Source organism: Saccopteryx bilineata, chromosome 7 (genome assembly GCF_036850765.1).
Source record: "Saccopteryx bilineata isolate mSacBil1 chromosome 7, mSacBil1_pri_phased_curated, whole genome shotgun sequence".
NCBI lineage: Eukaryota > Metazoa > Chordata > Mammalia > Chiroptera > Emballonuridae > Saccopteryx > Saccopteryx bilineata.
In genome coordinates this window covers 48,059,745-48,636,460 of record NC_089496.1, presented here as the reverse complement: position 1 = coordinate 48,636,460, position 576,716 = coordinate 48,059,745, and the positions used below count along the sequence as shown (strand labels likewise).

General features: G+C 47.0%; 4 protein-coding genes and 1 non-coding gene across 21 annotated transcripts in view; 3 read left to right on the top strand and 2 right to left on the bottom strand.

Annotated features, from left to right (window-relative positions):
- Nucleotides 1-5,300, top strand: part of KBTBD2 (kelch repeat and BTB domain containing 2) — a 21,845-nt gene extending 16,545 nt beyond the window's left edge. For all 3 annotated transcript variants that reach the window (XM_066238861.1, XM_066238862.1, XM_066238864.1), the window contains exons 3-4: nt 696-861; nt 2,611-5,300. In XM_066238861.1, coding sequence (XP_066094958.1) covers nt 696-861; nt 2,611-4,146 — 1,702 coding nt within the window. In that variant the 3' untranslated portion in view covers nt 4,147-5,300. The remainder of the gene's footprint in view (nt 1-695; nt 862-2,610) is intronic.
- Nucleotides 5,301-19,268: 13,968 nt separating this feature from the next.
- AVL9 (AVL9 cell migration associated) lies at nt 19,269-58,634 on the bottom strand. The gene is made up of 16 exons (XM_066239036.1): nt 58,332-58,634; nt 52,980-53,100; nt 51,133-51,218; nt 48,564-48,635; nt 45,644-45,733; nt 44,751-44,817; nt 43,164-43,204; nt 42,372-42,410; nt 39,492-39,561; nt 38,657-39,192; nt 33,460-33,594; nt 32,122-32,341; nt 29,377-29,494; nt 25,759-25,812; nt 25,194-25,282; nt 19,269-21,524 (listed from the first exon to the last, which is right to left on the bottom strand). The coding sequence occupies exons 1-16, from the start codon at nt 58,422-58,424 to the stop codon at nt 21,409-21,411; spliced, it is 1,947 nt and encodes a 648-aa protein (XP_066095133.1). The 5' UTR covers nt 58,425-58,634; the 3' UTR covers nt 19,269-21,408.
- Nucleotides 58,635-66,568: 7,934 nt separating this feature from the next.
- On the top strand, nt 66,569-70,284 carry LSM5 (LSM5 homolog, U6 small nuclear RNA and mRNA degradation associated). Its single transcript, XM_066240067.1, has 5 exons — nt 66,569-66,661; nt 68,113-68,208; nt 68,833-68,860; nt 69,603-69,675; nt 70,045-70,284. The coding sequence occupies exons 1-5, from the start codon at nt 66,616-66,618 to the stop codon at nt 70,075-70,077; spliced, it is 276 nt and encodes a 91-aa protein (XP_066096164.1). The 5' UTR covers nt 66,569-66,615; the 3' UTR covers nt 70,078-70,284.
- Nucleotides 70,285-102,119: 31,835 nt separating this feature from the next.
- On the top strand, nt 102,120-561,097 carry PDE1C (phosphodiesterase 1C). 15 transcript variants are annotated; one of them, XM_066238373.1, is made up of 22 exons: nt 102,121-102,647; nt 151,018-151,104; nt 236,739-236,789; nt 268,160-268,331; nt 350,070-350,096; nt 465,936-466,049; nt 467,688-467,870; nt 469,096-469,162; nt 474,570-474,686; nt 484,881-485,021; nt 489,736-489,836; nt 493,309-493,437; nt 495,007-495,108; nt 496,018-496,138; nt 502,197-502,278; nt 503,957-504,077; nt 507,437-507,612; nt 514,924-515,142; nt 520,056-520,133; nt 546,497-546,565; nt 552,378-552,438; nt 560,656-560,780. In XM_066238373.1, exons 1-21 carry the CDS (start codon nt 102,338-102,340, stop codon nt 552,389-552,391), a joined length of 2,481 nt encoding a protein of 826 aa, XP_066094470.1. In that variant the 5' UTR covers nt 102,121-102,337; the 3' UTR covers nt 552,392-552,438; nt 560,656-560,780. The 15 variants fall into 15 exon arrangements, 14 of the variants coding, with proteins under 14 accessions (XP_066094464.1, XP_066094466.1, XP_066094465.1 ...); XM_066238367.1 differs by lacking the exon at nt 552,378-552,438 and having other exon boundaries at nt 102,120-102,647; nt 560,656-561,097; XR_010726522.1 differs by lacking the exons at nt 546,497-546,565; nt 552,378-552,438; nt 560,656-560,780 and adding exons at nt 533,795-534,040; nt 534,076-535,870.
- Nucleotides 492,913-492,988, bottom strand: TRNAV-GAC (transfer RNA valine (anticodon GAC)). The gene has a single exon. It is a non-coding gene; the product is annotated as a tRNA-Val (tRNA).
- Nucleotides 561,098-576,716: the final 15,619 nt, after the last annotated feature.

The window sequence follows — 576,716 nt, the reverse complement described above, 5'->3', positions numbered from 1 at the left end:
GTTCCAGACCACTGCAATAAAGCAAGGACTGTAATAAAATGAGTCACAACTTTTTTGGTTTCCCAGTGCATATAAAAGTTATATTTATACCATAGTCTATTAAATGTACGACAGCATTGTCTAAAAAAACAATGTGCATACCTTAATGTAAAAACTATTGCTAAAAACGCTGACCATCATCTGAGCCTTCAGTGAATTGTAATCTTTTTTTTTTAAAGACTTTATTTTAGAGAGGAGAGAGACAGAGGGAGAGGGAAGGGGGGAGGAGCAGGAAGCATCAACTCCCATATGTGCCTTGACCAAGCAAGGCCTGGGTTTTGAACCAGCAACCTCAGAGTTGCAGGTCGACGCTTTATCCACTGTACATGAATTGTAATCTTGATGCTGATGGAGGATCTTACCTCCAATTTGTAAAATAAAATGCAGTATCTACAAAGTGTCATAGGCAGAGTGCAATAAAACAAGGTTTGCCTGTAAATGAATTTTGATATTGCCACTCAGAATGGTGTGAGGAATAGTCTGATTTGTCTTTAGCACTGGACTGTAGTTTTCTGCTATCTCCCTCAAGAGTTTTCCCAGTAAGTTGTCCATCAGCAAATCCCCTAAAGAAACATCCACGTTATGTAGTTTTGTCTTTTTAGCTCTATGTTTGTATTACACTGAACCCAAAGGTTTGTTTTTCCTCTCTTTTGTAGGGCCATGTTCATGAGCGGACTGAGTGAGAGCAAACAGACACACGTACACCTGAGGAATGTGGACGCAGCCACCTTACAGATAATTATAACCTACGCGTACACGGGTAACTTGGCAATAAGCGACGGCACTGTAGAACAGCTGTATGAAACGGCTTGCTTCCTGCAGGTCAGCGGCTTTCTGTTGTGTACAGTAACTGTGCTTTATGTTTTCAAGAAACATGGTTTCATCAGTAGTAGATCTATGTAGTTTTCTTATTGCAGATTTTAGAAGGTACAAGTTTTCTTACAACATGTAAAGGAAAAACAGAATAGCATTTGATCAGCCAGTAAACTAGTTTTATGATGGGATTTAATTAAAAAGAGAAGTGAAAAACTTATACTTGTGCCTAATGTATCATTGTTTAGATTACAGGTAAAAGTAATTTTTAACAGTGGTTAAGTGCTTCAGTCTTTTTTTTTTTTCTGAATAGAAGTCCTAATTTTTTATGGTATTACTACTTCACAGAAAATTTTAAGATTCTCATGGAAATGATCAAACTTTAAATATGTAGAACAGCCATTTGACCATATTGAGATCTTAAGAAGTATATAACCTAAAATACTGTACCTATAAGTAGGTACCTATTCTATCTATTGGGGAAACTGAAGCCAAAGACATTCACATCCCGAATCCAAATTTGAAATGGGGAAGTGCTATCTTTCTACATCTTACAAATTTCTGTCAGCTTTTTTTAAGCCAGGACTAAAAGCAGGTGTTTTATTAAATTGCTAAAAACTGAGGAATTTAAAGAAATTGGATTCCAGAGCACTATGTTGCTGTAAGTAGTGACACTTGCCTTACCATATTTTTCTGTTGTATTAATGAAGTTCATATTCCTCTGCTTGCCCAAATGCAAAGTGAGACTCTGCCTCTTGGACTAGGTTACCCTGGCAACCTGGGATTAGTCATTTATGACTTTCACTATTAACCACTCACTATTAACCACATGAAACGATGATGTTTCCATATGCCTGGTACTATACTATGCTTTATATAGGTTCTCATCCAGTTCTTACAATAATTGTTTGTGAGGACATCCCCGTTTTATACAAGAGGTAATTGGGACTTGGAGAAGTAGCAATTTGTCTAATAAGGTAGCGTGCAAGCCCTGGCTGGCAGTGTGAGTGAGATCCAAGCCGCCCAGCCTCTATCAGTTGTTTCTAAGTAACCGCTGTGGATTTGCTGCTTCTTTTTTTCTATTTAACCACTGTGATGTCAAGTAAGTATAGTAGGGGGCACTTCTCATTCATCTGGAACTGCTTTTTCTTCTTAAGAAAAGACATATCTAGAAAACTTAGAGTTGCTAAGCTAGGTCATCCAAATGTAGATAGTCTATAACTACACAGAATGTATTTGTTGTTCCTTTGCTTGGTTATTTTTTAGCCTTCTAGGTAAGAAAGACATGTATAACTATTCTTAGTCATTGTGCATAATTATCTGGTTTTATTTGGCTATCTTGTCTCTGTTGATAAAACCAAATTCCAGCTACTCAACAATATAGAATCATTTTCTGTACTATGATTTATTTACATTGTTTTCATTTGGTTCTCTCAGTTATTTATTTTAAAGCCTAGAAAAGTGTATAGCTTATACACCAACTTCCTTACCTTTCCCTTTAGTTTGTTAAAAGCCTACTTAGTGTTACACTGCCAGCTCCTAAATAGGGCAGTTAAGTAGGCCACTGGACAGGTAGAATAAACACAAAGCTTTATACAGAGTTATTTGATTTTATCATTACAGAAAATATCTCCTAGCCCAAAATATGTATCTAAAAATAAAAACTACAGCATTAGGGGTCTGTTTAATATACCTGTGTCTACATAAAAATAAAATTTGTCTATTCTGCCTTTATCAACTTTTCTTTTTACATTTTAGGTAGAAGGTGTGTTACAACGGTGTCGAGAATATTTAATTAAAAAAATAAATGCAGAGAATTGTGTGCGATTGTTTAGTTTTGCTGATCTGTTCAGTTGTGAGGAACTGAAACAAAGCGCTAAAAGAATGGTGGAGCACAAGTTCACTGCTGTGTGTCACCAGGAGGCCTTCATGCAGCTGTCCCACGACCTGCTCATCGACATTCTCAGTAGCGACAACTTGAACGTGGAAAAGGAGGAGACGGTGCGCGAAGCCGCCATGCTGTGGCTGGAGTACAACACGGAGTCCCGCTCCCAGTATCTGTCCTCGGTTCTGAGCCAGATCAGGATCGACGCCCTGTCAGAAGTCACGCAGAGAGCCTGGTTCCAAGGCCTGCCGCCCAATGACAAGTCTGTAGTGGTTCAGGGTCTGTATAAATCCATGCCCAAGTTTTTCAAACCGAGACTTGGGATGACGAAAGAGGAGATGATGATTTTCATTGAAGCATCTTCAGAAAATTCTTGTGGACTTTACTCTTCTGTCTGTTATAGTCCCCAAGCAGAAAAAGTTTACAAGCTGTGCAGCCCACCAGCTGATTTGCATAAAGTTGGGACTGTTGTAACTCCTGATAACGACATCTATATAGCAGGTGGTCAGATTCCTTTGAAAAACACGAAAACGTATCACAGTAAGACCAGCAAACTTCAGACTGCCTTCAGAACTGTGAATTGCTTTTACTGGTTTGATGCACAGCAGAATACCTGGTTTCCAAAGACCCCGATGCTCTTTGTCCGCATAAAGCCGTCCTTGGTGTGCTGTGAGGGCTACATCTATGCCATTGGAGGAGACAGCGTAGGGGGAGAACTGAACCGGAGGACCGTGGAGAGATACGACACGGAGAAGGATGAGTGGACAATGGTCAGCCCGCTGCCCTGCGCTTGGCAGTGGAGCGCAGCAGTGGTGGTTCATGACTGCATTTATGTAATGACACTGAACCTCATGTACTGTTACTTCCCAAGGTCTGACTCGTGGGTAGAAATGGCCATGAGACAGACCAGCAGGTCTTTTGCTTCAGCCGCGGCTTTTGGTGATAAAATTTTCTATATTGGAGGGTTACACATTGCTACCAATTCTGGCATAAGACTCCCCTCCGGCACTGTCGATGGGTCTTCAGTAACTGTGGAAATTTATGATGTGAATAAAAACGAGTGGAAAATGGCAGCCAACATCCCTGCTAAGAGGTACTCAGACCCCTGTGTTCGAGCTGTTGTAATCTCAAATTCTCTTTGTGTGTTTATGCGAGAAACTCATTTAAATGAAAGAGCGAAATATGTCACTTACCAGTATGATCTGGAACTCGACCGGTGGTCTCTGCGGCAGCACATATCTGAACGTGTACTGTGGGACTTAGGGAGAGACTTCCGATGCACTGTGGGGAAACTGTACCCATCCTGCCTGGAAGAGTCTCCGTGGAAACCACCCACCTATCTGTTTTCACCGGATGGGACAGAGGAGTTTGAACTGGATGGAGAAATGGTCGCGCTGCCGCCTGTATAGTTGGGAGTTCAGGAAGTGCACGCCTGATTTATGTGCTTTTTCATTTTCTTTGCTAAGCAAGAGGCTATGAAAGGACAAAATATGAGTACATAAAAATCTATCTTTGATAAATTTTATTTTTATGCCCTACTTAATATTTGCATCAGTATAATATATATCAGTGAATCTTGCAGAAAGATGTGCTTCCATAATATGAAATAGATTATCCAATAATTAAGAAACCTTTATGTGTAACACGAGAGCATAGAATCTGGATTATCTAACATCGGTAGCCCTGTGTGTGTACAGCTCTAAAGCTCACTTATTAAACTAGCTTCCTGTTCCTAGCGTGGTAGATCACAGGCTGTGCTGAGGTTACTTTAGCATATGTATTTCATTCCTGTGCTTCTGTTCTGAAGTCTCAGAGTACAGTGTTTATCAGTGTAGTTAGTTCAGCTGCGCTTAACACTAACGTCCGTGTTGGATTAGAAATGTCTAAATGCTATACTATAGTTGAGGAAGATCTTCCATTTCATGGTATTGCACAGGGAAAGCTGTGACTGCAGGATCAGTCTAACTATACTATGAGGTGCATGTGTTCTCTTTTCACTAACTTATACTTGTCTCTAGAATACAGGTCTTCCAATCAGCTGGCCATTTACCAGGTATGGACTTAAGTTGCTGGGCTTGCAATAAAAATTGCTGGTCCCTCATTGTGCGGGTCTGGGTGGAGCTTTCATCAGTGACTGCCTCCACTTTCTGTATTACATTAACATTGGCTCATGCGTATAACTACCTGCTGCTGTCGTAGTTCTCCATCTTAAAGACTTAGAGTGGGTCAACCAGGTGATTACATCTTAATTTAATAACAAGTATTACTGTAGAGTGATTGTGTAGTATGCGTTAGCCGTCAGGGTGTGTTTCTTTAACCTGTTGTGTGCGTGTGGGGTAGGGTTAGGAAGGCGAACCATTCAGGCATTCTCTGCACCAGCGGTGCGGACGGCAGGTCACGAGGGCCGCTCAGGCATTCATCCCAGGAACCACTAGCAGTAGCGGCGCCGCCATCGGACATGAGCACAGGTGCTTCACGACAAACATTACTAGCATGTTCAACTGCATAATGTTCTGGCACTGTATTTTGAATGATATTAATTTATTAAATAAATTGTATATATTCAGTATTTGTTTTTCTTTGGTGCTGGGAATGGTATACTTTTAGTTTTAATTGTACTGGGTCAGGTTAGCTTCTTACATGTGATTTCTTCAGAATTTTGGGTTTACATTTATCTTGTGATTTGACCCTTGCTGGACCAGTCCACACTGTAGATCAAAAACAATGCCTTTGGCCTGACCTGTGGTGGCGCAGTGGATAAAGCATTGACCTGGAAATGCTGAGGTCACCAGTTAGAAACCCTGGGCTTGCCTGGTCAAGGCACATATGGGAGTTGATGCTTTCAGCTCCTCCCCCCTTCTCTCTCTCTCTGTCTCTTTCTCTCTCCTTCTCTCTCTTCTCTCTAAAATGAATAAAATAAAATAAAATAAACCAAAAAAACCCAAAAAAAACAATGCCTTTCACCCCTAATTGCATATTAGACTCATCTGAGGTGCTCTTTTAAAGCTTTGGATGGTGCCGGAACTTCACCCCAAAGCAGTGAGCTGCAGTCTGGTGGGTGGCCCTAGCAGCAGTGTCTTTGAAAGCACGACAGGTGATTCTTACATGCAGGTCCTTTGAGAACTATTGGGTTAGGCTTTCAATACAGGCGCTCCTCAGAGATCATGTGCGCTCAGTTCCGGGCCACGGCGCTGTGGCGAGTGGGCCCGTTTCTGCTGGTGGAGGGCTTTCTGTTTGTACAATGCAGCCTCGGGGAAGGCAGTGAAGCGAGCTGAGCCTGTACCAGGGTGGATGCGAGCTCACCCATCTCCTTCATCGCTGCCTCCGCCACTACTGAAGAAAAGAAGTCATGGCCAAATGTGCTTTTTTTTGTATTTAACATTTTATTCAAGAAATTTTTTTTAAAGATTTATTGATTTTACAGAGAGGATTGATTTTACAGAGAGGTGGGGTTGGGGAGCGAGAAGTTTCAACTTATAGTTGCTTCACTTGAGTTGTTCATTGCTTGTTGTGAATGCCTTGACTGGGCAAGCCCAGTGACCTCAGCATTCCGGGTCGACGCTCTATCCACTACACCACCACAGGCCAGGCAAAGAAATTACAATCCATGATAACAGTTTTCTGTTTTCTTTATTTTTCTGAAGCGAGGAATGGGAAGGCAGACAGACAAGACTCCTGCATACGCCTGACCGGGATCCACCCGGCACGCCCATCAGGGGACTATGCTCTGCCCATCTGGGGCGTTGCTCCATTGTGGCCAGAGCCACTCTAGCACTTGAGGCTGAGGCCATGGAGCCATCCTCAGTGCCCGGGCCAACTTTGCTCCAGTGGAGCCTTGGCTGCGGGAGGGGAGGAGAGAGAGAAAAAAAGGGGAAGGGTGGAGAAGCAGATGGGCGCTTCTCCTGTGTGCCCTGGCCGGGAATCCAATCTGGGACTTACACACCGTGCCGACACTGGGCCAGTGCTCTACTGCTAAGCCCACAGTTGTTTGTTTTTTTTCCAGTTACCAATCTATAAAGGTGATTTTAAATTGAAAGACCATTTCATAAGTAAACATAGTTTTCTATTTGAGAGAAATTATTCTGCCAGACTTCATCAGAAATTGAGGGAGCTTCAGTCCACACTGGCACATAGTCCAGTGACTTTTTAAAGAAGGTCAGGGAAGCACCATCTTGATCCTTAGGAGTGATCACATTTTCTGATAGCATAAAAGGAAGTAGAGAACTTAGAAAACGGGACCTTTGTCTTAAGAACTATAAAGGGAAGCAAGAGAATTAAACATTGGGAATAAGTTTAAATCATTTGAGGATGAATCCTTGGATCATAAGAGCATTTGGTCCTGGCCAGGTAGCTCAGTCGCTTAGTGATGTCCTGATACGCCAAGGTTGCGGGTTTGATCCCTGGCCAGGGCACATACAAGAATCGACGAATGCATAAATATCTAGAATAAATCAATGTCTCACCCTTCCTCTCAAATCAGTGAAAATTAAGCATCATTCCATGGATAAATACCATTAGTGTTCTTTTATGTAAGAGAGTTTATTATAGCCCTGGCAAGATAATTCAGTTAGAGCATCATCCCAAAGCGCAGGGGTTTCCAGTTTGGTTCTTTGGTCGGGGCACATACAGGAACAGAATAATGTTCCTGTCTCTCTTTCTGTCTTACTAAATTAAAAAAAAAATTATCATAAGCCTCTGGAGGCTAGCAATGTGAAATAAAGGTGCTGGCAGGTGTAGTTTCTTGTAAGGGTTATGAGGAGCTGTTCCAGGCCTCGCTCCTTGGCTTGTACATGGCTGTGTGCTTGTTCACTTGGTGGTTTGTTTTTTCTTTATCATCTCTGCCAGGAACCAAATCTGCCAGCATCTTGATCTCTGACTTCCTATCCTCCAGAAAGTTCTGGAGCCTAGAAGTTCCAAACCAAAGTCCATGAGAGTTAGTTTCTGCCAACACTTGTCTTCCTGGCTCGCAGATGACAACCACCTTGTCGTGTCCTCACAGGGTGGAGAGTTCTTCAGCACATTTAAGGCTCTCTTGAAATTGGCTTTAAGTGACCTCCACAGCCTTATCTTAGATTGTTGACCCATGACTCTTGACTTGCTATGCTTCCCGCCTTTGCCCGTGCCACTTGCTCCACTCAGAGTGGCCGTCCCATCCCAAACCTGCCTATGGCTGTCTGTACTATCCAGGACCTGTTTAAGAGAGGGCTTCCCTGACAACCACCTCTACCTTGTGCTGCGGAGTGGCCCTTCACATCCCTAATGCTGCGTACCTTGATCGATTCATCATCCTGATCATTATGGAGTATTCTTATTGGTCTGAATACTTTTCTACAAAGTGATCCATGTTTTTGACAGTAAAGACTTTCTTATTCAGGGCTGCATTGCCCTACCCTGTAGCATAGTTGGTAATAAAAAAAGCACCCCATCCTAATACAACAAATTCTTCCTTCTCAATAGAAGTTTCATTAGTCACTTTTTTTAAAACTTATTTGTTATCTTAATGCTTCTACTCTTGGCAATATCCTAAATTCCTTGGCCTTTTTTATAAGTATGGCAAAACCTTCATCTTAGATGAGTATGAATGGTCTTGACAGGTTCATAACTGCTAAGCTGCAGTTTCATTTCAATAGAATTCTTTCATGTGCAGTGCTCCTCATGTGACGCCGTTATTTCTATTGGAGGGATTTGATAATAGAAACCTTGTTTTAGGCCTTGGATGCAGGGTGAGCATGGGGAGAAGTGATCGAGGTTGGTCAAGTTCATGGGAAAAAGCATAGGAGCCTGGTTTCTCTTCAGTAACAAAGTCCTCTTTGAGGCCTGAGAATTGTTACTTTCTCACATTTGATTTTCTCCACACACCCCAGAGCGATGGCCCTTCTTCCCTCTTTCCTAAAGGGTGACATCATTATGCAGATCAGCACCATGGGCCGTTGACCCGTGGATCGTACTCTGACTGCTGGATTTCCACATGAGAACTGTTTATTCTGGATCAGACTTAATTTGGTCAGCTGAACTCTCTTGTGTGTGGAGAGTTTTTCTTACCCTTGGCCTACTTTTTGTGGTACTAAATATCCATTTACAGTTTCACCCTGCACATAGTAAAACAAATAGTTGAAAGCACTGCTTTCTTTTACTGTTCTCAGTGCGTCAGCCCCGCCGTGCTCAGAAAACCATCAGCTCAGAGCCTCGTGTTGGAAAAGGAACGTTTTGTTTGTGTCACAGTATCCATCAGGTGCCTACTGTGCCAGCCTCCCTGTCCTCATAGCTCAGAACCAGATGGTGACCCCCAGAACAGTAAGGTGGGTAATGGAGATTGGTCCCAATTTTTCAGTATCCAGCATAATGAAAACTGCCATGACAACGTGGTGCACATAGCCTTTCCTTCCTTTTTGGAGTCTTTCATTTATTTATTTATTTATTTATTTATTTATTTATTTATTTATTTATTTTGTATTTTTCTGAAGCTGGAAACGGGGAGAGACAGTCAGACAGACTCCTGCATGTGCCTGACCGGATCCACCCGGCACGCCCACCAGGGGCGATGCTCTGCCCCTTCGGGGCCTCGCTCTGCCGCGACCAGAGCCACTCTAGCGCCTGGGCAGAGGCCAAGGAGCCATCCCCAGCGCCCCGGCCATCTTTGCTCCAATGGAGCCTTGGCTGCAGGAGGGGAAGAGAGAGACAGAGAGGAAGGAAGGAGGGGGGTGGAGAAGCAAATGGGCACTTCTATGTGCCCTGGCCGGGAATCAAACCTGGGTCCCCCGCACGCCAGGCCGACGCTTTACTGCTGAGCCAACCGGCCAGGGCGGAGTCTTTTCTTGATAGTAATTCTAAGGCATGGAATGATGGTCAGGCCCAGGATGGGATTAATCCCATTTAAGATGACTTAGGTGCTCCTGATTTAAGGGCCCTGAAAATAGTCATGCCTGCTTTACTGAACATGCTTCTTAAAAGCACACCTCAAAGCAACGCAAAGGTGTTCGTTAGCTCAACATTCAAACACACAAGAAAGAATGGAGGGTGGGTGCTTGATACCATACAGCAGTGGTCCCCAATCCCCGGACTGCGGACCGGTGTCAGTCCGTGGGCCATTTGGTACCGGTCCACAGAGAGAATAAATAACTTAGATTATTTTCATTTTATTTATATTTAAGTCTGAACAATGTTTTATTTTTTTAAAATGACCAGATTCCCTGTTACATCCGTCTAAGAATCACTCTTGACGCTTGTCTCGGTCACGTGATACATTTGTCTATCCCACCCTAAAGGCTGGTCTGTGAAAATACTTTCTGACATTAAACTGGTCCGTGGCCCAAAAAAGGTTGGGGACCACTGCCATACAAGAAGCGGAGTCATGGAGACCTACACAAGGAAGGAGCCAGTCAGCGCACAGTGGAGTGGGGAGGTGTCTTCTTCATCAGGGAAGCCTTACTCACCTGGGACGGGTGTGTTTAAGCCGTTTCCCATCCAAGAGTGCCCTTGAGAACCTCTAATCGACCTTCCCCTATTTTATTCAGAACATAGGTTTAGAGAAGTCTTTTCTTTAACTTGCTCAAGGTCACACAGCGTTCAAGGACTACTGTGCCTTCACCTTTTGGAGTTCTTTGTATATGGACTCTCCTAGTCAATGAGGGAAACTGAGGTAGGGAGCCCAAGGGGGGAGCCCGATAGGCACTCTCTGCGTGTCGTCTCCTCTTCCTGTCCCTTTTTTAACTCAGAGGGATGAGACACACCATTGGGTGGTGAGTGCTCATTTTATTCTTCATTGCCTACACCCATGATAAAAATCTGTTTGACTCTCTCCAATGGTAATACAAAGAATGAAAAGTAACAGTGATAGCAAATATGTATTCAGAGTTAAGCATATGTCAGATAGGATGCCATTTGGAGTATGCATAGTAAGTTCAACATTTCCTCTATGTCTGCTTTTGTCCATCGTTTGTGGTACCCCATCCTCAGTGCCAGGAACTCACACCACTCTTCCTTCTCCTGTGTTTTGCCTGTGCATTGTGACCCTTGGCCTTCCAGTTACATAAAACTACTCCTTTCTCCCCCGTTACAGATCAGAACTGTCTGTCCACTCATCCAGTGTTTACTGAGTGCTTACTGTGTGCCAAACACATTCCTTGTCCCTGATGAGATAGCAGGAAGTAAATCAGATAAAGATCCCTTCTTCCATCCTGGGGGAAGATGGCCAGTGAACGAAAACAAATGGATCTGCACGTTCATGGTAACCTGTTGCACCCAAGGGAAGCCCAGGTTCAGAGAGGGTAGGTGTCGAGTAAGTGTGGGTGCCTGCCTCCCATTTACGGGGCCCGGAGCAAATGCAAAGGTCTTCCTTGTTACTGCCAAAGTCTAGCGAGATGAAAACGCAGGCACCTTTTTGTAACTTTTCACTGGTCAGAGATACCAGCCTTCTGGGGTTTGCCTTTTTCTTGAAAAACATAAACCATAGTTTTCCCACTGACCGTGTCTACCTAACAGCACTGTTTGGCCTTAAATCTGTCAGCTTGAAAGTGTTAAAACTTTACCTGGGAATTTCCATTCTGCAAGCATGGGGGAGTGAATGACCCATTCAGGGCACAGAGGCCTCCGTGTCTCCTGGATGATCTTGGACAAAGAAGCGATTCAGGGTGCCTGCTGCCCAGGGCGGCGGTGGTTCCTCCCGTCTCCGTGGTTTCTAGGAAGTGCTGCGGAGGGACTGTTTTCTAGGGCACGGCCAGGAGGGGCGGCTGGAATGGAGACTTCAAATTCTCCCCTGGCCTACTTGGACCCAGTCATTCCCCTGAGCTAACAGCACATGGTTCCTCTGGTCCAGTTTATCAGAAAAAAACAACAACACCAATTAGAGCAGATGTAAATGAAAATCCGGACATCAGCTGCTGGTGGATTTTTTGAATATGCAGACTATTGGCTTCATGTAGTTTACTGCTGGTAAAGCACTTGCAGAAAAAGTGTTGCCCAAGTTTAAACATATCAACACAGCCTTGGTGGCACATGTGGCTTGGGTCTCCACTTTGCCAGGTTAGTCCACGTTCCCTGGGCTATCCCCAGCATGGTCCCTGGTCATGTCATAGTTGCGTTACGTGGACCACCCCCCAACCCCCCAGTCTAACCTCTGGCGAAATCATGTTCTCATGGTAGCTGGTTTTGACTGAGGGCTGAGTTTTGTTTGAAGCAGATGTGATTTAGTGGAAAGCTGCGAGATGGGGCCCTTGAGGGAGGGAGAGGGGTTGCTTGTTGGGTTCAGAGAAACGTCACTGAATTTGAGTGAGGACTGCGCCGATGCTGTCCCAGCCCAGAATCAACTACAGTGTAGCACCCACCGGCCGCTTGCCTGCAGGGAGGCCTGCAAGGGCTTCTCTTGCCTTTTAGATCAAGCCTGCGCCCCCCGTCCAGGCCAACAGGGACCCCATCCTCACTTGGCCTTCTATTCTAGCCTCATCTCTGGCCACACCAGAGAACAGCTTCCAAGTCTTGGCCGATGCTGCTCTCCTAGGCCCTGAAGACCGTCGTATCTCACAGCCTCTCCCCCACCCTACTTCTCCCTTGAAACTCACTTAGACTTTTGGGCTCCCAGGGGGAGAGACATCTATTCATCCCTGTCAAAAAGAAGTTGACCACAATGATGTACTTGAACACATCCTGGCTTACCCTTGACCTGGCCCGTTCCATCCTCTGTGGTGACTGTCCGTCCCTTCCTGCTGAACAGCAGCCACTAGGAACTGTGGGCATGCGTACTCTGCGTGTGCATGGTAGGCCAAGTGCTCGGGCAGAAGGCAGGCCTTAAGCGCACTGTGAGGGACCTGGGTCTGTCTTAAGGGTGACTTCCCAGGGGAAGTAGCCAAAGATGTAAAACTCTTGGGTCACACTTGGAGAACCAGTGTGAGTCTTTGGTGCAGTATTGAAAGTCCTTAGGATTTGTGACTGCCCGGGACAGTTCTTGAGACACTGGGCATTTATGTGATTGTCAGACTTGGGGAACATCAGCCCCTTCATGCACCTCCATGGACTGGTGCTGCAGCAACGCTTTGCATAGGACCTATAACAAGATGAGAAAAAAACGAACTAACTAAACGAGTACAATTCAATTATTTGATTGAAAGGCTTTCCCCATATTTTCATACTAAAATGTCTTTGTATGAAGTGCCCAAACTTTCTGGCCATATTACAGGGGTGGCTGGATAGGGAATAGAAATTTGACTCATCACACACCGCTCTATATATTCCAGGCCCTGGCTGGTTGGCTCAGCAGTAGAGCGTCAGCCTGACGTGTGGAAGTCCCAGGTTCAATTCCCTGCTAGGGCACACAGAAGCAGCACCCATCTGCTTCTCCCCTCTCCCCCCTCTCCTTTCTCTCTACCTCTCTCTTCCCCTCCCGCAGCCAAGGCTCCACTGGAGCAAAGTTGGCCCCGGGTGCTGAGGACAGCTCCATGGCCTCTGCCTCAGGCACTAGAATGGCTCCAGTTGTAACAGAGCATCGCCCCAGATGGGCAGAGCATTGCCCCCTGGTGGGCATGCCGGGTGGATCCCAGTCAGGCGCATGCGGAGTCTCTCTGCCTTCCCGCTTCTCACTTCAGAAAAATAAAAAATAAAAAAAAGATATTCCAGGTAGATCAAGTTCTAAATGTAAAAGGCAAAGAAAAAATTCTCAAAGATTACAGAGTATATCCTCATGACTTTGAAGTAGAAGACGGTTTCTTAAATAAGACACACAGATACAATTTCTTCTAACCATAAGAGGAAAGATAAATTTGACATTTAGAAGTCTATTCATCAAGACACTATGAAGAATGAAGATAAGTCACAGAATGCTATATTTGCAACACATTTGACAAAGTATCCAGAAAACGCACATCTGTATATACACATACATACTCATACAATAAAACAAGCCAAGAAGCAGACAGCCCAATAGAAAAATGGGTGGGAGACTTGGAACAGGCATTTCACAAAAGTGGGAATCTAAATGGTCAATAAATGAAGAAGTACTCAACCTTCTTGGTACTCGGGAAATACAAGTTAAAACCCACTAAGATACCATTTCACACCTACCAGTTCAGCAAAAATTTAAATTGCTGGTGGCACCAAATCATAGGTGACAGCGTGGAACAGTGACACTCTGATGTGATGCTGGTGGGAGGGCACAATGGCAGCACACCAAAACAAAAAGGTCGGAGAGGTCCATAGTCCCACGTGTACACCCTGGGGGGACGTGCACAGGTGACTCGGATAAGCACTACCGTGGTCAGCAGTGCCGCTCTGCATGTTAGCCCCAAACCAGAAACGGCCAGGGTCCACCTCTGGCAGACAGGGTGCATTACGGTAGCGTGCAGCGTGGAATAGGATTGCGGAGCAATGAAAGAGAACAGTCTCCTAAAAACCCAAATTAACCAGAAGAGACAATACAAGTGGTGTGATTCTGTTTATACAAGTTCAAAAGCAGACAGAAAATCAACTCTGCTCTTTGGACTACAAACAGGAGGAAGGAGGTAAACATACAAAGAAATTATCTCAAAAGAATATCAAATACCTCTGGAAGAGGAACAGTTATGTTCTGGGAGAGACACAGGGATGAGGCTCGGCAATATGCCATTTCTTACCTGGGTTGTGATTGCATGAAGGTTACTTGATGTTCTTTTTTTTTTTTTTGTATTTTTCTGAAGCTGGAAACGGGGAGAGACAGTCAGACAGACTCTCGCATGCGCCTGACCGGGATCCACCCGGCACGCCCACCAGGGGGCAACGCTCTGCCCCTCCGGGGCGTCGCTCTGTTGCGACCAGAGCCACTCTAGCGCCTGGGGCAGAGGCCAAGGAGCCATCCCCAGCGCCCGGGCCATCTTTGCTCCAATGGAGCCTCGGCTGCGGGAGGGGAAGAGAGAGACAGAGAGGAAGGAGAGGGGGAGGGGTGGAAAAGCAGATGGGCGCCTCTCCTGTGTGCCCTGGCCGGGAATTGAACCCAGGACTTATGCATGCCAGGCCACTCTACCACTGAGCCAACCTGCCAGGACCTTGATGTTCATTTTAATGTATATTTCCTGCTTTTATCTGTATTTTTCACACTTAAGTTGCCCCATCTTCTTTCTTTTTTACTAACTGCAAACCTCCAAGGCTGGGAAGCCTGTGTCTGGAGCACTCAACCAGCGCTTCACTCAAGCGCTTTAGAAAGGACTGAAGTTAGCCCTGGGGAGACCCGAGGAAGAGAAGGTGGAGTTGGGTCTCTGATTAGCGTCTGTTCTGGGTTCTCTTAATGATTGTCCAGCAAGCAGGAGGTGGGAAGGCCTGGCCACAGCAAAGGTCACAGGTGGCCAGGGGGCTTGTGGAGGCCAGCCGCCCGCAGAGCAGCTCACAGGAGACGGGTTACTATGTGGGGACCCAAGGGCCTGGTTTGGGAAGCTGTGTTTAATCCTGTAGACAACTGTTGACACTGAGGGTTACCATGCAGTGAGGTGACCGTGAAGAATACCCCCGTGTTTCAGGGAGATGAACCTGGGTGTAGCGGGCAGGCTGGACGCAGGTAGCAAACACCAGGAACAAGGGAAGTGAGGCTGCAGGGCGCAGCCCTGAGTCACGTCACCAACAAGCAGAGAGAAGTGGGGAGATGCCCGCAGTGCGACCTCTTCCATCTCCCAGTCACCTCCTGTCACCGCCTCAGCTCCAGGACGTGGACAGCCCAGGTCAGAGAACACTGGTGCCTTCACCTTAACCCTGTGCTCCAGGAAGCACACCTTCCCAGGGGACAGAAACCTGCCTGCTTGTGCGGAACACCTGGTCTGTAGACAAGCACAGTCCATGGACACGTGCATGACAAGGTGAGGGCTGCCTGTGCTGGCGCCTGTCCCCTGGGGCTCTGTTTGCGGCATTCTCGCACAACCACCCTGCCTGCCCTCCGCAGGCCCCTGCTCTCAGCAGTCCACAAAAACGGGGGGGGGGGGCTGTCCCTGCGGGCTCACCAGCTTAAACACTGAAGGCGCTGCCACGAGCAGAGTGGAAGCGAAAGGCTGGATCAGCCGTGGGTCCTCTATTGCATCCCCTGCGCCACCTTTCAGGGGAGCTGTCACTGCTGTCCAACTGGGAAGCGGGTCAGAAGCCACCCCGGCAACATGGCGGGGACCCCTAGAAAGATAGGTCAGGTACGACTGTATTCAGGACAAACAGAAGTTTATTCTCATTTTTCTTTAAAATAAAGATACAGTAGGAGTTTTACAATTCAGTATGATTGGACGTGATTTATAATTTTAACATTCTTTTGAAACAAATGACAACAAAAACAAACTAGTACAAATGATAAAACTCACTGGAGCAAAGAGAAACGACCTTTCTCATCAAAACACATGCCCCGGCTAAACTTCCTTAGTAAACTGTCTGAGATTTCTAAGCTAAACTTCCCTAGGAAGAGTTTCCCTAGTGGAAAGCCTTCAATCTCAAATATTAAAATTAGTTTTGTAACCACTAAATGCCTTTACCAAGCAATTGTTAAATGTTTCCTAAATTTAGGAACTAATGACTAAGTGCCCTGAAACAAAGTCTTTATCCTATTTTTTCATCGATAAATTATTAATGTTTCAAGAAAACAAAGTATTTTCTAAGGACAGAAGCTTTCTAAGACTTCAATTACCTTTCCTGGCTCAGTACCTGGCTGAAATGTTCAAATGTATATATTGAGCGTGCACGCACACATACATACACCACACACACACATACACACACACACACAAATTTGAGCAGCATACTATGTGTGTGAGAGAAGCTAATGAAAAGATTGGAAAAAACCCCTACATTATGTCCCATTTACATGATTTAAATATATAGTTTCTCTATCTTTAATATAAGTAAAAAGGTAAACTTTAGAACAGCACAGAAATACAAATGCATTAGTTTTACAAAATATATTCAACCCCTCATACGTGCACAATCCTATAATTTTGGAGTTAGCATACAAGGGAGCTGGTTTCTTTCCTGTGAAAGCAGGAAGTCATGTGGACAAAGTAACTTCCATGAAAAGAATGAAGAGCCACATTCCTTTGCTTTGTCCTTGACAACTATTTATGGAATGTTGGCGAGTATGAGAAGAATTCCAATGTTAGGAAGTTCAAAGATCTGGAATGAGAAGACTCCTAGTGGCACACTGCACTAGGGGAAATGACGAGCATCTTCTAGATGCATCTTCTAGAACCTTCTAGAACTGGGGGCTGCGTCCTCTCTCTTGTTGAAAGGCCACCCAGAACTGGGTAGAAAGGCCACGGGCACCGAGCCACCTCTGGTCGAAGAATCAGAGCATGCAAATGTTGATGCCATTTCAATAGTCCAAACCAAATCCCCAGTAAAATAGCAAGAGACCTGTAGCAGCTGCCGGCTCCTTTCCCAGACTGCCGAAGCAGATACAAGTTCCTGAGCTTTGGGATCTGTCTCCAGGCCTCTTCCAGAGCCAAGGGCTCCCTAACTCATCACCCACCGCAGGGAAAAGGATCACTAACTTCCACAAAACACAAAATGAAGACACCACCTGCCTGCCAGGAAGATCACCTTACAGCTTCCTTTTAAACTTGTAACTAGCAGATAAGAGGGTCAGCATCTTTGTAAAAGGAGTCTTATAACCTTTAGCATATTAAATACTGCTCCTGAAATACTTCCAGTGAGATTTTTAAGTACCTTACTCCTCAGCCTTGCAGGCACTGCTTACTTCTCCTCCTTCTTCCTAATTTGCTTTCTCCCTGCCTTTCCAAACTGTATTATTCTCAGAAAAATCTAATGCCTCACAGAGATCCCAGGATGCAAGATTAGGTTGCGGAAATCACACCATATGGTCTGGTTTGTGCCCAAAGACATTGCTGCTGTTTCTTAAAAAGGACATCAATGGGGATTATTTTAAAGCATGGGGTCTAATAAGTGACTGATGGGTTTGGGGACAGACTATACTGGTTATATGCACCAAAGGCAGATGCAGAATAACTCTAAGCCTTGTCTTGATATGCATGCAACCTTTTCTGTTCACCTCATCCAAGACACAGCAGCTTTAACTCTTTTTCCTTACCTATGTCACTGTCATTACTGTATGCCAGGGATTTTTTCCAAACACTACTTCTTTTCTAAAAAAAAATTTTTTAAATCATTTTAGAGAGGAAGGCAGCGAGAGAGACAGGACCATCAATCTGTCCTTGTGTGTGGAACGATGACTCCACCACCTGGGTGCATCCAGACAACGCTCCAACCAACCGAGCGACCTGGCCAGGGCTCCACACACTACTTTTTTTTTTTTTAATTATTTTATTTTATTTTATTTATTTATTTTTAGAGAGGAGAGAGAGACAGAGAGAGAGAAGGGGGGAGGAGCAGGAAGCATCAACTCCCATATGTGCCTTGACCAGGCAAGCCCAGGGTTTCGAACCGGTGACCTCAGCATTTCCAGGTCGACGCTTTATCCACTGCGCCACCACAGGTCAGGCTCCACACACTACTTTTAAGTCACTAGACAAACAGGCCACCACCAAGCTGCAGATGCGCTCAGTGTGTTTGACACACCTTGAAAAGGCCTGGCTGACCCTGGTTCCCTCAGGCCTACTGACAGACACTCAGTACTTAGAAATAAAAGCATCGAGCAAGGGTGGCAACCAAAGGTGGCAAACACCTTTACAGCGACGTGCCTGAGACGGCCCCGTGTCGGCTCCTATGGCCCACAGAGCCAGTGGCTGAAGAGAGGCCACTGCTTCAGTCTGGAGGCCAAGCCCAAGCACACAGGCTCCCAGGATGAGCAGCCAGGCTCCTGCCTTCAGCTGTGCTGGCTGTCCAGGGCTCCTGCCAACCACATCCTGAAGACCTCTGGTCCTGAAAACCCTCACACCTTCCACAACCTGAAGGAAAGAGAGTTACGGTCTTTTGACCACTTTTTTTTTTTTTTTTTTTTTTTTTTCTTTTCATTTTTCTGAAGCTGGAAACAGGGAAAGACAGTCAGACAGGCTCCCGCATGCGCCCGACCGGGATCCACCCGGCACGCCCACCAGGGGCGGTGCTCTGCCCCCCAGGGGGCGATGCTCTGCCCATCCTGGGCGTCGCCATATTGCGACCAGAGCCACTCTAGCGCCTGAGGCAGAGGCCAAGGAGCCATCCCCAGCGCCCGGGCCATCCTTGCTCCAATGGAGCCTTGGCTGCGGGAGGGGAAGAGAGAGACAGAGAGGAAAGCGCGGCGGAGGGGTGGAGAAGCAAATGGGCGCTTCTCCTATGTGCCCTGGCCGGGAATTGAACCCGGGTCCTCCGCACGCTAGGCCGACGCTCTACCGCTGAGCCAACCGGCCAGGGCGCCTTGACCACTTCTTTGACAAAAGTACTATGTTCCGCGTGGCCTGTGGTGGCGCAGTGGATAGTGTCGACCTGGAACACTGAGGTCACTGGTTAGATACCCTGGGCTTGCCCGGTCAAGGCAGCTATGACAAGCACTGAGCAATTAAAGTGAAGCAACTATGCACTGATTGATACCTCTCACTCCCTGCTCCTCTCTCTGTAAAATCAGTAAATATAATCTTTAAAAAAAAAAGTGCTGCCTTCTGAAATACTCATTTTATGTTAAAAGCCAGTTAAATGACTACTTTGAGCTCTTAACTAGAAACACTAAGAGAAAGTTCATTTAGGGTGGATATTAAAAAGGGGAACATGGGATACTAAGGCAAAGTTAGATTTCACATAGCTTTTTACTTCGGTGGGATTCCAAAGTGTGGATGACCCAAGTACACAAGCCACACAGACTGAACGATGGCCCAGTAGCTGCTGGCCGACCCCTTGCAGAGCTACACTGTGACTATCTGGCCGTTGACAGGTAATAGTCGCACACTAATACACTGTCACTCCAACCAATGATGTGGCCTCATGAAACAAAAGGTTAGAAGGGATGTTTTGTAGTCTCAGTGTGACACTGATTAGAGTACCTTGTAAGGGTCTGTTTGGTATTCTCTTAAAGTAGTATTTCCTGAGGTTAACTTTCCTAGCAGAAGTGGAATTAATGGAGTAAGCCCTTTAGTTTATTATCACTGAATTATTTTTTTATATAATTAAACACTGTTTATATTTATTTTTAATTTTTAAAATTTTATTGAATTTATTGGGGTGACACTGATAAAATATAGGTTTCAGGTATACAATCTATACTACTTTGTCTGCATGTTGTCTTGTGTGTCCACCTTTAGATTTGTTAGACTTGTGTTGAAACATAAGCTGGAAAATTTGGGGATGTTTAGATTATGTCTCTGACCATTTCACTTGCCTTAGAAGGATGTAGGTCACATTAACGTTTCCTAAGGGATGAGTCAAATATAACAAAGTGTCATCCTCCTTTTCCCAACGCTCTTTACATCATCAGTAGATTATACTCACTACGTATCTTCCAAGTATCCTTTGTTACTGAACAAGCAGTGGCTTCCCTGTGAAGACTCCCTGCGCACACCCATCCAATGTCCCCATGAACAGCGAACAAGAGCTGAGTGTGCAGACACTGGGGTCCGGCTGTGGCAAAGTCTTCGGTAGAGAGCACAGGTGTGCACACGTCTAAGACGAAAGCAGATGTCCCTGATGAAACACGACTGGTGTGGCGTAGTTCCCTTGTCCTGCTCCTCGCTTCCTCACGTGAGCTAAGGTGAGATTTCTATTTAATATTTACAGATGGTCTTGCTTTCCTTTGAAAATTACTTTTGGGCAGGACTGACTACAGGAGGGTTTTCCATCAAAGGAGCAAAGCCCAAGTGCCTAGAGAAGCTTTATGAAGAGTAAGACTAAGAAAACACCTGTGGTCCGTAAACACCCAATGGAAAACTGTTCAAAAGAAGAAACAGAAGGCACAAACTGTGGGTTTAAAATGGTTGTAAAAGATTGCAGAGTCGACAGAACTAACACCCTGATCTTTTAAAATCTTGCCCTAAATATGTATGTTCAACCGCTCCAACACAGCGGTACCTGTCACTATGCTATTTCTCTGCACAGCTACTTGAACAATTAGAAGAGAAGGCAAAAGCACAGCGACACTCCTTGATGCTTCGCAGCAAATGCTTAGGATTGGAAACGAATAAATTAAACAGGAAACAAAACACTCCATCCTCAGATCTACCACCTGGGACTTCCACGTCAACAGGAGGAAGGCAACTAATAGTTTGTCGGTAGAAAACCAACCAATCTACAACAAAAATCATCCTATAACTAAGCAAAATAATAACCAAGGGCTGGACTATATGGCCCCTTAACTTTATAAGCACATGTAGGCCAACTTTAGAGAAATTAAAATTCTAATATAACAATTTTAGCCCTAATAAATTACAGTGACCATCCAGCTATTCAAACGGAAAAACAGAACAAAATTTTCATAAGTAAAAACTTTCCTAAAGTAAACAAATATATAACTATCAGAACTCGAAAAATCATTAGAAGGGACACTGTGTTTCAATCAGGCTCAGACTGAAATAAAAGTAGTCAATTTAAACCCCAACCTGGACGCCATCCCTGCTACGGTTGTGAGTTCATCTTTTCAGCATCCTGTGACATTCATTTAGACAGAGGTGACCGTCCATGTAAACAGTTCGACGCATCGGTCCCCTGCTGTGGACCCGTGGCCGATGAGGAGGAACAGTCCGGAGCAGCAGACAGTCAGGGAACACTTAAACCTAAGAAAGCAGCAGCAGCCTGTGGCCGGCCACTCAGGGCTTCCCGCTGGGCGGCTCGGGGAGACTCTGAGGGCTGGGACCGGTGAAAGTGGACAGCCACGAGGACATGGCTGTCTTTGCGCTGGAAAGAGCTCCTCCGACGGACTGCCCTGGAAGGAAGGAGGGAAAACAAAAGGAAAACCGCCTTCACTCGTGTTAAGAGACCAAGAAAAACCAATGCTGATCGAATACATGGTAATTTACAGTAATACATTGATATGTTAATAGTTATTAAAATGCCATTTAAATTTCTAGTTTCAAAACAGTCCTTCTCCATGAGACAGTCTGATAGGAAATGGGATGATTTCTGGGTGTAAGAGCCAGCCAGCTCCTAAGCATCCTGGAGGTACTCAGCAAATTCCCTCCTCAATGCCCACATGCTTGGCCAGTGTCCAGTGCGGCTGTGCATTAGAACCACGCGGAGAGCTGAACATGTCCATGTGCTCTTTGTACTCTAAATCGGAGCTGATTACTGATAACCACACACCTAGGCAAGAGTGGATGGGCTGCTTTAGGGAAATTTGCTTGCGAACAATGTTGCATTATATGAAGACACGCAGAGCTCCACCTGCCTCAGGTCTGTTTTGTTTTAAAGAACATTATTTCAAAAGTTGACACTAAAGTGAAATTATTTACGTTGTATCACATACTCCCTCTATTCTTGGAGAGGGGAGTGTAGAAGAGCAGAACTGACCTTAGAATTTACATATCAGCTGCAGCATCGTTGAAAATTAAGTTTAAAAAAATTAAAAAAAAATTAAAAAAAACAAAAAACTAAGAATTACAAATAAGTCAAATGCATAATGTTGCATGGAAGAAAATGATACCTCAAATGATTAATGTTGCATGGAATAAAATGTTAAATCCCATTCCTTTGTAACAAAATGAACCAAGTGATAGGGGCTATGTGCTCCCTGTTTGTCTTCTAAGACGAGTCTGTAGACTGGTTCTCTCACCCTGCCTATCTCCAGGTATTTAATTTTTTTTTTTTTTAAGATTTTATTTATTCATTATAGAGAGGGGACAGAGAAAGAGAGAGAGAGAGAGAGAGAGAGAGAGAGGGGAGGAGCAGGAAGCATCAACTCCCATATGTGCCTTGACCAGGCAAGCCCAGGGTTTTGAACCAGCAACCTCAGCATTTCCAGGTTGACGCTTTATCCACTGCGCCACCACAGGTCAGGCTCTCCAGGTATTTAGACAGTAAAGCTATGAGGACCCCTGCAGAGAGATCACCCTGTCCGGGGCTCCTGAACTGTGTTCAGTATGGGTTAGTCAGTTTCTATCAGGAGCTAAGTCCTATTGTTACATATTGATGTGACAAAGCAAATGTAAATAATTGGTAAATCCTGAGATAACTGGGGATTCCTGTAAACTGTTGTACCATTTCTTTAAGTTTTAAATTATATATTAAAAATAAAAAGACAGCCTTGGCTGGATAGCTCAGTTGGTTAGAGCAGTGGTTCCCAACCTTTTTTGGGCTACGGACTGGTTTAATGTCAGAAAATATTTTCACGGACCAGCCTTTAGGGTGGGACGGATAAATGCACAAAATAAAATTATGCGACTGGCGTAAAAACTGTGATATTTTTAAATATAATTGTTGAACTTACGAGACAAGTGTCAAGAGTGAGTCTTAGACGGATATAACAGAGGGAATCTGGTCATTTTTAAAAAATAAAACATCGTTCAGACTTAAATATAAATAAAACGGAAATAATGTAAGTTATTTATTCTTTCTCTGTGGACCGGTACCAAATGGCCCACAGACCATTACCAGTCCGCAGCCCGGGGGTTGGGGACCACTGGGTTAGAGCATTATTCCAAAACAGAGGTTGCTGGTTCCATCACTGGTCAGGGCACATACAGAAACAGATCTATGTTCCTCTCTGTCTCTTTCTGTCTCTCTCCCCCTTCCTTTCTTGCTAAAATCAATAAACATTTTTTTAAAAAATAAGAAGGTAAATACATAGAAAAGGAGGAACGGCCCTGGCCGGTTGGCTCAGCGGTAGAGCGTCAGCCTGGTGTGCGGGGGACCCAGGTTCGATTCCCGACCAGGGCACATAGGAGAAGCGCCCATTTGCTTCTCCACCCCCCCCTCCTTCCTCTCTGTCTGTCTCTTCCCCTCCCGCAGCCAAGGCTCCATTGCAGCAAAGATGGCCCGGGCGCTGGGGATGGCTCCTTGGCCTCTGCCCCAGGCACTAGAGTGGCTCTGGTCGGCGGCGGAGCGATGCCCCAGAGGGGCAGAGCATCACCCCCTGGTGGGCAGAGCGTCGCCCCTGGTGGGCGTGCCGGGTGGATCCCGGTCGGGCGCATGCGGGAGTCTGTCTGTCTCTCCCCGTTTCCAGCTTCAGAAAAATACAAAAAAAAAAAATAATAATAATAAAAGAAAAGGAGGAACAAGAAATTTCTTCAGAACGGACATGAAACTATCCTAAAAATTTTTAAGTAAAAAAAGGAAGGTGCAGAAGAGTATATATAGCATACCATTTGTGGCTTTGGTAGCAGGGAATACTGGCATCACTGAATGAGTTAGGGAATATTCCCTTATCCACCACTTTTTGAAAGAGTTTGTATAAAGTTACTATAAACCCTTAAATGTCTGATAAAATTTGCCTGACCAGGCAGTGATGCAGTGGATAGAGCGTCGGACTGGGATGCCGAGGACCCAGGTTCAAGACCCCGAGGTCGCCAGCTTGAGTGCGGGCTCATCTGGTTTGAGCAAAGCTCACCAGCTTGGACCCAAAGTCGCTCGGTCTGCTGAAGGCCCACGGTCAAGGCACATATGAGAAAGCAATCAATCAACAACTAAGGCAGGGGTAGTCAACCTTTTTATACCTACCGCCCACTTTTGTATCTCTGTTAGTAGTAAAATTTTCTAACCGCCCACCAGTTCCACAGTAATGGTGATTTATAAAGTAGGGAAGTAACTTTACTTTATAAAATTTATAAAGCAGAGTTACAGCAAGTTAAAGCATATTATAATAATTACTTATCAAGCAAGTACTTTATGTTTGATTTTCGCTAAGTTTGGCAGAATAAATCTTTATAAAACAACTTACTATAGTTAAATCTTATCTTTTTATTTATACTTTGGTTGCTCTGCTACCACCCACCATGAAAGCTGGAACGCCCACTAGTGGGCAGTAGGGACCAGGTTGACTACCACTGAACTAAAGTGTCACAACAAAAAACTGATGAGTGATGCTTCTCATCTCTCTCCGTTCCTATCTGTCTGTCCCTATCTATCCCTCTCTCTGTCTCTGTAAAAAAAAAAAAAAAAAAATCATATGGAAAGCCATTTGGGACCGGGTTAAATTAAAAACTTTGCCACAAGGTTTTTAAATATTTAATTCTATTTATTTAATAGATAATAGGGCTATTCAGATTTTCTATTTCTTATTGAGTCAGTTTTGAAAACTGAGTCTTTCATAGAACTTGTATATTTCATCTAAGTTGAACTATGGAGGGAAACTCCAGTGAAGCCTGAATCCTGGTAATGGAACAGTGAACTCATCAAAAAATGCTGTCACCCCTACATTAGATGTGGCAAAAATTTGCTCAACTTTGATATTATCTCGTGCCACACTTTTAAAAAAAAAAACAAATAAGACAAAAATTAAAAACAAAACAAAAACTTCTGTATTCCACTATGGGAATCACCTTGTATTATTACGTGATACACAATCTCTACAACTTTACATTTTTATCAATGACATATTGAGAGCCCAGAAGAGAGGTGTTAGGATTCCAATCCATTCTTAGCTAAATGTATGCCTTACCTACAGCTTTTCCTGTTTGTACAACATTCCGGCTGGTTGTGACCATGACACTGCCAATTTTCTTGCCACGTTCACTGTTTTGAACAGAACTGAGTAAAGGAAAGAAGTGTTAAACACAATTTAAAAATAATATCTCCCTCACACACACCACCATCCCCCAAATGAATTATTGAGAAAAGAAAAATTATTCATTATTATGTCTTAATCTGCCAACATTTTAAGCATGCAAATTTTCAGAAAATACTGAACAAAAATGCAGATGAACTAGAAAGTGGTAAGGACGTAGGGTGTGTGGTAAACTCTCCCAACAGTCATGAGTTGCCAACACTACTGCACCAGCATAAAAGCAGCGAACGCTGGGATCAGTTCACACCGCTCCTCAGGGAACAGCAGTGTTTTCACTCTGACACAGACACCGCTGAGCTGGGGACTGTTATGAGCATGTTTGGTTACTATTTGAAGCTCAAGTCTATCAAGTGGAGAAAAACAATTCCCAATTAGCAATGCGACACATGGCATCAATTCAGACGTAAGAATTTTCCTAGTGCGTTCTCGAAATACTCACTGTGAGAATCTTAACTTCATGTCTGACACGGAGTACTGCCCTTGGAAGGGATGGCTGTAAAACAAAGTTGAGTTTGGACTGTGAGTGTTTTACCAATAAAACTGCGAAACAGAGTTGTCACAGGGAGCATCAGTGAGCCTTGCGGGGCGACCCTGCACCCGTCACCCACGGGCTTGACCACAGCTCTCTGCCCAGAGCCCCAGGGGCCTCTGAGCGGGTCTCCTCCCTCGTGAAATAGGGTGTTTTTCTGCGGTGTGTGTGTGTGTGTTAGTGATGGTGATTTATTTGGCTGGGGGGCTCAATTATCAACATTTTTTAGAACGCTCCTCCCTAGGACAGTCAGGGTTAAAGTCTGGGACTGAGGCCATGGCCATGGACCACAGCCTGAATCTGGCTGTCTTACAAACGTGTGCCATTGGTCACGCAAAGGCTGTGGACAGATGTGTAAAATCTGTACTTTCTATTAGAAAAACAACTCCAAAGGCAGGGCTTAAAATATATTTAAAAGGCAAAAAGTGTGTGTACATATATATGCACACACTCACACATATATAGATATATATAAACAGGCATCTTTAACTGAAGTTACAGTATGAAAGGAGTCAATAAATATCCAAATTCTTATCTCATACTCAGGGGGGTCTCCCTGTCAATGTGTAACAAAGAAAGTGACCCTTGTGAAATCTGTAGCGTATTATAAAAACATCAAAATGTTATTTTATAGCTTTTCAAATGACAAATCTCTTTACTATCCATACAATGCATGTTAATAATCTTCCCCCCCCCCTGGATTCCTGAATCACAGGCTGAAAAAAATGGAAAGATTACATAATCATTCTTGATATTCTGGGAAAGGAGGGCGTATACCTGCCGCTTATGAAGGGAGTCAGCAGACTGCCCTCTCTGATCTCGAGTGGAGAAGGGGAGCCACACACTCATGTCTTACAGTTGGTGTGCAGCACTTCTCAGTTATGCCCCCGATAACCGGAGACTGCATGCTTTGTTTGAATTTGGGGAACTCTGCTGATCGTCATACCTGCACGACTTCCTGGATATATATTTCAGGTCCTTCTGCAGCTTCCTCTTTAATCTAAATAACCTCACTTATTTATACTTTTCTTTAAACTATTTTTTAAAAGATTTTATTTATTGGTTTTAGAAAGAGAGAGAGAAAGGTGGGGTGGGGGAGGAGCGGGAAGCATCAAATCGTCATTGCTCCTTGTGTGTGCCCTGACCCTGCAAGCCCAGGGACTTGAACCGGCGACCTAGGCATTCCCGGTTGACGCTTTATCCACTGTACCACCACAGGTCAGGCTTATTTACACGTTTTCAAAGTACTGTTTTACATTCTTTAAAAACCTATGCCAGCTAAGCCTCTTATGGATTTGCAATAAAATCTATAGAGCTGGTTCAAGTTAAAGGCACTCTGGCAGATGTGTGAGTGGATAGAGATCTGAGCGGGTTATCAGGGCCACGGGAAAAGATGTGGGACCCCCCCCTGCTGCGCTGTGGACGATCCAGGCAGACCCCACCCCCAGCCCAGCACTGCCACAGCACTGCCAGGGGCTGACCAACCCACATCTGCTTCCACTCATCGCTCTTTAGAACACAGGCCTTGTGGTTAGCGACGGAGAATACGCCAAAGTCTCAGCCCTTTCATTTAATACTATTAACATTTTTGCCTTGTAATTCTCTGTTTTCACCACATTCAAATGACAACATAGGTTTCTGCTTTTGCTCAGTATGATGACTAAATTCACCAAAATTGGTGCTGAACCTAGTCATTTTTCTTTTTTTTTAGGGGCCTAGGACAGGAGAAGCAGCAGGAGAGAGCGGGGCGGGGCTGCCTGGCTCTTAGGAACGTCAGGGGAAAGCAGTGAGCCAGGGCTGCTGTCGGCTCCTTGGGGAGGCAGAGAAAAGGGGCCTCGGGGACCGGTTCAGGGGTCAGCCTGGGACGGGACCGGACGAGCTGCTGCTGCCCGCCGCTCCCCTGGTTGCAGGTCTCCTGGGGACCCCTACAGTTCAGGAGATGCATGCCTGTGGGGGAAGCAGAGAGGGCAGGAAAGGCATGGGCGTGCTCCCAGTGGGGAGAGCATGCCTCATTTCTGACAGATATAAAATTTAATAGACATGTTCTCTAGAACCCTGCTATGCTACCTCATTCTTTTTGTTTCTTTTCTTTTTTAGAGAGGAGAGGGAGAGAGAGAGAAGGGGGGAGGAGCTGGAAGCATCAACTCCCATATGTGCCTTGACCAGGCAAGCCCAGGGTTTCGAACCGGCGACCTCAGCATTTCCAGGTCGAGGCTTTATCCCACTGCGCCACCACAGGTCAGGCCTTTTTGTTTCTTTAAAGATTTTATTTATTAATTTCAGAGGTATGAGAGAAAAAGAGAGAGAGGTAGAGCACTTGGGGGGGGGGGCAGGAAGCATCACTCTGTAGCAAGCCCAGGGTTTTGCACCGGGGACCTCAGTGTTCCAAGTGGACACTTTATCCACTGCGCCACCACAGGCCAGGTGACACCATCTCATTTTTGTCGATGCTCCCCAAGTTCCTATGACACAAACATCTGGATTTTTCTGTGTGGGAAGGAATATCCCTTCTAGCATCACTGATACCATACCTGCAGGCAGCTAAGTCCCTAGCTTCCAAATAATATGGTAGTCAGTACAAAATTGATTTTTGTTCGATTCCCACCAAGTAAAAGCTTAAAATACAAAGGAAAACATTCAGTGTATGCTTGTATCATAAAAAAACCCAAACCAAAACAAAACAAAAAAACTCCAACATTTAAAACTTCTAATTTGGAAAAAAATAAGGTCCCAGCCTGTACACACTGTATCAATTGATCTCCCTAGACTCGAGCCTGTTCCCTCCACACAAAGAGGACATTATTTTCAAATGTCTTTCAGGCCAAAGTCTGTCTAGTCAACATTCAATATTGTGACAGGAATTAAATTTTGTTGAATTTTAGCATCTCATATGGAAGCTAGTTTTGACCACATATATAGGTGTTCAAATATCAACTTTAGTTTTTCATACTTCATGGTTTAAAATAACCTCAGTTTAAAAAAAAAAAGGTAGAATAACCTCTCAGTTTAACCAGTGGTTATTTCCGTCTTGTTTGACCGTCTGCTGAAGCACAGGTCCAGCCCTGGCCGGGCAGCTCAGTTGGTTAGACTTAGAGCATCCACCGACTCACCAAGGTTGCAGGTTCAATCCCCAGTCAGGGCACATAGATGCATAAATAAGTAAAACAACAAATTGATATATCTCTCTCTCAAATCAATAAATAAAAATTAAAGAGATTTCTAAAGTCCAGGTCCAGGGGGAGGGGGAGGGGGAGGAGACCCATATGTACTGAGCATCACTATGGACCAGCACTTCCTGTCTGAATTACCAGAGGGCTGGGGCAAGCGTCCGGACTTCCAAAACGCTTTGTGCTTTCTGAGTAAGAAGTGTGAATACGAAACTGTTTCCAGCTGCTTTTCTGGACCTGGGAGCCTTTACAATCTACTTCAGGAGAGTCCTCAAGACAAGTCAGGACAGCATTTTCACTAGAGGGGGCACAGGAGGCCAGGTACTGTGTGCTCTGCCTGCCGGTCTGGAGATGTGCTTACTGAGGGCTTATTTCCGTGAGGGCCGGGTGCTTGTTGCTGTTCCACACTCTGTAGTTGTGAGTGTTCTTCCACGCGGTGACGAAGGTCGTCCCGTAGTCCGACAGTATCTTCTCATTATCTGTCAAGTAAATATTTGAAAGTTGAGCTGGACTGTAGCCAGTCAGGGGTGTGAAGATGAGCAACCAGAAAGGGTAAAGGAATAGTTTCTCCCCCGTCGCGCCCCTGGTTTTGGGGGAGGGAGTCTACCAGGTGTCAGGAGCCTTGGGTCTACTAGCTCCAAGTGTCCTGTTAAGAAGAAGAAGCTGTGTGGCCTTTGGCAAGTCACTTGAATCGCTCAGAACTTCCTTTTCCCAACTGGAAAAGAGGTTGGACCCAGACTGTCCAAGGCTCCTGCAACTCCAGAGTATGTCCACATCCTCCTTCCCAAGGTTAGGAGGCACAGTACTGTTTACTAAACAGAACGACAGCCTGGACAGTGAGCACACACACTCGCGTTTACATAGGGGGCGGGCAAGTAGGGTACCTTTCTAGCTTCTCACAGATGCCGTATGTCCTAAGAAAAGCACTGGAATGAACATCATTTGGTTCTTTCAGCCACTATTTTCTCTTCTTTAGCCTCTGTCTCACTATCTGGTGGAGGTCATTCTATAGTTTCCGTGTGTTTCGCTGTCAAAATACTTCAGACAAGGGAATTTCTGTATTTAACGTTGGAAACTGTGGCGTTCTCTGTATCATGGGGAAATGTCAATGCAGAGCATTTCTTCTACTTGGAAGAAGAGAAAAGGGTTGGAGAACTGATTCCAATGGCTAGTGCTGCATATTCTAACTGCAAGTTGCTTGCATTCAAGGTGAAGCATGACGTTTGTTCCTGGGAAAGAGAAGGATCCACTTGGTTCCAAGCGTAGCACAAGGAAGTTCTTTTAAGAACTTATTCTTCAAACAGGGCATTGGGCTGAACTTCCGCTAACAGCATGGAACTGAGCCAGACTACAAGGGCTTAAATACCAGCTCCGTCTCTTACCAGGAGGGGGAGTAAGCCATTTAAATAACCTTCCTGTGCCTCATATTCTCTTCTGTAAAATGAGGGTGACAAGGAGTCTACCTCTAGGATTGTTGTGAAGATGGCGTGAGTTAGTAGATGTGACCTCAAAACAGGTTCCCGCATGGACTAAATGGGCCCCTCTCCCCAATAAAAAGCTAGCTGCTCTTATTCGGTTCTTACAGCTACCTGGGCCAATATTTTTTCAAAGGTCAATTAATTACACGAAGACTCATGCCTGGTGGAGACTGGAGTTTCTTACTAGATGACCACACGACTTTGGGTTACAGGACTGGATTGGGGTGTCTCAGCTGCTCTATTTGCAGAAGAAACAGATGTTTAAAAATATCCCATTAACAAATAAGACCTTGCTCTGTAGCTTTCCTTCCCCCGTGAAGAACACGCCTGAAGCCTGGGTTTAAACTCTCTGTGTACTGTGTGAAGACGGGTGGGAGGTGGCAGTGGTGGGTTGGTTTAGAAACCCCACTGACACAGCCATGGAAAGTCCCCAGTGCCACTGTGGAGCTACACACTTAGAAATGGTTAAGATGGTTAAGTTTTAGGTTATGTGTATTTTACAATTAAAACAAACAAAAAAACAGTAGTAGAGATCATTGAAAAAAAAAGGAAAAAAGAAAACCTCAACACTCTTTTAACAATGACAACAATGAATCCTTGACTGCCTGCTGAATGTCTGGACCGTAGGTGTCCGTGAAACAAGCTCATCACGGAGCCTCACTGTGTCTCCTTATGTTTCTTTTCCTGTGGGAACTGAGATAGTTCTTATACAGGAGTGATCTGTGTTTACCTGCTCCATTCTAACCATTGAAAAGGAATAGTATTTCTTAGAATGGGAATAACTTTGAAGGACTAATAATCACTCAGGTGATTTTTTCACTTTTTTGTATTTCCCTCTTGTCCCTTCGCATAGCTTAAAAGCATATAAGCAGTGTTTATGAGTAGCCCCCAAATACCGGTCTGTCTTTCCATATGGCGAAACACTAAGCGGTAAAAGTGGCAACTGTCCTTATATATACATTTGTTTCTGTTGCAAAGAAAAACAAAGCTTTAAAACCATGTATAATAGGATCCTTTTTTTTTTTTTTTTTTTTTTTTTTTTGTATTTTTCCAAAACTGGAAACGGGGAGAGACAGTCAGACAGACTCCCGCATGCGCTGGACCGGGATCCACCCGGCACGCCCACCAGGGGGCAATGCTCTGCCCCTCCGGGGCGTTGCTCTGTCATGACCAGAGCCACTCTAGTGCCTGGGGCAGAGGCCAAGGAGCCATCCCCAGCTCCCAGGCCATCTTTGCTCCAAGGGAGCCTCGCTGCGGGAGGGGAAGAGAGAGACAGAGAGGAAGGAGAGGGGTAGAGGTGGAGAAGCAGATGGGCGCTTCTCCTGTGTGCCCTGGCCGGGAATCGAACCCGGGACCCCTGCACGCCAGGCCGACGCTCTACCACTGAGCCAACCGGCCAGGGCGAATAGGATCCATTTTTTAAAAAAGCACCACAAATACCACGAAACTAAAATCCAAAACAGGTGCATAGAAAAGGTCTGGAAGGATGTAAGGTACTCAAAATGCTAAGAGTAGTTACCTCTGTACCAGGGAATTACAGGCAATTTTTCTATAATGAACATGTATCTCTTATGTAATTCAAACACTGCAATTGCTACAAAACGACAAGGTGGCAGTGTGCTCCTTACCTAACTGCAGCGTGGCCGCCAGCAGTGCGTGGATGTACACTGCAAACTGGGCTCGGATCCACTCGTCCCCGCCCTCCCAGCCGGTGCCGTCCAGAAACACGTCATCCCGGTTCTCGGTCACGTGCCTCACCAGGTAATCTGCGAACCTGAGGTCCGCAGTGGTGGGGTTCAGCAGCTTCCTGAGTTCTGGGTCGTGGATCTGCACCAGGGCTTCTTCTACCTAGGGGGGACCCAGGCACAGGTCAGAGCCGGGCATTCACGCTGACATCATGCCACACTTTCAAGAGTAACCACTGGGGAGTTGGAGCGGGAAATGAAAAATATGAGCAACAGCATTCTCAAAAGGCGAGCCTAAGAAAGAGGTGTTTACACTCAAGTGTTTTTCTTTCTACATTTAAAAAACGACTTATTTCCTATGTTCAGAAAATATATGCATATTTAATTTCAAATTACAAAAGTAATTCATATTTAAAAAAATATAGAAATGTATAGTATCACCTTTATCACACAACCAGAAATGAATATAATTAAGTAGAATTCCTTCAAAATTTTTCCTTTGAGTGCACAGATATTCTGGAATACTTTTATTGTGTAATATTTGAAATGTAAATAAGTATGTGTAACTTACAGGTTAGTTTTAAAGTATAATAAACCAAATACCTATGAATCCGCCCGCCAACTTCAGAACTAGAATGTGACCAGTACTGCTGAGGCAGCCTTGTGGGCCTCCCATCTGCCTTGGAAGATGTGTATATATTTTTCTTCCTCAAAACACCTAAAGCTTTGAACCCCAATTTTTCACTTATATATTATAAACATTTCCCCAGGAAGCACGTCTCTCTCTCCTTTCTAAAAAACCTTAGGGTAGCTTAAATCCTCCTCCCCTGCTTAAAAAATTACTTCAACTGTAAAGTTGAACAAATGATTTAAATTTCTTATCTATTGATAAGAGGTCAAACATCTCTAGCTTCTTGCTCTTGATAGCGGAAGAGCATTAAACAGGCTAGCAGTATTTAAATTATTTAAACAATAAACACGTTTTAATTGTAAGGCTGCAGTGGGACAACACTGCCCGGGTTGGGACCCTGGCTCACCCACACTTGCTGTTTGATCTCTCTGTTGTTTTGCTCTCGCGGGTATCAAACGGGCAGGAACAATACCTATTGTAGAGGCTGTTGTGAGAATTAGATCAGCAAATATACCGGTGGCTCCGGGGACGCCTGGCACGGGGAGCAGTTATTACCACTATGAGTGTTATCCCTGTGCCCTCATGATTCCATGTAAGAAATGAAAACAGGGACAGCGGGGTCAGGGCCTGGCACTCGTACAGACACCTACCTCCACAATGGCGTCACTGAGGTGTTTCTGTTGTCGGAAAAGGATGTTCGTCGCTCCAGCAACAAATCCCCGGACGGTGACATCAGAGAGGAGGTGATGCTGCTGCAGGGCCATGTAAGGCAAGCACAGATACCCCTACGAGCGAGCGCAGGGGTGACACTGAGTTAGAGAAGCCGGCAGTGTGGTGACCACCTCTCTCTGAGCGCCCAGCGAGCTAGTGGTGGGAAGAGAAACCCCCAGCCTTCTCCCGCTGCCACCCCGTCCCCAAGGCAGCTGACCTTGGACTCACTACAGAGACGTTCCTGAGGACCCTCAGCTTGCGACTGCATGGAGACCACCTGCTAAGGTCGTCCAGGAAGGGTCAACCTCAGCAAAGTAGTCTAACGTGAAGGTTGTCTCACTTGAGCACTCTGTTTCTCGGTTCAAATTAAAAGCCTCCCCACTAACTATTCAAATTAAAAGCCTCCCCAGTAACTAGCAAAAATAAATCCAAGTCTGTGACTTAGCGATACTCAGTAAGGTGCTTCTGAACCCGTACTCTCTGCTGACTACAGGCTGGAAGGACCCCGGCACCTCAGAGTAATGCACACGGCTGGTCCAGGGTGCAGGGTTCACGCTTTACTTTATGTGATACATATTTTAAAACAAACTCCCCCCACCCCCGTCCGCTAACTCCCTGTTTATAAACATAAACATTACAATAATGAATGCACTTTCAAACAGAATACTCACTCCCCCAGCTAGAATCCTTGATAAAGGCACTCTCAGAATTGCTAATTATTAGAGATTTATATTGCAAAACAGTAATAAAAGAATTTTTTTTTCCAGAATGTTATATAGTTGGAATCATATAGTATGTAGCCTTTCTGACTGGCCTCTTAGACTAAGCAGTATACATTTAAAGTTAGTCATGTCTTTTTTTTAATGGCTTGATAGCTCATTTCTTTTTTTTTTTTTTTTTTTTTTTTTTTTTTAACAGGAACAGAGAGAGAGTCAGAGAGAGGGATAGACAGGGACAGACACGAATGGAGAGAGATGAGAAGCATCAATCATCAGTTTTTCGTTGTAACACCTTAGTTGTTCATTGATTGCTTTCTCATATGTGCCTTGACTGCGTAATAAAAGAATTTAATTGCTCATAGTATTACATTCATAATTTATACTGTAAGAGAACACAGGTCTATTGTCAACAGTGGAATCCTGGCGAAGTCTATAACATCATGAAAACTCAGAAGTATGTGTTTTAAAAATCAACAGTTCAAAGCCTTTTAAGAATATAAAAAAATCCTTTCCTTAAAAATACGTATTCATACTCTTTGACCCAGCATTCTACTTCTTCTAATTTATCCTACAGATACACCTGCTCATGTATGAGATTTGTAAGAAGTTATTTATCGCATCATTGTTTATTATAGCATAAGACTGCAATCCTCCCTGACTGGGTAGGTCAGTTACAGCATCTTCCCGATAAAGCAAGGTTGCCAGTTCAATCCCCGGTCAGGGCACACACAAAAATCAACCAATGTGCCTGCCCTGTGGTGGCGCAGTGGATCAAGTGTCGACCTGGTCCCAAACCCCGAGACTGCCTGGTCAAGGTGGTTACAAGAAACAACTTCCAGTCGATGCTTCCCGCTCTCCCCCAAACCTTTCTTTCTCTCTCTCTAAAAATCAATAAATAAAATCTTTAAAACAGAAAGTCAACCAATGAATGCATAAAATGGAACAATAAACGGATGTTTCTCTCTTTCCCTTTCTCTCAATAAATTTAAAAAAATTCTAAAAGACCAGAATCCTAATTATTCAAAAAAGAGTAAGAGGCATAAAAATAGGGAAACACCTATGCATTTATTTATACATAAACTACCCCTAGAGGGAAACAGAAGACAGTGACAATGTTGGTGGCCACAGGAGAGGGCGGATGAGCAGCAGGTGAATGACAGGGAGACTTATTGCAGATGCTTTGGAACAAAGTGAATATTGACCATGTAAATTTATTACATATTTATAAAATTATTTAAAATAATTCAAAATACCTTTAACATTTTATCATCATTACTTTTTTTTTTTGGTGATCAAATGAACCTAAACCTTTCTCTTTTTTTTTAACATCGATTTGTTGTTCCACTTTATTTATGCATTCATTGGTTGATTCCTGTATGTGCCCTGACCGGACGCGGACCCACCACTTTGGCGTATTAAGTCTTTAACATACAGTGGCAGTGAGAACTTGGGTCCTTCCACATAAAGCAGCCTCTACACCCAAGCCCTCCCCACCCCCTTTTTCCTAGGGTACTTTAGCTTTCATGTTTGGAGCTGCAGTATAAAATGGTAAAAAGAACATTGAAAAGATGTTGGCTGAACCCACGTTCACAGCAGCATTCTTCACAATAGCCAAGCACGGAAGCAAGCTCAGTGTCCATCGAAGGATAAATGGCTAAACAAAACATGCGATATACACACAATGGAATATGATGTTGCCATCAAAAGAGAGGAATTAAGGCAGTCACAGAAAGGTAAGTTTTCTATGATTCCATCTATCTAAGGCATGGAAAGTAGTCAAATTCATAGAAACAGAAGGAACGGTGGTTGCCAGGGCTGGGTGAGGAGAGAACGGGGAGTTGGTGTTTGATGGGTATAACTCCCCCTCTGGCAGGGTGAAAAGGTTCTGCAGATCTGTAACAACAGTGGGACTATAACTTTACCGAATGAGACACTAAAAATGGTAAAGACAGTTAATTTTGTTTTTACCATAATTAAAAAACAAGCATGCCCCTCCCCTCACACCTCTCAGCTTGGTACACCTGGTCGAACTACTGAGAGCTGATCTACCTGCTGAAGAGCAGCAGAAGGCACACCGCGGCGTCACCTCTGACCACTTGGAAAGGGCTACACCATGACCAGGACTGACCGCCGTGGCTCATGTCGCCTCTGGTCAGAGAAGCAAGTTCAGGGAACAAAAGCTTCCATGTCACAGGGACGCCAGTGCTCTCCAAAAGTTACCTAGAGCTTAAAGGTAATCCCTATCCAAATCTCTACCTGTGTAGGTGAGAACTTAAGTTGACCCTAAAATTGACATGGCAATACAGAGCTAAGAAACTTTTTATTATTACCATCCAAAGCCTATAACCATTTATCGCGCCCTTCCCGCCTCCTACCCCCCACAACCCTTTTCCCTCTGAGAGTCATCAAGCTGTTTGTGTCTATGACTTTCTTCTTTGCTAATCCCTTCACCTTTTTCACCCAGTCCCCCAAACCTCCTCCGCTGACAGCTGTCAGCCTGTTCTCTGTATGGAGGAGTCTGTTTGTGAAAGTCAAAAACTATAATTTAGGATTGTTTGTTTGACCTTGAGGTAAGAGAGGATTTCTTAAATAAGACCCCAAAGCACTAACCATAAAATAAAGAATTGATGAACAGAAAAAGTGTCTAGAATATACGAAGTCCCACAAATCAGTGACAACAAGGGAGAGAATCAGAGCTGTGAACAAATATTCCAGAGGGGACTCCACACGGCCAACCAAAACAGAAGATGCTTTCTCCCGACAGTGATTCCTGAAAAAAAAGCGAACCAAGGGCTACAGACACCACTAGATTGGCTAAACATTAAGAAATCTGACCACAAGAGTGTCGGTGAGAATGTGGAGCGACAGGAAGTCCTACCCACCGCGGTGGGAATGGAAACTGTGGGGGCCACTCAAACCCTGAAAGCCGCTCCAGTCCCATCTCCTCGCCCTCAACACCCGCTTCTTCCCTACACTTCCTAAATCCGCTCTCAGGAAGGGCTCCAGCATGTTACAGAATCTGCTGTTTGCACTCCCACAGTGAGCCTGGTCTCTAAGACTGACACGAGGGAGCATCCTCAGGCACGTCAAGCACCAGAGAGAACCACGGACCAGAGAGAGCCGTTTTACGCTGTAGACATCTGTATCCATCTGCTCAGGTGCTGAGTCAGGGGGCCAGTCAGCTGTTATTCTCTTCCAAGCTCGCTGCCCCACGTCAGCAACATTCTCCCGGCAGCCGAGTCTCTCTCTGGCTATTTTTGAAATTACTTTTCAAGATGTTTCACTAACTTAATTCCTTCTGTACAAGCATTTTAAGATCTCCAAGAGAAAAAGAGCCCAAGGACAACTCACGTTTAAGAATATTTCACATTCCAAAGATACGGACATGAGAGAATCAGCATTTGTATTTAAAAATGGGATTCAACAGCAGATTTGATTTTAATCAGTACATAATAAAACATAAAACCAAAATTAAAAATGCTCTATTTACCATAATGAGAGTGGTAAGCCCATCCTATATTCAGCACTGGTCTAATGCACACAAATATATAGAATACGCAGTAAGCACGGTTCATTACCGCACACAAGATGTATGTTTACAAAGCTGTGCTTGACTCTGCAACCTCACAGACCAAAACAAAATCCCTCTGGTCACTCTCCCTCTTGATATCTCCACAATGATGACATTTAGAAGTGGTGGGTACAGCCGCAAAACAAGGGCTCCAAAAAATATAGGCAGTCGTAACACCCACAGGTATGTTCAGAGAACCCACAGTTTGTGGCTACTGACTACACTTAGTCGTTTTAGTCCAATTATGAAACCAATCAGGACAGTTTCTGAGTCTGCCCACAGGTGTGACACGGACCAAGATAGCATTCTCTGTTAACTATTCAGCAAGACTGACTCGGGCAAGTACCCAATTGTAAAGCTGGATAAACCCAGAAGGAATTTACGGTAGAGTATGGCAGAGTAGAAATACACGTTCAAGTCTATACTATCATCCTTCCCTTTCTCTCTAGTTACTGGAAGGATGTATCTGCCCTTTAGGGTAGCCTGCACGACCACGAATGCAAGCATTTAGATCCTGGGATGGTCAGGGACAGCAATACATCTTATTGGCTAAGGAATACAATGGAATTTCTTTTTTTTCTGCTCCATTTGGAAAAATAATTCAAGAATGGCAATAAAATAGTTCTTCCTGAACAGGATGGAAAAAAAACTCCAAAAATCCGCATGGAGGTTCCAGAATCTTCCTGTTTTACCACCGTGAGCACTATGGTCACAGAGCCAGAACACTACACATTTGGTCTGTATTTTAGTTTTCAAGGCAAACTTTCAGAGCTGAAAATGTGTTCAACACTAAGAGTTAAGTTTGAAAAGGACTCTGTCAGATTATTTATGGACATTAAACTTTACCTTTGTGAAGATGGCCAGGGGCATGCCATACTGGTCCTCTTCCAAACCGGAAATCAGCCCTGGTATCAGAACCACCTGGCCCGTGTTTGCTTGAGGTTGTACAGTAATTGGAGGACTGTCTGAGGGCACTGACCCCTTTGGAAATGAGTCTGTCTGTTCTGACCCCCCCAGCTCCCTTTCTTTCGAGGTGGGGTCCTCTAAGACACTAGGATCCAGGGTCTCCCAGTCACTCTCTGAAGACTCAGGAGACGGGCGGGAAGGAGGTCTCAGATATTGATTGCTGTCACCGAGTTCCTGTCCTCTGCTGCTGTCCTCTTCTGGGAACAAAGGTTCTTCAGTCTTGATGGCCTCATCTCCCCCATGGTTTCTGGTCATGATTTTCTTGACAGCTTCCAAGTTGGTATTTGAAATGTTAGGAGCAGACACAGAAATAGAGTCACCTGCAGGGGGGTTACTTTCCTGCAGTCCAGCGTCCTCAGACAAACTCTTTCGGGGTCTGTACTGAGAACAGTCGCTGAGACCATGTTCAATCATGCCTACAACACAGAATAGCAAAGAACAGCTTGGCTGAAATGAGGTGAAAGAAAATGAGAGTTGTATATTCTGCTCTAAATAGCTGAACTCTCATATAAAATTTTTAATAAGCTATACTTGCAAACCTTCCAGTAAAAATAATGAAATTTCAAACAAAACAAAACAAAAAAACTCTTGTCAAAATGAATATGTCATATTAAAATAGAAACGTTAACTCTTAATGAATTTATCCTTGACCAGCATTATTATCGAAAGTTCCAGTGCAACTGGAAAGAAAGAGTATATACTGCTACCCTCTTACCTGGGAAAAGGGATAACACAGTCATCAGAGCACCCACCAATTTATTTACTGGAGAAATATAGAAGAGAACCTGAAATGGATCCAATAAAAATTAAATTAGAAAATCTGAGTCCACAATGATACAAAAAAGAGAGTTGAAAGAGAGAGAGAGAGAGGGAAATTCTTTTTTTTTTTTTTTTTTTTTTTTTTGTATTTTTCTGAAGCTGGAAACAAGGAGACAGTCAGACAGACTCCCGCATGCGCCCCACCGGGATCCACCCGGCACGCCCACCAGGGGCGATGCTCTGCCCACCAGGGGGCGATGCTCTGCCCACCAGGGGACGATGTTCTGCCCCTCCGGGGGGTAGCTCTGCCGAGACCAGAGCCACTCTAGCGCCTGGGGCAGAGGCCAAAGAGCCATCCCCAGCGCCCGGGCCATCTTTGCTCCAATGGAGCCTTGGCTGCGGGAGGGGAAGAGAGAGACAGAGAGGAAGGAGGGGGAGGTGGAGAAGCAAATGGGTGCTTCTCCTATGTGCCCTGGCCGGGAATTGAACCCGGGTCCCCCGCACGCCAGGCCGAGGCTCTACCGCTGAGCCAACCAGCCAGGGCCGAGAGGGAAATTCTTTATGGAAGAATAACAGCTAGTATGTATAGACTTAATGATAGAATTAGCACCCATCATAATTCAGGTAAAAATTACCAACAAATGCTAAAACTATTGTTGGGCAACAGGATATTCATAGACTCAAATTTATCATCCCATAGACAACCTATTAATTACAAAGGGAAAACCAAGTACCTTAATATGAAGAAATCTGGCAACTACCACCTTAATCAAATGACTGGACTTCACATCATCACTGGCAGTACAGTTATGGACTTCTTGATGTGGTGCCCTGAGGACACACCACCAACTTGGTCCCCAGATTTAAAGATACCAAACAGCCTGACCAGGCAGTAGCGCAGTAGATAGAGTGTCAGACTTGGATGTAGAGGACCCAAGTTTGAGACCCCAAGGTCACCAGCTTGACTGCGGTTTCATCTGGTTTGAGCAAAGGTCACCAGCTTGGACCTTAGGTCGCTGGCTCAAGCAAGGGGTTACTCGGTCTGCTGTAGCCCCACGGTCAAGGCACATATGAGAAAGCAATCAATGAACAACTAAGGTGTTGCAACAAAAAACTAATGATTGATGCTTCTCATCTCTCTCCATTCCTGTCTGTCCCTATCTATCCCCCTCTCTCTCTCTCTCTGTAAAAAAAAAAAGAAAAAAGAAAAAAGAAAGATACCAACCAGTTTATAGGAATTATTATAATATATGGGGCAATTTAAAAATGAACTTCAATATTAGGTATCATTTATTATTAATGTTAAATTTCTTGACTGTGAAAATGGCATTTGGTGAAGGAGGCATATACTCTTAAGAAATATATCCTAAAGTATTCAAGGATAAAGTGCCATGATGACTACAAATTACTTTAAAATGATTGATTCAGGGGGAAAATGAACACATATAAAAGCAATATAATGCCAAACTGCCAAAATGTTAACTGGCAGATACAGATGAAGGGTGTACAAGTGTTCATTTTATTAGTCTATCAAGTTATTGACATTTTTCAGACTCAAACTTGAGGAAAAAAATCTAAAACAGGACTCAGTTAGATACAGTATTAAACCTAACACTGGTAATAAAGTAGCTGGAAAAAAAAACAAGCAAAGATTTGCTTGAGTTTTTTTTCTCTCTTGAACAATTAGATTAGTGACACTAACGTGCTATTTCACAAAGCACAGCACCCACAATCGTGCCCTCCTTACCCACTGCTCTTATTTATGGAGTAGCTTGCACGTAAGAAACCAGATGTGGCATTAAAGGATGTCCTTACGTTATCAAGTCAATATAAAAAGAGTGTACCTGTGATTTGCCCCATCAGATAAAGTTTACTTGATCATAAATGCTACTGGATGTAACTAGGCTAAGAATGATTTTATAAAACTTTTATTTCAGATATAGATATCTATGCATGTTCTAGGTTACAACGTAAAACTTTTTCTTATGGATTACAATAAAAAGTTTGAAACTTACAACTTGACAACAAAAACATCACCAACCTGATTAAAAAATAGGCAAAGGATTTAACAGACATTTCTCCGGGAAAGATATATTTATACAAATGGCCAACAAGCACAAGGCACGGTGCTCAGTTGTACTAATCATTAGGGAACTGCAAGTCAAAACTAGGAGATACTGCCTCGCCCGTGAGGAGGATCACTATCAAACCCAGAAAGTAACAAGTACGGGTGGAGATGTGGAGAAACTGGAACCCTGGGTTCTGCTGGTCAGAATTTACATTCAGTTTACACTGGTGCAGCTCTTATGGAAACAGTGTGACGTTTCTTCAAATGTGAAACGACTATCACATGACCCAGCAATGCCCACCAGCTCTACACCCAGGTCTGAAAGCAGAATGGTGCTGTCCGGCTGTCCCCAGAAAGGGTGCGGGAATTATACCTCTATAGCAGCGAGCGGGGCTTCAGCTCACCACAATCTGATAGGCAAAGAAGTTCATTTACACTTTATCATGAGGGTTTTTATTTTATTTTTATTTTATTTTATTCATTTTACAGAGGAGAGGGAGAGACACAGAGAGAGAGAGAGAGGAGAGACAGAGAGAGAGAGAGAGGAGAGACAGAGAGAGAGAAGGGGGGGAGGAGCTGGAAGCATCAACTCCCATATGTGCCTTGACCAGGCAAACCCAGGGTTTTGAACCAGTGACCTCAGCATTTCCAGGTCAACGCTTTATCCACTGCGCCACCACAGGTCAGGCTTTATCATGAGTTTTAATTTTAGGTAGTAGTGAAGAAATGTCAGTAAATGTTAAGTAATTCCATCCCTTCAGATCTCACCTTTTTTTCAAGAAGAATTAATTTAAACAGAATTAAGACCTAAACAAAAAAAGAAACACTGTATTAGAATAAGAAATGCAAGCCTATTATTTATTGGCCTTTTCCCCTCCTCAAACATACCATGTATCATTTAATAATATTTAATCATTAAGTGCTTTAAAAAATACATGGGAAATTATGAACTTATATGAAGAAATTGAAATATTATCTGTGTCCTCTAAACGAATGTGAGAACCACTTAAATCTCTAACAAACTATGCTTTCTGGAAGGAGTTGTGCCATTTTTGCTGGAAATATTGCAAGCTCCTTAAAGGGCAGGACCTAGTCATTTATTTCTGCATATGTCCGGAGCATTCACAAAGCACACGCTCAGCAGGTGCTTGTCCAATGACTGACCGATGTGCGCATGCCCAGTCAACACCTGCTTTAGTTCTCAAGATCAGAAGGAGTAAGAACAGATATTTATTGGAAAATGGTTTACTCTTAAGGCAACATATAAAATATTCTGCAAGATTAAAACATGTTTCTTCCCACTCTAATTTCATGATATATGCAATTGCAAAGACAATAGAAAAAAGTATCCCATCCTGCATTAAAATGAACAGAGGGTATTTGTGTATGTTGAGAAATTTCTCCGTCTATCAGCACTTTCAGCTGTGTGTCGCTATGAGAGATAGTTATGCCACAACGGCATTTGACTACGCAGCACACAGAATCTGCCCAGTTAAATGAACACAATTTTGGTGCATTGTAAGGTAAATAAAGCATTGTAAGGTAAATAAAGTATCATACCTTGTGTCGAAAATGAAGCACAAGATCTCGAGGAGACAGACCTACAATGTTAACAAAAAAGCTAATCTGTAACTACAACCTACTGTTCTTCTCAGAGAAAGTTTGTTTCCCCTCAAAAGAAAGGCAGCTAAAAAAAGAAAGTAGGAATATGAAAATATTATGTAGTATTCGATTACATACACATTTACTCAGAATTGACCAAATTATTACCGCTAGTCAGACAGAGCAGTGCAATGATGACAATGTAGACGTTCTGCAATGGTGGCAATGTCCTAAATGTGGGCTGCTCGATACAGTGGCCACTGAGCTGTTCAAATATGGCAAGTGTGACTGACAAACTGACTTTTTAATTTAATTTGTCTTTATTAATGCAAATCTAAATGTAAGCAGTCACGTGTCACTAGTGGCCACTGTTGTGGACAATGCAGCTGTAACTCTCCACATGCTATAGACATTTTACAAATTATCCAAGTTTAGACATTATGAAGCTTATACCATGGAGGCAGGCAATCATTTAAACGTGGTTTTGGTCACAACACCCCATAGGCTCTTATTTCTGAATCAGTCTTCTCTGATCATTTGCCTTAGGACAAGAGAAAATAATTTAAAGAAAAATGTCTCAGACTAGGAGTTTTATAAGTACCTTACGTTACATACAGGATTACAAAAGTGACTACCTGCTTGGCTACTTCCTGCTGAATTAGGAATTGAGTGGGCATAAATCAGTATGTGATTAAAACTTTTGTTTTCATCATGTAAAGGAAATTTACCGAGTACCTATTGAATATCTTGGACACCACTGGACATTCTGGGTTGTCAAATGCTATAAACAAAACCCGCAAGTCCTGGCCGGATAGCTCTGTTGGTTGAGCATCATCCTGATATGCAAAGGTTGCCTGGTTAGGGCACACACAGGAACAGATCGATGTTTCTGTCTGTCCGTCTCTCTCCCCCTTCCTCTCTCTCTAAAAATTAATAAATAAATTGAAAAAAAGAAAATACTCAACTTGAAAAATCTTAAAATAGGAAAGAGCTAAGCAGATCTCTCTCTTTTCCTCCCTCTCTTGTTATGACAGGTAATTGACCTGCTCAGCATTAATGTAAGGAAAAGAAAAAACTTCCATTATTATTCTGAAAAGCAGAAATTTGCCTTATACAATAGTTGTGAATATTGATACAAGTATGTTATAACCTTTGTCAATAAAATACTGGCTAAGAAAAAACATTTAAGGAAACAACAGCATTGAACATTGAAGAATTTAAAACCCAAACAGAAACGTAATTCTGGCCTGACCTGTGGTGGCGCAGTGGATAAAGCATCAACCTGGAAACACTGAGGTTGCCGGTTCAAAACCCTGGGCTTGCCTGGTCAAGGCACATATGGGAGTTGACGCTTCCTGCTCCTCCCCCTTCTCTCTCTCTCTCTCTCTCTCTCTCTCCCTCCCTCCTCTCCAAAATGAATAAATAAAAAAACAAAACAAAACAAAAAACGTAATTCTGATCTTGAAGTTTTACACACAACTATCTTGGTGCGCCAATTAAAAGGAACTGAGGGCATTTCTCCTGACTTGTAGAAAAGCTACTTACCAAGATATACTTGGGACCCTTCCAATGATGTTCCTCCCAAGGAACTGTTCATATGTTCATAGAGTTCCTAAAAGTACAGATTCAGTTTAGACATTTTACTATCATTTTGGACACTGAATTAGAAATACGATGGTCAGGAAGAAAGTCGGCTCTCTGATTGAGGCAGGCTGTTTGGCCAGGCCCTAAAGTGAGAGACAATCAAGGTCTCTGAAAATGTGCCACTTGCCAGCACCCTTTCCGTTTCTTCCTCCAGTTTAGACCTCGATTCATCCACGTGGTGTGTGGATTCCTGGGATAAGTTCCCTCCACTTCCTTGCTGAACACCTAACTGACCCACTCATGAGAGATCCAGGAGAGATCCACGTTCTGTATACTCACGGCAGCCTTGAGAAAAACACGTTACCCATTTCAGTAAAATAGTTATGTAGTTTTTCTGGATTTTGCCGTGGGGGTGAGGAACCGGAAGCCTGACACATAAACATACTGAGCAGTGCAACAATGTAAGTACATTTGGAGAAGCAATGCCATAACCAAAGGGCTATTACCCTTTCATTAATAGAAATATTTGTGTTGGTTATAGTCATTTGCATTATTTCCTAATACAAGATAGTTGATTAAATGTATTAAGTATGAACTGTACATTTTGGGTAGATCTCTGCCCTCCTTCAATGTTATTTTCAAAGAATTTTCTTTCTTTTTTTTTCTTTCTTTCTCTCTCTCTCTCTTTTTCTTTCTCTCTCTCTCCTTCCCTCCCTTCCTCCTTCTTTCTTTCATCCTTAAGAATGTCTTTCTCAGGTAATAAGTGATTATCTTTCACAATATTACTGAGAAAATTCACTTGATTCATGTCTCAGTCTTCAGCCAAACATACGTATAGAGGGGCATAAAGTTACCTTTAAAATGGAAATTTGGGAAAAATCCTTCTCTTCAAAATATGCATGTGTAATGAGCTGAAGTTTTGCCTGAAGTAAGCCATAGAGGGGCTAAAAGAAAAAAGAGAAAATTGATTACTCGGTAAGCTTTTCAACATGTTGCATTTGCTTTAATGTCTAGTACTCCTACGCTTTCTTTTCTTTAGGCATCTGGCCCAATGTAAAAAAAGCAACTCACTGATTTATATTTTTCAGCCACCCTTCTAGATTAGCAACCTACCAATTACCTGACATTGGGATGTTTTACAACCATTCCTTCACTAAGAGACTATTCTTGCCCTATTTCTGTCTTAGGAGAAATAGTCCGATCCTTAAAATCTTATTAAGGTTCACAGTATTAAATTATTATTATTCAGAGATTTTCCTTATTATTATTATTATTATTACTTTTTTTTTTTTACAGGGACAGAGAGTCAGAGAGAGGGATAGACAGACAGGAATGGAGAGAGATGAGAAGTATCAATCATCAGTTTTTCGTTGTGACACCTTAGTTGTTCATTGATTGCTTTCTCATATGTGCCTTGACCGCGGGCCTTCAGCAGACCGAGTAACCCCTTGCTCAAGCCAGCGACTTTGGGTCTAAGCTGGTGAGCTTTGCTCAAACCAGATGAGCCCGCACTCAAGCTGGAGACCTCGGGGTCTCAAACCTGGGTCCTTTTGCATCTCAGTCCAACGCTCTATCCACTACGCAACCACCTGGTCAGGCTTCTTTATTATTTTTTTAACTTAGTAATAAAAGCCCAAATAAATTCTCTCTTGCGAAAGTCAACTTATATTAAGCAAACTACATTTAAATTGTCTATGGATATAAAAAATTGGACACTTACAGAAGAAATAATTAAACAAAATCTACATATATTTGCTGACTAGGCTAAGAAAATATTCTCAATTTTGGTTTAGGTCTACTGCAGAAACATCTGTATTTGTAATCACATAGAGCTAGGTAATTAACATGATAGAGATCTGAAGTTTTCCCCACAAAGGGAATCTAGGGTACAAAAAACTACATGGAGAAGTAGGAATTTACTGCTATTGGTGAAGATGTTATTATCCTATTAGTAATAGAAGTGGAACATCATGAATGATTTAACGAAGAGAGCTATGAAAAATAAGAAAGATAATATATTCCTTCTAAAAAATAAAATTAAAGTGACTATACACTTGTATCTGATCAACTTGTACATAGAACACAATTTAAAGTAGTGTTATAGTGCAGCTGATTATGTCACACCTTCCTCCAACATTTTCAGTTTTTAAAAAGCAAGTGAAGCTTGATCAGGCAGGCGGTGCAGTGGATAGAGCATTGGACTGGGCTGCAGAGGAGCCAGGTTCGAAACCCCAGGTTGCTGGCTTGAGCGCGGGGTCACTCACCCTGCTGTAGACCCCCAGTCAAGGCACATATGAGAAAGCAATCAATGAACAACTAAGGAGCCACAATGAAGAATTGATGCTGCTCATCTCTCTCCCTTCCTGTCTGTCCATATCTGTCCCTCTGTCACAAAAAAAAAAAAATTGAAGGCTACAATTTTTTCTTTTTTTTTAATTTTTTAAAAATTCATTTTAGAGAGGAGAGAGAGAGACAGAGAGAGAAGGTGGGGAGGAGCTGGAAGCATCAACTCCCATATGTGCCTTGACCAAGCAAGCCCAGGGTTTCAAACCGGCGACCTCAGCATTTCCAGGTCGACGTTTTATCCACTGCACCAGGACAGGTCAGGTCACAATTTTTTTCATTGTAAAAGAGTCATGCACTTCTAGTATCAATGAAATCTGAGTATAATGATAGTATTTTGAATTTTAGTAAAATATTATTTATTCAGTCTTGAGAACAAAATGAAAACAGGTACACAAAAAAGAACAACTACCTCCTTTTGGTCAAGTGTCAACTTCCTTCCTCAAAACCTGTCTAATGGATCTGCTTCTCCGATCTCATTTGGGTGAGGGGCAAAGAGAGTGAAACAGGTGAAAGGCAGGAAGGGAAGCTGGGAGAACATGGCTAGTGAGCCACTGGTGAATTGTAACACATCCCTGTTTTCCTGCATCTCTCCTATTGTGACAGTGCCTGACCTCAGACAAAAATCTGGGTCCTGGCCGGTTGGCTCAGCAGTAGAGCGTCTGCCTGGCGTGCGGGGGACCCGGGTTCGATTCCCGGCCAGGGCACATAGGAGAAGCGCCCATTTGCTTCTCCACCCCCCCTCCTTCCTCTCTGTCTCTCTCTTCCCCTCCTGCAGCCAAGGCTCCACTGGAGCAAAGATGGCCCGGGTGCTCTGGGGATGGCTCCTTGGCCTCTGCCCCAGGCGCTAGAGTGGCTCTGGACGTGGCAGAGCATCGCCCCCTGGTGGGCAGAGCGTCGCCCCTGGTGGGCGTGCCGGGTGGATCCCGGTCGGGCGCAGGCGGGAGTCTGTCTGACTGTCTCTCCCCGTTTCCAGCTTAGAAAAAAAAAAAAAAATCTGCCATGGGCCCTGGGCAGTTGGCTCAGTGGTAGAGCATCAGCCTGGCATGCGGGAGTCCCGGGTTCAATTCCCGGCCGGGGCACACAGGAGAAGTACTCAACTGCTTCTTCACCCCTCCCCCTCTCCTTCCTCTCTGTCTCTCTTCCCCTCCCGCAGCTGAGGCTCCATTGGAGCAAAGATGGCCCGGGCGCTGGGGATGGCTCTGTGGCCTCTACCTCAGGCGCTGGAATGGCTCTGATTGCAGCAGAGGGACGCCCCAAGATGGGCAGAGCATCGCCCCCTGGTAGGCGTGTTGGGTGGATCCCGGTCAGGCGCATGCGGGAGTCTGTCTGACTGCCTCCCGGCTTCCAACTTCAGAGAAATACAAAAAAGAAAAAAAAATCTGCCATGGTGTTCAGCAAACATCAACAGTGAGCGCTCCGGTCTCTTACCAGCCGGCTGAGGACACAGACGCTTTTCTGCACTGTCTCTCTGGTGACATCCGCTTGCCGTACTTTCAGTGCCTGTTACAAACAGTCATCATTAGAACTAGTTCACAGAAATACTTAAACATCATTATTTTTCAACATAAAAACAGCAGTTAGAAAACACTTCTTTCATTTGGTTCATTAAATTCAAAAAGTATTTATTGAGAATCTCAGGGCCTGGCTGATTGGCTCAGTGGTAGAGTGCTGGCCTGCCGTGTAGATGTCCTGGGTTCAATTTTTGGTCAGGGCACACAGGAGAGGTGACCATCTGCTTCTTTACCCCCCCCCCCCTTTCTTCTACAGCCATGGAAGCCATGGCTCAATTGGTTCCAGCTCATTGGCCTGGATGGCTCAGTGGAGACTCTACCTCAGGTGCTAAAAATAGCTTGGTTGGGAGCGTGGCCCTAGTTGGGCAGAGCACTGGCCCCAGAGGGGGTGTGCCGGGTGAATCCCAGTCGGGCGCATGTGGGAGTCTGTTTCTCTATCTCCCCTCCTTTCACTTGGAAAATGAAAAAAAAAAAGAATCTCAGAAAATATTTATTGACTGAGTAAGTGTTGGCCAGGGCAGAACATGTGGGAACCTAGGCGACGAAGGGAACAGAACAGTGGGAGACGATGTCTACTATCAAAGATTTTACACTTGACAGAGAATACTTGACGTGTAAGTTGCTACTCATAACACAAATCAACCATCGTTGGTTCTGGTTGTAAAGCGGGCCACGCTTTCAGAGACCACTGTTTCCAGTGAGGAGGAGACAGATTAAGAGAAGACCAAAATCAGCCTGTTCCCCCAAGGTGGAGAGCTGGGGGTAGCTTTGTTACGGGGCTGTTCTACACGACCAGCAGTCTGCTCTGGTAGGCCTGCCGTGCAGCCCAGCTCTGAGCTGGATGCCTCCAGGATTCTCAGGACTGTGGGAGATTTCTGCTGCCCTCTGCTAGCAGAAAGGGAGCCGTGATCAGATCAGCCTCAGATAAGGCTGAGAGGGAAGTCAGCAGGACTCTTCCCTCTCTGTAGGGTCCTGCCTGACACCTCCCTGGATCGGTCCCGAGGACCTAGCCGCCTCAGTGTCTACAGCTGACCCCTGACTACTGGGTAAATTCCGTCAAGAGTAGAGCCCTGCCTCAGTCTGTTTCCACTTCTCTACCTTGCCGGGACTCAGTCCTCAGGTTCCTACTTTGTTCGAAGGGAATTCAAGTCTTTGTCTTGGGCTCTAGGTCCCTCTGATTCTAGGTTATCTGTCCGTTATCAGATGCGGCTAGAAGAACTTGGAGAAAAGGGCAACTCCAATACACCCTGGGGTGGGTCCGCCCCGGGCTAAGGGAGACAGGCCGTGGGAAATGCCATTTACGGGCTATGCAGAACGTGAGAACTGCCCTTACTGCCAACGACTTTGCAGAGTTAATTTTACTAGTGCTTCCCTAACCTGTAGGGGCTAAGAGGTAGTAAAAGGAACGAATTTTCAAGAAATTTACTACCACAAAGCAGCTCAATTCATCCCACATAAAAGCATGAAAGGGTGACAGTATATGAAGAAATCAAACGCACACAGCTACCATACAGAGAATCTCCACCACACACATACAAGAAAACAGTGCTTCTCAGAAGCAAACCATGAAAGGGGGAGCTACCCACCTTGGTTAATTTGAATTCATTAATTAGACCTATTATCATAAGTCAGGGATTAAGCTGGCCAGTAGTTTAAGAATGATCAAAATCTTAGTTATAGATAATTTAGATAACTTGCAAGTACTCTGAAGCTACTATAAGTACTTTCGTTGCTTAGAAAAATAAAAAATAACCATTAACACTCCATTTTTCTAAGTTATATAACCAAACACTAGAAATAGAAAATTCAAGGACACCATGAAATTTAAATACATTATTTTCAAGACAAACGGATGTTTGGTATCACCATCTGAAAATAATTTGCAAAATATTACATGACACAAATATAACTATAATCACCAATATCCACTTACAACAACATTCACGTGAATTGTTACTATTGAGCAAACAGATATATATACTGTTTATAAAACTTTAAAACAATTATTACAAGGCACCACATTAAAAAAAATAAAAAAAGACTCTGTATGATATTTCCCCAAATTTTACATTTTATTTATTTATTTTTTTACAGAGACTGAGTCAGAGAGAGGGATAGACAGGGACAGACAGACAGGAACGGAGAGATGAGAAGCATCAATTATTAGTTTTTTGTTGCGCGTCGCAACACCTTAGTTGTTCGTTGATTGCTTTCTCATATGTGCCTTGACCGCGGGCCTTCAGCAGACTGAGTAACCCCTTGCTTGAGCCAGTGACCTTGGGTCTAAGCTTGTGAGCTTTGCTCAAACCAGATGAGCCTGCGCTCAAGCTGGCGACCTCGGGGTCTCGAACCTGGGTCCTCTGCATCCCAGTCTGACGCTCTATCCACTGCGCCACAGCCTGGTCAGGCCAAATTTTACATTTTAAAGTGGTCAATACCTAAGAATTTTCAAGTGCATTTTTTGTTGTTCATTTTAACTATCATACCTTGGCTTCAATTTGTCGATAGCAAGAGATACCATATATGGTGGCTCCGTTTCCGTTTCTGGGTGGCAAGTGAAAAAACACGGTATCTAAGAGATACACAGAGAAAGGTAAATACTGAGTGAGTTACCCTCATTAAAAAATAATGACAGCTGGACATGTGAAGTTACTGTAAATGCAGTAATTAAAAACAAGAATGTAGCGAGGAGCCCACACCACACTCACTTCTAGCATCGCAACCACTGGTTTTTTAGAATTCCACTCACGACCTTAAGGATACACTCATCACGAAAGCACAAAGGGCTGAATCCTAACAGGTCAAATTGAGACTACCATCACTTACCTCTGAAAATACTTTATCTATGCAAGATTATTCCAGATTAACACAGGATAGAGACTCAAAGAGCCAATATATGAATCTTGAACAGATCCAAGAAATTCTTGGATGACTGGGGAAATGTGAACACAGACTGAGCATTAGGCAATACTAAGGAACAACCGACAAATCTTTCAGCGGTGACGACGATAATGAAAGTTATCCTGGCCCTGGCCGGTTGGCTCAGTGGTAGAGCGTCGGCCTGGTGTGCAGGAGTCCCGGGTTCGATTCCTGGCCAGGGCACACAGGAGAGGCACCCATTTGCTTCTCCACCCCTCCCCCTTTCCTTCCTCTCTGTCTCTCTCCTTCCCTCCTGCAGCGAGGCTCCATTGGAGCAAAAATGGCCCAGGCGCTGGGGATGGCTCTGTGGCCTCTGCCTCAGGCCCTAGAATGGCTCTGGATGCAACAGAGCGACGCCCCAGATGGGCAAAGCATCGCCCCCTGGTGGGCATGCCGGGTGGATCTCGGTCAGGCGCATGTGGGAGTCTGTCTGACTGCCTCCCCGTTTCCAGCTTCGGAAAAATGAAAAAAAAAAAAAAGAAAGTTATCCTGGGAATGAGCTTATTCTTAGGAGATGCATGGAGAAGTAATAAGAGCTAAAGTACCCTGGTGTTGACAACTGACTTTCAAATAATACAGGCAAACCTGTGCACAAGCACAAAGAACGTTTGTGGAATATTCACTCTACTATTCTTTCAACTTTTCTGTACATTTAAAAGTGTTCATAGTGAAAAATTAGTATGAAAACATTTGTGGGATTAAAATACTATAATTAAATTTTGTTACCCTGCATAGTAATGTTTGTTTCATTTCATCATAAATTATTAAATATTAGAAACACAGGTAATCCAACCAAGTTCAACCTACTATTTCAGTAGAACCTCTAATAATGCCATGATAAATGTAGTCTTTATTTAAGCCAGTCAAAGAACTCATTTATAGGGCGGTAGGAGACTCCGTACTAACTTCACAGCATTGCTTCCATTGGGGGTGTTAGCATGGTCTGCACGCATGCAAGCAAACTTTGAAGCAGAGCACCGTGATAACAATAGCCCCAGGGTTAAGAAGCAATACCGTTTCCAGGTGGGCACCCGAGTACCAACCTTATAAGTTTGCAGGCAGAGCCCCAACCAGTCTGCAGCTGGTGCAGGGAAGCCCTTGAGTTTGCCTCTGAGAGGAACCAGAAGTGTAAATGCAGGAAGTGCTCCTAACAGCGAAAGTCCTAATCTTGCAAATCACTTACTTTGGCTAGGTTCCTGGCAAGAGTGCCAAGATTCACCAGCCATTACCAATATAAGTCTGGCACTCTACGGGACAGCCTCTAGTGACTAGTCCTCTCCAAACAAACATTTAGATATTTTATAAATAGTCACAATTTACCAAAGGATTTCCTGTACAAAGTCCTTAGGATCTAAGATGTCTTGTCAAATGAAACAATGTTACTCACTGATTGTCCTGCTATCTGTTTACATACCTTCCTGGTAGTTGTGTGCGCCATCTGGTAAGGCAAGGAAGGGCAAGTACTTCCATTCTTCAGGTAAAGTGTGACTGTCGTGTCCATCTCCTGGAATCAGGGGCGGGTAAGAGAATTCGACCTAAAACAGTAAGGAGTCATTAGTCTTACGTGTGTTAATCAAAGGGAGAATTTTATCTTGAAAGGCAAAAATGCTGCTCAAACTCTGAAGGACAGTCAGTCGAAAGGGTAAGCCACGCTTGTTGATGTCACTTGATATTATCAGCAAACCTATGGGATAGAAGGGGAAAAGGAAAAAAGAGTAAAAGGAAGAGGATTTGTTAGCCTTTCCCCCTCTCTGATTTATTGGGTTGCTACATTTTAATGTGCAGGAGAGGGTAGTGGGTAGTGGTGCTAGTGACCGGACTGGAGATTTACATTTGGGAGCTGTCCTCAAGTAGAGGGTGACTGAAGCCAGGGAGCTGTGAGCCCCGAGGAAACCCAGCATCCTGTTGAGCTGAGTGGAAGAGGTCCAGCAGAGGAGCCTGAGGAGCTGAGCCAACATCTAGGTTTGCTTCCTGTCAACTGGCTCCCTTGTTCCCAGTACTTGGAGTTTTGAGTTTACAGTTTTGATGGGGGGCGGGGGGCGTGAGGGGATATTAAGCAACATTTCAGGTTATTGTTATTTTTCACGATTGAGAATTGATCAATGAAAGTTCAACAAAGTCTCTCCAATACTGTGACTTGTGGAAAGAACGAAGTATATGCTTCCAGTTTCTGCCACCCTCCAGATTTATTAGCATTTTTTCTCTGAGCTTCTATTACTTTTTGTTATTTCCATGAGACTTTTGAAGTGGCAGGTAGAACCAAATACATGGACTTGGGTTATCACGTGACTTTGAAGTTCTAGGTGACTTATGTTTCACTTTCTTTCAAAAATGTATCTAACACAGGAATGTACATTGTATTAGTAATACGTACACTCAAGTTGGAACAACATAGGAATAAGATTCACTTTTAGATCCCACGTCTAACACGGAAAGGTCTAATGGCTCCTCTTCCCACTTCTCAATGGAATCAAGCTGCCACTTGAATCTCATGAGAGTCTGTTGTAAAAGGGCTTTAAAAATGATTATTTTTAATAGGTGAGCTACTTCCATATTTAAGATGTATAGATACCAAAAGGGCTACACAGTAAAGAGTCTCACTCCCTCCACTGGCGCCGTCAGTCATTTTCCTGCCCCACCTCCAAAAGCAGTCGAAGTTTTCAGTTTGAAAGGATTTTTAAAACTTTTCTCTCAGAGATCAGTCATTTCAGATCAATGAACTGGGGGCTGAGCATAAATAGTCTCAAACTGCACTTCACATTGCTCTGTGCATCTTCTCTACAAATCTATCAGACATGTTTTATATGCTGACTATTCTTTCAAGTGTGAGGAAAGGCAGGATGTAACAGACAAGTAATAGAGACACATAGTTTCAAAGGGAAACCCATTTCAAAGTTCTGACCTTCAAAATGCTCCAATAAATTTGTGTTGTCTTCAGTCACTAAGTTCGTGATAAAATTTGTTACAGCCGCAATAGAAAACTAATAAATACTGTTAAAAAACCACAAACAGAACAATATCGGAACAGTGGTCAAAAATCAAGTAAGAATTCCAATGTCTTATGACATCACTTTGGAAAATAATTATTCTCCACTAATTTCAGTGTTTAAAAAAAGTTCCAATCAAAAAAAAAAAAAAGTTCCAATCTATGGAAGAACCAAAAAGTTTAACTGATATACATTTGATTATATTATTTTGCCAAAAATCGCACTGATATGACAAATACAGTTTATATACTTACTACCACAAAGCAAATAAGGATCCAACAAAACTCTGGAACATACAATCTATAACAGGTAAACTACAATAAAGTAGGTACTCATAATTATCTTGTGTCAAAGAATCTAATTGTAGCCTGACCAGGCGGTGACACAGTGGATAGAGCATCGGACTGGGATGCTGATGACCCAGGTTCGAGACCCCAAGGTTACCAGCTTGAGCGCGGGCTCATCTGGTTTGAGCAAAGCTCACCAGCTTGGACCCAAGGTCACTGGCCTGAGCAAGGGGTTACTTGGTCTGCTTGAAGGCCCACAGTCAAGGCACATATGAGAAAGCAGTCAATGAACAACTAAGGAACTGCAACAAAGATTTGATGTTTCTCATCTCTCTCCCTTCCTATCTGTCCTTCTCTCTGACTCTCTCTGTCTCTGCCACAAAAAAAAAGTTAGAAATGAACATGTTATCTACACAACAGTTCATTACCACAAATTACCCCAATAAACTGAAAAAATGACCAAGTGCTTAAATTATTACATATTCATTTTTAATTTAAATGAAGGGATTTTTCATTAAAATACAGCTGAAGGCCTCAAAGGTGAAAAAAATGTGGTAAACAAGATGATGGACCATCTACATGCCCAGTTTGGGGATCTTCAATGCAGCTGTATTAGAAGACGGCTCTAACCTTGTGGTCCACGTGCGTCCATCTGACTTCCTTATCAGAGCAGTCACCACAGAACAGCTTTATAACAGAAGAGTCTATGAAGATGTAGTACATTCCCCTACGCAAAATCAGCATGCTTAACCCTGTGGACTGCTGTAATGCATTCCTTCAAAACAAAGGTTTTACTTCAGTTCCTGAATCTAAAAATGACAGCCCAACCCAAGTGTGGGGATTTCCGCTCTGAATGATCTCAGCGCATGGAAAGAACTGGTGACCCCCCCTGCCACCCACGGCATCTAGAACATGATTTGGAAGACCAGTCTAACGGAGCACCCTGAAGCAATCTGAAAGATCTGAAGTCAGAGTCACAATTCAAAGAGCCATGCACTCTCTGTCCTTCACTCCTGGAAGGCAAATCTTAAAATGGAGAATTAGGCAGTTGATAAATACATCCCAAGGAAATCTTACATGATTTAGACCCAGTGACCCCAAACTATGCCCCCTGAAGCCATTTATCCGGCCCCCCGCCACACTTCCAGAAGGGCACCTCTTTCATTGGTGGTCAGTGAGAGGAGCACTGATGTGGCGGCCCTCCAACAGTATGAGGGACAGTGAACTGGCCCCCTGTGTAAAAAGTTTGGGGACCCCTGATTTAGACTCTCTGAAACACCTGATATACTGATTTTGTCTCTGCGCTAATTTGAGTAAGAATCCTGTTAGGTTTAGCCAGAAACCCCCTTTCCTCCTGATGTAGTAACTTACCCTTCGCTGACCCCTACTCTGCTCCATGGCCAGAAACTCACGCTTTTCCTGGCTGTATTCAGAATGGAGCCCAGTTCTATACCGAGGTCCCTTCTTCCCTACTGCGATAGCTTTTCTGAGTAAGATCTGGTTTTACCGCTCTAACTACTGATCAGCTCTGGTTTTCCTGATAATAACAAATTAGCTGTAAGAAGGCTTAAGTCACTCAGCCTTTCTGGGTTTCAATGTCCGCATCTGTAAATTTAAGAGGAATGGAGTAGATTCCATCAGAAATCTAAGGATTTCTGCCAGGTCTAAAATTCTCGGGAAGAAGTAAGGTACAGAAAAATTAAACGATTTGGACTTGCTTAAGGTCTGGGAGCTGTGAGGCCAGGACGTCTCCAGGTCTCCCAGCTCCCAGCATAGCGTTCATTGCACAAAACCAGTCACCAGAAACCAGACAAATCCAGGGAAATGCCAGAGTTCTCCTTCAGTCCAAAGTGCCTCTTATGTCTTACAATCTGTTGTTTAGTATTCTTTCATCTCTAAGCACATTACATTTTGTTTCCTGAAATAATTTTTGCTCTCTGGAAATAAAAATTATATTACTTTTGACAAAAAACATAATAAATGTTTTCAATCTTGGCTACTTCCTTCTTCTAATTCTTTTTTTTCTTTAACAGTTCAGTTTAGAGGTAGGCCCTCACTTCTCACTTGACTCTAAAAGACTCCGAAAAGCCATGTGGCCCTGCAGATTGAAAACAGGCGGTGCCAGAGCCATTCTGTCGGACTCCTGTGCTGTTTTGTAGTGTGACCTCAGTGAGATCATTTTACTTCCTCCAAGCTTCAGTTACTTCACCCAAGGCCAAAGGAAGTTATAAAGTCACCATTAAGGTTAAAGGTGTGAAGTTTTAAAGTATTAAAACTCTAACGATGATGAACACTTTGTTTGCATGCCATGATACAAACTCCGATATCTACTCTCTCACCTGTAAATATATATAAGGCCACTTTTAAAAACCTTATAATCAACAGGCTGCTTGGGATTTTTTAAGCCCCATCCAGCACAATGCCACTTCCTCCCTGAAATCTTTCAATGCCATTTCTACCTGAGGGACAAGGACTAGCAAACACAAACAGAAAACAGATGGTAACCTCACTTCACCACTTTTCTGTTATCATCCTCTTACCAATTTAAATTTTGCCAATACAAGTCTTCTAAAATGTCACATTCCTATGAAGTACAAACAACAAAACGCTACATTACCTAGTGGTAGCAATCGGTATTTTTAATGTTTTAAACATTTCAATTTCCTGTTCACTAGCACATTATGACATCACCGCCTTCCAGTGTTTGTGCTCATTAAATAATCCTGCCTGTTTTGTTCCCCAGCCTTCCATACACGGACTGCCAACGTGCCATTGTTCCCTTTACCGTTTCAGTGAAGAAGCTTAAAAATGACTTTGTATTTGTGCACATTTCTTTGCTCGGTAAAGACACTATCTATTACTGCATTTGTGCTGGAGAGGTCAATCTCTCACGAGAAGGTAAGATCTGGACGCGATCAAATAGCCAAACCAAGGCCCAGTGGGAAGGGGGCGGAGTCAGTACACCACCCCAAGGCGACCCATTCCAGGGCTTCCAAAGATAAACAAAGGGAGTTGATTTTTGCCACCGCACCCCATGTGCTTAAACCAGAGGCATTGCCGCGGAAGCCCACTGAGCTCAGCACCTTCCGGACGTGGTCCAGGCGCTGAATGTTTGTAAAGGCTCCCGCCGTAGGTGGGCGCCCGGAGTCCACGGTGACAGATGGACCGGGAAAGACAGTGGGGCGGGCCTTCGATTCTTTCCTCCCACTCCATCGGGGAACCCAAGCACCTACCGACCCCAACACACCAACACGGGACTGACTCTGCTGCTGAATGCAATTTTCGGGGGCAGGAGAAAGAAGGGAGCGTGGGATGGGCTGCAGGTGGGGCGGGCGGGAGGAGTTGGGGAGAGGGGACCAGCTCAGGCGCAGGGCGGAGCGCGCCGTAGCGAGCACCCCGCGCAGGGGAGCGGGCGCTGCCGGCGAGAGGATCCCCGCATGGCCCGGGGCGGGACCCCCGCATGGCCCGGGGCGGGACCCGGTACCTCCTCACCTGGCAGCCCTTCTTGTGATGAAAGCCGACCACCACGATGTGCAGGACGGGCCCCCGCGGGGCGCCATCGCAGCCCCGCCCGGTGTTCTCCATGGGCAGCGGCTGCGGGCCCGCACGACCACGACTTCAACCGCCTAGGGCGGCGGGCCGGGCGACCCGGCGAGCCCCGGGAGGACGGCGATCGCGGATTTCAGGTGTCAGCTGGGGCGCCGCATGAGAGCCGCGCGGGGGCCCTGGACGCGGCCGAGGCTCCTGCAGCTCCGCCCCGCCCCCCCGGGCCGCCGGCGCGCTTCGCTCATCCGTTTCGGCTGCTTCCGGGCTGTCACCTGATGCGGCGGCCGGGGGCGAGGCGGGGCGGGGCCTCGGGATAGGGGCGGGGCCCGAAGAGATGGACTGACTATAGGAGGGGCGGGGCGGGACCCAGCGGTGACTTCCTTCACACCTGTCCCCTGCTCTGCTGTCCACCCGTTCTTTCCCCCTATCTCTCTTCTTCCTCCTTCAAATCATCTCCCCTTCCCTCCTCTTTCCTCAGCTTTATTATTATTTTTTAAATGTCTTTTACATCCTTTTCTTGAACTCTGGCTTAGCGTCTCTATGCCCTTTATTTTTTTCTACGGCTTTGCCCCTTAAATATTAGATGACAAGGAGGCACGTTGATGCAACTCTGTGTACGCAATATTTAAATGCTTGCCCTGCGTTTCCTTTTGCCTCGTTCTATATTTTTATTTTTCTTCTTCTGTAAACATTGTCATAGGAAGTTGGATCCGTGAAGCACAACATCCTTGACAATAAAGGAAGTTTACAGGGAGACCTATAAAATGATTATTCTAGTCCTATTTTTTAAAACATTGTTTTCATTCTATCTTTTTTTCTGGGTTTAGTACTCCTGTCGGCACAAAACATATGGGATTTTTGTCGCCAGGGTTTTTAATTTCCTTGCTGTTGTACTATTTGTTTCTTTTAAAGCACTGAATCGCATCCTATGTCGATTAAAGGGAATAATGGACCTACTAACAGATATAACAAGTCCTATCCAGAGCAGTGTGGGGGTAAACCAAAGGATAGGTGCCTGCTTCAAGTAGAATTCGAGATTGTTACAGTAATTGGCTGTGTAATTATTGTTTACATTATAGTTGCACACCTTAACTTTAGCAGTTGATACTTTCCACTCTTGGCCTTGACATTTAAGAATCTTCATTCTTTTTAATTTTATGTATTGATAGATTTTAGAGAGAGAGAGAGGAAGGGTGAGAGAGAGAGAAAAAAAACATCAATTTGTTGTTTCACTTAATGCATTTATTGGTTGATTCTTGTCTTGGCATATCTGGACTCTGACTTAACCAACCGAGGTATGGGGCCAGGATGGGAATCTGCACTCTAAGTTTAGCTCAGAAAAACAGTAGGCTTCCCATAATCAAGTTTAGTTTCTATGATTCAGTAGAACTGTTTTGATGCTTTAAAAATACCATAGAAAAATTTCAAGATGTTGCTATCATTTTTTTTTTTTATAAAATTCTTGGTGCTGGCTCAGAACTGTGCGAAACTGTAGTAGATTATTCCCTGTATGCAGAATAAGTTACTGCTCTCTCCCATCTGACTTGATATTTTCCGCAATTGGAATAGCTGAAATTAAAGTCTAATGGAACATCTTTTTAAAAAGATGTATGGCTAGGATATTTTAGAACTCTATGTCGGCAGTGAGTGCCAGCTGTTTAATTCATTATACAGGGGACCCAGTAATGGCTTTATAAAAATCTGTGTCATTTTGCATCTTAGGGCTTTCAACTAAGATTAAATCATTCATTCATAACTATTATATTGCTTAGATCTTTAAAAACTATGTCATTTAATATATGCTATAAACAAGATATATTACAGGGGAAATTGGGAGAGAAAGTAAGCAAAGGAATTACCAGAACTCTTTCCATCTCTAAATATACAGGCTGGCCCATTTCATAGTTTAGAATAACAAATTTTACATTAATTATTTTTTTTTTTCTTTACCAGTGTAACAGGCTTTAATGAAAGGAAATCTGCCCGGCTGTCTCGTAAGGGAGAGCAGCCTTTTTTTTTTTTTTTTTTTTACAGGGACAGAGAGAGAGAGAGTCAGAGAGAGGGATAGATAGGGACAGACAGACAGGAACGGAGAGAGATGAGAAGCATCAATCATCAGTTTTTCGTTGTGATACCTTAGTTGTTCATTGATTGCTTTCTCATATGTGCCTTGACAGCGGGCCTTCAGCAGACTGAGTAAGCCCTTGCTCAATCCAGCGACCTAGGGTCCAAGCTGGTGAGCTTTTTACTCAAGCCGGATGAACTCGTGCTCAAGCTGGCACCTCGGTGTCTCGAACCTGGGTCCTCGGCATCCCAGTCTGATGCTCTATCCACTGTGCCACCGCCTGGTCAGGCTGCATTAATTTTTTATTAATTGTATTAATACAATAAGTTCATTAACGAGATGTCATTAAGGAAACAACAGGAATTTCTCCTCTTATAGAAAGTGTCAGAAAGAGGTATCAAGATTGGAAATAACAGCCTAACCAGGCAGTGGCGCAGTGGATAGAGTGTTGGACTGGGATGCCGAGGACCCAGGTTGGAGATCCCGAGGTCACCAGCTTGAGCGCGGGCTCATCTGGTTTGACCAGGGCTCACCAGCTTAGACCCAAGGTCGCTTGGCTTGATCAAGGGATTACTCGGTCTGCTGTAGCCCCACGGTCAAGGCACATATGAGAAGGCAGTCAATGAACAACTAAGGTGTCGCAATGAAAAACTAATGATTGATGCTTCTTGTCTCTCTCTGTGTCTGTCTGTCTGTCCCTATCTCTCTCTCTCTCTGTCTCTGTAAAAAAAAAAAGATTGGAAATAACAATTTGAGATAATGGAATACTTTCTGAACATTATTTGAAAAGAAACTTTTGCTTGTATATTTGTGATATTTATCTTCAGGGAAGAAGTTGGAAATGCTTTCCTGAAAACACAATACATTGAAGAGCCCTTTCCAGTCACATACATTTTTAGGATGGATATAAATTCTACTTGATGACTGCTCTGTAAGAGCTAAAAACAAACCTTGGGGACACTGAGTTAGGACATGTTTTCAGGTTTGTTAAAAATGAACTCTGGGAGCATCTAAGATCTTGCTCTGAAAAAGAGAAAGAGAGAAAAAAAGAACTCTCTATCAGGAATTAGCCTGTTGTTTCTTTTTGTATCTTGCTTCAGGAAACAACATGATAAAATAAAATCACCCCTTCCTGCAATCTCCATTAACTCTACTGTATAAATTAACTCATCTCTTTTTTTCAGATTATAGTAGTCCCCCATTATCTTCAGGGGAGATGGATAATGGGGGACTGAAATCTCTGATAGTATTGAACCCTATGTGTAATGTGTGTTTTTCTTTCCTTATTGAGAACTCTCACCTTTTCACGTAAAGGAAGCACTCTGCAGCTTCTCTCTGGCGTATCTGAATTGCCAGCATCCCTACCCTTGTGCTTTGGGGTGGTTATTAAGTGAATATACAGGGTTATGTGAGCACTGAGATACAATAGACAATCTGATTACCAAGAAGGCTACTAAGTGACTAATGGGGGGTGGGGGGAGTGTGTACAGCCTGGAGTCCTGGGCAAAGGGATGAATCACTTCTGGAGCAGATGAGAGGGAAGATCAGATTTCATCATGCTACCCAGAGCAGCAGCGTGCACCTTCAAAGTTATGAGTTATTTCTGGAATTTTCCATTTGATATTTTCAGACCATGATTGCCCAGGTATAACTGAAACCACAGAAAGCAAACAGCAGATAAGTAAGAACTGCTGTAGAAAGAGAATTTATTTATTCTTCATCAAAGGTATTGAAAATTGCTAATGGTCATTTTACTACTGTGACAGAAAACGAGTTCTGACAGCATGTTTTTCTGAATTTTAAACTCTATCAAGTGACAATGACTTAAATTTGGTCTCTGCTCTCATTATGGTATGGTGAAAATATAACAGGAATAAAGATAGAAAAAGAAACGGGAAAAATGAAGGGTTTCACAAACAAAGTTGACATTACTTTGTCTTTTGAATCTCATGAAAATCTAGGAGTCTATTGATGGCTTTGACTGAAATAACAAGAATCAATTTAATGAATATTCATTAGACCGTAAAGTACACCTAGAAGTGTGTGTAGTAAGTAGTGCATTAAAAAAAAAAAAAAAAAAAAAAAGAAAAGGGCTTGACCAGGCGGTGGCGCAGTGGATAGAGCATCGGACTGGGATGCGGAAGGACCCAGGTTCAAGACCGTGAGGTCGCCAGCTTGAGCGTGGGCTCAACTGGCTTGAGCAAAAAAAAAAAAAAGCTCACCAGCTTGGACCCAAGGTCACTGGCTCAAGCAAGGGGTAACTCAGTTTGCTAAAGGCCCACGGTCAAGGCACATATGAGAAAGCAATCAATGAACAACTAAGGTGTCACAATGAAAAACTAATGATTGATGCTTCTCATCTCTCTCTGTTCTGTCTTTCTATCCCTCTCTCTGACTCTCTCTGTCCCTGTAAAAAAAAAAAAAAAGAAAAGAAAAGGAATTGCTACCTTCGTGTGGCTTCTGTTTTTTTCCAATGGCCAAATTGAGGCTTACAGAGGTTGAGTAACTTGCCCAAGGCCAAATAACTAGAAGGAATTGTGGCAGAGAGAAGAACCAAAGATTTGAACCAAAGTAATTTAACTTCAGAACCAATGGATTTAGTCACCAGATTGCTTCCCAAAACTCTTGACGTTGAGGAACTCACAGTTTTTTGTGGGGGTGGTACCCCTTTCAATAGATAATTATAAGAGAAATCACTGAGAGCATGTTGAGAGCTATTAAGATTGTTGCAGGATAATGAGAGCCCAGCAAGTCTGCAAGTCCAAGAAGCTTCCCAGAGTCATATTTGAGCAGGGCCTGGAGGGATGAACAGGATTTCTCAGAGCTTTGGGGCAGAGCATCCTAAGTGCAATATCATAAACTCACTAGGGACTGGAATGACTGAGGGGGACATTTGGGAAGGGAAGGGTTTAATGCCAAACTTAGAGGAAGTATGTTAAGATATAAATTAAAGTGCAGCAAGAGATGTTTGGAGGTGGGCACATGCCAGTTGCACACGGTATTCTTTCTACTTGGAATGCTCCTTCTGCCCCTTTTCTGCCTCTCCAATTCTTAGTCATCCTCCATGACTAGACTTCTGTCAACTCCTCCGAAGCTTCCCAAGCAATCTATGTGGCCAGTGGACAAATTAAACCTCTCTGAGAATGAGGAACTTCAACTTAACACCTGTCTCAAAGGCACATAGTAGTTCCCTGGACCATAGTAAATGCTTAGTATTGATGAAATGCAAAAAAAAAAAAAAAAAAAGCTATTATTTGTCTTGGGATATCGAAGGTGGATGAATCCTATGGACTTTGAATTCAAGGGCCCTTTTGTAAAAACTTCTGGACCTCCTCACTGACATTTCCCTCATACTGTTGTAAGGTACTGTTGGGCAGATAAAATATATTATGCTCACTTTGTTAAAAATAGTGCTGCCCACATGGAGGCCGTCACCCAGGTGATATTAATGTGTGTTGGGGGCGGGCTGTGGGCAGGCAGAATCCTTGTAGCCTGGGGCTTGGTTTTGGGATTAAGCCTTTCCTACCCTTTTTGATGTGGGGTGGTACAATCCCATCATGCCTCAGATAAGTGACTTTGTATTAGAATCTTCCCTATTTTGTATATTGGATTAAAGGTTATGAATCTACACTATAAAATGGGGGCAGAACAGGAGCTTGCTCTCTTGGTTCCTGAAATTAATATTAGAGGAGAAAGTAGAGAGGAGAGCAGAGAAAGGCCACGTGGAGGAGGCCAGGAGAGGCAGCCAAGATGTCAGAGTGTTGAGTGAGAAGCCAGTTGGTGCAGAGTTTGTGCAGGGAGAAGGAAGGAGATGAGAAACAGAGGTGAATAAGTCTGGTGAGCTAGAAACCTTTGATTCTAGGAAACTCGGATAAGTCAGTAGCTTTGTGAGCACTGAATGTGAGTGGGTTTTGGAGCCCAGTGTGTGTTTTTAGTTGCCCGCCGGGTGCAAGCTAGGATTAAAAATGATGGCTCATCAGTTTTTGGCTCCATTGTTTCTTTACCAACTGTCCGAATCCAATGCGAACCTTCATGTGAATGGCCATGATGGCGGCTCCTGGCCTTACAGGTACCAAAAAGCTGCAAAATTAATATTGATATTCTGGGAGGAAAAGTCTGGCTTTCCTGTCCCGTCCTTCCTATGGGGAAGGGAGGAAGAATGTAGCAGTTTCTAGCTTGCAAGAACAATGGGTCATTTATTGAATAGTTTTAAATCTAAAATAAAGGTTAACCGAGAAATTCTTTCTCTTTCAATAGGAGACATAATTTACATACCACCTTGCATTGATTGTAGTTCCTCCCCTTCCTGTAATCTTGAGAGTAAAATACCTCTAGGCTAGTGAGGGAAGATGAACCCTGAAAGATTTGTAAATATCTTTAATTGTGTTACCTTAAAAATCTTAATGTTTCTGTGTATCCCCTAAACAAATGTCAGCTTGTGCCATAATGTCATGCTCTCCCCAGCCCGTGTGTGATCAAGGGTATATAAGCAGCCCCTGAACTATTTTTGGGGACTGCACGATTTGGGTCTGCCGCCCCGTGTCAGCCATATGCGGCCGGCATACTTAATAAATCTCCTCCTGTAATAAAACTCTTCAAAATTCAGCTGGACAGGGTGTCTCTACGTAAACCCGATGAAGTGAGGTACGGCGCCTTTCAGAATCTGGGGTGCGGTACTTTATAACAATACCCACTTCTTTAGAAATCTTGAAGCTAAAAGATTTTGCTTTATATATTAAATGTCATAGCCTGGCCTGTGGTGGCGCAGTGGATGGAGCGTCAACCTGGAAATGCTGAGGTCGCCGGTTCGAAACCCTGGGCTTGCCTGGTCAAGGCACATATGGGAGTTGATGCTTCCAGCTCCTCCCCCTCTCCTCTCTCTCTCTCTCTCTCTCTCTTACTCTCCCTCTCCTCTCTAAAATGAATAAATAAATTAAAAAAAATTAAATGTCATGTGCCTTGTACATGTTTGTTAGTTGTCTTTATCCCCCATACACCCTTAAGCTCTTACAAAGGCAGAAGACCTTGTCGTGTCTGTTCTGTATGCTGTTTTATACTCAACAGAACGCCGGACAAGTAGTGTGCAACTAAGACATATTTGTTCAATGAATAAATGATGGGTGCTTTACAACCATTTGTTGTATAAATGAATAATGTTCTTCTAGCCCCTCTTGTTTAGACTCTAGCTTAAAATTCCTAGGATAGGCCCTGGCTGGTTGGCTCAGTGGTGGAGCGTCGGCCTGGCGTGCGGGAGTCCCGGGTTCGATTCCCCGCCAGGGCACACAGGAGAAGCGCCCATCTGCTTCTCCACCCCTCCCCCTCTCCTTCCTCTCTGTCTCTCTCTTCCCCTCCCGCAGCCAAGGCTCCATTGGAGCAAAGATGGCCCGGGCGCTGAGGATGGCTCTGTGGCCTCTGCCTCAGGCGCTAGAATGGTTCTGATTGCGGCAGAGCAATGCCCCAGATGGGTAGAGCATCGCCCCCTGGTAGGCATTCCCCGGTGGATCCCGGTCGGGCGCATGCGGGAGTCTGACTGCCTCCCCGTTTCCAACTTAAGAAAAATACAAAAAAAAAAAAAAAAGTTCCTAGGCTATATGTGTGTATATATAAGATCAACTAAGGCAAATTACTTTCTATTCAAAACAGAAGTGCAAAAGCATTGAGCGATGACGTTAACATAGAGTGCCATCTGGTGGCTGCCCGTTAGACAAAGCGTTTAAGAAAAAGTGAATATAAATAAAAACCCTTAAAAAACAAGACTCCTCGATACAACAAGGTAAAGAACCACGAGTTAGACACAGTAGAAAAACATTTTAATCCACACCCTAAAAATGTTTAAGTTTATAAAGAATGCTGATTGTGGGTTTCCTTCATGAAACTTCAGTGAATTTATTCACGAGGTAGGATGTTTTAAACGTCTCTCATAAACTTAGAGGGGAGAATGGGTTACCCGTCAAGACCGCAGAATGCTCAGGGTACAAAAACATTTCCCAGGATCTGACTGTCCGGGAAAGAAGGGACCGGGCGCGATACTCGTGAGTGGCCCGGTCGCACGCTCGGCCTTCGATTGGTCGAGCCTGCCCCGGCTGCGGTGGGAAAAAGCGGAAGCGCGCTCTTTCAAACTCGCCGTCCGGACGTCGCTGGAAGCAGACCACTTCCGGTATCGCCATGGCGGCAAATGCTACCACCAACCCGTCGCAGCTGCTGCCCCTAGGTAATGTTGGAAACGGGGGCCAAGGGGCTGGGGGCCGAGTGTTGGGAAACTGCACCGGACCAACTGCTCCCCCCACCCCGCGGCGTGTCTCTGGGCTCCAGGTCTGCGGTCCCAGGCCGCCCACGTCTCCAGCGTGCGTGCTAGGCGTCCTTTAGGCAGGGGCTGGCGACCCCCGGAACCCTGGCGTCCCCGAGCTGGGCCGCACTGCGCGCATGCGTCGCCAGCCTCTGAGCAGCCCACCCTTCAGCCTGGCGTCTAAGCCCCCCGGAGTGGACCCTGCCGCGTAGCTGGCCGGTTACCGAGGGAAGGAAGCGGCAGGGTCCGAAAGGAGCCTTACAAGGGGCATCTGGAAACGAGCTCTGTCACTCATTCATTCCACAAGCGGTTTTGAGCTCACGCGCGCCACCCCGTGGCTGGGCGCGATCCGACAACTTGAAATCACGGCCCTTACCTTCCAGTAGCACGCAAACCAGCGGAGGAGACGGGACACTGGACAAGTAGACGTCGTAACGGGCAGCGCGGAGCCGGCCGAAGAGGTGTCCTGGCCGCTGTCGGAGGGCAGAGGGGGAGGGGTCAAGAGGGAATCTCGGATGCGGACATTTCCGCCTCTCGCCCTGACACTTTGTAGCTGCAGAGTGATTGAGTTACTGGATTGGGGCTGTTATTGACGTTTTTTTCCTTTGTCTGAAAAGCTTTTTAAAAAAGTTTTGTTTTTAAATGACAAACTCTTTGGGAATACCCTGCAGATGCCAGGCACTGCCCACTGGGGACACAGTGATAACAAAACACAACCAGTTTCTGCTTTTGCGGGGAGCCGAGAGCCTAGAGGGGGTTTCATATTGTTAACTAAACAATCTAATGTAAAACCACAAGCGTGATAAATTGCTGCGTAGGAAAGGTGAATGAGGCCCTGGCCGGTTGGCTCAGTGGTAGAGCATCGGCCTGGCGTGCGGAAGTCCCGGGTTCAATTCCCGGCCAGGGCACACAGGAGAAGCGCCCATCTGCTTCTCCACCCCTCCCCCTCTCCTTCCTCTCTGTCTCTCTCTTCCCCTCCCGCAGTGGAGGCTCCATTGGAGCAAAAAGATGGCCCAGGAGCTGTTGATGGCTCCTTGGCCTCTGCCCCAGGCGACAGAGCAACGCCCCCTGGTGGGCCTTCGGGGTGGATCCCAGTAGGGCGCGTGCGGGAGTCTGTCTTCCCATTTCCAGCTTCAGAAAAATACAAAAAAAACAAAAAAGGAAAAGTGAATGGAGAGCAGGGAAGACTTTTCCTGTTCATGTAGTGATTGAAGAGAGATATGTGGTAATAAATCTAAAGTGTCTGAATGAATACTTTTCCTTGCTTACCTTTCACCATCTGCAAGTAATAAGCGCGAATAGGCAGGTAACTGTTTGTTGAAGTAATGAACTGCTAAAATAATCTTTTCCCCTCTCCCTTTAAAAAAAACATACAGAGCTTGTGGACAAGTGCATCGGATCAAGAATTCACATCGTGATGAAGAGTGATAAGGAAATTGTTGGCACACTTCTAGGGTTTGATGACTTTGTCAGTATCCTTCTAAAAGGTGGTGGTGGTATGGGTATTTCTTCAGTGTTTAAGAAGGGAAGTTAAGAACTATAGACAGTTTACTTAACTGCTAATTATAATAAAAATCCAGGTATTCTCAGAAAGTATTTTATTTTTTTTTCACAGAGACAGAGAGTCAGAGAGAGGGACAGATAGGGACAGACAGCCAAGAACAAAGAGAGATGAGAAGCATCAATCATCAGTTTTTCGTTGCGACACCTTAGTTGTTCATTGATTGCTTTCTCATATGTGCCTTGACTGTGGGCCTTCAGCAGACCAAGTAACCCCTTGTTCAAGCCAGCGACCTTGGGTACAAGCCGATGAGCTTTGCTCAAGCCAGATGAGCCAGTGCTCAAACTGGCAACCTCAAGGTCTCGAACCTGGGTCCTCCTCATCCCAGGTCGACGCTCTATCCACTGCACCACCGACCGGTCAGGCCTCAGGAAGTATTTTAAGTGAATGTGTAACTAAAAGAGGATCATGTACCTACCAATCACAAGCCTTTTGAATTTGAGCCATGGTGTTAAGTGTTAAAATTGCAACTGAAGAAAGGCAGAAAGCCGGAGTAACAGCCTGATAAATTTATTTTCTTAACACCAAATTTCAGATATGGTACTGGAAGATGTCACTGAGTTGTGAGTAGTGTTAAAAATTAAGGAATTGTGGGGTGGGGTGGGAATCTCTTTTTAACTTAAGGCAGTTTTAGTACTGTTGTCATTAAAATGATGTATGAGAAAACGTCTGTTGGAATTAATTACCTTAAGAGTAGACATTTTATTAACTGACATTCTGCTAGTAAAATTGGATCTGAGGGTTATTACCTTAATGCAGTATTACCATATTGCTAGGAAATTAGTGGAGACAAAATTTTAAGGTAAAAGATACTAAAAACAGGGCTCAGGTCAAATTAAGGAATTGATAGTAAGAGCATTTAGTGCTCTTAAGTAAATTAATTGCGCTGTAATTCGTGTGTAAGATAAAATGTAAGTGGTGGCTCAGTTATAAAGGTTGCAGCCAGTATCTCTGCTTCTAGAATCAGATTGATTGCAGTCTGGTTTAATGGGTAGGAATCAGTAGTAAGTCACAGTAAAACCATTGAGGATACTAAATGTTTTATTTCATACTTGATCTCCATGGCAAGTTTCAGCTACTTTTATAAAGATCAGCCCTATTAGCTGTGGGTCGTAGGCTAGTCAGTCCCCTCTGATGCCTTTGGGAGAGAAGGTGCATCACCCAGTGGATAACCTTTGTCTCTGAAAACTCGGGATATAATTGTCTGACCTCATTTATGTCCAGTGCTAACCTTTTCAGGGATCAGAATGTTGGCTTTGATTGTCTCTGTTTATCTTGACTTTTTTTTTTAATGTATTCATTTAGTGAAATCACACCAGAAGGAAGAAGGATTACTAAATTAGACCAGATTTTGCTAAATGGAAATAATATAACAATGGTAAGGCACTAAAGTTGTTTTATGTTGGTGTTAGAACATTTTTGTGGGGAAGGATTACAGAACCAACCTGTGGTGCTTTAGATGGGAGGGGTGCTTTGGGGGCCGGGCTTGAAAGCTGAGCGATTGAGGATTCCATTAGGCTGGAAGGTAAATTTGCTTGTACTTCCTAATCTCTTACTTTGCTAAGGATTATTGTAGAGACACTAGCTCTGAGTTAGTTGATGATGGCAGAGTTGTGATGGATGCTGGAGAAAGTGGGGTGGGAGGGAGGAGCAGAGAAGTGGAAGGGGCTTTGGTCAACGAGCAGTGCCCAGCAGGTGCTCTTAGGTGATGTGGCGGGGTGTCACTAAACTTGCCCCTCCTTTGCAGCTGGTTCCTGGAGGAGAAGGACCTGAAGTATGACCGGGTTCCCCTGACTTACGCCAGATTCTGCTTTGTCTTAACAATGACAACAAAATACTTTTTTTTTTAAAAGATTCTCTGAAGTTTCCCATTAAAGGGGAATGTTTTGAAGAGGCATTGTAAATGCTGTTTTTAAGTTAATCGTGCTTATCTTGGAAAAAATGAACAGCTTGTTCTTTGGAGACTAAAATAAAGGTCTGTTTAGTTAATTGTCATTTTATTTATTATACTGTAACAGCCATTGGAACAAGGTTTGTAGCTATTTTGTCAATTGCTCTCTTGCTATCTTGTCTGTTTGCTTCCTTGTTTACATGACCACTTGATTTTTTAAAATTGTTGCAAACAAAATGATGAACTTTGATTTATAACAGGCGCATTTAAGAAAACCTGAAATGATTCCATTCATTTCAAACTGTGATGCTTTGAAATTAGGTTTTCTACTGAACTCAAATTCTTAATTCTTATTAAAAACAAACAAGGAAAAATAAACTGGTAATATATGTATGTTGTAGAAATGCGATGAATAAAAAGGGAAATATTCACTATGCTTTGCTGTCTATTTTCTTAAACTTTCTTGGAATACGTTTTATATTTACCAAAATTTGTTCACCCTGATTACACTGTTCTGTAGCCTCCATTTAAAGCTTTTTTTTTTTTTTTTTTTTTTTTTTTTTTTTTTTTTGTGACAGAGAGAGGGACAGACAGGAAGGGAGAGAGATGAGAAGCATCAATTCCTCCTTGCGGCACCTTAGTTCATTGACTGCTTTTTCATATGTGCCTTGACCGTGGGGCTAGAGCAGACTGAGTAAACCCTTGTTCAAGCCAGCAACCTTGAGTCCAAGCTGGTGAGCTTTGCTCAAACCAGATGAGCCTGCGCTCAAGCTGGTGACCTCGGGGTCTCAAACCTGGGTCTTCTGTGTCCCAGTCTAACGCTCTATCCACTGTGCCACTGCCCGGTCAGGCCATTTAAGACTTTTAAATTTAAATAGTGAATATTTTCCCATGTCAGATATTTATTTCAGCAATACTAATACTAATACGTGCACATTAGTTCATTAAATGGACTTAGCATAATTTATTTAGTCTATTATTATTGGCCAGAGTAGTCCAACTAAATCTTTACACATTTTTATTTTTCTTAGAAGGAATTCAGATATGTGTAAGGTCAAAGGGTATATTACCATTTCGCTGACACAAAGTTCATCAGTTTTTCATTGTGTCCTTTACACACTTAACCACCATTGGCTGTGTTCTCTCTTCTCCGGTCTGTTATTGTGATAGGCAAAACCTGGTATGTTTCCATTTTTCTTTGTTAATTTTGTATTTTATGAGTTACTTCTATGAGGCTTTTGCCAGGGAGATGCTTGTCTTATTTCTTATTAATTTGTAAGCATTCTTAATAGGTTACTCTTAGTCATGTATTTTGCAGGTAAATTCCCCTCTTTGTAGTTTTCCTGTTAGTGGTACATTTTTTTAATGCAAATAAAAAATATTTTTCTGTAGTCGTGTTGGTCTTGTCCTTTGTGGTTTCCGTCTGTGGTACACGCGGGCTAGAAAGGCCTTTGTGCCGATATTAGGGGTTTTTGGTCTTTTATTTTTCTTTGTTTCATGTAAGTCTTAAATTCATCTATAGCCTTAGTGTTTCCACATGAGAAAAGGTTCCAACTTGATTTTCTGAAAACGGAGCACTGATTTGTGGCCCTCTTTGATCTTCATGGTGTGATTCCTACCTCGCTGACGGCGAGCTGCCGGGGCCTGAACGGGCTCGCAGCTGTCCGAAGTCCAGCAGTTGTTTCCTCTGGAGCCGCTGCTTCTGCCCCGCCTGGGGAACGCTTCCTTTTGGAGGGAGGTTGAAGGATGTGACACCATGCTCTCACCACCCTCCCCTCTCCATCCTGCGCGGGGTCACACTCAGCTCCCGCTTTCTCCTGCTGGGAATTCGTGGCCGGCGGGGGCACGTGCTTCCAGTTCCGTCCGCTCTGAGCGTTGGAGGACCCTGACCTCCCGTGGGGAGGCCTGCGCTCCTCTCCTCTGGGGCCAGGTAGCTGAGTTCACTTCCAGGCTCAGTAATAGGAACTGCCTGGAGATAAACTGTCTGTTAATCTGGTCTTTAACAGTAATAAAGATGTGGGTGTGGGTCTCCCGTCCGCGTGCACTTTTTTCTCCCATCAACATTCATTTAAAGAGGTACAGCTACCTAAGGGCTTCTTACTCTCGCCACTGTTGGCTCTGTGTCTGGACAATTCTCAGTTGTGTGGCTGTCCTGTGCGTAGCAGGACTTGGGCAGCGTGCCAGGCTTCTGCCCACTAGAGGCCAGTAGCACCTTCCTCTCTTCCCTGCTCCCGGTATTGGTGGGTATTTGCAAGTGACTTCATGATAGACTTGCTCTAGTTCACGGTTTTAACGCTGAAGGCCAGTGGGCGGGAAGGATGAAAAGAACAGGACTGTAAGGGAGGAGTGCTTCTTTCCCACTTCTGGGGCTTCTTACGGAGTAAGAGTGAGTCGTTCGATAATGCTCCTGGCTTCTTTCTGTCCCTTTGTTCTCTGCCGGAGAGATGTGGAGTGACTAATGTGATTTAATATGTGAGGAGGAAACTGCGTGTTTGCCTCAACTCCTTTTTCCTCCTGGGGTTGAGTTGCCTTCAGGGAGCCTATGTCATGCTCTGCTTTTAGCTGTGACTTTTATTGGGGTCTGCATGGAGAAGTCTGGGGTGGTCCAGCATGCCTCTGGTTTTGTGGGTACATCTGAATAATTAGGGAATTCCATACTGGGACGTTAACGACAGTCCACAGATGTAAGCTACATCATCTAGTATCTGTCAGTAATAAAAATATTTTGACCCATCTGTTTACCATTTTGCCATTTTTCTCAGTTGGCTTAGAGCTCAGTCATGGAAGAGGGGTGCTGATTGGGCCTCTCAAAGTCTCCAGCAGCTCACAAGCCTCTGCTGTACTAATACAGCCTCCTTCCTCTTCCTGACTGCCTCTTGTGACCCAGGCACCCTGTTCTCCGCAGCCATTGGAACACTGGTTTATTTAAAATGCAGACTATGGTCATGTGACCCTTTGGCTTTCAACCTGTCAGTAACTTACCCTCTGTGCAACAGAAGCTGAAGTTTCTTAACAAGAGACCATGAGGGACACCTGTTGACCTTGTCAACCACATGTGGGTCTGGTCTTAGTAAACCAAATTTGTAATGCTGACTGTTCCCTCTGGACTTTCGGCTTTACTCATGTTGGGTCCCCGTGAGAATACCCTTGTGTTTTGTTTTGAGTGTGTGTGTGTGTGTGTGTGTGAGTCAGACAGAGAGACAGAGAGAGGGACAGATAGGGATAGACGGACAGGAAGGGAGAGAGATGAGAATCATCAATTCTTCATTGTGGCTCCTTAGTTCATTGATTGCTTTCTCATATGTGCCTTAACCGGGGGTCTACAGCAGAGCAAGTGACCCCTTGCTCAAGCCAGCAACCTTGGGCTCAAGCCAGTGACCTTGGGCTTCAAACCAGCAACCTTGGGCTCAAGACAGTGATCATGGGGTCATGTCTATGATCCCACGCTCAAGTCAGCAACCCTGCACTCAAGCTGGTGAGCTCATGCTTGAGCTGGATGAGCCCACACTCAAGCCAGCAACCTAGGTTTCGAATCTGGGTCCTCTGCATCCCAATCTGATGCTCTATCCACTGCGCTACCACCTGGTCAGGCAAGAGGAATACCCTTGTCTTTAAACTTCTTTATTTGGTTTACTTCTCAAGTCTCACTTCCTCCAGAAAGCCCTATAAGATTCCTCACCCTTCTGACTTCTCAATGCTTATATGTGATGGGTCATGGAGACTTCAAAGTGATTTTGCATTATACAGTACTGTCTTGAACAGTGTTTTCAAACACTTCATGCCATACTAAGTTCTGGTTTCAAGGGAAATAAATCTTGATACACTGTTGGACCAGAAATTACAGAGTCTGGGCTGCTACTAACTACCAGCACCACCGTTGTCTAAATATCTCAGAAAAACATTTCTCTTTTAATTCTGTAGAGTGACAGTAGGGGTATTCAAGGATCTTACTGAGGTTTGTGAACCACATATCTATCAATGAGTTAATGATTTACTCGATACAAATATAGAAATGAACACAAAAAGAGACCCAAATATGGACCAATGGGGAAGACTGGTGGCGAATGAAAATCCATGTCTGAAACTCTGTGGTCCTATGTGGAACTTTATTAGTCTGGTTCCTCCATTGAAACTGTTTCTACAGAGAGATGTTAGGGATAAACAAAGATCATATTCTTATGTGGATTTTATAGATGTTATTGGTGGAATGATGATAGAACCATTAAATATAAACATATAAAGAACAGTGTGGCATTGTCCAACTGTGAACATGTGTGCTGAGGCAAATAGGCATTGGAAACGCTGATGTCCGTCAGGAAGTAAATGGAGAAAAGTTTTACCCTTTGACTAAGGTCGTGAAGAGCTGATAAGGAATTTTATTGTTCTGCGTCAGCCTCAAGATTGAGTTTTTTCTTTAAGATAAATATTATATTTACTAATGGAGAAAAAAACCCCCTAAAATACTGCATGGTCTGCAGAAAGCAAGGATTCACGGTGATTATCTGAATACCTGAAGAGTTTGGCTGACTTGGCCGACTGACCTCAGTGAAGTGATAACACTGGACTCCGGCTGGTGACTGGGACGGTTAGGGCAGCCCCTGCGGGAGCTCCAGTGGAGTCTGGTGCTCTGAGTCCCACTCTGACATCGCCAAGTGGGTAGCTAGCACTTGATCTCAGTCCAGCCTGATCCCCAAATCCATGCTCTGTCTGCTCCAGTCATGGGGAGTGTGAGGTCCGCAGGCTCGAGGCTGGAGCAGAGAAGGGCCTGAAAACAGACTTAATCTACTTCATCCAAATTTGACCCTGGCTGAATCTTTGGTTATTAGATGTTTTCTTCTTGGATGAAGAAAAATCATGTATGACCTCATCTGGTCACTAGAGGGCGCTGTACTCAAACACCTGGTACTGGTATAAGAACAGGCATATAGATCAATGGAACAGAACAGAGAACCCAGAAATAAACCCACACCTTTATGGACAACTGATATTTGACAAAGGAGGTAAGAGAATACAATGGAGTAAAGACAACTTCTTCAACAAATGGTGTTGGGAAAACTGGACAGCTACCTGCAAAAAAATGAAACTAGACCACCAACTTACACCATTCACAAAAATAAATTCAAAATGGATAAAAGACTTAAATGTAAGCTGTAAAACCATAAGCATCTTAGGCAGTAAGCTCTCTGACATCTCTCGCAGCAATATATTTGCCGATTTATCTCCATAGGCAAGTGAAATAAAAGACAGGATAAACAAATGGGACTATATCAAACTAAAAAGCTTTTGCGCAGATAAAGACAATAAGAACAGGATAAAAAGACAAACTACACAATGGGAGAACATATTTGACAATACATCTGATAAGGGGTTAATAACCAAAATTTATAAAGAACTTGCAAAACTCAATACTAGGAAGACAAACAATCCAATCAAAAAATGGGCGAAAGAAATGAATATACACTTCTCCAAAGAGGACATACAGATGGCCAATAGGCATATGAAAAAATGCTCCGCATCACTAATCATTAGAGAAATGCAAATTAAAACCACAATGAGATATCACTTCACACCAGTCAGAATGGCGCTCATCAACAAAACAACACAGAATAAGTGCTGTCAAGGATGTGGAGAAAAGGGAACCCTCCTGCACTGCTGGTGGGAATGCAGACTGGTGCAGCCACTGTGGAAAACAGTATGGAGATTCCTCAAAAAATTGAAAATCGAACTGCCTTTTGACCCAGCTATCCCACTTTTAGGAATATACCCCAAGAACATCATAGCACTGTTTCAAAAGAAGAAATGCACCCCCATGTTTATGGCAGCATTGTTCACAATAGCGAAGATCTGGAAACAGCCCAAGTGTCCGTCAGTGGACGAGTGGATTAAAAAGCTTTGGTACACATATACTATGGAATACTACTCAGCCGTAAGAAATGATGACATTGGATCATTTACAACAACATGGATGGACCTTGATAACATTATACTGAGTGAAATAAGTAAATCAAATCAGAAAAAACTAAGAACTATATGATTCCATACATAGGTGGGACATAAAAACGAGACTCAGAGACATGGACAAGAGTGTGGGGGTTACGTGTTGGGGGGGAGAAGAGGGAGGGGATTGGGCACAAAGAAAACCAGTTAGAAGGTGACGGAAGACAATTGGACTTTGGGTGATGGGAATGCAGCATAATCAAATGTCAAAATAACCTGGAGATGTTTTCTCTGAACATATGTACCCTGATTTATTAATGTCACCCCATTAAAATTAATTTTTTAAAAAAGGGTAAAAAAAAGTCTTCCTGAAAAAAAAGAGAAAAATCATGTATGACCTCATCTGGTCGCTAGAGAGCGCTGTGGCACAGGCAGCCAGTTGCTAAAGCCAAGGCTTGAGTTGTCCTCAGAACTTGGTTGGCTGAGTTCAAGACGGTGGTGACAGCTGGTGGGTGGGAGAGCTGGACCTGAGCAGTTGGAGGTTCCTCTCCCTGTTCCCTTGAAGTGTTCCTTCTGCCCACCACAGGCGCGCAGTAGGAACTGTTTCAAGGATGCAGCCTTGGGAGTAAGGTGTTGCAGAGACCAAGCCAGGTAAGGACTCTATGTAAACATTTCAGATGCAGGCAAGTAGGTACGAATCTACTTGTTTTGAGGTCGCCCAAGACAAGCCTCACAAGTTAGTTTTCTTGCTTATTAAACCTGCCACCAGCTAACCTGAAGTGCTCTGCCTCTGTCTCTAGTCTCCCCTTGTCCTCTGTATATGGGGCCATTTCACACTGCACCCAGCAAGTGCCTGGCTTCTATTCTGAACCAACAGCCTGCATTTGAACTCAGGTTCCTGGGCTTCCTCTCTGTGTGCTATCGGATCACACCGCAAGGGCAGTGTTGGGAAAACAGCTGTGTCAGCCTTGCTCGCTTGTACTTTGCATGATTGCGTGCGTGAGCACATGGCAGCACCACGTGTGGATAGTCTATGTAACGCTATGGGGGGCTTGCACTCAGGGCAATGGCAGATTGCCTGCCCGCCACTGCCAGGGGCCATTTTGCTGGCTGTTGGTCCGAGAAGTGGTTTCCCTGCCTGTTTGCTCATCCGCCGCCATTGTGAGACTCCATTAACCAGAACGGCCTACCACTTTTTGGCTCCGCAGTTCCTCTACCATCTGCTCAAATCCAACGTGGACCTGCCTGGTCTCAGCCACTGGCATTTCAGACAGGTAAAGCGTTAACTCTATGCTATTTTACACTGCTTTTTGAAAAAGGAGTATTTTTTCATATCTTCTATACAAGGTGCCTTTTCTTTTTTTTTTTTTTTTTGTATTTTTCTGAAGCTGGAAACGGGGAGAGACAGTCAGACAGACTCCCGCATGCACCCGACCGGGATCCACCCGGCACGCCCACCAGGGGCGACGCTCTGCCCACCAGGGGGCGATGCTCTGTCCCTCCGGGGCGTCGCTCTGCCGCGACCAGAGCCACTCTAGCGCCTGAGGCAGAGGCCAAGGAGCCAATGGAGCCTTGGCTGCGGGAGGGGAAGAGAGAGACAGAGAGGAAGGAGGGGGGGGTGGAGAAGCAAATGGGCGCCTCTCCTATGTGCCCTGGCCGGGAATCGAACCGGGGTCCCCCGCACGCCAGGCAGACGCTCTACCACTGAGCTAACCGGCCAGGGCCACGAGGTGCCTTTTCTATTGCAAAATACTGTCTTACGTGTCAGGTAGATGAAAACATGGGCTCTAGGGTCAGACTTTTTAAAAATTTATTTATTTTTTATTTTTATTTTTTTTTAATGTGCCTTGACCGCGGGCCTTCAGCAGACCGAGTAACCCGTTGCTTGAGCCAGTGATATTGGGCTCAAGCTGGTGAGCTTTTGCTCAAACCAGATGAGCCCTCGCTCAAGCTGAAGACCTCGGGTCTCGAACCTGGGTCTTCTGCATCCCAGTCCGACTCTCTATCCACTGCGCCACCGCCTGGTCAGGCTAAATTTATTTTTTATTAATTTTTAATTTATTGTGTTTACATGGATTCAAGTGTCCCACTGACTATAACTCCCACCCTTGTGTCCCTATTTATACCCCCTTTGCCCTCCTTCTCCTAGCTCCCTCCCCCCTCCCTCTAGGGTTTACTGTCCTGTTATCTGTATCTCTGTGTTATGTATATATAGTTTCACTAATTAGGGTCAGACTTACGTGGACTCCTGTCCCAGTCAGTCATTTATTTGTTGTGAGTGTAGGTGGCTATTTAATGTCTCTGGCCTCCATTCCCTCATTTGTAAATTGGGGGAAATAACCAGCTTCAGGATTGTAAAAATGAACAAAAAGCATATAGATGGAGCTTCCAGTATAGTTTCAGCCATAGTAACTGCTCGATAAATTTTTTTAAATTTTTCTGAAGCTGGAAACGGGGAGAGACAGTCAGACAGACTCCCGCATGTGCCCAACCGGGATCCACCCGGCACGCCCACCAGGGGTGATGCTCTGCCCACCAGGGGGCAATGCTCTGGTCCTCTGGGGCATCGCTTTGCCACCACCAGAGCCACTCTAGCGCCTGGGGCAGAGGCCAAGGAGCCATCCCCAGCGCATGGGCCATCTTTGCTCCAATGGAGCCTTGGCTGCGGGAGGGGAAGAGAGAGACAGAGAGGAAGGAGGGGGGTGGAGAAGCAAATGGGCACTTCTCCTGTGTGTCCTGGCCGGGAATTGAACCCGGGTCCCCCGCACGCCAGGCCGACGCTCTACCGCTGAGCCAACCGGCCAGGGCCACTGCTCGATAAATAAATGGTGATATTATTGCTGTTATTTAAAGAGCCTCCAGATCAACTTTTATGGTTTTTCTCTGACAGCAACTCCATTTCAACAGATTCAAGCTACCTGCCACTTAGTCCTGAGAATTGAGGCCCTAGTCATCTGAGTCTTCTATCACAAAGCACACGCTAGGGCATGAGCTCCAATGACATTTGTTGAATTAAGTGGTGACAGTAGAGCAGGAAGTTATCTTTTGTCTCATAATTGCTGCCCTTGGGAGGTGGGCCCCATTCACACTTCCTCATAGCAACCCTGGTATTTCTCATGGGTGTTAGCCAGCTTCAAGCTTACTGTCCCACGAGAGTGGTAAGACATGGAAAGGACCTTATTTTTCCCTCTACTGACTCACCTGGAGGGTGTCTCTCGGTGATTGCAGCTGGAAGTGTGACCTTTAATTAGTGGGGAAAATTGAGCCAGGCCGGGGGCGCCCGTGCGGAGCCTGCAGAAGAGCAGGCCGGGCTGGGGAGGGAACGCCCGGCCCAGTGGGGCGGTTTGGGCCAGCTTTCCTCCTAGGTCCCAATCGGGTGCTCACACTCACAGGGGTTTGCAGTAGCTTAAGGAGTGGGAACACAAACGAGTGTGCATGGACACTTAGTGTCTTCTGTTCCACCTGACGTTTATTTAGGAAGATAAATGATGAGCTCCCGAGAGGCGAGGCCCTCATCCAATGAAGCCTGGCCTCCTGCCGGCCTGGTGACAGGTGCTGAGGATGACACAAGCTTGCGCTGAGACCTGTGGCCTCTGATGCCACAGCACCCAGGGTGTGCTGAGTGGGAGAGGAGCTTAGGGCACCGCTAGGCCCAGCCCTGCTCTGTACAGATGAGGGTCCCTAGGTCCAGAGGGGCCGTGACCGAGGGAGGCAGGAGCTGATAGGGACGAGTTCTCAGGTCACTGGGACCTGGTTCAGAGATCCAGCCTGGGCTACTTTGCATTGGTGACCGGGTAGTGATGGTTGGATTAGCAGAGCGGATTGAAATCGCTGCACTTCCCCCTGCGCATCCTAGACCTGTGTTTGCCCAGTCTATTTTCAAAAGACCGTCTTTTCCATAAGGGTTCAGCGCTATTGGAATGAGGCCTCATCCGGCTCTGGGCCTCTCCCACCTTGAGAAAGGCTGACAATCAGCAGCAGCAGGAGGAGGGGCCCGGGGGCCAGGAGGAGGGGCTTCGCCGGGCCAGGGAGAGGGGCCAGGAGGAATGTAAAGGAGGCGTGGCGGTGGGCGGATCTGGCTTCCGATACCTGCTCTGTCTCTTCCAAGTGGTGCGACCTTGGAGAAGTCCCATAACTCTCACTCTTAGCCCCCTCTCTGGGACTGGGAATGATGATGGTACTTCTGGGTAGCGTGAGAAGTGCACGACCGAGTGCAGATGATGAGTGCAGGTTACGTTACATGCACTGTACGGGGTAACATGAAACATGAACCCCGAGGGCACCCCGGTGCTGAAGTGCAATGAAGTGCAATGGGCGCCGTCAGTCAGGGCTTCCTCAGTCCCGCCTGCAAACTGCAGCACTTGAAAATAAGCATGTTTTCACCTGACCAGGTGGTGGCGCAGTGGATAGAGCGTCAGACTGGGACGCAGAAGACCCAGAGGACCCAGGTTTAAAATACTAAGGTTACCAGCTTGAGCACAGACTCATCAGGTTTGAACAAGGCTCACCAGCTTGAGCCCAAGGTCGCTGGCTTGAACCCAAGGTCACTGCCCTGAGCAAGGGGTCACTTGGTCTGCTGGAGCCCCTCCGTCAAGGCACATATGAGAAATCAATCAATGAACAACTAAGGTGCAGCAAAAAAGAATTGATGCTTCTCATCTCTCTCCCTTCCTGTCTGTCCCTATCTGTCCCTCTCTCTGTTTGTCTCTGTCACACACACACACACACACACACACACACACACACACACACACACAGCATATTTTCTTATAGAACAATAATACTGTTAGCACACCAAATCAACTTAGAAACAACCCAGTAATACTACCTCACGCTCAGATGTAGTCGGTTGTCTTTACGCTGCCACTTCACGGTGGCTTGTCTGAATTGGGTTCTAAACCAGGTCTACCCGCTGCACTTGATTGCTGCCCAACACACTTGACCAGAGCGGCTGCAGCCGCAGGAGCCGAAGGGCATGGCTTCAGAGGGAGGTGATGGACAGGACACGGGCTGGAAGTCAGCTAGCCCGCAGGCCGCCTGCCGCAGGTGCTGAGCACTAGGTCCGGTACGTGCTGGGTGCAGTACAGCGGTACAAAGACTTAAGAAAAGCTAGCGAAGAAGCTCTTAATTCGATGGAGGAGACTGGTGAGCTCTCAGCTGTGGGTACCGCCCAGAGAAGCAGAAAGGGGGCTGTGGGTGCACAGCGGGAAGGGGGCGGGCAATCACCTCCCTAGGGGTGGTCAGGAGGCCTTCCCGAAGCGGTGGTCCCTGAGTCGGGGAGCGTTCCAGGTGCTGGGGACAGGCTCTGCCCAGGCACCTGAAATGATGCCAGGATCTAGAGCGTCCGTGTTTGAAAGGTCATGGGTGGACCTTTGTCCTATAGAAACAGTCCCATGGCCTCCAGATTTCAAAAAGGATTGAAAATATGCTTTAGAACAATTTTTTTTTTTTTTTTTTTTTTACAGAGTCAGAAACAGACAGACAGACAGGAACGGAGAGAGATGAGAAGCATCAATCATCAGTTTCTCCTTGCGCGTTGCGACTTCTTAGTTGTTCATTGATTGCTTTCTCACATGTGCCTTGACCGCGGGCCTTCAGCAGACTGAGTAACCCCTTGCTGGAGCCAGCGACCTTGGGTCTAAGCTGGTGAGCTCTTTGCTCAAGCCAGATGAGCCCGCGCTCAAGCTGGCGACCTCGGGGTCTCGAACCTGGGTCCTCCTCATCCCAGTCCGACGCTCTATCCACTGCGCCACCACCTGGTCAGGCATAGAACAAAAATTTTGACAGTATCTTTTGAAAATCTACTGGACTGTGCACTGTCCACCCCTGTCCTGCCTCTCGTCCTTTCCTAGACCAAACTGACAGCATTTGTTTTTTGGAAAAATGAAAAATTCAATTTCTTTCTTAGGCCCACTTTACAATTTCTTCATCTCTTTTCTTGGGCTGACCATGATAAAACCAAAATATAATGCTATTAATAAAAACATCCCCATTCTTAAAAGAAAAAAAATACAAACCCCTAATAAAATGCTTTTTACCTGTATGGTTTTGATTATTTGTCGTGGGTGAACTCCCTACCTGTGACAAAAGGTCAGACCCGGGTTACAGCTTTGAAGGGATTCTGAGGGGACCGCCTCAATAACCCCAGTGCCCTTAGGGAGCAGTGAGACAGTCTGGTTCTGGCCAGGGTCTCCAGCACTGGAGCAGTGGGACCTAGCCCTGTGGTGAATCAGCTGACAGCGTGGGTGGTCTGGAGTGTGCAGGCGGGGTGGGGACGGGCTCACATTCACCCTGTAGCTCTGAAGGGCAGGATGAGGATGATTGGCACAACTCTGCAGTGGGCAGAGGAAGTGCCGGGCATGCTGTAAAAGTCCTGCACTTGGGCACTCAGCCAAGGTCATAGCCACCAGCTGCGTGGCCGCGAGCAGGTAACATTTAGTGTGCTCTTTCCCTCGTGTCGGGACTGGTCTAAGCAAGCTACTCCTCACAACAACTCCGTGAGGTGGGATGTAACCCTGTCCCCGTGTCGGTCAGGATTCTTTTGAGAAACTGGACTATCGCAGGTGCCTCTCTCTGTGTCTATCACCTACCTACCTACCTACCCCCTCTCTAGTTCCAGAGCCTGGCTTACACAGCTGTGTGGCTGGCAAGTCCCAGGTCTGGGGGCCACGCCAGCAGGTTTGGCCCGGAGCTGACGTTGCTGGAGGCAGAATTTCTTCTTGCTCTGGGAACCTGTGTTGGTTCCTAAGGCCTTTCACCGGAACTGGATCGCACCGGCTCACACTGTGGAGGGCAGTCTCCCTTGTTCAGAGCCAACTGATGGTAGCTATTAACCACAGCTTCGAAACTTCTCCATAGCAACACCTAGATTAGCATTTCAATAGCTGAGTACTATAGCCTAGCCCAGTTGACACGTAAAACTAACCATCACACCCACCTCTACAGGTGAGGAAACTGAGGCAGGGAGTTAAGAAATGCCCAAGGTGTGGGCTGGGGTGTGGCGGCACAGAGCCCTCCCCTGGCCATGCTGCTCCGGGCCCTGCCTGGCCACAGCGTCCCCAGCCCAGACGAGGCTGACACTGCCTGCCTCTCTCTCAGGAGTCCCACACTTGCTCACATGCTTTTCTCCTGTCCCAGTGCGAGCTGGGTTCACGGAGGCTCAGAGAAATCAAACAAGTCTGGCCAAAGTGTCTTGAAGACTATTAATAAAGTGGAGGAAAAGGAAGCCAACACTGGCAGACACTGTGCCAGCATCCGCACGTTTGTTGTCTAACTCAACACGCACAAAAAGCAACCCCCCCCAGCACTCACTCCTATTAGCTTCCCTGACACTTTCCTCAGGGCTGGGAGTAGGTGTAGACGCCCGTTAAATGCCTAGGGTCCGTGGAATTAGTGCCCAGTGGGTGTAACACGGAACCAAGGTGGTCGTTGGTAACAACAGCTTCTGGGGCGGGCCAGAGGATATTCTGTGGGATCCAGGATCTTCCAGGGGAAGAGAAACTTTGTCTTCTCCAGAGATTCCCTGGGGAAATCGTGGGCAGGTGAACTTGCTAAAATCACCCAGTCCTTGTGTGCGGCACACTGCCCGGGCTGGAAAACACAGTCACTGAGGTCACCTGGACTCTGAAACTTGCTCCTCCCATAGGCAATGTCTCCCCACCTAACAGGCCCTGACTTCCTGTAACCCCAGCCCGGGAAGTGTCTCCTGGAGCGAGGTACGTGTGTGCATAGGTTTCTGTCGTTGGTTTGTTCCACATCCATCTCTCGTACAAACTCAAAGCAGCAAAAACAGTGGCCCAAGAGGCTCTCTCTCTGGAGTACGCGGGCATCAACCCTGCCCCCCCAGGGCGTCTCCCTTGCCTCTCTCTCTCTCTCTCTCTCTCTCTCTCTCTCCTGGGCTCCAAGGGCCCTTCTTTTGCCTCTGTCACTTGTTTCCTGAGCCCCTTCCTTCTATGCTCACTTCTTCTACCTCTGTGACTTTCTTTATAAACTTTCTCTTATATAAATAGTTTGGGTCTTACCTCTGAATTCTCTCTTAGCCAGAACTCAAGTACTGAGGTTGCGGGTCCGAGGTCCAGTTTGACTCCCGTTGGTCTAACACCTGGCGCCTCCTCCGGCTCCACCAAGCTCAGCCGTGTCCCAAATGCTGCTGTTCTGTCTCACGCCAGGACCTGTCCCCCAAAGTGGGGGACGGACCTGGGCTGGAGCTGGACAATGGTGGCTAGTAAGTTCAGCAACCAGGAGCCAGCAAAGCAATGTGTGACCGCTGTGGGAAGATGAATGACCTCGATGAACTTCTCGTTGTGATCACGGTGCAAAGCCATGTAGTCCTCCAGAGCAAAGGCCGTGCTGCCACGTGTCCCGTCCGCCCGACAAGATACAAAGGGTGGGAGTCATCTCCAGCTGCTGAATAACGTGTAGCCAGTCTGCCTGTGGGAGCTGGGGCAGGGCCCGTCGTTACTGTGGGTCCGCTCCTGCCATGTCCCTGTGGGGGACTTATGCGCAGAACGCGCAGCCCTGCAGTGAGGGGCTCCCGGAGGACAGTGCAGGCTGGGGGACCGTGCCGTGGCTTCCCCAGAAGCAGGGGACTGCGTCACTGACAGACAGACGGAACGTGGAGTTCACATCTCTTGGCTTCGGTGAGAGAAGGAGAGCCATGACGTGGACAGGGCGGTTCTGGCTGGTGGTGTTAATGATCAGGTGGCCGTCCCCCTGGATGACATAGTGAGGCATGTGGCTGCACCTGCGCTATGCTATGCCATGCCATGCCATGCCGGAGCCACCAAAGTTTATGTCATTCCCACTCACGGAGTCTTCGCTAGGGCAGCTCTTTCCAGAACCAACACCGCTGCCTCTGAGGCCGTCGACGTCACAAACGCCGCTTCCCAGGGGACAAGGTGAAACCCCGCTGTAAGCCCCCAGTCACTGGTGTTGCAGTGACTTGGGCCAAGGCAACCCAAAGAGCACAGAGTGGCAAATCTGTCCCTTACTTGTTCAGCCGTGACCCTCTCCAGCTCCAGAACATTATGATGTCAAACGTTATATTTTGGATTAAAAAAAAAACTCAATAAAATATAGACTGATGATTATGAAAGCATCAGGTCTCTGTTTTAAACGTTGGCACGTACCTTTGGCATTAGGAGACAGTGGACAGCGATGGAGGACGGTTTGCTTTTGTTTTTAATTGAACTTGCCTTGAATGGTGTGTGTGCGTCATGTTGCCTTGCTGTAACAGGTGACTTTTACCTTTGCTCCTAAAGAACTTTGAGGCCACAGTCATGTGATTTCCTTATGTAATATAACCCCCTTGTGGGAATTCATAGTTTATATTTTTCTGAGGTTGTCAGAGATAACTTCCTATTAAAGCACTTGTGTATCTATCATAGCATTTATTTGGGTACAGCTGGTGGTTGTATGACATTGTGACCATACTAAATACCCTTGAGTCGTATACTTAAAATGGATGGTTGTTGTGTGAATTTCACTTCAATTAAAAAACAAACAAACAACCAGCTGGGAAGTTTTAAAAATATCTGAGCCCCTGCCATTCCCCAACCCACGTTCTGATTTGCCTCTTACGAACTGTATTCACGTGTGATAAGGGACGTGAGGTGACTCCCTGGCTCAGGGTGACTCATCATCATTTATTAAGCAACCTGGAGGCTTGAGAGCGGTGCATTTCGGGCAATTTGCTGATTCCTTTAGGCAATTTTCATGCTGTGAGCCCCGTGGGCAGCAAGAAATAGCATATGATTAGAGCAGAAGCAATTACTCTTAGAAAAGCACCATTAATTTCAAAAGCTCTTGTCCTGAGCTTTGTGGCGAAGTGGAGACAAATCAGGATGCTGTCCAGAGAAGAACAAGTGGAGTTGTTTTTCCCTCTTTAGGACAGAAAGGACACCTGAACTCATCTGTCCCAAGTGGTCGGGTCTTTCTGTGGGGGTGGGCGTGGTAGCGGGCGTAGGAGAGGCCAGCTGGTGGCAGGTTAGACGTAGGAGGCCCGGCATCTGCATTAGTTCTCCCAGAAGCTGTGGCCCTTTGCCGCTCTCTCTCCTTGGAGATGAGAAGGAGCTGGTCACCTTTCCCGTCTGTCTCCATCCTAGCATCTTCCTGGGGTCTGATGAGTAAGGAGGAAAGGGCCCATGCTCAGGAGGCCTGGTGTCTAGATTCTGTTCTAGGATCTCTTTTTTGGGGGGCCTTGCTCTCAGTAACATCAATCGGAGCAGAGCAGAGAGGGCTCCCCTCCCAGGTCCTTACCAGAAACACATCCTGACACGTGAACTCTCACCAGGCAGGCGTGGGAAGCATCTGGGTGGAGGGAACTTGCACTCCTACCTCACTGCTGAGACCCCGCCCACAGGACGTCAAAACAAAAACGAAACTGAACAAACACCTCAGTGAATGTTATTTCAACCCATGTCTCCTGCCACTCCCAGCCCCCTGCTTTCAGCTCTGGTCTCAGTCCTGACCACAGCGTTTACTTAAAGGACAAGTCGCTTCACAGTTCTGCGTCTCACTTTCCACATTGCTAGATAATGAGACAGATACTTAATTGTTACCGTGGAGACCCGAGGGAGCAGAAACGCCACTTCTTCTGCTTTGACCACCTGTTCAGATGAGGTTGTCATTGGGCTCCCCGTTAGTTGCTGGGACACAGAACCCCCTTCTCATAACCCACGGCTGGTGACCGGGTCTGTGGTTTTCAGGCCATAGAGTGATAATCTGTCGTCACCCTCGTTCCATTTCTAATAAATGGCCCTTTAGACAAACTGGCAAAAGGGTTCTTTAAAAGTTAAAAAGTAGAGTCCTGGCTGGTTGGCTCAGCAGTAGAGCATCAGCCCAGTGTGTGGAAGTCTTGGGTTCGATTCCTGGTCAGGGCACACAGGAGAAGCGCCCATCTGCTTGTCCACTCTTCCTCCTCTTCTTTCTCTCTCTCTCTTCCCCTCCCACAACCAAGGATCCATTGGAGCAAAGTTGGCCCAGATGCTGAGGATGGCTCCATGGCCTCCACCTCAGGTGCTAGAATGGCTCTGGCCGCAACGGAGCAACGCCCCAGATGGGCAGATCATTGCCCCCTGGTGGGCATGTGGGGGTGGATCCCCGTCAGACGCATGCAGGAGTCTGTCTGACTGCCTCCCTGCTTCTAACTTCGGAAAAATACAAAAAGAAAAAAGTTAAAAAGTAGAATAAATGCACACGGATCCAAAACAACCCTGTCATTGTCAAATGCCGCAGGTTTGATAAATGGTGGGAGTTTGGCATAACACGGTGGTTAAGAACATGCGTGGGTCTGAGTCAGAAAGACCTAGATTTGAATCTGTATAAACTTGGACAGGTAGCTTAAGCTCCCCGAAACCATTTCCTTGTCTGTAAAACGGGGTTAATCCTGCACTGGCCTTGCTGTGTTGTGGTGAGGACATGAGATGCGGGATGCTAACGTATTAACACCACTAAGGGCCAGCGTTTTAAATGGAGACTTCAATGGCAATCTTTTTACTTTCCCCCCGTTTCACAGAAGGGGAACCTGTAGGATAGAGAGGGGAGACAGTCCCCAGGTATCACGCAGCTAGTCAGTTTGTGGAGTTGGGCTTTGAATCCAGAATATCTCTCACCTGAAACCCTGCTCTAAACAATAAGCTATGTTACATCTAACTTCCCCCCGGCACACAGGAAGCGCTTCAGGAAGACCCCCTCCGATGATTATTGTTTATAAGGAAACATTCAGTGGGACGTATCTTTAGATGAGTTGTTTAACATTCCTTAAAATGTTCCAAAGGATGACAAAATAGCGATATGAGCTAGCCAATGCAAAGGCAGAGAAGTGTTAAAAAGTAGTTTTAGTTTATCACATAACTTGTAATCATTTATAAATTATTTCAGACACACTGAGAAGAGCCCTGCCTGCTTGTCCTGGGGTATGTCGCCTTCTTACAGCCTCCCGGTCACCATTTCTACCTTCCTGCTGGGCCCCAGTTAAACAGGCCCAGAGCAATAGGCCCCTCTGTCCGGCTGCTCTCTCCCAGGGCTGGTCACTGGGCCACCCCCTCACCCCCCGGACATGTGTCATGACCCTCCTTGTTTTGTTTGTTCCCCTCACTGCGTTTCTGTTCGGTGCACACGTACACAAACCTTCGTTGGAGGTGTTAGTAGCCAGTCTCTGATAAGTGAGTTTATTATACGGAATTGTTAACTACTTCCCAGGCATTAACCCAGGGGTCCCCAAACTACGCCTGGCCGGCGGGCCACATGCAGCCCCCTGAGGCCATTTATCCGCCCCCCCCCCCCACCGCACTTCTGGAAGGGGCACCTCTTTCATTGGTGGTCAGTGAGAGGAGCATAGTTCCCATTGAAATACTGGTCAGTTTGTCGATTTAAATTTACTTGTTCTTTATTTTAAATATTGTATTTGTTCCCATTTTGTTTTTTTACTTTAAAATAAGATATGTGCAGTGTGCATAGGGATTTGTTCATAGTATTTTTTATAGTCTGGCCCTCCAACGGTCTGAGGGACAGTGAACTGGCCCCCTGTGTAAAAAGTTTGGGGACTCCTGCATTAACCCATTTATTCTCCACAACAAGGTAGATACTGTTACTAATTCTAACCTTAATATAGACCTTCAAACTCTGTTTAAGTTTTTTTTTTTAAACTAGCTAGAGTCATAGGTTTTATTTTAGCTTGTGCAGGTGGGAGAAAAAGAAAATGTCATTAACCTTTTCCTGGCTTATAGAAAATTTACAGGCTGGGCCAGGCTGCTGTAGTACCTGTGGCTGGATTAGGGGGTCTCTGTCCCAAGGGAGGACTTTCACCACTACCCAGGACTGGTGATGGCTGTAAAGGCCACAAGATGAAACAGAAGAGTCTTAAGATGCACATCGCCTGGATCCTTGAGTCACCCCATGGAGGAGAGGAAAGTTGCCTGATTTGTATTCATCTTTACATGAGCAAGAAATAAATGTTTGTTGCATTAAGCCACTAAAAGCTGTCTTTGTTACTGAAGCCTAGCCTAGTTGAACCTGACAAATATATACAGGTAGAAAGTGTAGGAAGGAGAATTGATTAGAAACCTCAGGAAATGACCAGCATAATTAGATCTCGAGTGAAGCACATTCCCCTCCATAATGTGGGTGGGCCTCCTTAATTAGTTGAAGGCCGTAAGAGAAGAGTCGGAGGTCTCCAAAGGAAGAAAGAACTCTGTTTCCAGATTGCCTTTGGATCCAAGCCAGCAATGTCACCTCTTCCCTGGGGCTCCAGTGTGCTGACCAACCTGGCAGATTCGGGACTTCCCAGCCCCCACCTGGTGTGAACCATATCCTTAAAATACAGCTCTCTTCCTATGAGTAGAGAGAGAGAGAGAGAGAGAGAGAGAGAGAAAATTTACAAATATTTATACCTTCCAGAAAACAGAGATCTTACCAGGGCAATACAATATTAAGAAAGAAGACCAAGAAGAATTATCGACTTTAAGACATAAAAACTTACTTTCACAGTCTGGCTGTTTAAGAAGACACCTTTGTTAGAAAAACCGTTTGCAAGGACGGCTTTATGACATAGACACGCCATTGCTTTCCTACAGTTAGGGGTGGGGAGGATCTTGTGGGGGTTTCTTCTCACCAGCTGGTGGGGGGCACCTGTTTCCTGGGTCATGGCTATTTTTTCATGAGTTAGCACTAAGAGAAATGAAGGCTGGCCCGAGACTCTCAGAACCTATAATGAGGAGAGGAAAAGGGGGGAACAGGATCACTACCAAAGGGACCCAAAGGGACGTGGGCCCCGTGCTGGAGTCTCTCCCTTTGCCCCCCCAGACCCCCCTCCAGCCCTCCCTTCTTCTCCCTGCTCTGCGCCCTGGGATGTCGGTCCCTTCTTCTCCCTGCTCTGCGCCCTGGGGTGTCGGTCCCTTCTTCTCCCTGCTCTGCGCCCTGGGGTGTCGGGTTGCCAGAGGAGAGGCAGGAGGCCCAGCTAAATTGGAATGTCAGCAAACACATACTTTGTTAGTGTGTGTCTCAAGTGACGTTTGGGACATATTTATACTACAACAGCATTGGCTGTTTATGTTAGCTTTAGATTCATCTGGGCTCCAGTATTTTATCTCCTAAGTCTGGCGGTCCTGCCTGGGAGGCTGTCCTGTCTTTGCTGCATGAACAGGCTCCTGTCCTCCGGCTTCCTGCTGGGTTTGACCAATGGGAGGGTCAATGGGAGGAGAGAGGGGGCAGGAAGAGCAGAAAGGTAAGGTATTATTCTCTCACGGCTCGGCTCGCTGCCTCCTCGTCCCTTGCTAACCTGGGGATATCACTCTATCCCTGTGTGTTTTCCTTAAACTCAGCCCACACCTTTATAGGTGAGCCCCTTCATGAAACTCCCATCAAATTGTCTAGTTGGAGGGCGCCATCTGCCTCCCTCTGAGCCCTAACCAATAAACGCATGTAATGTTTCACATCTAAAGAAGATACTGCTATTATCTCTATTTTGCAGAGGAAACCAATGAGGGTCAGAGAAAGGCTAGGCCACTTGCCTAAGGTTTCAATAATGTAAACGGTGAAAACCAGGTAATAAACCTACATCTGTCCATCCCGACACTACTCAGTTTGCAGCTACGCTATGCTGTGCTTGCTTTATTTATTTATTTATTTATTTTTTGCATTTTTCTGAAGCTGGAAACAGGGAGAGACAGTCAGATAGACTCCCGCATGCGCCCGACCGGGATCCACCCGGCACGCCCACCAGGGGCGATGCTCTGCCCATCCTGGGCGTCGCCATGTTGCGACCAGAGCCACTCTAGCACCTGAGGCAGAGGCCACAGAGCCATCCCCAGCGCCCGGGCCATCTTTGCTCCAATGGAGCCTTGGCTGCAGGAGGGGAAGAGAGAGACAGAGAGGAAGGCGCGGAGGGGTGGAGAAGCAAATGGGCGCTTCTCCTGTGTGCCCTGGCTGAGAATCGAACCCGGGTCCTCCGTACGCTAGGCCGACGCTCTACCGCTGAGCCAACCGGCCAGTGCTATGCTGTGCTTTATTAACAAGCCCGGGGAGACGCGAGAGGAGAGCTGCAGGGTGGGTTGCGTGAGCTTCAGTGTCCGCGCCTCTACACCAGCCTGCAGAGGCAGAGATGCTGTGAGGCAGGCTGTGCCACTGGCCCCGAGTCTCACTCCTCGCTGTGTCCCCACCTCCCTGCCCTCTTGACTCGGGTTTGGCCACGTGACTTGCTTTGGTCCATAGAATGAGTCAGAAGCGATGGATGCCATTGCTACACCTCAGTGGTTCCAGCAGAACTTGTAAGATCCAAGAAGGACAGATGCGTGGAGCAAGCTGAAGTGTGGTGAGGAGTGCGAGCCAGGGCCAGATGGCCAGTGAGGGGTCTGGCTAGTCGGATTGGGCCAGAGGGGGTCACGTTGTCTGGGGTATAACAATTACTGACTGGCTAGTGCCGTTCAATATTCAGAAATATGTTTCTAAGAAATCAACACACCGGTCGTGGGAAGCTGTCGTGCCTTTGTGTAGTCTAATTTTTATAGAGTTTTCATTGTTCTGGTTTGTAAGAGTGGGAGCAACAGTGAATGAAAGAAAGTCCTGGCCTGACCTGTGGTGGTGCAGTGGATAAAGCATCGACCTGGAAATGCTGAGGTCGCCGGTTCGAAACCCTGGGCTTGCCTGGTCAAGGTACATATGGGAGTTGATGCTTCCAGCTCCTCCCCCCTTCTCTCTCTCTGTCCTCTGTCTCTCTCCTCTCTAAAAATGAATAAATAAAATAAAATAAAAAATAAAAAGAAAGTCCTATTGTCAGAACTTAAATTAAAAAAAAAAGTTAAGTAATGAAATTTCATGGATTTATCACTTTGCTGGGTGGGCTTTGAGAACATTGTCTTAACCGTCAATAGGAAAGATATAAAACATTTCTAGATCTAAGGGCTTAGTGTCCCCTTTGAAGACAGTGGCAGCTCTTTTGGAGGATTGTGAGTCAACAGCTCTTTCTAGAGAAGCTGTAATTCCATCTCCACAAGAGATAAGGGAGAGGCTGCCCCCCACAGGCTCTCTGTGTGCCCCCCTCACCCACAATGTGGGGTGGTGGCGATGCCGTACGCATCTCTTTATTCCTAGCATGTGATGCAGTTCCTGGCATGTAGCTAGTGGTTGTAGAACTGTGGAATTGAGGTGAATTTTAGCCTTTCGCGTTTGAGAGACTGAAATACAGACAGACAACTTGGGGCCAGCTAAGCCCCAAGCTGCAGCAACCCGTCCAGAGAGCCGAACAACTCCTAGAGCAGTGAGCCCCAAGTGGCCAAGACGTGATCGATGGTAACAGTTTTCCTAATTCTGCCCCCTACTTTCAACTTGAGACCAACTGGAGAGAGCCAAATATGCCGCCCTAACCAATCACATAGGAAACCCCACTTCTGGGAGCCCCCCTCCGGCTTCCCCAGGCCCACGGCCTCCAATCAGAGCACACTGGGAGCCTTTTCTTCTCATACTAGAAAACCTCCCCACCCCTCCGCCTGCCATTGAGTCTCTGCCACAACCTAAGAGGTGGTGGCTGACCCCCTTGCTGTACATCAGTGGTCCCCAACCCCTGGGCCGCGGACCAGTACTGGGCCATTTGGTACTGGTCCGCAGAGAAAGAATAAATAACTTACATTATTTCTGTTTTATTTATATTTGTTTGAACGATGTTTTATATTATTTTATTTTTTTCAATGTTTTATTTTTAAAAAATGAGCAGATTCCCTCTGTTACATCTATCTAACAAGTGACTCACTCTTGACACTTGTCTCGGTCACGTGATACATTTATCCGTCCCACCCTAAAGACTGGTCTGTGAAAATATTTTCTGACATTAAACCGGTCTGTGGCCCAAAAAAGGTTGGGGACCACTGCTGCACATCACGCCTTTGCTTGTTCTCATTTGGGTGGTCTTCATTTATTTCCACACTTGCAGTGTAACTGCTTTGTTTAATGAATTGAAATAGGAAGAGTTAAACTATTTTAACTAAATGTAACATTTATCGCAGGCCCAGTATTTGCCAGGTGCCTGGCTGTTTGCTGTTTCCTATGAAAGAAAGAAAGAAAGAAAGAAAGAAAGAAAGAAAGAAAGAAAGAAAGAAAGAAAGAAAGAAAGAAAGAAAGAGCGAGCAGGGAGGGAGGGTAGGAGGGAGGGAGGAAGGAAAGAAAGAAAATGGCTATTGTAATACTTTTTACTGAATGATTTCTAAAGTTTGAAATTTAAAAAATTATGATTAAAAATGTGAAAATATTAATCATTTTTATTACAATAACCATTTTGTATTTTGTTCCTTTGTTAAAAATCCAGACTGATCTACAATTTATTAAAATACTTTATATTAAGATCTACTTTAATAAGAGTACATGAATGAAAACAAACCCCAAGTCACTGGAAATCCTACTGGTTTTTTTTTTTTTTTGAATTTACTGAGAGGAGGGGAGGCAGAGACAGACTCCAGCATACACCTCGACCCAGGATCCACCCCCCACCCCCCCGCATCTGGAGCTGATGTTCTGCCCTTCTGGGGTGATGCTCGTTGCTCAGCAACTGTGCTTTTAGTGCCTGAGGTGGAGGCCATGGAGCCATCCTCAGCACTCAGGCCAACTTTGCTCCAATGGAGCCTTGGCTGCGGGAGGGGAAGAGAGAGACAGAGAGGAAGGAGAGGGGGGAGGGGTGGAGAAGCAGATGGGCACTTCTCCTGTGTGCCCTGATTGGAAATCGAACCCGGGACTTCCACACACCTGGCCCACGTTCTACCACTGAGCCAACTGGCCAGGGCCCATCTTACTGGCTTTTGAATCCAAAGCAGAGGTTGCAATGCTGAATCTGGGAAAGAAACTATGTTTTGGACACGATCATGGTCACCATTCCTTAGAAGTCTTACTGTAAACTTTTCTGTGAATGGCAGATGGTGGATATTTTTGGCTTTGTGGGCCAGGCAGTCTTTGTTGGAATGAATCAACCCTGCTGTGACACTGCAGAAGCAACTACGGATAATAGGTAATGAAGGTGTATTGTTTTTTTTTCCCAATAAAACTATATATGGAGCCTGAAGTTGGCATTTTATATACTTGCACATCCCATGCAATAATCTTTTAATTTTTTTTCCCAACCATTTAAAAACCATAAAAGAACATTCTTAGCTCACAGGCCACATAACAGGCGACAGGCAGCTTTGGCTGTACGTCATTGTTTGCCTTATAACATAAAAACACATTGAATTTCTTTTAACTTAACAGCTGGGAATAGAGAAGATACTGAGATTAATCACTACTTTCCCTATGTATGTATATCTTTATATATGGCATACGGTCTGAGGTATATGTCTTTCTATCTTGGTAGGGATTGATTTATACACACAGACCCATACTACATGTCATAGAAAATTAAAGAAATACTTCCACATACATATGTTTTATATAATATCATGTATAATTAAAAATGACGTTGTAATGTCTTCTCTACCCTTTGGTTTCCTTTAGCATTATGTTCTCTGTTTCTGGCTGAGACTCTGGATGAAGAGGAAAGAGAGTGACCGGCCCAGTGCATGCTGATGTCCTTTAAGGTCTGAGGGAATTACCAACATTAGGTTTCCTTTTCTGGCTTTATTTCCTTCTACAGGGTAAGGACAAGTAAAAGCAATTGGAGCACTGCTGCTAAGAGCCTTCAGATTTCAGTCAGAGGACCTTTGGCTGGAATTGGGCCGCAGTAAAACCCACGGGGCCCTGCTGGCAAGTCTGGCATATTCGCCCCTCTCTGCTCACCCCTGTCTCTGACAGACATCATCAATCTATCACCGCTGTCTCCCCCTGCTCTGCCTGGGTGTGGCCCCACATCCCTGCTGGACCCAGTGTGGCAGGCAGCGCCTACCAATCCAATGCAGACACGCTCACTGGCGCTGGTTTGCTATGTCCCGTGTATTTTTCTTCATCTTGATCTAACAAAAGCTCACGTGTTAAAATTGATCCCGAGAAGAAGGATGGAAGGGCTTGGGAAGGGTCCTTTCAGATTTGGTCTTTTTTTTTTTAGGCCATGAAATCTAGTGATTTTTTTCCTTCTTTGATTCTTGGAAGTGATTTTATTTTTTTTAATTAACACAGCTGAGACACAACCTGAAATGAAGTAGAATAGGGATATTAAAAATTCTGCATTCAGGTTCAGCAGCTCATGTACCAAGTGGGAGAAGCATCTTCCACAAAACGGGCCTGGGGTTTTATTTTTTATTTTATTTTTTATTATTTTTTTTCTGAAGCTGGAAACAGGGAGAGACAGTCAGACAGACTCCCGCATGCGCCCGACCGGGATCCACCTGGCACGCCCACTAGGGGCGATGCTCTGCCCACCAGGGGGCGATGCTCTGCCCATCCTGGGCGTCGCCATGTTGCGACCAGAGCCACTCTAGCGCCTGAGGCAGAGGCCACAGAGCCATCCCCAGCGCCCGGGCCATCTTTGCTCCAATGGAGCCTTGGCTGCATGAGGGGAGGAGAGAGACAGAGAGGAAGGAGAGGGGGAGGGGTGGAGAAGCAAATGGGCGCTTCTCCTGTGTACCCTGGCCGGGAATCGAACCCGGGTCCTCCGCACGCTAAGCCGACACTCTACCGCTGAGCCAACCAGCCAGGGCCCGGGCCTGGGGTTTTAATTGACATTCTCAGAACGCATTGCTGGGGTCCCAGGTCTGCAATATCATAGGGAGGAACAGTTACAAAGTATTCTGTCCCAATTAGACCACATCTGGATCATGGTCTTTGGTCTGGGAATTCGTTTATTTTATTTTATTTTTTTGAGAGAGAACCTTTATTAAAGCTGGGGATGGTGAAACAAGGAAGGGCCTAGAACAGAAGAAGCCACAGGAGAGAGACAGGGCGGGGCTGCTTGGCTCGCTGGGAAGTCAGAGGAAAGGGGGCCTCGGGGACAGGCTCAGGGAGGCAGCCCTGGGCGGGAGGAGCTGGCGCTGCCCACCGCTCCCCTGGTGGCAGTCTTGTGGGGACCCCTACAGGAGATGCACGTCTGAGAGGGACAAAGGCCTGGGTGTGCTCCTGGGAGGAGGAGCATACCGGGAATTCAATTTTAAGAAAAACATTAAACAACTAGAGAGTATCAAGGGGCACAGTGGAGGACAGAGGGTCTGGACAGCCTGTCTCGTGGGGCAGAGCTGAGGAGGCTTGGACAGGAAAGGCAGATGGGTGCACCGTGGCCGTCTGCACGCGGTTACGGTTTTATCACCCGGAAGAAGACACGGGCTGATTCGGTCTTGCTCTTACAAGTCTTCGTTTCTTTCTTTTCAATAATTGGGTAAAATAACACTATAGCATAAAATTTACTATCTTAATCATTTCTAAGAGAGCAGTTCAGTGGCGTTTAATATATTCACATTATTGTGCAAGCAATCTCCAGAGCCGCCCACTATTCAAAAGTCTGTACCCAGTGAATAATTCCCTGTATCTCCCCCGTCCCCAGTCCCTGGCAACACCACCGTCCATTCTGTTCGGTTGAGCTTGACTGGGTCCCTCATATAAGTGAGGCCACACAGGCCTGGTTCTTTTGTGACTGATCTGTTTCACTTAGCATGATGTTTTAAAGATTCTTCCATATTATAGCATGTATCAGAATTTCCTTCCTTTTTTAAAAAAAATTTTATTTATTTATTTATTTTTTACAGAGACAGTGAGTCAGAGAGAGGGATAGACAGGGACAGACAGACAGGAACAGAGAGAGATGAGAAGCATCAATCATTAGTTTTTCGTTGCACATTGCAACACCTTAGTTGTTCATTGATTGCTTTCTCATATGTGCCTTGACCATGGGCCTTCAGCAGACCAAGTAACCCCTTGCTGGGGCCAGTGACCTTGGGTTCAAGCTGGTGAGCTTTTGCTCAAACCAGATGAGCCCGTGCTCAAGCTGGGGACCTCGGGGTCTTGAACCTGGGTCTTCCACATTCCAGTCTGATGCTCTATCCACTGCGCCACCACCTGGTCTTGCAGAATTTCCTTCCTTTTAAGGCTGAATAATAATATCCCATCGTATGTGTATAGCATATTTTCTTTATTTGTTCATCTTTTTATGGACATTTGGGGACACTGGGATTGAGTGGTTTAAATTTTATTCTTTTTTTTTTTTTGCATTTTTTTCTGAAGCCGGAAACAGGGAGAGACAGTCAGACAGACTCCCGCATGCGCCCGACCGGGATCCACCTGGCACGCCCACCAGGGGCAACGCTCTGCCCACCAGGGGGCGATGCTCTGCCCCTCCGGGGCGTCGCTCTGTCCAACCAGAGCCACTCTAGAGCCTGGAGCAGAGGCCAAGGAGCCATCCCCAGCGCCCGGGCTGTCTTTGCTCCAATGGAGCCTTGGCTGCGGGAGGGGAAGAGAGAGACAGAGAGGAAGGAGGGGGAGGGGTGGAGAAGCAAATGGGCGCTTCTCCTATGTGCCTTGGCCGGGAATCGAACCCGGGTCCCCCACACGCCAGGCCGACGCTCTACCACTGAGCCAACCGGCCAGGGCCTAAATTTTATTCTTTATGCTTTTATGTTGTTTCCAAGTTAGTGATACCCTAAAATGTGTATCACTTTAATCATCTGAAAAAGAATGTATTATAAAGAATAATGAACTCGCTATTACTAAGGCATGAGTTAGGGGCTATAAGCTTTAGTTTTACTATTTTGTGTGTGTGTTAGTGCCCTGTAGAAGGACGTTTTTCATTATACAGCAAATTGGAATAGATATATGGCCCAGAGATCCAACTTCACTTTTTCCTTTGATTTTTACGGTAGACAGAAAAGTGGTCGGAACCTAAGACCCGAGAACTTGAACTGGATTTGATCTCTTCTTACCCACCATTTACATTCGGGCAGCCTGTTTTTAGCCTTTGTTCTGTTTGCACATAGAAGGAGGGTGAATAACACCTTTAACCTTTCTAATTTATCAGGATACTGCCAAGACAAATGGAACGATGGAACATTTAGCAGGAAAAACATCCTGTGTGTCATCGTTTTTAAGAGCAGTAATTTATTCCTGTACCATACCCAGAGGCTTAGCAGTGACGTCAGGACACCAGGGCTCCGTCCCAGCCCTCTCTGGCTTTCAGAGTTCCCCGGAGCAGGTCATCCCTGACCTTTCAAGGCTGAGCGACAGGCATTTTTCCATTTATTTGCCAATGCCTCGGGTGCAGCTCAGGGGCCAGGCATTATATTATATTATATTATATTATATTATATTATATTATATTATATTATATTATATTATATTATATTATATTATATTATACTACATTCCCTTCCTGGACTCCCCACTGGCCAGGAGCCTTGTCTAATTCTGTGTTTAGTTGATCATAAAAAGCTGTTGATACCCAGCTGATGTTAAAGGAGCCCAGCTAAGTTGTCTCTCTGCTCCTGTGCGTGGTGATTTGACTTGAAATCATCCAATGACGTGAGTTCAGAGCCTTCTCCAGAGCCCTCTGCACTTTCTTGGGAATTGTGAAGACCTCTTCAGCACGGAGCAGTTAGAATAGGCAGGTGACGAGGCAGAGCAGCGAGGCTGGTGAACACTGTGACAGTGATTGCTCTGATTGGGCTGGAGATGGTGATCAGGGGTGCAAGGGTTGGACCCCACTCCTGGCTCTGCAGCCACTAACATGCTGGTTGAGTCTAGTTTCTCCAGCACGACCAAGGAGGAGGCTGGATTCTGAGATCTTTAGGGTTCCTTTGGGGGCGATCATCTGTATAGAACCTGGTTCCGAGTTAATGACCCGGGTTCCAGTCTGTCCTCTGTGGGGTCTTAAGGAAATCATTTCACATCTCTGAGCCTCCATGTTCTCATCTGTAAAACAAGATTAATATTTACATTGTAAGATTGTCAGAAGGATTACATAAGATAGAGTATATATAATACCCAGGGCTGCGTCAAGTGCTCAATAAACTCTCCAAGTACTCTTGCCTGCCTCCCTTCGCCCCCCCGCCTTTATTCAAACAGGGATAAATTAATCTCTAAATACTTGCTAACCAAAGCTTAGAGCGTCCTGTTACGTTCTACAAGGGGACTCTTAAAGATAATGCCAAATAAAACAAATCCAGACTTAGTACTGAAGGACTCCATTCAGCAGGATTACTGCAGAGGGGGAAAGGGAGTAGTACTGCAGCTGGGAGAACGCAAATGCCTAAGGAGAACGTTGGGGAAAGTGGTTTTCCGTTCCGGAGAGGGGAGAGCAGGGCCGGGAGGGACTGAGATGCAAGGGTGGTGTGACTGAACAGGAGATCAGAGACCATTATACCTCGAAGTCACTCTGTTCTCAGCGGGGGCTGTCTGCCGGCTCAGGCTGAGTGGGCCAAGTTCAGAGGCCAGAAGGAAGGAGAAAAGCTTCACCGAAGTTTGGTTAACAAACATTCTGTCCAATTGATCAGCAAGGATAAAATAGTTCGGCTCATTTACAAGGAACAGCATAGGACTTTGGAGGGTCAATGTCTAGAGCAGTGGTAGTCAACCTGGTCCCTACCGCCCACTAGTGGGCGTTCCAGCTTTCATGGTAGGCGGTCGCGGAGCAACCAAAGTATAAATAAAAAGGATAAATTTAACTATAGTAAGTTGTTTTATAAAGATTTCTTCTGCCAAAGTTAGCAAAAATCCAACATAAAGTACTTGGTAAGTAATTATTATTATATGCTTTAACTTGCTGTAACTCTGCTTTATGAATTTTATAAAGTAAAGTTACTTCCCTACTTTATAAATCACCACTACTGTGGAACCAGTGGGCGGTTAGGAAATTTTACTACTAACAGAGATACAAAAGTGGGTGGTAGGTATAAAAAGGTTGACTACCCCTGGTCTAGGTCATTCATAGTCAGGTCAGAGGCATCCTTGGGTCTTATCTAAGTCCTTTGGTCTTTTCTGTTTGTTTTATTTTTGTTTTTCGGTAGTAAGTTGTTTCCTGGGACATGAAGTGTGTGGGCACCACAGTTTTTCATTTGCATAGAGCTCAGGGAAAACTCAACATTCTCAATGGTAAAACTTTCAGCATCCAAAGGCACTCCATTGGTGACATCCTCACAGGATGCTGATGGGTCAGTCACCATCTTTCCAATGGCCCTCAGTGCAGATGCCGCTGAGCACCCACGGGTGGCGGTCTGGAGGGAGCTGTCCTGTCCTTGATGAATGAGGTCAGAGGCCTGGACAGGGACAGGCAAGGGCAGGAGACCACCCACAGCTGGTACGTCTCTAACAGCTTCCCCTAACCGAGCTCCAGCTGACCGGACACAACCCCATTTAACAACGTGTGAGTGGAGAAGGAGACAGGGAGGACTTCAGCTTTGCAGGCCCATCTCTTCCCGGCAGGCAGCAGGGGAGCGGGGAGGGCACGGCCAGCCGCAGTGTCGTGTCTGCACCCAGGCTCTTAGTTGGAGCCTCCGTCCTACAGGTGTGTGTGTGTGTCTCCTGTGTGGTGAGGGGCCTCTGGGGGCTTAAGGTATCAACTCTTTACCATTCAGGAGCATTCGTTTATGTATCTTCCCAGTAGGTAGAGCCAAGTGGAATATGCCACTTAGGGTAGGTCCAGAACGTCTCACCTTCCGTGCCCACCTTTGTGTTATTGCTGACGATGCCACGGTCAGGTCGGCTGGAAAACCAAGTCAAGGTGCGAGAACAGGAGCTGCTGAGGGGGATCCTTTCCTAAAAGGTTTGCCGTGAGTGAGGAGTTTCTTTTTTAACCTGCATAGCCATCGGGTGAGCACAGAAAGAATAAAAAAATGATTATAATCATTAAAAAATTAATACAGCCACGCAGACCCTGTTCGTTCCTTTTGCCTGCCCTGAAAAGATGGGTGTGTGAGGACACTCCCTGGGGGGTCTGCGTGGTGTGGGGGTTGTCAGGTGTGTTCTCCTATATGGTGGCGAGTCCTCTGTGGAACGTTAGCCCAGGGCCCAGGATGTCAGCTTCTGCCGCCTGCAGGAAACGATGTCAAGGACCGTGGGCTCTGTTGGGTCACAACTGTCTTCTCCCAGTTAACCCTCTGACTTGTCTCTACTTTAAATACCAGGGTGCTGGGTGCTGAGTGAGGAGGAGGGGAAGTTGGGTCCCAGGCCAGCTGAGAAATCCCTGTCACATCTCCCAACCTTACTGAGATTTGCTGTGTCTTGCACAATTGTCTCCCTTCATAACTCAATGCCTGAAAACCTTTGGAATGGGGAGCAGTGTGGCTAGGACATTGGACCTGGAGAGAGGAGTTCCAGGCACAAGACCCAGCCTCAGTACTAACTAGCGGGCCGTGTGACATCCGGCGAGACCTGTCTGGGTAAGGGACTGAAGCTGGGACAAAACCCCAGGCAGCGCGCCTGCTTCTGGCCCGGTACGCGGTGTCACCACCTTTCCCGGGGCAGTCAGAGAAGGGATGGGGTGGCAAGGTCAGGCCTAAGAATAGGGACCCTGGCTGCTCAGGCTTCCTGCCAGGGGAGCTCCGGGACCCAGTGGCGCCTGCAGCCCGGCTTTCCTGCAGGGAACCAGCCAGGCTGGCTCCTCTCGCACCTCCGCCCCCCCCCCTGGCCTCAACCCGCACAGGAAGGGCGGGCAGCCTTGGTCCCCACAAAGGGGAGGCGCCCAGGGTGAGGGGCGTGGGGGAAGGCTCTCAGGGGAGGGGATTGCCAAACCTCCCCTGCGGGCAGTGGCGAGCAGGGCTCCGCAGGACGCACAGCGTGGAAGAGTAGCGATATTGGCTCTATCCAAAGAGAGTAACTGAGACGGAAACAAATGCAGGCTCCTCCCCCCACCGCCACCCCACCGCCCCTGCTTGCTAAGCTCTCCATCCTCTCTGGGGACAGAGGCTTCCCAGCTGTGTCAGGAGGAGCTGGAAAGACGAGCGGACCTGGGACCCCAGGTGAATCAAGTGCACAAACTAAAGAAAAAAAAGTGTCCCTTACTTAATGCCACGTCCCTTCCTCTCTCCACACCCCCAGTGAAGTCCCGGACAACCTGTGCGCACGGATCGATCCAACAGTCCCCGGCCAGCCCCGGCTCTCAGGCGTGATCACCGCCTCGGCTGTCCTGGGTCCGCCCGGGGTGGGCGCGCCGCTCTCCCTCCCGGCAGCTTCGCCAGGGAGGGGCTGCACCCCGCGGGGTCAGAGGCGGAGCAGAGACTCGGGGCGCGCTGGTGCGCGGAGGGAGGCAGCTTTCGGCAGGCACGGTGTGTGGGTCCCAAGGGGAGCCGCGGCTGCTCACCTGGGCCCAGACGGGTCCGCGGAGATGGGCTCGGTCTCCTCGGCGCTGGCGCGGTCCCGCAACACCGTGGAGCAGTCGGGCTCGTCGCCGCCGCAGACCGAGGCACCGTCGGCTGCTCCCGGGGCTCGCAGAGACCCATTCGCGCTCCCCAAGCCCCGGAGGCTCGGACCGCGGCGGGGGCAGACGTCCGCCCCGCCCGCAGCCTGGGAGGCTCCGCCGGCGGCCGGGGTCGGGGAAGGGCGCGCGAAGTTGGCGAGTCCGGAGCTGTCCCCGGTGCTGAAGCGAGCGGAGAGCATGTCCCGGCCGGCCTCGCCCGGCAGCGGCTGCGCCTCGGGTGAGTCCCTTTATCCCGCGTAAGGACCGCGGGTAGCTGCTGCCGGGGGACATGGGGTCGGGGGTCGGCGCGGCTTCTTGCCTTAAGGGGAGAAAGGAAGCCTCTGTCTCCCAGCGGGACCTTGCTTTTCTTATTCTCTTGCGCGCAACTTTCATAAATTAAAACTCATTTCTGGTTCAATAGCGGTTTATGCCCAAAGGACCATCGTTCCCAAGGTTTAACCTGTAGCCGGCAAGGCAGCCTGAGGTTTGTTCTGGCTCCGGCACCACGGGAAGGAGGTTTCCCTGTTGTCTTGGAAAGACAAGGATAAAGGAAGTGCCCTTTCCTCTCACTTCCCAGGGGAACTGGAAAGAGGGTTGGAGATTCCTTCTCGTCCAAGACTTAGTGCCATGAGTGAAGAAGGAAACCGGTGTTTGAACTAGTCTTTTCCGAGGGGCCCTACGGGTGGGTGGCTGGGGAAGACATTTTTAGGGTAGGTAACAAGGAGGAAGGGGAAACACAAGCTTTGGAGTCAGAGGTGGATGTGAGTCTCCATCTTTCCCTGGGATCTTGGACAGGATAATCTCCTAGTGCCTCAGTTGTGTCTTTGACACGGCGGATGATAAGAGTATCTCACTAGGTAGCTGGGAAATGTAACCACCCACAGCGTATGGAGCACTCTGAAACTGTCGTGGGCTACTGAAGGTCTCTGAGCCTCTTCAGCTGAAAATGAAAGGAATAATGAAAACTTTTCCATTTGTAGTTTGATGTATTTGAAGGCTCCATTTCGTGGGAGCAGGTCCTGGTTTGTGTAAGTTGGTACCTGTAATTTTTTAAAAATCTCTCACATTAGCCCTCTGGCCTCATCTGTAGAAGAACCCTACTTTATCCCAAGCCAGGCTGTGATGCTCAGTGCTGTTATCTATTATTGCGTTTTCAAGGATCCAGTAGATTTAGTGGGCAAAGCTGGCTCCCCCAAAGAGAGGTTAGTGGAAAGGGGCATTGGCTCACACTTCGACTCAGGAGAGATCATTTCCTTAAGAATTATCCTTGTTCCCTTGAGAATTTTCTTTTAAAAAATATTGTGTTTATTTATCAAGTTTTGTTGTTTTGTTCAAACAGTCTTTTAAAACAAAAATTAAAAGATATATATGCACATTGTCCTTGCGTTGGGGGATTTATCATTGGTAAATAAGTAGTTTTTTTTTTTTTTTTTTCCGTTCGGTCATGTCTTTTGGGTATTAATGGAAAGGGAACCAGATTTGAAGTCAGGTTATCTGGTTCTACTAAGCTCTGCGTCCGAGGGCAGGAGATCTATATTTCCTAAGCCAGTACCCTCTGCTCTTTTTAAATGAGCACAAATAGAGTTGCACCATCTCTTATGCCATAATTGTCAAAGGACATCATGGAGATACAAGTGGTTTTTTAACTAGGTACTGTGTATCTGTAAGGCATTATTAAGTACTTAGCTGGAGGTTTAATAGATTACAGTGTGTAGGTGCAAAGTTAGATTTTCTATAATCTTATCCTGGTCTGTCAGTGTTACAACGGATGAAACATGGACTTCTTTTGTGAAACTTTTCAATACTAATTCATGTGCATGAGAGAGTGAGAGCGAGAGATCAGTTGAATTACACTATACTTGATCTTAGCTAAAAGGCCACGAAGTGATTGAATTATAGTTATATGTATCTCTGGAAGACTATCTCCATATTTTTTTCTCACGCTTTTGGTGATGTGGATGGAAGATTTGGATATTGCAATTCACACATTTATAATGTCCGGAAGCCAATGTCTAGGAATTTGCATAGAAATCACTTCTGTTCTGGATTTGATGACTACGCCTTGGAAATACTATGAACTTTAACGTGTTGATTGTACAAGAATTAATTCTTTCTATTCTTGTTCCATCTCTTGTTAGGGGAACCAAGGGAAAGTGCATTAGTCATCAGAAGGAGGTGTCAGATATGAAGGAAGAAACAGTCACCTTGGCTATTACTGTGCTGGTAATTAAAGCCAGAGAACTTTAAGGAGAAAGTAAAACCCAGGGTGCAGGGTCAGAGCGGTGAAACCAGTTGTCTCCTCACCTCAGTTTGAATGTTTGAGCCTCTGGGATTTGTTGTATTAAGGATGGTGATGGTTTCCTACTCCTCTCTCATCATATTGTGAAGATCAAATGAGATGTGGTGTTGAACCCAAGTGGGGACCTGCCATATATTAACCATGGTTTCAGGGCTGCGTTCACTTACTTACCCATCTTTCTCTCTGCTTCACCTGCCCAGCCCCTGGGGACCACTTTTTTTTTTTTGGACAATTTCTAAAACGTCAGGGTAATTACGATGCGTTGCCAGTGATGCTTTCATTTGGGATTATATTCTCTGGAAATTTTTGGCTGAATGAAAGGATGATTGATGTGAAAATACAGCTCTCATCATTTGAAAGATGGGAGGGTGGATGGGCGCAGCGGTGATGCCACTAGGGCCTTAGTCTTCAGCACCCAGACAAGCTCCCTGTTCCGAGTTAATTTAAATGGACACTAGCAGCCTCCTAAAAGCTTAGATTAGTGACAGGCAATACTGATGAGACCAGACATGTGACAGGCAAGTGCTAGCCCCCGTGCACTTGGCATTAGCTCCAGGAACTGATGCTTCCCTCTCACCCCGACCCCCTACCTTCCTCCTGGGGGGCCAGCCAGGCTCCCAGTGTTTTTTTTTTTTTTTTGCATTTTTCTGAAGCTGGAAACAGGGAGAGACAGTCAGACAGACTCCCGCATGCGCCTGACCGGGATCCACCCGGCACGCCCACCAGGGGGCGACGCTCTGCCCATCCTGGGCGTCGCCATGTTGCGACCCTCCTGGGTGTCGCCATGTTGCGACCAGAGCCACTCTAGCGCCTGGGGCAGAGGCCACAGAGCCATCCCCAGCGCCCGGGCCATCTTTGCTCCAATGGAGCCTTGGCTGCGGGAGGGGAAGAGAGAGACAGAGAGGAAGGCGCGGCGGAGGGGTGGAGAAGCAAATGGGCGCTTCTCCTATGTGCCCTGGCCGGGAATCGAACCCGGGTCCTCCGCACGCTAGGCCGACGCTCTACCGCTGAGCCAACCGGCCAGGGCCAGGCTCCCAGTGTTTTATGAAGGCTGAGAAGTCTCTAAACCACCTCCCCTTTGTTCTCTTCCCTGGCAGTTGCTGGAGTCGTTGCTTCCAAAGGCAGTCTCCATGCAGGGCAGGGACCACAAAGGCCCTAACGAGTGTCAGGTTATAGGGCTCTGCTCCTACTGGTGTTTGCATTTTATTAGAGGCCCAGAGCTGTGGTCCTTTGGAACTTTCAGGCCATGTCAGCCTGCCCTGGCGGAGGCAGCAGCATTTAAAAATACTGTGATCTCCTGAGCCTGGGCAAGCATGTCAGGTGGTAGAGCAAGGCGTGGGTGGGTGTGTAGGGCTAGCTCCATCAGAGGCTGTCCTCTGGGCCTCTGTAGATGCACACAGGTGGCAGTGGCCCCTCAGCCTCACCCAGGTCACTGCCAACACAGCTCACATCGGGTCACTTATGTTCTGCCCTAGGAACCAGCCCCCGCCCAACGCAGGGGAAAGCTGGTCCACAGGGGTTGTCAGCCTTGCCAGCAAGGGTTTTTGCTTTTCCATTCTGTCACTTTTTCCAGGCCAGGCTAACTGCGGCTCCCCAGGGAGAAGGCAGGGAGGCTGTGCTCTGTGCCCTCCGGCTCTGCTTCCGCAGCCTCCTGTCGTGGGCCAGCGCGGCTAGTAATTCTGGGTCCTGAGAGAGAACGGTGCGGAATTAAGAAAATAGACTCAGAGAAAAGAGGATGGGATTGGGAGGCCTCTTCAAAGCTGATGGCAAGATCAGAGAGAGCGAGCCCCCGATCTTTGCTTTATTATTTATATATAGCATAGACAATTAAAGCCTTTACTCCAATATACAAATAGGGTAGTCTCTGATACAAAGCCTCTCATATGAGGCATAAATTGGATTCCTCATAACAGTGCACCACCCTACATCATGCAACAGTCAAGGGTGTGGAGAAAAGCTTAGTGTTGAAAAGATCTTAGTATTAAGAGACCTTAGTATTAAGAGAGTGGGAAAGGCTCAATCCCAAACCAAGCCCTAGGCCACAACGACCCCGCCAGCCCACAGCCCGTCTCCCATGGCCTCCAGCCTTTGCTTTGCTGTCCTCAGTCCTGGAGACCCCTCCCCACCAGACAGGAAGGGGGAGGGGGAGAGTGCCAAGTGAGGAGCCCCACCCAGACCTCTGCCCGCACCCCACACACTTCTCCAGCTGTCCTGTAAGGGAGTGACCCCCCAGTCCAAGGCGAGTCCTAATTTCCCCTTTGAGAAAAGTCCTCAAAAAATTATTTTAGCCCTGGCCGGTTGGCTCAGTGGTAGAGCGTTGGCCTGGCGTGCAGAAGTCCCGGGTTCGATTCCCGGCCAGGGCACACAGGAGAAGCGCCCATCTGCTTCTCCACCCCTCCCCCTCTCCTTCCTCTCTGTCTCTCTCTTCCCCTCCCGCAGCCAGGGCTCCATTGGAGCAAAGATGGCCCGGGTGCTGGGGATGGCTCCTTGGCCTCTGCCCCAGGCGCTGGAGTGGTTCTGGTGGCAACAGAGCAACGCCCCAGAGGGGCAGAGCATCACCCCCTGGTGGGCAGAGCGTCGCCCCCTGGTGGGCGTGCCAGGTGGATCCTGGTTGGGCGCATGCGGGAGTCTGTCTCTCCCCGTTTCCAGCTTCAGAAAAATACACACACAAAAAAAATTATTTTAATGGCCTGCTTGAACCTACAACCTTTGAAGGGACTAGAAAAAAAAACCCCACATGTATAATTTTAATACTTATTTTGGGTTTTTTTTGTTACATCTATTTAAAAGTCTGAAGTTGTAGAGAATACATTAATTTAGAATGTTCCTTTTTTCCAATCTCATGTTTCATAAAACAATTTTGTTTAATCCTTTTACGTGCATTTTTGTCACTACCGTCATTGTCTTCACTAACACCATTTTGGGGTCATCAGATGGTGTCCCAGAGCATGCCATTTGCACGTAAGTTGTTTGAATGGCAGTGCTTTTTGGATCTGTGAATAATGTCGTCCCTGGAAATTTCGCAAGGCAAGTGTTGACGGAGATCTGGGTCTCAGCCATTCAGATTCCTTTCTTCTCCCCTTTTTGTGAAGCCCGAGTTCTAATCTGCAAGAAAGGAGACTACAGAGCCGTCCTTTGTGTGTCTGAATACCTTGGGCACCACATGTCAGTGAAATTGTATGGTATTTTTTTTTTTGTGACTGGCTTATTTCACTTAGCATAGTATCTTCAAGGTTCATCCATACTGTAGCATGCCTCAGAATTCTATTTTTCTTCTTTTATTAAGTGAGAGGTGGGAAGGCAGAGAGACAGACTCCTGCCTGCGCCCCACTGGGATCCACCTGGCAAACCCCCTACCGGGTGATGCTCTGCCCATCTGGCGCATTGCTCTGTTGCTTGGCAACCGAGCTATTTTAGTGCCTGAGGCAAGGCACTAAAACCATCCTCAGCACCTGGGGCCAACTTGCTCCAACCATTCAAGCCATGGCTGTAGGAGAGAAGAGAGAGAGAGAAGGGGAAGGGGTAGGGTGAAGAAGCAGATGGTCGCAGAGGTCTCAAACTCGCGGCCCGCCGAACAATTTTGTGCAGCCCTCAGACTAATCCACAAACTACAGTTTCTGGTCATTTTGTGACACTGAAAAGTGTTGCGTAACAGTTGCCTTTTGTAGACCTAGTGCGGCCCGCCGAAAGGCTGTGATCTTGCTCTGCGGTCCACATGCTGAGTTGAGTTTGAGACCCCTGGAGGGCAAGACCTTTCACCAGCAAAAAGATTACAACTTGCTGAAGGCTCTGATGAGTGTAGCTTTTTCTTAAACAGTAAAGTAATTTTTAATTAAGGTATGTACGTATTTTTCAGTTCTAATGCTATCACATACTTAATAGACTACAGTATAGTGTAAGTATGACTTTTAAATGTACTGGGAAATAAAAAACTTTTGTGTGACTCATTCTATTGTGATACTGACTTTATTGGGGAAAATTTGGGTTGAACTTGCAGCACCTCCAAGGTTTGCCTATAATTCGTCCCTATGCATTGCTGAGTGACATTATATTGTGTGACTGTGCTACAGCTTATATACTTGAAGCTTTTTATGGCTTTATTTTGTTTTTGTTCAATTTGATTTGGAGTTATCTTAGTGTATATATAAATCTACTTTATTTATTTTTTTGTGGCAGAGACAGGGAGAGTCAGAGAGAGGGACAGATAGGGACAGACAGACAGGAAGGGAGAGAGATGAGAAACATCAATTCTTCGTTGTGGTTTCTTAGTTGCTCATTGATTGATTTCTCATATGTGCCTTGACCGTGGGGCTACAGCAGACTGAGTAACCTCTTGCTCGAGCCAGCAACCTTGGGCTCAAGCTGGCGAGCCTTGCTCAAACCCAATGAGCCTGTGCTCAAGCTGGCAACCTTGGGGTCTCAAACCTGGGTCCTCCACATCCCAGTCTGATGCTCTATCCACTGTGCCACTGCCTGGTCAGGCTATATAAATCTACTTTATAAATATAAATATACTTTCTATTTTTCCAGATGGCTATCCATCTGTCTCAACAGTATTTATTAAAATGTCCATAATTACTGCATTGATTTGGGACGGTTAACTTTATCACACACTAAATTCCCTGAGTACCTTCAAATCACTCTGAATTTTCTATTCTGTTTCATTAATCTATTTATAGGTCAAGATCCTGGTAGGAAATGGAATTCCACTCAAGTAGTTTAAATGAAAGGACTTTAAACAGAGGTGTGGCCAGGGTTCAGCGAACCTACAAGGAATGTCGAGGCATCCAGAGACTAGCAAGGGCGGGCAGCCATTGCACCCGGGCTGAAGGAGCAGGAAGAGGAAACTGTCAGGTCCTGTGGGAGCCCAGCCACACAGGAGGGAGCATTCAGGGAGCAGAGCCACTGCCTGTATCAGGGAGCGGGGGAGGAGCACCCCACCTCCCTCTGTTCTCACCCTCTGATCTCTTAGCATGGCAACTGAATTCACAGGAAGCCAGAGGGCAGGTCAACCCATGATGTCCCTAGGACACAGGGCAGGGAAGAGAAGGATGGACAGTGAGGCGTGGGTAATAACAAGTAAGAAGCAGCACCACAGTGCCCCCTGGCTGTTCCATGCCAGTACCACACTGTTCTAATTGGGCTAGTAAAACTAGTTCCAGCTCATTGCTATCCCTCCTCAGAGATTTTCTGGCTGTACTTGCTTGTTAATTTTCCATATGAATAATTAGAACCCATTTGTCTAGTTAAAATGAAACAGAGATAAAGCCCAGTTTGTTGATACATTTGTTTGGATTAAAACAAGATTCGTGCCCTGGCCGGTTGGCTCAACGGTAGAGCATCGGCCTGGCGTGCGGGGGACCCGGGTTCGATTCCCGGCAAGGGCACATAAGGAGTAAGCGCCCGTTTGCTTCTCCACCACCCCTCCTTCCTCTTTGTCTCTCTCTTCCCCTCCCGCAGCCAAGGCTCCATTGGAGCAAAGATGGCCCGGGCGCTGGTGATGGCTCCTTGGCCTCTGCCCCAGGCGTTAGAGTGGCTCTGGTCGCGGCAGAGAGATGCCCCAGAGGGGCAGAGCATCGCCCCCTGGTGGGCAGAGCTTTGCCCCTGGTGGGCGTGCCGGGTGGATCCCGGTCGGGCGCATGCGAGAGTCTGTCTGACTGTCTCTCCCCGTTTCCAGCTTCAGAAAAAGAAAAAAAAAAAAAAAAAAAGACAAAAACAGATTCGTATATGAACCCAGAAGAAAATTGGTATCTTGATGGTTCCCAAGTATCCTTTCTATGGACATTCTTTACATTTGTTCAAGTATTTTTCATGTGTGTGTGTGCGCATGTGCACACCTCCGTAGTGTTTATAGTTTTCTACACATAGGTCCTATAGATGTCTTTTTAAGTTTATGCTTTGGCGTTTGTTATGGCTGCTGTTTGAATGGGATCTTTCCTTCTTCTACATCATGTAACTGGTTTTAGCTGGAAAAAAAATTGTTGGATTTTAAAAACTACTTTATATGGATTTTGTACTTCTGCATCTTACTGAATTTTCCTACTGTTTGTAGTAGCTTATTGGTCAATTCTCTTGGAGTTTCCAGATATAGAACCATGTTATAAGAATAGTTTTATTACTTCCACTATTTATGCTTCTCATTTTTTTCTCTTATCTAATGATGGTCTTAGTTACTTTTATATTACCTCCAGGACCAGGTGAAATGATAATAGTGAGAGTGGGCTCTCTTATTTCTGACTTTATTAGAATGTTCTCTTTAGCATAAGTGTGTATCTATATACATATTATACATATATATGGGAAAAATACACATTAAGGAACATAATATCATGTTAAACATATATGTCTATGTACATATATATCATATATATTTGTACATACATGTATATACGCACAAAAAAATTAAAGATTTCTATTTATCTGAAAAATAAAAAAAATCAAGAATAGGGCTTGAGGTTTGTCAAATGCCCTCTTAGTCCGTAAGGACTCGGTATGGCTTTCCTCCCTAGATCAATAAATATGAATAATCAATAGCTTTTCTAATATTGACCTGCCCTGCTTTCCTAGAATTGGCTTTGCATGGGTCTGACATACTGTTGTAATGTGCTATTGCATTCTGTTGGTTAATGTTTTATTTAGGGCTTTTACATTGGCATTAAGTGAGATTTGTCTTTAGTTTTAACTGTGTATGAAATATTTATCAGGTTTTGCCATCAACGTAATACTTCTCTTTACCAAAATAACTTAGAAGCTTTTCTTTCTATATTCTAGACAAGTTTAAATATCATTGAAATGACCTGCTCTTTCAAAGTTTATATACAGTGTGTCCGTAAAGTCATGGTGCACTTTTGACCGATCACAGGAAAACAACAAAAGACGATAGAAATGTGAAATCTGCACCAAATAAAAGGAAAACTCTCCCAGTTTCATACCTATTCAGTGCAGTTCGATGTGGGCTCCATTTGTTGCCCTACATACATCCAAACGATAGTGAAGTTCTTGCCACACACGGGTAAGGACATCTGGAGTAACAGAGTGAATAACATCTGTGATTCTCTGTTTTAAGTGATTAATGTCGTGGCGCTTCGTTATAAATGCGCCGATATTCACATTGCACTTTGGTCATGGATTCGAATTTAGCGAGCCACAGAACACACTGAACTTTCCTCTGTACCGTCCACATCTCAACTGGCATGGCCGTGGGCTGCTCCGCTGTATACACGGTGTTGCATCATCATCCTCGCATTCGCACATGCTGCCACATCATCCTACAGAAACTGGGAGGGTTTTCCTTTTATTTGGTGCAGATTTTACATTTCTATCGTCTTTTGTTGCTTTCATGTGACTGGTCAAAAGTGCACCATGACTTTATGGACACACTGTACTTCTTTTGGGAAGCTTTGGACCTGGTGCTTGTTGGGAGGGGGCAGTTTTTTTTTTTTGACATCTTTTTCTTCTCTAGATAATGAGACCCCTTACATTTTTTTATTTCTTCGGAGGAATCTTTAGGCCAAATCTATTTTTCTGGAAAATTATTTATTTCATTCAGGATTAAACAAAGAAAGAAACCGTATAGATGCAGACAACAGTGTGGGGATTCCAGGAGGGAAGGGGGGTGAGAAGAGGGGGAGGAGGGGGGAGGAGATACATGGTGAAGGAGGGAGACTTAACTTGGGGAGGTGAACACACACACACACACACACACACATACACACACACATACAGATGATGTGTTGTAGAACGGTGCGCCTGAAACCTGTGTAATTTAATAACCAATGTCACCCTAATATTTGGGATTGAGTAGTCTCTTACAGCTCTTTGCGTTTTCTTTAATGTTTAAGCAGAACAGGCTTCCCTACCAATGAGTGGGCTCCACACATTTCTCCCAGCCACCCCAAGTTTCTGACTTCTAGGTTCTGGGGTGTCATCCGTTTCTTCCCTCCTGTCGCTTACACATCACCTCCTGCAGCTACACTGGATTCTCCCTGAGTCCGTTCCTCCCCAAAGTACCTCTGACCCGAGATCGTGGCTGGAGCAGTTTATGGAAGTTTCAGGAGCGGAGGGGACAGGTAGCTCTGAGCCCAGCACAGCACACAGCTGTAAATCTTAAGTCGGACTCCTCTGCTCCTCCCCTCCCATCGTGTGTGGCCCACCTCTTGTTGCTGTGCTCTCCTCTCTGTCCTGTCTAGTCTGCTCCCCTGCCCCTCCCAATTCCTCCTGCTCACTGCGGCCAGCCGGCTTTGTGGTTCTCTTCATCTTCCTTCTCCTGCAGTCTGAAGGCTGGGGCTTATCTCTTCACACGAAATCCAGCAGCAGTGGCTCCCTGGGAGGATGAAGTTTGGATATAAAACAACTGACAAATTCAACTCTCCTCTGTCTGTCCAGCTAGATTTTATTTTTAATTAAAAAAAATTTAATTGACTTTTAAGAGAGAAAGGGAGAGAGAGAGAGACAAACATCGATCTGTTGTTCCACTCATTTATGCGTTCATTGTTTGATTCTTGTATGTGCCCTGACTCAGGATCGAACCCACAACCTTGACATACTGGGACAACGCTCTAACCAACTGCGCTCCTCGCCCAGCTAGATTATACATTCCAGTCAGTTGTGAGGGTGGGAGTGTGGTGGGTGAGGAAGTGACTCTTCTGAGATCTTGGGCACTGTCCTCAGTTCAATGGAAAGCATTCTTGACTCCCACCAGGACTCCCTGTCTTCCAGGGGAGGGGGCTACAGCCCTGACCACCAGCCGGTGAGGTGTAGAGTCTGAGCCCTGTGCAATCCTCCTCTTTCCCCCTCCTCTTCCAACCCAGATTACACCCACCCGTGCAGGGTTTGACTGGAGGGCGTGTCTCCCTGTCCCGGCCAAGGAAAACTAAACAGCTCCAAGGAGCACGCCCACAGTCCCACATGCGTGCACATTGCACAGTAACTGGAAACCCTTCTGAAAAGCACTGCTTTTCATTAACCTTGCAAAAATGCAACTTCTGCATTTCATGCAGTTGGGGTTTTGGGATTCTACTTTTTTGCATGATGGACAGGTTTTCTTGTAAACATCAGTACGGCCTGCTGAAAGAGCCAGTCTGCAGCGAGCTTTGCACAGCACGCCTTCTCCTTCACGTACTGGACGTAGAGGCCACCAGAGGCGCCTGGACACCTGCGGCGTTCTCCTCCTACTGTTCTCCCCGCAGTTTGCACCTGAGTGGATTGCATTTGAGTGTTTTACTTATTTTCCCCGGCTGGCCCAAGAACCCCTGGGAAGAGTTTTCTTCACTCTGTTTTTAAATCCCAGTGTCTGACGCTGGCTCATGGCAGCTGAAGAAGTGTGGTGGACAAGTCATAGGAGAGGCCGGGGAAGGAATCAGTGTATTGCTATGACAGGCGCCTGCTGGTACAGGGGAAGCCAGGGGCTGAGGCCAGGAAGCTACTTCTTGGTCTTGCCTCCAATTTGCACTTGGCCTCAGTGGGGTAAGAGACTCAGCTTCTCTGGGTGTCTATTCCTTTTTTTTTTTTTTTTTGATAAAATGAAGGTAATGAGATTGGTACTCTCTACCTCATGGGGCCGATGAGTTTATCAAAGAATATAATTGACACTTTGAAAAATAGATGGAGCTGCACAGCGTGATGACATTGATCTGGTGCCCGGGGGACAGGTGTGCATCTAACGGATACACAGCTATCCTATCAGGCTCCTGACTTCCCTTCGATCTTTACAGCAGAGCGCGTATCCAAAAAACTCTTCCTACAGATTCGTAGAGTGATTGATCTACCGCAGCAAACATCTTTTTAAATGCAGAGCTGAGCTTGCAGGAAATCAAAGGAAACTCTTGGGAATTGGAACCAAAACCTCTGCATGAAACTAGGACTCTTGCGAATGAATGAATGAGCTAAAACAAAATTTGCCTGCCAGCAAAAAGGAAAAAATAACGATAGCTTATTTATCTATTTTATCTTGGGTTTAGGTGGAGAAAAAAATAGTTTCTTTTAGGCTTTTATCTCAATATGTATAATGTACGAACATACGCATTTGGGTAACATACACTAACGCACAACATAACGGAGATGAAGGTGGGTGATGCCCTGTGTTCCGGGCAAAGGAAAGGTGAACACCTGCTGGAGAGACAGGTCCTCCACCTGCCGCACAGGGTCCCACGGACAATTTTGTTGAAATAAACTCCCCGTCTAAAGTTGCAGCTACACACTGATGGAGAATGAGTCACCTTCAGACAAGCATTCTAAAGAAAAGCAAGAGGCACAGACATGGACTGTGGTGCGGCCCCATTTCTAAGAGAATAAATGCTCGTCTCTCAGGCATGTACTCACACGCGCCCCTCCATAAGCTTGCATCAGATGAGATGAACATCAGCAAAGTGCAGGATGCACATCGGTTCACCGAACACAGGCAATCTGGAGGGGAACAGGACAGAAAGACGGACAAGGGGGCAAGCCAATCTGGAAAAGAGGTGTCCAATCCTGGCTTCTCCCTCCTCCTACCTACCCACGCCACACAATACCACCCTGTGCTGCAGGGGTCCCCAAACGTTTTACACAGGGGGCCAGTTCACTGTCCCTCAGACCGTTGGAGGGCCAGACTATAAAAAACAACAACTAGGCCCTGGCCGGTTGGCTCAGCGGTAGAGCGTCGGCCTGGTGTGCCGGGGACCCGGGTTCGATTCCCGGCCAGGGCACATAGGAGAAGCACCCATTTGCTTCTCCACCCCCCCTCCTTCCTCTCTGTCTCTCTCTTTCCCTCCCGCAGCCAAGGCTCCATTGGAGCAAAGATGGCCCGGGCGCTGGGGATGGCTCCTTGGCCTCTGCCCCAGGCGCTAGAGTGGCTCTGGTTGCGGCAGAGCGACCCCCCAGAGGGGCAGAGCATCGCCCCTGGTGGGCGTGCCGGGTGGATCCCGGTTGGGCGCATGCAGTAGTCTGTTTGACTGTCACTCCCCGCTTCCAGCTTCAGAGAAATACAAAAGAAAAAAAAACAACAACTATGAACAAGTCCCTATGCACACTGCACATATTTTAAAGTAAAAAAACAAAACGGGAACAAATACAATATTTACAATAAAGAACAAGTAAATTTAAATCAACAAACTGACCAGTATTTCAATGGGAACTATGGGCCTGCTTTTGGCTAATGAGATGGTCAATGTCCGGTTCCATATTTGTCACTGCTAGCTGTAACAAGTGATATGACGTGTCACCGGAAGTAGTACTGTACGTGAGCGACGCTGCGCTTTGCTGCTCGGCCACATACAATACTCCAGAAGCACAGGACGTGGATGCATCCTGTGCTCCTCTCACTGACCACCAATGAAAGAGGTGCCCCTTCCGAAGTGCGGTGGAGGGGATAAATGGCCTCAGGGGGCCGCATGCGGCCTGCAGGTCCCGTAGTTTGGGGACCCCTGCTGTGCAGGGTCCTCACTGGAGGGTGTGTGCCCCTGCTTCCCTGTCTTAGCCATTCAGCTCCAAGGAGCACCCTCGGCCCCTGCATACGGAGCACATGGGCACGAGCATGCGGAGCACACAGTACCCTGCATACAGAGCACGTGGGCACGAGCTTACGGAGCACCCGGTCCCTGCATACGGAGCACATGGGCACAAGCGTATGGAGCTCCCAGTCTCCTGCATACGGAGCACATGGGCACGAGCTTACGGAGCACACAGTACCCTGCATACAGAGCACGTGGGCACGAGCTTACGGAGCACCCGGTCCCTGCATACGGAGCACATGGGCACAAGCGTATGGAGCTCCCAGTCTCCTGCATACGGAGCACATGGGCACGAGCTTACGGAGCACGCGGTACCCTGCATACAGAGCACGTGGGCACGAGCCTATGTGGAGTCATCAGTGGCAGTGAAGACGTAAACAACAGCTATTGCCAATTACATTAAACACTAGTGTGGAGGCCGTGATTAGCAGCCCCGCCCCCGGTTACAGACTGCCTGCTCCGCCCGTGGCAGGCACTTTCTAACTGCTCTCTGTGCATAACTCACTCCCCCGGCCCTCATGACAACCCTCTGAGGCGGGACGCCATGGTCATTCCCATGTAACCCACGAGAAATGGGAGGCACAGAGAGTCCGGAGAACTCGTCCGAGGTCTCAGGCCCACCTCCCCGGCCGGCCCGCCGCGGGGCCAGGATTCGGGCCAGCTCTTCACCCGCCAGAGCAGGCGTGGCTTAGTCCCGAGGCCAATCTGGGTGTGTACACACAGAGGCTCTGCTGCAACCGTGATCATTCTGGGCACGGAGAATCGACGTGGGTAAGTTTTGAATTATTTATCGTGATTTCGTCTTACCTTAAATTAACCTTTCAACCTTAAAATGAAAAGAAGAGAAGGGGACGAAGGGGCGGCTCTCATCTCTTGCAGCGCTCTCCCCGCCCCCGGTGCCTCACGGACACACTGAGCCGCCCAAGTTCTGTAATTCACGCTGCTGATTGTTATTGTCGTGTTTCCAGCTCTGCCACACTTTGAGAGTGTTTATAGGTTTCTTTTCCCCCGAGGACACTGGAAACTTCCACTGTGCCGTGCACGAGAGAGAAAACTGTAGCCTTTGAGGAAGACACGGTGGTGTTTGCTCCCCGTTATGACATTTCTGAGAGAAAGCATCCAGCGAAAGCCAAGGGCAGCCAAGGGCCAGGATCAGAGTGGAGATGAATTTCCCAGACCTGTGAGGGACGTCAGAGCTTGTCACATTCAAATCTATCTATCTATCTATTTATTTTTAATAAGGGCTCAGTGAGGAGAAGGCACTCATAGAAAGCCACCAAGCTAATAAACAGGGGAGCCAGGGCAATGCCCCTTTACTGACCAGACACGATGCTTTTCCTACCTTCACCCGGAATGAAACGTGATGGCCTTAGTTGGGCCTTGACTCTGCGGACAGACAGCCACGCGAGGAATCGTTCCTGGCATTTCCTGGGTTTGCTTTTGTGCAGCGCAGAATGACATTGGGAGGACCAGGAAGATGTTGCCCGCAAAGCAAGAGGGAAGAAGGAGGTGGCTCCCAGAGGGTGCACCCCTCTTCTTTGCCAGGAGGGACTTCATGCCACAGGGAAGGGTGGGGAGGTTGCCTTTATTAAACCACCTGGTGGGTGTAGAAGGGCCGGAAGGTCATGTATTCCATCATTTTCTTTCCATTGTTATGAGAGAAGTCAGCTGTCAGTTTAGTGGTTGTTTGACGATCTTTTTATTTTATTTGCTTTTTTTCTTTAAAGATTTATTGATTTTACTTAGAGAGGCGAGAGAGAGGAGGGGGAGCAAGAAGTATCAACTCATAGTTGTTTCACTTTAGTTGTTCATTGATTGCCTGTTGTATGCGCCTTGACCGGGCAAGCCCAGGGCTTTGGACCGGTGACCTCAGCATTTCAGGTCGATACTCTATCCACTGCGCAAGCACAGGTCAGGCTCGTTTTATTTGCTTTTTATTATTTTCTCTTTATATTTAATATTTTGCAGTTTGAGTACAATGTATTTGGTACGATTATTCTTTTTTCTCATCCTGCCAGGAATTTACTGGTCAACCTGGGGCCACTTTAAACTGAATGTCTGACCTGGGGTTTTTCTGTCCCCACAGGCAGTAGAGATTCCAGCTCTGGGCCCTGTGAGTAACGCCTTGTGATTAAGACTTCTCCAGGGAGATCCCTCCCCAGCACCCCCCTGCCCCTGCCACGTGGTTTTCATACTCTACCCAGAGTCGGAGTCAGTGCACTCAGGGTCTCACTGTTCGTCCATATTGTGGGGAAGTTGTTTTTTGTTCTTTTAAATCTAGGACATACCATTGAGGATGGTGCTGTTTCAGAGGTTCTAGTTTTTGATGATTTTTTTTTTTTTTTTGTATTTTTCTGAAGCCGGAAACGGGGAGAGACAGTCAGACAGACTCCCGCATGCGCCCGACCGGGATCCACCCGGCACGCCCACCAGGGGCAAGGCTCTGCCCACCAGGGGGCGATGCTCTGCCCCTTTGGGGCATCGCTCTGCTGCGACCAGAGCCACTCTAGCGCCTGGGGCAGCGGCCACGGAGCCATCCCCAGCGCCCAGGCCATCTTTGCTCCAATGGAGCCTTGGCTGCGGGAGGGGAAGAGAGAGACAGAGAGGAAGGAGGGGGTGGGGGTGGAGAAGCAAATGGGCGCTTCTCCTATGTGCCCTGGCCGGGTATCGAACCCGGGTCCCCCGCACACCAGGCTGACGCTCTACCACTGAGCCAACCAGCCAGGGCCTTGATGAATTTTTAAATTCAGCTTCCAAGCCCCTCTGGTCCCAGGCTCTATTTCCTGTCCTTGTGCTCTGAGGCTTATTAAAAGCAGTCTTACCCTCCTTGAGGTCAGCAGACACCTGCAGAGAGAATTCCAGTTTCAGTTCTTGCTCCCCTCTCTGGGTGCATGGCTTCTCACCGTTCCTCACTGTCTTCACCTCTGGGCGTTTCTTTTCGTCTCGGGACAGCTCAGCCACGTACGTGCAGAGAGATTTAAAAAATGTTTTACTAGTATTTTAGGCATCCGGTGCCAGGAGTCTTTTCCCTTGGCCACCGAGTCCGTCCTGTTGCTGAAAATGAAAGTCTGTTCATTGAGCACGTGAGTCTGGCTACTACAACTGGACGTGATGTGGACATCACACCAACATGAACTACCCTCTGTTGCAGGAGGTGGACAGTAAGCCATCACACAGAATGAACTGATGTGCAGGAGATGCCGGTCCTGTAGAGGGTAACGGGGACACAGAGGAGGAGTGGTCGGTCCAGGGAAGTCTCTGGCTAACGCTGACTGAGCTGGGCTTTGGAAGGAAAGGGTGGGGGAGACAAAGGGAATTGAGACAGCAGGGTCCGTAGAGGCAGGAGATGTGAGACAGCCTCTCTCCAGCCCCATGGCCAGAGCTGCTTGGCCACGCCAGGCTCTCAAGTCCTGGTCTTGAGGTTTTAAGGAGCCCTGGGCAAGTAGCTTGGTGAGCCAGGAAGCAGCAACTTCATATCTGATTTCCATAATTAGTCTGATGCAGAAGGCCAGTTTTCTCCTATATTAATTATTTTTTATTATTTTAAATCGAGATATAATTGACATGTAACTTTGCTTAAGTTTAAGGTGTTGTACAAGGTGTTGGTTTGATCACATTGTCACATGATTTCCATTGTAGCATTAGCTAACATTTCTACCATGTCACATAATTATTTTCTTTTTTGTAGTGAGAACAATTAAAATCCAGTCTCTTGGCAACTTTGAAGTTTATAACACAGTATTGTGGACTGTAATCACTATGCTGGGCATTAAAGCTCCTTGACTTATTTCCTAGTTTCTAGTTTGTGTCCTTTACCCCAATTCCCCCAACCCCAGCCCCTGGTACCATCATTCTACTGGTTTTAAGAATTCAGTTTTTTTTAATTCCACATATAAATGATATCATATAGTATTTTTCTTTTTCTGTCTCACTTGTCCTACTTAGCATAATGCCCTCAAAGTTCATCCATGTTATTGAAAATGGCAGAATTTCCGTTATTCTTATGGCTGAAGAGTATTCCATTGTATAGATATTACACTACTTCTTCTTTATCCATTCATTCATTCATGGACACTTGGGTGGTTTCCATATCTTGGCTATTGTGAGTAATGCTACAATAAGCATGGCAAGGTAAACATCTTTCTGAGAAACCTCCATACTGTTTTCCTTCATGGCTGAAGCAATTTACGTTCCCATCAGCATTACATAAAGGTTCCCCTTGTCTTCTTGAGGATAACCAGGCTGACAGGGCGGAGGCGATGCTCGCTGTGGTTCTGATTCGCATTTCCCCAATGATTAATGATGTGGAGCATCTTTTCATGTACCTGTTGGCTGTTTGGAAAAATGTCTATTTAGCTCCCCTGGCCATTTTTAATTGGACTGTTATGTTCTTATCGAATTGTATGAGTTCCTCTATTTTGGGTATTAACCCCTCATCCAGTCTATGGTTTGCAAAACTTTCCTTCCGTTTTGTAAGTTGCCTTTTCATTTCGTTGATTGTTTCCTTTGCTGTGCAGAGGCTGTTTAGTGTTGTGTGGTTTGTTGATTTTTGGTTTTGTCGCTATGCTTTAACTATCCTAGTTAAAAAAAAAATCACTGCCAAGGCTAATGTCAAGGAACTTCTTCTCTACGTTTTCTTTCAGGAATTTTATGGTATCAGGTCTACGTTTAAGTCTCTCCTCCATTTCAGGTTAATTGTTCTGAGCCGTCTAAGATGGAGGTCCAATTTCATTTCCGGCCATTTTCCCAGCACCGTTGTTGAGGAGACTGTTCTTTCCCCGTTGAGTATTCTTGGCTTCCTTGTCAAAGGTTTCTGTTTCGATTCCATTAGCTGTTTCCTCAGCCCGCGTCCTCACTGTCACTCCTCCGGCTGGCGTCCCTGCCTGCTAGGTCCTGCTCTCTCGGCCCATCCGTTCTCCGAAACTGTGGCAAGAGTACCCCTCCAAAATCTTGGTACTCAAAGTGTGGTCCGCGGGCCAGCGTCCTTGTCATCGCCTGGGAGCTCGTTAGAAATGCAGTGAACGGATTAAGCAAAAAACAAAATAACAAAACAAAACAGTGCCCCCCAAACCGCAAAACCCCTTATAGACACTGACAGATGTATGGTGATGACCAGAGAGGAGGAGCGCTTTGGGGGGGGAGGTAGGAGAGGGTGTAGGAGGGATAAATGGGGACCGAGGGACACTTGATTTGGGGTCGTCCACACATAATGCAATAGACAGATGATGTATTATAGAAACCTGTATAACTTTTTTTAACCGATGTGACCACAGTAAGTCCAATAAAAAAGTAACTAAAAAAAATGCAGAATCCTTGGCCCCACCCCAGACCCACTGAATCAGAATCCACATTGAGCGGAAACCTCAGGTAATATTAAGTGCAGTAAGATTTGAGAAGCGTGGCTCTAAGATAAATGTCTAATGCTGCCTCTGCCTTCTCAAAGCCCTGGAAGGCTTCCCACTGCCCTCAGGGAAGTCAGCGCTCCTTAAATGGCCACCAAATGCCCTGTAAGACCTACTCCCCGTGACCTGCGGGAATTGTCTCTTCCGCAGCTGCCTGTGACCTCTGAGCCCGGTCCCTGATCCGCGCTCAGTCCTGCGACAGACAGAGCTCTGCGTCTTTCCTCCAGGATTGCGTGTGACTGTCCCTCTGCCTGGAACATTCTTTCTCTGAAACATTCCTACTTCAAGGCAGCCCTGTGACCTTCTGCCTGCGCCTCTGGTTTCCCTTCTGTGTGCTCCCATGGTGCTCTGGGGTGTCCTTATCTCGCTAGTTAATTCCTTTTTAAATTTTGCTTTCTCGGGTAATATTTACGTAGCACTTGTCTGCTTTGTGGATGGAAGCCACGTTTACTTATCCACTTGCTGGTCCTCAGACCCAGCCTAGCACACCACTCGGCACAGAGCGGCACTCAGTGCAAGCTTGGTCAGCGGACGGGGGGCTCCCGCCATACCGCTGATGAGCGGGGGGTGGGGGAGGTCCGTGTGGTCAGCCAAGGGGCTCACGCTGGCTTAGGAGCAGTCCTGTCCCTGTACACGCTTCTCGGGGTGGGCGGGTGACAAATACAACTCTACTTCCTTTCATCTGGAAGTGCTCGAGCAGGCCTCTTCTCAGTACTCTGGGGCCCAGGAAAGGCTGGCGTGGGGACTAGTATCTCATGCTTAAGATGCAGAAACTGGGATTCAGAGACATTAAACAACTGCCCAACAGTTCGACTGATTGTAGGAATTGGAGCCAGACTTCAACTCAGGAGTGCCTGACTCCAAGCTGGCGACTTTCCAGAGTCAGGACCTGGGTAAAGGCCAGGTTGTTTATTTCTGACCTCAGTGAATGAATGAATGAATGAATGAATGAATGAATGAATGAATGAGTACACACAGCACCATCCATCATTCTGACAGTTGCTTTAGTATATTAGGCATTCCACATTCAAAAGAACAGCCACCTCTTACACAGACCGCTCCTCCCTGGCCTATTCCGTGGAGACGCTGACTCCCTGGAGAGGCTCTCCTCTGGCTCCTGCTCTGTGGGGCCTGAAGCCTCTGCCTCTCTACAGAGTGCCAACTCCAGAAGAGACCTCCCCAGAGGAGCATGGGTTCCACTGTCTCTTTTGACCAGGGCTCAGAGACACAGAGAGACTTCCCCAAGGTCACACAGCAAATAAAGAGCAGAGCCGAGGCCCGAACCTAGACCTCTGAGTGGTCTCACCTGAGCTCTATCCCCTGGACTTGCCTACCTCGTACGCAGCGGGTACTGAAGAGGCACTGGCCACTGGCCGCTGGTCGTGGGATTGCCACTCCCCGGGAGCTCCTGGCGTGTAGGCAATGACTCAGGCCCCCGGTCACGGGCAAGGCCCTTACGATTTTTGGTAAGCAAAGGAGAAGTTCATGACTTGAGCTGTGATTATCTGTTCAAATTCCTGCAATTAGTGTCAGAGATAATGACTTGATGGTTATTATTAAATGTAAATGTGGATGGTCCTGAGACGCCCCAATGCAGCTGTCTGTTCATGTGAACAGAGGCGTAGCTGCTGGCGGAGGCCTTGCCTATGGTTTTCTCTGTGTGTGTGTGTGTGTGTGTGTGTGTGTGCGACTGTACCACTCAGACAGCCAGGACGATGTGTTTCAGAATTTTCTGCCCCCTGTTGTCTTGGGGACGGGTGAGGAGTAAGCAGATGGGCCTGCAGACTGGGTGAGGTCCGCCCTGCACAGTGAGGGGGAGGGGGGGAGGAGGAGAGGGGGGAGGGGGAGGGGCAGGAGGGGTGCACAGGCGCTGCAGTTAGATGGACTGGGTCTGTGTTCCCACCTTGACCTTGGGCAAGTTCCTGAAGTTTTTAAACCCGTCAAGGGGTCTGATAACACCTGCCTCACAGGGTTCTGTAAGAGAAGGTGTGGAGAGTGCTGCACAAGCACTAGGCCCGTTGTACGGGCCCTGGGATGAGAGAGGAGCTGCGGACTAGTAACCGGTGAGGTCCCCTGCCAGGGCTCGTGGACAGGACCGGGGTGAGGTCCCCTGCCAGGGCTCGTGGACAGGACCGGGGTGAGGTCCCCTGCCAGGGCTCGTGGACAGGACCGGGGTGAGGTCCCCTGCCAGGGCTCGTGGACAGGACCGGGGTGAGGTCCCCTGCCAGGGCTCGTGGACAGGACCGGGGTGAGGTCCCCTGCCAGGGCTCGTGGACAGGACCGGGGTGAGGTCCCCTGCCAGGGCTCGTGGACAGGACCGGGGTGAGGTCCCCTGCCAGGGCTCGTGGACAGGACCGGGGTGAGGTCCCCTGCCAGGGCTCGTGGACAGGCTGCTGTCTGCAGCCCAGTCCGGAGGCGGTGTCCGGCTGCCAGCCACACCCCTAGGGGAGAGCCCAGAAGGAAGCTCCCGGCTAGCCTCTGTCTGGACAGCTGCATGGTCAGCACCTCGGCCTCCCAGCCTTCTTGTCTCTGGGGAGAGCTGTGGCGGAACCCGGGTCTGGGGGCAGGGAGTCTGAGGAGTAGGCCAAGACAGAGACCCAGCACTCCTTTACCAAAGAGCAAAACAGAGACAGAGCTGCTGGGATCGGGGCCCAGCTGGGGTCCAGCCTCAGGCAGAGCCCTGTGAGCACTGCTGAGGCCGAGCTCGGAGCCCGGGCGCTGGACGGCAAGTCCAGGCAGGATGGAGCCTCACAAATTCCTGCAGATTAGAGGCCACGCTGCTTAGGGAAGATGCATTGTGGTGGTAGGAGAGCAGGTGCTGGGCTCAGACTGCCTGGGCTCAAAGCTGGTGCTGCCACCCAGCAGCTGTGCAACTTTGGACAAGACGCAGCACCTCTCTGTGCTTCACCTTCTGTGAGATGGGAATGCTAGTGACAGCCTTTCCTTAAGTCGCTCTGGAGGGTTAAATGGGTTCATTTGTGTGAAATACTCCAATCACTGCTTGGCACTTGGCAGCACTTAGTAGAGACTGAGAGGGTCTTCTATGTGCCGAGGGCCATGTCCCCCTGGGTCTGTGGAAGACACGGGGAGGGGGCCGTGTTGAGGGGTAACATTCTGCTTTGGATGTGTGAAGCTTGAGGTGCCTGGTGACCTCGGAGGTTGCCGGGAGGCTGCTCAGGGGAGAGATGGAGCTGGAGGTGCAGAACGGGGTGTCATTAGACTTCGTGGGCAAGGTTACCTGGGGAGTGAGAATAGATAGAGGAGATTTCCAGGGACTCAGCCCTGGAGCACCCTAAAGTTGGAGGGCAGAAAGATGGGACCGTCCTCAAAGGTGGCTGGGAAGGAATGGCCAGGAAGGTGGGCGGGAGGGGGCATCCAGGTGCGGTGTCCGGCCAGTGTGGTGCATGTTTCCAGAGTGACCGAATGTGTTGCAGGTGGCCAGAGGCCCAGGAGGTGAGGACTGAAGTTGACTGCTGTTTCCGGAAGAGTCATAGTTGAACTTGATCAGGGCTGCTTGGGCAGAGCTGTGGGGGAAAGCCCAGTTGGGCAGGTTCAAGAGCAAGAAGGGGAGGGGAAAGGAGAGAAGGGGAGAGGAGGGGAAAGGAGGGGAGGGGAGGGGAGGAGAGAGGAGGCAATAATTTCAGATACACCTTTTCAGGAGTTTTGTTACAAAGGGGAGCATTGCAATCACTGAAAGAGGTGGGGTTTTTTTTTGAAGAAGAAATTTAAAAAATGAGTATGCTGCCTGACCAGGTGGTGGCGCAGTGGATAGAGCGTCGGACTGGATGCGGAAGACCCAGGTTCGAGACCCTGAGGTCTCCAGCTTGAGCGAGGGCTCATCTGGTTTGAGCAAAAGCTCAGCAGCTTGAGCCCAAGGTCGCTGGCTCCAGCAAGGGGTTACTTGGTCTGCTGAAGGCCCGCGGTCAAGGCACATATGAGAAAGCAATCAACGAACAACTAAGGTGTTGCAATGTGCAACGAAAAACTAATGATTGATGCTTCTCATCTCTCTCCGTTCCTGTCTGTCTGTCCCTGTCTATCCCTCTCTCTGACTCTCTCTCTCTGTAAAAAAAATAAAATAAAAATAATGAGTGTGCTGATGAGAAGCAGCCAGTAAAGAGGACGCTGGTAATGCAGGAGCCGAGTCCTTGAGTGACATCAGGGACGGGCCTGTGTGTCCTTGGACGGCAGCTCACAGCCTACCGGAGCCCTGGGCACCACCGGGGCAGCCCGGCACAGTGAGTCCCCAGAGAGGAGTGAGGGCCCCGTTCCAGGGACCAGCACTAGGCTGTTTTTCTAGCTTCAGATCTCTGGTCTTAGATGTGCAGCGAACTTGAGGAACGTATCACCAGCATCCGGAATTCTCCCCTTGCAGATGATGCCTCTGCCCATCCACGGCTCGGTCGTAAAGCTCTCGGGCAGCGGCTGGCAGCTGTGTTTGCACGGACAAGGGCCAGAGAGAGACCCATTAGGGACACTAATGAGACGGAAGTCCACCCCGGGGCTTATTTTTAGATAGAACATTCACTCCGGATGGAACGGAATGTTGGGCTGGTTTATGTTAGCCTCGCTGGAAATCGACAATCTGAGAGAGGGGATGACCCTTCAAATAACAGACAACTTCCTGTGGCTCATGGGCAACGGCTTGCTTGACCAGGCAAGCCCAGGGTTTTGAACCGGTAACCTCAGCGTTTCCAGGTTGACACTTTATCCACTGAGCCACCACAGGTCAGGCACGGCTTGCTTTTTTATCCCAAATCATAGCATTTTTTTTCTTTCTTTTTTTCCCCCTTCAGGAATCTTGAGTTGTAGTAAGTTTCTGATGGACAGCCCCGACTATGGTTTGTAACCTTGCAAACCAGCTGAGATAGCTCGGGGCACCTGGGAACTGCGTGCTCTGCGGCAGAGAGCGTCCTGTCCTTGTTCCTGACATTGTTTCTGTTTTTCTTTCCTGTTGAAAGCCCAGCCTCCCCTCTTTGTCCCTCTGGTTTGCAGCTCAAGTGCTTGCCTTGGCTGGTGTCTCTGATCCTTGGGTCCTTGGCTCAAATGGCCTCCACCTGTGGTGTCCTAAGCTGTGTCCTGCCCTAGACTGGGGCCTCTGGCTCTCCCACCTGCATGTCTTGCCCCGCACACACGCACTCATGCACGCACGCACACACGCACGCACGCACACACGCATGGCTGTCTGGCTGCCAACCCCATGGCGTGATTGGCGGGGGTGGGGTGGGGTGGTGGTGCCCCAGGCCCCATCGGAATGAGCGCCACCTGGCTGTCCCGACCAGCTCCTTCCTAGACTGATACTCTATGCCGGGCCAGACCTACGCTGGGGGTGGGCGCTCAGGGATGAATGGGACATGCCCTCAAGGGGCTGACAGTACAGTGGGGCGGCCAGCCCCCTGGAGGAGGAGAGAGAACACGCTGTCTCTCAGGGCCCTGCAAGGCCCCCGTGAGGCTCGGGCTGGAGCTGGGAGGCAGGCAGGCTGCTGTTTGGACTTCATACTGAGGGCAGTGAGGAGCCACGGAAGGTTTAAGAAGGTGAGTGACATGTCATATTTGCACTTGGGATTTGCAGGCAAGAATCTCTCTGGCTTCTGCTGCTGCTTTGAGGAGCGTGGAGCGGAGGGGCCAGAAGAGAGGCGAGGAGGCTTCATTCGTCACTGCAGCTGCCTGAGCCAGGGGGGCGGCCGGGGGTGTGGGGGCCGTCGTCTGTCAAAGAGAATAAATGCACGCAGTTGGCGGGACTCCCAGCTCAGCTGTAGGACACGAAGTCACGGAAATAACTCGCACGAACTCCGATTTCTTTCCGTGGTCGCGTGAGCTGCTCACTCTCCCAACCATGTGCGGACTTCAGATGCCGCCTTCCCTCCCAGGAACATTGTGTGTCCGTAGAAATGGGGGGAAGGGCTGCCCCTCTTCGTGGATTCTTGTGCACCAGAAATCACAACCCAGCCTACGGAAGAGGAAACACGAGGTCTCAGCTTTCCTTCCCCGAGGCTGCTGGCTTTTGGTGGGAGAGAGGCAGCCGGTACCGGGCAGGAGAGCGTGTTTGGTAACTGGACTGCCTGGGTTAGGGTCCCAGCTCCACCGGGCAGTAGTGACTCTGGGCACACATCCCCATCTCTAAAGCGAGGGGAATAATAGTAACCTACTGTATAATGTTCTTGAGAAAATGAAATGAAACAATACTGGTAAAAAAGCACTTAGAACAGGGCTTAGCGATTATCATCGGCGACTTGAAACATTGGAGGGCGGAGGGCTAGAACTGAACGCTTCCCACGGCTGAACCGTGATGAAGAGACCCACCAAAGAGCCTTATCAGGCGGTGGCGCAGTGGATAGAGCGTCAGACTGGGATGCCGAGGACCCAGGTTCGAGACCCTGAGGTTGCCAGTTTGAACGTGGGCTCATCTGGTTTGAACAAAAGCTCACCAGCTTGGAGCCAAGGTTGCTGGCTCGAGCAAGGGGTTACTCGGTCTGCTGAAGGCCCACGGTCAAGGCACATATGAGAAAGCAATCAATGAACAACTAAGGTGTCGCAATGCGCAACGAAAAACTAATGATTGATGCTTCTCATCTCTCCGTTCCTGTCTGTCTGTCCCTGTCTATCCCTCTCTCTGACTCTCTCTCTGTCTCTGTTAAAAATAAATAAATTAATTAATTAAAAAAGAGACCCACCAAAGAGTCCTCCCCCTGGCGTCCCAAAGAGGCAGGACGGGCCCATAGGTGACTCAGAAATAGCCAACAGAGTGCACATCAATTTAAGGCAAGTGTCAGGCTGTATTACGATGCACTGTGGCTGTCAGGACGGTGTGAACACGGTGCTTCAGGAAGACTTTGGGGGGAGGCGTCAGTGCCACCGGGGTGGGGCTGGGGGGAGGAGGTTTATCAGGCTCTTAACCCCTTCCCGGAGACCCACCTTTCACGCGTGTGACTAGCCGACCACCTCCAGGCGGCCTCCACTGTGCCCAGCCATCGAATGTCCTGGACTCACTGTCTAATCCTTCCCGCTTCATTCTGTAGATTGACCAGGGAGTGGAGAGGCAGGGGGACCGCGGGCTGCGATAGGGACACGGGATTTCTTCCCCGGGCGCACGAGGAGGTGCCCGCACTAGGTGAAGGACTCACAGGACCTTTGGAAAGGGGAAGCCGTCACGTTTTGATGTTTATACAAAGAGACATGGGCTTAGGAAACTGGAGCGGGTGCTGGTTTAGTCCGCTGATGAGCCGCCACGGAGGATGCCCCGTGGAAAAGAGAGGCCCCAAGGTCAGGGAGAGAGAAAGGACAGAGAAGGCCTGGTGGACCCACCAAGTGCAGCGTCCATGCCTCTGGGGGTGCAGAGCTCTGTGGCTAATGACCTCGCCTGACGCACCCCGCCAGCAACCCCAGCGGGCAGGGGCGGGCAGCTGCAGAGCCATTGCATTTTATGAGAATTTGGAAAAGCATAATGTAAAACATCAGGAAGATCTTACTTTATGCATGCAGTTAATGCGATTCTTCCAAGGGTGAGAATCCACCCGGAGTCACACGATTGCAAAGCCGGCTGGCAGATGGAATTACAGACAGTGTTTATGCCAACGCCGCAGGGCCGCGTGGGTTCAGCTGGCAAACGGAGCTGCCCGCCTCTACGTGAGGCGTGGTTCTGAACTATTCACGGAGTAAGTTGTATCAGGCCTTCAAGATTGCAGACTTTACATGAAAAGCAGAGGTTCAATATGATCATGGTCCCAAGTTTGACAGGTGTGAAAGAGACCCAGGAAGTTGTGTCACCGGCCCAGGACATAAAGATGTTGACAGCAGAGGCTGGAAGCCAGGTTGCACGACCCCCACCCCAGGGCTTTTCCGAGTACACCCTGTCGCAGTGTTTCTCGGCCTGCGCACTGTTGCTGTTTGGGGCTGGACTCTTCGTGGTGGGAGCTCTCTGGGGCATTGCAGGAAGTTTAGCAACATTTTTGGTCTCTACTCACTGGATGCTCTCAGCACCCCCTCCTTGGCCCCCCTGGTCCCTTTGAGTCATCCTCAGATTATCCTTTTTTGTGATCTGTTCCTGACAGGACTCAGGAGAGGCAAGGAAGCTAGGCAGCCTGGTTCCTGGGAATTCAGGGGTGCTTGTTCAGTACCCGGGGTGACGTTGGTCCCAGCTAACAGGGTTTGTTTGCCTGTGCGCACGAAAGCCTGATGAAACGCAAGCAGGGGTTGGCAGCAAAGAAAGTTGAGGTCTGAAAGGAGGTTAAAGACTCTAAGCAGGAGCACCTAATGTAGTCTAGAATGTCAGGGAAAGCTTCAGGGAGAGAGGGACAAACGAGGCGAGTCCTAAAGGATGCGTTCTCAAGAGCTGCTCAGAAAAAGAAGAGGAGGGAGAGGTTTGCAGGCAGGAGAATGACCAGCCCATGTGAAGCCCAAGACCACAGGTGAGGGAGAGTCTGAAAGAAAGACTGAGAGATGCTCAGCTTGTGAGCTGAGGATAGAGCCAGGTATATGACCTATGTAGACAGAAATAAAGGAGGAGCTGCCCAACTAAATAATAAATAATATTTATTAAGAAAAAAAAAAAAAGAAAGTAAAGGAAATCTGTGTTTAAGGAAATGATGCCAAGCCTGGAGTCACAGGTGAGCTGCTACTTTAATACCTGGCTCCCTGATGGCTTCTAGGGGATAGGTAATATAGGGAAAGTTATCGATCATGGTGGAGTTAGGGGTGTGGTCTCTATTGATTGGTTGACAGTAGGGGTAGTTGATCATTGCATCTGGTCCCATTCAGTCTGGTTTCACAAAGGTGTGGTCCCCTTGGGGTCATCCTGCTTTTCTGGGTCTGGAGCTGGATATGTTATCTTTAGTTTGACTAAAACTGTCTAAGTGGTCAACAGACCTGTGGCTTCTTAAGATTATTATAATTATTAATTAATTAATTTGTTTTTAGGTGAGAAGAGGGGAGATAGTAAGGCAGACTCTCACATGTGCCCTGACCAAGATCCACCTGGCAAGCAAACACATCTGGGGCCGATGCTCAGGTACCAAGCTATTTTTAGCACCTGAGACTGATGTGCTCCAATGGAGCTATCCTCAGCACCCAGGGCTTCGCTTGAACCAATTGAGCCACTGTCTGTGGGAGGGAAAGAGGGAGAAAAGAGGGAGAGGAAGAGGGAAGGGAGAAGCAGATGGTCGCTTCTCTTGTGTGCCTTGACTGGGGATTGAACCTGGGATGTCCATATGCTGGGTCAATGCTCTATCCACTGAGCCACTGGCCAGGGCCCCTAAGATTATTTGATGCTAATTAGAACCACATTGTCCTGAGGGCTTAATAATTAAGTGAGTAGTCATATAAGGGAAAAGAAGGCAGGTGAGTCAGGGTGCTCCTGGGTTGGACAAGGCCAGTTTGAATGAAAAGAAAAGAAGGCGAGAAGGTCGGATTAAAGAAATGGAGTTTCTGCGCAGTTACAGTGTGTGACTCACAGTTTTGTTTTGAGCCCAGATGGAGCTGGGCATCGTAAACACAAGGTTGGCTCTCTTACTGCTTCCTGTTTAAGTCAACTCAGATGGCCCTGGTTTTCAAAACCAGACCTGCACATTTGAGGAAGAGGTGGGAAAAGTGATACTGCATTTAATGCCATGTGTTGTCCTCACAAACCCACTGGAAACATCGTCTTCACTGCCTTTGATAATGGTCACTATAGCAACAAGTAAGGGTGGATAGTTTGCTGCGGACCTCTCATCTTACTAATCGTACTCTATGCCCAGACACCTTTCAGTTCACAGATAAAATGAATACTTAGCAGCAGACATTCCAGATAAATCAGTGCCCACGTGCCAGGGCTGCTGGACCAGGGGGACGAGCTGAGCAGTTGCTCTCTCCCCTACATAAGGGGGTCACAGGGCACATAGTACAGGCTTCAGAGTCAGAGAAGACATGGTCCTTGTCCTCCCCTTCCCTGCTTCCTAATAATGCCATCAACTAAGGGGACTCTACTTTATTGGAAATAATTAAATACCAAATTACGCCTCTCTGTACTTCCAGAAGAATCTGGAAGAGAGAGGGATGTGCGTGGGCCAGAGGGTTGGAGGAGACTTCATGGACTGAGTGGGGTTTGAGTTGACTTTGAAGGATGGATAGTCTTTGATGGGTGCCAGGGAGGAAGGCAGGCACTGCGGGTAGAGGGGACAGCATTGGCCAAGGCCACAGTGAGAATGACACAGTTATGCTGGGGACAGCGAGGAAATGGAGCTTCAATGGAGCAGAACGGAACACAACGATTTGGGTTAAAAATAAAACATTTAAGAACAATTCTTTACATTTATACAGTTTACATTTGAAAAGAACAGCCATTCGTAGAGAGGCAGTGTAACACAGTGGTTAAGAGTGCAAGCATTGGGGCTTCATTCATTCATTCAGTGCGTGCCACCTGAGGGCTCAGCACGTGCTAGGCACTGGGACAGGCACTGAAGGTAGATAGGAAATGAAACAGGCAGAAGTTCCTGCCCTCATGGGATGACAAAGGATGTCCTATGTCGTGGTCTGTCCCTCTGGCCTTGTCCTGCTCCCTGTCCCCAAGCCACAGCCCAAGGCCTGGAGCACTGTGGGGCTTCACAGAAATGAGATGAACAGAATGGAATAATATTTGGTCCGGCCTGTGAACTTGCTGCCATATCTAGAGAACTCCTGGCAGGCCACCGGTCATCTTTTTGTTTTGTTTTTCATTTTTATTTATTTTTTTTCTTTTTCTTTTATTTGAGTCTCAAATTATTTAAAAATAAAATGTTTTTAAATTTTTATTAATTTTAATTTATTGTGTTGACATGGATTCAAGTGTCCCACCGACTATACCTCCCTCTCCCCCTCCCCGTGTCCCCCTTTATACCCCTCAGTTCATCTTGAGGGCTGCCTCTGTGGAGGGACTTGGAAAGAGACTTAGACATTTGAGAGTGATTTGAAGTGATTCCCTTCAGGGAACAGTTTATAATAATCTTTTCTTTTTATAGCACAGCACCCCCTGGTGGTTCTGTTAGAATAGCTTCTTCAAGGAGCTGTCTTTTTTTTTTTTTTTTTTTTTTTTTTAAATTTTGTAAGCCTTTATTCATTTTTAGGGAGAGGAGAGAGAGAAAGGGGGAGGAGCAGAAAGCATCAACTCCCACATGTGCCTTGACCAGGCAAGCCCAGGGTTTTGAACCGGCGACCTCAGTGTTTCCAGGTTGACGCTTTATCCACTGCGCCACCACAGGTCAAGCAAGGAGCTGTCTTATTCTTAGGTTTGGGTGTGCGGTAGAAGAGGATTGAGCTTCCTTTTGTGCCGTGAGTGTAAACTGCAAGGGGCAGCTCTTGGTCACTCACTGCTCTTCAGTACCGGGGTGGCCCGAATGGGTGCGCTCACCTGCATGTGACAGGGCACAGTCAGTGGTGCGAAGGCGGTGGCCATGGGCCCTCTGTAATAAGAGCTGCAGAGAGTCACCATGTAGTTTCATGTTTTTCATCATTAGCTTGTGAGAAGCTTCCTTTGGGCACATCTTTTCCTTCCTCGTGGGTGGATACTTGGGAGTGTAATTTCTGGGTCTTATAGTAAGTGTGTGACTTTTTAAGAAACTGTCAAACCGTTTTTCCAAAGTGGCTGTACTATTTTACATTTCCACTAGCAGTGTTGAAGGGTTTCTTCACATCCTCACCAAAACTTATGATCTGCTTTTCTGATGAAGCTATTCTGCAGGGTGTATGTGGTGGTATCGCATATGGATTGGCTCTGCATATTTTAATGACCAGAAATATGCAGTATCTTTTCATATGTTTATTTATTAAGCATATATATATATTTTCTTTGGTGAAGTACCTATTTAAATCTTTGGCCCACTTGTTTATAAACTGGGTTATTTGTCTTATTATTGGCAAACAGTTATTACTGTAAGACTTAAAATATGTTGTTGGATACAAGTCATTTCTGTTGTGTGATCTGCAAATATTTTCTCCTCTGCTGTAACTTGTCTTTTCAGTTTCTTTCTTTCTTTTTTTTTTTTTTGCATTCTTCCTAAGCTGGAAATGGGGAGGCAGTCAGACAGACTCCTGCATGCGCCAGACTGGGATCCACCCGGCATGCCCACCAGGGGGTGATGCTCTGCCCATCTTGGGGCATCGCTCTGCAGCAATCAGAGCCATTCTAGCAGCTGAGGCAGAGGCCACAGAGCCATCCCCAGCGCCCGGGCCAACTTTGCTCCAGTGGAGCCTTAGCTGCGGGAGGGGAAGAGAGAGACAGAGAGGAAGGAGAGGGGGAGGGGTGGAGAAGCAGATGGGCACTTCTCCTGTGTGCCCTGGCCGGGAATCGAACCCGGGACTCCTGCACGCCAGGCCAACGCTGTACCACTGAGCCAACCAGCCAGGGCCCTTTTCAGTTTCTTTAAAAAAATTTTTTTTCCCATTGATTTGAGAGAGAGTGAGAGAGAGAGAGAGAGAGAGAGAGAAAGAAAGAAGCATCAACTTCTTGTTTCACTTAGTGGTCACTCACTGTTTGCTCAGAGACACTGTGAAAGAGAACGGGGAACAGACAGGGAGGCTTCAGAGACCGCTGAGACCGGAGCTCTCGCAGAGTCAACTAGAACAAATTTTGTGCAACTGTAATATCTAAATGTCTATTCCATCCAGGTGTATAGTAGGTACACTTTTCTCAGAAGATTTTCTGAACAATGCAAGGAATTCAGCGTGTAGTTGAATAATAGTTCATTTTAAAGAAAATGTCCAGTGATGTGATACTGTGTGAATAAGAAAAGACGACACACGAATCTAAACTGTGATTGCAGAGCTGCTGAAAAGATGCAAACACTGGCCTAGGTACAAACAAACAAAACCTAAATACAAAAAGCCTGTTTTCTTCAAAACAGGTTTTAAACGGATTAATTACGGATTAGAGACTGTGGGAAATTACAAGAGACACTTTATCACAAAGCAGGCTGTACGTGAGGAACTACCACGAAGGCAGAGACCGAAGGAGTGACTCACTGGTTTAGCAGTTACTCGATACAAGTAAGATGTGCATCTAATGATATCTGTGCACATATCTGAGCAATACGGAGTAATGTGGACAGTAGACAGACAGAGTGTCCCCCTGGGTGCTGGGGGGAGGAAGGGCAGACTGAACACAGACCCTCCTTCTGGAGTGGGCTGGGCCCACCGCTGGTGGTTCTGAACCCAGCTCAGACATCTATGAGGATGTAAGAGATTTGCAGCAAGTTCTACAAGTCCAGTGGCAATATGAGCCTTAGAAAAAGGCACTGGGTATGTGGCTTAAAACTCAAACAAAATATTATCGATTACTTAAATCAGAAAGTTCTCCAAGCCAGGGGGTCTTACATTGCTGAAATGGAACCTTTACACGTGAAGAAAAAAATACTGCTTCAGTCAGATTGGGGCAGACCCAGAAATACTCCTGACATAAATGGACCCGTTTCCGCTGTCCTGACCTTCACCTTTGCACAGCTTAGCCAGACACCTGTTGTTGGCGCCCTCTGGTGGCCGGTTCAAGCAGCCGACTGGCGATTGGCAAACATCCTGGAGCTCACATTTCTTAACAGCCCTTACGGAATGCGATGTGCCTGTACCAACGTGCCTCGTGGAACACCTAGCATTCCCCTTTGCTACTGATGCATATTTCAGAATTTAATAAAATTACTTGAACGCTAAGTTTGGCTTAAAAATAAGCACAAAATAAGTGCAAAAACTCTGGTAGAACAGTTCTGCAATATAATAGTAGCTAATACTGTTAGGGTAAAAGATCACAAAGTGTGTGTGTGGGGGGGAGGGTGAAGAACCGTGAAAGCCAAGTCCACGGAGTAGGAATGTCGGGGGATGGGGAGGGAGGGCTGGAACGTGACCCGGGAGCTGACCCGTGCAGAAAGCATGCTTCAGTGTGGTGGCTGGGGCCTTGTCCAATCATGCTGGCCAGGGCTGTTGGTTTAATACATAGAGGTTAGCGGAACACTGTCGGCAAAGGACTGTATCAGGCCGTTCCCTGCTTTCCTGTGCGGAACTCTCTCTTTCCTATAGAAAGTTTCCTATGGGCAGTTCCTGAGAAAGTGTGCAAGTGTCCCACGTAGGAAAGCCGTGTAAGATATTTGGATGTTGTAAGGGGAGCTACTCTCCGAGAGCTCACCTGCATTTTCAGATCCCAAGTCACATCTCGTCTTATAGGCCCAATCTTTCATCGGGTTTGGGAACTTAGTCTTTTTTTCCCCTTTTTCCTTCACAGATGTACGCACGGCAGCTTTAAGTTCAGTAAGCTCCCCGCTGGGGGAGTCTCTGGTTCAAGCCCACATCATAACTTCCATTTTTGGGCCAATTGTAGTCAGGTTATGAGACTTACATTGCTAATCACTCATTCCTGCCTGTCATTTCCCCATTTTCTACACATTTTTTTTTGGCATAATAAGGGAAAAAGGCAGCGAGATATTCAAATAAGTGCATAAACAACCTCTCTTTAATGGCTGGGAGTAGGGGGGCCGCCGCCCACAGGCAGGGAGCTGGGAGCCGGCAGCCGGCAGGGGGCGTGGGAGCGCGAACATTTCCTCCTGGGATGACGTCAGACAGGTCTCCCACGCGGAGGTCTCCTGGGCCCATCAAGAAAATGGAACTTGACTTATGTTTGGGGAACTTTGCAGGTAGGTCCACACATATCTTTAACTGGACGCTCCTGCTTCTATCAGAGCCGTTCCTTCCGCTCACTGTGTTCATTCGTTGATAGGAACTTGTTAGGAGCTGAATTGTGTTCTCTCCTCCCTCCCTCCCTCCCTCCCTCCCGGAATTGATATGTTGAGTCCCAATTCCTTGGACCTCACAGCGGGACTGTATTTGGAGCTAGGCCTTTAGAAAGGTAATTAAGGTAGAATGAGGTCCTACGAATGGGCCCCAATCCAACAGGAGTCATAAGAAGAGGGGAGCAGGACACAGACAAGGACAGAGGGAAGACCATGGAGGACCCAAGGAGGAGACGGCCGTCTACCAGTCAGGGAGAGGCCTCCCCGGCCGACACCATGACCTAGGTCTTCTCACATCCAGAACAGTGACAAAATACATTTCAGTGTTTCAGCCAGTTATGGGACTTTGTTACGGCCACCTTGGCAAAGAAATACAGAACTCTTGACCAAACGCCACCAGCCTCACTGAGACCCTTTGGACACCCTCTCAGCCGCGCTGGGTCTCTGGACCGGCCGTCCAGGTGGAGAGGCTGTCCCCTGAGGGCCCCAGTGAGGAGCAGAGCTTGAGAGGGGTGGGTGACTCGTCCAGGGTCACACTCCCGGGGAGAGGCCGGACGGCAGCCTCGAGGTCACTGTGTTGCCACCGAGTCCTTTTCAGGGATTCGGATGTGTATATTTTCTTACTCTATTTGAGTAAAATATTTAAGCTGTTCAAGGCCTAAAATCTTGCATACACCCTGTAATTGCATGCAGACAGATGCTTGTGCTTTAGATTACACGGCAGTGTTCATGGAGACCGCACTCTCATGACCACAGTTGCGCGGGCAGAGCAGTGACAGCGGAGGGGAGATTCTTTTCCTTTTTTTTTTTTTAATTTTTATTAATGTTAATGGGGTGACATTAATAAATCAGGGTACATATATTCAAAGAAAACATGTCTAGGTTATCTTGTCATTCAATTATGTTGCATACCCATCACCCAAAGTCAGATTGTCCTCCGTCACCTTCTATCTAGTTTTCTTTGTGCCCCTCCCCCTCCCCCTAACCCTCTCCCTCCTTCCCTTCCGCGCCCTCCCTCCCCCCACCCCTGGTAACCACCACACTCTTGTCCATGTCTCTTAGTCTCGTTTTTATGTTCCACCAATGTATGGAATCATGTAGTTCTTGTTTTTTTTCTGATTTACTTATTTCAGCAGAGGGGAGATTCTACAAACAGGCACAGATTTCTGCCAAGATGTTGAAAACATTGACAAAGTGAAAGTCAATTACAGATCATTTTTAAAAAGACTACGTTCTTACCTCATTATAAAGGTAATACATATTTATGGTGTAAAAGTGTACATATCACACAAGGTAGTTACACTGTAGCCATGCTATTCCACGGCCTCTGTTTTTGCCATTTTGAAATATTTCTTGGATATTTCCCCAAATCATCAAGTAATCTTTGAAAGTACAACTTTTATAGTTATATTTTAATGTCTATTATATAAATTTACCATGCTTTATTTAATTAATACCCAGGCTCATTTTCTGATAAGAAACGTGGACAGAATGTTAGTGGAATTCTGTTAAAAAAAAATACAGTGCTCTTTTTTAAAAAGAGCATATGGGCCCTGGCTGGTTGGCTCAGTGGTAGAGCGTTGGCCTGGTGTGCGGGAGTACCAAGTTCGATTCCTGGCCAGGGCACACAGGAGAAGCGCCCATCTGCTTCTCCACCCCTCCCCCTCTCCTTCCTCTCTGTCTCTCTCTTCCCCTCCCGCAGCCAAGGCTCCATTGGAGCAAAGTTGGCCCGGGTGCTGAGGATGGCTCTGTGGCCTCTGCCTCAGGCGCTAGAGTGGCTCTGGTTGCAACAGAGCAACGCCCCAGATGGGCAGAGCATCACCCCCTGGTGTGCATGCCGGGTGGATCCCAGTCGGGCGCATGCGGGAGTCTGTCTGACTGCCTCCCCGTTTCTAACTTCAGAAAAATACAAAAATTAAAAAAATAAAATAAAATAAGAGAGCATATGGTTTAATTACCAAAATATTGAGGATTTTTGTTTAGACAATTGTAATTGGCATTATTCTTTCTTAGTAATTATGTATTATTACTGAAGACAGTGAAAGAAATTTGATTAAAATATGAAATTCAATAAAGTAAAATGTATTTTTATGACTTTTTTTTAACTTTCTTTCACTGAATCATTAATTCATGGTTCATTTTATCTTTGCTATTTTATTTTATTTTATTTTCAGAGACAGAGAGAGAGTCAGAGGGATAGACAGGGACAGACAGACAGGAACGGAGAGAGATGAGAAGCATCAATCATTAGTTTTTCATTGCACGTTGCAACACCTTAGTTGTTCATTGATTGCTTTCTCATATGTGCCTTGACCGCGGGCCTTCAGCAGACCGAGTAACCCCTTGCTGGAGCCAGCGACCTTGGGTTCAAGCTGGTGGGCTTTTGCTCAAACCAGATGAACCCATGCTCAAGCTGGCGACCTCGGTCTCGAACCTGGGTCCTCTGCATCCCAGTCCAACGCTCTATCCACTGCTCCACCGCCTGGTCAGGCTTATTTTCGCTTTTTTTTGTTTGTTTGTTTTTGGTTTTTTTTGTACTTTAAATTAAAAAAAAATTTTTTTTTAATTCATTTTAGAGATGAGAGGGAGAGACAGAGAGAGAGAAGGGGGGAGGAGCTGGAAGCATCAACTCCCATATGTGCCTTGACCAGGCAAGCTCAGGGTTTCGAACCGGAGACCTCAGCATTTCCAGGTCGAAGCTTTATCCACTATGCCACCACAGGTCAGGCTTATTTTTGCTTTTAATGTGTGTACTTGAAAGGCTGTCTGTCCCATGCATTCAAATGGACGGTTCCAATCCCCTCCCTCCTTATCTTTGTCGGCTTTGCTTTCTGGAAAGACAGGGCCTGGCATATTTTACAACACCATCTGAAAATGTCCAATCTATGAAGCAAGTTCCAAAGGACTGAGCCTTTGCCCTTAAATTATGGAGCAAATAAAGAACGTTAACGTGTTTGCTTTAAAATGGGTAGAATCGCAAGACAAAACGCCTGCTACGTGGTACGTGGTACAGCTGTTTAGCCAATTAAAGGGCTTAGTGTGTGCGGAGAAACTGTCCTGTCAGTGGTGTGATTTCACTTTCGCTCTAGTCCCACAGTCGAAGAGTGTTTCCTCCCTTTCGCAGGAGCAGAAACCGAGTGAAAGAGATGGACTCACTTGTCCAGGGGCCATTGATGGTAAGAGGCGGGCTCCAAAGCATGCACTTTTCATTGTACAGCACGGGTCTTTGATGACCAGGACAGCTCCGCAGATAGTTTCTGGGGTTTTTTTTAATGAGCACTCAGTGGCCAGGAGCACGCACACAGAGACCAGGTGTGATGATAACACAGTCAGACTGATCCGGTGGGTGGTTACAGGATCATTCTTGTTTTATAGTCAAATCCTTGTATTATGTACAGTACATATCCTTGTGGGTGGATGGGTGTGTTCATATACACATGTGAAAAGACTACTGTGAAAGGGGTACAAATAATACCTTTGTAAACCTCCAAAACAGAGCCAGATCCTACAGCCAGAAAAGAAATGGGCTGCCAAATGTTGTAATAATAATAGGTCAAGGCCAAAAACTTGAAAAAATGCTCAGAAAATGAATATTTGAAAATACAACAATTTTACTATTTATTATTATTATTGTGTTTGTGTGTGTGTGTGTGTGTGTGTGTGTGTGTGACAGAGACAGAGAGAGGGACAGATAGGGAGACAGGAAGGGAGAGAGAGATGAGAAGCATCGATTCTTTGTTGTGGCACCTTAGTTGTTCATTGATTGCTTTCTCATATGTGCCTTGGGGGGGGCCAGCAGAGTGAATGACCCCTTGCTTAAGCTAGTGACCTTGGGCTCAAGCCAGAGACCTTGTGCTCAAGACAGCGACCTTTGGTCTCAAGCCAGCAACCATGGGTTCATGTCTATGATCCCACGCTCAAGCGAGCGACCCTGTGCTTAAGCTGGTGAACCTGTGCTCAAGCCAGTGACCTCAGGGTTTCTTTTTTTTTTTTTTTTTTTTGTATTTTTTTCTGAAGCTGGAAACGGGGAGAGACAGTCAGACAGACTCCCGCATGCGCCCAACCGGGATCCACCCGGCACGCCCACCAGGGGCTACGCTCTGCCCACCAGAGGGCGATGCTCTGCCCATCCGGGGCGTCGCTCTGTTACGACCAGAGCCACTCTAGCGCCTGGGGCAGAGGCAAAGGAGCCATCCCCAGTGCCCGGGCCATCTTTGCTCCAATGGAGCCTTGGCTGCGGGAGGGGAAGAGAGAGACAGAGAGGAAGGAGGGGGTGGGGGTGGAGAAGCAAATGGGCGCTTCTCCTATGTGCCCTGGCCGGGAATCAAACCCGGGTCCCCCGCACGCCAGGCCGACGCTCTACCGCTGAGCCAACCGGCCAGGGCCATCAGGGTTTCAAACCTGGGTCCTCTGCATCCCAGTTCGAGGCTCTATCCACAGTGCCACCGCCTGGTCAGGCTACTATTTATTATTATTTTTTAAGCCTCACTCCTTTAACTTGATGCTTGGCACGGCTTCGCTCTGTCCTGGGTTCACCTTGACGTCATTCTGGTCATTCAGTGCAGCTGTGTTGCCTCTGGCGGCCACAGGCTAGTGCTCTTCTGGATGTTTCCAGAGCACATGGCTATTGACGTGTAACAGGTATGTTTAAATGTAGACAAACCACAAGGTACAGGTGGCTGGATTTTCAGGAAATGAACACACCTGTGTAGCTGGCACCCTGATTAAGAAAAAAACAAAACAAAACATTACCAGCCTGGGAGAAATCTGCCCACATGCAGTCTTAGTCACCATTGCTCCCTCCCCAAAGGTGCCCACTTCCCTGATTTTTATCACTGTAGGTTAGTTTTGCCTGTTTTTGAACTTCATGTAAATTGCATCAGAAAATATACGACTTTGCATTTGGCTTCATTTTTTAACGTTGTGTTTGTGAGAGTCACCCATGTTCTTGCATATGGCATTCACTTATTCACTTTCATTTACATGTAATGTTTCTTTGTATGAATGAATTGCAATTATTTTATCCATTCTCTTGTGGATGGATGTGGGGAAAACAGCTGTGTTAGGCTTGCTCGCTGGTTTACCGGCTGCAAGCACTTTGCCTGGTTCGTGCGTGAGCACGTGGCAGCACCATGTGTGTATAGTCTGTGTAAGGATACGGGTGCTTTCCCCCAGGGACGATTCTCCCAGATCGCTGTCCCCCACTGCGAGGTGTGGTTTTCCCAATCTCTCGCCCTTCATTGTGAAAGGCAGGTTTTCCTTTGCTTATTTGCTCGCCTGTCTTTGCGAGCCTCCAATAAACGGGTGTGGCCTGATGCTTTCTAGCTTTGCAGTTCCTCTGCCCAAATTCACTGTGAACCTGCCTGGTCTCGGCCACCGGCATTACAATAAATGTTTGCGTTGCCCCAAGTTTAGAGAGTTCTGAATAGTGAGTCTCATATAGATCGCCTGACACAAATACGTACATATTTCTGTTGAATAAGTGTGTAGGAGTGGGTTCTCGGATCACTGTCTATGTGTTCAGCTTTAGTAGATAACTGTTAAACACTTTTTTTTTTTAATTTTTTGTATTTTTTTTTCTGAAGCTGGAAACGGGGAGAGACAGTCAGACAGACTCCCGCATGCGCCCCACCAGGATCCACCCGGCACACCCACCAGGGGGCGACGCTCTGCCCACCAGGGGGCGATGCTCTGCCCCTCCGGGGCGTCGCTCTGTTGCGACCAGAGCCACTCTAGCGCCTGGGGCAGAGGCCAAGGAGCCATCCCCAGTGCCCGGGCCATCTTTGCTCCAATGGAGCCTTGGCTGCGAGAGGGGAAGAGAGAGACAGAGAGGAAGGAGAGGGGGAGGGGTGGAGAAGCAGATGGGCGCTTCTCCTGTGTGCCCTGGCTGGGAATTGAACCTGGGACTTCTGCACACCAGGCCGACACTCTACCACTGAGCCAACCGGCCAGGGCCTGTTAAACACTTTTTTAAAAGAAGCTATAGCCGTTTCAGTTGCCATAAATAATATTTGAGAGGTTTAGTTACTCTGTATCTTTGTCAACACTTGGTATTGTTAGTCCTTTCCCTTCAGCCACTCGGCGGGTCTGCAGTGGTAGCTGGTGATGCTTTTGTTTTGTGTGTCTCTAATGGCTAATGAGGTGGAGCGAGCATTTTCTTATGTCTACTGGTGATCTGGATATCCTCTTTTGGGAAATGCCTGTTTAGATCATTTGCCTGTTTTCTGATGGGTTGTCTGTGTTTTTCTTCTTGGTTGTGGGGGTTCTTTCCGTAGATATAGGTCCCGGATAGTGTAGCGGTGGAGGCATGAGGGTCCTGGGACTCGGGAAGGGGTGACACGGAGGGAGGAAGGACAGAAAGGGGGGCCGGGGGCCATTCTCCGTACAGCCCTGACATGGGAAGGAGCTAGGTAGCGAGGGCTGTAGTGTTCCTGGTGGTCGGTGCTTCTCTAAGGGGTAGGCTGGCCCGTTGACCTGGGTTTTGAAGCCCCATAGTCTGGGGACCTCTACAGTATTATAATTCACAATTTCCGATAATCTTGTCCCAAACTTGGGATTCATCTCCTTTCCCTCCCCTGTCCTCCAAGTCCTCACCTGTCCTGTCCCACCAGGTCCCGCCGAGTTTATGTCCAAGAGATGCATCCAGTTGGGTCACTTGCCCCGCCTCCGCTGCCCGCACGGGGCCCCAGGCCCCTCAGTGCTTCCCCAGGCCAATGGGACGGCTTCCAAACAGGCCTCCACCCGCCACAGTGGGCTGTTTTTTTTGTTTTGTTTTGTTTTTTGTATTTTTTCCGAAGTTGGAAACGAGGCAGTCAGACAGACTCCCGCATGTGCCCGACCGGGATCCACCGGGCATGCTCACCAGGGGGTGATGCTCTGCCCATCTTGGGGCATCGCTCTGCTGCAACCAGAGCCATTCTAGCGCCTGAGGCAGAGGCCACAGAGCCATCCTCAGTTCCTGGGCAAACTTTGCTCCATTGGAGCCTTGGCTGCAGGAGGGGAAGAGAGAGACAGAGAGGAAGGAGAGGGGGAGGGGTGGAGAAGCAGATGGACGCTTCTCCTGTGTGCCCTGGCTGGAAATCGAACCCGGGACTCCTGCACGCCAGGCCGATGCTCTGCCACTGAGCCAACCGGCGAGAGCCACAGTGGGCTGTTTTAACTTAAACTTGAACGCCTGCTTCCAGTTCTCCACTCTCCCTGTCGTTACCCCTCATAACCCTCGTTCTTCCCTTTGCAGCATGAATCACAGTGGGCCGTGACCTGTGTCTTTCTGCCTCTACTTTCATGTCCGTCTTCTCCGCTGACCGGTCCATTTCACAAAGGGGTCAGGCCAAGGTTGTCCCCAGCACGGCTCAATAAACAGTTGTAAAGTTTGAGCAAGTGATTGAATTAATGCCTCCTGCTCGTCCGAATCCAGCCCCTGTCAAGTGGTCATCCATCCATCCTTTGCGGGATATTTCGAGGGATGGAGCTCACACTAGCCCCGAGGCCACCTGACCTGGTTTTGAAAGGAAAACAGCGCACGCAACTTCAGCGTTCAAAAGAGGAGGCAAAGCGTGTGAGCGGCAGGAAGGGGCGGGGATCCCAGCCAGACTGGAAGCAGCACCATCTCCCCGGGGCGCCAAGGTCCTGGCCTGAGGTTTTAGTTGGGAAACTCCCCTGGGTTAGCAGGTGCGGTTCTCGGTTCTCTGGTCTTAACCTCCCTCCCGCCCAGAGCATTTCTACAAAACTCTGGGCACTGCTGTTCTGGGGACAAAACAAGGTTGGGGGTCAGTCCTGTTCCTATGCCCCGCTCCTCACCTCTCCTGCCAGCACTGAGGTCCACAGTGGAGTGAGTCTTGGCCTGGGGCTCCGGAGCTGGTCTCCCCCCTCTCTCAGCAACCCAGCGCCTTCCCCAAATGTGGGTTATTTAACACACAGGCACCCAAGGTGGCGGCCTGCAGCTTGACACCCCGAACGATGTCATCCCGGGAAAGAGAGAAGAGGGCGCTTTGCGATGCCGGCTGTATTGAGGCCGCGTCCCCCGTGTCCTGCTAGTCTATTAAGTAGTGATCTAACCCTGTGATGATCTCAATTAACTGGACGATTTCCCCAGTCCCCGTCGGGCAGTCTGTGCAGCACTGTGGGCTCACGAGCAAGTTTCAATCCAGCCCAGGAAGGTCCTCTGTTCTTCCTCTTTGGATTCCCACTGTTCACGGCCAGGGTGATGTCCGCAGTGCCGCTGAAGAAGGCCATGGAGCCAGAGGCGCCTGGGTTCCAGCTCGATCCAGCCACTTACTGAATGGGACCCTGGACAGTTCACTTAACATCACCGAGCCTCAATGTCCTCAAGTGCAAACGGCGATAATAATTCTTACCTCTAGGGGCGCTGTGGAGACGAAGGAAGTTGTAGAAGGCGTCCAGCTCTGGGTGGTCCTGTACGGAGGGCTCTTTGTCCAGTCTCCCGTTTTCTGAGAAAAAATGGCCGACGGTGGCTTCTGAATTCATGGGTTCTTCTGGGAGATACGAGGCAGTGTTTGCAGAGTTCCTATAGGAACTGCCAAGCTCCTCGGTGTCCTGGAACGGGAGACAGAAGCCAGGTGTGGAAGGTGATTTGAACAAGTGACCTGGAAACAGGTCCAAACCCTGGAGCTCTTAATAATCCATCTCCAATCTATTCCCAACCCATTAAGTACCACTTACAGCCTGAATAACGAGAATCCCCCAAACGCCTGACTTTATAACTGCAGACACGTCTCTCCTGGGCCTCTTGAACGACTCGGACAATAAAGGAGCGAATGAAGGGCGAAGGCTTGGAGGAGAGCCCTCGGTTTTTCTGGGCCGTAGAGTTAGGGGTGGTTGTTATTTTCTGTTATCAATTCCCACATTTGTAAGTGATAATTCAGTAGCATTATGATCAGAATCCCCCCCACCCCCAACTTTCTGAATGAAAACACTGGGCAGGTTTATTTCCATGGTGCCCGCCTCTGAAGTCAAGACGAACCTATGGAAAGTGGTCAGAAGCAGGCAGGGGGCGGCTCCGGGCACCTCAAGGTCATCCAGACTAGATTGAAAGCTCGTCGGCCACTGCGAGGAGGCGCTGATGTGCTGTCTGTCTGTCGCAGGGTGTGTGGGGCTCACCCCCCTCCGTAGCAGGTGCTCAGTAAACAATGGCTGATGAACCGTCAGCAAGTGATGCTTCTCCTCTGAACAGCTCAGAACATTTTGCTTTATTTTCCTCAGTGAGAAAGGGCTGCTCAGCTTAGACCTCCCCAGACAGGGATACTGTTTACTAGATCAATCAGCTGAGAGGAATGTATTGAGCTCCCACAATGTGCCAGGTACTGGGCATGCCATAGAGACCGAGCGAGCCGTGTGCTTGCCCTCCAGGCTCTCCTGAGCTAGTGGATGGATAAGGGAGGATGTGAACAAGTGAATAAGAAATAGGTTATGTGGCCCGACCAGATGGTGGTGCAGTGGATAGAGCGTTGGACTGGGATGCGGAGGACCCAGATTTGAAACCCCGAGGTTGCCGACTTGAGCACAGCTCACCAGCTTGAGCCCAAAGGTCACTGGCTTGAGCAAGTGGTCACTTGGTCTGCTGTAGCCCCCCCCTTCATCAAGGCACGTTTGAGAAAGCAATCAATGAACAACTAAGATGCCGCAATGAAGAATTGATGCTTCTCATCTCTCTCCCTTTCTTTCTGTCTGTCCTTATCTGTCCCTCTCTCTGACTCTCTCTCTCTCTATATATATATAAAAGATACGTGGAGATGGGTAGGTGCTGCAGACGAGATAAACTCCGGATAGGGAGGTCAGGTAAGAGTTCTCACCTGAGAAGGTGATTTGTAAGTTGGGTCCTGAAGGATTAATAGCGGTTAGGCATGCAAGAAGTCGGGGTGGGGATGGGGAGTGGGGCTGGGCTTGCTCCAGGGAGAGACCCCTGGGTGGGAGGGCACTGGGCTTGCTCCAGGGAGAGATCCCCGGGTGGGAGGGCACTGGGCTTGCTCCAGGGAGAGACCCCTGGGTGGGAGGGCACTGGGCTTGCTCCAGGGAGAGATCCCCGGGTGGGAGGGCACTGGGCTTGCTCCAGGGAGAGACCCCCGGGTGGGAGGGCACTGGGCTTGCTCCAGGGAGAGATCCCCGGGTGGGAGGGCACTGAGCTTGCTCCAGGGAGTGAAGGGAGGCGAGTGTACCTGGGCGCACAGTGGGGTGGGTGCGAGATGAAGCTGGATGGGTGGGTAGAAGCCGGGTCGTGCCGCGACTTGAAGGCTGGGACAGGTTTGAGCTCATCCCCAGTACGATGGGAGCCACTGGATGCTGTAAGAAGGGGAGTGGGATGCTCTGGTTTGTGCCTGAAAACATTTTTCTGGTTTTAATTTGGAGTGGGGCAGAAGGGGAAGCAGGGAGACTAATTAAAAGGTTCTTTAACTAGAACCACAATGAGATAGCACCACACACCACCGGAATGGCTAGTGGGGTGGTGGTGAGTGCGTGGGGAGCAGCTGGGAGAGACTTCTGGGGACGCTGATGGGCCCTGTTTCTTGCTCTAGGTCAGGCGTCCCCAAACTACGGCCCGTGGGCCGCATGCGGCCCCCTGAGGCCATTTATCCGGCCTCCCGCCGCACTTCTGGAAGGGGCATCTCTTTCATTGGTGGTAAGTGAGAGGAGCACTGTATGTGGCGGCCCTCCAATGGTCTGAGGGACAGTGAACTGGCTCCCTGTGTAAAAAGTTTGGGGACCCCTGCTAGGTTACACTTGAGACAGGTATGTTCACTTTGTGGAAATTGATTGAGCAGTGTACTTATGATTTGGGTACTTTTCTTTTTTTAATTTTTATTTTATTTTTGTATTTTTCCAAAATGAGAAGTGTGGGGGACGGCAGACAGGGACTCCTGTATGTGCAGAAGGGGAAGCAGGGAGACTAATTAAAAGGTTCTTTATCTACAACCACAATGAGATAGCACCACACACCACCGGAACGGCTAACAGGAGAAAAGCATAGTATCAAGTGTTGGCAAGGAAGTGAGCAAGGGATCCACCTGGCAAGCCCACTAGAGGGCAATGCTCTGCCCATCTGGGGTGTCACTCCATTGCAGCCGGAGCCATTCTAGCACCTGAGGTAGAGGCCATGGAGTCATCCTCAGCGCCCTGGCCAACTTTGCTCTAATGGAGCCTGGCTGTGGGAGGGGAAGAGAGAGAGAGAGAAAGGAGAGGGTGGAGGGTGGAGAAGCAGATGGGTGCTTCTCCTGTGTGCCCTGGCTGGTAATCAAACCTGGGACTTCCACATGCCGGGCTGACACTCTACTGCTGAGCCAATCGGCCAGGGCCATGGGTACTTTTCTATATGCGTGTTATACTTTAATCAAAAGTTTCCCTTGAAAATAGAAAGGGCAAGGAACTATTGTGTAGCCCATAGAGAAATAAATTTGCCTCGGATTAGGACGATAGTAGTGGAGGCGGTCAGAAATGGTTAGATTTTGGCTGAATGACCAATGGAGATCATTGCTAGGTTACGGGCGTGTGTGTGTGTGTGTGTGTGTGTGTGTGTGTGTGTGTGTGTGCATGTGTTGTGGGTGGGAGAGGTTAGGTAAATAGGGAACAAGGTTGACACCTAGGTGTTTTGCCCATGCTATTAGGTGGACTGCGGTGCCATTTGTGGGGCGTGCACTTTTGTACTAGATTCTAATCCCAGTTGTCAGGAGCATCTCTCTGGGAACTCTCCCTTTCCACTCTCTGCGTCATTCATTTTCCCCTTGAGACCGAATCGTCCTCGTCCGCATGTAAACATGCTGTTATTCTGTCACCTTAAACAATGTTTCCTCCATGCCTTGTACCCACCAGCTGCTGCTCCTTTGCTCTGCATCAGTGGGCAACAAAACATCTCCAAACAATTCTCTGTCTATATAATTTCTTCCCCTTCCTTTCCTTTTAAACCCACTCTGACAAAGGTTTTGCCTCTGTCCTCCCTGAAACTGCTCTAGTTAAGGTGCAACCACTGATTTGAACATTGCTAATAAATCCAGTAGTCAATTATTAGTCCTTCTCTTTATTTGACCTGTCATAGGCGTTGGGCTTGGTTGACCACTTTCTCCTTTTCTACTTGGTTTTTAGGCTGCCACATTCTCTTGTTTCTTCTCTGGCTGATCTTTTAAAGTCTCCTTAAGTGATGTCTGGCTGGTAGCTGAAATCTGCCTTGATGGAAGTATTTACACCACAGAAATTGGCAATGGACACCTGCAACTACAAATCAAGTCTCTTTAACCCCCCCCCCCCCCCATGGCTTATTCAGCCCCGGGAAACTGGTTTACCAGCACAACAACATTCATTACAAGCCCAGGCCGAGTAAATTTTTAGAGTATAACCCAACCCTACTCATTGATTTTTTTCCTCCCTACTCATTGATTTATAGAATGGTAGAGCTAGGAGAAGTTTGGAGTTAGATATAATGTTGATTACTAAACTGTCAAAATTGCTGGAGTATCTCCTCACATCGATACCTTCCTGGTGAATTCCTACTAAGCTCTGTGAGTCGGTGTTAGTCACCCATCCTCAGTGCGCTCAACTGCATCACACTTTTGTGTCATCTTCTGTCTTTTATTCAATGATGAGCTCCTTGAATTCTGGTTCTATCACTTATGATCTGCATAACCCTGAGCAGATTACTGAGTGACTCCGTTTACTTCGTCAGTAGAATTGGGGAAATAGTAGGACATTTCTCATAGAGCGCAAGGGTGAAATAATTTAATATACACAAACCCACCTAGACCAGCACCTGCCCTTAATAAGCACTCAGTGGATTCAGCTATTACCAGTATGTATTTTGTCTTCAATCACCATCAGATTGCCTGGCACATGTCATGTGGGAGGTATTTAATACATTTGATATGTATATGAAGTGCTAATCACATGAGCAAAAGTGTCAATGGAGGTAGAGAAAGGACCAGTCCTGTGGGCTGGAGTCAGGCTTTCGCCACAGCTGGGACTTGAATAGGGCCGGTGGGGTTGGCAGAGTGTGGATGGACGGGGAAGGTTAACGGTTACTTCGGCAGGCGTTCGTAGAAAGAACCCCGCTCTCCAAAAGTTAGGCCACTTGGTAAACATAGAAACTGAATTTGACAAATAATTAGCATTAATCCGATTTCATGTCAAGTTAGTAGCAGCCCTGCTATCAGAATTCTCTCTCTTTCCTCCCTGGTGTCTGCTGGAGTGTTCCTCAGTGTTTCGCTTTAGGAATCAACTTGGATTACTGAATGATGCAGGAAAAGGTTGGGAAGGGTCTGTGACTCTGGAGCAGCTATTGTGTGCATTCTGGAGAAACTCACATGACACGGCGACAGTCCCACAGCCATCCAAAAGTAATGTGACAATGACAGGGATTGTGATCCCTCAGTCTTCCCTCTCCCACTTCCACGGTCACCCTGCCTCTTGTGAGTTCTTGTTCCTTTCGGAATTCACCTGTGGCAAGTCACAGACAGTCCCATCCCACTCAGAGGCTCACCTCCTGTGATTGTGCTCAGAGACAGGCTGCTTCACAAAAGAAGGTGAAAATGCATTGGACAAGGAAAAAAAAAAGCCATTCTATTCTTATACAATCTTTAATATATACGATAAACACAATACTTGAAATTCACAAAATTCATAAGCAGTTGTCATTCTCAAAATACACTGTACGTTGGGGTGGTCCTAGTGAAACCCAAACTGTCATGAACTCTACAGAATGTTTGGTGAGTGAATAATCTGTCAACTTGTAGGAGGAAGAGTCCCTGTTTGGCAAATAAACACTCTTTCAATGGGCCTACAATCACCTCGGCTCACCCCTCCCCAGCTCAGCGGGTTGTGCGCAGGCAAACTGTGCTCTGTGTCCAAGCCCATGGCGTCCTGGTGGGTCTTTTATCTACCCTGTTCGTTTTGGATTTTGGGATAATAAAACGTGTATTCGTGTTTTATTTAACTAACTATGCTCAGGAGGCATACAGACTGTGCCAAAGTAGGTGCAATTAAACACCACCTGAAGAAAAATTTATGTAGGAGTATTTCCACTTTCTAATGGACTAAACTTTTTGGCCTTCACACCCCCCCCGGGGGGGTGGTCTGTGGGGAGGAAAAAAGTGCACTGGGCCTGCTGAGGACCCATGTTCAAATCCTGACTCTACCACTTAGGAGCTCCACGACCTTGGGCGTATGATTTCACCTCTCTGAGTTTATCTTTCCATTTGGAAAACTGGAGCCCGAACTACTCAGAGTTGTGGCAGATGACATCCTATAGCAGTTTGGCCTACGTTTCCATTCCTGCCTCCTCTGGACCAGACGTATTTGCCATTGGGCATCATCCCTGAGGTCTGGAGGAAGCCCCTTACACTTCCCCAGCTGGTCCTTTTCTCAGGGATGGCCTGCCAACTGCCCAGATGGCTCAGTCCCTTCACGTGCTGGCTGGAGAGACAGGAGTCAGCAGTGCCCAGGGGGATGGAGGCTACTGGGCGGGGAAGAGGGGCCTATAACAGAACCCGTGGGAACACCGGTGTTTACAGGGCAGGGGGAGGGGCAGAAAGCCAGCCCGGAGGGAGCTGGGCATGTGACTGCCGGACAGCCAGAGTCAAAAGTCAGGACAGGAGCTAGTCACCTGTATTAGATACCCCAGCAAGGAACCGGGGACAAGTTCCTCCGGTGATCTTCCCGTGCCTAACGGGCCACGTTTCTTTCTCCTTGGGGACAGAGGCAGGAGCCAGGAGGACGGAGGCTGCAGAGGGGTCAGACAGCCCAGGGGAAGCCGCGGGGACACCCCAGGGCGCAGGAGAGCAAGGTAAGCCCCACTGTGCACAACCAACAGGGTTCGACATCCTCCAAACAATCTCTGTCCTCAGCTCCCGCGACAGCGGAAGCAAGCACAGGCACTGTGCATCCCACTGACGCGACGGAAACACCGGACTCGGCGCCCACGCTTCTCCCAGCCCTAGCGGGGGCTGCGGCTTGAGTCTAGTGAGCCGCAATCCCGAGCCCTTCGCCCGCCCGGGACCGGCCTTGTCTCCCGGGAGTTCCCCAGGGGTTTCCAATCCCAGAGCTGCAGGTGTCTGGGCCACCTGGAGGCCTCGCTGCAGGACCCCGCGCGGTCTCAGTGGGGGCGTATCCGGGCAGTGTGGTCCATCTCAACGTCCTCGTGGCTTCTCATTTCATGCTCTCTTGCCTGAATTGCTACTGCGCTCACTGTCCTCCACCCCGGTCACTTCTGCCAGTTAGGGGGTGGGTCCTGGCGGAAACAGACGACCACCGGGCAGGGCATCTGAAGAAGGCCCGGTGGAGACCTCCCAGCGCAGGGCGCCCCTAGCGGTGCTGGCGGTAAGCACGGCCGGGTGGACCGCAGCCTGTGGCCCTAGCTGCAGCAGAGAGAGCCCGTCTTCCACGTGAGGTTCCAGGTGCTGTGGCTGCGGGCGTTTGGGGACTGTGGGACAGAGGAACCCTGGGAGACTTTGGAGTGCGGAGGGTCTTTGTTTTTTTAAAATCATACTCAGGAGGAGACTCCGTTGGGATTCTAAGTGTCCCCAAGTTAACCCTCCCCACCCTCTGTTCCGTCACTTCACCTCCTAGCGCCATTTCCCTCCTTGTTTCTGTGAAAGGAGTTTTGGGGCCAGCAAGGCTTTGAAGAAACTTTCTTTAGAGTTCAGGGTTTTAAAACAACTTTATAAAGTGCCGTGAAGCATTGGGGATAACACGGGCAGTCAGAACGGCACTAACTAGCTGCTCGGGTGGTCTGTCCCCCTCTCTGACCCTGTCCCTGACCTGTGACCCCCCCACCCCCAGGTTACTGTGTCAAAGGTGCACCGACATGCCTAGGGTGTGGAAACAATAATGCCGGCAGTAACAGTAGCTGATAGATACTGTTACCATGCCAGACACTGCTCCCAGCTCTGTTCACGCTCTAGGTCATTTAGTCCGCACACAGCCATATGGGGAAACTGAGGCAGAGCCCAAGGGCATCCAGCCAGTAAGAGCTGCACCAGGATTTGACCCTGGCTGCTGGTAACGTCTGTGTAGGATAGAAAGGATGTGAGTTCGGTTCGGATGAAAATGACACTAGTAATGTAAAAATACCCAAAAAACCCTATCACTTTTGTCCATGCCTTCTTTATCACTTTTATCTAAAAATAAAAGAGACTAGTGTTAATGTTATCTCCTGCAGGAAGCTGTGGGCTGGACTACGGCCCTCATGCTGGGCCCCCCCTCACCTCCTGTCTGTTAACACCTCTTTAGATGATCGTCTGCTCACTGTGAGCTGCCCAAAGGCAGGGCAGTGTCCCAGAGCCTGGCCCCGCTGGGGTGACCGTGGAGCTTGGACGCTGGGCCTCTGGGGACTCTCGGCATCTTCTCCTTCCTCTCCCCCCTCCTGCTCCTTCAAGGCAGCCGGACCCCTTCCCATCCTCCCGGGAGATCTCAGCCTCCTCTCCTGAGAGCTTTCCAGGGTTCATCTGAGTACCAGGGCCGCAGGGCCGCAGTCCTCTGAGGGGCGGCTGATGTCAGCGTGGGTCATCGTCATGACACTTGGGTTTTCTCATTTCCCGTTGCGCAGCAGGAGGCCGAAGTGGCCGGTGCTGGGGGCCTGTGCCAATGCTGTGGAGGGAACCAAGCCCACAGGGTCCTTGGGGAGCGGGGTTGGGGGAGAACCTTGGGGGTCCCTCCCCAGGACGGGAACCTCTAGGGCAGGTCAAGGGCAGTAAACATCGGGGCACAGTTCTGTATTCCAGGGGTGGGGGTGGGAAGGGAATAGGGCCTGCCCACCTGTGGGCTCTAACTGGCACCCATCTCCTCCTGCTTATTAACTGCTGTGGACTTGATTTAAAAAGAAAGAGGTTGAAACAGCAAGAGTGGGCTCCAGAGAGAGACTGTATCTCTTTGGGAGGATGAGGAGAGGCAGCCTGGTATGGTAGGTGGAGGCCGGGAGAGGAGTCAGACGGACCCCATTTACGTCTCATGCTCCCCTTGCTGAAGCCCACGTCCGTTTCTTCCCGTGGGTATCAGGGATCGAGGTGAGGGCTCCAGGCGGTACTGTGGCTGGGAAGGTCCGGCAGGGCCCTGGACCACAGCGCGGAGCTCAACACACACGAGTGAGAAATGGAGAAAACTCCCGGAGGGACCCAATGACTTTTCCCTCACTTCTTCCAGTTTGATCAGTGAATTAACACCGCACTCGTGCCCTTTTCCACGTATTATTGTCACACGGCAGCGCTTCAGTGTTCCTAGTGATTTGCTTCAGTTGTCACGCACGTTGAGCGGATCCCGACAGCGTCTGCTGCGTGCGGGCCACGTGCCCACGGCGACGCTCTGTGGTTTGAAGGATCACTCTAAAATCAGAGGGACAGTTCATTCAGCCAAGAGGCTGGTGGAGAGAGGGAACCAGATCGCCTCCGTGTTTCCCGAAAGCCCTTTGTGGGTTCGAGAGGCATTTTGTTAAAAACTCGGTTGCCAAATGTACGCGCAAGAATATATCACAATGAAAAAAAAAAAGTTTAAAAACCCTTTGGCAACTAAAATACCTGACAAAAGCATTTCAGCATGAAATCATTAGTCCTCCCACTCGCTGCCAACTATAACTGCTTTCTTTTATCATGATAATACAGTCTGTCTGATTCTCCGGTGGAGTTTTTTGGGCAGCAATGTAACAATCAACATCGGCTTTGCGGTTCTGAGATTTCAGTCAGTCACCCTGTCAGCGCAGAGGCTGTGTTCCCCCCACCAGGGGGAATTTATAGGAGTCACGACCGCCACCGAAGACTCCAGCCGCACGAGTCCGTCGTCTGTGTCTTTGGGCGTCAGCTCACCTTGCGTGGTGAACGTGCCCAATGTTCGATAAAATGTCACTAGATAAGCAGTCACATTACTGATGCTGGGGGGGAACAGGACTTCCCCGCGAGGTCCCGGTTTGATGGGGGGGATGACATCCCTTCTGAAAAGAGGGGCCAGGGGGTTTGTAGGCAACGGATATGAATTCTTTTCCACTCAATCAGTGCTGGAGACGGACCATGGCACCCTGACTCCTGGGGCACGGTGAGAGCACATCCCTGACTTAGAAGGCTGGCACGTTCGTTTCCATATTTTTTTCTCAAAGCTCCTGTCAGAACCAGAATATCCATGTATTCATTCAACCCCTGCCTACTCGGGGCTAGGCATGGTTCTAGGTACTGGGAATATATTGGTGAACAAAAGACATAGTAGCCCCCCCGGGAAGCCTGCAGTCTAGGGACGGGTCACTGATCTGGCTCAGGATCACTCATTTTAACCTGTATTTTAAATGACAAAATGTTGCACACATGAAAAATACAGGAAGTAATTCCGATGCCCATGTCTGTATGAACAACTGACTTTTAAAATATTTATTTATTTTAAAAAAATGAAAGCAGAGTAGAAAATGTGGAGGACACGTAAAGGAAGGAACTAAATTTTCCCAAGGTCCCCGGGCGGGAGGCCACCAGGTGCCACCAGCCTGTGTCCACAGGGGACAGGACCAGCTGATCTCGCTGGCTCTGGGAATGCAAGTCCCCTCTGCTCCCAGCACTGAGTGTAATCACTGTTACCATTTTGCACATTTCCTTCCTCTCTTTCTGGAGTCCCTATTTTACATAATCGCGACGTACTGTCTCTCCTGCTCTGTAATTCACTCCCCCCCCCCCGAAATACAGCTTATCTTTACTCTCACTAACGGTGTTTTTCTGTGACATTTTCTCCAAAACTCCAGCATCTTTATCATTATCATCAAGAGCAGAGGACACATCTCAGATACAAAGGTGGTGTGTGTGTGTGTGTGTGTGTGTGTGTGGCTAGCTGTGTGTATCTGTGTAGGTGCATGCTGGCAGATGATAAGGAACACGTTTGCTGTCTTTGTTTGAAGAGAATCACTGAGCTGGGAGCGAGTCCTGGATGAATGGAGCTGCCCACGGACCCCAGACACAGGAGAATCTTCCTGGTTCCCGTCATTCCGCCAAACAGTTGCATGCACGCTGGCGTCAGAAACCCCCTTGGGCTGCCTGTCCATTCTCTTTGGTTCCAGCATTCTTGGTGCTCTTGATAATTCTGTTGCTAAGGTTGCCACTGAGAGCAGTTACGTTCTCCAGGGATTTCAGATCTGCAGTAAGAAAATCCATCAACATAGCTGTATTCTTTGTTACTTATTAGAGGGGTTGAAGTGAGACAGGTGCATGTGTGAAATACTGAGTGCAGTGCCTGGCGCATGGTGGCCCTGGCAATGTTAGACCCGGAGCTCCCTTTCCCAAGCCCAAGTGCAGGCGTGTGCTGGTTCTACCCATAAGGGACTATCCACCTGGGACCTGTTGCCAGGCAGACTGTAACCTTGGATGCTCTTGTATTTATCCTAATCCCCCGTCCCCTGGGTCCCCGTCAGGCCTCTCTGCTGTGGTAAGTTTTGCTGGCCTGAAAAGATTATTCACTTCTCTCAGCTATTTCCCCTGTCTTTTAACATACTGGAATTTTTGTATGTCTCTATGTTTATGTTTTTTAGCTACAGAAAGAAAAAAATACATATGTCACACGGTGACGTAATTTCCAACTACTAAATGAATTATTCTTTTGGTTTGCTTTCTAAAGCCAGAGCTATAACACACTATTAAAATTGTTCATACCCTTAAACCTTCTGTAAGTGGTAACAGCAACATCAGCCCTCAGGACAATGAGGTATTCCTTCCTGGGCAAAGCTTTCCCCTGTGGCCTGGCAGTGAGTGTAGGTGCTGTGATTGAGTGAGCCTGGACTTACGATGGCCGGTTACCGCTCTGGTCCTGGGCAGATTTGTTTGCCTCGGCTCTTGGCACACAGGTGTAAAATGTGTCTGCACCTGGTGACCTGGAGGTCATATTTGGCCCAAACAGTGGAGACAATAGGATTTCAAAGGATCTGTATTTGCCAAACTCTTTTCTCATTTTACTTCTCAGACCCCCTCTTGCCATTTGGTGGGGCTTGCTGGCTAGTTTCTGGCCAAAGGAATTGTAGAGAAGGGATAGGCATTTCTTCTAGGCCTGGTCCATAAAATCCTTCTTCGTGGCCCTTCGCCTTTCTCCTCTTCCTTCATGTCCCACCTAGATGCAGAGTGTCCCGTGGTGGACACTGGCGACCTAGAGGATGTTGGAGAAACTAAATGGAAGAGGCCTGGGTCCCCAAATAAGGCTGCAGAAGAAAACCTAACCCCCAATTTATACTGGGCTTTGTAATGAACAAGAAATAAACCTTTACTGTGGTGTCAGGCCACCGAGACCGATTTTTGTTACAGAGGTTGGTTATACAAACTAATAAAGATTTGGCACATAATAGGTGTTCAATAAGTGTGTGTATTCTTTTTCTTTTTGGTCCCCAGGAAGCACAGAAATGAGAAGAGTCGATAGGGTATGTCTGAGAGGAGCCCTTGAGAGAAAGCCTGGAATTGAGCAGGGCAGCCGCATACATTGCCGATGGTGCCCGGCGGGGTTGGCAGCAGACCCAGCTGGGAGTCAGGAGCCACGGCGAACCTCCTGATGGAAGGGGGCTGGCTAGAGCAGGAGTGTGTGGGGTCAATGTCACAAAGTCCTTGCAGTTGTTCTCTTCCCTGGTTTCTCACTAAAATCATCAGGTGAGCTTTCAAAAAAATGCCAATGCTTAATTAACACTCCCTCCCCCATCCACTTGAGACCAGTGATCGGAATCTATTTTGGTGAGTCTGATGTCTGCATGATTGACAGGTTCATAAAGTTTCAATGTGTCTCATGACATGTTCTTTTTTTTTTTTTGTATTTTTCTGAAGTGAGAAGTGGGGAGGCAGAGACAGATAGATTCCTGCATGCGCCCCGACCAGGATCCACGCAGCAAGCCCACCAGGGGTGATGCTCTGCCCCTCTGGGCTATTGCTCTGTTACAACTGGAGTCATTCTAGTGCCTGAGGCGGAGGCTGTGGAGCCGTCCTCAGCGCCCAGGCCAACTTTGCTCCAATGGAGCCTTGGCTGTGGGAGGGGAAGAGAGAGATAGAGAGAAAGGAGAGGGGGAAGAGTGGAGAAGCAGATGGGCACTTCTCCTGTGTGCCCTGGCCGGGAATCGAACCTGGGACTTCCACGCACCAGGCTGACGCTCTATAACTGAGACAACTGGCCAGGGCCTGACATGTTCTTCTTTTGAAAAAAATGTTTTCAAACATTTAAAAATGTAAAACTCATGCTCAGATCAAAGACTCTCCAGAAGCAGGTGACGGGCTGGATCTGACCTGCGGGCACTAACTGGCTGACCCCTGCTCTCACCACTAGGCTGTCTTGGTTTAGTTCCCATACTTCATGGGCATTCTTGGGAGCACTTCTGAGAGAGCAATGCTTCCTTTGCTCTCAGTCTTGAACTCGTTTTTTCTTGGTTTATGTAATGTTAGCGTTCCCCTTCACTTGGTTCGGTGTAAGAGCCCCACGCAGAAGAAGGCTGCTTTAAGACTCTGCACTCGCAGCAATCAGTGAGTGGTTCTGTGGGTGTGCCATCTCTCCATCTCTCCATCCAGGAGAGAGAGAATGATTCTGGGGAGAAGTGGTTTAAAAACAGTTCTAATTGTTCAGGCAAGTTATTTTTACCAGTCTTCAGGGAACAGATAAATGATCACATTGTTGTTATTTTTACGGATTATATTTCAAAAAGTTTTTTTGCTAAGAGTGGTTAAATGCCAAATTTTAATTCCGCTCATTCAAGGAAAAATTTCCATTGCATTAGGATATTTCCCACCCAGATAATTTACTATAGGAGACTATAACTTGAAACTTTCAGGCTCCCCATAGTACAAAAGGAGGCAAGTGCTTCTGCTCAAGGTTTGGGAAAGTGGGAGGAATACAGGGAGTGGGAACTAGAAGAAACTCTTGGTGGTTACTATATTAAAAATATATAATAAGATATGTAATATATTATATATGAATTTTTAAAAGTAAAATTAATGGTGACAGCAAGTAGAATAGATTGTCAGGGAGAAGAATTTCCCACAGTGTCTCCATAAAGAAATTGGGAGTCACCTTAGGACTGCCGTGCCTGAGTACCTAGGGCACACCTGGGCTCCACCCATTTCCTCTCCATCCTCAGTGTGAGATGAGGGAAGCAAGAAGCAGGCATGTCTAGCTCCTTGCTCAAGGTCAGAGAGCGGATTGGGGCAGAGCCAGATGACAGGTTTGTCTGTCCATAGAGCGCTACCCAAACTTCCGCGATGTCACCATTTCTGGTCTCAAGGAGCACCTCGGGGTCTGAGCAGCCCCTGACTCCCAAGCTGAGAGGTGCCATGGGGTGCATGACTCCCATTGCCTTGGGGTCAATTAATTTTGCCATCAACCTAAGCAAACTATACTGCTCACAAAAATTAGGGGACCAGAGAAAGTACAGACACTCCAGTACTTTCAGCCTTTTGTATAGTGCATTTTCACCAATGAAATAAAAGTTGGTTTTGCATCTCATTTGCATAATTGACCAACTTTCTTTGACGTGTCGTTTGCTTTTCTGATGTACTTGTTTAATAAAAAAAAAAATCAAATGTTTTTTTTTATCGCTTCATTTTCATTTTGAAATATCCCTTAATTTTTGTGAGCAGTATATTAACATGACTGTGGTTCTAGGTCTTCCTGAATTTATAACTAAAGTTCCAACTACATTAAAAAACAGTTATTTCTCTAAAAATACATGGTCAACTGAAGAAGATTCAATTCCTGAGGCATTCATTAACCTGGGTTCCAGGGGACATGAGGGTTTTACGGGTCCCCTGAAATTTTATGTAGACTACTGCCCATGTGTGTACATAGAAGGTTTCTAATTTTAGCTGGATTCTGGACCTACTGTTCCCTAAACTCAATTGGAACCAGTTAGAAATATACCTAATTAATTCCCTTAATATTGACAAGTGTTTGTTGTGTCAAATTCCATCACAACAAATGAGGTTAAATTAGCTGTAGTCCCGCAATAGCCTGAGCAGAGATGGTATTGCCACTCCACATGTGACCCTGGGTGGACTCCACCAAGACTCACTGGACTCTGGTTTCTTCACGAGTTTCCAGCCCCGACACAGAACAATGCAATTGTCGATGTGTAAGGGATGATTTCCTTGCCTAAATCTTGTCTGACGCAGTCATTTCAGGTACTGGAAGGACCAATAATTGGTGTCAAAAAATGAAACACTTATGCCAAAACGCCACCACTTTCTAGCTGTCGGACCTTAAGTCAAGGCTCTCTTGGCCTCAGTTCCCTCTTTTGTAACAGCAGGGTTAGCTGTGGGATTGGTAAAAACCTCTCTCGCCTCTACAGATTCCGGGAGTCTCGTATTTGGCGAAACCAAGCTGGAAAGAGCCATTGGAACGGGCTAGAACTCGGCTGTCCATTGCACAACGTAGAGGCTCTGTGTGAACACGCCTGGTGACAAATATGGGTTAATTTGATAGTTATCTCCTGGCCAGGGTCTGTTGAGAAGTAATCTTATCGGGGCTCCAGGCTAGTTAAGGGGACAGCTGCTGGGAGGAAGTGGGCGTGGCGATTTTTCCCGACTTCCTTGTTTGGAGTAAACTTTGGCAGCATCTGTCCAGCTTGGATGTTTGCTTTTCCATCTGTTGATGTGCTTTTTGGGAGCTCTTCCGCCTGCCAGAGAAAACATCTAGAAGCACGGCGCCAAATCCGAGTCCGTCCCTTGAGTCCCCAAACCCTGCCAGCCCCCAGAGAGGGGCAGGCGAGGCAGAGAGAGAAAACAGACGCGCCCGCAGCGCGCGGGTTCCAGCGGCTCCGGGGACGCGGGGAGGGGAAGGGAGGGACGGGGGTTTCAGCTCCCACCCACCGGCCCAGACACACGCCCAGGCGTGCGCCTCCCTGTCTCAGCATCTGGAAGTTGGCACTGGAGATGGGGCAGTAGCCACGCTGTCCGACTCCGTCGTGTGCCTAGCGCATTAGCGGACGTTGCGGTTCCCGCGCCAGCAGCCGGCGCGCTCGGCTCCCAGCCGGCGGACCTGCAGGCACTGCGCGCAGCGCGGCCGGGGGAGGGGACGCGGCCGAGCGCGGGGCGTGGGCGCGGGGCTGCGTGCTTCGCCACCGGGAGACCCCGGACGCGGTCGGCCGAGCCATGACGGACGCCAGCAACCGGAAAGAGGGCTTCAAAAAGTGCCGGAGCGCCACTTTCAGCATCGATGGCTACAGCTTCACCATCGGTGAGAACTTTCCGCCCCCGTCCGACCTGTGGCTTGGGCAAGCACCCTTTCCGGTGGCGGCGAGGGCAGGGGGTGGCCGGGGTCAGGCTGGGCCTCGAGGCGCTTGCCAGGCAGGAGCCCGGGAGCGGCGACCGGGCCGGGAAGTCGCGCGTGTGCCCGGGTCGCGGCGGCTCCCGCCGCTCTAACCCGGCATCCCGCAGAAGCCGTTTCAGGATCACACCTCTCTGCAAGGCTCGGTTTCCTTGCGGCGTTTTAGTAACTCAGCTCCGGAGAGGAGGGATAGAGGCAGGGATGGAGGCGGAGAGATGGAGGTAGAAATAGCAAGAGGCAGGTTAGCAACAGAAAGACGTGGACATGCTGGACACTAAGAGACACAGCGAGACAGAATGACAGAGCTATCTAGACACAGAGTCATTCGTGGAAACACCAAGACACCAGGTCAGAAATACAAATAGATGCCAAGGCAGAGGCTAATAGAGAGAGGGCATGACCGAGATGGTGGACAGGGATAGAAACAAGATAGATGCAGAGGGAGAGAGACAGACAATAGAAATAGAGTCAGAGAGACTGGATGATAGTTTCCGCGGAAGTTGAAAGAAAGAGAGAGAATGCAGGCAGGGAGGGGTGTACCATGGTACTGAAATATTTGCAAATAACCTGTCTCCTGTTCTCTGGGCTACCAGGGGCTCCCTGTTTTCCTTCCTAAACCCTTTACCAGCAGAGGCACCAGAGGGGGCTGGAGGCATCATCATGGCTGTTGGGGGGTTGGGGGGCGGACCACAGGCTGACCCTCTGGAGGCCGAACTTGAGGAGATCAGTTCTTGCAGCTTGTAGTACTTGGTCCCATGCAGTGCACTATTTTGAAAGCACTGATCCAGGGCTCGCCTCTTCACCTTCGCAGGAGGAGGGCAGAGCCTGGGAGGCTGGGGAACCTGGGATGTCAGTTTGGAGAAAGGCAGGGCCGAGCCCGGTACTGAGTAGCATTTCTACTTCTGAGGGGCTCAGGTCACCATGGCTTTGAATCTGAACTTAACCCCCAAGCCTTTGAAAGTGAGGGGTATGTGAATTCACTTTTTGGTGGGTGGCACCTGCTTGCATGTGGAGCAGGAAATTGCCAGGGGCAAGAAGAGACCAAGGAAGAGGAGCTCACCTCTAGCCCTCCTTTGATTCTTATGATGAAGTGACCCCAAGGTTTTGGGGGGCATGGACTGAACACGTTATTACTTCCAGAATTTGGTCTCAACTTGAAATGAAGTCTAATTTTCTTAAACAGAATGTAATCATCATGTGCGGTGCTCTGTTAGTTGATACCTTATTAGATTTGTTTCTGCTGTATGTAGAATACTTCAGCAGTCTCCTAGTGTTGGCTGTCTAGGTTGCTTTGACTTTTTGTCATCATAAACAAAGAAAAACAACAAAGCCTTTGAGCCACTTCCATGAATTCTTTTTTCAGGAGAGATTTTCTAGAAGTACAATTGCTTGGTCCCAAAGTATGTATATTTTTAGGGATTTTAAAATATACGGCTTAACTACCCTCTGGAAATACCAGTTCATACTCCCACCACAATCCACCCAGCCACTCATGTGCTCTCACGGTTACCCAACACTATAATTTTATAAAAGTTGCTGGTTTGATCTCAGTGCTACATGCATTCCACTTCTTGTGTAAAATTGCCTTTTAATGTCCTTGGCCTGTATGTTTTTCTTCTGGGTATCATTTATTAATTTGCAAGTATTCTTCATGGATATTTTAGATATTAACTATACATGTAGTCAATATATTAATGATATGGTATGTAATTATATTTACTAGATATTAATTACTCTGCTATATTATATAGTTAATATAGATTAGTATATGGATTACACCCACACAGTTACCTATGTCTTTGCGTGTATCTGTTCCTGTTAAGTGATGCCTGTCATGTATATTACAGATATTGCTGCCAAGGTGGAGCACTCATACTCCTGTAGCCCTAGCGGGCCCTGGTGGTCAGGACTGGCTTTGAGAACACACCGGTATCTTGTAGCCCCCACCTATGACAGCCAGCTTGTCACATGGTTTCAGCAGGGACAGTTCCCCTCCTCCAGCGTGAGGAAGAAACCGGATGCGATCCCCGTGGTCCCCAGGTCTGTCCTTCCCTCAGGTGTGTGACACTGTCGTTAGGAATCACTCCCTCTTCTGATCTGTTAATGACGCAGCTTTTCTGGGTCAGAGCACTTGGCTGAGGAATTCATGTGATGGTTCTGGCAGCTTCAGGGATTCGTATGGGGGGGAGGGATGAGGACAGTGAGGGTTTGGGGGCCCTGCGGGAATGGAAGTGTGACCCACTCCTGTGGCAAAGTCCAGGAAGGAACTTTCCTTGGGGTTCTCCTGACATCCCTCTCCGAGAGTGGACATTTCTGGGCCAAGAGAAGGTATCCACTTCTGGTTCAGCCTGGGCAGGAGAAGGCTTCAGCTGCGGTTCTCCAGCGGGGGTGATAATCCCAGGGCTGCACTGTACGGGGCACTGTGGCACTCACCATGCTGGGGCTCGGGGAACAGTCTCTACAGTGAGCTGGGGACAGTCTCTACAGTGAGCAGAGGGTTGTGTAGTGCGGGTGCCCCACAGCGGCCACACCCCCACAGAGAAGTGCTGTGGAGTCCCTCTGGCACGCAGGCCTGGGGCTCCTGAGCTGCAGGGACTCTGGGGCACTGCCGGTGACAGTTCTGAAAGGTCACTGTCATGGCTGCATTCTAGGAGAGAAACGCCTGAGACCCCCAGAGGAAGCAGTCTGCTGAAAGTCCCACCGACTGCCCTGACTCAGCCCGGGCTCTGCCCCAGCCCATGCTGCCTCCCGCACTGGACTTTATTTCTGTCCGAGCCTCGGGGCCAGCCCGTTGTCCCCATGGACAGATGTAGGAATTTCTGCTAAGCCAGCGCCGGCTGGGGCAGAGCCAGGAGGAGCCGACCACTGCCACAGGTGGGCGGGGCTGCTTCCTGGCCCATGGGGTTGAAGAGATAGTTTGTTACTCTGCTTCTCATGCTTCTCAGTCCCCCCCCCCCACCCCGGGGGTCTCACATCCTCTTTATGTCATTTTCTCAGGTCATGCACTCTGCACTCAGGTATGTGGTGAGGAGGTCTGGGAAACTCGGCTGTAAGGCTGCGTGTGTGCCACATACGTGCAGTGTCGACTGCCCCCATGATTTGACAGTTCCTCCCTAGCAAATCTTTGAGCTTTGATTGTAACAAATGGTTATAACCATTAGCAAAGTGAATGCCAGGGTGGGAGAAGAGAGTTGTTGTATCAGTTTTCCGTAATGTTCCTTGTCTTCTGGGGTTTGGATGCCTGTCTGGGTTTGTGTTCAGTTATTTGTAGACTTCCTATTTCTCCGGGAGGCTGCGGAGATTACAAACACACACTCTCCCTGCAGAAGTGAAGTATTTCTGCAAAACACAAAATCACTGTTTAAAACCACCTGAGTGGACCTCCCTTGATCTCTGTTGGCTCTCATTTTATAGACGAGAAAGTGGGGCTTAGGAGGACGCCCCCTCCACTCTCCCTGCAGTGATGACCTCCAGGGCGTCAGGAGGGCGTGGGGGAAGCCACAGCTGGGACGATGGGGGGGGGGGGAACGCAGAACAAGGAAGCTGAGCCTTCAAGAATGAAACTGGTGGCGTTGTGGAAAATTCTAGGCCTGTACTGAAGAGGAGTTGCTAAGAGACATGTGTTTCCTGTAGCAACTGCCACTGTCTCCCTTGCCCTTGTGTTTCTCTCTGTGAGCCTGTCCCAGAGGAGGAAAGAGAAGGGGCCCCTGGACAGCAGTCGGGGGCCCGAGGGGCTGGGGTAAGGCTTCCCTGTCCTGCCCTCAGTCAGCCGGGAGCTGGGACCCACTCTGAGAGGAGGTGGGCTGTTGATGGATACTCTTCCCAGAGGGGTTTGGGTGGGCCAGGCTCCGTGGGTGGTCCAGGCCAGAGTGACTTGGCTGTATGCAGTGGGGTGTGTGCCCCTCCCCCAGCCCAGGCACAGAGAACCTGGCCTCCCTTGGGGCATATGGTTGAGGACTTTCTCAGCCCACTCTGGTCTTGGTGCTCTCTCTTGGCCAAGTGTTTGTCTGTGCAGGTGGGGGCAGACCTTTGGGCACTGGGCACCTGGCGGTGATGGTTGGAGCAAAGAACCACTTAAGCATCTAAGGTGAAATTGTCTAGAGCCGCCTGTCAGTCCCAGGTGCCCTGACTGCCCCGCCCCCTACACCTCCCTGCAGACTGGAGTGGGCTGGAGCTATTTGCAGAGTGGGGGGCTGTCAGACCGGCCCTGCTCTGGCTCTCACCTCCGCCTTCTAGTCCCCATTCTGCATCTCGGGCAAGTCACCTTCCCTCTCAGGGCCTCAGTTTCCTTACACGTGAAATGGGGAGCATGAGCCTTAGTTTTAGCACTCTGGTGAGGATCAAGCGCTGTGCAGGAAAATGGCTTTGTTCCATGTTGAATGCCTTTTAAATGCTTTTTGTTACGAGGAACACTTCACATGTGTTAGACGTGTGTGCTGCTCTTCGTGGCATCTGCCCTTCCGCAAAGGGAAGCCGTGTCTTCAGCCTGAGGGATGAGGCTGTCACAGTGGGGTTGTGGGTGTCAGCCAGCTGTTGAGTGCGTAGCTGTAGGGTGCATCTCAGCTGAGAGGTCGCATGTAGTGGGGAACTCGGGGCTTTGGAGTCACACACAGACTTACTGCGGTGGCCGTATCAGTCGTTTAACTACTCTGAGCCTCAGTTTCTCTTTCAAAGTAAATGGCACTGGTGACATCTTCCTATTGGGTGAACCGTGGTTGGGGGTGGCCATGCACAGTGCCTGGCTGTCCCGTTGTGCATGTTTGCTCCGTGTCCCTTCTCTTGACCTGAACTTGTACTGCGACTAGAGCTGGCTCTGGTGAGAGCGGGTGAGGGTCGTGGTGTGACCCTGGGGGTTTGTGGGTGCACTCTGGCGCAGGCTCACAGGTGGGTCAGTGTTGGCCTGTGCCCCCTGTACCGCCATACTGACCCCTGGCACCAGATGGGAACAGGAGCAAAGTGCACTGGGCACCCTGCTGCTCTCCAGGGGCTGATGTGCCTCTCTGGGCGCACGGTGTGCCCGTCCTGTCTCCCCAGGCTCCGCGAACCCAGGCAGAGTAATGGGCGGAGCCCGCCAGCGGCCATGGTCAGTTGGGGGTGGCAGGAGCATGGTGTCACAGGAGGGACTGTCTGATCCCGGCTGGGGGGTCTGGCCTGGGACCCAGCAGGACGAGGAACCAGGAGGGTATAGTTGGACTTAGTTGTGTCCAGAACATAACAAGCTCAGGAGTTAGACACTTGGGGTTCAGGATTTGAACCCCAAATCTTCTGTTGTGATCTTGGACAATAGGTATCACATGACTAAAGTTTAGCTTCTTAAGCTGTGAAGTGGATTTGAACCCACTACCTTGCTGGGTTTGGAAATTACATGAGATAATGCAAGTTGAATCCTGGCAAGACTGACTTATTTGCTGGGGATAGTAGAAGCCCATGAAAATATTTTAATTTCTTTAAAAATCAATAAAAATGGATCGAATAATATAGATCGAATAAAATGTTTTAATTTATAATATTAATATTCTTTATATCAGTGCAGTCCTATAATTTATTTAAAAAACCTTTTTAGCCCTGGCTGGATGGCTCAGTTGGTTAGAACATCGTCCCAAAGCGCAGAGGTTTCTGGTTCAATCCCTGGTCAGGGCACATCATGGAGGAACAGATGGATGTTCCTGTCTGTCTGTCTGTCTGTCTGTTTCTCTGTTTCTCTCACCCCCATTCCTTTCTAGTTAAAATTATTAAAATAAAAACATTAAAATATTTTAAAAAACATAAAAAAAATTATTTTATGGAGGAAAGGGCCCACGAAGTCAAAAGCGACTCTGAGCCCACGGAAGTCACCGTGTGGCTCAAGCTTCAAGTACAAGTCCTTTTTTTTTTTTTTTTGTATTTTTCTGAAGCTAGAAACCGGGAAAGACGAGACAGTCAGACAGACTCCCGCATGCGCCCGACCGGGATTCCTTGGCACGCCCACCAGGGGCGACGCTCTGCCCACCAGGGGGTGATGCTCTGCCCCTCCAGGGCGTCGCTCTGCCGCGACCAGAGCCACTCTAGCGCCTGGGGCAGAGGCCACAGAGCCATCCTCAGTGCCCGGGCCATCTTTGCTCCAATGGAGCCTCGGTTGCAGGAGGGGAAGAGAGAGACAGAGAGGAAGGAGAGGGGGAGGGGTGGAGAAGCAAATGGGTGCTTCTCCTGTGTGCCCTGGCTGGGAATCGAACCCGGGACCTCTACACACCAGGCCGACGCTCTACCACTGAGCCAACCGGCCAGGGCCCAAGTACAAGTCCTGACACGCGCTCGCTATTTGTCTTCGTCTGCCCGGCTGCTCTGACAGCGGGGGTCTGGACTGGGTGGCTTGTCCACGGCAGAAGCTTACTTCCGTCAGTCCTGGAGGCTGGACGCCCCAGGCCGGGGCGCCGGCAGATTCAGCGTCTGGTGCAGGTCAGCTTCTTGGTTCGCAGACGGTCATCTTCTGTCTGTGTCTTCACCGGTGGAAAGGCAAGGGGTCTCTCTGGAGCCTCCATTGTAGGGGCACTAACCCCATTCACGAGAACTCCACCCTCGTGACCTAATTCCTTCCCAAAGACCCCACCTCCTAATACCATTACATCGGGCATTCAGTGTTAACCCGTGAATTTTGTCGAGGGGTGGGGGGACAGACATCCCGTCCACAGCACTGTTGTTACTGGGAGTCGAACGTTTGCTGAACAGACGCGTTGGAAAGGCAGAGAAAACCACGGAAGGAAGACGCACGGTGTATGGGAAACACGAGTGGAGTCAGAATCAGGAGATGGGGTTAGTTCCTTATTAATTGATCTGTAATCCTGAGCAAGTCACTTACCATGGGCCTCAGTTTCTCCATCTGTAAATGAACAGGTCGGGTAAGGAACTCTCGGTAGCTCCCGCCATTCCCGGGAGGTGGGTGAGCTCTTCGTCCCGAAGGCCGACAGCTGCTGTAGCTTTCCCCGGGTGGGCAGGTGCAGGGGGGGTGGCCGGGTCAGGTGTACTGGGGTTTCTGGCGGGAGGTGCTGTGCAGAGTTCAGAGCAAAGTGGAGGCCAATTGGATGTAGGATGAGTGGAGCACTCAGAGTTCAAATTGTTCTTGACGTGGACTAGATTTTGTGTATACAGCTTTATACGGTAATTCTTGCTCTCGGGGGCATTTGATAACGTCACATAATAGAAAAAAATATATATATATACTGTACTGGCCTCTGCCCCCGGTTCCTCACACAGAGCTCCTAAAACACTTGTGGTTTCCTAAGTGATCAGAGCGCTGGGAGCATCTTTGGTTCTCATGACGGACTCTGGGTGGCTCCTGGCTGGCTCCTGGCTGGCTCCTGGCTGGCTCCTGGGCCACAGCCGGGCACCGGAAAGACCTGGCTGGAATTAGAACCGTGGCATTTTCTGTCGGTCCCCCCCACCCCTTCTCCAGAGAGGGGAGAGGGGCCGGAAATGAAGGCTCCCTAAAAGTCCCCAAAGTCAGGGGTTTGGGGAGCTTCGAGGTTGATGAGCACATCTGTGTACAGCAGGGTGACCCACCCCAGCTCCACGGGGACAGAGCTCCTGTGCTCGGGACCCTCCCAGGGCTCGCCCTGTGTTCCGTGGGCTGTTCGTCCGTCCGTGTCCTTCCTCCTCTCCTTGGATAAACTGGTAAATGCACATGTTCCCTCGAGTTCCGTGAGCTGTTTGTTCGGGGAAATGATCGGACCCAAGGGAGAGGAGGTCACAGGAGCCTCCGATGGGGAGCCACGTCGGACAGCGGCTGTGGGAAGCTGGGGACCTGCTGCTTGCAGGCGGATATGGAGCCGGGGTGGTGGGAGATGGGTGAGGCTGGGGTGGGGCAGGCTTTCACGTGACCGAACCCTTCACCTGTGGCTCTGGCGCTGTCTCCAGGTATGTAGTGTTTGAACTGAGTTAAAATGTAGGACACCCAGCTGCTGTCACAGAACTTCTTGATGGAGAGAAACCCCCCCAGGGGTGGTGACCAGAAGTGTCAGAAGTGAAGTGCTCTGGGTGAGGAATACAGGAGGGAAGCCTGGAGTCTCCTAATGCAGATAATTGCTGAACTAGACTCGAGGAAGGACCCGGAATGTGTAGCTGCCTGGGGCCCCCCGCCATGTCTCTACGATGACATCAAATTCCAGTGGGACATGGGGGAGTGATGGAGATGCCCATGTGTCTCTGCCTGCCTGCAGGGCCAGCTCTGGTTCCATCCTGATGTGGTACGAAGCCTTTGTGACTTTAACTCACGTCACTAGGTTTGTTTGTCATGAATAACAAATGTGAGTATAGATGGTAGAAACAGTCCTGCTGGATTTGAGATACAGTATGTGTAGAGGTGAAGTGCATGAATTCTGGAGCTTGATTTCCTTGGTTTGAATTTTGTCTTCTCAGTTTTTTGCTGTGTGGTCTTGGACAGGTTACTTAACCTCTCTGTATTTCAACGTGCTCATCTGTTAAGGGAAGATAATTATATTACCTGTCTCCTAGGGTTTTGGAGGATGAAGAGAGTCAATGTACCTCAAGCACTTGGAACAGCACCTGGTATTTAGTTCTAGATGTTTGTTATTATATTATTTCCATAGTAGTGGTGATATTATTATATATATATATATATAGCCATTAGTATAGGCCCATATTAGTATATTTCCACAATATTATTAACATGAAAATATGTAATAATAATAACCGACTCTGATTCTTGCTGGATCAAACATGCATACGTATTGTTTCTTGCAAAACTTTGAGGATGATGACCCTGGTCTTCACCTTTCAGTTGTTCAAGATTTGCTTTTCCCAATGAAAGGCGTTCATGCTTGTATGGTTGGCTGTCAGTGCCCGAGGCTATAGAGTTATTATTTTTTAAAAAATTTATTTATTTATTTATTTTATTTTATTTTTTTTCTTTTTTCCGAAGCTGGAAACAGGGAGGCAGTCAGACAGACTCCCACATGCGCCTGACCGGGATCCACCTGGCATGCCCACCAGGGGGCGATGCTCTGCCCCTCTGGGGCGTCGCTCTGTTGCATCCAGAGCCATCCTAGCACCTGGGGCAGAGGCCACAGAGCCATCCTCAGTGCCTGGGCCGTCTTTGCTCCAATGGAGCCTTGGCTGCAGGAGGGGAAGAGAGAGACAGAGAGGAAGGAGAGGGGAAGGGGTGGAGAAGCAGATGGGCGCTTCTCCTGTGTGCCCTGACCAGGAATCGAACCCAGGACTCCTGCACGCCAGGCCAACACTCTACCACTGAGCCAACTGGCCAGGGCCTATAGAGTTATTCTTGATGAAGCCACGGTGGACCTCCAGATGTCCCCATATCCTCAACCAGGTGATCATCTTTTTTTTAGGATTTAGTGTGTCACTTGTGAGTCCCCGTTCAGACTCTCAGCGCTCCTACGCCAGGATGCGAGGTGGAGAGGAATGGGAGGCAGGAGACCTGGGCTCTGGACCCAGTTCCGCTGTCTCCCTGTCCCTGTGCTCGTGGAAAGATTGTTCGTCTCCTTGAGCCTCAGGTCCCTCGTTTGTTGACGGGAACCACCCTTCTCCTTTGTTGTGTTGTTGGAGAGTTCGTGGGAGCCCGGCACACTCCAGGTGCCCAACAACTGGTAGCTGTTGGTTGTGATGATGGAGAGGCTCCGAAATCAAGGGAGCGGGCAAGGCTCCCAGACACACAGCTGCTTCCCTGGGTGGTGCTCACCAGCCTGCCTCCCGCAACCCCTGTGCCACTCATGTCAAGTGCCAGCCCGCTTGAGTCTGTCTTTGTTTTGCTGTAGGATTTCCGATCAGGCCAGGGATCTGGGGCTCCTGCCCCACCCTCACCCTTCCAGCTGGGTCTGGGTAATTGGTGCCAGCTGCTCTGGGAAGAGTTGGTTGGCACTTCCTGTGCCGGTTGGCAGGCAGGCTCCAGAGTGTGGTGGGAGCTTGGCCTTGGCCTTCTCCAGGAAGCCCTGGGTGGTCTTGGCAGCAGAATTGTTGGCAGTTGGTTTTTACTTGTTGGAGGGCAGTATCTGCTGGTCAGAGGTCCAGACCACTCAAGACTGCGTCCATGAGTATCGGTCCACAGATGCTGCCGTGTGCTGCCACCGAGATGTGGTTCTTGAGACGCAGTCACACGATTGATTTGACAACCCCTGCCTTTTCTTGCTTCTGGTGCGGATACCCGGGCTCTCTCTCCTCTTGATAATAGCACAGAGTAGCTCAGGTGTGGTTCCCTGAGCGGGGGAAAGAGGATTAGAGGAGGATCAGTTATCTTGGACTTCCCTCACGGATGACTACTCCGATCGGTTTAGTCTTAAAGAAGGAGCTTTTTATAGCTGGTCCAACTCAGCTTTTACAGGTGAGATCGTGAGGGAGGAGTGACTGGCGAGTGAGGGTTTCACAGTAGATCTCAGAGCCCAGGCCCAGAGCTCTTCCCTGTTTTTGCTCTCTATTTGTTTTTTAATGCGGGATCCTATGTTGGACCTGCTGACTTGTGCATTTGATTCGTCGGACAGCTTGACTCTTGGAGATCGTCTCGAAGAACTATTGTGGTGCGTGTGCCGGAGAGACTGCTCACTCTGCCTTTCCGGAATCTTCTTCCTGACCCTTGTGAAGTAGAAATAATAACATCTGTATATGACATGACACACGTTAAGTGCTGGTTCATCAGTCTTAGTTCCCGCCCCTTCCCTGCTCTCCGTCCCCACTTCCTGCCAGCCCCGGCGGTGTTCCGGCTGGCTTCCATGTTGACCTCCATGCTGGCCCTGGAATAACAAGCAGGGGACTCCCCCAGCCCTTGGGAAGCTTCATCTCTCGGAGAGGGCCCAGAAGAAAGCTGGCATTGTTTTCCCCTGACTCTTGGGCACCGGAAGCCCAAATTAGCACAATAGGATTTAAGCAGAGAGTGGGAAAATGGATGGGTTTCTATTTTAAATTCGTTCCTTTACAGTTTCCAAGAAAGGCTCATTGTGTCTAGTGACTCATCTTTCTTGAGACATTAGGTTGTTCAATTTTGTCGAGTCAGTGCGTTTTGAAGGGGAACCCGGCATCCCTGAAGGAGGGGACCTGCAGGAAGGACTCTGAGCGGAACCAGACCCTGACCATCTGCTGGGCCCTGGGGAAACCCAGCTCTCTAACAAGATATGTTTTCTTCCTTCCTCATCTGGGTCATTCATGGGGCCAGCTCGTGAATGTGAAGAGTTTTAAAGAGGCGGACTTTAGGCCAGCTGTGTACGACTGTAAGTCTCCTCTTAAGTGACTGTTTGAAGCAGGCTGTTTTCGCTATTATGCAGGCTCTTCCCCCATGTTGATGATGATGATGATGATGATGATGACATCTATAATTATAATAAGGTTTTCCCATTTGGGAAACGCTTCCCTTAACATCAGCTCATGTGATTCTACCAATAGCCCTGCAGGAGACCTGTGAGCAGCTCCACTGGACAGGTGCAGGGACAGGGGCTCCAGGAAGTCAGACGGACCAGTTGCAGAACCGGGACTCACGTCACGTCCAGTTTCTCCACCGCGGAACGCGCAGGCATCTGGGCAGGAACTCCGGGAGCCGTCCTGGATTCTGTTTTTTTGCGCCCCAGCCCACCTCATCTCCGTCATCGAGTGCTCTAGACTTTCTTCTCCAAAAACTTTCCTGTTCACACTTTCCCCTCCATCTCAGCTGCCTCAGTTCAGACTCCCTCTTCTCTCACTGAGTCTGTCGCAGTCTTTCCGAATGGTCTCACTACCTCTCTCTCAACTTGCCTTCCCTCCAAACTCCTCCCAATATGGCAGCTAGAGGGTTCACTGACCCTGCTGCGCTCCAGTTCAGAACCGTGCAGTAGCTTCCCCGTGCTGGTGGAATCAAGCCTACATTCCTAACCAGGGCTCACAGGCCTTCAGTGATCTCGTCTTTGCTTGTCTCTAGGCTCATACTTTGTAGGGTTCTTGTTTGCTCATGATTGTAATCAGTCACTGAGCCTTTCTTTATAGAGTGCCCACCACATGACAGCCACTGTGTTAATAATGTGAGTACCACTGAGTAGTAGCCCGGCAGAGCCCATAGACATTAGTGGCGTAGCTAGGCTACATCCTCTGATGGAATGGCCAGGGTGCTGTGTGAGTGCCAGATAGTGGGATGGAACCCAGTCTGTGGGATTGGGGTGGGTTTCCCTGATGAAGGGGACGAGGGAGCATCCAGGTGGAGCAGACAGCCTGTGCAAAGGTCCTGTGGCTGGAGGGTGGGTAGAGGAGGAACATGGATCAAGAAGAGGCCAGAGAGGGAGGCAGAAGTTCTTGTAGGCCAGCTAAAGGGTTTCGGTCATTTTCTCAAGAGCAGTGGAAGGCAGCTAACGGTTTTAAACAAAAAGGATACCACCAGCTTTGTGTTCTCAAAAGCACTTTCTTGTTATTCTGTGTGCAATCAGTTGGGAGCATGTTGACTGCTCCTGATATTGTACCTGGGCCTTAAGGTATCTGGAGTATCCATGCTCTCCTTGAAACAAACCAGACAAACTTCTAGATGGTCAGAGGCAGGTGGTCCGTGGGGGCTGAGGGCTCTCTTCGTAGTCCTGATTACTTCATTTTGTAATAAAGAAAATGAAGATGGGCTTATTAATCCTGTTGGCCTGTAAAATGATCCATGTTCATTTGAGGGACTCAGAAAAGGAAACCTCATTTTTCAGAGATGACCTCTGTTACCATTTGGGTGACTCTGTTTCCTATGTCTCTTTATCCTAGGTTCACACAGTAGTCTGCGGCAGTTAGATATTTAAGTGGGATGTGTACACGTTGTTCCATCACCTGCTTTTTAAAACTGAATTCTCTGTCTGGGCATTTACGGTGGCTCAGCTCGCTCTCACTCGGTGCCTCGCCCTCTTCTGTGCTCCTCTTGGCTTCCCTAATCCTGAACCCCACGGACCAGGTGGGGCTTCCCTGAGCATTTCACAGCACTGTGTGTGCGGCGCTGTCCTGCCAAACACAGACAGACAGACACACACACGTGTGCGCACACACATTTTATATACAAATGTAAACCCCACCCCATGTATACTTTCTTTCCCTCCGCTTCGGACGTTAAAAAGGTTCTGTGTGAGCCCGACAAGGTATGGGAGATGTCAGGGAAGGGCTCTCTTCTCCACACCTGTGGGACATGCCTTTGGTAAAAATTCAGAGCACTTGTGGGCCGGCCGGCATCTCCTCTTAGCTTCCCAATGACAGGGTTTATGAACTCACACAAGGGAGGCAAACTGGATATTAAGCTCTTAGGACGCAGCCTTTCCTATAGTTTATTCCAACTGTAAGCTTACTTGGTCACTCACGCCTTCATTTGTTCTCTCTCTCTCTCTTCTTTTAGTCAGTGACAGAAGGGGAGGCAGAGAGACAGACTCCCGCATGCACCCCGTTGGGATCCACCTGGCAAGCCCACTAGGGGGTGATGCTCTGCCCACCTGGGGTGTTGCTCTGTTGCTCAACAACCAAGCTCTTCTTAGCGTGGATGCCATGGAGCCATCCTCAGCACCTGGGGCCAACTCGCTCCAGTTGAGCCATGGTTGCAGGAGGGGAAGAGAGAGAGAGAGAAGTAAGAGGGGGAGGGGTGGAGAAGCAAGTGGTCGCTTCTCCTGTGTGCCCTGACAAGGAATTGAACCCAGGACATCCACACGCCAGGCCAACGCTTTATCACTGAGCCAACCGGCCAGGGCATTCGTTTTCTTACAAATATCTGCTAGGTGCTCATTGACTGCCCTGCAAATCTAAGGAGACATTAGACAGTTTTCTCATTCTGGACAAGTGTGTGGACTTACGGGGAGACTGGTATTAAGTAATAACATCCCTGGCCACCCAGGATTTGAAGGATTTATAAAGGATGAGGGTGACAGAGGCCAGAAAGACCTCACCGACTGCAGGAGTCAGTGAAGCCAGGGACTCTGTTTTTCCTGCCTTTCGTCTCCCTCCCCACTTCCATTCTCTTCACTCAGTTTTATTGAGGTGTAATTTATACACCGTGAAATTCACCCATTTCACAAGCACAGTTTACGACTTTTAGTAAATTTTCAAGAGTTATGTAATCACCATCTATAACCACTTCCTTGTTTTATTTTGAATAGTGTCCGTTCTGTTGATAAATATGTTTGTTTATCCATTCACCAGTTGATGGACACAGGTTGTTTCGACTTCTGGGGTATTATGAATAATGCTGCCATAAACATTCACGTACAATCTTTGCGTGTGCATATGTTTGCATTCTCTTGGGTAGATTCTCAGGAGTGGGATTGCTGCTGGGTTGTCTGGTGAATTTGTGTTAAACTTTTTTTTTTGTATTTTTCTGAAGTTAGAAGCGGGGAGGCAGTCAGACAGACTCCTGCATCCGCCCAACCGGGATCCACCCGGCATGCCCACCAGGGGGCGATGCTCTGCCCATCTCGGGAGTTGCTATATTGCTGCCGGAGCCATTCTCAGCGCCCGGGCCAGCTTTGCTCCTGTGGAACCTTGGCTGCAGGAGAGGAAGAGAGAGATAGAGAGAAAGGAGAGGGGGAAGAGAGGAGAAGCAGATGGGTGCTTCTCCTGTGTGCCCTAGCCGGGAATCGAACCTGGGACTTCCACGCGCTGGGCCGACGCTCTACCGCTGAGCCAACTGACCAGCGCTTGTGTTAAGCTTTTAAGTAATTGGCAAAACTGTTTTCCAAAGTGACTGCACCGGCAACATACAGGAGTCTTTGAGTGGAGTTGAAAAGAACGAGCTAGATGAGTGGTTCTCAGGTACTTCCAGGGCAGGGCTGGCTGCGTGAGTATCAAATGGACACCTCGTGAAAGATGTCTGAGCCTTCTGCTTTGATTCTGTAGTCATGGGATGGGGCCCAGGCGGGTGCCCTTTCAGAAAGTTCTTAGTAACTGTGATGTGTGGCTTTGTTTGGGGATCGCTGAACTGGGTGAGGTTGAGGATGGGATGGGCAGGGGAGACACTTGGAGAACATTCTAGGCAGAGAAAACAGCATGCGTAAGAACACCAGAACGTGGTCTTGTTGTGACTGGCGGGAGGAGTGGCTGGAGAGGGGGCAGCTTTGCGTTGTTCCCGTGGAGACCTAAGGAAGGACCAGTTAATTCACTGACTGACCCATCTAGTTTCTGTGAACATTTTATTATTATTATTTTTAGAGGAACTAATTTTTTCTTTGCGTATCAGAGCTTTACTCATTATTGTTCTTAGTTGATGGCCGAGGAACCTGAGGCTCAGGAGATTGGGTAACAGGACTGGACTTAAAACCAGATCTGGCTGGTTCTCTTCATCAGAGCCGCTGCCCCGCCCTTGCGCGGAGCACTGGGCCACACGGTCTGGGGTTTCACGTTCCTTGTCGGAGAAGTCGTCACACATTCAAATATTGCAGTCGCCCTGGCCGGTTGGCTCAGTGGTAAAGCGTCGGCCTGGCGTGCAGAAATCCCGGGTTTGATTCCAGGCCAGGGCACACAGGAGAAGCGCCCATCTGCTTCTCCACCCCTCCCCCTCTCCTTCCTCTCTGGCTCTCTCTTCCCCTCCCACAGCCGAGGCTCCATTGGAGCAAAAGATGACCCCGGGTGCTGAGGATGGCTCTGTGGCCTCTGCCTCAGGCGCTAGAATGGCTCCGGTTGCAACAGAGCAACGCCCCAGATGGGCAGAGCATCGCCCCCTGGTGGGTGTGCCGGGTGAATCCCGGTCGGGCGCATGCGGGAGTCTGTCTGACTGCCTCCCCGTTTCCAGCTTCAGAAAAAAAAAATACAAAAGAAAAAAAATATCGCAGTCGATGGCTTGGCTTGCGGTGCAGTTATTGCTATTTGCTCTTCTTTTACAGAGGTCAGAGGTGTATTAGGTGTTCACGGATAGAAATGAGAATCTTAAGCATTGTAGGGAGACGCAAGGTCAGATCCCTTGGTTGAACGCCTTGAAGCTTGTCTGGGACAGGTAGTCCTCTGGTGTTTCTTCCTTCCTGGCCCCTGTTGGTCGTGTCTGCATTTACCAGGCAGCGCAAACACTTGGCCCTGGGTCTCTGTGGGCTGTCGGTCCGAGCTCTATAGAAGTGGGGGCGCGGGCTCTCTGTGCATCGGGGGCTGGAGTCTGCGGTCTCAGGCTGCCTTTGGCGTTGGATGCATGAGGAGGGGGAACTTGTCGTAATTACCGAACAGATGCCCTTAATGAGGCCTCCGCCGCATTTCCAGCTGGCCGCGCGGGCTCGGCTCTGCGTTGGAATGGGAACATTGCAGTCACTGGGTCATTAGGTGACGTCACATCCCGCCCTTGTTGTCATAGCAGCTGTAATCATGCCCACCGAAAGTGTCCCTCAGGGTGATGGCAAGCCACGTCTTTTCCCATTAATGGGAATCCATGGTGCTTTCATGCTAAGGAGAAAATGAAATTAGTTTATTAATGCCTCTGCAAGGAGAAAAAGCGTTAACAGTTGTCAGCATGATATTACTGCTGTCTGTATCGCTTTAATAATTATTACGCAAGTTGTCCATGCTGATTGTGGAAAAATTTATGAAAGAAAGATTGGAAAGAGAGCACAAAATCCTACTTGTACTATTGACATGTACAGAGAATCACTATTAACATTTCGATAAATATGTGTTTCCGTTTGAGTTTTAACATATATATACATTCATTATTATTTTTTCAAATATGGGACCATTACTGTGTTGTTTCTACTTTTCCTCCCTACCTAACAATGTATAATTAATATCATTTCATACCAATAGTTTTTTTCAACAGTGTTTAAGGTGTCATGCTTTGTTTAACTGGTTTCCGCTGTTGGATATTTAAGTTCTTTTTGCGTTCTTGCTGTCCCAAAAAAACACTCAGTGACTCTCACGGCTTCTTTTTTTTTTTTAAGGGAGGCTTTTCTTCCCCCCTTAAGATTTTTAAAAATTTATTCGTTTTAGAAAGGAGAGAGAAAAGGGAGGAGGAGCAGGAAGCACCAATTCCCATATGTGCCTTGAGTGGGCAAGCCCAGAGTTTTGAACCAGTGACCTCAGTGTTCCAGGTCGATGCTTTATCCACTACACCACCACAGGTCAGGCTCATTGTTTCTATAGCTTTATAAATCCCTTTTGCCTTAGGATAAATTTGTAGAAGTATTATTGTCAGGTAGAAAGAGTTGGATATTTTTGAAGCATTTAAAAAAATATATTTTAACTTTCCCGTGTTGAACCAGTTTACAGTTCCACACATAAAGTATGGGATTGCCCGTTGACCGTTAATTATATTGGATCTCAAACTTTAAAAAAGTGGTAATTTTATATGTCGAAAATGGCATATCTGTCTTTTTGATTATTTGTGAGTTTTAACCTCTTTTTTCTCATGTGTTATTTCTTCTATAAATAGCATCAGTATTTCTTTTAAAAATAATATATGCATTTGTCTATTGGGGTGTTCTTCATTTGATAGGAACTTTATGCATTAAGACTATTAAACTTTGGTGATTTTGCTGAAAGCAATTTTCACCATTTGTCAATATACCTTTTAACTTTAACTTTTAAAATGAACCAATCAGTTTTTTCATTTATGGTTTATATTTAGAATGGTTATGGGGGTGGGGTGGGGAGGAAGGAGAGGGGAGGGGCACAAAGAAAACCAGATAGAAGGTGACAGAAGACAATTTGACTTTGGGTGAGGGGTATGCAACATAATCAAATGTCAAAATAACCTGGAGATGTTTTCTCTGAATATATGTACCCTGATTTATAAATGTCACCCCATTAAAACTAATAAAAAAATTAATGTTATAACTGAAAAAAAAGAAAAACCGACACTGAAGAGATTATGAAAATTGTATCACTGTTTTCTTCTAACCCTATATAGTTTTATTTTTATAAAACATTTAATTGAAAGTTTTCAATTCCCCTAAAATTTGTTCTATGATGAGATGGAGATTTAATTTTGTTTTCTCTCTAAATGTATCTATTTTTCTCTGCACTGACTTAACACATTAGTTTCATTATGTGATACTGTTGCACATACATACACACACGTGGGTCTTAGTTTGGTATTTCTATTTTATTCTTAGGTTATTCATGTGCTAGTGTGATGCGATTTAGTTGTTGCTTTGTGATACATTTTAGTATCATCTATACTTGTTCATCTTCTTGGTTATTCTTGCTCATTTTTCTTCTTGATAGACTTTAAATTTGCTAGTTTGCATTCAGAAGTCTAGGATTTTTTTTTAATTTTTTTTTTATAATTTTATTTTTTTAATTGGGTGACATCAATAAATCAGGATACATATATTCAAAGATAACAAGTCCAGGTTATCTTGTCGTTCAATTATGTTGCATATCCACCACCCAAAGTCAGATTGTCCTCTGTCACCTTCTATCTTGTTTTCTTTGTGCCCCTCCCCACCCCCTATCCCTCTCCCATTCCCCCCTCCCCCCCGTAACCACCACACTCTTGTCAATGTCTCTTAGTTTCAGTATTATGTCCCACCTACGTATGGAATAATACAGTTCCTGGTTTTTTCTGATTTACTTATTTCGCTTCGTATCATGTTATCAAGATCCCACCATTTTGCTGTAAATGTTCCGATGTCATCATTTCTTATGGCTGAGTAGTATTCCATAGTGTATATGTGCCACATCTTCTTTATCCAGTCATCTGTTGATGGGCTTTTTGGTTGTTTCCATGTCCTGGCCACTGTGAACAATGCTGCAATAAACATGGGGCTGCATGTGTCTTTACGTATCAATGTTTCTGAGTTTTGGGGATATATACCCAGTAGAGGGATTGCTGGGTCATAAGGTAGTTCTATTTGCAGTTTTTTGAGGAACCACCATACTTTCTTCCATAATGGTTGTACTACTTTACATTCCCACCAACAGTGTATGAGGGTTCCTTTTTCTCCACAGCCTCTCCAACATTTGCTATTACCTGACTTGCTAATAACAGCTAATCGAACAGGTGTGAGGTGGTATCTCATTGCCGTTTTGATTTGCATTTCTCTAATAGCTAAAGAAGATGAGCATCTTTTCATATATCTGTTGGCCATTTGTATTTCTTCCTGGGAGAAGTGTCTATTCATATCCTCTTCCCATTTTTTTATTGGATTGTTTGTTTGTTGTTGAGTTTTATGAGTTCTTTGTATATTTTGGATATTAGGCCCTTATCTGAGCTGTTGTTTGAAAATATCATTTCCCATTTAGTTGGCTTTCTGTTTATTTTGTTATCAGTTTCTCTTGCTGAGCAAAAACTTCTTAGTCTGATGTAGTCCCATTCATTAATTTTTGCCTTCACTTCTCTTGCCATTGGAGTCAAATTCATAAAATGCTCTTTAAAACCCAGGTCCATGAGTTGAGTACCTATGTCTTCTTCTATGTACTTAATTGTTTCAGGTCTTATGTTTAGATCTTTGATCCATTTTGAGTTAATTTTTGTACAGGGAGAGAGACTGTAGTCCAGTTTCATTCTTTTGCATGTGGCTTTCCAGTTTTCCCAGCACCATTTATTGAAGAGGCTTTCTTTTCTCCATTGTGTGTTGTTGGTCCCTTTATCAAAAATTATTTGACTATATATATGTGGTTTTATTTCTGGACTTTCTATTCTGTTCCATTGGTCTGAGTGTCTATTTTTCTGCCAATACCATGCTGTTTTGATTGTCGTGGCCCTATAATAGAGTTTGAAGTCAGGTATTGTTATGCCCCCAGCTTCATTCTTTTTCTTTAGGATTGCTTTGGCTATTCGGGGTTTTTTATAGTTCCATATAAATCTGATGATTTTTTGCTCTATTTCTTTAAAAAACGTCATTGGAAGTTTGATGGGAATTGCATTAAATTTGTATATTGCTTTGGGTAATATAGCCATCTTGATTATATTTATTCTTCCTAGCCAAGAACAAGGTATATTCTTCCATCTCATTATATCTTTTTCGATTTCCCTTAACAATGGTTTATAGTTTTCATTATATAAGTCCTTTACATTCTTTGTTATGTTTATTCCTAAGTATTTTATTTTTTTTGTTGCAATCGTGAAGGGGATTATTCTTTTGAGTTCCTTCTCAGTTGTTTCATTGTTGGCATATAGAAAGGCTATTGCAGAAGTCTAGGATTTTTGATAGGGTCGTAGTTAAGAGCACGGCTTAGCAACTTCTTAGGTGGTCTTGTTCTACATCAACTTGGAAAAATGTTCCATGGGCACTAAAGATGGAGAAAATTTTCTGTTTCTTTGCATGCCATTCAATTTATTTATTAATTTAATTATGCTGTAGTTACATAATCCAGATGGGTTATCCAGTCAGTAATTGATTAAAGCCTTTATTCACATCCTCCCATGGCTTTTTGGCTGCTTGACCTGGTGAGGACTACTTGTTTATCAAGGCCATGTTATTATTAGATTATACACAGATAATATTTTCTTCATATTTTAGCTTTAACTTTATATATATTTTGCATGCTGTAACTTACTCTGTAGAATTTGTGAGAATTATATATTCGCTGTCAATTTTACTGTTTTTCAATAGAAATGATTCTCTGGATACATACCACTAAGTGGTGTTTACCATTTTCCTTCTTTCTTCAAACTTACAATGTGTGCGCGTGTGAATATATTTTCATTTTTAAAAACCCAAGTTACTCCGACCACCTCCCCACCTTTTACAAAAACATTTAACACTCCCAAAATCAACTTCTGACATCTTGGTGAACACCCTCTGTTTACTCTGTTGAGTGTGTGCTCACCTGAACACACGTATTCACAGCATGCCATGGGATCATTCTGTCCATGTGTAAGGAGCTGTACATTTTTTCCACTTAAAAATATCATGGTCATCTTTCTGTTGTAATAAACATAAAAAAATAACCATTTAAAATAAAGTTACTTGGTTCAAAATATTTATATTTTTTCATCAGATCAAGAAATTGGGTTTTTTATTTTCTTTCTTCGTCCTGATGCTGTTTGCTTTCCTGTGCTTTAGGTATGCTATTTTATCTTTTGCTTCCACTTGATAGTTTTAATATTTTAATGGGGAGAGTAACATAATTAGCTTATAATGGTTAGACTGTTCTTTGTGACATAAAAGTGTTTTCTACTAGTGGTAGAGCATCGGCCTGGTGTGCGGGAGTCCCGGGTTCGATTCCCGGCCAGGGCACACAGGAGAGGCGCCCATCTGCTTCTCCACCCCTCCCCCTCTCCTTCCTCTCTGTCTCTCTCTTCCCCTCCTGCAGCTGAGGCTCCGTTGGAGCAAAGGATGGCCCGGGCGCTGGGGATGGCTCCGTGGCCTCTGCCCCAGGCACTAGAGTGGCTTTGGTTGAGGCAGAGCGACGTCCTGGATGGGCAGAGCATCGCCCCCTGGTGGGCTTGCCGGGTGGATCCCAGTCGGGCGCATGCGGGAATCTGTCTGACTGCCTCCCGGTTTCCAGCTTCAGAAAAATACAAAAAAAAGAAAAGAAAAGTTTTCTACTGAAAAAAGCTGCATTTCTCTTTCCTTTCTTTTGTTATTTATTGATATGTGGTCTGTGTTTTCTTTTAAAAATTTTTTAATTTAGAAATTAAATTTCATGGGATGATATTGATCAATAAGAGTACCTAGGTTTCAAGTGAACAATCTCTATAGCATTTGGACTGTCGATTGCATTGTGTGCCCATCACCCAATGTCAAATCATTTTCTGTCACCATATGTTTGTTCCTCTTTGCTCTCTTCCCTCCCCCGGGGAACCAATTCACTTTCGTCTGTGTCCATGAGTCTCAGTCTTATAGTCCACCTGTCTTTACCTTTTCCAGTGTTTGGATGGCATAGTTATAGACATTCCACTTTAAAAAAAAAGATTTTATTTGTTGATATTTAGAGAGAGGAAGAAGAGAGAGAGAGAAAGGCGAGGGGGGGGGCAGCGGGAAGCATCAACTTGTAGTTGCTCCTCCTCTGTGTCCTGAGCAGGCAATCCTGGGGTTTTGAACCGGCGACCTCAGCATTCCAGGTTGACGCTTTATCCACTGCGCCATTGCTGTCCAGGCCTACCTTCTATTTTTTTTTTTTTTTTTGTATTTTTCTGAAGCTGGAAACGGGGAGAGACAGTCAGACAGACTCCCGCATGCGCCCGACCGGGATCCACCTGGCACGCCCACCAGGGGGCGAAGCTCTGCCCACCAGGGGGCGATGCTCTGCCGCTCCGGGGCGTCGCTCTGTTGCGCCCAGAGCCACTCCAGCGCCTGGGGCAGAGGCCAAGGAGCCATCCCCAGCACCCGGGCCATCTTTGCTCCAATGGAGCCTTGCTGCGGGAGGGGAAGAGAGACAGAGAGGAAGGAGAGGGGGAGGGGTGGAGAAGCAGATGGCGCTTCTCCTGTGTGCCCTGGCCGGGAATCGAACCCGGGACCTCTACACGCCAGGCCGACGCTCTACCACTGAGCCAACTGGCCAGGGCCTACCTTCTATTTTTCAAAAGCTTCTTTGATCAGCTTTTTCAGATAGTCAGAGTCAAGTGTGAAGTAACAGCACCTTTGTTGACAAGGTATATATATACACACACTTTTGCTTGTCTTTCCTGCTTCTCGGGCTATGTTGATATCATCTTGTGTTTAAAATCTAAATTTTTTTTATATCATTATAGAGTTCTCTTTTTGGATGAGTTGATTATTGTTTTTCTTAAAGCAATGTGATGGTTAATTTCACTGTCAACTTGACTAGGCTAAGGGATGCCCAGAAAACTGGTAAAACATGATTTCTGGGTATGTTTGTGAGGTGTTTATGGAGGAAATGAGCTTTTGCATCGGTACACTGAGTATAGATCACCCTCACCAGTGCCACCCGTGGGCCTCATCCAATTTGTTGAAGGACCATGAGGAACAAATTGGCAGTTACAGAATAGTCACGGCGCTGTCCAGCACAGCGTAGGGAGCGCAGTCAGTAATACTGTAGTAACTCTGGGTGGTGCCAGGTGGGTGCTGGGCTGACCAGAGGGGTCACTTAGTGAGTTACGTAAATGTCTAACCACTGCGCACATACCTAAAACTAATATGGAAAATCAGCTAAAACTGAAAAACTAAAAAAAAAAAAGATCACGAGACCTCTCACTTTTATGACTGTGTAAGTCAACTCCTATAATATATCTTCTCATTTATTTCTCTTTATATTTTATTAGTTCTGTTTCTCTAGGAAACTCTGGCTAATAAAACAGCTTTGGCCCTGGCTGGTTGGCTCAGTGGTGGAGCGTTGTCCCAGTGTGTGTGGAAGTCTTGGGTTTGATTCCCGTCCAGGGCACACAGGAGAAGTGCCCATCTGCTTCTCCACCCTCCTCCCTCTTTTTTCTCTCTGTCTCTCTCTTCTCCTCTAGCAGCCAAGGCTCCATTGGAGCAAAGTTGGTCTGAGCACTGAGGACGGCTCCATGGCCTCTGCCTCAGGTGCTAGAATGGCTCCAGTTGCAACATAGCAAAGCCCCAGATGGGCCAAGCATCGCCCTCTGGTGGGCATGCCGGTAGATACCGGTGGGGTGCATGCAAGAGACTCTCTGCCTCCCTGCTTCTCACTTCAGAAAAATACAAAAAAAACCACACAAAAACAAAAACCAGTTTTATTGGGGTGTGAATTACTGTAAAATTAACCTATGTAAGTATACAATGAAATGATCTTTAGTATGGTTACAGAATTTTGCCCCCGCCACACAATTTTAAACGTTTCCATCGCCCCCAAAGAATCCCGTGCATCTTCTCAGTTCTGTGACACAGTTTCACCACAAACTTTCTGCTGGTTGTTTATCTCTTTTAACTATATAGGCTGTCCCCCCCCCACTGCCAGTCCCTTTTGTGCCTTCCTGGAATGCTTATAACTCAATCTTTAGATTGTTGGATTACAAATGCAAGAAGCTTCCTTAAATCTTCTATGTATTTTAAGAGCTCATGTATCTGAAAATCCCTTCCTTACGTGGCAGATAGATTGATGGCATAAAATACCTAGAGGGTAACTCTTTCTTCTTCAACATTCTATAGGCGTTGACGTAGCAGCGCATTGGATTTCAGCCTGGCGTTGGTGAAACGCGAGCCTGCCCGCGTTTTCATATTTTCCAGGCAATCTGGTTACTCTGCCTGGGTGCTTATATATGTGTGTGTGTGTGTGTGTGTGTGTGTTTTGTTTGTTTGTTTGTTTGTTTTACAGAGACAGAGAAAGAGTCAGAGAGAGGGATAGACAGGGACAGACAGACAGGAACGGAGAGATGAGAAGCATCAATCGTTAGTTTTTCGTTGTGCAATGTAACACCTTAGTTGTTCATTGATTGCTTTCCTGTATGTGCCTTGACCGTGGACCTTCAACAGACCGAGTGACCCCTTGCTCGAGCCAGCAACCTTGGGTCCAAGCCGGTGAGGTTTTTTTTTTTTTTTTTTTGTATTTTTCTGAAGCTAGAAACAGGGAGAGACAGTCAGACTCCCGCATGCACCCGACCGGGATCCACCCGGCACGCCCACCGGGTGCGATGCTCTGCCCCTCCGGGGCGTCGCTCTGCCGCGACCAGAGCCACTCTAGCGCCTGGGGCAGAGGCCAAGGAGCCATCCCCAGCACCCGGGCCATCTTTGTTCCAGTGGAGCCTCGGCTGCGGGAGGGGAAGAGAGAGACAGAGAGGAAGGAGAGGGGGAGGGTGGAGAAGCAGATGGGCGCTTCTCCTGTGTGCCCTGGCCGGGAATCAAACCCGGGACTTCTGCACGCCAGGCCGACGCTTGTGTGTTTTAATTAAAGACAGTTTATTGTTATGGTTAAACATTTTGCAAGCATGAGGTAGGCCTCGTTTAATTGACTCTTAAAAAAAGCCAAAGGCCCATTGGATCTGCTCATGCAGTTATCTCTGACGTTCACTTCTTCTCTGTTTGTTCTGAATTCGCTGTCATGAAGGAACGCCCATTCTCCCTATGGTGACTCTTCATTCTGTTTCCCACAACTAGACCCCCGTTACTTCTCCAGCTCTTTCTCTCTGGCTCTCCGCTGAAGTGGGCACCAAACGGGTGTCCTGCTGCTCCAACCCAGTTCTTTAACTGTTTCCACTGTGCGCGTTACTTCTCCTGTTGCGTTTTTATTTTCTCGGGACCTTTCCTTCTCTCTGGCATGTGTTTTCTTTCCAACTTTAATTGCACTTTAATTTCTATCTGCTACTTTTTTCCTGTGTGCCGTGGGTCCGATTCCCTTACCGTGCTTGGGGCGTGTGGGTGTGCATTCATCCCAGTCCGTTTCCTGTCTCCGTTAGGCCGTTACTTGCTGAGCTGTGTTCTCCTGAAGTGGCATCTTCCATCTCTGCCTATGGCCACATTAGATTCCCTGGCACGCTGAGCGTCAAGAAGCCAGTGACCAGTATGCGTTGCTGTACCCGGTGGGATAGTGCCTTCATTTAAGAGGAATGTCCTGGGCTGCCACTGAAGTTTCCTCTCACATTAATGTTGTATTTTCTAGAATTTGTGGTTTCTGCTTCTGTTTGGAAGAGAGGGGGTGGAGCTGGGGATGAGGATAAGGGAATAGAGCCTGAGGTTGCAAGGTATAAGGGGAAGTTTGAAGTATCTCTCCCTCTCCCTCTTTCTCCGTCTCATTCATCAAAGCCAGCCCATGTCCAGAGCTGAAGTCTCCGCAGCTGTTGTTCTAATCCAGCGCCATCTACTCTATAATCCTCATCAGTTGCTCCCAGCTTCTGGTATTTGGCTGTGGTCCGTTTTAGTTTTGTTATGATATTTTATCTTTTTCTGTGTCTTCTTTGCTGTTAGCAAGAACCCAGGAGTGTCTGCACTGGGGACTAATGTCTGTATTGGGGACTGATGTCTGCACTGGGGACTGATGTCTGCATTGGGTAGCTAATATGATGCTTCTGGTGCATCTTGAACTGTACTTTGAGCAATAGTTGCCCCAATCTGGGTTTACCGTCTTCATTAACAAATTCAGAGAATTTAATCTGATCAGTGGTTTTCAAATGGTTCTGTAGAATCCTGGGGCTTCACAGAAGTGCTTTAGGAACAGGGCAAATGTTAGATACAAACATCCGTTGTAAAATACATATTTAATTTTTTTAAAAATTAATTTATTTACTTTTTACAAAGACAGAGAGTGAGTCAGAGAGAGGGATAGACGGACAGACAGACAGGAACGGAGAGAGATGAGAAGCATCAATCATCAGTTTTTCATTGCGCATTGCAACACCTTAGTTGTTCATTGATTGCTTTCTCATATGTGCCTTGACCGCGGGCCTTCAGCAGACCGAGTAACCCCTTTCTGGAGCCAGCGACCTTGGGTTCAAGCTGGTGGGCTTTTCCTCAAACCAAATGAGCCCGCACTCAAGCTGGTGACCTCGGGGTCTCGAACCTGGGTCCTCTGAATCCTAGTCTGACGCTCTATCCACTGCGCCACCGCCTGGTCAGGCCATATTTAATTTTTTTAATTATTAAAGACCAAATTTATTACTGACACCTTTATGGATCAAATATTGAAATTTTAAAGGTGTCACATACGTGCCCCATTAAAAAAAATTACTTTTCAATTACAGTTTATGTTCAATATTATTTTGTTTTAGTTTCAGGAGTGCAGATACAGTTAGAACAGTCATCTATTGATACATTACAAAGTATCCCCCCACCCCAGTAGTTCAAGTCCCCACTGGGGACTGGCTCCGTATGATGTAGTTGTCACTGTATTACCAACTAGATTCCCTGGGCTGTACTTGAGGACCCTGTGACTGTTCTGTAACTGCCACTTTGTACTTCTCACTCCCTTCACCTGTGTCACCCAGCCCCTCTCCCTTCTGGCTACCACCAGTCTGTTCTCTGTATCTGTGGGTCTCTTTTCTGTTCTGTTTGTCCATTCTGTTCTCTGATTCCACATATGAGTGAAATCATACGGTATGTGTCTTCCTCTGTCTTATTTCACTCAGCATAATATCCTCTAGGTCCCTCCGTGCTGTTACAAATGATAAGGTTTCATTCTTTTTTTTGGCTGAGGAATATTTGATTGTATATCTTTTTATCCACTGTTTTTAACTTTTTTTTTTTTTTTTTTTTTTTTTACAGAGACAGAGAGAGAGTCAGAGTGAGGGATAGACAGGGACAGACAGACAGGAATAGAGAGATGAGATGCATCAATCATTAGATTTTCATTGCGCATTGCGACACCTTAGTTGTTCATTGATTGCTTTCTCATATGTGCCTTGACTGTGGGCCTTCAGCAGACCGAGTAACCCCTTGCTTGAGCCAGCGACCTTGGGTCCAAGCTGGTGAATTTTTGCTCAAACCAGATGAGCCCACACTCAAGCTGGCGACCTCGGGGTCTTGAACCTGGGTCTTCCACATCCCAGTCCGACGCTCTATCCACTGCGCCACCGCCTGGTCAGGCTGTTTTTTAACTTTTAAAAAGTCATTACATATGTTCACTTGTGTTATCAAATATAGCACTTTCTTGAACACAGCAGCAATTGTAAACATGTTAATTGATGTAGCAAGGTTAGCTATTTTGCTAATGGGACTTGGATAAAGCTTCTTCTATTATTTTGATTTAGTTGAAAAGCACCCTGAGATTGCAGGGTAAGGAGCAGAGCTCATCCAGGTGGCCCCTGCTTATCAGTACTGATCAGAATTTTATTTGATCTTGTGTAACCGATACATGATCGAGAAATACATTGGGTGGTGAAGCTGAAACAATGCACAACAGTCATCCTCAGCCCCCAATTTGGAATTTTCACACCTAACGAAATGGCATGTGATTGATCTCATTGGCTCACTTTAACATAAATATGAAAGTTTTCATTTTTAAGTGAAATTATGATAATTAAAAACCTTTCTATCCACATTGGGGTCCTGTGTAAAACTCCATTTGAACAAGAGTACGTTTACTGCTAAAAATGTTTGAGCCATTGTTCTAGATATTTCTAAGTATTTTCCTATTCTTTTTTTTTTTTGTGACAAAGACAGAGAGAGGCAGAGAGAGGGACACATAGGGACAGACAGAGAGGAAGAAAGAGAGATGAGAAGCATCAATTCTTTATTGCGGCACCTTAGTTGTTCATTGATTGCTTTCTTGTATGTGCCTTGACCTGGGGGGGGGCACAGCAGACCGAGTGACCCCTTGCTCGAGCCAGCGACCTTGAGTCCAAGCTGGTGAACTTTACTCAAACCAGATGAGCCTGCACTCAAGCTGTTGACCTCGGGGTCTCGAACCTGGGTCCTCCGCATCCCAATCTGACACCCTATCCACTGCATCTCTGCCTGGTCAGGCATGTCCTTCTATTCTAAAATCTTCTTAAGATACAGTTTTATTTGAAGTCTTCCTGTTGTCCTTCGGTGACTGTTCCTTACTACACAATGCTCCGGACCCCTCTTCTGGAAAGAGAGCGGTGCTCACATCATGTTTTGGGATCTCTAGTAGAGAGGCAGCAGTGTGGACTGATGTTCTAAGTACATTATTCTCCTCGGGAACCCAACAAGGTGGAGTGACGAGGCACCAGTGTTGTTAGATGTGGTTTCTATGAACTAGGCTGTCTCCAGAATTATCTTTGTTAACGAATAAATGGGCTTCATGCTGACGGTAGACACCACTAGACCTGCAGCGACCCCTCCCCCAGTCAGTTGTGCTAGTCTTCGAAGGCAAAGTTCGTACCTCACCCTCGAGTGCTCAAGAATGTCCTCCTCTGACCGTCACCACCGTGCTCGTCCATCCTGCCCACTGAGCCCCGAACTAGATGCCGTCTCACTAGCAAACCAATGCAAGGAAGGGCCCACCAGGGAAATCCGCTGGGTTCTGCAGTTGAGTTCCAGCTGTCACCATGATAACTTGTGTCCCCTCTGGCTAAGGAAATAGTTGTAGGGTGACCTATGTCCTTTGGTGTAGCCCCAACATACTTTCGAAAGTACTGTGGTTCCAGGAAGTTCTTGGTTTATGTTTCTACTTTGGCTCAAAGCACAGGACTGAGACTTTACCAATTAATTTTTACGGACGGCTTTGCTTTCTTCTAATATGTTTTGCAAAATGCTGGCTGCCTGCTTCCCTGGTTCATAAGACGTCAGTGACAGGCTGTACAATGTCAGTCTCCAGCTGGGCACCCTCTGCCCCATGTCTATCATTGCTCCTCCTGCAACTACTGTTTTTTTTGCAACTAATGTTCTTTGAGTGCTATGCTAGAAGACTGACTTCCTTGGCATGCTCCATGCTGACGCAGATTTCTCCATTGCTGGGTGTTGGCTCAATTCCTGTTTAATAACCTGAAACATCCCTACCCCATCTCCATCTTTTTTTTTTTTGTATTTTTCTGAAGCTGGAAACGGGGAGAGACAGTCAGACAGACTCCCGCATGCGCCCGACCGGGATCCACCCGGCACGCCCACCAGAGGCAACGCTCTGCCCACCAGGGGGCGATGCTCTGCCCCTCCGGGGCGTCGCTCTGCCGTGACCAGAGCCACTCTAGCGCCTGGGGCAGAGGCCAAGGAGCCATCCCCAGCACCCGGGCCATCTTTGCTCCAATGGAGCCTTGGCTGCGGGAGGGGAAGAGAGAGACAGAGAGGAAGGAGGGGGTGGGGGTGGAGAAGCAAATGGGCGCTTCTCCTATGTGCCCTGGCCGGGAATCGAACCCGGGTCCCCTGCACTCCAGGCCGACGCTCTACCGCTGAGCCAACCGGCCAGGGCCCCATCTCCATCTTAAAACATGCTATGGAGGTGACATTAATTATTCCATGCCTAATATCAAAGGGCTAACTAAGTGTATGGTAGAAGTATAATAAATGTGTCAAAACTTTAGCACGGGCCTGTCCCCTTTTGCCCAATATATTCTCTTATGTTGTGCCATTTGACGTGTATGCCCAAACAAAATAGCTTTGTAGTTCTCAGCTTCTGTTCTCCAGCTCATCACTTAGTGGTGGCCATATGGATGCCTCAGCAGTAATCCCCTTAAATCTCATTGGCTAGAACTGAATCGTGTGCACATTGTTAGACCAATCACTAGCTTTGTAGAAGGGGTGTGTCCTTCTTGCTTCTTGACTTAGACCAATCGTGAGCCCTTCCATAGACTGACTCTGGTATTACCCTGCCTCCTTTAGCCGCAGGGTGGTCTAGGCCACCTCCACCCAGCCTCTCCATCGTCCCTCTTCCACTCAGGTCAGACCCTTGCATTGTGGTCAGAAGGCTCTTCCAGCCTCTCCAGCTCCCTCCCTACTTTCACTCACAGACATCTCACTTCCTTGCCTATTCAATCTTATCTTGGCACCTGAGGACCAGGCCAACCATTCTGTGGGCTCATTCGCACCTCAGGGCCTTTGCACTTGTAGTTTGCTCTGCCTTGAATGTTCATCCTCGTGGCCAGCCCCATCCCAACATTCAGGTGTGTGCTCACATGCTATGTCTCAGAGAGCCTGCCCTGATGGTTCGGCCTCTCAGCCCTGGCCCTGTACCTTATCCGACACATCATGGATTATAATTCCTTCAAAGCCGCTTGAATTCTTTTTTCTTTGCCAAACTTGGGTTCTCGTTGTGTATGCCTGTCTCTCACTTGTCAGTTACAATGTGAAGCTCTACAGGGACAGGGATTTTGTTTCTGTTCTCACCCGGATCCCAGAGTAAGGAACAGTGCCTGGCTGTGTGCGGCAGGCCCTCGGAAGCAGTTTCTTGACTTGATTAATTTGATTTTCTGCCAGTCTCTCTTCTGCTTCTGCCCACGGTGCCCCTTGCGCTCCCGACTCTTCACCTTAATTGGAACGTTGGTATTCATCCTTCAATCCTCTTTCGTAGGTTTTCTTTCTTACATTTGTTCAAATCCACCCCTCTCTCCATTTCTACAGCCTCTTTCCTGTCTGGCTTTCTCATCAGGGTCATGGCTGTAGCCTCCTAATTTACTTATCTTTAGCAGATTTATTGCTTGTAAATTTTTGAGAGGGATCTTTTAAAAATGTAAAATCTGACTGTTCAAACTCTCTGGTGCCTGACTTGGATCCTGGTTTGAACACCATTAATTTGTAAAGACACTGTGAATACAACAATTGAGGACAGACTAGGTATTAGATAATATTGAGAAATTGTTATGTTTGTTGGTTGTAATAATGGACCTGTGGTTTTATTGAAGTCTTTATCTATTAGAAATAAATACTGAAGTTTTTATTGGTGAAGTGATATCTGGAAATTGCTTAAAGATACTGTTTGCCTTTGTTTCTCTTACACTTTTGGCTTGGTGCTGCCCACCTTTTCTTCTCACTACATTCTTCCCCTGAAGAGGAGGTCACCAAGTTGTATCCATTAGGAACTTGCTCAAGTACCACCTCTTTCATGCAGCCTTCCCTGATTGCTCCATTGGTGAACATACATAGCACCACGTGTTCTTCATTTCTGACAGGACCATTCTGATTCATTTCACTGTCACTTGGATATGTCTGTCTCTATTAGACAGGCTTCCTTTGGTTTTAAGTGACAAAGGCTCAACTGAACTGACATCAGTGAAGAACCTTACACATTGACTCACAAAACAGAAAAAATCCCCAAAGAGTAACCTAGCTCTAGGCATCCCTGGGTTTAGTGAGTGGCTGACATATGTCATCAGGTTAATTCTTTGTCTCTTTCTGTCTCTTGGGTCTACATTCCTATGTGTTGGCTTCACTTTCAGTCAAACTTTATCTGATGGTGACTTCCAGAAACATTATCCTTAAAATAAGGGAGAAAGAACTGCCTGCTCTTTCCCTGCTATTTCAGCATAAAGTCTCTGATAGTCTTGTTGGCCTGGTTTGGATCGTGTGCCTATCCCTGAAGCCACCACGATGTCTGGGGGATAGTTGGATGTACTGGTTGGCCAGGCTTAACTGGGTGACCAACCTCAGAGCTGAAGGTTGCGGCCAACCTGGCTCAGACCTCATGCTCTTAGCTGAGAGGGGTCAGTGTGTCCTGCCTGGCACTGCTCATTAACCGTTAGCAGCAAAGCGATTGTCCGGGCTGCAGAGTGGAGAGACAGCTTTAGGTGCTGGGGAAAGGATGTCTCTTCTCTCTTACGTCTCTCCTGCTCATCTTGCCCTCTCTGGAGTGGCATGCCTTTTCTGTTTTGTGACCTTCTTAATCACATTACTGCTCAAATGTTAAAACAAAACAAAATGATGTAACGTATCAGTTGCAGACATACATCATTTATTACTGTTATGTACCTGAACGAGTCTCATCACAAACCTGACTGTCACCCTTTGCTTCTTGGCAAAGCCAGCCCGGATTCCAAAGGGAAATGTAATTTTGGTTAAAGGACAATAGGGGACATTGTAGTGTGAAACTGGAGGAACAAAAAAGCATCTGTTTGGGCATTTCGGGAAAACCTGCTTTGAAAGGGACGGGGGTGGGGGGGTGGGGGGCAGAGGCTTCTAGGTCGAACTGTGTTTAGGGCTGTGTGGTCGGTTGTTTTCTGGTCCCGTGGTGGGCCCGGAGCATGCAGGGCACGGAGCCCTCTGACTCATCAGCTGTGGGACAGAACTGCTTCTGCGGGAGAGAGGGAGAGGGATTCTCAGGTTCCACACCTGAGCACTGCGATGGTGCACTCCGCCTGTGATAAGTACTTCTGACAGAATCATTCTGTACAATGTGTTCTTTACCCCTTGTCTGTCTTTAGGACAAAGTATCCATGGTAAACATTTTAAAAAAGCCATGTGAGAGAAAGCAAAAATACCTTTTCAGATGCTCCTTTTAAATTCTCCAAATAGCAGTATTTAAATCACGTAGCTATATATATATATTTATTTTATTTATTCATTTTTAGAGAGGAGAGAGAGAGACAGAGAGACAGAGAGGGAGAGAGAGGAGAGAGAGACAGAGAGAGAGAAGGGGGGAGGAGCTAGAAGCATCAACTCCCATATGTGCCTTGACCAGGCAAGCCCAGGGTTTAGAACCGGCGACCTCAGCATTTCCAGGTCGACACTTTATCCCCTGCGCCACCACAGGTCAGGCCATAGCTATATTGACAACTATTTTGTCTTTACCGATGATAAGTGCGATTTCACGATCATTTGAACCCATTATACATTTAGTTATAGATTTATTTAATCATGCATGCAAATAACATCTTGTCTGTTTTTAATCCTTAAAAAAAAAAAAAAGGAAAAATACACAAAGTAGTGATATTGAGCTGATGCCCAGGGAATAAATGATGTCAAAATAGTGGGTACTTAAAACCACCCACGTGTCTTTCTTGCTTTGCTGGTCTCCGTTGTTGAGCTGTCACGTTAATAAGCACTTCTGGGCAGATTCGATGTAAAAGTCAAAATTGACTTAATTCCTGGCTTCAGATCCAAGAGGCCAACAGCGAACTCACAGAGCAGGGATGGGAACTTTCTGGCTCTCTCAGTCCCCTGGGGTTGAGGAAGATGTGATCTTTCCAAAGTAGAAACCCACAGAGGGTTGCCCTCCACAGACGGACCACTCTGCTCGGGAAACCGAGGGTTGGGGGGGATGGAATCTGAGGAAAGAGTGACTCATGTTTCTCTGGGACTTTCTGTGTGCCAGATGTTTTACACACACGCCAGCCCATAATACTTAAAGGCAGCCTTGCAACGTGCAGATAATGTCACATCCCCATTTTGCAAACGGGAACACTGAGGCCCAGGAAGGTTGCATAACTTTTCCAAGGTCATGGAGCTAAGGAGGGTTGGAGCCAGGCTTCCCGACCTCCCCACTGCTGACTGGTTCGTTCTCTCATGTTTGGTGAGGCTGAGTTTAGTCACTGTCCCCTCCCCGACCTGGACTCTGGTTTTTACAGACTTCCTGCTTTGGGTCCGACTGGCAGTCTGGCCACCTCAGTCCCCTGCAGCCCGGTGACCCTCCTCTGTGAGGCTGGGCACAGGCAGCTCCACAGAGCAGCTCTTTGGACACTGGCTGGGGCCAGTCCTCAGGGTCTGGTGACATTTCTGTGTGTAGGTGGGGCAAAGGAATTCTGGGCGCCCGTCCATGGCGAGGTGAAAGAAAGGACACGATGCAGGTCTGTGTCGTGTCCAGCGACCCTGATCGACGCGTGCAGCGGAAGTTGTTGAGAAGTGACATGCAGAATGAATTGACTCCCCCTCTGCTTGGAGGCCTGAGAGGCTAGTGGGGGTGACAGGTGGCTTCTGGTGAGTGTTCTCCTTCTCTAGATCGATTGGGCCACTTCAGCTGCCACAGCGTCCTGGGGTGGAGATATGGCGGTGTTTGCTCAAGGAATTTCCCTGAGCGTGGACGAGAAAACACACGCGGTCCCTCCTCCAGAGTAGTGCTTTTTGTTGCTGCTTTCTGGTTTTCTTTGCTTTTTAAAATGTTAGCCCAGTGCGGCGAGAAAGCCACGAAATTTTAGATCGGATCCAGATGTGAGTCCCAGCAATGTGTCATCCTCCTCAGAGGACACAGAAAGGCTTGGGAACTTCCTGAGGTCCCCCAGCTGCTGAGAGGTGGGGCCCACATCGAGTCCAGTTGTCCTGGGTTCACGGCAGCGTCCTGTCTAGAGCAGAGACTTCTCCCAGGCCCTGAGCACAAGAGGCGTCTGTCCTGAGCCTTCGGGGCTCCTGTCCAGCCACGCCTCCCCGTGCTAGCGCACAGGTAGAGTCTGGTGAAGTGCTGGCCGAGGGAGGGAGAAGGCAGAAGGCTGGAGAGGGAGAGGGAGAGGGAATGCCTCGAGTGGGGTCTTGGTGCTGCCGCTCCAGCCCTGGCCCTCATTTCCTCCCCGTTTAGAATGTGGGAAGTGGTTTATCAGGACTTCTCTTTGGTAGGAGAAAAACACAGACAACATCTGGGGGGAGAAGGGGAAACAGGCACCATATGGAACGTTTAAAAATCAGGACTGTAAAAATACCCTTTCCATTTGACAAACCTTTCCTGACTGCACACCTTCTGCAACAATATCCACCTTGTCTGAACCGTGGTGAACTGGGGGGGGGCCTGCTGAGGACCCCCACCCCGCCCCCGCCCGGTGACTGGTGCACCCCAGGCGGTACCTTTTCCAGTCCTCATAGTTGCGTCCGAGAGGTAGATCCTGTTGTTTCCAGTTCACAGATGAGAAGACTGAGGCTCCGAGGCCTGGGTCTGGACGGCCTCCTGAGAGCCAGCGCTGCCCGTGAGGGAGGGAGCTGAGCCTTTGGAAGGGTTCCGTGAGGGTAGCAGAACCATGTTCTTTGGCCTGAGTGATGAATCCCAGAAGGTCGCCAGCTTGTCCAAAATAGCGTTCCAGGAAGTCGGCTGCCTTGCCCGCTGGGTTTCCCGGAGATTCCGTGTCTGGGCCAGGCCCTTTGTCGAGGCACTGAGGTTCCCTGGCCGGCTTGTTTTTCCTTTCACAGGCTGGGCTATTTTTTCCTCCCAGTGGCTAGGCTTTTTTTTTGAACATGATCATTCCTCAGGGACCTCAAAGTCTTGAATTCCCTTGGCTGGCACAGGGTGTGCTGGGCGTGCGTACAGCTTGTTAACTGAGAATTCGCAGGGGGTATGCCCTTGCCCCTCTGCACGCCAGCTGTGCCCCCAGGTCCTGCCACGGGCAGGGGCCCGGCTCTCAAGGGGCGGAAGGGAAGCCCATGGAGAACTGAGTGGGGAGCGTCACTGTCAGGCGCCTGTGTCCTGCAGAGGCAGGTGAACCCCAGCTCCGGCCCAGCTCCGGCCCAGCTCCAGCCCAGCCGCCGTTTCACTGCGCGGTCTGGGGTGCCTCCGCTGGGGCAGACCTCGCGCTAGGATATGGTTCAAGTCCTAGAAGTAGGTTTCATTATTCCCGTTACATAGATGAGGACGCAGATGCCAAGAGGCTGGGGAACTTGCCCACGGCCCCGCAGTGGTTGGGAGGCAGAGCCTGAAATCAATCCAGAGGCCTTTGTCCTGTCCCTTTGGGGTGCTCGTCTGTCTCCCTGGAGATTAGCCGCCTTGCCCGAGCTGGCGGATGGGGCGGCGAGCACGGAACCTTCCGCCCCCGTCTCCTGGGCTGCGACAGCCCTCTGAGAGCTGGCCTCTGTCCCTTTAAGTCCAGGTGCTCGGGTCCCGGGGGGGGTGTATCCTTGTGCGAATCTTGCCTTACGTGAAGTGGCGAGACACGAAACATGTTTGAAGCTGGTTAGGGCGATTCTCGGGAAGCGTGTTTTGATTTCGATCCCTTCTCTCCTTCCCCGTGCCGTCACCCTGGGCCAGGCGTTTGCCTCGCGCTGTATCCAGAATGCGAGTGTGATGCACATCAGAGCAAACAAACAGACAAACACACAGCAAACCCCAGTCACTGCTCTGCTCCGGTGTTCAGTGTGTGCCCACTACCCTCAGGAAGAGTCTCCCCTGGCCTGTGGGCCCTTCGTGGCTCTCACTAGCCTCTGTCTCTCCTGTTCACATGTCCATGCACACATCCGTGCACACGTCCATGCACACGACCATACAGGCCCCCCACCCCCACTCCCGCCCCGGCCTGCCGCCGATGGCCCCGCCTCTGTGCTCCCGTGGCCGCCTGGAGTGCCCCACTCCTGTGTGTCCTGCCAGGCCCACTGCCAATGCCCTAGCTCGGGGAAGCTGTTCACATTCTCTGCTTCCTTGCGTGCAGGACGAATATCCTTTCCTCTGCGGTTTCCATAGCGTTTCGTATTTTTAGTGTTAATGTGCAGAATAATACATTTCAGTCGTTCGCTTGTGTCTGGCTCCATGGTTTTCTCAGGTGCAGCAGAGGGGGCCTGTCCAGCCCAGTTCCCAGGGCCCAGCTCGGATGGGGGCCCGTCTCATGACTGCTTCGTGACTCAGCGACAGTGAGGCCGGATGCCAGTGGGCGGTCCCCTGAAGATGCGTTCTCTTTCCTTCTCAAGAGCAAGTAAACCCCCAGGAACCCAGAGAGCTGACAGTATTTTAGTGCGTGAAGGCATGTGTGCATTGCTTTCTTTCTGAGATTTGACCTTTGAGGCCCCGCGATTCTGTGTTGGAAACTCCTGGTTCTCTTGACACTAAAATCATTCTATTTTCAAAGACCTCTCATGTGCCAGTCACTAAAAAAACAAGTTCTCTCCTGCACGGCCGTGGGGACCCTAGGAGTCAGATACCTCATGCTCATTCAACAGATGTGGAAACTGCAGCCCAAGGAAGTTAGGTGACTGCAAAGGCCACCGAGGTAGTCAGGGGCAGCCCTGGGCTGCTCAGAATGTGGCCCTCAGGCCTGCTGCATTGGCCTACGCTGCCAGCTCGGGCAGAAGGCCAGTTCTCAGGCCTGCGCCAGCCTCAGCAAGTCAGAACCCAGGAGCGAGGCCCGGAAGTCTGTGCTGGAACTCGATTCCCAGGTGCTGCTGACGCACACTCACGGGCAGGGAGTTCTGACCACGGCCTGGCTCCCGTCACACTGAGTGAGGCCTGGGCACCCGGAGCTGAGCCTCGCTCTGCTGCCCTCTCCGTGTGACGGGGGAGGCACGTGGGGCAGGACGGCTCTGGCACAGGACTAAATTGGGCCGTTTATCTTGGCGTCTTTCCTCTGAGTGGCCTTGAGTCCCATGAACTCGTTAATCTCTTAACGACTTTGCCAGGTGACGTCAGCCGCCCGGGTTCACACTCTGGGCTCCCGTCAGGCTCTGTTATCGTTGTGGGTGATTAGAAAGGCAGCTGTTGGGGTCCCACACTCCCCTGGGAAAGGGCTGGCGGGGAGGTGGGGGGTCCAGTGTTTCAGCTTCTTTAGATGGCTGCTTTCGGGAGACTCCTGAGAAGACTGGAAAGATTTTTTTTAAATATATTTTTGCAAGCTAGATTAAGAATGTGCATTTGCCTTTCTGGGGCAGCCGTGGTCTCCTGTGAGAATGTCACCGGCTGGGAAGAGCTTGTTGGAAACGTCGAGTTGATGCCAATGTCTCAGACCCCCCTCTAGGCCAGCCCTTCTTGGAGGTAGACAGCTCCCAGCAGGGGTGTCTGGGGTCTTTGCTGCCTTCCACTTGCTCACATGTGCTTATGAACACGCATGCACTCATGCTCACAGGTGCACACATGCACACACATGTACACACGCATGCGTGCGTGCACAGGCACGCACAGCACACACAGACACAAACACAACACTCATTCGCCGTCTCTGGGTGGATTTCCCTAAGTTGGTTCTGTCTCTGATGAATAGTGCAGAAAAAGGATATTTCTTTACTCGGTTGCCAAGAAAATAGCATTTTTTTTTACTGCTTTTGGAAAATGGTGAGACCTGTGAAGGAAGCCGTTGGGTTTTCTGGCTTCATTTTTGAGTGGGGGGAGGGAGAGGGTTTCCCCGTCCTCTCAGATCTAGTGGAGACACGTTGTTCCTTTCTGCCTTGACCAGCACCTTCTCGCGAATGTGCAGAGGATCTGAGTGTCCGGATCTGTCAGTCCGAGTGAGGTCCAGTGGCAAGTCAGAGGTCACCGGTGTTTGTCCTCACCTGCGTCCTCGGGACTTGCAGCACCTCCGAGGCTCCCTGTCGTTTCCCAAGGTGTCTTCGAAGGGCTGTCACATGGACACAGCCACTTTGTTCTCACTCCACTGCAACAACCACGACCCACGCGCAAACGCGCTCTTGGAATCCAGTCCGGGGCAGGTCAGGTCTGCACACGTGCTCCGTGCCGTCTCATTTCATTGTCTCACTGGGGCACGAGCCCCTTGTGACTCCTGTCCCGTCCTGCCTCCTTCCTTTCCCCGTTCCCGTACGCGTTCTCAGTAGCGAGCTACCCGTGGCATCCAAGTGCGTTGTGTGCTTTAACAGCCCAGCCACTGCCTCCTGCGGGAACCCTGCCCTGCCCACTGTCCCCCTGCCCTCGGCGGGGACACCGCTCTCCCCGGTGCGCCTGTGTGTGCCTCCGTGTTCCATTCAGCATGCAGCATCGCCCTTGGTTTTGTACCTCGTCCCCCCATGTCTGTGACCTCAGTGTCCGGCTCCATGCCTGCCGCACTGCTTGTGCCACGGAAATGTGTGCTTGAGTGACACTGAAACCCTCTCTGTGTCAGCCGTGCGGATGAGCTGGAGCAGAGCTTCTCAGCCCCATTTTGCAGATGAGGAAACCGAGGCTCAGAGAGGCTGCGCGATGGGCGCCGGGCCTCCCGGCAGAGGCGTGACGGCGGCAGGTCACAGGTAGCCTCCGTCTCTGGAGGCGAAGGCGTCTGCTCTTGCTCCGGAGCTGAGCTGCCTCCCGGCCTTCCCTGAACCTTCCCTGCCCCAGCTGCATCAACTCAGTCATCTTTGAAAAGTTTTTGGAAATCCATCACTTTAAGAGAGATGAGAAAATAGTGGGAAGAACAGTTCATTTTAAGCAAACTGTCTTTCTACCTCTGGGGTTTCATTCATCGCAAGGCATTTGCATGAAGCGTGGCAGCTGTGTTCTCTGGAAGGCTGGGTAATGCTGAGGGACCGTGGTGGGCTTTCAGTAAAGGCCGGCTGGGCTGCAGATGGCGTGGAAGGGCTGTTTACAGAAGCTGTGACAAGGATCATGTTATAAGGTCACCAACAGGGTGACCCTGAGGACTGCATTTAAATAAGGCCTTCAGGTAGTCAGGATTTACTAGGTTTTTGGAAATGTGAATTCTATTTCCAGAGGTGATCTTATATATCTCACTTAATACTGGATGTTAATGACTGCTCCATAGGTTGTTGCAAACATTAAATATCATTTCCTTGAAGGGATACATTTTTCACCATGATGCTTGCAATAGCTCAGTTGACCTTTCAACCCCAAACCTATTCCCACATGACAGACAGCCACGGTGATCTTTGGAAAACACAATTCTGAATCCACCTTACCCACGCTTACAGTCCCTTCAATGTCTGCCCATCCTCCCTGCTGCTCAAAGCCTGGACCATGGACCAGTATGGGTTTGCTATCCGTAGGCCCCCACAAAGGATACGAATCAAGAGCAAGCATTTGGAAACTTTTATAGAAACTGGTAGGATATTTTCATGTCTGTTAAATCTTGTACTAAAAGAAGGTGGGCTTATCTTTTTAATTTTTTAATTTTTAATTTTTTTTTTTTACAGAGACAGAGAGAGTCAGAGAGAGGGATAGATAGGGACAGACAGACAGGAACGGAGACAGATGAGAAGCATCAATCATTAGTTTTTCGTTGCGACACCTTAGTTGTTCATTGATTGCCTTCTCATATGTGCCTTGACTGTGGGGCTACAGCAGACCGAGTGACCCCTTGCTCAAGCCAGCGACCTTGGGTCCAAGCTGGTGAGCTTTGCTCAAACCAGATGAGCCCGCGCTCAAGCTGGCGACCTCAGGGTCTCGAATCTGGATCCTCCGCATCCCAGTTCAACACTCTATCCACTGCTCCACTGCCTGGTCAGGCTGTCTTTTTAATTTTGTAGGAATCCATTTTTATTGTGTTTTACAGAAGTGTCAGTGCATACCACACACCGGAAGTCAACAGTTTGAGCAGCACCGGCCACCAGGCCTGAGGCTGGCCCTGCCTCCCTCGACATTTTCCCCGCCTCCCTCCCCTGCGACCTCCCCCCTCCTGAGGCTTTGCAGACGTGGTTCCCTCTGCCTGCGGTGTCCCCCTCCCTGCCCGTCCTCCCCGTGAGTGGCGTTCCCGCGTGTCCCTCAGCGGTCAGCGCACACATCAGTTTCCCAGCGAAGTCTTCCCCCCCCCCAGACTAGCTAGGTATGTGCTTTTGTGGGCCCTGCTTCTCCTTTGTCGGACTGACAAAACCGTTATCAGATAATGCATTGTCTGATTTGTTGTTGAAAGCCCAGTTCCCCACCAGAATACACGTTCTGTGAGCATCTGCTGGTGCCTGCCTTGTGGTTCGTGCCCTGTGACCCTGGCATCCGGCACAGTGCCAGGCGCAAGGTGGCTGCTCGGGAGACAGTCAATGAGTGCGTGAAGAATCATTTGAAAGGTGTGCTTGTTACATTTGTTTATATGATTATTCGAGCTATACTTTTAAAACAAAAGAGCAGTTGTCTAAGAGGTAAGTGACAGAGTGGGGGACACAGGTGATCTGGAGAGCACACAATTAGATCATTGCCCCGAATCATTGGAATTTGCCTAAAACACTCATAATCCCAAAGTACCCTGTTCCAGAGGGAAATGCAGAATGGACCCCTTCTCGATGACTTTTCTGTCCATTGGGTTGTCTTTCCAGTGGGGGGCGGGTGCGATCTGGTTGGAACAGTCAGTTCAGATGAGATCTCAGCTCAAAGCCCTTCACTCTGGCTGGAGTGCAGAGTGGTTTGAGGGGAGGAGCAGATGACAGACTTGGAGAGACAGCTCTGGCCAGGCTTTGCCAAGAGTTTGGAGTTCCTCTTAAGAGCGAAGAGGAGCTGCTAAAATTTCCGGGGTGTGGGGTCAAGAGTGGCGAAGGGGGACAGGACAGGCAGTTATGAATATGTTCATCAGGTTTTTATTATTCACGGCGGCTGGTTGAGCGTGTACGTTACGCAGCTCTGAGCCAGGCACCTCCTCTGCGCAGGCGCACGTGGAAGGAAGGGTCCCGAGGCGGGAGAGCAGTGCGAGACTGCGGCAGGGGTCCCAGACGGAGCCTGGTGGCGGCATGGGGAACCGGGGACATCCTGGCGCAGGGTCTGGAGAGAGGAGGACGGGCTGGAGTCGGGGTTCACAGGAGTTGGTGGTGGAGTGGATATGGAAGGCGAGGGGAAAGGAGAGGAGGATGTTGGGTGCCCAGTGCCTGGTCTGGCAGACTGGGTCGATGGTGGTGCCCCCTCCCGCACCCCCCAGCTCAGGCTTCGGATGGCTCATGCTGTGTTTAGACTAGGCTTCTGGTGCGCAGGCAGTGGTGGGGGGTGGGCTGGAAGAGGGCCCAAGGGGCTTCGTCCTGGGCTGCCTGACCAAGGCCTAGGTCTGCCCGGAATGTGGAAGTGGGTGAATGCACAGGTATGTGCAGCTGGGAGGGGCAAGGGCCTGCAGAGGCCCGGGCATGGGGCTAAGCTGCTGGGAACCCCTGCCAGTGTAAGGACTTGAGCATTAGCTGCATGTGTGTGTGTGTGTGTGTGTGTGTGTGTGTGTGTGTGTGTAATCCGTCATTTTCTTTGTCTGCATCATGCCTCACTAAAGCTCTTGACTTAATCCGGCTTGACTTGTACAAATGTCACCATCTGGCATTCGATCATGTGCCTTTTCAATCAAAAGGAGCGCAGTGGTTCCATTCAGAAGGCAGGTCCGTGGCGGGGTGCCTCTGTGGTGCCTCTGGGGTGCGTTACAGCCCCACCGGAGCCTGTAATCAAGCCTTGGCATCCTCTTTTAAGTAAAAGCCTTCTTCGGATTCACTGTGAAACAGATTTCATGCAGGTAAGGGGCTCACCACTGCAGGGACCTGACTGTGCCCCGAGTCACGAAAGCAAACCCCCGGGGCTGGCTGCGCTTCGGGGGGACCTGGGACGTGTTGCTTCAGAGGCGAGTGGGAAGAGGATGTGGCCGTGGCCTTATCCGTCATCATCATCAGCGTTTTATTAATAGCCCTCCCAGCACCGTGCAGACAGCAGGGACACACGGTTTAGCAGCAAGTGCCCTGCAGGGAGCGAGAGCCCGCAGCCGGCTTTCTCAGGGTGTGGTCTGCGGTCGCTCAGCGTCCGAATCAGCTGGATGGAGCCAGGATCCTGAGTCAGTTAGTGTGAGATGGACCTGGGAAATGGCCCGCTTTTAATACCTGGTTTGAGAGACTCGCTCCTGGAAGCCCGTGTTTTCGAGTCAGACAGACCTCTGGCTCCGTTCCACCCGCTCTGCCACGGACCAGGTGCTGTGGCCCAGGGTCGCCCCTCCCTCTGGGCCTCAGACGTGTCATCTAGAACAGTGGCCCCCAACCCCTGGGCTGCGGACCGGTACCGGTCCGTGGGCCATTTGGTACCGGTCCGCAGAGAAAGAATAAATAACTTACATTATTTCCATTTTATTTATATTTAAGTCTGTACGATGTTTTATTTTTAAAAAATGACCAGATTCCCTCTGTTACATTTGACTCACTCTTGACACTTGTGTTGGTCACGTGATACATTTATCCGTCCCACCCTAAAGGCCGGTCCGTGAAAATATTTTCTGACATTAAACCGGTCCGTGGCCCAAAAAAGGTTGGGGATCACTGATGTAGAAAGTGGGGAGAAGAGCGGTGTCTGCCCCACGGGTGGGTGGGTGAGAGGGTCCAGTGAAGTGCTCAGCACAGGGCTGGAGGCAGTAAGTGCTCTGTAAGTTGGAGATTGTCATTATCCGGCTTCTGCCGGGCCGGCGGACCCGGGGAGCTCATCCCTCTTAATGCAAAGCTGTAGTCTTGCACACCGCGCCTGTGGTGGACGGCTGCCCACGTGCACGCTTGGCATATGGAAACTTAACTCTCTGCCCTCCTTTTCCTCTTTTATATGGTGTAAAATCCTCCAGATTTACATGTTACATATATATTTCTCATTAAAACATCCTGCCTTACCGCGTGCATTTGTCTTGGGCTCCGTGTAGGATGTAGACCAGGGGTCCCCAAACTACGGCCCGCGGGCCACATGCGGCCCCCTGAGGCCATTTATCCGGCCCCCACTGCACTTCCGGAAGGGGCACCTCTTTCATTGGTGGTCAGTGAGAGGAGCATAGTTCCCATTGAAATACTGGTCAGTTTGTTGATTTAAATTTACTTGTTTTTTATTTTAAATATTGTATTTGTTCCCGTTTTGTTTTTTTACTTTAAAATAAGATATGTGCAGTGTGCATAGGGATTTGTTCATAGTTTTTTTTATAGTCCGGCCCTCCAACAGTCTGAGGGACAGTGAACTGGCCCCCTGTGTAAAAAGTTTGGGGACCCCTGATGTAGACTAAGACCAGAGAGACTGGACGTTGCAGTTGACTTAGGGATCTCGAAGGCAGTCTGTGAGCATGTGGGAGTTTTGCCTTCTCTGTATTTTAGAGGCCCCCCACCCCCGCAGGAGGTGTGAATTCACAGTGCTGAAGAAGACACAATGATGGACTTACTTGTAGACCTTGATTTTTTTTCTCTTTAAACTGAAAAATTGAAATAATCTCATGGGCTATTGGGTGGATCCGTGAGATGGCAATTGTAGAAAGTACTTCAATTTTTAAAAAAGAAAGAGTTTTAAAGATGTCCAAAGTAGAATTGAGAGCAGTGGTCACCAGTGTGATGGACGGCCCTAGACAGTGACCCCCAGGACCGGGTCTGGGCATCAGCTGTCCTCGCCCCACAGCTGTGAACAGCATTCTTTTATCAGGCTGTGTATGAGGGACAGCTGTGAACAGCATTCTTTTATCAGGCTGTGTATGAGGGACAGCCGTGAACAGCATTCTTTTATCAGGTGTATGAGGGACAGCCGTGAACAGCATTCTTTTATCAGGCTGTGTATGAGGGACAGCCGTGAACAGCATTCTTTTATCAGGCTGTGTATGAGGGACAGCCGTGAACAGCATTCTTTTATCAGGTGTATGAGGGACAGCCGTGAACAGCATTCTCTTATCAGGCTGTGTATGAGGGACAGCCGTGAACAGCATTCTTTTATCAGGCTGTGTATGAGGGACAGCCGTGAACAGCATTCTCTTATCAGGCTGTGTATGAGAGACAGCCGTGAACAGCATTCTTTTATCAGGCTGTGTATGAGGGACAGCCGTGAACAGCATTCTTTTATCAGGCTGTGTATGAGGGACAGCCGTGAACAGCATTCTTTTATCAGGTGTATGAGGGACAGCCGTGAACAGCATTCTTTTATCAGGTGTATGAGGGACAGCTGTGAACAGCATTCTTTTATCAGGTGTATGAGGGACAGCCGTGAACAGCATTCTTTTATCAGGCTGTGTATGAGGGACAGCTGTGAACAGCATTCTTTTATCAGGTGTATGAGGGACAGCCGTGAACAGCATTCTCTTATCAGGCTGTGTATGAGGGACAGCCGTGAACAGCATTCTCTTATCAGGCGGTGTATGAGGGACAGCCTTGAACAGCATTCTTTTATCAGGCTGTGTATGAGGGACAGCTGTGAACAGCATTCTTTTATCAGGTGTATGAGGGACAGCCGTGAACAGCATTCTTTTATCAGGCTGTGTATGAGGGACAGCCGTGAACAGCATTCTTTTATCAGGTGTATGAGGGACAGCCGTGAACAGCATTCTCTTATCAGGCTGTGTATGAGGGACAGCCGTGAACAGCATTCTCTTATCAGGCGGTGTATGAGGGACAGCCGTGAACAGCATTCTTTTATCAGGCTGTGTATGAGGGACAGCTGTGAACAGCATTCTTTTATCAGGCTGTGTATGAGGGACAGCCGTGAACAGCATTCTTTTATCAGGTGTATGAGGGATAGCCGTGAACAGCATTCTTTTATCAGGTGTATGAGGGACAGCTGTGAACAGCATTCTCTTATCAGGCTGTGTATGAAGGATAGCCGTGAACAGCATTCTCTTATCAGGCTGTGTATGAGGGACAGCCGTGAACAGCATTCTTTTATCAGGTGTATGAGGGACAGCCGTGAACAGCATTCTTTTATCAGGCTGTGTATGAGGGACAGCCGTGAACAGCATTCTCTTATCAGGCTGTGTATGAGGGACAGCCGTGAACAGCATTCTTTTATCAGGTGTATGAGGGACAGCCGTGAACAGCATTCTTTTATCAGGTGTATGAGGGACAGCCGTGAACAGCATTCTTTTATCAGGTGTATGAGGGACAGCCGTGAACAGCATTCTTTTATCAGGTGTATGAGGGACAGCCGTGAACAGCATTCTCTTATCAGGCTGTGTATGAGGGACAGCCGTGAACAGCATTCTTTTATCAGGCTGTGTATGAGGGGCCCTCTTTGCTTTCTCCCAGCATCCCCTGTGGCCACGGAGGGGACACCCTCGCTCACAGCGTGGGCGCCGTTTCCCGCGGTCCGGGGAAGGTTTGGACTTTCTAGCGGAACAGACCCTCTGATGTGCCATTTGTACAAGTTGGAGTCCTGCTTCTGGGGGCTTGCACTCTCCCGCGTCATAGAAGGGGACACCCCCCAGCAGAGGCCCTCCCAGCTGCATCTGGTCGCCTTCAGAAGCTCCCCCTTCAGTGCAGTGGTCTAGCCTCCTTGTTAAGCACCAGAGAACCCTAGACTCTAGGAGGAGTTAGTTCCCTGTGCCGCGTGTGAGTCTGCCTCATCGTACCCCCAAGACGAGGTCGTCCAGACCCTGCTTGGACAGCCTCAGGGGACTGGTCGTCTCCGAAGGCGGCCGCTCCCTTCTGGGTAGCTTTGACTCCGGGACATCTTCATAATGTCACGTGAAACCTTGGACTCCCAAGAGCTCCCACCCGTTGGCGCCTGACAGCGGATGGCCAGTCCTCTTATGGGCGATAGATGGCCCTTCGTGTTTTTGAAGATACAGATCCTTCCCTCCCTTCTTGTAAACAGTTCTGCCGAGACTCCCACCCAGCGTGTCTCACGCCTGATCTTCCCATGCATTTACTACACTGCACAGACCCGAAAGGAAGCTGGTCACTCAGTCTTTTCTCTCCAGATGTTTCGTTTTCCAAATGCTGGTGTTGTTTCGCCCATGGGTGTGGTTAGAAGTTCGTTATGGGGCAGCAGCTGGGCCAGAGCGTGTTTGCTGCCGCGGGGGGTCCTGGCCTGTCTGTTCCACGAGAGGGAGTCATGGGTATTTGCAGAGGTTGTATCTTTCCCTTTGTAACTCCTACCTGTCCGCTGCGGAGCTCACTGCCTCCGGAGGGCTTCTGTCACTCTGCCTTGCTCCCCGGCTTTGCTTCTGTGCAGTTCACTGCATAGGGTTTCTGATCTGCTGTTTCAGTGTCACGGGCTGTTTTCATTCTCCCTCTGCTCCGCCCCTGTCCCCCCTGCTGGATGATGACGTCTCAGGCCAGGACTCCGGCCGGTACATTTAAATATTTCCAGTCCAGCGGTCCTCACACTCTTGGTGTTCAGTGACTGTGATACCGACTTGAAGAGGATTTGGTCTTCTCTTCAGTTCTAAATTCTTTCCCTTGGGAGCCTCAGCCATCGTCGTGGTTTCTGTATGGGGTCCTTTATCGTCTGTATCAAACTCCAGGCCCTTATTGTATGCTTTGAATGGCTCCTCTTGTCAAGTTGTGACCGGCTGAGGCGCTCACGTCCGCCCGGGGGCACCCTGCCAGCCGGACTGGAGGAGTCCTGGCTGTCATCAGGGAAGCTTCTGCAACAGGGTTACCGATCTGGCTGTGACAGACACAGCCCTTTCCTTGGGCTTCCTTTCTTCTTAGTCACCGTGACCTCGGTGCCATCGGTTTCCGCTCGTGGTTTCTTCAAGTCCAAGAACCTTTTGTGGATTCTTAATAGTTTTGGGGGTCTGGGGTTCAGTGTGCTTTTCAGACACAAACATGGATCCGAATGGTGTGGGGAAGCCTGTTTAAAATGCAGGTTCCTGGGGGACCCTCCTGGCCCGCAGGAATTCTGACCCAGCAGGTCTGGGCGGACCTGGGCGTGGTCATTTTCGCCAGCTCCCGGGGTGATGCCAGCACAGGAGGCAGGATGATGGCGTGCTGAGAGGTATGTGCCTAAGCCCGCTCATGTTTTTACCCGCAGTCTCACACTCCACGTCGTGTTTCTCAGTCCACGGAGTTAGGCAAACAAATGTTCGTCTTGAGGAACCAGGGATAAAGTACCTGTCCCACAGTGAGGTCTGAAATAATCTCCAGATGTGGCTTGGTTAATGGTCCTAGATGGCTGGGTGGCAATCTGAGAGAAACCTTAAAATTGCAATGGCCGGCCCTGGCCGGTTAGCTCAGCGGTAGAGCGTTGGCCCGGCGTGTGGAAGTCTCAGGTTCAATTCCCGGCCAGGGCACACAGGAGAAGCGCCCATCTGCTTCTCCTCCCCCCCTCCTTTCTCTCTATCTCTCTCTTCCCCTCCCTCAGCGAGGCTCCATTGGAGCAAAGATGGCCCGGGCACTGAGGATGGCTCCATGGCCTCCGCCTCAAGTGCTAGAATGACTCCAGTTGCAACAGAGCAACGCCCCAGATGGGCAGAGCATCGCCCCCTGGTGGGCATGATGGTGGATCCCAGTCGGGCGCATGCAGGAGTCTGTCTGACTGCCTCCCAGCTTCTAACATCAGGAAGAAAAAAAATTGCGACAGCCTTTACAATGTCCCCTATGTTCTAGGTTCAGCAAAATTGTCAACCTCCCCCTCCTCTGAAGTCCTACAGCACCTTCTCTGGACCTCTTTCATGATGTCAACATTATTTGAAAATCTTTGTGTCCTCCACGTTTATTCGTGGGATGAAAGAATGCGGCCTCCCCCCTTTAGCTGAGGTCGGTGTAGTGGGTGACTGGGAGATGAGACCGTCCAGGCCCCACCTTTGAGCAGTCCCGGGGGGACAGCCCTTCCAGGGGGACGTTCCGTGGATGGACGGAGCAGCTGTTCAGTCCCTGTGTTAGAAACACTGTAGTCACCAGGTTTCTCGATGGCGGAACGTCACGAGCCTTCACCGTGCCAGCGTGCCCTGCGTGTCTCTGGGGTGGGGAGGTGGTTTGGAGGGCTCCCCAGCCGTCCGATGAGGTCCCCTTCCACGTGGACTGCCTGGCGGAGCTGGTCTTCCACGGGATGCTCACTGGAGAAACAGCGTCCTGGGCCGCGGGGGCCGGGATTAGCTGGGGATCGTAAACACTCCCAGAGGAAGAAGGACAGACGTGAATTCCGTTTCCCACGTTCAGTGTCGGGGCTCACAGACAGCTGCTCTCACACGCTGCGTCCGTGCGGGCCGGGCCGGGCCGGGCCAGGGCAGCCGGCCCTGGGACACTGAGCATGCCCGGGAGGCCAGTTCTCACGTGCTACTGGCCGCCCTGCCTTTGGGCGTGCCGAAGGCTTTCACAACCAGCCTGGGCTCTTGCTGTTTTTCACCTAGTATTCCTGCTTGTCCCAAGCCCAGGGACCAGGTCCATCCTTGGGTCAGTCTGGTCACAGGAGACCCGTGCTCCATCCCCGGGTCTCCTGTGTCCACTCTTACGTGTCCTTTTCCTCGCTCTCTCCCCATCTCTGCATGCATGAAGGCGAAGCGCAGCATTCATTCATGCATTCTTTCCGCAGGTCGGGTGCGGAGGATGCCGCCTCCCTATCCTGCTCTCCGGCTTCTTTCTCCGACCTGTCCATCATTTGTCAGAGCGCAGAAGGGGCGTGATGTTATCTGTCTTCACAGAGGGCGGGTATCTTGTTATCTTGTCTCTGTAGAGTGAGTGTAACTCATAGTAGCTTTTGTAAAATCGGTCTCCTTGGAAACCCACTGACACATAAACCCTCATCTCAAAAGGCTTTTGTGAAACGCTTCATTCTACAGCCAGTTCCGAAACTCTCTTGCTGAAGTGTCCTTCTGCATCCAGAGTGCCGGGACTTTCTTGTCCTCCTACTCATTGTCTGCATGTCCCAGATACCAGTGTTTCTCTCCGGGAAGAAAGGTAATAAAAGAAACTAGCACTGATTTAGCACTAACAGCTCAGGACTTTGCTCTTTGCAGCTGCTCTCAAATGCAGGTATCAGCACCCCCCACGTTTAAATGCAGAGGAACGAAGACTTGGTTAAATGACTTCCGCCCAGGGAAGAGATGGGATGTGAACCCTGGTCTGCTGATTCTTACTGCCTGGTCTTTGAATGACTCTTCCAGCCCCACTCTTACCACCTCCCACCCCAACGTCAATGTTTGTTTGTTTTTGCAAGAGAACAAATTCATTTTCACTTATTTACTTTCCAATGAGTTTAAATTCTTTTTTTTTTTTTTTTTTTTTTTTTTTTTTGCATTTTTCTGAAGCTGGAAACAGGGAGAGACAGTCAGACTCCCGCATGCGCCCGACCGGGATCCACCCGGCACACCCACCAGGGGGCGACGCTCTGCCCACCAGGGGGCGATGCTCTGCCCATCCTGGGCGTCGCCATGTTGCGACCAGAGCCACTCTAGCGCCTGGGGCAGAGGCCACAGAGCCATCCCCAGCGCCCGGGCCATCTTTGCTCCAATGGAGCCTTGGCTGCGGGAGGGGAAGAGAGAGACAGAGAGGAAGGCGCGGCGGAGGGGTGGAGAAGCAAAAGGGCGCTTCTCCCATGTGCCCTGGCTGGGAATCGAACCCGGGTCCTCCGCACGCTAGGCCGACGCTCTACCGCTGAGCCAACCGGCCAGGGCGAGTTTAAATTCTTGAGGGCTACAGCCTGACATGACTTCTGTGTCCAGTGGCCTGGGCTGGAAGGTGCTCTGGGTTTGGCACAGACCGTGCCCTGTTTCCGGGAGCCCGAGTTTATGCCCCGGATGGCTCTGGTTTTGATCTTTGCCACCAGGAGTCGCTGGGTTGTTCTTTGCTTTGTACACACAAGCACGTCGCTTGCCTGGAGAGAGTTCAGTTTCATCTTGAGCAAAAACACCTTCAGTGTAAAGGCGAGTTCTGTGCTCCGTCTGGTTCCGGAGACCCAGCAAAAATGGCCTTTGGACCACAGCCTGCCAGACATATCTGTCCTTCTAGAAGTCCCGTGCCCAGCGGGCCCCCCAGCCTCCGAGATGGTGGAAGGAGCCCGGCAGCAGTGTTCTTGAAGACCTGACTTTCCTGCAGCTCTGTGTGCTGGAGGAGAGGACTTTGTTTTGCTCTCTCTGCTGTGCAGTTGAACCATCTTCAGCCAGTTCCCATGACAGGTCAAGGAAAGTGTGAATCATCGAAAACCACAGAGAATTTCCACATCCCATTTTCAGCTAGTGCTACCAGCTTCCTCCTGCTCGAAAACTTCCGTCCACGCCGCTCATCTCAGAGGGCTCGGGGGACTGATTGGAGCCTTCCCCGGCTCCTCTGCCTGTGAACAGTGTGTGTGTGTGTGTGTGTGTGTGTGAACCCAGGAAGGCGGGCCCCGCCTGTATGTGCAGCCTCCTCTTACAATGCCTGTGAACAGTGTGTGTGTGTGTGTGTGTGTGTGTGTGTGAACCCAGGAAGGCGGGCCCCGCCTGTATGTGCAGCCTCCTCTTACAATGCCTGTGAACAGTGTGTGTGTGTGTGTGTGTGTGAACCCAGGAAGGCGGGCCCCGCCTGTATGTGCAGCCTCCTCTTACAATGCCTGTGAACAGTGTGTGTGTGTGTGTGTGTGTGAACCCAGGAAGGCGGCCCCGCCTGTATGTGCAGCCTCCTCTTACAATGCCTGTGAACAGTGTGTGTGTGTGTGTGTGTGTGTGTGTGAACCCAGGAAGGCGGGCCCCGCCTGCGTGTGCAGCCTCCTCTTACAATGCCTGTGAACAGTGTGTGTGTGTGTGTGTGTGTGTGAACCCAGGAAGGCGGGCCCCGCCTGTATGTGCAGCCTCCTCTTACAATGCTCACTTGTAAAGAAGCTCTTCGTCTCAGAAGGATCTGTCTAAAAAAATACATCATGCATATTCATTGTGCAAGAGCGTGGTGCTTGTGTGATCCAGCAAGACACACTGTTACCCCTCTTAACTGCCACCCGGGAATAACTGATGTGTGTCAGGCACTCCAGGAAGCCAGAGCCTAGCTTATGTCATTCAATGCCACCTCTCGGAGCTTGTCCCTGAATCCTGTTATCAGACTTACTGTCTCTGTTCCCCTGACCCTTCCACAGGGCCCTGTGGCCCTTCTTATTTCCCAGAGAAATCAGAAGGAATCAGAAGAGGACGCCCACGTGTCCCCAGCGGCCCAGCCTCCACCTTCCCTGCGTCCGTGCTTGCAGACACTGCGCTCGTCCCTCCCTGTACACCAGGGGTCCCCAAACTTTTTACACAAGGGGCCAGTTCACTGTCCCTCAGACCGTTGGAGGGCTGGACTATAAAAAAAACTATGAACAAATCCCTATGCACACTGCACATATCTTATTTTAAAGTAAAAAAACAAAACGGGAACAAATACAATATTTGAAATAAAAAACAAGTAAATTTAAATCAAGAAACTGACCAGTATTTCAATGGGAACTATGCTCCTCTCACTGACCACCAATGAAAGAGGTGCCCCTTCCGGAAGTGCGGCGGGGGCCGGATAAATGGCCTCAGGGGGCCGCATGTGGCCCGCGGGCCGTAGTTTGGGGACCCCTGCTGTACACCCTGTCCTGGTGCAGCGGATAGACCGTGTCTAAAGCCGACATCTCCCCGGCGGCAGTGGACCCAGTCCCCCTTGAACCTCCCACCATCGTTCCCTCTCCACCGCGTCGTTCTCGCCAGCACGTGCACGGGCTCTAGTGGCAATCCCTCTTGATAAAGGGAGGAAGAGATCCCGTGTGGACATAAACGCCTCCCCCGACGACCGCCCCGTTTTGTAGATCTCCGTCGTGGAGAGGTTTCTCGGTACCGTGTCCGCAGATGCTGACACACGGTCCCCCCGTCCGCCTGTCCCTGGCCCGGTCCAGCTCTGGTGGCAATGCTTTCACCGGGCTCACCGCCGACACCCACGCTGGCCCAGGTCAGAGGCCATCCTCTTTGACCCCTGGCAGCGTTAGACACAATTACCCTCTCCCTCCTCAAAACCTTCCTGCCCTTGGCTTTGAGATACTAGGCTTCCTTCTCCTTCAGGGGAGCTTTCTCCCAAGGTTGGGGTGCCGCCTCGAGGCCGGGTCTCTGTAGTCAGTCCCTGACTTCAAGTACCCGCTACGTGCTGACCACTGCGGTTTGAAGTTCTCCCCTTAGGTCTGGACTCACCTACCTAACTGCCTATTTTTTTATTTTTTATTTTTTTGTATTTTTCTGAAGCTGGAAACAGGGAAAGACAGTCAGACAGACTCCCGCATGCGCCCGACCAGGATCCACCCGGCACGCCCACCAGGGGCGATGCTCTGCCCACCAGGGGGCGATGCTCTGCCCCTCTGGGGCGTCGCTCTGCCGCGACCAGAGCCACTCTAGCGCCTGGGGCAGAGGCCAAGGAGCCATCCCCAGCGCCCGGGCCATCTTTGCTCCAATGGAGCCTTGGTTGCGGGAGGGGAAGAGAGAGACAGAGAGGAAGGAGGGGGGGTGGAGAAGCAAATGGGCACTTCTCCTGTGTGCCCTGGCGGGAATCGAACCTTGGCTTCTAACTGGCCTCTTGGGAAGGAAGAGCGTAGCCCAAACTGATGTAGTCCCCTCTCTTTAGCCTCCTCTCCCTCGTCTTTTCTACTCAGTTGATGACATCTTCGTTCTTGCATTTCTTTGGACCAAATGCTTAGTTAGAGCAGTGGTTCCCAACCCCCAGGCCATGGACCGGTACCGGTCCGTGGGCCATTTGGTACTGGTCGCAGAGAAAGAATGAATAACTTACATTATTTCCATTTTATTTATATTTAAGTCTGAACGATGTTTTATTTTTAAAAAATGACCAGATTCCCTCTGTTACATTCGTCTAAGAAGACTCACTCTTGACGCTTGTCTCGGTCACATGATACATTTATCCATCCCACCCTAAAGGCCTGTCCGTGAAAATATTTTCTGAAATTAAACCAGTCCGTGGCCCCAAAAAAAGGTTGGGGACCACTGCTTTATAGTCATTTTTGACCTGTCTCTTTCCCTTATATTACACATCCCCATCCGCCACCAAATTCTGTCATCCTCTGGAACTGCTGATCTGGTCCCTGTCCCTATGATGCTGTGTGGATGGAATTAGGCAGTATGTCACCTTCTGAGAATGGCTTCTTTCACTCAGCATAATGCCTCTGAGATGCATTCAAGTTGCATGCATCTGGCATTGAGGCTAGGCCAGGGTATAGGAGAGGAAAAAAACAGATAATTTACCATTGTTCTGGTGGTACTTTGAATTCTTGCTTTTTCTCTTAATCTGCCCGAGACTAGTTTCAGGGTCCTCAAAAAGATGTTCCATGCCTTCTACTCAAGTTTTGTAGCCACATCCAGTGGGAGAGGTAGGGTGGTGTGTGTTTACTCCAGCTGACTTGGAACCAGACCTCATTCTTTCTGTTTTCTTTATTTTAATCAGGAGTAAGTCTTGAGCTTTTTCTATGGACTCATCCTATATTCAGATGATATTTTGTTTCCTTCTTTAAAATTAAAAAAAAAATTTTCTTAAATGAGAAGTGGGGAGGCAGAGAGACAGACTCCCGCATGTGTCTGACCGGGATCCACACAGCATGCTCACTAGGGGGCGATGCTCTGCCCATCTGGGGTGTTGCTTCGTTGCAACCAGAGCCATTCTAGCACATGAGGCGGAGGCCATGGAGCCATTCTCAGTGCCCGGGCTAACTTTGCTCCAATGGAGCCTTGGTTGTGGGAGAAGAGAGAGAGAGAGGAGAGAGAAGTGAGAGGGGGAAGGGGTGCAGAAGCAGATGGGCACTTCTCCTGTGTGCCTTGAGCAGGAGTCGAACCTGGGACATCCATAGATTGAACTGATGCTCTACCACTGAGCCAACCGACCAGGGCATCCTTCTTTAATTTCCTAAGATGCTAAATTATATTATAAAGTTAATAGGTTCTTTGATATTATTCTTATAGTTCTATAATAAACATGATTTGTTTAAGCTGCGTAGTAAAAATACCTTTTTGCTGTCAGTCTGCTAACTGGTGTTTATTTACTCTTATGTCTGTGTTCATATTAGTAACGTCATAAAAATGTTAAACTTTTTCATGCTCTCTTTTAGTGTCTTTTTCTTCTAAGTCATTATCCCCGCGGGCTGACATTAAGATTTGCTTAGCTCCTCTGGGGAGGTCAGCTGGTCTTCCTCCCTGGCAAAAATTGGGCGCTGTGTGTCATGGAAAAATGCTCCGTGGTGTCTAGAGAGATCCAGTCGTGGTCACTAGGGGCTTCTTCCAGGAGGTACGTGAGCTTCCTCCAGCATCAGTTAGCAGGTGACTCAGTGGTCTGTTCTCTCCTGGGCCGTGCACAGTGTGGAACCTGGGAATCCTGCTCCTGCCTGAGTCCTACCCAGCTGTGTGCAGGGGCAGGGGCAGCGGGCCAGGTTCATGTAAGGTGGGAGTGATCATTTCTGGTGACGTCCCAACTGTCCTCTCGTGAACGCTGTTGAGCCAGGAAGGACCAGCTGAGTGATTCTGGGCAGGTGACCTTGCCTCTCTGCACTGCAGTGTCCAAGGCCGTCACGCCTTCTAGCCTAACTTGGGCGTGCTTGGGCTCCGAAGTCCAGAAAGGAAGCCGGGTGGGCCTGGCGGGTCTGGACGGAGCTGCTGATGGAGCAGGGCTGCGCTGCAGGCTCAGAGGGTGAAGCATTTTGTCATCTTCCACAGAACAGCAATTGAGTGCTCGGATTTCCTCCCCGTGTTCTTTTTCCCTTGGGTCTTGTCACCCCGGCTGGTGCCCAGACAGAACTGAGCTGCCGCTTGGGGACTGTCGCCATGGTTTCCAGGGGCTCCCAGCGAGGCCTGTGCAGAATCTGCGTCCTCCCATCAAGGTGAACAATGGCTGTCTTGAGAGCCACCAGGGAGGGCCTCGAAACCTCCGCTTAGCAACGGTTTCCCCCCGTTGCTTCCAGAGGAATGGACTTCTCACCTGTTCTGGAGAAGCTTCGGAGCTGTGGCCCCTCCGGCGCCCCCTTCCCTCCGACTCCCTTTGTCTTTAAGGTTGAACTCCATGGAGGTGTCCGTGAGGGACTCTGCCTGGGGACCCTTCACTCACTGCCTTCCCCTCCAGTTGAGAAAGTGAGGCCTGTGCAGAAGGCGGCTGACACGACTCGCCGCGGTGATCCAGTTCTGACTCTCTGGGGTTGCGCTGAGAAGGACTGTCAGGGCCAGACCTGCCTTCGCTCGTTCCGGAAGCAGGTCCCAGCTGCGCTGTGCCCAGCTGTGTGGTCCCGGCTGCCTGCTTCCCCTCTCTGGGCTTTGCCTCCTTCCGGTCCAGAGGGGAGGGGGATTGTGGGTTGGCAACATCTTTTCCAGCTGAGGTGATCTAGAGCAGTGGTCTCCAACCCCCGGGCCACAGACCGGTACCGGTCCGTGGGCCATTTGGTACTGGTCCGCAGAGAAAGAATAAATAACTTACATTATTTCTGTTTTATTTATATTTAAGTCTGAATGATGTTTTATTTTTAAAAAATGACCAGATTTCCTCTGTTAAGTCCGTCTATGACTCACTCTTGACGCTTGTCTTGGTCACGTGATACGTTGCCGCTAAAATTAAACCCATAAACTAGCAAAATGAGTGAAAAACAAAATTCCATCGAAAGTTTTTTTGCGAAGTGGAAAAGGGCCTCTGAGGAGACAGAAGAAGAACCTACGACCTCGAAGAGAAAGAAGGCTTCATTTAACAGTCAATACCAGGAGTCCTACTTGGAGTATGGATTTATCACAACTGGTGATTCTCGCACACCAAGGCCGCTCTGCATAATATGTGGCGACTAGGTAATGAGGCAATGAAGACTTCAAAACTGCTTCGCCACTTGGAGACCAAGCACCCTACTTTAAAAGGCAAGCCTTCTGAGTATTTCAAAAGAAAAAAGCATGAACAAGAAGGATAGAAACAATTACTGGTGGCCACTACATCAATAAATGCGAGTGCACTGAGAGCATCATACTTGGTGGCTAATCGTATTGCTAAGGCTAAGAAGCCATTCACCATTGGTGAAGAATTGACCCTTCCAGCCACTAAAGACATTTGTCGTGAACTTCTAGGAGAGGCTGCGGTTAAAAAGATAGCACAGATGCCTCTTTCGGCTACCACTGTCACTCGGCGCATTGAGGAAATAGCAGAGGACATTGAATCACAATTGTTGGAAAGAATTAATAAATCACTGTGATACACTCTCCAGGTTGATGAATCTACAGATATTGACAACAAGGCAATGCTACTTGTTTACGTGCGTTATATTTATCAAGAGGGTGTGCATGAGGATATGTTATGTGCACTATCATTGCCAACCAAAACCACAGCCGCAGAACTATTTAAATCGCTGGGTGACTATATATCAGGAAAACTGAAATGGTCTTTTTGTGTCGGCATATGCACAGATGGAGCTGCTGCCATGAGCGGAAGGATGTCTGGTTTAACTACTTGGATTAAGGAGGTTGCACCTGATTGCGAGTCTACACATTGTGTCATTCACAGGGAAATGCTGGCTAGCCGAAATATACCACCGGAATTTAACAGCATATTGAATGATGTCGTTAAAGTTATTAACCACATCAAAGCACAACCCTTCACTCGCGCCTGTTCGAGCTGCTTTGTGAGGAAATGAACGTGGAGCACAGACACCTTCTCTTATACACAGAAATAAGATGGTTATCCTGAGGGAGGTCCCTGGCCAGAGTGTTTGAATTACGAGAGCCGCTGCAGAGATTTCTCTCAGAAAAAAAGTCACTGCTAGCAGCACATTTCAGTGACGAGGAATGGGTCGCAAAACTCGTTTACTTGTGCGACATATTTAACCTCCTCAATGAACTCAATTGGTCACTTCAGGGGAAAATGACAACTGTCTTCAAGTTGGCAGATAAAGTAGATGCATTTAAAGCCAAACTGGATTTGTGGGGATGACGCGTGAACAGGGGTATATTTGACATGTTTCAAACATTCGTGGGAATTTTGGAAGAGACTGAGTCCAAGCCTTCATTGTCCCAGCTGGTGCACGATCACCTGTATTTGCTTTTAAGAGAGTTTAACGCTACTTCCCAACCACAAAACACCCACGAATTGCCAAGGAATGGATCCGCGATCCTTTTGTCAACAAACCAGGTGAATCCAGCGTGTCTGTGCAAGAAGAGGATCAACTACTGGAGATCGCAAATGACGATGGCCTTAAAAATAGACTATGTTCGAGACTACAACTCTGCCGGTGTTCTGGATTAAAGTCATGGCAGAATACCCTGAGATCGCCACAAAAGCACTAAAAACCCTGTTGCCATTTCCAACATCCTATTTGTGTGAAGCGGGATTTTCTGCAGTGACAGCAACCAAAACAAAATTACAGAATAGACTGGACATAAGCAACACACTTCGGGTGTCATTGTCTCTCCCATTACCCCTAGATGGGACCGTCTCGTTGCAGAGAAACAAGCTCAGGGCTCCCGCTGATTTAGCGTATGGTTGTTGAGAGATAGGCTACTATCTCTCATTCTATATAAACATTACAATAAATAACCCTTAACTTACAATATTCATAACAATGGTGAGTTGTATTTTTCATGCACTTTATATTTGTTTTTGTGTTGTATCTTATTTTTAAGGCATGTTTAAACGTTACCATAGCGACTGGAAAGTGTTTGGAGGCAGAGAGGATGTTACTCATGTTATGTTGTTGGTGCGATGTTAAGAGGACGCTTCTAATAAAGTTGCATACCAGTACACAGTGGATTCATGTTTATTTTTATTGTTGTAGGCTCATGATTGGTAGCGAGCCTGAACCTATCATGTTACATATTGATGTCAGACATGAAACGTTGTCAGAATAACGAATTTAAATACAGCCTGAATAATGAGGACATGCTCGTTCCTCCTTTAACTTAGCCCAATAAATATCGTAAGTTCGACAATTATATTTAAAAATACCACAGTTTTTATGCCGGTCGCATAATTTTATTTTGTGCATTTATCCGTCCCACCCTAAAGGCCAGTCTGTGAAAATATTTTCTGACATTAAACTGTTCCATGGCCCAAAAAAGGTTGGGACCACTGATCTAGAGGTCTGTGACTCGATGTCTGCCAGCTGAAGCATGGGGACTTGGTGCGGGATTGCTTGAAGTTTTCCCACGGAGGGTTCAGTGGTCCGGGAGAAAGAGCCAGGGCTTTGGAGTTGGACAGACACAGTCAGATCACCACTGGCCGGCGGGGCGGGGGTTATCTAGTGGAAACATTGCTGACTCAGAGGTGCCTTTGTGCAGACGAGAAAAGGATGCCCCTTTCTGAAGTTACGTTTTGCTGGAAAAGTCTTCCGATACGTCCGTGGTGACTATGATGTGACTTGTACTCCCTGGAACTGTGCAGTGTACAGCCTGCCCACCTGTCCACGACAGCTGTCTGTGTCCTTGGGCAAGTTGTCAGCCTCTTTGGACCTCCGTTTACCCGTCTGGAAAAGGAGGATAGTGACGTGTTATCTCCCTGGGTAGTGGTGAGGACAGAGATGTGTGTTGGAAGTCCGGGCTTATACAGACTAGTTGCTCTGAAAGGGTGAATTTCTCTTTTCTTTTTATGGGAACACTCTTCCTGGGATGGTTTCTTCAGGGCCCAAAGCACCTCCCCCTTTCCAAAAGAGCAGCAGGTGTTGGCCTGGTGTTTCCAAGGTGGGTTTGGAGCGTGGAGTCCCAGCCTGTTGGCTGGCCTCAGCTTCCCCTGCTGTCTCGGGAGGTCATCGCAACGTGCCTCGGAATGCTGCCTCTGTCCGCTCCTCAGGAGGGCAGGGAAACCCCCAGGGGGAGGCGGATCCCCTGGGGCACAGAGTGGCGTCACCGTCACCATTCGGAGGTGGTGAGGAGGCTCAGGAGAGCCAGGGCCAGAAGGGAAGGAAGGAGCTCTTGTCTGGATGGGGTGACCCTGGAGAGACCTCCATGGGGGGGGGGGAGCAGAGACACATGGGCTGCTCATGCCTGGTCCTGTTCCACCCGGGGTCATGGCACGCGTGCTGGTCACCCACAGCATCAGGGCCATTGCTTTTGGGCCCTGATACACGAGCGGGCATTTATTAGTTGGAAAAAGGGGAGAAGGATGTGAAATCAAGGCAAGGGCGTGAATAGAGGGTTGGAGTAGAGTGCCCAGAGGGGCCCGTAGGTAGAGAGCTCAGGATGGCTGGTGTGCAGGGGTGTGGAGGGAAGGGGGTGGGGCTGGAGAGGGGACTGGGGCCACTTCCTGTGGGCCGGCCTCTGGGAGCCTGCAGATAATTATAAGACAGGACAGGCTGGATGACTGACAACTCTATGGCCTTTAGGGGCCAGACAGTCACCAAAACCAGGGAGTGGGTCAGTTACTATTTGTCGAGGGGCCTGTGGACCAGCGTTATTCTGAGTTCTGGGGTACAGAGATGAGACTTCACGGGGCTTACACTCGGTGACTCGGCGGCTGCTGGTGATGGGGAGACTGACAGCTGCCCTGGTGGTCGGGAAAGCCTCTGGGGGCGTGCCATTGGGTTGAGACCTGCAAGGTGAGGAGGCCGCTGTGCGAGGGATGAGCTCTGTAAGAGGCAGGGTAGTGTAGTGGTTAAGAGCGAGGTTCTGGAACTAGACTGCCTACTTTTGAATCTGGCTCTGCCATTGACAAGCTGTGTGACCCTGGGTGGGTCCCCTAACCCGTGTGTGCCTCTGGTACCTCATCTGTGAAGAGGGGATAACACTAGCTCCCCCCCCTCCGGGGTATTGAGAGGGCTGCATGAGCTAGCACGTGCAAAGTGCTGAGACTGGCACCTGGCAGGTGGAGGGCCCCCGGGCACCGCTGCTACTGGGACCCTCCGTAGCAGGAGCGCAGCTGCCAAGCAGGAAAAGCAGCTGGAAGGCGCTGACGTGGGAACGTGTTTGGTGGCTTTAAGAGAGAAGAAGGGGCCAGGGTAGCTCGAGCTTAGCCAGCCTGCAGAAGAGATGAGGAGGTGTGGTCAGATCAGGGAGGGATGTGGCGTGAGCACAGCGAGAGGTCCTGGAGGGTTTTGAGGGGGTAAGTGATGTGGTCTGACGGTGGTGGCTACACGCACAGGGGCGAGGGTGGCACGGGGGCTCTGGGAGGATTTTGGGGTCCTCTAAGCGAGGGGCCCTGGTTGCTCAGTCCAGAGTGTTTGAAGAGGAGCAAGAAGGAGACAGAGGAATTAGCCTGTGCTGTAGAGGTGAAGCCCACAGGGTTTACAGCTGGAAGGACTGTGGGTAGGAAGGAAAGAATGGAAGTAAGGGAAACGGAGCATTTTTGTCCTGATCAACTGTACTGGGGAGAGGGGGGCAGGAGAAGGTTATGTTTGTCCCCAGATGGGAAACCAGGGTTAGGCAGGCGTCTGGGAGACGGACAGGTCTGCTTTGGCGTGTTCTGTGTGAGCACCCCACGCACACCCTGTCTCAGGTAGGCGTCTGGGACGAAGCAGGCCCCTTGCGAGCACCAGGGACCCAGGCAACTGTGCTGAGCTGTTCCCAAGGGAATTTAGATCATTTACTTTTAAACACTGCTCCTGCCAAGTCCCAGACACCTGCCTCCAAGTTGTGACTCCTGTTAGTCCCCGAACTTCCATCCGGCTGAGAAGACGAATTGCTAGGCTAAGAGCGAGCCTTTCCCTGGTGACGCGGCTCTTTGCTTCCAGACGGAGGAGGAGGAAGGTTCCTAGTGGCGTGGACAGGCTCCATCCCAGGGCCGCTGTGGCTGCTTGACCAGCTCTGGCTTCCCCCATGCATGCACCAGCCTTCAGCTCGCAGCCGCGTGTGCCAGGCCCCATGCTGGGCCCGAGGGAATCAGCGTGAGAAGACACGAGCTGTGCTGTGAGGAGCTCAGGCCAGTGGGCATCGGAGTTCTTGCCCAAGGACATGGTATCCTGTGCCTAGTTTGATTTATTTGGTGCATTTGATCTGTTCAGCCTGCAGCTGGTTGCTAACGATGCAGTGATTTATGCTGTTGGATGTAATAGTACCGGCGGCGCACGCCAGAGCCACGAATGGGAGGCATGTGTGTGTGCGTGTGTGTGTGTATGCGTGTGTGTGTGTGTGAGTGTCTGTGTGTGCGTGTGTGTGTGTGCGTGTCTGTGTGTCTGTGTGCACGCATGCTGGCTCTCATGAGCTCAAGGTACGGCGAGGAGCTTGGATTAAAAATGGAGCCACTCTCCTTAGTTCTGTGAGGTTGACGTCTCACCTTGGATCTGAGGAGCTCGGGTTGTTTGGGCTTTACGCCCTGCTGGCAGCGTGTCCAGGGTGTCCTGACCCTCCTGGTCAGCTCTGTGCTGGGTCCTGCCTGCCGGGGGGGTGGGGAGGGTGTGTGTGTGTTTCCCTCCCCTTCTCTGCTTGCACCCTCCTCCTCACATGCACACGCTCTGAGCATCTTTCCTTTAAGTAGATTTCAAAGTCATGCTGTTAACAGTTTGTTTGTTTTTTGCACAAAATTGTTGGAAGAAACAAGGGAATTGGACATGAAGATCTCTAGGGGGCACATTCAGAACCACCCAGCGGCTTGCCAGCGGCGGCTTAGACGACGTGCTCACTGGCCCTCTTCCGAGTGGGTGCTGTCCTGGGCCACCTTGTTTCTCAGAGTGTGGTCCCTGGGCCGCGCCCAGGTCCACTGGCATCGCCCGGGAGCTGGTTTGGAAGGCAGAGTCCCAGGTCCCACCCAGTCCATCTGAAATAGAGCCCGCATTTTCGCAGTATCCTCCCGTGACTGCAGGGCAAGGCTGAGAGGCGGGGCTTCTGACCGCAGCAGCGCAGAGCACAGAGGGCGTCCTTTACGTCACCTGAGAACCGAGGACAGTCTTGCCTGAGAAGGTGGAGGTTTGGCCCAGCCCGGGGAGCGCTGTGGAAAGGAATGTCGTTAAGCAGCGGCTTGCTGGGGCTTATTTAAAATAAAACATACTTTCTCTCTTTTTTTGGCCATGATTTGGTGGATTTGACTCTTGTGGGTCAAAGCCTAGGGGTATTTTTATCAAATGAGGAGGGAACTGGGCCGGTCAGCCTGGAGAAGAGAGGGCCGAGGGGCGGAGACCTGGCAGCTGTCGTCCAAGGTGGGAAGGGCCGCAGGAGGACGGACGCAGCCCGTTCTGTGAGTGGCAGGAGGAGGACCTTCAGACAGACGTCGCCCTCATGAAGAAGAGCTCCCTGAGGTCGGGCAGGCAGGCAGGAGCCGGCCACCTGCTCATCTGGGATGTTGTCAGGGATCCAGCAGGACACATGGAGTTGGACCAGACATCTTTATTTTCATTTAAAAAAAAAATTTCAGTTATAGTTGACACATTACACGAGTTTCGCGGGTACTGCCTCTTGGTGAGACATTCAAATGTCTTGCGAAGTGTTTCCCCTACAAATCTAGCATCTATCTGACACGACATGTAGTTATTACAATAGTCCTGTGTTCCGTATGCTGTACTTATGTCCCCGTGGCTGTTTTTATACCTGGCAGTGTGTGCTTCCTAATAGCTTCACCTCTTTCACCCAGTCCCCCAACCCCCTTCCATCGGTGACCTTCAATTTGTTGGACAGACAGCTTTTTTTTTTGGTCTTTTTCCAAAGTTAGAAGCGGGAGGCAGTCAGACAAACTCCCGCATGCGCCCGATCGGGATCCACCCGGCATGCCCACCAGGGGGCGATGCTCTGCCCATCTGGGGTGTTGCTCTGTTGCAACTGGAGCCATTCTAGCGCCTAAGGCGGAGGCCACAGTGCCATCCTCAGCGCCTGGGCCAACTTTGCTCCAATGGAGCCTCGGCTGCGGGAGGGGAAGAGAGAGACAGAGAGGAAGGACTGGGGGAGGGGTGGAGAAGCAGATGGGCGCTTCTCCTGTGTGCCCTGGCCGGGAATCAAACCCGGGACTTCCACACACTGGGCTGATGCTCTACCACTGAGCCAACTGGCCAGTGCTGGACAGACAGCTTTTAATGTGCTTTCCAGCCATGTGAACCCGAGAGAAGAGAAGGGCTCAGAAAGTGGGGTTTCAGCTGCAATCTCATTTCCTGATCATGGTAGGTGACTTAACTTTTGTGTGCCTCAGTTTCCTCACCTGAAAACAGGAATAGTAATGCTCACCACGTCGGATGGTGGGAACATTGACGGAGACTTCCGGGTGTGGTGTCCCTGCCATGCCCGGTGCGCAGTGGGGGCTCGTACAGGTTAGTGTCCCGCCCCCTCCCCACGTGCTCCTTTCCTCAACGCCTGTCTAGGGTGGGCTGCAGTTATCTAGTTCACAGATTGAGCAGCCAGTTCGATGTTGGGTTTTCGTCTCATACACCTCTGGTCCCTTTAACTGCTGGTGATTCGTCTTGGATTGGTTCACTCCATTGGGGTGTTTTAATGAGGCCTGGGTAGTAGGGGACCCTGTAATGGGCACCGCTTTGGTCTGTCGAGCGGCACCCCTGCTGTGAGCCTGCAGCCCGATGTCCAGGGTGGTGTCAACCCGGCGGGTTAGACAGAGCCTCACCGGCTGTCACCGTCAGAAAGAACTTGGGTCCACGGCGGTGGCAGTGCTGTGGCGTGACTGCTGACCCTGGGCCGGAGTTCCAGCCCCTGAATCTAGAACATGTTAGACGCCTGCTCTCAGACAAGTTCACGTGACCATCTGCAGAGGTGACCTGTTTGCAGGCGGGAGTAGGAAAGAGGGCGGAGTGGCAGCCAGAGGCCTTTTCATCACCATCCAGATATACTGCTGTCCTTACATGGCTTGCTGCCACACTCTTTCTCAACAGGAAGCTTCTCTTGCCCAAGAGAGGAGAGATATACGGTGTAGCTGGTGCATCTCGCCTGCTCCCAGGATCCGAAAGGCACCACACTCCCCTTCCTCTGCCCTGGGGCGGCTTCGCCACCCTCCCCACCTCACTGACGCTCCCTGTCCCAGGTGTCCGGAAGTCTCCTGCTGCTGCTCCTCAGTCAGGGTCACCGTGACCTCTCTGTTCTGTGAACAGGGACCCTCTTCTTCCAGCAGCCAACAGAGTCTGGGCCGTGCCATGTGTTAGTTCTGTGCTTCCCCAGGGAGGCTCCTGAGGGCAGGGCTGCTGGCTCGGCCAGGTGGTTGCCACTGGACTGCCAGCAATTGGTGTCAGGAGGCTCGGTGCCAGGGCCCCAGTCTCAGGTGGGCTCCTGGCCATCCAAGGACCAGTTAAACCCATCCTCGAATCCAGCCCGGTGACAGGAAGGAGGAGGCTCAAGGGCACTCATTAGAGGTTAATAGACTTTAATATGAGCAGCAGGAAGCCGTGAAGGTCGGCCACTTGGAAAGGGGGTCAGGGAAAAGGAGGCAAGGAGTGATCAAAATGAATGCATTTTACTTTTTTTGGACATCCCACTTGGTTCTGTAAAGGACTGGTGCAGCGAGAAAAGAAGAAATAAAATACGTTTGTGGACTGAAGTAGGATATAGCTTAATAAAAAAATGTTTCAAGTCACGACCAGATAAGAAAGACATGTGTTACATGAGCCTTTGCTATCTGACCCATATTCCTCTAAATTGAAAAAGAAAAAAAAAAAGTAAAGGAAACACGGTTCCGGAAGCTGCCTTCTCTGGTTGGCGAGGCTTATCCGATTTTTCTTCCGTCTGTGTTTCTGGACGCTCCGGGCTCCGGGAGCCGGGGCCTCTCCGCCGTCCGGCGGGCAGCGTGCAGCTCCGCAGGGTTTGCCCATTTCTAGAGGTGGGCAGGGCCTGAGAGGTGCCACTCTCAACTGTCAGCCCCGATGAGTCGTCGCCACAAATTGGTTTTTATTTTCTTTTGTGCGAGAGCCTGATTCAGAGTCGACTGGACAGCCAGGTTGGCCCTGGAGGTGTAATGAGGCCGTGCCAGGCGTGCCTGGTGGGAGGAGGAGGGAAGGACGCAGGCTGAGGGCGGCCGATGCCTCTTCTGTCGCTGGGCTCACGGCCCTGCCGGACGGCCGAGCTCTGTCCCCGGGGGAGCCCAGTGCAGCGTGTTTCTCTGTCCAGCTTCTGACCGGGGGCTGAGTGCGGGGGGGGGGGGGGTGCTGAGTGCGGGGGGGGGCTGAGTGCGGGGACTGAGTGCGGGGGGGGGGCTGAGTGTGGGGGGCTGAGTATGGGGGAGCCTGGGCCTCTCGGGCCGCTCTTGGGCAGCAAGGCTCACACGTAGTACAGACTTTCGGGGGTGGAATGTGGGATGGGGGGCACCGGGGTCCAGAGCACTGGCCCCGTCACAAGGTGGGACTCGGCCCCGTTTCCAGATGTGCCACTTGCTAGACGCTTCATCTCAGGCAATTTATTTTCGTTCTCAAAGACTCGGTTTCCACATCTGGAAAATGGGGAAATCATAGCAGTATCCTCCAGAGGTGCTATGAAGATAAACTTAGGTAGTGAATGTGACGTTCTTAGGCTGCTTTTCAAGTATTATATGGTGTTGCTCACTTTAAACAACTCCAAAGGCATATTTTACGTACGGTTTGAACGAACTCGGTTACCCTTGTGAAGTATCCATTTTATGGGCCTGTCCTTTATGTTCCCTGCCACCTGGCGGGTGGGTTTTCCTATCTACCCGTCCTACCTTCCCCTCCCTTGCCCGCCCTGCCGCGGCAGGCTTTGGTCAGGAGTCACAGGCACATCTTGCTAAGCTTAGTCTCAGCATCAGAAAAGCCTTCTCAACACAACACCTGATTTGGCCATCGCCAGAGTTATACGCTCTGATGCTTAAAACGGGTTCCGGGGGTTGCATGCATTAATACTTATTTAACCAAATGGGGACAGAGGAAGCCAAACCCTTTGCTTCACCCTTGACGAGTCACTGCGTGGGAGTCAGGGGCAGGCTGGATCCCCTTCTCTGAGAATGCTGGGCCCGGAGCTGGAGGAAATGGGTGACGTTTCCAGCTCCGCTGCCTGACCTTGGACCCCGGTCTGACCTTGGACAAGCCGCTGGATCTCTCGGGATGTCGGTTTCCTTGCCTGTGAAAGCGAGTAGGTTTTGCCTCCTAGGGGCTGTGTGTATGACTCGGACTGCTTTTCATGCTGAGATGAATTTGATTCTTGTTTCTATTCCCTTGTTCTATTTTCTACCTGGGGGAGGTTTCATGGGGTTTGGGGAGACACCTGGTAGCTGGGACTCTTGCATGAATGTGGCAAGGAAGCTCTTCCCTTTGTAATTAGCTCCTCCCTCTTCAGGGTCCCAGTGCTGTGGATACTGGTCCCCTGTGCCCACCTTACAAAAGGACCTCTCTCGACTGACAGTCTCCGGGGCTTGTGTGGGATACGAGACCCCAGGCAGGTGACCTTCCCTGTCCTCTGAAGGCTAGTACATGCCTTACTGCGGCGAGAGGCACAGGGGACAAAGCCCGTTTTCAGTGACACTTTCCTTTAAGGGTGGCCTTCTCTGGGGCACAGCTCCTGTCTTGGAAGGCTGAGTCCTGCATGGAAAGGACTTGGGCACTGGGGCCACGTACACCTGGGTTTGGACTGGAGTTCTGCCTCACAGCTGTGTGGTCGTGGAGAAGCCGCCCGACCTTTCTGAGCTCTGGGGTCCCGTCTGTCTGTCAGACGGCAGTGACATCTCACTCAGTGTGAAGGCAGGGCTGTGACCGGTTGTCCACAGCTTCCCCTGGTAGCTGCAGTCCGGTCAGTTTTCGACAGCTGTTTCTGAAGGGCCGAACGGGCACTCACAACACGCGGAAGTGCTCGGGGCGTGTTAATGCTCTGGCTCCTTTCTCCTCTGGTGTTTCCAACTCTTGGCCCGTTGCTCTCTGCCCGGTGGGTCGGTGGACAGCTGGCCACTGATCCCTACAGTAAATACTGTGTGCCGGGCACTTAGGACCTGGCGATATAGTGGGTTTTACTGTGGCAGACAGTCTGTGCTTGTGGGGAAGGAGAAAGGCAGCAAGCCCGTCACTGGGTATGGAGACTAGGAGACAAGGGAGGTGGGGGCTGGGGCAGAGGGGGGGTATGGAGACTAGGAGACAAGGGAGGTGGGGGCTGGGGCAGAGGGGGGGTATGGAGACTAGGAGACAAGGGAGGTGGGGGCTGGGGCAGAGGGGGGTATGGAGACTAGGAGACACAGGAAGGTGGGGGCTGGGGCAGAGGGGGGTATGGAGACTAGGAGACACAGGAAGGTGGGGGCTGGGGCAGAGGGGGGGTATGGAGACTAGGAGACAAGGGAGGTGGGGGCTGGGGCAGAGGGGGGTATGGAGACTAGGAGACAAGGGAGGTGGGGGCTGGGGCAGAGGGGGGTATGGAGACTAGGAGGAGACACAGGGAGGTGGGGGCTGGGGCAGAGGGGGGTATGGAGACTAGGAGGAGACAAGGGAGGTGGGGGCTGGGGCAGAGGGGGGGTATGGAGACTAGGAGACACAGGAAGGTGGGGGCTGGGGCAGAGGGGGGTATGGAGACTAGGAGACACAGGAAGGTGGGGGCTGGGGCAGAGGGGGGGTATGGAGACTAGGAGACACAGGAAGGTGGGGGCTGGGGCAGAGGGGGGGTATGGAGACTAGGAGACACAGGGAGGTGGGGGCTGGGGCAGAGGGGGGTATGGAGACTAGGAGACACAGGAAGGTGGGGGCTGGGGCAGAGGGGGGTATGGAGACTAGGAGACACAGGAAGGTGGGGGCTGGGGCAGAGGGGGGTATGGAGACTAGGAGACACAGGGAGGTGGGGGCTGGGGCAGAGGGGGGTATGGAGACTAGGAGACACAGGGAGGTGGGGGCTGGGGCAGAGGGGGGTATGGAGACTAGGAGACACAGGGAGGTGGGGGCTGGGGCAGAGGGGGGTATGGAGACTAGGAGACACAGGGAGGTGGGGGCTGGGGCAGAGGGGGGTATGGAGACTAGGAGACACAGGGAGGTGGGGGCTGGGGCAGAGGGGGGGTATGGAGACTAGGAGACAAGGGAGGTGGGGGCTGGGGCAGAGGGGGGTATGGAGACTAGGAGGAGACACAGGGAGGTGGGGGCTGGGGCAGAGGGGGGTATGGAGACTAGGAGGAGACAAGGGAGGTGGGGGCTGGGGCAGAGGGGGGGTATGGAGACTAGGAGACACAGGAAGGTGGGGGCTGGGGCAGAGGGGGGTATGGAGACTAGGAGACACAGGGAGGTGGGGGCTGGGGCAGAGGGGGGGTATGGAGACTAGGAGACACAGGAAGGTGGGGGCTGGGGCAGAGGGGGGGTATGGAGACTAGGAGACACAGGGAGGTGGGGGCTGGGGCAGAGGGGGGTATGGAGACTAGGAGACACAGGAAGGTGGGGGCTGGGGCAGAGGGGGGTATGGAGACTAGGAGACACAGGAAGGTGGGGGCTGGGGCAGAGGGGGGTATGGAGACTAGGAGACACAGGGAGGTGGGGGCTGGGGCAGAGGGGGGTATGGAGACTAGGAGACACAGGGAGGTGGGGGCTGGGGCAGAGCGGGGGTATGGAGACTAGGAGACACAGGGAGGTGGGGGCTGGGGCAGAGGGGGGTATGGAGACTAGGAGACACAGGGAGGTGGGGGCTGGGGCAGAGGGGGGGTATGGAGACTAGTGACACAGGGAGGTGGGGGCTGGGGCAGAGGGGGGTATGGAGACTAGTGACACAGGGAGGTGGGGGCTGGGGCAGAGGGGGGTATGGAGACTAGGAGGAGACAAGGGAGGTGGGGGCTGGGGCAGAGGAGGGGGGTATGGAGACTAGTGACACAGGGAGGTAGGGGCTGGGGCAGAGGTGGGTATGGAGACTAGTGACACAGGGAGGTGGGGGCTGGGGCAGAGGAGGGGGTATGGAGACTAGTGACACAGGGCGGTGGGGGCTGGGGCAGAGGGGGGTATGGAGACTAGTGACACAGGGAGGTGGGGGCTGGGGCAGAGGGGGGTATGGAGACTAGGAGACAAGGGAGGTGGGGGCTGGGGCAGAGGAGGGGGGTATGGAGACTAGGAGACAAGGGAGGTGGGGGCTGGGGCAGAGGAGGGGGTATGGAGACTAGTGACACAGGGAGGTGGGGGCTGGAGCAGAGGAGGGGGGTATGGAGACTAGGAGGAGACAAGGGAGGTGGGGGCTGGGGCAGAGGGGGGTATGGAGACTAGGAGGAGACAAGGGAGGTGGGGGCTGGGGCAGAGGGGGGTATGGAGACTAGGAGGAGACAAGGGAGGTGGGGGCTGGGGCAGAGGGGGGGTATGGAGACTAGGAGGAGACAAGGGAGGTGGGGGCTGGGGCAGAGGAGGGGGGTATGGAGACTAGGAGGAGACAAGGGAGGTGGGGGCTGGGGCAGAGGAGGGGGGTATGGAGACTAGGAGGAGACAAGGGAGGTGGGGGCTGGAGCAGAGGAGGGGGGTATGGAGACTAGGAGACAAGGGAGGTGGGGGCTGGGGCAGAGGGGGGGTATGGAGACTAGGAGACACAGGGAGGTGGGGGCTGGGGCAGAGGGGGGGTATGGAGACTAGGAGACAAGGGAGGTGGGGGCTGGGGCAGAGGGGGGGTATGGAGACTAGGAGACAAGGGAAATGGGGGCTGGGGCAGAGGAGGGGGGTATGGAGACTAGGAGATAAGGGAGGTGGGGGCTGGGGCAGAGGAGGGGGGTATGGAGACTAGGAGACAAGGGAAATGGGGGCTGGGACAGAGGAGGGGGAGTTGGGAGCGGTGACCTTAATAAGAGAGTCATGGAAGGCGTTCCTTAGAAGGTGACAGGTAGGCACGGGAGCTGAGGGTGACCTGGGACCAAGTCTCTTTCTCCCCAGTGTCCCGTCCAGTTCTCTTGGCTGCTGCTCAGGACTTTGCAGGTGGAAGGCAGGGTGTGGTGAGGCCAGACACCTGCTCGCACTCCTGAGTCTCACCCTCCTAGTAACTGGAAGATGCCTGGGACCTGACCCCAGGTCTGTTTTCTTCCCTGGGAGTCCCCTGTGTCTGGCTTCCCAGCCACCAGACCTCGCAAAGGGTCTCCCTGGGCGGGGTCCCCGAGCCTGAGGTGAAGCCACAGGCAGTGCGGGGCAGGCTGCCCTGCGGGGAGCCAGGCTCTGCCCCACCCCGCCTGCCCCGCCTGCCCTGCCCCGCCCCGCCCCGGCATGCCCGTGGTATGTTTCCCCTGGCACCCAGCACCTAGCTGCGTTTACTCTTGCCCAGGTGCCAGGGCTTACAAAACAAGGGTGGCAGTGTTTTTGGTGCCATTTTTGGTTACAAAACAGTGTGCACCTGCTCAGACCACCGCCACCACTGTTTGGACTGCCCTGCCCTGTCCTGTTCTGATGGCCTGGAGTGTCAGCTGGGACATCAGAGCCACCTTCTTTGCCCCGGGCCACTGCTTTGTGCTAGCTTCCTGTCTCACCTGCTGTCCTCCCTCTCATCTCCGTGGGGAGCCCTGGTTTCCAGATTTGTTTCCGGCCATTTTTTGGGGGGGGGCGTGGGGGGCAGGGGACATACAGCACACACACCAGGGGAACACTTCCCTCAGGGTGCCGCTTTGCCGATACGAATGCAGCTTCTGAGGCAGGTGATTAATCCTAGGATCCTGTCCCCGCTTACAAGGGTTCTGATTCAGTGGATCTGGGGTGGGACCAAGGACTCTGCATTATCTTCATCCCTGTCTTCACCATCACCACCATCACCACCATCTGAAAGTTAGCGCCCTAGCGGGTCCCACGTGGGCGAACCCGAGCTGAGAGGCACCGCTTGCCTCCCTGGCCTGCTCGCCTCTCAGCGCAGAGCGAAGCCTGCCGTGGGCGTGCTGCTCAGAGTCCAGCCCGGCCCCGAGCTTCGTGCTGGCACCCTCTCCACACATGACAGGGCGGGGACTGCTTTTATAAAGAGCCCTTCAGCAGGCGGCGAGCGGCCCACTGATCGATCCCTGCAGTTATGTTGGTGGTCTTCATGGTTGAGTGTTTCTTGGAGCCGTGTCTGTGCAGGTCATAGTGACAAAACAGCAGCAGCCTGGAAAGAACTGAGCCGGGGTAACTATTCCTGAAGGACCCCGCGCCTCCGCTTCCTCCCCAGATATTGCTTGGATAAAGGCGTTCGAAGTTATGCCATTTATTGGTGCCTGGGAGCCATGGCTGCCCTCCGGAATCGCCCAGGAGATAGACTCATCCTGACGCTTGGGTCTCCTCTTCCGTCCCCGGACCCCGTCTGCTCGGCCTGGGGTGTGGCCTGGGCTCCAGGACTTCTCAAGTCCCCTCAGCGATCCTGATGTGTGGCCAGGGCTGCCGAGCACCGTGTGACCTCACGGAGAGGGGGTGGGCGAGTCCTTTCTCGAGTTTTATAGGCGTCCCCTTGCACCAGAGCCAGAAAGTCCCCGGAGTCTGTGACCCAAGACTGCTGTAAAACCTGAGTCTGGAACATGTTTTATATAAATAAGCAAACAAACGTACATAGACAGCATCCAAAATTATATAAGTAAAATACTAGTTGGTTGTTTTTGATTTCTTTAATAATTTATTTTCTGATTATTAGGACGGTAATGCTTATCGTGAACCGTTGAGTTTATATAGAAAAGCGTGTGTGTGTGCACACACACACACATGCACACACTCACACAGGCTGAAAATCTCTCCGAAGGCCAGCGCACAGGAGGTATATCTGTTACTGTGTCTGGTGCACGCGTACCTTCCCTCTGTGCACATGTAGCCTCGACATAGAATTCTGCGTCAATGAAATCAGCAACGCATCCTGGTCTGTGTGCTTTGCCCAACAGTATGACGTGGATAATTTTCCTTAAATCTGCACCATCATTTTTATGAGATCTTTCCAAATTCAAGTTCTAGTAGTCCCTGATAGATGGGGCATCTGCTTGACTGTTAAAGTGTGCTGCGCTTTTCTAAAACAAAAGGCAAACAGCCCCGTGGGAAGACCCTGCGGGTCAGGGGCCCTGGCATGCGCGTAGACTGTGAGGCACGTCTGGGCAGCGTGTGGCGGGGCTCAGAGGGGCTCGGCAAGCCTGGCCCACAACGCCTTTTCCTAGGGCTGGTCTCTGTTGAGGTTTAGTTTCATTCTTTTATTTTCATTCTCTAAGAGGTCCTGTTTTTACTTGCCTTCTGGACCGTACCGAGAGTGTAGAAAGCCCAGCGCCGTCCGGCCCAGAGCTGCCCCCTGAACATGCAGGAAGGCGGAACCACCTGCAGGGGGCGTCTTGGTGGCGCCCCATTGCTGGCCTGTGGACAGGACAGTGCCCAGTCATTGAGAAAGGCCGACACTCTGCATTTATATTTGCAATCTCTTTGATTTTTTTTTAAATGTAGGAAACTAATTGTTTACAAATGAAGGACCGTGAGACGAAACAAAACACAGGTGGGATTTTTACAGCCCTCTGGAAGTCCGTCTGAGGTCTGGATCTATTCAGCCATCTGTGGCCATTGGTATGGACTCTGTCTCCCTCATTCAGTTCTAAAAACACGGACTGAACGCATTATTCTGTGTGCCAGCTACTGTTCACAAGACCGGAAGTACAAAGGTGAAAAGTTATGGCCCTTGCCTTGGGGGGGGGGTAGTTGAGAGCAGTTGTTCTCATGATAGGATCCCCAACCAGCATCCTCAGTAGGTCACCTGGGAACTTGGTAGAGATGCAAATTCTCCGGCCTCACCCTGCACCCACTGAGTCAGAACCTGCATCTTAATGAACGCTGCAAGCTGTTTGAACAAACCTTCCTGGTGGTTAATGCCCGAAGTTTGAGAAGCACTGGCTGGAAGGGGAGTCAGAACTGAGGGCATAGATGTGTGAGATGGAGAAGGTGTGGCGGGCACCAGGGAAGCTTTTAGGAAATGGATGGCTCCCCCGATCTGAAAGGATGTGGTGTAGTAGTCGGCAGGTGGAAAAGCAGTAGCCAGCAGGTGGAACAGCAGTAGCTGGGCAGGTGGAACAGCAGGTGAAGCAGCAGTAGCTGGCAGGTGGAACAGCAGTAGCTGGGCAGGTGGAACAGCAGGTGGAGGAGCAGCAGCCGGGCAGGTAGAACAGCAGTAGCCAGGCAGGTAGAGCAGCAGCAGCCGGGCAGGTGGAGCAGCAGGTGAAACAGCAGGTGGAACAGCAGTAACCAGCAGGTGGAATAGCAGGTGGAACAGCAGTAGCCGGCGGGTGGGACAGCAGTAACCAGCAGGTGGAATAGCAGGTGGAACAGCAGTAGCCGGCGGGTGGGACAGCAGTAACCAGCAGGTGGAATAGCAGGTGGAGCAGCAGTAACCAGCAGGTGGAATAGCAGGTGGAGCAGCAGTAGCTGGCAGGTGGGACAGCAGTAACCAGCAGGTGGAATAGCAGGTGGAACAGCAGTAACCAGCAGGTGGAATAGCAGGTGGAGCAGCAGTAGCTGGCAGGTGGGACAGCAGTAACCAGCAGGTGGAATAGCAGGTGGAGCAGCAGTAACCAGCAGGTAGAATAGCAGGTGGAGCAGCAGTAGCCGGCGGGTGGAACAGCAGTAGCTGGCGGGTGGAACAGCAGTAACCAGCAGGTGGAATAGCAGGTGGAACAGCAGTAACTGGCAGGTGGAACAGCAGTAACCAGCAGGTGGAATAGCAGGTGGAGCAGCAGTAGCCGGCAGGTGCAGTAGGGAGGGTGTCCCGAGGAGGGGCAGCAGGAGCGAAGTGTAGGGCGTGTTTGGGATTTCTCAGCTCAGAGCCCACGACCAGGATGCTTTAGGCAATACAGTGAGCCGAGAAGCATAGGTGCGGCCAGGTGTTCCATACCTGGCCAAGGTAGCTGGGTCGCGGGTTAACATCACTTAACAGGGAGTGTGGCATTGGGTCTGCGTCTAGGAGAATAATGCTGAGAGCAGGCTCCAGGGTCCTTCTGGGCAGAGACAGCTCTCCCGGTGCTCCACTGACCTGGATCGGATCCCAGCCTCCCCTGCCATGACGCAGATCTGGGCCAGCAGTTCCCACCCCAGGAGAGGGTGGGGGGAGAGGAGTGCGTTGGCAGCCGCCGCCTGTCATAGCGACCGCGGTACCCCCACCCCCTCCTCCCCACGGGGAAAGCAGGGCTCTCCATGCTGAAGGTGTTAGTGGTGCCGGTGTTCTCTGTGGCTGCACGCTCTTTGTAATCCTACTTTAAAAGTAGCCCATCAGCTTCTTCTTTTTTTTTTTCATGACTTTTATATTTTAATAAATCACATTTGAGGTTTTGATCCAATTTTCACATTGGCAACATACTATAATACAATAGTTAACATAAAAATGCTAATTGAACATTAATGATAACATACAAATGAGGTCAAATACTTTAGCTGAGACAAACCACTTTCTATTCAGTGCTGGTCAGATTAAGCCAATTCAATACTTGGTAGGGCATGAACAACTTTTTTTTTTTTTTAATAATTTTATTTTTAATGGGGCGACATCAATAAATCAGGATACATATATTCAAAGATAACTCCAGGTTATCTTGTCGTTCACTTAGCCCATCAGCTTCTATGGTGAATATTTTGGAAAAGAAAAATCCTTGCTTTATTTTCCAAAGAAGACACACTTTGGACCGAGGACAGGGAAACGCCTCTCTATACCTAACTGGGGCTCGTTCCCTTGTACCCTCCTCCTGTCTGTCTGTCTGTCTATCCTTTCCCTTCTGAATTGCTGGGCGGAGAGATCCTGGGAGCAGGATGCAATGTCACCTCCCCCTGCTGGTCATTTTGCATAACGTCTGGTTTGTAATTCACAGAATACAGGAGACCTGAGGGCCAGGCACGTGGCAGAAACACGGTAGACGGCCATTGAACCCTTTCCTGTAAAAAACTGCCCACGTGGAGCAAATTAAAAAATGTTTACCTTTGTGAGAGGGTGAAGTGAAAGAAATCTTTTGAACTCCTTCCATTCTTTGCAAAATGATGGCTATATTTATGGAGCAGTCCTTCCTTTGGTCCTGCTGCTGAAAGCTCTCCTACCTTCAACGGTTACATTGGCAACCCTCTTTGTTCCACCTCTGTGTCAAAGGTTCTCTTTCTTTTCTTTTTTCTTTTTTTTTTTTTGTATTTTTCTGAAGCTGGAAACGGGGAGAGACAGTCAGACAGACTCCCGCATGCACCCAACCGGGATCCACCTGGCATGCCCACCAGGGGCAACGCTCTGCCCACCAGGGGGCGATGCTCTGCCCCTCCAGGGCGTTGCTCTGCCACGACCAGAGCCACTCTAGCGCCTGGGGCAGAAGCCAAGGAGCCATCCCCAGCGCCCAGGCCATCTTTGCTCCAATGGAGCCTTGGCTGCGGGAGGAGAAGAGAGAGACAGAGAGGAAGGGGGGGGGTGGAGAAGCAAATGGGCGCTTCTCCTATGTGCCCTGGCCGGGAATCGAACCAGGGTCCCCCGCACGCCAGGCCGACGCTCTACCGCTGAGCCAACCGGCCAGGGCAAAGGTTCTCTTTCTAAATGAAAATGAACAGGTTTTCCTGCTGGACTGCTCTGGATCTTCATTCAGGGGGACCACAGACACCCACGCCTGTGGACTGTGTACGTTGTGAAACGCCCATGGTGGGGTTCATAATATAAATGGAGGGGGTATCGATAATGACTCCAGGGACATGACAAAGTTTATACATGTGGAAGCCCCCTGTTGGTTAGGGCCTAAATTTAAATATCCTTCTTAATAACGACCAACCTTGTTATCTTCTGACACCCCTGCCTCCTCTGTGTCCCCATTCCTCCTCCGAGCTGATCGGACTTACGGCAGGTGGTTGGGGGACAGCGTGATGAGAGGCGGCCTGGGCCAGAAGGACAGACACGTGCCCGGGCTCGGAAGCCAGGGCCGCGTGACTCTTACAACGCGGACACAAGCCGGTTCGTTCCTGCAGGCCCGGGGAGCTCAACACTGGTTAGGTCTCCTCCAGCTTCGTTCCCGTGTCCTAATCAAACGGATCGAGACCCCTGACCTCGCTTGGGCGCCGAGCGCAGAGCTGGAGAGACGGGGGGCGCAGAAGCGCGGTGGTTTCTGTTGTCTTACAAAGGCTCTCGGGCAGAGCTTGCTGTCAGACCACCCGGGGCGTTAGCGGCAGGCTGGCCTGTTCTGTTTACACACCTGTGCCTTGTTCTCAAGTGCATCCTCCCAACTTTTGTCTTTCCAGTTGCCAACGAAGCTGGAGACAAGGCTGCCAGACCACTCGCCCGCTTCTCCCGTGAGTAAACCTTTCTCTCCTTTCCTGGGCTCCCTCAGGGGCCCTTTTGCCCGCTCAGCTCGCCCTCGTCATCCTGCCAAGTGCCTGTAAAACACTGCCAACAAAGAGTACTATGAGATGTCCTCCCCGCGTCCGCATTCCACGCGAGCCCCATCCTGGCCGAGCTAGTCCTTGCTGTTGTCTGTCTAATCCCGAGAACTGCTGGTCTGTCGAACCGTCCCAGGCCTCGCTGTTCCAGGTGGGGTCCGGCGAGCAGAACAGACATTGCCCCGGGGGGTTGTGAGGGATGCAGAGCCCCAGGCTCACCCCGACCTGCTGAGCAGAGCCTGCATGGTTACAGGTCCTGGGGTGACTTCTGTGCGTGTCTGAGTCTGAGAGGCGCTGCGTGGGGAGCCCTCTGAGTGCCCTGTGGGGGGGGGGAGGGATTTTCGTGAAGACAGAGAGAGGAGTGTGGGAATGTTTGCAGGCGGCAAGGCCCACACGCTGTGAAAGCGTCATGGCCGCCCAAGGTGGACTGGGCGCCAGCTCCACGGACTTGACCTGAGTTAGCTGACATTCTGAGGCTGGACGGGTGGAATGGTTTTTCTTGGCACAGGACTTAGGGTCTCAGGCTGGGTGGGCTGGGTGCCCAGAGGTGGCTGTTGGTCCTGATCATCTGGGGTAAAGACTGTGAAGCACACGGCCTGCCCGAGGGCTCCGGCAGTGTGAGGGGTTGTCGTTACTATTTCCCTTAGTCACCTCCTCCCTCTCCTTCCCGCCCTCCCTTCCACGTATATTTGGAAGATGTTTCTGTGCCCAGCCCTGGAGACACAGATGAGTAAGTTTTGTCTTCAAAGAGCTCACAGTCTAATCAGAGAGGTGGAGAGGTGAATGGCTATAACCCAGAGTGTGGAGGGGAATGCTGGCGAGGGGGCAGGTGAGTGAGGGCTTCTCTGACCTGTGCTGGGAGTGGCTTCAAGGGAAACCTGGTGGGGGACAAGCGTGAGCAGAGGCCTGGAGAGTGAGCAGGGCCGGGGGAGGGCTAACATATAGAGAAGGAAACATCTTTTATTTATTTATTTTTTAAGGTGAGAGGAAGGGAGATAGGGAGGCAGACTCCTGCATGCGCCCTGACTAGGATCTACCCAGCAACCCCATCTGGGGTTGATGCTCGAGTACCAAGCTACTTTTAGCACCTGAGGCAGACACGCTCAGACCAACCTAGCTGTCCTTAGAGCTTGGAGCCATGGCCACAGGAAGGAAAGAGGGAGAGAAGGGGGAGAGAAGCAGATGGTCACTTCTCCTGTGTGCCCTGCCCGGGAATCAAACCTGGGATGCCCATATGCTGGACTGACACTCTATCCATTGAGCCACTGGCCAGGACCGAGAAGGAAACTTCTAATCTTAGTAAAATGCCAAAGCCCTCAAGGTCCGCCCATGTTCATTATGCTGAGTGAAGTAAGTCAGACAGAGAAAGACAAAAACTGCAATCTTATATGTGAAATCTAAAAAAGCGAAAACCGAAGTGAGTACAGTGTGGTCATCGTAGTTAATAACATATTATATATTTGCAGTGGCTAAGAGACGTAGATCTAGAAAGTTCTTATCACAAGAAAAAAAAAGTGTCACTGTGTGTGGTGATGGATGTTAACTAGACTTATTGTGATCTTCACTCTGAATTATTTCAAAATGTATACAAGCGTGAAAGCATTATGTTGTAAAACTGAAGCTAATAGAATGTTATATGTCAGTTACATCTCAAACCACCCCCCAACAACCCCCCCCTTACCATAAAACCAAAAAACAAAACCCCAAACCAAACAAACCAGTATAACTTCTCAAGGCACAGAGGCCTTGCAGTGTTCAGACATGGCCACCAGGCGGCAGGAGAAGCCCAAGGTTTGATGTGCGTCTCTGTTCCGGGAGCCTCCACAGAGGCTCCACTCGGCGATGGAGAAGCCTTTGTGGAGAGCCCAGGGCATTGGGACAGCTTGTGTGGGGACGGGGGCCACGCGGGGAGGGCATCGACCCAGAAGCTTGTGAGCCGGGCAGCTCCATTCTGGGGTTGTGATTGCTTCCCGCACTGTGGGGAGAAGAATTTCTCCCCCTGAGATGAGCTGTGGTCGAAAAGAAAATAATGGTATCCGAAGCAGTAAGAAAAGGCAACCAAATCTGGCCTCTTTTGCTCTGGGAGGTAAAAATCTGGATAGCGGGAAGAACTGGTTATTCTGCGGAGCAGCTGCAGGCGGAGGAATTTGCAGGGATGCGTGATAAATCCCAGGGCGGTCACCTCGTGTTTGGTCCCGGCTGGGTGAATGATCCTCCCGGGCAGAGAGGAATGGCGGTGAGGGTGAACCCTGGCATTGGGGTAAGGGGTGCGCCAGCACCTGTTACATGGTGATGCCCAGGACAGACCCCAGATCGTGTCCGACGGAGTGCCGGAGTCCAGCCAGAGAACTCCCCCACCCCGCTCGTCCCAGCCGGAGGGCCTGGGGCAGCAGTGGGGGCTGGAGGTGGCGGTGGGTGCGCTGTGGAGCCAGGATGATGAGAGCAAGCCGAGGGTCCCTCGGGGGCAGCGCGGGCTGAGAAATGCCGTGAGCGGCGGCCAGGCTGGCGGCTGGGAATTCCGTGTTCTCAGGGCATGTCCTCCGTGGACTGGGCCCAGGACAGCGCAGGGACCAGGTCTGGAGGTTCTCTGATTTGTTTTAAAGAGCTCCACCCCTTCCTAAAAAGTTCAGACCCTGTGTGAGGCTCTCGACTCCACCACGACGGTATTCAAGGCCTGAGCGTCTCCGCTCCCCGCCTGTTCCAGCAGGAGGTGATCCTCACACGTGGCGGCTCCAGGTTTCCTGGTGGGAAGGACTGAGGACTCCGTTGAAAGGCTCGTGTTAGGGGCAGAGTCTAGCTCCGTGGTCCTCCGAGTGGGGTCCCTGGGAGCTCGTCAGAAATACAAGAACTCGGGTCCTTTACCAGATCTGCCGAGTCAGAAACCTCTGGGGTGGCTCCCAGTGTTGGAGCCGATTCTGTCAGTGGCCTGATGCACGCCCAAGCCCGGGAACCACTGGTTCCACGGTGGTGCTGATGGATGGAGAGGCAGAAGCCAGGGGGAGAGCAGTACGGTGTTTGTATTTACTTTATATATCACAGAATAATATAGTTAGCAGGGGTTTTTTTTTTATAGCTGTTTGTAGTGACATATAAAGAAGACAGAGCAAGTATCAACTGTCCTTATCAGCGAATGGTATGTTGTTACTTCTATTGGAGGCGCTTGGGTGCTGATGGCGATAAGGAGGAGACGGCCGGGCCATCTCCCCACGCAGCTCTTGGAACTGACGCTGTTCTGTGTCATCTCTTGAATAGAATCCTTCCTCCTCCTAAAGTCCGGGCCGTCTCCCTCCACCCCAAGTTTTTTGTTTTTGTTTTTTTTTTTTTTCATTTTTCTGAAGCTGGAAACAGGGAGAGACAGTCTGACAGACTCCCGCATGTGCCCGACCGGGATCCACCCGGCACGCCCACCAGGGGGCGATGCTCTGCCCATCCTGGGTGTCGCCATGTTGCGACCAGAGCCACTCTAGCGCCTGGGGCAGAGGCCACAGAGCCATCCCCAGTGCCCGGGCCATCTTTGCTCCAATGGAGCCTTGGCTGCGGGAGGGGAAGAGAGAGACAGAGAGGAAAGCGCGGCGGAGGGGTGGAGAAGCAAATGGGCGCTTCTCCTGTGTGCCCTGGCCGGGAATCAAACCCGGGTCCTCCGCACGCTAGGCCGACGCTCTACCGCTGAGCCAACTGGCCAGGGCCCCACCCCAAGTTTTTATTAGGAGAGCTCCTTGGCTGGCCCCTCCAACCCCTGCCACAAACATGTGCCACCATCTTTAAACTCTAGGTTTTTTTTTTGGTTTGGTTTTTTTTTTTTGTATTTTTCTGAAGCTGGAAACGGGGAGAGACAGTCAGACAGACTCCTACATGCGCCCGACCGGGATCCACCCGGCACGCCCACCAGGGGGCGATGCTCTGCCCCTCTGGGGCGTCGCTCTGCTGCGACCAGAGCCACTCCAGCACCTGGGGCAGAGGCCAAAGAGCCATCCCCAGCACCCGGGCCATCTTTGCTCCAATGGAGCTTTGGCTGCGGGAGGGGAAGAGAGAGACAGAGAGGAAGGGGGGCGGTGGAGAAGCAAATGGGCGCTTCTCCTATGTGCCCTGGCCGGGAATCGAACCCAGGTCCCCCGTACTCCAGGCCGATGCTCTACCGCTTAGCCAACTGGCCAGGGCCCAAACTCTAGTTTTTGTTGTCACATATTTGTGCTTCAGGAGCACAGTTACTGCCCAGCCTGTGTCCCCCCAGGATGTTTGCCTGACCACCAGGGCTCCCCACTTGATCTTACTGCTGTCTCCGTCCTTCTGTCACAGGCTGTCGTTACCAGCCTGGCAGCTGCTTGGCTCGGCAAACAGAAATATCAAGCCATCGCTGTGGATTTGAAACATGTCCAGAGTGCACCCCCTCGGGAAAACTTGAATCTTCTCTGTGGCATCCGTGTCAGGGGTCAGGAGCTCTGGCAGGAGCCCGGCCAGTGCGGAACGCTCTCCTTGGCCCGGAAGAGTGTTGATTGTCACAGGGAAGGACCGGAGAGAGTAACAGAGAGGGAAACAGAGAGAGAGAGAGAGAGAGAGAGAGAGAGAGAGAAAGAGAGAGGAGAGAGTTTGGAGACTGAGACCCCCTTCACTTTTCTCTTTTTGAATGTATGTGATCGAGTGTTTGAATATGTACACTATGTTACTTGGTCCTTAGTTATGTTAGCCACCGGCTTACCAGCGGGGACTTTCTGATGATACTCTAAGTAGCTTTTAGGGTCTGTGGATGATCTGTGACCCAGATGTCAGCTGGGGGCTCCTGGTGCATTGGATCCGGGCAGGCGGGCTCCGATCGCTGTTGTGTGCCCTTTGGAAGGTTAGAGCAGTGCCCACTATTTTCCACGAACACCTGGGCTGACCCAGTGTTCTCCGTGCCCTGGTTTCCACTGCCGTTCGCTGCTTCCCTCTGCATGCTTCTGACTGTTGTCACATCTGTCCTGAAATAGACTCAGATCTGTCTATTTCTCCTCTTTGGGAATAAACGGAGGCTGTTGGTCGAAGCAGAATTTGACTGAAGATTAGGGACCCACGAGAGAGATTCTGGTATGCCGTAGCATGCTGACCATTCAAACTCATAGTTCTGTTCTCCGCAGCCCTTCATGGATCCCGACACCAATACTTAGAAATAAACATTTTCTATATCCATGTCCACGCAATACTTTCTTTAAAGGCCACTTTACCTGTGCAGCTGCTGGCCTACCACCCCTGGCTCCTTCTCTCTCCTCCTCCTCCTCCTCCTCCTCCTCCTCCTCCTCCTCCTTTATGAAGGCCATTTCCCTCCTAGGAATAAGAAGACACCCCTTCCAGGCTAGGCAAGCAGACTCAGGTGTTGCAGTGGTGCCGCCGTACTTTCGGCCTGGCTGAGCCTTGGGCTGAAGCCCAGGGCGGACACGTGCCGTCTGGTTGGCTGTGCAGTGCGCACCTCAAGGGGACAGCATCCAGACTAAGCTACGGACAGCCCCTCCCCCGGAAGTTGTGCAGATTCTGTTGAAAGTCTCACATTCGCACCTGCAATTCTCGGAACGTTTGGAAGAATTGCTTGGTTTGCAATTGGTGTGTGTTTCCCTAATCGAGAGGGCGAGATAGGAAGGGAGATCAAGATGTGAAGCCAGTTGGGTGAGACGGTGAAGAAAACCCGTCACGCACGTCCCAGTTGAAGCGCGTAAGGAAGGAAGAAAAGACTGATTAGAAATGTAGTCAAGTGTTTCACGTGGTTTCTACCAACTCAGAAGCAGATGGCTTAGAAAAGTTGACCATGCAGAGGGCACTTTGGGTGCAGGAGTATAAAAATCAGTAAGTCACAGTTCTTTATTTCAAGGAGTGTACCACCAACAGATGATCATTGTCTTTATTTTGTTACCCGCAATGGTTAGTTTGAGCTCAGATGGAAGAGAGATCTTCTCTGTGTGAGATATTACCCCAAAGCCTCTCCTTTTCTGCAGCTCTTTTTTTTTTTTTTCTGAAGCTGGAAACAGGGAGAGACAGTCTGACAGACTCCCGCATGCGCCCGACCGGGATCCACCCGGCACGCCCACCAGGGGGCGACGCTCTGCCCACCAGGGGGCGATGCTCTGCCCATCCTGGGCGTCGCCATGTTGCGACCAGAGCCACTCTAGCGCCTGGGGCAGAGGCCAAGAAGCCATCCCCAGCGCCTGGGCCATCTTTTGCTCCAATGGAGCCTTGGCTGCGGGAGGGGAAGAGAGAGACAGAGAGGAAAGCGCGGCGGAGGGGTGGAGAAGCAAATGGGCGCTTCTCCTGTGTGCCCTGGCCGGGAATCGAACCCAAGTCCTCCGCACTCTAGGCCGACGCTCTATCTGCAGCTCTTGATGAAAACTCCAAATCTCTAGGCAATTGCTTTAACACTTTTACTTTCGCTCACAGCACACCGACCGTCACAACATGTCCAGGCTGAGCATGGCTCGTTCCTCCAAGCTCTGCGAGCCCGTTCGTACCTACTGTATCACTGAATTCATTCCCACCCAGCTTTTATAACGAGGTGGAAAAATCAGTCCTGGAACTTCCCAGAGGACTAGGAGGCAGATTTACAAATGAATCATGTAGCAGATGGCGAGACTCGGAATTTCTGCATGCTTTGCAGACATTAGCATACTTCAGGGTAGTGATGCGTTGAAAAAAATTTTCACTTAATTATGGGGGGAAGTGGCGTCTGAATTAGTGAAAGTCTGAATTATGAAAAACTTAAAAAAAAAGAAATGCCGTCTTCTAATGCTCAAGTACCCGAGTTACACGCGCTGTTAACAAAGTGTTTGTCAAGTACATTTCGCTCGTAATAGGTAGGCTTCCTTTTCTTTTTGATTGGTATACCGAATGAATGCTGTTCAAGTTCTTGAGAACAGTCTTCCTTTAATCTTGCCGACATCATTACTCTGCCGAACAGACTCGTTCTTTTGATGTATGACAAAGTCATTGAGACCTTTCCTCTTGGGATTGATGGTCTCGCCGTAGAGCGATCCGCAGCACCAGATAGATTCCTAAACAGACTTTGAACATTATGTAGAAGCTGAGCGGCACCTGTCCATCGGTAAGACAGATGCAAGGCTTGACCCTGGAGGCAGGTTGGGCACCATTCCTCCTGCTCACGCTTCAGGCTTGCGTTAGGTACTGCTCGGTGTGATAACTCGCTGTTGGGGTGTACATGTCAGTCTTAAGCTGGGTTCTTTGTGCTGAATTCATCTGGCAGCCCAAGTAGACATTGAGTGAAACCTGGAGCGACCTATATACCTTGCCTTGTGGGAAACAAGCTCTGTGTGGGTCTTTTTTTTTTTTTTGCATTCCAGAGTGGTTAAATTAGGGTCAAATCCAAAATAAAATCCCCCACCAAATCTGAAACGAAACACCATCCTAAAGACATAGGGGGAGAGTAGCCCTTTGAGAAATGACTTCACATAGAAACCAGAAGAAGAAAATGTAAATTAAATGCTCCTTTGCATTCTCTATAGGCGTTCTCACATCCCATGTGAGGCAGAAGGAGGGAGCCCTAAGAAGAAAAACAGGTTGCTTTTGAGTTAGGATGCACAAGGAAGTAGTAATGCAAAGAAAGGAAGTAAACAACACAGGAAATAAAATCCACACTGAATATAGAAATGGCATGGAAAAAAATGTAATTAATGGTTGGAAGAGAAACTTGAGAAACAGTGTTTTTAGACTGTAGATGGAAATAAAGACTTGAGCATGACGAGGAGAGATAACAGGAGGCCAGAGAAGAACGAACCAGCCTAAATAAATGACTCATACGCATTCTGTGACTAAAACCAAACAATCGGAACAGAAGCCGTAATCAGAGATAAAGTTGGAGACAGTATATCTGAACAGAAGAAACTAAGGCCGGAGTTTGCATGTTGAAAGGGCTCTTTGTGTTCCAGAAAGATAAATTTAAGAATCGGTAAAAAATAACCCACGATTATATACATATATGGCTAACATAATTTTTGAAATACAAAGATAAAGAAAAATGTTTGCCTTACAAAGGAGAAAAAAACTACCAGACTTTGTTCCTGATTCTGTTTTACAGCATGTAAATAGCAGAAGATAATTAAAAAATATGTTCGGAGTTTAATGTAAATTCAGTCAATCTGTACCTAAGTTGTTGTTCATTTGTATTTCATTAACCAACATGTCATCCTTGAGAAGAATTATTCAAGGATGTACTTCAGCCAGTTGAAACATGAATCAAAACAAATTCTGTAGAGCTGTGCTCAGCCTTGAAATGTGGCTAGTGATAACTGACACGTGCTGTACGTGCAAGATGCACACTGAGTTTTGCAAAAAAGAAGACTATAACAATCTCAATAGTGTTTTGTATATTACCTGTATAAATGATCATATTTTAGATTTGTTGACTTAAAGAAAACACAGGAGTATGCATACTTTTTTGAATTACTGGTTTTGTTCTTGTTTTGTTTTGTATAAAAACCCAGATATATAATACCCAGAAATAATTAGCATTGATCGGTTATATTGGTAACTCTATTTTTAATTTTTTTTTTGTACATTTTCTTTTTTTTTTTTTTCATTTTTCCGAAGCTGGAAACGGGGAGGCAGTCAGACAGACTCCTGCATGCGCCCGACCGGGATCCACCCGGCATGCCCACCAGGGGGCGATGCTTTGCCCCTTTGGGGCGTCGCTCTGTTGCAACCAGAGCCATTCCAGCACCTGAGGCAGAGGCCACAGAGCCATCCCCAGCGCCCGGGCCATCTTTGCTCCAATGGAGCCTTGCTGCGGGACGGGAAGAGAGAGACAGAGAGGAAGGAGAGGGAGAGGGGTGGAGAAGCAAATGGGTGCCTCTCCTGTGTGCCCTGGCCGGGAATCGAACCCGGGACTCCTGCATGCTGGGCTGACGCTCTACCGCTGAGCCAACCGGCCAGGGCCTTTCGTACATTTTCAAAGTTAGAAGCAGGGAGGCAGTCAGAAAGACTCCTGCATGTGCTGGACTGGGATCCACCCAGCATGCCCACCAGGGGTTGATGCTCTTCCCATCTGGGGCATTGCTCCACTGTGGCTTGAGCCATTCCACCTGAGGTGGAAGGCCATGGAGCCGTCCTCAGTGCCCGGGCCAACTTTGCTCCAGTGGAGCCTTGGCTGTGGGAAGGGAAGAGAGAGATAGAGAGAAAGGAGAGGGGGAAGGGTGGAGAAGCAGATGGGCGCTTCTCCTGTGTGCTCTGGCCGGGAATCAAACCCGGGACTTCCACAAGCTGGGCCGATGTTCTACCGCTGAGCCAACCAGCCAGGGCCTCTATTTTTAATTTTAATTTTCTCATTGATTTGGGGGGGGGGGTAGAGAGAGAGAGAGAGATGTAGAGAGAGAGAGAGAAAGAGAGAGAGGGTAATGGAGAGACAGAGAGAGAGAGAGAGAAATAGAAGTATCAACTCGTTTCACTTAGTTGTTCCATTGTGAGCTGTGCACTCATCGATTGCTTCTCGTACGTGGCCTGGGGATGAACCTGCAACCTCTGGCGTGCTGGGTTGACACTTTTGCCACTGACCCATCCAGTCAGAGCCTCTACTTTTAGTTTTGTGAGGAACCCTCATTCTGTTTTCCATAGCAGATGTACCAGTTTCCATTCCCACCAACAGCACACAAGGCTTTGCTTTGCTCTCCATCCCTCTCAACACAGTGTTTCTTATCTTTTTGATATCAGCCATTCTAGCAGGTGTGATCTGATATCTCACTGTGGGTTTGAGGAGCATTTTCCTGATGACAGGTGATCTTGAGCGTATCTTCAGACATCTGTTGGCCATCTGTATGTCTTTTTCTTTTACTGATTGATTCTAAATATAAATTGCCACATAGACTAATGGCTACCAGATTGAATGGCACAGCTCTAGAAAGTAATCTGAGAAGACAATAAATATATGAATACATACTCAAGACTATTAATATAGAGATGAAGATTAAATTAGAAAATGCACAGAAATCCATGCTGGTAAATTTTAATATCTCTTTACAAGATGGCAGTTTCTAATGAAAAATACTGACTCTGAAAGAACTCAGTAGCCTGATTACAGCAATAACAAAAGGTGACATTGAAAAATTTGTGAAATAATTAGTTTGCTAAAAATATTTTAGATCCCAAGAGTTTTATAGGCAATTATATTCAAATATTAGGGAATAGATTATTCCTGTGATGACAACTACATAAAAGAAGAAACTAAAGGCTTGTCTCCTTTATGAATATAAATACAAAAAGCCTTACATAGAATCCCAGCAGTGTGAATGTGTAAGTATACTACAATTAATATACAGCGTGACTGTAGAGAACTTATTTAGGTAATGTGAGATGGCTTTACTACCATGAGGTGTTTTAATGTGTAATCCAGATGTCATAAAGACATATCTTTTAAGATCTACACATGACTTGTCTCAAACCCCACCTCAAATCCAGTTTTAATCCCTCAAATTCAATCAGTGAATTTTTTAGGGGTTCCCTATGCGTTTTGAAATTTCGTTACTTCTAGCCATCGTGTCCTGAGTTCAGATTTCTCCTGTACCTCGTGTCTTGCAGATGTTAATTTATTTTTTTCAAGACAACAATGAAAATATGAAACATAGCCCATTCTTCAGAATTTTTGAGTCCTCTCCCTGATATCACTCTCATAAAGCAGCAATGACTTTCATGTGTCTGACTCTAACTGTTCTGGGGAGGTGATTATCTTGAAGTTTCAAACAGTGTTTAACTTAAATGTGGATATCAGACTTGCAAGTGGTTTTTGAAATTTCTTCACTTATTTCTGTCAAGTGTGGTTCCAGCTTGGAGCTGTATAGCTCAACCTTCTCTACCTTCCTTCTTTTTCCCTCTCCTCTTCTCTTGCCCACTTTTAAACTAATTTTATTTTGTATGCAGAATAGTTTAACTCTTTCTTTGTTGTTTCTTTGAGTCTAAACCTTTGGAGCTCTGCACCTTCTCTCCTACCATCCCATCTTATCAAATTATTTTCCCCAGGCCCTGGCTGGTTGGCTCAGCGGTAGAGCATCGGCCTGGCGTGCGGGGGACCCGGGTTCGATTGCCGGCCAGGGCACATAGGAGAAGTGCCCATTTGCTTCTCCAACCCCCTCCCCTCCTTCCTCTCTGTCTCTCTCTTCCCCTCCCTCAGCCAAGGCTCCATTGGAGCAAAGATGGCCCAGGCGCTGGGGATGGCTCCTTGGCCTCTGCCCCAGGCACTAGAGTGGCTCTGGTTGTGGCAGAGCGACGCCCTGGAGGGGCAGAGCATCGCCCCCTGGTGGGCAGAGCATCGCCCCTGGTGGGCATGCCGGGTGGATCCCGGTCGGGCGCATGCGGGAGTCTGTCTGACTGTCTCTCCCCGTTTCCAGCTTCAGGAAAAAAAAAAATTATTTTCCCCAAAAATTCTTTAGAGGAAATTTTATTCCATTGGGAGAATACCATTTTGCTACTAATATAACACATCCATAAGTCAAAAAGAGGGAGAGAGAAAAGGGGGGGAGGACATATGATCATCTCAGTAGAGGGTAAAGCCATTATCACTGAATTTTTTTTATTTCTTAGAGCAGAGAATCACTGTAACTAGATTATAAAAGGTAAATTTATAATAACGCTACAACAGACAATTTCATAAGCATTTCATATAGAAAATAATGTGAAACTAGCAAAATGATAAGGTTGCTTTCTATTGTCAGTATGGCTTAAAGTTCTGGAAGTTTTAGCCAGTGCAATAAGACACGAAACAGAAATATGAGGTATAACTATTAGAAAAGAGAAGGAAAGTTTATTGTGGATGGTGTATATGCTTAGAAAAACAAAAATAAATAAGCAAATCCTTTAGAAAAAAGTTAAGAAATTGTTAAGGGGACAGACTATTAAGTAAATATACTAAGTGAGTTGCTATCTTATATGTCAACAATAGCAATTTAGAAAATATAATTTTAAAATGTACTCTATTAATAAGAGAGGACAAACATATAAAATATCTAGAAAACTTACTAAGAATTTCCAGGACAAAAGAAAATTAAAACTTGACTGAAAGAAATGAAAGTCTTGAATACACCAGAAGCCCTTTTGGTTGGCAAATGACAGAAACCCAACACCGGCTATCTCCAGCTCAAAGGGGATTTGCTGGAAGGACACTATAGTGATTCACAGGTCTGTGACAGAGTTGTCTGTCTGGGGGTCTGAGAGATTAAAACCAGGGCATGCCATGCTCAGGACTCCTCTTTTCTGTTGCCCGTTGGACACCAGCTTTGTTTTCTCAGGCTCCTTCGTGTATGGGGATGCGGTTGCTAGCACTAACAGTCTAATAGGGAAGAAGGGGCTCTTCCATTTGGTTTCATCAGGGGAGAATTGTGATTATCCATGCTTGGGTCATATACTTACTCTTTAACTTGATCACCGAGGCCAGGGCCCTAGGGCAGGGGTCCCCAAACTACGGCCCGCGGGCCGCATGCGGCCTCCTGAGGCCATTTATCTGGCCCCCACCACACTTCCGGAAGGGGCACCTCTTTCATTGGTGGTCAGTGAGAGGAGCATAGTTCCCATTGAAATACTGGTCAGTTTGTTGATTTAAATTTACTTGTTCTTTATTTTAAATGTTATATTTGTTCCCGTTTTGTTTTTTTACTTTAAAATAAGATATGTGCAGTGTGCATAGGGATTTGTTCATAGTTTTTTTTTATAGTCCGGCCCTCCAATGGTCTGAGGGACAGTGAACTGGCCCCCTGTGTAAAATGTTTGGGGACCCCTGCCCTAGGGTAACACAGCTGAAAGCCTATCAGATCCACATGGACTGGGTAACGGAAGAAGAGTTCTCAAAATAAAGCGAAAGGGTGCCTTTATAAGTATGAAGGGACAGGTATTTGGGTTAATATACAGTAGATGTTTCATACAGAAAGGATCAATCACATCCCTAGATGAGAGAGCATGATATATTGCTAAGATGAACATTTTTTTTTTTTTTTTGCTAAAGGAATTAAACAGTTATTCATACTTTCTTAAGTACCATCTTAATATAAATTCAAAAAGGAGATTTCTCTTTGGAAATCAAAAAAGTGATTTTAAGGGAAGTTTTCTTAGAGATGCAAGGAAGTGCGATTAGGGTGAGAAGGGAGGAGGCCTCGCACTGTCAGAAGATGTCACTGGATGCTATAAAGTCATAAGTAGAGGAATGTGATCCAGTAATTAAAAAAATACCAGTTTTTGAAATTGGAGAGACAGAATTTCTGAAAACTTTCTAAAACCAAGAATTAGAATATTAAAAAGAACAGAACAGGGCTATGTGACTGATTTAAAAATATTCAAATCCTTATTGATACTTAAAAAAAAATTTTTTTTTAATTTTTCTGAAGCTGGAAACGGGGAGGCAGTCAAACAGACTCCCGCATGCGCCTGACCGGGATCCACCTGGCACGCCCACCAGGGGGCAATGCTCTGCCCATCCGGGGCATCGCTCTATTGCGACCAGAGCCATTCCAGCGCCTGGGGCAGAGGCCATGGAGCCATCCTCAGCACTCAGGCCATCTTTTTGCTCCAGTGGAGCCTCGGCCGCGGCAGGGGAAGAGAGAGGCAGAGAGGAAGGAGAGGGGGAGGGGTGGAGAAGCAGATGGGCTCCTTTCCTGTGTGCCCTGGCTGGGAATCGAACCCGGGACTTCCTCACGCCAGGCTGACACTCTACCACTGAGCCAACTGGCCAGGGGCGATACTTTTTTTTTGTTTCTTTTACTACCATTGTTGTTTAATTTTAGTGAGCATACCACTCTTCATCTGGGTTTTACTAGGTTCATTCCTGACCTCTGCATCCCAGCCAGTTTTCTTACCTGCTGGGAATTTTAGGAGCCTTAGCCTCCTACCAGGAGAGGTTACCTATAAACCCATGTCACAGCTATTTTGAGAATCACTGAAGTTTTCCAAGAATTTTTATTAACCTTTATGGAGAATTAAATCTCTTCTTTTCTCTGGGCTTTACAGGAGTTTACCTTCTCAGCCTTCGGCCAGGATAATCTTTGTGTGTGTATATATACAGTGGTACCTTGAGATACGAACAGACCAACATACAAATTTTAATTAATTAATTAATTAATTAAAGATATGAGCTGCGACTCGGTTTATATTTTTGTTCAAGATCTGAGCGAAATTCCAAAATAGAAGTCGTGATTCAGGAAGCTGCCGCTAGTTGGTGCATTGGCGCACGGGTCCAGTATCGGCAGTTTGATATACGAGTTGACTGACTTACGACCTTGGTTACAGAACAAATTAAATTTGTATCTCAAGGTACCACTGTATATTTAAATCAGGAATCAAGCTGATGGGACACTTGTCCGAGGTCACTGGGATTGCCACCTCACCTTTGGCTCCTCCTGCCAGCAGTTTATCAGGGGCTGCCTCCATCAGACACATTTCACAGTGACTCTGTGGTTATTTCTGATTCTCATTTTCTTCATCTCATTGTCTTGCTCTCTTGTCTTTTCTCAACCCATCAAACTCACTTTGTATTCTTCATCATCTCCCCCTGCAGCCTGAACTTCCCTCTTTAACGGAAGTGGCAGATTGCTTTCATGCCAGAGGACTGAGCAAAGTGAAGATTCTTCCTAGGAGCAGACAGGACGTATCTTATTTCTTATGTAAAAGATGCATGTTTTGAAAAAAGTGCAGAACATTTTGCTTGATCTGTACACCGTATACGTTTATTTGCTCATAAATAAAGTACGAACAGTGTGATGTATCACCCTGTGTCTTGGATCAGGAGAATGAGAATTTAGGGGCAAAGCAATTTATTGTTTTCTAACTCCATTCTAGATTATCTGATTTCTGGGAGCCTTAATGTCCTAGTGCTCAATAATGTTTCCATAAAACTTACTTCAAAGAGTTGATTTATGATTAAATAAGCTAAAACAGGTGAAGGCACGACATTTCCGGCACATTGCAAGTACTGAACAAAATGTTTGTTCCCTCTGAATCGGAGCACTTGTTCTCTCGATAAGTTCAGTGGTGTGGATGCTGCCACTGGGGTTTATGATTCTGGAAGATCTATAACCAATCTAGAGGGCTCACGGGGTCCATGGAAAGTTGTCTTTGTGAGGGGAGGGGAGAGGATTTATGGCAGGGACAGCGGGGAGATAACAGGACAGGAGAATATATTAGGCATTGAGTGGGGATCAGAAAGCAATCAAAGGAGAGACAGAGGCGGGCTGGGAGGGGCGGAGCGGGCTGAATGGAGCTGCTCGCCTGCACCTGAGCCGTGTTATTTTTGGTATTAGTTTAGTTTATCTCTGGTCCCCCTCCTGGGCTTTTGGATATTATTGAGAGGGACCTATGTGACTCACTCTGTTTCCATGTTTTTGATTCTTTTTCATCAGAAACATTTCATGCTTTCAAAATCAGCTGAAAATAAACCAGAGCAGGGAAGGTTCTTATTTTTTGTTTCGTCCGAGCAGACCATTCCAGTGTCCCTGGAGAATGCCCTGCCCACATGGTTGGAGAATCAGAGGAAGAGTCCCCCCCCCCCCCCCCCCGCTCTCTCTGAGTTCAAAGACGAGAGTGCTCCAAAGGGCTCACATCAGAATGAGCCACAGTGGGGCCACTGTGACCCTCCTAAGGCAGGAATGAGCAGCGGCGGGGATTCTGGTTGTAATTTCTAGGATACAGACACTGTGGGAATTCTGTGGATTGGGTACATTTTGAGCCCAGCTTTGCATCCTCGTGGCCCATCTTTAAAGCTCTAGGTGTACTGTTTTCTCTTGATTTCTGTCCTGGGGTGGGGGGGTCTGTGCAGATGGAGTAATTTCCCCACAGCCATTCCTAGTAGATCCAGAAGAGCTAGGGGATTAATATTCCCTGAGGGATTACCCTTGTCTGAGGGAGCAGACCCTGCTGTTAATGCTCCCTCTTCCATTCCTCCAGAGGATAATTCTGAGTGTCACCCACAGATCCTCTGAAGGCCTCTGACGGCACTGACGCAGGAACGGGAGGGAGGAATTAGGATTATTTTGTGGTTATAAGGCGGTCACACTACCTCTAAAGTGGTACAGTGTTATTTGAAGGTGGCTTTGGATTAGCTGCAGTATATATAGTGTGTACTCTAGGGCAGTGGTCCCCAACCTTTTTTGGGCCACGGATCGGTTTAATGTCAGAAAATATTTTCACGAACTGGCCTTTAGGGTGGGACGGATAAATGTATCACGTGACCGAGACAGACGTCAAGAGTGAGTCTTAGACGGATGTAACAGAGGGAATCTGGTCATTTTTTAAAAATAAAACATTGTTCAGACTTAAATATAAATAAAACAGAAATAATGTAAGTTATTTATTCTTTCTCTGCGGACCGGTACCAAATGGCCCACGGACTGGTACCGGTCTGCAGCCTGGGGGTTGGGGACCACTGCTCTAGGGAACCGCTTAAAAAAAAGAACTAGAACAAGTATGCCTAGAAAAAGAGAAAATAGTACCATATAAGATACTTAATTAAAACCACAAAAGGCAAAAAAGAGTGGAACACACAAATTGGAACAAAAAACAAGGGCAGCCAATGGAAAATAGTAATAAATGTGGTAGCTATTAATTCAATTATGTAGGTAATTATTTGAATGTTAATGGTTCTAAAGGAACCCATTAAAAGACAGAGATTGTGAGAATGGGTCAGAAAACCAGATCCCACTATAGTTACCTACCAGACACTTTTAAAGACAAAGGCTCATGTAGATTAAAAGTAAATTGATGGAGAGAAACATACAATGCTAACACTAATCAGAAGACAGCAGGAATAGCTCTAATTTTAAACAGAGACAACTTCAAAGCCAGGAAAGATATCAGGGATAAAGAAAGCCGTTACATAATGCACTAGGTTAGGCTGATTGTAGGAGAATTTCTCAAGGGGACGCAGTAAATGTTGGTTGTGGGCAGCGTGAGGACTTGGATAGTGCTAACGGGTTATTCTTACAAAGTCATCCAAATACAGAATGAGCATGTGTCAAAGAACTTATTTAACTCCTCAATTGATGAAGAAACCACTAAGATGTTAGAGCTAGTCCAAGGGAGAATCTAATGAGCAGAGAAATATACAAGTCCGTCCGGAACGTTGACTTGAGTTTGCTCAGTAACTGGAAACTTTAGGCAACACTAATCTTTACCAACAGGGCAACAGTGAATCTCTTCCCATGGAGCACAGTTTATGTTTCTAGAAACAAGAATCATTTGCATTCCTCTCAGCTTTCACCAGTTTACAGAACTGTAAACTAGCTCCATCCAAGATAATGAAAAATGGAGGAAACCCACTAACCGTTTTGGCCCATTTCAAAGTCTTGAAGCATTTTTCTTGACAATGTTTATGGAGAGAATTGAGGTGAGCGGTAGGGGGAAATCAGTTATTTTCCAAAGACTGGCTCTAGTCTGGACCAGGAGTAGTTGCATTGTGTTTTTTGCCTCTCCAAAGCTTCCTGAGGGCAGGAACGGTGCAGTAAGCGTTTCCGTATCCAGCCCAGAACTCTGAAGCGTCCAACGCCGTGCTTGAGTCTTGGGGACACAAACGTTAAGTGTCCTTCTGTGGGTGGTTGACATGTATCGGTGGGCTCAGCCTCTGGGCGTATCCAGTATTCTTAGGTCTCTCTATTGTGCGTTGTGTTGTTCACTTACAGCAGACGATTGTGAATAATTCATCCCCTGAAGTAGATTAAAACAGAAATCAGTAAAACTCGCCTCACTTTGCCCCATGTCAGACGGGCTTCCTGGATCTCTCTGGGGCCAGTGCCTTAGGACCAGGTTATAGGTCAGACGGCACCTCTGAGCTGTTACAGTTAGATCCTTGTGGCTGGAGCCAAGTCCTACCTAAGGACAGCTTTTATCAAGTCAGATAACGGGTTGGGACACTCTAGGACTGGGCTAGGGCTTTGATGACCCTTCTATCAAATATTTACTATTAGAGAAAAATATTGAGGGAAAGTGGACAGGGACTCAGATAGCAGGGACAACGTGAAAGAGTCCATCTGGGCATCTCTGAGCACTCGGGGAGAAGTGGGTGTCTCCCTGCCTCCATTAGCAGAAACCTGCCAGCACGACCAGTGATTCCCAGATGTCTTCTACCGAAATTCCTTCACCCCTTTCTGGTTTTCTTCTTTCCTTAGAAATGAAAAATCGTAAGGTATTAACACATTAATTATTATTTTAGTTTTCTTATTATCATTTGGGTTCGGTAAGAAAGGTACTATATACGGAAATGGCGCCGTGAGAAGCGCGACCGACAGCTCTCCCCTAAATCACAACAAATTTATCAACTAGAAACAGAAAAATTTATCCTCGGAGCATTCCGGAGTTCCACACAAACTGAAAGCAAAAGGACTGTTATCACTTGAATCTGAGAGACGAGGGTGTGGAGGAAGCTACCGCAGCGACGCTCATTCAAGCCGCCAGGGAGTGTGCCTGCGGTGAGTCAGCCCATATACTTGGGAACCACAAACCGCCGCGAGCGGCCGACCGCGAGCCCCCGCGAACCCCCCGCGAACCGCCACCGCGAGCTGCCACGAGCCCCCGCGAACCGCCACCGCGAGCGGCGAGCCGCCGTGCGCGCGCCCGGTCCGGTTGAGCACCACTGACGTTCCCAGCGGCCCGCACACTGCGAGTGGGGGTCGCCGGCCACCAGTGCCCGGAGCGCCCCATTCGCGCGCGTGCCTTGGGCATTCCACGCGCCCAGGGCGCCCTACTGGCCCGCACACCCAGGGGGCTCCATTATCCTGCGCCTGGTGCGGTCCAGCCAACAGCGGCGGGGCGAGCGGGAGAGGCTTGGGAGATTCTCTCCGTGGGCGGGGCACCTCGCCCAGCCATTCAAGCTAACAATCAAGCGTTGGGGGAGGGGCGCGCACAGGCAGCCTAAAATACCTTCGGAAACACAGCTGCGACCCAATCACTGAAATTAGCTTAACCCATAAAATCTGCGCACCCTCGGTTCTAATTGATAAGATCTCTCTCAGTTTAGCGATCCAAGACAAGAGGCGTGATATTTTTTAGTGCCTCTCGCTAAAGGGGCGGGGGCAACTTCTGATTGATAGAGCCTCCATATTCAGGGATAAACGCTAACAAGAAGGACTTGGCAGATAATAAGGTCTATACTACACTAGTCATAAGCAGAGACTAGTGCCTCTTCTTCCCTGCAAAAACAGGCTACAAAGTGTGGAAAGCCTGGGTTGAGAGGTCCAACTAAATGATAGGCGCTGAACAGTCACCTTGACAACAATTGACTCCCACCCCCGCCTGATTACACTGGAGGCCCTGACTCTCAGAGCCTTTCCCAAAGCCTTGCACTGAGTGGGGATAGAGTGGGGATTTCCCAGCTCTTTGAGCCTCTTACTCCCCAGGCAGAAGCAGTTGCAGCCTTATAGCTGGATCACCAGGCTGCTAATTCAGAAAGGGGGGACTAGGAGAGAGAATCCAGGAAAGCAAACTCTCTCATCGTTGGACCCTGCAAACGCCAACAAGCCTTTACTTCCAGCAAGACTAAAGCCAATTATATGACATTGCCATAGAATCCCATCAACTGCAAATCCCTACCTAAGAGTGACACAGGGGCAGAGCCTGGGGTACAGAGTCACCGACTAGGAAGAGGGAGAGAAAAGAAAAAGGAAGAAGTTAACCTCTCAAAATCAAGAAAAACCCACAGACTTTACAACTTGATCCATTAATTTTTTTTTTGTTGTTGTTGTTGTTGTTTGTTTCTTCTATCTTTTTGCCTTTATTTCCTCCACCTCGGTCCTTCTATTCTCTGCCCATCTTATGCTTCCCCTTTCTTGAACTACACTACCCATGAGTGTTGCATTTTATTTTTCTTCTTCATCCTCACCCTCCTTTAAGGTTATACTCCAAAACACTTAACTCTCACTCTCTCCTCTTTTGTTTTTTTTTTTTGTCTTGCTTTATTTTGTTTTTTTCTCCTCCTATTTTATTTCTTCCTTCGTTTTTCTCTTTTTCTTATTTTTTCCTTTCTATTCGTTTTTTCTTTTCTCATTTTACTTTCCTCCCATATAATCCTCAATCACGAACAAATTAGTTAATTTGGGACTCAAGGCTTTTTTTTGGCTTTATTTCTCTTTTTTGCTTTTGTTTTTATTTTTTTTTTCTCTTGTTTGTTTATTTTTGTGGCATTTTGGGTCCTCCCAACCCAAGGTCTCCATTGTATTTAGTCTTCGCTCAACTTAATACAACAGATTTTTACTTATTAATTTTATTTTTTCTTCTTTATTATTCTTTTTTGGTCCTTTTTTCTGATTCCCTCTTATCCCTCTCATTATATCTCTTAGTTGACCATCACTTACAAGCAAATCATCTTATGCTTGTCTAAGATTTTCTTCTTTTTTTTTTTTTTTTTTTTTTTGCATTTAGTAGGTCCCTACTCCCTTTTTTTGCCCCTTGAACTCTTCACCCCAAATCAGGCCCTCCATTATAGGCATGATATTTCCCTGAGGAGGGGAGAGGAGGGAAAGAGAAGAGAGAAAAAAAGGGGGAAATAATAAATTATTACTGTTTTTTTTTTGTGGGGTGTTTACCCTTTTTTTTTTTTTTTTCTTTTTACTCTTTATTAACTCTAATTAGTGCTATCAATAAGACCACCCTCAGATGCCGATAAGAAAGAGGAAATCGAATATTATGGATACAAAAGAAAGAGAGGTAACACAAATAGATGTGGAAAAAATCTATGGAGAAAAGACTTAACATATTGGAAGCCTTGGAGCTAAATGACAGAGAATTTAAAATAGAAGTCTTAAAAATACTCAGAGATATACAAGAAAACACAGAAAGGCAATATAGGGAGATCAGAAAACAGCTCAATGAACACAAAGAATATATTACCAAGGAAATTGAAACTATAAAAACAAATCAAACAGAAATGAAAAACTCAATTCACGAGCTGAAAAACGAGGTAACAAGCTTAGCTAACAGAACAGCCCAGATTGAAGATAGGATTAGTGAAATAGAAGACAAACAACTTGAGGCACAACAGAGAGAAGAAGAAAGAGACTCAAAAATAATAAAAAATGAGAAAGCTCTACAAGAATTGTCTGACTCCATCAGAAAGAATAACATAAGAATAAGAGGTATATCAGAGGGAGAAGAGAAAGAAAATGGAATGGAGAATATACTCAAACAAATAATAGACGAGAACTTCCCAAGCCTGTGGAAGGAACTAAAGCCTCAAATTCAAGAAGCAAACAGAACACCAAGTTTTCTTAACCCCAACAAACCCACTCCAAGGCACATCATAATAAAGATGACACAAACCAATGACAAAGAAAAAATTCTCAAGGCAGCCAGGGAAAAGAAGAGTACAACATATAAAGGAAGGCCTATTAGATTATCATCAGATTTCTCAGCAGAAACTCTACAAGCTAGAAGAGAGTGGACCCCAATATTTAAAGCCCTGAAAGAGAGGAACTTTCAGCCAAGAATACTATACCCATCAAAGCTATCCTTCAAGTATGAAGGAGATATAAAAACATTCACAAATACAGAAAAGATGAGAGAATTTATCAACAGAAAGCCCCCACTCCAGGAAATACTAAGGGGGGTTTTCCAACCAGATTCAAAGAACAAAAGAAAACAACACCACAAGTAACAGCTCCACCAAGAACACAATAAAACCAAACTTAAACTGTGACAACAAAGGAAAAAAAGGGGGGAGAGGATGGAGATTAACAGTAGCAAAGGATGATGAAGTGCAGAAATACTTATAAGATAGGGTACTACAATGAATATGGTAGGTACCCTTTTCATTACTTAATGGTAACCACCCTTAAAAAAACCACCACAAAAACACTTGACTTAAAAAAGGTAGCAACAGAGGAAAGAAGTACGGAACACAAACAAACAAAAACAAATGATAGAAAAACAAAAGAGAAGAATCAAACTAGATACAAAACTAACAGAAAGCAATTTATAAAATGGCAGTAGGGAACCCACAAGTGTCAATAATTACACTAAATGTAAATGGATTAAACTTACCAATAAAAAGACACAGAGTAGCAGAATGGATTAAAAAAGAAAATCCAACTATATGCTGCCTACAAGAAACACATCTGAGCAACAAGGATAAAAACAAATTCAAAGTGAAAGGCTGGAAAACAATACTCCAAGCAAACAACACCCAAAAAAAAGCAGGCGTAGCAATACTCATATCTAATAATGCTGACTACAAGACAGAAAAAGTACTCAGAGACAAAAATGGTCATTTCATAATGATTAAGGGGAAGTTGAATCAAGAAGACATAACAATCCTTAATATATATGCACCAAACCAAGGAGCACCAAAATATATAAGACAGCTACTTATTGACCTTAAAACAAAAACTAACAAAAATACAATCATACTTGGAGACCTCAATACACCGCTGATGGCTCTAGATCGGTCATCCAAACAGAGAATCAATAAAGATATAGTGGCCTTAAACGAAATACTAGAACACCTGGATATGATAGACATCTACAGGACACTTCATCCCAAAGCGACAGAGTATACATTTTTCTCTAGTGTACATGGAACATTCTCAAGAATTGACCATATGTTGGGCCACAAAGACAATATCAGCAAATTTAGAAAAATTGAAATTGTACCAAGCATATTTTCTGATCATAAAGCCTTGAAACTAGAATTCAACTGCAAAAAAGAGGGGGAAAAACCCACAAAAATCTGGAAACTAAACAACATACTTCTAAAAAATGAATGGGTCAAAGAAGAAATAAGTGCAGAAATCAAAAGATTTATACAGACAAATGAAAATGAAAATATGACATATCAGAATCTCTGGGATGCAGCAAAAGCGTAATAAGAGGAAAGTTCATATCACTTCAGGCCTATATGAACAAACAAGAGAGAGCCGAAGTAAACCACTTAACTTCACACCTTAAGGAACTAGAAAAAGAAGAACAAAGACAACCCAAAACCAGCCGAAGAAAGGAGATAATAAAAATCAGAGCAGAAATAAATGAAATAGAGAACAGAAAAACTATAGAAAAAATCAATAAAACAAGGAGCTGGTTCTTTGAGAAGATCAACAAAATTGACAAACCCTTGGCAAGACTCACCAAGGAAAAAAGACACAGGACTCAAATAAATAAAATCCAAAATGAAAGAGGAGAGATCACCACAGACATCATAGAAATACAAAGAATTATTGTAGAATACAATGAAAAATTATATGCCACCAAATACAACAATCTAGAAGAAATGGATAAATTCCTAGAACAATACAACCTTCCTAGACTGAGTCATGAAGAAGCAGAAAGCTTAAACAGACCAATCAGCAGGGAGGAAATAGAAAAAACTATTAAAAATCTCCCCAAAAATAAAAGTCCAGGCCCAGACGGTTATACTAGTGAATTCTATCAAACATTCAAAGAAGACTTGGTTCCTATTCTACTCAAAGTCTTCCAAAAAATTGAAGAAGAAGCAATACTTCCAAACACATTTTATGAGGCCAACATAACCCTCATACCAAAACCTGGCAAGGATGGCACAAAGAAAGAAAACTACAGACCAATATCTCTAATGAATACAGATGCTAAAATACTAAACAAAATACTGGCAAACCGAATACAACAACATATTAAAAAAATAATACATCATGATCAAGTGGGATTCATCCCAGAATCTCAAGGATGGTTCAACATACGCAAAACGGTTAACGTAATACACCATATCAACAAAACAAAGAACAAAAACCACATGATCTTATCTATAGATGCAGAAAAGGCTTTTGATAAAATACAACACAATTTTATGTTTAAGACTCTCAACAAAATGGGTATAGAAGGAAAATATCTCAACATGATAAAGGCCATATATGATAAACCATCAGCCAACATCCTATTAAACGGCATAAAACTGAGGACTTTCTACCTTAAATCAGGAACAAGACAGGGTTGTCCACTCTCTCCACTCTTATTCAACGTGGTGCTAGAAGTTCTGGCCAGAGCAATCAGACAAGACAAAGAAATAAAAGGCATCCATATCGGAAAAGAAGAAGTAAAGCTATCACTTTTTGCTGATGATATGTTCCTATACATCGAAAACCCGAAGGACTCCACAAAAAGATTATTAGAAACAATAAACCAATACAGTAAGGTCGCAGGATACAAAATTAACATACAAAAGTCCATAGCCTTTCTATATGCCAACAATGAAATATTAGAAAACGAACTCCAAAAAATAATCCCCTTCATGATTGCAACAAAAAAAATAAAATACCTAGGAATAAACATAACAAAGAACGTAAAGGACCTATATAATGAAAATTACAAAGCATTGTTAAGGGAAATCGAAAAAGATACAATGAGATGGAAAAATATTCCTTGTTCTTGGATAGGAAGAATAAATATAATCAAAATGGCCATATTACCCAAAGCAATATACAAATTTAATGCAATTCCCATCAAAATCCCTATGAGATTTTTTAAAGAAATGGAACAAAAAATCATCAGATTTATATGGAACTATAAAAAACCCCGAATAGCCAAAACAATCCTAAGGAAAAAGAATGAAGCTGGGGGCATTACAATACCTGACTTTAAACTATATTATAGCGCCACGATAATCAAAACAGCATGGTATTGGCAAAAAAATAGACACTCAGACCAATGGAACAGAATAGAAAGCCCAGAAATAAAACCACATATATATGGTCAAATAATCTTTGATAAAGGGGCCAACAACACACAATGGAGAAAAGAAAGCCTCTTCAACAAATGGTGTTGGGAAAACTGGAAAGCCACATGCAAAAGAATGAAACTCGACTACAGCCTGTCCCCGTGTACTAAAATTAATTCAAAATGGATCAAAGACCTAAATATAAGACCTGAAACAATAAAGTACATACTTTATACTAAAGAAGACATAGGTACTAAAATCATGGACCTGGGTTTTAAAGAACATTTTATGAACTTGACTCCAATGGCAAGAGAAGTGAAGGCAAAGATAAATGAATGGGACTACATCAGAATTAAAAGTTTTTGCTCAGCAAGAGAAACTGATATCAAAATAAACAGACAGCCAACTATATGGGAACTGATATTTTCAAACGACAGCTCAGATAAGGGCCTAATATCCAAAATTTACAAAGAACTCATAAAACTCAACAACAAACAAACAAACAATCCAATAAAAAAATGGGAAGAGGACATGAACAGACACTTCTCCCAGGAAGAGATACAAATGGCCAACAGATATATGAAAAGATGCTCAGCTTCATTAGTTATTAGAGAAATGCAAATCAAAACTACAATGAGATACCACCTCACTCCTGTTAGATTAGCTATTATCAACAAGACGGGTAATAGCAAATGTTGGAGAGGCTGTGGAGAAAAAGGAACCCTCATTCACTGTTGGTGGGACTGTAAAGTAGTACAACCATTATGGAGGAAAGTATGGTGGTTCCTCAAAAAACTGCAAATAGAACTACCTTATGACCCAGCAATCCCTCTACTGGGTATATACCCCAAAACCTCAGAAACATTGATACGTGAAGACACATGTAGCCCCATGTTCATTGCAGCACTGTTCACAGTGGCCAAGACATGGAAACAACCAAAAAGCCCTTCAATAGAAGACTGGATAAAGAAGATGTGGCACATATACACTATGGAATACTACTCAGCCATAAGAAATGATGACATCAGATCATTTACAGCAAAATGGTGGGATCTTGATAACATTATAAGGAGTGAAATAAGCAAATCAGAAAAAAACAAGAACTACATGATTCCATACATTGGTGGAACATAAAAATGAGACTAAGAGACATGGACAAGAGTGTGGTGGTTACCAAGGGTGAGGGGGGAGGGAGGACATGGGAGGGAGGGAGGGAGAGAGTTAGGGGGAGGGGGAGGGGCACAGAGAACTAGATAGAGGGTGACGGAGGACAATCTGACTTTGGGCGAGGGGTTTGCAACATAATTTGATGACAAAATAACCTAGACATGTTTTCTTTGAATATATGTACCCTGATTTATTAATGTCATCCCATTACCATTAATAAAAATTTATTTAAAAAAAAAAAAAAAAGAAAAAAAAAAGAAAAAAAAAAGAAAGGTACTATATTTCCCTTTATCATGCTGTGAAAATTTTTGTCTTAGTCATGATATGGAGTGCATACTGAAATAGAGTCGTGTCGTTTGAATCACGGACGCGTCAACTGCATGCTTCCTGTTCATGACTATGGAGAGGATCTTTGCCTGTATTTTCCGTCTTGAAAGGCAACTTTTCAGAACATGGCTCAGCTGCGAGTCCACAGGCTGCTCTGCCTCCAGCATTTCCTGATGGCATCAACGTCTACCTGGCCGCCTAACGGCAACCTTAACCCGTCCTGACAGTCCTTTCTTTATCCTCTGCACCCAGTCAGTTCAAGTCCGGTGGATTCTACTTGCTTATCTCCCAAAACCACCCTTTCCTCTGTGTCTTCATCAACACCAGGCTTTTCCAGACCCCTCATTTTCTCGTGGCTGACTGGCCTTCTCCAGTTTTAGGCTCATGCACGCCTCTCAGCGGCAGCACAGGTAACGGTATTGCTGGTTCCCAACATTTTCTTGAGCAAAGCCCCCCCCCCCCCCCCCCCCCGCCTCCGTCCCTTAAAGTTAAAAAGATGAAACAAAACAAAAAACAACAAACCACGGGCCATCCCATGAGACGAACTGTTCTTTGGGCTCTTGAGGGTTAAGAGAAACACAGGCTATTTCCATTTCTTGAGTTTCCCAGAATATTAAAAAAAAAAAAAAAAAAAAGCAAAGACATGCCAAAATAGCTTATAAAAATTGTGGTGTGTTTTAACTGTTCACATTTAACAAATTAATAATTTTAACACGAGAGGAGTATGCAGTGTGACTGTCTTTCACTAGATAATTGGAGGACTTATTAAGATCCAGTTCCTAGTGCTTTATAGATGGTACTGTTTGGATATGGAGAACACCTTTATATTATGTGATGAGCATCCATGTGACATCTTGGAAGGTATTTGGTGACCCACAAAGACCTGAGAATGTAAAAGGAAGGTATTTATATGTCTCACATGAAGAAATTAGGAGATGGGGTGGGGTGGGGGGTGGACCAGGGACGCTGTTCAGCTGTGCTGTCAGGGACCCAGGCTTCCCCACCTTGTCACTTTTCTATATGCAAGATGTCTGTTTTTTTCACATGTCCATTCGGGACCCTTAATAGAGAGATAGTTTAGGTCACACGAGCCTTCTGATTCACTGAGAAAATGGTAAAGAAGCTATTATGTGCTTTACATGAGTTCGCAGCTTATTCATTACGTCTGTGTAAGACTTGGTTATTTCGTCCGCAGACAGAGTGGGGCTGTGGACCCCTCAGATGCCCTGCTGGTCCTTGTGGGGTGTGCTCCTCTGCAGTGTGCCAGTTTCCGTTCTGAAGCACAGACAGGGTGGCGTCAGCCCAACCTTGCTTAGAATTCTTTAGTGCTTTTTTTTTTTTTTTTGCCTACAGAAGACATTCTAAAATAATTATCATTTTACTCAAGGCACTTTACAGTTGGCCCAACCCACCGTTGGCCCCGTCTCTGGTCACTGCCCCCTCTCTCTCTGCTCTGCTTTAATGAAGGAGCTGCTTTGCTGGGCTTCTGAGCTTTGCCCAGTGGTGTTTGCACGGGCTGTCGGCTGTCTTTTCCCGACCTGCTAAGGAACTGTTCCTGCTTCAGACCCATGGCAGATGTCGTGTTGTGTGCGTAGTGTTCCCCGGGGGCCCGGAGGTGGTGCAGGCGGGACCTGCCCTGCCTCCTGACGCTCTTGATTTGCTCCTTAGTGATGGTGTATTGCCCGTTTATTGTGATTGCTTCAGAGTCGACTAGTTCCCAAAGCAAACATTCTCATTTATCTTCCTATTTCTAGAGCCCGGAATGGAACCCGGCATGCGAGGGAATTACTATGTCTGTACTGAATGATTAATAAAAGATCAAAAGGAAATGGGCAGGGAGTTTACTGTAAGGTCTCCACTTAGTAGAACCAGACCTTCATGAATAGGACCAGATTTTATTCAGATAGATTTCTAGGACTTTTATAAAGCTGTCTTGCATTTCAGGAGTTGGAGGGGTCTATTTCCTGTCACTAATGTGCTTTACTTTTTCTCGTGATTGATACTAAAACCATGTGGATGTGGGACACCCCAGGGGGGTCATTCATGACCATGGTGACTGTAAGAGTTGTTTGCTGACTTAGGGGTGTCCTCAGTGAAAGGTCATGGGTCTTAGTGAGGTGGTCCCCTTTCTGTGTGAAGGTCTTTCTTTATTTTTTGAAGTGAGAAGCAGGATGGCAGAGACAGAGTCCTGCATGCACCCGACCAGGATCCACCTGGCATGTCCACCAGGGGGTGATGCTCTGCCCATCTGGGGCATTGCTCCATTGTAACTGGAGCCATTCTAGTGCCTGAGGTGGAGGCCATGGAGCCAACCTCAGTGCCTGAGCCAACTTTGCTCCAATGGAGCCTTGGCTATGGGAAGGGAAGAGAGAGATAGAGAGAAAGGAGAGGGGGAAGGGTTGAGAAGCAGATGGGCGCATCGCCTGTGTGCCCTGGCTGGGAATTGAACTTGGAACTTTTACATGTCGGGCTGACGCTGTACCACTGAGCCAGCCGGCAGGGCCATGAAGTCCTTTTGATCTTTCTTTTTTTTTTTTTGTATTTTTCTGAAGCTGGAAACGGGGAGAGACAGTCAGACAGACTCCCGCATGCACCCGACCGGGATCCACCCGGCACGCCCACCAGAGGCAACGCTCTACCCACCAGGGGGCAATGCTCTGCCCCTCTGGGGCGTCGCTCTGTTGCGACCAGAGCCACTCTAGCGCCTGGGGCAGAGGCCAAGGAGCCATCCCCAGCGTCCGGGCCATCTTTGCTCCAATGGAGCCTTGGCTGCGGGAGGGGAAGAGAGAGACAGAGAGGAAGGAGGGGGGTGGGGGTGGAAAAGCAAATGGGCGCTTCTCCTTATGTGCCCTGGCCGGGAATCGAACCCGGGTCCCCTGCACGCCAGGCCGACGCTCTACCGCTGAGCCAACCGGCCAGGGCCAAGTCCTTTTGATCTTATCAGCAGAGCTGTTCTTTAGGCACAACAAACCACGGCGATTTCTCCCGCTGTGAGCTGTAGGTGGCTGGTGAGGGTCTTGGGGAGGCATTCCCTGTCTGCAAGTCTGTTTGCCACCCACCTGCCACGTGCATGTCCATTAGCCGACACTGCTCCTTACCCCTCGGTGCACACTCTCTCGTGCCCCATAGAGCGTCAGGGTGTGACTTAGTAAAAGGCACGCCCTCTGCACGGAAGGGGGGGCGGACACAGCTCTCTAGTAGGGGCATGGCTTGGAGACCTGACAGTATTTTTGTGCAAGGATAAAGGCTTTTATTCCTTCCTCTGGGAAGAGTGACCAGCACTAGCCAGTGGTAATGGGGTAAGGGTTGTGGCCGTGCCCTCTGGCTCGACACTTAAAATAAAATTTGCTCATAGACCTCTTTTATGATAACTGTTTACTTATTTATTTTATTATTTATTTACTTGTATTTTTATAATAACTTCTAATTTAAGGACAGTTTTAAAACTTGGCGAAAATTTGCAAAAATGGTATGAAGAGTTCCCCTGGACCCCATACCCAGTTTCCCTTCTTATATTGACAGGGTACATTTGTCACAATTCCTGAACCAATGTCGATACATTATTTTATTCACTGAAGGACACAGTACATTTAAATTTCCCTAGCTTTTAAAAAAAAAATTTTTTTTTATTCATTTTAGAAAGGAGAGAGAGAGGGGAAGAGAGAGAGAGGAGAGAGAGAAGGGGGGAGGAGCAGGAAGCATCAACTCTCATATGTGCCTTGACCAGGCAAGCCCAGGGTTTCAAACCGGCGACCTCAGCATTTCCAGGTCGACGCTTTATCCACTGCGCCACCACAGGTCAGGCCTCCCTAGCTTTTTACATGATGTCGTTTCTAGATTGTGGGACCCCATCGTCGTCTTGGACTCCTCTAGGCTGTGGCAGTGTTTTTAGACTTTCCTTGTTTTTTTGGTAACTGTGATCATTTTGAGGAGTGCTGGTCAGGGGTCCGGCTGGGTGGATTATATGAGGCAGGGGGTTGGGGGGCTGCGGGCAGAGTCTTCACCGAGGTTCCTGCAGGAAGGGTCGGCAGGGCGGGGTCCGCAGGCGAAGGATCTGCCAGTTTGAATAATCACAGTGGCTCCGAAGCTCAGAGGCTGTCCCTGGTTGTCCGGTACCTGCCCTGGGGTGATCGGAGCAGGTGGAGAGTGGCCAGGAATGTGAACGTGCAGTAAGTGAGGAGTGGGAGGTGTGGGCTCTGAGATGGTTGGTTTGTATTTGTAAAGCACTTCCCCCGGAGGAAGACTCATCCTGAGAGTTGAGAGGAGGGAGGAGGTGGTTGATGAGAGAGGGAGGCAGGAGCCCAAAGCGAGGTGACTCAGGCGCGTTACTGGGTCTTCGGGAACAAGGCACGTTGGAGATGCGCATGTGTGGCTGATGTTAAAGCCTCCGGTTTACGGAAGCTAGAAACATGCTTAATACCCAGAGGTCATGTGATCTAGGGGAGGTAGAGAGAGGTAAAGAGACGTTTTCATCATATCACGTCAAAGGTTCATAGTAGCGATGTCAGTTATCACTGATGATGGTGACCTTGATTCCCTGGCTGATCAAGCCCTGTTTTGTGGCATCGTATCCATTTCCTGTCTGCCTTTACCATTCATCTTGTATGTTGGAAGCGTGTGTAGGTAGGCCATCAGGTGTAATTTTCCCTGGGTCTTGATCTTCCAGAAGAATGAACCTGTCTGCAGAGATTTCTACTTCTTAGAGGTGGAGCCCTCCCCGGGGTGGGTGTGTCCATAGAAAGAAGTCTTGACACCTGAGCCTTAGGCAAGCTGAGTTTCCTAAGACAGAGGAGACTCATGTCTGAACATCCGTGCTGTCCTCTAAAACAGCAGTCCGTTGTATGCTTTCCAGTTGCCGAATCAGTTTGTAAGTGAATACCTCTGGCTCTCAGGAGTTGGAGTTGGTCACCACAGACATGAGACAATGTATAATATCCATTACACTAAGTGTGAGTCACAATATTCAACATGTTGGCCTATTTTCTGTGTATAAATAAAAAAAGAAATTGCTTTTTACCCCCTAAGTGGCCTGACCTTTGGAGCCAGCCCTCTGATATTGGTGGCGAGCGTGAGAAACATGCAGAGTTCTCTGCTCTGCTTTTGCAAATCCTGAGCTGGGCAGGGCCGGACATGGAGTTGGTTGGTGATTCACCTGCACCCCCTTTCCCCCCTCACACTGCAGGGTCTAAGTCGCAGAGCTGCCTGTGGAACTCCCTCATCGACGGGCTCACGGGCAACGTCAGGGAGAAGCCACGGCCGACGATTGTGCACGACCCGCGGCCGCCGGAGGAAATCCTAGCGGACGAGCTGCCTCAGCTGGACAGCCCGGAGGCCTTGGTGAAGACGTCCTTCAGGTTGGGTGGAGCGCAGCTCCGTCTGCTTCCTTCCTTGTTTGCCGAGTTATTTCAGTCCCGGTGGACACATTGTCGGCGTGGCCAGAAGACCAACTTCCTCCCTCCCTCCCTTCCTTCCTTCCTTCCTTCCTTCCTTCCTTCCTCCCTTCCCTTCCCTTCCCTTCCCTTCCCTTCCCTTCCCTTCCCTTCCCTTCCCTTCCCTTCCCTTCCCTTCCCTTCCCTTCCCTCCCTCCATTCCTCCCTCCATCCCTTCCTTCTCTCTCTCCTTCCTTCCTTCCTTCCTTCCTTCCTTCCTTCCTTCCTTCCTTCCTTCCTCCCTCCCTCCCTCCCTCCCTCCCTCCCTCCCTCCCTCCCTCTCTCTCTCTCTTTCTTTCTTTCTTTCTTTCTTTCTTTCTTTCTCTCTTCCTCCCTCCCTCCCTCTCTCCCTCCCTCCCTCTTCTCCTCCCTCCCTCCCTCCCCCTCTCTCCATCCCTCCCTCCCCTTTCTCCCTCCCTCCCTCCCTCCCTCCCTTCTCCCCCTCCTCTCTCTTTTTTTCTTTCTTTCCACTGAGTAAAAAATTAGAATTGGGCGCAGGAGATTTGGAACTCTTGCTCGCTGGACTTCGGGCTGGATTTCCTGAATACAGTGGGGAACCAGCCAGTAGTTAACCTTGCTGCTGATATCTAATTGGTATTGGCATTTAAATGTTGTGGCCAAGGATTTGCCGACGCTGGCACTCTGAATCGGATTCATGAGTCCTTTGCTCCAAAGGAGGATGACGCCTGGAGATAAGTGGTCAGAGCCGAAGCATGTGGTGGGACTTAATTCAGCCCGGGGCGTTTAGAGTCTTTCTCTGGGGACGTTCCCTGTTGTAAGAGGTGGGAGAGCTGCTGCTCCTCCCCATTAAGGAAGCGAGGATCTTCCCGTGTGGTTTCCAGGGGCTGTTGACCACGCTCTTGTTCTGCCCTTCGCTGTGGGTCCTCCTGCAGAGGCCTCTGGTATTTTCTTTCTGGCTCGTAGTCCGGCTTCACTGTGACTCTGCCCCTGACCTTCTCACCATACCCAATAAACACCAGTCTGGCTGCGGATGAGGTGTATAGCCACGATTTCTTTTCTATTTTCCGAATGGATCTTTTCACACTTGCTTTGAAAGACACTGTCATCCTGATATCAGAAGTTAAGATTGAATGATTTTTTCCAGCCTGCCTTCCCCCCCTCCTTTCTCCCTGTGGCCCTAGTTTGACTTCTTTTCATCAGCTGTGCTGTCACGCTCCCCAGAAGGCGGGTAGAGCACACAGCGCTTGCTCCCCCCCCAACCCTCCAAACAGGGCAGACAGCCCTTGGAGTCAGTGAAATATGCCAGAAGAGGGCTCTCCGGTTCGCCTCCGGGCGATGCGCACCATCGCTCAGGAAAGGCCATTTCATGGTGTGAAGGTTCCTCGTGGAGGCTGAATTATAGATGAGTTCCGAAAAGGAGTGATGGATGAATAGGGCTTTGGGTTTCCTCATATCATGGGGCCGAGGCAGTGGCGGAACAAGAATTGCAAGGCAAATGCTTTTATTATCTCTAGGATGGGTTTGGTTACTTATGCCGTGAGGTTTTAAACAAAATAAAGCCCACTCACGTGGAGAGAAGTACAGTCTATGAGCCTGCGATTCTCTGTGAGGGGCTGTGGGGGGGGGGGTTGGCTTCCCCGGTCCTTGTCTTGGAGCGCCTGTGGTGGAGTCGACCCCTTCACGTACAGCCTTCTTGTAGCTACTCCTTCCTCCCCAGACCAGGCTTCGTCTTCTATTCATTTTAGAGAGGGAGAGAGAGAGAGAGAGAGAGAGAGAGAGAGAGAGAGAGAGAGAGAGAGAGAGGAGAGACAAAGAGAGAGAGAAGGGGGAGAGGAGCAGGAAGCATCAACTCCCATACGTGCCTTGACCAGGCAAGCCCAGGGTTTCGAACCGGCGACCTCAGCATTTCCAGGTCGATGCTTTTATCCACTGCACCACCACAGGTCAGGCCTCACCGTCTTCTTCAGTGAACAGCTAAAGCGTCACTCTCTTTGCAAACGACACCTTGTCTGCTAGCCCAACGCCATTACCATAAGCCCTCCTCTTTGCGTCCCCTCAGCGCTCTTTAATACGGAACGTGCATTGATAACCATGAACTTCATTTGCTCTGCTAGTTGTATGACGTGTCAGTGTCTAAAGGTTGCAGAAATAGATTCAGTCGTAAGTGTTTTAAGGTCAGGATTTTCATCTGGTTCCTTGTAACACTGGGTGCATTAGGACAAGCAGCGTGTATAAATATGCCGCCCCTTGGGCAACTGAAGCTAGATCTAACAGCCATTGGCTGTTCATTTATTAGGCTACTTACTACGACTCTATGCTGTTCTGAAATCATTCTTTCTTCCGGAGAAGATAGTTGATTTCAAAGGCAATGTCAGAGGGTGAATATTCTCTAATGCAGTCTTCCCCTAACTGTGGAAGTCACCTCAGGGGTGAGATTTGTGGTGTGTAAATGATTAGAAGCAAAGTACGAAGATGTGGGAAGAGTTTACTTCTCAAGAAATAAATTAGAGCAGGACCCAGGTTCCCTTTGTTGAAATGCCACCGTTTTCTGTACGCCTTTTGGAGGGCAAAGAAAGGAATGAGCTGTGGGCGAGTTTTCAGTAACGCCGATGGGACTACCTCACTCGGGTTCTCCTCCCATTTCACTCACGGTGGGAAAAACCCTGAGAGTGGATGATTCCCCATGTTAGCGACTCAGGGAAATCTAGAGAACGGTGCCTTGTAACTCTTCATTCGTAAACCTCAGAGGTGCATCAGGGATCAATGCTAAGACAGGTGAGGTGTTGGGTTCTTTTCTGACTCTGAGATTGAGAGCTTCTCAGCCACCACATTGTGTGTGTGTGTGTGTGTGTGTGTGTGTCTGTAGAACACATTTATACACACTCCCAAATACACGAAGGGATCTGACTGTGTGGACGTTAGTGTCCTTGCCCTTCTCAGATCTTGTTTGCTGAGGAGGAGCACCTCACTCTCAGGAATTGGCTTCGTCATTCCCTGTAGCCCCCCTGTGGGGCTGTCACCCCCGAGCCAGATGAGATGAGTGATAATGTTGGTTACTTCCTTTTCTTTCGTCCTGTTCACGCTTGGAGGCTACTTGGAATCTGGGGCCACAGAATAGGATCATCAGCTTTTATTATCACATAAGATCTGGCCCTGACCAGCACCTCATTTGATAAGAGCATTGGTCTGGCATATGGACATCCTGGGTTCAATTCCTGGTCAGGGCACACAGGAGAAGTGACCATCTGTTTCTCCTCCCCCCTTCCCTCTCTCCTCACTCTCCCTCTTCCCCTCCTGCAGCCAGTGGCTCGATTGGTTCAAGCGTCAGCTCCAGGTGCTGAGGATAGCTTGGCTGGTTGGAGCATTGGCTTCAGGCAGTAAACATAGCTTAGTACTCGAGCATCAGCCCCAGACAGGGTTGCTGGGTGGATCCCAGTCAAGGCGCACGTGGGTGTCTGTCTCACTATCTCCCCTCCTCTCACCTGAAAAAAAAAAAAAAAGATCCAAATTGCCATGGCAATAAGCCCCAATATTAGGAAGTTCGGTCTTTTCTTGGAGCCCTTCTCTCTAACTGTTCCCAAGGAACCCCAGGCTTATTCAAAGTGGTTTAAGAGTCAACCCTGATCCTGCTGTACCTTGTGCCACCAGGGAAGTAGGGCGTCATGTTGCAGGTGGACTTTACAAATGGTAGGTGTTTGTTTGTTTTTTCAAAAAACTTACAAAGCTCGTATGTTTCAGTCTCTCCCAGGTTCCCTGTTACAAGAACAATGGTAGGTATTCCTATATGGCTGGGCATGTCCATGTTAGAGATGAGCAAACTGGTTCCCCGAAGTAGAGCCTACTGTTCAGAGTGAATTCAAACACCAGTTAACAAGGACGATTGCTTGTAAGTTGGTGGTCAGCAACGGCAGGAGCGAGGGGCAGCTGGTGTAGACTGTAGGTCCTACGCAATCTGTATCAGCCCCCAGAATCCCACCCCAGATGGACATGTCATCTTTAAACTCACCTAAAAAGCATACTTTCGATGCAGATGCCGCTTCAGGACAACAGCTCTTCCGACCACGTGCCATTGGTGGCCAGCCCTGTTTGTTTGTGTCGGTTAGCTCTAATGCCAGAGGGTGTAGTGGGAAGTGAGAGTTCGACACACAGATTTAGAAATGAGAAACCTGTGTGATCTTACTGCCCAGTGTCACCCCATTAAATTTAATTTCTAAATAAAAAAGTGAAAAGTGAGTGTTTTGGAAAATGATAGCCCCCCCCCCCCAAACCTTATAAGTTGGTAGCGGAGGTGTGTACAAACGCCATCTCAGCTCTGACATGGTCCCTGACGCTCTCCCCTCTAGTCCTCTCTGCTGGGCAGTGGTGTCGAGGCAGACGCTCCGTGTCTGGGAGCAGACAGCTCAGCAGAGTTTCAGGGAAGGCTCTCCTCATTCCCGTCCTGTTTCAGATCCCAGCCAAAATCGCTGCGAAGTTACACAGTTTTGTGCTCCATTGTACTGTGGACTTCAGCCTTTCCTCTTCGTCAAAGGGACATTCTGAGCTACCCAGGGAGGAAAATTCAACTCCTGACATGGCCGTACTGGTCTTTACTCTCCGTTCTGTTGCTTCATCTCTTTGAACCTCTATTTTCTTTTCTTTCTTTTAGACAGAGACAGAGAGAGGGACAGATAGGGACAGACAGGAAGGCAGAGGGATAAGAAGCATCAATTCTTCGTTGCGGCACCTTAGTTGTTCATTGATTGATTTCTCATATGTGCCTTGACCGGGGGGCTACAGCAGACTGAGTAACCCCTTGCTCGAGCCAGCAACCTTGGGCTCAAACTGGTGAACCTTGCTCAAACCAGATGAGCCCACGCTCAAGCTGGTGACCTCGGGGTTTCTTGAACCTGGGTCCTCTGCGTCCCAGTCCGATGTTCTATTCACTGTGCCACTGCCTGGTCAGGCGAACCTCTATTTTCTTACCTGTCACATCTGAGCATTGCACTAGGACAGTGGTCCTCAAACTCGTGTGCACCACAATTACCTAGAGGGCTGTGACCTGGTTGAACGGCTCACCTCCTGGTCGAGGTGGGGCCCTAGGATGTGCCTTTCAAACGAGCTTCCGGTGGCGGTGCTGCCAGTCCAGGGACCGCACTGGAGAACTACTGGACTCAGTGGCATTTATTTAATGACCCTTTGGGCTCTCACATATTTTGCTGTGTTAACTTGCGCAGGTCCCTTATCTAATTTGGCCTCGGTTTTTTTCATCTGTGATGAAGGGATAAGGGTGCCCACTTCTCCGGCTTGTTGGGAGGATTTAAAATAGATAACAGTACATGTGAAAGAGACAAGCTCTATGTTTGACACCCACAGTGTGCTCTCATTTCCTGGTCTGACTCAGGCCTCGCCTGCCTTTGACCGTGTGCCTGCAGAGGAAGTAAGCTCGGACTGGGGTTTGGTGGCTCCAGGTGCAGGGGCCGTGGGCTCTGGAAGCCCACTAAGCCCCTGGCGTGAGAAGTCGGCTTTCGAAACCCGAGACTTTTGAAAGGCAGGAAGAGGGAACCGTACTAAGTAAAAGGCTCCGGTTTCCAGCAAGTAGACCCCCCGGGAGGCCTGCCTTCCTTGTTCCATGCCACCTGCCCCTTGGAACCTGCTGTGTGGCTCAGGTGGTTCTTAAAAGGGGTGAAAATAAACCGCAGCTGGAACTTAAGGAAGGCAGACGTGTCCAGTCAATCGGCCCAGTGACAGGAGTCTCAGTATCTGCCACTAGGGGACCCAGGAGGACAGGGGAGAGCTGTCTGCTGACAGCTGTCTCTCCCCCCAGCCGCCAGTGTGCACCCCTGGCTTACTGAATCTCCCCCAAGCCCTGGCGAGGTGATTGAGGTTATCCCGCTTGTACAGGTCAGGAAACTGAGGCTCCGAGAGACCAAGCAAACTACGCAAAGTCAGCCAGGCAGAGCTGGAAGTTTTAACCCACCTGGCCCCAAAGGTAGGGCCTCTCCACCGTGTTGGACACCTTGGCTTTTATGCTTCTGGGTTTGTGGTTGGAGAGACAAGATAGCGTGATGGGCGCTACTGATGTGGATGCGCGATTAAGATATAGGCCGTTTCCTGCTTCTCCTCTGAGTCGGGCCCTGCTCTGTTATGCTAAATCCTCTTTCTAGTCTAAACTTGTGCTTTTTAATGCACCCACACCTTTTGGGTAAGAACCCTTTAAGGCAGCACATCTCAAACTTTATGTTTAACAAATTCCTCGGGGGATCCCATTAAAAACAGATCCAGATTCATCCGGTCTGGCTTGCAGCCTGTGAATCTGCATTTCTAACAAGCTCTTACCTGATGTGATGGTCCGAGGACCGCCCTCTGAGTAGAGAGGCGTGGGCTTTGGGATACCACGGGTGTGAGTTTGCAAACAGTCCCCTAAACTATGCGATCTGAGTCGTGGTTGTGAGTCTCAGTTTCCTCATTTTACAAACGGAGACAGTGAAGTGTGACACAGGCCTTGGGGACTGTTGCTGGGATCAGATGGGCAAATGGATGTGACAGCCCCAAATTCTTTCTCTCCAAGACCAGGATCTACCTGGTAAACCCATCTTGGGCTGATGCTCAAGTACTGAGCTATTTTTAGTGCCTGAGGCTGATGCACTCCAATGGCACTATCCTCAGCGTCTGGGGCCATGCTTGAACCAATAGAGCCACTGGTTGTGGGAGGAGAAGAGAGAGAGATGGGGCAGAGAGGGTGGAGAAGCAGATGGTTGCGTTTCTTGTGTGCTGGGCTGACACTCTAGCACTGAGCCACTGGCCAGGGATTCTCCCAGTTTTCAAAACCATGTTTAAGAGTGATTGATCCTCCATGTCTTAATGCCCCCCCCTTCTGTGACTGGGTTGTACAGTGAGCCCCAGGCTGCAAATATCAGCCCTGTGGATGCTTTATGAGCAAGGTTGGCTACTGGCCTGACCTTCTTGGACAGCAGTGGGCACTTTGAAGCCATCTGGGGCATCATCCATTTCGGCTACCTCCCTTGAACTGTGTGACTCCAGCCAGGTTTTGATAATGTTGCATTTGGAAGAAGAGCAGCACGCTCACTCCCTAGAGAGTCACAGGGGGGGCTGGGAGGGGGGACTTGATGAGCTTCTCTTTTCGCGTCAAATGGACTTATTTGGGCTTTGGCAAGAGTGTCCCTGGTTCTATACATAGCTTCCCAAGAATATGCTGCAGAGAGCAGAGCTGCGCGGAGCCAACACCCTCGGCTACGGATGAGATTAAGGCCTTGTCAGATCCCATTTAATGGATTGTGTTTTCGGTGCAGAATTAAATCATGGAACCCATCCTCATTTTGGCTTTTGGCAGCCATTTTCCCACCAGGGGCCTGCTGCCAAGAAGCTGGTTTCTGACTTGATTACTTTCAGGAAATGTGCAATCTGGCCGGTGAGATGGCGTGGCTTGGGGCGGTGTTCCCTGTAGCTTTGGACCCCACCCTGGGATGAGTCATAGGTTAAAATTCCCAGTTAGTTCATGGGAAGTCCGGTCACAGGTCTTCCTCTGTCATTGGATGTTGGTCCCCCACTGGGAGCTTTGGAACACCTACTTCCCTGACTTAGGGCTGCCTCCTGGAGTTGGCATTTTCTTCCTCTCTCTCTCTCTCTCTCTCTCTCTCTCTCTCTCTCTCTCTCGTCTTTGCTAATCCACATCCGTGGGGTCTTCCTTAAGTTTGCGAGGGGGAAAATGAAAGAATGAATTTTGAAGGTTTTTTTTTTAAAGCTCAGAGGTGTTTCTGTTACAATGTTGGCTTCCCATAAGGGAAATATTTAGGCTTCTCTTTGTAAGTAAATTTTCACGGGCAGCTGTTGGGAATTGACAAAGCATGTATTGGGCAGACGCCATTCCTCTTGCATTCTTCCTGGTCCTTTCAGAGTATTCTGGAAAAGAGGGGGTTTGTTTCTGTGATGGCCGGTGAGCGCATCTTTCACATCTTCGACCACAGGCAGTGAGCGTGTCTGACCCATCAGCCCAGCTTCTGTGCAGGGAAGTCTGTCCCTGGGATGGCCGATGCAGTGTTTCCCAAGGGTGTGCTCAGCCAATGACTGAGAGTGTCAGAGATGCTGAGGCTAGCCCAGGAATGGGGTTCATCTACGGCACCCTCCACCGCTTAGTGTACACCCTGCAGAGTAACTGCCAGCAGCACATTTAACGAAGGTTAAGTGATCATCCCCCCGGGGAGGGGTGGGAGCTTCAGGACTGTCAGGCGGGGGAGGTGGGGCTGGAGCCTCCCTCTGATCCCCGGCCAGTGTCAGGTGTGCACCCACACCCTCAGGCTTCCTGATTAGCCACAGGAACTTCTGCCCTAGGCCACGCAGAGACCTGACCTGTGCAGGGGATCCCTGAGGTTTTTTTCTCTAAACGAAGGAAAAGCTCCTCACTCGTACCTGCTCTGCAGGGTTTTGGATCCCATTGAGGTCTGTTGTGATTCTCAGATGGTCCTGGATCAGGTGATACAGCCTTCAGCCTTTGGCTACTTGGTCAACCTCATTGGCCAACTCCGCAGGCACCATCCCAGATAATTTCTGAGGTCCGGCTTCAGGAGCTTGTGGGACCATCTGAGGCCCATCCAAACCACACGGAACCTAAGAGACAACTTGAGAAAGCTACAACCCAGCCTCCTTCTGCCTGACTTTACTGGCCACTGAGTTTACTTGGACGTAGACCCTCCTGTTTGTGGGCGGATGTCCTCAGCACAGGAAAGCGGGCCCTGCGGCTTCCCCCGTGTCCTGCCTTACAGCCCCCCTCTCCCAGTACCAGGCCTGGCTAAGGCATACTGGTGGGTGGGGGAGAGAGACACACGGGCTTAGTGATGTGGAACCCTACGCTGGGAGAGAGCTCGGAAGGCCCGTATGTTATCCCTTATAAACTTCTGGTGATAAATGACTTTACCGATTTTTTCTTTTTTGGAGTAAAATTAAGGTACCCTAAATAAAAATACAGCGAACGCCTTTAAACTGTGCCCTGTGGGTATTCCTTGATTGTTGATTGGGCCCTGTCCTCTGCAGCTGAGCCCTGGTTTGTTACTCACCTCATGGTAACATGACCCTGTGTTTTCACTCTGGAGACAGTTTTGTTCCCACTTACGGCATCAGGGCAGCGGTTCCGCCTTGGCTGGCAGGAAAGGAGCGGCTTCCTTTTGACTAGAATCTTTTAAGTACGGATCTCCCTTCCTATGCAAGTGCACATTCTGCAGTCACATCCTGTGCCTGGTGCTGGAGCCACGCGGGAGGAACTGGACCAGCTCGTGCCCTGGCCCCTGGACCTCACGGAGGTCCATGAGTATGACCGGCACGCGCGTCACGGTGAAGCAGGCCCCGGGGATCCCGGAGTGCGGCCAGGTTGGGGGCGGGCAGGCAGGACGCATGCGGAGGGATCTGCTGGGTCTGTGTCTGAGGCCGGGGAAAGGGGGCGAAACCGGAAACGTCAAGTGGGGACCAAACGCGGTCGGAGCTTGTTCACCACGGGAAGGTGGTTTAGTTTCTTTCCACAGGGTGAAGACCTCTTTGGAACTCTTGGATATCTTTGGGGAAGCAGAAAGATGACTGCCTATTTTTCCATTAAGTTACAGAATTAAGAATTGTATTTTCACGGCTCGGGCCCCAACACACGGAGCATCAAAGTAAAGGTTTCCTGGACTGCGGCAGAGATGGCACAATGGAGCCGGAGAACAGCACGGGCTCTCAACACCCACGGTGCCCGGGGAAGTGCCCAGGCAACTTGCGGGGAAAAACTTGTGAAAAAATATGTTTTTCTGCCTGGATTGGAACAGAGGCACCCCCCCCCTTTTTTTTTTGCTTCCAAACGCAGTTGTAGTTAAGGTTATTGAATAGACAGCCCTCATTTATTGATTACCATTACATGCAGCCAGAAGTAAATTTGCTAGGATGGATTACCTCTGGATCCTGGGGGTCGGCGTAGTCGGGGAAGGATTGTTATTTGAGTGGGAGCCGCAGACATGCCTGCCCTTGTTTGAAAGAGGTCATGGTTTTGGCTCAGGTGAATGGGACTCCAGGACTTGGCGCAGGCGCATTGCAACCTGCCCCAGAGCCTGGCTCCTGCACTCTGCAAAGCCAGAAACCCGGGATGGGGGTGGGGGTTAGGGGGCGTCAATAAAGAGCAGGCTCGGGGTATGGATCCAAACCTTTGATTTGTTCATTATTTTCATTCCCCGAAAACGGTCCAGAGCTGGAATCAGAAAAGGGCATTTGAAGGGAGGCTGAATTATTTATTTATTTTAAAATGTTTATTGTTGATGTTAGGGAGAGGGAGAGAGAAACATCGATTCGTTGTTCCAATTATGCATTCTTTGGTTGATTCCTGTATGTGCCCTGACATGAGATCAGCCCCCAACTGTGGGGTATCAGGGTGATGCTCTAACCCAGGGGTCGGGAACCTATGGCTCATGAGCCAGATGTGGCTCTTTTGATGGCTGCATCTGGCTCGCAGACAAATCTTTAATAAAAAAAAATAACGTTAAAAATATAAAACATTCTCATGTATTACAATCCATTCATTTCCTACCACTCATGTTCATGGTTGCGGGTGGCTGGAGCCAATCACAGCTGTCCTCTGGGACAACACCAAATTTTTATCGGATAATGCGTAACGTACACGGGTGGTTGTATGGCTCTTACGGAATTACATTTTAAAATATGTGGCATTCATGGCTCTCTCAGCCAAAAAGGTTCCCGACCCCTGCTCTAACCAACTGAGCTACCCGGCCAGGGTCTAAAGTATATTTATAAATTATGTGTTTCTTCAATGCTTGGCTGATTATTCTATTCTTCATTATGACTGGCTGGGAGGGAGGGAGGGAGAGAGAGAGAGGGAGGGAGAGAGAGAGAGATCCACTTAAGAGAAAGTAGACTCAATACATTCTAAAATTATTTTCCTTTCTAACATCCTGGTCAATGCCAGTGGTCTCCTGGTTGCAGACCTTGCATCTGACGACACTCAGTGGTCTCTGTTCTCTTCGGATTTATTATCCACCTTCTGTGCCAGTGGTTGTTAATTCAGGCGGCACACTGTGCTCAGGAGCATTTAAACCAGTGTCCCCTGGGCACTGCCCAGGCAGCTGCCGGTTTTAACAGCTCCTTTGGTTCTGCCGAGTCCAGCAGTCCTGGGGGCACCATGGGTGTCCCTCTGGTCTCCCCTTCCTTCCCTCCACCTCCCACACTCACATTCCCTTGGCGTCTGCCACTGCCTCGGGGTGCCACATTTCTAATGACCATGGCGGCCTTTCCTGGCCGAATTACCCAATACAGACTTCACTCCCTTCCTGTATTTGTCTGGACCGGGTGTCTCGAGTTTTGCAGTGATCACAGAATGAGCTCTCCCAGCCAGCAAGATGCCATATGTCCACGCCATTTAAGATAGCTGAGGTGTCACCAACTGTCCCTTATGTTGTCTTCCTCCAAAAGCCAATTCAACAGAATGTAAGCGAATTGCATGTTTTCTTTGGGGAGTGTGAGCCGTGGAAGTTTTCAGACGCCTGCGAGGCACTGGGTATTTTTACTGTCTCTGGGACTGACATGTTTCTACCACCTTCTGGATAAACTGACTGTAACTAACCGGTCCTCTTCTCTTCATTTTGTTCAAAATGGAATTCTTGTCATAAAGATGATACACTTACCTTGTAGAACATTGGATAAATGATCCAATTTAAAAAGTCCCAAATATAATCCGTACTATCATTTTGACATCCTTCCTGAAGTTTTTCTCTCTATGCCTGTTTTTATAGTTATAATTGTGGCATGGATACAGTTTTGCATCCTACTTATTTTTTAATTGAACATTTTATCTTAAGCATTGTTTTATGTTGTGACATGTGTGTGTGTGTGTGTGTGTGTGTGTGTTGGACATTTAGGTTGTATCAGCTTTTTACTCTTTAAAGGAATGCTATAATAAAAATCCTCGGGCACCTAGATATTGCCATATCTTAAGCTGCATCCTGCAGGTAGATAACTAGAAGTGGAAACCCTGGTTCAAAGGGCATCTTTTCTCTTGATAAACCACATTGCAAGAAGGGCCCTGAATAGTCCCTTTCAAAGGGGCTTCTTGCAGCAGTTCCACTTCGCATCGAACCCCTTAGGTTGAGTGTAATGGTGCTTTTTTTCTCATAGCTTTGAATTGGCTGCTATTATTACTTTTTCAAGGTAGCCTGCCCCTTCATTAAAGTCAAGTAGTGCCTGTGCTGCTGGTTTCCCTGTCCTTTGCTGATATATATACTACTCCTGGGAGTAATTGAGATGCTTTTTATTCTGCTCCTGGTAGGTGTCAGTATCATGGTTCTTTTTCTTTTGATGTTAGGAAAATCTTTACTTTTTCCAAGGGGAGGAATTTACATATTTTGAATTAGAATACACACAACTGAACATGAAGTTTTTCCTGGGGTATCATGGTTCTTTTCCGTATTAGTATTAGCATAGCAAGGTTCAGAAAAGTTACAGTGACTTGCCTAAGGGCACGCAGGGGAGAAACAGCAGAGCCAAGAGTAAATTTGCATCCTTTTGGATCTAAAGCCTTCGTGCTTTCCACTTCCCTGAAACAGGAACACAGAGAAAGGAGTCATAAATTGTTCCTGGGGTGGGGAGGTGGGGGCAAAGGGGAGGAGAAAACAGGTGCCCAGGAAAGACTTCATGAAGGTTCTTGCCCTCAAGGAACTTAGAGTTTAGTGGAAGAAATAGAAAAGTAAATCAACTAGTACTATATGGTATAGTAGCATTTGTTTTACTTACTAAATATTAACTACTTTATATAATATTAAAATATAACTGAAATAAATTCTAGTATAGGGATAAACAGAGAACATTTTTACATTTTTATTAAGATATAATTGATATAGAAAAGACTGCACATACTCAAATACAAATGTCAAACTTATCCATATGAATGTACACCTGTGAAACCATTACTATAATCAAGGTAGTGCACATACCCATCACTTGAAATTGCCTAGGTTAGTTTGCATTTTCTAGATATTTATATAAACATAATCATATGGTATGTATCCTTTAAAAAAATCTGGCATATTTCACTTAGTATAGCAATTTTAAGAGTCATCTATGTTTTCCCATGTGCCAATAGATTATTCCTTTTAATTGTTGAATAGTATTCTATCATGTGGCTATCCCATGGTTTGTCCATTCAGCTGCTGATGGACAATGGCATTTGCCAATTTCTGTAGTGTAAATATTCCCACTATGGCCAATGGCAAGTTACCAACATGGAGTCACAGAATACAAGAGACTGGGAAAAGATATGAGAGACAATTTTCTTTGTATATGCTAAGAAATTTGTTCTGGGCAATAAATACAGGTTGGGCCAAAAGTAGGCTTACAGGTGAAAGAGAGTTTCTTCTTGCATTATTATTTATTAATTATTGTATTATTTCCCATATGAACAACTGTAAACCTACTTTTGCCCCATCCTGTACATATGGGGCGGAGGGGATTGGAGCATCTCATGGGAACAGTTGGTGAGTGGAACACCTTCCAAAAGTAAGATATCTCATTAAAAATTTTAAGGTTAATTCTATGTTAAAATATTGAATTGGATGTGTTCAGTTGAATGAAGTGTATTAGTTCACCTTTTTCCTTTTCCTTTCTTAAACGCGTCTGCTGGACAATGAGACGTGGCTTGCCCGCTGTTTCTGTCGGTAGCGATGATAGGAGTGAAGAGGCGCGTGATTGACAGCATGAGGTCTAGTCCGTGTGCGCGGAGGAGCAAAACGCTCTAGGAATTCAGGACTGGGGATTCAGCAACGCTTCTCAGAACGATGTCATATGATTGAGCCTTAAAGGCAAGATAGGTGGCTACTTTTATGATTAGGTTTTGCGAGGGGAGAGCAAGTTCCAGTGAGAGGAAGTAGCTTTTGCAAAAGCACAGTGGTCAGAAACTCTGAGGCCTGTTATTAGAAAGCATAGTGGCTTAAATTAAAAAAAAAAAAATGCCATCGACTGGATTTCTGACCTTATCTGAAGTCTCAGGAACTCAAAGTCCTCTGCTGCCCGCGCTCTGCCCAGGTATCCTGTAGTATCCCCCCAACCCCCCAGAGGGCGATAGAGAGCCCGTGTGGGAATTTCGTCTGTCACACTGCCTGGAGGTGGGGGCCGGGGGAAGATTTTAACATCCGGAAAGACAAATCGAACACAAGGGAAAGTTGTTCTGTCCAGACGCCAGCTGCAACCCCATGGAGAACCTCCTGATACAAGGAACCGAATGGCTCTGGAAGCTTTTCCTGCTTTCCCCACACTACCCTCATCTTCTTCCTCCCCATTTGTTTCTCCTTGGGAAAAGGCTAGTTGCTGAAACTCTGAAAACTAGATGACAAACCACTTCTCAGATTGGGGACAGTTTGTATTTGTTTTTTTTGTTTGTTTTTTACTGCAAACAGAGAGTACCAAAACGAAGTGGAGAGCTCCTGGTCCCAGGGGTCAGAAATCGGGGGTTTCAGCCCCCTCTCTCACCCGTCTGTAGCTCTGCTTTCTGGCGAGTTGCTCATTGTGATAGTTTGTGAAGTGAGATCAATGATACCTGTTTCAGAATTATTGTGAAAATAATAAAATGGAGATAAAGGAAGGTATGAAGAGGTCAAGTACTGTAAAACGTAAGGCCTTATTTTGAACAGTAACTACTAATAATTTTATAGTAATTAACCATTACAACTATAGATATTATTAATGCCCACATGAGCATTAATAATCACATAAAAACACCAAGAATGATTATTATAAATTATTATTTTATTAGAGTTTAAAGTACAAATAATAAGCAGTTATGAAGAAAAAAACACTCCTTTGAACCGGAGAGTGGGACCGTGGCCGCGGCCGGAACCCCCCTGTCCGGCTCCTGTCACTTGCTTTTTCCAGGGTGTGACTGGTAGGTAGCTGGTAGGCAATTGGAAGAGTTAATGGGATGAGGGTGGTGGTGGTTTGGAAGTTGTCAGCTAAAGCCGAAGCATCACTCTGTTGTTGTCCAGTCAATAAGTACTTACACCCCGTGCACTCTCTCTGTAATTACTTTCTCCTTTTCTATTCTCTCCAGCTATGAGTTTGGCTCACGTCCTTGGCACCTCTCACCTCTCACCTCTCCGCTGTAATAGCCTCCCAGCGGGCCTCTCTGCCCTCAGAACCCCCTCGTCCAATCCATTCTATTATACATCTGAAACCTTGAGTGTCTCCCGTTGTCTGTATACAACCTCTGTGTGCTCAGCCCAGGCAATGGGAGACATTGTTGAATCAAAGCAATTTGTTACCGCTGGTAATTAGAGAGCAGGAGCCTGTGAATAATTTATTCTCTTTTTGTTTTACTCTTTAGAAGCCAATTAGAGCAAGGTTCAGTGTATCACTGCCGTCTAGCGTGGGAGAGGAGGGGTGGAATTAGAGCTAATGCGTGGCGAGATCGTGAACAATGCCCGGATGTGCCCGCAGACCGTGTCGTTCATTGTGTGTCTTGTGGGAGAAAATAGCTGAGAACCAGTAGCCTGAAGAATGAAATCCACGTGCCTTTGCACATCCTAAGCAGGGTCCGTGATACGGTCCTTATTTTGTTTCGATCCTTTCCTCCTGCGGCCTCAGCCCTCCTGCCATCTGCACCCCCTGTACGGTTCCCCTAGCCACACCAGTTGTAGTGACATTTGCAGGCTTGGGTGGGCTGTCCCCACCTCATGCCTCCCATGTTGAGCCCTGCACTCATGCCTGGTGGTACAAGAAGTACAAGATTCTTTCAACTGTCGGGATTGGTTGGAGATGGGCAGGTGCCTCTAGCTGGGCCGATAAGAACCAACCTGTGGATTTGCAGGAGTTATTAGAGAGTGGTGCCCAGCTGGTAGTCTGTGTGTCCAGGCCTGCCAGGGGCCATGTCCCCACCGTGGGGAAGAGCCGAGGTGACTGTGAACTCAGGAAGAGGGGTGCTAGAGACAGGGGGATACAGAGTCATGGCGGCACCGTGGGAGCCCCTGAATACACCTGAAGCCTGGTTTTATGAGCCAGTGTGTTGTCTGTCAGTCTGTCTTTCTTGTTTAAGTCAGTTTGAGTTCAGTTTCTGTCACCTCAAACTAAGTGTCCTGAACAATATACTGGACTCCTTACCATTCTAAGCCTTGGCCGTGATGTGTTTTTTTGCTCATGGCCTTGAATGCCCCTCCCACTTCTCAGCCCAGCAGTGGTCTGTGTGTCTGTCCAGGCCCAGGCTTATTCCCACTGCCTCTCTGTTTGACCTGGGCAGAACGAGTCTGGTCTCTGTGATCCTGTAGCCCAGAGACACCCACGTCAGTGCACTTTGTCTCACAGTTAGCTGCATCTGCACCGGCAGTTCTGACTCCTTCCTCAGGAGAAGACTTAACTTCATACACTTTCTTATTTCAGTTTATATCCCTGACAGTTTGCACAGCTGCTGTGAAGAGGCAACAAGTATTTGTTGACCTGCATGTAGAAGGGAAAGAGAAATAATGAGAGGGAGAAATGAAGGAAGGGAAGGGAAGAAGCATTACACTTTGTCCTGTAAATTGCAAGTCTCGGACTTGGCCTGTGGGTACAGGAAGATGGGAACAACTTGTTGGATAAGACGTTAAACCTTTCTAATCGCTTTTCCTGGGAATTGTTTGTTCTTCACAGCTGCAGATACAGGCAGCCCCAGTCGGGAGGGAAGGAGCACTGCCTGTGGGAGTGGCAGGGAGAGGGGCTGAAGCAATGCTGAGTGACAGGAAGTCACGGCCAGTGACATTGTGTCCCGCGCAGCTGAAAGACTCCTACCGGCTGATGGGATGTCAGCCCTGGCACTGTCTCTCCCTGCTCGCCATTCTTTAGTTCAGGCTGTCCCCACTCGGCTACTGCAGGAGTCCTACCACAGGGCTCTGGGCCTGCCTTCCTGCACACACGCTTCACGCTGTGAGCTGGGTCAGAATGAGGCTGGAGCTCTGCTCCTGTCACACCCTTGCTTACAAACCTTAAGCACTTGGAGTTATTATTACTTTAAAACATCCCTTAGGACTTGCTATGGTATGGCCCAGACTTTCCTCTGCGGCCTCATTTCCCCGTATTCCCATCCCTCCCTGCAGTGTTTCAGCTAAAATGAACCACACGCCAGTCCCCACGCTTGACTGTGCTCTGCTGGTGACTGCGTCGGTAGTCCTGCCGGGTAGATCTCTCCACCGGGAATACTCAGGCCCCAACTCTGCCAGACCAAAAGCTTCATCCTTCGAGGCCACAGACTAATGCCACCTCCTCTGCCTTCCACACTGGGAACTGCCCTAGAATGGTTTGGTCATTAGTTATTTGTGTATAATATCCTGTATTAGGATAGGCTAGCTGCTGTAACATACAAGCCTCAGATCTCAATGGCTCACCACAGTCAAACTTCATTTCTTACTTGGCCACCATCCTCGGCAACTCGAGCCTCTCTTCCGTCTGGGCACCTTCTGTGACGTGGCTTTACTGTCCGAGGCCTTCGCTTCCGGTCACCTGTCTGTGAGCAGGAGAGAGGGAGAGTGAGGGCTGTGGATAGTGTGAGATGTAAAGGCTGGGGGAGGGGGCACGTCATTTCCACGGACACACCGCTGGCCAGAACTGGGTCGCACGGCACCGGTCCGAAAGCAAGGCTGGCTGGGACATGCAGCTTTCTTGGGGGCCCTGGAAGAGGGAAAGGGATTGGTGAGCCCAGGCCGGTCACCTCTACCTCCATGCTGCAGAAGTCAGCCTCATCGTTTCTGCACGCTTTTGGCATTTCTGAACAAAATACCCAAATGTGTCAGGCTGCAGTGACATCGCCACTCCCGAGGACCTGGGCGTGGGCAGCCCTGCTCACTGTCTTTTGCTACTTTAGTCTTGTTTCCTTGCTCCTGAGCAGGGACCAAACCCTGAGTGCATTCACCATTATACCTTCCTCTCCCCGCTTCTCCTCCCTTCTCCCTTCCTCCCCTTCTCCCCTTCTCCCCTCCTCTCCTCCTCCCCCTCCTCCTGTCTTCTCTACACCTTTCCTCCTCCTCGTGGGAATGATTCCTATTCCCTTTGCCTTCTTTTAGCCTACCTGTAATTCCCCCCCACCCCGCCCCCCAGCCCAGTCGCACAGGCCTGCGGGTGGATGTGTGTGTGTGTTTCGGGGAAGGTGGAAAAGAGGGCAGTCGTTCCTCTTCTTAAATACACTTCATTTGGGAACGATTTTGGATTTACAGAGAAGTGGCACAGCTGATGCAGACAGTCTCTGTGCCCCGTTCACCCGGTTTCCGTGCCTGGTGACATCTTACTTCTCTGTGGCACTTGCATCAAAGCAAAGAAAGTGCATGCACTTGACCTTGGTACATTGCTGTTCACTGAACTCCAAACTTGATTTGAGTTTTGCCAAGTTCACCAACAACCGCCCACCTCCTGCTCCAGGCCCCCCTCCGGGACACCGCACTGCATGCGGTCTTCTGTCTCATTCCGTCTCCAGTGGGCTGTAACCTCCAGTGGGCTGTAACCTCCAGTGGGCTGTAACCTCCAGTGGGCTGTAACCGCGTCTCAGCCTTCCATTGTTTCCAATGACCTTGACCGTTTTGAGGAGTACTGGTCAGACGTTGTGGAGAATGTCTCTCAGTTTGGGTTTATTAGATGTTTTCCTTTTATTTTTTTTTACTTAAAATATTTTTTTAGTCTTTTTGATGTTTTTCGTAGGATTAGTAAGAAGTTCTGGGTTTTGGGGAAGGAAGACCGCATTCTATCAGGGACTACGTGACCTCCCCGTGGTATCACTCGTTATGATCGACTTGATCTCTTGTGCAAGGCGGGGTCCGGTTCGCCAGATTTCTCCAAATGACTGTTTTCTCCTTCCCATACTCTTAGTCGTTGGAGACCAGGTGCTAAATCCAGCCCACACTCAAGGCGGACGGGGTTAAGCTCCGCTTCCTGGGTGGGAGAGTATCTACTTAATATTATTTAAAGCTCCGGATTCCTTATGCATCCCCACTTTTAAATGCTTTCAAAGTCTCTAAACAGATCTGAGCCTCAACCACGGACATAAATCAAGGCCTCACAAGCCATCTCCCTGACAACTAAATGAAAAGCCTTGAAGATGTTTTTTCCACTGGTCGGGGAAAGAGTCCATCTGGAGGCATCAAAACAAAGAGAGCAAATGCACCTATTAGCATATAATCTCTCTGGGAGGTAGCATACCGCGGGCTGGGCTAATAACCGCAGACTCGGACTGCTGCTCGCTGCTGCTGCTGCTGCTGCTTGGTCCAGGGTTCAGGAACGCACATCCCCACTCAGGGGTGGAGTCGAGAGGCTCCTAGGCTTTTCCCGTGACTCCCAGTGTTTGTGGCAGGCCAGGCCGCTGCCGTGCTCGGTGGGTTGGGAGGGAAAGAGGGCAGGAGGGTGCGTTTCGCAGCTGCAGTATCCGCACAGCTCCCTGCCTAGCCAGCTAAGAGCGTCAGGCGTGGCAGAGAGGAGACTGCAAGAAGTCTGATGGGAGGTGGGGTTTATGCCTTCAGAGCCGGCTTTCTCGCCAACAGAAAAAGGGCGAAGGATATGCTTTGGAGAAAAAAGTGGAAATGAGTCACAGCTCTAATTGTTTTTCATTTATAACCTAGGTGTGTGAGGTCACCTAGGCAGGCCACCTTATTCTCTACGTGAGGATCCGCAGAGGGCGGGAAGAGTGAAGTGGCCACGGCCACGCTAGACTTCCTGCTAACCCTGCGTGCCCCCTGGGACGTAGTGCCGAGAGGCAGGAGCTGGGGGACTTTGGCATCAGGCACACCTGACTTTCTATCTTGACATAGCCACTGATGAGTCAGGTGACCTTGGCAACTTCCATCTCTCATGGGTCTCAGACTTCACAGCTGCCGGATAGAATCGATGAAACTTTCTGCAGATAGTTGTTAGAGGACTGACTAAGATATTAGTGCCTGTTAAGTACCTACCTGGTAGTTAATAGAGGACTGTTGCATCAGAATGCTTTTGGTGGAAGCAAGAGAATCTAACCCAAAGTGGCCAAAAAATAAAAAAAAATAAAAAAAATCCAAGGAATATATGTTCTTTCACATAAATGGAAAAGCAGTAGGATTACTCTGGGAGTGGTTGGTTTGGAGCTCACCAGTGTCATCAGAAGCCTAGGTTCTCCCCATCTTTCTGCTCTGTCATCCTCAGCAGGGTGGCCAGTCCTCAGGGTGGCTCTCCTCACAGTCAGAAAATGGCTGCGGGAGTCCCAGGCATCAGGTTTATAGACAACAAGCTCCAGAGGCAAACGGGGTCTTAAGAGTGAGGAGACCATGTTCTAACGCGACCTCACTCTACCCTTCCTTCGCCAGTTGACTCCGCTCCATGTCTCACTGACCGCAGTTACAATACATCATAGACTCGTGTCTAAATCATGGGCTGCCCTGTTTGGTTTAGACCAATCAGGGTCTGCTCCTGGGCTGCTGCTATCAATGGTTTAGACCAATCAGGATCCATTCCTGAGGCAAAGGCTGGCCCAGTTTCCCTGATGCCATGGCCACTCTGTTACCTGAAAAAAAATGTCTGGGTTCAGTTAGAAAGAAGAAGCATCTGAATATACCAAACTTTCGCAGTTGCGTGGTATAAGGGTGCTGAGATAATTCATGACATGAGGCTGGTCACTGATTAAAATGTAGATATCTCTTCCTCTCCTTTAAATTGGTCATTTGGCTTATTCTTTAATATAGTAGAATCTCAGAGTTTGAAGGAATCCTTCCAAAGCAAGTCTAAAGGATGACTATTTTTCTCTTCTTGAATTCCCACCAGTACACAGGAGTCTGTCCCTGAAGCGTGACCGAATGCCTCTCAGCAGAGCAACCCTGGGGTTGTAGGTGAGGCGATTGTTTACACCAAAATTAACTGAAATTAAATAAAATTACAAATTCAGTTTCTCAGTTGCACCAGAAATATTTCCAGTGTTCACTGGGCCACAGGTAGCTATTGGGTAACAAATCATATGACACTTCTGTCATCGCAGAGAGTTCTGCTGGGCATTACTGCTATTGATGATCTCCCAGACCTTTCCATGTTTGAAATTCTGAAGGAGCAAGAGACTGACCTGAGAAAGTAATTTCTATGTATGGATTTAATAATTTGATTGGTTGAAAAAATAACAAATAAAAAGGATTTATGAGTCAACATGTAGAAATTCTTTCCAGAAGTTATTTGTCAGTTGAGCTATATATATCAACTAGAATGAATGAGGCTCAATGTGTCTACATTTGCAACCTGAGTTTTATTTAATTAGTAATTCAATTTATTTTGTGCCTACTCATTTATGCCCATAAACCACAACTCTTCTGTATTCTGAGAGTGATAATCTCTGAAATTATTTTTTCTCTTCTCTCGGTCAGCCCGGTCTCTGCATTTCCCAGTTGTTACCACCTTCATTTTCTGCAAGAGGGGGAAAGGAGAGCTTTACTAAATCTAAATAGTGAAGAACGACAGCTTGTCAGTGTCTCAGGTGAAGGTATCGTCAGAGAACATTGGTTCAAATGAGGAGTTTGGACCATCTGTTGATTGAATTATCTACTGATATTATTAACAAAGGTACCTTATATTGCAACATCTCTTTTACATGTGTTATTCCATTTACTCTTCACAGCAGACCTGTGAGTTACTGTATTATTTTCACATGAAAAGACATGAGGTTACTACTTTGTAATGTGATACATTAGTTGTGGGTTATGCTTTTGAATGAAAGAAGAATTTGGTTCTATCACTGAACACACACAGGATGTGTTTCAAAAGATTATAAGACTAGAATTTGAATCCAGAACTCCTGATTCAGAATTCAGTGCTATTCATATTATTCCTGGCTACCATTCTTTGTTCTTTACTACATCTTTATGTCTTTCCATTTGCCGGCGATATTTAACAAAGGGCCCCAATAAGCTCTCATAGGAAGTTGTGAAATATGTACAAAATAAATGGACTCAACTCACGAGAGATCATGGAAGAGTTTGGAGATCGCTGACATAAAAGGTGTGTTGAATTATAATTATATAAAGGTATATAAATTATAATAGAATGCCCTTCTTCAATCAGGAATGAAAACACACGGATTGATGCAAGCCTCTTGTTTACTCTAGGTAACCATTTTCATGCATGTGCTGGGACGATGTCAAAGAAAGGGCGGGCAGGAGTAGGAGTTGATGAGTCTAATGGACAGACACGTTTCTTTTCCCTTATGTATTCTCTGTTAATATTGTATCTGCAAAGGAAGCGCCCTTCCAACTGATGTATACAAAACTTGGATAATAGGTCAAGTGAATCAGATAACAAATACGGAAGTGGAAAATGAGTTTTGGCTCTTTTTATTATTTAATCTGATGACGAGCATTCTTGGTCACCTCCCCGTTTGCCGCTTCTCCAGGGGACAGAGGAGTTCATCCTCTGGCAATGAGTTCATCTCTCACCTGGTCGATTATTCAATTTTAAGGTCTTTTTAAAATTGTGATTGCTAATCAGCTCTCTTCCAAGCCGTTTCCACATTGGTTTTTAATAATGGTGACACCCACGCAAAGCATATGACAGGGATTAATTTGATTGTGCTGTCCAGAAAATGGAGCGTGGGCTCAAGGGGTGCTGCAGTCGCACAGCCCTTGAAGAGCCAGGTGATGCTGACGTTTTTCCTAATGGAGAGTGAAGATGAAAAGGGCCGGAGGTGGACCTTGGTCTATTTTTAGATCGCTGTGGTTGCTTGTTGTACATCTTGACTTGCAGCATGAAAGCCGGTTTCTGGAAGAAACTTCACTTCACAATACATATTGCATTCAGTACTTTGTGTCTTTATTGACTCAGACTACTACTTCATTAAAACACTGTAATAGTCCCGTGGGATAAAATGAATGGATGGATGGATGGATGGATGGATGGATGGATGAGTGAATGAATGAATGAATACATGACTCTGTGAGTAAGGGTGAACTCATGAAGAAAATACAACGCTAAGTTTAAAAAGAGTCTCCTGGGTGTACTTTCTTCTTTTCTATTATAGACTACTAAATAGACAACACCAAAGGACTTCCAGTTAAACGGGTGAACTCAGCATGTCTTTTCATATAAGCACAACTTTTCGGAAGAAGAGGCAGATACTTCCTCTGTTTACGGTGCAGTGTAGATTTATCCTGAGAGCAGAGAGCTGAGCTAACGCTACCTCAACACCGATCAGTGTTTCAGCAACTTTGACATCGCTGTTACTGCTAGACACTCGTGTTGACCTCTCTTTCTCTTTGTAACTAAATGTGCATTTTTTTTTTGTATTTTTCTGAAGTTGGAAATGGGAAGTCAGTCAGACAGACACCCTCATGCGCCCGACCGGGATCCACCTGGCATGCCCACTAGGGGGCGATGCTCTGCCCATCTGGGGCGTTGCTCTGTTGTGACCAGAGCCATTCTAGCGCCTGAGGCAGAGGCCATGGAGCCATCCTCCGTGCCCGGGCCAACTTTGCTCCAATGGAGCCTTGGCTGCGGGAGGGGAAGAGAGAGACAGAGAGGAAGGAGAGGGGGAGGGGTGGAGAAGCAGATGGGTGCTTCTCCTGTGTGCCCTGGCCGGGAATCGAACCCGGGGATTTTATAATTTTAAATTAGAATTTAAAGTTAAACTATTAATTATAATTTTAAATTCATTTTAATTTAAAATATAAAGCAAGTTATAATTTGCTCTTTGCATGAACAAGGTATCTGGAATGTTTTGCCGTGGAAGTAAGTGTGTATCCTCAGTGCAATAGTGTTAACTATTATGTAACACCAACATAATCGAGGATTAACCACCATCTTGATAGTGTTATTCTGCGTCAACTCTTCTTTTTAAGGGACAAGGAGATGGGGCAGAGAAGAGGGAAGAGGGATGGTCAGTTTATGTTGATAAAAAAATCCATGTGACGGATACTCACCTGCAACATCACTTTTAATGATTGTATAAATTATACTGTTTTTAAAATTTTTTCTAACTGTTGGGTTATTTAGGTTCTCATTTTTAACCATAATGTATAATATTGTGATAAACATTTGTTTTATAGCAAGTACCCCCACCCCCCCATATGTGATTGTTTTCTTACAATAAATTACTAGATATAGAATTACTCTATCAAAGAGATTTTCCTGCACTAGCAATACATTGACTTTAGGCCATTGCCAAATTGTTCCCAGAAATGTCATGCCAACTGACACTGTTGCTAATAGTTTATGGGATTGTCCATGGTCTACCATTTAGGCCGAGATCATTTAAAAAAATCAATGCCAATTTGATGGTAGAGAAACATTATCATTGTTTTATTTACAGTTTAAGACTTAATAATGAAGTGGACATTTTTTATAGTCTTATAAACCATTTGTACTTTTTTTATGTGTCTGTTAATAATATATATTTATTTTATTGAATTGGAAGAATTATGACAGCACTTTACTTGTATGCCATTACATGTTGTGATTTCCCCCTCATATGTTGTTTACTTTTATATTGTTTGTTGATATATAAGAATTCCTGCAAAGTAAAAAATTTCAATCCTTTTATTTTTCATGCTTAGAAATATAAATTTTCTAAATGAAATTTCTAAATAAATGTTCCACTTCCATGTCATGTTAACAACTCCTTGAGCTACAATTTAGCATTCTTGTGGTTCTTTTTTCATTTATATCTTTAATTCATTTTTGTTTATTTTGTTGTCTTGCATAAGCTAGGCACTAAATTAATTTTTAACCAAATTGCTATATAGTTAATATAATACCAAGTCTTAAAATTCTAACTCCATTAATATTAAATGCTTCATTTTCATATCCTAACTTCTGAAGTTAAGTGCAGTTCTTTCTTGACTTCCAGTTCTAAGCCATTAATTTGACTTCTGTCTTCTGTATTGGCTCCACATTGTTCTGTTTACTATAACTTTATAAAATATCTAGTAGTATCTGGTTGGGTGAGTCTCCTCTCATTACTGTTCCTTCTTTTTTGCAGAAACATCTTAATCAGTGTATATATTTAATCTTCCAGGAACAATTTAGAGTATCGTTGACATACATCCCCCAAATCCCATTGAAATGGCGTTAAATGTATAGATTATTTTAGGGATAATTTATATTTTTATAATATTGACTCAGTTCAGGAATCTACATATTATATTCCTCTTTTGTGTTCATTAAGAAGGGTTTATCAGTTTTTTGATATAGTTCTTGTTATGCTTATTTTCAGATATTTTATGTTTATTGTTACTATTAGAAGATCCCCAGCTTCCACATTATGTTGTCTTGATTACTGTTAGTATATAGGAAAATTATTTTTTTTATTTTTTATTTTTATTTTTTATTTTTTTCATTTATTTTTTTTTCATTTTTCTGAAGCTGGAAACAGGGAGAGATAGTCAGACAGACTCCCGCATGCGCCCGACCGGGATCCACCCGGCACGCCCACCATGGGGGGGCACTCTGCCCACCAGGGGGCGATGCTCTGCCCATCCTGGGCGTCGCCATGTTGCGACCAGAGCCACTCTAGCGCCTGGGGCAGAGGCCACAGAGCCATCCCCAGCGCCCGGGCCATCTTTGCTCCAATGGAGCCTTGGCTGCGGGAGGGGAAGAGAGAGACAGAGAGGAAAGCACGGCGGAGGGGTGGAGAAGCAAATGGGCGCTTCTCCTGTGTGCCCTGGCCGGGAATCGAACCCGGGTCCTCCGCACGCTAGGCCGACGCTCTACCGCTGAGCCAACCGGCCAGGGCAAATTATTTTTTTTAAATAATATATTTTGATATTTTTCTTTCTGAGTTTTCCTGGTAGACGATCAGCATTTGTAGATCAACCTAGAAAAGTTTTCTTCTGTTATGTCTTTGATTGCTACTCTCGTTTCCTTGGTTCTGCTCTTTCATTGGGAGTGCCTGTTAAGTTAAAGTACTCTCTCTTTTTATCCTTTGCATTCTGAGGAGCTGTTAAATTGGTCTTCCGCGTTAATTCCTGTATTATTAGGGTTCTCCAGAGATACAGAACCAATAGGATGTATGTATAGATAGAGATTTATTATAAGGAATTGGTTTATGCAACTATGGAGGTTCTCAAGTTCAAAGACCTGCAGTTGGCAAGTCAGTGACCCCTGAGAGTCAGAAGTGTGGTTCCAGTTGAGTGCCAGCAGGCTTGAGACCCAGAAAGAGCAGTTGGAGATGGGGGGCAGTGAAGAACCAATGTCACAGCTCCAGGTCGTCAGGCGGGAGGAGTTCCCTCTTACCAGCAGGTGGGTCTGTTTTAGACTGTTATGCAAACTTGAGCGTTTCTCATTAAACCATTATTTTTCTGGGATTCCCCCTAGTATTTCCCAGTAGGTACCTTGAGTGAGGCAAGCCGGGGGCTGTAGTGCAGACTTTGTCATAACCTGGGGCTTTTCAGCGTCATTCGTATGTTTCTAACTGGCAGTTTCGGCTTAGTCGCTTGAGTGTTTGCAGTCTCCCTTAATTTCTTCCAGTTTCCTGAGAATGCTTTCCAGTTTTCTGTAGACTTGGAATTTTAGTATAAACAGAGGCTGTCCAAGTATGTCCATGATCAGTGTGGAAGGCAGGGACTCAGTGGGGGAGGCAGAGAAGGGAAAATAACAACTCACTTTCAGCTTGCCATCGAAGCTGATACCTTTCCGCTCCCCAGACCCCACGCCTGGGATACCCTCTTAAACATTATCCAGCTTAGCATTTGGTACTAGTCCCCATCCTGGAGGCGTCCTCCTGTGAGTTCAGGGCAGGATCGGAGGTCATTTGTATCACCACAGTGTCTGTCACAGACAGCAAGCATAGAGCAAGTGCAAAATGCTTTGACCCGGAGGTACAAGCAATGCCATGTTTTATTTTTATTTTTCTAAATGAAACCCAAACTGACTTTAAACTCCACTAGCTGTGGTTGGGGATGAAGTCTGATGTTCATTTTTATTGGTCCTTCTTCTCTAGGGAATCACGCAAGGACTTCAGCATTTGTGTGTGTGTCTTAGGAAATGAAGGAAGGACTTGACCTGAAGTCCATGGTCGTCACCATTGTTGGTATCCTTCCATCTGTTCCTAGATGCTCCAGTTGAGACTTCTTCATGTCTGCCGGGCTCTGCTTCTGTGCCTGTCTGTGGTGGTGCTCGTCAGATCCCTCCTCAATGACTGCAGACTTGACCGTGGTGATGCTATGCAACTTTCTACTTCTCCCTGCTACCTCTTTCTTTCCTAGCCATACTCACGTGCCTTCTCGGGTTCTGGGAACCCGGTCCTCAGGGAAAAACAAACCCCTCCTCCTTTTGCTGCACCAGGACAGTGTCTCCAGAGGTGTCATCCTGTTACCTCTTCCTGAGGGTAACGGGAACCAACGCTTAAGGACGCAGAGCCCAGCTCCCTCCTGTGAGGGGAAAGGGAGAAGAGCTTTAGCTTTTTGATTCATGAGTTTACAAAAACGTCTTGCCCTCATAAATTAAAAGCGTGCTACCAATTTCACTTTTTAATAACTCACTCTCTTCCAGATTTTTTTTTTTTTTTGTCATGTAGGGGGAAAAAGTGAGCAACAGATTTTGAACACTTTTGACCACATCCTACCATAAGAAACAGACCTCTAGCCAGACTGATCAAGGAAATAAGAGAGGGCCCTGGCCGGTTGGCTCAGTGGTAGAGCATCAGCCTGGTGTGCGGAAGTCCCGGGTTCGATTCCCAGCCAGGGCACACAGGAGAGGCGCCCATCTGCTTCTCCACCCCTGCCCCTCTCCTTCCTCTCTGTCTCTCTCTTCCCCTCCCGCAGCCAAAGCTCCATTGGAGCAAAGATGGCCCGGGCGCTGGGGATGGCTCCTTGGCCTCTGCCCCAGGCGCTAGAGTGGCTCTGGTCGCAACAGAGTGATGCCCCGGATGGGCAGAGCATCACCCCCTGGTGGGCATGCCGGGTGGATCCCAGTTGGGCGCATGTGGGAGTCTGTCTGACTGCCTCCCCATTTCCAGCTTCAGAAAAAAAAAAAAAAAAAGAAATAAGAGAGAAAGCAAATGACCAATATTAGGAAGGAAGGAGGGGACATCACTATAGATCCTGGTACACATGTGTATTTAGTGCCCACATGTGTGGTAAACTGACCAGTTGTTACAAGTTTGAACGACTCAAAGACACCAAGAGATGGAGGAATACTATCCTGGATTTAGAAGGCTTAGGTTCCAGTTATAGTTCTAATGATATTTTTGAGCAAGTCTTTCAACTGCTATGGGCCTCAGTTTCGTTATCTATAAAAGACTATAGTAAACCTGCATCTCTAGGCCCTGAGGCCCAAAAGGAATTATGTACAAACATGAAACCACCGTACAGACTATATAAAGTCCTGTTTAGATAAGAGATAGCTTCTTTGTTTAATATAGAGTTGTTAATATTATCAGCAGAGTTTGGTCAAATAGCTCTTGGTCAAGTAGTTTGGAAAGCTGAGTCAAACTGCTTGAGACCCGTGTTATTTGAGCTTTTAGACAAAGTCTCTGAGGGGTTGGATAGAAAGAGAAGTTGAGCATGCCAGGGGAAGGGGAGATTTCAAGGATGTTTTCCCCCTGGTGGGCTTCCAGATGCCCGCTACGTAAAGGTGTTGATTTCTATATTTTGCATCTGCACATTCCCAGGAGCAGAGAAACAGAAGTTTCACTTGCGTATGTATGTGAGTAATAAGCTGCAAATAAGAATGATTTTCCCATAAGGCCCAGAAACTCAGTGAGATGAGAATGTGGGCGTTCCACTTTGACGCCTAAGTTGATTGCCACGAAAGGGGCTATCAGGTGCTGTTGATGAACTTGCCCAGAGATGCAACCGAAGCTCTTGGGAGAAATAACGATGTGGTTATGGCAGGTCTTGCATTTGGTCATTCTATAGTTTGGCAGTCCAGAGCAATCAGAGAAGAGGCTGCAAACCACCTACCAGGGCTGGTGGACTCCACAGGCTTTCGGACGGGCCCCTCTCGTCTGGCTGCGTCTCCCTTCCTGGCTCACTGCTCCCTGGGCTCCCACCTTCCAGGGTTACTGCACCTCTGGTGTTGCCAACAGCTGCCAGTCCTCTCACCCCAGGCGGTGGGATCAGGAAAGGAAAGTACAGGTGGCAGGAAAATTCTGGCACCGACCCTTTTGACTGTTTTACATATGTATGTGCCTATTATGAGCAGCCCCCTGCCATGTGGGGAGGTCATTAAAGTGTTTACTTGGAATAAATCTGACAAACCCCTGCCTGCCTCTTGCTCATTATGATGCATCAGCTTGAGTCAGAAGCTGCGAGGACATGCTCCTCCCCTCCCCTGAGAAGAGCAGGTGCATTGTCTTACGGGGTGGGGTGTGCTGAGCACGTTAGGAGTGCCCTTGGGCAACCAGGCAGGTACAGGTCTGTGGCGGGAGGGAGAGAAGTATGACAAGTCTTCCGGAAACTGAGCAGCGTGCAAGCACCCTACATCGGGCCTAGGTGCAGAAATACAAGGGGTGATGGGTTGACTCAGGTGAGGTTTCAGAGCACCCTGTAGTTTCATCCCAGGGAAATGTCCCATTTAAGGCCAAGGCTTCCCTGACTCACACTTCTCTAATGTTTTAGGGGATTTTTAAGGGCTTGGTTTGCCCTGACCGGAGAGCTTGGTTGGTTAGAGCATCACCTCGATGCACAGAGGTTGACTGAGGGTTCGGTCAGGGCACATACAGGAACCGGTCAATGTTCTAATCTCTCTCTGTCCCTTCCTTTCTCTCTAAAATCAATCAGTAATAATAATAATAATAAAGAGGGCTTGGTCTAAGGAAACTCTTAAAAACCCCTTCTTCTTTCTCTTTAGGGCCCCAGTCTCTTGGGATTTTCTCACACTTTTACTTGACCTTGCTCATCCATGCCATTACCCCCCCCCCCCTCCCATCTCAGTCCCTTGGTCATGTGCAGCTTTGCCTGATTGGCTTCTTTCTGACAAGTCACATCTTTCCCCTGGTGCAAAGCCTTCTGGGGGGTGTAGTTCTTCCTCCAATGGCTATTTTCTTGGGAATCTATCCATGCAGTTTTCATCTTCGGTCCTCAGGGAGCTAAGGACAAAGAAGAAGCCATCCTTGCCTGTCACCTCACTCTACCTCTATTCCCTTTTCATGATGGGGGAGGGCTTCCAGCAAATTTAGTATAAGCAGCACGCCTCCCCTACACACACACACACACACACACACACACACACACACACACATTTCGTGTCTCTAGAATGCTCTTGATGGGGCAATAATCTTGAGAAGGTTTCAGGATCTAGAACAAACCTACTATCTCGCTGTCTCAGAAACATATTTATCATCGCTTCACACTTGCTCATCTGATCAACTAGTGATACGTAATTTTTTGTACTTTTCGAACTTCATTGGCTTACATTTTTCCAGACTTCTAAGAGATGTCCTCCTTGTGGGCCTAATTCAGAGCCCTGGGCTGCCATCTGGTGAGAGCCCTTCCCCTGCTGGGGGTGCGGTGCAAGCCCTCTCTGGGACTGTAATTTGCATCATCCACTGCCTCCCCACCCCCTCCCAGCGGGACTCCCAGCTTTGTTGTTTAATGAGAGTATGTTCGATGTGAGAGGCTTTATTTGTAGCCGATGTGTAGCTGCAGAGCATTTCTGAACTCTCTCCGGGGAGTTTAAGGTGATTTTTAGTTTCCTCTCAGGCAGTTGAAGTCATCTCCTAATAAGCTCAGTGTTACTTTCCCCACCCTTCTGAGATCTTAGACTCAATGGTTCGGAAAACGACACCCATCTATGGAGTTTAGTCAGCGGGCAGTCTCTGAGAGGCGGCTGGGTTGGTGCCAGGGGCGCCATCCGGCGGGACCATGACTTATCAGCATCACCGTTATGGTGGCGTATAGAGCGAGGTTAGTCTTTTGCTTCAAATAGGTCAGAGAGCGAGGGAAGGGGTGGGACAGGAGAAAGATGGTGACGGGAAGGACCAAGGGAGTGGCACGTGGTGGGACTCATGTGGAACTGCATTCTTCCTCTGGTCAGTCATGGGAGAGACCCATTCTTCCCCAGTTGCCATGGTTTCTTCATGCAAGGCCGCAGGACTTTGTAATGAAAACAGTGCTCATATGTGTATCTTAACCATGTGCTGGGCATGGTCTGAACTCTTCATACTAGATCTCATTCAGTAGAGAGTTCTTGGGCTTTGAAGACAGACACACCAGGTCTATCACTTTTGTGTTGTAATCCTGGCTGACTGCCTTTTTAATTTTTTTTATATTTTTTCAAAGTGAGAAGCAGAGGGGAGGCAGACAGACTTTCGTATGTGCCCTACTGGGATCCACCCAGCATGCCCACCAGTGGGCGATGCTCTGCTCATCTAGGGCATTGCTCCTTTGCAATCAGGGCCATTCTAGCACCTGAGGCAGAGGCCATGGAGCCATCCTCAGTGCCTGGGCCAACTTTGCTCCCATGGAGCGAGGGGAAGAGAAAGACAGAGAGGAAGGAGAGGGGAAAGGGTGGAGAAGCAGATGGGTGCTTCTCCTTTGTGCCCTGGCCGGGAACTGAACTCGGGACTTGCACGTGCTGGGCCAATGCTCTACGACTGAGCCAACCGGCCAGGGGTGAGTGCCTTTTTTTTTTTTTTTTTTTTTTTTTTTTTTTTTTTTTTTTTCTGAAGCTGGAAACAGGGAGAGACAGTCAGACAGACTCCCGCATGCGCCCGACCGGGATCCACCCGGCACGCCCACCAGGGGCGGTGCTCTGCCCCCCAGGGGGCGATGCTCTGCCCATCCTGGGCGTCGCCATATTGCGACCAGAGCCACTCTAGCACCTGAGGCAGAGGCCACAGAGCCATGCCCAGCGCCCGGGCCATCTCCGCTCCAATGGAGCCTTGGCTGTGGGAGGGGAAGAGAGAGACAGAGAGGAAAGCGCGGCGGAGGGGTGGAGAAGCAAATGGGCGCTTCTCCTGTGTGCCCTGGCCGGGAATCGAACCCGGGTCCTCCGCACGCTAGGCCGACGCTCTACCGCTGAGCCAACCGGCCAGGGCGAGTGCCTTTTTTTAAGCCTCAGTCTCTTCATCTACAACCTTACTCTGAAAGGTAGGAGAGGAACCTGCGATTACACAGACACGTGGCAGGCCTTCCTTGGAGGTTTTGTTTTGTGATCTTTCATTGATTCTTCTTGACCTGGGCGTGACACACCCCGTCTCAGCTGCAAACATGACCTTATCTTGTCCCTGTAAGTTGGACTTGCCATCACAGCCTGTGATCTGAACCTGTTTGCTCCCCTTTCATGTGATGGTTTAGTGATTCTGTTTGGCTGCCCGGTGTCCAGCGCAGAGTCACGTGTCCGTCCTGAAATGCTAGCCCTGCAGAGGGCAGCAGCCTCCGCCACTCCCCCTCTGCAGGGCTGGCTGGCGGCCAGGCAGTGACAGAGACCGTGGCTGTGCTTTGATGGCCGTGGGGGTGGTGGGTGAGAATGCACACGCACGGCCCGGCCAGAACTGGCTCTCTGTCGGGTGCCTCAGGAGAGCTCATTCGTGCACGTGTCCGAGTACATCGGGTCGAGCATGTGTGCCCATGGTGGTGAATCTGCATGCTTGAGACTCGGGTATGTATGTATAATGGGCCGGTGCCAGGCTGCTGCCCTGTGCACTGGGCATGGCTGTGAATGAAACAGACCGGGGTCCCTGCTCGTAACGAGTAGTAGATCAGTGTAACATATAGGGTGTCACATGAGACAGGGTAGTGGGAGAAAAGTCAGCCGGGGAGGGGCATGGGTGGGCAGTGCCCACGTGAGAGAGGGGTCAAACTTCAACGAGGCCTCCCTGAGGTGGTGGATTTGCTCAGAGACCTGAATGAGGCAAGAGAGTGTCATGCAGACTCGGGTGAGGGAATCTCGGGCCCAGGGAAGGGCATGTGCAAAGGCCCGGGGAGGGAGTTACTAGAACGCCATCAAGGAGGACAGCGGGCTGGAGTCCCGTGGGGAGGGTGGTGGTGGGGAGAGTGAAGAGGGCAGGTAGGGTAGAGGCTGTAGAGCTCCAGGGGGCCAGAGATCGTGCAGGGCTTTGCTAGTGCTATAAGGAGTTTGGCTTCCACTTACTGAGAGATGGATGATTTTTGAGCAGAGAAGGGACATGACGTGACTTATATTTGGAAAGGATCGGAAAGACTGAGGAGGGATGAAGGCAGAAGCAGGGAGAGGGTAGGAGATCTCGCGATAGGAGATCTCGCGAGAGTTGGGGTGCGAGGTGGTAGAGGTGTGAGATGTGGTCAGTTCTAGATACATTCCCAGGTGGGAGCCAGTGAGGTCTGTGGGCAAGCAGTGCCCCAGCTGAGGCCCGAGGTCCGAGAGGAGAGGCCCGTGTCAGGGAGGAGGTGTTGGAAAACTCCCTCTGTAAAGGGTCAGATGGTGCGGGTTTTATATGGGTCATATGGTCCCCTTGGCCACTGCTCCATTCTGCCAGTGCGGTGGGAGAGTTGGCATGGGCAGTACCTATGGTCAGGTTCCAAAAAGTATATTCCCAGAAATAGGTGCAGGCGGCTTAGGTTCACACCTGCATTTTGCTGTTATTCCTCCAATTAAGAAATTATTGTGGGTATAGGTAAGTTCAAGCATTGAAGGTATACGCACAGAAGCAGTTCATTTCACTTGGGGTTTATTAAGACGGCCCAGTCACTACGGTGAGTTCTTTGTTTCAACTTGACTATGCAGTATTTAAAAAAATATTAATAACTCCTCAGGAAATACATCTTCATGCTATAAAATCAGAAGACATCTCAGAGGGCCCTTTTCTTCGAAAGGGAAGAAAGACAAATTGCCTGTTATTCCACCAAGAAGAGACAACCATGGTACAGATTTGCTGAACGGAAAATACCGATGTCTCTACTGTGTGTCCTTCCAGACTTCTTCTTCATTCAGGCCGGTGACTCTCCGCTAGGGACATGTTTAGCCCACGGGTACATTTGGCAATGTCTGGAGCCATATGGGGTTGTCACAACTGGGAAGAAGTCAGGGAACCTGTTAAACGTTCTACAATGCACAGGACAAGTGCCCCACCGGACTTACCCGGTCCAAACGTCAGTAGTGCCGGGGCTGACAAGCCCTGATTTAGACCTATTAGATGTGCAATATGTACTTAACAAAAAATGGAATCAAAAGTAGACACTATTCTGTACTGTTTTCCCCTAGTTAGTGATAAACACCAATCCACGCATGTAACTTATCTCTGTTATTATAAAGCCTGTGGGGATGTATTGTGATTTCAATAACTTTCTTTTCAGATATTTAGTTATTTCCAGGTGCATGTGTGTGTGTGTGTGTGTGTGTGTGTGTGTGTGTTTGCTATCATAAACAACACTTTGAGGAGAAATGTTGTACAGAAATATTTCTGCGTTTGTTGAATTGGTGTCCCTGTGACTCACCTTGTGCCCCGGGGTAGAGTCGGCACTTGATGAACATACCCCGAGGCGGAGCTTCCATTTCCCGTTCATGCCTCTGCGCCTGCAGTCTTTGTGGCCAATCCCCTGTCTGTTCCTTTGGCCAAGGGCCCTTATTTTGCCTCAGGTCCTGGAGCGAGGACCAGATGAATCAGAATGTGTGTGTGCCAGGAGTGAGGCTGAACCTGGGGGAAGGCACGACTATTGGCGCCGAAGCGTGTGGTAGCCGGCAGGTTGCGCCCAGTGACTCAGATCCCGTTTGAGATCTCCACGCGCTGGCACAGTGTAAAGGTCGGGTTCTGCAGGCACAGGTCAGCCCAGAGGGGACCGGAGTTGATCTCTGACAGGGTGGGGTGCAGGAAGAAACCATGGCCAGGTTTTCTAAATCATGAACACTTATGCTGTGCATCCTATATACTTATTAGAACAAGGAGGGGGCAATTTGATACAGGCTTTGAACCAGATGTTGGTGATTGTCCCGGCACTGAGAACATAATAAGTGCACAGTAAACGCTTAGGGAAGGATTGAGGTTATATATCTTGCCTCTCTGTCATTTTCTTCTGGAATCGTGGCCTAGACAAACCTTTCATCCTCCACTGTCTCTTGGATTGCTCCTGTAAATTTTTTTTTATGTTCTCTATGTCTATTCCTGTGTTTTTTTTCCCTTGTTCTTTTTCTTGCTCTACTTTATGAAAGAGTTCTTAAACCTATATTGCAGGGGTCCCCAAACTACGGCGCGTGGGCCGCATGCGGCCCCCTCAGGCCATTTATCCAGCTCCCGCCGCACTTCCAGAAGGGGCACCTCTTTCATTGGTGGTCAGTGAGAGGACATAGTTCCCATTGAAATACTGGTCAGTTTGTTGATTTAAATTTACTTGTTTTTTATTTTAAATATTGTATTTGCTCCCGTTTTGTTTTGTTTTTTTTACTTTAAAATAAGATATGTGCAGTGTGCATAGGGATTTGTTCATAGTTTTTTTTATAGTCCGGCCCTCCAACGGTCTGAGGGACAGTGAACTGGCCCCCTGTGTAAAAAGTTTGGGGACCCCTGCTATATTGTGATTCTTTGATTGAAGTTTTGTTGTTGTTGTTGTTGGGTCTTTTAAAAAATCTCTGCTACTGTCTCTGTCTTTTAGTTGGTATATTTAGACCATTCATACTTAAAGTAATTATTGCTATAGTTTGATTAATGTCTGCCATGCTTACAACTATTTTCTATTTGTTGCTCTTATTCTTTGTTTCTTTGGACTTCTTCTCTTTCTCTACTTTCTCCAATTTTAATTGAGTTTCGTATATGATTCCATTTTCTCTTTTAGTATATCAGTATTTCAAAAAAGTTCTTAGTGATTACTCTAGTTTGCAGTATCCATTTACAACGAATCTAACTCCACTTTCTGATAGCACTACACTGCTTCACAGACAGTGCTGGTAACTTGTAACAAAGAATTCCCAATTTCTCCATCCCATCCTTGAGAACATTGCTGTCATTCATTTTCATGTACCTATAAGCTATAATTATTGCATACCTGATCGCTGTTATTTTATACAAACTGTTATCTGTTAGCTCAAGTCAGAATAAGAAAAGTGTTTCATGTATTTATTCTCCAATCTGTTCTACCTTTCTTTATGTGTTTTTGAGCTACATCATTTTCCTTCTCTCTAAATAACTTATTTTTTAACATTTTTTTTGCAAGGTATATATCTGCTGGTGACTGATGCCCTCAGTTATTTTTCTTTGTCTCAGAAAGCCTATTTCTTCTTCACCATTGAAGGATAATTTTGCTGGATACAGAATTCTAGGATGATTTTTTTTTCATTCAGTGCTTTAAATTTTTCACTTTGCACTCTTTTTGTTTACATGGTTTTTGAAGAGAAGGCCAATGTAATTCCTGTTATTGTTCCTGTGTAGGTAAGGTGGGATTTCCAACCCCCTTTGGCTTCTCTCAAGATTTTCTCTGTATTTTATTTTCTGAGATACTTAGCTGTGGATTTTTGGAATTTATAATACATAGTGTTCTCTGGGCTTCCTGGACCTGTGGTTTGTCATTAATTTTGTAAAGTCCTCAACATTATTTTTTTTTAATTCTTTTTAATTTTTCTGAAGTTGGAAATGGGGAGGCAGTCAGACTCCCGCATGCGCCCGACCGGGATCCACCCGGCACGCCCACCAGGGGGCGATGCTCTGCCCATCTGGGGTGTTGCTCTGTTGCAACCAGAGCCATTCTAGCGCCTGAGGCAGAGGCCATAGAGCCATCCCCAGTGCCCGGGCCAACTTTGCTCCAATGGAGCCTTGGCTGCGGGAGGGGAAGAGAGAGACAGAGAGGAAGGAGAGGGGGAGGGGTGGAGAAGCAGATGGGCGCCTCTCCTGTGTGCCCTGGCCAGGAATCGAACCCGGGACTCCTAAAGTCCTCAACATTAATATTTCAAATATTTTTCTGTTGCTTTCTCTCTTTTCCTTCTGATAATCCCAGTGTGTATATGTCAAACCTTTTGTAATTGTCCCGTAGTTCTTAGATATTTCTGTCCTGTCTCTTTTATTCTTTTTTTTTTTCTCTTTGCATTTCAGTTTGGAAGTTTCTATCGACAGACATATTCAAGCCTCACTTAGTCTCTCCTCAGACATTTCCAGTCTACTGACAAACCCATTAAAGGCATTTTTAAATTTCTGTCACTGTGTTTTTAATTTCCCTCATTTCCTTCTGCTATCTCGATAGTTCTGCAAATCGATAGTTTACGTTATCGATTTGTTCTTTTACGCTGTTAGCTTTTGCCATTAGAGCCCTTAGCATATTGATGATAGCTGTTTAAAATTTCCTGTCTGATGTGTGACAGAGACGTCTCCCCACATGTCACTCACACAGACACTTTACGTAGAGACATACCATGCATGCCGTTTTATTCCTGGCTTTTCTGTAATGAAAAATATGTCACGGACCAAAAAAATATTTCCCATGTGATAATTCTGAAATCTGTGCCATATCTAAGTCTGGTTCTAATGTTTACTGTGTCTCTTTCAGACTATTTTATTTAATTTATTTTTTTGCCTTTTAGTATGATTTGTCATTTCTGGTTGAAAGCCACATATTATGTATCAGGGGAAAGGAAGTGAGACAGATAAGCCTAATTCTTTAGGAGTTAGGTTGTGTTTATTGCAGCTGTGGCGTCAGAAGCTCAAATTTCCTTGGTGCCCTTGCTTTCATCTCTCCTGTTGTCTTTGGGGTTTCCCTAGTCCAGGGGTCCCCAAACTTTTTACACAAGGGGCCAGTTCACTGTCCCTCAGACCGTTGGAGGGCCGGACTATAAAAAAACTATGAACAAATCCCTATGCACACTGCACATATCTTATTTTAAAGTAAAAAACCAAAACGGGAACAAATACAATATCTAAAATAAAGAACAAGTAAATTTAAATCAACAAACTGACCAGTATTTCAATGGGAACTATGCTCCTCTCACTGACCACCAATGAAAAAGGTGCCCCTTCTGGAAGTGCGGTGGGGGCCGGATAAATGGCCTCAGGGGGCCACATGTGGCCCTCGGGCCATAGTTTGGGGACCCCTACCCTAGACATTCCTTCGATGGGGTCTGAGGCTTGCAATTCTTCTAGCTTTAACCCCCTCTTGTTATACAGGAGCCCTGATGATGTGATGGGAAGGTGTGGGAGGCAACACCTTATCCTTCGGCTCCACCGTGAATATTTAGTGTTTGTATTATCTTGACATGGGACCTGAGAAACAGGAAACCCAGCTCCAGAGAGAAGTCACATTGAACCCCGTGTCCTCCAGAGCTGCATGTGTGCACCCAGTTTTCCATCCAAACTGGAGCAAAACATCGTCTTTCTTTTTTTTTTCTTTAATTCAGTCGAGATTGGCAGCTCAAAGCATCTGGCGTGAGTGTATAATTTAAAGGAGAGTAGATGAATATGCCACAGGCAGGGGTTTAATTTATGACACGGGTGACTATTGGGAGCTACCGGAACTATAGATTCATTTCCCTATCAAACCCAGCAGGGCTTATACCACTCCTTTCCTCAAATAAGAAATTCTTCCTTAGGAATGTCGTCGTGAAACAGCCTGAAGTTTGATACACAGAAATGTTGCCTCCTTCCCTCCCTCCCTTTCTCCCTCCTTCTCTCCTTCTCTCCCCCTTCTCCTTTTCTTTCTTCCTTCCTTTCATTCTGTCCACAAAAACCAAGGGGTAGCCATGTGCCACCTGCTCTGCTGGGCACCTAAGAGTGGACTGGTGTCTAAGGAGCTGTTCCCTGACACCGACTAACTGACCAAGGAGATGTGTGTGTATGTGTATGCATATATATATATATATATATATTTTTTTATTTTTTTTTTTTTTTTTTTTTTTTTTTTTTAATGTGCTTTGTTAGTACAGTGGATTGTGGGTTGTAGAGAATGAGGGTGCCCACTGGTAACTGAACACGTTGTGGTAATCATCTCACAACATATACATCTATCAGATCATTCTGCTATAACCTCAAATGACATGCTATTGATAATTATGTTTCAGTTAAAACAACAAGACAACACAAACAGCCACAACAACAAAAATCCCCAAACACACAGGAAAACGAGGAGGCAGCAGATAGAACAACTACTTCCGTGGTGGTGGTGAGGCTGCCGGGGGCCAGGCGGGGAAGGTCTGGGACGACCTTGCTGGTGAGGTGATGGTTGGATTGGGTTAAAGGGAGAGTCAGAGTGAATGGGGTGGGGGTGGGGCATACCCAGGGGGAGGGTGGGAGGAGAAGGGGAGGGAGAGGGCAGAGCAGGGACCTCCGGCCAGCGGAGCAGCACACTGGAGGGTATACTGGTGACAAGGCGAATGACGACAGCTCACAGGGAAGGTGTGAGTCTTGGCCACAAGGACTCATTTGTCATGCTCAGGAGCTCAGACCGGGTTTTGCAGGTAAGAGGGATTGGCAGATGCTTTTTTTTTTTTTTTGTGACACAGACAGAGAGAGGGACAGACAGGAAGGGAGAGAGATGAGAAGCATCAATTCTTCATTGCGGCACCTTAGTTGTTCATTGATTGCTCTCTCATATGTGCCTTAACCGGGGGGTTACAGCAGACCAAGTGACCTCTTGCTCAAGATGGCAACCTTGGGTCCAAACTGGTGAGCCTTGCTCAAACCAGATGAGCCCGCGCTCAAACTGACAACCTCAGGGTTATGAACCTGGGTCCTCTGTGTCCCAGTCTGAAGCTCTATCCATTGCGCCACCGCCTGGTCAGGCTTTTTTTTTTTTGTAGTGGTGGTTTTAGTCAATCAATGTAGAACTTATTTAATTGTCTAATGCACAAAGACTCATATAAACTACGCAAAAGACTCCACGATTTGTAAACTGTTAGTGTTGAAGGGGACCTGACAGGTGGCTGAACGCAGTGTGTTCCTCCCGGACTGGCCTGGTGTCACACCACCCCCTCCATTATGGGTGGACTCCCCCCGCCCCAGCGAAGGTCTGCCTCTCTTCCTACCGATTTATTGTCCTTACTCCTTTAAAGACACTCTGCCCCCCTATACTAAATAAACTATTCGATGGCAAGGATTGGGCTCATTTCTCCTCTAGAAAGCACAGGAGATGTTGACTAAATGCTTGCCGGAATCCTCTCATTATTTCATTAAGAAAAACAACCTCAGGGCTCAGAAAGACTTTCGCCTGCTCAGCTTGCCCGGAGACCGAACATCTATCTCCGTGGAAAAGAACCCAGGCAGGGGCGCCTTTCCTGATGAGGCTGTAAGGCAGACAGCAGTCAAAGGCTGTGCTCCCGAGACAGGCCCGTCCGGCGTCCCTCTCTGGGCACACCCAGTCCCACCTGCACCTTCAGAGTCTTCGCCAGACAGCGGTGTCTGGGATACGTCTCTCCCAGCAGCCTCCCGAGGTCTGTCCTTTGCCGCCGGGTCACGGCGAGCAGCTGCAGAGGTTATGCGGTTTGGCCAGAGGCACGTTGGTGTTGACCTGGGCCAGGGATCCCAGGTGAGACACATGTGTTTGTGCTCACGGTTCCGCAGCCGTCTCTGGGCCCCTGGCGCCGCGCGGCTTTGCTCCGTCCTAACACATCCAGCGTGCTGGTTCTGGCACAGATGTTCTTCGTCAACTCTGCTCGCAGAATCAGATGATGCTTCTGGGGAAGCCGCCCTTTCCTCTTCTTGATCTTGAGAAAACGGTGCGTCAGACGTTGACCGTCCTTATGCGGTTGTGGGTATATCCCTCAGGCCTTCACCTCGAGTGAGACCTGAACAAACCAGGCTGCCAGGAACGTGCCTACAGAACAGCTCCATACAAGGTCCCTGACACCAGGCCCGTCCCCCAGCCTCCCCAGGTACCAGGTCCGGACATCTATCCTGTGTCTATTTCAGTGTCTTTCCCCTGACACTAGGTTTCCGGGTCAGCGTGATAAATACACTCACCTTCCTCTCCATGCGGGCGTCATCCCTGAGATGAGGAGGTGAGCGGGAAGACCTTGCCTCGCTGTGCCCCCAGCTGTGCCCCCAGCCGTGCCCCCAGCCTGTGGGGCAAGCACTTTTCTGCCCCTTGGGTTCACCTTGTCAACTGTCTCCAAAGCACAAAAGCTTGTGTGCAGGGCCCCTCACCCCAGGCACCGCTGGGCTGGCTGCTTAGAGCCCGCAGGGCCCAGAGCAACCCCTCCCTAGTTTGGGCTTATTTTCAGCCCTTCAGCATCTTTGGTCAAGTCACTGGATGATAAAGAGAAGGGTGACATCTTCTGTGTCACCTGCCACAGTCTAGATTCCCAGGGCACCATACCAGTTCTCGGCGAATTGACCACTTTCAGGATGACAGCAGGCCTAGGCAGGGCCCTAAATTGCCATCAGTGTTTGCGGAATGAAGGAGGGAGCAAATGGGGTGACCCGGGCTCTGGAGAAGCCCGCCACCCCTCTGAGCAGCTAGCTGAGTCTTATCCCAAGAGGCTAAACTCATTGATGTTCCCTCGGCAAGATACTGGGCCAGAGTCCTGGGGCAGATTAGTCAGGGGGATAAATCAGAGCACCCAGAGCAAGCGCCGCCGTTGACGTTCTGCAGAAAACAGATGCAGAAGGCAGCCGGGTTTGGGCAAGCTCCCTGGTGGCGCCCTGGCGTTGGAGTCAGCTGGTGGACCCGACAGGGGCGTGGGCTGGAGGTGTGGGAAACTGGAGAGGAGCTTCCTGCCGCCCACCGACTCTCACCGAGGCCTCACGCGTGATTGCGGAAGACCGGGCGTCCATGGGCTGGGAGAGAAACCTGGCCTTCTTTAGGTGAACCCCGAAGAGCCCATGTCTGCCTCTTTCTCAGGGTGTGCACTTGTCATTTTCTCCATGATGTTTTAAAAGCCTTTGGTTATTCTACCGGATTTCCTAGGATTTCTCGAAATGATCGCCTTTTTTTCCTGTGCGTGTTTTCATTTCGGGAGGAAGCTAGAGCCCCAGCAGGCCCGAGACCTTCCTGCATGTAAAGCGGAACAGCCTGCACCCCAGGCACCTGCTCAGTCCCAGGCACAGGGTGTCGGCCGATCAATCCTAGAGGCAGCTGTGGTGACAGCTGTCACTTGAAGTCAGACATCTGTGCCAGCTCGCTGGATCGCTCAGGGCAAGTTGCCTCACACTCTCAACTTTCCTTCTAGAACAATGGAGAAAACAGTGCTGACTTCCAAGGCTGTGATGTAGATTCCGTAAGACAACACAGCGCCAGGCTCATAGAAGATGTGTGGTTACATATTTCCTTAAAAAAATAGTTTTCCTATCGTCTTGGCTTTTTCATTTTTTTTTTTTTTAAAGCAAACCCGCAAAGGAAGTAAGTGGGAGACTGACCTTCTGCAAATCCTGCGGCACTTTCTGCTGTGACCTCCTGTCAGCTGGGCTGAGCAGTGAGAACCCAGAGTGAGCTGGCTCTGTGCCCACAGCTGAGGGCTGGGCGTTCGCGGGGCGGCCCTGGCTAACCAGGAACGTCTGGGCTTCTCATGGGGGTCGGGGGGCAGGAGCGAGGGGACAGCCTGGCTTCTCACTCTCGGTGTCAGATTCAGGCCACCTGGAAAGCGGGGTCTGCCTAGAGCTTCCGGTTCCCGAAAGCTGTTTGAAAACACTGTTTCGTGACAGGCAGGGGTGTGTCCAGGGGCTGGGTGGGGGGTGGGTAAGAGAATGAACATGCTTTCCAGAGCTTGCTCCCCAAAATGTGAATTGAGAGAAAAACATGCCCCTTTTAAGGAATTCCTTCCTTGTTCTTGTTTCACAAGGCTTACACAGAGTAGTAACACCTCTCTCATGCAAACAGGAAACATCTTTGGGAACTGTAAACATATTATTTCTCTCAGATTGGCTTTGAGGCCTTGAGAATAAGACAGCAGGCTTTTAATAAAGGCCTGTCCTCGCAGAGGGGGTAGGGAGTGAGCCTGAACAGGTGTCAGTTTTGTTCCTGGGGCCAAAAAGCTTGGAGTCATTCTTTTTTTTTTTTTTTTTTTGTATTTTTCTGAAGCTGGAAACGGGGAGAGACAGTCAGACAGACTCCCGCATGCGCCCAACCAGGATCCACCCGGCACGCCCACAAGGGGCGACGCTCTGCTCACCAGGGGGCAATGCTCTGCCCCTCTGGGCGTCGCTCTGCTGCGACCAGAGCCACTCTAGCGCCTGGGGCAGAGGCCAAGGAGCCATCCCCAGTGCCCGGGCCATCCTTGCTCCAATGGAGCCTTGGCTGCGGGAGGGGAAGAGAGAGACAGAGAGGAAGGAGAGGGGGGTGGAGAAGCAAATGGGCGCTTCTCCTATGTGCCCTGGCCGGGAATCGAACCTGGGTCCCCCGCACGCCAGGCCGACGCTCTACCGCTGAGCCAACTGGCCAGGGCCAGGAGTCATTCTTAACTCATCTCTTCCCTCACCCATCCAGAACGTGCTTCTGCCCGCCTCCCCTGCGACCACCCTGGCCACGCCCCTGTCATCTCGTACCTGAATCCTGGGTGTGGCGTCCCCCACCCCCCACCCCTGCCCTGCCTAGTCCCCACCACACTCCGACCTCCTGCAGGCAGCCAGAGTGGTGCTCTTAGCCACAGGTCTGCTTCTGCGTGACGCCTAACCCTGGCCCTGGCCCTGGCCCTCCTCTGCCCAGCTTGCCTGCCCGCCCTCTCCTTCAGGGCTTTGCTCTGGTCTCACCCTGCTCAGTTCTGCAACTGCCCCCTCTTCCCCATACACCCGGCCCCCGACTTGACTTTTTCTGTTCCCCACATGAATCCTTGCCCCTAACAGAGTGCATGGTTTATTTATGATGTTTTTATGTTTTTGCTATATAGTCTCAGAGGAGATCATAGCAAATGTTCCTCAGGGCACAGGGAAAAGGAGACAGGCAGATCTGAGTTCAAATCCATCCTTTACCGGTTATTCCCTGTTTGATTTGCTAAATTACTTAACCCCTCGGAAGCCCAATTTCGTCATCTATGAAATAGCAGCAATTCATTCACTGGGTGGCGAGTACTCATTAAGCACTGGCACTGAGAGGCGTTGGGATGGGGAGAGGAATAGGAAAGACTCTGTCCTTGTTGTTATTTATGAGACTGTAAAGAGGAATAAATGCACATATGTGTATCTTAGACCTGATGGAGGACTCGGTATATATTTGGTGCTCATTAAATATAGTTTCGGCCTGACCTGTAGTGGCGCAGTGGATAAAGCATCAACCTGGAACACTGAGGTTGCCGGTTCGAAACCCTGCACTTGTCTGGTCAAGGCACATATGGGAGTTGATGCTTCCTGCTCTTCCCACACTCCTCTCCTCTCCTCTCCTCTCCTCTCCTCTCCTCTCCTCTCCTCTCCTCTCCTCTCCTCTCCTCTCCTCTCCTCTCCTCTCCTCTCCTCTCCTCTCCTCTCCTCTCCTCTCCTCTCCTCTCCTCTCCTCTCCTCTCCTCTCCTCTCCTCTCCTCTCCTCTCCTCTCCTCTCCTCTCCTCTCCTCTCCTCTCCTCTCCTCTCCTCTCCTCTCCTCTCCTCTCCTCTCCTCTCCTCTCCTCTCCTCTCCTCTCCTCTCCTCTCCTCTCCTCTCCTCTCCTCTCCTCTCCTCTCCTCTTCCCTCTCCTCTTCCCTCTCCTCTTCCCTCTCCTCTTCCCTCTCCTCTTCCCTCTCCTCTCCTCTCCTCTCCTCTCCTCTCCTCTCCTCTCCTCTCCTCTCTCCTCTCTAAAGTGAATAAATAAAAAAAATAAAAAAAATAAATACAGTTTCTTTTTTGAAGAACTTAAATACATATTTTATTATCTTCTCCTTTTAGTTCATGCCATATTCTCTTACTGCTAAGAAGAGTGAACTATATTAAACATACAACACACACACACCACACATTTTTGAGTCATAGCAGGAGTTTTGGGAAAGGGGGCTGGATGAGTCCCAGAGCCTCCTACAAATACATTCAAATCATAGTGTACACATGTGATTTAAATAGGTAGAGAGGGGGAAGTCTGCAGCTTTTATCAGATTCTCAAAGAGTGCCCTTGATCCATAAAAGTTTAAAACATTTCCAAAGCCCCATGATTGGTCCATCATGCCAGGCTCCTCCAAACGAGGATCTGTAATGAAAACTCTGAGGGGGTGATTCGTTCCAGGGTGAAGGTGGCTTTCTGCGTGGCGTTGGTTCTGAGCCCCCGGCTTCTGGGGTGGCAAGAGGAGAGCCTGTGTCCGGCAAGGTCATCGCCTCTTGAATCCCCTGGTGCCCACTGGAATTCAGAGGCTCGCTCCCTCGCGGATGGAGCCAGCCCGAGGTGGCTGGGGCGGCAGGACAGATGTGTGTGCGCGGATGCTGTGAGAGCTTCATTAACCCCGGCGCAGCCCGGTCACGGTGGGCGGGGCCCCTCCGGCCTCCGCCTGATTCTGTGTTCTGATTTGGGAAGCCTGGGAAGAGGACTGTCTCAAAGGGAGACTAATGCAGAAGTGTGATGTTACTATTATTATTGTTGACGTTACAACCGCAGGCTGCGGGCTCGCGTAGCTCCGCGTGTTTTTCTCAGCTCTAGCGGTTAATCCCAGCCCCATTGTTCAGCCTTCGCGCTCGTGGATCAGCCCAGGAGGATGTTTTCTTTCCATTTCTTCTTGCAAGAGAAAAAATGAGATGAATGGAATGAGAGGTGTTTCAAAGTCAAGAAAACGGTACCAGGGGACTACTCTGTCTTGTCTCATGTGCCGGAGCAAGGCCGCGTTGTGCTGTGCCCTCCTTGCCTCTTGGACAGGCAGAACAGTGGTGCATCCGGGGGCTGCAGTGTCCCTACACTGGCCTCCAGACCACCACAGCTCACCAGGCTTGGATAGGCCCTTTGTGTCTTTCGAAATTCTCGGGCACAGAGTCCGCCTCCCCGTGGAACCTGTGTAGGACACACCCACAGAACCCGCCTCCCTGCGTAACCTGTGTAGGACACGCCCACTGGGGACTCAGCGCAGAGGTGCCCTGGCTTTTAGAGGCTGACGTCCTTTTGGAGACCCTCAAATGAACGCTCAAAGCAGTTTCCATCAGGGCAATTGCAGACGCCCCCCACCCCCACCCCAGTCTTACTGAGCTATGATTGGCAAATAAAAATTGTATATATTTAAAGAGCACACACACAAGGAGATGTTTTGCTACATGTGTGCATTGTGAAATGATCACAACAGTCAGGCTAACATATCCAGCACCTCTCATAGTTACCTTTTGTACGTGTGTGCGCTGAGAACACTGAGACTCTCTTAGCAACCAGACTCAGAGGAGCAGAGGGTAGAAGGGTGGTTGTCGGGGTGGGGAGTGGGGGGCAGCAGGAAAGGGGGAGACGCTGCTCAAAGAGGACGAAGTTCCTCGTATGCAGGATGAACCCATTCCGGAGATCTACTATTCAGCATGGCGATTAGAGTTAATACTGTATCATAGATATGAAATCCGCTTAGAGCAGCGGTTCTCAACCTGTGGGTCGCGACTCCGGCGGGGTCGCCTAAAGCCATCGGAAAATACATAATGCATATCAGGTATTTACATTCCGAATCATAACTGTAGCAAAATTACAGTTATGAAGTAGCCACCAAAATTGTTTTTTGGTTTGGGGTCACCGCAACATGAGGAAACTGTATTGCGGGGTCACAGCATTAGAAAGGGTGAGAACCACCGGCTTAGAGAGTGGCTCCCGAGGGTTCTCACGGCAGGCTCCTCTATATTGTAGTGTAGTGGATGTCCGCAGGTGCGGCCTTGGGCCAGTGGTCTCCTCTCTGCTTTCTCTTCTTGGCCTCATTTGTAAAGCTACTTAAAGATGGATTGAGGTGGTCTATAATTGCAAAGCCAGCATACCCTCATCAGAGGGCTTCAGGTGAGAGGGCTGTTCATTGACCAGACACATAGAGTAAGCCTCCCAACTCAACACACAATAAATACCCGCTTCTGAGAGACACCATTGTAGGTCAGGGGCAGAATTCAGTTCAAGTCCAGCTCTGCCATTTACTGTATGAGCTCAGGCAAGTGAAGTTTCAGTGTGAGGGTTCCATGGGACACCATACCTGCAGATGGTGGTAACACACCATACCACGAATAGTAACTATTTTTATTATCCCTATACTAAGGCTATTATTACTACTGCTCACGTTGGTAGCAATATTTATGTTGGGGGGAGGGAAGAGATTGGCAATGTCCTTGAATATGACTCAAGGTTAAACCTGCCCTTTTTAGTAGGCGGGGGCGGCTCTGTCCGCACATTTTGACAACTCCTCAGTTACCAAGAGAGCTGAAAATATATCAGCCCTGGGTCCTGATGCATTATTGATGCTGTTCCTTTTCTTCCGGCTGCATTGCACGGTCCTTGCCGGCCCAGAGCAGGAAGGGTAGGAGGGGTATTCTCTCTCTCTCTCTCTCTCTTTCTCATTCTCTCTCATCCCTTGGAGACAGGCCAGAGAGGAATCGTGCTCCAAAATGTTACTTCCCTTCTAAGGTGAAGAGCATGCGTTGCATCTGGTTGTCCCGGTGGGTTATTTCCACACAGCAGCTGCAGCAGCTCCCTCCGCGCGGCTTCATCCCTGCACCATGTCACGGGTGATTAAAGACAGGCAAGCAAGCCTGCTGGGCTGGAGTGAGGTCAGAGCCCTCCGGGGGCGGTGCAAAGAGGGATTTTCCTCGGTGTTGCAAACACTGATGGAGGACGTCACAGAGCCCCGGGAGTGCTCTGTATGGGCTGTGAAAGCGCCTCCGGCGGGATATTGATTTGGCAAGTTGGTTAGCAGCAGCTGGGACAAATGAGGCCGCCTGGCCGCTGTGGGGGGGCTGGGGTGGGGGGCCCAGCCGCCTGGGAGATCCGCCCACAAGACTAGCGTGGCCCGAATGTTTGCAAATGCCAGGTGACATGGGCTCAGCCAGGGCACAAAATGACGCGGCACCAGCCGCTGCCAAGATGCCCAGAATAAAGCTTGGCATGGACTTTTGAAGAGCAAACTCTGATAAGCTCTCAAATTTAAGCACCTGCTTAACTGGTTTAAAAAAAAGAGAGAGAAAGGGAAGTACATACAATCATTGCATTTTCAGAAACATCTTTTGGCCTTGAACCATGCTGCCGCCTTCTTAGGAAGAGTTCCCTTTTCTTCCTTTTTCTCCGTCTCCTCTCCTTTCTTGTATGTTTGAAACGTGCACTCACTAATCGTGGCATCCAGGGCTGGCTAGTAATTGAGGGAAGCAGGCTGTCGCTGAATTCTAATCACATTTATGATCTAATTGAATGAGGTAAGCCTCCCTGCCCATCTCTCCACATACGCACATTTTCCTTTGATGAGAGTGTTGTTTCTAAAAGCCACAGTTATCAAATAAAGTTCCAAAGCACCAGGAGTGACTGATCCATAAATCCTTGACCGAGTTTGACTTTGAAAAGGTGGCGCATTGAAATGGCCTCTCTGACCAGCTGGTTGCAGCCCGCCGTGAGAGACAGCTAAACCCTGCAATACATCAATAAAGAGGGACAGTGGTCAGACGCCCCAGGTTCTGGCTGCATCTTTAGGAATTGCTTGGAATTGATCTGGCAGAAATGGTTGGTTTCTTTCTTTTTTTTTTATGTTTGTTTTTTTGTTTTTGTTTTTTTTTGTTTGGTTTTTTTTTTTTCATTTTTCTGAAGCTGGAAACAGGGAGAGACAGTCAGACAGACTCCCGCATGCGCCCCACCGGGATCCACCCGGCACGCCCACCAGGGGCGGTGCTCTGCCCCCCAGGGGGCGATGCTCTGCCCATCCTGGGCGTCGCCATATTGCGACCAGAGCCACTCTAGCGCCTGAGGCAGAGGCCACAGAGCCATGCCCAGCGCCTGGGCCATCTTTGCTCCAATGGAGCCTTGGCTGCGGGAGGGGAAGAGAGAGACAGTGAGGAAAGTGCGGCGGAGGGGTGGAGAAGCAAATGGGCGCTTCTCCTATGTGCCCTGGCCGGGAATCGAACCCGGGTCCTCCGCACGCTAGGCCGACGCTCTACCGCTGAGCCAACCGGCCAGGGCTCTTTCTTTTTTTTTTTTTTTTAATTGAATTTATTGGGGTGACACTGATTAATATCATGGTACAGGTACAAGGTGTGCGATTCTACAACACAGTTCTATACACTGTATTGTGTGTTCAAGTCTTCATCCGTGACCATTTCCCCCCATACCCTCCTCTGCCTCCCCTGCCCCCAGTAATCACCACACTGTTGTTTGTGTCCATGAGTTTTTTTGTCCTTTTTTTGCTCAATTCCTCCACCCCCTCACCCATCCCCTACCCACAGCTGTTAGCCTGCTCTGTATGTATGAGCCTGTCTCTGTTTTACTTGTTAGCTCATTTTGTTAATTAGAGTCCATATACAAGTGAGATCATACGGTACTTATCTTTTTCTGACTGGTTTATTTCACTGAGCCTAATGCTCTCCGGGTCCATCCATGCTGTCAAAAAAAAAAGGGTAAGATTTCCTTTTTTTATGGCTGTGTAGTATTCCACTGTGTAGAGATAAATGCTATGGTACATTTACACAATGGTTGGCTTCTGATAGATTGGATCATATATAGAACAAGAGTATGCAGGAAATTATTAATCTGGTAAGTAAGATTTGCATCTCCAGACACAGGAGACTGATTTTTGTATAGGGCGCAGAGGATGCTTCTGCTCTGTTAGTGGATGGAGAGGTGGGGGCTGATTTCATAAGTGTTCTTTGAGCTGGGGCCAGAGAGGGGAAATAGCAAGTGAAATCTTTCTTATTTAGAGACTGATTGATTCAGAAGGCTCTGTTTGGTTGGCCCATAGTGAAAGCCTAATGGCTTCTAATAGGATCTTTTTTTTTTTTTTTTTCCTGAAGGGAGAAGTGGGGAGGCAGACAGACAGACTTCTGCATGCACCCTGCTGGGATCCACCCGGCATGCTCACCAGTGGGTGATGCTTGGCCCATTTGGGGTGTTGCTCCGATGCTACTGGAGCCATTCTAGCACCTGAGGCAGAGGCCATGGAGCCGTCCTCAGCGCCTAAGCCAACTTTGCTCCAATGGAGCCTTGGCTGCAGGAGGGGAAGAGAGAGATAGAGAGAAAGGAGAGGGGGAAGGGTGGAGAAGCAGATGGGCACTTCCCCTGTGTGCCCTGGCCAGGAATTGAACCCGGGACTTTCACACACTGAGCCGATGCTCTACTGCTGAGCCAACCGGCCAGGGTAATAGGCTCTTTATTGACTTGATTGGAGCTGTTTCCAAGGACTCAGCACTCTCTCCTTTCAATGCTTTGGTTAAAATCCTCCTAACTACTTCCTAAACTCCACCGAGGAGCATAATGCTCATTTCTTCCTTTGCATTTAGCCAGGCAGTGGGGAAGCCACACAACTGCAGTCTGCACACTAGTGTCTACCTGGTTCCGTGGAGATTTGGGCAGCATGGAGGCGCTTACTTTCAGAGTCTCTTGCTAAGATGTGCCCTGCATGCTAATTACTTTTAAATTGTGTCTCTACTTTCCCTTCCCCTCCATAAATCAAGCCCCATTCCCTGCTTATTCGAGTCTGTTTATATCTCAGGTGTAGAAATATAAGCATATTTCAACCTCTGATGAGTCTGTCCGTCTGTGTGTGTAAAGGATTATGGACCAAATCAAGGTGCTTTCAGGGTCTTTTTTATTAGCCCGGATGTGTCAGAGGCGTGTGGGTGGAAGGCATCCATGGAAATGGATTCTCTTACTCTCCTGTCTTAGAACTCCGATCACTTCTGAGAATCACAGGAACTCGAATGGGCCGTTGAGTTGTCCCCAAGGACAATTTTGAAAATACTGTCAGGAATAGTTTATTCTCCTTCATTCCCCTTGGGTGTTGACTCACTCAAAAAAGTAAGATTTCACTTATCTGCAGGGACTGAGGGCAGCTGCCAGATAATGGAAAGTTAACCCTTTAGACACCAGGAGCTAAGCCAGCGCCTCCCTGCCTTTCCCGAGTAGCCCCGCCTGAGCTTTGGGTCCAGGTGAGGATTCCTCTGTTTCTATGCCCCAGGCTTGCTCTTTAATAGCGTTTACTTGACAGGAACCGCCTTGGGCCATAAATGAAATATGTGTCACAGTCCTTCTCAGAGCAGCTCAGTTGGTCCGTTGGTCTGTGATGCACGGGAGCGGGGGCAGGGGGAGAGGAGGACAATGACAGACGAGATGTCTGTGGTCTCTGCCCTCCAGGACACTAATCTCGTGGACGCTATGGCAATACCATCAGCAGCAGGGAAATGAGCTCCTCATCACTGATGGATCTGTTCAGCATTGTCACAGATTTGGATGCTGGAGCTAGAGTCTCTCCTCAGTTCAGGTCACTTTTTGAGGTCACTTAGCATCTCTCATTAAGCCAGGGGACGTGCTTGCTCCTTTCCAACCATTCTTCACATAGCAACCAGAGTAGTCTTTTATAAACATGCATCCTCTGTTGAAATCCGTCCATGATTACCTATTGTACCTCAAATGAAAGCCAGACCTTCCATGTGGCCCCAGGGCTCAGCTACAGCCCCTACCTACCCGCCTCTCCCACCTCCTCTCAGGCCACTCTTCCCTTGGCCACCTCACCCCAGCACAACTTACCTCCTTCCGATTGCTTGACCACATCCTTCTCGCTCAGAGTCTTTGCACATGCTGTTCCTTCTTGTCAGAAATGTTTTTCCTCCTACTTGTTATTTGAATGACTACTTTTCCATCTTTAGGTCTTGGCTCAGATGCCACCTGCTCATGAAGGCTATCCCTGACCACCTGTGTGGATTAAGGATGGCTATAAAATTTGTCACTATCCCCTCCCCCAGTGGGAGGTGGAGTCTATTTCTCTTGCCCTTGATTCAGGGCTGTACCCAACCAAATGGGGCAGAACTGAGACTGGTCCAGCTCTGGGCCTGTCCTTCTTAGAACACTGGCTCTCACAATTCCGCTGCCACCTAAAGATGTCTAAGCTAGCCACATGGAGAGACCACGTGGAGAGAGCGAGGGAGAGGTCCTTGCCTCCCAGCTGTTTCTGGGAGGGCCCCAGACATGTGAGTGAGACCGTGTTGGATAGTCTAGCTTTAATTGTCATCTGACTGCAGCTGCACAAGCGACCCCAAACAAGACCAGCAGGAGAACTGGAGACCACGGCATCATGAGAGAGAAAAATGATTGCTGTGGTCCTGAGCCACTAAATTATGGGGGGTGGTTTGTTACACAGCAATAGCTGACTGAAGTGCTAATTTGTTTATAAATACAATAGGTTCCACCCCCACTGTCCTCCATCTTGGACTCACTTTTACAATGATGTATTTGTTATTTGATAATCTGTTCAGGATGGTTTCTGCAGTTAGACTGGCACTCCATGGCACACCACTGGATTTTTTTATTGATTACTGCACACCTACTGTCACATACGCCTGCCTGGCACAGAGTAAGGGCTCAGCAATGTTTGTCGAATGAATGAATGAATGAGTTCAAAAGGTCCCAGTATTAATTTGTTTGGGAGGCTCTCTCCCCCTCAGCCCCCACATCTGATAACAGAGACATGAATCTGTAAATCTTCTTCTGTGGTTGCAGTTCAGAAATCATTTTTTTTTTTTTAATCTTTCTGAAGCTGGAAATAGGGAGGCAGTCAGATAGATTCCTGCATGCACCCGACCGGGACCCACCCAGCACGCCCACCAGGGGGCGATGCTCTGCCCATCCGGGGCGTCGCTCTGTTGCGACCAGAGCCACTCTAGCACCTGAGGCAGAGGCCATGGAGCCATCCCCAGCGTCCGGGCCAACTTTGCTCCAATGGAGCCTTGGCTGCAGGAGAGGAAGAGAGAGACAGAGAGGAAGGAGAGGAGGAGGGGTGGAGAAGCAGATGGGCGCTTCTCCTGTGTGCCCTGGCTGGGAATCAAACCTGGGACTTCTACACGCCAGGCCGACGCTCTACCACTGAGCCAACCGGCCAGGACCCAGAAACCATTTTTGAAAAAATATTTTGTCCTTCTTTATTAATCGTACTTATTGAATCTCAATTCTCTTTGTATCTCCGACATACCTGCTCAACAGAGTTTCATGGTTCCATCCTAGGAACTTTCACGTGGGAGCAGGCCCATCGCCATCTGTGTGTCTAGCCTCTGCCCTTGTCCCTTTCTTGACCCCCTCACACCCATCACACCAGGTGCCCTTGGACCAGATTCTGGAGTGGAAGTGGGAGTCATTCTCGAGACTGGGAAGGAAGTTCAGAGATAATGGAGTACTGGGCTGTCTAGGGACACCACTTCTGGTTCCAGCTCTGTCACCACCTGGAGCTGGGCCCTGGGAACAGTTACTGCCCCAGGTGCTGCTCCTTGCTCTCAGTATCATAGGACCTTGGGCAGTGGGATCGCTAAGGTCCCTTTCAACGCTTAGGGGTTCCCTGCATTCAAATCTGCTTTATAGGCTTAGGAAGAACAACCAACCTGCTAATTTATGTGCATTTGGGTCAGAATTTGGCTGACTGTTGCCTCAGCAGTTTTACACGAACAAAAAATTTCAGTTTCATTAGCACAGCCAAGTTGCTTCTGCTGGGTTGGCAGTGTGTCCTGAGAGGCAGAGTGACCAGCGGGGGCCAGGAGTCAGGCAGCCTCGCCCTGTCATGCTGCCTGGGCGCCAGCTGGGAGGGAGACCGGGCATAGGGAAGTTGGCGGGCCTCTCAGACCTCGTCCACTTCGTTTCTGAGCTGCGGATGGTAATGATATCTGTGTCACTCACTTCAGGGTTGTTTTGAGGGGCTAGCGTGTGTAATGGGGCACGTTTTGAGATGTCATTGTCATGACGTTGAAACAAAATTATTAACATATCTATTTATCAAGACAATGAAGCCTCCTTATATTTACCCTGGGTGCTCTGCCCACTGCAAGGTTCCTGTACCATTTTCCAGTTTTCTTCCCTTAGTTTCCTGTTGGATGGATGAGATGGAGGAGGAGTGCCTCTAATAGTGAAGGACCTAGCCATGCATTGCTATTTGTTTTTTTTTTTTAACTCCTTATAGCGACCCTCTAAAACAGGAGTTGTATTAGGATTCTTTTATTTGGAAATTTGATTCAGCCTAATGTAAGTGAAAAAAAAAATGGGAGGAGAGAGCATTATTTGGATCCTATAACTTAAAAGGCCATGGGTAGCTCGGCTTCAGGCATGACAGGATCAAGGTGCTCAAAAGATTCCTTCACACTTTTTTCTTTGTCTTTTTAGTTCCTGCTTTTCTCTGTGTTGGTGTCTTTTTTCTGTTATGCTTTATTCACATGGTAAAAAGATAACCCCAGAGCCAAGAGAACCTCAAGCCTTATACCTTCTTATCTCAAAGAAAAGAGAAATAGACCTCCTTATTCTTTCCCGTTGGCCACGTCAAATCTCCCATAAGGAAGCAGGACTGGAGCTGCTTTAGTCACGTGTCACCTTCAGACCAATCACTTTGTTTGAGATCTGGGTGGAAATCTCTGATTGGCCAGGCAATGTCTGTTATAGACACATCTATGTCATATCTAGACTCAGGTTTCCCTATAGCTTTTTTGGACCCTTGAAAAGCCTGTTAGCCCAGACCAGGCGGTGGGTTTCTAATCAGATTGTACGAGAGCTGGACAGGGATCCCAAGGTCACTGAGCCCCAGCCAGCCAGGGCTGAAGAAGAAAAGTGTCTTATTCTAGGTCACTTGTGATTCAGTGCCAGTCCAAGCCCTTTCGTTTGCTGGTGCCACCTGCTCTGGAGGGTTCCATGAGCTGCTTCTGGCAGAGCCACTGAAGGGTCCTGCTAGAGAGAGGGGCCAAACCTGTGGGTCACAGGCAGATGACGTCAGACCACTCCCAAGCTGGGACTGCATCCTGTCTCTGCTCTCACCTCCTCTTCCCGCCTCTCTGGGCCACTCTCTGGGTAGTTGAGATGTTGGCTACTCGGAGCCCCATTCCAGATGGGTTTAGCCAGGCAGTGAACTGGGTTTAGCCTTCCTGCACCTTGTTTCTCTAGTGGAGCTGGCTCCTGGGACAAAGTCTGCCCCAAATCATAAAACCAAACAGAAAAGATGACAAAGGGAAAAGCAGCGTAGTTGTCACCAAGGAGACCTCTTGTTAGAAAGGAAAGCCAGTGGCAAGAGGAGCCTCTGTGGGCAGCATGTATGGGGCAGTATTTGGTGTGGTTCTGTGCCCAGTGGTGTGACTTCCAAGATTCCAGATGCTTCTCCATAATTTCCCCCTTCATAGACTCTCTCACGGATGCCATTGCCAAGTTCTAAAGAATGTAGCAGGGCGCTGGCTGGCTTCACGGAGGTCAAAGCCAGGAGTATAATCTTGTAGAGGGAGGAGAGGTGCTCATGGGAGATAACGCTGTGCTTTTTCTGACTTGGCTGCTTTTCTTCGTCCTGTTTTTCCCTCTTTGTAACCCGAAGAGCTCGTTTGCATTGGGTAGCCGGACTCCTCTTCTGTGCCCTAGTTAGCCTTCGCCCCAAGGTCATTGCACACAGGTTCCCAGAGAGCTGACCTGGGTGCATGATGAATGTACATTCAGGACAGCGAGTCCCCTCCACGTGTGACCACGCCTCCCCCTGCTTAGAACCACCGCGGCTCCCGGTCATCTGAAGGAGAGAGCCCAGGCTTCTGCCATGGCCCCAGCATCTGGCTGACCCTTCCAGCAGTTTCTCTTGCTCTCTGTAGTCACGCATTTCCGCACATGGATCGTGGACACCCCATGCCTGCTCATGCCTCTGTGTGACTTTTCATGCAGTGCCCTTCTTCTGGGGCCACCTGCCTCCACTCAACCAAGTCACTGCTCCTCACCCACCTTCAAGAGTTCATTCAAAGGTCACTGCCACTATCTCGGTAGCCTTCCTAATTTCCCCCTAATTAGTGAGCCCTCCACCTGTGCCCCTGCTGCCCCACCCTCTCCGTCATACGCCCTTCTACTTGTCTTCAGATGTCTGCAGGGAGGGGATGCACCAGAGGGAAAAGACATGAGCTTTGTACTCTGGTCTGCTTTTAAAATCTGGCTCTGTCACTCATGAACTGGATGTCTTTGCAAAAGTGACCTGACCTTTGGGAGCCTCTTCTGTCTTCACTTGTAAATGGGAAGAGTGAACTACTCTGAAGCGTTTTGTTGTCGATGCAGTGAACCAACTTGCGATGTGCTGAGCGTGGCGCTTGGCACGTGGTGGTCCTCAAGAACTGGTAAGGGTAGTAGTTGTCATTATTGTGGTTATTATTCAATCATGAAATCTTAAGGCAGAAGGGCTCTCTGGGGTCATTCTCATGCCTAGAATGCCTGATTCCTTCTCCCTTGTCAGTCATCCAGCTTCTCCTTGAACTCTGCCAGGAGCACGGAGCTCACTTTCTCTCTGACCGTAGGGTACTTAATGCTGACGATGCAGAGGCTGGCTAGTACTGAGGCTAAGTGATCATATGTCTACTTGGGGACTATTTTGTTTTATTTTTCAGAGAGAGAGAGAGAGGGAGAGGGACAGGAAGGGAGAGAGAGGGGGGATGAGAGAGATGAGAAACATCAACTTACAGCTGCTTCACTTTAGTTTTTTATTGATTACTTCTCATACTTGCCTTGAGTGGGGAGCTCAAGCCGAGCCAATGACCCCTTGCTCAAGCAGCGACCTTGAGCTCAAGCCAGTGACCTTTGGGCTCAATCCAGTGACCATGGATCATGTTGGTGATCCCACGTGCAACCTGGCGACTTGGAGAACTATTGTAAATTCACAGTTGTATGTATGTATGTATGTATGTATGCATGTCGCTATATAGTTAAGTGATGTTTGACCACATAAGAGTTCCTAAAAAGCTGGGTTAGGAAATCACAGTGCAGATAAACCTCCAAAGCGAAGTTGTGAGTGGCTTTGCATTTTCCTAGACCTTTTGTTTCTCGGTGGATTTGCATCTGATTTTTGCTCGCCTCTGAGCAGAGCTCCAGGAGAAATTGTGGCTTGTCATGTTGCTGCGACTATCAGGCATACGCTATCTGTGACAGATAAAGAGAGAACAAAAGCGGAGCGACATAATAACGTGGTACATCGACAAGTGGTGACATTTTGTTGGCAGGGACAATCAAGCTTTTCCTAATGTGGTTTAAAAAGAACCCTGGATTAGGGGCAAGGAATCCTGAAGATTTAGTAGTGCTTTGGCCTCAGTCCTCATCTGGGAAGTGGGAGCATTGGTCCCCTCAGAGATGAGATAAGAAGGTAGAGGTGGACTTTGTCCCTGAAAACGAACTAGTCCCCTCCCTCATTCAGTGCAGCCTTTACTTCTGAAATCGGTGGTAGGCCCTAGCATCCCTTAGAAGACATTCTTTGAAATATAATACTCTGTTGCTTAAAAAAAATTTGAAAACTTCTAATCTGCCTTATTTTTAAGGTCCCTCCAGCTCCAAAAACCACTATGGCCCAAAAAAGAAAGCCAAGTTCTATCCTTATGGACTTTCTAATACATGTTTAATTTGTAGTTTTTTTTTCTAAAATGAAACAAAAGCATGTTTGAGAAACTCTTTTAAAGAATATATTTTGTCGTCTCTTTCTGATGAGCTTAGTGCCATTAGAAGGCTATTCTTTCCCATTTTCTTCCAAAATGTGTTTTTCTCTGAATCAGAAGTCTCACCGACAGTAGGAAGAAGTCATCAGTGTGGGTTGGGGCAGGAAGACCAGGGTGGTCCTTTGGCATTCGCTCTGTCCTTTCCTGGGGGACAGGGTGCGCTCAGCAGTAAGCACTGCCCCGTCCAGCAGAGCCTTTCGCCACGTCTCCCCAGGTGACCTCGGAGGATCATAAAGGTGGGACAGACGTAAAAAAGCTTTTTGCCGGCCCTGGCCGGTTGGCTCAACGGTAGAGCATCGGCCTGGCGTGCGGGGGACCCGGGTTCGATTCCCAGCTAGGGCACATGGGAGAAGCGCCCATTTGCTTCTCCACCCCCACCCCCCCTCCTTCCTCTCTGTCTCTCTCTTCCCCTCCCGCAGCCAAGGCTCCATTGGAGCAAGGATGGCCTGGGCGCTGGGGATGGCTCCTTGGCCTCTGCCCCAGGCGCTAGAGTGGCTCTGGTCGTGGCAGAGCGACGCCCCGGAGGGGCAGAGCATCACCCCCTGGTGGGCAGAGCGTTGCCCCTTGTGGGCATGCTGGGTGGATCCTGGTCGGGCGCATGCGGGAGTCTGTCTGACTGTCTCTCCCCGTTTCCAGCTTCAGAAAAAAAAAAAAAAAAGCTTTTTGCCTAAATTCTGCACTTTAATGATGCAGAAAATGGGACCTCTGTGAGGGGGACCTATTTGTATTGGAGTAGGTCAGGAACTGTCACTCAAACTGTGATCTTTACGAGTTTAATTCCCATGCTGTTGGCTAGGTAACCTCCCCGTGCTTCAATTTTCTTATATTGTGAATTGGGATGATGATGGTGATAGTATTTGTCTCATAGTGTTGTTTCTATGTGTGCATAGAACCCTTAGAGCAGCGCTTGGACCATAGGAAGTTTCGGATATGCACTTGCTATCATCATTACTGCACCTCTGTGTTTTGACAGCTGGTTGCCCAAGATGTACAATCTGATGGAAACCCCATTTGGGGACTGTGACCCTGTCTTGCACCCCCAAAACAAGTTGCTAAAATAATCTCTTCTTTTAACATCCTATCTATTCCCCCTCCCCCTCCACCAGGTGACTATTCCCTGCTGGGTGATATTGGGTGGGTGGACAATTGGTTTTATTCAGGTAAATGAATTTCATGTAAATATGTTGGCTTCTTAATGCCCGGTAGGGATGCCTAAACTCAGTGAAATGTGTGTGCTTCCAGAAAACCTCTGTCTTCACTTATAAACGGGACTGGCTTTAATAAGGCGACTTCAGCTTGTTTCTCCGGTGTGCGTGCAGGTCCTTTCCAATCGGACAGGTCTGCTGCCTCCCCTTGAGGCCGGGGCCTTCTGCGCTGCACTGGACAGAGCCAGCCACGCCGGTCTCGGCACTCTCACCTCTCAGTTCTGGAGAGTCAGTGGCAGCTACCAAACGGGGGAGCATTTAGGATTTAGACACTCTGATTTTATTCTTTTATCAAGGCCCTACGCATGGAATGTGACTTGAGTCCTCATCTTTACGTTTACCTCACTTTTGGGACACAGGAAAATATCTGACAGAAAAAGGATGCTGGGAGGTGACCCAAAGAACCCTTACCTGCCACTGAGTCATCTGGCAAGCTGCACCCTGACTCTCAGGAGCCCGGAGACCCCGGGTTGAAGTGGCCCCTGGGAGGTGATGGTGACTGCCTGACTTCATTTACAAGGGAGTTTGACTGCCAGTTCATCCTGTGATGTCAGGGCTGTGATCAGCTTGAGCACCAATTGGTCCTTTCTTTTTATGCCTCTGGTCCCTCTGTTAATCCCCCTCCCAACTCCACACCCGGTCCCACTCTGCCAGAGCAGTTTGCATTTCTGACATTGCGAATGACCCAGGGGGACAACGACAGTGGGTAGCAGCTTTGTGGAGCTAAAACTCTCCCTAGTCTCAGCACCACCTGGCCCCCATCAGCCCCTCAGGAACCCCTTGGGTTGTGTGACATTGATCAGTAGACACACCTACCTCTCCTCTTCACTGTTGGTAATCCCCACCTGGGTGGAGAGAGGACTTTGTGAGTGTGATGTGTGGTTACTTTTCTCCCCATCAGTTGCTTTGATATTTCAAAATGGACCCGGCTCCCCCCAGCGATGGGGGGCGGGGAGCGCCAGCGCTGTGAATGAGAGAGAGCTCGGGCACTCACTCCGCGGAACCTCGCTGCTGCCGCGAGCCCCGCCGGCGCCCAGGGAATCTCTCAGATTTCCGCGTGGTGCCGTGTTACTCACGGGCTTCAGCAGCCGTGGACACACCCGGGCGGGGGCGCCTGGCACGTGTGGGTGCCCGGGTGCGAGGCTGGAGCCCCGCGAGCGTGTGCCCTGCAGACGGCGGCGCCCGGCGCGCCCCTCCCTCCGCGCCCGCCCGGGGTGCCAGACCGGACGCCAGCCCCCGTGCGCTGACAGACGACTTTTCTCAGTTGTCAGTTTTCTCGCTTGTCAGCAGAGCTGCTGTTGGTAAGTGAAAGGAAACAGGGGGCGCGAAGGCAGCCGGGCAGGGGAGCGGGGAGGAGGAGCCGTGGGCGTCCCAACGCGGGGGGCGCTGCCTCGGGTCAGACCATCGGCCCTGTGCCAGGGCGCTGGCTCATCTCACTCATTCCCCACCTTGCTCTCCCCATTTCTCACTTTCTCCGTCCTCGCTGCCTCTCCCCTCCCCACCCTCTCCCTCTTTCCTCCAAATCCTTTAGTTGCCATACTGATCGCTTCTGTCTGTGGCTTTGTTAAAACAACAACAACAAAAAACAACATATCCAAATAGATCCGAGGTGCTTTCTTCCTGAGTAGGAGCTCAATCCTTATCCCTGGACATTAGCCCGGGACATGGCTGGTTACCGTAGCTGCCTCCTGGGGGCCCCACAGCCCGGAGTGGTCCGCAGTCCCAGCCCGCTTTAAGCCCAGAGTTGGGGGGTGCAGACAGGGGAGCGCACCGGGAAAGTGACAGGGGAGGAGGCAGAGAGGGGACAGCCCGAGCTCACAGCCTCACTCCCGGTGATAACCTGCAGCTATGGAGTCGCCGACCAAGGAGATTGAAGAATTTGAGAGCAACTCTCTGAAATACTTGCAGCCCGAACAGATCGAGAAAATCTGGCTTCGGCTCCGAGGGCTGTAAGTAAATATTTACTTCTCTTGCCCCTTCTCCCTCTCCCATCAATACTTGACTTCACAGCCGTGGTCATGTCAACTCACCCTGATCGTACATTTAAAGGGCATCCTGGCCCTTTAAACAGAGCCCAGAAGTTCCACAACTGCTTCTCTGTTAATTACAGTCACTGCTACCTTCCTTCCTACAGTGAGACTTGTCTTTCTGATTTAGAATGCCTTGCTGTTTCCAAGTTACGCTTTCTTTAGGGGAAGGAGACAGGTCTTTAGATGTCAGTTGTAGTAGCTCAATGCCCACAGAGATGTTTGTGGTCCTTTTTGCCCAGGGAGAAAAGTTTGGGGACTCAGGTCACAGGCTTCTAATCACAGGAAGAATTCCCTCCGCAAAGAGCTTGCAAACACCGTGGCAGTTAGTCCAAAGAACTTACACATGCATTCTGGCTGGAAAATCCTCTTCTCCCTCTTCCCAGCCTAGTTCCACTTCTGAGATTGTCTTAGGCTACTTTCTAGCAGGGAAATGGTTATTGAAAGAAAGGGCTCTTTTGGAGAAAGTGTGTGTGTGTATGTGTGTGTGTGTGTGTGTGGTGGGCAGCAGCATTCTGGGATTTCCTAGTAATCCTTGAACAGTGAAGTAGGGTATTTGCTTTCAGCACAGCGGCCAGAATTCTTGTTGGACGGTGAATTTCATTCACTTCATTGGGTTGCATCTGATTTTGGGTACCGAGGTGAGGCGACCTGAAAATACAGGGTATCTTCTATAAAACAATTTCATGGCAGTAGTTGGTGGTGGCTCTATGTCTATAGTTTGCTTCCCAGCTGACCCGGCAGGTCCCAATGACACCTACCATCCTGAGCAGAAACACATTTCATCAGGTATTGGGCGTCAGATATCTAGTGCTGTTTAAAAGGGCAAGTTTTCCTCCCTGTGGATCCTCTCGACATCCTGTGATGGGACCCTGGCACTTAGTTTGGCTTGCTGCATCTCATGGCTTTTGAAAGCACGAGCAGAACCCCAGACAAAACAAACAGAAGAGGTGCTCAGCTCAGTTCGCTCCGTCTCAGGGGAGTTCACATCCCAGTTGGGATGTCCTAAAGCGAAGCCAAGGTAGTCTATGTTTTTTTAAGGGGTCCCTGTTTCAAGTGCGATGTATAAAAAACCCTCCTTCTTCCATCAGTGGTCTTAACGAGCGGCACTGCTATCAATCTAAATAGGAAACCAGGCCAAGTAATAGGACCTTTGGGGTGTCCGGCTGCTGCAGGCAGAGGCTGTAACTTATTTGGAAATTTTGTCTTTCTGGCTGGCAGGCTGTCCTTACCGTGGAGGCACAGGCCACAGCGCCCGGTTCTGAGCTGTGTTTACAGTAAGCCTGTGTCATGGGCAATACACGGGACATCTAATTTTATTTTCGGTGCACACAGAAAGTCTGTTGCATCCACGAGCCTGAGTTCAAGATAGACAGTGTCCGAGTGTGGTCAGGCTGGGTCTCCTTGCCTTCTGGCCGGAGGGACTCACGGACACACGCTCAGGAATTGCCTCCCTCTGGCTGCTTTACAGTTCAAACCAGCTCCACTCCACGCAGCAGGCAGGCTAGAAAGGAGTGTTTGGGCGGATCAGCAAGGCTGGTGTGTGTGTGTGTGTGTGTGTGTGTGTGTGTGTGATAAAGCACTTAGCGGTTACAGCTCGTGTGCAGCTTTCTCTGATGTCGGTTATGCTGCTCTCTCCCTAAGGTATTGGGTTATGATGTGTCCACATTTTTTTTCTGGTCTCTTATAGCTACTCAGCCACCAGCGCCTTTAAACATAAAGGGTGTGGACTGATTGATTCCTCCAATGTGTGGTTTTGAATCTCTCTCTTTGCTTTCCCTTCAGAAATGCCCAGCAACCCCTAGGATCAGTAGCTTCACCTTCTACTTGTATAAAGGACATGTGACTATCTTTATGATGGCGTGTATATATGTTTACTACGGTTATGGTTCTATGACTTTATTTATTTATTTTAACATAACAGTAGTGCTATTATAATAAGATGCCAAAGACTCCGAAAACCAAAACACATGCTTATTTATACAACATGGAATAACACTTCTGCAGTTCACAGAACAGAACCCCTTAGGGGATGGAAATACTATATGTACTCGTCCACACAACAGACTCTCAGGAAGAGAAAGCAAGCGACCCTTTCAGTGTTTGAGAAAGGCCCACTCGGCACAATCGGATTTTCCTATCAGTTTATTACCATGACACCCTTCTGGAACGGGCTGTGTGGGTGACCACAGTCTGGATTCAGTTAAGCTTGTGTGCAAACAGTCAAGTTCAGGTCTTGATCATGTCCCGCACGGACTGTTCAGTGGTATCTGTCCCTTCTTGTCAGTATCTGCCCATTTAATCTGTTGCTGAATTGTTCATCTCCTCCGTTATATAAGTTTCTCAAGGACAGAAACACTTGTGTGTCTTGCTCACTGCTGTGCCTCCAGTGCCTAGAACAGGATTTGGCGCATTGTAGATGCTCAACTAATAGGTGATGACAGAAGCATGAAGACCAAAGTGTGAACTTTTTAATATTCAAAATGAAGATAAATGTCTACTTGTGTTCGCTTATAGGCCAGGTGTGACCTAGCAACACAGCGTTCTAGGAGCTACTGGGGGGGCGGTTTTTATTGATGTCATTACAGAGGTTGGGCCCAGAAACCTGAACTGAGGTGGGACAGGGAAAGATGTGGCAAAGCCATGACACAGCGCTGAACCCCACTCTTGTGCGTGCCAGGTTCTGTCTCTTCGTCCTCTTTATCTCTCTCCTTTGCTGCCCTGGCCGGGCATGGTCCAGTCGCAAGGGCATTGCTGAGGTTGTCATCTGCCAGAATGTACCGTGTAGGAGAACACAGGAGAGGAGCCTCTATACATTACAGCCTTCCCCATCCCTCTTCTGTATCTTCTTTTTTATTTCCCTTTTCATTTTCTTCTCACCATCTGAAAACTATGCATTTTATTTATTTAGTTTACTAGCTTTCTCCTCTGACTAGAATATAAACTCCCTGGGGACAGAGGGCTTTCTGGTCTGTTTTGGTCACTGGTGCATCCCTGGTGCCTTTGCCTGTGCTACTCGCCTGGTCCGCACTAAGTTGTCGATAAGTGTGTGAAACCTGGGCTAGTTCACGTGTTTCTCTAGGAAAGGATTAGAAAAAAGCTCTTAACCTAGCGTTGTAGCATCATCAGCTTACCAAGAGTGCACTGAGTATTGCAAACGGGAATTTTAAACTCTCTCTGCCTCGGCTGAGATGACAGAACCCTGCCAGCTTAGGTGTCTACTCTCATGATGATCGGCACTTCCCTGCGCGGGGATGCCATGACCTCCGGCTGCGACTCCAGGCCTCTCGTGTTCCCCAGCCTCACTCCGCAGCCCAACACCCGCCCACACACATGTTCGCACGTCTCTCACGTGTTCGCACCTCTCTAATGAGAAGGAAGCAGCCCGCACCCCTGAGCTCCCTTCGTGGCATCTCTCAGAGGGATGCGCTCTCTGACATTTCTGGGAGGGGCCTTTTTTTCCTGTAAGCCTCAGTTGTAGGAGTGGGTGGAGTTTCCACAAGCCCCTCCCAATAGCTGTTTTGTCCAATAGTCTTCCAGGTGGGGAGAATAGGGTAATGGCTGTACTTGAGTCCTCTGATGGGGTGGGGAGAGCCCCCGCGGCTGCATGGGTTTGAATCATGACTTATACCTTGGTCCTGACCAAGACCTTTTCTTTCGCCAGCCTGCTGTAGATTGGCAAAAAGATATTTCTGGGCTTTAAAAAAAAGTTGAAAGCGGCCCTGGCCGTTTGGCTCAGTGGTAGAGCATCAGCCTGGCGTGCGGAAGTCCCAGCTTCGATTCCGGCCAGGGCACACAGGAGAGGCGCCCATCTGCTTCTCCACCCCTCCCCCTCTCCTTCCTCTCTATCTCTCTCTTCCCCTCCCGCAGCCGAGGCTCCATTGGAGCAAAAGATGGCCCGGGCGCTGGGGATGGCTCCTTGGCCTCTGCCCCAGGCGCTAGAGTGGCTCTGGTTGCAACAGAGCGACGCCCGGGAGGGGCAGAGCATCGCCCCCTGGTGGGCAGAGCGTCGCCCCTGGTGGGCGTGCCGGGTGGATCCCAGTCGTGCGCATGCGGGAGTCTGTCTGACTGCCTCCCTGTTTCCAGCTTCAGAAAAATACAAAAAAAAAAAAAAAAAAAAAAAGTTGAAAGCAAAACTTATTCGTTGGCATTTATTGTCACAATTGCAGTTCAGCTATCATGGATTCATTTTGCCCAACTATGGGGTAGTAGTGTAATGCATTCTATGTTTAGGCAACACTCTCTCTCGAGAGGATGATGCTTTTCCCCCTCAGTACTTAAAATAGTATTATGAATATAAAAGGAGGTATCGGTGATTAGGGTAACAGATAGGGACTGTTGGTTTGGTCTAACCAGCAAGCTGTCCCACCTGCCTTATTATGGTAACAGACCCTGTCCCCACGCCACCCCCTGCTCCCCGCCGGAGGGAAGGGGTCAGGATCCAGGACAGCCAGGCATGCAGTTTCACTTTGCTGGGAACAGTGGTCAGCTTCCGCGGGCACAGAAGCCAGGCAGGCACTGGAGACTTCCCTAGGGAGGTTTCTCTGTCGGCCGTGGGGGAGGCGCTGCTCTCCCTTCTGCGCTTTCCTGGTGGCTGCCGCTGGCTCCATTTCCCAGTTCGTGGAGAAGACCTTTCTGTGAGAGGACCCAGCGAGACCAGCGCTGAAAGAGAAGCAGAAGGGAGAAGATGGAGTGGAGACCCAGGCTCCAGATGCCCAGTTGCTGCCGTTGTCTCTTTGATTCTGTCAGTTGTTCCAGCTCCGCCAGCCCAGCAGGGGGCTGCTGTGAGTGTGTGTGTGTGTGGGGTCTCTGGGAGAGTCCTCGTACCCTTCTCTGGGCTCACCTCTCGTTGATAATTCCCAACAGAGAGGGAGCGGTTGGGTCTCTTTGCTGTCCTTCCGCATGGAGATGTAGGACAAGACTCTGCCAGGTGACTGCAGAAGGACTTGGCCCTGGATTGGTCCCTGGTCTATCAGCTGTTCAAGAAACAGGGTTATTTCCCTTATAAATCAATGCCCAAGAGCCTTAGTACTTCCTTAAAGGGCAGCTATGTGGGCTCCTCTCGCAGCCACCCAGCGCAGTGCGGAGGGACCAGTGGAAGTTCCTGTATGAAGGGAGCAGTGCGCTTGGGGACCCTGGGACACTGGGGCGGAGTGAGCGAGGAGAATGTTGGAAAGGGAAGCACGGGCCAGGAAGTGATTCGTGAAATTTAAAATATATTTGTTTTACTCAAAATTATACATGCTTGTGGTTTAAGAAGTTGGGTATTTGAACACATTTTACTACATTACACAAAAGAGTGTGTTCATCCCCACTCACATCATTCAGATATTTTTTTTTTTTTGGATACATTAATTTCAGAGAGTTTGCATTTTATTTCTTTTAAAAAATTATTGAGCGATTTTAGAAAGAGATAGGGGTGGGGAGAGACGTTGATTTGTTGTTCCACTGGTTTATGCATTCACTGGTTGATTCTTGTACGTGCCCTGACTGGGAATCGAACTCACAACTTTGATGTATCGGGACAATGCTCTAACCAAGTGAGCTACCTGGCCAAGGCTGCATTTTATTTCTTAATTTATAAGGGACTGTTAAAAGACTTTTAAGTTAGAGAGTAACGAAATTAGGGATGGTTATTCTGGAAGAAGTGTGGAGGTCAGAGATCAGAGATGCTACTTGAGGCCTGGAGACCAGGTGGAGAAACGGCTTGAATTGGGGTAGTGCCACTGAGGATGAGAGAAGGGGCACATTTGACATGAGAATCGACAGAACTTAGTTTTGGAGCAGAGAGAGCTGAGAGAGAGAGAGAGAGAGAGAAGGAGAAGTTTGTTTTGACTTGGATGTCTTAGCGAGTCTGGTGCTGTTTGCCTAGCTAGGAACACTGGAGAGAAGAGCAGGCCTGGGTAAAGCAGACTGATAAATTTGGGTTTAGACATGTCGACTTGGAGTGGCCTCTGTAACGTCCAAGTCCCTGCTGGTGATAGTGGTCTGGGACTACGGAGAGACCTTCCGCCTGGGGTGGTGGGTCACGGCGCTGAGTTTAAAGCCTGTGAGTACGTGCCCTAGGGAACAGGGGCTCAAGCTGACTCTCGTGAATAAAGCAATTCCAAAAGCATAATTTAAAACTTATTATTTCTCCCAGGCTACATATTTTAATGTATTAATCAGTCCTTCTGCTATCCCGTTTTGTTGGAAATATCAGATGGTTCAGCATGTTTTAATTGGGTTCCTATTATGCACCAGATAGTAGGAACTTCAGAAGAGATACGAAATACCAGAGAGGGGAAAGCCCTGCTTTCAGGAAACTTTGAATCTAGGTAGGGAGACAAGATAATTCTATATACATGTGAAAAAACTAAAAAAATCAACAAAAGGCCGGATGATAATTGCTACATAAGTGATATACTAACACTACATCCCAGGGTTCAGAGAAGGTGGACATTTTTATTTGAGGGATTATTTTTGAGTCTGTCTTTTCCTAATGAAGATCAATGAAGTATTCCTGAAATATTTTCTTAATGTATATTAGAGGGGAGAGAGAGGTGAATATTAAAAAGGGCAGGTTCTTACGTGTAGAATGAAATTTTCCTCACTTGAATGCAGTACATTAATATGTCATTACTTGCTCATCATAATTTGGTCACGCTAACTTATTAGATAATTATAACTCACTGTTTGGTAGCCAAGTGTTTGTCATTTTGACCAAGCTTTACAGCCTCTGTGGGCTGGGAAGCAGCCCTAGGCAGAGAGATTTCTGCATTTCCAGCTCAGTTTTCTATCTTGCATTTTCTTTGGCCCATCGCACAAGTCCCCATATGGAGGGAAAGTGCTTCCATGACCTACCTTGTGGCTTTTTGAGACATGACTGAGAAAAATAATGGTAATCTACGAGGCACATAAAATGGGCTCTAACAGCTTTGAGACTGACCATCACGACTTCCCATGAGTAATGAAAAATGAACTCTACCGCGAATAAAACACTCTATTTCTGGAGAAAGTATACTAAATCCATGTAGAGAATTGGTATTCTTCAAATATATTCTTTATTTTGAGACCTTTTGACAACGTTTGTTAAACAAAATAAACGAGTCCTCAGGAGTATAAGAAAAACCTAAATGTTCCGAGGTTATAAAATTATGAAAAGGCTTAAGTGCATCAAAAGCCATAATTTATAATTCTAGATGAGGTTTTTATTTATGTATTAGAATAAATGCACAGACACACCCCTGCAGGGGACCCGTTCACCATTCATGCACTCAGCAAACATTTCTCTGGCACTTACCACGTGCCAGGCACCGTGCTAGTCTCCGGGGATGCAGTGGGAAACAAGGCCGGGGCCCCTTCCCTCAGGGAGCGCCCAGTCTATGGGTAGTGACAGATACTAGACATACAGTCGCACACGTCGTCCTTCATTGTGATGATGCCGCAGAGAAGCCCGGGGTGCTGTGCAGACATGTAAGAGGCCCCTTCCCTCAGGGAGCGCCCAGTCTACGGGTAGTGACAGATATTAGACATACAATCGCACACGTCGTCGTTCATTGTGATGATGCCGCAGAGAAGCCCCGCGTGCTGTGCAGGCATGTAAGAGGGGCCCGAACCTGGCCCGCCAATCAGGAAAGGCTTCTCTGAGGCAGTGAGCTGTGAGCTGAGATAGAGAGAAACAAGCAGGTATTGGGAGACTATAGAGAGCCGAGGAAGCGTGTTCTGAGGTGTTCAGGCCCCGGGAAAAGAGCATGTGCACTGAGCCGAGGAAGCAGGGCACCTCCCAGCAAACAGAGGAAGGTCAAGGGGCTGCAGTGTAGACGGTGTGGAGACCGGAGGCCCGAGACACGGCCAGGGAGGGACAGATCGCGCCTCCTCTTTTAGGCCGGGGGCCGTCGCAATGGGGAGCCGTGGAAGACCTGCAGGGACGGACTGGGGAGCTAAGCGGGAGGCAGACTCAGCAGGACTCGGACACGGGGAGTGAGGGGGGAAGTGGAATCTGGGGTAGCTCCCAGGTCTTCAGCTGGAGTCCCCAGGTGCTATTTCCTTTGATCGGGATCCCTCAGCGGGGGCAGTTTGCAGCGTGTGGCTGGGAGCAGAATGAGTGGAGAGTGGAGGCCATGACTTCAGTTTTGAGCACACTGACTACAAGGGGTCTCCAAGATGTCCTGGGGGGGGTACAGGTCTGGGCAGTTGAATACACGGGCCTGGAGATTATCGGAAAGGTCCAGATTAGAGGTGCAATGTACAGTCCAACAAAGTACGAAACAGAAAAAATCATATATTCAGGGTAGGGCAGAAGTAGATTTACACTGTGAGTATGCAAAACAGTGTATTCTTAGGCCTTGGACGGTTGGCTCAGTGGTAGAGCGTCGGCCTGGCGTGCAGAAGTCCCAGGTTCGATTCCCGGCCAGGGCACACAGGAGAAGCGCCCATCTGCTTCTCCACCCCTCCCCCTCTCCTTCCTCTCTGTCTCTCTCTTCCCCTCCCCACAGCCGAGGCTCCACTGGAGCAAAGATGGCCCGGGCACTGGGGATGGCTCTTGGCCTCTGCCCCAGGCGCTAGAGTGGCTCTGGTCGCAGCAGAGCGACGCCCTGGAGGGGCAGAGCATCGCCCCCTGGTGGGCAGAGCATTGCCCCCTGGTGGGTGTGCCGGGTGGATCCCGGTCGGGCGCATGCGGCAGTCTGTCTGACTGTCTCTCCCCGTTTCCAGCTTCAGAAAAATACAACCCCCCCAAAAAAAACAGTGTATTCTTGTATCATTGTTTATGAATTACTGTATTATTTTCCATATGAACAACTGTAAACCTACTTTTGCCCCACCCTGAACACAGTGATGTGTGCATATATGTATATGTGAATGTGTACGTATGTGTATGTGTCTGAATGATGCTAAATTAATAATCCTATAAATTTTACAAGTAGAGAAAGCATAGTTTAGTGTAATTGCCTAAACAGTCTGACAGAAGGTGCACGAGACCCAAGTTCACATTTTTTTTTACTTTTCCCACGAACATAGAATATACAAGTTCACGTATATTTCTCATTGGCATTTGCTTCAGTTAACATACGGGCAAGGCCAGCTAGCACCCAGTGTCTATTGCTTTGCTTGGAACTTACGTTGGCTGCTGGATGTCATGCCCACAAACACGCATTTGGAACAGAAACAGAAACCTGGAGGTGGGCAGGGTCATTTCCAGTTTTCCAGGGGCAGAAAGAGACCTTGACCCAAGAGGCCAAGCAGAACCAGGCTCTCAGCCGGGACCTTCTGGGGACTGCTGGACACAAGTCGGGTGGTGAGACGCCAAGCCGGGAGCCGCCACGGAGGGGCCTGGTGAACGTGGCCGGTGGGAGGCTCCCCAGACGCTGCAGGAAGCTGTGCTGCTGTCCTGGCTCAGCCAGTGGGCACGGCCTCCTGCTGCTGCTGCTCCGCAGGCCCCCTCTGCGGATGGACACCCGGCATCTGTCTCTGGGGACAGTCCACAGCCCTGCCTCAGTGCTCGCCCTCCACAGTACCTCTGCCTCTGTCAAGCCCTTGTCCGGCTCTTAAAGGCCTTCCAGAAGTGGTCCTTCTTCCTTGCATTTCCTCTTTCTTCTTAGGGCCTATGGCAAGGACCCAAGAGTCAACATTCTGCCCCTTTCCTCCCCTCAGTGGCTCCAGAAGAGTGAAACTGTAGACAGTCCCCATAAGACTGCTCAATGTTTTAGCTCAGAGTCACTATTGGGTACCCAAAGAACGTTTTATTCTGTCTACTCAGAGCCCAAGCAACCCAAATGCTTCAATAACCAAGACTCCGCCCACACTAGAGACACGCCGAGTCTATCGGGCAGTGAAAGAGGAATTCTTGAGAGCTACGTCCAGGTGTGTTTTGGGAATAGTTCAAGTTCGGGCTGATCACCCCACCCCCCCCACTCTTCTGTCTCTCTCTGACCCGTGTCTCAGGATGACTCTGAGGGGGTCTTACACTGCCTTTCAATGACCTCCCCTCCATGTATGTCCCATTTAGTTTCTTATTCCAGGTGGTTGTTACTTGGAAACCCTGTGTGCTGTGAGGAACTGAATAGGGGCCTGTGTAGGTCATTTGTGAAATATAAGCATTAATTATCATAAATCAAGCTTTATAAATGTTGTTTAGAACTGCCATTCTGTCTATAAAACCACCGACTGGAATGAGTCATTGCTAAAAAAAAAACAAAAAAAACAAAACAAAAAAAAACCACAATTGTTCAAAGCACCCTTCCTGGGCATCTTGGCATGGTTTTGTGAAGGTCACTGTGCCCAAGAAGAATTCGGTTCCAGTGCACCGCTGGGTTCAGTTGACAGTAGAGCACGCCACATGGTCCCAAGGAGTTTGTCTGCTAATTGTGTTTTTGCTGTTCTTTTTGTTATCTGTTTTGGATTTATGGCCTCGTTTTTCTTATATTTAAATTGTTAAAATTTACAGCTTCTGTGTCCAGATGATGTTACTGGGAGAGAAGGCTTCAGGGGAACTAGGAAGGACTTCTCTCCCAAGGGTCTCTTTGTTGTATGGACTTAAATTCACCAGGAGTGGTAAATTGCCAATAACTACAGTGTGTCCCTCAAGTCATGGTGCACTTCTGACCGGTCACAGGAAAGCAACAAAAGACGATAGAAATGTGAAATCACCAAATAAAAGGAAAACTCTCCCAATTTCATACCTATCAGTCAGTGCAGTCAGTGCAGTGGGCCCACGCACAGATTTTTTAGGGCTCCTTAGGTAGCTATCCCGTATAGCCTCTACAGACTCGTCACTGACTGATGGCCTACCAGAACGGGGTTTCTCCACCAAACTGCCGGTTTCCTTCAACTGCTTATCCCACCGAGTAATGTTACTCCTATGTGGTGGCGCTTTGTTATAAACGCGCGATATTCACATTGCACTTTGGTCACGGATTCTAATTTAGCGAGCCACAGAACACACTGAACTTTCCTCTGTACCATCCACATCTCGACTGGCATGGCCGTGGGCTGCTCCGCTGTATACACGGTGTTGCGCATGCGCACATGCTGCCACATCATCCTACAGAAACTGGGAGGGTTTTCCTTTTATTTGGTGCAGATTTCACATTTCTGTCGTCTTTTGCTGCTTTCCTGTGACCAGTCAAAAGTGGACCATGACTTTATGGACACACTGTACTTTCTGCTAGGAGTAGGTTTTTAATTTTTAAATAAAACTTATTGGGGTAACATTGGTTAATACCATCATATACGTTTCAGATATACAACTTTATAACACAACATCTGTATGTCCCATTGTGTGCCCACCACCCAGAGTCTAGTCTCCTCTGTCCCCATGTATTTGACCCCTTTTACCCCCTTCAATCTCCCCTTCCCCCTCTTGTTTGTGTCTAGGAGTTTGTGTATTTGTTGCTTTTTGTTTTATAGACCACATCTGAGTGGAAGCATATGATTCTTGGTAAGGATTGGGAGGAAGGGCGTAGGGAAGGAGAGAGGGGATGGGATACTATGGAGTAGAGAGAAAAGCCTTAGAAAATTAGACCAGTTGCTGAAGTTCAAGTATAAGATACCATTTTTTGGTATTTTACCGAAGTGAGAAGGGGCAGGGGGGGGGGGCGGCAGACAGACAAGACTCCCGTATGCGCCCAACCGGGATCCACCCGGCATGCCCACCAGGGAGTGATGCTCTGCCCATCTGGGGCGTTGCTCTGTTGCGGCTGGAGCCATTCTAGTGCCTGAGGCAGAGGCCATGGAGCCATCCTCAGCACCCGGGCCAACTTTGCTCCAATGGAGCCTTGGCTGCGGGAGGGGAAGAGAGAGACAGAGAGGAAGGAGAGGGGGAGGGGTGGAGAAGCAGATGGGTGCTTCTCCTGTGTGCCCTGGCTGGGAATTGAACACGGGTCTTCCATACTTCGGGCCGACGCTCTACTGCTGAGCCGACTGGACGGGGCCAAAGATACCATTTTTGTTCTGGTGAAATCTACACGGGGGAAAAACAAAGGAGAGAATTTACAGTAGCAACTCTTTGGATAAATCAATTTTAAAAACCCTACCCGTGCCCTCACTCCAGGACTAAATCTGCAAAGAGGGAGATTTTTGGCTTCCTCCTGTGGGCTTTTCTGCACGCTGGCAGGGTTGTCACCGATGGGAAGAAACATGTTTGTTTTCAGCCTTTCTCACTGATGTTTATCTAACTAGGAGCCAGGCTCCTGGGAAGGAGGTCACGCAAAGCCTCTTCCATTTCCGCCCACACACGTTTGCTGTGCTTATAACACAGCAAGTGGTTGTAAATATGTGACTAGAGGGACACATCATTTATGCAAAAAAGTACTACTTGGACTTCTACAAGCGTGACCTTTAGTTTCTATTTTCTTTCTCTAAAAACCTTTCCCTGTCTTCTTGCTGGTGCCACCGATTAGCCCCCTGCCCGGCTTTCAGCAGTGGAGTCTTAGCAAGAGGGAAATGAAGTGCTGGGTCTGCTGAAAATTCCTGGCTTTCCAGAGGAAGCTTTAGCTTTCTTCGGGGAGGGGAAGGGTCCCAGCCGGGGCTGTTAGACTGTAATCCGAGTCCTGAGCGAGCAGGAGATTGGGGTTTCCGTGTCTGGCCAGCTGTCTGCAGACAGATGGGGGGGGCGGGGGCAGGGGAGCTGGGAAGAGACAGGCCTGTGGGGAGGGTGCCTGTTGGCCGTCCCCCGGCAGCTTCCGGTGGGGTTGTTCCGTTTGGACTGAACCTTCTCCTCAGAGGTGTCTGTCTCCTCTGTCCAGTGCCCGGCCAGCACCAGACAGAAACACGTTTGCTTCCAGGAGTGAGTTAAAAATTGATCATCTGGCCCTGGCCGGTTGGCTCAGCGGTAGAGCGTCGGCCTGGTGTGCGGGGGACCCGGGTTCGATTCCCGGCCAGGGCACATAGGAGAGGCACCCATTTGCTTCTCCACCCCCCCCCCTCGCCTTCCTTTCTGTCTCTCTCTTCCCCTCCCGCAGCCGAGGCTCCATTGGAGCAAAGATGGTCCAGGCGCTGGGGATGGCTCCTTGGCCTCTGCCCCAGGTGCTAGAGTGGCTCTGGTCGCAACAGAGCGACGCCCCGGAGGGGCAGAGCATTGCCCCCTTGGTGGGCAGAGCGTCGCCCCTGGTGGGCGTGCTGGGTGGATCCCGGTCGGGCGCATGCGGGAGTCTGTCTGACTGTCTCTCCCCGTTTCCAGCTTCAGAAAAATACAAAAAAAAAAAAAAATTTGATCATCTGACTCACAGCTCTGTTAGCGTTCTCTCATTCTCCGGATCCGCCATCCTCACCCCCAGACCCCACCGCCAGAGGGTCCCCCCTTCATTTTTGTTTCACCCTCGTCCCTTCCGGTCAAGCGTATTGGAGTTCTGTACTTAGGGAGCTGCTGTCCCCTTTGGTAAAGGGGCAAAACTAAAGGGCGTGAGTCTGTAGGACACATTCTCCCAATACAAAACCGAGCAGAAAATCTCTTCAGGAAACGTAACCCCCAAACAGCCCTGTCGTAACTATTGATTGGGTTATTCCAGGGGGACGGTGAGTTTGCGCCTTTACGTTATTTATTTATTTATTTTTATCTTTTGTGTTCTCGTCTTGGATCTGGGGGCCAAACACGAAGGTGTAATAATCGTGACCCACCTGGAGCTCTATTCTGTAGCTCATCAGTTAAAAAAATATTAGAATGAGTAAGAGAAGATCGGCTCTCACTTTCTCCCTTACTTTCTTTCTTCCCGCCTACTACCTAGTCTGTTGGAGGGTATCAGGAGACCGCAATTTATCTATATTGACTCGTTGGCATTTACTTGGTTCAGGATATGGGAAAGGCCATTGAGCAATCAATACACAGAGCTCAGCGAATCTAGGTTTTAACGTACGTGTCACGGAAATGAAACCACCAGCAGGAGTGAAAGAAATGTGCAAAGGCCTTCCATTCTCAGCGCCAGGTAGAGCCGTGCACACAATCATGACTTAAGGCGGATGCAGTAGTGGTCTTCAGGGATAGCCCGCGTCCCACAGGCCCGTGAAATACAAAACCAGAGGATCAGACGATCCTTCCGCCCCGCCGTCACTTCATGGGTGTGTGTGGCGTGTGGTCTCAGTGCGCCTTCCCACGAGCGAGTCGCGCGTGACCTGAACTTCTGCGACCCTGTCGTGGAAACCCCCGAGTCCGGCTGTGCTCTTTGCTTTGCGGGGTCTGCCCTCCAGTTTCCTCTCCCTCGAGGGCACCGAAGGCCGAGAAGCAGGATTCCCGAGGCTGCCTGGGCCTCTGCGGCAGTGGGGACCTCAGAAGAGAGGCCGGATGGAGACGGGGTCCGATGGGATCTGGACCAGCGTGAGTCATCCCTGCGCAGAAACCCTGGAGGGGTTCCAGTCGAGGCAGAACTGGATTTCTCACGGTGTAGTTGTTACATATTCAGCTGTGTGTAGTTGTTACATATTCAGCTGTGTGTAGTTGTTACATATTCAGCTTCCCATACCAGGAAACCTTCTTGTGCCCGACTTGGGAGGTAGCTTGCTGTCAGCTTGGAAACAGAAGACAAGTTTTGGTTTCTCTAAGCCAGCTTGTTTGAATATTAAGCCTATTTATAAACCTCATGATCGCAGCACCCATATGGCTCTTACGCAAAGATACTCACTTTTAAAAAGTGGAAGACTGCCAGGTGCGTCGTAATTTCCCGTTAATGCTTAATTGACTCTCACTTGTCCAGGCGACCAGGAACGATGCCCAAATCACCTGCTGGACTTGGGCGTATGTAAAACTGCCATTGGAGTGTGGGTGTGCCTGGTTCTTTGAGAAACCCTAGCCACCAGTGAGCTAGTAAAGCCCCTCAAAAGCATCCTTGCTCCCACTTCTCTGCTGTTTCTTGCCGCCTCTGCTCTGCCCCCCGCCCCAGGCAGGTCCAAGTGTACTGTGCACGGACTCATCCCTGATTCTGCCTTAGTTTCATCCCTTTCTCCCTGAATCAAGGGGCAGGAGAGGTGAAGTGTAGTTCAGGGTCTAGAAGCTTCTCCCGGATGACACAGCCACGGAGATCTTTGGGGAACCTTTTAAATAGGGGGAGGTCAGTGCTCTCTGTCCTTCGATGCTGTTCCGATCTCAGCATCCACCTGTCAGAATGCAATCAGCTGGTGTCGATGGACTGAAGCCTGTGGGGGCGGATGTTCAAGCTCATCACTTCCCCTGTTCTGTACTTGAGCCTGCCAACGTGCATGTACACACACACACACACACACACACACACACATGCGCGCACGCATGCACACATACACACGCAGTGCACACACATGCGCATGCATGCACACACACATACACACACATGCGCGCAGGCACATACCACATTTGATAGTTCTTGGGCAATCTACGGTTCTTAGGCACAGTCTAGACTTGAACAGACATTGATTTTCAGTGAAGACCAGCAGTCTTTTAATTTGCTTATGAGGTAAATAGACACGGGTCAATCAATAATTCTTGTTACAGCATCTGTTATCTCCGCATGGAGTTACGACTTTTGGAGGATGCTTAGGGATTCTGTGTAAGCAGCTCCCGGCTCCCGGGGTTTCAGTTTTTAGGGATTGATTGATAAAAAGGATCTTTTGTGGAAAGACCATTTTTTTATCTTTCTAGGGATTAGTATAGTGTCTGGTTTTTAAATACCCGGTTTCACTTTCCTTCTCCCTGCCATCCGAGGGATGGGCCACCTTGTCAGATTAGGGGGAAATGTCCAATTAGAGGGAAGTGTGCGGTTCTGCTAAGCTACCTGGGACCACTGGCGGGTGAGTGTCTTAGGCCAGTGGTCCCCAACCTTTTTTGGGCCACAGACCAGTTTAATGTCAGAAAATATTTCCACGGACTGGCTTTTAGGGTGGGATGGATAAATGCACAAAATAAAATTATGCGACCGGCGTAAAAACTGTGGTATTTTTAAATATAATTGTCAAACTTACGAGACAAGCGTCAAGAGTGAGTCTTAGACGATGTAACAGAGGGAATCTGGTCATTTTTTAAAAATAAAACATCGTTCAGACTTAAATATAAATAAAATGGAAATAATGTAAGTTATTTATTCTTTCTCTGTGGACCAGTACCAAATGGCCCACGGACCGGTACTGGTCTGCGGCCTGGGGGTTGGAGACCACTGTCTTAGGGTACAGCCTGCAGGGTCCCGTGGGCATGGGGGGGCAGGGGGAGGCTCGTGGGGTTTCAGCTCCTCTCTTAGCAAGAATGAGATTAGCACCCACTTTCTTCAGGGTTCAAGTATTCTAAGGAGGGAGAATTGGGAGTATTCAATGTTCCACTTTAGAAACCAATTTTCAACCTTTTCTCTTTAATTTTTTTTTTTTTTTCATCAACCAAAGATTTTTTTTCTTCCTAAAACAAAATTTGGAAAGCTATTGAATGATGATACCTTTATTATTTATTACAACACTGTCATTATTAATACAATAGCTGACTCTCTCTTGGACAGGAGCTGAACACCAGCACCGCGCTAACCGTAGATCAGTCAGATTCATTTCCCCACGTAGCTTGCACCTCACCTGTGAAGCAGGTATTATTGCCACCCACATTTTACGGAGGAGGAGACTGGTGGTTGGGAACAGGAAGAAAGTGGCCGAAATTCACATGGTCTGTTGGACACAATAAATGGGAGAAGGGGCTGGACTCAGGCAGGTGATCCTAAGCATCGTGCTGTGATGCTTTTCCTTAAAACAGAACAAGCAATTGTGTGTGTGTGTGTGTGTGTGTGTGTGTGTGTGTGTGTGAAGGCGCAGAGCCTGCGGGGGGACGGTTTGAGAGGCACTGCTCTGGGCCCGCATGGATGCCGGTGTTTCAGCTGCCCCATGAGGAAGATCTGCCCACCACCCGGTCCTGGCTCCAAGCTCCCCAATGCTGGTGTCACCAGCTTTGCCAGATCCCAGAGCACAACAGCTCCAGGTCATTCTCTGCTTCCTACATCAGCTCCAACCAGCCCCACGAAGTCTTGAGATATGTGATGGATTGTCTCAAGTTTCAGAAAAATTGTACATCAAAAGTAAGTGCAAAACACCCAGACAGACCATTTGGAAACATTCCCTTGGTCTCTCAGGGTATATGGATCAAGAGTAAATTCTGTTGACATTTTTAAAAACAAAAGGCCCAAAATAATCTGGGGTCTTTGCCAGCTCATTTCCTGTGTTTGGATGGAAGGAACCCTGGTATGTTCTAGTATTGTCGTTGGTTCTGTTTGTGTGTGTCGAGGGCCTGAGTTTCCTCCTGGCATCCTTTGACCTCTTGGCCTGATCTGCCCAATGTTCTTTGATGGCTTCAGAGTCTGCTTTTGGACTCTTACCTCTGAGGTCCTGTGTCCTTACCTAACCCCTCCGAGCCTCAGCTCTGTCCTGCGTAAAGGGAGGTGAGCCTCGCAGCGTCCGTAGGAGGTCAGAGTGAGTCAGTGGTATAGCAGACAGGGGACAGAGCAGGTGCTCAGCCATTGGGAGGCCCCCAGCGTCCTCTCATGGCATTCTTCCTGCGTGTAGAAAACCATGGTTGGGGGAGACGTCCTCCCTGCTCGTAGTAAATCATCAGCAAACAGAGGGGACGTGAGTAGAAAGAAAGCATTTTGAGGGATCAGTTTCTTGATCGATTCATTCATTCCGCAACACTATTAATGAACAGCCGGCAGTTTCCATCGTTCCTGCCTCCAGCACAGCAGCTTCTCACCTTCCACAGTGATAAATGCGGCGACGCAGGGAAGGGGCGTTACTGAGTTTGGGGACGCCCTGGGAGGTTTTCAGGAGGAAGTGGCCTCACGGCTGAGAACTGAGAGCTGAGCAGGGCCCAGTCGGATCTCACCGGACTCGCCCAGTCGCTGTGATCTGTGAGCAGGACCAGCATGAGGGCGAGTTCCACGGATCTGCGTTTTCTCCTGTGCTTTAAGTGCTGACCTTCCAACTGCGGCATAAGGTGACACTGTTTGCGTTGGGTCTGTCTTGATTTGGGGGCTCTCTGTGTCGAAATGGGACAGACGGGGAGGGCCAACTTCAGGACTTGTGAGGACAAGAATGTATCAGTGAAGGTGGGGAGCGAGGGTCAGGAAGGTGAGCTGGACTGAAAATCAGGTTTTTGGTCTCTCTCTCTTTGGGTCTGCCAAATGCACAACCATATTTTGATAAGTGTGAGTGGCAGGTGCAAAGAATTCATTTATCTGGCCAACAAGCATTTGTGGTATGCCGATGACCACGTGCAAGCCCGTGGGATAGATAGAGACCCATCCCGTAGGACCCCTGACCTCAAGAGGCTCAAAACCAGGGGCAGAGGGGCCTGACCTTTTTAGAATGCGGCCTGTATGGCATGCATGGTACCTGCAAATTTGCTGCCTTCTGTCCTCTGTGACAATCCCTTCCACATTCTAGATGTGGAAAAGGAAGCTTGCTTTGCATAGAGCAGCTTGCCTGAGATCCCATAGCGAGAGAGGAGGGGAAGTTGGGGTTTGAGCCAGCGCGGCCACATTCCAGAGCCCTGGTGTCTTTCCCTGTGACGGAAGATGAGACAAGACAATGCAAGAGGGTACCCCTTCTCCCAGGTATTATTTTCTTTTTAAGAAATAAGTATACATGTTATTCCTTTAGAAAACGTTGTCCTCAGCACTTTGCAGCCTTTGTACTGCTCTCTCCCTCCGCATCTGGCTGGGCTGGGCTGGGCTGGGCTGGGCTGGGCTGAGGCATGCCTTCCCTACCTGTTTGCCTCATGCTGACGTATTTCCCCTTGTTGACACCCCACCCATCAATCACGACTGCCTCTTTCATAAAGCGTTTTTAGCCACCCCTCATATTGTTACTATAATAAAATAACACTTTAAAAACAAAAAGGAGTACAGGTATTTATTTATTTTCCTTTTTGTTGAATGTTTTGGGGAATAAAACAACACTTCAGGCACATGTCTGTATTCCCTTCCTTTCTTAGAATTCAGATTCTTTCGGAGAGCGGATCTCAGAGTTATTAGAGGATTCGCGCTGCATGTCCAGCGCCTGTTCCTGGTAGGTGCCGACGGCAGCGGGAGCCCTTCTTAGGTATTTTTGTTCATCTTCGATTTTCTTGGCGCCCCCAGCGGTGCCTTTGTGTGGTCCTGGGTGAATGCTGGGAGAATTCTGTGGAAGCTTAGGGCAAAAGTTGTCTTCTTCTGGCCTCTGAAGACAGCCTCTGCTGGGAGAACGAGTTGGGTCTCAGGCTTGAGGCCCGGGGCCTCCGTCGGGCCCCCCTGCCCCCTTCCCTTTGGTCCTCGCACTCTCCATGGGTTATCTTCTGGTCCTGCTGGGGACTTCTTAGCCCAGTTCCTCTGACAGCAGTGCTCACAAAGGCTGGGGTCACAGGTACCCAACAGCTCGCTGTGCTCTGTGCCCGCCGATGGAACCTCAGCCCCCGGCTGCTGCCTGGGGGGTCTGAGTTGTCCCTGGTGATGGGGTCCACGTGGGGGAGAGCGGACGGTCAGTGCACGTTCATCACAGCCTTTGGGGGTGTGTGTGCAAGGCACAGTTGTCGGCACTGGTATGTAGTGGGGAAGCTTACGAAGAACTTGCCTCTGGGGAGCCGACATTCGGGGACCATCTCATTTCTTTCTCCTCGTCAGCTTGTGAGAGAGGCGCTCTGATTATTCCCACTTCATAGCTATTTAGTACGGTTAGCTGGCCTTCCTCCTTATTTATATGGTATAATTCATCCATGTATCAATCGCAATCTGTATCTCCATATAGTCCTGTATGTGTGTGTATAACTATATATGTAACTATATATATGTATATATATGTATATATATATACATGTATTTATATTTTATGTTTTTTTCTAACGATATTCATAATGCTGATTCTAAAAAGCAAATTTGAAAAACCATGGGAGTGAAAACAAAAGAAGCGACCCGTTAACTTGTTACCCTGGAGTCAGGGTCGTCATTCAGGTGTGTTTCCTTTCAGACTGATGGGCATCGGTGCATATCTGGTCAGGGTCACACCGTGTTCTGCATTGCATGCTGCTTTCTGCACTTAACAACTAACCCTTCCATGCACGTTTTCCTCTGAACTGAGAAGTAACCGGTCATAGGGATCCTGAAGTTGAAACAGCCGCGCTATTTTTGTTTTTAAACATGCGACGTCCAGCTCCATGAGTGCATCGGCGGCTTGGCTTCCGGGGTGCAGTGACTGCAATGGGAAAGCAGGTGTGGAACTAAGGGCCTCTGGGAAGCGTTGCCTTTCCTGGGGATCCCTCCATCCCCTCCAGTGAAGAGCCTGTTAAACCTCTTCTGAGGGTCCTCGGGGTCTACAAGAAAAACAACCCAGACGTGAACACCCCTGGATACTGGGAAGATGAACATTATGCCCATGCTCCCCTTGAACGGCCCTCTCACCTCGGTGAGGTGGCTGGGGTGGGTGTTACCTCCGTTGGATCCATGGAGGGGCCTGGAGCCCAGCACAGTTGCCCGGGATGGAAAGAACTCCGTAAATAGGAGAGGTGGGCAAACTCAGCCACTCCTGCTTCCTGGGCAGGCAGGTGCGAAGGTCTGTGCCTGGTCCAGGCTGAGTGAAGGGGAGGTGTCCTTCCAGGTTGAGCCTGCCGTGGGGCCACGACCTTGTTCCTAATGCTGCCTTGGCCGCTTCCGCTTCTAGACTTCCCCGTTGTCCCCTTCCTCCCTTCTTCCTTCTCTGGAGACCTCTGGTCCGATCTCACGGGGTAGCTGCATGATTGTACATTTACATTGTAAAAGGCACATCTCTCCAGAGAGAGACTTCAGTGCTAGACAATGGGGGTGATAGTAGCCATTGTGACAGCACAAACAGCTGGTAGTCACTGACCGTTGAATATGTGCCAGCCAAGGAAGTGCCTCTTAAGCCTCTTGCCATTTACTCCTCAACAACCCCATGGATCTGGCAAATGGAAGGGCTGAGATTTGAACCTGGATCTTGCTGTCTTTCAAGCTTGACCTCAGCCAAGATGCTACAGTGCCCGCAGAGGGGAAAGGGAACAACACAGGGGCACAGCCGTAGAGCTCTTCGGGCGGCTCTTTGTAACTGTTAAGACTATGGTGATGTGCATCTGACCCCCGAATAACACCGTAACCTGGAACTTACCTGGGCTGGGACCCCGAGCTTCACAGAGAGCACCTCCTGCAGTGCCCCCTCCATGGCCGCCCCCACCCATGCTGTCTTTTTCTAACCTGTGCTAAACCCTGTCCTGATACGTGTTTATGCTTCTTTTCCTACAGGAGGAAATATAAGAAAACGTCCCAGAGGTAAGAGGCTCTTTCTGAGGAAGGGCAGCGGGGTTGGTCGACAAGTTTGGCTCATGGCGGACGTTCATGTGTAATAAACAGTCTCTCTTGGTTCCTTCCCAGTGAGTTGCCTGCTTTATTGTCGGACTGCTGCTGCTGTTGTAATTAAAAATTGATTGTAGGCATTCAGTGCGGCACAGTAAGTGTCTGCCTTCACATGAGTGGACCTGGTGGATTAAAAAGCTAGTTACTGCTGAACTGTCTAGTGATTTAACTAAAACATTGGCCAGAGAGGGGCTGGTCTGCGGTGGGGGCGGTGTGCTGAAGGTTTATGTATGGGGACACAGAAGGGTCTCTAACCACACTATTTAGTGTTTGCGTTCTCCTTTGCCTGAAATTCTCCCTTGCCTGGTTCGCTGACAAAGTGCTGTTGAGCTCAAAGCCAACGTACAAATTCTTTGAAGGGCAGTGATCGTCTCTTCGATTTCACTGTGGAAAGGATGATTTAAAGAAGCGTGTCAGCCGTCACCACCCTCCGGTACTCTCGTTTTATTGAGAAAAGTTTGGGAAGCAGATGGCAAAGAAACAGAGTCGCCTTAGACCATTTGTTCACCAAGCAGTCCGAGCCCACACCGAAGTTGAAAAGGCTTTATGTCTGCTTTTCCTGGATTGTGTTGGACTTTGGTTTTTTATACCTTTAACAGATTACTTTCAGATTCAGCATCACAGGTGCAGATAGAATGCCAATAGGTTTCAACAGCGGTACTTTCCCAATGACCTCTTTAACGTTACCTTTTCTAGTGAGTCAGGTTTGAAAGGACCATGTCAGTTATTTTTGAAAGCATATATTTTGCATATCATTCCCCAGCGGAGACTCCTATGTCCCCGTGGTTTCCAAATAAAGTCCGTCGTTCAAAGTAGCGGTGGGATCATTTGATAGGCGTCATAGGGGTGCACAAATCATTGAGAGAACATGAACTAAAATGTAAAAGCTTCCTAGGGGTTGCTGTGCTTTTCTAAATATAGTGAGCTTATACAGATGGCTAAATAAATTTGTCTTGTTCGGGTTCATCGGGCTCATGGTAGTAATTGGATAGGAACCACTGAGCCGGATGTAAATTAATCACTCAAGTTAGAGGGCATAATCGCCTTCAGTAGTAAAAGGTAATTTATCACTTTCAACCTGTACTTTAACCTGGGGGATGAGATACTTCGAAGTTGCTTCAGTTTTATTTTAAGGAGAGATGAATGGACAGGTAAGACGGAGTCTCACAAGAATGCTGCTCAGAGCCATCAAGTTTCAGGTTACTTTGTCGATTATTTTCGAAAGCATGTTTTTGCATACTTGACGTGACCGCTGTTGCATTGATTATGTCAGTGAAAAAGAGAAACAGACTCTCTTGTACCAGCTTCACTGAAGTCATGTAAAATGCAAATTAGTAGAGGATTGATTTGAACTCTATATTTTTAGCCACCCACATATTTTCATATGAGATAGATCCATGTCTACTCATCTATCCCCGAGTGACACAAATCACCCCTAAACTTATGGCTTAAAAACAACTGTTTTTATTTGCTCATGATTTTATGGGTCAGGAATTCAGGAAGGACATGGCTGCGTGGTTTGACTCTGACCCACCAGCTGTTAGCTTGGGCTGCTGCAGACGGAGGGGCCAGCTTTTAAGACGGCTTCTTCATTCACGTGTGGGGAGCCGTGGAGCCCCTTGTTTCTCTCTCTTCTCCACACAGCTTCCATCCTCCAGGGTGTCCGCATGGAACTGGGGCTTCTTACTGCAAGGTGATCTCAGAGGAGCTGCACTCTGAGCTGGCTTCCGAGCTCACGTGCTCCAAAGAGATGAGGAGTGGATGCTGCCAGTTACTTCTGTTCCTTACTGGTCAGGGTATCCCAGAACCCACCCTGATTCAAGAGGAGGGGGCAGAGATTATATCTAGGACATTACAGAATTTGAGGCTTTCTTCATATACCAAACACCCAGCTTTTTCCACAGTGGTCTTGCTTGAGACCTTCTGCAGCAATCTGTAAATTTGAAATATGTGGAGACCTCATTTGGTGAATAGTAGACACTTTGAAGTATATCTTGATCCCTTTATCAGATGCTGGTTGGTTTGTATACTTGTCTATTTGATGATTCATTTGGATTGGGAGTAATTGTGTGTGTGTGTGTGTGTGTGTGTTTTCATGTTAGGGACAAGCATACTAGTGTGAACTCAACTGTTTAATTGAATTCTAAATGTAGCTATAGAGCTTCAGTTAATAGTCAAAATAAAAAAGTTGGTGGCTTCAGGAAGGAAAATGAAATAATATAAATGTGATATTAAAAACTTGAGATCTCTTAAGTTTGCTTTGGACATCAGGGGAAAGACAGCCCAGAATACAAAAATAATCTACCTTTGTTTAAACTTTTTCTTTTTTTCTTGCTATGTTTCATTTTATTTCATTATCTATTTATTCACCTTTCAAGTTCATGTGGAAGAAAAAAAAAATCCACTAGCCTTCCAAATCATTATCGTCCTACTAACTCAACCAAGCTAGGTAGCTTTCTTTAAGTATCTTGTGGAGTACTCAGCAGATATTAGTAGCCCAAGAGAATGTTTTGGTGACAGTGAGTCTCACTTTTGGCATTAAGGGAAATGTACTCATCTCTTCCAAGACCAGAATTTCAACCAATAGAATAAGTACTCTTTAAAAAAATTTTTTTTTAAATTTAGATGATTAAATTTAACAGGGTGACATTGGTCAACTAGAGTACATAGATTTTGAGCAAACATCTCCACATCATCTGAACACTCGATTATATTGTATACCCATCACCCAAAGTCAGATCATCCTCCGTCACCTTATATTTGTTCCTGTTTATGTCCTTCCCTCCTCCCTCTCCCTTCCTTTCTCCCCCTATCCTCCTCCCTCTGGTAACCACTGCACTCCTCTTTATGTCCATGAGTCTCAATTTTGTGTCTCACCTATGTAGACAGTCATACAGTTCTTAGCTTTTTCTGATTTATTTCACTCGGTATAATGTTGTCAAGGTCCATTCCTGTTGTAAATGATCCTGTGTCATCATTTCTTATGGCTGAGTAGTATTCTATTGTATATATGTACCACATCTTCTTTAGAATGATAAGTACTCTTCACTGGGCTAGCCAGGGCACCGGTAAGGAAAGCCTTCTTGGATTGGCTCTATGTCCACACGATTGAGAGGACCCTCCCTTTTGCCTTGAGACTGACTCTTGTCAACAGGAAGCAATTGCTCCAGGAGATTTGCGGAAGTGGAGAAAGGGTAATAATTTGCCAGCTAGAGAGGATTACACAGGAAACCCGCTGCTCCATAAAATTCTCATCAGGTAGTTTTTCCTACAGCCGCTGCTTCCAAGTTGTCTGGCTCGGCTTTAAGAAGTTGATATCCTTGAGAAAGCGTGCCAGACCGTGTACAAAATGATAACAAATACCCAGAAATAATCTACTCACTCTGGGCTGCTACCGGAGGAGAAAGGAATTGCTGTCAGAGATGACATTATAAGCTGAATATGTGTTAGAAGTGTTTTTGACACAGGCACCCGTGCATGTACACAAGCACACACACATACGCCTATTTCAGTATGCTGGTGAACGCTGTGATTGATTGGTCAGCGCCATCAGAGGCAGAGGTACGGATAAAGGCAGATTCACAAACCTGAGGGACCAGTTTTCATCATCTGTCTGGGCTGTGGGCGTCCTTTGGTCAGGATGATCAGGAGCTGGAGTTTGAAGCCACACCAGATACCAGAACCCTCATTAGCATGAAAGTTTCTGTTGATTTGTTTGATATTAATCTTAGCTCTATTTAGATCGTTTAAGTACAAGTTCTGGTTCTGATTCTATCTGATTTACTCATTCTCTGTGAGCAGTTACATTTAGCCAAAGGAGTCTCTCATCCTTGCAATAAGCATGTTATAGTCACGGACATATAGTACTTTACAAAAATCTTTCAATTGAACAGAAGTTTACTTAGTACCTGCTGTTGCCATATACTTGTTGGAAACGAGACCTGGAAGAAATAGCCTCTATGAAGAGGTGCACAGGCTTCTAGGTTAGACACATAAGCAGAACAGTTGTAATAGAAGATGGTGAGTCCTACGATAGATATCAGTGTTGAAGGTCATTGGGAGCAGTGTCTGTTGGGAGGAAAGAACATTGTGTACTCACTGTTCTCGCTAGATCACTAAGCTAGCCAACAGTGTTGCTTATTGCTCATGGTGCTTGAAAGTATGGACCATTAAAATCTAGAACAGTGGACCCCGACCTTTTTTTTTTTTTTTTTAATAAATTTTTATTAATGGTAATGGGATGACATTAATAAATCAGGGTACATATATTCAAAGAAAACATGTCTAGGTTATTTTGTCATCAAATTATGTTGCAAACCCCTCGCCCAAAGTCAGATTATCCTCCGTCACCCTCCATCTAGTTCTCTGTGCCCCTCCCCCTCCCCCTAACTCTCTCCCTCCCTCCCTCCCATGTCCTCCCTCCCCCCCCACCCTTGGTAACCACCACACTCTTGTCCATGTCTCTTAGTCTCATTTTTATGTTCCACCAATGTATGGAATCATGTAGTTCTTGTTTTTTTCTGATTTACTTATTTCACTCCTTATAATGTTATCAAGATCCCACCATTTTGCTGTAAATGATCTAATGTCATCATTTCTTATGGCTGAGTAGTATTCCATAGTGTATATGTGCCACATCTTCTTTATCCAGTCTTCTATTGAAGGGCTTTTTGGTTGTTTCCATGTCTTGGCCACTGTGAACAGTGCTGCAATGAACATGGGGCTACATGTGTCTTCACGTATCAATGTTTCTGAGGTTTTGGGGTATATACCCAGTAGAGGGATTGCTGGGTCATAAGGTAGTTCTATTTGCAGTTTTTTGAGGAACCACCATACTTTCCTCCATAATGGTTGTACTACTTTACAGTCCCACCAACAGTGAATGAGGGTTCCTTTTTCTCCACAGCCTCTCCAACATTTGCTATTACCCGTCTTGTTGATAATAGCTAATCTAACAGGAGTGAGGTGGTATCTCATTGTAGTTTTGATTTGCATTTCTCTAATAACTAATGAAGCTGAGCATCTTTTCATATATCTGTTGGCCATTTGTATCTCTTCCTGGGAGAAGTGTCTGTTCATGTCCTCTTCCCATTTTTTTATTGGATTGCTTGTTTGTTTGTTGTTGAGTTTTATGAGTTCTTTGTAAATTTTGGATATTAGGCCCTTATCTGAGCTGTCGTTTGAAAATATCAGTTCCCATATAGTTGGCTGTCTGTTTATTTTGATATCAGTTTCTCTTGCTGAGAAAAAACTTTTAATTCTGATGTAGTCCCATTCATTTATCTTTGCCTTCACTTCTCTTGCCATTGGAGTCAAGTTCATAAAATGTTCTTTAAAACCCAGGTCCATGATTTTAGTACCTATGTCTTCTATGTACTTTATTGTTTCAGGTCTTATATTTAGGTCTTTGATCCATTTTGAATTAATTTTAGTACACGGGGACAGGCTGTAGTCGAGTTTCATTCTTTTGCATGTGGCTTTCCAGTTTTCCCAACACCATTTGTTGAAGAGGCTTTCTTTTCTCCATTGTGTGTTGTTGGCCCCTTTATCAAAGATTATTTGACCATATATATGTGGTTTTATTTCTGGGCTTTCTATTCTGTTCCATTGGTCTGAGTGTCTATTTTTTTGCCAATACCATGCTGTTTTGATTATCGTGGCCCTATAATATAGTTAAAGTCAGGTATTGTAATGCCCCCAGCTTCATTCTTTTTCCTTAGGATTGTTTTGGCTATTCGGGGTTTTTTATAGTTCCATATAAATCTGATGATTTTTTGTTCCATTTCTTTAAAAAATCTCATAGGGATTTTGATGGGAATTGCATTAAATTTGTATATTGCTTTGGGTAATATGGCCATTTTGATTATATTTATTCTTCCTATCCAAGAACAAGGAATATTTTTCCATCTCATTGTATCTTTTTCGATTTCCCTTAACAATGCTTTGTAATTTTCATTATATAGGTTCTTTACGTTCTTTGTTATGTTTATTCCTAGGTATTTTATTTTTTTTGTTGCAATCGTGAAGGGGATTATTTTTTTGAGTTCGTTTTCTAATATTTCATTGTTGGCATATAGAAAGGCTATGGACTTTTGTATGTTAATTTTGTATCCTGCGACCTTACTGTATTGGTTTATTGTTTCTAATAATCTTTTTGTGGAGTCCTTCGGGTTTTCGATGTATAGGATCATATCATCAGCAAAAAGTGATAGCTTTACTTCTTCTTTTCCGATATGGATGCCTTTTATTTCTTTGTCTTGTCTGATTGCTCTGGCCAGAACTTCTAGCACCACGTTGAAGAAGAGTGGAGAGAGTGGACAACCCTGTCTTGTTCCTGATTTAAGGTAGAAAGTCCTCAGTTTTATGCCGTTTAATAGGATGTTGGCTGATGGTTTATCATATATGGCCTTTATCATGTTGAGATATTTTCCTTCTATACCCATTTTGTTGAGAGTCTTAAACATAAAATTGTGTTGTATTTTATCAAAAGCCTTTTCTGCATCTATTGATAAGATCATGTGGTTTTTGTTCTTTGTTTTGTTGATATGGTGTATTACGTTAACCGTTTTGCGTATGTTGAACCATCCTTGAGATTCTGGGATGAATCCCACTTGATCATGATGTATTATTTTTTTAATATGTTGTTGTATTCGGTTTGCCAGTATTTTGTTTAGTATTTTAGCATCTGTATTCATTAGAGATATTGGTCTGTAGTTTTCTTTCTTTGTGCCATCCTTGCCAGGTTTTGGTATGAGGGTTATGTTGGCCTCATAAAATGTGTTTGGAAGTATTGCTTCTTCTTCAATTTTTTGGAAGACTTTGAGTAGAATAGGAACCAAGTCTTCTTTGAATGTTTGATAGAATTCACTAGTATAACCATCTGGGCCTGGACTTTTATTTTTGGGGAGATTTTTAATAGTTTTTTCTATTTCCTCCCTGCTGATTGGTCTGTTTAGGCTTTCTGCTTCTTCATGACTCAGTCTAGGAAGGTTGTATTGTTCTAGGAATTTATCCATTTCTTCTAGATTGTTGTATTTGGTGGCATATAATTTTTCATAGTATTCTACAATAATTCTTTGTATATCTATGATGTCTGTGGTGATCTCTCCTCTTTCATTTTGGATTTTATTTATTTGAGTCCTGTGTCTTTTTTCCTTGGTGAGTCTTGCCAAGGGTTTGTCAATTTTGTTGATCTTTTCAAAGAACCAGCTCCTTGTTTTATTGATTTTTTCTATAGTTTTTCTGTTCTCTATTTCATTTATTTCTGCTCTGATTTTTATTATCTCCTTTCTTCGGCTGGTTTTGGGTTGTCTTTGTTCTTCTTTTTCTAGTTCCTTAAGGTGTGAAGTTAAGTGGTTTACTTCGGCTCTCTCTTGTTTGTTCATATAGGCCTGAAGTGATATGAACTTTCCTCTTATTACTGCTTTTGCTGCATCCCAGAGATTCTGATATGTCGTATTTTCATTTTCATTTGTCTGTATATATCTTTTGATTTCTGCGCTTATTTCTTCTTTGACCCATTCATTTTTTAGAAGTATGTTGTTTAGTTTCCACATTTTTGTGGGTTTTTCCCCCTCTTTTTTGCAGTTGAATTCTAGTTTCAAGGCTTTATGATCAGAAAATATGCTTGGTACAATTTCAATTTTTCTAAATTTGCTGATATTGTCTTTGTGGCCCAACATATGGTCAATTCTTGAGAATGTTCCATGTACACTAGAGAAAAATGTATACTCTGTCGCTTTGGGATGAAGTGTCCTGTAGATGTCTATCATATCCAGGTGTTCTAGTATTTCGTTTAAGGCCACTATATCTTTATTGATTCTCTGTTTGGATGATCGATCTAGAGCCGTCAGCGGTGTATTGAGGTCTCCAAGTATGATTGTATTTTTGTTAGTTTTTGTTTTAAGGTCAATAAGTAGCTGTCTTATATATTTTGGTGCTCCTTGGTTTGGTGCATATATATTAAGGATTGTTATGTCTTCTTGATTCAACTTCCCCTTAATCATTATGAAATGACCATTTTTGTCTCTGAGTACTTTTTCTGTCTTGTAGTCAGCATTATTAGATATGAGTATTGCTACGCCTGCTTTTTTTTGGGTGTTGTTTGCTTGGAGTATTGTTTTCCAGCCTTTCACTTTGAATTTGTTTTTATCCTTGTTGCTTAGATGTGTTTCTTGTAGGCAGCATATAGTTGGATTTTCTTTTTTAATCCATTCTGCTACTCTGTGTCTTTTTATTGGTAAGTTTAATCCATTTACATTTAGTGTAATTATTGACACTTGTGGGTTCCCTACTGCCATTTTATAAATTGCTTTCTGTTAGTTTTGTATCTAGTTTGATTCTTCTCTTTTGTTTTTCTATCATTTGTTTTTGTTTGTTTGTGTTCCATACTTCTTTCCTCTGTTGCTACCTTTTTTAAGTCAAGTGTTTTTGTGGTGGTTTTTTTAAGGGTGGTTACCATTAAGTAATGAAAAGGGTACCTACCATATTCATTGTAGTACCCTATCTTATAAGTATTTCTGCACTTCATCATCCTTTGCTACTGTTAATCTCCATCCTCTCCCCCCTTTTTTTCCTTTGTTGTCACAGTTTAAGTTTGGTTTTATTGTGTTCTTGGTGGAGCTGTTACTTGTGGTGTTGTTTTCTTTTGTTCTTTGAATCTGGTTGGAAAACCCCCTTTAGTATTTCCTGGAGTGGGGGCTTTCTGTTGATAAATTCTCTCATCTTTTCTGTATTTGTGAATGTTTTTATATCTCCTTCATACTTGAAGGATAGCTTTGATGGGTATAGTATTCTTGGCTGAAAGTTCCTCTCTTTCAGGGCTTTAAATATTGGGGTCCACTCTCTTCTAGCTTGTAGAGTTTCTGCTGAGAAATCTGATGATAATCTAATAGGCCTTCCTTTATATGTTGTACTCTTCTTTTCCCTGGCTGCCTTGAGAATTTTTTCTTTGTCATTGGTTTGTGCCATCTTTATTATGATGTGCCTTGGAGTGGGTTTGTTGGGGTTAAGAAAACTTGGTGTTCTGTTTGCTTCTTGAATTTGAGGCTTTAGTTCCTTCCACAGGCTTGGGAAGTTCTCGTCTATTATTTGTTTGAGTATATTCTCTATTCCATTTTCTTTCTCTTCTCCCTCTGATATACCTATTATTCTTATGTTACTCTTTCTGATGGAGTCGGACAATTCCTGTAGGGCTTTCTCGTTTTTTATTATTTTTGAGTCTCTTTCTTCTTCTCTCTGTTGTGCCTCAAGTTGTTTGTCTTCTATTTCACTAATCCTATCTTCAATCTGGGCTGTTCTGTTAGCTAAGCTTGTTACCTCGTTTTTCAGCTCGTGAATTGAGTTTTTCATTTCTGTTTGATTTGTTTTTATAGTTTCAATTTCCTTGGTAATATATTCTTTGTGTTCATTGAGTTGTTTTCTGATCTCCCTATATTGCCTTTCTGTGTTTTCTTGTATATCTCTGAGTATTTTTAAGATTTCTATTTTAAATTCTCTGTCATTTAGCTCCAAGGCTTCCAATATGTTAAGTCTTTTCTCCATAGATTTTTCCACATCTATTTGTGTTACCTCTCTTTCTTTTGTATCCATAATATTCGATTTCCTCTTTCTTATCGGCATCTGAGGGTGGTCTTATTGATAGCACTAATTAGAATTAATAAAGAGTAAAAAGTAAAAAAAAAAAAAAAAAAAAAAAAAAGGTAAAACACCCCACAAAAAAAAACCAGTAATAATTTATTATTTCCCCCTTTTTTTCTCTCTTCTCTTTCCCTCCTCTCCCCTCCTCAGGGAAATATCGTGCCTATAATGGAGGGCCTGATTTGGGGTGAAGAGTTCAAGGGGCAAAAAAAAGGGAGTAGGGACCTACTAAATGCAAAAAAAAAAAAAAAAAAAAGGAAGAAAATCTTAGACAAGCATAAGATGATTTGCTTGTATGTGATGGTCAACTAAGAGATATAATGAGAGGGATAAGAGGGAACCAGAAAAAAGGACCAAAAAAGAATAATAAAGAAGAAAAAATAAAAATAATAAGTAAAAATCTGTTGTATTAAGTGGAGCGAAGACTAAATACAATGGAGACCTTGGGTTGGGAGGACCCAAAATGCCACAAAAATAAACAAACAAGAAAAAAAAAATAAAAACAAAAACAAAAAAGAGAAATAAAGCCAAAAAAAAAGCCTTGAGTCCCAAATTAACTAATTTGTTCGTGATTGAGGATTATATGGGAGGAAAGTAAAATGAGAAAAGAAAAAACGAATAGAAAGGAAAAAATAAGAAAAAGAGAAAAACGAAGGAAGAAATAAAATAGGAAGAGAAAAAAACAAAATAAAGCAAGACAAAAAAAAAAAAAAAAGAGGAGAGAGTGAGAGTTAAGTGTTTTGGAGTATAACCTTAAAGGAGGGTGAGGATGAAGAAGAAAAATAAAATGCAACACTCATGGGTAGTGTAGTTCAAGAAAGGGGAAGCATAAGATGGGCAGAGAATAGAAGGACCGAGGTGGAGGAAATAAAGGCAAAAAGATAGAAGAAACAAACAACAACAACAACAACAAAAATAGTGGATCAAGTTGTAAAGTCTGTGGGTTTTTCTTGATTTTGAGAGGTTAACTTCTTCCTTTTTCTTTTCTCTCCCTCTTCCTGGTCGGTGACTCTGTACCCCAGGCTCTGCCCCTGTGTCACTCTTAGGTAGGGATTTGCAGTTGATGGGATTCTATGGCAATGTCATATAATTGGCTTTAGTCTTGCTGGAAGTAAAGGCTTGTTGGCGTTTGCAGGGTCCAACGATGAGAGAGTTTGCTTTCCTAGATTCTCTCTCCTAGTCCCCCCTTTCTGAATTAGCAGCCTGGTGATCCAGCTATAAGGCTGCAACTGCTTCTGCCTGGGGAGTAAGAGGCTCAAAGAGCTGGGAAATCCCCACTCTATCCCCACTCAGTGCAAGGCTTTGGGAAAGGCTCTGACAGTCAGGGCCTCCAGTGTAATCAGGCGGGGGTGGGAGTCAATTGTTGTCAAGGTGACTGTTCAGCGCCTATCATTTAGTTGGACCTCTCAACCCAGGCTTTCCACACTTTGTAGCCTGTTTTTGCAGGGAAGAAGAGGCACTAGTCTCTGCTTACGACTAGTGTAGTATAGACCTTATTATCTGCCAAGTCCTTCTTGTTAGCCTTTATCCCTAAATATGGAGGCTCTATTAATCAGAAATTGCCCCCGCCCCTTTAGCGAGAGGCACAAAAAATATCACGCCTCTTGTCTTGGAATGCTGAATTGATAGAGATCTTATCAATTAGAACCGAGGGTGCGCAGATTTCATGGGTTAAGCTAATTTCAGTGATTGGGTCGCAGCTGTGCTTCCGAAGGTATTTTAGGCTGCCTGCGCGCGCCCCTCCCCCAACGCTTGATTGTTAGCTTGAATGGCTGGGTGAGGTGCCCCGCCCATGGAGAGAATCTCCCAAGCCTCTCCCGCTCGCCCCGCCGCTGGCGGCTGGACCGCACCAGGCTCAGGATAATGGAGCCCCCTGGGTGTGCGGGCCAGCAGGGCGCCCTGGGCGCGTGGAATGCCCAAGGCACGCGCGCGAATGGGGCGCTCCGGGCACCGGTGGCCGGCGACCCCCACTCGCAGTGTGCGGGCCGCTGGGAACGTCAGCGGTGCTCAACCGGACCGGGCGCGCGCGGCTGCTCGCGGCGGCTCGCGGTGGCGGCTCGCGGTTCCCAAGTATATGGGCTGACTCACTACAGGCGCACTTCCTTGCGGTTTGAAAGAACGTCCCTGTGGTAGATTCCTCCACACCCTCGTCTCTCAGATTCAAGTGATAACAGTCCTTTCGCTATCAGTTTGTGTGGAACTCCGGAATGCTCCGAGGATAAATTTTTCTGTTTCTAGTTGATAAATTTGTTGTGATTTAGGGGAGAGCTGTCGGACGCGCTGCTCACGGCGCCATTTCCGTGACGTCACTCCAACCTTTTTTAAGCCACGGACCGGTTTAATGTCAGAAAATATTTTCACGGACCGGCCTTTAGGGTGGGATGGATAAATGTATCACGTGACCGAGACAAGCGTCAAGAGTGAGTCTTAGACGGATGTAACAGAGGGAATCTGGTCATTTCTTAAAAATAAAACATCGTTCAGACTTAAAAATAAATAAAACGGAAATAATGTAAGTTATTTATTCTTTCTCTGCGGACCGGTAGTGGTCCATGGCCCAGGGGTTGGGGACCACTGATCTAGCAGAATAGTCCAGAATCTTTTTGTTTTCTTCATGTTTTTAATTTTTTTTTTTTTAAATGGCTGTCTTGCTAATTCTTTAGCCTTTTTCTCAAAGGTGCAAATGGCTTAAAAATATTCTGGACAGTAGGAGGAAGGCAGTGAAGGAAACATACATATGTGCACATAACTGATAAAGTGATTATCGCACATGTAGATAATAGAATGACCTCTCTCAGTTGCAAGGTCAATGAGGAGTGATTTTTCCCCCCAAGTATCTAATGCCTTCTTTCACTTGGGTTTTTTTTTTTACATTTTTTTTATTATTAATTTTAATGCAGTGACATTGATAAACCAGGGTACATATGTTCAGAGAAAACATCTCCAGATTATTTTGACATTTGATTATGTTGCATACCCCTCACCCAAAGTCAAATTGTCTTCCATCACCTTCTGTCTGGTTTTCTTTGTTCCCCTCCCCTTCCCCACCCCCCCTTCCTCGCCCCCCCAACCATCACATTCTTGTCCATGTCTCTGAGTCTCATTTTTATGTCCCATCTATGTATGGATTCATATAGTTCTTAGTTTCGATCCCCTTAGTCAAGACTGCCCGCGTTGAGGCCTCACAGATCGGCATGCTTCTGAGTCATCCACAGCATGGCCACCTTTGCTGTTAATAATAGATTGTTGTGTGCAGGGGGTGGAAGGCGAGTAGATCTTACCCTTTGGGAAGATTGAGTTCTAAGCAGTTGCATCATTGTGTTGGCAGGTGCGTCTTCTGCTAAATTGTGCCCCTGTTTCATTCCTGGGACATATTAAGGGTCGTAAATTCTGAAGCTCTTGCAGCATCATTGACAGATGGGGTAGGCCGTTGTCTTCTACCTTGGCAGTGAAGAGTGACCACTAAATAACTTGTTGGGAAAGTTCAAGGGGTGGTGAGCTAAATCAGGGCACCTAGTTTTATAGACAGATGGCTAACCAATCCTGTATGCTACCACTTCCTCAGCAGTATCGATACTTAGAGCCTAAGGATTAGTGATGCAGTCAGAGATGAGGGAATCTTTTAAACCACAAAGTCCTTTGAAAAGTGTGTTCCTACACTTGTGAGGGCTAATGAATTGTCAGAGGAGTAAGAACACGTGCATCAGCTATGCGAATAGGGCCATTTTACATTCCAAGATTGCCGATGACGTCGGGGCGATTTCGCAGAGAGTTGGAGCATGTCAGGGACGACCAGGAGAAGGGGCCACGTGGTCTGGTTAGAACACAGATCACAGATGGACACGTTACCCCACAAGGAAGAATGCCCAAGGCAGCTAACGTGGGAAAGGGGTTATAAACACTATCGTTTCAGGTGAAACGTAGCCAGGGGAGAAAGGAGGGTGAGAGAGGTCCCCGTAGAGAGTTTGGTCCGAGTTCAGACTATCAGGCAACCATCACTCCTGCCACGCTCGGTCACTCTGCTGCCGTGTCAGCAGGAGTCCGGGGAGCAGGTGTGGGGAGAGAGACCCAGAACGGCCGGCCGTGTGGCAGGAGCTGGGAATGAGATGTGGTGAGTGAGGGCACTGAGCTGTAGTGAGTGACTCGAGAGTGGGGTCCGGCATTGAGCTCTCATTCTGAGTCAAGAGGGATCATCCGGGTACACGGTTCAGCCTTCCTTTCTCTTCCACCGTCAGGTCTGATCGTTGCTGCAATTCTCCCACTCGCCCGGGATCCAGACTTTAGAATCATTTTGTCTGTTTTTCTGTTGTGTCTGTTTCTTCAACTATAACTTTTTCTTCTCCCCTTTCACCCGTGATAAACGAGTCTCTTACAGAGCTTTTCCTTCTCCTTGCTTTCAGTCCCCTGGTCTTGGTCCAGTCTCATTACCCGTCTCAGCCCTCTGAATAGCCTCCCAACCACTCTCTTGACTCTGGGCTCTTCATCTTCTTTGTTCTGCCCACTGACGCCTGGTGACTTTGTCCACAGTGTCTCTGCTTGTGCTATGTGTGTTTAAAAACCAACAGCAACAAACCTCCACAGGCTTTCTTTCGGCTCATAAAGATCTCTCTAGGATTTTTTTTTTGTATTTTTCCAAAGCCAGAAACGGGAAGGCAGTCAGATAGACTCCCGCATGCACCCGACCGGGATCCACCCGGCATGCCCACCAGGGGGCGATGCTCTGCCCATCCGGGGCGTTGCTCTGTTGCAACCAGAGCCATTCTAGTGCCTGAGGCAGAAGCCACAGAGCCATCCTCAGCGCCGGGGCCAACTTTGCTCCAATGGAGCCTTGGCTACGGAAGGGGAAGAGAGAGACAGAAAGGAAGGAGAGGGGGAGGGGTGGAGAAGCAGATGGGTGCTTCTCCTGTGTGCCCTGGCCGGGAATCGAACCCAGGACTCCTGCATGCCAGGCCGACATTCTACCACTGAGCCAACTGGCCAGGGCCTTCATGTCTAGGATTTTAAGGATGTCTACATCTGTCTCCCTGTCCACGTTCCTGCTTTGTCCCTGTAGCTACGTCCCATGCACCCCACGTCCCTGTCATGTGGAATGCCTCACTGACTGTTCTACCAGCTGTGCCTCATGTTTCCTGTCACCCCTTATTCATGAACAGTCTTTCTAGTATTTTGGATGTTCTCATTTTTACCTGCTGAAATCCCTTATTTTCTTCACAGTCCAATTCCCATGCCATGTTTAGTTCCCTGGAGCCTTCTTGATCTGTCCACCTGAGAGAGATCTTGCTCTTCCGGTTACCGCTGCGCGGGGTCTGCGTTCAAGACTTAGCTGGGTGCATTGGACTCTTCTTGGCATCATTGTGATTTTATTGAGTGGGGACTATGCTCTCCAAACGCAGGGCACCCGGGACATAATTATTAAATCTGGGTTGAGTTTATGAGTGGGTCAGACTGGGGTGCCCCAGATATCTCTAGCATGGGTCAGAATTGCCAGGTGGAACTGTGGGTAAATAAGCTCACATGGATATATGACTCGCGAGTGATTTTGCAGATCACCATGTGCTCCCGCGTTCAGCCTCAGTTTGGCCCTCACTCTGGCCAGGGTAAAGTCCTCTGAGGTCAGCAAGCCAGCTGGCATGCCTGGGCAAGCACCATAAAGTACTTAATTGCTTGGATCGTTGACTCTGATTTTCTTTTCTATTTAATTTCTTCCACCATGGAACTCTAGCTTTGGGTGGAAACTCGGAGAGTGTTTTTGTTCTCTGTCAGTGGTTCAGTTCCCGTCCTTCTGTTCTGACCGTGAACCCCAGTGGCAGTCAGTGCAGTGTCAGATGGATCTGAGGTGTCTTCTGGTCTGAATATCGGGTAGCTTCATGGTGTACATCATCTGGCCGTTCTCCGGTGTTTCGCCAAGACAGTTTTGAGAGCCATTTTCTTGGATTGCCTAATAAAGCCTCCATGTGCCTTTAAGATTTCTGTGGCTCTCCTGCTGGGCATGTCACTGTTCTTCAGAAGTTGAGCCCAGACTTTAAGTTCCCTGAGTAGACAAGTCTCTAAATCCCTCCTAATCCCTCAATGCTGAAGAGGCAGAATTGACTTGGTTGATTCAGTCATTGGTGAGAGCCTCCAAATCGGGGCCAAGTCCGACTTCCAACCATAGCAGCTTGAGAGACGGCTGTTGGAGTCCTTGAGGCGTTGGGTCCAACAGTGTAGGTCCGGGTCTGTTAACCTCGGCGCTATTGCTGTTTTCCTTGTGAGGGTTGTCGTGGGCGTAGTGAGATGTGCAGGAGCATCCTGGCTTTTACACACTAGGTGCCAGGAGCAGCTCTCCTTGCCCTAGTCCTCATCTCTGAAGAGATGAAGTTAAACGTGAGGATTCCCCCAGTTCCTTTGGCCTCAGAAATGATACCCTCTGATTGTCATTACTGAGGTCCTTCTGCAAGAAAGCCCGGCCACTGACCAGCATTCACTGCGATAGCAAACTCCCTGTACCCTGTTCCTGAATCACCAGCAGGAAGCAACGTGGCCAGTGAGCACAGAGGTCCCTGGGTGGGTGACAGAGTCTGGCCCCTTAGTGACGGTCCTTTGGCCACCAGCTAGCTCACCCTTGGCTTAGACGATTTCACCTAAATAGTGTGAGCTGATCATGAGAAGGACATAAAGGAACAACGGCCAAAACACAAACTTGGGCCAAAGCACAGACCTGTCTGAAGGGCACCCCGTGGATGGAATTTTTCGTGTCTGCGGTGCGCGAGGCGGTACATGCATTATCTCAGTCTTCACAGCGGTCCTGTTCTCCAGATGAGGAACTTGGGGACAGGCAGGAACGTGACTGAGGTCACAGAGCGGAGGAGTGGCTGGGTTAGGACGGAAAGGCAGGTCTTTGCGAAGCCAGAGGCGTCTGGCGTTCTTTCCGCCTTCGTGGGTTCATAATTCTTTACAGCTGGGGAACCTCCCCACCCCCAAGAAGTCGCTCGAAGTCGAAGAAAATCAAAGGGTCAGAGAGACACACCTTTTGGAGTTCATGTCCCCACTCTGTCAGTTCTTTTTCTTTCTCATCAGGACATTTTCTATTTTAAAAAATTTTCAAATTTGGCATGAACCCAAAAGTTAAAGCTCTCAGGAAAGTTTAGTGAAGATTTAAGAAAAGAACAAGCACCCTAAAAAACAAACCAACAAGCCTTGTTTAAGTAATGTGACTGAATGGGGAGAAAGAAGCCCTTCACCTCCACCACCAGGTTCTTTGTTCAAAACTGTCTGAGTGCTTAACAGCTTCAAGTGCGTTGGAACGGTGTGATCAGTCATACATGAATACATAACTTTTTATGCGTAAAAACTAAATAAAAACAGTATCAGATAAAAGAAAACCTGTTCTGTATCTTTCTATCGTCTGATTAGATATGATCATATCTTTCCCAAGTTCCAGGGGTCATTGCCTGAACTTTTCCCTCCGCCTTTGCACAGGCGAGGTCACACCCAGCTCTGGATCGTTTATTCCTGTAAACTTAGGGATGCCAGGCAGGGGATTGGACTGAACATTTCTAAGCCAACTGGAGGGAACAGACCAAGCCGAGGACATGCTTTAGAAGAGGCATGTCTGTAGTCTTTGCTCATTCACGAACTGAGAAGGGTACAGGATTGGGTGAAGAATAGCAGTTTGGAGTCACCCATACTTAGGTTGAAGTCTGAGTCTTGGCACAAATCCTGTGCAGTGCTTTGGGGGGGGGGTTCCTATGCTTAACAGAACCTCAGTTTCCTCTTGCTCAAGTGGAAATATCGATAATAGTATGTGCTTCTTAGGGTTCTCTGGTGCTCGGGATGAAATCGTGTATGTGAAGCACACGGGAAGCCTTTGGCACCTGGGAAGAACTGGAATTCAGTGGCCACTGTGCAAAGGGCATGGACTTGGAGACAGTCCAGGGCATCCAAGGGAACTGATAGGAAGCAGATTGGCCGTGTTCTTCAGGGGCTCCGTGAGGGCAGGAACGCTGTCTTAGTTACTGAAGGGTAGAATCAGCCTTAGTAAGTGATGGGTGACTGTCATTTGGGACACATGTAATAGGACATAAAGAAGGCTGGGTGGGTGGGGCAAGACAACAAGCTATGCCAAGGACATTAGCTACTGGGACATGGGCCTTAATTAGGACCCCAAGGGGGAAGGGCCAGTTTGGTGTGGTCATGGAAGACCTTTCTGCAGGAAGGCATACATTGTTCATCTTTGCTTTTAGTTTTCTATGTGAAGAGAAAAATTATGTTCTCCAAACTGTAACCGAGTGACTAGCGCTATATATACTTCATCGGTCAGTAGAATGTATCCTAGAGTCAAGCATGCCTGGCTTCTAATTCCTGCTCTGCCATTTCCTACATCCATGATCCTCAGTCAATCACTTAGTTTCTCTCAGCCAGTGGTTCTCAAGTGGGAGTGATTTTGCCACAGTGGGACATTTGGCAGCGTCTGAGGACAATTGTGGTTGTCGTCTCTGGGACTGGTGTATCCTACTGATATCTAGACAGAGGTCAAGGATGCTGCTAAACATCCTACAAAGCACAGAATATCTCCACCATGACAAAGAATTATCTGGTCCAAAATGTCTCGGTAGTGTCAAGGTGGAGAGAACGTGCTCTAAGCCTCACTTTCTTCATCTGTACAAAAGCGAATAATAATAGTACTGACCTCATAGGGTTGTTGTTGGGGTTCAATGAGATAAAGATGGAAAGCATTCTGTGTACTTCCTGGATTTTAGTGAATGTACAGAATATTTTAGCTATTATTTTAACACTGCTATTTTGACCCCTGACTCATTGTTCAGGAATTTTGTTACATAGCGTATGTAGCTGACATATAAGATTTTATAGGTATATTAGATGCATTTAAATTTTATGAGGAAAAAATTTTAAAATACTTTTAATCATCCACTGAATGAGATTTTGAATTTGCCTTCAAGGGATAATATTGTTTGGTTGATGTAAATACAGAACATTCCATATTGAATCAGGTCAGAAACCATAAATCTCCATGCTGTTATACTCTATTATCTGTGAAAGAGCATACATTCACAGATCTCAAAAGAAACATTTTGATATTATTGCATATTGCTACACAGGAGGCAATAAAGCAAAAACAAATTTACTGGTACATGAAGTCCCATCCCTCACATGTGGGAGTGCAGGAAATAAATTATCATAGGAATTTCAGTGAAAACTAGTAGTTATGTAGTGAGTCCCAGAATGGATTAGAATGGAATCCTACTTAATACTCCAGACAACAGAAATGTCCTTTGAAATCATGCAAGTCCAGTGGCCAGTGCAGTACCTCTGAAAGCATGGCCTGGAGTCCAAGGGCAAGGTCCTCCTGCGCTGAGTTTGTGAATTGCGGTGCCTTGCCACCTGGGGATAGGACGTCCCCGTTGTCTTGTTGCCCTCTGGGGTAAATGCACATGGAGGGGTTGTGGGTTGATTTTTCTATAATCAGTTCCATAATCTTTCATTTGTATTTAATCATTTAGATCATAATCAAGGGTTTCTTAGCATTAGCACAGCAATTAAATAGCTTAGGAACCCTCTCTGTGCAATATGGACTGCGAGGCATGTACCATCCTGTGGTTATGTCCAATCCAAAAAGTTTGCCGTGGTTTTGCGATAATTTTACTAATTCTAGTGTACTGTGTAGTTAGTAATAGTAATACAGTTACCAGTCACCACTGCGTACTCATCACCCATTGTCAAGAGAGAAAAATAGATAAAGAACCCTCCCTTTTCATGATACAAACTGTGACTGCTACATGGGTAAACAAGATGCCTCATTCCTTCAGAGGACATAATAATGAAGATACTTAATAATGACAATACCAGTGATGATGATGGTGGTGGTGATAGCGATGATGATGCCGATGATGGCGGTGGTGATAGCGATGATGATGCCGGTGATGGTGATGATAACGGTGGTGATGGTAATGGTGACAGTGGTGATGGTGATGATGATGGTGGTGTCATGATGGTGATGATAATGACAGCTGTGATGATGATGATGGTGGTGGTGATGGTGATAATGATGATGGTGATGGTGATAATGATGATGGCAGTGATAGTGATGATGATGATGATGATGGTGGTGGTGATGGTGATGATGATGGTGATGATGGCAGTGATGGTGGTGATGGTGATGATGATGGTGATGATGATGGCAGTGATGGTGATGATGGTGATGGTGGTGGTGATGATGATGATAGCAGTGATGGTGATGGTGACGATGATGATGGTAGTAATGGTGATGATGATAGCAGTGATGGTGATGGTGATGATGATGATGGCGGTATGGTGATGATGATGATGATGATGATGGTGTTGGTGGTGGCCATGAGCACAGCTATTCATTAAGACTCTGGTTTATGCTCGTTAGATCACACTGACTTCATACTTTTCACCTGTTTGCTTTCCATCTGCATCTCTCTCCCCTGCTGATTTCTCTGTATTGAGAAATGTGTTCTGGGAGCAAATTTGGAGACTTGATGGATGAGGCTCTGATGAAGCCATTGTAAAGCTTAAATCACTTTCCATTTAGCATCAGTCTTTTGAATAGAAAGAAATTTTCCCTAAATCAGTCTCTTGTGTGGAATGTGAATCATGTTTAAAGGTTACTTTTGATTTAGATCGGTGGAGTGAATGGTTTTCCTCCTTGATATCAATGACTTGCTGCTGCTGTTGGTTTGTGTGGGACATTGTAGGGGCATGATTATACCAGAAGTCTACAAACAAGGCAATAATGGCGTTGGCATTGCTGAGTGTGGATTCTGGGGTCTGGGAGGCCCTTATTTGCATCTCACTTCCACTCCTTTTTAACCCTGTGATTTTTCAGCCAGGTAAGCTCATATATTTTCAGGGTACTAATAATAGTGTCTAACTCACAGGGTTGTTGATAAGGATTAAATAAGACAATGTATCTGTGGTATAAGACTCAGTTCTTGGTATATAGCAAGTGCTTAATAAATATATATTAGCTGTTAATATAAATGCCCTCTCTCCCAATCAAAGTTAATGGCCACAGAATGCCATTCTTTATTGTAATTAAGTGTGAGACCTTGCAAACGCTCTGCAAACCTTGGCCTCCCTCAAGGACTTACTCTGCTTGTACAGGGAATGGATTCTTCAGGATCTCACATCAGGAGGGTAGTCACAGTGGAGCCAGCAAATTATGGGCAGAGGTGGGAGAGGCTGCCCCCTTGTGCTTCAGGCTGATCCACAAAGCTGTGAAGACCAGGTACAGGTCTGCAGAAAGATCCTCAAAAAAGGAATCGAGGTGTTTCAGCAGGGACCTACCATACCCAGCAGCAATTTCAAAGGGGAAGGTCCAATTTGCGAAATGAAAGCCAGTCCACATGGTTTGCATTAATGATACTACTGAGAGGTTGAACAAAGAGCAAATTCAAAGTACTTGGTTAAAAAAAAAAACACGAGTTCTACCAAAAGCATTGAGTAAAATAAAGTTAAACACATTTTATTTATGGATGTAGATTTGGCTGGTCTGACTTCACTCCCAGACTCTTCATTTCACTTTATGTTTGCTGAATATCAACTATGTGACAGTCAAGCACTGTGAGACATTAAGAAAAAAAAAAAAGAACAAGGAATGGTTTCTACCCTCAAGGAGCTACAGGCAGAGTGGGAGAGAGGTAGAGGCCCAGGCAGGTAATTGCAATATCAGTTTTGTGATAGAGGTGCAGAGGCATAGAGGAGGTACACTCTGCTCAGTTTGGGGTTTAGGAAAGGCTTGCTGGAGATGATTCCTGATCTGAAACTGAGGGATAAATAAGAAAATATAACCAGATGTGGAAAGGTGGTATTGGTATTTATTTAGAGGAAATGACATGAACAGATAGATGACTTTCATCAGCACTTTTTTTTTGGTATTTTTCTGAAGCTGGAAACTGGGAGGCAGTCAGACAGACTCCCGCATGCGCCCGACCGGGATTCACCCGGCATGCCTACCAGGGGGTGATGCTCTGCCCATCTGGGGCGTCGCTCTGTTGTAACCAGAGCCATTCTAGCACCTGAGGCAGAGGCCACAGAGCCATCCCCAGCATCCGGGCCAACTTTGCTTCAATGGAGCCTCGGCTGCGGGAGGGGAAGAGAGAGACAGAGAGGAAGGAGGGGGGGAGGGGTGGAGAAGCAGATGGGCGCTTCTCCTGTGTGCCCTAGCCGGGAATCGAACCTGAGACTCCTGCACGCCAGGCCGACGCTCTACCACTGAGCCAACCGGCCAGGGCTCATCAGCACTTTAGTTACTGAGTCCCAGTTCCTGCTGTGGTGTGAGTGAGGTTCGGGATGCGAGGGCAGGGCAGGATCTCTGTGCTGTGGTTCCCCTGACAGGTGCGCTGTGAGCCTTCGCTAGTTACCTCATGGAGAAGTAGGTGATCACTCCTCTAAGAGTGTCAAGCAAAGGAGAGAGGACAAGTAATGGAGACGTTTCTCTACTGGAGGGCACGCAGTGTGGCCACCTGCACACTGTGGACCACTTGTGTGTTAAAACAACTCATCCCAAAGAAATGAGGAATCACTTCAGAATAAGAATCAGAGGTTAGATAAAAAGAGTCTCCCACATCTTCTGTAAGAGAGTAGAATTTAAAAGTAGTCGTGAGGAGTGTTGTCTCTGCCTCCATTTTCTCAAACAGTTTTTATAGGCTGACATTTATTTATGTTTGATAGAATTTAGAAGTGAAACCACGTGGGCTTGGGTTTCTTATAGGAAGACATTATTCAAAGAGTTCTTAAATGATACCAGAATCACTAAGAAGGTTATACAGTTGACCCTTGAACAACTTCACATCGACCCCTGAACGTTTGAAAATTCACACATAACTTTGACTCCCCCAAAACTTAAATACCTGCTGTTGACCAGAAGGCTTACCAATAACACAGTTGAGTAACATAAATCTTGGATTTTATATGTGCTATATGCCATATTTTTTACAATAAAGTAAGCCAGAGAAATGAAAATATTAATAAGAAAACCATAAGGAGGAGAAAATACATTTCAAATATTTATTGAAAAAAATCTGCATATAAGTGGACCCCTGCAGTTTAAACCCATGTTGTTGAAGTGTCAAGTTTACAACTTGCTGACTCTACTTTTCCCCCTCCCCCCAAATTTTGATTCTGTATATCTATGGTGGGGCCTGATGCTTTGCATTTTATAAGGTTCCTAGGTGCTGCTGAGGCTGCTAGTCTGGGGAACCATGTTTGGATAGTCACTGCCTTACTAGGCATAGGGCTATTCTTTTTTTTTCTTTTTTTAATTTATTTATTAAATTTAATGCAGTGACATTGATAAATCAGGGTACATATGTTGAAAAAAAAATCTCTAGATTATTTTGACATTTGATTGTGCTGTGTACCCCTCCCCCAAAGTTAAATTGTCTTCTGTCACCTTCTATCTGGTTTTCTTGTGCCCCTCCCCTCCCCCAACCCCTCTCTCCTTCTTTGCCCCATCCCCCCTCCCCCCACCCTCACCCCTGTTGTCATCCCATTCTTGTCCATGTCTCTGAGTCTCATTTTTATGTCCCTTCTATGTATGGATTCATATAGTTCTTAGTTTTTTTCTGATTTACTTATTTCACTTCGTATAATGTTATCAAGGTCCATCCATGTTATTGTAAATGATCCGATGTCATCATTTCTTATGGCTGAGTAGTATTCCATAGTGTATATGTACCAAAGCTTTTTAATCCACTCATCCTCTGACGGACACTTGGGCTGTTTCCAGATCTTTGCTATTGTGAACAATGCTGCCACAAACATGGGGGTGCATTTCTCCTTTTGGAGCCGTTCTATGGTGTCCTTGGGGTATATTCCTAAAAGTGGGATAGCTGGGTCAAAAGGCAGTTCGATTTTCAGTTTTTTGAGGAATCTCCATACTGTTTTCCACAGTGGCTGCACCAGTCTGCATTCCCACCAGCAGTGCAGGAGGGTTCCCTTTTCTCCACATCCTCGCCAGCACTTATTCTGTGTTGTTTTGTTGATGAGCGCCATTCTGGCTGGTGTGAGGTGATATCTCATTGTGGTTTTAATTTGCATTTCTCTAATGATTAGTGATGTTGAGCATTTTTTCATATGCCTATTGGCCATCTGTATGTCCTCTTTGGAGAAGTGTCTATTCATCTCTTTTGCCCATTTTTTGATTGGATTGTTTGTCTTCCTGGTGTTGAGATTTACAAGTTCTTTATAAATTTTGGTTATTAACCCCTTATCAGACGTATTGTCAAATATGTTCTCCCATTGTGTAGTTTGTCTTTTTATTCTGTTCTTGTTGTCTTTAGCTGTGCAAAAGCTTTTTAGTTTGATATAGTCCCATTTGTTTATCCTGTCTTTTATTTCACTTCCCTGTGGAGATAAATCAACAAATATATTGCTCCGAGAGATGTTGGAGAGCTTACTGCCTATGTTTTCTTCTAAGATGCTTATGGTTTCACAGCCTACATTTAAGTCTTTTATCCATTTTGAGTTTATTTTTGTGAGTGGTGTAAGCTGGTGATCTAGTTTCATTTTTTTGCAGGTAGCTGTCCAATTTTCCCAACACCATTTGTTAAAGAGGCTGTCTTTACTCCATTGTATTTCCTTACCTCCTTTGTCAAATATCAGTTGTCCATAGAACTGTGGGTTTATTTCTGGGTTCTCTGTTCTGTTCCATTAATCTATATGCCTATTCTTATGCCAGTACCAGGCTGTTTTGAGTACAATGGCCTTGTAGTATAACTTGATATCAGGAAGTGTGATACCTCCCACTTTATTCTTCTTTTTTAAGGTTGCTGAGGCTATTCATGTTCTCTTTTGGTTCCATATAAATTTTTGGAATATGTGGTCGGCATAGGGATATTCTGATTTTCTTTTTTTTTTTTTTTTTTTAAAGTTTTTTTTTTTTTTTTGTTTTTTTTTTTTAAATTTTTTTTTTATTTATTTATTCATTTTAGAGAGGAGGGGGGAGATAGATAGAGAGAGAGAGAGATTGAGAGATTGAGAGAGAGAGAGAGAGAGAGAGAAGGGGGAGGAGCAGGAAGCATCAACTCCCATATGTGCCTTGACCAGGCAAGCCCAGGGTTTTGAACCGGCAACCTCAGTGTTTCTAGGTTGACGCTTTATCCACTGCGCCACCACAGGTCAGGCGATATTCTGATTTTCTATTTCTTCTTGTGTCATTCTTGGTAAGTTGTGTTTATTCAGAAATTTGTTCATTTCATCCACGTGATATTCATTGGTATAATGTTACCATTTTTTTACGGTCTGCAAAATCACAGTGATATCCCTTTCTTCCATTCCTGATATTGGTAGTTTGTGTCTTTCTCTCATTATTGATCAGCCTTACTACTTGTTTATCAGTTTTATTCATGTTTTTAAAAAACATAACTTCTGTCTTTGTTAACTTTTTCCATTGATTTCTGTTACATTTTTTTCTGTTCTTTACTCTTTCTTCTCCTTACTTGGGGTTTAAACTTCTAACTTCTTAAGAGGAAACTTAGAGATTGATTTCACAGCTTTCACCTTTTCTAATATAACCATCTAAGTGAAGCGGTACAGTTCTCTCTTAAGCACTGTGGACCTACCTTGTCTGCTTGTTTTGCGACCCTGGCTTTGGCAGGGGAATAATGCTCCATGCCAGACCAGCCTCACTGCTCCCTAGGATAATAGTTTGTCACCACAAGGACTTCTTCACTCCCACTGAGTTTGCTTCAGAAATAACTTTTCTTCCTAGGAACGGTGTTCATTTGTCTAAGAACCACAGCAAGAAATAAGGGCACAGAAGGAGGCGTCTAAGCCACCAGGTCAGCACACTCACTCACCTGTCTGTTCCAACATACTCATCCAATGTGTTTGTTTGGGACACAGAAATGAGGAAGAGGGGCTTTTCTATGATGTTGCATATGGGATGGTTGGGAGACAAACAGATAAGGATTAAGTGTAACACTACAGGAATAGATGTGGCACCAGGAATTATTCTGTGTTAGCAGTTATCCACAATGGACATATAGGGCGAGCCTCTTGTGAGGAGGATAGAGGCAGAGAAGATAAAGTCAGGTCAACCGAGGGAGGAGCTGTCAGTCAGTCACGTGCGATCTCCACCCAGCATACCCTCCAGCGTATGTCTTTATTTTCGTTTCATTTTGCAATATCACCAGGACCCCGATTAATACACAGATAAGCACGGGCTTACTGGTGTGTTCAGTCTTCTCAGAGAAGACCTGCAGAGATCTGATTTTTTTTTTTTTTTTGTATTTTTCCGAAGCTGGAAACGGGGAGAGACAGTCAGACAGACTCCCGCATGCGCCCGACCGGGATCCACCTGGCATGCCCACCAGGGGCCACGCTCTGCCCACCAGGGGGCGATGCTCTGCCCCTCCGGGGCGTCGCTCTGCCACGACCAGAGCCACTCTAGCGCCTGGGGCAGAGGCCAAGGAGCCATCCTCAGCGCCCGGGCCATCTTTGCTCCAATGGAGCCTTGGCTGCGGGAGGGGAAGAGAGAGACAGAGAGGAAGGAGTGGGGGGTGAAGAAGCAAATGGGCGCTTCTCCTATGTGCCCTGGCCGGGAATCGAACCCGGGTCCCCTGCACGCCAGGCCGACGCTCTACCGCTGAGCCAACCGGCCAGGGCCGAGATCTGATTTTTTTAACAGTAAGCAACTCAAAGGAACCCCTTCTCTGTCTGTATTCGGGGAAACACCTACATGTTGAAGTGCACACGGATATGGCGGGAGAAGCTTTCTTCTTCGATCAGCACAATCGTGAGTGTGGTCTGTTTCAGTGTATTCAATTTTGGTTTGGGATACACACATCTGAGAGTGTGCTGTTGTTTTAAAATTATTTTTTTTCTCTACAAGTAGAATATGGATATATTCTCTCTATGAAAAATTAGAACATTATTGAGAAGGCTGAAGTGCCCAGACTGCATGACCCCTCCACCCTTCGTCCCCTCTGCCGTCTTTATCCCAGGCTCCTCCTTAGATGCTATAACTGTTATCAGCATGTGTGTGTGCATGCGTATTTTTATAATATGTATTTTTCTGCAACTTGTGTTTTCACTCAGTCATATCTTGGAGATTTTTTTATGTCACTCATAAAAACTTTTTTTAAAAAATGTATAGCGTTGGCTGTATCGTCCAGAACTGGAATGTTCTCCTACTGATAGGCATTGGGGTTGTCTGGTTTTTTGCTGTGGTAAGTTATGCCTCCGTGAAAACAGGAAGGCCCGTGACTGCGCTTATTACGGACAGCCTTCAAAATGCACAAATACAATGGCTGTCCTCTGTGTGGCCTCGCCTTTCAGATGTTTTGGTGCATGTAATCAATGTTCGCTGCTTTGAAAGATCCCTGCTCTAACATTTTCACCATTTTTTAAACCTAGGCTGCATTGCTTGTTTGGGTGAAAGTCTCGATTCCTGGAGTGTATGCCTGTGACACCCTGCAATGTCTATCCCTGCCCCCTTCTCTTCTCCTTCCATCTTTCCTCTCCTCCCTCCGTCTTCCCTCTCCTCCCTCCGTCTTTCCTCTCCTCCCTCCGTCTTCCCTCTCCTCCCTCCGTCTTTCCTCTCCTCCCTCCGTCTTTCCTCTCCTCCCTCCGTCTTCCCTCTCCTCCCTCCGTCTTCCCTCTCCTCCCTCCGTCTTCCCTCTCCTCCCTCCGTCTTCCCTCTCCTCCCTCCGTCTTCCCTCTCCTCCAACCCTCCCCACACTGACCCCGCTTTGTTTCTGCAGGCCCCCAGCAACACTGCCCATAGTATCTCTTGGTTTATTCTTTTTCTTTCCAGTCTGTAGATTATTGTTAAAAATAGAACCATAGACAACATCACTTTGAATCACAAAGGTAAACTTGAGATGAGAACATCTTTGCTTTCCCAAAGAACATGGGAAGGATAAAAACTGGAAATAAAATAATTAATAATAATAACAATAATAATAATATAATCTGAAGTTGAGCTGGTTTTCACATTAACATAGATCTTTATTTATGGTTTAAACAGATTGAAATGGTTACTCAGGTGCTGTGACTGCTTATTGTGGTGAACTTCTAGTAGTAAGAACTACAAATGTACGAAAGGATTTAATATGTGTGTTTGAATGGATAACCATTTGAGAGGGGAAAACTTTGGAACCTTTTAGATTTACACTGCAAGTTTGGATCTGTGCTGTTGAGCCCTTGAAATGTGGCTACTACTGGCACATGTTAAATGGTAAACATTTGGATACAGTGAGTTAAAGAAAACATACCATTCCTATTAATTTCACCTGCCTAGTATTAAAAATGTAGCTACTAGAGAATTTCAAGTGCCATGTGTGACTCTCAGTACCTTGCTATTGGCCAGCGCTGCTCTGGCTGTAACGGTCAGTGATGAGGGCTGGCCCTGAGCCAGGGATGCTTCCCCTGTCTAGGTTAAGGGCATCCTGACGTTCTGATCCCTCCATTAGTCAAAGGAAATCCAAGCTGTCGCCCTTGATGGTGGCATCTTTGGAGCCGAATTTTCCCACATCCGTAAAGTCAGCATTCTTTTAGACTGCCTTAACTTGGTATCCGTCGCAATACACAATACAACCATTGCGCGCACACACACAGTACAACCACTAATTTTGCATGTCAATAATTGTGGTTTGGCTTTTGTTGCTCTCTGAGGATTTCTTTTTGCAAATCAATGTGCTTTTACCTTTTAGAGCAGTTTTAAAGTTCACAGCAAAACGGGGCGGAAAGCCCGGGTCATTCCCATAGAGTTCTGTCCCCCCATGTAAACAGCCACCTCCACTCTCAACATCTTGAACCGGAGAGGTACCTTTGTCACATTGATGAGCCTACACGGACACAATCATTATCACCCAATTCCGTAGTTTTCCTTAAGGTTCACTCTTGGGTTTGGAAATACATAAGGAGCCGCATCCATTATTATGGTGTCCTATAGGATCATTTTACTGCCCTAAAAATCTCTGTGCACCGTCTGCTTATCCCCCCCCACCCCCGGCCTCCGGGAGCCACTGACCTTATTATTGTCTCCAAAGTGCTTTCTTTTCCAGAATGGCCTATCGTTGGAATTATTCAGTCTGGATAGCCTTTTCAAGTAGGCTTCTTTCACTTAGTCATAGGCACTGAAGTTTCCTCCAAGTCTTTTTTTTTTTTTTGTATTTTTCTGAAGCTGGAAACGGGGAGAGACAGTCAGACAGACTCCCACATGCACCCGACTGGGATCCACCCGGCACGCCTACCAGGGGCGAAGCTCTGCCCACCAGGGGGCGATGCTCTGCCCATCTGGGGCATCGCTCTGCTGCGACCAGAGCCACTCTAGCGCCTGGGGCAGAGGCCAAGGAGCCATCCCCAGCGCCCGGGCCATCTTTGCTCCAATGGAGCCTCGGCTGCGGGAGGGGAAGAGAGAGAGAGGAAGGAGGGGGGGTGTGGAGAAGCAAATGGGCGCCTCTCCTGTGTGCCCTGGCCGGGAATTGAACCCGGGTCCCCCGCACGCCAGGCCGACGCTCTACCGCTGAGCCAACCGGCTAGGGTCTCCTCCAAGTCTTTTTATGGTTCAATAGCTCATTGCTTTTTTTAGCACCGAGTAATACTTCGTTATCTAGATGTGCGGCAATTTATCCATTCGCCTACTGAAGGACCCGGTGGCTGCTTCCGTGTTTGGCAGTCATGAGTAAAAACCACTGTCCGCATCTGTGTGTAGGCTTTTTGCATGGGCGTAAGTTTTTAATCCATTTGGGTAAATATCAAGGATTGTGATTGTTGGATCATAAGACAAGAGTGCGTCTCGCTTTGTAAGATGCCTCCAGACTGCCTTCCGAAGGGGCTTGCACCATTTGGCGTTCCCACTCATCAGGGACACGAGCTCCTGTTTCTCTGCATCCTCACCAGCACTCGGTGGCATCACTGTTGTGGATGTCGGCCAGCCCTGCTAATGGTTGTGCCGTGGTGATGCCTTACCATGCCCAGGTCCGTGAGTGGTGGGTTCACTTGGAATTCTCTTTTACCAGCAGAATGCTGTTCTCAGAGGACTGAGGTCTGTCCTTGATGCTCTGAGATGACAGCCAGTCCCTTCTGCGTTGTGGCTATCAAGGGATAAAGGGACATGGCAGACCAGAGGACGGAGCACCAAGATTGTACTAAACCTGCAGGTTGTGGCCAGCTCTGTGGCTGAGATTACGTATCGGTCATGTGCTTGGCGGAAGGGAAGGTGGGCATGGGGAGTCTAAGCTGAGGCTGCCTTCGTTCCACGTGGTGCCAGATGTATCCATGTTTCTGAATGGCATTGGGGAGAGTGCGTACACACGTGTGCACGTGTGTGCGCATGTGCGTGTGTGTGTAATTCCGGTTACCTCAACATGCAGCTTTTGTTTTCTGAGGGCAGCTTGTATGACCGGCCATCAGATGGAGGGCTGTCGTTCGCAGACCAAAACCCGGGAGGGCATTACGAGGTAGCAGAAGCTGCCAGAACTTGGTTGGTCTGAGAAGACACAGCTGTGTCAGTGTTCTGACCCTCCTCCTTATGATCGGAAAGAGAATGTGCTCCCTCTGGGCAGAGCGGTGGAGCGGAGGCTGCATCCTGACCTGGTGACCTCTGGCCATAAGTGTGGGCTGGAGACCGCACCCACAGCATGGGTGCTGAATGGGTCATTATGGGCAGGCTAGTCTGAATCGGCCAGTAATCCACCTTAACTGGCCTCTTTCCGCTGCGGTGAAATCTCTCCCCCTCCCACGGAGAACCAATGTCATGGCTCTGCCCCCTTCCTGGTGCTGTTGTTAGAGTGGACTTTCTCTGGCACTGCCCACTTCTGCCGGGCCCCCCTGGTTGTCTCTGTTTTGGGAGCCTCGGCCAACCTTGCCAGACTAGCTTTCCTGTTCTGAGTGTCGCAGGCGGCTGACTCAGTGAGGTCTTCAAGCCGAGAATATGTACAGGCTCTGAATCACACTGTCTTCATGCCCCTTTGCCCGCTGGTTTCCTGTGGACTCTTCCCACCTCCCACTGTCTTCCACGGTCTCCCACCTTCACCTCTGCTCCCCCCACCCCCACCTGGACCCTGACCTTGGTTTTCGGGCTGACCTTGTGCCTGACCTCTCTCTTGCACTATCTTTGTGAAGCCTAGCATACAAATCAAAGTAAAGGAGTTAGGCACAGTTAGAGAAAGGAATGTGTTCTCTGAAAAGAGGCTAATTCATTATGAAGGTGACGCTTAGCGTGCTGCCCTGGAGGTCACCGAGAACTCATTACATTCTGGGATGTCTGCCTCTCTGTCCGCTGATTCAGGGACCGTTTTCTGCTTGGCTGGTCCTTGGCCGGCGTGACTGCCCCGTGTTAAGCCTCCTGGATGGATTCCCTCACTGGGCTGGTACTTGAAGACATCGCTTTGCTGGTGTTCTGCATGCCATCTGTCCAGGCCCTGACAATGCACTGGAAGAAATGAAAAGAGAGGGTTATATTCACCGAGAGAAGTGAAATTGCAGTTACCTTGGGAAGGGACAGAAGTAGAGAGCTTGGGGGTCAAATGATCAAAGCGTGGCTCTTGTTAACCTGGCACAATGTTTCAGCCCCGTGGCTGAACTGTGTATGGAATCCTGTGCTCTGGGCACTCACAGCGCCGTGACCCACGGCTCCAGGGTAAGCAGGCTCATGTTCAACAGATGTGCCTCCGTCAGACAAGCCTGACTGTGTTTCCCCTGCTACCTTGACGATTGTGGAAGGAGGGACAGTTATTTTATCAAGAAGTAAGATCATGCAGAAAGGAAATAAGGAAAGAAGAATACAATGATTGAGAACTTTTTTTTTTTAAATCTTATTGGAGGAGAATATGTCTTGAGCCCCTTACTAAATGCATATATAAGGTCTACTGGAAAGTTCTGTCCATTTTGGGAATAAAACAAAATACAAATTTTTCTTACTGTCAATAAACTTTATTAAATAATATACTTGCCATTATTATTAATGATTTCCTGCCAGCGTGAGGGCAATTTGTATATCCCCTTTTTGAAAAATGTTTTATCTTTTGATGTGAAAAATTGAACCAGTGCTTGTTTGATATCTTCTTCATTTTTGAATTTTTTGCCCTTCAAAAAATTTTGTAAGGACAAAAACAAGTGATAGTTGGAGGGTGTTAAGTCCGGGGAATATGGTGGATGCGACAGACATGCTTCTGTAGCATTTCTTCCTTGTTGAAATTCGTAAAAATTACAGTGGCGTAAATGAACTTTATCAGTAGCCATGGGTACACTATCACTTCACACATAAGACTAATGTGAATCAACTTTGTTTTAGTTAATTTGCTACATCAGTGTGTATACATTAAATGATAAAAATAGAGAGGCACACATGTGCCAAATAAACATGTACTTACATGCCGAAACTTGTGATAGAAACGAACAGAACTTTCCGGTAGACCTTATATAATTCTTTAATTTGCACAACTCCTTACAGTGTACTCATTGTACGGAGGTATATTGAAAACGTAAGACAACATTTATACCTTGTTCCCCCAATCAGACTTTTCATCAATTTTAGATCTGCTAGGGATAATTGGACATCTTCCCTTTTTCATCCCTCCCTTCTTTTCTTCCAAAAAGCATTTATTTTTGGTACTTTATCCTGCACTCAGGACTGTATACTCTTTGTCTTAGTAGAGAGAAATCTCATGACACATCCTGATACGAATTGCTGTGTATTTTAAAACCTTTTTTATTTTTGCTTTTTTTTGTATTTTTCTGAAGCTGGAAATGGGGAGAGACAGTCAGAAAGACTTCCGCATGCGCCCGACCGGGATCCACCCGGCACGCCCACCAGGGGCGAAGCTCTGCCCACCAGGGGGCGATGCTCTACCCCTCCGGGGCGTCGCTCTGCCATGACCAGAGCCACTCTAGCGCCTGGGGCAGAGGCCAAGGAGCCATCCCCAGCGCCCGGGCCATCTTTGCTCCAATGGAGCCTTGGCTGCGGGGGGGGGGGGGGGAGACAGAGAGAAAGGAGGGGGGTAGAGAAGCAAATGGGCGCTTCTCCTATGTGCCCTGGCCGGGAATCGAACCCAGGTCCCCCACACGCCAGGCCGACGCTCTACCGCTGAGCCAACCAGGGCCAAAACCTTTTTTATTTTTAAAGAACGATAGATTCATGGGAGGTTCCAGGTCTGTGCACGCACTTGCAGCCTCCCTCAGTGCTAATGAACACCCATGTGACTACAGTATCATGGCAAGACCAAGAAATATATACTGGTATGTCCATAGAGCTTATTCAGAGTTCATTAGTTATACACACACTCTTTCACATGTGTGTGTAGCCTTATGTAATTTTGTCGCATGTGTAACCTTGTGTAATGACCCTCACAGTCAAAAGACTCTGCTGTACCATTGCTGTGAGCCTCCTTCGTGATATTCCCTCTCCTCCCTCCCTAACCCCTGGCCACTGCTGACTTGTTCTTCATCTCTCTCAAATTGTTATTTTGTAGATGTTTCATAAATGGAATCGGACAGTATGTACCTTTTTAAAGACTGACTTTCTCTTCGCTCAGGGTAGTTTCCTTCATCCAAATTGTTGTTCATAGACATACTTTTGTTTTACTGCTGAGTAGTAGTTTGTAGGATGGATGCAGCCCAGTGTTTAAACACGGACTCACTGAAGGACGTTAGGGTAGTTCCCAGTTTGGGGCTGTTCCAGATAGAGATGTTACGTATCTTTGTGGTCAGGTTCTTGCGTGGGAGAGATGAAGTTCTCCTGAAGTGTTGTTTTAAAAGGTCACTTGAGCATAAGCACAAGAAAAGTCATTACATTGCATAGGAAGTTTGACAGCTACAGGGCGAAACTCAATTAGACCTAATGACAGTGGCTGAGGTTGTTTGCCAGCGAATACCATTTTTTACAAAATCATGGGTCAGAAGGAATTTCAACCGTTGCCATCCATATGCTGAAGCTTTCACTAATCCCACTGGCTTTTGTACTGACTTCGTTTTATCCATCTTATTCTAGGGTTAATGTTTCTGCCCAGACCAGTTGTGCTGCTGAATGCCCTATTTCTTAGTTTTTTAATAGAAATAACTCAGCCGTGAAAGCCAGCAGGAGAGTCCTTCATTGACAGATTGCTTGGCCAGTCTTTAAGTGTCTATGTATTAAATGGTGGGGGGAAACAGGTTTTTAAACGTGAAAAAAATGTCAGAAATAAAAGGAAAGGCAAGAAAAGCAAACTCATCCTGAATCGCTTTGTTGGTAATAGGAAAATAACGATACATCTCCTATCGATATCCCATATCCCTGGGGATTAAAGGAAAATGACAAGCAAACACGATGAAATAATTAAAAATCTGTCATTCATATTTTTAATTTGAGTCGATCTAATTTGACAGAAGGCTTTCTCATAACATTTTTTTTTCAGTGACAACATCTCCAGATTATTTTGACATTTGATTATGTTGCATACCCATCACCCAAAGTCATATTGTCTTCCTTCACCTTCTATCTGGTTTTCTTTGTGCCCTTCTCCCCCCCTCTCCTCCCTCACCCCTAACCACCACCCTCTTGTCCATGTCTCTGAGTCTCATTTTTATGTTCCACCTATGTATAGAATCATATAGTTCTTAGTTTTTTTCTGATTTACTTATTTCACTCAGTATAATATTACCAGGATCCATCCATGTTCTCATAACATTCTCTACAGAGAGAGAGAGAGGGGGGGGGGGGAGTGTAATTTGCAATTGACATCAGCAGATGGATTAGAGGAACCATAGTCATATTCTTCTTTTATCTTTAAAATGCCAGGCCTATGCTAATTCGTTGGTTTGTTCATCGATTTACGCACTTACTCATTCAGATGCTCTCCTACCTAAATCATTAGTAATACTTCCGCCGGGTCACTCTAGAAACCTGGGTAGTAAGACCATACCGTGGGTTAAGCTCCCCTCAAACCGCTGGATTTCCCACCGCCCCATGGCTTCTCACATTCATGACTTTTCCTTGGAAAGAACACATGTGGCCCTGGTGATCCTTTGTCTGAACTCTGCTTGTTTTTCAAGGCCGACCTCAAGCACCTCCTCTGTTGATGTGCTCTTTCCTTCCCTCTCTCTCTCCAGTCATTATTATTCTCCCTTCTGTGTATTCATTACATATTTGCTGGTCCCCTACTATGTGCCACACACTGTAATAGGAGTTTTGGGTAGAGAGCATTAAAATGCATAGTAGGCTTTTGGAGCAACTTCATTATTTAAGTCAAATATTAGGAATTTTAAAAGTCTCCCTTTGGTAGATTGGGATGCCAGGGACATCCTAAGCATGAGAGAGTATTAAATAGTCCTTTTCAGGAAAAACTTAAAAGAAGGTAAAGTTCTCTTTTCCTGAGACAGGGATGTTGTAAAGGTAGTCTTTCTTAATGGCAAGGAGGCTGGCTGAATGGGACCTATTTCATTCCCAGATCTGGGATTCTGTGAGTTTAAGAAAAAGTATTGTGTCCCTAAGTTTTGTTGACAGACATCAGCTGAATGTCAGCTGATGCAATAAAACTGCAAATGTCAAATAAGCCGAGGCTGGAATCCAAATTATGTGTTCAGATAACTTTTATTGGTACATGGACTGCTTCAGCCAAGCATTTTGGAAGCTCTGAAAATATAAGAAAGATAAGCGAAAGTGGAGAATGAGGTATTCGGTTTGCTTATCACTTACCTGTACGGTATCTCATTTTGCGCCTGGTCCCATGACGGAGCGAGTGTCATGATAAATGGCAAACAGGAATTGTGTCCATGAAAGGCAGGCAGCGTTTTCCTCACACCAACCTCTAACTCTTCGCCGCCTTTCTCCCTTCTCAAAAAGAGTTACTGTGGAAAGAACATGCTCAAAGCTGGGAACTTCCCATGCGCCTCGTTTGTTCAAAGAGAAGTCAGCGAAGGAGGGATTTGTTGGGAAGCGTCCGCAAGGCCGTCTCTGTTGGAACTGCTTGGCTCTGTGGGGTGGCATGGAAGGAGCCATGTCCTTGCTCCCACAGATGCACCGACATTGCTTAGACGTGCATCGGGTGGGATTCTCTGCAGGTCTCTGCTGTTTTCTTGTGGTGCATCTTCTTTCTCAGGGAGATGGTCCTGCAAATTCTAGCTGCCTTGGTCTCCCTGGAATCTTCTAGCTCAGAGAGTCCGTTGGGCTGCACCTGAGTCACCCCTCCCTATACCCACGTCATCCCTCCCTATACTCGGGTCACCACTCACTATACCCACATCACCCCTCCCTATACCCGCGTTGCCCCTCCCTATACCCGAGTCACCCCTCCCTATATCTGCGTCGCCCCTCCCTATACCAGGGTCACCCCTCCCTATACCCACGACACCCCTCCCTATACCCACGTCGCCCCTCCCTATACCCGAGTCAACCCTCCCTATATCCGCGTCGCCCTTCCCTATACCCGGGTCGCCCCTTCCTATACCCGCGTTGCCCCTCCCTATACCCAGGTCGCCACTCCCTATACCCGCGTCACCCCTCCCTATACCCGGGTCGCCCCTCCCTATACCCGAGTCACCCCTCCCTGCCCCCGCACTGAGCCCTACAGACTTTCTCCAGGAAGTAGGTCATGGCAGTCACCAAGCTCCCTTCACTTGTGTCCCCTCTCTCCACCTCCACTCTTCATTTCCTGTTCTGTTGCCTTGAATGACCAGGGTCTTGAAAATCATCGTTTTATATGTTTGGCTTGTACTTAGGTTACTTCTTGTGGGAAGGTAATTCTGGTCACTGATACTCCAGTTTGGTCAAAAGTGTAATTCCCCATATTTAATCTTAAAACATTACATTGTACTGCACCTTTGTGATGAGTCTGTTCATAAGCATTCAACTCGAGGGAGTCTACGGCCATGGAATGAAACAGCAGCGAGTGGCAGCTAAGCGAAGAGAGTGGGGCCATTCATCCAAATGGCACGGGATCATCCACAACTGCCGTTTTCTGTGTCTGACGGGCTGTTCATGGGCGGTCAGTCTGAGTAGTCCTAGAGTTGTAGAGGACTTCTGGAAAAGTGTTTGTTTGTTTGTTTGTTTTTTTACAGAGGCAGAGATAGACAGGGACAGACAGACAAGGAACGGAGAGAGGTGAGAAGCATCAATCATCAGTTTCTCGTTGCGCGTTGCGACTTCTTAGTTGTTCATTGATTGCTTTCTCACATGTGCCTTGACCGTGGGCCTTCAGCAGATCGAGTAACCCCCTGTAGGAGTCAGCGACCTTGGGTCCAAGCTGGTGAGCTCTTTGCTCAAGCTGGCGACCTCGGGGTCTCGAACCTGGGTCCTTCTGCATCCCAGTCCGACGCTCTATCCACTGCGCCACCACCTGGTCAGGCTGTTTTTTTTTTTAACTAAATATCTGTTGAAGAAATGGGAAACAAGACTAAAAGACATACTTGAATCGCTCTCAGAAGATTTTGTTCATAAAAAATGTATTCCTCCCATTTGTCTAGGATGTTCCTCAAAAACCTATAATTTCATATTTTCATGTTATATTAGCTTTTACTTTTCATGACATTCTTTTTAGAAAGGGGATCTCAATGAAATTTAGATCTGACCGTTCATTCAATAAATAACTATGGAACCATGCCCTGTGGCCAGACCTGATTTAAGCGTTAAGGATACAGAAGTCAAAACAAGCCCATTGATGGTTTCTTTAAGCCTCTATTCTAGTAGCGGAAAACACGAAATAGAGTGAGCAAGTGAACTCTATGGACTCACCCATCCAATGGGTAAAAGTCACGCTGTTGGGACTGGCGACGATGGTGCTGGTAGTGTGGTCAGGGGGGTTGGTGTACAGGTAAAAACAACGAGTAGGTCGAGGAAAGGCAGACCTGAAGTAGGTGATCATTATTTATAGAATGAGCTACTTTGATGATCTTCTGGCAAACCTCTGTAATATTTTAAAAAGAACAATTAAAGCCGTTTTATAAGTTTAGTTCCCTTCAGCGGCCTCCTTGACTCATTCCCGATCTCAGCCAAGAGAACTGGCGATATGATTGATCTGGTTGACAGGATTCCCAGGGCCAGCAGACCGAGGCTTTGGTAGAAGCCAAGCAGAGTTCGTGTCTAGTCTGATAGGTGTGTTGAGGTGGCTCTTTGGGCGAGAAGAGTTTTTTTAGTGGGGAATTTGTGAGGGTCAAGTTTGTTTCTTGGGACACGAGGCCTGTGTTCAGGCAGACGTGTTGAACAGACAATAGCATACAATTCATACTGACACAATTAGGTTAAGTTCTATTTTTAAGACCTCCCTGCCTCTTAATTTAGTTAATTAGGCCAACTTAATGAAAAATAAGGTGCTTACGGGACTGTACATTCTGTACTCATTATTTTGGTCATGGTACATGCACTCGACTATCATCACAAATGAGGGAAGGCTTGGCAGACGTGGGCTTTGATCCCACTATGGACTGTCACAGAAAGCGAGTGGGGGTGGGGTGGGGGGGGGAGAGGGAGACCACGCCCACTGTGCCAGGCGCTCGGACTCTATGTCTCTGTCCTGCGATGTGGCAGGCAAGGTGGGCACTGGCAGGGCTGGGGTGGAGACCTACCCCGGCTGACTGCGTAGACAGGGCGCTTGGTAGCATGGCTGCGGCTCAGAGGGCCAGTGTCTTCCTTTCTCGTGTCTGTTGGCCATAAGTACATCTCATTGCCCATCTCAACCCCATTTCTCTTCCAGATCCAGTTTAGCCATTTATGGAATTTCATCATGTTTTTGTTTCCTGCTGGGCCTGTGAGGAGAAGGAAAACATTCCAGCATGGAGCTCTCTTCCTCCTACGGAAAGCGGCCCCCATCTGTCCTGTTCCACCAGCGGAGGCTGTAAAGGGGGAGGGGGAGCTGGCAGGAGGTCCCTTCTCTGAGCACAGGGCTGCTGGTCCAGGACACGCGCCCACTGGTGGTGTCTGGAGGGCCTGGGACCTAAGCTGTCGTTTATTTCCCCTGTGAGCATCCACCACGGTAGAGGCATTTCTTTTACTCACACATCTCCCACCCTCTCGAATTGTTTGGTGTGGGAGAGAGTTTTGTATTTTAAGGTGAATAAGACAGGTTTTTTTCCCTACATTGATCAGTCATTGCAGACAGTTCTAATTCTTCTGAGAGCATTGTTCTTACAGAGTGAAACTGCTTCACCAATTCATCGTGCTCGGAGAGTTAGAGGAGGATCATTTCAGGCAAAGAAGTAGAAATCAGCTACCTCTAAACATTAAAAAAAAAATCTTTTTAGGTGATTTTGTTTCTAAATTAAACAAATAAAACCCCTGTGCCTTTTCTTACCTGATTTGCTTCACTCAGAGCCAGTGGAACTGAGAAAGGGACAATAGTCTTTATTAGTGATCTGCAGAAAGAAGGATGTCACTCAAGAAAGTCATTAATGACAGTTTGAAGAAGTGACTTAAAATTTGTCTCTACAGATATGTTAAGCTGTCTCCTACTGTTGCACTGAAAAAGTGATTTCATCCTGGCTTGTATATTTCAGTGAGTTGGCAGGTACTAATTGAATTTGTGCAAACTCTCTTTAAATTGACCGCGTTTCACAGTTGCCCAATCAGCAATGGACTGGAAGCATTCCCCTGAACTCCGGCTCTGTGCTGAGTGGCGAAGCATCTGTTCTGACTTACACTTTCAGATACACCAGCTGGTTCACTGTGGTTCCTCACTGGTGTGATCGGAAGAACTTCTTCATATATACTCTTGTGAATAGGCCCAGGTAGGGGCATGGGGATAACACAGTTAAAATTCAGGACCTGGTGCTCATCAATTGTGAGGCGTGGGTAATTTATCGGACTCTCACCCTGCTTGTCTGGGTTCTGAAGATGAAGTGAGGTGCTGTGAGTTGGATGATGGGCACTAGATACGAAGGGCCCCGTACGGGACAATGAGGAGAAGTCATAAACCAAGGATTGTGATTAATCCGGTCTGATTCTGTATGTCTGAGCAGTGTTCCGAAAGTGCTTTATAACCTAGAAAGCTCTATGGATTAGTAATGCATTAGTAATAGTGGTAGATTGTAGGATATGGATTTTGAAGCCAGGGAAACAATAGTTTATACATTTTCATCCTCCATTGGAACTGGCCCCAATATGAATGTCTAATATGCGCCAAATAAAGAGTTATTGATTAAAGCCCTGGCCGGGTAGCTCAGTTGGTTAGAGCATCATCCCGATACTCCAAAGTTGTGGGTTCAATCCTTGGTCAGGGCACATACAGGAATCAACTGATAAATGCATATGTAAGTGGAACAACAAATTGATGTTTATCCTCCCCCTTTTTCTCACTCCCTAAGATCAATGAACAAATTTTAAAAATTAAAAGAATTATTGATTGCCCTGGCTGGATAGCTCAGTTGCCTAGAACGTCGTCCGGAAGGGTAGATAGAGGTTGCTGGTTCAGTCCCTGGTCAGGGCACAGACAGGAACCGATCAATGTTCCTGTCTGTCTCTCTTTCTCTCTCCTTCCTTCTCTTGCTAAAATCCATAATAAAATAAAATAAAAAGAATTATTGATTAGTGGACATCAGAAGAGACCTCTTTTTTAGAATAACAATCTAGAATTCTCTACAAGTGGTCCTTCAGATGTAGTGAGAAGTGTATGTTTTAAAAAATATTGTTTTTCCCTGCCCGGTTGGCTCAGCGGTAGAGCGTTGGCCTGGCGTGTGGGGGACCCGGGTTCGATTCCCGGCCAGGGCACACAGGAGAAGCGCCCATTTGCTTCTCCTCCCCCCCTCCTTCCTCTCTGTCTCTCTCTTCCCTTCCCGCAACCAAGGCTCCATTGGAACAAAGATGGCCCGGGCGCTGGGGATGGCTCCTTGGCCTCTGCCCAGGCGCTAGAGTGGCTCTGGTCGCGGCAGAGCGACGCCCCGGAGGGGCAGAGCATCGCCCCCTGGTGGGCAGAGCATCGCCCCCTGGTGGGCGTGCCGGGTGGATCCCGGTCGGGCGCATGCAGGAGTCTGTCTGACTGTCTCTCCCCATTTCTAGCTGCAGAAAAATACAAAAAAAAAAAATATTTTATTGATTTGAGAGGGAGATTCCACTGTCAGTTTGGTCAGTTCCTCTGCACGTGCTTCTGGCTTTCCCACCACGCCGTGAGGAGGAGAACTGGTCCCAGTGACGGCACTTGTTCCGAGGGGCCTGCATTCCCCCCTTCCATAGAGAGCCCGTGGATCAGATCTCGGCAGGGCTGCGGCAGGCTGGGTTCCTTGACGAATGGATTCATTTGGTCCAATGTGTTGCCTTAAACTCTGCAGAAATGAAGTTGAATGAGCATCAGGAGGAGCGGCCGGACTGATGATTTAGCCCGTCCGTGGACCTCCGAGTCCACGTCGGCTGTATTTATAGATATTGCTTTCATGGTGAACTACTTAAGAAGACATCAGCCAAATGAAAAGAAACTGCCTTGCAATTTTCAGAATATTGCCTGCAGTTATCACTTCATGAGTCTAAATGACTCAAAAATTTTCATTCCATTTTGACATTTTTAACAGAAAGTATGAGTACTTTCCAGGTACGAAGCGTTGAAGATATAAAATGAAAAAGAGGACATCTCTTTGGGTTTCAGAGAACATCCAGTCTGGAAGGGAGAGACAGCTCTGTCCCCGCATAATTTTAGTATTGATAAGTAGTACAGTAGGGGTCTGTGCAGAAGACCATAGGAGGTGGACAGTAATACTTCTTGGGGTGTTGCATATGTGTGAGTGTGTAGTGTGTGTGGGTTTTTTGGCCATGGCTTTTTATCTCTAATAATGATGGAAACTAAGCAGTCCTTTGTATGTCAGGCACTGTTTTGTAACAATGTCCTGCCTATTTTTTTATTTGATCCTTATAGTAGATGCTATGGGGTGGGTCTCTAGATGGTCCTCATTTTACAAATGAGGAAACTGAGGCTCACAGGGTCTCAGTAACTTGCCCAAGGTCATGTGGCCGAGCCTGTGTTCAGCTAGGTGGCTGCTGCCAGCTGTGGCCGCCCTGCACCTCTGGCCTTCCAGCTTCACGCTGGCCGGCAGGACTGACCTAGAGGTGCCCCCCGTGGGTCTCCGGGGGGTTGTTTCTTACGGCTTACTCTCTTCCCGCTTGGAATCCATGTACACGTGTGTGCCTCTGAGGTGACTTCACTAGTCTGATGGTTGATTTTGTGTGTCAACTTGATGCCCAAGATGAAACGTTGTTTCTGGGTGTGTCAGTGACGGTGATTCTGGGTGAGATTAGCATTTGAATCCGTGGACTCGGTAAAGTAGGTTGCCCGCCCCAAGGTAGGTGGGCGTCTTCCAGTCCACCGAGGGCCTGAATAGAACAGAGGGGGGAGGGAAGAGGAATTTGCCCCCTTCCCTGCTTGAGCTGGGGCATATCATCTCATCTTCTCCTGCCTTTGGACTGGGGTTTGCATCTTTGGCTCCCCTGGTTTCTAAGACTTGGGACTTAGACTATCTCACACCACTGGCTTTCCTCGGTCTCTAGCTTGCTGGCGCCGATGGTAGGACTTCTCAGCCTCCAATTGCATGAAAATAAATTCCCTCGGATAAATCTGTGCATGTGCGCACACACGCACACGTGCATATATGCACATACATACACATATGTCTGTCTGGTTGTGGTTTGATTTCTCTGCAGAACCCTGACTGAGACAGCCCGTAGCCAGGGTTACAACTTACTGCATATGTGTACAATGAAATGACATTTGTGGGTCCGCTTTAGAAAATCCACTTAGTGGTTCCAACTGTGGTTCTCACCGGGCTCCCAGTGTTGGTCTCCAGCACCTAGTCTGTCCTGTTGTGTGCTTCAAGGCTCCTGCTGCCGCCGATGGAGAGTTCTGATGGGAGGGAGTTTGTTTGAGCAGCTCACCTAACCTTTTGACTTTTAGCCCCTCACCTGACCCTTCTGGACACCTCAGTTTCCAAATCTGCAAGAATGCATTTGCGCCCCCCCCCCCCCCTACGCGGTCGCTGGGCGGGGCGCTTATTTCTGTGTGTCCTGCTTCCGCTGGTCAGCCTGTGATAACGATCTGCTCTGCTGTCGGAAGCTGGTTGCGGGATTGCCTTGGGAACGGAGTGGGACGGAAGCAGCGATGACAGGGACCAGGGAGGACCAGGGCTGCCAGCTCCAGCTCCAGGCCTCCCAGGTCACTTTCCTGGTCTGTGTTTTTAGCCACTGGCTGCGTTTCCGCTCCTCCTCTGCCTCCTATGCTCACACCGTCCTTCCCGGTGGAACCCTGTTGTTCCTTAAGAACCGCCCCCAGCACCCCTGCGGCAGCTCCCTCCCGCGGTGTCAGGAGTAGAGCGGCCGTAAGAGCAACCTGGCTTGAGTTCTTACTACGCTCCAGAGATCTCTGCGCTCTCTGCACGAGTCTACTCATCGAATTCTCGGTGCCACCCTAACTAGAGGCCATTTCTAACCCCCTTTTACAGGTGAGGTAGCCCGAGGCACAGAAAGTTCGCACTTGTAGTGAGTAAAGCCCAGTTTCAAGTTACAGCAGTCTGATTGAACTGTCTGACACAATAACCATAATTGCTATCATTTGGCCCTCACAGCAACCACGAGGTAGATGTGGTCATCTCCATTATGACGGATGAGGGCACGGGAGCTCAGCGCTGCTAAGCCGCTTGCCAAAGCCGTGCAGTCGTGAGCCACAGACCTGGGTTTTCCGTCTGAGCCTCAGGCTCTCTCCCCCTCACGTGCTGCCTCTGCACACACACCTTTGGTCCTAGAGGATCTTGTGCCCAATCTACCCACTGCGACCGGGGTCTCCTTTTCTTCCCCAACAACAACCACGCTTGGCATTGCGGCTGGCAGAACGCGGGCACCCCCGAAATGACTGTCCTGTGACCGATCTCTTTCTTGACCGCTCTCTATGTGAGGGTGCCTTACCTCACTTGAACTTACCGTGCCTCACTGTTAGTCATTCTGAAATTATATGTGGGGAAGTCTCAACCCCTGTGATGTCACCTTGAGACCTGTTCTTGCCCAAAGGTGTTTTTCTATCCAGGCAGGAGCGCGTGCCCTCCGTGCTCCGGACCCGGCGTGAGGTCAGCAGGTTTAACGGCTTACAGATGTCAGTGGGGGCTTTTCCTCAGCTGAGGGTGGGGCGGCTGCCGGGTCCCAGGGCTGGGGAGTCGCGAGGATTCCTGGTGCTTCTTTAAGGTTCTGTTGCGCTTTACGCAGCGTGCTGTGCACAGTCCCCTCAGCAGACCCCCCGCGCTGGCTGTGTGGACCCTGGGATGGACGTTAGGGTGGAGTGACCTCAGATAGATCAGTTAACCTTGGACCCCTCCCCAAGTGCAGTTTGAACACCGTGAGTAGACAGTGCCCCCCACCAAGGGCGTGTTTGCATATTAATGTGCCTGTATTTCATCCTAAGCCCTTTACTTCCAGGACTGTGCTTAGGTCTGAGCCTGTAAGTCCTAGCAGGGCCATGCCTGTGTCTGATGTCATTCTGTTCACCCCCCACCCCACCCCCCACACACACACCAGTGCCTAGCACAGTGCTTGGCACGCAGTGAGCCAGTGGAAGTATGGAGAGAATGAAGGGTGTGTCTTCAGGGAGGTAAGAAAGGTGCTGGGGAGGAAAGGTCTTCTGCAAATGCTGCAAGTGTGTTGGCGCCTCTGTTACTGGAACCAGCCTTTCCTTCGTGTTTTAGTCCTTGCGAATGATTTGTGGAGTTTCTGACAGCACAGCCCTTAGGAGATGGCACAGTGACCTTGGCTGTGACCGTCTTGGTTTCCGTGGCTTTCGCACAGAGCGTTGCTAAAATTAAACTGTTGCTTTGGCTTAGTGCTTGTTGACCCGCTTTCATCATTCGAGAAAATGTGCAGACGTTGGAGAATGTGCCAGGGGGCTGGAATTAGGCTGTGGAGTTTGAGTTTTGGTTAATCCCGCCTTCAGATAAAGAATGTATGGCGCTAGCATTTACGGGTGTTAACCAAATTGTTAATGAAGCTCAAAGCAATGTACATGGTGATTACATTACCATAATCTTGCTTCTGATGGTCATTTTCTGCTTCAGTCCCTTTAACTGTATTGTGGATCATATACATGATCATGTAGCTTTCTTCACTTTAGCAGTTCTCTTATGGATCACTAGTCGAAACTCGTCGTTGTACCTGGATGTGGACAAGCGTAATTGATGATGATAATCCAAGGTACCACCTTTGTTTCCTGTTGCTGGCGTTAATTGAAAGAAAATGTGTGCAAAAGGCCCAGCACAGAGTCAGACATATGGTGGAGGATAGCTAAGTATTCAGTCATCCATCCAATATGCGTACAAACATTTTTCCATCTGGTGACACTGCTATTAGAAATACGATTTTTTTTAAAGCAGCTGTACAGAGATATTTTATTTTTTTAGTGGTTTTTAAGTAGGTGGCTTTTACTCTTACACAGTCCAAGTTCAAATGCTCCAGAGCTCTGCCACACGGAGTCTTTCAGGCTCTGAATTCCTCTTCTAGCGCGGGGTCTGCACGGGCGGGATGGGAAACGGTGTTTCTCTTAGACAGGGACGAACGAGTCCATGGGGGAGGTGCGGTGGTTCTTCACAGCGTGACCCTGAAGCCTCTCCCTTGAGGCAGTCATTGCATCCTGCCTACTGCCCTCTCCTCCTTGGGGGACACAGGCAGTCAATGCAGGAAGGTGTGTGTGTGTGTTTGCATGCGTGCGTGCATGTGTGTGTGTGTCCCAAAGCACAAAGAGGCAGACGGTTTTGAAGGCTGGCATCGACTGGGAGTTTCCGGTTGAACAGATGTCCCTCTTGGGGTATTGCCTGCTGCCCGATAAACCTATGCTTTCCGGCACCTGCACCCATAGCCGAGGGTCCTTCTACCCTATGAACAGGCGAGCCGCACCTCCGGTAGACAGAGGGACATGGGCCAGCTGGAAACCACGGGCAAATACAAGGGCCTTTGTTTGGCCTGGATGCTGGTGACGGTGCAGAACCGATGCCTATCGTTTGCTTGTTTTGGTCCTCAGCTGCGGCATCTTTTGCTAGGAGATCCGTCCGCCCGTCAGCTCTCAGCAGCTCTAACTCTGTGTCGATATCGGCCTCTGTGAGGTCCTTTGGGGACTTTCAGAGTTGGGTAGAAAATCTAGTCTTGCTCATAAGAAACTGACGATCCGATCAGTTTTTGCACTGCCAAAAGTTATAGGGCATGCGGATTTAAAAAATATTAGGAATATGATAATTATGTTACAATTTTGAACATTTAAAAAAATGGCTTACATAGACTTAGAAGCGTGGAAACATGAAAGAAGTTGGAGAAGTAGACTATCTTGTAGGAGAGGGCTTCTGGGCGTTGGGGGTGTGGCAGAGAACGGGCTATTGCAGATGGGTGTGTTAGTTGGTATCTCTGGTCCTCAAAACTTACCGAAGGGACTTTCTCATCCAGTGACTATTTTACAGAATAGTTCTTGTGACCAAGAGGGGCTGGCTCTCTTCTTTCCTTCTCTCTCCTTGCTATCATTTTTTGGAGGCCCTGAACCATCAGGGGAATGAGTGAACTGCCTTTCTGAATGAGAAAAGATATACAAGACAGCATCTGGAAGCACAAGTATCCATGCAAAGAGCAGGGTCAGCTGTGATTCTTTGGGCTTGTTTGGGATATAGGACAGGAAACCTTTTTAGAGAGCATGTTCATGGCCCAGTTGGTCCTGACAACGCGGGTTTTGTTTCATGGGTGAAGACCCGAATCGTCACCGACTGGCTCTTGCTGTATTTGGAGCAGGACCAGGGATTTTGCTACGATGAGCTTCCTGGTGAACAGGCATTACACTGCGGAACAAAATTTTCGTTGCATCCACAAAAACACTTGTTTTTACCTAACTCGAGTGTGCCGATCTCAAACCTGACATTAGTTTTTCTCTGTAAGCTACAGTTTTTTTTGCAACTCAAGGTTTTAGGTTTTCATCTTATTATAAAATTTTCAACATTTAGTTTAACATAATGAAGTAGAATGTCTTCTTGGGCATCATCTTTGTGAAAATATAATTTATATAATACAATAAATACACTAGTACACTAAAAGATATGATTGTATCAGATTTTGTCTACAATTTTGAAATAGAACATATTAAAACACTTATTTTAATCATAAAATTTGCGTAAAACTTATTTAAACTATTCAGGCAAAAAATTTGAGTTTGTAGCTCTTGCGTTTGTGTACTTGTTGAGGACAATCTCGTTTGATGCTCCAGCAGTCGTCTGCTCCTCACTAACAGCTCCAGGATTTTCAGGAAACTTATCAAGGTGACTGTTCAGGAAGTGAATCTTAACATTCTTATTACATCCAATGTTGCGGAAAGCCAACAGCATCCTTTGAACCAGAAGTTCATAGTTTTCTGCTTTTTTGTTGCCAAGGAAGATCTTTGTAACTGCCACAAAAGACTGCCGTGCTGCTTTCTCCTCCTTATTCATCTTCCTGGCAAATTCTTCGTCACATATGAGGGTTTGAATTTGAGGTCCATGGAATACACCTGCTTTTATCTCCTCGAAAGACAAGGCAGGAAAAGCAGAAATAGTATGTCGAAAGCATTCACTTTCTCTATTCAAAGCCTGAACAAACTGCTTTATTAAGCCAAGTTTGATGTGAAGTGGAGGAAAAATGATCCTGTCTCGATTAACTACAGGTTCATTCACAATATTTTGCATCCCTACTTCCAGAGCTTCACGTTCTGGCCACTCCTTCTGTGTCTACTGTTTTTCCCAAGCTCGGCTGTCCCACAAACATAGAAAGCAAGGATACTTTGTGAAACCTCTCTGTTGTCCTAGCAGGAAATTTACCATTTTAAGATCCACACAAATGATCCAGCTGTGCTCCTCATACTTCAGAAAGTCGAGGACAATTTTTATGTCATTCTTACTAAGTCATTCAATTCGGGTTGGCTAAATTGCTGAAGGGTTAATGACTGCTTGGCATCAGAAGAAGACCCTTCAGATTCTATAACCATTTCCTCATGCATCTTATCAAAATACACTTGATCACTATGTTCATTTTCTTCATCCTTAGAAGAAACAAAACCATTGAAAACGAACCGGGAGTGTCTCAGAGTGTGGGATAGGTCGTATTGCTGAAGGAATATTAGGATATGCAATCATATGCCTTTTTTTATTTATTTTTTCTTGCCGATGCCCTTTGTATGGATCAGACAGAAATAACAGTCACTGCTGTGGTCCTTAGGTTCACACCAAACCATGGGAGTACCAAAAGGCATTCCTTTGCATTTTCCTTTTGTCCAGTCATGAAGCATTTCCTCTCAATTATGACACACAATCTGAGGAGCACAATTCTTGTCTTGATTGCCAAGGGGAACTTGAAAATAGGCAATATATGCACGTGTCACAAATGATGAAATATTGCGCCTTTGACTTTGAAGTGTGTAACAACCACATATATAACAGAAAGTGTCAGGACTATTCTTACATTTACGCTGACTCGAAGAAACCATGGTTCAATCTTAAAACAAAATAAGAGGGTGTGTTTTTTTTGTTTTTTAAAGTTTAGTTGTTTTTTTTTTAAGATTTTTTAAAAAAATATTTTTTATTCATTTTAGAGAGGAGAGAGAAAGGGAGAGAGAGAGACAGAGAGGGAGAGAGAGAGGAGAGAGAGACAGAGAGAGAAGGGGAGAGGAGCTGGAAGCATCAACTCCCATATGAGCCTTGACCAGGCAAGCCCAGGGTTTCGAACTGGCGACCTCAGCATTTCCAGGTCGACGCTTTATCTACTGCGCCACCACAGGTCAGGCGAGGGTGTTTTTATCAGATAATAATTTTTTACATTTAAAAACAACTACAATGATGTAAAAGTGATGTTTGTAAAACATTAATTGCCTTGTGGTTATGTTCAATCCAAGAGTCACTGCCCTTTAACTCCAATTTAAAAACCAATGCATGCCATTAACTGTAACAAAAAGAAATTAAAATTGTATAAAAACTAGAGCATGGACCAAAAAACGGATTTCATATTTGGAATCAGCAATGCAGAAAGATATAGAAACAGTTCTAAAACCTCATGCAACAGAAAATGAAAAAAAAAAAATCTTCCCCAGTGCATTCCTGCGGCTTTTGTTTTGCACGCCCGTTAAGGATGAGGACTAAACGGGGTCTGGCTTGTAATTATTCATTACTCTTGGATCTGTATGAAGCTGCGGAGCTCAGGTTGAATTTACTTCTTTTGTAGATGCCCTTGCGTGTTCTGGGGACCTCAGGGTTCCATGACCGACAGTTGCTACTGGATCTGTGAAACTTAGTGGAGGGTGAGGAAATGGTCACAGTGGCTTCCGACTGTGACAAGGCTCCCAAGAAGTCCCTTATTATAGCCCGCTTCCAGTTCAAGGGATGCCATGTGTTAGATCGTCATCATTGAATATATTTTTTTAAATGTTATTTTTATGAGGAAGATAGTTTAGAGGTAGGGCGTCAGAAGAATTGGGGTGCTTTCTGCCAAACACTGGGATCATGGTCAGCCTTTGTATCCGGCTTCCTCCGGCTCAGAGTGCTTGCGCTCCTGCTTAGGACCCCAAATAAATACAGGAAATGGGATTTGGCCATCTGACACCAACCATGACTCAGCATCAATCATGGAATTTCCACTCTCCAGTTCTTCCTTGGAAGCCAGTGATTTTGCCCGTCTTCCACATAGAGCCGTCGAGAAAGCACGCTGAAAAGTGGGCTGTGTGCTTTTCAGCATCAGTATTGTCCAAAAGGAGAAAGCTCAGGACTATTGCATCTAGCCAGTTATAAAAGTGGTTTTGTTCTCTAAAGAGATAGCTTTGGATCATCCTTTTTAAGACGTTGGTGTAAACTTTAAGACCAGGACTCTGGCTTCTCATTGTGTGTGCCGTTCACTGTTTACTCTAGTATATCTTTTATGTTTGTTGAGATTCAAACCATTTGCTCTTTAATAATGTTTCCTATTGTTTTGTAAGATTTGAGGAGACTTCCCACTCCAAAATTTTTCCCTTTCATTTCCCATATCCAAAGCTTTTATATTGACAACCAATTATTACATTATGCAGTAGGAAGACACTGAGACTTACAGAGGATAGCCATCCATCCTCCTGCTGTGTAGTTGATCACTTAGGAGATTGGAAAATACATGTCCCAGGTCCCTGTGTTTCCCTTTCTTGTTTCTCCTAAATTTCAGTTCTCACTACCCACCAACTAGCCCTTCCCGCCCTTTGTGTTTGACAACTCTTCCCCCGTCTAGCTCAGAATGATTCTTTGTCTATTCCAGAATGCTTTGCATACACCAGAATATCCTTGAATCAGCCATCTCAGGTGTTTGCCTGAAAAACAGCAATTATCTGTTGGGCTAACCATTCATATTGAATGCATAGGAATGATCATATCATATAGTTCAGATAGAGTAGAGTCACATCTACTCTCTGTTTTAGGCACAGCTGAGACATACAGCATTGTTTTATAAGATCTCAGTGTGAAACCATGTACATAGTCACAACAGATTGGCATGTATTGGAAGACACCAAAAGCAATATTATTAGGTAAGAAAAGCCCCTAACAGAAATGTTCCCAGAGCAAATTGTCATAAACTAACCAGAGTTTAACTATTATAGACTGTACACCAAGTAGGTTCTGATTGTATGGTGTGAGGATTAGAGATCAAAACTTTGTTACATTATGTATAAAATGGCACTGCAGAATGGAAAACAGTAAGACTTCAACTGGTTATAATTCATGTTTATACAGTGTCTTCCAAGCCATCATTATTTTTCATCTCTGTGCCACAATGAACAATAGTTTAGCATATGTTTGCGTTTAAAAGAGTCACGCTTTTTAATATCGGTGCCATAATATTTAGAAACTATATTATTGCACAGCTATAATGCAACCGTGTATTATGTTCTGCTGCCAAGCCGTTGAACTTAGCTTCCTCTAAGGACTGCAGGTGCACCTGGCTGGAGAAGAGAGGAGGGGGCTAGAGAGGCCCAGCTGGGTTAGGTGTGGGTGTGGGTGTGGGTGTGGTGTGGGTGGGGGTTCCTGAACTGCTGGGAAGAAACCCTCTGAATTGCACATCTTATTTGCATCTGTTTACTCTTCTTAATCCCCTGGAGAATCCTTGGCTGGTCAAGGACTGGTTGTTTCTTTAGCAGGGATTTCCTGATAAACATTGGAAAGATTCCTCTTTTGGAAAAAAAATAATGAACACAATATAAATACCTAAATAAATAAGAAAACAAACGAATGGATAGATAAAGGAAATATCCAGTAGCTTAATCCTGGTCAATCCAACAATGTGTCCTTCCACACGGCTGTTTAAGGCACAGATTCAACAAATTTTAGATGGTTCTGACTCTTATAATCCTTTGATTCAACCAGTGTTGATATTAAATAACAGAAGTTGGGATTTTGTCTCGAAACAGATGGCTTTCTTCCTATCTAGTTTTCTTTCTTCGTTCCTTGTTTTTTTCTCTTCCTACTTAGCTTTCTCTCTCTTTTCCCCTCCCACTAAAATCAATCAATCAATCAATATATATTTATGTATATATTAAAAAAGCACTGTTACATAAATGAGCTTCTTACTGGGTCCTTGTTGGGCAAATAAGTTTGTAAAATATGATTTTTGAGTTTGCTCACTTCTATTGTTAAAAATGGCACTGGTCTGTGAAATTGCTAATTAACTTCATGCTTGGGAAGGGCCATTGTTATGCTAATGTTTGCTGGAGGAGGGGTTTCATGCCAAAACGTTTTAAAAAGAAAAAGAGAAGAAGAAGGAAGGATGCCAGTTTTTTTGCAGAGTGAAGAAGGAGGAGAGAAGCCAAGATGGCAGGGTGCTGAAGGAGAAGCCAGTTTGTGCCGAGAGGAGAAGGGAGAAGGTGTGCAGATGGAGAACCAGAGGTGACCAAGACTGGTGGGGGCCTTTGACTCTAGGAAAATCCAGAGAAGATTCTCAGGGTTGTGGAGCCGGAGAATGTGTCAGGGTTTTGGAGCCCTGTGTGTGTGTGTTTGCTCGTCAGCCAGGACGAGAGTGGAATAAAGGCATGGCCCACCATATTTTGGCTCCACTGTTTCTTTACTATCTGCCCGAACCTAATGGGAACCTGCATGTGAATGGCCATGATGGCGGCGGCTACTAACCATACAGTCCTTAAGACAGCCTCCCTGTGAGGAAGGCTGCCCAGTGGTTATTATGCTAAGGGGAGGTGCAGAGCAGGGATGGGAGTTTTTTATTTTATCTTATGAAGTGAAGTTCTGAAGTCTTTATTTATTTATTTATTTCTGGGAGATAAGACTTCTCAAGTTGTCTGAGAAACCATTTCTCTGAGGTCAATCATAAAGATAATTTCTCCAATTACATAAATAGCCCTGCTGTTTGAAAAATGTGACCTGGGACCCTTTTGTGCGTTAGCGGAATAAAGGCAAACCCTGGGAAAGCTCAACCCGCCCCCGCGAGGGGCTGGTCTCTTCCATTATTCTGGGACCCATCTGGTTCCGATCCACTAGTCGGCCCGCAGCCCTGGCCCGGGACTGGAAAAGCTTTCCTCAGGAGAGAAAGCGGGCGCCCAGGGTTTGACGGTGCTTCACCAGCAGTCTCCCGTGTTGGTTTTTTTATGCATTGACTTTTGATCATCATTTCCACACTTTTCTCCTCTGGTGGTTTGAAGTGAGGGTCGCCTTTCTCTCGGCGGAGCTGGGCACTGGCCCTGGGGTAGGAAGTCGAACAAAGAGCTGATCTGAAAGAAGATGTCTTGTTACCTCCCTGGGTTTCCCATCTGCGGCTTCCATATTGCAATTTGTGGATTTACTAGAATTTCTCAGAGAGACAAAGACCTTGTATTCCTCCATGACAAGATCCATTTATGTCAACATTTCATTTAACAGTGTTTTTATAAATTGGGTTATAGAGACTCTGCAAACTGAGTCAGGTTCTAAAAGATCATTGCACCAGAGGGGACCTTCCTGAGGAATTACTTTCCAGAACTCTCCATCTAGACCAGTGAATCCCTATACCTTCTCAGTAGGACCAACTACATAATTTGTGGGACCCAGTGCAGAAGGAAAACATGGTAAGCACACAACACAATCAGCAGTTCAAATGCTATAGAAATGTTCAACTGAAACCTGTCTACTCTTATTGATCAATGTCACCTCATTAAATTTAATATTCTAAATAAATTAAAAAAAAGAACACATGGGTCCCTTGGCTCACACATTATTAAGAATTTTAAGATGGTGACGTCAGAGTATTAAGTCAAGTGGAAGGAGCCTTCTGAGCATGGGCCAGTGAATCTGGCCCTGCCTCTAGGACAATGACATGACCCAGGATGAAGGCTTCCCAGAGGAACAAGTGAAGACTGAGGCGAAAAACAAAACAAAACACCCCAATCAACCAATTAACCAACCAACCAAACAAACAAAAACATAGGCAAATAAAAGGGTGGGGAAACAGTGCAAAGAGCAGGAGAAGGAAGAGAAACTGAAGGCAAGTATGGGGGAGGAGAGGCAGGGGGAGGGCTAGACCCTCTGGGTGCAGTTTGCCCCCATATTGCCTCAACATTGTTGCCCTTGTTGCTCTTTCCCTGGGATCCTCCTACCGTTTCCGAACCTCAGTGTCATTTTCTCCTCCTTGAAGGCTCCGTGCAGGGTTCCCCTCCTCATGGAGATCTTCCTGAATTCCCAGGCTTGAGTGTGGGAGAGCAGAGCGCTTCCAGGCATTGCAGATCGTTCAGTCTTGGCACTCTGACTTTCCTTTGTGCCTGCTCTTGGCAAGGCCTGTGTTCTTCCCCACGCCCCCGCCCCCTCATACTTGCCGCATCCTGAGTGCTTGTCTGCTGGGAGGCTTAGTGCTTCTCCAGCCTGGAAGGCCGATTCTGGAGAACAGACGTTGGAGGGAGGTCATTCCTTTCTTTCCATAGCCCCCGCCCCCTCATACTTGCCGCATCCTGAGTGCTTGTCTGCTGGAAGGCTTAGTGCTTCTCCAGCCTGGAAGGCTGATTCTGGAGAACGGACTTTGGAGGGAGGTCATTCCTTTCTTTCCATAGCAACCAGGACTGACTTTGGTTGGAGTCCTTATCCATTGACTTCACACCCTATCTGGTCAGGATATGTGTCTGTGTTTTCCATTGCATTCTCTCTCCTCCTCCTCCTCCTCCTCCTCCTCCTTCTTCTTCTTCTTCTTCTTCTTCTTCTTCTTCTTCTTCTTCTTCTCTCTCTCTCTCTCTCTCTCTCTCTCTCTCTCTCTCTTTCCAGTGCCTAGATTGTGCTGGGGACGTGGTAGGCATTCAACTAAATGACTGTTTGATGTATGATTGAGCACTCCAGGTTATTATTGTTGGCTTATTCATATATTTACACTTTCAGCTTTTGAGTTTTATGCTGTTGTGGTGACTGTATCTTATTTCTCTCCAAATTTCCAGTGACTGAATGAATTGATTAAAAAATTGATAAGGGCCTCCAGAATGTGGGAAAGAAACAGTCCACGTGCGTGGAAGACGTGCCCTTGCCTGTCACGAGTGAGAGCACTGCCCTTCAGAGATACCGTGCAGGGCGGAAGGTGTGGAGGGGAAGTGCTTCTAGAACAGTGATTCCCAACCTTGGCTACACACTGGGGTCCCCGAGGGAGCTTTCAGGAATCCCAAAGGCCAGGCCACATCCAAGAACTCTTGAATAAGAATCTCAGGTATCAGGATTTTGTAAGACTCCCCAGGTGATTCAAACAGGAAGTGAAATTTGGGAACCCCTGATGTTGACAAGGACTTGGATCTGTCCTGGGAGGAAGAGGCGGGAAACTTCCTCCAACCACGGTTTTGTAAAGGTTGCAGGAGATCACATTTGCAAAACACTTTTTGCAACGCCTGACATTCAGTAACTCACCTACACATTGTTTTTATTTTTACTACGAGTGCTTTTATGTGTACCCTTTCCTCTCATGCTGTTAAACAGATGTTATCTCCTTGGTACAGGTGAAACAACAAAGCCCAGAAAGGTTTTCCAACTGGGTGGTGGCCCAGTTGTGTCTATTCCAGAGTCACTGGTCTTTCTATAAGGACTGCCGTTCCCAAGCTGGTCATCCTCGAGTCATGTTTCCACAGAGGGCTTCAGGTTACTGAGTTCTTAAAGCGTAGCACACGCACTGGATACCCTCTTCGATTAAACTCGGTTGGGTTAGCCACTGATGAAGAATCGAGCGCATCTCGAAGGTTTGTTTACAAAGGATAAGCAAGCCTCTCTTTATTCTTTCTTTACAACTTTCTGTATAGTTTGGTTACCAATTTTATGCAGTTTGGTCAATAGTTTCTTTTTATTTTATTTTTTTAAAATATTTTTTCTAAAATAGAAGTTTTGGAGTCCAGGTCTCAAGTGTACAACTCAATAAAACATCATGTCACACTGTGTCATGTACCCATCGCCCCGAGCAAGGTCTCTTTCTGTCCCCATTCCCCACCCTGTGCCCCCCTCCACCTAGCTGTCCCCATTCCCCACCCTGTGCCCCCTCCACCTAGCTGTCCCCATTCCCCACCCTGTGCCCCCCTCCACCTAGCTGTCCCCATTCCCCACCCTGTGCCCCCTCCACCTAGCTGTCCCCATTCCCCACCCTGTGCCCCCCTCCACCTAGCTGTCCCCATTCCCCACCCTGTGCCCCCCTCCACCTAGCTGTCCCCATTCCCCACCCTGTGCCCCCTCCACCTAGCCCCCACCCCCTTTCCCTTTGACTGTCCCCACACTTGTCTGTGTCTGTGTTTTATATAGATACGTGTGTGTGAGTGTGTCTGTGTGTGTGAGTGTGTGTGTGTGAGTGTGTGTGTGAGTGTGTCTGTGTGAGTGTGTGTGTTTGCATAATCCCTCACCTTCTCTCATCCAGCCCCCCCAGCCCCCCACACACTCATTTCTAACACAGATTTCTGTGTGGTGCGGTCACACATTCCTGCCAGTGTTATTCCGTTGGAAGTGACTACAGCCAGCCGGAATGGCCATGTGCTAGGGGCTGAAGGTCGCCTAAAAGAAAGCCGGCAGAATTAAAGGATGAAAATGAAAAAGAACTCTTGGACCAGGGGATTGCTGAAGTAGCCAGACGGCGTGGAGGTGCATCTGGGAGGTGGGATGGGGGAGAGGAAGGGGGGAGAGGACGTGAGCGGTGTGGAGAAGGAAGCTTGTCGCCCATGGTGACCGGGACTTCTTCGCACTCTGCCACGAGTTGCCCCCTCCCCCTTTTTTTTATTGCTTAGTTGGTTTTACAAGCAAAATAAACCAGGTGCTGGGATTATACATCAGGGGGCTCTCGAGTTGAAATGGACTCGTGTTCAGGGGAAGGAAAGAGGGGGCGCTGCCGGTGCTTTGGGACGGGGAAGTTCCGAGCAGCTGAGCTCCTCGGCCCTGGAGACCACGCCTGCTTTCTCTCCTGTTTCTGATTCTAGGAGCTCGGTTCACTTTCTAGCAACAACAAAGAGCCCTGGGCTCCCGCCGCGATAGTAAACGGGAGTCGTGTTTCCAGGCGTCCGCTTTGGTACCTGACCAGCCGGGGTGCGTTAGGGAGTCGTCCGCGAACTGGTCTGAAGTGCGGACTCGCTCTGGGTCGGCCTGCCCCTGGGCGCCCCCACCCTGGCTCTCCTTCTCCTGCTTCTGTGTAGACACTTCCGTAAGACTCTTGGATCATTCCTCATCTGGGGGACTTCAAATTCACCGGCGAGTGTGTAGACGTCCGAACGTTCATGGCTCCCGTCTTCGAACCTGTGTAACCCGGAGCAGTCGGGAGACGTTTCTCTCATTGCTTACTTAGCCCCTGGGCAATTTGTACCCTCGATTTAAAGACAGTGTGACAAGGACAGTTACCCGAAGAGGGGATGGGTTTAGAATAGTTTACTTGCTATTCTGGTACACGCCATTACTAGCACATGATGAGCAAAAGGAAGATTCTCCAGAGGCGTGAACTCCAGCCCAGTCGCATTTCCTTCATTCAGAAAAGGTATGAAGCCTCCTCTGGAGACCCCCAGGTGGATGATGTGAACATGCCCTCTGAGGGGCAGGATCTCGTTCCTTTCTCCCGGTGATTTCTGGTGAAGAGTGGCGTTCTAGGACCATTTCAACTTCCCCAGGATCTGGTTAATGGTTAAGAAAACATTCCAGATTTTTTTTTTTTTTTGTATTTTTCTGAAGCTGGAAACAGGGAGGCAGTCAGACAGACTCCCGCATGTGCCCGACCGGGATCCACCCAGCATGCCCACCAAGGGGGCAATGCTCGGCCCATCTGGGCTGTTGCTCCATTGCGGCCTGAGCCACTCTAGCGCCTGAGGCAGAGGCCAAGGAGCCATCCCCAGCGCCCGGGCAAACTTTGCTCCAATGGAGCCTTGGCTGCGGGAGGGGAAGAGAGAGACAGAGAAGAAGGAGAGGGGGAGGGGTGGAGAAGCAGATGGGCACTTCTCCTGTGTGCCCTGGCTGGGAATCGAACCCAGGACTCCTGCACGCCAGGCCGACACTCTGCCACTGAGCCAACCAGCCAGGGTCTTTTTTTATTTTTTTTTTTGTATTTTTCTGAAGCTGGAAACGGGGAGAGAGAGTCAGACAGACTCCCGCATGCGCCTGACCGGGATCCACCTGGCACACCACCAAGGGCGACGCTCTGCCCACCACAGGGCGATGCTCTGCCCCTCCGGGGCGTCGCTCTGTTGTGACCAGAGCCACTCTAGCACCTGAGGCATAGGCCACAGAGCCATCCCCAGTGCCCGGGCCAACTTTGCTCCAATGGAGCCTTGGCTGCGGGAGGGGAAGAGAGAGCCAGAGAGGAAGGAGAGGGGGAGGGGTGAAGAAGCAGATGGGCACTTCTCCTGTGTGCCCTGGCTGGGAATCGAACCCAGGACTCCTGCACGCCAGGCCGACACTCTACCACTGAGCCAACCGGCCAGGGCCTCTACCACATTTTCTTAATCCATTCATCCATGGATGGATATTTAGGGGACTGCCACATCCTGGCTTTGGGGACGAATGCTGCAGTAAGTATCGGAGTGCTTGTATCTCTTCAAGATCCCGATTCCAGTTCTTCTGGATGAATACCCCGACGTGGGCTTGCTGGATCACACGGTGGCTCTTTTAATTTAATTTTAATTTCTGAGGAACCTCCGCACTCTTTTCCACAGCGGCTGCCCCAGTGTGCCTTCCCGCCAGCAGCGCTGCTGCACAAGGTTTCCAATCAGTCGTACCGATGAGAAAGTTCTGGAGAGAGCCCGGCAACATCGTGCTTACAGCTCACAGTAACGCACTGCACACTGGGAAATGTGTCAAGAGGGTATAAATCTCGTGTGTGTGTGTTTGTTTTCTTAACCCAATTTAAAAAAGAAAAGAAAACCACTAGATTGTCCTGCATGCCAGTGCCGAATCTGCAAGCTGCTGGCAGGTCCTGGGAGTTGAACCCACCGTCCTCCCACCCCCTCGGGAAGCCTTTGTCGCACTCCACCAGCCCCGAGGTTCAGGCCTCTTGCTCTGTCGGTCCCCCCGCAAGGCTGGGAAGCTGGGCTCCCCTCGCTGGTGTCAGAGGTGGAGGGCCGCCTCTGAGGCGCCTGCCTACCTAGCAGGTGCACATTCCTCCCGGCCTGCCCCAGCTTCCTGGAAAGACCAGCCGGATCTGCCGGACTGTCTGCTTAGCCTCCCTGATTTCAAACACCGATCATCTGAACCTCTGTATTCAGCGGGTCTTCTGAGATGTGTGTTCTCTAAGTGCCCACCGTTCACACTGGTAATTCTGTGAGGCTGGGATGAAGACAGAAGGGGCTACCTGTCTGTCCGGCTCCCACCTGGGGCAGATCTGACTTGGGAAGACTGCTCACGGGGGGCCTCCCTGCAGGGAGATTCCTAAAACCCTGGAGACGCCGTTTCCCCGCAGAGGCGGGAGAGGTGATGGTGCAGGGGATGGACTCTGGAGTTGGGCAGCCTGGCTTTGAACCCTGGTTCTGTAAATACCGGCTCTGTAGTTTCAGGCAATTTATATAACTTCTGTGCCTCTCAGAGTCTCCTCCTCTAGAGCGGGGATGATGGGACTCCTCCCTCACTGAGCTCTGGGGAGAGTCAAAGGAGGAAACACCAGAAAAGATTTAACCCAGCGGCAGGCTCAGAATAGGCAGGCAGTGGCGTTCCCTCGGGGCTCCTTGGTAAAAGAGGGTCCACCTGCAGGTCACAAGTGACCGCCCCCTTCTAGACTGGTTCTTTCATCTTGTCGTCATTCACCATTTGTCCAACAAAAGCTTGAATGGTTGTTGAATGAATAAATTTCGCTTTCCTTATTGGATTGCAAACACGGGCCCCCATAATAATTCTTCTGCTAGGGGAGTGTGCAATGAATTACATAAATTATTTAATTTCCCAGATTGTATGTTAATTAATGCTATGCTAAAATGTTTATTTTTCCTTTAATAGAAACCTGCCTATTGTCCATGTACAGGGCGGGGCAAAAGTCGGTTTACAGTTGTTTGTATGGAAAATAATACAGTAATTAATAAATAATAATCCAAGAATAAACCCTGTGTTTCATGGAACCTAACTTACCCCCCTCACCCCGTCTGTTTCCCTGCTTTCTCAGTGTTCTAAGCGGAGTTTGGTATTTTCTTGATGGCTTTTGGCATGACAGCAAATACCATTTGATGCGTGGTGTTATAAGCAGATGGAGATGCTATGGACCGTGAGACTCTCTACAGCCAGGCTGCCTGAGTTTGAATCCCGGGCTCTGCCCCTCACTAGCTGTGTGACTCTGGGCAACTGAGTGAGGATAATAACACTTACCTAATAAGATTGTTTTGAGAATTGATTGTGTTGATATTTTTCCAACATTGTAAAAGTTGTTATATTTGTTTATCTTTATATTTATATATTGATTTGGCAGAAATCTATTTGCACTTTTAGTATGCAAACGCTTTCCCGTGCATATTATCAAACCTTGACTTTTCTTATATTAACCCTATTACATTTTTTTTTTTGTCATTAGTTTTCAGATGTTTCATTATGATGTGTCTTAGTGTGGATTCCTTTGATTTGTCCTCTTTGGGATTCTCTCAGCTTCTTGAATCTGTAGGTAGACAGAAGGCAAGTGGAGCGGAGGGTCAGAGGGCTGGGGAACATGCTGGTATAAAAGATAAGAAATTTGGCCCTGGTTGGTTGGCTCAGTGGTAGAGCGTCGGCCTGGTGTTTAGGAGTCCCGGGTTTGATTTCCAGCCAGGGCACACAGGAGAAGCGCCCATCTGCTTCTCCACCTTTCCTTTCCCCCTCTCCTTCCTCTCTGTCTCTCTCTTCCCCTCCCGCAACCAAGGCTCCATTGGAGCAAAGTTTGCTCGGGCGCTGAGGATGGCTTTGTGGCCTCTGCCTCAGGTGCTAGAATGGCTCTGATTGTGGCAGAGCAACGCCCCAGATGGGCAGAGCATCGCCCCCCTGGTGGGTGTGCCGGGTGGATCCCAGTCAGGCGCATGTGGGAGTCTCTCTGACTGCCTCCCTGTTCCCAACTTCAGAAAAATACAAAAAAAAAAGATAAGAAATTAGATAATCAGGAGCCTGAGCATTAAGGATTGGACATGCTCTCGTGAACTTGGGCTTTATGACGCAATGGGGAGATTTTTAGGAAACGGCTTTATTTAGGTGTGATTTCCATGTCATAAAATTCACCTCAGTGTACAATGCAATAATTTTTTTAGTAAATTTACAGAGTTGTGTAACCATCACTCCAACAGTTTTAGAAAATTTCCACCACCCCACAGAGATCGTTCATGCCCACTTACAGCTAATTTCCACTCGGCTGATTTCCTAAGGCATTGCTTTTTAATTTCACTCAAGGACTCTAGGAGTGACTGGAGATTTGGGCGAGGTAAGCCCAGAGTCTCCCTCCCTCCCTTCCTTCTTTTTATCCATCAAGCTGATATTTATTGAACCCTTAGTTTGTCCCACTGTGTCCCAGGGGGACTCTTCCAGTCTCAGAGTGAATGTCACTTATAAACAATGCTGTCATCTACTGTGAGCATTAGTGTAGTGTGACAGAACACTTCCCTTTCCTTTTAGTCTACAGGAAACCACATTTCTGGAAGTGGTTACCTCTTAGAACAAGAAGATAATACTGGCCTGGCAATCCTAAAATGGACAATTTAATCTTAAGACCTGTGCCATTCTCAAATCTGACAAAAGGTTTTCATTGTTCAGCGTGCCTGAATTGTTTAGCTGTACATCTTTTTCGTCTTCCCCTTTTAATTAACAGAACAGTGAAGAGATCTGCTTTTCATATTGCATCGTATATCTAAATAGAAACTATTTAGGAGGCTAGTATGTGGAAAAAGACATTAGCCTTGATGTTGAATGAAAGCATTAAGCCGAGAAGACTACTGCTTAATTGCAACTTAAAAAAAAATCACAGATGTCTTTTACTAGATAACTTTGGCAAAAAAAAAAAACACCCAAAAAACATTGTTCTCACCAAGTGTGGCTTCAGTTTAGAATCAGTTCTGAACAACGCAAGTTATTGCTGTTCAGGCCTACGTAAGCCATAATGTCCGACTCTAACATATTTTAAGGAAAAACTGTCCTGCTTTATTCCACTGTCCCATGTCTAGTTCATATAGACTCTGTCTTTTCTGGCTACTGATTACAATACTGCTTGCATGCTTAGAGATTAAGGGTACAAACTCTAGAGCCAGGCTTCCTGAGTTTGAATCCTGGGCTCTGCCCCTCACTAGCTGTGTGACTCTGGGCAACTGAGTGAGGATAATAACGCTTACCTAATAGGATTGTTTTGAGAATTGTGTTAATATTTTTCCAACATTGTAAAAGTTATTATATTATATTTATGTTTATATCTATCTATATTTATATATTGATTTGGCAGAAACCTATTTGCACTTTTAGTATGCAAAAGTTTTCCCGTGCATGTCATCAAATCTTGACTTTTCTTATATTAACCCTATTACTTTTTTTTTTGTCATTAGTGTTCAGACGTTTCATTATGATGTGTCTTAGTGTGGATTCCTTTGATCTGTCCTCTTTGGGATTCTCTCAGCTTCTTGAATCTGTAGGTTTGTTTTTCACCAAATTTGGGACGTTTTCATTAATTATTTCTTTAAGTGTGTTTTTGGCCCCTCTCTTCATTCCATGTGAAATCCAGTGATATGACTGTCAAATCTTTTGATGTTGCCACACAGGTGTCTCTTTCTATTGTTCTATCTTTAAGATGACTTATTTTTTCTTCTGTCTTCCTCATTCTGCTACCAAGCCCTTCCAGTGAATTTTTAATTAGCCATTGCATTTTAAAGTTCTATAATTTTCATTTGGTTCTTTTATATACCTTTTATTTTCTGAGACTTTCTATGTTTCATTTGTTTCAAAGGCATCTGTAATTCTTTTATCATAAATGAAAAAAAAAAAGAAGCATTTTCTATGATGACTACTTTAAAAACTTTGTCAGGTAATTCTAACATTGGATTCATCCTGGTGTTGGCCTCTGATTACCTTTTCTCTCTCAAGTTGTGATTGTCCTGCTTTCTGGTATAATCGGTGGTTTTTTAAATTGCGTTTGGAAAATATGGTAGGAGTCTCTGGATCCTGTTCTTTCTTCTATCATACAGATAGCTAGCCTGTTCAGATTTAGCATACAGGTCCTAGCCTACTTTTGTGGACTGTAGTCTCAATAATTTAGTTTTCAGAGCCTTGAGACTTTGCAGTGCTATTCTGGCTAGTTCCGTTAGCAGGATGCTGCTGGGGCTTCTTCTGCTCAATCCCTTCTGGTGTCACCTCTGGAGGTGGAAGGCACTTCCTGGGGTCCACTTTGGACCACCTGGTGGGGATGGGAGATGCCAGGCCTGCAAGAGTGGAAACCTCTTTCTTGAGCCCAAGCTGCTTAGTACTCACAGAGCTCTCACTCAGTACTTGCCTGTGCGGCTCACAGGGGCAGGAGGTGCTTCCCTGGGTCTTCCTGGCACTACCGTATTGGGGAGTGGGAGATGCTCTACACATGGTGCCTGAGTGCTTCCTCTGGCTGTGCCCAGTTCCTGCTGGGCTTCTACTCAGGCTTTGCTGGTACTGCCTGCAGGGGAGGCTAACCCTACCTGGGCTGTGTTCTACCTCTGGGCCTGGGTTTCGTACCATGACTTCAAAATATTGGCTACTCTTCCCAAAATGTCAGTGACTCCTGTGTAAAAGATATGGGTAAAAGTTGCAAGGCACGTTTTAAGTCACTAATGTAGCATTCAGATCAAGATCAAGGTATAACATTTACTAAATTGTTCATTCTGACAATAGTGGGCATTTATTGAGCAATTACTACATATATGCCAGGTGTAGTTCCTCCTGCATGGCTGATGGCAGTGGGTCTGGCATGGGTAGCACAAAGGGGGACAGGAAGGGGATCTCTGTAGGAACAAGGTAGAGTCCCATGGTGCGCCTTTTTGAATGAATCAGTAGGAAACTGATGTAGCAGCTGGTGTAGGGACCAGACAGGGGCCAAGCTTGTTGCTCTGGCTGTAGCAGCAGGGATGCCAAGTGGAGCCGGAGGCTGAGTTCTCTGAGTGAGCACAAACCAGGCAGGGTCTGAGGGCTGTAGGACACCTCGGACCTTTGGTGTGGAACACTAAGAACAGCTATTAATATAGGTGACAAAATGAGCTATGTTTTGAGACAGTCAGGTGGACTCATTCATTCATACACCCTTCTACTGATTTACCTACCTGTTTATCAGGTATTTATTCTTGCCTACTACATGTTAGGCAGTAGCCCAGGAACTAAGCAGGAGTGGACAACTGAAAGGGTGAGTGCACATCCAGAGCCATCCCAACAGAAAGGATGTCCAGGTCTGGATGAGTGGAGTGTGCATGTGAGGAGGCTAAAATGGAAAGGAAGTGTGGCCAAGGCGGCCTCTTCCTTCATGGACTCCCAAAATACTGTTAAGGCGCTTGTATAATATAAGCCATCACTTCATCCACAGCGGAATACCCTCGCACGTGGGGCACAACCCCGCAGCTGCGTGGCTGTGCGGTGCGGCGTACGGGGCAGGAAGTGGGTACAAGTCTTGTATCCAGCTGACATTGCAGCGGGGAATTCCGATTGGCAGAGTGTAATTACTGGCTGTGGCCAGCCGCCAGTTTCTCCGAGCTCACGCTCTGTGCCTGCCTTGCCAGCTTGAAGCTTGTTGATGACCCGCAATTAAGACCACTGTTTTTTATTGCTAAATGGGAAATTTGCAATGATTCACTAATAATGTGGGGCCACGGATGAAATTGCTTCAAATCATCAAAGCTGATTACAGCCGTGTGAAACACTGTGGCGCATTACTCTGAACGTTTCCTCTAATGCGCCTAAGCGCCTCAGTGTCACACAGCAAAACTGTGCACCAAAACAAAAGCTATAAAAAGATCCGCAGAAACAGCAAAAAGGAAACACTGAAGCAAACAAATTTGAGTCTTTGAAAACATACAGTATGCCTCTTTTGGATATTGTATCCAACATCCCTTGAGCTTGAAGGATACAAAGAAATGCCCATATAGTTACTTTTTAACTGAGTAATTACATGCTTATTCCCGCCCTATGGATTGGTTGGCAATTACACTGGAAATTGCTAGGGAGAAAAATGGGACCTGCTACAGTGGCTCCTACAAGTCCTAACCGAACGTGGTTGAAAATAATGGTGTGTGACATGGTTCGTGTGGTGTTTTGATAATGGTGGTTTCCAAAGTTGGAGTTTGTGATAAACAGTTTTCAGAAGGACCAAGAAAAACTGCGCTGGCTATCGTTTGGGAGTGTTCTCCAAGATTCTATGAAGAGTCTTGGTCTTGCCTCTTCTCAGAATAAAGTCAGATGGACAATTTCTCAGGAAGCAAGTTGGGTTTACTTTGGTGCAACGTGCTTTGGACCAACCTGTATAACCAACCGGGCTGGGGTTTCTGGGAAGAGACGGAGACTGTTTTCAATATTGTCAAAAGAAATCCCCAAGTGCGTTTTTTTGGTAATTGCCAGGTATACTTGAACAATCTTCTGAGAATGGTTATTTAATAATAGTTGGTCATAAACCTCTGCTCTAGTTTGAATTACCGTTGGCAAGTGAGTGTTTTGTCAAGCACTGGCCAAGTCGTCACCGCCCTTTGTTCTGAAGACACGAGGGGGAGGGCTTAGCATCACAGGAAGCCAGTGAGTGTGGGAGCTGGGGATGATGGGTATCCTGACAGGCTCTAGAGGGAACTCAAATGTCAAACTCGAAAGTGGGGGAGCTGAAATTTCTAGCCAGAGCCAATCCTAGGGAGACACACGGGGTGTCTGGAGCCCCCACGTTAGCTCACTGACCTCCCTTGCCTATTACATTTCTTTTGGTCATCTGCCCCTTTATGTCCTGTTGAAAATAACCATGTTATCTCTTTCTTCTGTCTCCTGCTGAAGCCTTCCTTAGATTTCCTGACCAGAGAATTGTAAGGTTGCATGGCTTAATTCCCTTTTTCTCTGACCTCCTCCAGCCCAGCCCCACCCCTTCTCTAGCCCTTTGGGAATAGCAATGGAAGCAGAAGTGAATCACTTCTCTTTTGGTGACAAATGTATCTGGTTAAGCCTGCCCACTGCAGGATTTATTTTTCTTAGACAGAACTGTCTCAAACTAGAAAGCTCTGGTTTTCTACTGTTGCAAATAGCCCCAAAGGACCCGCTTCTCTGTGCAGACTCTTGGGGGTTGTTGGCATTTGCTCAATGAGATGAACTTGCTTTGAAAGATGTTTGACTTGATGGCTTCCAAAGTAAAGAGATTTTTAGGAGTAGCAACACTGTAGAAATATTATCTGGGCTCCTCTAGTTAGAATTGGTTTGCTTTCAGTAAAGGGCCCAGGAGGTCAACAGGAAACTAAGTGCTTCTATATTTTTGTGCTATTTTTGATGAAAAAGTGTGGGAAGGTTTGTGAACATAGAGAAGCCAGAGTTTGATTTTGAATTATGAAACTCCAGGTATTATAGACAGGTAGATAATACATCGGGAATTTCCTTTAGGCATTTATTCTAGATTTTCCCGGGATTGCTGGCTATGTTTCTGAGAAATTTGAACTCTCTGTGACTTAAGCTGTCTGAAGCAGGATTTGTCTTCATAAATACCCACTTTCTTCTCACCACATGTTCATTACCTCTTTCTTTTATTGATAAGGGTGAAAAGAGAGAAAATGGATCCTAGAGGTAATTTTATTGGTGTTGGTTTTTGCCTGAATTCGGGTGAATTGATATACGTTTAATATATACTCGTGTATATATGTTCATGTACATGTATACTATTATGCAACATACATGTATGTATATATGTAGACATGTTTATCTATGGGAAAAATGTGAGCAGATCTCATTTTAATCTACTATGGACCTATATTAAGTGACCAGACTCTCTACCTATGATTTTATATAGTACAAGTCCCTTGTCCCATTTTGCCTTAGTGTTCTTGTCTGTCAAATGGGATTATTTGCTATTTTCTTCTGAAGAATGGACTGGGGAAAAATGAGAGCATGGATCCCATATACTCTGAGACCATGTATAAAATAAATAATATGAAATATGCATTTAAAGCCTTTTCGTTCCTTGTAAAGAGAAATTTTAATATTATATCTTATATGTTTTACCAAATATATACAGAGTAATTTTATTCGTATAGATCTAAATTCAGTTTTATATGCAAGTATGTATATACTGTGTATAATATATACAATACATGAAATATCATTTATAGGCTGTAGATAAAAGTACTTTAATGGTAGTGAAGAGTTTTAGCTACATTTTGTTTTCCATTGGAAGACTTTTCGTTTTTCTCCATATGCTGACAGTGTAAACTCAGCTAGATTAATTGTAAATCTTTCAGCTTTAAAGCTAATTAATTCATTGCTTCTCTAGGCAGAGCGGTTTATGCTTATGGAATAGTGGCACTTTCTTTACTGTTTCTTCGGAGGGTGGCAGACAGAGGGTGTCAATCTGTTAGACAAAATTGAGAAAGGAGATGACACAACTGAACACATCTTGTCGCTGGGAAATGCGTGAACAGGAGGAGCTCAGAGGAGCAGAACCTATATGATTGACAAGGATCCAGGGGAGGAAAAGAAATTCAGCAATTCAGAATTTGCAGAACTTTGTGACACTTGGACTGATACACCCACTAAGATTTTGGAAAAATTGTGTTGTCACTTCCGTATTTTAATTTGACATATGGACTTGACTTACTTTTTACTTCGAAATCGTTGCAGACACGCAAGAGAATAGCGGGGCTAGTACAGAGAACTCCCCTCCACCCTTTATCAGACTCATTAATCATTAATATTGGCACTATTTTGCCAGTGTCCCTTCATCATTCATTATCAGTCTGTCTGAGACTCTATCTATCTTTCCAATCTGTCTACTTTTTCTCTCTGAATCATGGAAGAGTTAACCCTTACATACTTCAGTGCACATTGCCGAAGAAGGACATGTTTTAATATAATCACAATACAGTCATCAACTCAGGAAGTTAAGCTGATAAAATGTTACTATCTTACGGCTTCGTATTCCACTCTCATCACTGTGGGCGTGGCATCTGTTTTCTCCAGTGCAGGATCCCCTGCGGCATGAATCAGGGGCAGCTCCTCCATCTTCCTTTGCTTTCATGACCTTGACGTTTGTTTTGAAGAGTCAGGACTAGTTGTTTTGTTGACTGTCCCTCAGTATGGGTTTGTCAGGAATGTCCCCGTGATTCGATTCAGGTTGTGCGTTGTTGGCGGGAATATCCCAGAAGTGATGTGTGTCCTCACAGTGACACGTAAGGACGCCTGGGACACAGGTTGCCCCATTGTTTGTTAAATTTGATGTCTTGGTGAAATGAGTGCCTACCAGGTTTCTCCATTCTAAAGTTACTAATTTAATTTTAGTAAGTTGAAAATGTTATGCCTGACCTGTTGTGGCGCAGTGGATAAAGCATCAACCTGGAAACGCTGAGGTTGCCGGTTCAAAACCCTGGGCTTGCCTGGTCAAGGCACATATGGGAGTTGATGCTTCCTGCTCCTCCCCCCTTCTCTCTCTCTCTCTCTCTCCTCTCTCTATAATGAATAAATAAAATCTTAAAAAAAAAATTAAAAAAAAAAAAAAGAAAATGTTATTATATTTGGTGTATTGTAAATATGCATGATTGAAAGTGAAACTCATATCCTTAATGTGACTGCAACAGAAATTATTTATCTTTAAAAAAATAGCAGAAGTAAGTTCTTCGGTGGTTGGGAACTCAGTTTTTATTCCACTTCTTATAGAGGACATTATTTGTGTTTGATGTTTAAATATCTCTTCTTGACCACCAAATCATGGTGCCTAAAAAAAAAAAAAAAGAAACCACTATTAATTGAACTGTATTTATTTTTAGTTTCCTGTGACTATAAGTCTCCTGTGATTTTTTTCCCCCTTGGGTTGGGTTATCTGTATAATTATTTTTCAATATTATACAGTTGTACAATAAAATTGATAAAAGCTACTTGAATGAATGATGATTTTTAAATACCATATTTTTTGCTCCATAAGACGCACCTGACCCTAAGATGCACCTAGGGTTTTAAGGAGGAAAATAAGAAAAAAAATTCTGAACCAATACTTAATAAAATATACCACAACAATATTTCAACAATGTAAACTCAGTAGCAGTATTAACAACCATTAACACTGTTATTAACAAATGAGAAGAGACTTTAATGTTCAAATACTCTTCTAGTTGTCTGGGAACCTGCAGCAGCTGAAAAAAAAAAAAAAGAGCATTTGCTTCTAAGATGCACGGGCATTTTTCCTTCCACTTTTGGGGAAAAAGAAGTGTGTCTTATGGAGCGAAAAATACGGTAAATAATTGTTGTGTATAAATAGTACAGCTAGCAGTATATCTTTCAACAAAACAGATGGAGGTGGTTTGGGTGCCTTGATAAAACTAGGTGTTGAGGACACCTGTCCTGTGCTTCACCTGTCACTGCTAAGGTTTGTCCGTGGGGAGAAGGAGGGGTGGGAAGGAGGGGTGGCCGGGAGCCTTGGCCGCAGGAAGGTCAGTGCTGGGAAAAGCTACCCAGGGGGGTCTGGAAATTGATTTCCCAGGTGAATACCTCTATGCTGCGTAACTCAACCCAAAGATTTCTCTAGAATTCAAAAATTCCCTAGAGTCATCTAATATCTCAGAGAGAACTAATGTCCCCAGATTACTCCAAAGTCATAAAATGGGTCTGGGTGCACAAGGATAGACGGTAATATATATATTTTGTGGGTTTTCTGAAACCGCAGCAAGGTCATTAAACCAGAAAGAACATTTATTGAGTGACTACTGTTTGCCAGGTGCTGTGGTAGGCGCTTTTTCGATACTCTTGACATAGGAAGATTGGGAATTAGGGAATAGATAGATCAGGGATGGCTGTTGAGATTGTAGAAGGGAGCTTTACAAAAGAAATTCATCTCGGAGTTTCAGCAAATAATCAGTACTTTCCATCACACTTTTAGACTGCTCAATGTGCTGGGGGGAAAAAAAAGAAGATTTACAGACAGTTCCTTAGGAACATTTTGACCACGTACGTCAGGTTTACCTCTGTGCCCGAAGCATGTGTTTACAAAAAGCTAAGACATGGTTTTAAATGTGATTGTAATTTTCAAAGGAAGTAATTACAGATGGTGGTTGGAGCCTTATTAGGGTGAATTGATGAGACCTGGAAAAATGCATGATCCTGAATGGGGAAACTGAATGGGGACGTCAAGCCTTTCTTGTCTGAGCCACTTGGCGTGGCTCCCCTGTGAATTCAAGGTAATTCACCCTGCAGATGTTTGGAGAAGAAAACACCGTGCAGTGTTAACTTTAAAACAGTGTGCAAATCAGAAAAGGCATTTAATCTAATCACTGCAGTGCCGGCAAGGTTTAGGACTCCTCAGTGGGTGGCCAGCCAATAACCCACTGGCATGCACAGCATCCCACGTGGGCCAGAGTGGGGATCAGTGACTGGACACTGTGCTTTTAATAAAACCCAGTTGGTTTTCAGAGTCATTTAGCATTTGGATGGCAATTTGTTAAAAAAATATAAAGTGCATCAGGTCGCGGTTACTGCTCAGTGGTTTTGCTGGGATGATGTTTTCTATCTGCCCTGCCCTCCACCCCACTGCCACCCGCCGTCCCAGAGCCACACCTGGGAAGTGAACTGCTGAGGAAGTGCTTCTGCCTGAGCTGCTCAGCAGGGGATGCCGGCGCATGTCATGCGGCATGAGAACTGTGCCCATGTGGCCCATGGCTCCCGTTTATTAAAACGACAGAGCTAACAGGAAAAGGAAGAATTCTCTGTTATATCTTACGGAAAAGCAATTTAAACGCCAGGGATGGCACAGTCCCCCAATGCTGAGTCACTTCCTGTTGTCCCCCTGCTCTGCACTGGGACCCTGAGGACACTTCTGAGGCCCCCTTCAGTGCCAGCCCCCCACCGCCAGCCCTGGACGTGGGAGCTGGTCCTCACCCCGTTTTACTGCTAAGAAACTGAACCTGAGAGGAGAGAGTGACTGCATGTGGTCATCCAGCTCAGATCTGCTCTGTGTGTCCCTGAGGGGCTTAGCGCAGCTGCATCGTCCCCCACGGAGGACAAGGAAGGCAGAAAGGAGCTCTGCGGTGAGCTTCTGACCCCGAGTGACAGGGGTCAGACCCCAAGGGACGCGGGCGATGTTGTGTGCAAAGTGAGTACACTTCTCAGGGACCACGGGAAGTCGCTTCACCTCCTGGGACCTCATTTCTTGACTTTTAAAATAAGACAGAGGGACAGGATGCTGTATGGAGCTGGCAGTGTTCTTCAAGTGCCCAAATAGGTTCTTCCATAACTTAAATGTCCAGCCCGGGGCACTGCAGGTATTTATTGGGAATGGGGGATTTTTTTGATTTGAAGGTGATGAATCCATTGCTCATGCTGACCCACCCCGTTTGGGGCACTGGGACATTTGTGACTTCGACCCTGCCCTCTGGGGATTGACTGCTGAAGACCAAGCTTTTTTGACTTCTTTGTTCGGTCAGCTCCTGTTGAACTGATGGTTCGGCATTTTGTTTTGATCTGAGGGTGAGAAGCTTTGCCAGTGAGGGTAAAACCTTCGCCCTGTTTCCTGAACATCTGGAATGAGGAGGAGCAGAGCATGCGAGGAGCCCCCCCCCCCCGTTCTGTTTTGGCGGGAAGGGTTTAACGCAGTGGGCACAGGGGGCAGCTGTTTGGTAAATCATTAAGTGACAAGTGAGCAGCCACATTCAGTTGTATGCAACATTCATCTAAATTGGGGGCAGGGAGGGTTGTCAAGAGGAACTGTCCTGCCTCGGGTCACACGGTCGCTGCTGCCAGAGGCCCTTCTTATCTGTTAGGTAAGAAGATATTCTCAGCTCCAGGGATGTTGCCAGGGCAGTTGAGGTAGTGCGCAGGGAGATACATATGAACTGTTTGGGACCGTGTGACAAGTTATCTCTTCACATTTTGAGATAAGAGCATGAAATGTCAGAGCGGAGGGAAAATGTATTGTTGTCCTTTGACAAAGGAGGAAATCGAGGCTCGGTGATAGTAATTTCCCTGGGGTTACCCAGAATTGACATTCAAACTTATATCTCTCTATACACCACACCACAGCTCCATCCGAATCACGTGTACGCCGCCACCCGATACATGGAGAAAACAATAGAGAGAGAACGGTTTCAGCCAGCCTGAGGGCCAGACCCCTGGCAGTCTTCACAGCACAGAGAAGCCAGGAACAGATCAGAGAATCCAGCTGTTAGTTATTGACCAGCAGACCCATTCCACCAGTGGTCCCCAACCCCCAGGCCGCGAACTGGTACCGGTCCATGGGCCATTTGGTACCAGTCCGCAGAGAAAGAATAAATAACTTACATTATTTTCGTTTTATTTATATTTAAGTCTGAACAATGTTTTATTTAAAAAAAAAATGACCAGATTCCCTCTGTTACATCAGTCTAAGACTCACTCTTGACGCTTGTCTTGGTCACGTGATACATTTATCTGTCCCACCGTAAAGGCCGGTCCGTGAAAATATTTTCTGACATTAAAACGGTCCGTGGCCCAAAAAAATGTTGGGGACCACTGCATTCCACGACACATCAAAATGAAAAGCTGAATAGCAAAAAACGAAGCCAGCAGAGTGGATGAGTGAGGGTAGACACCAGCTGCTGCAGTAAACACCAGACTCCGACCGACTTAGCGTTCCGGAGATGTACGTCTTGCTGCCACGTTCCTGGTCAGGTGGGTGACCAGCCTTCCAGTGGGTGACTTGGGTCAACAGGAGACTGGGGAAAACAAGTGAGGAAGGGACAGTTGCTCCTTGAGGTTCTTGGTCCTGAAGTGTCACCTGTCACTTCCCCTCCAGAGCTGGTGCTGTGGCCCCTTCAACGTGCAAGGAGATTGGGAAATAGAACCGTTGGCTGTGTATCCACTTCCCAGCGACAACCCTGCACTGTGGAGGGGGGGGGGGCACTAGCATGCACACATAGGACCTTCATTAGCCTTCTAGGCCTTGTATTCATATGCGTTGCTTGCTTATCACAGCAGAGGGTTGAGTTGGAGGACATATCTGGAGTTAGGTGAGTGTAGAAGAATGCATCGTTTTAATAGAATGCAGTTCAGCTATCATTTTAAATAACTGTTTTAAACTTTAGGTGATATTTTCTTCAGACAACATCTAAACTGTTGATTAAAGGGAAACTGAACCGTACTTGTGCAGAGTTGAATCATCTCCAACTCCTTTTCCTGGTTGCCAGTCAGCTAAGGTATCTGTTTACCAAGTACGAGAGTTCCTATTGGCCAGCTCCGAAGTACACATAATTGTCTCCGTGAGGGAGGAACTGTCAAATGAGTCATTGAAACTGGCATCCCTAGAGAAATTGGAATGTATTTTTACATCAGTGTTTGATAAGATGTCAAGTTGTTGCCTGGTGAGCTGGGTTGTTAAAAGGTTCCAGAGGGAAGTCGTGGTTGAGGACCAGCAATGTCCCAGGAGCACTGCCAGTGGGTGGGACCTCATGGCTGATTTGCTCAGCATGGGATTTAGTCCATCAGTCTTAGATGGGATCCTGAAAACAGAGGTAAATCTCTCAACATTCCCCATCACAGTTTACCGCCATCACCTGGACGTCTTCCTGCATCTTCTTCAGACTGCCAATAGAGCTAGAGGGGAGCTTTCCAGGGAAATATACCTAGTAGCTGGACTTGACCTTCTTGTAAGAATGTATATTGAACCGATGTGATGTATCTCGTCTCTGCAATTACATTTAAAGCTCCTTGAGGTATTTACTACTGTGTAGCTCCTGCAATGACTTGATTGCAATAGATGTTCAATCGATATTTTGAGTAAGTGCTGAATTAAATTTCTAAGTGCTGTTTCAGGACAGGAACTGTGAGACGGTTTACCATGGGAGATCCTATGTACGTGGAGAACACCGGCACTGCTCAGTCAAATGTGGAATTGGAATTCTCTGCTGAGCAGCAGTGATTGACCGGGCGCTTCCCTGTGGTGAATGGGGTCCTGGGAGGCGCTGGCTGACTTTCGAGGGGTGCAGTGATGCCTTTGGAAATGAAAAAAGGCCCAGCCTAAGTTGGCTTCAAAGCCCTGCCAGTTCTTAAAGGTTACTTTAAAAAAATAAATAAACAAAAACAGAGGTAAACCGTAAGTGTCATTCAAGTATAACATCAATGCGTACTGGGGTGGTTAATTTTATGCGTCAACTTGGCGAGGCCATGAAACCCAGATATTTGGTCAAATGTTGTTTGATGTAAAGCAGATTACCTTTTGTATTGCGGGTGAACCTCATCTGATCAGTTGCTTCAATCAGTTCTAAAGGTCTTAATAGAAAAAATACCAACTTCCCTGGAGGAAAAGGTAATTCTGCCGGCAGACTGACCTTGGCCTGGAGCTACAACATGAGCTCTTCCCTGGTGTCTGGCCTGCTGTCCTACCCCGCACGTTTTGGACTTGCCAGAGTCTACAGTGAAATGAGCCAATTTCTTAAAATTACTCTTTGTATATAGCTCTATCTCTCTATTTATATAGATACAGAAACATCTACACACATTTCTTTCTATATAAATACATTTTCCCTATATGTCTCATACATGGTGGGTGTACACACACACACACACATACACACACAGAATCAATAATCAGTATAGCTTTTTGTTGAGCAAGACTTCCTTTGGAAACGTGTCCCTGAAGGTTTTTGGCCTCCAGTGTCTGGTGAGCAGCAATGCAGGGCAGAGGTCACATCCTGTGTCCTGCACCTCACTGGGATAGACCCCGTATGTCCTTTTGATGTTGGGAGACAGGTCATAGGCATTTAGCTCTTAATTGTTACCTTATATAGAACTAATTGGGGAGCATTTTTTCCCTGTGTTTACATAGCTGTTTCACATACATCCTGAACCCTGAAGCTCAAAGGTTTGCAAACTGCTGAAGGACAGGGTCTTTTCCAGGGGTGGCCCGAGCAGGGCTCACACCTGGCACAGTGGTCACCATGTGCTCTGGCATTGGGAGTTTCCTTTATATGGGGTGGCCTGGTCTTGGCCCGTTTCAGTGGCTACAGCTGTCCCTTCTCCTCCAGTCATGGCCATGTGTATGTTTGAACAGCATTGTTACCTTGTTCTTGTAATAGTCTACATACAGGGTGCTATTGTTTTCTTTTATACATGTGCCTTTATTTTACTTTTTATAATGGTTTTATTGAGATACGGTTTCATGGGCTTATGCATATGTCTAAACTCACCTAATTGTATACATTAAAAATATGAAGTTTTTGCATTTCAACAATAAACAACAATAACAAAAATGATAGTATTTTTAAATAGCTTTTTTTGTGTGTGTATGTACAGGAAAATACTCTCTTGGTAAATAAAGAGATGTTTATTGTCACATAAAATTTAAATGGGGATAGTACAGCAGTACAGGATGTGTTACTTTCCACACTTGGACATGTCCTAAGGATAAAGTTGGCCATCACGAGATTTAATCGAGGCAAGACCACATGTTCTTATTACCGCCTCTAGACAGTAGCTATCATTCGCTTTTCCAAATGAGTGGCTTCCGAGAAGAATGATCAGCAGTTACTATCTCTGATCTTTCTAATAGTTTGCATCACCACCTACTAGTATAGCATCATTTCTTACCGGTGAGACAAAGGGCAATAATACACCTTCAATCAGTTTCAGCACACGCCATTTCTGGGGTGTGTCTCTCTTCTGGGAATTCAAGTGGCTTTGGCATCATTCTGCCAAGTTCATAAATTATTGAGTCATTAACAATTTTTTTTAAAAAAATACACTCTTTTCTGGGGCAACTGCGGGCAGCATGAGGGAAATGGGCTTTGAGAAAAGGCTAGTTTCAGGAGATAAGTTGGGAGCTAGCAACCCTGGAACCGATACTGTTCCCGGAGAAGTTTGGATGGGTTGTGATTCGGATTGGCATAAAACACACAATGCTTGATACAGCTGATGTGTTCCCTCCTGAGCTTTCAGACGAGGTATCCAAGACTTCAGTGGAGCCTGTGTCACACGCAGGGCTCCTAGCATGGTGGCTTCAGGCTGCTCTTGAAGGGAGAAAGGGGCTTGTTCTTTTCTTCATCCTTTGGGAAAGGTTTAGCTGTCTTTAGAGGTGCGTGCAAAAAGAAAACCCAGAAGGGTTCTCTCGCTCCCTTCCATATTCACGGGACGGATATCTGTTTCCCAGTGGTGCTGGAAGTGTATTTCTTTGCTTTGCCCATCTCTGCTTCATTTGTTTTCAACATCAGCGGTACTTATCGCATGATTCATCAAACAGAATCACTCAAAATACCACCAAATTATGATGAACAGTTTGCAAAGCACTTTCATACATCATCTTATTTTACCAATGTAGGAACTCTGAGCAGCTCACATTCATCATCAGAAGATCACAAGTGACACACTCCGTGGCCTCAGAACATGAGCGGGGTGCCCAGGTCACTCACTGGGTGAAAGGGCCGTAGAGATAAAATTAGAAGTCAGATTTCTTGACAACTTTAGTCCAGTGTTTTTCCCCCAGAATGTCTGAAGACTTCAATTAAGAATGATAACGGGGCCCTGGTCAGTTGGCTCAGCGGTAGAGCGTTGGCCTGGCGTAAGGGGGACTCTGGTTTGATTCCCGGCCAGGGCACATAGGAGAAGCGCCCATTTGCTTCTCCACCCCCCCTCCTTCCTCTCTGTCTCTCTCTTCCCCTCCCACAGCCAAGGCTCCATTGGAGCAAAGATGGCCCGGGCGCTGGGGATGGCTCCTTGGCCTCTGCCCCAGGCGCTAGAGTGGCTCTGGTCTCGGCAGAGCGTCGCCCCTGGTGGGTGTGCTGGGTGGATCCTGGTCGGGCGCATGTGGGAGTCTGTCTGACTGTCTCTCCCTGTTTCCAGCTTCAGAAAAATACAAAAAAAAAAAAAACAAGAATGATTACGGGAGGGGGATGTTGGGAAGCAAGATGTCCTTGAGATTTACAAGTGAATTTACAGTATAGACATTCCATATTTCTTCCCTGGAAGTGTCAAAGACCTCAGGAGCAAATACACTCTTTAATTCACATCTGGGAGGAAGAAATGAATGTAGCTGGGAGGGCAGGAGTTGACTACAGAAGAAGCTTCCAAGGAAAAGATAGCTTCCCTTTCTGGACCGTGCAAAGAAATCCTGTCTGTGGCTTCAGCTAAAAGATCGTCTCTGTCTTCCTTGAGCCCAGCCTTCTGCGGACTTTGTGCTATTGGAATGTGTACTGGTATCTTTGGCGGGAAGATGAGCTGCTTCTGGAGGTAATGGACTTGAGTCTAGGCTGGAGACAGTGCCGGTGGGCAGGCCTCCTCCATCCCTCAGCTCCTCCAAGTCCGGGGCTGCCGGCCCCCCAGCGGAGGAGGCTCCTCTTGGCTGCCATCTTTGCTGGCTCACTGTTGCTTGCTTTTTAGAGTGGTTCTCAGTGTGTTTAGAGTTCCATGCTGGATCTCGTTTCAGATTGCCAGAGTTCAGATCACCTTTGCTCCACTGTAGAATATTCTGGAAATCTTGTGCCATGGGGCACTGCTCCGTGCTTGGGTGGGCATCTTAGGTGGTGACTTCTTAATGTTTTGAATATCCTTATTTCCACTTAGAAGATTGGTATTTTTGCTTATTACCTGTCATTTGCATTCATGGGGAGTGTGCTGAAAATTATATCCTACTTGAGATTAATCCTGAATTTGTGTGTGGATGTGTGAGGAGGCTATTCTAGCACCCAGAGTGAGGACATGGAGCCATCCTCAGCACCAGGGGCCAACTTGTTCAAGCCATTTGAGCCATGGCTGCAGGAGGAGGAGAGAGAGAGAGAGAGGGAAAGAGAGAGAGAGAGAGAGAGAAGGGAGAGGGGTGGAGAAGCAGATGGTCGTTTCTCCTGTGTGCCCTGACCAGGAATCGAATCCAGGACTTCCACACGCCAAGCCCAAACTCTACCGCTGAGCCAACCAGCCAGGGCTGAACATTTCTTTTTCACTGGCTGCATCAGTGTGAAATCTCATTAGAGCCAGAGGTTTATCAGGGTACAGAGAGTACTCTTTTGTGATGGATAGCGGTAGAGGGTCCCCTGAAGTGCCAGGTAGGTGTCTGATGGCAACATTCCTCAGTCTTACTCTTAGTACAGGGGTCAGCAAACACTTTCTGTAAAGGGCCAGGCAGCAAATGTTTTAGGCTTTATGAGTCATACAGTTTCTATTACAGTTACTCTCCTGTTGTTGTGTGGCAGCCTCCACTGACAGTAGACAGATGAGTCAGTGTGGCCCTGTTAAAATGAATCTGATTTTCAAAAACAGCCCAGTGGGCTAGATTTGACTTGAGCCATGGTTTGCTGACTCCTGCTCTAGGGTGACCTTGCTGATGTAAGTTGGGGTCTAGAGATTTTAGAATAGCAAACATTTCTACCGACCAGGATGTTATGAGAAAGCGGGTCCATCCGGTAGATCCCATGTGTAGAGTTTCGCTACCAACATAATATTAAAAATGTCATTTATCTCTTTTGTTTGTGCCTTGACTTATTTTCAAAGTCAAACATTATGGGAGTGCTTAGAAGAGATCGTGGCCTGGGCCGTATCTGAGCATTGGATGATTTTCTGATGAAGAATTTATAGACGTTAGGGGAAGCCCTCTCGCGAGCACTTGGTTATGAGTTTCTGAAATGAAGAAGGGAGAGCCTCCCTCACATCCCGTGAATAATCTCAGTGCAGAGAACGGAGTGGGTCTCAGCTGCTGTTGAGGCAGACGTGACAGTGAGGGGAATCTAATGATAAATGAAGAAAGGGTCTCTGGCAGCAATAATGAGGAGGAGGAGAAATCACTTTGGAGGGAGCTATGTTAGCAAGAAGATGACCTCTCTACCCTGCAGAAGAGTGTGTGTGGCTTCCTGGCTCTTAATGTGACCACTGCAGTGTGGAGGCCTCGCCTGGGGGCTGGAGAGGAATCGGGACTCCCCGTGAGGCCTCTGGCTTCCCAGTGTGTCGCCTGTGCCATGACATATACAATCAATAGGGCCAAAGCGATATGCTCAACAGATGTCAGAACATTGTCGGAGAAGGTGACTTCCGGTCTCGATTTGGCTGTGCTTTCTTCTCTATCAAACAATTGGAATGAAAATCATGGTTCTCCATTCTGACTGTGTGTTAGAATCACCCGGATGACTTTACAATAATTTCTATACACAGATCCAACCGGAATCCGATGAATCAGTCTCGTCAGGTGGGGCCGGGCACTGGGATTTTTTTTTTTTTTAAGTTGCGCAGGTGATTTGAATGCACACCCAGAGCTGGACACCATTGGTCTGACGTCTTTCCCATTTGCAGCCCCCAGTCCAGGAGAAATCTCCTGCTTTCACGGTTCCTATGCTGTACATCTCTGTGTGCTGATGGGCGACATGTCCTTCCCCCAAGCTGTGTGGACAGCCGACGTGCTTCCTCTCTGTGAGTCTCAGCTGGACCCGAGTGGACCGTTTGGGAGTTGCCAATACTTCTTTATTTTTCTAGGTGACTTCTTTTCATTGTGTATCGACCTACGTCGTCACATGGCTCTCCTGGGTTTTACCTTCTTCTTCGTTTGTATTATTTTGATCGGATTCAGTCGTATTTCGTTAGTCCATTTGGTAGAGAAGAGATCATTGCCATTTTCAGGCCTGAGGAGTCACGCAGAGTGAGAACTGTTCTTGCGTGCTCTGAAGCTGCTCTTTGAAACCTTTATTTACACTCTTCCCCTCTCCCGCCAGCTCTTTTCCCTTGAAATTTTTTTTTTTGTGTTTCTCAGCTCAGATTTACTTATCTGTCTCATATCCGGTGCCTGTCAATGTTTCTTCTGTGTTTTCCGGCATTATGGCGATACAGTGATCACATTACAACTAAAGAAGATCGTATCACGACGTGTTTAAGAACAAAGCAAGTTTAACACTTGTTTCCCTTTATGTTTCTTTTTAACTCTTGCCAGCTGTCAACTTTGTGAATATCAACCTTGAAAACTCTGTGACGATGTTTCCTCACTGTCCAATCACGTCCGTTACGGATAACTTAATACGTATGTACAGTCACATGCCACGTAATGGTGTCTCGGTCCGTGACGGACCACCTGTACCGTGTCGCTTAGGTGTGTGTAAGCCGGCTGGACCATCTAGGTCTGTGTAAGTGCACGCTGTGATGTTCGCACAACAACAGAATCGCCTAATGACGCGTTCCTCAGAATATCTCCCCGTCACTGCATGGGCGCGTGACTGCGGATGATTTAGCCACTTTCTTTACCGCGTGTGTGTGCCTTGACAACATAAAAAGTAGTCTAGTTGCCTAAATAGTTTTGTCCCCAAACTGCTAGAGTAATTGTTTTAAATTAAAAGCTGTGCCGGTGCTTGGGCTTGTTTATTTTGGACTGTCTTAAAGGACTTGAAATACGCATCTGACTTGTTCTGCGCAATACCCACAACATGCCGCTTGGAGCTAAAAATGTTTTGCTGCTGTTAAGGCTGGAGTTGTTGAGGCCCTGATGCTGATGCTGTACCCACAATGCACCGTGACTATAAGTTTGGAAATACCCTATTTCTCGTTGTGTCACAGAGACCTATAAAATAAACCGTTCGTTCAATTATTCATTCAACAAAAAATTTTAAATTATTGAATACTTATATGTGCTAGGAGCTAATTGTGATGTATGAAGATGACCCAAAGTAGATTTTTATAAAACTTTATGGTAAACCTTTGTTAATGTTTTGGCATTAGTGAGGTAGAGGCAGTACTATAATTATAGCACTGAACATATTAAAAAAGAAAGTATTCTAAGAATAAGTATCATATGAGGCATAACTGATTCTGGCTTTAAGTTATTTGGTCTGTTGACCCTCACTTTATCTAAATGGCTTGCTTTTTTTTTTGAGATGTGTAACAAGACAAAAGCCACGGAGTAAGTATTTGGAATTACCAAAATTAGTGAACAGTTTTGAAAATTACACATTATAGACCTCTACACACTAATTTTAAATGTGTTAGAGGCCTGCTGATTTTGTTCTGGGATACTAGATTAATATAACCACTATTGAATCAAAAATGAATCCATCTTTCCAAAATGACGTTCTTATAAGAATTTCAAAATTACTCGCAAGTCCTATAATAGGTGTTAGATTGTTCTGCACAATGTGAAGTGTGTGATGAGTAAGAAGCCAGAGGACTGAATCAATATAGATCTCCAGTCTGGATGATTAAGGACAAAGAAAGGCTTCTCTTCATCAGAAAGGGGTTTATTTGAAATGAGTACAAAACACCTCTATAAATAAAGCAGGGTTGTTTTTTTTTGAGGCAAAAGAGAGAAACACTCTATCTGGCATTGTCTGGGAACGGGGTGCCTCGTATTCATGACTGTAACGAACACCTGAAATTTGCTACTGCAAAAGCCACTTGCTAAAACTGTTCTGTATTGGACAGTCTTGAAAGTGCGTGTTTTCACGTCCGTTCTTCAGTATAATATGCTAAACGAAGTTTCAGTTTTCTAACGGTCAGTATCATTAGCACTGGCAAACAGCAGTAAGCATAACCGGTGTGTATAAAAATATATAAGGACAATCAATGACTCTGGATGTCTTTGCAAAAAGATTTTTAATTATAGTCAAAACCACATAATGAATTTTTACCATTTCAACCATTATTAAGTGTTTAGCTCAGTAGTGTTACCTATATTCACATTGTGGTGCAACAAATCTCTAAAACCTGCTCTGGCCGGTTGGCTCAGCGGTAGAGCGTCGGCCTGGTGTGCGGGGGACCCGGGTTCAATTCCCAGCCAGGGCACATAGGAGAAGCGCCCATTTGCTTCTCCACACCCCCCCCCTCCTTCCTCTCTGTCTCTCTCTTCCCCTCCCGCAGCCAAGGCTCCATTGGAGCAAAGATGGCCCGGGCGCTGGGGATGGCTCCTTGGCCTCTGCCCCAGGCGCTAGGGATGGCTCCTTGGCCTCTGCCCCAGGCGCTAGAGTGGCTCTGGTCGCACAGAGCGACACCCCGGAGGGGCAGAGCATCGCCCCCTGGTGGGCAGAGCATCGCCCCTGGTGGGCGTGCCGGGTGGATCCCGGTCGGGTGCATGCGGGAGTCTGTCTGACTGTCTCTCCCCGTTTCCAGCTTCAGAAAAAATACAAAAAAAAAAAAAAAAAATCTCTAAAACCTTTCCACCTTTGAAAACTGAAACTCTGGACCATTAAACAACAATCGTCACTTTCACACCCTCCCCCCCATACCTGCCTGGACAGCCCTTGCTGCCTTTATGACATGGAAAATATTCTCTTGTCTGTTCCCTCTAGGACGTGGAGTAAAGTCCCCTCCTTGCTATCAGAATGTAGGAAGTGAGGGTCATAGGCCTTGTCCCCTTCTCTCACCAACCTGTGCTCAGTGTAATGAGCATTGTGGAAAAATCCAATCTTTATTTTTTTAAATTGGCGTAACTCTCACAGCAGAGATAGGCGTCAAAGATAGCATCTTTTTTTCACACCCTGTAAAGCTATTCTTAAATCAGGGGGAGTCCTACATTTGATGGTTCTCAGCGTTTGGGCAGCCGGAAGAAAGAAGGACACGGAGTCTCCCGGGAGGCACCCGGGAAGCAGAACTTAACCTTGAAGCTGAGGAAAAGCATCAAATAGAAAGAACCGTTGCATGTTCGAGTGACTTGAAAAAGTAAAAGCCATTTAACTGTCATTCTAAAACTGCTGTATACTTAAATATATATTTTCCTGTTGATTTGAGAGAGAGAGAGAGAGAGAGAGAGAGAGGAAGGGAGCAAGAAGTTGGTAGGAGAGAGAGGGAGGGAAGGGGAGAGAGAAGCATCCACTCACCGTTGCCCTTGGTTGTTCCATTTAGTTGTGCGCTCATTGAGTGCTTCTCACATGCGCCCTGACCAGGGATCCAATCTTGACCTCGGTGCGCTGGGATCACGCTCTGTTCATTGAGCCGCCTGGCTAAGGCTCACTTTTTTTTTTTCTTTTTAACATAATGGGCTCTATTGGCTGTCCTTGGTATAAACACCCTGTTATTTAGGTAGAAAGTTTAAAAAAAAATATGATAATTGGTGTTGAAAAGCCAAAGTTCTCTCCCATTCTGGAAAATCAGTTAATTTAAGGAACTGTTCTTCAACGTCAACATTTACTATAGCAACACTTCTAGAAATAAAAACTTGGCATTTACCCCATCCACGTTTTAATCTATTAAAAAACACTGTGTTGGTATAGTGATGTATTTACTGTTTCATCGAATAAAAGGGCAAAACCTCTTAGTGAACTATTCAGATTTTTTAGCCTTCTAACACGACTCTGTCTTCTAGAGGTTATTTTCTAAAATGTTCACAGGTTTGGATTTATATTTGACATCTGTAGTCAACACCTTTGTGTTCCACAAACATTCGTTAAGGGGCAGCTTTGTGCGGAGACCTAAGCCCGGGCTCTTACATGCTTCAGTGTGTCTTAATTCTCAAGACGGTGCCATATGTAGGCTGGAACATTAGCATTATACATGTCAGAGTAGGGGAACACTACATCGTGAGCCAGAAAAACCATTTGAGGACTTGCAGTTGAAAAATACACGAACGTCGGACTGTATCAGTGTGTGTGTGATTATGTGTGTGATTATGTGTGTGTACGTAGGCACGGGCTTGTGTGTAGGGTACACATAACGAACTCTGGTCACCCGTCACGAGTATGAAACAATATTCTGTTTACAGCCTGCAGTGTGTAGTAAATTACAGGTATACTTGCAGCTTACATTGTAACCAGTGGGAAGAGAGTGGCAGCCTCGTAAGGGGGTGGCTGGGGTGGGCAGCAGAGAGAGGTTTAAAACAGAGGCAGAGTATACACAAACCCACGCGTGGGAATCGGCGGCGGGATGCTGACGGATACAACTGGCACGCTTGCCAAACCTCAAATCATTGTATAAATACTAATTTTGCTTGAAAATTTACAGCCCTAACTTGTTGCCCACGAGGTAAAATGATAAGGAGTGATGGTTCTTTATAGTCACTTTTATTATTTTTAGTGAAAATGATCTGTCTATACTAAAAAAAAAAATGGTGCCTGGTGAGTTAAACTTATTTTTAATTTTGAAATACGAAACACAGATGCGCCTGGTAAAGAAACTGCAGACAGTATAATGGAAATTTAGTTTTCTTCCCACCCCTAAGTCACCCCAGAGATTGTCAGTGGATCGTGTACCAAAAGCTGTCTGTGTGACTATGTGCACGTTCAAATATAAATATTTTTTCAAATGCATCTGAAACATACTCGACACACGGTTATTTTTCTTGCCTTTAATTTTCTTTTAGAGTTTTCCTCAAGCATGCTGTACACATTTTTCTCATATATTTTTTTTTTAGCTTGCATGAAATTTTATCAAACGGATGACCCAGTGTCTTAACTGGTGCTTCACACATGGTAGACAGTTAATAAATATTTGTTGACTATTTAATAAATTAAATAATTTCTTTAACTAGTTCTCCCACTGGTGGCCAGGGACGTCTGACTGATAACAGACATTTTAGGGGAGAAAAGAAACTACTACTGAGGTTCAAGTCAGGACTATGAACATTTATCCGTTGCAGTTCACTGAGTTGGTGGGATTCTGCTCAGGGAAATTTTTCAGCGCTGATCTCGAAGTAATAAGTCACACGTGGACACACACACAGAACTGTCTGTTCTTAGAGAGCTGCTTTAAGCCTATGGAATAAATGTTCTTTCTGCCAGGTAATTTGTGTAAATACGGCTCATTGAGCCATACATGTGGGAGCTGTACATTGATGTCTAAATTAGGACTGCCTTCTGCTCCACCACGAAAGCTCTTCAGTTCGTAGTTTGGTTGGAGCTGATTGAGCACTGAGGTTCCATCTTCTTTCTGTGTCTCACAAAGGTATGGTTCTTACTTAGATTCATGATCTAAATCTATCACCTTTTCACTCATTCGTCTCTCGTGTTCAGTATTTTGGCATCAGGTGGGGTGTATATATAGCCAGCCGCTCATTGGGCAAAAGTGATTTCAGTACATTTCAAAAAGTGTACCATGGGGATACGATCTATGTATAGTTATAGGAGTCTAAGACTCTCATTTCTTGTGGATGGTCCTGTGCTTAAACTCCATTCCTTTGCATTCTTTTGGATCCTAAAATTATTATTATTATTATTATTATTATTATTATTATTTTCATTTTTCTGAAGCTGGAAACAGGGAGAGACAGTCAGACAGACTCCTGCATGCGCCCGACTGGGATCCACCCAGCACGCCCACCAGGGGCGACGCTCTGCCCACCAGGGGGCGATGCTCTGCCCATCCTGGGCGTCGCCATGTTGCGACCAGAGCCACTCTAGCACCTGAGGCAGAGGCCAAGGAGCCATCCCCAGCGCCCGGGCCATCTTTGCTCCAATGGAGCCTTGGCTGCGGGAGGGGAAGAGAGAGACAGAGAGGAAAGCGCAGCAGAGGGGTGGAGAAGCAAATGGGCGCTTCTCCTGTGTGCCCTGGCCGGGAGGATCCTAAAATTATTTTAACGACAGGAACATGTTGTCTTTCTAGGTGCCCACATTTCCCGCCTTCCCGCCCCTGGGGAAAGCACAATGCTTTGAACGTTCTAGTTGAGTCCAGTAGCGGCACATGTTCTTGAACGGGAGAGCCATCAGCATACACACTGTGGCAGAGCCCCCTTCTGAGTCCTGCCTGCACATAAACGTGTGTCCCCAAAAGAAGGAGCAGCTGCTGGGTTGGTGGCTCTTCTACAAACCAGGTGCCCGTGGCTGTCATTGATTTGTTGATCAAAGCTGCCTGCAATGCTGGGAGGCAGGGATTTTTCAGCACCAGTCATATGCCTGCAGGTGACAGGAGAGTCCCTTCTGTTCCTTAGGTTGCAATGGGAGCCGCTTGCATGGGAGGAATGGGAAATGCTTGTGCGCTCAGAGGAAATGGTTACTCAGCTTTGTTGCAATTAAAATGAGTCTGTTTACTTGTGGGAACACTCTATATTACCTTCCTCTGCTGAAAGTACCCAGAACAAATAGTGCTAGCCAAGAGGAAAGAAACAGTCACACACAGAGTTTAAAACTCAGGTTTCTTCCTACTGGCTTCAAATCAGAACCATATATTGAGAGTAATGTCCCCCCGCCCCCTGAAGATAGTTCACTTTGGGATGTCAGGACTATTACACCTCCTGCTAGAGATGCCCTTAGTGTGAACGTTGGACTTGGGTGAGCCTCACCTTGGCCAAATCCCACTGATCTCCTGCAGGTGTCTAACTTTTCAGTGTCTAAGCTTCTTGCAAGTAGATTGTAGTGCACAGATTTAGACAGCTGATACGAAATACTTCCAGTTATTTATAGGCAAAGTGTCTGTAACACCAGCTGACGTCTTCTATACTATTCAGGAGGGAATCATTGACCATTCTTAAATAAATTCTGGCTGCCGCTCATCCTGAACCAGTGACTCTCAACTCTGGCTTCTCCTTAGAACTACCTGGTGCCTTGGGGCCACTTGTCCACCTCCCTGTCCCCCACTCCCATAGATTGCAATTTGATTCATCTGGGTTGGGATGTGGGCACTCATAGTCTGTTAGAGTCCTCCAAATGATGCTAATGTACTTCCACTATGCCTGAGTTGTGCTGTGTGGTTCGAGTGAGAAGCGGCTCGGTCCAAATTCAGAAGGGCTGTTCAGAGCATCTGTCACTAGAATTACGGGTTTGGGGTTCCTGGTAGGATCTCTGCAGGTTTTCCCTTTGTTGAGACTCCTAGAGCATATTGCAGGGAGCTCCCTACGGGGCTTTAGCGTTATCGGCTTCTAGTTACGACCCCTCTCCCCTCCCAGGTGAATTCAGCATATGTCATTGGTCTGTGTTTCGTCATAGCTTCCCAAATTTGATGAAAATGCACCCACGCCAACAGAAACGTTTTTATAGAGAAAGACACAAACGCAGAAAGAAAGGAAGACAGAGGTTTCCAGGTCAGGAACAGAGGACGTACTTTTCCAACAGTCATTATAAATTGTGTTGTCCTTTGCTATTCCTTCAAGGACTTTTGTAATTAATTTCCTTTTCTTTTTCTTTTGTAAAACACTCTTGACTTCCTCGCTTTTATCCTGAAGATTAACAGCCTTTTCCCTCTTTTGTTTATAAACCATGGGATGAATAATTTTATTTGCTTCTATAACTGTTTCTCGGAGCATAGCCATCAGCCTACACAGCTGTGAAAATGTCCCATCAACCGGAGAGAGCTCATACATTTCGTCCGCCCAGACCACTTTGTTATATCCTCATTTGCTTCAGATACCCCGATGTAATTTTGTTAACTGTAAGAGAGTGATATTCCAGGGAAGTTTTATGACAGCCTGTGTGTAGATTAAAGCCTTTGGAATACATTTTACCTCTAAAATATGCTGCTTAAAGAAAATAAACATTTAGATCTATTTAGGAAAAAATGGGCCTACAGAAAAGTTAGTAGGATTACAGCCTCCAGATTGGCATTTTTAGAATATAAATTCAGAATTAAAACTCTATTAAAGCTGTATCACTATGCAAATGATAGGGTGGTGGGGGGGGAGACCATGAAATTATAAGCAAAATCTGGCTCTAATTTCAGAGAAGAATTCTTGCTCTGGGCAATGAGATTTTATATTTTAAAAGATCCATTCCAATGGTGTTTCCAGAGCCTTTTCCTAAGATTGTGAAATAGAGCCTACCCAGAATAATCAGAAGGGTTTCTAAAAGGAGCCAAGGATATCACATAAGGAGGTATTTAAAGAAAAGAGAAATATTATCAATACAGACTTCTCTTCCATTCGTTATGCCACGGGATTTCATAGGCACGTTACAGTAGTATGATAAAGAGGGTAAGAGGTGAAGTTTTGAGGCTGACAGGGCTCAGCTGTGTGACTTTCACAAATTATTTCACTTCTCCTAATTTCAATTTTCTCACCTATACAATGAGTATCATGTGTCTCATTGGGTGTGAGGATGCAATGACTGAATATAAATCAAACCCTCGGCATAGTGCCTGATACAAAAGAAACGCTCGAGAAGGAGTTATTTAAATAGTTACATAATAAAATTATTAATAGTAGAAACAGTATTACTTCTGTTGACTCCATTGAGGAATGAGGAGAATGACCTTTTGCTAGAAAAAAAATCAAACTCAAGTCTCCAGACCAAGATGGCCACCTAGGAGGCTCCTGAAGTTTCCTCCTCCCAAGAGACACTGAATATACACTAGACGTGAGGTGGATTGTCCCTGAGAGAATTCCAGAAACTAGCGGGGTCACTGCTGCACAGGAGATGACTGGAAGATCCCCACTGTGAGTCGAGTAGTAAAGGCTGGGGACACTGTCGTTAACCCCCCCCTACACACACACACACCAGCACAGCACCATGTATTCAAGAGGGAACCCCCAGGCTCCCAGCGTCCCGCTGAGGAGGGAAGGGTTAGATAGACCATGCCTCCAGCACCCCAGGTTTCAAGGCTAATACCAGAGGGACAGGTGCCCTGATCGCCTAGCTCTGAAAGCCAAAGGGGCTTGCGCCAGGCAGGCAGGCCCCCAGGACAAGAGCAAACAAAGAAGCAGTTGTTAACTGGATGCCTGGCAAGCTCACCGCTCCCCCGGGCTCAGTGCAGAGGTTGCAGACTAAACACCCAGCTCCTGGTCTTTCCCTGGAAGGAATTTGACTGTGTGCTTTATGAGCTGCTGCCTGAACTTCTTCTTCTTTTTTTATTATTATTATTGATTTTAATGGGGTGACATTGATCTATCAGGGTACACAGGTTCAGAGAAAACATCTCCAGGTTATTTTGACATCTGATTATGTTGCATACCCATCACCCAAAGTCAAATTGTCTACCGTCACCTTCTATCTGGTTTTTTTTTGTGCCCCTCCCCTCTCCTCCACCCCAACTCCCTCTCCGCCCCCCCCAACCCCCATAGCCACCACACTCTTGTCCATGTCCCCGAGTCACATTTTTATGTCCCACCTGTGTATGGAATCATATAGTTCAGTAGTTTTTTCTGATTTACTCATTTCACTCAGTATAATGTTATCTAGCATGCATCTAGGTAGCGGCTGAGTGCTTGCTCGGGGGCCCAAAAGAGCTGGTGGGCACTTCCATCCCTTCCCCATCTTGCTCCCTCCAACAATAAATTGCCCAGTGCCCATTTCCCAGGCTTTCTCCGGAGGCATTTGACTGGATAGTTTTGCAGCTGCTGCCTGAGATTCTGGCTTCTGACCAGCCTGTATATAAGTCCTGACTGTCATCCTCCCCTTGGGGACACTTGAGTCTCCGCACACCCTCCTGGGGGCCACTAAGACCGAAGGCGAAGGCTTGAGCGGTCACAATGGAGAGGCCAGTAGGTGCTCAAACTGGGCTGATTGGTGAGGTTCACCTCCCCCGATGAGACTGTTCTGTCTGGTCTGGCAGAGGGGGGCCGTGGGATGGAACGCTCAGAAGCCAACACAGAGGCAAGGAAAATGAAGAAAGAAGGGAATGCGTTCCAAACGGAAGAATGAGGTCAACCTCCAGACGCCTCGCTTTAGGAAGCAGAGATAAATGACTTACAGAAGAAGGAGTTCAAAATAACGGTAATAGAGCTGCTTGCTGAGGTCAGGAAGCAATGCACAAACAAGGTGAGAAATGCAACAAAGAAACAAAATATATTTAAAAAACCCCAACAACCCTGAACAGAAATTAAAGCAATGAAGAATACTGTAATTAAACTGAGTAATGGAATAGAGGGACCCAACAGCATACTAGGGCATACTAGGGCAAGAGGAAGAAAAGAAATGGTATTCTGTATCATGGAATCTTGACCCCATCAACCTCACTCTTTTTATCTGCACGTGACCATAGTGTGTATTCAGGGTGTTCACGTCATGCCCTGATGTCATGACTCAACTATTCCTGTTGTTGTGAGTGTTGCTTCCTATTTTGAATATCTTAATAAGATAGTAAGTTTTAAATCAGAAAGCTCAGATTTGGACTTTGGGATTCATCTGTAGGGCCCAGCCTCATATGATCTATCCATAGCAGCATGGCTGCTGAGGATTATTTGCATATATCCTGATCCCCGGAAACAAGAAAGAAGTAAAGGAATGCCATTCACTTCAATTTATGTCAGTCTATCCTGCCTGAAAAATTAGCCATCTTGGGTCAAATAGGTTGAGACCGGAGGGGCGTGCTGTCGTACAGTGGGGACTTCTGGCTCCAAATGGCGGATGAAACCCATGGGTTTACCTCAACTCCTTCTGAAAACTCTTCCCTGGAACAGCAAGGCAAGGGAGAAGGCGCAGATATGCAAGAACAAAAGGGGAGAGGAAACGACAGCTGGAAAGAGATGTTAACAGGAGTTCGAAAGCTAGAAATTTCATGAGCTCATGCTGTCGTACTGGACTGGAGGCGGCAGAAAAGGAAAACCTTCTGAGAGGGAAGGTGGCCGGGGGCAAGCTCACTGGGCTGCAGAGACACTCAGGACCCGGGGGTGGGGCAAACTCGGAAGGAGTGCCTCACAGCCTACCCGGGACAGGTGCAGCTGGGGTCCCTCCTGCAGTGTGCACAGCTAAGCCTCTCTCTCTCTCTCTCTCTCTCTCTCTCTCTCTCTCTCTCTCTCCCTCTCTCTCCCTCCCTCCCTCCCTCCCTCCCTCCCTCCCTCCCTCCTATCCTCTCTTCCTCCTGCCCCCTCGCTGGGATGAAGCAGCCATCACTTAAGTTCTCATGGGTCTACAGAGCTGGTCTGGACATAGGCACATGATACATACTTATACCCAAATGAATCATATTTTGCCTCTGAGTTGACAGTTTGGTGTAAATTTTGTTTAATGCGGGGTATTCAGTTTCCAAAACTCCCAAGCCAGAACAGGATACAATGACAGGAAATGTTCCTGTCTTGCTTAACTTGAGCCCAGGACACTGAAACTGCAGGTGAGATGAGGAATTCTGCTTAATATTGAATTGATATTCATCACTGAAATAGAAAATGAATATGTAAGGAAAAAATCAGTAGCTACTCATGGATCTGTTTGATACAATAAATCAATATATGAATTTACATTCTAATTAAGGACGTCTAGCCACCTTGACCTCTTGTAAATCTCCCAGGGCTTAGTATTGGCAAGACCTTCAATACTAAGTATCTTTGATGGTCTTTGATGTATGGGGTTGTCAGTACCACTCGATATTATTTACTATAATATTATTATTCCCACAGTGTTTAAATCAGGGCAGTGATTTGAATCTAAACTATTCAATATATCATTTCTAACAGAGACTTCCCCAGTGCAGAAGTATAGATATTTTTCACAGGTCCTTTGACAAACATCATGATTGAAGAGCATTACCTCACTTTGAGAATTATGAAGAGTGGATCAATAGCTTGCTAGATCCTTACTGAAGATTTAATATTTTGGGGGGGGGAGGGAGAAGAACATATTGATTGATTTCTATGGTTTTCTTTCTTGTTCGTTCTTTTTTTCATTCAGTTGCTAAATGAAAAGGTAACTTATCAAACCTAATATCAAGACAATTAATGTCATTCAGTAAAATATTTCTGCACCAGACTTATTCACAGAGCTAGAAAATTAAAACTACTCTGCAAAGGTTTCGTTTTGGCAGCGCACTGAGCCGTAATGCGGGGAGACTCATAGGTCTGACTCATTTACACTTAGGTTGACGTTAATTTGCTTCAGAGAGCGATACCCATCTGTGATTGTTGCATTGGTAAAAGGTCGTGAAATCTTGAAGGTGCCTCCAAATAAAATGAAATTGATGACTACAAAAATCTTTTTTTTATAAAATAATCTCTGAGATCTTAGAAAACCTAATTTAATATACTATATCTTCTATCTATAAAAAGAGAATTTTCGGCCCTGGCCAGTTGGCTCAGTGGTAGAGCGTCAGCCTGGCATGCAGAAGTCCTGGGTTCGATTCCCGGCCAGGGCACACAGGAGAAGTGCCCATCTGCTTCTCCACCCCTCCCCCTCTCCTTCCTCTCTCTCTCTTCCCTCCCACAGCCGAGGCTCCATTGGAGCAAAGTTGGCCTGGGCGCTGAGGATGGCTCCATGGCCTCTGCCTCAGGTGCTAGAATGGTTCTGGTTGTAACAGAGCAACACCCCAGATGGGCAGAGCATCGCCCCCTGGTGGGTATGTTGGGTGGATCCCGGTTGGGCACATGCGGGAGTCTGTCTGCCTCCCCATTTCCAACTTCAGAAAAATACCAAAAAAAAAAAAAAAAAAAAGAGAGAGAGAGAGAATTCTCACTACCAAAGCGAGCTCTCTGTCTTGTGGTTATAACTGAGGAGGAACCCGGGTCAGGAGCGGGGCCATTTCCTTCTCTACCTGCGGCTGAATGGAGGCAATGCCTTCTCCGTCCAGAACTGCTGCCTGTCTTTGATCTGCAGAGCCTTGCCAGGGCCATCTAAGTTTCTGTCCACATCCAGTGGGGGGGATTCCTCCCACGGCAGGCTGTGAACTATATACTTTTGTCATGGGGACTGGCAACGGAATAACCATGTCCCATTCCTCTCCGCATCCATCAACAATACATTGTCCTTCACCAGCTAAGTGTGGGAGAAAACTGGTCCAGCAGGAGCTAGAAGGGAGACGAGTCAATGGGCAGGGGCTTCTGCTATCGCCGTGGGTGACAGAACGAGCTGACTCTCAGTGGGCTTCTCACATCACAGGCTAATATAAAATAATATTTTATTTATTGTCTGCAACTCCCCTTCATAAACACACACACACACACACACACACACACACACACACACACACACACACAAATGAATAAATGTAAGCTCTGTGAAGCAGTGCTTTTCATCTGTTTGGCTTACTATCTTTACACCCAAAACAGCGTCTGTTACAGGGCAGCTTCATAAATATATGAATGAGAAAACAGTGTGTGAGCTACCCAGTGCCCTGCCCTTGGCCAAGAAGAAGAAGTAAATTTACATAAACACGAGGTCGGAGTAAATGCATTGATTCTTCTATCAGGAAACCAGTATGGCATGGAGACAGTGCTTATGGGCATATGACTATCTTGCATTCCTGGCTCTTTTAGTGACTTGACTTCCTCACATAGGCAACTTGATGTCTGCAGTCCTACTTTCTTCAGTTAAATAAGAGATATTTAAGATTTCTATATATCTTTGTCAAGTACTCAGTAACTCAATTTTATTTGACGATTACAATTATCGCCTGAGATATGCAAATCTCCCTGTAAGTCTGAGGCTTTGTCAGGAGGAAGGAGGCCATGTCCACTGTCAGCAGTGCCTCTGGGCGCTCATACTAACCATGGCCCTGACAGAGCGTGTGTTACCTGCCAGGCACTGTTGTATGCGTCTAAGTTTTATATAGTTGCAAAACTTACAAAACATATGTTTTATATGCTTGTATATAATTTAGTCTTCATAGAAGTGTTCTCTGTGGTGGATACTAACATTATTCCCCTTTTACAAATAAGAAAACCAAGACAGAGAAGTTTGTAGAGACATTTACGGCTAAGCAAGCCCAACGAAAAAATAATTTGGATTCAGTGACATGCGAGGGCTCTGTGGATATTATTAACTCTTAAAGTGCGTAAGTAGCATCAGTCTAGACCAGTGTTGTCACTGTCAAGACTGGGGGTTGGGCAGATTTCCACAGCAGCAGGGAGCAGGTTTGGCGGACAGGCAGGGATTTGTAGGGAGCTGTGGCAATATCCAGCCCGGGTGGGAGGATAGTAATTCAGCAGATGAACCTTGAAGGTTGGAATCTCTGGAGAGCAAGGCCAAGCCTGGCCCTGGGGCTGCTGGTGAGTGTGTAGGATGGGCTGTAATGACAGATGTTGGGACCTGAAGCCATAACTCTCATTGGGTAAGGCAGGATCTTATTAAAGGAACAGACTCCGAGCCCACAGATCAGAGTCTACACAGCAATAAGGTTGGCTGGCTTTTGAATAGATTCTTGGGGGTCCTTAAATCCTATCCTGGGTAATAAATGGATTTGTTCCAGAAGGATAATGGAATGAGTGAATACACGAATGGATGAATGAATGAATGAATGAATGAATGAATCAATGAGGAGCATCTTGGTGAGGCTGATTAAGTAGAACTAAGTCAATTGGGGCTATTTAGAGGCAGACAGACGGCACCGTCATGTAAGTGTTTCTTCTGTGATAATACCTTGAGCAGACCCTCTCATTACTTCAGAGCAATAGTGACTGTCTTTCATAATTAAACTGGGTCTTGCCTTTCAAACTCTTTTCAGCTGGGCAGCAATTTTGGCTAGTATAGATGCTAAAAGCCACTACTTACAACAGAAGAAAAAACTTGAGATAGCTATAAATTTAATTTGTCTATGTGGCTTGAACACCTTGGATCAAAGTTGTTTTTTGAGGCAGTGTCTTTTGATGTAGTTGGTAGCTTAGTATTTAACCATCGTGATGGTTGAGGAAGAGAGATGCTATTGGAGGGAAAAAGAACCAGTTTACTTAATCCGCTTACCCTTGCCTTGAAGACATGTATCAATATTTAGAGAGTTGACCACAGTTAAAGTGACACGTATAATGGTAGGTCTGCTATTTGCTTTTACCAGATTCCTCTTATTATCAGAGCCAGTGTAAGCATCTCTTTTTGATGCCCAAATAGAAAAACCAAGGTATTTATGGACGTTTGAGTGCAGATGGATCAATGCGGGTGTAGGATTGCTAAGCTCTTCCCTGAACTCCTTGTCATAAAGCTTCCACTCGCAGTCTGGTTACACATATAGCCAAACCCTTTTGTTTGTCCTGATGTGACAGGGTTTTCCAGTGCTAATCTCTGTCTTCTCTAAAGTAAACTGTATTTTCATTAAGATCCTGGCCTTTGACTGTTCTAGTTGTTTTGGAAATGTTTGTGTAATTGATTCATACTTGGTGTAGAACCAACTTTGAATCTGACCTGTCTATCAGATCGGAGCTGCTTAAACATCATCCGAGTGATCTTGAGCCAATCTGAGTGATGCTTATGTGAATTTATTTTAACTAGTATATGCTTCTTAAATTTTGCTTTTTTTTTTGCCTTGGACCTAAACCAGACTAACTCTATGGTGTATCAGTGAGAAAGAATGAGGATAATGGCTGGTTTAAAAATATAACTGTTGTGGATTTCTCTGGCATACAACCCCGAGATGTAGGCGGAAGGTAGCAAACTGGAGGGAGATTAATGAAGTGGACTGTGCAGGTTCTCTTTTAAGAAACTTGGCTCTTTGTGCTCATGAACCGAGATGGAAAACCGGCCCTGAAATACTGCTCAACAGCCACTGCTGACCTGGTTTCACGGGGTTGGGGTTGGAGACTCGTTGTAAGGACGAATGCCTTCAAAAGCAGTGCTGTGCCACCGGTTGAAATTACTCTGGACTAGCAATTTTCAACCGGTGTGCCCCAAGAATTTTTACAGCATGCCAATACCAGACTATTTAGTCAGGGGCACTGACCTCTTTTCCCTTAGAGTGTCAAATAAAAAGATGACAACAGCCAACACAACAATAGCCCTCTAGAGTGAATAGGTCAAAATGATAACTAATTTTTTTTTTTGTCAGATCGGCAGAAAAAAAAAATATATATATATATATTTTTACAGAAGCAGAGATAGACAGGGACAGACAGGAACGGAGAGAGATGAGAAGCATCAATCATCATTTTCTCGTTGCGCGTTGCGACTTCTTAGTTGTTCATTGATTGCTTTCTCACATGTGCCTTGACCTTGGGCCTTCAGCAGACCGAGTAACCCCCTGCTGGAGCCAGCGACCTTGGGTCCAAGCTAGTGAGCTCTTTGCTCAAGCCAAATGAGCCCGCACTCAAGCTGACGACCTCGGGGTCTCGAACCTGGGTCCTTCCGCATCCCAGTCCGACGCTCTGTCCACTGCGCCACCACCTGGTCAGGCAGAAAATATATTTTTTTGATGTGCTGCAGAACTTTTGTAGTAATTCGTTTATGTGTGTCTTGAGATGAAAAGTTTGAAAATCCGCTGCTCTAGACCATTTTTTTTTGGTCTTGATCCCAGACTATAAGTCCCCAGACTTGATTCTATCGCTTGGGTTGCCTTTAAACTTCAGATCACCCTACTGCTGGCCCTGTTCGAATTCTGGCATCTCTGGTCTGTGATCCCCTGGTTCCTCCATGGCCATATCTCTGATTTGACGCCTGCTGCATAACTGCTGCCCTTCTGGTCTGGGCTTTGTCTCTGTGGCTCAGTGCTGATTAGCCTCTCTCCTGCTACATGACCCAGCTTGGCCACAACTTACTGTTTACGATGTCCCTCCCCTAAGCCCGTTCACTTCCTAATAAAATAGAGCCAGGCTCAACTGTTGCAAAGCACTGGCTTGTACCCTGGGGATTGCTTTTCCTTTAAACAGTATCAAAGTTCCCCTAAAATTTTTTTCATTGAAAATTCATGTGATTAGCTGTGTACCACATAGAGCGCTAAAATGAACGTTGAAAATAGGGTTTGTGAGTTATAAATAGTGTGGGTCAAAGCGCAGCCCCAAATGTATGCACCCTTTAATTGGGATGATAATAATGAACCTTTACCACTGCCTTTTTTCAGGGGAGAAAGCGGAAGTCCAGTATGTCTTTGTCCTCAGATTTACGGGTAAACCAACGGAGCTGAGAAGACTTCTCAGCTCCTGAACCCTAGGCTCTCTTGATCACCAAAACTACAGGTGGAAATAGAAAACACTTTGTCCAACCACTTGGGGTCGAGAAGGTAAAAAATTCAGCAATGTGGGCAGACATTTGAGTACTAATCTGGGAAACACAGTTGTCCTCAGTGATGAGCTGTTAAGCATGTTTCTGCGTGTAAAAATATAAAATATATTTTCCACTTGATTTCTAGCCTGCTAGCGCTGTCGTCTTTCTTAAAAACAGCCTTGCCGATCCATCCTACTGCTTTCCGGGGAACCGACACCCTGTCTCAAGGGCCCAAACAATTCTTTTTTGTTACCTATGTTTTAAATAACCATGATATAACAACAGTATTTCCTCTCTCAAAGTAAATTTCATTTTGATAATATAGATTTCCCAAAAGAAATTTGTATGTCCAGTCAAAATATTCTTAATATTTATGGTAATAACTGCGTGGCTATAAGACCATAGGATTAAATAGATTTGAGATAGAGTTCTTTCTCTTCATCTAGTGTTTCAGAATTAATAGGTTCCATTGATTTTTATCCCCCTCCTGGTCACAACGACTTGTATACAGTCTCTATCTTTTGGTCTGTTAACATGACTTCTGCTGCTGTAGAGTAACCCTTTGTTTCCTGGAAACCAGTGGGTTTAGCTTTTGATGAAAAGAAAACTACACATTGGATTTAATGCCACCTGATGATAGAGAAGAGAAGAGACCACTGATTGATTATCTTTTAAAATCTAATTATTCTATCTTGTACTTTTTTTTTTTTAATTTATTTTTTTAGAAAGGAGAGAGAAGGGGGGAGGAGCAGGAAGCATCAACTCCCATATGTGCCTTGACCAGGCAAGCCCAGAGTTTTGAACCGGCGACCTCAGCATTTCCAGGTCGACGCTTTATCCACTGCGCCACCACAGGTCAGGCCTATCTTGTACTTTTAAAATGCACTTTGGACCGGGCACGTCCTGGAGCCTTATGCGCTGACTGAACTGCTCTACCACAGCCAGGCGGTCAAGTTCAAGGGCAGTGTCCTTTCACCTTTATCCACTTTTGTTTACAGAATATCAGGAGCCCTTGTCATTTTTTATTTTATATAACCTAATTATTTTTATTATACATTTATTTAAATCACTTCGGACCCAGCATGTGCTAGGGTTTTACCCACTCATCAGACTGCCCCTCTGTGAGATAGCCAAGTTCAGAGGTGGTTGTTGTTAAGGTTGATCCATTTCTGTGTGCTGTCCTGGCAATCTTCTTTTTTTTTTTACAGAGAGAGAGAGCGCGGCATATATAGGGACAGACAGACAGGAACAGAGAGAGATGAGGAGCATCAATCTTTAGTTTTTTGTTGCGACACCTTAGTTCATTGATTGCTTTCTCATATGTGCCTTGACCAGGGGGCTCCAGCAGACTAAGTAACCCCTTGCTCAAGCCAGCGACCTTGGATCCAAGCTGGTGACCTCAGGGTCTCGAACTCAGATCCTCCGCATCCCAGTCTGATGCTCTATCCACTGCGCCATTGCCTGGTCAGGCTGTCCTGGCAATCTTTGCTGCCTTGTCATATCCTGTGTCATAAGGAAATGCTGTCACCAGCATTAGAGACTCACTCATTAGCTTTTTGATTCTTTCTGCGTTGGCCTGGTGAAAATAAGTATATCTGAGAATTGATCTTATATTATTGGACCTGTGTCATAGGGTTTTGAAAAAATAAATGCATGTGTGTTCTTAGTTCCTGGCACGTGTGCGGCACTGTACGGCCAGGAGCAATGGGGAACGAAGAAGGGAGGTTTCCTTTTTCCTTCCTTCTCTCTCAGTTCCCTCTTTGATGTTAACACTGCAGTGAAAAACCTGAGAAATAAGGCACAGCAACAAGTAGCCAGATCCACTCATTTATTTGTTTATTCACATATAAGACATTTGATGAGCAGCTTCAGTGTGGTAGTCACTGGAGTTATAAAGATGAGCTAGAGTTCAGGGTCATTATTAAAAACCTGTGTCTCTATGTCTTATTCTTTTTTTTATAATTTATTTTTATCAGCCTGGTGGTAGGAACTCCTAGCGATTGGTTTTATATTGCTTCCAACCTGAGTATTTCTTGAGTAGAGTAATTTTATCAGTTGGGGCCCAAGCAGAATAGTGGAGCCCATCGCAGATATAGAGAGAGTTAGCATTAAGGAACAGGCCTACTCCGTCCTGGGGTCTGGCTGGGCAAGCCGGGATCTGCAGGGATGGTCACCAGGGAGGGGACAGCCCAGAGCTCTCAGGTGCGGGGGGGGGGGGGGAGGCTGCTGTCCACAGGCAGAGTGTATTCTTCTGGGGAGCCTCAGTTCTGCTTTTAATGGGTTCGTGCAAATGGTCTGAGATCATCTCCTGTATTTAAGTCAACTGATTATGGAATTTCATCACATCTGCAAAATACCTTCACAGCAACATTTAGATCAGTGTTTGATTGAATAACTAAGAACTAGCCTAGCTGAGCTGACACATCAAAAAGAACATCACCGTAATGTTTGGGGAAAAAATGGTTTTAAACTGTATATTTTAATGGGTAAGTAATGGTCAGAGTACCTCAGGACACTGTTAATTTTCTAATAATACTTTAAAATTGTTACATTATTTGGGATGAATTTGTAAAACCTCACAACAGTTGGTTGATAGAATCGATGAAATGTAAAATAAATAGATATATTTTTGCATCAGTTTGGTCAATTTGTAAACTAAGGTTAAAATGTGCCGCTAGTTGTGTTGGCATTAGGAGACATAATCATATTTCTCTCTGTCATTCATTGGCAGTGTCCATACTACTGGACATGGTCTATGGCAGGGGTCCCCAAACTTTTTACACAGGGGGCCAGTTCACTGTCCCTCAGACCGTTGGAGGGCCGGACTATAAAAAAAAAACTATGAACAAATCCCTATGCACACTGCATATATCTTATTTTAAAATAAAAAAAACAAAACGAGAACAAATACAATATTTAAAATAAAAAAACAAGTAAATTTAAGTCAACAAACTGACCAGTATTTCAATGGGAACTATGCTCCTCTCACTGATCACCAATGGAAGAGGTGCCCCTTCCGGAAATGCGGCGGGGGCCGGATAAATGGCCTCAGGGGGCTGCATGTATCCCGCGGGCCGTAGTTTGGGGACCCCTGGTTTATGGGATCTAATTTTGACTTGAGAAATTTAGATACTCAAATTTAAACATATTCTGTCTCAAAGCAACTTGAGAGGCTGAATGGGAATATGATTATGGTATTAAATCCATTGTGTAGTGTATTTTATTTATTTGTTTAATCATGTGTCAAATCACCCAATCTGTACTATGTATTTGCTGAATAGCATAATGTTTAAAAACGCAGGCTCTGGAGTCAAATACCAACACTTTCTAGGTGTGTGACCCTGGAAAAGTCACAGAAATTTGTACCATTTTTATTGTGAAATAGGAATAATATTGACTACTTTATAGGTCCGTTTTGAGTGCTCAGTGAGATTATTCTGTGACATCAGAGTAGTTACTCCTTGAGGTCATAGACCTGACTTTCAGCCTCTGTATGTCTCGGCACAGGTACCGACAGAGGCATGCAACCTGATGATAGTAACACACCGTGATGTGCACATTCGTGGTGGGTGTGCAGAGTATGGCGGAGGCCCACAGGAGTGGCACGCCTGCTTTGTTCTTACAGTGGAGGGGCATCTTGGCCCTCCACTGCCCACACAGATAGGGAACCTTAGCACCACCATCAAAACTTGGCATTCAGATTCATGACACAATAAAAGAGGAATTGTTCTGTCAAGAAGCAACAATTAGCCTGACCAGGCATTGTGCAGTGGATAGAGCGTCGGACTGGGATGTGGAGGACCCAGGTTGAGACCCTGAGGTCGCCAGCTTGAGGGCAGGCTCATCTGGCTTGAGCAAAAAGCTCACCAGCTTGGACCCAAGGTCGCTGGCTCGAGCAAGGGGTTACTTGGTCTGCTGAAGGCCCGCGGTCAAAGCACATATGAGAAAGCAATCAATGAACAACTAAGGTGTCGCAATGAAAAACTGATGATTGATGCTTCTCGTCTCTCTCCGTTGCTGTCTGACTGTCCCTATCTATCCCTCTCTCTGACTTTCTCTCTATCCCTGTAAAAAAAAGAAAAAAAAAAGAAGCAACAATTAAAGAAAGAAAACTTTACTGAATCTTTCCATGGAAGGTCAGGTCCATGACATCAGGAAGTAAATTTAAAGACCCGAAAGCAATTTCTAGGTTATAGGGCAATATTATTAAATGATTGAATATCCGTTTGCTAGAGATTTACCTACTGAGAATTGTCAAATGAAGTCAGGATGACAGGTGTCCTATAATAAAGTTATGGTGTAGTTACTGGGTCTCTTTTTAACTTTGTATTTTACATCTTTTCTTTGCCTCCTTTATTTTCAGTGCACTCATCTATGTCTCCCATAAGGCTTTATTTTGCTCTGGTTATTTGGCTACATATAAATACTTCTTCACTTGTAGGCATAATTTTTACCTGTTTCTGGGTGATTTCTGACACTGAAAGTAAATGACTTTGTCAAGTATATTTCCAAAGAACTGTGCACTTTATAAATGCCTTCATCTACGTGATGTATGTTCTAGCTATGTATAATAAATCTGCTTATAGCTTTGGGTTATTTTTATACATTCACAAATTTTTGTCTTTTATTAGGTTTCTTTTCACCCTACCATAAATTGCCTGTCAATGAGTTACAATACATTAACTTTCAGTGAAGAATAAAATGAAAGGGAAGAATATAAAATTATAAGTAGGCATGTAAATGGCATTATCTTAACAATAGGTGACTTATCACAGTCTAGCTTGTGGGGCATGTGATTGTATTTCCATCATTGTTCACGGGCAGAACAACCTCACACTAGTTCATATAAGCCCCTTTTTTCTTTTTTTAAGTGAGAGGAGGGAAGACAGAGAGACAGACTCCTGCATGTGCCCCAACCAGGATCCACCTGGCAGCCCCCCTCTGGGGCTGATGCTTGAATCAACCAAGCTATCCTCAGTGCCTAAGGCTGATGCTTCGACCAACCAAGTCACTGGCTGTGGGAAGGGAAGAGAGAGAGAATGGGGAGAGAGAGGGTAAGCGAAACAGATGGTTGCTCCTCATGTGTGCCCTGATCGGGGATCGAACCTGGAATGTCTGCGTGTCAGGCTGACACATCTATTGAACCAAACAGCTAGTGCCACATTTCTTAAGTTGAGATGGAGGGAGCCTCTCCAGTTAAAGGGGATCATCTTACCTCAAGCTGTTTATTGCCCTCCTTCTACAATTCCCATGGGAAATCTGAGCAGTTCAAAAAGAAGACAAAATATGCCTCTATGCAGATATAGTTCCATTGTCTTTCAAACAGTTTTCACAGGTCTTTGGGACGATCTGGAGCAGGGGGCACGCCCCTGTTCTGTTGGGTGGAAGAGAAGAAATTGCTAACAATTTTTTTTTAGTGGGAAATTTAGCAATCCATGGTGGAAAGTTTAGAAATATTTCTTTTCATTATTCCTGACATTGGACTTCTAAATTTTGCTTCAATAGAAGGCAACACATAAAAATATAATGATAAAAATTTCACTTAAATAGAGTTCCTAATAGCAAAAATTAGAAACAACATAAATGTTCTACATTTATGGACTAATCACATGAATTATGATGTATATTTGGTTGAAAACTATGTTGTTATTAAAATTTTGTTAGAAAAATATTTGATAACATTGGAAGATATTGGCAATATATTACATATAAAAGCATTCTACTAAATAACTTGTGTGGGCCTTTGGTGGCGCGGTGGATAAAGCCTTAACCTGGAATGCTGAGGTCGCTGGTTTGAAACCCTGCGCTTGCCTGGTCAAGGCACATATGGGAGTTGATGCTTCCTGCTCCTCCCTCCCTTCTCTCTCTCTCTCTCTCTCTCTCTCTCTCTCTCTCTCCCCTCTCTAAAATGGATAAACAAAAACAAAAATTTAAATAAATAAATAACTCGTGTGGGAAAGTCTTTTAAAAAAATCATTATTTAAACAAATCTACCCGTGGATCCTAATTTTTATCTCTAGGTGGTACAACTTGATGTGATTTTAATTTTTCTCTTATTTTTTTTAATGGATATTTTATACATTTTCTACAATGACCAAGTATTCTTTTTGGAATACAAATGGAACAAAGGTTTTTAAAATTGAAGAAACTCTAGTGGGGAACTACAAAGGGCAATGCCAAGAGAAGTGTGTTTATCATTTGTGAAATACTCCTTTTAGAATTTCCTCTGACATTTTTAAAAGAATGCAAACTAAAGAAAACTTACTTTCAGCTCACATTTTTACGTGTGTTATAGTAAAAAAAAATCCTGTTACTTACAGGAATGTTAAGAAACATGTTTAATAAAACCTGAGAAGAAGGCCACGCCTGCGTTTTAAAGTTGAGGACGGTCTCTGGCAGGTAAACACCTTCTTTTGGTTTTCTGACTAGTGGAAGAGAAGACTTGAAAAATTAATACACCTCAGGTTAGTTGTAGTCTTGCCCAGAGACCCTTTTAAAATTCTTCTAAACGAAGCAGGTGAGTGTAGAAGAATTTGTAGGTTGTGGTGGTCCGGTGCTTAATTCAGGGGCAATATTTCAAACGTGGAACAGTGCATTTGAGAATTGGCAATCATAACATTTTGCCCGTTTTTCCTTGTAAATGGTTTTAACTGGTCGTCAGAGAGGATCTGGAGAGAGGAAGAAAAAATATTAGAGAAAAGTCATGTTCAGAGACAAAGGGAAAGAATTAAAAAAGATTCTTTCATCACTGCAGAGGTAAAAAAAAAACAAAAACACATCGATGTATCTCAAGTCACTTCTCTTTTAACGTATGAGATCACTGGTTAACCATGTAATAATGCCACCAAATTGAAAAAGAGAGAATACCGGAGTGGATGAAATATTGGTCAAGTCGACAACTGGTTTCTATAACAGTTGCATGGTGGTGGTTCAGTTATTTTGTTTTCGCAGATATATATTCTTAAATGAGTCTTGCTCCTTGCCTTTTTTATCTCCATATGGAATAGAACACTTTCAGTGCATAAAACCGTCTCGTCTTAAATTTACAGTCGTCATTTCATCTCAGGGTTTCCGGGTGCCTTGTCTTGAATGCACTTGCACATCCAGGGACGGAGGACTTGGTGGCAGCACTCCATGGCTTTCCAAATCCCAGGCAACAGAACAGTTGAGTCCTGGGGGATCCGCAAAGAAGAACACCGGACTCTTTTGTCAGCTGTCACGGGGAAATGCTGTACACACAGCGTTACTTGGGAGAGTCTGAGTGAGCACCCACCCCCGTGGAAAAGCTCTGAGCAGGCAAAGAGTGAATAGAGTTGGCTTAACTCTGTTTACTCTGGATTTCCAGAACATTCTCACTCAGAGAACTTTTCCTTAGCGATGCCTGGTAACACTATTGTGTGCCAGTTGTTCTGTGGAAGACAGGGTAGGCGGCACTGGTCCAGAGTATTCAAACCGTAACGGGGCTGTTTAATTACTCACGTTATTTGTCTGAAAGTGTTACCCCGCCTGCAAGGTCAGGATTGTCAGCGTGGTTAGGTCACCTCACACGTGATCTAAAGTCTGGCCTGGGTTTCTATGTTTTGAAAAGCTTCTTGGACATTGAAATGCAGTGCTGGCTTGGGGAATCATTGAACCAGAATCAGTTTAGTGTAATGCTAATACTATTACCAGTATCAGTATTACTATAGTACTATGGTACTACTCTTAGTATTACTACAGTACTATAAGTATTCCTATTAGTGCTGCAGCAATTTACATACTATTACTATTGCTATCACTATGCAGTATTACTATAGTACTATGGTACTACTCTTAGTATTACTACAGTACTATAAGTATTCCCATTAGTGCTGCAGCAATTTACATACTATTACTATTGCTATCACTGTACAGTATTACTATAGTAACAGTATTACGATAACACAATTGCTACATCACTATTGCTACAGTAATATTACTATTGTTATCATTACTATAGTAATAGTACTATTACTATTACTTCTTCAGAACTCTCTTTCCCCTCTTATCTCATTATCAAGGCCCGTTGACTAGCTGCTAGGGGGCAGATGTACCACAAACATGTGCAGGAAAGCATCCCATACCTTATATTCCACAAGGTCCAGTGGGCGGCTATCATTGGCAAACAACAGTGGCAGAAAGAAATCCTTGCCAAGTATATCAAAAGAGCTAGTGAGAGCTTGCAGAAACAGGGATGCCTGTACGAATAAGGAAACGGTATTTCTGGTATTAAAATCAAGTAGTTTGGTGATTGATCCAGTTTGCCTTGCCTCAGCTCGCAGCGTCCCTGTGACTGGCCTATAACATCCCCCCACCGCCGCTCACTTCAGAGACTCCCTCTTTACCAAGACTCTTCTTTCCAGCGCTCGCTGGGGATGTGTCCTGGTGGTGGTGGTGGGGCGACACACAAAACCCCCTTTCCTGTAAACTACCAGGGAACTCAGGTGGGGGGCCTCCCTGCACTAGGAGGAGCTGGGTTTTAGGTGAAGAAAGACTAATGCAGCAGGTCATTAGGACACGGGTTTGGCTTTCCACTTCCGATCCCAATAGCATCTTTGTTCAGGGAACCGTGAGCATGTCGGGGCTGAGAAGAAACAGGAAGGCAGGAATCCACGCTGCGTCTGCAGCGAGCCTGGTGAAGAGCCCAGGGCCAAAGGCACACACAGATGTGGCCTGGGCTGTCCCTCGAACCACGCATCTGACTGACTATAAACCTGAAAGACCAGTCCCAGCGCTAGAAACTAGGCTCCTGTTGTCCTGGTCTCATAGCAACGCTGCCCAAGCCCAGCCCCTCCTCTGCAGGAAGATCTGTGATCAGCCATCACACCTGCTCTGGTTGGCCTGTGGCTGGTCTGGGTTGTGGACAGAGCAGGTCTCCCCTCTGCGGCGAGGCCGGGCAGGGTCCTCACCGAGCCCTGGCTGTTTGGGTTTGTGGCCCAGCGGGGGTGGGGGAGGGGGGAACGGAAATCTTCCTCTCTAGACACATTCAGTAGTGGTGGTGTGAACACACCACCTCCGGGTTTTACAGTTCTCACGTATGCTTCCAGAGTCGGTGTGTGTGTGGAGCAGTCTGTGGTTCCATCGGTTTCTCTTTTCCCTTTAATAGAGAATCATTTAATGGAATTATCCCTTCCTCTTTCCAGTCCCCGAGCTAGACACTAAAGCTCAACAAATCTCTTCTGGAAAAAAAATTCTTCTTTTTTACTTTCAGTAATAGAACATATTACGACACCACGTAGGATCAAGTGTCATTAAAAAAAAAAAAAGTCTTACAGCCGATGTGTCAGGATGTAGGAGGTTTGAAAAATTCTAAATGAGGAAGCTAGCGGAGTGGAGGCTCACACTGCTCACGAGGGGGAAACGCCAAAGCACCAGCTAATAATTTTAAACCACAAAAGTGACCGTCGTCCACGATGAGGACTAATTGACTTGGGGGCGGTGGAGTGCTTTCTCCTTATTGATCCACCGGTATTGGGCAGGATTACTGCTAATTCCTTTGTAAGTCAACTCTCCTTGTAAATCCTGACGGAAAATAGCTAACCGGGGATGAATTTTCTTCCTAAATAGTTATGGGAGTTGGGTCCTGTCTTAGTTGTTACCTTGTTTAGCTACCTGAGCTGTAACAAGCTTGTGTTTCTAACCAGAGCAGGGGAAGGGGGTCGCTATTCTAATAGAAGGAACAATGAATAGAGTCCCAGTCCCCACCCACAAAGAGAGGGAGGGAATGCTAGTGGGTGAGACGGTGACACTTGAATGAATAACAATTACTTCAACTCGTCTTTTTCTACTAATATATAGCCCCCCCCCCCAAAAGGAAGAGCTTTTGATTTCGACACATTCAGTTGTTAGAATGTGCTAGCACAGACAGACAATAAATCATAATGCACTACAGGTCTAGATCTCTACCCTCTCTACCCCCTGCCCCCCTAAGAAGAACTATTTCCAAAATGATCGGTGGTAGGAAGGAAATTGAATGGTAATTATGTTGAAAACGAACCTCAAATGTGAATAATATGCACATCGTTTTCCTACTCGGTAGGAAAGGACCACACAGTGCAGCACAATGACGTGACAGGCTGTCACCACCCCCTTCCTTGCCTGCGCCGCCAGCTCTGCGTCTCCTTTCTTACAGACCCTTCCCGGCCAGCCTGCCAGAGTGAAGTCACCTTCACGGTGACACACACTTCTGGAAAGGGACCGTGACTGTGCAGGAGGAAAAGTGTCTCAGCCCTCAGAGATCCCAGAGGGTCGTGGCCAGTCGAGGTGGACTCGGGGACCCTTTAGTAAAGGCTCTGGGTTCTTCTTTCCTCATCTTGTTAGTGTGGTGGCCACTGGCTGGCATCTCAGTCTCTTCTGTTGGTCCTGAGAGCCCCCAGCATGAAACGGCCTTGAGTCTTTCTCTGGTTCTCACCAAGCTCCCAATGTCATCGGCTGTGTGCCCTGCTGGCTCCTCTCCGGAACCTTCAGGCACGGTTAATAGCTTACCTGCGAACATTTCTTCCTTCCTCCCTACTTGCTCGAGCACGTTAGCTAGTTTTTCCCAATGCAGGTATCTCGCAAAAGTATGGAACAACCAGGATATGGACATTAACATAACCCACCTGTCGTCTTCAGATTTCCCCAGTTTTATTGTGCTCGCGTGCGTGCCTGTGTTTCGTTCTGGGCAGCTTTATTACGGATGTCGGTTTACGCAACTGTTACCACAGTCGAGGTGCAGAATGCTGTCCTTCTCGTGGGCTTCCTTTTCCACACCTGTCTTCACCCCACTCTCCTCTTTCTCTGACCCTTGACAACCACTGATCTGTTCTTTACGTCCTTTCAGAAACGTGGCACAAATGGAACATGATAGCATGTACTCTTTCGGGAATGGTTTTATTCACTCGGGAGAATTCCCTTGAAAACGATCTCATTTGTATCCTAAGGTGTGTGTGTGTGTGTGTGTGGGGAGTGATCTCACAATCAGGATGATCACGTCTCTCCATTTAATAGGATTATAAAGTTAACAAGTCGCTTTCATAGACAATATTCATTTGATGCCCTCGCCGGGGTAGAAACACAAGGCTTGAAAGAAAAAACAAGCGTGAATGACGTGGTTCCACTCTCCAGCTGCGGCAGAGATCGGCTGGCTCTTCCTCCAGGGCACACAACTGGACTCCCATCTTCCAGCTTCACGCTTACAAGGGTGGCCACGTGGCTGGATTCTGGACAATGGGAAGTGACCAGAGATGATGCCTTCCCATGCCAGCCTGGTTCATAAACACCTCCCACACGTGTCCCTCCACATTCTGTTCCCTTCTCTGGCCATCTCGGGAACCTTAGAGGAGCCATTAGGTGGGACAAACAACCCTGATGAAACTCTCTGGGATCTCTTGACCTTTAGAGTTGTGGGTCACCAGAGGCGTGGGAGCAGCCACTGGGCATCTGGAAGTGGCGAAGGGCGGGGCACAATAGAAGCCTGTAGAATTTGCTTCCCTGTCATGTCCAGCCCAGGTCTGTCTGAGACCCAGGATGCGCACGGCACTGCCCTCACATGTTCAGGGCGAGTCACCTGAGGGGTTTCCCGGTTCTCTTGGAGTTTTGTTGTTTTGTTCTCTAATCCTTCCGGAGTTCGTTAGGAAGGGAGGTGTGCTAATTCAGCATCTCATCGGCCATTCTTTGCAGGTTTGTGTCCGTGAATTAATTTTATCTCTGTTATTTATTTATTTATTTATTTATTTTAAAAAGTGGAGGAAAAAGGTAATCTTAAATTTATCTTGCTATAACATACGACGTTTCTAGTATGGTAGAATTCCCGTGGTTTTGTTGGGTGAGTGAGTGTGTTAGCATCTGGATCGTTCTACCCACACAAGGTAATTCCAGTTAGATAAGAGACTGAATTCAGGGAATAAAATTGAGGGAGCTCTAAGATGTAGAGAGTCATGTCTGTGTGTGGTTCCAACCTCCTGAAATCTTCCTGCGAGCTTTCTTCTCCTTTCTGCTCATCTTCCTTTTCTCATTACCACCATTCAGAGAGGTTTTTAGTTCTCATTTCTTTGGTCCATTGAAATGGATGTTTTTGAAGTGATGTGTTTATCAGCAGGGAAAAGTGATGGTGATTTCTTTCCACATGAATAGCTGCAAATGAAAAGTGGCTTCTGGAACTTACCTTTTTGGCAGCCTGGCAGGATTCCAGCTGCTCCCCCCTGCACAGCCCCCACAGTGTGCATGTGGTGGATTCTGAATGATGCTCTGACGATTCTCTGCGTTTTTGTTTCCATTGTTTTCATTCCTTTGTCCTGAAGAACGATGGCCAATAAAACGTGTTCTTCTCTAAGCGTTCTTTCCCGATAAGCTCTCCCCCTCACACCCACAAACAGGCGCCACGAAACCTTGACTGTGTAGGGCAGGGGTCGGGAACCTTTTTGGCTGAGAGAGCCATGAACGCCACATATTTTAAAATGTAATTCTGTGAGAGCCATACAATGACCCGTGTACACTACACGTTATCCAATAAAAATTTGGTTTGGTCCCAGAGGACAGCTGTGATTGGCTCCATCCACCTGCAACCATGAACATGAGCGGTAGGAAATGAATGGATTGTAATACATGAGAATGTTTTATATTTTTAACATTTTTTTTTTATTAAAGATTTGTCTGCGAGCCAGATGCAGCCATCAAACGAGCCACATTCTGGCTCGCGAGCCATAGGTTCCCGATCCCCTGGGGAAGGGGCTGGCTTCTGCCTTCTTTCGCAGCTTGGTCTCCTTCCATACCCCTGAGTGGCAGCCTGCTGTGGAGCTTCCGGGAGGGACCGCCGCCCTTAGGCTGCTTTCTCGGTCCAGAGCCCACCATTTCTGCATCTCATCTTGCTTGCCTGGCGGATGCCTGGCTGGCCTCCGACAGCTCTGACGCCACGTCCTCTAGAGGGGGGCTCGTTGCTGGGAGATTCCCCTCCTCTCTGCTGGCTCCGCCCCCTGCAGCACCTCTGCCGTCATGCTTGCTGTACTGCGTGGAGGGCGCGAGGTAGCTGTCCGCCGATCCTAATTGCGGGAAGACACTGCGTTTCCCCGCTTTGTAGGTCTAGAGCAGGGGTCCCCAAACTTCTTAGGTCTAGAGCAGGGGTCCCCCAAACAGGAGGCCAGTTCACTGTCCCTCAGACCAGTAGAGGGGCCGCCACATACAGCGCTCCTCTCACTGACCACCAATGAAAGAGGTACCCCTTTCAGAAGTGCGGCAGGGGCCGGATAAATGGCCTCAGGGGGGCTGCAGGTGGCCTGCGGGCTGTAGTTTGGGGACGCCCGGTCTAGAGCCTATCGTGGCGCCCACATGCAGAAACCCCAGTGCATGTTGAATGAGTGTTTCAAGTGCAGCCATCTTAATCCATTATAGAAACAAACACCTCACTAGAAGAATACGAAGTTGGCATTACGGATGATATTCAAGCCGAAGCCTGAAAGTCACTTTGGGCATTTCACGGCGGGGGCGGGTGGTGGGCAGGTGTTGTGGAGCTGTTTTAATTTACTTTCCGTGGCATTTAGGTAAGTGGCAGGGGGCGGGGCTGACGTGGAGGAGGCAGGTGCGTGAAGAGGACGCAGCAACGCCTTTGGCCAACAAACCCCCGTACGGAAGGGACCGAAACGGTGATTGTTTTATTCCGATGAATTTTTAGGACTCGTAATTCACTGGGGCGCGGAAGGGAAATACTGTGAAAGATCCCGTTCCCTTTCACATTCTTTCAAACTGAACAACGCCCGTCTGAGACAGTGGCCGTCGTTGGCTGCGCTGCCATCTTAGGAACTGCTGACCCATTCTCAGAGGCAATAACCTCGGGCCGAACGGACAGATGGAGGAGAGAGTGTTTCATGGCTTTTTATTCCACTTTACGTTTTCTTGTGCTTGTCTGGTGATTTCATTCTAGTGATGTCTAAAGCTCAACAAATACATGTTTTCAAGTCATAGTATTGCAGGGTTTGGGGGGCCTCACTTGGGTAGGAATAGTGCCTCGGCCATGGCAGGGCTTTCTAAGTTACGAAGTTGAGGCAAAACGTTGCTTCCTAATAAAGCCCACCCCCTGGGTCTTGGATATTATTTTTGTGTGTGTGTGTGGGGAGGGGGAAATATGAAGGCTTTCTTCTAGTCCGACAGCCTTTCAGATTTCAAACTACAACGTTCAGGCCTTTCCTCACTGAATTCCTTCCTCTCTTCTAACGCTTTTCTGCACCCCACAGCCTGGCATGGTGCCGAGGGGAGGCAGGGTCCGGGGCTTGTTCTAGACGTAGGGCACAGAGAACTGTACGTTTCAGCCTACGGCCTGGAGCGGAGAGGCATGTGTGGAGCAAAGCGGGTCCGTGGAGAAACGAGACTCGTGAGAAGGTGCAGGGGCTCGTCCACAACGAAACGGCACACGAGCTGAACAGAAAGGCGCCTTGCCAACGCTGGGAAGCAGGAGCCACTCCTAAAATGGTGCGGCACTTCTACCCTGGAGCCGTTACTTGGCAGCCGTGGTGACAGAAATGGATGGAGTGCTGGAAACTAGGAACGTTCACTCAGAAGAGAAACTTGATAGTTGTCCGTTTTCCCGTTCCCTCCCTCTCTTTCTCACTTTCTCCCTTCCTTGAGGCGCGCAGACTAAAAATCATTCTGAGTAGTATTAAAAAAAACCCACAAACAAAACAAAACTAGATGCATGGATTATTAGAGCTTGCCACAGGAGCTGTCCTGGGCACGGACACTGGCCTTTAGGTAAAATGAGTTCACCTGGAAAAACATCCAGGCTTGCGCTGCCCCGTGTTAGCGCATCTTCTCCAAGTTGAACAGAATACCTTTCAATTACAGGCATTGAAAGATCTTGGCTACTTTTAGACAACATTTCTTACGACGGACTCGGAACTGGGGAAAACCTGCATTCTCTAACAGAACACAGGGAGGGCACCTCCTCGTTCTCAGAAACTTTTAGGGAAGTTTTGCAGTCTTAGTTGGTGTCCAGTGGCAAAAGAACTACCTTGCAGCTGCTTTGCCCAGAAAGTGGTCATTTCCCCCAGAGGTAGGTGGTGGGCAGGGCAGGGCAGGGCAGGGCAGGGTGTGCCGAGAAGGGTAAAAGGTCTGTGGGAAAGAACAAGCTAAGAGGCTTCTCGAGCATCGCCCACCCAAATGCCGTCCTGCAGTTGAACAATATTTGAAAACAGGGACATCTGGAACTTCCGAGGGTTTGTGTGGCAGATGCGAGAGTAGCAAGCCGGCAGCTGTGGGAGCAGGGACATCTGCAGCTGGTACGTGATGGGTGTCAGTCCAAACAGGGGCTGGCTGTGTCGGAAGCTGCTTATCGTTTCCTTTTTTTTTTTTTTTTTTTTTAAGTTCATATAGTCTTGACATTGCTATGTTTGTTTTTTAAAAGTGTATTCTTTCTCAATATGTTTACTTTTTATTACTCTATGATTCCAGCTTTTTCACTTTTGTGCCGCAAACCTGTTTTCTTGAATTTCATTGAACAAAGGCAGGCAGAGGCTCCCTCAAATTTGTTTCCTTGAGTGAATTTTCTTTTCGAAAGTGAGTCTTTTCTCCGCATTATGAGTGTTGTACTCTCTGCTTCCTCGTTGCTAAATCTCTTAACAATTTTTTTTTCCTGATTAGTCGTCGTTGGATAAGGCGAGGTGCATGTCGGCTGGGCGTCATCCAGGGTGCCCTTCACTGTCTGCTGGGATGCTGGTGGACCCTTCCGCTCATCTCCTCAGCTAGAAGGATGGGCATAGCCTGGAATTTCTGGTGCCAAGTGTGCACCCAGAGGTGCCTTATTCTGTGTCATTTCTTCACTGGGTTTGTTGAAGCTGCTGGTGAAGTGTTTGCTCCGGGTCAGACCCACACCCTGAATACACACACGTGACTGTGGTTGCACGTCTAGCTCTATTGGTGACCGCGTCGGGGGAAGGCCCACAGCGCTGATTTTCTGGTTATTGGTGGCACAAAGTATTGGACTTTCTGGGGGGAGAGGATCTTCAGGGCTGCTGATCTGACATGCTGAGCGGAGTTTGGGGTGATGCTTTCCCTGGGGGCACCTTGCTTGCTCTGGCCTGGGGTCCTGGCGGCCAGATTACAAGAGATGTGAGGGCTCTTCCTGACTTGATGTCCCCTCCACCGTGCTTTCCCAGGAGTGGGAACTGTTAACAATGGCAGATGCTAAGTGATACTCCATATAGTTCTTACTAATTTTTTTTTTTTTTTTGTATTTTTCTGAAGCTAGAAACCGGGAGAGACAGTCAGACAGACTCCCGCATGCGCCTGACCGGGATCCACCCGGCACGCCCACCAGGGGCGACGCTCTGCCCACCAGGGGGCGATGCTCTGCCCCTCTGGGGCGTCGCTCTGCCGCGACCAGAGCCACTCTAGCGCCTGGGGCAGAGGCCAAGGAGCCATCCCCAGCGCCCGGGCCATCCTTGCTCCAATGGAGCCTTGGCTGCTGGAGGGGAAGAGAGAGACAGAGAGGAAGGAGGGGGGGGGTGGAGAAGCAGATGGGCGCTTCTCCTGTGTGCCCTGGCCGGGAATCGAACCCGGGACTTCCACACGCCAGGCTGACACTCTACCACTGAGCTAACCGGCCAGGGCAGTTCTTAGTAATTTTAATTATAGTCAGACCGATTGTGGTGAGTTTTAAGTAGCTTTCTTTTGGCCTATCGAATAGAGCCAAGAGTCTGGATTTGAAGTGACTCTTTCGGAAATTAATGGCCTGGTACTGTGGTGCTGACCCTCTCATTCCGGTGAGTGTGTCCCTGCGGACTCCTGGGCATGCCCAGGTGCTCAGCATGCAGCAGGTGTGTTAGCCTAGGGTCGTGCCCTGGCCCTGCAAGTGGACTCCACGGGCCTTTGGTGCCATGGGGTTTCCTTTTGTCTGTCCACTCCATGCAGGGGGGAGAAATCTAAGTTCTGAAGCACTTGGGTGAAGTACAGTGAAGCGAGACTTTGGAGGAGGATGCTTTGGTGTCTGCTGTCGCAAATATGTGGCATTTACAAACAATAAATACTTTTTAATGGTTTTAACTCATCCTCATAATAAAAAAAAAACACCTTGTCTTAGGAAAAGAAGTGTCAATCATTTCCACACTCGCTTGTCCTTGTAGAATATTATTCATCTGCCTCTTCTTTTTAATCTTTTTTAAACTACATGTCTGTGTTGTGCCTGAAAGTTTTTCTGTTCTGAAAAGCACTTTCATAATAAAATTTTGTTTGTGTTCACGCCTGAGAATATATCTGTCGATTTCACATATACAGGGCAGTTCTGTGAAATGCAGATAACAGATATCTTGAATTATACGGTATTATTTTCAAAAATTGCTCTTGTGGTTAAATTGCTTTCTGATATTTGGCAGGGATAGACGTCTATGGCCAGCTTGAAATTTTCGTTACTTTGTAAGCAAATGCATTTTATTTTGTCAAAGATTTTCACGTTCTTTATTCCTTGAAATAAAAAAAAAAAAATTACAATGACCTACATTAGATGTTTTCATTTATTTTTTTTTCCCCCTTGGTTTTATTTGATCCCTTTTCATCTGCTTATAAAGGTTCTTCTTCAGTCTAGGAGGACACACTCGATTACAGCTCCTTGGGTGTGTTTATTTCTTACGGGAGCCGCTTCACAAGTAGATGGGGCCGCCTGGTTCTTCTATCAGCCTGCTGGTTTCCCCTCATCGTTTTTGATGTTTTGTCCTTCTTTTAGGCTTTGAGAATTGAGATGGGCCTTGTTAGAGATTCACAGCAATTCCTGGTGGGCACTTTAAGCCCCAGATGAAGGGAGAAATAAAAATGTTTAAACTCTCCCCCATTTTACTTTGTCAGTTGCCAGTCCGAGCCACCCGGAGGGTCGGTGGGCCCCCCCCTGGAGGTGAGAGTGAGAATGAGAGGCAGACTCAGCCAGGAATGTGTTTGCTGAAGAGCTTCCATTCCTTTTTTGGAACAGCTCTCAGACGCTCCCCTGCTTTGGCAAAACGGGCTGTCTACGGTGTGTGACTGACTGGACCCGTCTGTGCCAACTCCCTGTCCCTCGCTGCCTCTGAAACCCAGAATGCTTCTCAATGCTGCTAATGGAAGCCACGGGGCCCACCTCACCCCACCCCCCGGGGGGGCAGAGGCCTCTGCCGATGTGCTTTGTATAATTCCCTTTGCACGTTTGAGATTCACAAGTTAGGTGGTGACTCAAACCGAATTTCCTCTGTATTTTATTTACCGATACATGATTCAAATTCCCTGGGAATTTCTTTTGTAATGGCTGACTTTCTTGTGTACTTTATAAGGTTGATCTAGAGTTTTTCTTTCTTTTTCTTTTTTTTTTTATTGCTGATTATTTTCAAATGGATCTGGAAGACAATACCTTACATATTGCCAAGAAGTCAAACTGTTCTGTTTTGTGAGTGCAAGTTAGGAAGGTAGATCAGATCAGCCTTGGCAAATAGAGACTTGATAAAAATCTTTTTTTTTTTTAATTTACTGAGAGGATGGGAGGCGGAGACAGACTCCCACATGCGCCCCTACTGAGATCCACCCAGCAAGCCCACTACGGGGTGATGCTCTGACCATCTGGGGCCCTTGCTCTGTTGCAACCAGAGCCATTTTTTTAGCGCCTGAGGTGGAGACCATGGAGCCATCCTCAGCACCCAGGGCCAACTTGCTTGAACCACTAGAGCCATGGCTGCATGAAGGGAAGAGAGAGAAAGAGAGGGACAGAGAGAGAGAGAAAGGAGGGAGGAGTAAAGAAGCAGATGGTCACTTCTGTCTGCCCTGACTGGGAATCAAACCCAGGACTTCCACATGCTAGGCCGATGCTCTACTCCTGAGCCAGCTGGCCAGGGCTGAGAGTAAATCTTAAATGTTCTCACCACATGCAAAAATTGGCAATTAGGTGAGGTGATGGATGTGTTATCTAACCATATTGTGATAATCATTTCCCAATATTTCCATGTCTTAAATCATCACATTGTACACCTTAGACTTCTACAATGTGCTATGTCAACCATATCTCAGTAAAGGTGGAAAATAAACAATGCTGGGTCACATGGTTGACATGACTACATCAATATCAATTTGCTTTAACATTTAGAGCAACCTAGGAAATTGGGTGGTTGGATCTCCATTTTATAGCTGACACTCATAGAAATGAAATAACTTGCCTGATATTGCACAGCCAATACATTTTGAGGAAGTGTCCTCAAAATTTCTGCTCTTTTTATTTATTTATTTTTTGCTGTCTGATTGTCTGGAGAGTGTCCTCATGTCTCCAAATCTCTGTGGTATTTAGTGTTCCCCGTTACTGAATGTTGATCACCTGCTGGTGTTCATGGCTCTGTGTACCCAGTCCTCTTCTGAGGAGAGTGTGTGTGCTGTATCATATCTCTTATACTCTCTGGGACTGTTGACTAATGGTGGAGAGGGTCTGGCCCTCAGCACCTTGGTTTGTCATCCAGGCACATATATATATATATATGAGCCTTTTTTTAACTAGGGTATTTTATTTATCTGCACCTAGAGCAATTCTTCCTTTCGAGTGAAAAGGTTTGCCTTCATGCGTACCTTTGGAGCTCTCTAAGATTACTTGGGTGGTTTAGATCTGCTTACCGGCCTTGGAACACCTGCGGTCCAGGGGGCCGCTCCTCTCCATGGTCACTGTGAACCAAGAACTGTCAACAGAGCAGAATCTCAACTTGATGATGTTGTGGCTGGTCCTGCTGCCCTGCATCCCGTTAGGCCAATCAGAGAAGCGGCAAAACCACTGATCATGTAGGGAACTCTTGAAAGATAAAAGGTAGCTAGAAAGTGTTGGGGTGATCAGTGCCTGGCAGATGAGAGCATCTTCACAAAAAACATGTGCCTTTATTTTATAACTTGCTTCTTGAGAAATACTGGTCAGCTTCATCATTAGATTTATATTTTCCTTTTTGATATATCGGAATAAAGAAAAATTTTAATGGCTGTAAAATGTGTCGCTATAATTGTAGGATTATTCTTTGTTTCCTCTATTCTAATTGAATTATGTCTTTTTTTTTTTCCTCCCTAGGTTACGGTCTTTGGTCAAACAGTTAGAGAGAGGGGAGGCTTCCGTGGTAGATCTTAAGAAGAATTTGGAATATGCAGCCACTGTGCTTGAATCTGTATACATTGATGAAACCAGGTAAGCTAAAAATGACAAGAAGTCATGAAGTGAGACCATGTAAAAGGGGAAAAGGTCACTGTAAAAATTCCAGTAAGATTTTTAAACAATCAAATGTAGGGTCTACTATGATTATTGCAGATCGTTAGGCTCCGTCTAAATATTATGGTCCTGCTTTAATTGACAGGATCTGTCTGTTAGTGGAGGGTCTGGAGGTGATGAAGAAGTATTTGTTTTCTTAAGCAACAGTATTTCTCCTCCAGTTTTAACTATATGTTACTGTTTTTCTTAGCAGACTCTTTGGATTATCCAAAGCATTAAAGTACTTCCAGGTACTAAATACATTTGAAAATAACAATATTGCTTTTCTTTAGAAAAATGTTGAAATGATGAATATGAAAGGCTTTTTATTCTTTTTAAAATTCTTTTTCCTTTTTAAATTCAGAGGGCTCCTTTGTCAGTGTGCTGTCTTACATTTCTGCTGTATTCCAACCTGGGAGGATTTCCCAGTCATCTAAGAATTGTGTGGTTTAGTTTTTGGTAACATGCTTGGTTTCTAATTTAAGGAAATTGGACATCATAGTTTCTTCCCCAAATGTTACACTTTCTCCCCTTCACCTAACTGTTGTGTCTAAAGGGGGAAAAATAACCTTTCGTTGATACCTGTTTTTACTCTTTTTTTTTTGGTAGGGCTTAATATAAGTATAAAATACAATTTTAAGTTTTATTGTGATTTAATACCATTTGTGTTCTGTTCTAGTGGTCTGGCCTACAAACGAGGTTGAAAAATCAGCTAAGCACATCTGACAGATGACTTAAATCTCTTTGTGCTCAAATAAAGAACTGTTTAATTTTGGAAATTTTGCTTAACTTTAGACACTTAGATTTCTGTGATGTCCTATCAAACCAGAGAGAAAATCAGTTGACATTGTTTGGGTTGATGTGATTTGGATAATACTTTATAATTTCTTTTTCTTTTTCTTTTTTTTTTAAATTACTGTTATTGAGATATAATTGGCATATAACATTGTGTAAAGTTCAAGGAGTACAACATGTTGACTTGATACATTTAAATGTTGCAATTGATGACCCCAGAGCATTAGCTAACACCACTATCACATCACATAATTATATTTTTGTGGTGGGAACAATTAAGATCTGGTTGCTTAGCAACTTTAAAGTTCTTAATACAGGATTGTTGTCTATAGCAAAGTCTTTAAATGTTAATTAAAAAAAAAAAAAATACCACATGGTCCATCTGTGAAATAAACCTCCCTGTGGATGCATTTTTAAAAGGAAGCTTTAGATTCCATTCAAATTCTACAAACTTAGGGATAACAATACTATATGCCCCAGAGTACAATGGGTCTGAGACCCACAGGGCTTGAGACGGACTGCATTTGGCTTTCTCTGACTCCGTTCCTTTGTCCAGTCTGGTAAACAGAGCCGTCCTGAATCATAAGTTGTAGACAAGACAGTCTTGGAAGACAAGTGGTGAGCTTTCACAAGCCTCACCGAAAAGGTGCTGTATTTTTTGTGGCCAGTTTAACTTGGTTTCTTTGCACCGGTGGGGTGGCGTGAAGGAGCAGCTGGTTCTGAATGGAGAGCTCCAACTTCAGGGTTCACCTCCGTGTTCCTGGTTGTGTTTCTCCTATTCAGGCGCCTGCTGGACACGGAGGATGAGCTCAGCGACATTCAGTCCGATGCGGTGCCGTCTGAGGTCCGGGACTGGCTGGCCTCCACCTTCACGCGGCAGATGGGGTTGATGCTCCGGAGGGGCGAGGAGAAGCCGCGGTTCAAGAGCATCGTGCACGCGGTGCAGGCCGGGATATTCGTGGAGAGGTGAGGACCGGCGCCCTTCCACGCGCCGAGCAGCAACCCGGGTCTCTGAAACCTGGAAGCTTCATTTCCTTTGATATCGTTTTGGTATCTTTATGAATACTGAAAATTCTGGGTGGAAACCGTCCTGAATGAGAGATGGCAAAAGCATAGATAGCTATTTGAATCTCTGCAGCAGTCATGAGAACAAGCTTTCTGCCCTTGCTCCAATTCCTTTAGTTATCTAGAGAAGATTTAGTTTGAGCTCAGTCTCTCATTTTTTTTTTTTAAAGGAGACATCATCTGATCCATCATCGCTGACATACCTAGATGATATTTACCTTTGAAACAGTTCAGGGAGAGCTTGCCCCAGAAAGGACAGTTCATTGAAAGGGTTGAGTGCCTCATGGAAGTTTCCAGTTTTGTTAACCATTTTGTTCTTTGAAATTGAACCACCCCCTCCCCTTCGCTTTAGAGTCCAGAAATTGATTTATTCTTCCTATAGTCCTTATTACACAAATGGATTTATTTTTTTTGTAATTCTTATTGTACAGTTGCAGCTTTTAGAAATGCCACAGTTCACTTGGGACATTTTCCTGCTTGTTTTCGGCAGTGCTAAAAAAAAACAACAACAGCAGCTCTTCTAAAAGGGTTGCCCGTAGGGTTCTCTGTTCAGGTTACAGTTCTGCATTGCATGCTCTCTGGGATGTACTGTCATCCACTTCTGGCAGAAGAGAGGACCCATGTTAATAATTTAATTTTCAATCTGAACCACATAGATTAATTTTTTGTTTTGTTGTTTTTCCAGTAGTTCATGTGTTTGGGATTGCATTAATTTCTTTTGAATTTTACACTTAGGCAACTTGAGTGACTAGGAAGGTTATAAAAAAAATTTAAGTTCCGCCTGACCTGTGGTGGCGCAGTGGATAAAGCGTCGACCTGGAATGCTGAGGTCGCCGGTTCAAAACCCTGGGCTTGCCTGGTCAAGGCACATATGAGAGTTGATGCTTTCAGCTCCTCCCCCTGTTCTCTCTCTTTCTCTCTCTCTCTCTCTCTCTCTCTCTCTCCCTTCTCTCTCTCCTCTCTCTCTAATAAAAATGAATAAATAAAATCTAAAAAAAAATTAGGTTCCTTGGATGGTCAGATGACATGACTTGTCATTATTTGTAAATACTTGGTATAAGTCTGCGGCCTGCTAATTCTTCTTCATAAGATATAATACTGCATTTTCTCCCTCTCTGACTGCCAGAATGTATAGACGGACATCAAACATGGTTGGACTGAGCTACCCACCAGCAGTTATAGAAGCATTAAAGGTAATACCAATAACGATGTCTTACAATGTACATGGTACCCTTTAAAAAGTATAGTTACATTTTTCATTAAAAAGGAAGAGGCTTTTATTTATAGTTCATTACAGATTTTCCATTCATTCCTGATATTTTACTTTTACTATTTTTTTACTTATCTGTTTTAATGGTATCATTATCTTTTCTGTCTTCATCTTGATAATTTTTTTTATTAAATCAAACTCTGTGGATTTCCTTGAAGTTATTTAGTGATAAGGCAATATGGGGCTCAGGCTGACTTTGGCCAAAGAAGATCTAACTTGATCTGGTTATAAATATTCAAGATCAGGAGGCTCCTTGGTGATCATAATCGTACAGTTATATGATTTACTTCCTCTAAGTCCCTTTTATAGATGAATAAACTCGGACTCAGTGAGATTTTATTTTTTAAAGCCACGATTAATAAGGATAGAACTAAAATTTGAAACCGGAGTTCCAGGCACCCAGTAAGCTCTCAGTAATATTCTATGGCATGAATGTATGATCCAGAGCCTTTGGCATCTCCATACACCCTACTGTTCTCCCAAGACTCGCATCCCCAAAAGTTCCCCTTGAAGTCATGCAGCTGTTTGAGTTTAAATGGCCAGATCCTGCAAAACTAGTCCCAGTCAGGCAAGCTCTTGGAATTGTATAGGTTATCTCTAAGAGTCCTCGAGCAGGTATATTCCTCTAGGTTTGTGTTGATTCCCATCCACCAGTCTGAGGGTCTCCCAGCTGTGTTGAAGCTGATTTGCTTCTGGATTTGAGGATGGGGCTGCGCTGAGGCCCAGGATCACTGGGCTGGTTGACATTGTGTGGTGTCTGCACACGAAGTTGTGTCCACTTACTCAGGGACGTCCCAGGATTCTGACCGTGGCTAAAGCTATTGTTGTCTTTCTCTGAAACTTGAACATTACTTCAATTATCTATTTATGGACTAAGGCAGTGGTCCCCAACCCCCGGGCCATGGACCGGTATTGGTCTGTGGGCCATTTGGTACCGGCCTGCAGAGAAAGAATAAATAGCTTACATTATTTCCGTTTTATTTATATTTAAGTCTGAACGATGTTTTATTTTTAAAAAATGACCAGATTCCCTCTGTTACATCCATCTAAGACTCACTGTTGACACTTGTCTTGGTCACGTGATACATTTATTCGTCCCACCCTAAAAGCCGGTCCGGAATATGAAAATATTTTCTGACATTAAACTGATCCGTGGCCCAGAATAGGTTGGGGACCACTGGACTAGGGGATGGGAGTGCTTCTTGATCAACTCAATGTCAAGAAAAAGTCTTTTAGGGCCATTTTGATTTCTGCATTTCAGAGTTCTTGTCTCTTGTCTCAGAGATATTCACTAGCTAGATTTGTGAGACACTGTTTGTTGAGATTCTCAGTTCTCCACTTTCTGCATCTCTTTTTTTAAATTTTATTGAATTTATTGAGGTGACATGGCTGAATGAAATTGTATAGGTTTCAAGTGCACAATTCTACGATACAGCATCTGCATACTCCATGTATGTTCACCACCTGAAGTTCGGTCTCCTTCCGGTACTATATAAACTGCTCACAAAAATGAGCAATTCAATTTCAAAATGAATATGAAGCGATTAAAAAAAAATGAAATATTTTATTTTTTTATTAAATAACATCAGAAAAGCAAACGACACGTCAAAGAAAGTTGTTTGATTATGCAAATGAGATGCCAAAGCAACTTGTATTTCATTGGTGAAAATGCACCATATACGAAAGGCTGAAAGGACTGGAGTATCTGCACGTTTCCTGATCCCCTCATTTTTGTGAGCTGTGTATTTCATCCTCATTAACCTTTTTATCTCCTCCATGGCCACTTCCCTCTGGAAACCGCCATACTGTTGCCTTTGTCTTTGAGTTGTTTATTTGTCTTATTTGTTCATTTATATCCTACATATGAGTGAAATCATATGGTTCTTGACTTTTCCATCTGTCTTATCGCCCTTAGCATGATATTCTTAAAACCCATTTATATTGTTGCAAATGGCAGTATTTCATCTTTCCTTGTGGCTGAGTAGTATTCCATTGTATATATACATGTACCACAGCTTTGTTACCCAATCATCCATTGAAAGACACTTCGGTTGTTTCCATGTGCTAGCCTCCGCAGATGATGCTACAGTGAACATGGGGCATATGCATATCTTTATGAATAAATGTTTTCAGATTATTTGGTAGATACCTGGAAGAGGGCTTGCTGGGTCAGATGGTAACTCTATTCTTAGCTTTTGTGAAGAAGCCTCCATACTGTTTTCCATAGTGGCTGCACCAGTTTACATTCCCACCAGCAGCGTAGCAGGGTTCCTTTTTCTCCACAATCTCTCCAACACCTATTACATGTCTTGTTGCTAATAGCCATTCAAATAGGTGAATTGCTACTAAGGCCTTTTGGCTAAGATCCAGTGTAATATCTGTCTTTATCAACTTAATGTTGCTTCTTAACTCATCTTAAGAATAAGAAGGATACTGGAGAAGGATCCAGCAAGGAGATGCGTGTTTTCTCTCACTCCTCTGCAGCTGCCACTTTAATGCTCAATATATATCACTGTGATTTATTATTTATATCAGTGACATTTCCCATTTAATCAGTGAGATCACTTCATATAAGATTTGATGTTTTATAACACCTGCTATAAAGTTGCATTGATTTTCATAATTGAACCTGAAACATTCAGTGAAAAGTATTAGCAACATTAAAAGCGTCTTTTATTTTTAATCCCTCCCTTTATTGTGCACATAAATACAGGTGATTGCACAGGTATGACAAAGTTCATATTGGAGCGTCTTTTCTCTGCAGAATAATTGAAGAAAAGGTGGAGCCACCTGTGATGTGCATGAATTGTCATCTAGTGCTTCAGGGAATCTGCTTCTCAAATGCACACATGTTGTTTAGATGATTCAGGCAAAGATTAAGTGCTAACTCTCTGAATTGCTACCCTTGTCCACAAGTATCGCTGATACATGGACAAGGCTATAACATTGCTCTTTCTCCTGGTCCTGTCCACTGTTCACTGGGGAACTTTAAGGTCTTTTACGATGTAATATTCTTCTGCTTCCTTGGACTTGGGTTTTATTTGCAGTGGATTGGAGGTGACTTGGAGAGATCACACTGATAGAAACTTTTTCCTCTTTTTTTTTTTTTTTTTTTAATGTAGTGCCTGTTAGAAAAAGGTTATTTCTGCTTCACTGCCAGCAGTTCAGATGGGATCACTATTGTTTTCTTCCAGCACAGAAAATTTCCCCAAGGACTGAGGGAATACGGTTCAATAGAACAGCCAGCTGGCTATTCTCATGTTAACCTTTGTGATGAGTGTAAGAACATGGCATAGAACAACGTTTAATTTAAGAGAATAATGAACCGCCAGTCTCTAAATTTGAAATGTGTGGCATTCTGATTCTTTCTATTTTTTCCATTTAAAACAGATACTAGCTTCTGATTTGGGGCGTTTCGTCGCTACCCTTCTGAGGTGGGGTTGTTGGGAATGTGGAGGTGTTCTGTTCTTTAGGAGGACCTGTTTGTGTGACGTCAGGAGTCACTCTGGATGGAGGCCAGGTTTGAAGTGGGAGGAAGTGAGCAGATCCCGGCTTCCTGTATGTTAGAGTGACAGGAAGTTCGTGCAGTTTCTCCATGGGAATGGCCCTCGGGCCAAGGGTGGGAAGAGAGGGAGATTGTTTAAACCAGTTAAACGAGGTGCTTGTTAAATGCAGATTCCAGGCCCCACACCAGGATTTTGCTGAGTCCCCCACCCAAAATCAGCATTTTTCCTGAGCACCCCAGCTGGTTCCGAAGATCATTAAACTTGGAGAATCGTGGCTCAGGCCTCCTGACAGTGAAGGGCGGGAGAGGACATCCATCTCGCTCTCTGTTTACTTGTCCTCCCTTTTCTCTAAATATTAATATTCAGGATAAATCTTGACTTCTTACTATGCTAATCTCTTTCTTTCTAGTAATAGCCTTTCTTTCTCTCTTTTTTTAATTTTCATTCTGGAGAATAAGACTGAAAATTATCAGATGTGACAAAGTGTTGTCCCACCTACTGAGTTGTCAGAGAACTTTCTTTAGGACTAATGGTCAGAGAATAGATGTCACAGCAATACCAATTACCAATTATAGTAATCAAGGTGAAGCTTCTGGTCTTGGGTTCATCTTAAATGGCCCCACAGTCTGTGGCCTGGGCCCTATTGGGGTATTTAGGGCATAAGGCCTGGCTCACAGCATATTTTCATGGAGTTTATAATGTCATCTACTGGCAATGATGTCACTAGGTGGTGTCACTGTAGTTACTACCTAGTTCTGCTACTGAATGGCATTAGATACATTATCTCTCTGAGGTTGCCATTTGTAAGTCTGGGGAAAGGAACACCTATTTCTAGAACTGTGACAATTTATACATGTATATAAGTACCTTATCCTGTGCCTGGCACACACAAAATATATGTTCAATACTTGTCACTATTTCTTTAGTTATTATAATGGAGGAGAAATTATGGAAAACTGAGGTGAGTTTATCGTTGGTGTGAATTGAAGCCATTCAGTTTGAGACCCTTTTGGAGGAGTTTGGCTTTCCCTACACACGGTTCTGTTTTTCTGTGCCGGGGAATCCATGAGATAGACCCCGGATGACCTTGGGATGATCTTGACGGTTGGGATGTATGGAGAGGGACAGGATTGGAATGATGGATGAAGCTGGGATACAGCCAGGCTGAAGGGGTAACTACTCAGCCGGTTCCTGACAGCCAAGGTCTCTTCCAGGGCACCACCTGATACCTTGCCTGGGCTCAGTGTGGTCTCACATGGGTCCTTGTGGTCAGGCTCACAGCAGTACATTCTTTACGGAAAGTGACACTCTGTCACAATGAGAAACAATGAAGTCACTTTCACTATTGTTTAAACACGTTTGTTTCTCAATAGCTGGTTGTAAGTCAAAGACTCATCAGATAGTGTTTACATATATTTTGGAGTAGCAATTAATAAACGAAAAAGGCTTTGAACTTCAAAAACAATATATGAGGTATGTGTTCGGTTTTGCTTAGTCTTACTATTTTCAGTAAAGTGACGTATATATTTGAGGACCAGGTCCCCAGATCAGTGACTCTGGAAGCAGTGACATCCTTCTGACCCATGAAATGAAGGCTTTCTCCTTGGGTTCAGCTCAGCAGTTTGGGCAGAAGCGACACTATTTTGTGTTCTATGTCGTGTGTGTTTCTGCCAGATTGGAAAAAGTTTGCGGGTAGAAAGGGCATTAGAGTCTTGGGCTGTGTAATCCCGGGTCAGGGCTGCAGGTTGACTCCCCAGGGAGAAATCAGTAGTAGTGTAAGCAGTTGTGGGCTAATGTGTTCTTTCTCCCTGCTCGGTCCTGCAGGATGTGGACAAGTGGTCTTTTGATGTCTTTTCCCTCAATGAAGCCAGCGGGGACCATGCACTGAAATTCATTTTCTATGAATTACTCACGCGCTATGATCTGATCAGCCGTTTCAAGGTCAGTGCCTAATTAAAAACAAAACAAAACAAAACAAAACAAAACGAAACATTGATCTATCCTTGCATGACTCGGCAGCTAAGGGCAAGAGAATCGCTTTACTATAGACCCAAAACTGGTGACTTGGGATGCTTCGTCCAGACCGTTGCTGCCATGAATTCCTCTATGGCGGGAACTGTTCCATAGTCCCCGGCCTGGGGGAGGGGAAGTGGGAGCCATGCATTTAGATCCCGGTCTTCCTAGAAGCATTACCCAGATCCTGAACAAGCAGAGCTCCCAGCGGCTCTGCCCACTGATCACGTTTCAGCCTGATTCATGTGCGATCTCCTACCAGCAGCACGGAGACAGTGATGGAGTCAGCAATGGAGACAGTGATGGAGACAGCGATGGAGACAGAATGCGCGGCTGTCTCTGCAAACTCTTTCTCCCACCACTTGACTCTAGTGCAGACAGACCCTCTCACTTATCATCTGTGACAGATCGTCGGTATTGCCCAGCCATTCATGCTTCAGATGAGTTCTTCAGCTCACAGTAAAGAGCATGAATTGTTCTCAGTGTTGGAGGTCGGGCTGGGTGCTGCAGGTCGCCTGGTGGAGGTGTGTTTCTTACTTAATCACGAATACTTTATGGCAGTGGTCCTTAAGTTCTTCTGCACCAGAAGCCTGTTGGAAAAACCCGGCAAATGCCTGAGACACTTTCTCAGAGCAAAGCTCCGTGCACACCCCGAACTTCACCTGGCTTTTTAGGGGTCCAGAGATCTCTCACCAACAGCCCCAAGCACCTGGGATTCTTAGAGCTTCATTATCAAAATGGAAGATTTACCTCTGACATTGGAATGCCAACATTTAACATTTTAAAGTCGAAGAATGAAAGACTGTTCCCCGGGAAGAGCATGTCATGGACTCCCACCAAGCATCGCAGGAGAGTTTTCCTTATTTCTTCTTATTAACGTGATCTTTTGTCTCCTGGAGCACACACACCTTCCTTTCCCCCAGCCTTGAACTTGATAATGTACCCCAGACCAAGGCATTGGTCCAGAAAACTGGACACACATGATTGTTTTAAGGGTTCTCTTATTTTCTACAGACACTTTGTAATTGTCCTTCTCTGTCTGCGACACAGAAAAAGAATGTTATATGTATTCGAGACAGAAAAGCAATTAGGCTAATCGAAAATACTATTCCAAATTGCAAGACACCTACAATAAATTGTCAGGTAATAGACACAAGAGCACAGGTTGTTTCTGATCCCATATATGACAGACGATGGCAGGTTTTTTTTTTTGTTTTTTTTTATATATATAAATAAATTTTTATTTTAATGGGGTGACATCAATAAATCAGGGTACATACATTCAAAGAAAACATTTCCAGGTTATCTTGTCATTTAGTTATGTTGCATACCCATCACCCAAAGAGAGATCGTCCTCTGCCACCCTCCATCCAGTTCTCTCTGTACCCCTCCCCTCCCCTCCCCTCTCCCTCCCCCTCTCCCTCCTTCCCTCCCCCCACCCCCCATAGCCTCCACACTCCTGTTCATGCCTCTCAGTCTCGCTTTTATGTCCCACTAATGTATGGAATCCTGCAGTTCCTGTTTTTTTCTGATTCGCTTATTTCACTCCGCACAATGCTACCAAGACTCCACCATTCCGCTATAAGTGATCCAATGTCACCATTTCTCCTAGCTGAATAATATATCATGGTGTATATGTGCCCCATCTTCTTCATCTAGTCCTCTATTTTTTTTACAGTGATTAAAAGCCTTTAAGCAAACTCTTGGCCAATACAGCAAGAATCCATAAATGAGTAGTGTCCTTAACATGTTCCCCAAGTCCAAGTTGGCCCCCTCACCATGCCAAATCCCTGAAAAATGCAACCCAACCACAGTTCAGTCTGTTAGGAGCTGTCACAGGGAGCAGGAGTCCAGGAAAGTTCCCCACAGGAAAAGTCCGTATGGCACTGGAATTGTTGTCACCATTCTATACTTTGCAGCTCATGTCCAAGTCCCAATGACCGCTGCTTCTAGCTGGTAATGATTCAGGTAGACTGGAAAAAGCCATTTGCAGCATGCGTGGATATGGAGCTTCTGTTCTCCTCTGCCTGGATAGTTGAGACCAGGTTGCTTTTCCCTGGAGCTCTGTGACTGTGGCCTGGTAAAGAGGACCTTGGGATACACTAAGCTGGGTGGCAAAGGTAAATTCATAATACAAGTTGGCAAAAGGAGAAAAGAGAGCTCTAAATTAAGAGTAGGTCCCAGCCTGAAATATGAGTGGGGCATTGAGGTAGGAGGAATAAAGGAAACACTATATATTAAGCAAAGCAGCAGAAAATAGGACTATCAACACCCACAACAGAGATCTTTGAGGGAAGAATAAAGAACCTGACTATTCAGGCAAAACATAGTTAAGTGGCCCTTGTGCAAATGAGAGAAGAATTTACCTGCTTCTTGGAAGAAATACCCTAAGCTCGTCCACAGTGTCGTAGATGGGGTCGACGGCCCTGGGCACCTTCAGCCTTCAGTGGCAAACCCCAGCATTCTGGGCAAGGTTAGGTCATAGGTGGCTGGAGCAGGCCTGGAAGAGACTGAACCCTCCCTTAGAGGAGCGAGGGGGAAGCCCACCTTCCAGTGTCCCTGTTTCCTCACAGCAGAGGTGTGTAAGCCTGGCAGGCTTTAGCTCAATGACCTTCCTTTCCACTATTGAAGCAGGACCCAGATGGCATCCTATGAGACCCCTTTGGGGTGCTGGAGCCTTTAAGGGTGTATCCTAAAAGCTGGTAGTTCCTCCTGATCTCTATTGGGCTTTTTCTGCCTCTAGGTATCTTAAAAGCCATTCTCAGAAGATCTCGCTGAGGGGTTTGAGGATCCCCATCCGCCTATATACATCTTTTCCATATATCTGGAGCTATTTGGAAAAAAGACAGAACAGTGTTATTAGCTAGATCTAATAAAGAAGGTAGATTTGGTGTCTCCTGTTCATCAGCTTTCAAAAGAAATGTAAATTTTTTTTTTTTTTTAAGTAAAAAGCATGATATGGTAGACCCGTCGGAGTCATTGGCCTGGTGTGCAGGATTCCCGGGTTCGATTCCCGGCCAGAGCACACAGGAGAAGCGCCCATCTACCTCTCCACCCCTCCCCCTCTCCCCCCCTCCCGGTCCCTCTCCTCCCGCCCACAGCCAAGGCTCCACCGGAGCAAATCCACCCTGGGCACTAAGGATGGCCCCATGGCCTCCGCCCTAGTTGCTAGAATGACTCCGGTTGTAACAGAGCAACATCCCAGATGGGCAGAGCATTCCCCCCGGTAGGCATGCCAGGTGGATCCTAGTCAGGCGCATGCAGGAGTCTGTCTGCTTGCCTCCCCATCCCCATCCTCAGAAATATACAAAAAATAAATAAATAAAAGAAAAAATACAAAAAAAAATACAAAAAAAAAGAAAAAAGAGGGGGGGCATTCCCTTGTGCTAAAGCACCAGGAAGCATGGAGTGAGCTTGAGTATGTCCTATGAAACATGGAGCTCTATGTTTACATATAAGTCTTTGAAGAAGGAGGAACTGCTGAAATAGTTTGTCAGCATTTGTCCCTAAGACAGCAGTCTTTATAGTGGGAACACCATACATAGATATTTGCTGTCTGTCTATAGATTAAGGGGGGAATATGGCCAATGCTGAAAAGCCATGATCTTTGTGCCCCTCCCCTCCCCCAACCCCCTCCCTCTCCTCCCCCCACCCTGTAACCCCAACACTGTTGTTCATGTCTCTGAGTCTCATCTTTATGTCCCACCTATATGTGGAAACATAGAGTTCTTAGTTTTTTCTGATTTACTTCTTTCACTCAGTATAATGTTATCAAGGCCCATCCATGTTGTTGTAAAAGATCCTATGTCATCATTTCTTATGGCTGAGTAGTATTCCATAGTATATATATACCAAAGCTTTTTAATCCAATCATCCTCTGATGGACACTTGGGCTGTTTCCAAATCTTTGCTATTGTGAACAATGCTGCCATAAACATGGGGGTGCATTTCTTCTTTTCAAACAGTGCTATGGTGCTCTTGGGGTATATTCCTAACAGTGGTATAGCTGGGTTAAAAGGCAGTTCGATTTTTAATTTCTTGAGGTATCTCCATACTGTTTTCCACAGTGGCTGCACCAGTCTGCATTCCCACCAGCAGTGCAGGAGGGTTCCCTTTTCTCCACATCCTCGCCAGCACTTATTCTGTGTTGTTTTATTGATGAGCGCCATTCTGACTGGTGTGAGGTGATATCTCATTGTGGTTTTAATTTGCATTTCTCTAATCATTAATGATGTTGAACATTTTTTCATATGCCTATTGGCCATCTGTGTGTCCTCTTTGGAGAAATGTCTATTCATTTCTTTTGCCCATTTTTGGATTGGATTGTTTGTCTTCCTGGTATTAAGTTTTACAAGTTCTTTATAAATTTTGGTTATTAACCCCTTATCAGACGCTATGTCAAATATATTCTCCCATTGTGTAGTTTGTCTTTTTATTCTGTTCTTATTGTCTTTAGCTGTGCAGAAGCTTTTTAGTTTGATAAAGTCCCATTTGTTTATCCTGCCTTTTATTTCACTTGCCTGTGGAGACAAATCAGCAAATATATTGCTGCGAGAGATGTCAGAGAGCTTACTGCCTATGTTTTCTTCTAAAATGCTTATGGTTTCATGGCTTACATTCAAGTCTTTTATCCATTTTGAGTTTATTTTTGTGAGTGGTGTAAGTTGGTGGTCTAGTTTCATTTTTTTGCAGGTAGCTGTCCAGTTTTCCCAACACCATTTGTTGAAGAGGCTGTCTTTACTCCATTGTATTGTCTTACCTCCTTTGTCAAATATCAGTTGTCCATAGAGCTGTGGGTTTATTTCTGAGTTCTCTGTTCTGTTCCATTGATCTATGTGCCTGTTCTTATGCCAGTACCATGCTGTTTTGAGTACAATGGCCTTATAATATAACTTGATATCTGGAAGTGTGATACCTCCCGCTTTTTTCTTCCTTTTCAGGATTGCTGAGGCTATTCGTGTTCTTTTTTGGTTCCATATAAATTTTTGGATTATGTGTTCTATGTCTTTGAAGTAAGTCATTGGTATTTTCATTGGTATTGCATTGAATTTATAAATTGCTTTGGGTAATATAGACATTTTAATGATGTTTATTCTTCCTAACCATGAGCACGGTATATGCCTCCACTTATTCGTATCTTCCCTGATTTCTTTTATCAATGTTTTATAATTTTCTGAGTACAAGTCTTTAATCTCCTTGGTTAGATTTATTCCTAGGTACTTTATTTTTTTGGTTGCAATGGTAAAGGGGATTGATTCCCTGATTTCTCTTTCTGACAGTTCATTATTAGTGTATAAAAATGCCTCTGATTTCTGAGTATTGATTTTATATCCTGCCACCTTGCCAAATTCTTTTATCAGGTCTAGTAGTTTTTTGACTGAAACTTTAGGGTTTTCTATATACAATATCATGTCATCTGCAAATAATGATAGTTTTACTTCTTCTTTTCCAATTTGGATGCCTTTTATTTCTTTTTCTTGTCTGATTGCTGTGGCGAGGACTTCCAGAACTATGTTGAATAAGAGTGGTGAAAGGGGGCAACCCTGCCTTGTTCCTGATCTTAAGGGGATAGCTTTTAATTTTTGCCCATTGAGTATTATGTTGGCTGTGGGTTTGTCATAGATGGCCTTTATCATGTTGAGGTATGTTCCCTGTATTCCCACTTTGCTGAGAGTTTTGATCATGAATGGGTGCTGGACTTTATCAAATGCTTTTTCTGCATCTATTGAAATTATCATGTGGTTTTTCTCCTTTCTTTTGTTTATGTGATGAATCACATTGATTGATTTGCGAATATTGTACCAGCCTTGCCTCCCAAGAATAAATCCTACTTGATCATGGTGTATGATTTTTTCCATATATTGCTGGATCCGGTTTGCTAATATTTTATTGAGGATTTTTGCATCTAAGTTCATCAGGGATATTGGCCTATAATTTTCTTTTTTTGTGTTGTCTTTGCCTGGTTTTGGAATCAGAATTATGCTCGCCTCATAAAAGGAGTTTGGAAGTCTTCCTTCCTCTTGAATTTTTTGAAATAGCTTGAGAAGGATAGGAGTTAGTTCTTCTTTGAATATTTGGTAGAATTCACTTGTGAAGCCATCAGGCCCAGGACTTTTCTTTTTTGGGAGTTTTTTGATAGCTGTTTTAATCTCATTTGTTGTAATTGGTCTGTTTAGGTTTTCTGATTCTTCCAGATTGATTTTTGGAAGATTATATGATTCAAGGAATTTGTCCATTTCATCTAGGTTGTCTAGTTTTTTGGCGTACAGTTCTTCATAGTATTTTCTTACAATATTTTGTATTTCTGTTGTGTCAGTTGTTATTTCTCCACTCTCGTTTCTAATTTTATTTATTTGAGTCCTCTCTCTTTTTTTCTTGGTGAGTCTTGTTAAAGGTTCATCGATCTTGTTTACCTTTTCAAAGAACCAGCTCCTGGTTTCATTGATCCTCTGTATTGTTTCTTTAGCCTCTATGTCACTTATTTCTGCTCTGATCTTTATTATTTCCTTCCTTCTACTAGCTCTGGGCTTTACTTGCTGTTCTTTTTCTAGTTCTTTTAGATGCACGGTTAAGTTGTTAATTTGAGCTTTTTCTAGCTTCTTGAGGTATGCCTGTAATGCTATAAACTTCCCTCTCAGGACTGCTTTTGCTGTGTCCCATAAATTTTGAGTTGATGTATGCTCATTATCGTTTGTTTCTAGGAATTTTTTAATTTCTTCTTTGATCTCAATGTTAACCCATTCATTGTTTAATAACGTGCTATTTAGTTTCCAAGTGTTTGAATGTTTTTCAATTTTTCTATTGTGGTTGATTTCTAGTTTAATGCCATTGTGATCAGAGAAAGTGTTCGATATGATTTCAATCTTCTTAAATTTGTTGAGCCCGCTTTTGTGCCCTAACATGTGGTCTATTCTAGAGAATGTCCCATGAGCGCTTGAAAAGAATGTATATTCTGCTCTTTTAGGGTGAAAGGTTCTGAAGATATCTATAAATCGAGTTCATCTAATATGTCCTTTAAGTCTGCTGTTTCTTTGTTAATTTTCTTTCTTGAGGACCTATCTAATGATGTTAATGGGGTATTGAAATCTCCTACTATTATAGTATTGCTGTTGATCTCGCCCTTTAAGTCTATCAAAGTCTGCTTTATATATTTAGGTGCTCCTATATTAGGTGCGTAGATATTTATAATGGTTATATCTTCCTTTTGTATTGCTCCCTTTATCATTATGTAGTGACCTTCTTTATCTCTAACTATGCTCTTTGTTCTAAAGTCCATTTTGTCTGATATAAGTATTGCTACCCCAGCTTTTTTTTCATTTCCATTTGCGTGAAATATTTTTTTCCATCCTTTTATCTTCAGTCTGTGTGCATCTTTTGATTTAAGGTGTGTCTCTTGTAGACAGCATATGTATGGGTCCTGTTTTCTTATCCACGCAGCTACCCTATGTCTCTTGATCGGATCATTTAATCCATTAACATTTAAGGTTATTACTGATATGTAATTGTTTATTGCCATTTTTTTTCTTTAAAACTGTTTTTCTCTTTTGCTATATTCTTTTTTTCCTTTGATCTGTTTACAACAGGTCCCTTAGCATTTCTTGCAGCCTTGGTTTGGTTGTAGTGAAATCCTTTAGTTTTTTTTTTGTCTGTAAAGCTTTTTATTTCTCCTTCAATTTTAAATGATAGCCTTGCTGGATAAAGTAGTCTTGGTTGTAGGTTCTTGTTCTGCATTACTTTGAATATTTCTTGCCATTCCCTTCTGGCCTCAAGTGTTTCTGTTGAGAAGTCAGAAGTCATCCTTATGGGGGCTCCTTTGTAGGTGATTGTCTTTTTTTCTCTAGCAGCTTTTAATATTTTCTCTTTATCATTTAGCTTTGGTAATTTAATTATGATGTGTCTTGGTGTTGGTTTCTTTGGATTTCTCCTTAATGGAGTTCTCTGTGCTTCCTGAACATGTGAAATATTTTCCTGCCTTAATTGGGGGAAGTTTTCTGCTATAATATGTTTGAACAAAGTCTCTATCCCTTGTTCTTTCTCTTCTTCTTCAGGAACCCCTATGATGCGGATGTTATTTCTCTTCATGTTGTCACAGAGCTCTCTTAGAGTTTCCTCAGACTTTTTGAGTCTCTTTTCTTTTTTCTGCTCTGCTTTCATGCCTTTATTTATTGTGTCCTCTAACTCACTGATTCGATTCTCTGCTTCATCCATCCTGCTTTTAATTCCTTCCGTTGTATTCTTTATTTCAGATATTGTATTTGTCATTTCTGTCTGATTCTTTTTATTATTTCAATGTCCTTTTTTATATTTGTTATCTCTTTATTTAGGTTTTCGTAATGGCCATCTATGGTGGTTCTAATATCTTTGAGCATCCTAACAATCATTATTTTAAACTCTGCATCTGGTAATTTGGTTATATCTGATTCACTTAGGTCCTTTTCTGGGGATTTCTCTTGGTTTATTTGTGTTGTATTTCTCTGCCTCCGCATTTTCTCTTCACGAGAGTGGCTGTGATTACGTGCTCGGGTGCACAAGGGTTGGTGGCCTTGGCCTTTGCCCCGTGTGTGATGTTATGCTCGGTCGTGAGGGCACTGGCGAGCACCTTTGCTCAGCTGCGGGTCTCCGCCTGTTTCCGAGCTTTCGCCCTGCCTTTGCAGGATGATCCCACTCAAGGAACAGCTGCTAGCCTTGGCTCTACCACCAGGAAAGGCTGTGTGCCCAAGCTCAGCTTCGTAGCGGAACTCCGCCTCTTCTGGGCTTTTGGCTCCACCCCCGCGGGAGGAGCCTGCTACCAAGTCAGACCGCAAGCCTGGGTTGCACAGGCCGGGCAGGGATGTGCTCCTCTGCCCTTGCTCCGGGGCTGGTTTCTACCCTTTCTGGGTTTCCCGCCCTTCTCCCGGAGGCTGGATTACAGGCTGCCGGCAGCTGAGCTTAGCCGCTTTTGCACGCCCCCTTCTCCCTAGCCGGGCAAGATTGAGCTCACACCTGAGCCCACTGGTGGCCAGCCGGCTTCCGCCCCTGCCAGCAGAACCGCGCTTTTGTCTCCCGCTGCCGCCCGCTCTCCGGTGCGCCCTCAGCCGTGTGGGTGGGGGCGTTGCAGCTCGGACCCTAAGGCTCACTACCGTAGACCCGAAAGCTCCCTCCTTCTATGCGACTCCGCTCTGAATGCCGCGGGGGAGCTTGTTTGGCTGCTCTCCTGCTTCCCTTTGCTGGTATTGCTGTTTCCGGGGGAAATATTCACTTCAGCTTTGGGGAGTGACTTGTCCCAGGGGTTAGAGTGGCTATCTCCCAAAAATGTTTCTCCCTATGCCTCCTAGATTGCACTCTCTTCCTGTTACTGTGGTTCTCTCCCCTCTCCCTCCGTCTCCAGGAGCCCCGGGTGAGTGTTTGTGAGAGAGATGTTCTGCGTGGTCCCTTTAAGAAGGATCCTAGGTCTGAGAAATCAGACTCTCTCACAAACAGTATCCTGACTTGTTTCCAGCTAAATACTGTCCTTATGCTTCTTCTGGGCTCTGGGGCTGCAGGCTGGGGCTTTGTTCCTGGGGCTCAGGGCCCTTTCCACTCTGCTAAACTCACTTCCCGCCACGCGAGTCTCTCCCTGCTGCCGTTTGCTCCGAGAAGCTGGGCAGCCCTCTCCGTGTTTCCGCTTTTCCTACCAGTCTCTGGGTGGCTTCTTCAGCGTTCCTGGGTTGAACAGTCCTTTTAGTTTAGTCCAAAGTTGGTTTTTCCAGTTGATAGTTCATAAAATTAGTTTGTAATCCACATTGGTTCTGGGAGGTAGATGCTGGTACGTTCGCCTACTCCAGCGCCATCTTGTCTCTGGCGATGGCAGGTTTTTGTGGGTCCTAAGTACATACGATCACTTTTCCTAAAGGACACATTTTTCTAGGAGGTGGCAGCCTGTGTTTTGCAATCATTAAAGACTTAGGATCTCATTGTACTTGATACTTTGTCACAAATAAATGAGATGCACTGCACAGCACGTGCTCATTTGTTTCTCAAGGAACAAAAGACTGGACCCTTTGCTTGAGAAATACATGCACACACACCCTTCTGCCCTTTGGGATACCTCTGAGGTGATCCTGTGAAAATGGCCAGCCCATTAACCTTGCTCTTCTGTTTCAGATTCCCATCTCTGCTCTCGTCTCATTTGTGGAGGCCCTGGAAGTGGGGTACAGCAAGCATAAAAATCCTTACCACAATTTAATGCACGCCGCCGACGTCACACAGACGGTGCATTACCTCCTCTACAAGACAGGGGTCGCGGTGAGTGCGGGTGGGCGCTCAAGCATTACACAGACAGCTAGGTCTCTATGGTCGGTCTCTATGACCTTTCACTTTGAAATCTTCAGAATTGGCATCAGGATTAAGACAGTCCTTGGGTGTGGTTATTCACTATCCCCACGCCCTGTTCACATTCGTTATCTTTGCAGCGGAGGGGGGGGGCATGTTGAATGAGGTGGCCTAATATGTCACTGAATTAAAAATGGGGTAGAGTGGAAGGAGGGTGGGCTTTGAAGCTAGATGTAGTTGGATAGAAGTCCCAGTTTAATTACTTATGAGATTCTGTGACCTATGATACATTGCTTGAGTCTCTGAGTCAGGATTTCCTCATTTCCAGAATGGTGAAAAATAGTCTATCTTGTTGAAGTACTGGGACAGGAAGAAAGTATGAAAAGTGTGAAGTGCTCTGTCTGCCTCATAAAGAAAGCTCAACAGTTACGAGTTGTTGATAACCCTTTGCAAGATTTCCCCCAAACCTCTCACCATCCTTCAGTTCTTTTTTTATTATAAAGCTATTTCTTTTTTTAAAAAAATTTATTTATTTATTTATTTATTTATTTATTTTAGAGAGGGGGGAGAGAGAGAGAGAGACAGAGAAAGAGAGAAAAGGGGAGGAGCAGGAAGCATCAACTCCCACATGTGCCTTGACCAGGCTAGTCCAGGGTTTCAAACCAGCGACCTCTGCGTTCCAGGTAGACGCTTTATCCACTGCCCCACCACAGGTCAGGCACAGAGCTGATTTCTTGAAAGTATTATTTAAAGAACTATAGAAGCACCACGAAGGGAACCTGTTTAACGTGATAAAGGGTTTCTGCCAGAAACAGAGCGAGTGTCATAGTTAGTGGTGGTTCCTAACCCAGTATGACCGGTGTCCTTATAAAAAGAGGAGGTGAGGACACAGACACGTGCGTGCACGGGGCAGACCACGTGAGGGCCATGAGGAGGTGGCCATCTGCGAGCTGGAAAGGCCGCTCTGTCCGCAGACCAGCCCTGCCCACACCTTGGCCTTGCACTTCCAGCCTCCGGAACGGTGAGAGAATAAAATGTCTGTGGGTTAAACCTCCTCAGCGGTGGCATTTCGTCATGGCGGCACCACAGACAGTGAGTGGCAGAGCCAGGATTCGGTCCCAGGTCTGACTTCTAACGCCATGCACTTAAATATTTCACCATGCTTCTCCAATGCCTGTGGCAGAAAAGCCCCTGGAATTCTTACACCGCAGTAACCTCCTGGGATATACTTCGGAGTATTGTGGTGAGGATCAAAGCAGATGTGAACGTGTACTTTGGACTTCTCCGTCCAACATATATTTAGTGAGTGCCTACTGTGTCGTGTGCTATGGAGATAGAACGGTGGATTATATACACAGCTTTTCTTTCTTTTTTTTTTTTCTTTAGCCCTCAAGAAAAACTCCCAAGCATTTATGCTAATGCAAGTTATCATTAACGTAAATGTTATATCCCAGCAGCCAGTGATCGTGATGGTGTACTGCATGCTGTTCTTAAGTGAGCTTATTTGCCATTGAATTTTCATGATCAGTTCAGGCTGTATTCAGAATAAGCCTTAAATATAGAAACTGCTTCCCACCCTCCCCCCTCGGAAATGCAATTCAAAACAAACTTCTTCTGCTGCAAGCTTACAGAAGCAGAGGGGAGCGGTCTGATGAATGGAGAGCGTATTGTAACTCTAACCTTTCATTACAAACCCAGAGGGGGGAAGTGCTTGAAATCACTTCCGTCTTATAAACTGTATAAGACACGCAGGGAATCAGAGCATCTTGTTGGCACGGTGATGCCTGGACCCCTGTGGCAGCAACTCACTGTCGTCTGTGTGCGTTCCTCATGACTACTTAACCCAGGTGCCTGGAAGTCGCTGAGTCCTCTCAGATGTGTTCCACTCACTTCTGAGGGACAATCCTTGAACAGCATTGATTGAAGGGTTGTTGATTGCATCGGTGGGAATCACACTCCAACCTCCTGTCTGCTTTGGATTTAGGTCAGACGAGTCCAAACTCTGAAGCTCTCCCCTTAGCCCCTTGCGTTGCTCTTTTCAGCCAAGGTGCCGTTCCTGTTCTTTCACTTTTTTTTTTTTAGGGAAGAAAAGCTGTGCATCTTGTTCTTTTGATCATAAATGACATCATCATGTAAGGAAAAACACTAAGGACGTCTCTAAATGGTGTCCTTTTTAAAGAGTGCTGATTTTTATTAGGGTTTTCAAGCCGAATTTGGGCCCCACGATGTTTGGCTTCTTATGAATTGTTGCACTTGTTAATATGTTACATTAGATGGCAAAGGGGATTCCGCAGATACGGTGAAGGTTACTAATCGGAGAAGCTTAACTTAGGGAGAGTAGCCTGGATTCTCCAGGTGGGCCCATGTAGTCCTTAAAGGACAACAGGTGTGGCAGAAGTAGTGTGAGAAGAATGCCACCATCCCTTGCTAGGTTCAAGAGGGAGACAGCCAAGTCTGAGAAGGAAATGAATTTTGCTAATGCCTGCCCTCCCTCCCTCCCTCCCTCCCTCCCTCCCTCCCCCTCCTTTCCTTCCTTCCTTCCTTCCTTCCTTCCTTCCTTCCTTCCTTCCTTCCTCCCTCCCTCCCTCCCTCCCTCCCTCCCTCCCTCCCTCCCTTCCTTCCCCCTCTCCTACTCTTATTCTTCTGCCAGATACCATCTCTCCTTTCTCTTATCCCTAAACAGCAAGACTGATTCGAGGCAGTCACAGGGTTTGTTGAAAGGCCGGGGTGTTACGGTGACATTTAAAGGCCATGGTTTTATTCTTCTGCGGAATGCCTGTTTATAATCATTTGTTGTTTTGGGTGCCTACTAGAAGAAGGTTACACCTAAGAGAGGATCTCCTTAGTATATCTGGGCAAGGGAGGGATATTTATATGCTGATATTTGTGATGTGAGAACTGTAATTATGTAGTTCTTCAGACATCCTCGGGCTGGGCTGACGCTCTGGGCTTCAGATTTGTTTAGCTGGTACACTGTCTCCCATTCATAACCTTATTTTAAAGTGTTAAATGCACGTTGCAGGAGCTCGGAGAGGGGTGGGGTGGGGGGTGGGAGTCAGGGCGGCCGGGTGAGGATGGGTGTAGGGAAGGAGACATGAAAAAAAATGTATGTATGGAAGATATCAAGAAAATGAGTGATATAAGGTTAACCCTATATCGTTTTATGCAAAGCTGAGTAGACACGCGCACCAAGAGGAAACATGGCTTAGAGAACAGGAGCAGGAACTCTGGAGTGACAGTGTGTGGCTTGTCACACCACCAGCTGTGGGACCTTGGGGAAGTCACCGCACCTCTCCAGCCTCAGCGACCTCACCTACACAAAGCTCACGGTGCCACCTGATGGGGTTGTGTGGACCGCATGGGTTTTTATGAGTAAATAGGCCTAACACAAAGTGAGACCCGAAGAGGAGGCCCGTGGCTGCTTTCAGGATAGGGTTTACAGCTTCAGTTTTCTGAACACCCCCCCCCCCAAAAATGACCTGCTCATCTTTTAAATCACATTAAATAAATATATATATTTACCAATCCTTAATTCAGACCCCAAGCTGCTTTCTGAATTCTGCTGGTCTGGGTTCTCAGCTGTGTTTTGCATTAAACCTGCCCCTGAGATTTCTATATAGTTTCATTGCTTTCAAGTGAAATAGGAACTGAGACACTCGTGAAATAAACTCGAGTGTGGAATCTCTCTGAATGTTTATCATTGTTTTCCACTCTCTCCAAGTTGTCGTCCCTATTTTGACAGCAGTGTTTTAGTGACTGACTGTAGCATTTGCACTTCGGTTCTATGGACACAACAACTCCATTTTTGTTCATATTTTATTGGCTTAGGTCATTTTTAATTGCATGATTGTGATAACAGTGCAGTTGGCCAAAACCGGATTTGGGATGAACCGCACTGACACTTATAAGCATCAGCTGCATTAGTAACAAAAGCGAGCAGAGGGTACCTGAGGGGTCACTCAGAGCCATGGATGGTCTGTCACGTGGACACTGGGCAGCATGGTGTACAGAGGGACGGGGAAGCTTCAGTGACTCTGTGGGGTCTCTCAGACGGAAGTCAGTCGGGGCAGCTCCAAGCCCAGCGTGGCTCTCGGACTCGAGCACGCATCCGAGGTATCTCGGTGGCTTGTAACCCGGGTGATGCTCACATGGCTGGTCCCGGGAGCACGCTCTGAGGACCACTGGACTGCAGCCCGTTTGGGTGGCATGGATGGGGCGAGTCTCCAAACTCGAGCAAGCACAACGTGGGAGGCCAGGTGTTACCCTTCTGTCTCTCTCTCTCTCTACCTGTCCACATCAGGTTTTCTGTTACACTTAGGTCTTGGTATTGTATTGAAGTTTTAAATCTTTTTTTCCCGTGTCTACGTAGGAACTTCATTTGGAATTTGAGAGAGAACTCAACAAGGGCTTTTAATGACTGCATATTATTGTGTGTGTGTGTGTGTGTTCTTGAAAAAAGATAAAACTACTGTTTAGCTTTTCCAGCCTCGCTGGGCATGCCGTGTTCAGATCTCGTATCCCCCGGTCTCCTTTCAGAAGAGGAAAACCATTTCTGTCCACACGAAAACATGCCTTGCAGTCGCTCGCCAGCTGCAGGGCTGGGAGGCGGTGACGTGGGTGTGTCGTCGGCAAGCGGAAGACAGGGGAAGGGACAGATTATCTAACTGCTCCGTAATCTCTCTTTCAGAACTGGCTGACGGAGCTGGAGATTTTTGCTATAATCTTCTCAGCTGCCATCCACGACTACGAGCACACCGGAACCACCAACAATTTCCACATTCAGACCCGGTGAGGACGCTGAAGTGTTTGCGGAAGAGACGAGAGGGGGCAGGGAGAGAGTTCTATGAGCCAGGAAGGCGTGGCCGCCTTTCTTTTGCGTGGTGGCTCTATTCTGAGTTACCGGAAAAATGAAATTTTAAACCAGGGATCAGCCTGGTCCGCGTCGATCGAGACGTAGAGGGTCAGAAGCCCTCTGCTCCGAACTCTCGTGCTTTATTCACACCTGATACGGAGATCCTTGTTCTCTCTTTTCCAATGCTAGCTGGCTGTCATTTATATATGTACTGTGCACGCTCTGTTTGTCATAGGAGACGGGACACTGTACAGCGAGGCACAGGTGCCCTGTGGACTGAGTCAGTGGGGGGGGGGCAGGGCTGGGAGTGTTTTTGTTGACATGAGTGATAACCGAGCCTCCTCACCCTCTGATGTCTGGGGCTCACTCAGGTGGCGCTCCTCCCAGTCTCCCTGGCTTTGTCTCTGCTCCGCTCAGTGGCTCGGGGCATGGGGAGCTAGGATGTCTCGTGTCGGCCATTCTCCATGGGCAACCTAATCGCCCTCCCTCGCATACTGCACAGGTCAACGCAGACCTCTGGGGGGTATTAAATACGGGTCCCAGAGATCCACCCTGAACCTCTGACTGCCACGGACATCACTAATCAATTCTGAGTATTTCTTTTTCTTACTAGCTGCAGATTTACCCTTAGTATTCCCCTCAGCACGGAACCCCAGGCAGGCCGTACCAGCCGTGGTCGTTTGCAGTTAGGGTGAAACCTCATCTCCCCTCTCCGGGACTCAGAACTTGCCTTCTCTTCAGACAGAGAGGCGGAACTGGGGAGGATCTGACCGGAGGGTTCGCTAGGCCTGACACGGGAGCCGCAGGAAGCTAGAATCTGGGGAGAGGTGACAAGGCAAAGAGAAAGAACTCAGCGGGGAGGGGCGAGTTTAACGCCTAATAAACTGTTGCTGATTTCACTTGAATGAGCAGGTGCACAGTTCAGATAGGCTGCGTTCATAAATCAGTTGACGTGTCCTTAATGAACCCAACGCTTAATTGTGGGGCACACAGAAGACGATAGTGTCCTCTGATCTGTGTTCGGAAGGGGGACTTGGACAGAATGGAAGCGGCCAAAGACACTTAAGCCATTTGCTTCGTTTTCTACCTCCCTCCTCCTCCTCACACGGAACAGTCCCGGCTGCTGCGAAGCAGCCTCTTGTGGTTGGGTTGCAAGGTCTTTAAACACAGGAATTTGCCCTGGCCGGTTGGCTCAGTGGTAGAGCGTCAGCCTGGCGTGCGGAGGACCCGGGTTCGATTCCCGGCCAGGGCACACAGGAGAAGTGCCTATTTGCTTCTCCACCCCTCCCCCTCTCCTTCCTCTCTGTCTCTCTCTTCCCCTCCCGCAGCCAAGGCTCCATTGGAGCAAAGATGGCCCGGGCGCTGGGGATGGCTCTGTGGCCTCTGCCTCAGGTGCTAGAGTGGCTCTGGTCGCAACATGGCGACGCCCAGGATGGGCAGAGCATCGCCCCCTGGTGGGCAGAGCGTCACCCCCTGGTGGGCGTGCCGGGTGGATCCCGGTCGGGCGCATGTGGGAGTCTGTCTGTCTCTCCCTGTTTCCAGCTTCAGAAAAAAGAAAAAAAGAAAAAAAAGAAGAAGAAAAAAAAACACAGGAATTCCACAGAGCGGCCTGTTTAGTGGAACCTTTGCTCTGAGGGCAGAGAGTAGCACCCACTGAGGGAAGAGAGGTGGGGAGAAGAATTGTACCTGGATCTTTGGCTGCAGAGCAATGTCAAAACCAGTCACAAGGCCGAGCGAAACTTATTATGGGAGTTGTAACATAGCTTAATGTTACAACACACACGTCAGTCAGTAGCAGATAGATCAGCCCGTTCACCTCAGGGTCTGCATGTCCTGTGCTGCGTCTCCGTAGGAGTGGGGGGACTCCGGTGTGTTCAGTGAGGCGCGATTTGGGATGAAGTTTAGGTACTAGCCTTCTCTATCAGAACTTTATCTAAAGCACTTCAGCCTGTGTACCCCCTGTTCAGAAATTCAAGACGGTTGACCAGCTTCTTTGTCCTTCGATGGTGTGTTAAGTCTAATGCTTTGAAGGTATGCTAGATGTGTTTCCAAGCGGGTCAATGACAGGCGGAAGTTATCTTGGGGAGGCAATGCCCAGCTGTCAGAGATCTTGCCTTTGTCTCAAACCAGAGTCTTGGCCACTGTAGGGCTCTGTGAAGTCACTTTACGTCTCTGGGACTCAGCGTCCTTGACGAGAAACAGATAAACTGTCATAGCCTAAGGTTTCGTTAAGAATATTGGAAGAGTATACAGCTCTGTGCTTGTGGTCAGTCGGCTGCGGAATGGTCTTTGAGAAAGTGAACAACAGTGATCAGAGAACCTTTACATTCTTCACTCTCAATTTTCCACGTGTGGGTTCTCCGTGTGGTGAAATTTTACGATCAGTTACTCACAGAGGGACTTATGAACCGTAGCTTCCAGGTGTTCAGAGAATTATATGTAAATTATATAATTTGATGTCTGGGGCTCACTCAGGTGGCGCTCCTCCCAGTCTCCCTGGCTTTGTCTCTGCTCCGCTCAGTGGCTCGGGGCATGGGGAGCTAGGATGTCTCGTGTCGGCCATTCTCCATGGGCAACCTAATCGCCCATGAATTTAATCGTAATTTAATCGCCTAAGAATTTAATCGTAAATTAAATTCTTTTATTTAATAAAAAAATTAATCTAGAAAACATAAGGAAGTTTGCCTTGACTCACTTTTTTTTTTTTTAATATTTTTCTGAAGCTGGAAACCAGGATAGACAGTCAGACAGACTCCCACATGCGCCCGACCGGGATCCACCCGGCACGCCCACCAGGGGCGACACTCTGCCCACCAGGGGGCGATGCTCTGCCCCTCTGGGGCGTCGCTCTGTCACAACCAGAGCCACTCTAGCGCCTGGGGCAGAGGCCAAGGAGCCATCCCCAGCGCCCGGGCCATCTTTGCTCCAATGGAGCCTTGGCTGCAGGAGGGGAAGAGAGAGAGAGGAAGGAGAGGGGGAGGGGTGGAGAAGCAGATGGGCGCTTCTCCTGTGTGCCCTGGCCGGGAATCGAACCCGGGACCTCTGCACGTCAGGCCGACGCTCTACCACTGAGCCAACCAGCCAGGGCCTTGACTCACATTTTTAAAAGTCCCCTTTGACGCTGCTAGCAAAGATAACTGAGGTCTGATTATGGACCAGCTTTCAGAGAACACTCAGATCGGATAGCATGTGTTTTATATCCACAGACTGCTGTTAAAATGCCCTACGTACATTGATGCATAATTTATAGTGTTAGTTTTACCTTTTTTTGTTAATATAAATGGCCATGGGAGCAAAGGTAATTGCTAAACACAGGAAAAAGAGATGGTGTATTCTACTTGAAAGAGTTACCCCCCAAAACCTCAACTGTTTAACACCCCTCAATCATCTCTCTGGCTTTCTTTGCAGGTCTGACCCAGCTATTCTGTACAATGATAGGTCTGTGTTGGAAAATCACCATTTAAGTGCAACTTACCGCCTTCTTCAAGAGGATGAGGAGATGAATATTCTGGTCAACCTCTCCAAGGATGACTGGAGGTAAGACTGGGACACGGGAGAGGTGTGGAGGCCAGGAAGATGTGCAGGAGAGATTGGAGTGTGCTGCTCAGAAGAAATCCATGAACCGAAAGATAACATGTTTAGTATCCCAGGTCTTTGTAGGAAAGCACTCTTAATATCTGGTAAATTTGTTTGGACACGTCAGTGCATTTGACTTTTTAGGACCTTTGTGAATGAAGGAATGCATCAGCAGGCATGGACTGCATTTCAGAGTGGAATAACTTGGCATCCCACTCCCCGCAGGCCAGATGGCTGCTGATAGCCAGCCCTCCTGCAGATAACAGCAACGAACTGTGAACAAACACAAACAAACAAGCGCAGCCCCATTGACTTGAGGGCTCTAGAGAGTGAACAAACATAGGCAAGTTTTTTATTTTTATTTTTATTTTTTTGTATTTCTTTAAAGTTGGAAATGGGGAGGCAGTCAGACAGACTCCCGCATGCGCCCAACCGGGATCCACCCGGCATGCCCACCAGGGGGTGATGCTCTGCCCAGCTTGGGGTGTCGCTCTGCCGCAACCAGAGCCATTCTAGCGCCTGAGGCAGAGGCCACGGAGCCATCCTCAGTGCCCGGGCAAATGCTGCTCCAGTGGAGCCTTGGCTGCGGGAGGGGAAGAGAGAGACAGAGAGGAAGGAGAGGGAGAGGGGTGGAGAAGCAGATGGGCGCTTCTCCTGTGTGCCCTGGCCGGGAATCAAACCTGGGACTCCCGCACGCCAGGCCGACGCTCTACCACTGAGCCAACCGGCCAGGGCCAAACATAGGCAAGTTTTGAAGGAGTGTCTGTATTTGGAGAATATGACAGCATGAAGTGAGGGTGACATTATGTGACCTTACCTCTGCGGGCAGTCTCAGCCAAGGCAACAACACTAGTTGGCCCATACTATGTTTGCACAAACACCTTCACTACTTTTCTGGTTAGAGAGACCAGGATGGGGACAGCCAGGGCTGATAGCCAGAGAGCTAGAAACCCCAGAAAGGAGAGCACCAAGTAAGGGGAGACCTCAATTCTGGGGCAATCTAAATGCTATATGAAGAGAAGGAAATGTGACTTATTTGTAAGGGAAAGGATAGTCAATAGATGCAGTCTCCAAGGTGAACTATTGTTGGAATTATCAGACAAGGACTTTTAAAGCAGTTACTATATTTATGCTCAGTGAGGTAAGGGAAAATATGTTTCTGATAAAATACAGTAACATTTAACCAGCGAAATGAAAATATAAAAGAAAGCTAACAAATTTTAGAACCGAAAATTTAAATTAAAAAAAATTGACTACTCTGGCTTAACAGTAGGTTGGAGAGGACAGAGGAAAGAATCCGTGAACTTGAAAAGATCAATCAATATGACCTAGTTTGAAGAAATAGAAGGAAAAAAATGGTTTCAAAAAATGAGCAGGTTAGGGACCTGTGAGACAGTTTCAGGTTCAAGTTAGATTAGAAATGTCACAACTAATGAACTGATTTTGGCTAGCTATATGGCAGAAGAAACTAATTTTTACTTTCCATTTTTTACTTTTCATCTTTCTTCCTCCGTGGGGCGTCCCCGAAAGGGAATTTCGGACCTTGGTAATTGAGATGGTGATGGCCACGGATATGTCCTGTCATTTCCAACAAATCAAAGCGATGAAGACTGCCCTGCAGCAGCCTGAAGCGTGAGTGGGCCCGTGACTCTGTGTCCCTATCGGTGTTTGAGCTGGAACTTGTCCGTGTCATTAAACCTTTAAAGTGTGCCTCCTGATTCAGAGAACTTTGTTGAATGGTCTCATAAAGTGGGCATGTTTGGAAGAGAGAGCATGAGAATTGTACATATCACACATAGAGTCTTATTGGGGTGGAAATAAATAAAAGCGTGGGTTATAATTTGCCCTAATTAGAATTTAAAAGAAAGGTAGACTCAATGCAGAAGCAACACATAAGAGTCAATGAGTGACTCTTGGATTTTTGTCTTTTTGAATGAGGTTGTCATTCTGTAAATCAGGGGTCTCAAACTCAACTCAGCATGTGGGCTGCAGAGCAAGATCACAGCCGTTCGGCGGGCCGCACTAGGTCTACAAAAGGCAACTGTTATGCAACACTTTTCTCACTGCAGTTGAAAACAAAAAAAAATCAGTACAACAGGCACAATCGTACATGCAGTTTACTCAGTGTCACAAAATGACCAGAAACTGTAGTTCGCATCACAACTGCTGTTAACTAAGCTAATATCTAGCTAGGATGCTAGAGAAATGAAAAATACAAGTAGGCCCCTAGGCTTACTTAATTTTATCCAAAATATTTTGAACTTCGTGGATTAGTCTGCGGGCCGCACAAAATTGTTCGGCGGGCCGCGAGTTTGAGACCCCTGCTGTAAATAGTTCCGAATGAGCTTTTGAAGTGCCCAGCTGGGTAGACATGGAGACCTGGCTAGTGAACATTCCTGTCATTGAAGACATGACACTTTCCTGCCCAAGTTCAGCTGGAATGGGGGTTGAGACAGGGAGAATGAATGCTTTTAAAAAATTAACTGCTATTGAGGTCCTAAGAGTTTGATCATCACGTGTTTGCGTCATTTGGGTTTACAGAATTGAAAAGCCAAAAGCATTGTCCCTGATGTTGCACACAGCTGACATTAGCCATCCCGCCAAAGCGTGGGACCTCCATCACCGCTGGACCATGTCACTCCTGGAGGAATTCTTTAGACAGGTACCGGGGTGTCGTGCTGTCCCTCAGGGATTTCAACCCTGGACGTTTTCTGATTTTTCTATTTCGGCAATGTTGCGATGAGGACTATGGAGGTCACAATGATTTTCTTTGGGGAGGAAGGGTTTGCAGATGTTTCCTTTTTGCCTCTGGGTCATGTGTAAGTTGAATCGTCCTTAAATTCCGAGTCTCAGTGTAGTATGGTATTTCCATCCTATGAGTTTCTATTTGGAAAGAAAGCGTTTCCTTGGGGCTGCTTTATCTGTTTTTTTTTGTTGTTGTTGCTTATTTATCTGTTTTTCTAACGGGTTAGCCGCATGGTGACCTGTTTGACATTGCCCCTTAGGATTAAGATGTTAATCTTTTAACTATTTTAATTGGTTGGGTTGTTTTCTTTCCTTTTGAGCTGACAAGCCATGTTGTCAAAGTCCAAAGCCAGGGACGGTAATATGGGGTCAGGAAATCCTGAGAAGCCACTGTTCTGATTATTTATATTTAAATTGATTGCATCTAATTATATTTAAATGTATTAATAAATAGGTTTATTTATCACAGAGCTGTGTGTTCTGCAAGGACAGCTGGAGTCTTTTGTTGGTATCATTTGCCTTAGATTTTTTTCAAAGGTGTGCACAGAAGTAGAGAAATAGGAAGCAAAATAAATGCGCGGCACTAAGATTGACGTCTTCGGAAAGCGTTTGCATGAATACATCTGCTTCAAGCTGTGCAGTCCTGAGGTTAAAGGCGGTGGTGTCATAAACACTCAAACCTGTAGAGAATGTTTATAAGAGAGTCCTTGAGCCAAACTGGTAACAGTTGCCAGGAGCAAGATCTCAAGTGCTCCAGAGAAGGACAGTTTTGCGGTTTCTTCTATACATTTAGAATTGAGGAGGGAAGGTAAAGATTACATGAAGCCAGGAGAAAGCGAGGAGGGGGTTGGATTACAGGACAGTTACCAAGGTTCTGTGCTCTCTTGGGGGTGGCGTCACTTCTGCAGGGTCCGCAAATGAGGCATTTCAAAGGCCATAGCCTAGAGTCACAGAGGCGATGGACAGGGCTTGATTATGGCAGATTACTAAAGAAGTTACATGCATGGGGTGTGACTGCCCACCATGACCTGCCCTGTTAGGAATTTATGCTCAGGTAACCCTGCACGGCCATATTGAGTTTGATTTATTATAGCACCTTTTTTTTTTTTTTTTTTTTTTTTTTGGTCCACAAAGGCACTGTGTTATATAGATTGTGGGACCTAAATTACAGTTAATTCAAGTTAATGCTATTCATTTGGTTAATTCTTGTTAATTCACAAAGGGAGATTCACATCATGGATTCAGAGACCTCTGAGAGTCTGTAAAACGCTGCTTATTATAACACTGGTCTCAGTTTTGTCTCCTAGTCTAACGGGAGATGTATGCTCTTTCATTGGATACTCAGATGTTTGAAAGGGAATCTCTCTTATTCTTACGATTCTAGTTTGAATAGAGAAATTGCAGAAGGCATCTATGTGGTTTCTTTTCTTTGGAAGTTGTGCACAATATCCGGTAATGAGGTGGGTCTAGGGTTAATGGCATATTATTAAAGTTCAGAAAGCCTTTTATTGGAGTTTTCGTTCCAACTGGTTTGTGGTTTGGGACTAAACACATCATTCCTCTAGTTCTTAATGGTCTTATCTGTAATTTGCTTTTTTGGGGGCGGGGTGGGAGTGAGAGGGGGGTTGGTGGAACTTAAAGGAAGATTGAACTCGATATTTTCTTAGGGTTCTTCCAGCATTAAATGCTCTACATTGCTCTTCGTTTTGTCCGGGGTGCCTATCAACACACACACATGCACCCCAGACTGTGCTGTGAACACAGCAGCAGGCGCCCTAGTCAGCATGTGGCTGTCTCCCCTTGCAGAGCCATTGTTAGGCCTCATGCAGTAGTTCTCAGGGAGGACGCAGTGGTGTGGGAGGGACTAGAAAAGCCCAGATGTGTCTCTGTTACACACACAAGAATGACTCTGCACTTTCACCCTTAACCGAGGGCTAACTTTGAGCTATTCTTCCAGAAGCGATTTTTCTAATATTAGGGAGAATATCTTCCCCACATGTCCACTCCCCTTATCCTAGGCTTTCCTTGGCGCTGCTTTTGCAATGACACCTCCATCGCTCCGAGTAGGCGACCTGCAGCCGGTTAGATCGTCGCCAACTCGTATAAGTTTGAGCTAGTGAAGTGATTTCTTTTTTTAATTGTGAGAGAGTGAATATGAAAAATTACTTAAATATGTGAACATTTTTTTCCCCCATAAAGGAAACCTTGTTTGCATACACATATGCTTGAATGGAATGAAAATGTGCCAGAGGCAATGAGGAAAGAACCATATTGAATTTTTTGCCTGTTGGGAATAGAGTGTTAGCTCACTGGACTGGCACTATTTTATTTTTTTTTTTTAGTAATTACGATTCAGTAAATTATTTTTATTGACTTAATATTTTAACTCAGATGTTATAAGCCATTGTAAGTAACCCATGTAGGAGAAATGTTGCCTCACTCTTAACTGTAGATTTTTAAATTGGGCAGTTCAAATGGGAAATCTCAGTGGGGCCTTAGAATCTTTGAGAAAATTATATTTGGGAGTTGGGTTATAATTCAGAATAAGGGCATAGCTTCAGTGCTGATAAAAAAGAACTTCCAGGCTTTTCTGAAGGAGTAAGTCACATCTTGAAATTTATAACCATATTTTACAAAATCCAAGCCACTGCCTCAGGGTGCTTTTCAATGAAATATTGATTTTAAAGAAGTGTAAGTTTGCCTTTTTGGTAAATACATGCTATAAAAGTCTTGAGGTTTATTTTTTCTGTATTGTCATAGGTTTTCATATTTTGCAAACGTCTCCTGTAATTCTTTGAATTTCCTGTGTCTGTGGTTATATTCCCATTTTTATTTCTCATTTCATATATTAGGTGTTTTTTCCCTTTCTTCTCCATGAAATTAGCCAACTGTTTTATTGTTTTTTTTTTATTTTGTAATGCCTTAATTGGTGCTTTCATTTTTATTAATTTATTCTTCTGCCTGAGCTTATTTTTTTCTTTTGATAAGTCCCTAAGTTGGATGCTCAATTCATTTCTTTATATTTATTCTACCTGTTTAATACTAGGAAATAAAAGGCTAGGAGTTTGTATTTTTCTTCTCATGAATCTCAGAGGTTCTGATATGCAGTATGTTCATACTCATTCTTTCCCAAATACTCTGTAATTTTGATTTATATGTTTTCTTTTTTTAGCCATGAGTTGCTTCAGATAGAGGTGTTTGTTGGTATAATTTTCCAGTGGTAGGGTCTTTTGCTTTCTGGTTTTATAACTAGTTTATGTCTTATTGAAATTTGATTAAAGATTTTTTCCATTGTTTGGATTTTATTGCGAGATTAGTTTGTTACCTACTGTGTAATCAATGTTTGTGAATGTTCCTGGCTCTTGAAAAGTAGATTTATTTCTTACTTGTGGGGTATCAACTTCAGAGAAACCAGGTATATTTTACTTAGGTATTTTACGAATCATTTTAAAAAATTGATCTGTCCTAGGTTGAAAGCATTGGTCTCTTTAGTAAAGAGGGAAGTGTACGAGTCATTCCACCGGGGCCAGTTTTGATAGAGCCAGAAAATTCTGTGTCAATCAAGTTGGACTTACCTGTAGAAGTACATTTTCTCGTATTACTTTCCACATTTTTTTTCTTTTACAGAGACAGAGAGAGGGATAGACAGGGACAGACAGACAGGAATGGAGAGATGAGAAGCATCAATCATTAGTTTTTCGTTGTGCGTTGCGACACCTTAGTTGTTCATTGATTGCTTTCTCATATGTGCCTTGACCGCAGGTCTTCAGCAGACTGAGTAACCCCTTGCTCGAGCCAGCAACCTTGGGTCCAAGCTGGTGAGCTTTTGCTCAAACCAGATGAGCCCGCGCTCAAGCTGGCAACCTCAGGGTTTCGAACCTGGGTCCTTGGCATCCCAGTCTGACGCTCTATCCACTGTGCCACTGCCTGGTCAGGCCACGTATTTTTTTTATCTAATTCATAAATGTATCTGTCCTCCAAAGGGAATTTAATGACCACTACTTTAAAGTAGGCTTTTAATAGTCAAGTGTACTCAGCTTAATTAAATCTTAAAGATGCATGTGTTGTGTAGATATGGACGTAGGCAAATTCATGGGATAAGCTATTTAACATGTACTTTTTCAGTAATAAAATCCAAGTTAATGCTAGAATGGAAAGGGGGTGGGGAGGGGGTAGAGGATAAAGGGGGAGAAACACCACTGGAAGGAGACCTGACTTGGGGTGATGACTTCACAATACAGTGTACAGACGATGTATTATAGAATTGTACACCTGAAACCTATATAATTTTATTAGTCAATGTCATCTCAATAAATTCAATAAAAATTAAAAAAGGAACACAGCTTCTCATACTAAAACAAAATGCTTCCATCTTAATTAATAGTCAGGGGGTCATTGTTCACCGCCACTTCTTCTAAACCACCCCCAGTAAAATGTACCGACCAAACAACTCGCGTCCTTGCTCTGTAGGGAGTAAGAGTGGGTTTTCTTTGTTTCAGCTGGGCTGTGCCGCTGAACCATCTGCAGAGCCACAGTGTATGTTTTAAATATTCTTCTTTCTGTTCATACTGCTCAAGCAGAAAGAGCTGGGGAGTGAGTGACTTTTATCACGCCGCTAGAGAGAGAGCGAGAGAGAGCGAGCAGCCTTCAGGCAGGCATACTTGGAAACAGAGGAGCCATTGTGTCCATGGGATGTCTATACCAGCAAGAGTGCAGATGGGACCGAGCCACCTCAGGACTGTTCCTGAGACCCTTGGATGTCTCCAGTGCTCATTGTGGCCCCACCGTTCAACTTCCTCATTCCTGTTCCTCCCTTTCAATAGAAACCTGCCTTAGAAAGAGAAAGTGTTGTTTTGAACCGGGTTGCTATTACTCTTGATTTACTATTAATATTTATATATTGGTGGTACTGATTATGATCAGGGTGTATTGGCTGTCACAGATTCACTCAATGTTTCTCAAATCTTAACTAATTAGAGATACCTATGGAGAAACGATCATAGTTGTTGTTGTTTTTTCTTATTTGCCTACATTGTCTCATTTAATCCTTTTCATAACCCAGGAGGCAGGGATGATTATCCCACATTTTATAGATCATCAAACTGAAATGTAGAGAGAGAAAGTAAACTTTCTTTGATCGCACAGCTAGTGTGAGGAAGGCCACTTTCAAGCCAAAGTCAGTGGCCATTAATCTGAGAATTCTTTTGTAATAAAACAAATCAACACAACATCACAGCTGTCCGATTGGGACGTGTGTTCCCTTTCTGCAGGTGTGTGACTTCCAGTTCAGGTTCTTAAAATCCATCTCTACCATTCCTAGCCTTAGACTTTCCATAGCACGTGCTTATTACAGCGATGCTTTTTGGTGAGATTGCAAGTCACACTTGATCATCGTCTAGCTCAAGCAAGGGTAACACAAGCAAGGGTTACCACTCTGCATTTCTGGTCCTCTTTTCACTGTGGTCTGAGCCCTGAGGTTGAGAACCCGGAAGCACATATGCCAGATGCCTATGGCTTTAGGTAGCACGAGGAGGAGAAATTTAAATCAGTGTGAGTTTGTGTCCTGAGCACTGCCCACACCTGGGCGGGGGCTCACGGGCTCAGGAAGAGGTGAGCCACAGGCCTCAAGACAAGACACCTGGGAGGCACACAGGAATTCTGACCGTGGTGCTGGCTCGAGGACACAGGTCGTGTTGCTTTTCTTCCTTCCCCTGGGGGATGTGTCGCTGCCTGGTGACGCTTTCTCGCCCTCAACCTTTTAGCTTTGCAGTCTGATGAAGGATGGAACCCCAGAGGGCTTCAGATGCTCACTGTCTTCTAGGCCGAGAAGCAGGCCCCATGGGGACTTAGTACAGGGTGTGATTGCAATAATTAAAACAAAGGCCGCTGGCCTTCAAGGCAGCTGACGTTGCTGAATGATATCTGGGTGGCTGGGCCTTCTGTTCTTGAGTCACCATGGCCTCCTGTTTTTCTAGGGTGACAGGGAAGCAGAGCTGGGGCTGCCCTTTTCTCCTCTATGTGACCGGAAGTCAACCATGGTGGCTCAGTCGCAAGTAGGTACGTATCTGCCAGGCTGTGGATAGAAGGGGAAGGCAGAGAGAGCTGTCGGGACGTAAGGTCAGCTGTCTCCCGTGGTTCTCTGGCTGGGACCGGGCTCCGTCCTGCTGCGCTCCTGGCCCTGGCTGGGGGGCGGGGGTGGATGGAGCTGCTGTCCCCGTCCTCCATACTGGGTGGCGGGCGATGTGTTAGGAAAACAAAATCTATTAGCGTGTTAGAGTGTTAAGGTAGAATTTTGTACATTGTATAACTGGGTACGAAACAGAGTGTGTGAACCATTAGCCCCAGAAAGACTTGTTGACGGGTAATATTTGAGGTGAGTCCGAAGAGGTAAGTGGGCAGTGGCTGAGCAAATGGAAATGTGCATTAGGGATGTGTCCATGGCAGCTGGAAGGGCATTTCAGACAAAGGATGAGCATATGCTCAGCAGGGAAATTCAAGGCCGTCTAGTACAGCCAGGGGATTCCAAACAGTTCCACGTGGCTGGAATAGTGGGCAGAGATTAGAATGAAGGGTAGGATGTGTTTCGAGAGGAAATCAGGCCCAGGTTACAGACTACATAAGGAACAGCATATGCTTTCTATTTCCCTATAGGAAGTGAGGGCATAGCTAACACATTTTAAGTAAGGCTAGAAAATATATATAAATCAGTGGGCTAAATCTGGCCCATTGCTTGGTATTGCAAATAAAGTTTTATTTATAACACAGTGAAGCTTGTTCATTTGTCTGTTGTTGATGGCTGCTATTGGATGACAGGGGCAGAGATAAGGAGCGATCATAGAAATGGTTTGTAAAACCTAAAACATGTACTCTCTAGCCCTTTATAGAAGAAGCTTGCCAACCCCTGTGTTAGAAAGGTTTCTTTATCCATAGCGTGGAGGATTAATTGGAGGGTTCTGTGTAAGACCAGAGGCAAGGAGACCAGCTGGGTGCCTCCTGTAGGGTTACTGGGAAGAGATGAGTATGGGAACAGAGATAGTGCAAGACTATCCAGCAGAGAGATGGTGTACAAGGTAAGGATTCGGCTGTATGCAAAGCTGAGCTAAAGGCACTCCAAAGGGATCCGAAAGCCCCAGTCATTCCTCAGACACATCTTGCACTTGTCCTTGTCCTTGTCATTTTATTTCACCCTCTTCTCTTCCCAGAGAGCCTTAGGGCTCTGCTCAAATATCACAACCTCCATAAAGCTGTTTGCAGCCCTCTCAGTGGGAAGGAAAATATCCTCCCTCTCTTACCTTCCCAGGGACCTTTACTTGGGCTTTTCCTTTGTTATTTTTTTCCGCATACTTCCTCTAGGGGTCACTCTTGTGCTCCTTTGGTCTCTCCTGTGAACAGAGGGGCAGGCTGATTATGTTATATACATCTTAGTCTTTTATGCAGTGCCTATCCCGACATTTGTTGCATAGTAGATGTTGAATTCGTATTTTTGAAGCACTTTATTGAACCATCTACTAAAAAGTCATAGAAAAATTCTGCAGGAGAAATGGAGATGACTCACGATACTCAAAGGAAGGAATAGATCGAGTGACTTAAGACCAACCCACTCTCTGCTCTGATCCGGAGTCCCTGGGTCGATGAACTTTAAAAGACGCCCCAGTTGCCCTGAGGACCCGTGGGGAGGGACCCAGGTCCACAGGTAGCGCCTTTACGACGTGGAGCTCTGCTGTCCCCCTCGCAGGTTTCATCGATTTCATCGTGGAACCCACCTTCACTGTGCTCACGGACATGACTGAGAAGATCGTGAGTCCCTTCGTTGATGACACCTCCCCAGCTGGTGGGGCAGGACAGAGGCGGTCGAGGTCAGTGGGGAAGCCTGAAGGCTGGGGGGACAGGCTGGCCTGTTTGTGAGGAGAGGATTTTTCTTTTGGAAAAGGTGGGGGTGTATTTCATAATGATGCTTGTCCTGCCTCCTTCTTATGAGAGAGATGTCTGCCTCTTCCTTTTCTCAGAGGAGTTGAAGTTGTACTATCGGTACTCTCCCGGCTGGCCTGTCCGGGGTGACCGTGGTCTAACTTGTGATTGGCAGGTACTCAGTGTAGCATCTTCCCCCGACCCCCAACCTTCTCTCTCTCCGTGCCTTTGCTCGTGGCAGGTGTGAACATCCTGAACCCATTACTCATTAGCGGTGCAGTCTCAGGCAAGTTGCCTTAGTTTCCTCATCTGAAAAAATATGGGTTATAATACTGATAGGTTGCAGGGAGGATTAAATTAGTTGTATAATTACTGTAAAGCCCTTATAACAAGGTCCAGCACAGAAGAAGTGCTAGCTAGCTACCATTAAGCTAACATTTAGTCTTTATTAATAGTTGGGTGGCCAGCAGTCGCGGCCATCATGGCCATTCAGATGCAGGTTCCCATTGAATTTGGGCAAATGGTAAAGAAACAGTGGAGCCAAAAAATTGTGGGCCATTCCTTTATTAAAGTTTCGCACCAGCCAACGAGCAACACACAGGGAAAACACTTCCCTCTCATTCAGGGCTCCCAAAGCCACTGACACATTCTCCAGTTCCACAACCAGGAGAGTCTTCTCCGGTTCCTGCTAGAATCAAAGACCCCACCAGTCTCAGCGGAGCTCACAAAGGCCCTCAGCTCTGGTTCCCCACCTGCTCTCTTTTTCTCTCTCTGCACAAACTGGCTTCTTCCTCAGGACTCTGCATTCTCTCTGCTCTCCCTGCAAACATGGCTTCTCTCTCCTCTCCTTCTCTGCTCTTTTCAAACCTTTCTGGTGAGAAAACCTCTCCTCCAGCAAACATTTGCAAAACAGTGGCCCTTCCCAAGCAGGAAAGTAATTTGCAATTTCACAGACCTACATATACCAGGCGCTGCCCAGCCCCCAATGCAGACTATAAGCGAGCACACATAAAAATCATATTTTACAAACTTATTTGACCAACAGTAGTATTAATGCCCCCTCCTGCCTGTTCATGCAAAACCTTGGGTTTTGTTATAATATAGGAGAAAGTAAAGAAATGGAATGAAAAGAAAAAGGAGAAGGCCCTGACCAGTTGGCTCAGTGGTAGAGCGTCGGCCTGGCGTGCAGGAGTCCTGGGTTCGATTCCCAGCCAGGGCACACAGGAGAAGTGCCCATCTGCTTCTCCACCGCTCCCCCTCTCCTTCCTCTCTGTCTCTCTCTTCCCCTCCCGCAGCCAAGGCTCCATTGGAGCAAAGTTGGCCCGGGCACTGGGGATGGCTCCATGGCCTCTGCCTCAGGTGCTAGAATGGCTCTGGTCGCAACAGAGTGATGCCCCGGATGGGCAGAGCATTGCCCCCTGGTGGGCGTGCCGGGTGGATCCCGGTCGGGCGCATGCGGGAGTCTGTCTGACTGCCTCCCCGTTTCCAACTTCAGAAAAATACTAAAAAAGAAAAAAGAAAAACAATAAGAAAAGAGAAAGAGGTGGAGTAAATAGGGAGACAGGAAGGCAAGAGGAATGTTAGGACAGTGGGGCCCCAGGGACACTCTGGGTGGATGACCGTGTCAAGGCTGGGGAGGACGGAAGCCCCAGTCTGCATCCCCCACCTGCAGCTCTGCAAGCACTGGGCTTGAGAGGACTCTGCTTCTCCAGGCCACCTTTGGTGTCATTGTCATTCAGTGGCTTTGCATTCCTGTCAGTCACTGCTTTAGCCACCTAGAAGGTGTGATACTTTTCTTTAAAGTTACCCAGAAGGATGGCACTTTCTTTTTTTTTTTTTTTTTTTTTTTTTCATTTTTCTGAAGCTGGAAACAGGGAGAGACAGTCAGACAGACTCCCACATGCGCCCGACCGGGATCCACCCGGCACGCCCACCAGGGGCGACGCTCTGCCCACCAGGGGGCGATGCTCTGCCCATCCTGGGTGTCGCCATGTTGCGACCAGAGCCACTCTAGCGCCTGGGGCAGAGGCCACAGAGCCATCCCCAGCGCCCGGGCCATCTTTGCTCCAATGGAGCCTCGGCTGCGGGAGGGGAAGAGAGAGACAGAGAGGAAAGCGCGGCGGAGGGGTGAAGAAGCAAATGGGCGCTTCTCCTGTGTGCCCTGGCCGGGAATCGAACCCGGGTCCTCCGCACGCTAGGCCGATGCTCTACCGCTGAGCCAACCGGCCAGGGCAGGATGGCACTTTCTAAATTTGCAAAGTTGCCCTGTTTAAAGTGTAAAGCAATACTGATGTTAAAACAGAGGTCTCTTGCATGACTGGTCTCCAGATTGTCTCTGCCTCTTCCACCTTCTCCCGGGAACAAAAGGAAACCACCTTACCCTGGCCTTGGGCAGCCTGGGGTCAGAGGCACCCAGGGACAGGGGGAGGCAGGGCTGGAGGGGGCTAGGACCAAGTGACTGAGTAACTTGGGATAGAAGTCGGTGCAGAAGCAGGTGGGTGAATTGTGGAACCAAGCTGAAGTTTACATTCAAATTAGTTAATTGCAGAAAAGTGAGAACAACAACAACAAAAAAAACCACATAGGAAATTCTAGTCATATTGAAAAAGAGTATACTAATCAACAAATAGAGATAGATAGATAGATCGAGATATGAGAAATATTGATACTCAGGAGCCTGAAATGTTGATTTTCTTTTTCTCCTGAAAATAAAAAAAAGACAATTTCCTACCAGTCATATATGGAAAATAAGAATTACAGCCCTGGCTGGTTGGCTCAGTGGTAGAGCGTCAGCCCAGCATGTGATATCCCAGGTTAGATTTCTAGTCAGGGCACACAGGAGAGGCGACCAACTGCTTCTTCACCCCTCCCCTCCCCCCTTTCTCCCTCTTTCTCTTTGCCTTCTACAGCCTTGGCTTGATTGGTTTGAGTGTATTGGCCTTGGGCACTGAGGACAGCTCTGTGGAGCCTCTGCCTCAGGTGCTAAAAATAGCTTGGTTGTGAGCATGGTCCCAGATGGGCAGGGCATCAGACCCAGACAGGGGTTGCTGGGTGGATCCCGGTTGGGGCACATTTGGGAGTCTGTCTCTCTATCTCCCCTCCTCTCACTTGGAAAAGAAGAAGAAGAAAAATAAGAATTATAAACCTCAGGACCCAGAAACTTCACAGCTGCAGCTTGACGGGTGCTCACCACTCTCGTTGGGGCTTGCTTGCGGGCATACATTCTCCGAACACTAACTCTCCTCTTCCAGCCCATCTCGCCAGGTTTAAGGTTGCATGTACATTTTTTTTTGTTTTTGTCTTCCAGTTTAAACAGCCTCAGTTTGGCAGATGCAAAGCGGTCGGGTGTCAAGAGCGCCGGCTCAGAAGGAAGTGCCCCAGTCAACAATTCCGTCATTCCCGTCGACTACAAGAATTTTAAAACCACGTGGACCGAGGTCGTGCATGTCAACCGGGAGCGGTGGAGGGCCAAGGTGCCCAAAGGTAAGGTGCCATGGGGGGGGGGGGTCTTCCCGGAGACCTGTCCAAACCACTCCACACCTACTCATAGAACAAGGCATTGCCGCCCGGGATGCGTAGGTGTCGCAGATGAAGTAGCATTTCAGGGTCGAGATTCAGCTTGCTGAATGTTAAGCATCGATCCTCTTTAAAAAAAATTTATTTTCCAATTACAGTTGACATTACATAGAATTTTCTATTAGTTTCAGGTATACAGCATACCAGTTAGACAATTGTATTATTTACAAAGGGAGCCCCCTGGTAAATCTAGCACCCACCTGGCACCACACATAGTTATTACAGTATTACTGACTGTTTCCCCTAATGCTGAACTTGATGTCCCTGTGACTGATCTGTGGACCAGTTTGTGAAGAAGCATCTACCGTCTGTTGGTCTTCATTATATCTAAAGGTCAATGCAGGACAGAATGGCACAGACCTCTGAGCCTCCTGCCAGCAACGACCTGTGTGGTTACAGGGTGATACCGCTTTTCTCGGCCTGACGAGTCCACAGAGATGGGTGTTGTTACGGTTTGTTTGCTGCTAGCACGTGACGTCATTCTCGTTTCGTGTCATACGGCACAGCGATGAAGCTTTTTATTCTTTTATCTGGGCAAAGCCTGTCCAGCAGCTGCCCCAGCCATTGCGTTGGGACAGCAGTTGCAATTTTCCTACGTGCATTTGTATCTTCCTTTCAGGTCCACACTGTCCCTTTAGTCATCCCTCAGGCTGATCTTCCGAGATGAAGGTCACTCGCGTGTAGACAGGCATCGGCTGAAGTTAAACATCAGCAAAACTCAGATCAGAAATGTTGTGACTCTTGGTGCTCTGTGCCAAAGGAATGACTGACAGCTGTGTTTCTTGAGAGCTGAAATGTATTTGCTCACACCTGCACCTGTGTTTGTGGAGCCCGCACCCACGGGCGGCACGTGCTGTAGACTCATTCCATGGTCTAGGTGAGGGCGCAGACCCGAGGTGAGGTGTACGAAGCCGTGAGCCTGATTCCGGGGACACGGATGGCCCTTGGTGCTCAGGGAAGGGCCGATCCCAGTGGGTTTGTGGAGGCCAGCCTTCAGCGGCACTCGGCTTTTGCTAACATCTGTCGAGTGCCTACTGTGTGCCAGGTTCTGTGCCCAGGGCGCAGTGATGAGTCGTCAAAGCTCACAGTCCCCTGGGGTAGGGGAGGGAGGGAGGCGACATCACAACAGAGTCTCTTTCAAAGGAAGAGTGGGGGTTCAGTGAAGGCCTGGCACTTGTCACCCACAGCCAGCAGCCCTGAGCGACCCCCATGGCAGGCAAGGAGGCTTCATCCCCAGACACGGGCTCCATACTTCCATCCGTCCTCCCAGCGCCTGCACAAGGGGAGGAGAGTGGGTTGGCCGGGCAGAGCGGGTCCTGGCTGTCTGGGCCCCTCGTACGTGGCGGGGGGGGGGGTGTGTGCTGCATCCAGTGTAGGAGAGAAGAGACCTCACCTGGAGCTGGAGTTACCCAAAGGCCACCCACAGTGACTGATCCACAAAGTCCTATCCAGGTGGCTGCACATTGCAAGTGGGGCGCTGGGTTTATATCTATGGTGCTTCCTAAGGCATCACTGGGCCCTTTTCATTTCGGGACAAGGGTTGCACCCTGAGCCCTGGAGGGAGCCAGTGCTTCTTCCGTATTTTAAAAGTAGCCCCTCACAGTCCACGCAGATGCCTTCGAGGTTTAAACCCTCCCTGTTGGCAGGTGTGGAAGGCAGCCGCTGCCTCGTCTCCAAGGGAACAGCCCCCCCCCCGCCCCGTAATCACGCGTCGCACTCGAAAACCCCATTCCTGACAACACCCAATTTAAAGAGGTACTTCAAAGCCATTTGTTTGCAATTATCTGGCTTACTAAAATTACCTGCTGAAACTAATCACCTGGGAGAGCATTAGACAGTTTCTTTACCAGAAGGAAACCGGCCCTTTAAAAAGGACAGGTTCACAAACAGCTAATAATTGTTAAGTCTATCAGGTACGCTGAAAGGGAGAGTGCTGACATTATTTTGGAAGCATTAAAAAGGCTTGTCCGTCATCATCCTGCTCGGGGTATTTGGAAAGGCCTCTCGTAGCCAGGACTTGCAGGGTGCCTGGGTTGGAGCCCGGAAGAAGGCTCTGTGTTTAGAAATAGAGAACAGCGAGAAAGGGAACAGGGCCCGGGTTATGTCTATTTTGTGGGAGGATCATTCAGTTATCAAAACAAGCTCCAGTTGGTGGGGTGAGGGAGAACTGAATCCCCCACTTGCCCTGTGCTCTTTGGCAATGCAGGTAAGATTCTTTGAGGAGATTATTCCATTGGAGGGGGGGGGGGTTGCCCGTATGCGTCACAGAGCTGACGCAAAGAGCAGAAATGTACGTGATGGACGGAAGACAGAGCCTACACGCCGCGAGGGCCTGTTACCTGCTGGCTGTCACATTTCAAAATTGGAGAGGAAAGTTGAATGCGACGTTAAGAAGATGGTGGTGGAACGCCCTCCTGTAACTAATATTGTATAACATCTTCAGCCTCCCAGTAATAATAGATGCTGCCGACTGTTGGCCGGTGTTAAGAAACGCCACTTTGCATCTAGTTTTTCCCTTCGTGGTCAGTTTGAATTAGACGAGCCTAGGCTGTTTAGCCCATTGTGCTGTTTTAGAAAACCATGACTCCCAGGGAAGCCGCCCTGCACGGGCACCTGACAGATGTTGTCATTAAACTGAGCAGAGACGGCCTTGGCTCTCATGTCTTGGTTTTTATTAACCAGACTGGTTTTCAAAGCTGGGTAGACCAGAACCCAGAGTTGTTAGGAAAGATTAAATCCATATTATTTTTTTTTATAGCTCTTAGAGCTGAAAAATCATTATTCCCAAAGAAAGATGTATAGGTATAACAATTTATAGGTCTGATTAATGTTGATCAAGTTCCATTCATTATTTAATACTTTTTAAACCTTTTAAAAAATTTTCTGGTGTAAAAATCGTGCATGTTTAGGTTGTAATGCTGAGCTAGAAATTAAAAAAATATATATAGAAAGAAAATAAAAATCATTTATAGGCTCTCTAGCCAGATTAGGACTATGGTTGAGATTCTGACGTAATTCTTTTTTTATTTTACTTATATGCATTTATATAAGTTAAATATTCCCCATAAATTTGGATCAGAGTATATTGTTTTGGATTTTACTATTCTATTTCTATTTAGAGCATTTTTTTCCTGATACTGAATAGTCTTAGTGATTTCTGACCATTCTGTTTTATTATTTTATTATATATTACATCATTGTGAACATACAAGTTTAAAAATCTTTGAGCCTACCTCTGATTATTTGTCTAGGACAAATTTCTATATGTGGAATTCTTTTGTCAAAGTAAATGAAAAAATTTAAAGCTCAATAACTATTAGCACATTTTTCTCAAAGTTTTATTTTTAAACGTATGTTTCCTCCCAGTGGAAGTATACTGAGATACTCTCTTGAAGAGTGCCTCTTCATGTATCCTCCTAGGATTTTTATTTCCTTATTATTGATTCATAACTTTTCATTTATTAGGGATGGTAATTCTTCAGTTGGAAAAATATCTTGCAATATCTGCCCTACCCATTTGTCATATATAAAAATATATATATATTTTTTACTTTATGAGTTTTTAAAATACGTCCTATTATTTTACTAGAGATTATAATTAGTTTTTTATTGAATTATGTTTCTACCAATTTAAATACCATAGTATGTAGTGATACTCCTTTGCAAATGTTGAGAAATTTATTGAAATTTTACTTATTTTTTTCCTATTCACCAGAAATTTTCATTATGAGATTTTCAATCTCGGTGAATATAAATAAATGGTTATTTTATAATTAACTTATCCTTTATTATTATTTTTAATGTTTGCATCACAGTTATGTCTAACTTGACAACAGTTATTTTTTAATTTTTTCTGAAGCTGGAAACGGGGAGGCAGTCAGACAGACTCCCGCATGCGCCCGACCGGGATCCACCCAGCACGCCCACCAGGGGGCGATGCTCTGCCCATCCGGGGCATCGCTCCGTCGCGACCAGAGCCACTCTAGCGCCTGGGGCAGAGGCCAAGGAGCCATCCCCAGCTCCCGGGCCAACTTTTGCTCCAATGGAGCCTCGGCTGCAGGAGGGGAAGAGAGAGACAGAGAGGAAGGAGAGGGGGAGGGGTGGAGAAGCAGATGGGCGCTTCTCCTGTGTGCCCTGGCCGGGAATCGAACCCGGGACTTCTGCACGCCAGGCCGGCACTCTACCACTGAGCCAACTGGCCAGGGCCGACAACAGTTATTTTTAAATACTAAAGATTTACTAGTTTTACTGAACAGCGTTAACATTTTTCTTGTTCGTTAATTTTTAATATTAACATTTCGGTCAGCCGGAGCGCTTCTTTGGCCAAGACTGCTAGAAAGGACCCATGGGAACCCCTTCTGATTCCATAGATGTCTAGGAGTACCTTTCTGTTGCTATTGTCTAGAATTGAGAGTTAACTGTTCACAATTCATATAGTATTTTATTTTTTTTTAGTTGGCAGTTTCTTTCTCTCTCTCTCTGTTTGTAAGTAGTTTAAGTAGGCAGTTCAGAAAATTATATTAAGCGGTAACTAGCCCAATACTGTTTTTGTTTTTTTTGTTTTATTTTTCTGAAGCTGGAAACGGGGAGAGACAGTCAGTCAGTCTCCCGAATGTGCCCGACCGGGATCCACCCGGCACGCCCACCAGGGGGCGACGCTCTGCCCACCAGGGGGCGATGCTCTGCCCCTCTGGGGCGTCGCTCTGCTGCGACCAGAGCCACTCTAGCACCTGGGGCAGAGGCCAAGCAGCCATCCCAGCGCCCGGGCCATCTTTGCTCCAATGGAGTCTTGGCTGCGGAAGGGGAAGAGAGAGACAGAGAGGAAGGAGAGGGGGAGGGGTGGAGAAGCAAATGGGTGCTTCTCCTGTGTGCCCTGGCCGGGAATTGAACCTGGGACTTCTGCACGCCAGGCCGACGCTCTACCACTGAGCCAACCAGCCAGGGCCTAGCCCAATACTGTTTTAACCAAGCGCCTATAGTATCATTATTCGGAAAGGCAAATTCAATGGAGAAATTCATGTATTTCTCCAAAATTGCACAGACACTCAGTGTGGGGCAGAAGCAGCTCTCAGGGGGCTGTCATTTGTGGATCATGAGGGCTCTGCTCTATTTTAACCCTGTTGCTGCTTCATTTGGACATTTCATAACGAGTCACATCACAGATAGTCTCAAATGGGGTTTAATTTCTTTTTTTTTTTTCTCATGCTGATGTGTTTGCTTGTTTTTGTCTACTTGTGTTGAGTAGAGTACCACTCTGGGTGCTGATGGTTGCTCACACTAATATCAGCAATCTCAGGAAGATGAGGATGAGTTGGAAGTGGAGAAGGGGAAGGGAATGTAGCACCACCATGTGGAGCGTGATCACCCAGGGGAAGGAACCCTAGTGGGTCCAGCTCAGGTGGAATTGATTATGATGTCATAAGAGTTATCATTTGTTAACCTAAATATCAATTGCCTACTGTCAAATTGAGCAAAAACAGATTTGTCTCGGAAATGTACACCCTACCCAGTTTTCCTTCCCTTCCTTTTTTCCTTCCTTCCTTTTTTCCTTCCTTCTCTTCTCTTCCCTTCCCTTCCCCCTTCCCCCTTCCCCTCCCTCCCTCCCTTCCTTCCATTCTTTTTTCATCTAGATTTCCCATAGAAAATTGGTCTGACTCAGTTGTCAAATGAATTTTTCTTGTTCAGATATTTTATGCTCTTTTTTTTTTGTAGCAATCCAGACTTTAACACCTTCTGTTTTTAATCCAAATTATTTCAAACTTGGGGATGTTTTGCTTGTTCAAAATTTGCCACAGATTCCAGTGGAGGTTCTGTGAGGGGGTTTTAGATTATTTTCTCTGAAGCCTGAGTATGAATAATTCTCTTCCCCCAGGGCTCAGTTTCCCTCTCTGCAAAGTAAGAACAGTCTTTTTTTTTTTTTTTTTTTGCTCATCTGTGTTAGTGGTTAAGGAAACCAACATTTGTCACAGGGCTCCCTCTTTCAGGGCGGGGTGTTTATGTACTTTCTGCACTTGACACCAGTCTCGACTGCTGATGACAAGCTGGGCTCCTTGGCAGAGAGGGCGAGTCATGCCCACTCTGTGCATTTCAGTGAGTCAACAAATGCTCCACGAGCGTCTGCTGAGTGCCAGGTGCTGGACCAAGCCCTGGGAATCAGGGGTGGGGATGACATTTGGCCTTTGTCCTCGGGGCACTCCAGAAGGACGAGAGGAAGTCTGGAATGTTCCGGCAGACCTCCGGTGGCCCTGAGGTCCACTGAGACAGCCGTCTCACCATCTTCTTCTGCGAGGCTACTCTTACCCTGTAGTTGTATCTTTCTGCAGATGTCAGAAGACGTATTATACGGTCCACGCACATAATTATGCTGTTTTGTAAGGGAATCTTTAACTTTTCATTGTAAAGTATAAATACTTCCTGTTTGGAAAGTGGAGTGTCCCAGAATATTGGATGGCAGTCACTTAAACTTTAAATCGGTGCTTGTAAACCCGGATGGTAGACTAGAACCATCGGGAATGCCTTTACCATGTCCCGTTCTGGCCCTTCTCCCTCCAGACTCTGATTGGTTTTGTCTGGGGTGGACAGTTTGCAGATAGTTTTTTTGGGGTTTTTTTGGATAACGTAATTTTCCTCTTCCTTCTTTTAACTCGGCAATGACCTGAACCTGTATTGTCCTAGTGGTGGTTGTTTTTTATGGTCTTTTTGTTTTACAATCAACTGCTTATGTTTAAACTCCAAGTCCTAAGCAAACCTACGTGAAACTCCAGGGCTCACCGTGACCGTGGGAGAGTTTGGTGGTCTCTGAGCCTCAATCCCACGCGCATAAAATAGAGTCACAGGAATAGTAGCTGCCCCCCAAGGCCGTTTTGAGAATGAAAGAAAATGATCCTTGAAAGCATTGAGTGTAACAACCTGGCATAGAGGACACGCTGATGAGAAGTGATTGATGATAAAAATAATTAATAATGCTAATGACAATATTGGTTTATTGATGACTATGATTGATTACTCATTTCAGAAATATTCACCACAGCCCAATCTGATTTATTTCCCGAATTTAAATGCCAGTCTGACTAGAATGAACGGAAACAGTAGCCCCGGAGGTCATGTTAGTGCACTATTACCAGGGCCGGTGAGTGGTTTTGGGGCGAAGCGGTGGTCCTTCTAAAGGGGTGCCCTCTCTATCTTTCCAACGCCTTGCCTGACCTGCCGTGGACACAGAGGAGAAGGCCAAGAAGGAGGCGGAGGAGAAGGCTCGCCTGGCCGCCGAGGAGAAGCAGAAGGAGGTGGAAGCTGCGCAGCGGGCTGAGGAAGGCCAGGCAGGGACAGCGACACCCGCGGAAGCTCAGAATCGGGTCAGCGGGACGCGGCCCAGCAAGAGCGACAAGCCTCGTGGGAAAAACTCCAAAGCCGAAAAGTCAGGAGAGAAGCAACAGAATGGTAAGTAGGATTGTCCTGGGCCAGGGCCCTTCTCGCCTGTCAGTGGCCTGATGAGTGGAGGCTGGCGGGCACCTGTGCCGATGAGGACAGCTGACGGCTGACAGGGCAGGGCTTCCCCACCGTCTGGCTGCCGCTGGTTCCTTCCCTGGGCTGTGGATCCATCAGCCTCCCTTCAGTAGCAGCCGGAAGCTGGCCTGGACCATCCTCTCTGCAGGAGATGTTTTTCTTTGTGGCCCTTCTCCGTTGTCCTGGAGACTGACCAGTGCCTGCCCTCCTTCTGGGGAAGTTACTGTGAACGATCCCAGCACATTACTGAGTGCTTATGGCCAAAATGGGTGACTAGGGAGTCAGTCTCCCACATCCACTGCCCCTGGAGGGTCGGCCCTCAGTCTGCCTATGGTTCATTCCTATAGTGTGTGTCCACATATCCGCAGCTGATCAGTATATGCACTGGGATAACCAGCCAGCCCAGTTTTCCTGGGACGGAGGGGTGTCCTGGGATGCAGGGCTTTCAGATTTAAAACCGAAGCAGTTCCAGGTAAACCGGGATGAACCAGTCACCATAGTGTGCAAATAGTTACTGGTTTCTTATAGGGAATGCAACAAATATTTATCGATTAACAACTGTGTACCAAACACTGTGCTTGGCAGTGAGGATTTAGAAATGGAAAAGCCATCAAAAGTTCATGATTTCGTCGGGGATGTAGACATCCTCAGAAGTAATTCTAGGACAATGTGAGCAAGTAACAGCAGTAGGGTCACTGATGAATGTCCAAGGGGCTTGTGCAAAGAAAGGGACATTGACTCAATTGGATTGGAAGATTGTGGGATGGGGTCAGTGTCAAGGAAGGCTGCAAAAGAAGGGGATGTCTGAGCTGTGTTTTAAGTCCAGGGACTGACTTCTCAGCCAGAGAGCAGACGGGCTAAGACCCAGGGGCGTGGAACGGTTACCTCGTTGGGGGAAGGGCAGGAAGCTCAGTCTCTGCGGCTTTCAGGTGCCAGGCTGGGGCAGTGGAGCTCAGCAGTCAGACATGCCTGGATTCAAGTCACAGCTGTGCCTCTCGCTTCCTGGTGGCCTTGGCTGGGTTCCTTCACCTTCCACTCTTTCTGTAAAATGTGCGTGGACTACTCGAGAGCTTTCAATAATAATAAGAGCAAAAACGATGACAGTTGAACAAATGACATTTATTAACTGTACTCTAGCAGGTGTGGTGTTAGGTTCTGTCCTAACACATTCATTCTCTCCCCTGCCAGGTAGGGCCAGGTGCTCTAGCTGTTATTTGTGCAGCCTGGGTAAATGATTAGTATGTGGAAAGCGCTGAGCACAGGTCTCTCCAATTATTTTTCAATTAACATATATATATATATATATATAAATGTGTAATCGGAAAATAGTATTTATATTTTAATACATATATTATTGATAATCTCTCATGTCCAGTTCCAAGAATGTGGCATAAATGGCCTCGGGTGACCCCCACGGCCTCACAGGAGTCGGGGAGGTTGTCATTTCACGTGTTCAGCGCCCCTCAGCAGTCTGGTCCCAGAAACTGCTTGTGACCACGTTGCTTTGTGTTTAAGTGGATCACAGGGCAGAAAACTGCCTTCACTTTAATAAGAATTTACGACGCACCGGTTGGAGGTTTAGAGAGCTGTGAGAATACCCTTTTCTCGCCCCCCTGAGGCCAGAACCAGCCGCGGGAGAGATACCAGACTCAGAAAGTTAGTGATCAGACTGAGCTCCGGCACAACTGGAGCTGAACCGGAAAACGTGGATGTGGTCTGCTGAGCTCATGGGCTTCTGAGGACATGTGCCCCGGACCGAGCTTAGCCAGACAGACCTGCCTGGCAGGGCAGGCGGGCTCAGGCCTCGCCCCACGCCACCCAGCACCCGCGCAGGTTGCTCTGGTGTGACAGAGAGGGCGTGCGTCTCACGGACGACACACTGAAAGGGGACAGGAGCGGGACAAACGGGCCACTGGGCCGAGCTGTGCACATCCACCTCCTCTAGCTGTTCCCACAGGAGTGCGAAGGGCTGGTGAGAGAGGCAAGGCGTGTTTCTTCCCTACCTTTTTTTTTAAAAACTTTTTTAAAAGAATGGGTGAGATGTGTCTTTCCCTGAATAGAAACAGTCACTATACTACCACTAACATTTAATGAATGCTAACATGTGCCAGACCCGGACATTGCTTGTGAGGTTTCACGTCCACGAAATCATTTAAAAACTCTAACGAGGCCGTGTCGTTAGAGTCACACATCCCCGGTTCTTGCAGGGGAGGAAACGGAGATTCCGAGAGGAGGTTAGAGCGCTTGCTTAATTAAGGTCAGGCGACCATAAAGTCGAGATTCAAATTCAGGTCAGGTTCGGGGCTGTGTGAGTCCAAATTCTACACGCTGCAGTCAGCATGTTCCTGTATTTGCACGTTCTGGCGCTCTTGGGGAGAGTAAGAAATAGAACGCCTGAGACGCGGCCACTGTCTGCAAGAACCTCAGCCCCTGTTCATTCCAGGGCTGAGCCCTCGCTCTCTGTAAAGGGCCAGATCGGGATATTGTAGGCTTGCAGGCCACCCAGCCTCTGCTGCAGCCACTCCGGGCTGTCGTCTCAGGACAGAAGCGACCACAGAGAGAGGGGACACACGTGGGTGTGTCCGTGCTCCCAGACAGCTTTACGTATGAGCAGGGAAATGTGAATACTGTATTATATTCACCCGTCATGAAATAGTCCTTCTTTCCCTCCCTTCACCATGTAAAAATGTAGAAACCATTCCTAGTTTGTGGGCCATATGAACGCAGGCCAGGTTGGGCCCACGGGCCGTGGTTTGCCAACCCCGGGTCTGATCAGAGAGGGAAACCAATGAACACAAACATGCTGGTTGCAGAGAGGGTTGTAAACTCCATGGTGGGGGGCAGGGTATACAAACAAATCCCCAGGAAGGGCAGAAGGGGGCGTTAATTTATCCTGTGGATGGTTATGGGGAGCCTGAAAGAAATCAAGCAGGAGCCTGGGTTAATCTCCCAAAGCAAGCAGTAGTCTACCATTTCCCTTAAAAATTAGGTGTAAAATGGGAGGTGGGAAAAGAGATCAATTTGGAGCACTAATCAGAAAGGCTAATAGAGGTTCGGGACTGTGTTGCAGCAGCCTAATTAAAATGATTTATAACTGCCCAGAAAGGCTCTTTTGTTTCCCCTGCTTATTGAATAACGGCTCACCTCGGCCATTACTCCAAATACAAACCGTGGGAAATGACCTAATGGGTTCCGTTCAAGGAACATCATCAAACAAGCGCGTGTCGCTTTCCCGGCCCCCTTCGCTGTGGCTGCCCGAGATATGTCCAGGCCGAGTGGGGCTCTGAGGGTTTGGGCCCCTGACAGCAATCAGGGGGTCTCCTGAGCTTGATCTCCATCGGGGCTCTTCCCCGCTCAGCCTCCCCAGCCCTGACCGAGGGGGAAGGCGGGCTGCCTTGGGCTGCCGGTGGGCATTGGGCTCGTGGAACCACCCCTGCTGGCTCAGGGCAGGCAGCCTGGCCAGGCTGCAGCGGGGGGGAAGGCCCCAGGCCAGGGCGGCCCAGAAGGCCTCACCTCCAGTGCAGGAGGGCCACGGAGGCTCATCTAGTCAAGGAAGGTCACTGTTCTGCTGGGAATTAGTTGGACAACAAGGCTCAATATCCCCGAGTCTGTTTTGCCATCCTTGAAACAGAGATGAGCCGGTGTGTGGACTGTTTCACGATCCCCTGGAGGAGTCCATCTACCTTGACCATTGGTGGTGGTCGAGGGTGATGACCACATTCTTTGCTTGAACTCCTCACACCTGCACCCTGGCGGGAGTCAACTGCCCGCCCCCTCCCCCCCTCCCCCCAGCCAGTACATCCCATTTCACAGTTCAGAATAAGAGGAAACTTGAAGAGTTTCTTGACTTCTCACTTGGCTGAGGCTATGTCAAATTTCAGTACAAGTATTTACTATGTAGACTGTATCAGAACCAAGAATCGGTCTTGAATTATTCTTAGATAATAACCATTTATAAATCGGAAGACCAAAGGCATTTAGAAACGACGGTATCAACTGAAGCTTGAAACCCGTGGCTTGCGCTTCCTAGGGAAGTTGCAGAATACAGCAGTGGAGAGCCCAGCCTCTAGCGTCAGGCCCATCTGCGTCTGTTGTGGAAAATTCCTTTATTTATGCTTTAGGTTCCATAATCATAAAATGGAGATGATACGCGTTTTACATCTGTTCTTTACAAGTCGATTTAAGTAAAGTCACTTCGTAGGAAGATCTATTGGCCATTTGTTCAAAAACTGTCAGACAAATGGCTTACGCCAGAGCTATGGTAGACAGGAGGAGAGTTTAGCTGCCAGGCGGAGCCCATGTGCCCGGTTAGGGGCAGAGCGGGGCTGGGGCAGTGTGCAGAGCACGGGGGGGGGGGGGGGCAGTCCCCGCCCTCAACACGGCGGACAGACCGACGTGTGGCAGGGTGGCTCGGTGGAGGAGAAACTCAAACTTGGAAAACATCTCCAGTCATTTGGTGAGTTTGTCATTCAGCAGATAGATCATTTAGTGCAGATAAAAGTTAAAAAGCTATTAATTGATATAATTTAAATGTAACCCACACTCCGCAGCCTAAGAGTGAAGGGGAACTGCCTTCCTCAAGGATGAATGCCATGGACTTAAGTACAACCCTGTTTAACAGGAACGTGCAGTCTTCGTTTCCAGATCGTAAGCTCACACCCAGCGCCTGATCTGCAGCTGAAAGGATATTGACACTCAGACATGTACCCCCTCGTGACTGAAATTACGCTGTTACCTTTTTTCTTTTTTATTTATTTTTTTTACCTTGACAGGTTTAAAGATATTTATAACCTCCTCCTCCTCAGGTGTCTACATAATCTGTTTTCTGTCGTGTTTATTACTTGCAGGTGACTTGGAAGATGGTAAAAATAAGACAGACAAGAAGGATCAATCCAATGTCAGAAACGACTCCAAGAAAACAGACGGTAAGGGCATAATTCCCATTACATTTTTCCGTAAATGTGCCATTTAATGCCAGCTGGTTAGAATTTTACCTAAAAATGAAATTGTCATTGTTAATATATTCTTATGTCACACCCTGAAAAAAACACTTCAGTGCATTTAAGGAGTACTGTTACCCCCTTTCCAGTGACTTACAAATCATCGTTGCGTCTCTCTCCCCATCCAACATGCTTTCTCCATCGCAAATGTATTCCACGGCCATTTTCACTGTAAGCTTTAGCAAACGTCAATTCTGGACTTGCTGATTGTCAAGGCATGGAACGTGAGTCTTATTTTATTTTTATTTTTGACAGAGACAGAGAAAGAGTCAGAGAGAGAAAGAGGGTCAGACAGGAAGAGTGAGAGATGAGAAGCATCAATTCTTTATTGCAGCACCTTAGTTGTTCATTGATTGCTTTCTGATATGTGCCTTGACCCAGGGCAGGGGCTCCAGCAGAGTGAATGACCCCTTGCTCAAGCCAGTGACTTTGGGCTCAAGTCAATGATCTTGGGCTTCAAGCCAGCAACCTTTGGGCTCAAGCTGGTGAGCCTGTGCTCAAACCAGGTGAGACCGCACTCAAGCTGGTGACCTCGGTGTTTCAAACGTGGGTTGTCTGTGTCCCAGTCTGATGCTCTATCCACTGCGCCAACTGCTGGAATGTGAGGTGTTTTGTTTGTTTGTTTGTTTTGTTTTGTTTTTGTGACAGAGGGACAGATATGGACAGACACAGACAGATAGGAAGTGAAGCATCGATTTTTCCTCGTGGCACCTTAGTTGTTCATTGATTGCTTTCTCGTATGTGCCTTGACTGGGGGGCTACAGCAGACCGAGTAATGCCTTGCTCGAGCCAGCGACCTTGCTCAAACCAGATGAGCCTGCACTCAAGCTGGCGACCTCGGGGTTTCGAACCTGGGTCTTCCGTGTCCCAGTCCAACGCTCTATCCATGACACCCCTGCCTCATCAGGTTAGAATGTGAGTCTTAATTGTGAAGTGTGAAGTAGAAATGGGAAATGTTCCATGTTTTCAGTTTTCACTTTTATTTTAACCTTTAATGAGTTATTACCTGTGGTAAAAAGAAGCACAGAAATGTGTTCAGTGGGATCATCTCATTCTTGCTAAACCCCGAAAGCTCAAATTATATTACCTTCCACACTTTGAACTATCAGATTGAGAAAGGTACTCTCGCTTTTTTTTTTTTTTTTTTTTCTGAAGCTGGAAACGGGGAGAGACAGTCAGACAGACTCCCGCATGCGCCCGGCTGGGATCCATCCGGCACGCCCACCAGGGGCGATGCTCTGCCCACCAGGGGGTGATGCTCTGCCCCTCCGGGGCGTCGCTCTGCCGCAACCAGAGCCACTCTAGCACCTGGGGCAGAGGCCAAGGAGCCATCCCCAGCGCCCGGGCCATCTTTGCTCCAATGGAGCCTTGGCTGCAGGAGGGGAAGAGAGAGACAGAGAGGAAGGGGGGGGGTGGAGAAGCAAATGGGCGCTTCTCCTGTGTGCCCTGGCCGGGAATCGAACCCGGGCCCCCCGAACGCCAGGCCGACACTCTACCGCTGAGCCAACCGGCCAGGGTGGTACTCTCGCTTTTTACATAAACCTTCTGTTTCCATTGTAGCACAAGCTTACTCCTAGTTCCTCCCTTACGCATGTACATGATATTAAAATAAAAATGCAAGTTGAAATTCATGGAGTGGATTTCAGTTCGAGTCCCAGGCTCTTGGAATCATACCTCCTGGAGACGCTGTACTGGATGCTAAGCTCTTCTTTGAATAGTTTGGTTACAGCGCCATTGACGAACCAATGCTGGGTAGCCCAGTTGAGGAGTAAGAGGACACTTGAGTACAACTGCCCGTACACGCTCACATGCAGGAAATCAGTCTCAAAAATTTACTCTAAGATCATTCAAATAATTCACTTCCGGTGTCTTGTCATAGAATATCTGGAGAGCACACATGTGCAATTTTTTTTTTGCCAAATTGTGCACATGTAAACCGCTTACCTATTAAACATTCTGTCCTTGAATGATTGTGGAGATTGTGGAGTTCAAATGACAGTCTCTTACCGGACTCTGGTAGGGGTAAAGTTGTTCACGTGCCAGAGGCTTTTTGCCAGATATCAGTAGATCCCAGTCAAGGTAACACAAAGCAGAAAATGTATAGTTAGAGGAGAATGGTGTTCACTCTAAACACATCTCCTGGAAAACCCGACTCATCCTGTTACCCGTGACTTGGCCCGTCTGAATTCCTACAGCATAAAGCCCAGAATAAACCAAATCTCAGGTCTTTAACATGGAGTCTTGAATTTTGTTACATTTTTATATTGTGCTATAAATATCTGCTATCTGTTGTCATGTGGGCATTGGAATCGAATTTTATTTTTTTATTTAGAAAATTAATTTTAACAAGGTGACATTAATCAATGGGATTGAATTTTATTATCTTTGTTTTACCCATGCCCCTTTTAACCAAATTGTCCCCAAGTATTTAAAATAGTTACATAGTTTTCTTTTCTTTTTCTTTTTTTTTTTTTTTTTTGTGGATAAGGATGATAAAATAGGTATTATGTTCCATTATACAAATAAGTATAAGGCTTAATTGTTTAATAAGCTGATTTTTGATTCCATGGGGCAATGAACAGTTGTAGTAAATAAACAAGAAACTTTCTAACATCTGCCATCGTTTCCTTAATAATTTTAGTCTTCCACTGCTTCCAGTGGCGTCTGGTATGTTCATACGCTTTCCAGTTTGCACACAGACTTGGGTAGGAACCACTTTGTATTTTAATTCCATTGATGGACTAACATGATATCACTGCTTTGGTGTCATCAGTACTAAGACCATTAGACTTTAGTTACTTGTGCTGTCTTAGTCTTTAATAGGACTAAAGCTGATTCTTGGTGGTATGTAGTAGCAAAGAATTTGATCAGTCTCATGTACCTCTTCCCCTTTGGTCATCAAAGCTGTCTACTTTTTAATATTTTTAGTTAGTAGATATATTGATTTTTTTAAAAAAAATTATTTATTTTAGAGAGGGGAGAGAGAGAGAAGGAGGGGAGGAGCAGGAAGCATCAACTCCCATATTTGTCTAGACCGGGCAAGCCCAGGGTTTCAAACCAGCGACCTCAGCATTCTAGGTTGACACTTTATCCACTGCGCCACCACAGGTCAGGCAGAGAGATATTGATTTTTAAAAACTACCTAGTAACAACCAAATACATTTCTTACGTTCGTCATGAACTTTAGTGGATCCTATTACATGTGATGACCATGGGGGTCAATTTAACAGTGTTTACGCCGTACCTCTGATCCAACCCCTGGGAACCAGGGTGACCAGCTCTCTATAATTTTGTCAGAGGGTGTATCCAAGCAGAGTTCAGTGCCCAGGGTGATCCAACCCGCTGGGGTTTGAAGTTCAACATGATAGGAATTTAGAAAGAAATTCAGTGGAAAGTAGACCAGAGTTGGCTGTTCCCCCACTCCGGTGAGCAGAGGCACACAGAGAGGGAAGGGGTGTGTACTGGAAGAGACAATCACATCCTGGCATAGTGAGCACATTGCAGCTGTGTATTTCTCTGTTGAGCCACTGAGGTACTATTTGGTGCTCTACGGCACCAGTTTTCTAACTGACTTCAACAAAATGAATGATACATTGGGTTAAAGGGGTTAATTTCTAAAATTTATAAAGAATTTATAAAACTCAACACCAAGAAAACCAACAGTCCAATTAAAAAATGGGCAAATGACCTGAAGAGACACTTTGCCAAAGCAGACATGCCTGTGGCCGACGGACATATAGAAAGACGGTCAGCATCATTAGTCATCAGAGAAACACAAATTAAAACCACAGTGAGTTACCACCTCACAGCTGTCAGAATGACTATCATCAATAAATCAACAAACAACAAGTGCTGGCGAGGATGTGGAGAAGAGAGAACCCTGGGGCTCTGTTGGTGGGAACGCAGACTGGTGCAGCCACTGCGGAAAGCAGTGTGGAGTTTCCTCAAAACAATAAAAATGAAACTGCCTTATGACCCAGTAATTCCACTTCTGGGAATAGATCCAAAAAAGCCCTGAAACACTAATTTGAAAAAATACATGCACCCTTATGTTCACTGCAGCATTGTTCACAATAGCCAAGATCTGGGAACAGCCCAAGTGCCCATCACTAGGTGAATGGATAAAAAAGCTGTGGTACATTTACATAATGGAATAGTACTTGGCTGTAAAATGGAAGGAAGTCTTATCTTTTGTGACAGCATTGGGTGGACCTGGAGAGCATTCTGCTAAGAGAAGCCAGTCAGAGAAAGACAAATAGCATACGCTCTCACTTATATGTGGAACCTAATGAACAAAATAAACAAACAGAATAGAAACAGACTCATAGATACGTAAAACAAACTGACAGCTATCAGAGGGGAGGGCGGCTTGGGGCCATCCCCAAGTCAAAAAGGGGAAGGGATTAAGCAAAAAAAAAAAGAAAACCACAATAAAATGACACAGACAACAGTATGGTGATTACCAGGGGGAAAGGGGGAATAAATGGTGGCAGAAAGAGACTTGACCTTGGATGGTGAGGATACAATACAGTATGCAAATGATATGGTGGAGAGTTGTACACTTCACACCAGTGTGGTTTTATTAACCCATGTCACCCCAGTCAATTCAGTTAAGAAAGAAGAATGGATGCCCTTTGGAAATACCTTGAAATACCTTGCTCACTCTTAGGAATAAGTGTGCCCACACAGAGATCTGGGCTTCTGAGCCAAGATTCTTCTCTTGAGCCTCAACTTTTTTTTTTTTTCTTCTGAAGCTGGAAACGGGGAGAGACAGTCAGACAGACTCCCGCATGCGCCCGACCGGGATCCACCCGGCATGCCCACCAGGGGGCGACACTCTGCCCACCAGGGGGTGATGCTCTGCCCCTCCGGGGCGTCGCTCTGCCGCGACCAGAGCCACTCTAGCGCCTGGGGCAGAGGCCAAGGAGCCATCCCCAGCGACCGGGCCATCTTTGCTCCAATGGAGCCTTGGCTGCGGGAGGGGAAGAGAGAGACAGAGAGGAAGGAGAGGGGGAGGGGTGAAGAAGCAAATGGGTGCTTCTCCTGTGTGCCCTGGCCGGGAATCGAACCCGGGTCCCCCACAGGCCAGGCCGACGCTCTACTGCTGAGCCAACCGGCCAGGGCCCGAACCTCAACTTTTACAGTGTCACTGGGAGATTTGTGGGGACCGCAAGAGTGAATTCGTTTCAGTGGGGTTCTTTTAGTCATATTTGAAACCGCCTAGCTTCTTAAACCTGGCAGAATTTGTATAGTTGCCCTGAAATATGGACTTACCCTTAACTTTGCTTGACTACATTAACGGGGATAGGAAGGAGACAACTACTGTTTGTGTCTCTTAAAGGATTGGTTAAATTCTCTTTAAATTGATCTAGGGATTCCATGTAATCCCAGCTAAAATCCTACCAGGACTTTTTTTTAGTAGAAATGGACAAGCTGATTGTAAAAGTTATATGAAAATGCAAAGCACTCACCATAGACAAAGCAACTTGTAAGATGAAGGGAAAAGTTGGCCAAATTTCAAGACTTATAAAGCTGTAGCAATCAAGAGAGACAGATGGGTCCATGGAGAGTCCAGGAGTAGATCCACATGTAAGTGGACATCTTATTTTTGACAAAGGACATTCTGTGGAGAAAGGAAAGTCACCAGCAAATGGCAATGGGACAACTGGATGGATGTCCATATGCAAATGATGAACTATCTCTACTTCTCATCATATACAAACATGAACTTAAAACTGATCATGCAATAGATTAAAACTGAAAATGATCATAAAATGGAACATCAACCCTAAATTTAAAATGTAAAATTATAAAACTTTTGGTTAAGAACACAGGAGAAACTCTTTGTGATCTCGGGGTAGGCAGGGATTTCCTTTGGGTGACAACAGAAATACAAACCATTAAAGCATAAATTGATAAATAATGCTTTATAAAAATGGAAAACTTCTATAACTTTCAAAGCATATTTAAGAGAGTGAAAAAAAAACAAAACAAAACAACCCACAGACGGAGGGAGAATAAAGTTTCAAAAGAACATTTGATTTCTTCTTATATTCAGGATACACATCAATCCCAGCCTTCAGTAATAAGAAAACCGACAACTCAAGTAAAAAGATGCAAGCGATTTAAACAATTATCTCACCAGAGAAAATACACAGCTAGCACAAAAGCACATTAAAAGATCGTGGAAATCATTGGGGAAATGCAAATTAAAAGCCAAATTAAAAAACCATATGGAGAGAAAACGAAACAGAGCAAAGCTTCCAGGCGGGAGAAGGCTTTACGCTTGTACATGACATACACCTAATCCTCTCAACACCCGTCACACAAGCTGGTCGGAGCCTGTCCTCAATCAGGACATGGCTTTCCTTACAACCTCTGTTCCCGGATATTTCTGTTTGCTTCTGTTCTCCGCTTGAGGGTCTCAGTGCAGGAAAAATGGAAGAGGCAGTAGAGCCAATGTCCTTGTTAGTCGGGGTAGAACAGCTAATTGTGATTTAAACGTTCGTTGTGTACATTTTAGAGGAGTTTGCCTGTGATCTGATTCTTCACAAGACTGATATAGCTCATGACGTTGATTGCTGCAGGGCTCACAAGAGTCACCGAAAGAAATGAATGTGTTTCCTGTGTTCCTTCTCTAGCCAGTCCCCTCCCAGGTTAGTTTGAAATGGAATGAATAAATGGGGTGAATGACTTGGAGGGTTTTTTTTTTTTTTAGATGTCTTTCATTCTATATAATGACGTGACAAGTTGCTAATAAAAACCACAGTGGAAGGATGTGGTCTGCACCTTTATACTTGAGTTATAAAAGATACCATTCTTATTTTTAACTCAAACTGAGAAGGCTTTGTTGTTAGCCTCAGGGGCAGGACATCGGGACCCACTCTGCAGTGGGTTTGGTGGTGAGAGGGAGATGGGGCGTGGAGGGTCCTGGAGGCCGGGGGGAAGCCCCCGAACAGCAGCTGCAGGACAACTGAGGCGCACATCTGTCTGTACAGCGGAGACCGTTCCTGACTTAGGTTCAGGTCTGGAGATGTGAGAAGCAGTGAACACACACTTTCCATTATTCAGGAGGCACGCATCTTTGAGGCCATCACCAGTTTCCGTAGCTACATAGACACCTGTCTTCATACACGAGAATAAAGAACTGTCCAGTTCAGACCCATCAGAACCTTGGCTTGTAGTTGATGCCTCCTTTTATCACCTCACTGTTCCAATCGATGGTGTTTCTATCTCCAGGGTTTCTCGTTATCACTTGCAGCTGTTGCTGGCTGTGTATTGGTCCATGCGGAACCATAGAAACACTTGAACACACCCATTCATCTTCAACACATGCATATTTGAGCTAATCCTGTATAGACATGGAGATGTTACTGGGCATTGCTTATTCATTTAATATTTTCCCTCAATTTTTGAAAGATTGATTTAATTGTAACCAGCTGTCAATATGATTTTAGTCGGAACACACTGGGTTCACAAGTCTCAGAGGACAGCGGTCTTAATGACCGTCTTTGTTCAGACATGCACCCCAGCTGTTGTTGTAGAAGCTACCCATAAGTCAGGATGGGACTAGAAGAGGTAATGGTAGTCAACCTTTTTATACCGACCACCCACTTCTGTATCTCTGTTAGTAGTAACATTTTCTAACCGCCCACCAGTTCCACAGTAATGGTGATTTATAAAGTAGGGAAGTAACTTTACTTTATAAAATTTATAAAGCAGAGTTACAGTAAGTGAAAGCATATAATAATAATTACTTACCAAGTACTTTATGTCGGATTTTCACTAAGTTTGGCAGAACAAATCTTTATAAAACAACTTACTATAGTTAAATCTATCTTTTTATTTATACTTTGGTTGCTCTGTTACCACCCACCATGAAAGCTGGAATGCCCACTGTTGGGCGGTAGGGACCAGGTTGACTACCCCTGGGTTATAGAACCTTAAGAATTCTCGACAGGCATTTTGAAGTGAAATCCAACTTGTGGTTCTTCGTCTTGTTCTTCATCTGGGAGCATTCAGTGCATATGTGATCATATATAGAGAGGTGGCTGACTAGCCAGAAGGGCTCTCTACACACTGGCAGGCAGAGAAATTCCATATTGATGGTAAACAGAGAGTTGATTATGTTGCAGAAAACTTGACATGAAAATGAATATTCATGAGCTGTGCATGGCTGTGCTGTTGAAAGTCAACTGGCCAGTCAGTGGTTTCTTTCTCCTGAAGGAAAACCTACCTGGGAAGTCAAATCGTATCAAGTCAAGGTTGCTTGGCGAGCGGAGAATGTAAGGGGAGTTAGTTGGTGAACTGTTCGTTCGAGGTAGAGTTATCCTGCTACATTCGTCTCTACTGCTGGGATAGACCTGCCAAGAAGGACGGATAGGGACTGTATACCCTCTGTTCTGAGTACAAGACACCCTCTTCTGTGGCATCTCTCTTCCTGTCTCCTTTTGGGTCACACATTCCGCCATCAGATAACGTTCATATATTGCAGTGGATTATCATTCTTGTTCACTTTTCTTAGTCAACTTTGATTGCATTTCTGGGCTTGAACCTTGAAGAAACTTACTTGTTTTTAAGGCAGACGACCTCAAACTGTTCCTTTCTCGTGTCCCTCCCACCCCCCAGCCTACCTGATTTTCATAAGCTTGATGCCCCCCCTGAAGGGATATGCCCAGATTATGAACAGTGGAGAGCAAAATGGGCCGAGGGTGGAGAACACTGGGAATCCTGTTTCTCTGCTCCTGCCTCTCACACCCCAAACAGAGCTACTATAAAAATAACTCGAATCATTCCTAATTTACTTTAAAAACTAAATCTGTGAAACTTCAGTGCTTAACTGTGTACCTCTCCTTCATGTCCCTGAAGTCAACATCTGCTTCATTGAAGTAATTTCTACAGATAGTCAATCCCATCCTTTGTTTTGTTTTTATTTGTTTTCCTCCCAGAGGACACATTATTTCTTAAGGTATCTAAGAAGATACCTTATTATAATCTTCTTTGTATCAATCAAAAGTAAGCCTATTTCCTTAATAGAGGAATTGTCCCTCAACGTTAGAATCCAGCAGCACCCTTTTGGGTTATTGTCTACAAGGGATCAGGGACCAAACATCTGGAGTGCCCGGGGTCCCAATTAAGATAAGCCATCATGACCGCACATATTCTGGTTGATATCACAATTCCCTCATCTGTTTGTCCAGGCAAGCTCCTGTGACCCATTTACTTAAATCCATATGGAGCACAGACGACATGGTGGTTTAACAAGAAAAGTCATAAAATATTTGTTTTTCAAACATTTTACAGTCTTATTTTCTCAAGTAGCTTGAAAGCCCAGGTGTCTAAATCTCCCATTGGATGCCTCTGTCAAAGGAAAACAGTGAACAGGAAATGGCCGAGAGAATCGCAGTATCCCTTTTAGATGTTCTATGTTCTCGTGCGTCTGCGTAAGACCTCACTCACTAGATCCTAAAAGGTTTTGCTACTTAAAAATTCTGGTTGACATACTTCAGTTTCATTTTCTAGATAATTTCAGAAGCTGTGCTGTTGGTTGACCCAACAATCAGAGTTATTGTGAGTGCAGCCATGCTGAAGCCCAACAGAATGGTTTTTTTTGGGGGGGGGGGGGAGGGATGGATTTGGGGGAAAATTTAACCAATTCATGATATGTGGGTGGAAAATAATCAAATGCATGAACTCAAAAATATCTCCTTGTTCCTTTTGCCACAGGCCTAGACTTTTGAGAGCATAGAAGTACAAATCCTGTTACTTACAAGTGGTTGTAGCGTTTGTGAGTCACAGTGGATCAGAGCAGTTACAAACATCTTTTTGTTACAAACGTTTGTTTCAGACCAGTGCATCTTTTATGTAGGTTTAGGCTCAGTGCTTTTCAAGGAAGGTATATAATAGATGTCCTTATGGTGGATATTGAAGGAACAAGATGATATGCAACTTCTGTTATTCTCTTGTAGCTCTTTGTATCACTGAAATTCACATTTGTGGTATTAAAGCAGCAGCTGAAATTAAATATACAAACACACACACATATATACACATATGTATGTGTGTATAGTACAGTGTAAGATTGGTGAGTTTTAAAAAGATTGAATTGTGTTATACTAAAGAAGACTTATAAAGTCTATTCTTGCTTTTTACAGAGCTGTTTAGACTCCAGTCTCTTACCAAATGACTACATAGAAGAAATGTCAAATAAAAGTATATTATCTACTCTTTCTTAATGACAAAATTAATCTCTTTAACTTTCCCGTCGCAATTACGGGTATATAGCTTTCATTGTTTCATTCAATCTTCTAGACATTTTGTTACACTCTTAATGTACCATGGTATTTTTTAAAGGAACCGGTGTGACAGAGAGGATTACACTTTTGGAAAAACTGGGGAAAATTATTTCTTTTCCCTTAAAACTGATGTTCAGGATTAAAAGCAACTTCTTAGCAATTATGAGCTAAATGTTTCCCTCCTAGAAAAAAAAATATTTTTGTCTGTTTTTCCCCCTAGAAAAAAAATATATATTTGTCATATTCTATGCAAGGGATCAGAGAAACACAAGTAACAAGACATTTATCGAAAGAAAAGTTCTTATGAAAATTTCTTTAAAATAACAGCTGCCTTTGAAATATGTACCAAAGCCAGGAGCTAGTGATGTCTCCCTTGTCAATGCTATTTGTCTTCTAGACACCCGTGTGCCAGTAGAGCTCTTAAAAATGCAACATCACATAGAGGATGAGAAAACGTATTTTTTTTAATCAATCAATTAAAAAGTGCAATAGCAAGCGAGTATCGAAGCTTCCTCACTGTATTAGCATTCTGCCTGGTCTCCGTGGGGTGACATCTGTATTTTATAAGTATCAGTCCTTGATGATGCATACCATTTTTATTCTCTACCCTAGAGCTACAGTGAAAAACATGAGGAAATAAAAAATGTTTTTAATTTCATTCATTTTGAATCTTTTATTGCTTCTCCTGAACTAATAAAATTGAGTAAGTCCTGAAGAGCGCAGTCAGAATGCTTCAAGTCTGAAATCCCAGCTTCATATAACTTTCTCTGAAGGACTTCATGAGTCCTTGAGTCCCTGCGGTCTCTGGCTTCTCGTTGGCTCCCAAAATAGCAGATTCAAAGGTTGATCAGAAACGAAACTCTTGTGTGGAGACAACTCTCCCTCACTTGAACCAGAGGAGGGGTAGGGGCTGACCTTGAAGGGGTGGCTTAGGCCTTGGGCGCGTGGAAAGTTGAGGGTTTCAGTTGTTTCCTTGGGTGTTAATGTACTTGGTGTTCAATACAGAGAGTAGTCGCATTAAAATAAATACCTTGGGCGGTGCAGGACAGAAGTATAGACACAGTTATTCACATATATTAATAAGTTAAAAAAAATTTTTTATTATAATTGATATACAATATTGTATTAGTTTTAGGTGTACAACCCAGGGATTAGACATTGAAATAACTTACAAAATGATCACCCCAATAACTCTAGTACCTGTCCAATACCATACTTACAATGTTATAGACCAGGGGTAATCAACCTTTTTATACCTACCGCCCACTTTTGTATCTCTGTTAGTAGTAAAATTTTCTAACCGCCCACTGGTTCCACAGTAATGGTGATTTATAAAGTATGGAAGTAACTTGATAAAATTTATAAAGCAGAGTTACAGCAAGTTAAAGCATATAATAATAATTTCTTACCAAGTACTTTATGTCGGATTTTCGCTAAGTTTGGCAGAATAAATCTTTATAAAACAACTTACTGTAGTTAAATCTATCTTTTTATTTATACTTTGGTTGCTCCGCTACCACCCACCATGAAAGCTGGAAAGTCCACTAGGGGGCGGTAGGGACCAGGTTGACTACCACTGTTATAGACTGTTTCCTTGGGCTGTACTTTGCATCCCCATGACTGCTCTGTAACTACCAATTTATACTTCTTAATCCCTTCACCTTTTCCACCCAGCCCCCTAATCCTCCTCCTGTCTGACAACTGTCAAAATGTTCTCTTATCTGTGAATCTCTTTCTGTTCTGCTTACGTTTATTTTGTTTTGTTTTTTTTAGATTCCACATATGTATAAGGGAAATCATCTGGCGTTTGTCTTTCTCTGTCTGACTTATTTCACTCAGCACAATACCCCCTAGCTCCATGCATGTTGCTGTAGATGGCAGCATTACATTCTTTGTTTATGGCTGTCTATACGCACTTCTTTATCCACTCATCTACTGATGGACACCTAAGTTGCTTCCATGTCTTGACTATTGTAAGCAACACTACAATGAACATATGGATATATGTCTTTTGATTTAGTGTTTTGGGTTTCTTCAGATCAGTTCCACTTCAGAAGTGGAATTGCTGGGTATTCACGTATTTTAAGGTTAAAAAGAAAGACCATGCTATATAAAAGGAGAGAGAAGACAGAAAAATTAGAGAATATAAGTTTGACATCATCATTATTCTCAGTGATACCACCTGTGCCATGAATCAAAAGGAATCACAAAGAAAAGGCGCAGGATTGGACCCGAGAACTGCCATCCTTTGTACTGTTCTCCTTCTGCATGTTTGGATGAAATATGTAAATTTTAGGAGATGATGACAGGTAGGTTTCAAGAAGTTATAGTCCCATAAATTTTATCTATCTATCCCATCTATCCATCAATCCATCTTAGTAGGGCTGTGACATTTGTTAGAGGCAATGAGATTAACTGAGAATAATCCCACTATATTCAGATCCTCTATTGTGTAGGGCAGGGAGAAAGCATGCAGTCATATCTTTGAGGGTTCGGTGATTGCCATTTAAAATAGCTATCTTGCGTTTATGACCCAGAACAGTGAAATCTGTGCCTGGATAAATCCGCACAACTATCTCTAAAATAATACGTGTGTGTTTGTATTTAGTGTTTCCTCATTATTAAAAACAGAACGAAACCAGGACCCACCTGTAAGCCCCACAGAAATTCTACTAGACATTTAAAACGGGGTTTGGTTTCCTCACATTTATTCTTCTCTGGTTTTCTCTCTCTTTCTCTGTTTGGCTTTTTGCCATTCTTTCTGTTGCTTACTGTGTCATTTTGTTGTTTTGGTAGAAAGCTCTATAGGCAGGCAGCTGTGGTTGAGTTTCTGGGACTTGGCCAAGTCAGCTGACTTCTTGGAGCTTGAGTATTAGGCTGAAAAAAAAAATCAAACATCACTTTGGTATTGAAATTGTGGGGGCTAGATGAATCTGATTTCTGACCTCTGGCACAAATGGACTAGGCTGTCACTGTCGTTCAATTGCAGAATAAAGTGTCTTCATATCTGTACCACATGAACCCGATGTTTGATGACCTAGAGTCAAGCCATTGTTAGGGTTTCAGATGTGGCCAGTGTTTAACCTTCCGCAGTGACACTCTCCCGTCATGAATAGAGTGATTGTGTTACAGGGAGACAGCCGTCACTAGTGCTAAAATGTTGACTGGATCCCCCACCCCACCCCCTTTCTTTTTACCCCTCAGATTTTCTTCTCCTCAGACCCAGAGGGTGGAGAGTGGGTGGGGGGAGAGGCAGCATTGACACTTTTCTTTTTCTTTTTCTTTTTTCAGATTCAGAAGAGTAAAAAACCCCCCAAAACCAGACCTCAGAGACACTGAGAGAGGCTGCCAGTATCTCCCGTCCTTTTAGCTGAGCTCCATTCTCCTTCTCCTCCTTCTTCTGCCAAGACCCACCCCTGGGGACGCTGTGCAGCTCTCAAACACGAGCCCCGCACGGGGCTTCTCCCGTGCAGCTCCTCCCGGGAGAGGCGTCTGGGAGCTGCTTTGGGGTCTTAGGACTCGGCAAAACAACTTCAGGTGTCGAAGTCCCCGAGCAAGCAAAACAACTTCAGGTTTTGCATAAACAGAACCCCAACACGAAGGGACTTCTTCCAAATCCTTTGCTAGTGCCCTGGCTTTCAAGGCACCTGTCCGGCCGGATGGGGATGGACATCCCGGATATGCTGAGAAAGGCCTGAATCAGCCACACATACACCGCGACGGCCAGTCTGTTACTGTCAACGCCGTTTCTTTCAGTGTCGTGAGTGTTGCTCGGGCAGCAGGTGGCGGCGCATGCGCGGGCTCCCGTCCGTCAATGGTGGTTCATTCCCTGAGTCAGGGACGTGCTTTCTTCACCCGATTCCCTTCAGACTTAAAACCTGTTCCGATGCTTTTCATTTGTATAATACAAAATTCTTTTTGTTTTATAAAAAAAAAAAAAGATTGTTTTTCTGTAGCAATCTTTATCGGATGCTTAGTGTATCTGCGCATTCAGTCAGGTGAACGTGAATGTTGTCAGCTGGTGACCACGTTGCTCAGGCGGGAGACCCAGCGTTCTCACTGGGTGGCCTTGGGGGGCCCTCTTCTTTTAATATCTGTGCTCTGACTTAAATCACTCTGCTTTCTGTTCCGGGAAGTGTTGGAGGGCGTGTGTATCAGGGAGATGTGGCAGGTAGTTCTTATTTTAATCATCATAGGAGACGACTGATAGCACAAATAAAAATAAGAATAGCAGGTGTAGCCCAGGAAAGAAACTAAAGATGCAAACCCTGGAAACCAGGTCAGAATGGAGACCCAGTGGAGTGCTAGTGAAGTAATTTTGTGGGTCTAAATGCTGTGTGACTTGGATGGAACTGATTCTTAAAACGTGGTTGTGGTTCACACAGGAGTGTGTGAGTCCCTTCCCTGGGAGGCTCGCGAGGGGCGGGGAGGAGTGGGATTAGGAGCAGGAAGAGAGAGCGCCATGGGAGACCTAAGTGTATCTCCCCGCCCCAGCACATTTAATTTCTCCTTTTAAAAAGCACAAGAACAAACATTTAAAAACTCTTCTCATTACTCAGGCAAAATGTTGGTATTTTTTCCGACGGGAATAAGGAGCTTGTGGATGCCGTCTGCAGCGTCTCTGCGTGGCGGCGACGTTCCCCGGCAGAAAGATGGGAAGCGCTCTGGCGTTTAGAATGCTGCGCTGTTGGGGACGGACTTTGCAACAGGGGCAGCTCTGCATTTTGCCTGGGAGTCACGCACATTTTTCTGCAGTGTCCCCTTGCCTTCTTAATAGTGACCACGGCAGATAGTGCGGTCACAAATTCAAATCGGGCACAGCAGGTCAAGTCAACGAGCAGAGCAAGTCACAGCGATCAGAATTGTTGTGATAAAGAGCCGGTCAGCATGGGCCAGGCGTCAGGGAGGTAGTAAGGAACAGCAGGGCTGGTGAGGAATGAGAGGGCCCTGTCTCGGGTGGGGGAGGGGCAGGTCAGTTACAGGATTAGTGCTGTGTAGGAAGCAGGGTCCTAGATTAATAACGAAGGCTTTATAAGAACCGTCTCCGAACTTTGAAAGATTTGCCACTGATTCAGAAATTTATGAACACTGTACCGGTCAAAGAAAACTTGCCTGTGAGGTGCATTCCAGCCATGGGACATCAGTTTGCAAACTGTGCTCTTGGAGGGGGTCTGATGTGGCGTAGAGATGGAATACGTCCCGTGTGTTCTTGACCTTGGAACCTGAACCTTGAACCTTATTTCTAGTCTGTATTTTTGTACGCAGGGCTTAGCAAAAACCATTCAAAAGAGAGAGCCTACAGTTTCCCTTTTATACGCGAACAAGTAAGACTGAACATTATTTGTAAAAGAAAAAAAAAAAGACACAGGAATATAGCCATCTTTTTCTAGCACCAATAAGAATGAAAATGTTTTCCATTTGCTTTACGTCCTGAATGAGCTGAAAAGGAGCGGGGACAGAAGTCCATTCGGAACGGAAAGAACCGCTTGAACTTCTCGGTGTGGAAAAACGAAAGCTCATGGAGCCTTTACTTTCAGATTCTTAAAAAAAAGTTTTGAAAGGACACTGAGTGAAAAAGCAAAAGGATCTATTTTTTAAAAACACAAAATTATGTGTTTTTATGCTATGAATTGATACTGGAGCTGATAAACATGAATTTTATGATTCCGAGTCAAATGTTGACTGGAGGAAGTATTCCCAAAGCTCTGGCTCACTTTCTGTGGTCTTTGTGTTCTCTTGAAACGCCTTCCTCCAAGGTGAGCCATGATATGGGACACAGGTTCTCCCATGGCTCGAGCTGTGGCCTCTTATTCTGTGTCACACTGTCACAGAGAAGGCAGGGGCTTACACCCTGGAATTAAGAAGTGCCTGGTGTGTGGGGAAGGCAGTAGGACAGTCCCACTACAGACAAACCCAGTCCTACACGTCCCTGGGTGGAGAGGGACAAGTGGAGTTTGGGTTCCCATTTCACCAAACAGCTCTACATTAAACTTTTGTCAGTGTGGTCTGTTTCAGGGATGTCATGACCCACCATGATGGCTGGCGGGGGTAGGGGTGGGGTTCATTCCATTTCCCCTCTACCCCCACAACAACCTTCTTTGGGTTGTGAGCCCTACTAAATAGCTTATCGACTCACTTCTTTTCTTTTTTTTTTTTTTTTTTTTGTATTTTTCTGAAGTTGGAAACAGGGAGGCAGTCAGACAGACTCCCACATGCGCCCAACCGGGATCCACCCGGCACGCCCACCAGGGGGCAATGCTCTGCCCATCTGGGGCGTCGCTCTGTCACGACCAGAGCCATTCTAGCACCTGAGGCAGAGGCCATAGAGCCATCCCCAGCGCCCGGGCCAACTTTGCTCCAATGGAGCCTTGGCTGTGGGAGGGGAAGAGAGAGACAGAGAGGAAGGAGAGGGGGAGGGGTGGAGAAGCAGATGGGCGTTTCTCCTGTGCGCCCTGGCCAGGAATCAAACCCTGGACTCCTGCACACCAGGCCGACGCTCTACCACTGAGCCAACCGGCCAGGGCCTGTTTCTAACGCATTCAATTCTAACAGATTGTCATCCACCGTCCATCATTCTTGGAGCTTTTAAAGACTTATTTGAAAATATCTGACAGGATCCCAATAAGGGCCTGGTATATACTTAATAAAACAGTATCTGGGCCCTGGCCGGTTGGCTCAGCGGTAGAGCGTCGGCCTAGCGTGCGGAGGACCTGGGTTCGATTCCCGGCCAGGGCACACAGGAGAAGCGCCCATTTGCTTCTCCACCCCTCCGCCGCGCTTTCCTCTCTGTCTCTCTCGTCCCCTCCCGCAGCCAAGGCTCCATTGGAGCAAAGATGGCCCGGGCGCTGGGGATGGCTCTGTGGCCTCTGCCCCAGGCGCTAGAGTGGCTCTGGTCGCAACATGGCGACGCCCAGGATGGGCAGAGCATCGCCCCCTGGTGGGCAGAGCGTCGCCCCTGGTGGGCGTGCCGGGTGGATCCCGGTCGGGCGCATGCGGGAGTCTGTCTGACTGTCTCTCCCTGTTTCCAGCTTCAGAAAAATGGAAAAAAAATAAATAAAAAAAAAAAAAAAAAAAAAAAAAAACAGTATCTAAAGATTGCTGAGCCAGAGAATCATCTAGTGCACCTATTCACTTCATTTGCAAAATTAAAGCCATGATACTGCATGTCCCACCTGGAGCCATGCGTTTAGTTAATGCGAGAAATATAAAGTAAAGAGTGGACGAAGGGACGGAGACTAACTCAGCGATTCATATTTTGGGAGTAAAGACACTGGTCTTTTTGTATCACTTCTGCCGTGGATCACCTTTCTTTAGATAGATAATAATATATATATTTTCTCCTATTCTTAACATTTGATCAGAGACCTACTTACATGATAAGAACTACTTCTTAACATTCCTCATGGAATATGGGGGAAAACAAAAGAAAAGAAGTAGAAATATCTTTTTCTGATAGATAGAGAAGAGTCTGAGATTAAAGCCTATGTGTATAGAATTATGTCCCAATTAAAGGGACGTAGGGAATCCAGGAACATATTTTTTTCCAATTGGAAACTTCATTCTAATCCCAAGATCCCCAGAGTTTCCACCAGGAACTGCCGTGGGTTCACCACAACGCCGGGCACCCAGCCTTCAGGGGGCACATGGTCCAGCGGAATCCCACTGTCTACTTGTGAGCGCAAACTAAGAGTACATAGACCTGAAAATGTATCCAGCATCTTCCGTATGCCCAGCATGTCACTCAACGCTTGTGTTCTCAGTATGTGCGAATATACCCTCGTGACACAAGTAGCTTTCTGTCCGGGGTGGAAAATTACAGGTCATTTGGGGAAAATTGTCAGAGGCAAGTTTATAAAAAGATTTTAAAACACACACACACACACACACACACACACACACACACACACACACACACACAAACTGTTCCATGACCTTTGGATTTAAGAAAAACAACAAAATAAAACAGGATTTACCTGAAAATGCTCTTCCAAACCAGTCTTTCTGAAATACCAGAGGATTACTTATCATTCAGGTTGAAACATTTGAAAGCCCCAAATGGACTCTGTTGGAACGAGGAGGAGGTTCTCTCTGTGCAGCGTGGGGGACGCTGCTGCCCAGTTTTGCTTGGCCAGTGTTGTGGTCGGTCCAGCACTGAACCACGGCCAGGCTGGTCACTAAAGAACAGCATGTTGCAATTACGATGTGATATTGGATTTTACGTGTGAGTAAGTGGAAAGTAATGCTTGTCATTCATCAACACCGATGCATGATCCAAGGCCCTATTATCACTCAGAAAATGAACTTAATGGAAAAAATTGTACTGATCAACACACTATTTCGGTGAACTGTTCCCTCGAGAACCAAGAGGCACATGAGCTGCCAAGTTCAGGTTTCAGTCGCCCAGGTTTCTCCTCATCAGAGACGCTGATGGGCACAGAGGAGACTCTCGAATTAGGATGAAAACAGCCAGCTAGGACATTGGACAGAGTTCATCTGATAAGTGAATTCGGGTCCCGGGAGGTGAGAAAACTGGGAGTGCTCCTCCGGACGTTCCCATTGGACATTTTTACAAGACCGGATGCGCCGCCCGGAAAGTCGGCAATGAGCAAGAATTGCTTTCCTTGAAAGAACGTACTGTTTTTACGTAAAACGAGTGGGGTGCCGTGGGAAGCCTGGACTGAAACGTTCGTGAAAGTCAACTTAAACGCTATTAATTTCTGGTTATTTAACGAATGCTGTCCCCTACCCCCCAGCCTCGTTCGTTTTTCTTTAAAATATCAGCAGATGTGTTGGGAATGAATTTACATTTGTGTCTGGCGTCTGTGCCCAAGTGGAGATGAATTGAACACTAGCAAAGGCTGGCTTCCCTGGATGAACTTGGACCCAACCTTGACGAGGAACCAGGAGAAGCAAAGGTCCCTTCTGCTCATTCAGAGTGCACTGACTCAGTCTCCCCAGGGGAGACCTCACCGTCTCCGTGGGTAAATGCGGGCCGCAGCAGGCGGGCCAGCGTCCTTGTGGAGGCTCTCCGCCTTGTCAGCGTCAGCCAACCATTCCTGAACCTCACCCGTGTGTCTCCCTGGGAGCTGGCTTCTGCACCTGCAGGGGTGATTCTCGTTCATGTTGTGGTGCAGGATGACGCATTTAAATAAAGCCCATGAAAACCAACAGCTTTGCAGTGGCACATTGTTGTATAGTCTTTGCTTCTCTGCCATGATCTGTCTTGGGGTAGGGATTCAGGTACTAGTGTCCTTGGCCTCTAGGTATATGTGTGATGGCTCAGACATGTAGTCACACACCGGAAGACATAGATCTATATAGTAAAGACCACAGGTATTGTCCAGTAACTGATTCTTGAGGTAGAACTGTAGAGTATACATTTTCCTTTTTTTTTTTCTGGCTTTGATGATATTTTTATAACGGTTTTATATGCTGTAAAAAAAAAAAGATTTTTAAAAAATATTTGCTATTTTCATTTGTAGAGCTCGGTTAGGATTTTATCAGCTCAGGCGCCCTTTGGATAGCCAGATCGCTCCCCTCACCTAATTTAAGAGTCCTCTCTCTTTTTTTCATAGCCTTTCTTTCCTTTCTCCCTTCTTCTCTTCTCATGCTTATACCTTTAGGCAAATCCCTTCTTTTGCCCCTGGCCAGGCAAGCCATTCTGCTTGCGGTATTGATTTGCACAGGGGAACACAAGGAGGTGGGGAAAGAAACAAACACATCTTGTTGGGTGTAATCCACATGAAGGCACGTTGGCTGACAAGGGGAGGGAGGAGTAGACCAGGAGGAGGGGACAGATGGGGAAAAGGAAGCAGGAAAAGGGAAACCCCCATGGGAACTCGGTGGCCCAAAGCAAGGTGAGTCACTTCGAGGCTGATGTAATGTTATCTTCCTCTGTGGACAGCAAGGTTTTTTGCTGTTACGGGGTTTTCTCCTCTCTGGGCTCTCAGCATCGGGGTGTACCCCCTCCTAACAAAGGCACTGGCCATCTGCGAGTGGGTGACTCAGCTCACCGCCTCAGCCTTGGGTTTTGCTGGCGTTCAGCTGGGTTTGTGGGAGCTGTCTGGATTCGTATCAGAATGCTTAACAGGATCCAAAAGAGGGAGGCAGGCAGAAACAAAACCCCAGGCCTCCGTTCCAGCCGTGCCAAGTGGATAGCTCTTTGGAGGAAGAAGGAAGGGATTTCTGGATGCGTTCTCAGAATGCTCTTCCAAAAGGGAAGATGGTGACATGGACTTCTCTCTATTTTACGGCAGTGAGGGAACACACTTCCGTGACGTGAAATATGTTCCAAGTAGATAAAAGGCAGGTTGCAATTTGCATTTATATATCGAAGGGCAAGAGAGTGGCCATCCACTCTAAAGAAGAATGTTTTGTTCCCAAGGATGCTGGTTTGTAGTGAAACCAACTATTCAGATGCCATAGCATTACATCTCCAAATGCAAAAATAAATCATAGGGATTCGTGTAAAACAGAGCATGCTAAACAGCTCTCGATAAATGATGTGTTTCTTGTAAATCTTTATTGCACAGATGAGGCTGACAGGTCCTCGTTGTATAATTTCCCATCATCAACCAGTAATGAATAAGTACTTGTATGTTCTTCTGATTACCAAATAAAAACAATGAGTTAACCTCTCGACTGGAACTTGAAAAATGAAAAGGCTGCTTGTTCTTTTAATGTTTCTCATTGTTCTCTATGTCCCATCCCAGATATGAGGCTGTACAAACTTAATAATCCTTCTCATTCGTATTCCTCCAAACACTATGTAATACCCAGGTACCGAGTGCTCTGGTGCACACGCTGTGTATATATACACAGTGTATCATGCACGTCTCATATGATCTTTTGTGAGGTGAATGGGTTATCAGAAGCTCCTTAGAGGCATAAGAAATGTCAGCATTCATGGAATTAGGCTGGCTTCCATATGTTCACCTTTCTTCTGAGTGCCATGATATTATGATTTTATAGTTCTCCCATGCTAGTTTTTGAATTCCAGACTTTTTTTTTTTCTTGCTCCTTTTCTTGAAAAGTCTACCTGTGAAATAAGGAGTCTGAGTAGGGAAAGAACCTTACCTGTGCTTATGGGCACACAAGTGGTTTACAAACTGACCGGCTTGCCTCCTTCAGACCACCACTGATAGGGAGACCCCTAGTGGTGATGGTGTGTATTACACAAATACTACCCTCTCTGGGCGACATGGGTTGACCCTGTTGACTGGATTGTTACTCTGACAAATGGGATTGTGATGTTCCCTCAAAGCAGCTGTGCTTACCATGCATTAAGATACGTTTTTACAGTTTTTTGTTGCCTGACCTGTGGTGGTGCAGTGGATAAAGCGTCAACCTGGAATACTGAGGTTGCCAGTCTGAAACCCTGGGCTTGCTGGGTCAAGGCACATGTGGGAGTTGATGCTTCCTGCTCCTCCACCTTCTCTCTCTCTCCCTTATCTAAAATGAATAAAAATATTTTCTTTCCGAAAGAAAAAACACTACTTGTTTTGAAAAATATCAAGAAGTATGATAAAACTAAAATCAGTTGTATTACTCCATCCAAAGCTAATTCACTGTCAGATCTTTACAGTATTTCCTTATGGTCTTTTGCTATGCAGTTTTACACAATCAAGCCCATATAGTACAGTATAGTTAATTTTGTATTATGATATTTTTCTCCATATAACATTAGCTTGTTAGCACTGTCTCATTAAAAAAAACAAAAACAAACCTCTTTATTAATGTAATTTCAATAGCAACATAATATTTTGTTTTGTGACTCTAGCACAGTTTAATTAACCACCTCTCTTTTGGACAATTACGTTAGGCACTGTCATTTCTGACAGTTGTAAATAGCATGCGTCACAATGGAGCTCTTTGTACATAAGGCTTTATCGACTTTCTGAATATCTCCACTGGAAAAAAATTCTTAGATGTACCATTACTGGGTCAGAATTATACTGTGAATATTTTTTCAGACCTCTCCTTCTTATGCCCAATTCCAAAACACACTCAAATATCAGAACAGCCATCTTTAAGCCGCACACAATGTCGCATGTCTGAATAGCCCTTGTGGTTTTGATCCTTGTCCTCTGTGCTGATAGAGATCACATCACACAAAAGCAAGGATAGAATCGATGGTGGTTTAATCATGGAGGAAAAACACTCCTCACGACTGCCTATGCCAGGGGTCCCCAAACTACGGCCCGTGGGCCACATGCGGCCCCCTGAGGCCATTTATCCGGCCCCCACCGCACTTCAGGAAGGGGCACCTCTTTCATTGGTGGTCAGTGAGAGGAGCATAGTTCCCATTGAAATACTGGTCAGTTTGTTGATTAAAATTTACTTGTTCTTTATTTTAAATGTTATATTTGTTCCCGTTTTGTTTTTTTACTTTAAAATAAGATATGTGCAGTGTGCATAGGGATTTGTTCATAGTTTTTTTTTTATAGTCCGGCCCTCCAATGGTCTGAGGGACAGTGAACTGGCCCCCTGTGTAAAAAGTTTGGGGACCCCTGGCCTATGCCATTTTGACTTGTGTACGGCTGGCAGACGGCTCTTCGGGAAGCACCAGCAGGTTGGAAGCCCTCCGCACTCACAGCCATTCCACCGCCCTAAGCAGACCGTGGCCTCTGGAGGCTGTTGTGGTGTTGAGGCTGTAAAGGGTCAGAAATGACGACTTGTTCTGAGGCAGCAGGCAATGGCTTGATGATGTCCGCCACACCCCAAGTGGAACGTAGACATGTTGGTAGATTGCTTAGCAGTAGTGATCAAAGCTGGTGAATATCACTCAGGCCGGCACTGTGATATGGATACAGGGAGGGGTTGAAAATGCCCTACGGTAGGCTGACGGACAATTTTCCTACTTTAGTCTTTCAGTAGCCATTTCTGCCAGTGGGTTCGGGGCCGTTATAACAACATTGCTGTTGTTGGGGTGTTACTAACAATGACACATGGTCTCCAGGGCTCTTAAATCACACCCTTTCCCAGCAGGCTTGGGCTTGGCGGTGCAACCCCATTGGGCAAAAGGGAAATTATTTGAGGTTAAGCTGCAAATCACTGGCGTTGTTGAGTGCTAACCGCACGTCCAGAGCCAGCCTTGCTTGTCATTTCCATCACTGTCCTCTTTTCCAGAGTCTTAACGATTTGCATGTATTGCCCTTTGGCCGAACCAGCCAAGGACATTCATTTGAAATATCTGAAAGCTATTAATTTGTCAGAAGATACTTCCGGTCCCACAAGCCGCGGTGATGACATTCCTGCCCCGAGCTGACTGATTGGGTTGTTTACTCTTTGGACATTCATATGCCGTGGGTCAAGGACGATGTAATTCATGACCTTGAAATGCTTTTCTCCCAAAAATGACATATTAGATACACACACACACACACACACACACACAATCTTTCTTTTGACTGTAAACTAAATAACAAACACTACATTGTACTGCACAGTTGGACAAGCATTTTCACATGTGTACTTGACCCTCACAATTACATCCCAAAATTGATGTTTTTAGCTGACACACTGATGTAGTTGTTTATTCATTTTCATTTTATCGATCTCATTTGTAAAATGTTTCAGAATTTTAAGTCACCTATGTTGAATCAATTGAAAAATGTACGGAAGCAGAATAAAGCCCGCAGCCGCTGAGTGAGGGTGGACTGCGCAGCCCCGGGGTGCAGCCCTGGGCACATGTCTGTATGCCGTGGTGCAGGCTGGGAGGCCTCCCAGTTCCCAGCGTGAGGTCATAAATTAGATCCGAGTTTCCTGGAAACCTAAATAAAAATGAAAAGAAGGCATTTGCAGAATTCACATCACTCCATGAGGACAATGCTCACCAGTTGTTCAGAAGAAAGAACGTTTCCCTGACGCCCTGATCTGCCTTCTGAGTGTGGTGCTTTTTACCCAGGAACTTTTAAAATGCCCAAGCCTGGGCCCCACTCCAGTTAAAACAGCCTTTCTCGGGGGAGGTCCTGGGTATCAGCATATATATATATATTTTTTGTATTTTTCTGAAGCTGGAAATGGGGAGAGACAGTCAGACAGACTCCCACATGCGCCCAACCGGGATCCACCCGGCACGCCCACCAGGGGCGATGCTCTGCCCACCAGGGGGCGATGCTCTGCCCCTCCGGGGCGTCGCTCTGCCGCGACCAGAGCCACTCTAGCGCCTGGGGCAGAGGCCAAGGAGCCATCCCCAGCGCCCGGGCCATCTTTGCTCCAATGGAGCCTTGGCTGCGGGAGGGGAAGAGAGAGACAGAGGAAGGAGGGGGGGTGGAGAAGCAAATGGGCACTTCTCCTATGTGCCCTGGCCGGGAATCGAACCCGGGTCCCCTGCACGCCAGGCTGACACTCTACCACTGAGCCAACCGGCCAGGGCCAGCATATTTTCTTTAAAACTCCCCTAGGTGCTTCTACTGTGTAGCCAGGATTGAAAAACACTGACAGTGAGTTCCAAGTCAACTCACGGAGATCTACATTAAATCCCAGGGGGAGTTCTGGGTGTCCCGGGGCCAGGGCCGCCTGAAACAGCTGAGCCGGCTGGAAGCTGGTCTGGACATGCATCTTCTAGCTCCAGTTCTGATGTTTGCCTGGGGAATGGAGCAAGGACAGGCTGAGGGTTTTAGAAATGGGAACTGAGCTAAAGTGAGTGTTATTCTTCACCACGTGGAACTTTGAGTACCGTGGTTGGTAATTCAGTGGTTGCAGAGCGGAAAATGATTTCAGGAGCACAAGCTCAGTGATCTGGGAGCCGGTGGGACTCAGAACCTAGCCACCCCCCCCCCCATGGTCCACGGTGCCTCCCCAGGGTCTGGAGAAATCATAGACAGGTTTACTTCTGCATCTCTGCCTGCTACCTGCCCATGACTCACGATTAGGAAAGGCGCTGATGGGCTCTAGCCTTTCCTGATACACTGGGCGTGTCGTCAAGCATACAGAGAACATCACACCATTTCCAGAAGACTTGCTGGTCTATTTTTCCACGGATCCACCACCCTCAGAGCCTTCTGCTTCACTCAGTGTCTACGAAGAAGGTACCAAGAGGATAAAAAGCTGCCGCATGGAAAAGCCACCATGTAGATCCATAGTAGGTGACTAAAAAAACTGCACCAAGCATTCCTATAAAAACAGGTGGTCACCCCGAAAGCAGGTGGGCACTGGGTGCTTTGCTCACACAGGCAGTATTACATTTGACCTCCGCTTCCTGAGAGTGTCCGTGCAAAGCAGGGTGCCGTGTTCCCCCATAGTTAGATGAAGAAAAGGACATTTCTATCACATGAGGTTTTCCAAGCCTGCCTGAAGTCCAGAACCAGCTGAGACACTCGGGAAGCATCCCGGCTCCTCTGGCCCTTCCAGAAATGCTGGCTCATTGGTGCTTGGTTGGCATGATCATCTGGTTTGGTTTTCCTTTTTGTTCAAATAATTGCTCCATGGTTTTCTTAGCCTTGGTCCAATCTGGGATGACCAAGCTGGAAGAAAAACCTAGAAATCAAGTTAATATACTTGATGTCTAATGGCGAGTAAAGGGACAAAGCAGAGACGAACCCATGATTCCTGGCTTGTAAAGTCAGAGCTCTCCCCTCCGCAGCAGGATTTTTTTGCCCTGGGGCCACGTTAGAATCCTCTAGCTGTAACAGGACCAATGCTGGAGCTCCACTCGGGTACTCTGAAAATGGAGGCACTCAGGCAACTGCGTGTGGAGCGTTTCCCTGGAGATTCTAGATGCAGCCCTGCTCAGTGCTGTGTTGGCCCCTGACATTCCAACCTGTCAACCAGGAGGCTGAGAATGACCTTGTGCACAGGTGTAAAAGGCTGTTCTCCTGGATTTTCTGGACCATGGAATAGGTGTTGCTCTTACAACCTCACCCAATCTCCTTCTACACGTTTCCAGACCCAACTTTTTGGATCATTTGATAACATCTCAGATAAGTATTCACCTGTCCGGAAGTCTGCCCACAGTCCTACTTTTGCTTACCCTCTTTTTCTTCTTTGCAGGTACGAAGAAGCATGCTCATGGCTCCCCTGCCCCCAGCACCAGCTCCACAAGTCGCCTCACCTTGCCAGGTGAGTACATGGCATTGTGCCGTGGTTTTAGTGTGACCACAGACAACAGAGAGAACCTCTTCCTCAGGGGTTGCGTTTAACAGTTGATAAACTGGGAACCTGGCCCCTTATTTCTCCAGTCTCCTCCACGTGATTAGAGAGCCTCTGTCATCCATCTACCTCTGTGAAGTTCCTATAGGAATGGCCATAATATATCCATCTGTGGTTCCCAGGCTCTTCTTGCCGATGGAAAGAATAGAATCTTGTTCTTCCTTAATGTTCATCTGGGCATGTTTTGGAAGTATTCCTTTGAGAGACAGATGGTGCAGGGAAATATGAGTATGAGCCTTTGGTGAGAGAGACTTGGGTTCAAATCCCACCTCAGCCATATTCCAATTGGGTAAGCTCACTATACTTATGCCGCTTCTTGCTTACGACTTAAGTATAGTTCTCATAGTGGGGGTGCTCATAGCTCACCTCTACCTTGGGAAATGTGGAAGTCATGCACAATCTATGTTGGGTCCCATCTGATATTGGCAGGAAATTTCAAGCATTCATGATGATTCTGGATAACCACTATTTAATCGGAGGGACCCCTATTGGTCATTCTGTCTCTGTGCTGTGGCTTACGTTCTCTACCACAATTTGATTTTTACAAGTAGAGCTTGCAAAAACACGGTTGTTTGGGGTGGGGGGCAGGGGAAGAGAAGTTATAAAAGGCAAGGATAAATATAGTAGAAAAATAATAAATTATAAGGAAAAATGTTGCCAATGCTACCCCTCAGAGATAACCAAGGTTACCTTCCCTTCCGGTCTTTATTAGGTACTTTTTTCCTAGAGTGGGATTATACTCTACATGAAATTTTATTTCATCACTTTTAAAATTTACCATTACATTATGAGGTGTCCCCTCGTGTTATTAAATATTTAAAAAATATTTTAGTGCTTGACTAACATTTCATATGATTAATTTATACTACAGTTATATGTGGATTTTTGACTGTGTGGGAAGTGGGCACCACTAACCCTGGTGTTGTTCAAGGGTTGACAGTATATCCATTGATATTTTGCCATTAGTGTAGCTTGCATTTTTGTTATTCTGAATAACCTCACAGTCTTGTGCATAAATCTTTCTATGGGTTGAGGACAGATTCCTATATATAGGATTATTAGCTCAAAGAATATGTACATATTTAGGTTTCTAACACATGATAGTCAAAGGAATTTCCAGAAAGGTGGTATGATTTTATACTTTCAGTGATGAGCAGGGGTAGTCAACCTTTTTATACCTATCGCCCACTTTTGTATCTCTGTTAGTAGTAAAATTTTCTAACCGCCCACAGGTTCCACAGTAATGGTGATTTATAAAGTAGGGAAGTCACTTTACTTTATAAAATTTATAAAGCAGAGTTACAGCAAGTTAAAGCATATAATAATAATTACTTACCAAGTACTTTATGTTGGATTTTTCACTAAGTTTGGCAGAATTAATCTTTATAAAACAACTTACTATAGTTAAATCTATCTTTTTATTTATACTTTGGTTGCTCCACTACAGCCCACCAGGAAAGCTGGAATGCCCACTAGTGGGCGGTAGGGACCAGGTTGACTACCACTAGTGATGAGTTTGCCATTTTGTTGTGTTCTTGCTAACACTAACATTAATACTTCATCAATTTGATGAGAAAAAAAATTATTTCCATATTTGGTTTGTATTATTTTATCTTTTTAAAAATATTTTTTCTTTTTTGTGTGACAGAGATAGAGAGAGAGAGAGAAGAACAGAAAGGGACAGACAGGAAGGGAGAGAAATGAGAAGCATCAATTCTTCATTATGGTACTTAGTTGTTCATTGATTGCTTTCTCATATGTGCCTTGACAGGGAGGGGGGACTATAGCTGAGTGAATGACCCCTTGTTCAAGCCAGTGACCTTGGGCTCAAGCCAGCAACCTTGGACTTCAAGCCAGTGACCTTTGGGCTCAAGCCAATGACCTGGCACTCAAGCTGGTGAGCCCATGCTCTAGCTGGATGAGCCCGTGCTCAAGCTGGCAACCCTGGGGTTTTGAACCTAGATCCTCTGCATCCCAGTCTGACACTCTATCCACTGTGCCACCACCTAGTCAGGCAAGAAATTAATTTCTAATGTTATCTTTTGCATTTCTTCTTTGGGGAATATTTGATCCATTCTGAGAGGGACAGTGTCTTGCATTTTTGGCCCCTGAAATAGGAATGTTTTGCAGTCAGTGGTGTGTTATAATGTAATTAGCATTTTTTTCTTAGTTGTGCATGAAATAATAGTTTACTTTATAATCTTAGCTTTGATGAAATCTAATCTACATTTCTCTGCCTTTTCAACCTCAACTTCTATTGCTTCCTCTCCCTAACAACCAGTCTCAGTGTCTACTGAGTAGGCCTTGGACTTTCTTGCCTCTGTCACTCTGCCTGAAACACTACTTAGCCTTCTCTCCCCTGGTTAATTTCTTTTCTTTCCAGTGCCACCAAATCATCTAGACTGAATTAATATTTACCTGTAATGATTTGTTTATAGGTCCCTTTACCTAGTGAGAGGTGGCCTTTTCAAGGGTGGGGACTGTCTTACTCTTTGCCCCAGTGCCTGCCAAGGTGACAAGCTGTGTTGGGTGCTCACTGATGCTGACAAGGCTGGGTGCATGCGGGTGTATGCGTGGGCACTATTTTCATTTATGACTATATAGAAGACAGCCGTCCTCAGAAAGAAGGCTCCTTGTCAAGGTTGAATTTGCACCAGCTTATACTAACTTGCTTTTTAGTGTCAAGTCAACCTTTCTCTGTAGTCTCTGGAGGCCCCTTTCATCCCGTCCCTGCATGTGGTTAATGTGCCCTTTCGACTGGAGCCATTAGGAGGAAAACAGTGCTACATCAAGTGACTCCGGTGTGGAGTGATGGTGTTTGCTCTCCTGTGGAAGGTCGTAACATTGCGAGGTCAGGCGGATCTCTGACATCATCCTGGGCCTCTGCAAGGAAAGGCAGAGCCGACCTGGCTCCTGTCGGCTGCCTGTTGTCGGCCACGCTGGATTTCCAAGGCCTCTGAGTCGGAGTCTCAGCCGCCTGGTTGGTCCTTGGCTTTAGTCGGGTGGTCTAAACTGGCCCCAAATTGAGTGTCTTAGGTTCCGAGTTCTGACCACTCCAAAGCCTGCAGAGGTGGAGTGGGGAGGTCTCACGCCTGGTCCAGCAGTCGCCCTCCACCTCCTGTGTCACAATGGCCAGCTCTCTGCTTCCTCCGGTCTCAGAAACACCACATGGTCTCTCCCTCTGACTCAGATGCCTCCACCTGTTTGTGCTGGCTCTCAGACAATTAAAAATACCCTGTTTAAAGATACTCAGAAAGCCAAATGGAGGAATAATAATCCTTAAAAAAAAAAAAGAAAGTAAAATTGTGCAGAAACAACAGAGGTATGCAAAACAAACAATTCAAAATTTTTAACTTAAAAAACAAAACGAAATATATAACCACTGGAATTTTAAGAGAGAAAGAAAAACTCAAGGTGGACCGTGGCTGAAAAGAGAATTAATGTTGGAAAAATGGTCCTTAGGACTTTGTGCCAAACACATCATAGACAGGGGACCATATCACAAATGAAAGAGCGTATACCATAAAATAAGACATAGGGATCCATCTTCGTGACCTTGGATTAGGCAGTGATTTCTTAGATATGACAGACACTTAAGGCCCAAGCAATCAAAACAACAACAAAAATAGATAACACAACTTTATTAAAATTAAAAACATTTGTTCTTCAAAGGACACTACCAAGAAAGTGGAAAGAAAATCCACAGAAGGGAGGAAGGTGTTTGGAAATCATGAATTAGATAAGGATCTAGAATCGAGAATACAGAAAGAATTCTTACAACTCATTTAATAAAAGACAAATAACCCAATCAACAGAAGGAAGAAAGGAAGAAAAGGAAGCAAGGACTAAAGAATGATTACAAAATTAGTAAAATCAAGTTCAAAACAAAAACCAAATTAGATCATAGAGTCAATTCCAAAAATACTAATTATAATAATCATTTCAAATGTCTTAAACTCTGGTATTAAAATGCGGAGATTATATGATTAGATGAAAAATCCAAAATCCAGCTCTATCCTGCTTTTCAGAGACACACTTAAAGACACACACACACACAGACACAGAAAATTTGCTGATATATGGCAAAAGAAAGTCTGTGCAAAATATAAAGCTAGTTTTTGAGAAAAAGTTGTCTGTTTTAACATCTGTGTAACAGCCTATTATACTGATATGCCACAAGATACTTATAATCATTGATGGTTGTTTTTTATTTTTTATTTTTTTTGCTATTACAAACAATGCTTAACATAATGTTGAAGAAGAAAAGCGAGTTGCAACAAGATATATTCCATCTAGCACAATTTATATTATCTTTTTAAAAAAACCAAAAACATTAGCTATTTTAGGGATGCATATAAATGCAGTAGTTGAATGAATATAGACCCAGAAACAATGAACACCAAATTGTGGATTATGTTTTGGGAGGCACTAAAGTAAAGAATCATGGAAAAGTATGCAACTCATTTTGTGATATTTAATCTCTTTAATTTTTTGAATATGCAAAATGTTAAGATTTGATTAAACTGTATTGAGAGTACATGGGTGTTTGTTATGTTATTTATTTACATTTTTGTGACAGAGACAGAGAGAGACAAAGAGAAGGACAGATAGGGACAGACAGGAGGGGAGATAGATGAGAAGCATCAATTCTTCGTTGCGGCACCTTAGGCGTTCATTGATTGCTTTCTCGTATGTGCCTTGACCGCGAGCCTTCAGCATACCGAGTAACCCCTTGCTCAAGCCAGAAACCTTGGGTCCAAGCTGGTGAGCCTTGCTCAAACCAGATGAGCCCGTGCTCAAACTGGCGACCTTGAGGTTTCGAACCTAGGTCTTCTGCATCCCAGTCCAACACTATCCACTGCGCCACCGCCTGGTCAGGCTGTTATTGTTTGAACTTTTCTGTAGGCTCAAAATATATGTAATAAAGAATTTTTTTAAGCGAAAAATCTATGGCTGTCTTCCAAGACAGCTTTGATTGGCTTGATCTATGTAGACATGATTTCAGAAAAATCGAATGCTCTTTCTAACCCATTGAGAGACATGAGTGTTGCGTATCCAGATATACAGACAGATCTGCAAATCACATGCTTCAAACCAGAAACTACCAGAGACCGCTTCATTAAAGAACAGCTTGTGTGTGGTTTCTAAAACGACCCCAGAGGTCCTCCCGAAGCTCCAGCCCCAGAAAACTGTTCCGGGGACAATCACCTTGCATCCTTGCGTGTCTTTGGCAAAGTGACTCTTGTATGATCAAGTCATAGCACCTGCAGCCAATCTTTTTCTAGCGCCAACTTCAGCTGTGCCCTGTGAGGTTGGTGAACCCAATCACGCTCCACGCGGGGGCGTAGATGATGGCGAGCTGAGGAAGTGTTGTGTGGCTCTCGCTGGAGGAGTGGTCCCGAGCTTCCCCTCCACTTACAGTCCTGACGGCTACTGATGGAGACTAGTCAGTGACTTACTGCTGAGCAGAGTGCCCCGGGTGCCTCGGTCACAGCCCTTTCCTGAGGCGCCCCTTAGATGGCAAGGTACGCACCGCACCGCAGTCGCTGATGCAGATGTTCCCTCCCCGCTCTGCGCGCGCAGTGCTGGCATGCGCCCTAGTGTTGCAGTAGATGCGGCTCTGCTTCCAGTCTCCGCCGCCCCCCTCCCCCGATGTAGAAAGCGTTTGTGTGGTGCGGGTGCCATCCGGCTTGCAATGACATTGTTGTGTGTCCTGTTCTAGGAGACTACGGCTAAAACGTCCATCGGGAGGATTCCTGAGGAGAGAACTGACCAGCTCCGAGGTCTGAAGACATTTTAGAAAGTTTATATTTCCTTCACCAAAACTAAATATTGTGAGCATTGTAAGTTACTGGAGTGCTTAGCCTCAAAAATGGTAACTTCTGATCTCCCTAATACAGGTTTTATTTTCCTTTTCATAATAAATATGATATGTATTGCACAGCTATTAAATATCAGGGACAACACTAGATTCTTAACACGTATTATTTATTATCTCATTTTCATCATCACGGCTACTCTTAAGGAAGGTGCTACAATCTCCAGTTCCCAGACAAGGAAACTGAGACATACCGTATTTTTTGCTCCATGAGACGCATCCCCCTCCCCCCTTCTTCAAAAGTGGAGGGGAAAATGCCCATGCATCTTATGGAGGGAAAAATACGGTAATCAAATGCACAGCCTGCCCAACATTAGCAGCCTCTGCTCTGAGTTTCTTGGCCAGCAGGTAAAGGCTGATGTCAGATTGGCCACACTGTCTGTCTTTCACACTTGGACTCTGCCTCGGCATTCGGTCATTACCCGTGGACCAATTTCAAGCACAGCTGCAGGTGTGGAGGGCCCCGCGCAGTCTCTAAGTGAAGACTCCAATGAGCACTGTCTCTGTAATCGCCTTGTATCTTGAGTTGATGTTGACGGACGGCAGTTGTCATGTTTACCGTGGACGAGATGGAAGCTCATTTGCTATTTAGCACTTCCGGGACCTAGAACCCTGAAGCACGTTATCATCACAGGCTTTGTCTGGTCACTGTGGGTGTGAGTGAGGGACACAGAGCTACACCTTATATTTGCCACCTTCATCTGTGTACGTGGAAAAAGTGCACACAGTGACGGGGAAAAGCCAGCAAATGACTTCGCTTGCGTTATCTCCACGATGCTTTCCCCCCTTTGAAACGGCAGCGTATCGTGTCCTTGGTGCTCGCCTGGGCGAACACAATGAAAGCAAAAAAAAAAAAAAAAAAAAAATCAAGGTTGATCATCTCCTTGAAGGAGGCCTTTCTTATTCTTTTATTAGTGATTAAGATAATGATTTTATTAAATGAACTTATTTGTTATTAAATCACAGGGGCGCAGGGCCTTTAATAGGTAGCCATTGTTCGGGTAAGAGGAGCCAACCTTTCAGACTTTGCACCCCTTTGTGTGTGTGGGCGGGCAGGGGGAGGCTCGACAGCTGGGCCCTAGCGCCTCTCCATGTGGGGGGAGGACCTGCAGAAAGGGGCTGAGATGGTAGCATTTGTGTAAAACAAGGTACTCACGCCTCAAACTTGAAATTCAAAGGCAAGCAACTTGCTGACATTTTTGAGCAAACACAGGCATCGAATCTAGGTCTTAAGGTGTTGCCAAACCAAGGGAGGAAAGTTGGGTTCTGTGGACTCCGGTCACCCTGGCCAGCTGGTGTGTATGCTCGGTGACTCATCTATTCTGTAGTGAATGGGGTGTGTGTGTGTGTGTGGAGGTTACTGAGCGTGGTGTAGAGTAGTGTATTCATTACATTTTTCTCCACACCAAGTCTTAGCAGCATTGCGACTAAGCGACTGAGCTCTAGGGATGGAAATGTGCGTCGCACCCTGTGCCTGTCCTCATGAAGTTCAGAGCCAAGATTCATTACATACAGACCCAAAGAGGAAGTATCTAAAAGACCAGGGAATCAGTTGCCAATGACTCAAGGAATTACAGTGGCTCAACAGATGACCAGCGCATCAGCTGCCCCAAGCATCCCTCCACATCGAAGTGTAAACTGACCTGTTTTGAAAACAAACTCGACACCTAAAGCCTGTGGTTCTCAACCTGGCTACACGTTTTTCGAATCACCGGGCATTACAGACCCACAGATGCTTGGGCTCCACCTTAACATCACGGTTCCTTCAGAGACTCCTGTGGGGAGGGCTTGGGCATCAGTACATCTTAAAGCTCCCCAGGTGATCGGATGTGCATCCAGGCTTGAGAACCGAGTGAAAGACCGCAGCATCAGGAGGGTGAAGGGCAGGAAAGCTGTGCGGTTTATCCCTCCCCCCACCCCCCCACCCCTGGCCTGGAAATGCCGGTCGGTTCACCTTCCCTAGGAGGAGGTCGTGGTTTGGTTCAGCTGGTGCCCACTTTGCTCCTCCTCCTCCGATAGCCGGCTTCTCGTTCCGTCCGTGAGTTTAAAATACGGAACCGACCCGTGGATTATTTAGCATTCTCATTTTCTTGAGCTCCTGTCCTTCAAGAGCCAAAGTCTTTTAAAATGTAACTGATGGGTGCTTGTCATATGCCACCAGGGTTGAGAGTCACCCAGTTAAAAATTTTATCCTGGGTCCTGGTGCGCTCACCTGGCTTGGTTTGTGTGCAGTGGCCTTGTATTTCTGAATACAAACGCATTCCAACCTGGCCTAGGTGTGGGAGGAGATAAGAGTGGGTATTTAAGAGACCTTTTAGCCAGAGCTGTTATCTACCACCCAGACTGTACTGAGGAAGGGCCGTTTGCTTTTGCTTGGGGCAGGGGGATGGGGGTGTTAAGATTAACGATTACTAATGAGGGTATTCAAGAATCCTGTCTATTCTACCACTAGATACTCAAATCTTGATAGGATCCACAAGGTACAATTTTACCTGGACTCTTTTAACTTATTTTGGTAGTTATTTAAACTCACTCTGAACTTTGGTCCAAAGTTATTTTGCGTTGGGGACTGGCGTCAGACCACTCGGATGCGGAGCAGGAGTCCAGACTTCCTGCGCGCCAGCTGCGTAGAAGTGGGCGCACCTTACTGCGGCTCTCAGCCTCCGGTTTCCTCACCCAAACGGGCGATACCAGTGCTCACCAGCTAGGATCGCAGTGAGGCTTAGAGGCCAGTTCAAGGTAAATGTTTCACATTGCGCCTAGTGCACAGTACATGTCAGATATTACCATTTTTCTACCATGGCTGATCCTGACGTGAAATTCACAGGCTCAGTGCCCTGCTGTTTCCTCCCTGTGGGACTGGCGTTCATAGTTCTCTCCTTCACAGTTCAAAACTCATGCGTCATTTTTGTGCATTTTTATGAGGGCCCATCCCACAAGGAGACACTGATTTGAGAACTGGAATAAATGGCGGTGGGTTTTGTTCTTCAGGTAAAACACCTGAGAGGCAGTGAGTTTATCGTGTTAGGTTAGTGTGTGTGTGTGTGTGTGTGTGTGTGTTGTGTCAATTCAGATAGAAACTGTCTAGATGGAAGTCCAATATTACTTTTTTAAAAAAGTGCCAATATTAGAATTTACTCAGGAGCTGAGAGTAAACCAGGTCACTGCCCCGGGAGGAGGTGCCCTGCCATGGTCTAGAAATTCTCCATGTGACGTTGTCGTGGCCTCAGCGCGCTGGCTCAGAAGACCACGCTGCGATTGTAGGAGACTGGAGAGAAGTCTGAGTCAGACTGTGGTTTCACTCACGGGAACTACACGGGACGAGATTACACTGGGACGCGTGACCATTCTCTCTGGCCGGCTGTCACTCAGTGCCAAACACCGGGGTGCGCTGAATTAATGAGATCCATAGGCTATGGTAATGAATTGACCCAGTCTTTCTAAAAGTGTTTTCTGAAGAATACTCTGTGAGTACTCCTGATGGGGTGGGGGTGGGGGTCCTTACCGTGATAAAATCGAGGAACTCTACATGGTATCGGCTATTCTTCGTGATTCCTAATACACGTCTTCCCTATTTAGCTCTCGGAGAAGCCTTGCTGTGAAAATGCTGGTTTAACTTCCACCCGGTTCAATTTGAGAAACTCCTCCCTCCCATATCTGTGACACTAACAACTTTATTGAAGGCACTTGGAGAAAGGGTAGACTAAACAAAGAATTTTGAAAACTTCATATTTCAAGACCTGAATCAACTTAACAGCCACCATTTTATAGATGAATAAACCCCTATCTAGTTTCTGAAGGAGAATTCTATGTAATAGTCTCCCCCTCTGAAACAATGTAGCCACCGCACTCAGTGTTCTCAGAAAGAGAAAAGCAAAGGCAGACTAGTGGAGGCAGAGGAAAGGGAGGAAGTCATAGACACCTGTGGGAGGAGTTGTGGTGTTTCTGAAAAAGATGAGATTCAAACAGATGAAGATGAAAACCCCTAAAAGAACATCTCTTTTATGAAAAACAAACATTGTGTGTAATTTTAAAATAAAGATGATGTTGTGTCTGTTTTTTATCTTGACCCGTTCTTTCCCTGCGCACGTGGGAAAGTCACAGCAATAATTAATGATTTGGCCTACGGCAGGCTCTACGCAGACATACGACTTGGTCGGAACTTCACTAGCTAGTTAGATCTTTTCCTCCAATTGCTCCAGGAGACGAGAGCAGACTTTGTGAATGTGTCCCCAAGAGGAAAGGATGCCACTGGCTGATGATGACACATAGGGAGGGGAGGGGGTTTGATTCCCAGTTTGGTTCTTTCCAAAGGGTGGGAGGAGGATTGTAACGATGCCGCTGGCGTTCAGCTGTGGGAAATGCCTAGTCTGTGAAGGCGAAGGGTCAGAACTCTTTCCAGAACGGTCTCGGGAAGGAAGGAGTCCTCGGGAGGCCATCCCAGCACCCCAGAGAGAGAAGTCCCCATGAAACTCAAGATGGCGCCCTCATCTCTGGCTTTTTCCCTGTGGGGGGAAAATAAAAAATCACAGTCCCCTGCAGAGGGCAGAGACATTCAATGCATGCAAAACAGCACTTTTCAAATTTCCTTTTTTCCCCACATTTTGAGTGAGTGTGACATCAGGCACATAAGTATTTCCACAGCCTCGGCAGGGAGCCGATCGCTATCAGCGGGTTCAACTCTATTTGCGGTGACTCGGGTAGCAAGGAGAGCTTTTGTTCTGACAGTCAGAGTTCCAGCAAACGGTAAATGTTTCTCCATGCTGAGAGGTGGGAAATTCAATAATACTTTGGCTGGGTTCACGCTGAGTAGCAAAAATAGAACGAATATGGAGAGGGCCTGGGATGCGTGCAGTACATCGGCTAGCCCGGGCGTGGGCCACTGTCGGCTTTACTTGGGATGCCCTCTCCTGTCTCTGCCGCCGTCTCCAGGGTAACGGGACTGCTTTTACATGTGTGTTTTGCGCTGCAGTCCCTTGTTTACTCCAAGAAACAGAATTTAGCACTCTGAGATCTTCAAGACCTCTGTTCTTCTGCAGATACATACTTATGTCACAACCGGGCCATTTGCTGAAGGTCCTGACCATGTATTAGCCTAAGTCAAAAAGCAAAGTTGATGTAGGGGTATTGTGGGGCTTCTCGTAACAGAATCACTCATCATGCTTGGACACGTTTTCTTCTGTGTGCAAGTCGCAAGTTTCAGAGGGCGTTCCTAGAATGGACGCCCCTGGAGGGCAGGGATTTCTGTCTGTTTTGTTCATGGTCACGTTGGCAGGATACAGTAGGTGCTCTAAAAAGCCAGGGAACAGATCTCACGCTGCAGTCTGTCAGCTGTGCACTCAACCATGAGCCCTCTGAGTTGTCTAGGGCTAAAGCCCAAAGTGAACTCAGTCTTACTGGCTTTCTATTATGTGTGATTTTGTAGAATGGCTCTGATCTTTGATTCCCTAGAAGACGTTTTAGTAGTACGTTTCTTTATAAAAAGTTGCGTCACTAAAACCTGATTGTTAGAAAGATTAGAAAGTGTGAACAACCAAAAAGAAATACAATAGCCATGTTTCTACTACTCAGAGATCGTCACTGCCATGGTTGACATGTATGTTCTTATATGTTTTTCTAGTAATCAAGTTAGATCATCTGTATTGCTTTTTTCCTTTCACAACATTGCACGAACCTCTATTTTTATCGATAAGCATCTGCATTCTTTTCCATAGGATCACAGTAGTGTCTTTTAAGGCTGTCCTGGAACTTAGCCAATTTCCTGGGTTTGTACGTTGAAGTTGCTTCTAATCTTTGGTTTGGTCATAAGTGCCAGGCATTCTCCTGTTATTGGAAGAGACTGGCAAAGATGGCTTTTCAAACAAAACCATCCCCCAGTCCCAGCCCTTCAAGCTCCCTGTGCCTCACACTCCTCTGCTGGCCCTTCAAGTGGGAGTTGGGCAGCTGCAGGGAGAGCAGGTGGTCAGACAGTGACTCAGCGTCAGTGACTCAGCGTCAGTGACTCAGCACCCACCTCACCTTTCACCTAATTATTTTAACCTCATCTGTTCCCCATGATCACTTACCTTGTTTTTTACCTCGGTTGCCCTTTCCATTGTCTCATTGACTAAACGCGCTGCAGCTGCAGCGGAAGCGGAAGAGGCGGGGACTGGGGGCGGGCGCTGCAGCAGACGGGAGCGGAGGGAGGAAGGAGCGGTTGCCCTCCTCTGTGTGTGAGTCTGCAGGTTAGACGGTGGCCTTCGCTTCTTATCTGAAGTCCCTACTTGATTCGGACTTCTTTGGCTGTTCCCGAGTGTCTTCTTTGATGGTTTTGAGGAATACTGGTCCCATGGTTTGTAGCACGTCCCTCAATTGTGACGCGTCTGATGCTTTTTTCATCGTTAGAACGGGGCGCTGCCGTTGTTTGGGAGGAAGACCACGGAGGTAAAGTGTCGTTTTCGTTCCAGAATGTCCACTTTCATCCTGTAGAAGCAAGGGTGTGTCCTTCCAACGTGACTTCATGCTGTTGACGCTGACCTTGATCTCCCGGCCGGGGTGGTGTCTGTGGGACTTCTTCACTGTGAAGTGACTCTTCTGTCCCCTTTCGAAACTCCTCTCTGGAAGGATGCCACTAGGTCTGACACACACGCAAGTCTCCTCCTCCTTGAGGGAGATTTATCAATATAAATTGTTTGGAATTTTGTTTTTGTCACTTTCTTATTTTTCTGAAACTAAAAGACGCCCCAGTTTCAGCTTGTATATTTCGCTCTGTCATCCTCGCATCGGCCCTTTCTGCAGGGAGCCCTGGTTTCCTTTATGGAAGAGGGGTTTTGGAAGCCAGGTTCTGGGTCCTAGTGATGCTTGTTGCCACTGAGGCTTGTAGGCTCTAAACTACTTCATTGCTTCTAGACCTTTTCAGCTAATAGAGCCAGGAAATGTGTGTGTGTCGCTCTCTGTGTGTATCCATCTATATCTACACATCTATGTTAAGTTAAACATGAATTCATTCCTGCCATTTGGGTCATTCTGGCCTCTGCCTTCAGCTTATTTACATATTCTTCTTCAGTAGTGAGAAAGCTGGCTCTTACCGCCACCCACTCTTCCTGTCCGTAGTTGTTTGATTCTAGTAGTCACATAGAGCAGTGTTGTAATTGCTAACTAGCGCCCCCAAACAACGCTGTCTGTACCAGCACTCAGTCCGTGCGCAGCTCGGCTGGCCCTCAGTCCGCCAGAATGCAGAGTGCACCCACATCCTGTGCCATCAGGTCATTTCCTACATCTGTGCTGCAGCTGTTTTGTTACATTCTGCATTTCCTGCTGGGATCCCCAACCTCCTAAGTTATTTTTAAAATTTGCATACACTGAGGTTCAGTCTAGGTGCTGCAAACAAAGTTCTGTGGGTTTTGACAAATGCATGGCATATGTACCCACCTCTGCGGCACCGTGTGCAAACGTTTCACTGTCCTAAAGGTCCCTTGTGCCTCGCCTATGTGCCCCTCCCCCACCCCTCCAACCCCTGGCTGTCACCGAACCTTTTATCACGTTGGCTGTTTTGCCCTTTCGGGAATGGGGTAGAAACGGGGTCCTGCAGTATGTAGCCTTCTCAGACCAGCTGCTTGCACTTAGCTACACGCATTTATGCTTCCTCCGCGTGTTTACGTGGCTTGACTGCTATGGCCTTTTAACCACTGAGTAACAGTCCCCTGAATGAATGACTGTTCTGCAATGTGTTGTTTATCCGTGTAACTGGCGAGGGGCATCTCGGTTGCTTTCAGCCTTTGGCAATTGTGAATAAACTTCTATATACCTCATGCAGCCCTGAAAGCTTACGCCCTAAAGTGCTAAATATTGGTTGATGACACGGGTGGGCTCACCTCCTTACCCCCCGTCCGTCCCCTGGAAAAGGACTTGACATTCTGGGCTCATGACTGTCTAGCTCTAGGAGTTGCTCTTTCTTTAACGTCAACAGCCAAGGGGATGATGTGCTTATGGATCTATCTGCTTCACCTGTCTCACTGAGCTGCCCTGTGAGAGTTGCACTCTGTTTCCTGGTTTTGAAGAAAAGCCACAGGTGCAGGGGCTGAAGTTGTGCTGAGTCATTGCCCAGACTAATGGTTGTCTGTCTTCCTTTGCATGGCCCCAGTCATCAAGCCTCCTCTGCGTCCCTTTAAACGCCCTGCTTATGCGTCTAGCTCCTACGCACCGTCGGTCCCAAAGAAAATGGACGAGCACCCCGCAAGGTACAGGATGCTGGATCAGAGGATCAAGATGAAAAAGATTCAGAACATCTCACATAACTGGAACAGGAAATAGGTCGAGGGGAAGAGGGAGGGGGGAAGGGAGGCCCTGTCTCTGCCCCTCTCCCACACCCCTGTAGCTGGTGCAGCCCTGGTCCAGCCCACCGGGGCAAAGTGAAGCCTGTCTGTGGTTTTCCCCTTTATCGTTCTATCGTAGACTAATCGGTCGCTGGGCTTGGGGGCCGATGCCGACCCCGGCAGCAAACCTGTAAGCGGGTTGTCTCATGCGGCTTTCATTGCTATCAATCTTTGCAAGTCTGAATTGGACCCCAAATTAAAATAGTGCAACCTGTTCGGAAAAAATGAAACTCATTCCCCTTGATACTATTTTTATCCCGGGGATTTGACTTGCTCCAGTAAGACTATTGGTTTAATAATCATTGCACTTTAAGAAATGCACTTTTTTTAAAACCATCTTTTCCAATTTTAAATGTAATACTTAATATGCAGATAAGCGTCTACCTTTGAAAGCAAAGGCACTTGAAACAAAAGTGCTTCTGAATCTGAATGAAAGCAGTCTTAGAGGGGAGAAGCCGACAGGGTGGTTGTGGTGCTCATCGGTAGTTCTGAACGGGGGCTTCCCAAAGCTGATCCGAGGTCAGAGTCACGGCTCTTGCTTTGCTTCTGACTGCGTGCCTCGGGACCACTAGATGGCGTAAGGTCCTGTGCCTGTGTCTGCAGGGGACCCTCTTCGGCTGTGCTCCTCTAAGCCTAACTTTCACTCCCAGTAGGCAGTACCAGAAACCAATGAGAAGCCCATGGGTCCGAGATTGGAAGTTTGGGTTTATGGTCCTTTGGTCTTGTGGTCCTGGGATAGGAGGGATGTGAAATGCTGGACCTCCTTGGAATTCCTCAATTGCAGATTTTTCTCCATTAAGGTTGAAGGGGCCTTTAAGTGAAATTTCAGCTTCTCTTCCTGACGGACCACGTGTGCGAGGCCCCTTGGGGGCTTGACTGTTCTCACAGCTGTTGGTAGAACGGGAGTCTCCAGCCCACTTCTGTTCGCGGTGCTGTTTTTAGCCCGACTAGGTCTCTCCTAGAGTTTTTGCTTTGGGACTAAGGTCACAGAAATTGTCAGGCAAAGGTCAAGGACAGAAATAGCTTTTGATCCCTGTGGGAAATGGTCTGATGCAGGGGAAATTTGGGCAGTTCCGATCCCTGGTCCTGCCCTGCCCACAACGGTATAGTTTCAGGTCCTCAGTCTAATGGCATCATCTTTGAAATAACCTCAGTTTGCATCAGTAGAAACTGAGATTCCTAAAGCCCACTGTGCCTTTTGCAATGAAGATTAAGGATAAGGTGAATTCTGATTGCTATAGCTGAGCCCAGACAGTAATAGGAGTCCGACAAGTGTAGTGATGCTGATTCCACGTCCTGGAGAAACTCTCCGGGACACTCCCCCCTCCCCCAACCCACTCATGTCCACCCCCACCCCCAGAAGAGAAGCTGTGCCCTGAGGCCACAGCCTTCGGGGCCTGATTGTAGAGGTTTATTTCATTCTTCCAGGTTTATTTCTAACCAACCCGTTAGTCACGTGAGGCAGCTGCAGAGTTTAGTGCCCATCATGCTGGTGAGCGGTTTATTTAAAGTGTACTTTACAGCGGTATTTCAGGGAAACGTAATTGCTATGTGAAAAAAGAAAAGCTTTGTTAGGAAAGCAATTGGGATTCTCGGCTGCCTGCTCGGTGCCCGAGCAGGAGGGACCGTCCTGCGGGCCGGTGGTGCCTAGTGCACCTGAGTGAGGTGAACGGAACAGGTAACTTCTCCCTGTGCGTAGACAGATGCTTTAGTGCTTGCTGCGCAGAGCTGCTTGGCCACACCGTGAACCCGCCCCTGGGGAGTGGCCTCCTTGCTACCCAATGGATTGTGGACAAAAGGGGGCGCTGTAATCTCACCGAAAGTAACCTCACAAGGTGATGTGAGCATGAACTCCTCACCTGGCAGGTCAGGGTGGGTAGCCACGCCCCAGGCCTACAGCTTCTTTAGGAGAAGGTTTGCCTGTGCCTTAAGCAAGCATTGTCACGGTCTCTGCATCTGGGTCAACACATCTTTGAAGGAAGCTGTAGCCACGCTCAAGAGAGCATGCCATCTTAACTGTCCCTGCCTGCGTCCTCCCTCCTCCACACCATCATCCCTCTGTCCTCCCCTTGATTCCAAATGCATAAACGAGGCTGCACCCTATCACTCTGGGGAGCATTTTTCTCAGTCTGTTGGGGTCTTGCTCCCAGGCATACCCTCTGTTTGGCTCAAATAAACTTACTTAAAAAATTTTTTTTTAAAAATAAATGTCCAAACCTGCAGAAAATGTTTGAGTTCTTATATTCTCAACCTGCTACTAATGTTCCTCACCTGTCCTCAGTGCCTTCGGTCTCAGGGACTGAGGCCTCCATGGGGCTGTGCTCTCTCGGCTGTGTTTCTTGACATTGGAAGCCATGACTCTGGGGAAGACCCTTAGCTCTTTTCTGTATTCTTTGGTTCTGTGATGTTCTTTTAACCTTTGCTAGTGTTTTCATTGAGCAAATGCACAGATACGGAGATTCTGCAGTGCTTATAAAATGCCTACCATGTTGTTTGCATGGATTGTATAGAAATAAATGCCAAACTATATATTCTTATAGCAAATAAAAAAGATGCTTTTCAAGGACTTTGTTGTATGTGAGTCATCTTTTGCTTCTCCAGGATTCTGGGATTCATTTGGAGAGTTAAAGAGTTCTCCTGTGCTTGGCAGTCTTCAGTCCCGAATGTCTTGTCAAGATGAACTGTATAACTTACCCTTCTCAATTTTCTTCTTGATTGTGCAGGCAGGAGCTTAATAGAAAAACAAACAAGGTCCTCCTCTATACCGCAAAGGCAATAAATTAGTGTGTTAATATGAGTAACCCGTAATACTAGCTAGGTCACATGTAAAATACCCATGTTATGAACTAAGTTTACCATTCCAGGTCCTGCTGTGCGTGGTGGGACTAGTGGGGAAGAACTGGGAGTTGGGAGCTCTACCGTTTTTTTGTTTTTGTTTTTTTCTCCTGAAGCTGGAAACGGGGAGAGACAGTTAGACAGACTCCCGCATGCACCCGACCGGGATCCACCCGGCACGCCCACCAGGGGCGATGCTCTGCCATGACCAGAGCCACTCTAGCACCTGGGGCAGAGGCCAAGGAGCCATCCCCAGCGCCCGGGCCATCTTTGCTCCAATGGAGCCTTGGCTGCGGGAGGGGAAGAGAGAGACAGAAAGGAGGGGGGGGGTTGGAGAAGCAAATGGGCGCTTCTCCTATGTGCTCTGGCCGGGAATTGAACCCGGGTCCCCCGCACGCCAGGCCAACGTTCTACCGCTGAGCCAACTGGCCAGGGCCAGCTCTACCAGGTTTTGTGACCTATCTGAACTTGAGTTTCCTCAGCTGCAAACACGGGGATAATAGCAGCACCTGACTCGGCATTAGCACTGAGGGCTACGGACATCCTAAGGACTCGACAGATACTAGCCACTGTTTCTTGGAGTGTAGTATAAAGGGGTTAGGCTTTTAAGTCTGAGAGCCATGCCCCTTACAAGTTCTGTGACCTCAGGTAAGTGGTTAATATCCTTCAACCTCAAGCAAAAAGAAATTAATTACTTAATTATCTATTACCCACCGCGGAATGCCTGCCTGCCTCTTACATCCTACAGCTGCTGTCCTCCCTTCTGTCCTCATTCACCCCGTTTCATCTCCCACACAGAAGGCCGTTGTTCTTCCAAAGTCCCACCCGTGCACCCTTTCCCCTTACTTTGCTTTCATTCTAAATTCTCTTCTGATTCGACATCTCTGCCTGTGTCAAAATCTCAGTCGATTCTAAGAAAGGAATATATGTGTAAAGACTGAAGTAGAATTATACTTCTCTTTTAAAAACGACCTTGCTGCTCATCTGTGGCTGTTCCATCTTCAGACTCAACATTCCTAGAGAAGAAAGAGACACAGTTCAACCCGTAGAGCCTCACCCTTAAGAGTGGTGGTTCACCGAGGTCATTCTGTCCCACCAACATCTGCCCGTGGAGGTTCCATAGGACCAGGAATTTTGGAAACAAACACCCGGGTGTGGGCTCATCATTTTCTAAAATAGGGTAGAAATGCTTTGGGCGATGTTGCATTCCACAACGCAGTTGAGTCTCCAGTCCACTGTCTCCCATCTGAAAGGAAGTTGCATGTTAATAAGCCCCACGAAATGTGTGTCACTAAAAGGACATCCCACCTGGCTTGTTTCTGGAAATGAGGTCGAAACCATGTTGAACTGGTGGCTCAAGGACGTGGGTAAGGATAAACATCCTTACAGACTGGGTTACTTTATTTGATGGGATCGAGTTACAGAGCCAAGCTGCACAGCTCACACATTTCTTACGCTGCACTGCCCCCTGGTGTCTCTCCCGGCATGCGCTGTTTGCTGAGTTCAAGGGATCTTGAATGGAGATTGCTTTCAGCTGGGTGGGTGTTGAATTGTCTTAGCAAAGGGACAAGCAGCTGTGGAGAATACTATTCTCATCCAGATTATAGTGCTGCTACATTTCTGTATAGGTTTATTCTGTTATCAAAACATATAAATATATAGAGAATGCTTAACCTATGGAAAATAAATATTTGAGGGATATGTTGGGAGACAAATTGTAGAAATCCTAGCAAATATAATTTAAAAATCTAAATAAAAGACAATATTGATGACATATTATAAATAACGATGTACTTGTAGCACCACTTAATTATATTAATTACCATTTAATTATAGTATCACTAATTTCTATTTGTTATCCCTAGTATGCTAACACGCTGACCCAGCCTCCATTTCTAAACCCTTTCCCCTCTTCCTGTCTCTTCCAGAGAAACTAAAAGTTAACATTCAATTGCCCAGTTTTCTTACATGTAGGGGCAGCCAGGTGACATGGTTTTGGCTAATGAGATATAAAGCCGCTTCTGGTTTGTCCTACCTGGAATACTGAATCAGCCCGGATGTGCAGCAGCTGTTTTGGGTCCATGAGGTCACAACAAACACGAAGATGAAATCCAGCATGCTGACTGGGCACAGAAAAAGAGCCTGTGTTCCCAACTATATCCCTGAGACACCACACCACCCCTGGTCTAACCCCTTGGTACTTACTATTGATGGATATCTTTTTTTTTTTTTTTTGTATTTTTCTGAAGCTGGAAACGGGGAGAGACAGTGAGACAGACTCCCGCATGTGCCCGACCGGGATCCACCTGGCACGCCCACCAGTGGCGATGCTCTGCCCACCAGGGGCGTCGCTCATGCCGAGACCAGAGCCACTCTAGCGCCTGAAGCAGAGGCCAAGGAGCCATTCCCCAGCGCCATCTTTGCTCCAATGGAGCCTTGGCTGTGGGAGGGGAAGAGAGAGACAGAGAGGAAGGAGGGGGTGGGGGTGGAGAAGCAAATGGGCGCTTCTCCTATATGCCCTGGCTGGGAATCGAACCCAGGTCCCCCGCACGCCAGGCCAACGCTCTACCGCTGAGCCAACCAGCCAGGGCTGATGGATATCTTTTTATTACGAGGTCAAGCGAGTCTCTTTCCTAGCTTAAACACTGTGTGATTCCCCACGGCTTTCAGAACACAGCTGAGGGGCCCTCTGTGAGCTCTGCCGGCTGCCCCCGCCTTCATTCCTTGCCCCTCCCACCCCTGCTCCATGAGCTCCAGCTGCTGGGAATACCAACAGTCCGGAAGTTTAAAGCCTTGCATGCCCTGTTTCCTCTGCTTGCTCTGGTCTGCTGGTGAACCAGGACTGGGGGCGCGGTGAGGGGCAGGAACCCAACAGTGTGGGCAGCATCTGGGCTATGGTCCTGGGTGGCCTGGGCAGAGACCTGCAGACGCTGTAAGTCAAGGTCACAATCCAAAAGGCCCAGCACCGCTGCTCAGTGGGCAGAGGGAGATGAGACCAGCTGGTGGGAGGGGTCAGGAGCCACCTGCACGGCCTGCGTGCTCATGGGCGCCCCATCAGGCAGACTGCTGCCAGTGCTCTGGGCTTCCTAGCTGACCCAGCATCTTCGGACCCACTGCACAGCTCCGTGGCTTGCTAGCTGTACGGCCTTGGACATGTGATGGAATCCTCTCAAGCAACCGCTTCCTTATCAATTAAATGCACACAAGAGTAGCAGGAATGGCCTGACCTGTGGTGGTGCAGCGGATAAAGCATCAACCTGGAAACGCTGAGGTTGCCGGTTCAAAACCCTGGGCTTGCCTGGTCAAGGCACATATGGGAGTTGATGCTTTCTGCTCCTCCTCTCTCTCTCTCTCTTTTCCCTTTCTATAATGAATAAATAAAATCTTTAAAAAAATGATTTTTTTAAAAAAAGAGTAGCAGGAATTACGTTATAAAATGCATGTAAATTTACAGCACTGCCTGGGACACGGCCAGTGCTTGATAAATGGTTATGTGCATTCCCACGGAGACCATGGAAATTCCTTGACAAGTGGAATAAGGGGAACTGAGGCAAAAATAATTAAACAAGGCCAAACCATTTGAGCAATTTACAGCCAGCTAATGAATCACAAGGTGTTATCTCCCCTGACTGAAGACACTTAGAAGCAAACGGTTCCCACGTTCCAGAGACCGTCCTGGGGCAGACCTGCCCCGGTCTGCGGAGGTCTCTCTTTGAGGACCACCTTTAAAAATTAAACTAACCAGAACTTAACCCTGACACCTCTTTATGCATGCTTTGATGAATCAACACATTATAGGACACACCTGGAAAGCTAATAAATAGTTTGTTAAACCCTCCCCTCGGCTTCCCGCAGGCTAAAGAAAGAGAAGAAGCCTCAAGACAAGGGACCCAGAGGTGCTCTCTCTAGAACACGCCCATGCCCCTCTCTTAGACGTGTATGTGCTCTCTTTCTCTAGGGGTCCCCATGAGACCTGCAACCAGGGGAGCGGTGGGCTGCGGCAGCTCGTCCCGTCCCGGGCTGACCCCCTGAACCCGTCCCCAAAGCCCCCTTTTCTCTGCCTCCCCAGGGAGCCAACAGCAGCCCATCCTGGCTCACTGCTTTCCCCTAAGGTTTCTAGGAGTCAAACAGCCCCGCCCCTGCTCTCTCCTGCTGCTGTTTCTACACCGAGCCCTCCCTTCGCTGCACTGACCCAGCTTTACTTAACAAACTCTCAGAATCACCTGGACTCATGTCGTGAAATCTTTCCACACAAAGTCAAGAACCCACACTCTACCGGCGGCCCGAGGCAGACCCACTCTGGGTCCGGGCGCCGCCCAGTAACTCAGATGGGGGCCCGGAAGAGAAACTCCACCCCAAAGAGAAAGCAAACAAATCTCTCTTGAACATCTCCTGTGTGTTTTCCAGGCTTTTCATGATCTTATTTAACCCCCAGGACAAGTCCTTTGAGGAAAGCAAGGCTTGAATCTGTTCAGTCCTCTCCTTACAAAAAATGACCAGAAGTCGGAGTAGTTCAGAATGGTTATTGCAGGAGAAGTAGATTAGGGTTTAGGCTTTAGACTTACTGTACTGCCTCGTGATGTCTGTGGAGTGGGGTTAATAGTTTGTATGTGATAGAATGAATTCAGACTACTGTTTTAGGGAGGTCAGTTTGAACTACTGACAAGCCAAATTTTAAATTCTAGGCTTCAAATGGATCATTTTATTGTATATGAAGACAAAATGACCAAACTAGGTTGATGGTGGTAGTGTTCACTGATTTTTCCCCCTGAAGCTATGGTTAGAGGTAGAGAGGTTCTAAGGAACAGTCTAATGAGAACAACATAGACTGCATTCAGTAGCCACCTTTTTTTTTTTTTTTTTTTAAGAGAGGCAAGGATTGAGACAGACAGGAACGCAAGCTGCTCCCGTACGTGCCCTGACCAGGGAATTCAACCAGCAACCTCCACACTCCGGGATGATGCTCCCATCATCTGAGCTATCCGGCCAGGGCTTTTTCTTTTTTCTTTTAATTGAGTGATTGACTTGTAGAGGCAGAGCGAAGAAGGGAGAGAGAGGGGAGGGGGAAGGGAAGCATTCATTTATTGTTCTACTCAGTTGTGCATTTACTGGTTGCTTCCTGTGTGTGCCCTGACCAGAGATGGAACCTGCAATCTTGTTGTTTCAGGACAACGCTCTTAACCGACTGAGCTAACTAACTGGCCAGGGCCCAGGAGCCACTTTTCCCCCCCAAAGTTAGAAGCAGGGAGGCAGTCAGACAGACTCCCACATGCACCCGACCGGGATCCACCCGGCATGTCCACCAGGGGGCAATGCTCTGCCTATCTGGGCTGTTGCTCCGTTTCTGCTGGAGCCATTCTAGCACCTGAGGTAGAGGCCATGGAGCCATCCTCAGCACCGGGCCAACTTTGCTCCAATGAAGCCTTGGCTGTGGGAGGGGAAGAGAGAGACAGAGAGGAAGGAGAGGGGGAGGGGTGGAGAAGCAGATGGGCACGTCTCCTGTGTGCCCTGGCGGGGAATCGAACCTGGGACTTCCGCACGCCAGGCTGACGCTGTACCGCTGAGCCAACCAGCCAGGGCCAGAAGCCACTTCTAAAACGCCCCCCAAGTCTGGCCTGGCTCGGTCTGGCCTAAGTCTCCTGCAGCGTCACACTGCCACGTTCCATTTCTTCACAAAGCTGCCTTACACACAGGCTCTTGCCATAATTTGGAATATCACCCTAGTTCTTTCTTACACACACACACACACAGAGATTTTTGTGTACTCATAAGAAGGAATCACACAAACCTGAATATGTGGCCTCCACATCAATACTAAGTCTCAAAGGTACGGATGTTAGCCTGGCAACTGCAATGTGCAGTATGTCCAGAAGGTGGCGGTGGTGTGTAAGAAAAGCTACACACTAGGACAATGGTTCTCGGGATGGACACCAACCGGGGCTTGCTGGAGATCTTCCCTTTAAGTCAGCGAAGTGTGTACTGATCTCTTCTCACCTGCAGGCACCACCCTCATTGTGCATTGGCTTCAACAGGAGCTCAGCAGGTTTTCCCAGCGTGGGACCTGACAGTCTCAGGGGAGAATGAGTCCTAGTCTAGCAGGCAGGGTCCTTCATTCAAGCTGCTCTTGGAAAATAAACCCCACACCTTGTGCCCTGTGGGTGTGATGTAAAGTGGTCCAGCTACTGTGGGAAACAGTATGGTGGTCCCTCAAAAAACTAAAAATAGAGTTACCGTATGGTCCAGCAGGTCCAATTCTGGGAATAGAACTCTGGAAGAGGGATTTGTTCACCGTGTCATAACAGCATTAAGTACAATAGCTAAAACATGGAAGCAACCCAGGTGTCCATAGACAGACAAACATATAAGCAAACTGTGGTGTGTACATACACTGAACACAACCTTAAAAAGGAAGAAAATTCTGACACATGCTACCACATGGATGAACCTCGAGGACATTATACTCAGTGAAAGAAGCCAGTCACGAAAGGGCAAATATTGTGTGTGTCCACTTATCTGTGGTACTTAGAGAATTTAAACTCAGAGAGACAAAGCAGAACGGCAGCTGCCAGGGGCCGGGAGTTACCGTTTAGCGGGTACAGACTCTCAGTTTTACAAGATAAAAAGGAGTTATGAAGGTGGACGGTGGTGACGGTTGGACAACAAGTGGATGTAATACTACTGAACTAGATACACTTAAAAATGGTTTCCAGTGGTGGGATTCAGCCGGTTTGCACCGGTTTGGCAGAACCAATGCTTATATTTCTGTTCAGTTTGGTGAACCGGTTGGTAAAATGGCACTTGTAATCAGAGTTCTCTCTAAGGTGGGCGCCATGGCAGCCGCCCAATGTGGAAATCACAAATTTACATGCCCTACTCTTCCCTAACAACAGCATATTCTAAGTGCCCGTAATAATGTTCATTCCGCCCATAGGTGAAAAAAAATTGCAAGTGAGGACACCAATCAAGAAGCAATATGGAGGCCCTGGCCGGTTGGCTCAGCGGTAGAGCGTCGGCCTGGCGTGCAGGGGACTCGGGTTCGATTCCCGGCCAGGGCACATAGGAGAAGCGCCCATTTGCTTCTCCACCCCTCCCCCCTCCTTCCTCTCTGTCTCTCTCTTCCCCTCCCGCAGCCAAGGCTCCATTGGAGCAAAGATGGCCTGGGCGCTGGGGATGACTCCTTGGCCTCTGCCCCAGGCGCTAGAGTGGCTCTGGTCGCGGCAGAGCGACGCCCCGGAAGGGCAGAGCATCGCCCCCTGGTGGGCAGAGCCTCGCCCCAGGTGGGCGTGCCGGGTGGATCCCGGTCGGGGCACATGCGGGAGTCTATCTGACTGTCTCTCCCCGTTTCCAGCCTCAGAAAAATACAAAAAAAAAAAAAAAAAAAAAGAAGCAATATGGAAATATCTTAACACTTTTATTGTTTTTTTTGTCAGGTATTAATAATTTTCTATTAATATTTTAAAACTCTTATAACATAATCTAGTTTTGTTTACTCCTTTTATTTTTAAGTATTAAACACATGAAATAAACTAGCTTTTGGTATATCGTTTTTTTATACTTAAAACGGTCATTAGGGCAGAGAACCGGTTGTTAAATTGAATCCCACCGCTGGTTAAAATGAAAAATTTAATGTTATGTGTATTTTACCACACAAATAAAAACCCCACATCAAGTTCTTTTCTGGCCACGGGCCTGTCTGCAGTGTAGGGATGACAAAAACCCCTAAGGCAGTGGTCCCCAACCTTTTTTGGGCCATGGACCGGTTTAATGTCAGAAAATATTTTCACGGACTGGCCTTTAGGGTGGGATGGATAAATGCACAAGATAAAATTATACGACCGGCGTAAAAACTGTAGTATTTTTAAATATAATTGTCGGAACTTACGAGACAAGCGTCAAGAGGGAGTCTCAGACGGATGTAACAGAGGGAATCTGGTCATTTTTTTAAAAATAAAACATCGTTCAGACTTAAATATAAATAAAACAGAAATAATGTAAGTTATTTATTATTGCTCTGCGGACCGGTACCAAATGGCCCGGGGAGATGGGGACCACTGCCCTAAGGCAAACCTACACACATTTGTGGGAAGAGCTCTCGGTTTGAGACCTGCATAGAGAGTGTGTGTTTGCATTTGCTTGGCTATTATAATAGGTGAGATTATCAATCCATTGATTGGACATGAAATTGGATTTCTCCTACCACCGAGACCTTTCCAAGGTGCAGAAAACAGAAGACAAATTACCCGCCCTGGAGCCACAGGAAGCAAAGAGAAACCATCGTTAACTGACCGTCTCCTCCAGGCCAGGCATTCTGTTTGTAAGCATTATCTCATTTAACCTTCAGTACCACCTTAAAGATCAGCCATCGTTCTCACTTGACAGGGAAGGAAACTGAGGCTCTCAGTTGTCAACATTACCCAAGATCCATAGCTTGTGTCAGGGGCAGGATCTGACCTGGGACTCCAGTGGCCACGCGCGCTGTGTAGTGTGGCCTGACGAAGCTACAGCCGGCCCCTTATGACGTATAAAGACAGCGCCTGTAAAGGGTCAATCAAGTGTCTAAGAATCACCTGCGCCTATAGTAGACCATGACCCTTTGACTTGGCTTCGGCACGAGATTCTACAATTCTAATGAGCCCCCAGGTGGAGCTGGTTGTAGGAACCACCCTTTGAGCAGCGTGCCTTTAGTCTGCAGAGGATCTCAGACTTTCTCATGGACTCGGTACCTCTTTTCTCAGGATTCTAGGATAAAAGAAACTCCTATTCCTTTTTTAAGTTGTTAGGTCGTAACAACCAGAAAACGAGTAAGGTTGAGGTGATGGGAACATGGTGAGGGCGGACATGTTGGTGAAAAGGGTACATCATCCCAAAGGCAGATGGCCTCGCAGTGAGCGCGCACTCCTGCAGACGTGGCCCCGCCCACTCAGGTGCTCCCCTCGCGGGGCAGGGGCAGGAAGCCCAGGCGTGGGTGCTGAGGAGGAATGTCACTACTGCATTCTCCTCAGAGGGTTGCCTGGGAAAGTGCCCTGCCCACTCAGGTGCTCCCCTCGCGGGGCAGGGGCAGGAAGCCCAGGCGTGGGTGCTGGGGAGGAATGTCACTACTGCATTCTCCTCAGAGGGTTGCCTGGGAAAGTGCCCCGCCCACACCCCAAATCTTTTCTCTCACCGGGGTTCTTCACTTGAGGGGGATCTCAGCTGAGTGAGCGTCAACTGCTGCTCACTGGGCTGGTAACGGGTGATGTGGGGAGGGTTTTTAGATGAGAGCTTTGCTCTGGATAAAGCCCATCTAGAAGGGGAGGAGGCTAGATCGAAGTGACGAATCAGCAGTCAGTCCTCCTGCTCCCGAATCACGGCTCAGCTTGTGACGAGAGGGAGCCAGGACGCTCTGCCTTGTGCCAAGCACCGGGTCCCACCAAGTGGGAAAGAACATTCGGGGTTGAGAGCTGTATGTGCACGCTTAGACACATGCCAGCCTGCAACTGAGCATCCGGTGATGGAGCTCTATGTCTAGAAACCTCTTGTGACAAATCAGGATAATTTTTCTTCTTTTTTAAAAAAAAATGAGTGCCTGTGGCTGATAGAAGTTTCACTGCAGAGGCAAGTTTAGTAACACCCGGCATTGATACCCTGTAACTTCACAACTGAAGTGACGCTTTCAAGAACCAAAGACTAGAAGAAACATTTGCACTGCTGGGAAACGTGGCCGCTCTTGCACCAAACACCCAAATGGAGGACGAAAATCAAAGCTCCTCCCCCTGTTCCGGGTCGTCAGCTCCGGGAGGGGTTTATCACCGCACAGTTACAAATCAAGGCTGTGCGCTTGCTCCGGAACTACACCCTGTTGGTTTCTCTCTCGTGTCTTTCATTGCCGGCTTTCTGCTTTGCTCTCTGGGAGGGCGGCTGCGGATGTGGCCGCTGTAGAAACTGAGAATCTTGGGGGACGTCGTTGCGATTCAGAAACGCGCGGGGTGTACGAGAGAGACAGCTCGCAGACGTGTATATTAAAACCCAAACGTCACCCACACAATGAAAACCTCACCGCACTCGACACGGGGGCTGGGGGGGGGGGGGCGGGTGGGCTGTGAACCGAGGACTCAGAGGTTGGAAGCGGCTAAAGGAACACTTGGTGTCCCCAGTTCCCGAGTTCCGGGTTCTCTGACCCTGCTCAGCAAAATGCTAGGATTTCCTTAAAGACCACCAGAGGGGGTGCTAGGAGGGTGGAGTGGGGGACACCTGAGGCTTCCCTTGTGCCACTGAGCACCTGGGTCCATGCGTTGCATGTATTAGACATCCCAGCGTGAGTTCCTCTCACACAAAAGGGGAACACCTGACAATGAACGCAAGAGGCTTTCCCCTGAGCTGAGGAGGCCGAGGAGGAGGCCGAGGAGGAGGAGGACTGGCCATGGAGCCATAACGGCAGTGGTATTGACCTTCAGATGTGTCATGGCCCATTTCAGGGAACGTGTGGAACCTGTTTTTGTCTTTCAGCGGCTGTGCAGTGGTCCAGGGATGGGAGAGCCGCGTGTGGTCGGGGGAGGGGGGGGGGAGGGACACGCAAAGAAACAGCTGTGCCTCCCGGAACACGCGAGGACGTGGCACCGGGCTAGTGTGACCCCCCCCCCACACACACACACACATACTAGGGCGGCAAAGAGGTGCGTCAGTCTCTCATCTCAGAAGACAAGCTCGTCTTCACTACGGGAATGGTGGGGAGAGGGGCTAAAATGTCCCGAAATGGGTCCTCTTGTCTCACTCATGGTCATCTAGTAATTCCATCCATCTCACCTATGGGAAGGACCTGCTAGCAACTCTATGTTGGGGGAATACCTTTCCTTTTCTTTCTGGGGAAGGTCAGCAGATAGCTTCGTTTTCCAGGGCAGAGCTCATGTCACATAGTGTAGTATCTCCCCCATAAATACACTCACCTGTGCGGAGTTCCCTGCCCCAGTTTCTTGGGGGTCAGAAACTACGGTCATTATCATTTCCGGAACCGCTGTCGAGATGAGACTGGACAGCCCATTCAAAGCAGTCCTGTGCCCAGGCGCGGGAGGGGGGCGTCCTCGGTCCGGCCGCCGGGTGCCTCTGTGCACGGCCGTGGGGAATTTGCAGATCAACCCTTTCACACTCACAAGTTACAAGCGGCCAGGGAGCCTCGTTTACACAAGGTGACGGAGATGCCACGCAAGCCATCGTGTCACTGGTCTCTCATCCTCAGCTAGAATTCACTTAACTGAATGTGAAAGGACACACTGCTCGAATCCTCTGCGGCCCCAGCTGGAGCCCTCCGCACCAACTCCAGCTTCCCAAGTGGCAACGGAGCCTGAGGAGTCAGTCCGCTGTGTGACCTCCCGCAGCAGCTCTGGAGGAGGGTCTGGGTGGAAACGAAGCCACCAAGCCTGTGCGGGGCTTTCTGAAGGGCCTCGGGTGTCCCCGTCTCAGGGAGCCTGCGGTTGGATAGAAGCCTTCAGAAGGAACATGGGCCCAACGCGCTGGCCAGGTCTGTTGGGTGGCCTTTAATCTGGGCCTTCTTTCGGAATGGCCTATATACCATGTGATTAATGCTTCCCTTTAACAGGGGTCTCAAACTTGCGGCCCGCCGAACAATTTTGTGCGGCCCGCAGACTAATCCACGAAGTTCAAAATATTTTGGATAAAATTAAGTAAGCCTAGGGGCCTTCTTGTATTTGCCGAACGGCTGTGATCTTGCTCTGCGGCCCACATGCTGAGTTGAGTTTGAGACCCCTGCCTTAAGAGGACTCTGGTGGGCTTGGAGATTAAGTCCTTTGCAATGAATAGAGTGCTATTTTAATCTGAATGTAACCTTCATCAGTAAACCTCGACTGTACCGGAAAAGGGCCTCGTGGGTCAAGGGAAAGGAGGGCGATCTGGCTTCCATCCACATCACCCCAGCGCTGTCCAGGGTCGGTTAGATGTCCTGATGGGCACTGTCCCTCACCATTCCATGCGTGTCCTTTGACAAAGACCGTCTTTCCTGGTCTTTCCCTGTGGGACCTGCTTACTTGGAGCACTTCTCCAGAGGCTGCCATCGAAGTCCACATAATCGCTACCATCCCACACCCAGGCCAATACCAGGCCGTGGGGACCTGGCAATAGAAAAGGCACCGCCCATCCCCTGATAGCATCTTAAAATGATTCTATACTGGAGATAAAGAGGGCTTTTTAGCTTACCAAGCGCTTTTCCATACATGATCTCATTTGATTCTCAAACTATGAAGAAGACCAGGTAGGGATTACGACCCTCATTTTCAAGGTAGACAGACTCAGAGAGTCCCTGGGACTTGCTCAGTGTGGCACCGAAGGCCTTTGTCTCTACGACAGCCAGGCTGTTTCTCACCCCACGCCAGGGAGTTAGAAACACGGAGGACTTTTTGGAGCCGACTGTCAGTGTATTGAACACACCCTGTGGGCATGGCAACAGGCGTACCCTGAGCTCGTACAGCAAGGCTGATGGGACCAGACGGGATCTTCGTTCTCCTAGTGAGAACCCCCTAGTAAAAACTGCTGCCGCTGGTGATAAAATCCGATTGGCCACATACTTGTCATTGCTATTTTGGCTTCTTAAAAGGCTTTAGGGTGGCTTTACTACTTACACCTCAAATAGCAGCCTGGACATAATCTCACTCCCTTGTTCCCGAAGCTGTGACTGTGACCACCAGCAGGGGGAGCTGAGCTCTGGAGTCAGATGGGTGAGGGAGCATTAGGACCGCAAGTGTAGTGGGTCTGCAGACCACCAGTGTGCGGGCCGGGGTAGGGGGGGTGGGGGTGGGTGGGGGGTGACGTCAGCGCGTGAACGTGCCAGGCGGAACAGATGGCGAGGCGGAGAACCCACGTGCCTTCTGAAAGGGCATCGGTACTCAGTGCCAGGCGAGGGCGGCCGTGCTTCTTCTAATCAGGCCCAGAGTCCCTGATCTTGAAGTGTTTTTCCAAGAGAACCTGGAAATCTAGAATTTTATATAAATTCTCCTTCTTAGATTAT

What these genes read in the sequence shown, in the direction of transcription:
- AVL9 (XM_066239036.1), bottom strand. Translation starts at nt 58,424, where the DNA reads ATGGAGAACACCGGGCGGGGCTGCGATGGCGCCCCGCGGGGGCCCGTC. An exon ending in TCTGTGTCCTCAGCCGGCTG is followed by an intron (nt 45,734 to 48,563) that starts GTAAGAGACCGG and finishes TTTTTCTTTTAG; the next exon opens with CCCCTCTATGGCTTACTTCA. An exon ending in CCCAAATTTCCATTTTAAAG is followed by an intron (nt 44,818 to 45,643) that starts GTAACTTTATGC and finishes CTGTACTTTTAG; the next exon opens with GAACTCTATGAACATATGAA.
- LSM5 (XM_066240067.1), top strand. Translation starts at nt 66,616, where the DNA reads ATGGCGGCAAATGCTACCACCAACCCGTCGCAGCTGCTGCCCCTAG. An exon ending in GTCGCAGCTGCTGCCCCTAG is followed by an intron (nt 66,662 to 68,112) that starts GTAATGTTGGAA and finishes AAAAACATACAG; the next exon opens with AGCTTGTGGACAAGTGCATC. An exon ending in AGGGTTTGATGACTTTGTCA is followed by an intron (nt 68,209 to 68,832) that starts GTATCCTTCTAA and finishes ACCAAATTTCAG; the next exon opens with ATATGGTACTGGAAGATGTC.
- PDE1C (XM_066238367.1), top strand. Translation starts at nt 102,338, where the DNA reads ATGGGCTCGGTCTCCTCGGCGCTGGCGCGGTCCCGCAACACCGTGGAG. An exon ending in TCTACAAGACAGGGGTCGCG is followed by an intron (nt 485,022 to 489,735) that starts GTGAGTGCGGGT and finishes TCTCTCTTTCAG; the next exon opens with AACTGGCTGACGGAGCTGGA. An exon ending in TGGAGGAATTCTTTAGACAG is followed by an intron (nt 496,139 to 502,196) that starts GTACCGGGGTGT and finishes CTGTTTTTCTAG; the next exon opens with GGTGACAGGGAAGCAGAGCT.